At 44.5% G+C, this 415,241-nt stretch overlaps 3 protein-coding genes across 16 annotated transcripts; all 3 read right to left on the bottom strand.

Moving 5' to 3' along the window:
• Window positions 1-5,404: 5,404 nt before the first annotated feature.
• rep15 (RAB15 effector protein) lies at window positions 5,405-19,456 on the bottom strand. The gene is made up of 2 exons (XM_080191563.1): window positions 19,301-19,456; window positions 5,405-7,683 (listed from the first exon to the last, which is right to left on the bottom strand). The coding sequence occupies exon 2, from the start codon at window positions 7,639-7,641 to the stop codon at window positions 6,925-6,927; it is 717 nt and encodes a 238-aa protein (XP_080047689.1). The 5' UTR covers window positions 7,642-7,683; window positions 19,301-19,456; the 3' UTR covers window positions 5,405-6,924.
• Window positions 19,457-25,214: 5,758 nt separating this feature from the next.
• ppfibp2b (PPFIA binding protein 2b) lies at window positions 25,215-305,443 on the bottom strand. Of its 14 annotated transcripts, none has more exons than XM_080190021.1 (28): window positions 305,311-305,443; window positions 221,381-221,487; window positions 190,032-190,246; window positions 145,905-145,991; window positions 135,312-135,425; window positions 107,684-107,812; window positions 100,196-100,288; window positions 89,141-89,252; window positions 80,068-80,100; window positions 71,676-71,737; window positions 70,989-71,061; window positions 69,691-69,797; window positions 69,495-69,559; window positions 68,598-68,658; window positions 67,887-67,925; window positions 65,993-66,152; window positions 60,571-60,603; window positions 57,306-57,447; window positions 55,999-56,127; window positions 54,690-54,840; window positions 53,777-53,888; window positions 49,514-49,602; window positions 48,487-48,609; window positions 45,927-46,052; window positions 44,441-44,629; window positions 39,505-39,684; window positions 30,673-30,738; window positions 25,217-26,170 (listed from the first exon to the last, which is right to left on the bottom strand). In XM_080190021.1, exons 2-28 carry the CDS (start codon window positions 221,442-221,444, stop codon window positions 26,093-26,095), a joined length of 2,832 nt encoding a protein of 943 aa, XP_080046147.1. In that variant the 5' UTR covers window positions 221,445-221,487; window positions 305,311-305,443; the 3' UTR covers window positions 25,217-26,092. The 14 variants fall into 14 exon arrangements, with proteins under 14 accessions (XP_080046157.1, XP_080046156.1, XP_080046159.1 ...); XM_080190023.1 differs by lacking the exon at window positions 305,311-305,443 and adding an exon at window positions 260,307-260,378; XM_080190024.1 differs by lacking the exon at window positions 305,311-305,443 and adding an exon at window positions 247,629-247,647.
• Window positions 305,444-347,821: 42,378 nt separating this feature from the next.
• On the bottom strand, window positions 347,822-384,559 carry olfml1 (olfactomedin-like 1). The gene is made up of 3 exons (XM_080190020.1): window positions 384,208-384,559; window positions 380,087-380,372; window positions 347,822-352,418 (listed from the first exon to the last, which is right to left on the bottom strand). Exons 1-3 carry the CDS (start codon window positions 384,337-384,339, stop codon window positions 351,619-351,621), a joined length of 1,218 nt encoding a protein of 405 aa, XP_080046146.1. The 5' UTR covers window positions 384,340-384,559; the 3' UTR covers window positions 347,822-351,618.
• Window positions 384,560-415,241: the final 30,682 nt, after the last annotated feature.

The following is a 415,241-nucleotide window of genomic DNA, read 5'->3' as shown; positions in this document are numbered from 1 at the left end:
CATGCCCAACATCTTTCAGATGGGTTAGAACAAAGAAAATTACAGAACAGGATCAGGCCCTTCGGTCCTCCAAGCCTGCACTGAACAAGCTGCCCGACTGAACTAAAATCCTCTACCCTTCTGCAGACCATATCCTTCTATTCTCATCCTATTTATGTATTTGTTAAGATGGCCCTTAAAAGTCACTATCGTATCAGCTTCCACTACCTCCCACGGCAGCGAGTTCCAGGCACCTACCGCCCTCTATGTAAAAAAAAATCTGCTTCACACATCTCCGTTAAACCTTGTCCCTCACACCTTAAACCTATGCCCCCTAGTAATTGACTCTTCCACTCTGGTGAAAATGTTTCTGACTATCCACTCTGTCCATGCCTCTCATCACCTTGTAGACATCTATCAGGTCGCCCCTCATCCTCCAGTGTTCCAGCGAGAACAAACCAAGTTTCTCCAACCTCTCCTCATAGCTAATGCCCTCCAAACCAGGCAACAATCTGGTAAAGCTTTTGTAAACCCACCCTTCTTTACCCAGAGGGTGGTGAGGGACTGGAATGTCCTGCCTGCTGCAGTTGTAAATGCGCCTAGTTTGGGGGCGTTTAAGAGATCTGTGGATAGGTTTATGGACGAAATGGGATTGGTTTAGATTAGTGGGTTAGTGTTGTTGTTTTTTTTTTAAAAAGCTGGTCGGCGCAACATCGTGGGCCGAAGGGCCTGTTCTGCGCTGTAATGTTCTATGTTCTAAACCCTTTCCAACACACGCACACACGCTCACTCTCCTCCCAGCTCCCCCCCAACACACAGACACATACTCACTTTCCTAACACACAGACACATACACACTTCCCTCTCACACGCACACATTGTCACTCACTCTTCTCACTCCCATATTCACTTACTCTCTCGCAAACACACACTCTCTCCACGCACACACAAGCTGGAATTCCCCAATGCCCCGCTGGCAGGTTTGATGGTTGGTGTTAAGGGATAATACGGTGGGAGGCCGAGAAATTGGTTTCACACCGGTGTGAATTTACAGCGGGAGTTTCTGCTGGTGCCTGCCGTGGTTGGTCAGAGACCCCGCCAGAGGCCGTCGTGAACCTAATCTGCATCCTGGGAGTGGAATGCCGATGAAGGCCCAATTTCCCCATTTCAAATTCTCCACAACGCCAATGGGAAAACATTTGGAATAACACGGCATGCCGATTTTAGTGCTCTCAGTGACTTGAATTGCTTCTGGGGTTTGAAATATTGCTCACATCCCATAGCGGAATTGCAACATTGTACCCAGTCTACTCCAAAACTGATGCTATCTCAGGTAATCATAGAATCCCTACAGTGCAGAAGATGCCATTTGGCCCATCGAGTCTGCAAGAACTCTCCAACAGAGTATCATAAACAGGCCCTTTCCCTCACCCTATCCCTGTAATCCCATGCATTTACTATGGCTAATCCATCTAACCTACACGTCTTTGGACAATAAGGAGTAATTTACAAAGAACAAAGAAGAACAAAGAACAACCCGGCACGGGAAACAGGACCTTCGGCCCAACGAGCCCGCGCCACCATTTTAACAAAGCATTTTCCTACACCTACCCTGTCCCATGTGTATGTGAATGGTACCCCTATTGTAACCAGATTCAGGGGAGAATAGTGTAGGGTCAATTTGGTACACCAATCAGCCTAAGAGCACATCTTTGGGGTGTGGGAGGAAACCGGAGCACCCAGAGGAAACCCACGCAACCACAGGGAGAATGCGCAAACTCCCACAGACACTGGCCCAAATCCATGTATCTGCGCAGCTAGCAGTGCTAGTCACTGAGCTGTTGTGGTGCCCATCTGCTGGTCCAGGATTAAGCACACACAACGACACGAAGTACTAGGCAACTCTCGAAACATCCAAGAGCAGCCCAAGCACGACCCACCGTGTGCATGCCCCTCGTTCCCGCTCTTCCCGCTCAAAAAAGACAGTAGGACTAGGGGGCACAGCCTCAAGATAAAGGGGAGGCGGTTTAGAACGGAGTTGAGGAGGAACTTCTTCACTCAAAGGGTGGTGAATCTCTGGAATTCTCTGCCCGTTGAAGTGGTGGAGGCTGCCTCGCTAAATATTTTTAAGAAGCGGGTTGATGGGTTTTTGATAAGAGAAGGGATTAAGGGTTATGGGGAGAGGGCGGGAAAGTGGAACTGAGCCACGACAGATCAGCCATGATCTTATTGAATGGCGGGGCAGGCTCGAAGGGCTAGATGGCCTACTCCTGCTCCTATTTCTTATGTTCTTATGTTCTTATGTTTGACAACAAGGTGGACCAACACCTGTGGATTAAAAGAGACAAAAACATTAACATGTATTATTACATTTCCAGTATCGTCCTAAGGCTCTGACCCTTTTTGAAACTGTTGCCTATAACCCTCCATCCCTGTTTCGCTCATGTGCCTATCTAAGTAAACCTTAAACAAGTCCAGCGTGCCTGCCTCCACCACCTTACTTGGTAGCGCATTCCATACCTCCACGACCCTCAGTGGGAAAAACCTTCCTCTCGTATCCAAATCATACTTCTCCCCCCTCACTCTTAGATCGTGACCCCTCGTGATATTTGTCTCCAATCTAGGGAAAAGCCTACCTCTGTTGACTCTATCTATACCCTTCATTATTTTATACACCTCTATCAGATCCCCTCTTAATCTCCGTCTTTCTAAGGAGAAGAGCCCCAGTTTTCCCAATCTTTCCTCATAACCCAGCCCTTCCATACCAGGCAGCATCCTAGTAAACCTCCTCTGCACCCTCTCCAGGGTCTCCACATCCTTCTGATAGTAGCCAATCCACTTAACCTGTATATCTTTGAAAAATATTATTTTTAATAAAGAAGTGATGGATTATGACAGGCACTCTCAAATATTTTACCTCATAGTTAAGTGCCATTTGTTTGTTTTTCAGCTTCACACTTTTTTCCTTTGGGGCTAATTAATAACCTTTTGAACGATGTTATGAATGCTGCTTTGTGTGGTGGATGAGAACTGGAGTGGGACCTGGACTCAGAGTGTGGCTCAAAGACAGGAGTAGCAACTTCTGAGCCAAAAGACCCCTCCCACAGAAGTACAGTTTAAATCTGCTCAGTATAGACTGGGTTATAACAAATTACAGTTAAAGCCTGGAGAAAGGTTCAATTACCTGATGGTCAAAACAAGGTTTAGAAGTGGTATACTTTCAAAAAATAGCTATGGGATAGTTCAGGCAAGGATTATTTGCTTATTTTACACCATTCAGTAATCGAGAGGCTAAAGGTATTTAGGAGCCAATTAAAAGTAAAAGGTAAAGTTGCCATAATCCCAGAGACTGCTCTCTGCCATTGAGGGAAACAGCTAACTGGTAGTGATTTAACCTGCGGATAACCACACCTCAGGCTAAGGGCAAGGTTGAGAAGATGAGGCCTTCATGAATAACCTGGGCCTGTACGGGAATTGAGCGCACAGTGTTGGCGTCGTTCTGCATCACTAACCAGCTGTCCAGCCAACTGAGCTAGTTAACTCCCCCCAAGTTGAACACTCCCAAACTCCCTTGCTAACAGAGAATCCTGGTGTAACACATGTAATCATAGGAATAAAGACAGAAAATGCTGGATAATACCTCAGCAGGTCAGACCGTATCCAGGGAGAGATGGAAATAAGGCTAATGGCCATTCATCACAACACATAATGTGTTGCCCCGTGACAACTAACGTTCTAGTCAGTTAACCAGACAAAGCATGTTATTCTCTTGAGGACTTTCTCCTTGGAGTAGGGGAAGGTCAAGGGAGGTTTGGGAAAGTGTCCAAAATTATGAAGAGTTTTGATAGTGTTTCCAGTGGCAGAAGCTTCCTCATCAACTCTCTTTCAGACCACAACAACTCACTGTGTTAAATAAAATATTCATGTAGCCTTTGGTTCTTCTGCCATTCATCCTAAATCTGTGTCCTCTGCAGACAATTCCTCCCAATTTATGCTATCAAAATCTTCCATGATTTTGAGCACTTCTATTAACTTTAATCTTTTCTGCACCCCAGTCATACCTGAATAGGTGAGAACAAAAGTTCTTTTGTGTTTTGCTATGAACAAAAAAAATGGGATTCTGCGGGGAGGCCTGAGTTGTTGAGATAGCATCAGTGTGACTGGCTGAATGGTTTTCCATGTGTGCTGGAATTTCTGTAATGTGTTTGACATTATAATGAAACACGACTTTATTTAGTTTACTAATCCTTTAATGTCTGGTTCAGATCATGCACTAAATGAAATACAACAGATTCAAAGCAAAGTATTTGTTAAAACAGCTTTAAAATAGAGTTATAGAGCCATAGAATCCCTACAGTGCAGAAGGAGGCCATTTGGCCCATCAAGTCTGCCCAAGAGCATCTTACCCTGTCCTATCCCTGTAACCTCACACATTTAACAGGGCCAATCCACCTATCCTGCACACTATTGAATTTAAGATGCCACAGTTACTTCCAGAGGTCAATTTTCACCTTTATACTGTAGATTATAATCTGTTGTAGTGAATGAGATACAAAGTACACTGAGCCTCAATATGTATTAGTTTCACATAGAGTCATAGAGGTTTACAGAACGGAAACAGACCCTTTAGCCAAACTTATCCATGCTGCCCTAAGCTAATCCCAATTGCCCGCATTTGGCCCATACCCGCCCCCCCAATACTCATTTTATCCATCCATGTAACTATCTAAATGCTTTTTGAAAGATAAAATTATATCCTCCTCTACTACTATCTCTGGCAGCTTGTTGCATACACTCACCACCCCCTATGTGAAAAAATTGCCCCTCTGGACATTTTTGTATCTCTCCACTCTCCCCTTAAACCTATTCTCCCTAGTTTTGGACTCTCCTACCTTTGGGAAAAAGTATTGACTATCTAATTGATCTGTGCCCCTCATTATTTTATAGACCTCTATAAGATCACCCCTCAGCCTCCTACACTCCAGAGAAAAAAGTCCCAGTCTACCCAGCCTTTCCTGAAAACCCAAATCATCAAGTCTCGATAGCATCCTAGTAAATCTTTTCTGCATTCTTTCTAGTTTAATAATATCCTTTCTATAATTGGGTGACCAGAATTGTACAGAGTATTCCAAGTGTGGCCTTACCAATGTCTTGTACAACTTCAACAAGACGTCTCAACTCCTGTATTCAATGTTCTGACCAATGAAACCAAGCATGCCGAATGCCTTCTTCACCACTCTGTCCACCTGTGACTCCACTTTCAAGGAGTTATGAACATGTACCCCTAGATCTCTTTGTTCTATAACTCTAACCCGATCATTAACTGAATAAGTCCTGCTCTTGTTCAGTCTACCAAAATATAAAGAAATATAAGGGAAAATATAAAGAAGGTCTTTCAACCCAACTGTTGAGTCACAATGTGAGACTTTACAGCCTCGCTTGTCCCGAAACTGTAAAGTCCCTCCCGAGGTCAATCGGCCTTCCCATTGTCTGCCCCTTGCCCACTCTGATTCCCATGGTAGGCGGAGTGGTAAAATTCTGGCCATACAGTCATACCGCGCAGAAAAGGCTCTTCATCCCATCGAGTCTGCAACAACAGTAACTACCATTAAAATCGTGACCACTAATCCCATTTTTTAGTACTTCTCCCATATCCTTGAACGTTATAATGTTTCAAGTCTCATCCAAATACTTTACAAGGTTTCCGGCATCCACTCCCTTCCCAGGCAGTGCATTCCAAATTCCCAACACACACTGAGTGAAAAAGAGGTCTTCTCAAATCCCCTCTCGAGCTCCTGCCCCTTACCCTAAAATCTCGTGATTGACCCCTCATCCAAGGCGAACAATGCCCCCTACTTACCCTATCAATATCCCTTATAATCTTAGACACATCTGCCCTCCCAATTGGTTGACATTTGCTGTCATTTAAAAAAATTGTTTCATGGGACGTGGGCATGACTGGGCCAGCATTTATTGCCCATTTTTAATTGCCCTTGAACAGAATGGTTTGCTAGGCTATTACGAAGGGCAGTTAAGAGTCAATCACTTGCAGCCAGACCAGGGTAGGATGGCAGATTTCCTTCCTATCATCATCATGCTCTTCAAATTTCACCATCTGCCATGGTGGGATTCGAACCCAAGTTCCCAAAACATTACACTTGATCTCTGGATTATCAATACCACTACCTCATTTGATCAGAGAATCATAGAATTCCTACACTGCAGAAGGAAGGCATTTGGCCCACCCAGTTTGCACCAACCACAATCCCACCCAGGTCCTATTCCTATAACCTTATGTATTTACCCTGCTAATCCCTCTGTCATTAAGGGGCAATTTAGCATGACCAATCAACTTAAACCGCACATCTTTGGATGATTTACCATAGTTATGACCTCTGGAAACAAATCACATTATCAATGTAAGCTCTCCTTAGAGCAGAGATGACTAAGAGGAGATACAATAAAGTTGTATAAAATCCTGGTTTAGATGGGATAAGTAAAGAGAAACTGTTTCCAGTGGTTGATATGTCAATAGCTGGAGGATATCATTTTGAGGTGACTGGCAAAGCAATCAGCGGCAATATGAGGAAAACTCTTTTTATGCAATAAGGATTTGGAATGTGTGGTTAATTGGAATTGCTCTTTGAAAGAGGCAGCATAGAATCAATGGGCTGAGTGGCCTCCCTCTTCTCCATATTATTCTAGAATTTGACAACTTCTAATCATAATGAGACTGAAGAAAAATGGCTGCTCCTGTTGATAGAAGTTAATCAGAAGCGAATTTCACTCATAGATCGAAAGCGGTTTCTTGAAGCAATGAAGTATCATGTTGAAAAGAAATGTTCAGTTTCTTTAAGTGATGAGGATAAGGTTTTCCTGGTCGCAAAGTTGAACTCAAAATTTCTAAGTAACTGCGTTGTATTCAGAGCACTGTTCTGCCGCAGTTTATTGAGTAAACTTGACACAGAGTGGCTGTAAGTTCTCTGGCACTCCTTCTTTCTGAAGGATCAGTTCTAACATTCTTCCCGGTGTGACAAAGGCTTTGGCCTTCTCAATACAATCCAGCAGGAAAGCATTGTCAACCGCATGGCCATATCCCAAGTGCGCGTGGAAGTCATTGCTCAGCACTCCGCAGATGGACTTAGGGTCCTCCTTGCGCCCAAAGAAAAGAAACAGCCCATAACAATCTTTTCCAATGGATGAGCAGAAGTCGCTTATTTTCTCGGGGTGGGTTTTGTTGATTGACTCTTGCCTCGCCAGCTTTATGGACTCGGTGGGCTGAAACTCCTTCTCCATCAACTGTTTCTCTTTGATCTCCATGTGAATGACCTGCACTGCGATCTGCACCTTGGGGTTTTTGGAAGACGCATCCTGCACTGCCCAAACCCAATCTGCCCCCAGCAGGATGGCTTGTTCTTCAGTCATCTTTGTGCAACTGATTGATTCAGTCAGCTTACACTGAATGCTTCGGTCGATGTAGGTCATCAGGAAAATATCTGTCAGTGTTGAATTATTTACCTTCAGTTTGGATTCGGGATCCTTAAATTCAATGTATTCTTTAGCTCTTTGGGAAGCAAAGATGACGCACTGGTTGAATTGTTGAATAAAATTATTATATTTTTCCACCATTTTCAGGAGATCCTTTATCTTGTTAGCTGTCATATTTGGTTCTGACTTAATTTTCTTCCGCTAAATTTTAGTTTCCTGGGGAAAAAACAAAGCCACATTTACTGATAAACATAGGAGCATATCTGGTGTTAACTAATAATTTAGCAATGAGGAGAAACTTGGTTTGCTCTCACTGGAACAATGGAGGCGCGACCTGATAGAAGTCTATAAGATTATGAGGGGCGTGGACAGAGTGGATAGTCAGAAGCTTTTTCCCAGGGTGGAAGAGTCAATTTCTATGGGGCATAGGTTTAAGGTGCGAGGAGTAAGGTTTAAAGGAGATGTACAAGGCCAAGTTTTTTTACACAGAGGGTGGTGGGTGCCTGGAACTTGCTGCCGGGGGAGGTAGTGGAAGCAGATACGATAGTGACTTTTAAGGGGCATCTTGGATAGGATGGGGATAGAGGGATATGGTCCCCAGAAGGGTTGGGGCTTTTATTTCAGTCACACAGCATGGTCAGTGCAGGCTTGGAGGGCCAAAGGGCCTGTTCCTGAGCTGTAATTTTCTTTGTTTTTTGTTCTAATTTGTCTTTTGATTTTAAGAGAATCAGATGGAGGTCAATTGCAACAAAACAGATAGGGGTCCCATCCATCACCTTAAGCATATACTCCTTCCACCACTGGTGCATAGAGTCAGATGAGTGTACCATCAACAAGACACATTGCAGCAACTTAAATGAATGGCAGGGCAACCTCGAAGGGCTAAATGGTCTACTCCTGCTTCCAGTTTCTATGTTTCCAACTTGGTAAGGATCCTTGGACAACAATTCCTGAATCCATAACCACGTAGAATGACAAGGGCAGCGGATGCATGAGAAAAGCATCACCTCTTAAGTTCCTTTCCAAGTCACATGTCATCCTTACTAGGAAATAGTTTGTTGTCTATTCACCATTGCTGGTCACAAATCCTGGAACTTCCCTGCCTTTCAGCACTGTGGCTGTTCCTGCACTACATGACTGCAGCCATTCAGGAAGGCAACTCACCACCAACTTCTGAAGGGGTGGCTAGAAAGAGACAAAAATGCTGGCATTGTCAGCGATTCCCAACACTGAGATTGGTCATCAACCAGAACCAATTTGTGCAATGAGTCAGAGCCATGAGAGAGCCAAAGGGTGTGTGAACAGATGCAAAGCTGGAGAATCTTATACAAAAGGGTGTGGAGAGATTAGCAGGTAAGGATGAGGTAATTACATTTAATGGTCTAGGGCAGGAAAAGAAAGAAAGACTTGTATTTATACAGCACCTTTCATGACCACATGACAGCCTAGGAATCTTTAGAGCACTTGTTATGTTGCAAATCTGAAACACCGCAAGATTCCACAAAGTGATGAGATAATATGTTTTGGTGATTTTGGTTGAGGGATAAATATTGGCCCTGGACACCAGGGATAATATCCCTGTTTTTCTTTTACAATATATTTTACATCCTCCTGAGAGAAGGTGCCGCAGTTTAACAACCCAAGAGAAAGTCACCAGTGTTGGCATTGCAACACTCCCTCAGTACTGCAGCATCAGCCATGATCACATTCTTGAATTTCTGGGATGGAACTTGGAGCACGCAACCTATCAGGCTTAGATGGAAATTTACCGGCATTCCAGCGCTGATTCCGGGGTGGCCTTGGCTCGGAGATCGGCATTCTCCCTTGGCCTTGGGCGGGATTGTGCGAACCTTGGGCAGACATGCCGATAAAATTCCGCCCTCAGAGGCAAAAGTGCTACTCATTGAGCCACAGCAAATACACAAAATGCCAAAGGCCAGATTTACCTACTTTATTTTTGTGACAGCCTTCCATCTAAGACGATGATTAGTGCTATGGCGGTCAACTCTGTGTTAAGCATTGCCTGTTGTGGTTCAGGAGGCCCTCTCTAGCTTGGCAGTCTCTGCCAGCTTTACTGCAGAGGGAGGCAGTGGGCCAAGAAGGTGGATGATTCGCTGACCTCTATTTTCTCAGGACCCTTCTCTTGGCCGGTTGAACTTTTCATTTCGGTTCACCTCTTCCAATGCCCTTGCAAACGTCAGCCTTCAGAGGTCACAGCCATCAGTCTCCAGGTTGTCAGTCAATGTCCACCATCTTCATATCTTGTTTGCAGGTGTTCCCGAACAGAGGTGTTGCTAGCCAAGAAATCATGACGCAGTGGCCAGTTCACTAGAGAGGAGGTCTTTAGGTATGTAGCCATCATCCAGCTGATATACATTGTCAAGACAGCTCACATGTCATTGACTTGGAAATGAGTGTATCCTGATGGAATTAACACACTCCCAAATCTCTGAATTGGTAACCCTCTGTTGCCAAAATGCCGAGGATACATCTAAGATTGTGAAGGTGGAACTTGTTCAGGCTTTTCGCCTGCCTAACATACGTATCCAGATCTCACTGCTGTTGAGGAGTGTGCTGAGGACACAAGTTTGGTAGACTCTCAGTTTGGTGTTCTCAGTCAAGTTGCTGTTGTTTCACAATTCCTTAGTCAGATAGGTGATAACTGTTGCATTTTTTTGTCTGTTAATTTCAGCATCAAGTGATCAACTGCTGCCGATTGTAGAGTTTAGAATTGTGAAGCTATTGGCAACCTGCAGCTTTACATTGTCGAAGCTGATAGATGATGGTATGGCAACATCCTGGACCTTGATTTTTGTCTTCCTGATGTTGATGATCCAAACCAGACCCTTTACAAATTTGAGAGAGTCTACCCATTTGTTCCTGAAGGTGTTCCTCAGTATAGAATGCTAGTGCAGCATTGTCAGCATAGAGCAACTTTTGATGAGGACTTAGAATCATAAGATCACAGAATCTCTGTAGCACAGGAGGCCGCTATTTGGTCCATTAAGGGTGCACTGATGACAATCCCACTCAAGTCCTATCCCCATAACCCCATGTATTCACCTTACTAATTTTCCCTGACACTAAGGAGTAATTTAGCATGGCCAATCAACTTAACCAACACATCTTTGGAATGTGGGAGGGAACCGGAGTACTCTTTGTCTTGGACGTCAGGTGAGCAAGGCGAAACAGCTTTCCATCAGTTTTACTATATAAGTAGGACCCTCTCTCGATGACCTGAATACATATGACCACAACAAAGTTGTGCATAGGTGCTGAAACACAATCCTTTTTGACCGCACTGCAGATCTCAAAGGGTTTCAATGTCATAGCTGACCTTACTCCTCATGTTGTCATGGAATGAGGTAGTCACATTGAGCAGGCAGCCAATTTTCTCCAGCAGCTTAAATAGACAGTTTCAGCTCTGATGGCCAAATGCCTTGGTGAAATTGATAAAGGTAATGCTTTGTTCATGGCAATTCTTTTGCAGCTGCCGGACTGAGAAGATCATGTCACTTGCTGGTCTTCTGGTTCTGAAACCACACTGGGATTCAGGATAAATGTATTCGGTCGATAGCTGCAGTCTGACAAGGGCAACATGGGAAATTACTTTTCCCATGATGCTGAACTGTTGTGGCAGTCACTCCTGGGGTTCCAATCTTTGCATCATGAATGTCCTGAGACTTTGCCCCTGACCTCCAGCGGAGAAATGCAGGTGCCGGTTTCCCTTGCTTGCTGGGTTCAGTCCGTGTAGTATTGCCAACTGGAGCTTTGCTCATGATAAGCGAGTCAAAAGTTTTGTCAAGCTCCTCAACTGTGGGTTTAATATCCAGCTCTGACAGGCAAGCATTTTATTCTGTGCAGAGCATCCTCAGTGAATGTTCTCCCAAGAGAACAACTGGAAAGTAGTATTCCACCCACCGCTCCAGCTGCTTATCGCAGTCAGTGATGATCTACCTTGCCTTTATTTTCAACAGAGCCATGCTTCTGCACTCTGTTCAACCGAGCTGAGGGAGAGTTGGTTTTTATCTGGGTGGGCAGTATGGCTGTGTAGATGAGGCCAATGTTTCTGTTTTGAAACAATGGGGTGGCACTAACCTGTGCTAGCTGTGGTTAGCACAGCTATCTCACAGTGCCAGGGACCCAGGTCCCATTCCTGGTTTGGGTCACTGTCTGTGTGGAGTTTTCACATTCTCTCTGTGTCTGTGTGAGTCTCCCCCAGGTGCTCCAGTCTCTTCTCAGACTCCAAAGATGTGTGGGTTAGGTAGGTGGATTGGCTGGCCATGCTAAATTGCAGGGGAACTACCTTGGGTAGATGCATGGGCTTTTGGGGATAGAGCCAGATGGGATTGTGGTTGATGCAGACTCAATGGGCCAAATGGCCTCCTTCTGCACTGCAGGGATTCGATGATTTTATGATTCTCTATGAATGAAAAAACTTCCAAAGGTTGCATCCTAATTCTGATGCACACAGAAAATGATATGCCTCACAGTCAGTGCTGAGATAGCTGTGTGTTTTAAGGATGTTTTTTCGAAGAGTCATGATGATCAGATCCAACTGGTGTAAATGCTCTGATTTGGGATGGTTTCAGGGCACCTTGTGGTATGATTTGTTCTGAAGAACCGCTCCTCAGCACGATTGAACAAGCACTCTCTGACAGTGCAGAACAAAGGCTGTGTGGAAGACAAGGACACTGACTGCAAAGGAAATGTTAGTTACACAAAGCTCCTGGCAGCAGCAAAGCTCAACAGTCTCTGTCAGTTCTCATTTATCTTTCCCAGGTCATGACATCTGAGTCAAGAGGGCCATGACTCTTGCATGAAATAACTCAATGATCCACTACAGAGGTGACCGACCAGTTCAATGAAGAGCTTAACACTGCTATCAGCACAGTTCTGTGTTTGGGTGGCACAGTGACACAGTGGTTAGCACTGCTGCCTCACAGCACCAGGGACTCAGGTTCAATTCCCGGCTTGCGTTACTCTTCTGTGTGGAGTCTGCACATTCTCCCATGCCTGCGTGGCTTTCCTCCGGGTTCTCTGGTTCCCACCCACAGTCCAAAAGACGTGCTGGTTAGGTGCATTGGCCATGCTAAATTCTCCCTTAGTGTACCCAAACAGGTGCTAGAGTGTGGCGACGAGGGGATTTTTGCAGTAACATCATTGCAGTGTTAACGTAAGCCCACTTGTGACACTAAATAAATAAATAACTTCTTAAGTTAGAACATTTTCATCAATGGGAGTATTTCAGGAGCATAGATACTCAGAAGGTTAACAAGCCTGTTTGAGTTGAGAGATGGATGGAGGGAATACATTCTGAATCATTTGAGAGAGTTCTATCACCAAGAGTAGCGAGTCTTTTACAGTGAAGCTTATAACTTGCTCACGTGCTTTCTCTGAACTCTTTCTCTGCCAGATGATTGCAGTATTTTTTCCTTCAGTGTTCGACTTTTAGTGAGCCTGATCTTTTGTGACAATGCTATGACAATGATTAGTCGATCAAGTTCCCTTCAATCACAGCTATCTTTCACACATTAGAAATCAACTGGAAGGCATCAGGCAATCATGGTCCTGACCATCCAGCTTGCCAAAGGGTTGGCATCTTCTTTTTATTTGTCTTGATTTGATTTGATTTATTATTGTCACATTATTAGTACACAGTGAAGAGTATTGTTTCTTGTATGCCGTACAGACAAAGCATAACGTACATAGAGAAAGAAAGGAGAGAAGGAGAGAGTGCAGAATGTAGTGTTACAGTCATAGCTAGGGTGTAGAGAAAGGTCAGCTTAAGGTAGATCCATTCAAATGTCTGATGGCAGCAAAAAAGAAGCTGTTCTTGACTTGGTTGGTACATGATTTCAGACTTTTTCATCTTTTTCCTGATGGAAGAAGGTGGAAGAGAGAATGTCCAGGCTGCATGGGGCTCTTAATTATGCTGGCTGCTTTGCCGAGACAGGGGGAAGTGTAGACAGAGTCAATGGATGAGAGGCTGGTTTGCGTGATGGATTGGGCTATATGATGGAAAAAGGTGGAAGAGAGAATGTCTGGGGTGCATGGGGTCCTTAATTATGCTGGTTGCTTGTTTGCTTTCTGCGATGCATTCCATCCACTCGTTGAGTGAAGACTCTGAGCTTCAAACACCTAATGAAACAAATGGTGCTATTGGACTTGAGCTGGTTGGTGGCTGGCCAGTGGGACATGCCGTTCCTCCAAAAGCCAGAGACAACCTGTAGCAACCATTCTCTATGCTAATAGGGTTAGGTTTCTCACTCAAAACTGCTGTTTCCCAGCAATAAGATGGAGTTCTCTCTCCAGGGCAGAAGCCAAGCTAAAATTTATCATGATTCTGGGCTGCCCAAACAGTGATGATTCTGGGCTGCCCAAACAGGTTCCCCTTTCCACCTTCCTGGGTGAGTCCAAAGGAATGTAAAGCACAACATTTGTCACTGGCTGGGTTACAGAGTTGGAAAGATGATATATTTGGATATCATTCTGCCTTTGGGCTCCACTTCAGATGTTTTGTCAGTGTTTACTCCCTTTGCTTTCAATTCTCCTGAGGTATCCATAGGACTATTCACCCAGGTCCATGTGACTTATTGCTCAAAACCAGGGTGTGTCCACATGATAGTGGAACTGAACACTGCATGTCTGATGGTAAAGTCTCCTCCAGGTAGCTCTGCAATTTTAGCCTGAGGCCATGAGGGACCCAGTGTACATTTGTCACCATGCGGGGTTACAACTGAGGAATTGTCGATGGAGGTGCAATGTTTATATTCCTGTTAGCCAGTGGTGTAGGTGGAAACTGGGAAGCACGCTAGCAATCAGTAGCAGGAAACATGCTAACTTTTCTCACCCACATTCAAGGAACATTATTTGTTGGACACACTTCACCTATTTACAATCAGCATAACCACTGGCTTCCAGCGACTGAATAAGTCAAGCTTCAGCTTTTGGGGAGAGTGATAAGGAATATAATTGGGCCCATTGCAATATGGTGACCAGTCACTGGTCAATATACTCAATCATTTCAGTGGGCGTTCTGGATAAACCATAGATCAATGGCATTAATATCGAGAAACTAGAGTTATACTTTCCCCTCAGTATACTAAGCGTAATATGTTGCAAATAAAGGATTCAAGTAAAATAGTAGAGAACATGCCTTGGAATATTATTTAAATTATGAGATGGCAGTGTATGAGATATGGCTTTTATATTACATTTATTATGCAACACTATAAAGGGACATAGGAACAGGAGGAGGGCATTTAATTTCTCAAACTTATGTTGCACCATGGGATGAGATCATGGCTGATCTATATCCTTAATCCATTACATTACAGTCTATTAATTACATTATGTTACATGATATGTGATATTATACTATTAGGTTATATTACCAACTGCACTTCAAAGGTTTTAAATGGCATGAAATGTCTTGATGAGTTGATGTGAGTTATTGTAGAATCAAATATGATCAATCCATATGTAATGCCAACATAAAATAATCAAATGGTAAGAGAAAAAGAAAGACATGCATTTTATGTATTTTTTTTACTTCAGTCTACAAACTACCTTAAAGAGATAGGCCTGCATAAATATAAGTCTGCATTAGCAGTGACATAATACATTGTTCACTTGTTATTTGTAAACATGAGAAACACAAGATGTTTCACCACAAAATCATTAAAATGTGTACATATGCCTTCAGCAATGGTGAATCACCCAACCGTCCTTGATCAATGCCACCGAAGCTCAGTTATCTATCTGATCATAGAAACCCTACAGTGCAGCTATTTAGCCCATCGGGTCTGCACTGACTACAGTCCCACCTAGGTCTTATCCCCGTAACCCCACATATTTAACCCGCTAATCCCTCCAACCTATGCATCCTTGCACACTAAGGAGCAATTTAGCATGGCCAATGCACCTAACCTACACATCTTTGAACTGTGGGAGGAGACCAGAGCATTTAGAGGAAACCCATGCAGACACAGGGAGAATGTGCAATCTCCACACAGATAGTTACCCAAGTTGAGAATCAAACCAGGTCCCTGGAGCTGTGAGGCAGCAGTGCTAACCACCGTGCTGCCTCTAACACCTAGGCAGCATTTTTACGGAACATTGCACAGATGATGTTAAAATGCATTGGTTTCCTGTTCTTATAGCAATTTGTTTGAATTCTGTCACCTTATATTGTAATCTCTTCATGGCCCACAACTGTAAACACCTCTAGCTTTACATTGTCTCCCAAATTTTGCAGTTCCTGGATCACCCTTGCTCATCTTTGATCTTTGTTCATCTTTATATGCTCTGTCTGAGGCCAGAACTCTCCATTCACCTGACGAAGAGGGAAACCTCGAAAGCTAGTGAGTTTACTATCAAATAAATCGGTTGGACTTAAACCTGGTGTTGTCAGACTTTTTACCATCTTTGATCCCACATTAAATGTCCATGACTTCATTACCTGAATGTTGGTCTCTGCAAATCCTTCTCTAACTCCGTCCACCTATTAACTCAGAACAACCTTCTTGAAATCCCATCTCCCAGTCATTTCTCCCCACCCTTAGTCCGTGTCTCAATGTCCATTTGTTTGATTGATATTCCCCAACCATGATTCCGTAACCAATTCAGTCATTTTCCATGTAAACAGTACAATGTAAAACCGTGCTGTTGAATCCAAGTGATTATTTTAGGGAACAATTTTAACCTAACCTTCCTGTCAGGAGACTGAGCTGATCAGAAACAAAGCTTTTCTTTTAACCCAAGCTGATTTCACTCCCTGTTGAAGTTGATGTGTTTGAAAGTCACTGGCGGCGATTCTCCCAAATAAACTCTAAGTGTCAAATTTACGTAAAAATTGGAGTATATATCATTGCTTTTTTTTGAAGTAAGAGTTTGAAAATGAATCTCCCACACTCTGCTCTGTGCACTGCTGAGTGCACTAGTGTGAATCACACTGTAAAGCTGTGGGTGGGGCCTATTCTTGCTGGAGAGGCTGGCAGCACAGTGCTGAGCAGGCTACTGTGCATGCACTGATCTGTCAGCACCAAGATCGGCACATACGCAGAGGCCCTAGTCTGCTGGCCTCCTGATCACTGGCCTGCACAGCAAACCCTGCATTGCCGGCCATACAGTCTCCCCACGGACTAATCGCTGGCCCTCTCAAACATGCCTGGGCCGGCCTTGGCCAACACCCCCCCTACCCAGTCCCGATCTCCCATTCCCCCCTGCAACCACTACCTCTCCTCCCCCTCCGGCAGATCCAGGTCCCCCTCCAATCCCACAGTCCTGACTCCTTCCCCCGAGCAGGCTGCCCATCTCCCACTCTCTGATGGCCAGCCCCAATCACTGGCCTCCCTCCCTCTGTCACACAGCCAAAAGTGGTAGCGGTAGCCCCTTGCCCCACTGATTTCCCTGGAAGCCCCGCCCACATCAGGCCCTGTCCCCAATTAGCCCCGCACTCTTTGGGCAGTGCCAAAGTGTCCCTTGGGCATTGGCACTTTGCCCCTCTTGCAGTGCCAGGGGGCCCCGGTTGGCACTGTCAAAGTGGCAATGCCCAGGGAGCAATCCCCAGCACCTAACCCTATGGGGGGGCCTCGATTGCCCCCTTCACTCCAGCACCCTCAGGCCACCAGTTCCCCTCAAGTGGGGCACCATACTAAACCCCACTGGAGTGAACCACTCCTGGCTGGTGGAGGAAATGCTAACGGGCCCGGAAAATTCCATCCTGAGCCTGCCAATTATATTGAAATGAGAGTTTAATTATTTTAATTAGCCCTGTGTCAATTCTGGGCGCAGAGCTGACGGCGCTGGAAATCCAACTGCCAGAGACGTGAGGAGGCCATGACACCCAGCGTGAAGCCCACAAAATGGCCTCCACTAGATTCTCCTAGCTCACTGCGCTGACTGGGAGAATTGCCACACACCCCACCCCCCCCCCACAATTGCATTTTCTAACTTGCTGTTTAGGTTAGATTTTCCACCTCAATTTCTGAATCCACATCAATCAAGTGTCAAAACTCTCAAGCACTGAGTTCAACCGTAGCAGGTTCCGTGGGCATCACACTTGCCTCTAAATAAAAAGATCGTGAGTTTAAGTCCCACTCCAGAGACCTAAACACAAGACCTACACTAACACCACAGCACATTACGAAGGGAAGTGCTTCACGGTCAGAGATGCCATCTGTCAGATGAGATGTTAAACCCCAGGCCTCATCCCTCCTCTCCAGTGGATACAAAAGGTACAGTGACACCATCTTGAACACTAGAGGAATTCCTCGCACCTCCCCCCCACCCCGCCCCCAATATGCTGACCACTATTCAGTCCTAACAATGTTTATGCGACTGTTTTCATACTGGTGTTTGTGGGAGCTTGCTGCGCGCAGCTTTGGCTGCTGGGTTTCCTACATTACATCAATGTCCACACCTCAAAAAAAGTACTTAACTGGTTAGAAAGCATTTTTGGATGTCGTGAAAAATGCAAGTTCTTTCTTCCCACTGCCTCAGAAAAAGAGCCAGAATAATCAAAGACCACAAGCACCCTGCTCTTACTCGCTTCCACCTTCTTTCGTCGGGAAACAGATGCAAAAGTCTGAGGTCACTCACGTACCAACCGTCTCAAGAATAGCTTCTTCCCTGCTGCCATAAAACTTTTGAAGGACGTACCTCGCGTTAAGCTGATCTTTCTGTACAACCTAGCTATGACTGTAACACTACATTCTCCTTTCCTTTCCTATGTACGGTATGCTTTGTCTGCACAGCATGCAAGAAACAGTACTTTTCACTGTATACTAATACATAAGGAACATAATAAGGAACATAAGAAATAGGAGCAGGAGTAGGCCATCTAGCCCTTCGAGCCTGCCCCGCCATTCAATAAGATCATGGCTGATCTGTCGTGGCTCAGTTCCACTTTCCCGCCCTCTCCCCATAACCCTTAATTAATCCCCTTGCCTATCAAAAACCTATCAACCCGCATCTTAAATATATTTAGCGAGGCAGCCTCCACCACCTCAATGGGCAGAGAATTCCAGAGATTCACCACCCTTTGAGTGAAGAAGTTCTTCCTCAACTCCGTTCTAAACCACCCCCCCCTTTATCTTGAGGCTGTGCCCTCTAGTCCTACTGTCCTTTCTGAGCGGGAACAGCCTCTCCACCTCTATCCTATCCATCCCATTCATCATCTTATATGTCTCAATGAGATCTCCCCTCATTCTTCTAAACTCTAACGAGTACAAGCCTAGTTTATTCAGCCTCTGATCATAGTTCAAACCCCTCAACTCCGGTATCAGCCTAGTAAACCTCCTCTGCGCTCCCTCCAAGGCCAAAATATCCTTGTGTAAGTGCAGCGACCAAAACTGCACACAGTACTCGAGCTGCGGCCTCACCAGTGCCCTGTACAGTTGCAGCAAGACCTCCCTACTTTTATATTCAATCCCCCTCGCTATGAAGGCCAGCATCCCATTAGCCTTCCTGACCATCTGCTGCGCCTGCAGGCTGGGTTTTTGCGACTCACGCACAAGGACCCTGAGGTCCCTCTGCACCGTCGCATGCTGCAGTTTTTCGCCACGTAAGTAATAGTCCTTCCTACCATTATTCCTACCAAAGTGGACAACTTCACACTTGCTAATAAATCAAATTTAAAAACTGTAGAGTTATACTGTTTCGTGTTGCAAATTACAAAAATTACACTTGAAGAGTAAACACTAACCTAATCAAACAAGATGATCCTTTTGTAATTGTTAACTATTTTAATCTCCTGTGGCTCATGTAAAGGTTGAGAGATAGACTTGCATCTCATAGTTATATTATTCAAAAGCATGTTTGCACTTACCAAGTTAGCAAGGTGTTTCAAAGCAGTCAACTGGAGCTTTTCATGCGCTGATGTAGTCTGCAGTTTAATCGCTGTGTTAACGACTCCAATGTTTTACATGGATCCAGTTCCTCAGCTTTTAAACAAATAACACCAAGATTTCAAAGGCTGACTGAAGTGTGAGCCACCCCCAGGTACAAGAATCACACTTTGCCTTGCAAATGCAAATGTTTTCAGCAATACTTTGTTGAATGTCAGCTGATTATTGCTTTGGAAACTTACTAACGAGTGACTTATCGCAAATTAGGATGCAAAGTAATCCCATAATGAATTTGTTGCATCACCTCTCAGTTAACCCAACTTAAAATTGAGAGGGGCAAGTTGAAAAACATTGAAAATGTGAAATAGAAATTGAAAATGCTGTAAGATCTCTGCTTTCTCCAATTCTCACCTCCTGAACATCCCTAAGATCAGTCATCCCACCATCAACTGCCCTGCCTTCAGCTGCCTAGGTACTATGCTCTCTAATTCCCTCCTAAAACATTTCTCCTTCTCTTTTCCACTTTAAGACACTCTTCAGAATCTTTCTCTTTGACCAAGATTTTGGCCAGCTGTCTTAATATCTCCTTATGAGACTGGATGTCAAAGTTTGGAACAACTTGGAACATTTTACTATGTTTAAAGAACTATATGAAGATTATTTTTCTAATCTGCCACCATCAATCCTTTTCTTCAAAAAAAAACCCTGTGTCTCTCTATCCCTGCAAACTACCATCTCACCTCTAACCCCCCCCTTTCCTTTCCAAAGTCCTTGGATACAAAGAACAAAGAAAAGGAACAAAGCATAGGAAAGGCCCTTCAGCCTGCCAAGTCTGTACCAATCATGATGCTCTATCTAAACTAAAAAAAACCTGCCTTTACTGGGTCCGCATTCCTCTATTCCCTTCCTATTCATGCACCCATCCAAATGCCTCTTAAATGTTGCTAATGTGCCTGCTTCCACCACCTCCTTTAGCAGTGTGTCCCAGGCAGCCACCACTCTGCATGAAAAACTTCCCCCACACATCTCCCATAAACTTTCCCCCTCTCACCTTGAACCAGTACCTCCACTTCCTCCGTCTTTCCAGTGAAAACAATTCTAGTTAATTCAACCCCTCCTCACAGTCAACACACTTGTGACCAGGCAACATCCTGGTGAACCTTCTTTGCACCCTCTTCAAAGCTTCTACATCCTTCTGGTAGTGTGGTGACCAGAACTGCATGCAGTACTCCAAATGCAGCCTAACCAAGGTTTTATATAGCTGCAACATGATTTGCCAACTCTTGTACTCAATGCCCCAGCCTATGAAGACAGGCATGACATAAGCTTTCTTAATCACCTTGGCCACCTGCGTTGCCACTTTTAGGGAACTATGGACCCGTATGCCCAGATCCCTCAGTATTTGTTATCATTTCCCTATTCTGTGATCCTCTTTCCTGCAACTGTAATGATAATGTACATTTAAGAAATATATTTAAATCATGTTTCTTGTTAAGGGTATGTTTAGAATTTAGCTCTATTTACATGGTGCCAATTGTCTGCACCAGACAGCTCACATGCTGAGAATGCAGACTAATAGATGATCTTAGCTAATGGGGTGTTTGTTTTAATCTGAGTAAATACATTTTTGTAGATTTTGGTTTTTCCCCTGAATTTCAGAGTAGGGTTTTGATGAAGTTGATTGACAGAGTTGTGTTAATGATGGAGCTAAGCTTACAGGGGAAAAAACACTCAGTGTCAGTTGGGTAATGAAAGAAGTAAGAGACATCTCCATCTTTCTATTTCCCACTGAGGTCTGCTGTTTGGGACCTTAGAGAAATAGTCTCTTTCTCTCGGTCTCTCTCTTCAGAGGTGTTTAAAGACTTTAGGATTGTTAACAAGTAAAAACATATCTTGATTTTGAAGTGGAGTTTAAGTCTATAAGAGGAATATTGCTTAAATTGGAACTAATAGAGATAGATTAATAGTTAAGCATCTGGTCATGTTTAAGTATTTCAATTGATAAAGTTAAGCTAATTCATATTTAAACTGTATTGTTAAATAAAGTTTGTTTTGATAAAAGTTTCCTAGTGTGTCAATGGAATCATATCTGGAATGAAACACCTTATCCTCACACTGATGCCAAAATAGAAAAACTGTTGGGATCTAGTCAGACTTCATAACTTACTTTGAGGTTTCTGCACTGCTACTCTAATGCAATGCATATCCGAATCCCTCTAATCAAGCTCTTATCAATGTTGCAAATGACATTCTATATGGCTGTGATGAAAGTAAACTTTCCCTCCTTGTCAAGTCTCCCTCCACAATGAACCCTGCAGCTATGTTTAATGACTTCTGAGATCATCAGAGGTTTTCCCATCTTGAAATGCCCTTGTTGTCTCCTGTCTACATTAGCACTACCTACCTCTGCCAGTGGCACTATCAACCACCCACAGCTTCAATCTCCCAACCTGCAGGGCCCACTCACCATCCTTAATTGGGTGGAGGTCCTGGAGGTGACCTTCTGATTGGATATCTCTGAGAAGGTCTCACGGGTGGGTGAGAGTGGGACACCATTCGGAAAAAGGCTGTTAACAATCCTAAAGTCTTTAAACATCTCTGAAGAGAGAGACAGAGAGAAAGAGACCTATTTCTCTTAAGTCCCAAACGGCAGCCTTCAGAGAGAGATAGAGATGTCTCTTATTTCTTTCATTACCAGGCAGACACTGAGTATTTTTTTTCTCTATAAACTTAGCTCCACTCATTAACACAACTCTGTCAATCAACTTCATCAAAACCCTACTCTGAAATTCAGGGGAAAAACCAAGGCCCTGAGAACCTCCCAAGATGTTAAGATTCTGCTCGGCGTCAAAATGTCAGACCAATTACCTTTCTGTTCTGATGAAATTGGCCTGAAACATTAACCATTTCTCTCTCTGCAGATGCTGCCTGACCTACTGAGTGTTTCCAACAGTTTCTGTTTTTACCTTACCATGATTAACATCTGGGGCAAATATTGATTGAGTTTGACCAAGTCCCATCCACCTCAGTATCAAATCCATAGAAATTACAACACCACTGAAGGCCATTCAACCCATTGTTCCTATGCCATTGCTAGCTTCTTCTAAAACTTCCTGAGTTGTAATGTGGAACTGGTATGATAGTGGAAGCAGATTCAATAGCGACTTTTAACAGGAAATTGGTTAAATACTTCAAAAAGATAGAAATTGCACTGTGATGGGGAAACAGTAGGGAAATTGGAGCTAAATAGATAGGTCTTTCAAAGAGCAAGCTTCAGCATGACAGGCTGAAAGGCCTCCTTCTTTGCTGAATGATTCATTATGAAGCATTCTTGAATCAATTTGTTGGATGAAAGTTAATTGAGATCAGCTTGCATTCCTCTCTCTGAGACTCAAAATAATCCAATGTTAAAATATGTCTGAAAGTTGAAAAAATTTCCTTCACTCTCAAGATGTTAAAGTTTCAATGCCACTTTTCAAAGTCTTTATAGAAGCTTAACGAATTCAACCACTTATACTTGTTTTTCCTAAGCTGGAAGCACAGTGGTTACGTAACTGGACTATTGATCTTGTGATACAAGTTCAAATCCCACCATAGAATCATCAAATTTGATTTGATTTATTATTGTCATATGTATTAGTTTACAGTGAAAAGTATTGTTTTGTGCTCTATGTAGATAAAGCATACCATTCATAGAGAAGGAAAGGAGAAGGCACAAAATGCAGTGCTACAGTCATAGCTAGGGTATGGAGAAAGATCGACTTAATATAAGGTAAGTCCATTCAAAAGTCTGATGGCAGCAGGGAAGGAGCTGTTCTTGGATCGATTGGTATGTGACCTTTTGAATCATAGACTCCCTACAGCAGAAGAGGCCATTCAACCCATCGAGTATGCACTGACTGTGACAGAGTCAGGCCCTCTACCTACCCTATTCCCACAACCACGCATATTTCCCATAGCTAGTCCATCTAACTGATACATCTTGGGACATGAAGGAGTAATTTGGCATGCCCAAGCCACCTAACTTGCACATATTTGGACTGTGGGAGGAAGCAGGAGCACCCAGAGGAAATCCATGCAGACACGGGAGGGAGGTGGGGGGTAATATGCAAACTCCATGTAGACAGTCACCCAAGGCTGGAATTGAACCTGGGTCCCTGGAATTGTGAAACAGCATTGTTAAACATTGTGCCACCGTGCCACCCAACGGCAGGTAGCTGGAAAATTTAAGATTCAACTAATCAAATGGATCTAGAATTAAAAATCCAGCATCACAAAGAGTAACCATGGATTGCTGCAAAAAAAACCCCACCTGGTTCACTAATGTCTTTCAATATCTGTTGCCATCCTTACCCAAGCTGGTCTATATGTGACTCCAGACCCAGCTACATGGCTGACTTTAACTGCCTTCTGAAATGGCCCAGAAAGATACTCAGTTGTATTCAAGGCACTAGTGTCTTCCCAAGGGGAACAAGCAATAAATGCTTGCCTTGTCAGTGACACCCACATTCTATGGATGAATAATGACAAACAAAACCCTTCTGTAATTCACAAGCTTATTGAGCAGAGGTTAAACTGAAATCACTATCACTGGATGTTACGTTAAAAGGACAGGTCATTTTTATTCATACCTCCAGCTTCACAGCAGAATATTGCATTTACACATTGCAACTATAGGAAAACAAGAACAGAGCAGTCCATTCAGTCCATCGAGCCTGCTCTCTTATCCAACACAAAATGGCTGATCGGGTATTAATGCCTTTTATTCACACTACCCCATAACCCTTTACGGTATCGTTAATCGGAAATCTGTCAATCTCTACATTAAACATATGCAGTGATTGAGTTTCCATGGCCCTCAGGGGTGGAGAATTCCACAGATTAATGAGCGTAACAACTGGTTTACTATGCTCACTTCCACGGGAGCATTGCTTATGTGGCAGTTAAAGAACTTGAAGCAAATCATTTGGAAATGCCTTTTTCTCCAGGCTTTGGAAAGGGTGCAGAAGAGATTTATTAGAATGGTACCAGAGGGATTTCAGTTATGCAGAGAGATCAGATAAGCTGGGCTTGTTCTCCTTACAGCAGAGAGCTAATTATGAAATTTAATTGGCGCATTCAAAATATGAAGGGTTTTGATAAAGGCTAATGGAGGATTATTTCCACTGGAAGTAAGTTCAATACACTAAGAAGTCTCACAACTCCAGGTTAAAGTCAACAGGTTTATTTGGTAGCACAAGCCACAAGCTTTTGGAGCGTTGCCCCTTCATCAGGTGACTCCAGTGCTCTGAAAGCTTGTGGCTTGTGCTACCAAATAAACCTGTTGGACTTTAAGCTGGTGTTGTGAGACTTCTTATTGTGCTTACCCCAGTCCAACGCCAGCATCTCCACATTGTAAGTTCAGTAACCTGTGGACACGATGTTTCTCTACTGTATCAGAGGCGAGATGACGAGAATTTATTTTTTAAACACACTTGAGTTATGATCAGGAGTAGAAACTAGAAACTAGGCCATTCGTCCCGTCGAGCCTGCTCTACTATTCAATTTGATCATGGCTGATCCTCAATCTCAATGCCACATTTCCATTTTCTCTCCATATTCCTGAAAGGAACCAGATTCAACAGTAACTTACAAAATGAAATTGGATCAATATTCGAAAAGAAAAAATTTACAGGAGAAATGCAAAGGAGTAGGTCATATTGGAAGTTCTTTCAAAGAGCTCACACAGTTAAGGTGGATTGAACGGTCTCCTTCAATGCTTTGAGATCCCATGATTTCTTGCCCTGTAAAGGCCTTTAGATGTACTCACTTGCCATGCTATTTTTGACCATCTGTGTTGATCTCCCCTCCCCCATCCCCAATCCTTATGGAGTTTCCCTTGGTAAAACAGCATGGAATACTAGATTTCATGGAAGACAAAAGAACAGGTATGATTTCTGGTGCCTTGTGTTACATGTAACGCAACTCCATATCACAAGAGATTGGTCAGATACCTACGAAGTGCCCCAGTCAGTTTTCATTGCCATCAGTTGAGAACATTCATTACTCATGTTAACTACCACATAACAAACAAATTCGCGCAGTCATGGCTTTATCACTTCTTCTCACTCCTCTCGTGATTAGAAACACATTCAAAGATCCCACTCAATAGGATTAAAATCACAAGAAAGCCTTTAGCTAATATTCCTTTTTAATATATTGAACTGCCTTTCATTTAGCTCACCTACTCTGCAGTGACATTGTTTCACTCCATTAGCACAGTTTAAAGAATAATCCATTGAATTTCTGTATAAAATAAGCAGGGAAGATTTCCCTTAAAGCAACAGTATCTTTAATGAATGTTAAATTATCAGTCTGTCTTTTAGCTAGAGGATGTATAAATTAATTTACATAAAACACACAATAAATTCAACCACAGTGAATTAGCTCAAACTAAAACAGCCCTTTCATTTACAAGATCTATAGGTGCAATAATATATTGCCAAAGCCCCCCCTTAAGTTATAAACACTTACAATTGGGTTTTGAACACAAATATATTAAATAAAATATTCTGGCTAATTTACAATGATTAATTGAATTGCTTCCTTGGCTGCAGAACGACTTGGGTATATTTTCATACTCAGCTCCAGGTATTCGACTGAAACATTAAAAAAGAGTTTGATTAAATAACATGGCAATTTTAATTCTTCCCAGTGCAAACCTCTCCTGAATCTTATTGTATTTGTACGTTCAGGAGAGAGGTACAAGCGAGGAGCCCTGGGCATACGTGTTGTCAATAATGATGCTGCCCTTCCCTTGTAACCAGTGTTTCAAAACTGCATCTTGGTGATTCATCTTGTGTCAGCAGGATCTGGAAGCAAGAGCAATACACAGAGTTAGAACATTAATCAGTGAATGCATTAATGGAGGCTGGTTGCTCTTGTTACCTTTACTGTTAGCAGTCCAACACTTAGACCATAAGATATCAGAGCAGAATTAGACCATTCAGCCCGTCAATTCTGCTCTGCCATTCAATCATGGTTGATAAATTTCTCCACCCGCCTTTTCCCCGTAACCTTTGTTTTTTTTATATAAAGTTTATTTATTAGTGTCACAAGTAGGCTTACATTAACACCGCAATGAAGTTACTGTGAAAATCCTCTAGTCGCCACACTCTGGCGCCTGTTCGGGTACACTAAGGGCCAATTTAGCATGGCCAATCCACCTAACTGGCACATCTTTCGGTCTGAGAGAAAAAAAACCACAGCATCCAGAGAAAACCCATGCAGACATGGGGAGAACATGCAGATTCTGCACAGATAGTGACCCAAGTCAGAAATCAAACGTGGGTCCCTGCGCTGTGAGTTGGTAGTGCTAACCACTGCGCCACCCTATGTGATCCCCTTACCAATCAAAAACCTATCTATCTTTATCTTGAATACACTCAATGACTTGGCCTCCACAGCCTTCTGTAGCAATAAATTCCACTGATTCACAACCCTCTGGCTGAAGAAATTCCTCCTCATCTCAGTTCTAAAGGATCATCCCTTTATCCAGAGGCTGTGTCCTAGTCTTTCCCACTAATGGAAACATCATCTCCACATATACTTCAGGCCTTTCAGTATTCTGTAAGTTTCAATGAGATCCCCCCTCATCCTTCTAAACTCCATTGAGTACAGAGCCAGAGTCCTCAAACATTCCTCATATGTCAAGCTTTTCATTCCTTGGATCATTCTCGTGAACCTCCTCTGCCTCTCCAAGGCCAGCAAATTCTTCTCTATATATGAGGTCCAAATTTGCTCACAATATTCCAAATGTGGTCTGACCTGAGCCTTATAAAGCCTCAGCAGTACATCCCTGCTTTTGTATTCTTGTCTGTAAGATGGGCAATAGAAAGTAGTAGCACTTCAATATCTCAGAATGGCTCCAAGCGCTTTACTGTGGAGTTGTGGTCATGCATGAATGCAGTACCCAATTTGTGCACAGCAAGATTCCAGAAACAGCCATGTGGCCAGGTAATCTTTCGAGTCGCATGGCATATAGAGATGGGTTAACTGCCAACTCTGCACCACTTTTTCAACCAGAGGATACTGATTTAAGAGGGCTGGCAAAAGAACCGGAGGACAGAGGAGAAGATTTTCTTTTAATGTAATGATCTGGTATACACCATCTGTAAGGGTGCTGGAAGCAGATTCAAAAGTTAATAACTTCAAGAATCTACCAATAACTGCAGCCAAAACCTGTCAACACTCATTGGCAAACAGTTAGCTAATGGGAACTGGCATTCATATAACCCCTTCAACAAATGAAAAACATCAAAGGACAAGAAACAGGGCATTTCAGGAGGGAGGGAACATGAGAGACTTTAAACATGAGAATGGTTATTTTAAGTAAAGTATCTGAGCATTGGGGTGATGGACAAGTGGGAGCTGGATGGGATAGGATACGGGGAGCAGAGTTTTGGATGAGTTTTTTTTATAGGGAGAGCATTAGGATAATTAGGTTTCGGAGGTGACAACATAGATAAGAATTTCGATCACAGATGGTTTGAGGTAGGCATGGAGATGAACCTTGCCAATCCAACTGCCTTTGGCAGGCTGCATACCCCCCTTACACCAACTTGCAGGTTTGCTAAGCTCCCAAATAAGTAGACTCGTAGTGCCACCATTTATCATCAGAATACCTGCACCAAGAATAGCCAATATTTCGAGGTGCTAAGGACAACTGGTTTGTATCAAACTTGGAATTCAGTATCCTCTAAGGGTGGGTAATGAAGGATAAATAATACACTGGACTGGGCAGCACAATGGCACAGTGATGATCACCGCTGCTTCATAGGGCCAGGGACTTAGGTTCAATTCTGGTCTAGGGTCTGTTGCATGTGCAGTTTGCACTTTCTCCCCTTGTCTGTGTGGGTTTTCGCTCCAGTTTCCTCTCACAATCCAAAGACATGCAGATTAGATGAATTGGTGATGTTAAATTGCCCTTAGATTTAGTGTGAGTGAGAGAATGTGCGACCATGCTTGATGTGGTGTAAAGCCCTTCAAGCTATAAACCCCTGGCAACAGACTAATGACCAGTTCCAGGAAATTAATGGGAAAATCGTTATTTTTATTCTTTCATGGGATGTGAGCATTGTTGGCAAGACTAGCAGTTGTTGCCCATCCCTAATGAGGAGGAGGTGAGTGTTCTTCCTGAGCCGCTGCAGTCCAAGTATCGTAGGTACACCCACTATGCTGATAGAGAGGGAGTTTCAAGAGATTGTTCCAGTGACAATGAAGGGATGGTGACAAAGTACCAAGTCAGGATAGTGAATGACTTGAAGGGGAACTTGTATGTGGCAGTGCTTTTGTGCATCTGCAGCCTGGCTCCTCCTCACTGGTAGAGGATTGATGAGTTGCTGCAGTGCATCTTGTGGAGGGTACACAGTGCCGCCACTATGCACGGGTGAGAAGGATGTAAATATTTAAGGTGGTGAGTGGGATGGCGATTAAGCAGGCTTCTTTGTCCTGAATGGTGTGGGATTCCTGGGTTGTTGCTATTGTCACACACATGCAGGCACGTGGAGAGTATTTCATTGCACTCCTGACTTGTGCCTATAGATGAAGGACAGGTTTTGGGGAACAAGAATGCGTTACCCACTGCAGAATCTCTAACCTCTAACCTACTTTTGGAGTCACAATATTTATATGTTGGTCCAGTTCAGTGTCTGGTCAATGGTAGCTCCAAGAAGATTGATAGTGGGGGATTCAACAATTAATTCCAATTAATTTCAAGGGGAGATGGTTAGTTTCTCTCTTGTTGGAGATGTCATTGCCTGGCACTTGTGTGGCATAAATGTTTCTTATCAGCCCTAGCTGGAACGTTGTCCAGGTCGTGCTGAAGTGGTCTCTGCCAAAAACCTAACATCTGCGTCATGAATGGCACTGTACACCTTGCAATCATCAATGATCATCCCCATTTCTGATTTCATGATGAGTGGAGGTCATTGGTGAAGCAGCTGAAGATGTTGGGCCTAGTGCACCAAGAAACCGCTACATGGAAGTCCTGGGACCGGGGTGATTGGTCTCAAATCCTCCTTTGATGAGCCCTTTCTCTCTGATCATAGAATCCGTACAGTGCAGAAGGAGGCCATTTGTCCCATCAAGACTGCACCAACCACAATCCCACACAGGCCCTATCACTGTAACCCAACATAAGACCCTGTTAGTCTCCTTCATATGAAGGAGCAATTTACTGTGGCCAGTTCACCTAATCTGCACATCTCTGGACTGTGGAAGGAAACCAGAGAACCTGGAGGAAACCCATGCAGACACAGGGAGAATGTGCAGACTCCACACAGTGATCCATGCAGGGAGGCTAACCACTGTGCCAGCCATGACTTCAAGCAGTGGAGAATTTACCCCAGATTTACGCACTGACTTAAATTTTCCTGGGGCTCCTTGATGCCACACACTGTCAAATGCTGCCTTGATGTCAAGGACAGTTCTTCTCACCTCTGAAGTTCAGGTCTCTTGTCCATATTTGGACTAAGGCTGTAATGATGCCAGGTGCCAGTGGGCCCTGGTGGAACCCAAAATAAGCATCAGTGAGCATATTACTTGGGTTTAGATATTGCTTGAAAGCACTGTTCTTGGTGCCTTCCATCACTTTCCTGAGGATCGAGAGTAGTGCTAAAAGGTGGACCTGAGGTAAAAAATTAACCATGATCCTCCTGATTGGTAGAACAAGCTTAAAAGACCAAAAGGCCTTCTCCAACTCCAATTCTTAGGCTCTTTCAGAAGGGAAAATTTAAGCAGGTCACTGGACAAATTTTTATTCAGAATAGAAGCAGAAAATGCTGGATAACTCAGCAGGTTTGGCAGCATCTGTGGAGAAAGAAACAAGAGTTATTTTTTTGAATCCATGTGATTCTTCTTCAACCATAGTGAACACGAGACCGTAGATCCTGACACTTTGGAAAGTCTCCTGGTTAACAACCCACACAACAGCACACATTACCACAATAGTTAGGATAAGTTTCTTCTGGATGCTCCAGTTCCCTCCCACAGTCCAAAGATCTGCAGGTTGAGTAGATTGGCTATGCTAAATTGATCTTTAGTGTAAACTAGGGGGATTAGTGGGTAAATATGTGGAGTCATGGGCCTGGGTAAGGTGCTCTGTCGGAGAGTCAGTCCTTACTTGATGGGCTGAATGCACTGTAGGGATTCTGTGATTCTAAGTGTTAGAAATAAAATCGTGTTTAGTTTCCACACCACAAAATGGACATTAGAATGATCCTATGTCAGTTTATTAAAGCATCACACTAGGAGGTGAACAACTAGTGGCACACACATGCCACAAAGTTATTTTCATTCAAGGCATCGTACTCACGGTGAGGTTATTCATGCCTTCAGAGAATGCCCCTATCTGCTGAACTGTCCTTTCAGAATCCTCCATCTGTGAAAGGAAGCATCACTCACATCAAAACTGGGTCACAACACAAACTCCTGATCCAATTCCCAAATTGTTTCTGCTGAACTGATGCTAGTTTGGCAACAGGTGCACGACTTGGTGGGGAAGCAGGTTAAACCAATTTCCATTGATTGTGGATTTTCTTTTATTCATTTGTGGGACAGGGGCATCACTGGCAGGCCAGCATTTATTGCCCACCCCTAATTGCCCTTGAACGGAGTGGCTTGCTAGGCCATTCCAGAGGGTAGTCGAGAGTGAACCACATTACTGTGACTCTGGAATCACATGTAGGCCAGACCAGTTACGACAGCAGATTTCCTTCCTCAAAGGACATTAGTGAACCAAATGGGTTTTTCTGACAATCGACAATGGCTTCGTCAGTAGATTCTTAATTGCTGATTTTTTTGATTGAACTCAAATTCCACTGGGATTCGAACCCAGGTTCCCAGAACATTAGCTGAATTTCTGGATTAATAGTCTTGCGATAATACCACTATGCCATGGCCTCCCTTTAATTGATTGTAGAGCTCAAGTCAAGTTTGATTTCCTGATCTGCCAATTTTGTACGAAAGTGAAAAAACTCATGGGTACGAGTCCAATACTCAACATAGTTATGGCTAAGGAAGGCAATTCATCTATCCCAGACAGATGTTACAATTCACCATCCCACCCCCCCCCCACCCCCACACCACCCAGTGAAGCATCCATGTTATCCTTAAACGTTATTGAAAATAGCCACGATTTAATTGAGGTGTTCAAAACCATGAAGGGGCTGGTAATGCAAATGAAGAGAAACTGCCCAGAGAGGTCATTGATTTAAGATAACTGGCAAAAGAGCAAGAGTGGAGATGAGGAATTTTTAATTATACTGTATACAATTTTTAAAAAATATATTTTTTATTAGAGTTCTTCCTTTTTTTTTACAAATAATGCAACTGAAAGCTGATAATTTCTCCCCATATAAATACAGAAGAAGACAAGAGAAAACCAAAGCACTTAGTTCAGAATTTTCAGTATATCACGCACTTTCACACTGACCAAAAAAAGGGACAGATAACAGGATGGGGAGGGAGGTTAAAGCCATAGGAAAATAGCAAAAGTGGTGTACATCCTCATATATAGTATATTAGAGGCAGTTCTATATAGCCAACAGAAAACCTGTAGGGGTAAGTCAAACATTATGGAATCTGTATACTTCAGATAGGGACCTCATGTTTTCTGGAATTAATTTTCAATAATAGCAGGAACAGAGACATCCGGCTTAGACACAAATAGCAACACATCATTCACGCATAACGTGATCCTATGTTGCATTCCACCACTAGACAATGGAAGACTTATATCTAATTGCCTCCTCTAGGAGCTGAATAGCTATTGCAAATAATAACAGGGACAATGGGCAATCCTGTCTAGTCCCTCACTGAACAGTAAAATTATTAAGTCTATAACTGTGGTTTGAGATCACGTACCAGCCAACTCAAGAATAGCTTCTTCTCTCCCTGCCAGACTTTTGAGTGGACTACCTTATATTAGGCTGATCTTTCTCTACACGCTAGCTATGCCTATAACATTACATTCTGCACCCTCTCCTTTCTTTCTCCCCTATGTACTCTATGAATTTTACTGCACAGCACTCAAGAAACAATGCATTTCGCAGTAAATCTTGTGACAACAATAAACCAAATTCTTTAGCAAGATTAGCTGGCAGTGGATTTTTATAAAGTACTTGTATCCACTTAAACTACACCCCAGCAACCTCCACCAACCAGCCCAAATTTCTGCAGCGTGCAGAATAATTCCATTCCACACGGTTAAAAGCTTCCTCTGCATTTAATGAAATCGCTAAGCTTCCTATCACCTGCTTTTGGAAGGCCCAACTAATATTTAATAATCTCCTAACATTGTTACATAAATTCCAGCCCTTTATGAATCCAGTCAGATCACCCTGAATAATCAAGGGGAAGGTTTTTTCCCTCGACATAACACCAGTATTTTAGACAACAATTCAAATCTATGTTCAAGAGTGAAATTGGCCTCTAGAGTATACATTCCTCTGGATTCTTGCCTGCCTTCAAAATTAAGGAGATATTGGCTTCCTTAAAGGACTGAGACCTACTTTGAATGAATGGTATTACATACCGATCAGAGGATCTATTAGCAAGTCTTTAAATTCCTTATATAATTAAGTGGGGTGACACAGCGGCTAGCACTGCTGCCTCACAACGCCAGGGACCCGGGTTTGATTCTCGGCTTGGGTCACTGTCTGGGTGAAGTCTGCGTGTTCTCCCCTTATCTATATGGGTTTCCTTCCAGTGCTCCAGTTTCCTCCCACAGTCTAAAAGACATGCTGGTTAGGGGCATTGGCCATGTTAAATTCTCCCTCAGTTTAGCCAAACAGACACCAGAGTGTGGCAACTCGGGGATTTTCATAGCAACTTCATTGCAATATTAATATAAGCCTGCTTGTGGCATGAATAAATAAACTTAAAAAAAGAAAACAATCAAGACCTGAAACTTTACCAGATTGAAGATCCCTTGAAGCAAAAAATTACCTCCCCCTTAGAAACGGGGGCATTTAGTCTTGCCCTTTGATCTTCACAAATTATTGGGAGTTTAAAGGGAGGAAAAAACTGCTGCAGTGTGTAATTATAACCTGGGTTGGATTGTCTGAAAGGATGCTGGAAACAGCAATCTTCTAAATGGAATTGGATAAATCACTGAAGGGAAGGATGATTTACAGAGTTCTGCGGAGAGAACAAAACGGTGAACAAATTGGATAGTGTGTTCAAAGAGTCAGCACAGGTAGGATGGGCTTCCTTCTCTGCCACATGACCCTACACGATCGTCAGCTCTCGGAGTTACACTTCACTTTTGGTCAAAAGTTCCACTAGTCTTGTTGACTGCTGTTATGCATTAGTTAGACATGTTTAACATCGAGTTGACTAAGTTTTCCCTCCTTTAAGTTATTTTACACATACGTTTTTGTGGGCATGTGTACGTATTGTATCAAGTTTATGTCAACCTAAAGAGTGTGGAAAACCTCCTGTGGAGGACCATAGATCCAAAGTCACCTCTTCTTCCAAAGCATGTTACAGATTTTTGGATGGCTGACATGGTGGCACACTGGTAGCACTGCTGCCTCACTGTGCCAGGGACATGGGTTTGATTCTAGCCTTTGGTGATTATGTGGAGTTTGCACATTCTCCCAGTGTCTGCTCCAGTTTCCTCCCACAATCCAGAGATCTGCAGGTTAGGTGGATTGGCCATGCTAAATTGCCTCTTAGTGTCCAAAGTTGGGTACGTTAGGTGGATTAGCCTTGGTAACTGCAGGAAGTTACAGGGATAGAGCGGGGTCTGGGCCTGGATAAAATGCTCTTTGAGAGTTAGTGCAGACTTAATGGAGCAAATGGCTTCTTTCTTCGTTGTAGGGATTCTATGGAAACTGGGGATAATGTGGGAAGGAGTAGCTGAATTAGATCAACCATGATTTGGATTGCTAGAACAGGCTCAAGGGCCAAATGGCCTACTCCAGCTCCTATTTCTTGTGTCCTTATATTACACTTGCCATAAGCTATGCCATTCTGTTATTGGTCCAATCTACTTGTCAGTAAAGTCTTTCAGTTGAAAACTCTTCACAATTTGTGGAACATATCATGACAGATTTATTTGTACTTAATTTGCGAAACCAAGTGATTTTGAATAGGTCAATGGAGAAGGAGGGAGAACTATAACAGATTCATTGCCAAGAACATGAGGTTATTCCAATGGCAATGGAAATAAACTCTGTAGCACAAGGTGTGTGGCAGCTGTGGAGCACGTGCATGCCATCAGGAAAAGTGGCCTCACTTCTGGATCCCTCACTCGAGTTTTTGAGTGAATGCCAAAAAGTAATCTTTTAAAAATTATACAAACAGCATCCAAGCCATTAGAGTCTCTAGCAAACTGGGGCCTGAAGGTAAAGGCAATAGCTGGCTGGATCTCAAGATACTAATAAACAACAGACTTGAGGTTGACTAAGGTAAAATTTTCCCATGTGGTTAGAACAAACCCTTTTCCTGAGCCTCCGGGCCCACAAACTGAACGGATCAATGCGTAAGCATTACCAGCACTGAATTGCTTGAGCGTGAGACATGAACCCTTTGATAAGGGTTTGAAATTAAATGCTGGATTAGAATTATCCCGTCACAACAGCAAATTAGAAGCCAAAAATTGTCAGCAAACGTTTTCACAGCACCAGCTATGGTTAAGTGGAATGAAAGCAGGAATCCTGTTGGAATTTTCTTTTAGTAATAGGAAGAAACATCAGAAGCAATTGATGTTTTTTAAATAGATTGACGCCATATATCCTCTTACCCACCACATTGCTCGACAACCTAATCACCATCCCCTGCTTCCCCGCACCCCCCCACCACCCCAGGAGCTCTTGGCCAAGGAAGGAGCATTTTGATATAGTTGTGAATCCTTCCACCAGCTCACCACTACTTCCCAAAGGGAAAATGACATGCAAGATATGCTTAAAAAAAACTCCCTCATCTCTCAGCTCCATGTAATCACAGCTTCCCAATTTCCACCTAAGCACTATATCCATCAGCCCCACCTAACCACTTCCCACTACATGAGCCTTATCCACCATAATCCTCAATTTCATATCTCTACTGTATCCCTGAACCTCCCCTACCCTCATTATTCTATTGCTCCACCTTATTGACCCACTGTCTCATCATGCCCCTCTCAAGGGAGAATTGAATTGTCTCTAAATCCATGACCATTCACGTCCAAAACTTTGTTTAACTTCGGATTTTAAAAAATTCCAATTTTAAATTGATCGTGAACAATTTGCCTCACTAAGTTTCTCACTGTACACGTTGATCTCTGAAAGCAATGAAGTCACAACTGAACCCCTACGGCTGTACAGGGTGCGTGTGGCAGAGAGATTAATTTTGCGTTGCCTTGTAAAGAGCTGCCATTTGATAAACTGAGGGCAAAATGGCCTCCATCTGTATTGTAAATGTCCGGTTCTGTGAAATGCTCAACACATGAGGTAAATCCCTCATGAGTACCATTTGAGCAAAGCTTTTAACCCAGTTAATGCCTGTGTTTAAATAGTGAAGAGATATTTGGATCAAGTGTTTGAAAAAAATCGAATCCCTACAGTGCAGGAGGCCAACTGGCCTATTGAGCCTGCAGCGACAACAATCCCACCCAGGGTCTATCCCTATAACCCCACATATTTACTCTGCTAATCCCCCTGTCACCAAGGGGTGATTTAGCATGGCCAATCAACCTAACCTGCTCATCTTTGCAGTGTGGGAGGAAACTGGAGCACCCGAAGGAAACCCATGCCGACACAGGAAGAATGTGCAGACTCCGCTCAGTCACCCAAGGCCAGAATTGGACTCGGGTCCCTGGTGCGGTGAGGCAGCAGTGCTAACCACTGTACCACCATGCCGCCCACGGAAGCAAGGATGAACTGATAGTGGTTTGTGACCTCTGCATTTCTCAAACTGGCAAAGTTCAGCAGGTTCTGTGGACCATTTTGCCACCAAGACTTCAGAGACAAAAAGTCAGTAAATCAATAGCAACAATGTGGGTGAGTACAACTGAAGGTCAGATCAGCTGAGACATTTTCAAAGATGGTATTGAGTTTATTGCACAGAAATTGGCCATCTGACCCATCAGGTCTGTGCCAGAGTTTGTTCCCATCCCTCTCCAGCTCACCCCATCAGCATAACCTTCTATTCTATGTACTTACCTAGCCAGGTATTTCCAAATACCACACCCATGCTAAATTCTCCCTCAGTGCACCCGAACTGGCACCTGAGTGTGGCGACCAGGGAATTTTCACAGTAATGTAATTGCAATGTTAATGCAAGTCTACTTGTGATACTAATAAATAAATTTTAAACCATCGCTGCCACAAACACAAAATGAAACAAAACAAAACTCGCCAATAAAAATCTCTTTATTCGCAACTTTGTAAAAACAAAATTAGAGCATTTTATATAGTTCTTAAAATCCAAGATTACCCAACGGTGAGTTTTTTTGAAAAATAAACTCTAAGAAATTACTAGAGGCTTTGAGAAAAAGATATAAATTTGATAGGAAATTTTTGATCTACATGTCAATCTGGGAATTAAACATTCTTTAAAATAACTCGTGGTTCTCTGGGTCAACCTGTATATTAGGCTTACTTCATAAAAGTTACAGGTTTGTTTCCTCATCTTTTGGGGGCCCTAGAATTCTAATAATTAAAATTAAATCCATATTCTGCTTAATTTGCACATATGTCCAGTTTTTGATATTTAATCATTATCCATACTCGTTTTCTCCAAATGTTAAGCATCTTCGAAATTCGGACAACGAGGTTACCTCATCTTCAAGGGTGCGAGGTTTGGGTGTAAGGGCAACAATTAGAACCTCCAAATTTAAAGTGATTTCGACAACTAGTTCAGTGGATTTATTTAAACGTCATCACAGGTAATCTATAGGTATCTTAATCTTTGTGTTTGCATCTTGTCTGGCTCAGCTCTACAAATTGCCACCCCAAAATTCTGCACTTTCTATTCTCCCGCTGTCCAAGGTGGGTCAGGTTCGAGCTGCGGATTTAAGTTCCCACACCTTTCCTCAGTCCCACCAGAATACGATGGACAGGAAAATTGGATGAGATGCAAAGCTGGAAAAGCCACCGACTGACTGACTTTGAACATCATATCCATTTTCCCTAACCTTTCTTGGTGGGCCAAAGGGCCTGGTCCTATGCTGAAGAAATGGGATAGCTACAACAGTCACCCTGTAGGTCAGATGTTTCAAACTGAATGTAGACTCAGGTGGGGAAGCAAATGGTGACGCACTCAAGGCAGGATTTTGTTTTCCCTAACATTTCCCTTATTTTTAATCATTAAGAGACTACTATTTTTTCTAAATTGGCTTTCAATAGTCTCTCCCTTCCATCCCCAAAGTTCAAACCCTAGCCTGAACTGAAGTGGAACCATTTGGCTACTCCTTTGGAGACATCTCTCTGCAATACAAGGGTCATAATTAAGCTGTGACAGCCATGGATCTAGAGGATATCTGTTGCCCTGACACTACCCTGGATGTTTCAGTGGTAGAACATTACATCGACCTTAAAGCTGATCACCCAATAAGCAAACAAACCATAGTATTTATTCTGGCTCCTGTTTTATAGGGGGTCTATGGTTCACAGACACCATGCTGTGCAATGCAATGTATGTCTCTCAGATTAGTTGCTCCAGCAAAACCTTGGACCCAACAGACTGGGGCCTAACCTCATTACTTTCCATTTGGATTATCTGACTGTGCTGTACCCTTTGCAGCAGGACTAAAATACATCTCAGGATAAATATTTATTCAAAAAACATAAGCCTAAGTTTCTTTAAAAAAAATCGGGGAGAATTTATGAATGAGTGTCATCAACATGAAACTTTGTATGACAAAAGTGCATGGTGGGAGTTTGGGTGGTTGGGGTGTGGGGGGTAAGGGAGCTTAGACTATCCTATGTAGTTTTCTCACATTTCATTTGATCAGGCCTGCACATGGGAGCAACACCTGCAGATAGGAAAACATGTGACAGAGGCAATGATAAAGTCACAATGAGACGTCAGGGTAGAGCTCATGTATTGACTTGTGAACTGGCAAGTTAAATCATATCTGGCAGCAAGTATGTGGGGACAGAGGTGTCGCTTGCTTTAAGCCTCAAATCACTTCCTATGTTTACTTCACTTCCACTGTGTCTCCTGGTTTCACAGGAAAGCTTAATGTGACATTACCGGCAGTTTAAGAAAATGGCAAATGTCTTGAATTAAGAGGGGACACGTGATGGGAGAACATTGTATAGACACTTGGCACCCAGTAAGGAAACGCTGACAGTTTCTTTGCCACTACACCGGGGAAGGCCTGTACTCATCAATATTGTTCTCTTGTCGCACACATCAGGATGCCAAAAGGCCTCTTACCTACGATTTCTGGTCTGTTCATTCTAATGCATCATGCACATTGTTTGGCTCTCTGCCTTGCGATATACCCACATATGAGGCTGATCCATCTGACCCGCACTTGGAAGTCGTCAAACTCTGTAAAATTATCTCTGGACATGGGACTCAAACTTCCTGAGAATCACCTCGATTCCCAGAATTGCAAGGGGGAAAAGTTACAATGGCGGAGCAGCACTGAAGAAGTTTCTGATGATTGTGGCACAGAATGGCCCCCCCTTCCACTGGACCTTATTTAGTGTCAAATACCAGGAGGGAACGTAACATCGCTTCCTCTCCAAATTATAAATAGAAAATACATACATTACGCATAAGTATTAAAACACATTTTATACAGATTGCAACCCTCTAGAATTACACAGTATGAAAAATTATTGATGCGATTCCTCATTCCGAAAAATATATCTCCGCTGACTCTGTACAAATAAAATGGTTTTGGTGAACGCACCACTTCTCTTCACTTAAAGGAGTTACTGTGAACATGGTGAGTTAAAGGAGGTTTTGCAACACAGTAAAACACCACGTTGTTATTTATCTGTCACCAGAACAATTGGTCGGATGGCTAAATCGTTACTTTGGCTTGAGCTTTCTGGATGACTCCTCCAGTGTTGTGTTAGTACGTTAGCGAGTAATGCCATGCCCCAGCGCTTCACTGTCCTGCGAGGTTACCAAACTTATCATGTTACAATCCTGGCTTCCTAGGATGTCCCGCTGAGGCGGATCAGCACTTCAGATTCCCCACCTGCTCCAGTCTGCTCAAGTCCCTGTCCGCCACAACCTTCTTCGCTTGGTATCCCCCGCAGTTCCTCTGGGCCCCGTTGGCTGCTGGGTGAATCGTGCCTGGGGGGCAAAGGTAATCACTCGACTCGTCAAACTTCTTCTTCCTCAGGTTTCCAAAGTGTGAAAAGCCGAGCTTCTTTGGCTAGGATGAGAAAGAGGGAGAGAGGAAGGGTCAGGGGTCAGTGTCCAGCTTATGGTAAAACCTCCACCAAGTTAGGTAGCATTCTCATGCTACTGAGACTGAGTGTTCTGAGATCTGAGCATGTAATCACAGAATCCCGACAGTACAGAAGGAGGGTATTCGGCCCATCGAATCTGTACTGACCACAATTCCCCCAGGTCCTATTCCCATAACCACACACATTTACCCTGTTAATCTCCGTGACACTAAGGGTCAATTTAGCACAGCCAATTAGCCTAACCTGCACATCTTTAGATGTGGGAGGAAACCAGAGCACCTGGAGAGAATGTGCATGCACTGCAGTCACTTGAGGCCAAAATTGAACCTGGGTCCCTGGTACTGTGAGGCAGCAGTGCTAACCACTGTGCTGCCCTAATCTAGGCTGACGCTCTAATCGGAATACTGAGGGAGTGCTGCATTGTCAGAGGTGCTACCTTTCCCATGAGGCATCAAACCAGGCCTTGTCTGCTCTCTCAGGTCGACCGAAAAGATTCCACGGCACTATTCAAAGCACAGGGGTACTCTCCCCAGAGTCTGGGCCAATACTTAAAAGTTTACTTATTAGTGTCACAAGTAGGCTTATGTGAACACTGCAATGAAGTTACTGTGAAAATCTTCTAGTCGCCACACTCAGGCGTCTGTTCGAGTACACAGAGGGAGAATTTAGCATGGCCAATGCACCTAATCAGTGCAACATTTAGACAGAGAGGTAACTGGTGCACCCAAAGGAAACCCATGCAGACTCCACACAGGCGGTAACCCAAGCCAGGAATCAAACCCAATACGAGGCAGAAGTACTAACCACTGTGCCACAGTGTATCCCTCAACCAACATATAAAAAAAAATTATCTGGTCATTATCACATTTCTATTTGTGGGAGCTTGCTTTGCACAAATTGACTGCCACGTTTGCTACATTACAACAGAGACTGGACTGGCATGTCAACTACAACTCTCACCAACTTTTACAGATGCACCATAGAAAGCATTCTTTCTAATTGTATCACTCCTGGTCTGCCCAAGACTGCAAGGAACTACAAAAAGTCATGAATGGAGCCCAATCCATTAAGAACATAAACATAAGAAATAGGAGCAGGAGTAGGCCATCCAGCCCTTCGAGCCTGCCCCGCCATTCAATAAGATCATGGCTGATCTGTCGCTGCTCAGTTCCACTTTCCCGCCCTCTCCCCATAACCCTTAATCCCCTCTCTTATCAAAAACCCATCAACCCGCGTCTTAAAAATATTTAGCGAGGCAGCCTCCACCACTTCAACGGGCAGAGAATTCCAGAGATTCACCACCCTTTGAGTGAAGAAGTTCCTCCTCAACTCCATTCTAAACCGCCCCCCTTTTATCTTGAGGCTGTGCCCCCTAGTCCTACTGTCTTTTTTGAGCGGGAAGAGTCTTTCCACCTCTATCCTATCCATCCCATTCATCATCTTATACGTCTCAATGAGATCTCCCCTCATTCTTCTAAACTCTAACGAGTACAAGCCCAGTTTATTCAGCCTCTCCTCATAGCTCAACCCCCTCAACTCCGGTATCAGCCTAGTAAACCTCCTCTGCACTCCCTCCAAGGCCAAAATATCTTTGCGCAGGTGCGGCGCCCAAAACTGCACACAGTACTCCAGCTGCGGCCTCACCAATGCCCTATACAGCTGCAGCAAGACCTCCCTACTTTTATATTCAATCCCCCTCGCTATGAAGGCCAGCATCCCATTCGCCTTCCTGACCACCTGCTGCACCTGCAAGCTGGGTTTTTGCGACTCATGCACAAGGACCCCGAGGTCCCTCTGCACCGTTGCCTGCTGCAGTTTTTCGCCCCGTAAGTAATAGTCCTTCCTACCATTCTTCCTACCAAAGTGGACCACCTCACACTTGCCAACATTAAATTCCATTTGCCATTTCCTGGCCCATTCGCCCAGCCTATCTAGATCCTTCTGTAGACTCTCCACACCCTCCGCACAATTTGCCGTTCCCCCAATCTTGGCAATTAGGCAAATCAGCCTCTCATCCACTGACTCTGTCTACACTTCCTGCTGCCTTGGCAAAGCAGCCAGCATAATTAAGGACCCCGCACACCCTGGACATTTTTCTCTTCCACCTTCTTCCTTCAGGAGAAAGATACAAAAGTCTGAAGTCACGTACCAACCGACTCAAGAACAGCTTCTTCCCTGCTGCTGTCAGATTTTTGAATGGACTTACCTTGCATTATGTTGATCTTTCTCTATACCCTAGCTATGACTGTAACATTACATTCTGCACTCTCTCATTCCCTTCTCTATGAATGGTACACTTTGTATAGCTTGCGAGAAACATTTCACTGCATGCTAATACATGTGACAATAATAAATCAAATCAAAACTTTAAAAGTACTTCATCAGTCACTTTTGGACATTCTAAGGTTGCAAAAGGTGCTGTATAAATGCAAGTTCTTTCTTGTTGATATGGGATTCCATATCTGTAAGATTCAATTCACCTCCTTCCAAATTCTGCCATGTCTCTCACTTGGAAACATACAAGCAATAACAGACAAATAAAGACTGCCTGGTAAATCCAGCCAGTCCCATCCAATTGTGATGGTTTGTGCATCATAATATACATGCGCTCCACCCATCCATCATGGAGAGATCTCTTGGGATAGGAGTCTTCAACACCACTGCACATCTTTCAGAACTGTATCCACTCATAGAGTCTAAGCAGATTTTTTAAAAACTTCTGCACTACAGGTCAATTTTAGGCTGGTTGTGTTTTTAGGCCCCACCATAACAGCGGTTAAGATGAATAGCAAATGGCAATGATGCAATGAAGGGGAAGCTGAATAAGCACGAGGGTGAAAGGGATAGAAAGGTTTGCAGATAGGGTGAGATGAAATAGAGTGAGAGGAGATTCTTGTGCAGCATTAGCACCAAATGACCTGTTTCTGCACAGAGTCAGTTATAATTGGCTTGGTCAGAATTAAAAGTTCCAAAAATCACCAGGAATGGGCATCAGGTTTCACCGATGTCTTAAGGACTGAGCAACCCATATCTGTCTCGTTGCTATGGGCCCCTGGCCTCTTGGAGAAAAGAAACAATATCAGAGTCACTTGTCTCACCCGTACGTGACTTCCAACAACAACTTGCATTCATACTGCACCTCTAATATAGTAATACACCCCAAGCCGCTTCACAAAGGCCATCAACAATCAAACAGCAAAACATAGAGCAAGCTATTTGACCAGAAACTTAATTAAAGAAGTAGATGTTAAGAAGCAGAGAGAGGGAGTGATGCAGAGAGATTTAGGGAGGGTATTCCTGAGCTTAGGGCTTAGCCATCTGATGGCACAGTCACAATGGTGAAGCGATTAAAATTGGGGAATTTCATTAGGATGCAATTGAAGAGATGTTGAAAGGTTATAGAGCTGCAGGAGATTACAGAAATATGGAGAAATGAAGCCATGGGATGGACATGAAAACTTGAAGTGTTGCAGCTTCAGGAGCCAAGCGGCAAACAGAGAAACAGAAGGCAAACAGGCACTCGTTGAGTAAAAAAACGCAGTAGAGTTTTGGATTAGGCCCAGTTTATAGAGGGTGCAAGATTGGAACGGACAAGTTTGGAAGTTGCAAAGGCAAGGATGAAGATTTCATAAGATGATGGAGGGTTAGAGGGGGTCATGGGCATTGAAGGAGGGGTTTGGATTTATGAAGGTCATTGCCTAGTTCCACAGAACAGAAACATTTATCTATAAAGTTGATGGCCACAAGAATGCAGGGTGGGCCAGGCCTGACACCTGCTTTGCTCATTTGTAAAACAAAGTCACAAAGTCCTTCAGCAAACGTTAAGTCCCTGGTTAATATATACACGGAGCTGAATGCCCATGCTGAACAACTGCTGGGACAGCAAAATAACAACCTCCTTGAATTTAGCACTCGGATCAACACTATCACAGATTGCCCTTCTATTTCTATATGTAAGATATGTTTTATCCAGAAAAGACAAGCCCAAGACCAATTTCTACACGTCTATCTCCATGTGGAGCTCTCACCAAATGATCCAACGGAGTTCAGCTGAAGCAAGGTGGTCCAATTGTAGAACAAGGGTGTGAACACATGGGATGAAAGTCTCTGGCCTCACCACAGCTGTCAGAGAGGGCAGAGAATTTAGCGTTCAGCCAAATCTCTGCTCACGGCAGCAAGGCGGGAGAAGTCAGCTGGCGTGAATGGCTGGGGAATCCCATCACTGGGCTGCAACTTTCTCCCCCAACCACAGATACATTCTTGGAGTTTGGGTGTCATTGGCAAGGCCATCATTTATCGACCATCTCCAGCTGCTTCACAAGACGCTGTTGGTGAGCTTCCTTCTTGAACCGCTGAAGTCCACCTGTTGCAGGCACTTCCACATTGCTATCAAGAAGAGAGCTCCAGAATTTTGAGCCAGTGACATTGAAGGGAATGGCTTGGAGGGGAACCTGTAGGTGGTGGCATTCTCCTGCATCTGCAGCCTGCCACCTTCTAGCTGGTAGAGGTTGGGTGAGTCACTGCAGGGCATCTTGAATAAGGTGTACACTGCTGTCACTGTGCATTCGGTATAAATAAACCAAATAAACTTACCAACTTGTCACACTGAACCAAGGTTACTTCAATAGAGTGATTTGGTTCTAATCTGCCCTGTATAGAGAGGGTGCGTCTCCTGTCCAGTAAGGTGCCCTGCATGGCAGAGGATGACTGTGTACCTACCCGTACTTTTGCTGTGGTATTCAGGGGTGTGTAAGTGCTCGACTCGATTAGCTCTCGCTTCTCATGCTGAGCCTCTGGGCCAATCAACAGGTTGAAGTGCGTGGTTAGGTGTCGTCGAAGTAACGTCTTCTGAGGTGGGATGTTGAGGAGCAAAGCCATTGTTTCAGAGTTAAAGCGTGGCTCTAGTATCTACATCAAAAGAAAAAAGGAATGGATTAAAAGACACACATTGCTACTGCGGATGCTGGAACCTGAAACAAAAACAGAAAATGCTGGAAAATCTCAGCAGATCTGACAGCATCTGTGCAGAGAAAATAGAGCCAACATTTTGAGTCCAGATGACCCTTTGTCAGAGCTCATCTGGGATTCATCAAGGTTCTCCCCACAGACGCTATCAGAACTGCTGAGATTTTCCAGCATTTTCTGTTTTTGTTTCAGATTCCAGCATCCGCAGCATTTTATTTTTATCTTGGTGTTTAACTCACTGCCACTTTTCTTCGAGGGATGCCTGCCCTGCTCACCTCTCCTACAGCTCTAACGAAGGGTCATCTAGACTCGAAACATTGGCTCTATTTTCTCCCCACAGTTGCTTTCAGATTTTCCAGCATTTTCTGTTTTTGTTTCATGTCCCATTCCGTCTTCCATTCACAGCATTGACAGAAGGGTCGGTTGGGACATTTTGCTTTCGTAACAACAGTCTCCCATATCAGACTGACTGTTCTTCACATTGCCCGTGCAATTTCCCCATCCAAGTCCTAATTTTAAAATTCCCAATCTGTGGCCTTGCCTCTCCGTTTCTCTTGTGATCTCCTCCAACCTCAACCCTTGGAGATATCGGCACCCCTCCAATTCTGACCTCTTCCACATTCCTGATTTTAATTGAGCAGCCACTGGACCCCAAGCTTTAGAATTCTCTTCCTAAACCTCATTACTTCTCTTGCATCTTCTTTAAAAGACCCCTTAAGACCTAAATCTTTGACACTAAGCCCAAATACCTACTTTCATGGCTTGATGTCAAATTTCGTCTGATTACATTCCTGTAAAGTGCTTTGGGACATTTTACTATTTTAAAGACGCCGTATCAATAAAAGAATCAGAATTGCTACAGTGCAGGAAAGGCCATTCGGCCCATCAAGTCTGCATCAACTCTCTGACAGAATACCTTATCCAGGCCTGTCCTGGCCCTGTAACCTCACACATGTACTATGGCTAATCCATTTAACCTACACATCTTTGGACACTAAGGGGGAATGTAGCATGGCCTTCTAACCTGCCTATCTTTGCACTATGGGAAGAAACCTGAGCACCTGGAAAAAAACCCACGCAGACTCGGGCAGAATGTGCAAACTCCACAAAAATGGTCACCCAAGGCCGGAATTGAACCTGGCACTGAACTAATATCTGTCTAAAAGCAACGGTGTACTTTATTTACCACTGACAATGAGGGGAGTTGTTTAAGAAGAGATCTTTGAACTGGTGCACTTACAACAAGGCCACCATGCACACCACTTCCTCGAAGGTTTGGTGCATATTCCGCAAGATCCACCGACCTCAGCCATTCCATCACGCGATGGTTCGACCACTGGACCACATCGGATGGAGAGGTGTGATTCTGATCACAAAACAAAATTCTTTTCAAATCTTGAAATTTTAAAAACCTTCAGCTGTTAGAACCCCAAGAGATTTTCTCCAAACAATTCCCGAGAACTTCAAGACCTCGCATGCCTCTTGTGAGAGAAAAATTTGTATAAACAGCAAGTGCTGATAGCTGAACCACAGGTGAGGAGGAAGGTTACTGAAGAAGAGAATACATAGAAACATTAATAGAAAATAGAAGGAGTAGGCCATTCGGCCCTTCGAACTGCTCTCCCATTCATTCCGATCATGGCTGGTCATAAATTCAATACCCTGATCCCATCTTTGCCCCCATATTCCTTGATCCCTTTAGCCCCAAGAGCTACGTCTAATTTCTTTTTATAATTACACAATGTTTTGGCCTCACTGTGATAGTAAATTTCACAGATACACCACTCCCTTGGTGAAGAAATTTCTCCTCACCTTAGTCCTAAAAGATTTATCCTCAAATTATGACCCCTAGTTCTGGGCTCCCCCACCAACGGGAACATTCTAAAAACCGTGAAATCCCCTCTCACTCTTCTAAACTCCAGTGAATATAATTCTAACCAACTTAGTCGCTCCTCATATGACAGACCTGTTATCCCAGGAATCAGCCTGGTAAGCCACCGCTGTACTCCCTCTATAGCTAGGATACCATTCCTCAGATAAGGACACCAAAACTGCACACAATACTCCAGGTGTGACCTCACCAGCGCCTTATACCTATACACAAATCCTCTTGCTCTGAAGGCCAACATACCAGTTGCCTTCTTTACTGCCTGCTATGCCTGCGCACTTAACTTTAGTGACTGATGCACGGGGACACAAACGTCTCGCTGAGTATTGACCTCTTTCAATTTACACCCGTTCAAATAATAATCTGTCTTCCTACTATTGCTACTATCCACATTATATTTCATCTGCCATGCACATGCCCACACACACAGCCTACCCAAATTACACTGAAACACCTTTGCATCCTCACAGCTCACCCTCCCACCCAACTTTGTATCATTTGCAAATTTGTAGATGATACATTTAAGTTCCCTTGTCCAAATCATTAATATATAATGCTAACAGTTGGGGTCCTAGCACAGATACCTGCATCCCACTAGTCACTGCCTGCCAATCAGTAAATAATCCATTTATTCCAAATCTTTGCATCCTTTCCGCCAACAGCTTTCCATCCACCTCAAGAAACTACCAATCCAATACGCTTTAACTTTATACACAAATCTGCTGTGTGAGACCTTGTCAAAGGCCTTTAGGTCTTAATAAATCACATCTACCAGTTCTCCCCAGTCAACTCTACTCGTTCCATCCTCAAAGAATCCCAGTAGATTTGTCAAACATGATTTACCCTTTGTAAATCCATGCTGATTTTACCACTGCTTTCCAAATGCTGTGCAATGAAATCCTTGATAATGGACTCTAGCAACTTCCCCAGTACCAATGCTAGTCTCACTGGCCCCCTGTTTTCTTGCTACCTCCCTTTTTGTACATTAGTCATCCTCTAACTTGTAGGAACCATTCCAGAGTCCAAAGAATTTTGGAAAACAACCAATAGATCTACTATTTCTAGGACCACTTCCTTAAGTATTCTGGGATGAAGGTTATCTGGCTGTGGAGATTTATCCATCTTCAATCCCATTAATTTCTCCAAAACCATTTCTCTACTCAAACTGATTTTCTTCAGCTCCTCACTAAATCAGAATTTCTGATACATTATTCATGTCTTTCCTTGTGAAGACAGAAGCAAAGTATGAATTTAGTTCCTCAGCCATTTCTTTCTTCCCCATTATGAATAGTACAAGAAAGTCTGATATCACCACAGCCAATAGATCCTATAGGCATCAAAGTGATAACATGTTTTTAGACCTTGGTTGAAGGGAACATTGGCCAGGACACAATGGACAACTTGTGCTTTCCTTTGAGACAGTGGCCCTGGAATTTTTTACACATACCTGAGAGGGTAGATGGGATTTCGATTTGATATCCATCTGAAAGATGGCATCGCTAACAGTGCAGTACTCCTTCAGTGCCACTCTGGGAGCGTCAGTCTAAGATTTTGTGCTCAAGTTCTTAGAGTGAGGCTTCTGCACATGAGCCTCTGATACAGAGGTGAGTACGCTACCTACAGAACCACAGTTGAATCACCCACTTCCTGCAGCTGGGAAGTGCAGTAGGTGGGGAGCGTGTAGAGGCAACCCTGTGAGTTTGGATGGGAGGAATCCAATGAGATTGTATTTAAGGTGAATGGGAACATCTGACAGGTTTGAGAGTCAATACGCCATTCCCCCAGACAGATCGTTCTATCCACGCTGTGCCTAGGTGATGCTTCCCACCAAGGCTTCTGTCCACTCTCCCACATTCATCTTTCAATCAAGCTCGTGCAACTCACCAATGACTGACAACGGAAGTCTCCTTACCTCATCGGAAGGCCTACGTCGAAGACAGTTGGGATGGAATTTATTGGCATGTAGCACATGAATGGCACACTTGATACTCAGATGATGCAGCTGGCTAGTAACTTTGAGAAACAAGAGATCATTCTGCAAAAGAGAGAGAACTCTTTGGTTAGCTCTTTTTGCCTGACTGCATCTTTACATGGCAGGTACCGTCCAACGTACATTTTACCAATATTGACAGAGTTTGGCTAGTTTCTTCACTTTCCTGCTCACAGTGTACTTTAGGGAACAAGTTCCACAATGGACCATTGCAAGTACATTCTAGTCAAGCTTTGTGTGAGGAGGATTTGAGACTGACCATTAATTGGGTTCCCAGTGGAAGTAAATTCTCTTTTATTGTTGTGGCACTGAAGACATGCCATGTCTACCTGGGCGCATTGGCCTGAAGGCAACAGGACAAGTTGAAAAGGTTATTAATGATACACCTGATTCTTGTCTTTAGAAATATCGGCAGTGAGTGCAAAATCAAGGGCATTATGCTAAAGCTTTAATGGGACTCCATTGCGACCAATTCTGGGCATCTCAACAGGATGAATATCATGGCCTTGGAGAGAGTGCAGAAGAGTTTTATTAGAATAAAAACACTTCCGTGGGGAAGCTGGGGCTATTCCCGCGGAGACACTGGAGACGCTGGGGCTATCCCCGTGGAGAGACCGGAGATGCTGGGGCTATTCCCGTGGAGAGACCGGAGACGCTGGGAACAAAACAACTTAAATTCATTAAGCTCCTTTAGTACAAACACCCAAACGTACACCACAGCAGCGAATATCAAGGAACATTTCACACTGAGCCACATACTGAGAGGAGTTACCAAAAGTCTATTCAAAGCAGTGTGCCAGTCTGATTAAATGACTTTTCACACATCACAAGGTGATACTTTCATGCAGTGTAAACTGCCTGAAGCGTTTAACATTCAATTCTGGGAAGTTTAGATTATGCTTTTATAAGCTGATCATCACAGGTTTCTTATCCCAGTGGGGCAACTTACCACAGTCAAGTACTGGAGGACTCTCCCATCTACCCTGGCTTCATTGAATTGGTCTTTGTATTGAGGTAAGCCAATGTCATCAAGCCAACCTGTGAACAAGGCAAGGCAGAGTGTGAAAAGAGACTAATGCAATTCCTGATGCAAGCAACACACATCAAACTAAACACTTTGCTGCCTCGCACTATTAGCCCTTTCACTCATTCTGTCTCGCCTTACTCTTTCCCTCTCTCTCCACTGCTGAAAAGGTGTTCATCTCTAACATCTCCCGGTTCTAATAAAAGGTCATCAACCTGAAAATGAAACTCACTCTCTGGATGGTATCAGGCCAGCTGAAAATTTTCGGCATTTTCTGTTTTTATTCCATAGCCAAATCCTTCTAATGTTGTTTACTTCCAACATGGTAACTTGGCTATGCAGCATAATGAAGCTGTGACCTTAGTGTCAAACTTGCAGTGTGGGTTCTCCCAAGCCATTCGCAAAAAAAAAATACACTTGCAAAGTTGCGTCTTCCTTCAGACACATCACAATCTGTGCAAACAAATTTCATTTGGGTTTGGCTTCCGTCAATTGTTAATGAGCTGCCATGTCAGTGTTCAAAATTTTGCAGCAGGGCCAATGGCCACAGCCCAATGCAATAGTTACTGTTGCTGCAGGTACTGTCACCTTAGTAACGGGAGAGCTAGGCAAAAATACAAGGTAAATGAGGAGACTAAAATTTGTATTGGTTTGGAATGGGCAACATCAAATGGGGTTTCCAAATTACACCCTCCGGCCGATATTTGTTTCTGCTTAAGTAGTGTATAAATTGGGGGGTCTGGGTGTGCGTAGATTAAGGCGTTGAGGGGTGATTCACTTCTACACATCTAATGGTAGCTGAATAGGATGATGAGCCTGTATTAAACGAGGCCAGTAACAACAGAGATGCCATCAAATTTAATTCAACCTGGGTGCTTAATGATGAGGGGAAGTGTAGCACGGTGGTTGGGTAGGTACAGTGATCCAGAAACTGGGGCAAATGTTCTAGAAACACAAGTTCATAGCTGCCAGGAATTTAAATTTAGTTAATCAAATAAATCTGGAATAAGAGGTTAGGATCAGTAATGGTGACCAAACTACTGGATTGTTGTTAAAGCCCATCTAGTTCGCTAATCTTCTTTAGAGAAGAAAATCTGCTAAACTTATATAGGAACCCTGACCCCTCTACAACGTGGTTGACTCTGAGTACCTGAGCAAGCCACTCTCTGGGGTACTAAACAGGGCAAAGTTCACATGTGAAAGCTAGTCGTACTTCACTAGGCTGATACCGGAGTTGAGGGGGTTGGACTATGAAGAGAGACTAAATAGACTGGGTCTGTACTCGTTGGAGTTTAGAAGGATGAGGGGGGATCTTATAGAGGCGTATAAGATAATGAAAGGGATGGATAGGGTAGAGGTAGGGATCCTTCCCGCTTAGAAAGGATACCAGGACCAGAAGGCACAGCCTCAAGATAAAGGTGGGGGGGGGGTGCAGTTTGGATCGAAGCTGAGGAGGAACTTCTTCACTCAAAGGGTGGTGAATCTCTGGAATTCTCTGCCCGTTGAAGTGGTGGAGGCTACCTCGCTAAATATATTTAAGTCACGGGTAGATAGGTTTTTGACAGACAAGGGAATTAAGGGTTACGGGGAGAAAGCGGGAAAGTGGAACTGATCCACTTCAGATCAGCCATGATCTTATTGAATGGCGGGGCAGGCTCGAAGGGCTAGATGGCCTGCTCCTGCTCCTATTTCTTACGTTCACATATAACCACAAGCTCTCTGTCCCAGTTGGTCAATGACCTCCTTCCAATTTTCAACTGCTTTTTCACTGTTTGTACATATATCTCTCTCCCTCCAGTATCACATATGTATGCAACAAGCCTCCCTATGCTTCAACTAGAATAGAATCATAGGATAGAATATGTACAGTGCAGAAAGAGGCCATTTAGCTCATCAACTCTGCACCAACTTTCTGAAAGAGCATCCCACCCACCCCTATGCCCCATCCCCGCATATTTACCATGACTAAGCCACCCAAACCCACACATCTTTGGACACAAAGGACAGGACTGTATGACCTTGCTCATCCCGAAACCATAAAGTCCTGCCCGAGGTCAATGAACCTTTGCACACTCCACCCTTCATCTGCTCCGATTCCCGTGGTGGGCAGGTTGGTACAATTCCAGCCAAAGGGTGAATTTAGCATGGCCAGTCCACCTAACCTGCACATCTTTTGACTGTGGGAGGAAACCCAGAGCACCTGGAGAAAACCCACGCAGACACGGGGAGAACATGCAATCTCCACACAGACGGCCATCTAAGGCTGGAATTGAACCCTGGTCCTGTGAGGCAGCAGTGCTAACCACTGTGCTACCATGCCGCCCAAATACGCCAAACAATGGTGAAATATTCCTCTGGACAAGAGTAAAACCAGGATGAGTTAATAAGAACATAACATAAGAACATAAGAAATAGGAGCAGGAGTAGGCTATCTAGCCCTTCGAGCCTGCCCCGCCATTCAATAAGATCATGGCTGATCTGTTGTGGCTCAGTTCCACATTCCCACCCTCTCCCCATAACCCTTAATCCCCTCTCTTATCAAAAACCCATCAACCCGCGTCTTAAAAATATTTAGCGAGGTAGCCTCCACCACTTCAACGGGCAGAGAATTCCAGAGATTCACCACCCTTTGAGTGAAGAAGTTCACCATTAGCTCCATTAAAAACTGGAATGTCAGGTCCCGTAAGTGCTCCTGGCAAAGGGGGACCAAGAGATCTGAGAGCACAAATAGCGACATAGGTTAATAAGCTCAAAATGGAAACAAAACTAATATTTAGGGGTCATTTCTAAAGGGAAAAAATTGAAAACTAGAAACATTCTGCTGACCACACTTGAGAGTATTGATTGTCTGTCATATTATGAAGAGGGATAAAGGAGCATTGGAGAAAGTGCAAAAAGGATTTTCAACGATGTTACTAGAACTGAGAGGTTATACACCACCAGGAAATGAAAATATCACCAGGCTGAGTCGCTTTTTTCTTGATAAAAGGCCATCTGAAGCAAATGGTGCCGCTTTTTAAAAAGTTGTTTTCAATTATTTATATCAAGTTACTCACAGATGATGATGGTCTGATGTTGCAAAGAAAAATGTTGCTTTTATATAACTCATTAACTGTATCAGCTAACTTAAATTTTTAGATAACTCTTTAATGGTTAGTACTGCTGCCTCACAGCACCAGCGACCCAGGTTCGATTCCCGCCTCGGGTCAGTCTGTATGGAGTTAACACATTCTCCCCGTGTCTGCTTGGGTTTCCTCCGGGTGCTCTGATTTCATGCCGGAGTCCAAAGATGTGTGGCTTAGGTTGATTGGCCATGCTAAATTGACCCTTAGTGTCAGGGGGATTAGCAGGGTAAACAAGTGGGGTTACAGGAATAGGGCCTGGGTGGGATTGTGGTCAGTGCAGACTCAATGGGCCAAATGGCCTCCTTCTGCACAGTAGAGATTTTATGATTCTATGTATTAATCAAGCTGCACCAAGTATCACTCTTAAATGTCTCATGGAAAACAGCTAAAAGCAATTTTTAATCAAAATGCTACTATCTAAAAGGTTGCACTGGTTCATGCCAGATTTTGCACACTGCAATAAATGAATTTGAATAGAAATTTCAGAAAAACACATTTCACAAAAGAAATGCCCTTTTCATAGATTCCTCACAGTGCTGAATGAGGCCTTTCAATCATCAACGTAATACTGGCAACAATCTCACACAGGCCCTATTCTCATAAACCCACATACAGCGGCACAGTGGTTAGCACTGCTGCCTCACAGTGCCAGGGACTCGGATTCAATTCCCGGCTTTGGTCACTGTCTGCGCAGAGTTTGCACGTTCTCCCTGTGTCTGTGTGGGTTTCCTCCGGGTGCTCCGGTTCCCTCCCACAGTCCAAAGATGTGCGGGTTAGGTTGATTGGCCATGCTAAATCACCCCGTAGTTTCGCAGGATGAGTAGGTTGGCGGGGGACTAGCAGTATAAATATGTGGGGTTATGCGGATAGAGCTGAGGTAGGATGCTCTTTAGAAGAGTTGGTGCAGGCTTGATGGGCTGAATGGCCTCCTTCTGCAATATAGGGATGCTATGATTCCATTCTGGATGCAATTTGCGACAAGATTACTGATTGCAGCTAAAGTGGAAACTATTCTGTAAAGCTTGATTGAATGTTGCTCCCTTCTACCATGGGCCATACTTACGTGTGACCCAGATATGGTCCAGCTTCCCTGGGCTGTCGTTCTGTCCGTTACTGACCATCTTCTGGAGTACCTGGATTTTTTTCCTGTGCAGTGGGTGTTTGATTCCTAGTTCCTGCATTCAAAAATGATCAGAACAAAAGATTAAACAAAATGTGCTCCCATTCATATAGTGCCATTCATGATCTTAAGATGTCCCAAAGCTCTTTACATACAAAGGTGTACAGGGATAGTCACCGTTGTAATGTAGCAAATGCGACAGCCAATTTGCACACAGCAAGCTCCCACAAACAGCAATGTGACATGACCAGAATATCTGTTTTAGTGGTGTGATTGAGGGGTAATTATTGGCCAGGACACCAGGGAGAACTCCTCTACTCTCCTATGAGACAGAGCTGTGGATTCATGTCCACCTGAGATGGTAGGCACAGCCTTAGTTTAACATTTCTGTTAAGTATTTGTGTCACAAGTAGGCTTATATTAACACTGAAGTGAAGTTACTGTGAAAATCTCCCAGACTACACACTCCGGCGCCTGTTCAGGTACAGAGGGAGAATTTAGGATGGCCAATTCCCCCAACCAGGGCATCTTTCAAACTGTGGGAGGAAACTGGAGCATTCGGAGGAAACTCACACAGACTCGGAGAGAACGTGCAGACTCTGCACGGACAGTGACCTAAGCCGGGAATCGACCCCAAGTCCCTGGTGCTGTGAGGCAACGCTGCTAACCACTTTGCCACTGTGTCCCCCGTTCACCTGCAAAACAACATCACTGACAGTGCAGCACTTCCTCAGTACTGCTCTGGAGTGTCAGCTTGGATTATGTACCACAGTCTCTGGAGAGAGAACCCAGAAGCTACTGGCCTTTCTGTGCAATAAAGTTAGTTACTTATCCCTGATTATGGGTTCTGACTTACCTTCTCAAGTTCCTGAGGTGTTGCTGATAACAGCGTCTGTCCAGAAGTGACCCACTGCCTTGCCAAAGCCACATATTGACTAAGTCCACAGTCCTGTAGCCAAGTGCAGACCTGCTCCGTTGTCCACTGAGAAAAAGGTGCATTTGGGTCTCTGCAAAATCCATCATTGGAAGCTTTAAATGCAGAACTGTGTAAAAGTGGAATATTCTGGCACAGATACAGGCCAGTCAACCTTTTATATTAAGGTGATTGTATTTACTTTGCTGCTCCCAAGCCTGACCATTCAATGGCCATTCCACAGCAACTTGCCCTTGTGCAGAGTGAGCACATCTCAGCCACTCTGTTTGCAATTTCCTCAACAAAACATATGGCAAGGATGAAAGCTTTCCTACCTATTATTGGGAAAATGGGACCCGACTCTACCCTCCCTCTTCTTGCTGTGCAGCTCAATTGAGAGTTACATACAATCTACTGCACAGAAACAGGCCATTCAGCCCAACTTACCCATGAGAATGTTTATACTACACACAAGCTAATTCTCAATCCAAATTGTTTACATGAATAGTGAATGTTGTAAATGTTGAACAGTTGTCCCTGTAGAACATAATTTCCCACCTTTTTTCAATGAGTAACTTCCTTTAACCCTTTCACCCTGTTTTGTAGCTAACTTGTTATCCATTCTATTACTTGCCTGTGCATGCACTGCCCTAAGTCATGACATTACTATGACACATCTTATCAAAGGCCTTTTGAAAATCCAAATATATTACATTTACTATGTAAACCTGGTCTACACTCTTTGTTAGCACTTCAAAGAATTCAATAAATGTTGGTTAAGCAAGATCTTAACTTTTGAAGACATGATGTGGAGATGCTGGCGTTGGATTGGGGTGGGCACAGTAAGAAGTCTCAACACCAGCTTAAAGTGCAACAGGTCTGTTTGGAATCATGAGCTTTCAGAGTGCTGCTCCTTCACTGGACTCACCTGATGAAGGAGCAGTGATCCATAAGCTCGTGATTCCAAATAAACTTGTTGGACTTTAACCTGGTGTTACAAGATTTCTTAACTTTTGAAATCCATGCTGATAATTCTTTGCATTTTCAGTTTCTACATGTTTCTCTACTTTGAGTAAAGTTTCACTATCTTAAGCTAACTCATGCATTCATTCCTGGTGGCTTTCCATCACCTATTTTAAAACATGCACCTACTGCATCTCATACTTGGAAAGTCAGCTCAAGCTTCCTGTTCTTCCTGGTGTGTAATTGGCTGCTTGCATTGCCAATAATGCACAATTTTGGACCTACTCACGTCCTTGGACTTGACAAATCTTTGGGCCTTGCAAAGCAGGGTCCGGCTGTTGCTCGCAAGCCACCTCTCCTGAATTCCAAAGGGCCCTCATCATCGTCCTGAAGTGAAGAGGAGTTGGTTCTTCTTATTCTGGGGAAAATCAGAGGGGAGAGAGAAAACAGAAGGACTGCAATGTGATAATTGGTAGGAGAACAGTAGGGTTGATCTACATGAGATCATTTCTGTTTTTACACTAAATGATGGGTCTGTTTATACTACAGCTGTAGAACGAGGTCTTCCCTTGGTATGTCTCATGGTATGCCAGGTTAGTTATACTGTTTCTAGCACCATTCTGCTCAAATTGTGTTTTGTCCTTTAACTTAGTGGGACAGCAGGTTGATAATGATGTAGTGAGGCCATTAGAGCATCTGGAACCTCGGTGAACAAGGAGAACATTCATCCCCTTACCAATGAGAGTGAGGGATTGAGCGAAAAAAAACTAGAGACTTCGTAAAGAGGGTGGCAAATTAGAGCCACATCAGGTCCAGAAAGAAAATTAAAGAAAAAAAAGAGAAATGTATGAAGGAAATTAAAAAAAATCTCCAATAACAATTTCCTACCTGCAAGAATGAGTTTGAACAGTTTAAGTTATTCCCTTTCTATGGGATTTTCACAGTAACTTCACTGCAGTGTTAATGTGTGACACAAATTAATAAACTTAATCTTTCCACAGCGAAGTTTGACTGACATTACAACTAACATTTGTAACTTTGTTAAAAGGAAACTTTCAATGTAGCGCCACGGCATAGTTTATATATCACCCTGAGAGCTTTGAAGAAAGGATCTGACCTGAAACTAGTATAGAGCTGAGTGAGGTTCCCCAGAGAGGAGGGGAGTCTGATCCCATTTCAGTTAGGGGTTGGTTTAGGTCTCAACACTTTATTTACACTCCAATGCAGTGCCAAGGGAGTCCCGCACCACTGGAGGCAGTGACCTCCAGATGAAATGTTAAATTGGCACCCCACACACCCTCTCAGGCGATACACAAAATATGCCGTGGCACTATGTTGACGAGAAGCAGGGCAGGTCTGTAAATATTTATCCCGTAACCAACATATACTCCATCAATACCCTCACCATAAAACCCAGTATTATCACAGCCTAAATGCAGTCCCCACATAACCAAGCACAAAGAGGACATAGAGGACGCCATCATTGTGTCACTGGAGGTAGCGGGTACCCCCTTGTCAGGAAGCTAAACACATCACACAGCTGTCAAACTGCCACCAGCCTGCTCCATGGAAACATTTGAGATCGAGATGACTCACTTTCCCAGGAATTTCTTCAGGCCTTTGCTGCTCTTTTTGCTCTCGGACGAGATCGAAGGGAATTGGTCAGCCTCAGTGGTCGAGGACAGAGGTGAAAGGTCAGGCGAACTGAAGGTGGAGTCGACGCTTCTCTCAGACTCTCCTAATGTGGAAAACATCGAGTGAAACACGTGAACAAAAGCCAAGTACAAACTGGATATTCACCTGTTTTGCATCTAAAACAGCCATTCTACCTCCAGTAACAAAGCTCACCTGAGTCATGATGGCAGGGTGAGGCTATAGAAACAGAGATTAGTGGGTGCACATTTACTCAGTTCTCACTACATGTCTCTACTGATGGTGTGTCAGCCATTGCTCAGTGGGTAGCACACCCGCTTCTGAGTCAGAAGGTCTGAGATTCATGCCCCACTCCCAGAAACTTGAGCACAAAATCAAGACTGATCCACCCAGTGCAGTACCGAGGGAGTGCTGCACTGTCAGCAGTGCTGGGTTTCTGATGAGAAACGAACCTCTCATGTGGATGCAGTGTTAATGGAAAGGCACAGTTATTTAAAAATCCAGTGATTGCCCAATACATGGGAGGCTATGAGGGTGGGCTGCCCTGGTTGACAGCTAACACCTCCTACTCTCCTTATACTGGCAAGCAAGCTATTACATTGTAAAGAATCACAACTACATAGCATTTACATAAATAAATAATAACTTGCATTTATATAGCACCTTTAACATAGTAAAACATTCCAAGGCACTTCACAGGTACATTATCAAACAGAATTTGACAGAGTGCTTCATAAGGAGATCACAGGGCAGATGAACTAAAGCTTGGTCAAGCAGGTAGGTCTTAAGGAATGTCTCAAGAGGAGGAAAGTGAGCTAACAAGACAGAACGACATAGGAAGGGTATTCCAGGACTTAGAGCCCAGGAAGCTGAAAGAATAGCTGTCAATGGTGGAGCGATTAAAATTGGGGAAGCTCTAGAGGGGCTGGGATATTTTGGAGGGTTGTGGGGGTAGAGGATGGGGAGGTTACGGATGGACCTGAAAACAAGAATTTTAAAATCGAGGCATCACTTAGTCAGCAGCCAATGGAACTCAGCGCAAGAGTGACGGGCGAATGGAACTTGGAGCAACTTCGGATATGGGACAGCAGAGCTTTAGTGTATTTGAACATTGTGATGGTGGAATGTGGGAGGCTGGTCAGGGATGCATTTAAAAAGCCAAGTCGAGAAATGGCAAAGGCATGGATGAAGAAAGGGTATAGTCGGTTGATGTTACAGAGATAAGTGATCTCAGTGATGGTGTGGAAATAATGGTCAAAAGCTCACCTCAGTGTCAAATATGACACAAGGTTCTCAGATAGTTGCCAGGGAGAGGGATGGAGGTTGGGGGATGAAGTTTGTAGTAAAGACCAAAGACAATAACTTCTGTCTTCCTATCATTTAGTTGGAGGAAACCTCTGCTCCATCCAGTAAGGTCAGAAATGTCAGAGTTTTAAACTGTTCTAATCTATAAACAGGCTGCCCAATCTATTTAATGTGTCTTGATCACAAGTCAGCCAGTCTGAACCTACTGCCCTGTTCACTCCCATAAACTTTATATTCTACCCAATCAAATCCCATTTCCCTGCTTACTCCCATAGCCTTTAATGTCCTACCCAAATCTAAACCCATTTTCCTACTCAGTCCCCATAGCCTGTAATATTTTACCTAGTTTAATTCAACTCTACTCCTCATTCCCCATAGCCTTTAATGTCCTACCCAGTCTAATTGCACTCTCCCGCTCACTCCACAGGCCATTTAGTAACCCACCCAGCTGAATCCAATTGCCCACTTCACATTCTTGAACAATCTTGAAAGCAATAGCATTCTTCTTTTAAACTGAGTGACAAGAAACTTGCTATTTGGAAATAGCTCACAGTGTGAAATAAAAGTTGACCTCAGCAGCCTATCTAAACAGAGCGATGATGTACAGCCAGACACTCAGCCAATTTGTATATTTGGAAAAGAAAGCTCACGGTTTGGATCCCACATCTCGAGAGCTGCCTGCACTTGCGTCAGAAGATAAATTAACGCTGTTGAATTATTACTGGTTGACGTCCAAGTTGGCAAAGCTGTGATTTCTCAGATCTCTCTATCGCCACATGTACCCGAACAAGAAAGCTGACCAATCTACACTTGATAGATTAGGCAGATAGACTGTGAAAACTAGTAGCCGGGGCTGCGCCCACTACTGACTGCCAACTGTTCCCCCCTCTCTCAGGCTCCAATGAAAACAAATCTTCTGTGACTATCCAAGCTCCAGCAACAGCAACAACCAATTGAATGTATGCAGTACCCTTGATATGGAAAAAATCCATAGGTGCTTCCCAGAAATGTGAGCAAACAGAATAAAAATTATATCAAGCCAATAAAGAAAATATTTAAGGTGAGCAAAAAACTTGGTCAAAGAGGAAGATTTTAAGAATCATCCCAAAGGAGGAAGAGAGAGCTAGGGAGGGAATTCTACAGCTTGGAGCGTAGGCAAATGAATGCGTGACCAGCAGTTGTGGGGGGGGGGAAATGCAGTGGGGTAGGGACAGGAGGCCAGAATTGGAGAAGTCCCGAAATCATGTAGGGGGGTTACGGGGAGCCACAGAGGGATTGGAAAACAGGGATGAGAATGGAAACATTCCAGGACTGACATCCAACGTGGGCCAGCAAGCACAGGGCTGACAGGTGAATGGGACTTGGGACATGACAGAGAATGGGTGTACCCATATGTGAAGTGTGTCATGTTCAAAAGTATGAGGGGGCTGGACAGAGTAGTTAGGGAGAAGTTGTTCTCACTCAAAGGATTGAGAAAGAGAAGGCACAGACTTAAAGTGGTTTAGCAAAAGAAGCAAACGTGACATAAGAAAAAAACTATTCCACAGAGTGAGTGGTTCAGGTCTGGAATGCTCTGCCTGGAAGTGTGGTGGAGGCAGGTTCAATTGAGACATTCAAAAAGGAATTAGATGATTATCTGAGTAGTGGAGGGGTACGGGGAAAAGACAAGGGAATGGCACTAAGCCATGATGCTCGTTTGGAGAGCTGCCGCAGATGCGATGGGCCAAATGGCCTCCTTCTGCGCTGTACCAATTGGGTGATTCTGTGTCGATAATTCTCCAATTGCAGACACTAGCTCCACTTCCAGTGTAAGAGGAGCATCAACATTTTATAGTGATCAGAAAACATAAAGAGGAAATGTCTCTTGAGTAGCGAGCTGCAGTCAGTCACGCAGTTACAGTACCTAAAACTGGAGCACTGGCGCTCCTGCCACGATCTTCCATCCCGAAAAGTAGCAAGCCGTGTGTAGAGGTGGAAAGGAAGAAGATTTGCGGCAGAGAGGGAGAGTTAAAAAAACGGACGGAACAAATGAAAGCAGCAAAAACCATGCAAAAACAAAACAAATTAACAAGCAACAACAGAGCCAGAAAATCACAGGATAAAACATCAAAATGTAGCCAAGTTAAACCAGAGGATAGCCAGTCAGGGGAGGTTAAAAAAACAAAATGCTGGAAAATGTTGGCAGGTCTGACAACATCTGTGGGGAGAGAACAGACCCAGCATTGAGTTTAGATGACAGAAGGGTCATCCAGACTCAAACCTCTGACTCTATTCTCTCTCTGACAGATGCTGTCAGACCTGCTAAAATTTTCCAGCACTTTGTTTTTGTTTCAGATTCCAGCATCTGCAGTATTTTGCTTTTATTTCAGTCAGGAGAGGTGGCGGTGTAATGGTGTTGTCACTGGACTAGTAATCTAGTGACAATACCACCGGGGGTCCCAGGATCAAAACCCATCATGGTGAAATTTGAATTCACAAAATCTGGGATTAAGAGTCTAATGGTGACCATCAAACCATTGCCAATTGTTGTAAAAACCCAGGACATTCACTAATGCCCGTTAGGGAAGGAAATCTGCCATTCTTACCTGGTCTATGTGTAACCTAGGCCATTAAGCAATGCAGTTGACTCTTAAGTGCCCTCTATAACGGGCAATCTATGCTGGCCCAGCCAGTGACACCCACACCCAATGAATAGGGAAATAAAAAGTTACTTGGTTTCGTTTCAGTTGTAACAGAAAAAACAACACATTCAACACTTCTAATGTATTGGGCCAGATCTTTTGCAGAGTGGTAAATTCAGGTTGGGAGCTGCACATTTCTCGCCTTATTGTCCATCTTGAGCCTGGTGAGGAATGTGAACTCCAACGGTTCTGGAGACCTTGTGTTATAGGGCAATGGAAAGCCACAATCACCAGCTGTTGTAAACCAGGCAAATTTAAAGATGGACAGTGGTTAGCACTGTTGTCTCACAGCGCCAGGGACCTGGGTTCGATTCCTGGCCTTGGGGCACTGTCCGTGTGGAGTTTGCACGCTCTCCCTGTGTCTGTATGGGTTACCTCCAGATGTTCCAGTTTCCTCCCACAGTGATGAATGTGGGCTGGTTAGGCGCACTGGCCATGCTAAATTCTCCCTCAGCGTACCTGAACAGGCGCTGGAGTGTTGGGACCAGGGAATTTTCACAGTAACTTCATTGCAGCTTACTTGTGACACGAAAAAATGAACTTTATACTTTTTAAACTTTGAGAAGCGTGGTGAAGATAATTGAGTAAGGAAAGTTGGGTGAGGAATTTCGGAGAGAGGGGAAAATCAGGTAGTCATGGGGGCATTGACGGTCAGGATTGTGGTCAGGGTTCTGGTGTGGGGAGGAAAATCGGGGGAGTATTAGTCGAAGGTTGTGGCTGGTCGGCAAGGGTTTGTCAACAGTCAGGGGGTTGGTGTTGGGAGTTGGAGGGTTAAGGATGGTGGTTGAGGGGCAGTTAGGTTGTTTTGTCACAGGGTTCATACCATAGACACCCACGAGTTAGAAGTAGTTTTACTCTTTCTATCTTCTCCTGGGTGACTATTCTGGTAAGAGAGTCGGAACCACCTAAAGTCCCCGATTTAAACTGGAATATCGGATGGTGCAGCTAATTGTCCATTGGTAGCTGAAATCTCCTGGGGCAATTTCTGTATAGTCCCTATTATCTGGGGGAGGGGTGGGTTCCCAACACACATGTTGGGGTACAACTGCTCAGGGAACAGAAGTCCTGGGCAGTGAGGTTTGTCATGTCAACTGCCTGTGGTGAACAAAAGTTTCTTCTGATCCAGAGATGGCGGGGGGAGATGCGAGAAACTCACTCCACTGAGCCCCGGAGGGACCAGAACTTGCAGAGATTGTGACAATTGACACAGTAACAATGAAGGGGAAATGTTTACATAGCAACTTACAGTAACAACAGCAGTTGCTGAGAGAGAACTGTGACAAAACAAGTCATGACGAAATGAAGCACTGTTGATCAACTGGGAGTGTATACTCCAAGCTAGGCAATACATAGATGATAAGATGCTTTTTACATGGAGTTTCAGCATTCCCTCCTCCAGTAATCTGATGGGCTATTGTGAACACTCTTGTGCAGCAGGGAACAGTTTGCAGTTTTTTTTTAACTATTCTGAAATTGTGTGCGATGGTGCTTTGAGGGGTTAATATAAGTAAGTTTGTTTTTAATCAGTGTAGAGATCCCCCTGGAAATGGTTAGCACCACTGCCTCACAGCACCAGGGACCCGGGTTCGATTCCCGGCTTGGGTCACTGTCCGTGCGCAGTCTGCACAGGTTTTCCCCGGGTACTCTGGTTTCCTCCCACAGTCCGAAAAACGTGCTGATTAAGTGCATTGGCCATGCTAAATTGTCCCTCAACATACCCGAAAAGGAGGCCGAGTGTGGCGACTAGAGTATTTCCACAGTAACTTCATTGTAGTGTTAATGTAAGCCTATTTGTGACAAATAAATAAATGAAAAAAATTCCTTTGTTTAACAATGATTTTAATTGGGGATGGGTGCTTTTTTTTTAAACGAGAAACACAGAATCCTATACTCATAATTCAGAGCACATGAGCTTAAATCACACTGTGATAGTTTATGGATTTGAAAACAGCTTTAAAAATTAAGAACCTAATATTGGTAAAAGCTACCGTAAAAGTCATTGCATTCAAGGCATATTGGTGTCACTGGTAATGCCAACATTGAGCATCCATTCCTAAGTTTTCCTGGAAAACTGTGGTGTGATGCCTTCTTGAATAGAACTGAATGGTTTGCTAGAGGGTATTAAATTGGTCTGGAATCATAGGCAAGCCAGAGCGGTTAAGGGAGACAGATTTCCTTCCCTAAATTACATGAAGGGAACTGACAGATGGAAGAAGGCTGCCACCCTTGCGTGGTCTGGACCTATTATTTACCCCCAATCCCAAATCAACCTGGTCAAGCTTCTGATAAGCTGGGATGGGCAACAGAGACAGACACTGCCACTGGCACATCCTGAGAACAAATACAATGCAACTTCTGTTTAACCTCCAGGTCTCGAATTCATGGTTTCCACAAAGGAGAAGGGGAAGCAAGGTCTCTGAACTTGACCTGTTAAAAATTAAAAACCCCGCATTTCAACTGATAAAATTGGATCATAATTCAAAGTTGTGTCATGCAAATGATCCAACATAGCGGCACTGCCATCCAAACGAACAGCCAACTGTGCGTGACTCAAGAGCAGTAATAATCAGTGGTTTATTCAGTCACCATTTGGCAATGGTTATTAATACAGAATGCACCAAACACCTGACCGATTACCATTTGGTTATTTTAACACGCGTTCCCATTGCAATTTCTTCTCAAAGCCTTAAGTTTAGTTGTCAGCAGATCTCCATTCCCTTTACGCTTGGTAATGAAAAGGTTGTGACATCACATTAACCATGGTTACCTATTCCACGAAGATCAAATCAATGACAGCCTCTTGTTCTGATCAGTTTTAAGGACAAACAGCTCCAGTTCAATAAACACAGATAGGTTTGAGCCATTTCCTCTCCCAATTGACAGCAAGAGGAGGATTGATATTTCGTACCAAGAAATAAAGGGAAATGCGTGCTTTAGGAAGTTTTTTTTTGATAAAATGAGGAATTTAAAGATAAATCTATGAACCAAAACACACACACACGCAAATTAGGTTCAATGCATTCCACACAGCAATGAAAATAAGTCAGGATTCTGAGGAGATTGTATAATCTGCCTCACCAGAAGAATGAACACAAATATATATCACATAGAATATCTCAGCACTGAAGGAGGCCATACAGTCCAATGTCTGAGTCTCTCACTTAGTCCCATTTCCTTCGTACTCAAAGCAATCTTTTTTTTTTAAAACAAATAGGGGTGGCACAGTGATTAGCACTGCTACCTCAGTACCAGGGATCTGGTTCAATTCCCGACTTGGGTCACTGTCTGCGTGGAATTTGCATGTTGTCTGTGTGGGTTTTCTCCCACAGTCCGAAAGATGTGCTGGTTAGATGCATTGGCCACGCTAAATTTTCCCTCAGTGTACCCGAATAGATGTCGGAGTGTGGTGACTAGGGAATTTTCACAGTGACTTCATTGCAGTGTTAATGTAAGCCTACTTGTGACTAATAAATAAACTTTAAACAATATTCATTTTCAAAGTCCCGTATGAATCCTGTTTCTCTCCCTCAAAGAATATCCCAGTGTTTAGCTCAGTTTATTTATTAATGTTATAAGCAGGCTTATATTAACACTGCAATGAAGTTACTGTGAAAATCCCTTAGTTGCCACACGCCAGCGCCCATTCAGGTAGAGAGAATTTAGCATGGCCAATGCCACCTAACCAGCACGTCTTTCAGTCCATGGGAGGAAATCGGACGGAACCCACACAGACACGAGGAGAACATGCAAACTCCACACAGACAGTGACCCAAGCCAGGAATCGAACCCGGGTCCCTGGCACTGTGAGGCAGCAGTGCTAACCACTGTGCCACCCCTGTATTCGTGTCCATATTAGAGCTCCTTGAAGACTGAAACAAAAGCTTCTCCTAATTCCGCCTTTGTTCATTCTTTAATGTGGTTCATCTGTCACTAATGAAACATACCATCACTGTTCCATTGGAGATGGATTTTACTGATCCATGCTTTGCATCTCACCCTTAAGCACAACTGACTCACTCAAACCAATTTGGCGAGAAGCTGATGGGAAATATTGCAAACAGCAGTATACACGGTGACTACTGCTGCTCATATTTTTTGTTCCTAATAAGCATGATGTCCACCTTTGCACTCCCCCAACCCCTGCCCCAGCTGACAGGGGTGAGATAAAAGCTCACCCACCCCAATAAAAAAAATTCTGGAATTAAGAATCTACCAATATCTATTGTTGGAAAATCCCATCTGGTTCACTTATGCCCTTTGGGGAAGGAAATCTGTCATCCTCATCTGGTCTGGCCTACATGTGACTCCAAAACTACAGCAACGTGGTTGACTCTCAACTGCTTACCAAGGGGAACTAAAGATGAGCAGCAAATGCTGGCCAGTCAGCACTGCCCATGTTCAATAAATGAATAATAATTAGTGCCCAATTAGTGGGACTAAATCAATATCTTCAAGTAGAACATCAAGGGCAGCATTGATTGGTTGGGGTAGCTGGCTTCTTTTGTGCTATTGTATATAATCTAAATAATTCGAGACAGCCTTTCCAAAGAGCCAACCCAGGCACAATGGGCTGAATGACCTCCTTCTGCGGTGCAAACATCTATGAACACATTCGTGATGTGAATTTTACCAGGTGCTACATACTCAAGTTGGCAGAAGTGTTCTCCGGGTCTGCAGACATCACAGGTGTCGTGCTTGAGGCTGCTGCCACCCTTTGCTTCTGTTCACCATTGTCCTGGTGATTGGACTGTGAAAGCTTCCCTGGAAGGGTCTGGTATTTGCTGTTGCTCGAGTAAGGCTTGTTCTGTCATACAAAGACAACAGATGTCTATTAAATACCTGATCCTGAAAATACATACAACGATTACAAGATGTAGGAGCAGAAGTAGGCCGTTGGATCTATTGAGTCTATCCTGCTATTCACTGTCATTGTGACTGATCTGATATAATCCTCAACTTCACTTTTCTGCCTTATCCCCATAACCCTGGATTCCCTTACTGATTAAAAATCTACCTCAGCCTTGAACACACTTAATGACTCAGTCTCTACAGCCTTCTGCGGTAATGAATTCCACCGATTCACTATCCCCGAGAGAAGAAATTCCTCCTCATCTCTGTCTTAATTGGGTGACCTCTGGTCCTAGACTTTCCCACAAGGGCAAACAACCTCTCAGCATCTACAGAGAATTCAACATGTCTCAATAAGGTCAGGTCTCATTCTGCTAAACTCCAATGAGTACAGGCCCAACCTACTGAACCTCTATCTATCCATTCCTGGGATCAATCTAGTGAACCTCTGGATGCCTCTGTATCTTTCCTTAGATAAGGGGATCAAAACTGCTCAGTGTGCCAGGTGACTTGGTTCATCAAAGCTCCAATGTGAAGGCCAGAGCATTGGGATTTGACACTACCATTCTGTCCCCATGCAGCACTCCCTGCTCCAGCCATGTAAATATCCCAGGAGTGGCAGTCTAATAAAGAGCCCTGGGTCAGTAAGTGAAAAATTACTCCGGAAAATTCCTCTCTGACCCCCTCAATCAGTTCAGGAGTTTACACAGGCCAGGAGTTCTCTGTAAAGACATTTACTTTCTATAAGATATAATCTCTGCCTCAGTCAGGAACTGTCCAGTTTTCTCATGATGGCACACTGGAAGCTGGAGATCCAGAACTCGATGAACCAGAGTCAGCACTCCTCGAGTGGGCTTGCACCTGACAAGAACATTGGTCGGACAGTTGGCTTGCAAGACTTCTGATCCTCCATATTTTCGTGGTTGTTCTAAGGATAGTGTGCAAATCTTTTTAGGACTGAGATGAGGAGAAATTTCTTTACCAGATAGTGGTGGGCCTGTGGATCTCACTACCACAGGAAGCAGTTGAGGCCAGAACATTCAAGAAGGAGTGAGATATAGCTCTTGGGGTGAAGGGAATCAAAGGATATTTTGGGAGTGGAGGAAGGCAGGATCAAGTTACTGAGTTGGATGATCAGCCATGATCATAACAAATGGCGGAACAGGCTCAAAAAATTGAATGGCCTCCTGCTATTTCCATTTTCTATGTTAAAATCAACAAGTCCTATGACAGGTCGCTTTCCAATTAGGAGTTCATTTCTTATTTAGTATTGGTTGTCTTAATTTCTGCTCCTGCATATGCATGCAATACAAAGCTCATGGGTTTATGTTCTACATATTCCTTCCTTGTTGACTATTAAATGCCCTCTGACCTAGCAAGCCATTAATCTATACGAAAACCAAGACTTGCAGCTCACGACAGAGGCCAACTAACATCTTTTTAGGGGCAATGAGTGATGTCCAATATCTGGCCTTCAATAGTCAGACCCACATCCCAAGAAAAAGTGAAATAACCAAGAAGAATCTTGTGGAAACAGTTCACAGAAGGATAGATTAATGTGTTAAGACATTCCGGTGGTTTCATTAAGCAGATTATCTCCAACCAGACTATGATTACCACAAAGTACACACAATGTATGGACAAAGTCAAAGGAGAGGAAAGATCAGAGGTTAAATAAATGAGTTAATACCTCAGACTGTGCAGGCTCTTCACTTTCCCAGACTGAGCACTGTTGAATTGCAGGAAGGGAGAAGGGGAGGAGCATGAATCGATAGAAAAAAAAATTAACATTGACACCTTGTTAGTATACATGGCTAGCTTTGTTACACAAAACTGGAATACACATTGACACAGTTTTAAATGCATGGTTATGAATTTATGATAGAGATGGGAAGATCTGATTTTAGGAGGAAGTCTTCCTAAAATGGGATGCTGGATCTCCATGGATCCCAAAAGAAAAATCACAGCCAGGGAATCACTTATTGAGAGTTTCAGATTCCACCACAAGAATGCTTCCTGATCTCATTCTTGAGTGGTCTGATTCTAAGCTTATCTGCTGCACAAGTTTCACCTATAGCTCAAGGGGTAGCAGTCTTGCCTCGCAACAACCGGAACGTCGCAAAGACAAGACCCACTCCAGAGACTTGAGTACAGCCGAGGTTCCCAGTAAACTGCTTAAGGGCTGAACTGGGTGAAATGCTAAACCGAGGTGACGCACACGCCCTTGACAACAAAGCTCCTGTGATAGGATTAAATCGCACGTTTCCACCATCATTCTTCTGCGGCTACAGCTCCTAAGTTTTAAACAACTCGCCAAAGACGGGAGGAGAGAGAGATCTAAACTCGAGATTCTGCACAAACCCCACGCTATTCCATTAGTGCGAACGGTCAGATCTCTAACCTTCTCCGCTTGTCCACTGTTCAGCTCCTCCAGGCTGGCTGAGGTCTGTCGCGGTTGTATCCTGTGGGATTAAGAAAGAACACAATATGCAGAAAGTACAGACCAACTGAGCGGGGATTATACGTGATCTGAGAGCGCAAATAAAATTCCCCGACAGGCTCTGGATAAACAGCAAAGCCGTCTCACCACGTTATAAAAGGAAAATTCCTCAAGCTGAAAATGAAAACTGAAAATGCTGGAAACACTCAGCAGGTGTCAGGCAGCATCTGTGGACAGAGAAACAAGAGTTAATACTTCAGGAAAGATGATGATATTTCAGCATCTCTGCTCCTTGATCTGGAGTGGCTTTACCAAGCTGGATGACATTGTTTGGGGCAAAGGTGGAGGATGCCAATGGATTCTAGCCTCTGATGTAGAAACTGACACTGGTGTCCCATAGCCACTGGGCGACATGGTGTTATAGTGATGAACACTGCTACCTCACAGCTCCAGGGACCTGGGTTCAACTCCAATCTTGAGTGAATGTGTGGGGTTTGCACATTCTCCCTGTGTCTGTGTGGGTTTCCTCCACGTGCTCCAATTTCCTCTCACATTTCAAAGATATGCAGGTTGGGTGGATTGGCCATGCTAAATTGATCCTTAGTATCCCAAGATAGCTGGATTAGCCATTAGAAACATAGGGGATTACAGGGATAGGGTGGGGGGGTTAGGGCCTGGGCAAGATGCTCTATCGGAGAGTCACTGCAGACTCAATGGGCTGAACGGCCTCTTTCTACTGTAGAGTTTCTATGAATCTTCCTCCTTACCACCTCTCCCTCTCCCCTGTAACTGCTGCAAATACCCATCCACTCTGCCCTGGAGGATTTCCGCTCTCTCCGCCTTATTGAATTCCCTTACCTCATTTCAAACTCGACTGGTGTTAGTTGAGGTCCCCCAGGGGATGAGGGGACATCAGGCGATACCTGTATTTGAAAACACAGGAGAAGAGTTTGAAAGGTTGGGCTTATAGAACGAAGAGCAAGTTTGTGTATTCATTTATATATTTAATTGGACATAGCGGTGTCCTTTAAAAGAATAACTTCATAACCTTTACCTCTGGTTCCATTGCTTCAGAGTGAGCTATTTTAGTGGGGGTTGCGATCATTGAGCAGCTGCTTAACTCTTCCTCGCTGCTCCCCATGAGTATCCTTTCAGAAGACCCTGAAAGGAAATGTCATTAGATAGTTTGCTATCGGTTTCTTCAGCTGTGTTAGTTGACTATCCGTATAAAATACTTGAGGTAGATTGCTCACTTCTTTGCTCATCACAGTGTTGCACATTACTCTTTGTTCATTTGCTGGATACGGGCATTGCTGGCAAGGTCAGCCTTTCATACCCATCTGTAGCTGCACTGTTGTCTCCCAGCACCAGGGACCCGGGTTCAATTCTGTGTCGAGTTTGCACGTTCTCCCCGTATCTGCGTGGGTTTCCTCCGAATGCTCCGGTTTCCTCCCACAGTCCAAAGATTTGCAGGTTAGGTTGACTGCCCATGCTAAATCCCTTAGTATCAGGGGTTAGCCAGGGTAAATAAGTGGGGTTATGGGAATAAGGCCTGGATGGGATTGTGACCAAATGGCCTCTTTCTGCACTGCAGGGATTCTATGAAAGGTGGTGAAAGGGATTGCTTGAACTGCTGCAGTCACTGTGGTGAAGGTACCCTACAATTCTGTTCCATGTCCTGATGGAGCTCACAAACCACTTTGGAGGGTAGTTAGGAGGCAGCCATATTAGTCTGGGACTGGATCAGGACAACAGGTTTCCTTCACTACAGAATCCAGGGAACCCGTTGGGCTTTTAGGACAGTCTGACAGCTCCGTGGTCACTTTCACTCAAGGACCACTCTATACATTTGTCAGCCCCTCATAGGAATACCTCGCAAATATAAACACAAATATAAAAACTGGCTGGAGGGCCAGTGCTCCATCTCACTTACATGGGGGAAGCCAGACAGCATTTAAATGGCCTCAGGCTCTTAACTGGCCAGTGTCAGGCCTTCTATGCAATCAAAATCAACCAACCAGAGCCCAGTCGCTCTTGATTGGTGGCAGAGTGGCTTTAATGTTTCAAGAACGTGCTTGAGGATTGCGCCTGGATCCCTGGACGCAGGTGAATGGGGTGGTTTGAGTGCTGCGGGTGGGGGGAGTCATTGCTGGAGTTGGGGTGACAAGGAGGTTGGGGGCAAGGGCACAATGGTTGGCATTTCACACCACAACCACCCTAAAATGTCAGGTACCTTAGGCTTCAGAATTTGTCTGTATAACCATTGGGTCAAAGTGATTGTTTATTTTTTGATTACCCATCGCAACGGTTTGGATTCGGATGAAAGGAAGGGAGTTGATGCATTTCCCTTACCTTGAGCCATTATCATCTGCTTCATGGTTTTGCACTTGGCCAACAGCCGACTCAGCTCTTCTATCCTGTGGTCCTGTCATTGAATAAAACCATCACTGAAACGGAGGGGACACCACCACAAATGGAAGGCTTGCATTTCTATTATAGTGCTTTCTCTCAACCTCAGAACATCCCAAAGCCTGTTACAGCCAGTGGAGTACTTTTGAAGTGTAGTCACTGATATAATCTGGGAAACACAGCAGCCAATTCACATAAAGCAAACTCCCACCAGCAGCAGTGAGATACAAGACAAGATAGGGTGAAATGTAAATACGGACTGGAACTTCCCCTCCTTTTCTTTGAAATAGTGCCATGGAACTTTTTCATCCACCTGAGAGGGGCGGGGACAAACTGACTCTTGGTTCAACACTTGGTTTGAAAGATGACACCTCTAACTGTGCATCACTCTCTCGGCTCTGCATCTGGAACGTCAGTCCAGATTATTAGGTTTCAGGAGTGGCGCTTGGAGCCACAACTTTCTAAAGGCGAGACAGGAGTCCTACTCACTGGCCACACTCACACGAGATGGCAGAATCTTAATACAGCGAGGCACAAAAAAAAAATGGGAAATGCATATGTTGTGATGCGGGAAAGAGTGGTGAAAGGAAGGAGAGGAATGGGCGAACATGTGTGGACATTATTCCTTACCTTTTCTTCGTTCGCAGCCAGCAAAGAATCCAATCCGACCTTTAACCTTTGCACCTCTTGGTCTACAATAGATTCAATTAAATGATCAGTTGCATTATTGCTCATTCTTTGAAACCCCAAAAAAAGTCACTTTTGTTAAAGCAAGCAATGACTTGAATTTGCAAGAACATGTAGATCACAGAACGGAAGAATTATCTTCCGATATACTGAACATTGCTACAATGCTTTAGTGCACAAATACACAGCCTTATTAATGAATTAGAGAAAGCACTAGTCAGTGGGGCAATCAAGCAACACACATTGGCATGATCCATGTAATGAAGGATGAAATTAATGCAAGCGTAGAAACAAAATGGGTAGATGAAAAGGCATGGAAATGCAAGATGACAGCAAGGCTCAATAAACAAAGACTAAGAGATGATGTCTATCAATGAACTGTCATCAACATGAAAAATCAAAGATTCCGCTGAGCCTGAATAGCTGGACTGTTGATTAGTACACCCCATAAGAGGTTTCAATCTACATTATTGCCAAAACCTTGCTGCCGTTCACGCCAGCAGGATGTTACGGTCCCACTGATGGTGCACCCCGCCATAAGTTTCCCGGCGTCATGGGGTGTGCTCGACAGAAAACCTCATTGACAACTGTATGGTCCCACCACCAGCAAGTGGCGTGCTACCTCCCGCCACTGCGAAACACCACAGACAGGGAAAAAAATCCTGCCTTACCTATCTGTACTGATTTCTATTGGATTGAATGGAGATGATGAAATGCCATCTTTCTGGACAGTTCAGCATGGATTCAACAATGTGGGCGATATGGGTTAAGGTGATGTGGAACCCTTTGTATGGTTTGCTTCAGTTGAAAGACTTCATTTTAAGATATTTCTGCCTATGTAACTAACTATGCTAAGCTTTAAGGCTAATTTAACCACATTTTAAGACTCAGCTGGAAATGCTGGGATGAGCTTGGAAAGTTAACTGCATTCTTTGAAAGTGTGGCAAGTCCTCCCTCAACATTCCCGCACCCTGTCCTCCGTAAAGAAACAGTTGGGTCATGGTTAAAGTGTGAAGTTTTGGAAACCCAATTATAGTGAGACGTTCAAGATGCTGAGTGTGTGCAACTTAAATTCACTAGGATGATCCCAGAGTTAGGGTCATAGAACAGGAGAGGCCTGTGATGCTGGGGCACCTTGTTGAACCAGAGGAAGCCAACAAGAATTTTTCAAAGAATACAAGCTGTTCCAATAAGATGAATAGGAAAAGGCTATTTCCTGTGCTACGGAGTCGGTAATGTGCAGCCATGGGTTTAAAATTATTGGTGTGCGGGGGGGTTAGAAGAAATTTCTTCATGTGGAAGGTTGTGGGAGTGTGGAACCCTTCAGAAAGGAGGGAGTTGAGGCAGAGACCATCGCATCTCCAAAGGGAAACTTGGATTATGTTGGAAAGCAGAGTTATGGGTTATGGAGAGAAGATGGGAAATGGTATTAATTTTGGATTTACTTTGCAAAATAATTAGCATGAATACAATGAGGGGAAGCGATGGCCTTGTGGTATTATCAATGGACTATTAATCCAGAAACTCAGTTAATGTTCTGAGGACCAGGGTTTGAATCCCACCACAGTAGATGGTGGAATTTGAATTCAATATATAAAAATGTCACTAATGCCCTTTGGGAAAGGAAATCTGCCACCTTTACCTGGTCTGGCCTACATGTGACTCCAGAGCCACAGCAGTGTGGTTAACTTTCAACTGCCCTCAAACGGCCTCGCAAGATACTCAGTTCAAGCACAACTAGGGATGGGCAATAAATGCTGGCCAGCCAGCAACGCTCATGTCCCACAAATGAATGAAAAAAGCCCAACTGTCCCCCTTTTATATTGAAAACCTGTATTGTTCTACAGTTCTGTCTGCTCTGGTGGGATGGAGATTGGAATGATAGAGGGCAATGAACCACACAGGCCAACATCTATTGTGCCACGATTTTAGACAGACCCTGAAAAATGATGGAATAAAAATAAATCGATTCAATATTCATGTTTAAAATATTTTACAAACACATCATAGAATCCCTACAGTGCAGGTGGTGGCCATTTGGCCCATCGAGTCTGTACCAACCACAATCCCATCCAGGCCCTATTCCCACAACCCTCAGCTAATCCCCTTGACACTAGGGTCAATTTAGCATGGCCAATCATCTTTGGTATTTGAGTGGAAACTGGAGCACTCGGAGGAAGCCCACGCAAATATGGGGTGAAAATGCAAACTCCACACACATAGTGACCCAAGTCCAAAATTGAACCCAGGTCCCTGGCGCTACGAGGCAGCAGTACTAACCACTGTGCCATCTGGCTAAATCCATTGTTTCCTACCCCTGATTCTCCCTGACTACTGTCAAGAAAACACAAATGGCTGCCCACAGAATTAAACTATATTAGCAAAGATCAGATTAGTAAGTCCCTCATTACTGGGTAAAATCAAACTCATTGCACCCTTCAGAATTATTCGTATTCAAGGACACTGACTGTTTGCAGGCATGCAGTGCTGCAATGAAAATCAGGGACTGCAGGAGGCCAACATGCTTGATCTACCATTCAATTAGATCATGACCGATCTGTAACTTATTGCCTCAGTTCCATACCTTTCAATAGCCTTGCTGAACAAAAAATTACCTATCCTGGTTTTGAGATTTTCAACTGATCCCTTGCCCCAACAGATTTTTGTTGGGATGTGAGTGGATGAGGGAAGCGATAGAGTTGAGACTTCCATTACCTGTTGTGTGAAGGCGGCTCCTGGAGGGCCTGGTGTTAAATTCACAACTCCTCTCAGAAAGATCGCATTATCTTACCAGGGAAATGAGACAGATTCATCATAATGATACCAGGGCTTACAGGGTTAAAATCATAAGGACACGATGTTGATACAACGTTTGTATTTTTCCAAGTTTGGGACTTCTGAGTTGATTGGAATGGGAAAAGGGATTTAAGAGGATGGATGCAGAGAAACTCTATGGTGGGGGTGGTATCCAGAACAAAGGGATACACAATCTTAAAATTAGAGCTTGGCTCTAACAGTGATATCAAGAAGCAGAATGCAGTGGAAATTTGGAAGTCTATTCCCCAGTATGCTGTGGATGCAAGGGCTAGACTGGGGCTTTCAGGATTAATAAAAGGGATAGGGCCTGGGTGGGGATACAGGGATAGAGGCCTAGGTGGGAATGTGATCGGTGCAGACTCGATGGGCTGAATGGCCTCTTTTTGCACTGTAGGGTTTCTATGATTGAGATCGATGGTGGTATTAAGGTCCCCATTATCCCAGGTGGCCATAGGCGGACTGATGATGATCAAACCAGAGGGCCACCATACTCAGGCAAGCGGCAAGGTTGAGAAGGCAGAGTCTTCATGAATAACTTCAGTGGCTATGGGTACTGAACTTGCGCTGTGGGTGTCACTCTGCATCACAAACATAGATCAAGTGTTGGTTAGTGGAGCTAAGGTACAGATCGATCTTGATCTGACTGAATGCCCCAACAGGATCTACTGAATGTAGAGCCTACTCCTGCCCTTATTGTGTTGGCATTCAAGTGCTTCAAAGAATGGCCAGATTTCTGGGTGCACGTATTCCATTTCACAGAATCGTAGAATCCCTACAGGGCAGGAGGTGGCCATTTGGCCCATCAAGTCTGCACATGCAAGTCCTGGATGAATGTCCAATGATACAATGCTGGCAGGAAGGTTAGAATGTGAGTAGCAGCATTATCCATGGAAATTACCCAATAAAAATAGAATCTGCATACTGGGGCAATCATTCTGGTTTGAGATTAGTGGGAGGAGCTAATTTAACAAATATTTGAATAAATTTACATTTCAGACTGTTACAATTTGGTGAGGTGTGAACTTTAAACCAAGGCTCTTCACAACCTTTGACGATACGCAGCCTTGTTGGGAATTTCTTTCGCCAAGTTGAAGTCGGACGTCAGGAAAGCGAGGAATTAAACGGTGAGGAAAAACTTGCGTATGCATTTATACAGACTTGTCAGGCGTCAGTGCACATTGGGATTGTACTTTTTAAAAAAAGTGCTTTAACGGATTGCATTGCTGAGTGGCTTTAGTCAGTAGACTATTAGCAGCTAATAAGTAACTGATGCCAAAAGCAATCACCATCACCAGGAAGGTAATGAGTAAATGTACAGGATTCAATTAATTGATAGCAGCCTTGGGGATGGAAACTGGATTTAACTTAAACTATGTCGGGGTACTTAAAACTCTAGTTAAATGTAAGTAAGCCCAAAACCTCAAAATGGAACTAAAATCAAAGTTATATCAGTGTGGCAGACCAGGTTTAGACCTTCACTGCTCACTGGCTACACTGACTGCAAACTACCAATGTGGCTTCACAGCCAAACACATCTCATTATTATTTGACCACTATCTGTTACAATTTGCTTATTCCTAAAGTTTGCATTACTTAGTCATAGCAACTTCTATTAACATAGCGTCTTTAATACAGTTAAATGCCCTGAACAATTTCACAGGAAAGTTATAAAGTTCAGCAATGCTGAGGTGATGCAACTGAAGGCAGATGTTTGAACGTTTGGGCAGGGAGTAGGCTTTAAGGAGCTTCTTCGAGAGGGAAAGCGAGGTAGAGAGTCGGAGAGGTTTGGGCCAGGAATTCCAGAGTTTAAAGTCTTGGTAATTGAAGGAATGGCCACAGGTGGAACAATAAAAGTTGAGGATGCACAAGAGGCTAGAGAATGAGTGCAGATATCTCAGAGGGTTGTATGGCTGAGGAAGATTGCAGAAGTAGTGAAAGTGAGGCCATGGCAAGATTTGAAAACAAGAAATTTTTAGATTAATACACTGGTTAACTAGGCGGGTGGGTAGAGTTTCGCTCAACTGGAGCCATGGTTTGGCCTCTCTGCTTTCTCTCACACTCTCTGGTAAAAGAATGTTCCTTCCATCATTTAACTTTAACCCTCTTAAATCTTGCAGCAGAACTGTAGAACATTCCAGCAACAGATTTGGTTCCGGTTTGTGCGCTGCAGTCAATCACCACATTGCTCATCTAACTTCAATATCCTGCTCACATGCTACATCCTTCAGTGTTCCTCGTCTTCAAACAGTATTCATAGAATCCCTACAGTGCAGGAGGAGGCTATTCAGCCCCTCGAGTCTGCATCAACCACAATCCCATGCAGGCCCTATCCCCGTAACCCTACATATCTACCCTGCTAATCCCCCTGACACTAGGGTCAATTTAGCAATTAGGGTCAATCCATCTAACTCGCACATCTTTGAACTGTGGGAGGAAACCAGAGCACCGGGAGGAAACCCATGCAGACACAGGGACAATGTGCAAACTCCACACAGACAGTAACCCGAGGCCGGAATTAAACCTAGGCCCCTGGTGCTGTGAGGCAGCAGTGCTAACCACTGTGCCACCATGCTGCTATTATTAGATAGATGTTTGGAAAACTATTCTGCCTCCACACTGTGGCTCAGGATGACACAATAAATGCTGGCCTTGTCGATGATGCCCACATCACATGAATGAATAAATCAAAGCAAAATTCTAACCACCTTTTGAATAAAGATCATTTTTCTATTTGGCCTCATTATAAATCTGTTAAAACTTTATTATCACCTTGTCAAACAGCAGGGGCATCAAACATTTGCCTTTTGTAACCACTATGGTTTTGAGAACCTCTTTCAGATTATTTCACTTTGAATTAAAGTTGAGACAATGTGACCCACAGATTATCCCACTGACCAGTTAAAGGGGCTTGAGGGGGGAGGGGGAGGGGGGGGGGGGGAGAGAGAGAGAGAGAGAGAGTTGAATGGTTTCCTCCTGTTCCTATGTTCCACAAATCTCCCCGTTGTTTACATCACATGAGGGTAAGTGAGCATTAAAGCTTTCAACAGCCACTGAATGAGGCACTGGGTGAGGGGGCACGAGGATCAGGAAATTAAGGAGGACAACATGCCACACAAATTTTGAGAAGAACAAAAGGACAAGCCTGGCAATTTAAATATATATTTGCATTGCAAAATTGGTCTCTTTTCCCTATTCATCTCAACATGGTAATGTTTTTGTACCTCAACCTTTTTGCTTTTTCTCCCGTGAACAATGACTTTATACTGAGAATAATGCCCAACTTAAAAATAGTTCAATATTTCACAAGGTGACTGAATAGGCAAATTCTATTTTTGGGAATCAGACTATGTCTAAAAGGTTGCATATGGGATTCTGTGCGCTTGTATTTAGAGCCGGAGTTTTTATATGTTGTGTTTTCGTTCAGGACGTGGGCATTGTGATAAATGTTGCACACAGAGAGAGTAGGGCAGTAGGTAGGGTAGACAAGAAGAAACATTTCTCCTTGGTGCAGAGATCAATGACCAGGGGCATAGGTTTAAGGTAAGGGGGCAGGAGGTTTAGAGGAGATGCGAGGAAAAACTTTTTCACCCAGTGGGTGGTGGAAATCTGAAACTCAATGCCTGAAAGGGTGATGGAGGCAAAGACCCGCATAACATTTAAGAAGTATTTAGATGTGCATTTGCAATGCCAAGGCATACAAGGCAATGGACCAAATGTTGCAAAATGGGATTAGTGATTGTGTTTTTTTTAAACCAGTGCAGACCCGATGGACTGAAGGGCCTTTGTTGTGTTGTAGACTTCTATGACTCTCTGGAATTTACTGCATTCACACAAGATTACACAGAACATGCAGCACAGAAAAGGGCTATTTGGCCCAATCACTTCATGTCAACTTTTGTGCTCAAATAAAGCCTTCTTTCTCATCTAATTCAATGAGCATAATCCTCCATTCTTCTGTACCTTTTGTGGTAATCTGACTTCCCCTTAAGTGCATCTATACTATTCACCTCAACTCCCGTATGTGCTGGATGATAAGTTCCATATTCTTATCACTCTTTGGGTAAAGATGTTTCTTCCAAATTCCTGATTGAATTTCTTGGTGCCATCTTGTCTTTTGATGCTCCTCTCTGTAAATGGATGACTCTCTTTCAGCATCTACTCTATCGCAACCTCTTCATTTTACATCTCTCTATTAGGTCAATCCACTGTCTTTTCTTTTTCAGTGGGACCTTGCCTGTTCACCGTTGCCTGACAGATATACCCCTACATTCCAGGTATCATAACCCCTACATTCCCGTAATCCATCCCAAAGTATCCTGAACAAATTCTGATGACGTGGTGCGTTTAAGACAACTGAGAGACTTGGTAGGCACTTCAGAGGACAGTTAAGAGTCAACCAGATTATATTGACCTAAACTGGGTAGGGATGTTGGTATCCTTCCCTAAAGGGACACTGATGAACAATTTTGCTTTTTGTGACAGTTTCCTGGTCACTTGCTTCATATTTCCAGATTTCTTTTCAGCCTTAATTCAAATTCTTAAACTATCATTGTGGGATTATTAGCCTAGACCTTTGTAACATAGTCACTGCACAACTGTAACTCTGGAAGAAACCAGGTTATGTCTTGATAGAGGAGTTTAGAGAAGTGACATTGATGATGATAGTCCATTGTCTCGCTTGATGAAACAACATGTAAACAGCAAATTACAAAGCATCTTCAGGGAAATAACATTTACAATAAGATTTCGCCATGCATCCGCCACTGCAGGTGTGGACCCTCCACATCCCACACCACCCTCCTCCCAACCTCCCCGACTCCATAATACAACTCAAATCCAATACTCCACACTCCTAACCTTCCCTCCCCGACCATCCCATCATCACCAAATCCACATCCCAACAATTCTCCCCCAACCACCCCTCTTCAACCCTAGCCTTTCCTCCCGCCATATCTATACCCCGCCAATTCTCACCAACCATTCCCCATTACCAAATCCACACCCCAAACACACCCTCTCCAAATCCACACCCCAAGAATCCTCCCCAACCCCAACCATCCGCCACTACCAAATCCACACCCCAATTCTTTCCAATCTCCCCACTCCATAATACCACCCAAATTTAACACCCTACACTCCTAACCTCCCCTCTCCAACCTGGACCATCAACCTCATCACCAAATCCACAGCCCCAACAAATCTCCCCCAACCTCCCCTCTCCAAACATCTCACCTTCAATTTTCCCTGCCAACTCACTTCCATCCCCAGTCTCGTAAAACATATTCACGCCCGACTCCCCACACCTCCATACTCCAATCCTCCATTCCACACACTGACTCCCTATATCCCACACCCCCAAAACCCCATCCTGACCATCCCACACCTCCCCTCAACCTCCCGCCTTCCCTCTCAAAGACATCACTCAATCCCACCAAACACCGCTGCCCCCCGACCCAAACCTCCACATCCCCTCAGCACTCCCCCACCTACCCTCAACAAAGAGAAGGTGAAAGCTTACGTTTTTCCTTGAGCCTTCTCCTATACATGTCCTCTATGATGCCACAGGGTGAACAGTGTAAGGAGGAAAAGATCAGAGTGGGCAAAAAGCAAAGATTAGAAGTTGAAACCACAAACAGGGAAAATTAACCCAGGGTGATTCCGTGACCACGTGCTGCTGGTGGAGAGACAGCCATGTCCTCGCTGAGAGGGGCAGTCCCCTCGGGAAATCTGAAGCAGGCCGCCTGCCCGTTCTTCCCCCAAAGGACACTTCCCAAATGACCTGCTCCACAATGGCAACTCCTGGTCCCAGAATCACCTCAAAGCACCTTGAAAGGAATTGCTTCATTCATTTCATCACTGTCCCACTCAACAGCAGAGTCTGCCATTTAAGAATCAAATGTTGCCAATTCATCACCAACAGCAAAAGTTCCTAAAATATTTTAAATAATTTTGCACTTCTTATCTTGGGTTGAGCATTCCTCTTGCAGGTCTCAAGCCATATATATATATATATATATATATATATATATATATTATATATATATAAAATATCTATACATACACACACACACACATGTGTGCGTGTTGCGTATATAGGCCAGCAGCCGGATAAGCAGATACTGCAGGGTAAGGCTATCATGGAATACGCAGCAAAACTGGGTGAATGGAATTGAGGTGCAGACAGCCATGATTGAACTGAACAGTGGCACCTGAAAAGCCTAACCTCGACTAAAATCTCCCAAATGGTATCCCATTTTAAAACAGAAACTTGCATCTATACCTCAAATGCAATAAATTGTCCCAAAGGTGTCCTGGATTTCGTGTTAACAAACACAATTTGACATTGCGCTGCTTGTGGAGATACGAAGGTAGATGACCAATGGCTTCTGCAAAGAGGTAGGTTTTAAGGAGATAGAGGGAGAGCGATGCGGAGAAGCTTAGGGAGGGAATTCCAGAGTTTAGGCCCCAGGCAGCTGAAGGCACAGCTGTCAATGTTGCAGTGATCAAAACGGGGGATGCGCAAGAGGCCAGAATTAGAGGGGTTCAGAGATCTCAGAGCATTGTAGGGCTGGATGAAGCTAGAGATGGGAGAGAGGTTCCAGAGTTCCATTTAATGTTGGACAGTGCAATTTGACTGTGATTTTTATTTATCCCCTGGTTTTGGCAAATTCTATCAGAATTTACAGCTTTACTGAAACAGTTTGACTGCACAGATAGCACTGCACTGTATCGATCTCCACCTAGAAATCATTAACAGTTAGTGGAGAGGTACAAAATAGATTAACAAACATAATGGAATGTTGGTTTACATCTGAGGGGTGGAAGTTATGAAAATCCCCGGTGACAGCCCTTTTCAAGTACTGTGTGCAGTTCTGGATACCACACCTCAGGAAGGATATATTGTCCTTGGGTGCAGTGCAGATTTCAGCCAAATGACACTGGGATAAAGGTTTAAAATAGAGGACAAGTTACATAGACTTGGCTTGTATTCTCTCCAGTGTAGAAGATTAAGGGATGAACTGGTTGAACTGTGGGAGGCACACTGCCACAGTGGTTAGAACTGCTGCGTCATGGCGCCAGGGATCCAGGTTTGATTCCCAGCTTGGGGTCACTCTCTGTGCCTGTGTGGGTTTCCTCCGGAGGTTCCAGTTTCCTCCCGCAGTCTGAAAGATGTGCTGGTTAGATGCATTGACCAGGCTAAATTCTCCTTCAGTGTACCTGAACAGGCGCCGGAATGTGGCGACAAGGGGATTTTCACTGTAATTTCATTGCAGTGTAACCTACTTGCGACACTAATAAATAAATTTAAAAGCTTAAGATGATGGCACTGATTTGATAGGGTAGAGTTCAGAACAAGGGGTCATAACCCTACAGTTATAACTAGGCCATTCAAGGCTGATGTCACTTTCCACACAATGGGCAGTGGAAATCTGGAATACTACCTCTACAAAAAGCTATTGGGGGCTGAGTATCAACTGAAGATTTCAAACCTGGGATTCATAGATTTCTGTTGGGTAAAAGTATTAAAGATGATGTGGCAATGCCAGTATTGGACTGAGGTGGGCACAGTAAGGAGTCTCACAACATCGGGTTAATGTCCAACAGGTTTACTTGGTAGCACGAGAATTCGGAGCACTGCTCCTTCCTCAGTTGAGTGGGCTATTTGGAATCACGAGCTTTTGGAGTGCTGCTCCTTCCTCAGTGAGGTATCCTTACTCACCTGATGAAGAAGCAGTGCCCCAAAAGCTCATGATTCCAAATAAACCTGTCGAACTTTAACCTGTTGTTGTGACACTTCTTAGTGAGAATATACAGACCCATGATTAAGGTATGGATCAGGCATGAGGATCAAGTGGTTTGATGGTGTCCTCCTGTTCCCAAAGGCTTAGGTTATTTTAAGGTGTCATAACTGTTACATTCCATCCAAAAGTTGTCACCGGGCTGAATTTCTACAGTCCTGACACACTTTCAGTTAATGTTAGATCAATCACAATTATCGTCACTCAATGACACAATTCCTTTAAGGTTTTATAGAACTGTAGCAGATTTCAAGGATAAGCCAAATAAAAGCAAAATACAGCAGACACTGGAAATCTGAAATAAAATGAGAAAATGCTAGATAAATCTCAGTAGGCCTGGCAGCATCTGCGGAGAGAGAAACACAGTTAACGTTTCTGTAGAAGGGTCACATAGACCCGAAAGGTTAACTCTCCATGGATGCTGCCAGGCCTGCTGAGCTTATCCAGCATTTTCTACTTTTGTTTCAAGATAAGACAACCGTGCAGATGTACCCAATCCCTTTAAGAGGCAAGTATCATGACATTGAAAATAAGAATGACTTTTGCATTTACCTGGGGCTTGACTGCCCCAACTAAACATCCCAAAGTGTTTCATATCCAATGAACAGCTTCAAGGTGCAGTAACGGTCGTGATGGAGGTGAATTGGTGGACAGCAGATTCACACAATCGATCAGTGACTGATACAGCACATGGTCCTCCCGACCATGAGCTGTATCAGACAAGACAATTGAGGGTGACCCCTCCTGTCCTTCAGACATTTGCACGGTATCTTTTACCGTCTGCTTGAACTGGCTGACGTCGGTTACAATAACTGGTCTAAAGTCTGGCCATTCAAATTGGAAATGGTGCCATTTTGTACGGGGAGGACACAGACTTGATCACCTAAATTGCCGATCATGTCATGCTCGGGTCTCAGAGCTGGGGAATGGAACATTTCCTATTTCAGCCACTGAACATCAGCATCAAACTCCCACGGGTCAGACACAGGGCAAAGTTCCTACCACTGAACCACAACAAGATGCTTTAGCTCAACTCAAACGCATTCCATCTTAACTTTCCCTAGCTTTAAATCGGGCGCTGCGTTTGTCCACCAAATGAACAATGATTGCACGCCATTCGTGGTTTATTGGCTGCGAGGCACTTCGGCACATCCTGAGGACAGGAAAGGCATGGAACACCTGAAAAGCAGAATACTGCAGATGCTGGAAATCTGAAATCAAAACAGAAAACGCTGGAAAGACTCCGTGGAGGTACAAATACTCTGCGGGAACAATTCATGTTTCAGGTTGGTGATCCTTCACGATCATCCTCAATACCGGTGCCCTTCAAGGCCCCCTACCATACTCCTTACACACCTGTGACTGTGTGGCCAAATTCCCCTCCAATTCGATTTTCCAGTTTGTTGACGACAGCAGCGCAGTGGGCCGGATCTCAAACAATGATGAGACAGAGTACAAAAATGAGATAGAGAGCCTGGTGAACTGGTGCGGCAACAATAATATCTCCCTCAATGTCAACAAAACGAAGGAAATTGTCATCAACTTCAGGAGGCATAAAGAAGAGCATGCCCCTGTCTACATCAACGGGGACGAAGTATTAAGGGTCGAGAGCTTCAAGTTTTTAGGTGTCCAGATCACCAATAACTTGTCCTGGTCCCCCCTATGTTGACGTTATAGTTAAGAAAGCCCACTAACACCTCTGCTTTCTTAGAAGACTAAGGAAATTTGGCATGTCAGCTACGACTCTCACCAACCTTTACAGATGCACCATAGAAGGCATTCTTCCTGGTTGTATCACAGCTTGGTATGGCTCCTGCTCTGCCCAAGACTACAAGGAACTACAAAAATTGTGAATATAGCCCAATCCATCACACAAACCAGTTTCCCATCCATTGACTCTGCCTACACTTTCCACTGCCTTGGCAAAGTAGCCAGCATAATTAAGAGCCCCATGCACCCTGGACATTCTCTCTTGCACTTTCTTCAGTCAGGAAAAAGATACAAAAGTCTAAGGTCACATACCAACCAACTCAAGAATAGCTTCTTCCCTGCTGCTGTCAGACTTTTGAATGGACTTACCTTGCATTAAGTTGATCTTTTTCTACACCTTAGCTATGACTGTAACACTACATTCTGCACTCTCGTTTCCTTCTCTATTAACGGTATGTTTTGTTTGTATAGCGCGCAAGAAACAATATTTTTCACTGTATGTTAATACATGACAGTAATAAATAAAACCAAATCAAATTTTGCATTTTGGACTAGGAAATTTTAGTGACACAATGGAATTTGAGCAAGTGGGTGGGTGGGATGAGAGTAAAAGGGCTCTGATAGGGTGGAAGACTGGAGAGATTGAAGGACAGAAGGAATGATGAGGGAGGGCAAGAAAAGAAACGAAGAACAAAGAAGAACAAAGGACAATATAGCAGAGGAACAGACACTTTGGCCCACCAAGTCTGCACCGATTCCAAATCCTTACTTAGGCTCACTACTTTTTGCACATACACAGTTACTATCATTCCATTCAACTCCCGTTCATGTGTCTATCAAAATATGTCTTGAATATTGCTAATGCTCCTGCTTCCACCACCTCCACTGGCTGAGTGTTCCAGACACCTACCACCCTGTATGTGGAAAATCTTTCCTCGCGCATCACCACTAAACTTTCCCCCTCTCACCTGGAACCTGTGCCCTCTCGTTTCGATACTTCCACCCTGGAAAAAGCCTCTTGACTATCCACCCTGTCTATGCCTCTCATAACTTTGTAGACCTCTGTCATGGTGAGAAACAAAAGATGTGCCGAGGGCATGTGTGCTGCTATCAGAGAACAACAAAAAGAAAAAATTTGAAACAGAAGAATGGGAAACAAAAGTGGGGCAGAGTTTAAATTCTGAAATTGAACTGAATACCAAGCCCAGAAGGCTGCATGCTAAGTCCTTAAACTTCCAAACCAGTAACCCTGACCATTTGGGAGGGCAAAGGCAGCAGAGACCTGGGAACACCACCACCTGCAAGTTCCCCTCCAAGCAACGCATCATCCTGACCTGGAACTATTCTGCCATTTCTTCAGCATCTCAGTGGTCTGGGGCAGCACGGTGGCACAGTGGTTAGCACTGCTGCCTCTCAGTGCCAGGGGTCCAGGTTCGATTCCTGGCTTGGGTCGCTATCTGTCTGGAGTTTGCAAGTTCTCCCTGGGTTTCTTCCGGGTGCTCCAGTTTCCTTCCACAGTCTGAAAGACATGCTGTTTAGGTACATTGACCCGAACAGTTGTCAGAGTGTGGCGACTAGGGGAATTTCACTGTAACTTCATTGCGGTGTTAATGTAAGCCTTACTTATGACTAATAAACAAACTTTACTTTCCCTCCCTAACAGCACTTGTGTGTGTACCCACACCTCAGGGATTTGCAGCAGCTCACCACCACCTTCTCAAGGGCAATTAGAAATAGGCAACAAAGGCTGACCTAGCCAGCGACACCCACATCCCATGAAAGAATTTTTTAAAAGTGTACATTGAGCTTCACTAGAACAGTGCAGTTAAGGACAGAGCTGAACATCTGAACTGGTTTAACTGCCCTTACAGTTTGTGGATTCAATGCACTGTCCAGTGTGGATCTAAGCCTTATACAGGAACAGGAGTAGGCCACATGGCCCACTGAATCATCTCTGCCATTAAACCGGATCATGACCATGTTTTAGACTCTCTGCCTAGGGGAAATTTCTCGACCCTTGCCAAGTCTTTCAGTATTTTATGCCATTCAGTTAGAAGGAAGCTTTTTGATTTGATTTATTATTGTCACATGTATGGATATACAGTGAAAAGTATTGTTTCTTGCACACTATATGAACAAAACATACCGTTCATAGATTTAACAAGGGAGAAGGAAAGGAGGGAGTGCAGAATGTAGAGTTACAGTCATAGATAGGGTGCAGAGAAAGATCAACTTAATATACAGTAGGTCCATTCAGAAGTCTGATGGCAGCAGGGAAGAAGCTGTTCTTGAGTTGGTTGGTACATGACCTCAGACTTTTGTAGCTTTTTCCCGATGGAAAAAGGTGGAAGGAAGTACGTCCGGGGTGCATGGTGTCTGATCATGGGAAGGTCACTACACCTCAGGCAAGGGGCAAGGTTGGGAACTGCAGTAAAACGCACATTGGCAAAGGAACAATGAAACATAATTCACACTTCTGCTGAACACATTTTTTTGCTTTTCTCCCCGTCCCATTACCGCTCCCTCTGAAATTGCACCACAAATCCTATTGTCATTTAATCTCACCTGAACTCCAATACTATTTTTTCCCTTTTATTCTCTTTCCCCACCTTTCCACTATGCCCCAGCTTAAAATCTATCACATTTCTAACTTTGTCCCGCTGTCTATTCCAAATGTTAACACTGGTTTCCTCCCACCACAGATATTGCTTGCCCTGCTGGGCATTTCCAACATTCTGTTTTCATTTACTGAAATAGAATAGTCAGATTTACTTATGCAACCAGCACAATGGTTGAGGTGGCACAGTGGCACAATGGTTAGCACTGCTGCCTCACACTGCCAGGGACCTGGGTTCAATTCTGGCCTTGGGTATTATTTGTGCAGAGTTTGCACTTTCTCCCCGTGTCTGCATGGGTTTCCTCCGGGTGCTCCAGTTTCCTCCCACAGTCCAAAGATGTGCGGATTAGGTTGATTGGCCATGCTAAATTGACCCTAGTTTCAGGGGATTAGCAGGGTAAGTATGTTGGGTTACGGGAATAGGGCCTGGGTGGGATTGTGGTTGGTATAATCAATGGGCTGAATGGCCTCCTTCTGCACTGTGGAGATTCTATGCTCTCTGGTTTCTCACTGTTCCACAGTTTTGTTCCCTTTATGCAGTTTTCCCCTCAATAATGCTAATCGTTGATGATGGCAAAAGATTTGAAAGGTTAAAAAAATTCACGGTATAGGAATGTTTATTCTGGAATTTAAATCCATAAAGATTATTGAAAAAGTCACATTCCTGTCAGATCCACAGTTCAGAGTTAAACTGTTATAGTGCCCATCTCGGTGCCAAGAGAGTCAAAATTGAAAAAAGGTAACTGCACTGGTAAACTTTTGTTTTCCAAAGCTGCAGAGCCTTCACTGATCACCCCATCGTAGGAAGGATATTATTAAACTAGAAAGAGTGCAGAAAAGATTTACTAGAATGCTACCGGGACTTGATGGTTTGAGTTATAAAGAGAAGCTAGATGATCTCGGACTTTTTTTCCTGCTGGAGCATAGGAGGCTTAGGGGTGATCTTATAGAGGTCTATAAAATAATGAGGGGCGTAGATAAGGTAGATAGTCAACATCTTTTCCCAAAGGGATGGGAGTCTAAAACTCAAGGGCATAGGCTCAAGGTGAGAAGGTAGAGATAGAAAAGGGACCAGAGAAGCAATTCTTTCACACAGAGTGATGAGTGTCTGGAATGAGCTGCCAGAGATAGTAGTAGAGCCAGGTACAATTCTGTCTTTTAAAAAGCATTTAGATAGTTACATAGTACAGAGGAATTTGAGCCAAGCATGAGCAATTGGGACTGGCTTAATGGTAAAAACAGGGCAGCATGGACAAGTTGGACCGAAAGATCTGTTTCCATGCTATAAACCTCTATGACTATGACTCTATTGTGTCTGCCTACAATATTTCGCCATTGAGTCCATGGGTCAGATGAAGGAAAGTATCTATGTTAGCTAAGTTATCAGAAGTATTATAGACTGGATTTGATCAAACGAACCCTCAATTCCTAGTATGATTCCTGTCCATGCTAAGCTAAGTGAAGCAGGGGACAACTGTGTCCTGGGCTCACTAATCCTATTAAAATGAGATGCAAAATATATATTTAAATATTATAATCAGCCTTGCACCCTTTATTGGGCGCAAGGCAGATCTCACCAGAAATCCAGCGCCAGTAAGATTGCGAGGCATAAGAAATAGGCACGAACCTGGTTCTTCCTCTCTCTCGTGACCTTACCAGCACGCCCCGTCCATTGACCAGTGGGACGAGAAGGTAAGGTCACACCTATCCGCCTCCCCAGTGTCTGATCAACTCTTGTAGAGACAGTATTTATATGGCTGGTCCAATTAACATTCTGGCCAGTGGTGATGCCTCATTATTTAAGCAAGTGTCTGCCTCTCAGGTAGAGGAAAGTAAATCCATGTTACTGGTTTGAAGAGGAGGGGAGGCCTATCTCACTCATGTCCTGAGCAACATTTATCATTCAACCAATAGGACTAAAACAAATTGCCTGGTCATTTACACCATTGCTGTCAGTGGGCCAAATTGTGCGCAAATTGGCTACTGCCTTTCCCTACAAAAATACTTCATTGGCTGTAAAGCACTGTGGGATGACTTGAAATCATAAAAGGTATGACATAAATGCAAGTCTTCATTTTACAATGTGGCTAAATAAATGGGCCACAGACTCAAGAAGCCTTATATATAAAGTCCGTCTCAGCCAGCCGGGCACTAACACCATGGAGATAACAACCCATCACAGTATCCCTGGGAGTTAGAATGGCAAGAAAGTGCATTGAAGGAACATATTTACAGGGCTCTGGGGAAAGGGGAGAGTAGGACCAATTGGCTGATGCTACTAGCACAGACACAACGGGCCAAATGGACTTATTCTGTTTATCATTCTATGATTCCACAAATCTGTGACCAACGTTGACCTACGTGATCTATGTTGTCTTTGTTTCTTCATGGAGGCTGCCTGACCGGCTGAGTACTTTTCATTTATTGTCTGATACAACTCAGATTTGGTTGATGTTGATTCCTACCTCTGTCCGAGCTGTCACTCTGTATAGAGGCTCTGGATGAAAGCTGGCTCTGTAAGCGCTCAATTTCAATATCTTTTACTGTCAATTGTTCCTGAAGATTTTCTATTTCAGCCTGAAGATTGAAAGAAAAATCAAAGCACTAATCAAATCAAAACATCAAACTTATTTCCAAAATCAGCTGCTTCCTAACAAACTTGTCTCATATACTTTTGTTGAAAAAAAGCTATTCTCAAGTATACGTCAGAACTATCCACACAAGGTTGGGCCAACATGAAAACTGACTGTCTTAAATATAATTTAGAATACAAAAGCACAGATGTACTGCCGAAACTTTATGACACTCTGGCTAGACCACATTTAGAATACCATGAGCAATTTTGGGCCCTGTACCCAAGGAAGAACATGCTGGCCTTGGAGAGGGTCCAGAGGAGGTTCATGAGAATGATCCCAGGAATGAAAAGTTTGACATGAGGAGTGTTTGAGGACTCAGTATGTACTCGATGGATTTTAGAAGGATGGGGTGATCTCATTGAGACTTACAGAATATTGTAAGGCCTGGATAAAGTGGACTTGGGGAAAATGTTTCCATTAGTAGGAGATACTAGGATCCGAGGGCACAGCCTCAGAGTAAAGGACGACTCTTCTGAACTAAGAGGCGAAGTTTCTTCAGCCAGAGGGTGGTGAATCTATGGAATTCATTGCCACAGAAGGCTGTGGACGCCAGGTCATTGAGTACATTTAAGACAGTGATAGATAGGTTCTTGATTGGTAAGGGGATCAAAGGTTACAGGGCAAAGGTGCAAGAATGGAGTTGAGAAACTTATCAGCCATGAGTGAATGGCAGAGCAGACTCAATGGAGTGAATGGCCTAATTTGGCTCTTATGTCTTATGACCTATGGTCTTAAATAGAGCACCCTCAGTGCAAATCAGAAATACTTAGCACAGGAAGGTGTTTGGATTCTCTGAGCAATAAAGATCAGGTCAACCACAAAGGTTGGAAAGCGATGATAACGATGAAACTTGGAGCAGGACACGTAAAGGAGAAAGAATAGACTGATAAAAACAGTTTGCACAGAGTAGGGTTGAAAGACAGAGGGCAAAATATAAATACATCGCTGAGCAGTTGTTGAAAAGGGCACTGGGGCACAAGAGGGAAAAAAGGTAGGTAGGACAGAGGGGGAGTAAAGGGAATTGGAGAGAAGAGGGCATGAAGGAGACAGTAGGCGGAGAAGAGGAGGCAGAAGCAGGAAGAAGGCAACAGAGTACTCCCATGTTCTTCAATCCACTTCAGCTCACGGCAGTGAACATTTATGTCTTTGTGCTTACTACCATTCCACTACAGTTGAGAGTCACCAAGTTTTATTGACCCTGAACGGGAGAATCTACACATCATTACAGACATACAAAGCGTTCAAACTCCATAATACCAGAGCCTGTGAGCTTACTTAGTTAAACCTTTGAATGATTGGATTGGAAGGTTCCAGAAATTGTCCAATATTTGCAGGAGGTTATGACAGACACAGTTACATTATTGAGCTGAGTTTATAAGTTCATCACACCGGCAATGACTTCAGATTCCATGTGACGCTTCTCATTACCGATAGTTACTCTCCCTCCTACAAGCAAAGACTTAAAAAAGCCCAACGTTGAGGGCACCAAATCAGCAATTCCCTATTTGCCTCATCTTTCCCCCCCACTCCTTACAACACCAGTTCCCAGATGTCCCCCGGCCCTTCACTCAGGCACTGTGATAAACCTACTGTCACGAACACTTTGGCTGGAATCTTACCGTCTGCCTGCCACGGGAATTGGAGCGGGTGAGGGGTGGATCATGGGAAGGTCCACTGACCTCTTACAACTTCGGGATGAACAAGGCTATAAAATTCCACCCTAAATCACAGAAAATGGTTCATCTTCAAGGACTAAGAACACTCTGCATGGACTCTGCCGTCTTTTCTTTTCCCTTGAACTATCGACTTTTAACATTAAAACAAAAAATCGGAGCAGGAGATGGCCCTTTGAGCCTGCTCCGCCTTTCATTTTGATCATGGCTGATCATCAAATTCAGTATCTTGATCCCCTCTTTCCCCCCATGCCTTTGATCCCTTTAGCCCCAAGAGCTATACTGAAAGAAGCCTGATTAAGGTCTCTTTTATTCTGGGTAACAATAGTGAAGGTAAATAATTGCCATTTTGCTAAGTGAATCAAACTTTTAAACTAATCGTATGACCTGTGGAGTAATGGGGTGAGATAAACCATACCCTCCTCCCATCAGAACATTGTAGATGAACCAGGGGCAGGAAGAGGCCAGTCAGCTCCTCGAGCCTGTTCCACTATTTAAATAGATCTTCGCTGACCTGGATCCATCTACATGTTTTAGTTGCATAACCTTAATACTCTTGTTAAAAAGTTACTTTAGCTGCCTGTCTACCCCTCAATCCATGAATCCATAGGTTTCAGGCAGCAAGAGGTACAATTAAACAAAAATTACACTGTAATTATTAAGATTTTTTAAAAATTGCAACATGCTAAATTTAGCTTACTGGTTGGCAACTCGTGCCTTTTAATCATAAGGCTGTGGGTTCAAGTCCCACTCTGGAGACTACAACACAAAATCTAGGCTGACACACACACAGTGAAGTCTCGAGTGGAATGCTGTACTGTCAGAGGTGCTGTCTTTTGATGAGACATTCAGTTGAGAGCCTGTCTGCCTGTTTAGTTTAATGGAGCAGATCCCATGGCACTATTCCAAGAAGAGCTTGTGATTTCCCCCAAGTGCCTTGGCTAAAGTTTATCCCTTGGACAAGAGATGATCACACAGCTGCTTTTGGGATCTTGCTGTGTACAAATTGTCTCCTGCGTTTCTTATATTACAACAGTGACCGCATTTGAAAAGTACTTCATTGAATGGAGAGAGATTTGAGTTATGAAAAGTCCTTGATAAATACAAGTTATTCCTAAGTTGGTCATTTTCCAATTGTTGTTTGTCTAACTGGCTCCAACTGCGGCTACTCTGATCGTAGCACATCCCTTTGAGTGTGGTTAATCCCTGGCCCCTTGGGCATTGTCTTTATCATAGCAATTCTACTTAGCAATATCACAATGCCAGTAATGGCATGTGTGCATGCAATCCAACCTGAACCATCACGTCCTGTATATGAACATATGAGCATGAAGTGAGGAACGAGGTTAGTAATATGGGCCAAGAACCGAGATTAGGCTGGGTAACTCTTTTCCCACTGACCCAGATCTGATGGACCAAATTTCCACCTTTGTTACCATACGTTTTTCTATGTTTCCATGTCTCTATGTTCTACAGAGATGGGTTGTCCAACTAAACGAGTTAAGCGCACTTAGGTCACAAACCCTAAAACCAGCCTCCAATGCAAGAGTATCTTAAGAACATAAGAAATAGGAGCAGGAGTAGGCCATCCAGCCCTTCGAGCCTGCCCTGCCATTCAATAAGATCATGGCTGATCTGTCGCTGCTCAGTTCCACTTTCCCGCCCTCTCCCCATAACCCTTAATCCCCTCTCCTATCAAAAACCCATCAACCCGCGTCTTAAAAATATTTAACGAGGCAGCCTCCACCACTTCAACAGGCAGAGAATTCCAGAGATTCACCACCCTTTGAGTGAAGAAGTTCCTCCTCAACTCCGTTCTAAACTGCCCCCCTTTTATCTTGAGGCTGTGCCCCCTAGTCCTACTGTCGTTTTTTGAGCAGGAAGAGTCTTTCCACCTCTATCCTATCCATCCCATTCATCATCTTATACGTCTCAATGAGATCTCCCCTCATTCTTCTAAACTTTAATGAGTACAAGCCTAGTTTATTCAGCCTCTCCTCATAGCTCAATCCCCTCAACTCCGGTATCAGCCTAGTAAACCTCCTCTGCACTCCCTCCAAGGCCAAAATATCTTTGCGCAGGTGCGGCGCCCAAAACTGCACACAGTACTCCAGCTGCGGCCTCACCAATGCCCTATATAGCCGCAGCAAGACCTCCCTACTTTTATATTCAATCCCCCTCGCTATGAAGGCCAGCATCCCATTTGCCTTCCTGACCACCTGCTGCACCTGCAAGCTGGGTTTTTGCAACTCATGCACAAGGACCCCGAGGTCCCTCTGCACCGTCGCCTGCTGCAGTTTTTCACCCCGTAAGTAATAGTCCTTCCTACCATTCTTCCTACCAAAGTGGACCACCTCACGCTTGCCAACATTAAATTCCATTTGCCATTTCCTGGCCCATTCGCCCAGCCTATCTAGATCCTTCTGCAGACTCTCCACACCCTCCGCACAATTTGCCGTTCCCCCAATCTTGGTGTCATCAGCAAATTTCGACACTCTACACTCGGTTCCCTCCTCCAGATCATCTATATAAATGGTAAAAAGCTGAGGCCCCAGCGCCGACCCCTGGGGCACTCCACTAGTCACCATCCGCCAATCCGAATAGCACCCTTTGACCCCCACTCTCTGCCTCCTATTTGACAACCAATCCTCTATCCACGCTAACACCCTACCCCCAACTCCATGACACTCGACCTTCTGCAATAACCTCTTGTGAGGCACTTTGTCAAACGCCTTCTGAAAATCTAGAAAGACCACATCCACCGGCTCTCCTCTATCGACTGCCCTAGACACATCCTCATAGAACTCCAGTAAATTTGTCAGACACGACTTCCCTTTAATGAAACCGTGCTGCGTCTGCTCTATCAAGCAATTCCCTTCAAGATGACTCGCAATTTCCTCCTTAATGACAGATTCTAACATTTTACCTACCACAGACGTTAAACTAACCGGCCTATAATTCCCCGCCTTTTGCCTGGCACCCTTCTTAAACAACGGTGTAACATTAGCCGTTTTCCAATCATCCGGCACTTCCCCGGAATCCAGCGACGTCTGGAAAATAACCACCAAGGCATCCACTATCACCTCTGCCATTTCTTTCACAACCCTCGGATGCATTCCATCCGGTCCTGGGGACTTGTCCACAATCAGCCCCTCCAGCCTGTCGAGCACCACCTCTCTAGTAACAGTAATGTCATTAAGACCCTCCAGTCCTACCACCTTTCCATCGCTAACACCTGGCAAATTATTCACGTCCTCCTCCGTGAAGACAGAAACAAAAAAGTTATTCAATACCTTAGCCATATCCCCATCCCCTACCACTAGGTCCCCTTTCTTATCCTCTAAAGGACCAACATTCACCCTAGCCAGCCTCTTCCTTTTTATATGTTTATAAAAACTCTTGCTATCCTTTTTTATATTAAGCGCTAGCCCAGTGTTACCTAGTGTTGCTATGCAAGAAGAAAGCTACAAGATGCATTCTAGAGTATTTTCATTACAACATGCTGAGGAAATAAGAACAAGCCACCTTTCAGTTCAGAGCTAAAGTGGACATAGAATCGAAGAAGATAGAATCCCTACAGTATCAGAGGCAGCTATTTGATCCTTTGAGTCTGCACCGACAACAACCATACCCAGGCATTAACCCCGTAACTCCACGTATTTACCCTGCTAATCCCCGACATTAGAGTCAATTTAGCATGGTAAATCAACCTACTCTGCACATTCTTGGGCTGTGGGAGGAAACCCACATAGATAAGGGGGGAACGTACAAACTCCACATAGACAATTACCCAAGGCTGGAATCGAATCTGGGTCCTTGGCGCTGTGAGGCAGCAGTGCTAACCACTGTGTCACCCCACATGAGTTACAAACCAGATTAAGAGAAGGAACCAACATATATCTCTTTTATTTTGGGGTACAAAGGAAGTTAAAGTGTGTGGGGATAGTATGGAAGGTGTAGTTGAATCATTGAATTATAGAATCCCACAGTGCAGGTGGCGGCCATTTGGCCCATCGAGTCTGCATCAACCACAATCCCACCCAGGCCTTATTCCCGTAACTCCACATATTTACCCTGCTAATCCCTGACATTAGAGTCAATTTAGCATGGTAAATCAACCTACTCTGCACATGCATTTACCTCAGCTAGGCCCCCCGACACAAGGGGGGTTGATGATCAACAGCAGAACAGACTTGAAGGACCAAAATCACCTCACCCAGTTCCAATTTCTCACATAGCCTACTTTCCCAATTATTTCCATAAAGTTTACCAGACACGGAGCAACAGGAGCCCCTTTAATTGGATTAGTTCTGAAGTGTGCGAAGTGACAACTGTTCTGAATCAACTGGATGCTGAAAGAGTTAAACCACAAACAGCTTAAGGCACTTTGCTGAGCTGATGATCCACAGTTCTGGCAGAAAGTTACTGCATCGTCGATGATAGTATTATTCCTGTAATATTAGAGCAAGGCACTTGATATGCCTTGTGGGAATAAGGAATGCAGTCACATGCTTGAATCTGGTGCTGTTCAGCAGCTGGGAAAGCCATAATTAAATTCCAACACTACCTCCTCTGTTAATCACTGTGTCGTAACTAGCAACTTAATGTCACAAACATCATTGGTGTTAGGTTTGAAACAAAACCTTACAAATATCCTGCTGGCTTAAAATATTGAGATCTCGAGGAGCTTCTGAACTGAGCTGCTGACTGCTCGAGTCCCTTTCGGGCTAACGCCAGCCGTGGCTCAGTGGGTAACACACTGCCCTTGGAATCAGAAGGATGTGGGCCACCCTTGAGATTTGAGCACACAATCCAGACTGGCACTCCCACTGAGGGGGGTGCTGCACTGTCAGCAGCGCAGTCTTCCCAACGAGACTGAATTAAACCGAGGCTCTGCCTGCCCTCTCGGCTGGGTGTGCATTTCGCAGATGAGTTGAGTTCCCCATGGTATCCTCAGCCAATATGTATTCCTCAATCAATTTCTCAGAAACACATGATCTAGTCATAGAATAGAATAGGGGAGGCCAAGTGGCCCATTGAGCCTGCACCAATGACGAACCCACCCAGACCCCATCCCCATATTTACCTTGCTAATTCCCTTGACGCTAGTGATAATTTAGCATGGCCAATCAATCTAACCCACACATCTTTGGAGTGCGGAGGAAACCAGAGCACCCGCAGGAAACCCATACAGACAGTGACCTGAGGCCAGAATTGAACCCAGGACCCGGGTGAGGCAGCAGTACTAACCACTGTGCCATGTCACCCCAAGTCCTTTCTACACTGCAGTTCATGGGAGCTGTACGCAACCTTGCTGTGGCGTCTTTTGTCTTACGTGACTCACTCCATTTAAGAATAAGATGTTTAACTGGCTTGGAAGGGCTTTGAGATATCTTGGGTCGTGAAAGGACTTTCTCTCCCACCGCAACATCAAAGATGTTGCTTAAAGATGTTATTTAAACCAGACATTGACACTTACAGTAAATAATCAATTAATTTATCCTAGCGTGGAGATCAGCCTTCATTAGCTTCAAGTGCTGAGCACAGACAATTAAACATGGCCGTCTATTCGGATGGTGTTTGGTGCAGAGCAACACCGTGCTGGGGAAGTTTAAAGGGACTGAGCGAGAGTGTCCAACACATTGCCTTGTCTCTAAGGTTTCATCAGGAGATGTCCTGAAGGAAGAAGGCTGGAGCTTCCTTTTAAAGCCTTTGAGAATCATAAAACAAAGCAGTGGGCGTTTGAAGTACAGTCAGGAAGCAACACACAACTGAAGCGACTTTTGTGAATAAACAGGTCAAAGAGTGGTTAACCATTTAACGGGAATAGTATGACTTGGGGTGGGGATAGGGGGAGAAAAATCGGGATGGGACTCCACACCAGGATAAATTCATTGATTAGTCACTGTAATTGGGGATGGGACGGTACAGCGTTGCATATCACTGAGAACTGGGGCAAACCGTGGAGGGCACACATTCACAGTCGTTGTAAAATCCCACTTTAATAGGTTAGCCCTGGATATTGACATTTCCAGCTCACCAAACAAAATGTTCTTCACAAAATAAAATTAGCATAACCGCTGTAAGACAAATTAAAAAATAATTCTGCCCTACTTTCTCCCCATAAACATACCATTGCAAACACATGTACACAACATTAAGAAGAAAATAAAGTTAAAGTTAATCTGTCAGCTGGTGGCGTAACGTTCGGTGGCCAAAAGCTACCTAAATGCATCATACTTCCTGTTCATATTTGAGATCCCGGAATCATTAGTGTTACATATTCACAAATCATTAATTACATATGGTTACAGTTTCCTTCAAATAGACTCTATAACTTGCCTCAGGCAAGGGTGATATAAACATGCCAATTCTTCTAATTTCATAAATCTCTTGTGCACCTTTATTAGTCCAACTTAAAGGACTCAATTCAAAACCATCATGAGAGTATGTTCTTCATAGAATCCTACAATGAAGAAGGAGGCCATTCAGCCCATTGAGTTTGCACCAATCACAATCCCACCCAGGTCCTATCTCCATAACTCCATGCATTTACCCTAGCCAGTCCCACTGACACTAACGGGCAATTTAACATGGCCAATCCATCTAATCCGCACATCTTTGGGCTGTGGGAGGAAACTGGAGCACCCAGAGGAAACCCACGCAAACACAGGGAGAATGCACAAACTCCACATAGAAAGTGACCCAAGGCTGGACATTGAACCAGGTCCCTGGCACTGTGAGGCAGCAGTACTAACCATTGTGCTGCCCATGGGGAGTGGCACGGTACCACCTCCCACGACGCTTAGCCTTGTCTTCAGTTTACTACAGCCTCATCTCCCTATGGCTGTGAACTCCTTCCATTCTACTGTGCTCTGAGACTCTGTGCTTCTTCATTCTTTCATCTTCATTGGTCCACAATTGGGAGCCTTGCCTTCACCTACCTGGGCCCCAGCTCTGGCATTCCCTCTCTCAACCACTCTGCGTCACTACACATCTCTCCGAATTTAAGTCACTCCTCAACACCCGAACCCTTTAACCAAGCTGTAGGGAGTCAATGATTTTTGGGGCGGCACAGTAGCACAGTGGTCAGCACTGCTGTTTCACAGCTCCAGGGACCTGGGTTCGATTCCCGGCTTGGGTCACTGTCCTTGAGGAATTTGCACATTCTTCTCACGTCTGCACGGTTTTTCTCCGGGTGCTCCCGTTTCCTCCCATAGTCAGGCTATCGGCAGGACCAGAGGCTCCCAGTAGCAGCCAAAGGCCTCTGCTTTTGGAAACCCCGTCACAGGAGGGGATAGAAAACCCCACCCATTGCTGTGTGTGCAAGCAGTCCATCACTTTGTAGACTTGGCAGAGCAGACACTCAGTCATAAACAACCTGTTGAAACGTGCAAAGTAACTTCCAACTTGCTGTGGAACCTGCTTGATTTTGGTTCTATTTGTAGAATCTTTTGGCACAGAGGAGAGGTCATCTGCTGTAGCATTTCCTCTGCTGGCTCTGTGAAAGCGTCCTGCTCTTCCTCCAAAGCCCAATGATTTAAAAACAAATTTTTTTCAACTATTTGTCTAATTCTCTTTTAAAAGTTGTAATTGAATCTGTTCCCATCACCTTTTCAGGCAGCACATTCCACATCACAACCATTTTTTTCTCTTCAAGTACCCTCTGAACCTTTTCTTTTTCTCCAATTATTTTGAATTCTAGAAAGTCAGCAGCAGATTTTTGTCCACAGGATACACCAGACCAAACCATCATGGTTCATCCAAATGCATGCTTGTCTTCGACAAATTCTACCAGAACAGAAAACAAGGACAAGGACATGAGAACACCATCCTTTTCCCTTACAGTCACACACCATCCTGACTTGGATATATACCTTCATCGGCATGGGGTCACTATTTTAATAGTATCATGGGAGCACCATCACCACAGGGCCTACTTTTGTTCAAGGGGTACTGTGCACATCCTCATCTCCACAGAACCATAGAAAAATTAGGGCACAGAAAGAGGCCATTCAGACCATTGTGTCTGCACCAACTGAAAAATAAAAAAAAAAACAAGCTGCCTATTCTAATCCCATCTTCCACTACTTCATCTATAGTTTTGCAGGTTACAGCACTTCAGGTGCAGATCCAGGTACCTTTTAAATGAGTTGAGGGTTCCTGCCTCCACCAGCAAACCAACCAGCGAATTCCAAAAACCCACTACTTTTTGGTAAAGGAGTTTTTCCTCATATCTCCTTGAATCCCTCTAAATCATCTTAAATCTGTGCCCACTGGTAATGACCCCTCCACGATGGGATGTGGGGCATCCCTGTCTATTCTAACGAGACCCCCCTCATAGTCTTGTACATCTCAATATCCCTATCTACTCTATCTGGGTCATTCACAGTCTTGTATATCTTAAGATCCCTGCCTACTCTATCTGGGTCATTCAGTCTTGAACATCTCAAGATCCCTGTCTATTCTATCTGGGTCACTCATAGTCTTGTACGCCACAATCAGGTTACTCCTCAGCCTCCATAGTTCCAAAGAAAACATCCAGTCTATTCAATCTTTCCTCATAGTTGCAATTTTCCAAATGGTGAAATAGATTTAGAGAGGCACCAAGAAGGAGGAATAAAAGATTTGCAAGGATAACACCTGAACTAAGTAGCTACATTTTTCAGGAAAGGACGAACATATTGGCAGTCTTACCTCTGGAGAAGCTAAGGAATGATGGAAATAGTCTTTACAATTCTGAAAGGTTTTAATAGGGTAACAGGGTAAAAGTGTTTCCTTTTCTAGGAGAAGGCTAGAACAAGGGAGCCATAAACATTAGATACTAATAAATCCAAAGAGAATTCCGAAAAATCTTTGCTCAGTGATAAGAATGTGGAGCTTGCTACCACATATAAGGCGATGCGAAAATGCTGGCACTGAATAGGTGGGCTGAATGGCCTGTTTCCAATACTTTACATTCTACGTAATTCACCAAGAAGGCCAGCAGCATTTTTCGAAGCATGGGCAATAAACATGGCCTTGCCAGGTAACACCATCCCCCCCCCCCCCCAACAGGCACCCAACCCGAAGAACACGTTAAAAGCATGCCATGGATTTACCGAATAAACACTATCGACGAACACGGCGTGAGCAAATCAGAACACTGTACAGCAACATGCTCCATCAAATCCCACTGCAGGAAAGTAGAAAATAGACATTATCTTCTTACCTTTGTGGCATGCAGCTTCTGCTCATACTGAACCTTTTCATCCTCCAGCTCTTCCACTTTGGATTTCAGGCTCCGTAATTCCCGAAGCAAGTTCTGGAACGTTAACAAAATGCAAGTGATGTTAATGACAGAAAAATAGACTGTCAGATGATTCAAATGAGACACAATCTGGTCTTTCGAGCTATTTAAAGGCTTGACTATTGACTGGAATAAAGAAAGTGAGCAGTAGTTATGTTCGGCCTGAAAGCAAATCCCACACTAATCTTAAGACACTGGTAATGATTGCTTGAGACAATAGAATAAAGGAATAAGATGAGTATTTATATGGCCCCTTTCACTTATTCAGGTCTTCCTAAGGCAGACGTAGGGCCATCGCAGTGTAACGTGGGAAACGGAACAGCCAATCTCCACACAGGAACGCCAACAATCAATGGGTTAGCCACCACATAATCTGATTTTACCAATGTTGACTGACCAGTAACTACAGATTTCTTTTGTCCATCAGATTTGACTCTCCTTCAGTACTGCACTGGGGACGTGATGGCCTAGTGGTATTATCATTAGAATATTAATCCAGAAACTCAGCTAATGTTCTGGGAGCCTGGGTTCGAATCTTGCCATAGCAGATAGTAAAATTTGAATTCAAATAAAAATAAATCTGGAATTAAGAATCTTCTGATGACCGTGAAACCATTGTTGATTGTCGGGAAAACCCACTTGGTTCACTAATGTCCTGACCTGATCTGGCCTACATGTGACTCCAGACTCTCATCTGCTCTCTAAGGGCAACTAAGAATGGGCAATAATTATTGGCCAGCCGGCAATGCCCATGTCCCACAAATAAATAAGAAAAAAGTTACAAGAACAGGTTGGGAAGGTTTGAGCTCTTCTTCTCAGACAAGTGATGAGCTGAGAGGTTTTGGTAAAATGGAGAGAGATAAACTACTCGATCTGGTGGGTTGGTCTGATATTTGAACTACAGGGTTGATGAGAAGAACTGTTTATTCTCAGAGTTGTTGGGATGTGGAACGGTGATAGAAGCTGATAATTTTTAAAGGGAGTTGCACAGGTACTTGAGAATGAGAAACAGAGAGTTATGGACAAACAGAGATGAGGGTCTAAGCACTCTCTTTCAAAGAGCTAGCACAGGTATCAGGGGCTGAAGAACCTCCTTCCGTGTAGTAGTTTCTCCGAATATCTAGCTGATCTGAGAGAGGAATAAATGGGATTAGAAAGGACTCTGTAGTTCGACATTCTACACTAGCAAAGAACATTTGGGTAAAGTAACTGTATCTGTGCTGTATAATCTGTGCAACTGACTAAAATCCCATAACTAAATACTGTCAAGTATCAAGTTAACAATACATTAACATTTCACGGATTGAAAGATGTACATTGTGGGCTTCAGTGAGGAGAAACTTCAGAACAACTCTTAAAAAGGCACATAATACTGGAAATATGACTTTGGGTCCTGCTCCACCTTAAACGTTAGAGCCCATTCAGTTCTGAACTGAATGTGCACGAACAGATGTAAAGGCAGAAAATGCTACGGTTTTATAAGTTCAGTTTATTTATTAGCATCTTGAGGTGGTTTACATTAACACTGCAATGAAGTTACTGTGAAAATCCCCTGGTTGCCACACTCCTGGTTGGGTACACTGAGGGGGAATTTAGCATGGCCAAGGCACCTAACCAGCACGTCACTGGACTGTTAGGAGAAACCAGAGCACCCGGAGGAAGCCCACGCAGACATGGGGGGAATGTGCAGACTTCACATAGACAGTGACCCAAGCCGGGAATCGAACCTGGGTCCCTGGCGCTGTGAGACAGCTATGCCACTTATAAATAGAAGTGGTTACACAAAGAAGTTAAATTCAGATTATTGTTGTATCCTCCCTCACCTAAGTTTGGGCTCATTTTGCCCTGAGGATTTAAGTCAGTCAAGATTCACTGCATCACTTGCACTTAGAATTCTTTTATTTTTTATTATTTATTCACAGGATGTGAAGGCGATGGCAAGGTGCATCCTTAATTGCGTTCGAGGTGGTGGTGAGCAATTTGTTTGCGTAAAGTTGAATGACTTGCTTGGCCGTTTCAGAGTTAAGAATCAACCAAATTGCTGTCAGTCTGGAGTCCCATTCAATTATAGACAAGGGTGGCAGATTTTCCTCTCTAAAAGGACAACAGTGAACCAGATGGGTTTTTATGACAATCAGGTAAGTTCGTGGCCACCATTACTAACACCCTTCCTCGTTTAATTCAGTCTTCAGATGTGAGGTGGAGTTTGAACTCACATCTATCATTAGTCCAAGTCTCCAAATTACTAGCCAAGTAACAATCACCATTCCTGCTTTATCCACAGATTTCTCCTGGCTGGGTGGGGCAGGGGGGAGGGTGGGTGATTTTCCTGGAATGCCTAAATAGCAAGTCACAACAAAATGTGTTCCCAAAGATCTTAGCAACATAGAGTGGAACATAACACTGTTGCAAAGCTGGTGGAAATCAAAGGAAAATGAGGAAGGCACCAAAGCAAGGCCTTAATTTTTTTAAATTATGATAATTAATGTTTGAAATAATCTTTCCATCATTGATGCACATTAAGATCTTAAGCGTTTAAGACCTTGCAATTATGGATGTTTTTTCAGCTTAACACGATTCATGTCCATGCTACTAAAGATGCCGATAAAACATCTATTGCAACATCTATTTGCATCTATGGCGAATGTTACATACAAATGAGGGAAGAGCATGTGTCTCACAGCTATAGAAATAACATCCTAGTAAGTTAAAATGGATAACCTTATGGAACCTAGAGGTAGAGGAATCTAGTGCAAAAACCTACCTGTTTAAAAACTTCTTGATTTGGTAGGTCTATCAAATTAGATCAAATTCTTCACATACTTACCCTCTCTCTCTCAAGGGAACTGAAATTACTGACTGTGTTATTTTGGAGGTAGATTAAATTTCAGTTACCTTTTGCATTTGATAGTTTCTGAACTATACATTCCACCTCCCCCCACCCCCCAAAGCTGCTATTGGAACAGGTCAGGAGACAAAAGAATTCATTGAAGCTACCCACTCCTCTCCCCCTCCCCGCCCCCGACCCCCACTTTGCTTCTTGCCTCTGGGAGGTTATAAAAACACCACATGCGGCGGAAACCAGCTTGGAAAGCACACTGATAACCGTCCATAACCCATCCAAGTTTACAGCAGGGGCACATTGAATCAATTATAAGGATCCTGAAACCTAGCACTCTCCCCCTACTCTCTGAACTCGCTCAAAGCTTTAAAAGTCAAGGACTAAATGATGTATGCATTCTTAATAAAATTTGCACGGAAATTGGAGGCACCGGTTGAGGGAAACTTTCAAGGCTGCGTTTGTGGTTTGAAATTACGTGGGTTTGGGTTACAGATTTAAACTTCCATGAGGATTTATTTGCATTAATACTGGCGTAAAGTCTTACAGTGAAACAACACAACTATCTTTTCTCTTTCCATTAAAACGATCTCGAAGTATAGTAAGTTGTGCAGTTTATTAATACAACTGAAGATAGGTTCATCAGTAAAGAAACAAGTACTTTCTAATAAGAGTATCCAGGTCCTACCTGTGAGTAGCCAGACTCAATTATTGAAAATAACTTTTAAAATAAATATTGAATAATTTAGTAGTTGGCTTCAAAGGAAATTTATAAGTTTAGTCATGTCAAAAATTATTTAAGTCTGCTATGCTTGCCTGCGGAGATCTTGTGGCGTAATAGGTACGGTCCCTGTCTCTGGACCAGAAGCTCCAGGTTCGAGTCCCATCCCAGGACTTGATGGCCAAGGAAGGCACATTCATGATGTGGCCCAACAGGATGAGTATTGACCTGCAAATCCTTTCAACACACACCAATGGCAGGCGGTCAGAGCCGGGGAGATTCCTGGTCAGCCATTTGAGGGAAAGAACATTGGAGGCTGCATCATCGTTAGCCATAGCTCTGGGCTACAACACCCACAGGTAAAACTGCCTGATGCCACAAGAGCCCGGACTGTGAGTGAACTTAACACACTGCCACCACTCTTTCGCATGAGAGAGTGAGGGCAATTTGGAGAGTCTTCTCTCATCAGTGATAATCAGCAAAATCTCGCAATTTCAATCCATGGGGGCGGAGCCTGAACTAGGCCAACTCCATCAGTGGAAAGAATCGCGGGAAACATGAGCACCAGTGGTTTTTGGATGCAAATAACGGGTGCTTCAAATTTCTCGACCTTCGTGATTAGTTCTGCCGACTCTGCACGAGTCGTGATCCCACAGGTGCAAACCCAACCATTTAATTTCTGCTGTGGAGAAATTCTACGGAAATTCAGGCAGAGCGTAGAATCATAGAATCCTGACAGTGCAGAGGGAGGCCATTTGGCCCATCGAGGCTACACCAACCACAATCCCACCCAAGCCCTATCCCCATAACCCCATGCATTTACCCTAGCTAGTCCCCCTACAAGGGGCAATTCAGCATGGCCAATTCACCTAACCTGTACATCTTTGTACTGAGAGGGGAAACCGGAGCACCCGGAAGAAACCCATGCAGACACGTGCAACGTCCACACAAACAGTGACCCAAGGCCGGAATCGAACCCGGGTCCCTGGTGCTGTGAGGCAGCAATGCTAACCACTGTGCCACCGTGATCGCTGCCGTGAGACACACTAGCTTGTTGAAGCTTCGGTGCGCCCTGGTCAGGAAACATCTTGAACACTGGGTTGAGTTCAAATCACTGAAGCAGGAGGAGACGTTCACAAATCCTGGAAGTGATGTCGAGAAGAGCAACAAGGCTGATTTCAGGACTCGTATTAATCTATTTTTGTCAGGCAAGAGGATCACAAAATGACAACTTGCATTTAACTATAGTCCTTAACACAAAAAAGGCCCCCAGCATTTCACAGACAAAAATTGTCACAAAGGTCAAGGGAGGAGCTATGGGTAACCAACTAATTTAAGAGACGAGGAGATCTTAAAGGAGGGGAGAAGAAGAAAGGGATAGGGAGGGAATTCTAAACCCTAGTACCACCAAGGTGGGGATTCCAGCTCCAGAATTGGAGTGCAGAGAGCAGGGAAGGCTGTGGAGCCAGAAGAGGTATTGGAGATATGGAGGAACGTGAGCACAGAAGAATTTGAAAATGAGGACGAGAATTGTAACTTTGAGGCCTTGGTGGACTGGGAGACAAAGCAAGTCAGTGAGCACAGGTCAAACGGGGCACAGTGCAAGTTATGGTACAGCCAGGGATTTGGAGGGCCTCGAGTTTAGAGACACAGGCCAGTATTTTACGACCTTGCTCAGGCGAGGCTCGTAAAATCCCGCCCAAGGCCAACAGGGAACTCCACTCTGTGAGCCTCGTGGGGCAGGTGTGCTGGTAAAGTTCTGGCTGTACAGTGTGGTAGCCCAGCCAGGAGTTTGTTGGAACAGTCAAGTCTAAAAGGTAACAGTGGGTATGGTTCCAGGTTTTAGCAGCAGGCAAGCTGAGGCAATGGTGGAATCGGGCAATATTATTTTACTGGAAATATGTGGTTTTAGTGATGGTGCGTATATGTGGTCTGACCCTCATTGCGAGCTCAAGGTTGTGAACAGTCTGCTTCACCCTCAGGTGGTTGCCGCGGAGGGAGATGATGTCAGTAGTTCAGGTGCCATATTTTGAGGGGGGACCAATAACAATGACTCAGGTGTTGCCAACGTCTAATTGGAGGAGATTTTGAGGTAAACGTTACAAGTGCACACACGCAAACAGATAATGTTCTTTCTGTGGCCCATCATCCACTGATTCTCAGCAAAGGTAGGAGCCATTTTGTGCACAGTACAATCCCACAAGAGCAAGTGAATGCACGACTGGTAACTGGTTATCAGACATTACATGCAAATTTGAACCTATATATCTGATACAGCATCCGGCGCAACATTACTTTTTCAGCACATGTGTTTCAGTTATTGATTTCAGATAGATATATGACACTAACATAAAGCTAGCTAAGCCTATCAAAGCATTGACCTCCCCCCCGCTCCCCCAATTGGTTTTTAGCTTTGTCAGGCCAAAAACCAAAACTATGCTACAAGGAGCTGTCAGCAATGAAACAGCAGAAACTCCCTCGAGATGAGCCCTAGGTCCATGCAGCAAGACCGACCAGAGACTTCCGAATACATCCACATGCTAAACCTCGATAGAAGCAGAATGTATTGTACAACAGACATGAACTGCACTGCACAACAGATTGGACACTGGTCCAATTGGCTCTCACACAGAGCATGAGCCTCACTACATAGTGCTTCTTCACCTTTTGAATCGTAGAGCGTTTCTTGAAACACTTCTGGTTTCATCGAATAATCCCAATTTGACACCAACGCTGTGCAATTTACTGAACTTAAATTCTTTTTGTTTTGAGCGTGGGAATATCCATCCAAGATTTACATCTGGTATAACATTTGCATCCGTGAACATAACTCCCACTCACTTGACGAAGGAGCAGTGCTTTGAAAGCTAGTGGTGTTTGCTACCAAATAAACTTATTGGACTTTAACCTGGTGTTGTGAGACTTCTTACTGTGTTTCCTAAAGATGTCCAAAGATATGCAGGCGAGGTGGATCGACATGGGTAACTTGCCCCTTAGTGTCCCAAGATATGTGAGTTAGATGAGTTAGACATGGTAAAATGTGTGGGGTTATGGGGATAAAGCATAAGTAAGATACTCTGCCAGTGCGTCAGTCAGTATAACAGTCAGAGGCTGTGCAGATTCAATGGGCTGGGATTCTATGGTACAACTGTGAGTACCTTTAAAAAAGTACTGAATTATCTGTAAAGAACATAAGGAAATCACTGAAGGGATTCTATGAAGTAGACTGTGGAGTAGGTCACAAATAACATAATCCCTTTACTCAGCTTTCACGTAGTCAAGAAGGATCTAAATGTCAACAACTTGCATTCAAAACAACAGCAAATCATCCTAAGTGTTTCAGTGAGTCCAAAAAGAAGACAAGAGGACAAAAAAAAACATAGTGGTCAAAGAGATGATATTAGGGGCATCTTAAAGAAAGGGAGAGAGAGAAGTGGTAAGGTGGAGAGGTTTAGAGTAGAATTCCAGAGATTAGGCTCAGGCAACTGAAGACATGGTCACCAATACTGGAGTAAAGGAAATGGTGAATGCACAAGAGCCCAGAATTGGAGGAACACAAGAGTTCTGAGGATTGTAAGTTTGGAGGCGATTACACAGATAGGGAGGGGCAAAGCGATGGAGTTAGATGAAAACAGGGATCAGAATTTTTAAATCAAGGTTTGCCGGACCAGAAGTTGGTGTAGGTGAGTGCAAGGGTGATGGGCAAAAGGGGATTTGGTGCGAGCGAGGATATGGTGCAGTAAGAGTTCAAAGTTTACACAGGGAGGAAGATGGGAGGGTCCAACCAAGGAAGGAGTGGAACAGTGGAGCCTAGGGGGCAACAGAAGCATAAAGCAAAAGTATGGCTAACCTCACTTTTCTGCAACTCATCACATTCCCGGTGGTCCTTCTCTAATCCAGCCATCTTAATTTTCAGACTTGAAATCTCAGCCATTAGATCCAGTTTCTGGCTCTCCAGTGCTGTCCTGCTCAGCATCTCCTAAAAACAGCAGGAAGTTACATTTTCAATCTCAAAATTCTTCTCCGCTTCCATATCAAACCACACCCCCGGCCCCCACACCCCCCCAAAGACAGAAATGGATTTACTCCCATAAAACCACATATGACTGGTGCTCCGAGGGGGGCTCTGGCTCCAGTTTGTGGGTAAACTAAGTAAATTCACTCTAGTCAAAGGGCGGCACGGTGGCAGAGCAGTTAGCACTGCTGTGTCACAGCTCCAGGGACGTGGGTTTGATTCCTGGCTTGGGTCACTGTCTGTGTGGAGTTTGCACAGTTTGATGTTGATTTGATTTATTATTGTCACATGTATTAGTATACACTGAATACTATTGTTTCTTTTGTGCTACACAGACAAAGCGTACCGTCCACAAAGGAGGAAAGGAGAAGGTGCAGAATGTAGTGTTACAGTCATAGCTAGGATGTAGAGAAAAATCAGCTTAATTCGAGATAGGTCCATTCAAAAATCTGATGGCAGCAGGAAGAAGCTGTTCTTCAGGTCGGTTGGTACATGATCTCAGACTTTTGTGTCTTTGTCCCAATGGAAGAAGGTGCAGATGTGTAGGTTAAGTGCATTGGCCATGCTAAATTGCCCCTTAGTGTCCTGGGATGTGTAGGTTAGAGGGATTAGCAGGGTAAATGTGTGGGGTTATGGGGATAGGGTCCCACTGTTATCGGTGCAGACTCGATGGATCAAATGGCCTCCTTCTGCACTGTAGGGATTCTATGATTCTAAGTCCCCTCAGCGATTTGTGTACCAGCAGTACGGGGAGGTGGGGGGGAGGGAAGGGACGAGGAGAGCAGAGCAGAAGATAAAGCTCATTGCCTTGTTGTTCTTGTTGAAAGGCCCTTTCTGTATCAGATAAGACACAGAACTCGAGACTGGGTCTTTCTTTAAAGCACTGACTGGACATTAAGCCTTTGTCCCGTGTTCCACTGATATTTGTTCATCTAATCCTCTTGAACGCATAAAGACAACAGATTGTGAATTGTACGTGGTTTTATTTTTGATGCTGGAGGAGGTACAAACCAAGATGCAAAAGAGCACTTGGGGAAAATTAAAGCATCAAAGAAAAGAAAGGAGGAATGTCTGTTAAAAGAGAAAATTCCACATTCTCCCCCCCCCCATTGTTAATTACAGTATAACGCTGCAAATGTGTTCAGAAATATCAAAAAATATCATTCATCGAATGGCAGAGTTATTGGCAAGGCCAGCATTTACAGCCTATCCCTAAATACCCCTGAGATGACAGTGGTCAGCCACCTTTTTGAACTGCCATCTGATGTAGGTATATCCAAAGGACAGTAGGGAAAGGAATTCCAGCATTTTGACCCAACCATACTGAAGAATCAGCTGATATATTCCAAGTTAGGATGGCCAGAGTCTCAGGAACAAAATTACAGGTGATAATGTTCCCCTGCATCAGCTCTCCTCGTTCTTCTTGGTGGTTTGAAATTGCAGGTTTGGAAGGTGTTGACAAAGGAGTTTTGGCGAGTTGCTGCAGTGTATCTTGTGAATGATCCACATTGTTGACATGATGCGCCAGTAGCGGAGGGCGTGAATGCTTAATGGTGTGGAAATGCCAGCGTTGGACTGGGGTGGGCACAGTAAGAAATCTCACAACACCAGGCTAAATTCCAACAGATTTATTTGGGAGAACGAGCTCCGAAGGGACAGCGCTCCGTAAGCTCGTGTTACCAAATAAACCTGTTGGGCTTTAACCTGGTGTTGTGAGACTTCTGACAATAGTGAATGGAGTGTTGATCAAGCAGCTTGCTTAATCCTGGATGATGTCAAGCTTCTTGAGTGTTGTTGGAGCTGCACTCATCCAGGCAAGCGGACAGTCCTCCAGCACCCTCCTAACCTGTGCCTTGCAGGTGGTGCATAGGCTTTGGGAAGCCTGGAGTTACTCGCTGCCGGATTTCCAGGCTCTGACCTGATGCAGTTAAATTCCTGCTCAGCGGTGAGCATCCCCTCCAAGGTTGTTGACGGTAAGCAATTCAGTGATGGTAATGGTAACCCTGATTCTGCACACACGTAATTCCAACAGCAGGGGTCTGACAGACTGAGAAACGGGGAGGCGATGCACAGAGGCAGCCTGAGAAGGGTCCGGTGAGAGGCCGACCTCGCGGGAAATCCAGCTCTCGTAAAATCCCGAGAGCTGAGAAATCGGGCACGATTCTGATTTCTCGACTCTCGGGGGATTTTAGCGGCTCGCGCCGCCCAATGATGGGTGGGGTGAGCCAGGAAAATCCTAGCCTCGGCGTCAGTCACAGCTCGGTGGGGAGCTCTCCTGCATCTGAATTAGGAAGCTGGGAGTTCTGAACTTGAGCACAAAAATTTAGACAGTGCAGTAGGAAGGTGCTGCCCCTTCTGGATCAGAAATTAAATCCAGACAACACAGATAGACATAAAAGGTCCTACGGCCACTTTCTTGAAGAGCAAAGCTCTGTGAGAACTGGCTCCTGCATTTTCTACATTACACCTGGAACTACACTTTCATAGGCTACAAAGCACTTCACAACATCCTCAGGCATGAACAGTGTTTGAAGTTTACTAGTGTCACTAGTAGGCTTACGTTAAAACTGCAATGAAGTTACTGTGAAAATCCCCCAGTCGCCAGTACCTCCCTCTAATGAGAGAAAATTTAGCACAGCCAATACGCCTAACCAGCTTGGACTGTGGGGGGAATCTGAGCACCCAGTGGAAACCCAAGCAGATATGAGGAGAACATGCACACTCCACACAGAGTGACGCAAGCCAGGAATCAAACCCAGATCTCCAGCTCTGTGTGGCAGCAGTGCTAACCATTGTGCCACCCCAGTGTTATAGAAATACAAGTCTTTCTAAAAACATCTATTGGAATTCTAGGTTTTATCACCAGAGTTACAGAATACACAAGTCAAGAGCTGATATGAAGCCTTATTTAAGCTTGTTGGCATATTTTCCAGCAGTGAACTCAATACTGAGAAATGGTGATGGTTAATATGTGTCAAACTATGAAGGCCATAGATCGGAAGAAACTTTTCCCCTTAGTAGAGGAAAATAACTAGGAGGTATAGATTTAAGGTAAGGAGCAGGATATTTAGAGGGAACTTGAGGAAAATTCTTTGTACCCAGAGGACGGAGGGGATCTAGAACTCACTGCCTGAAAGGGTGGTAGAGGTGGGAGCCCTCACAACACTTTAATAGTATTTAGATGAGCACTGAAATGGTATAGCATACAAGGCCATGGATCAAGTGCTAGAAAATAGGATTAGAATAGACAGGTACTTGATGGCCAGTGCAGACATAATGGGCCAAAGCAATAACACTGAGGCTTTCGTGGGGGGGATAACACAGGTTCAACAAGACATTGCCTGGAATGAAAAGTTACAACTGCAAAGGAAGATTTGAAAATTTGGGCACAATTTCTTTACAGTAATGCAGATTATGAAGCAATTTGAAGAAAGTCTTTTTTGAAATTCTGAAAGGATGGGTCAGGCTGAGGAGTCCAAGAATGAGGTGCCATGGGGTACAACATTATCAGGTTGAGATCTGGAACAGAGAACTGTGCAGATTCACTTCCAAGATTCATGCTAAGGCAGAAACCATGTCAATATTAAAGCTCCAAGCGGATAGGTGGAGAAAGAAAGATAGGCTGAAGGGCTATAGGAACTGTATTGGCAACTGTAATTGGAACTAATGAGTCACACGGTAATTAAAAGCTGACACAGACAGGTTGGGCCAAATGGCCTGTTTCCATGTTGTAACTTGGGTATTTTTATGATTACTTTTTTTACCAATGGTACAATAACATTAGGGACAGCTCTTTAGGTCCCTTCCCTCAAATCCAAAAAAGGTTTTGGGTCAAAATAAAAGCATGATACTGCGTGTGCTAAATATTTCAAACCTACTGAGTTGGGGAAGGGGAGAAAGAAATTGTACAACTTCAAATTTATCAACTTAAATTCTTTTCCTGAACTGCAAAACAATTCTCTTCTTATACTCTGCTTATTAAGCATCCTCATTATTGTATTTCCTCCAGAAGGTCATGTGAAATTCTTCAGTGTTGGTGACCTCAGTATTCTCTTAAATCTCAACCATCTGACTTGAGTCATTTTAACCTTCTCATGTGTTGTTTTTAACCTACTTGTCAGGGGATCAGCCAGGGCTTGGTGGGTAGCACTCTTGCCCGAGTCACAAGGTTGAGAGTTCAACTCCAGAGATTTGATCCCAAGTGCTGAGGGAGTGCCACACCGTCTGACGCTCCCAGTGCAGTGCTGGGAGAGTGCCGCACTGTCCGTCTGACGCTCCCAGTGCAGTGCTGGGAGAGTGCCGCACTGTCCGTCTGACGCTCCCAGTGCAGTACTGGGAGAGTGCCACACTGTCCGTCTGACGCTCCCAGTGCAGTACTGGGAGAGTGCCACGCTGATATTAAATCAAGACCCCATTTGTCTCCTCCAGTGGACATATAAAAAAATCATCATACTATTTCAAAGATGAGCAGAGAGTTCCTTGTGTCCAATATTTGTCCCTTAACCAACAAATAGATTATCTGATCAGTTTTACACTGTTTTTTGTTGGATCTTGTCGCTTGCAAATTGGTTGTCACATTTTGTACACTGCAATAGTGACCCCACTGTAAAATATACTTTACTGACTGGGAAGCGCTTTGGGACATCCTGAAGTGCTAGAAAAGTGCAAGTTCTTCCTTTCATTATAGATTTAGACATTTGGTCCATCTCTCTGACTGGATAACTGAGGTGAGCACAGCATGGAAAATCCTCAGTTCCCACTGATTTTGCAAGTCCTGTTCCATGAAGAGGAGGTTCAGCTTATTAGAAACATTCACTGCCTTCCTCTCCCCAAAACTGTCGCGAATCAGCAATGCCACTGCTCACAAACTGCTACAAATAAGTTAAAGTGCATCTTACATTAACATTGCAATGAAGTTACTGTGAAAATCCCCCAGTTGCCATACTCGGGCGCCTGTTCTGGTACACCAAGGGAGAATTTAGCATGGCCAATGCACCTAACCAGTACGCCTTTGGACTGTGGGAGGAAACCGGAGCACCCGGAGAAAACCTATGCAGACACAGGGGGCATATGCAAACTCCACACACAGACAGTGACTCAAGCTGGGAATCAAACCTGGCGCTGTGAAATAGCAGTGCTAACCACTATGTCACTGTGTCGCATACAAAAATGCTCACTAATCTCTTCCCCTCTGTCTGGGTCATGCTTGTGAAGAATTTAGAATATTATGCAAAGTGCATCGTAGGGACAAAGCTCTCTTACAGACAAGGGGGCTATTTAGCCCTGAGAAAGTACTCTCTCCCTGCTCTTTCCTCAAATCCCTATATTCCCTTTTCTAGTACTTACCCAACTCCCTATTGAAAGATAGCACACAACCTCTGTCTCACACCCCACTCCAGATCACAGCATACAGTGTTTAAAAACTCTCCTTTCTACCTGCTTCTTTTGCCAATTGTCATAAACCTGTATCCTCTCAATTTATATCTGCCCTGTCACGTACAGGAGTTGTACAGACTCCCCTCTCCTCATCAGATTATAGCACACCATGCACTATGGAAGGGGAGTAGGGTTGGGACACCGATAACCATCGCAGAATCCTTACAGTGCAGAAGGAGGCCATTCAGCCATCGAGTCTGCACCGACTCTCTGACATAGCAGCTCAACCAGGTCCGCCTCTGACCTATCCCCACATCTCCACATATCTACCCCACTAATCCCCCTAACCTATACATCTTTGAACGCATAGGAGCAGTTTTGTATAGCCAATGCACCTAACCTGCACATCTTTGGACACGTTGGGGCAATTTACCATGGCCAATCCACCTAACCTGCGTATCTTTGGACTGTGGGAGGAAACCGGAGCATGCGGAGGAAACCCACGCAGATATGGGGAGAACGTGCAAACTCCACACAGAGTGTCATCCAAGGCTGGAATTGAACCTGGGTCCCTGCTGCTGTGAGGTAGCATTGCTAACCACTGTGCCATCAGTGCAGATACACTCACCACTTACAATCCGATTGCAGTGTGGATTATTTACAATTGATTCATAAACAACCCCCAACCCAAACTAAAAAAAAGTGAGGCAGAGTTGGAATAACAGGACTAAAAACAGAAAATGTTGGTTAAACTCAGCAGGTTTGGCAGCATCTGTGCTGAGAAACAGAGTTAAATGTTTTCAGTCTAAATGGTCATCCAGCATTTTCTGTTCTCATTTCAGATGCCCAGTTTCCACAGCATTTTGCTTTTATTATCAAAACAACAGGATGTAGGGTGATTACTGAAAACCTTGTTCCCACAGCAGTGAGTTGCATTTTTACAATGTCACTATGAATCTTTGACCATCTTTGCCTGGAATATAACATTTGCTCTGAGTCAGCCATTAAATCCTTCAGTGTAAAAGTGAATTAAATTCATTTCAGTTACAGACTAATTTAGGATGATAGATGATAACTACTGGATTCAGGGGAGAAAAAGCAACATTCTCTTTATTATCCAGCAACGTGCTGGTTAGGTGAATTGCAACATAGAAACACACAAACATAGAAAATAGTCTCAGTCCTTCACGCCTGTTCTGCCATTCATCATGATCATGGCTGATCATCCATCTCAATAGCCTAATCCTGCTTTCTCCCCATAACCTTGGAGCCTTTGGCCAAGCCAAATTGCTCTTTAGTGTCCAGGGATCGCAAATTAGGGGGATTAGCGAGGTAGATGCATGGGGTTACGGGGATATGGCACAGGGAGGCTGAAATATTCTGTCAGAGAGTTGGTGCATACTTGATGGGCCGAAAGGCCTTCTTTGACACTGTAGAGATTCTATGGTCAACAGGGTCTTTGGAGAGGTTTGGTGGGTAGGACCAGCTCCCACAGTTTCCAGAATCCTTACTTTTCCAAGCCCGAGTTATCAAGGCAGCTGTGGCTCAGTTGGTGGTGGCATTTGCGCGACTGTTTCAGGAGGTTGTTAGTTCAAATCATCCACTAGGACTCGAACACAAAAATCAAACTGATTCTCTAACTCACCCACCCACTTAGTACTAAAGGAGACTGATGGAGACTGCACTGATGGAGACCTTACACAGCTCCTCTATCACAGCTGGACAAAAATATCCTGTGACATGAGTTTGAAGAAAAGTAGGGATGTTAATTCATCCCCCGTGTCTTGGTCAATATTTATTCCTCAAATCAGCATCACAGAAATAGATCATCTGGTCATTATCACATTGCTGTTTGTCAGAGCTTGCTGCAAATTAGCTGTTGTAATGCTGTGCACTCTTCTTAATTGGCTGCAAAACATTTGCGACATCCTGAGGTCAAGAAAGGTACTATATAAATGCAAAGCTTTCTTTACTGATCTGGGATACAAGTTGTCTGTACAATATTTGCCACCCTAAACTTCTCTTTAACAATACAATTTCCAATTCTCATGACAAGGGGGTCACAACGCACACATGCAAGCTGCTGTCTTGCGTTCTTGAACATAAGCGTGGAAAACACCAGCTTTAGATGGCTTTCCAAATGTAAAGGAGACGCACACGTCTAACCAGGTAGTGAAGACACTGGCGTTCGACTGAGGTGGGCACAGTAAGAAGCCTCAGAACACCAGATTAAAGTCCAACAGGTTTATTTGGAATCACAAGCTCTCGGAGTGCTGCTCCTTCATCAGGCGCATGTGTCAACTAGTGAAGGGACAGAAAGGAAGCCTTTGAGTAGAGTCAAATGTGAAAGTTAGTGATATAACGGCTGGCCTATCTCCAGGTAAAAATAATGTGTTTCGCAACATTTATATAAAAGGTAAAGCCATCACAGTCCCAGATGACCATTGGCTGCTCTCCCCTTTGAGGGGAAGAGCTGACTGGTGGTGTTTTAGCCTGAGGGTCATCACAGCTCCAGCAAGGAGCAAGATTGAGTTGATATACACTTGAGAGTCACAATCGTTATGCAGGAAATGCAACAGCCAATTTATAGGATCCAATCAGCAAGATCCCACAAGTAACAATGAAATGATGATGTGATTATCTGCTTAAATGGTGTTGATTAAGGGACAATTATTGGATGGGATATTAAGGAGGTCCTGTGGTGCAGTGGGTAGCATCCTTGCGTCTGAGCCAGAAGCTCTGGGTTCAAGTTCCAGCCCAGAACTTGGTGGCCAAGTGCATTCATAATGTGGCCAACAGGTAGAGTGCCGAGCTGTAACATCCCACCAGCACCCACCAAATGACATTGGATAACAGCAGAAGAGACTCCTATAGCCAGCTATGCTTGATGCAGACTGGCCTTCCTCTACCTGTAAACCCCTGGCGACAGACTGGTGATCTGTTCCAGGTAAAACTAGCAATGGAATCAGATGAAAGCCTGCCTTGCCCAGCACTAGGTGCAGGAACAGAAACAATAACTCCTCTGCTCTTCTACAAAAAGTCTCTTGAGATCTTTTGTCTACCTGAGAGATGAAAGCTTGGTTTACCATCTCATCCAAAAGACTACCTCTGACAGTGCAGCACTCATTCAATACTGCACTCCGCTGTCACCCTGGATTTTGTGCTCAATCTTCTTCAGTCTAGGACAGCTGGATAAATTCTTCTCCGAAAATGATTGGCGGGACAGAATGATGAAAGAGGGAGGAGGATGGCCAGAGTCAGGGGTAGAAATTTGTATGAATTAGTGTGAAGATGTGAAAGGCATTGAAACATAAACATGAAGCAGGATTCAAACTGTATTTGCAATAAGGCACAGTTCAAATTAGTTTATCTTCATGTTTCCAGCATCTGGCACTTATTATTTAAGTTGGGGTGGCACAGTGGCTAGCAATGCTGCCTCACAGCGTCAGGGCCTTGGATTCAATTCCTGCTTTAAGTCACCATCTGTGTAGAGTCTGCACGCTTTCCCCGTGTCTGCCTGGGTTTCCTTGGGGTGCTTTGGTTTCCTCCCACAGTCTGAAAGATGTGCTAGTTAGGTGCATTGGCCATGTTAAATTCTTCCTCAGTGTAGCTGAGCAGACGGCGGAGTGTGGTGACTAGCAGATTTTCACAGTAACTTCATCGCAGTGTTAATAATAAGCTCACTAATAAATAACCATAAACATAAGTGATAATGGAAAAGAAGCTATTAGCCTGATAGGATCAAATACATCAATTCCAAAACACTCAGAGCGGACACATTAATTGCATCTTGTATGACAGTCTGTGCCACAGGAAGAGGGTAACAATGAAACATGTCAGCTAAGTAATGTCTGCCTCAAAATCACTGAGTACCACTCTTGCCTCAAGAGGCTGAAGGTTGTGTGGGTTCAAGATCCATTCTGGAGATCAGAGCACAAAATCTAGATTGACAATTCCTTCGCAGCCATGCCATCAGCTGTCTAAACACTTAAGCTCCAGAAATTCCTCCTTACATATTTCCGACTGTACCAAGTTCTTCCTCAAAATCGACCTCTTTGAGCAGGTTTTTTTTTGCTCATTCTTGTCCTGACATTCCTTGCAGGTGGGATTTTCTAGTCCCGCAACCCGCCCGTGACAATTCCTGTGGTAAGCAGTGGGGTGCAGAAAATCCCACCCAAAGTTAAAAGTGTTGGAGTGGAAATATGAGTGGGGCGTGACTCACTTAAGCATCCTTCAATCTTAAAGAGACTACGTAAATGTCATTACTGATGAAGCGTAAAACACTTCTTTGGAGTGTGTCCAAGGGTGAGTGAGGAGGCTGGAAGAAGCTCTCCAGATGCTAAAGTTAAATAAACTTGAGCTTAATATAGAATACTAATGGATAACATCTGCTGGCTTTGTCTGGCACCAGCATACTGCATTTTACCCACAATGACCACAACTTCAAGCTATGAACATCCAATAGGCTCCACACTGGGCCTTTAGTTTACAACGCAGTGAGAGATTGGAGTTGGGACAAGAAATTACAGGTTAGAAAACTACGGTGCTTCTTATTGGGTACAGCAAAGGCAAAGTGAAGATTTGATGGAGATGTTCAAAATCATGAAGAGAGAGAGACAGAGTGCGAACAAGGAGGAATGGTTGCTTGCGAGAGAAGTGCTGGCAACCAAAGAATACAGGTTTGAGGTACTTGGCAAAAGAACCAAAAGGGAAAATGAGAATGATGGCTTTTTTTATGCACAATTTCTGAAAAAGAGTAGAGGGAGCATATTCAATAGTAACTTTCAAAAAGGGATAAGATTAAAAAAAACTGAAGGAGAAATGTTGGCAGGATTATGAAAAAGAACAGGGGACAGTGGGACTAATTGGATAGCTCTTTCAAAAGGGGCATCGCAGGCACAAAAGGCCAAAAGGCCTCCTCCTGTGCTGTAGGAATCTATGCAAAAAGAAATGGTGCATCTAAAAAGTCACGTTTCCGAGAGACCGTATGAATGCATCCTCTAGAAGGAAAGGAGACGACTTACAGCTGTTTAGACTGGATCAAAAATAGCACTACGATGTTTGAGATTCTCCAGTTACAACCACTGAGCCCTCCGTTTGAACAGAATCCAACCAGATTAGAGGGATTGGCTTCAAATGGAGAATACATCAGTAAATCACTTAGGGATTTGAGTGGTTAAAAAAGTATCATGTGAAAAAGCATAAAACTCGGAACTCAAAAGAAATGGGGAATACTTTGGCAACATTGTATGGATGAGAAGTTAAACCAAGGCCCCACGTGTCCGTCCCCAGAGAGGCAAGAGATCTCATGACATCATCTGAAGAACAGCAGGAGAGATCCCCCCCAACGTCCTGGGCCAACATTTGTCCCTAAATGAGCATAAACCTATTTAAATGCAAATTCTCCCTTTGTTTTGCTTTCATATTAAAAGGCTGAACAATAATGACAACTTGCATTTACATGCGCTTGTCAAATACAAATATGTTCCAAGGTACATAACAGGGACAAAAATCAGACAAAAACATACATTTATATCAATGATATTGGAAGGGTTGACCAAAAGTTTGGTCAAAGATGTAGATTTTAAGGAAGATCCTGAAGGGAAAACAGAAAGGGTAGCAAGGATTAAAGGTGAAATTCCAGAGTTTAGGACCGGAATATTACAGCCATTTATGCCAGTGGGATTTTCCCATCCTACTTTATTAGTTTTTATTACTTTATTAGCCGGTTAGTTTAACATCTGTGGTAGGTAAAATGTTAGAATCTGTCATTAAGGAGGAAATTGCGAGGCATCTTGAAGGGAATTGCTTGATAGAGCAGACGCAGCACGGTTTCATTAAAGGGAAGTCGTGTCTGACAAATTTACTGGAGTTCTATGAGGATGTGTCTAGGGCGGTGGATAGAGGAGAGCCGGTGGATGTGGTCTTTCTAGATTTTCAGAAAGCGTTTGACAAAGTGCCTCACAAGAGGTTATTGCAGAAGGTCGAGGGACATGGAGTTGGGGGTAGGGTGTTAGCGTGGATAGAGGATTGGTTGTCAAATAGGAGGCAGAGAGTGGGGGTCAACGGGTGCTATTCGGATTGGCGGATGGTGACTAGTGGAGTGCCCCAGGGGTCGGTGCTGGGGCCTCAGCTTTTTACCATTTATATAAATGATCTGGAGGAGGGAACCGAGTGTAGGGTGTCGAAATTTGCTGATGACACCAAGATTGGGGGAAAGGCAAATTGTGCAGAGGGTGTGGAGAGTCTGCAGAAGGATCTAGATAGGCTGGGCGAATGGGCCAGGAAATGGCAAATGGAATTTAATGTTGGCAAGTGTGAGGTGGTCCACTTTGGTAGGAAAAATGGTAGGAAGGACTATTACTTGGCCTACTCCTGCTCCTATTTCTTATGTTCTTATGTTCTACTGCAGTGAACGGAGATTTGGCTGGGCGTCAAATTCCCTGACCTCGCCGTAGCAAGACGGTGCTGCGAAGGGCCAGTAAGGTCTTCCCTTGGGCAGCTAAGACACGGCTGTCAATTGTGGAGTAGGAGTAGTACAGAATGGATTAAAAAGGGCGGAATTGGCGAAGTGGAGAGATTACAGGGTGTTGCAGGGCTGGAGGAGGTTACAGGGATGGGGAAGGGGAAGGGAAAGGAATGCAGGGCTTTAAACACAATTTTAAAAAAAAAATCTGAAGTGCTGGGAAACTGGCGGCCAATGTGGTTTGGCAAGGAAAAGGCTGATGGATGAGTGAGCAGGTCTTAATTCCAGCAGCAGTAATTTCAGTGGGCTTGTTTTGATCTTTACGGCGCTTGTAATGAGATTGTATTCTCAGATTGGATAATAGACTCATTTATTTTTGGTGGTAATTACAACAGGGGATGTGATTGCAAAAACCATATGCATCAGGAAATAAAATAAAAACCACACGCATCAATTTTTGAAGAGCACGTATCGATCTTTGCATAGAGCAGAGCTGTGTGGAAAGTTGGCTTAGCTCAGTTGACTGAACGCTAGTTCACGACGCCAACAGCACAGGTTCCGTACCGTCTTCTCAACCTTGCCCCTCGCCTGAGTTGTGGTGATCCTCAGGTTAAATCACCACCAGTCAGCTCACCTCCTCAATGGGATCGTGGAGACTTTACCTTTGCCTAGAGCTGTCCGTCTTTCCATGTCCAACTGGGAAGCCCCTGCACCGTACAGCATCTTATGGCCACAAACATGCAACATCCTTTCATTTCCTTCAGAACTAAAAAACAGCCCTTGCAGATGCTGCAAGTCAACACTTGCACGTTTCTCTGCCTGACAAGTCCCAGACAGAATGGAGATGATTGGAGAAACTCAGTCAATCATGCCCCAAGATCACACTGCTGCTAGTGATTAAGACTGATTGAATACACATTATTATGTAGCAATCCTCCACACACTTCCATTTTATTGGAGAGTGGCTAGACTCTCGCAGCTCGGTCTGGGTTCAGTTTACATAGTGGTAGAGACTCATTTTCACAGGATTGTTTCGGTGCAGGAGGTGGCCATTTGGCCCATCGGCTCTGCACCGGCTCTCCGAATGAGCAGTTCATCTCGTGCCATTCCCCCAGCTTCTCCCTTGGAATTCTTCCTTTTCAGATAACAGCACAAGTCCTTCTTGGACCTGCCTCCACCACACTCTTAGGCAATGCATTCCAAACGATTCTTTACATCAAGGCATTTCTCCTCGCATCACTCTTGCATCTTTTACAAACCACTTTAAATCTATACCCACTCATTGTCAGCCCTTTCCGAGTGGGAACAATTTCTCTCCATCTACTCTGTCCAGACCCCTCACGAATTTGAATACATCTTTCATGTCGCCTTTCATTTTTTTTCCTCCAAGGAAAACAGGTGTAACTTCTATTATCTTAACTGTTAAGTTCCTCATCCCTTGAGCCTTTAACCTTCCGGCACCCCCTCTAAAGACTTCACATCCTTTCGAAAATGCAACATCCAGAACTTTATGCAATACTCTAGTTGAGGCCAAAGAAGCAGCTTATATAAGTTTAGCACATCTTGTGCACCCTGCCTCAATTAGTGAATCCCAAGATATGATGGCTGGAACTCTACCACCTTGCCCACCATGGAGTCTGCACGGGCGAGGGTCTGACAACAGAAATCTCCATTAATCTTGGATTGGAATTTCCAATCCCGCCCAAGAAAGGCCATAAAGTCCTTCCCAATGTGTTTTATTAACTGCTCTCTCAATCTGTCTGCCATCTTGAATTACATATATGCATAACTCCCCCCCCAGGTCTCTCTATCCTTGCACCCCCTTTCGAGTTGTACCCTTTAGTCTATAATGGCTCCCCTTGTCTTTACAGTCGTAGAATCCTGACAGTGCAGAATAAGGCCTTTTGGTCCATCGAGCCTACATCAACAACAATCCCACCCAGGCCCTATCCCCATGTATTTACCATGACGATCCTCCAACACTAAGGGGCAATTTAGCCTGGCCAATCAACCCAACCTACATAGCTTTGGAATGTGGGAGGAAACCAGAGTATCCTGAGGAAACCCACACAGACATGAGGAAAACATGCAAACTCCAAACAGAGAGTGACCCAAGGCCGGAAATGAACCCAGGTCCCTGGCACTGAGGGTGCCAACTTGCATTTTTCCAATCAAAATGACTCACTTCACATTTCTCCGCATTGAATTTCATCTCCCGTCTGTCAACCCATTGCACCGGCGTATCTATACCCCTGTTCTGCACTATCCTCTTCACAGCTTACAATACTTCTGAGTTTTGTATCATCCACAATCTTTGAAATTGTGCCCTGTACACCGAGGCCGAAGCCAATAACAAATACCACGAAAAGCAAAGGTCCCAATACTGATCCCTAGGGAACTCCAGCACATGAAACACCCATTAGCCACTACTCTGCTTCCTGTCGCTCAGCCCCACGTCCATGAGCTCACCAGTCTGCACTGTATCAAACCTCGTTTGAAAGTCCATGCAGGCCACAGCACTGCTCTCAATCCTCTTTATGTCTCTTCAAAAAACTCCAACAAATTAATTTAAAATGATTTTTTCTTTTAGGAATCCATGCTGGCTTTCCATCCCATCTTTCTCCATACAATTTTGTCCTGAATTATTGTTTCTATAAGTTTGTCCACCACCAAAGTCAAACTAACTGGCCCGTAGTTATTGACCTTATCTTTACACCATCTTTTCCCAACATTTGTCATTCTCCAGTCCTTTGGGATCACAGTGCTTCTGCAATTTCCACTCTCCCTTCCCTCGGTGTCCTTGGATGTATCTCATCTGGTGCCTTATGGACTTTAAATACAGAGAACCCTATCCAAAACCACCTCCTTTGTCAAGTTTAAACCCATCCAGTATTCAAATCTATTTAAATATGCAAATACTACAGAATGCACTCGATGGGCTGAATGGCACCCTTCTATGCCTTAATGGCTCCATGACTAAATCACACTCTAAACAAATCTATTTAAAATAGACTGAGAACGTATTATAGACCGAGATCCCCACCCAGCACCAAATGTGCAAACTCCACACAGACAGCCCCCATGGCTAAAATTGAACCTGGCTTCCTGGTGCTGAGAGGCAGCAGTACTGATGACTGTGCCACCCTGCTGCCCAAAGGTAGTCCTTTGATCAGCTACCATTTTTCCTCCCAAGAACCTAATTATTTTGCCCAGATCCTGTCTTACCTCATTCAAGGTGGCGGCGTTCCTGTTAATTTATCTCACTTTGGAGTGTTTTTTTGTCCTTTTCCAGAGTCAGCTGAAAACATATGATGAAATGTTCCCTGTAGCCTAAATGTTCTCCTATTGACACAGGATCAATTTGGCCCACCTCATTTCCAAGAACCCGCAGTGCCTCCTCCTTCTGTGTATTGGAAATATGTTACTGTAGAAACTACAAGTTCTGACAAAGAGTCATCCAGACTTGAAATGTTGGCTCTATTCTCGCTGTACGGACGCTGCCAGATCTGCTGAGATTTTCCAGCATTTTCTGTTTCAAGTTTCAGATTCCAGCATCCGCACTAATTTGTTTTTTTTAATCTCAGTAATACGATCTCAGTCTATTTTAAATAGATTTGTTTAGTGCGTGGTTTAGTCATGGAGCCATTAAGGCAAAAAAGGAGGCCATTCAGGCCATCAAGTGTATGCCAGAATGCTGTAGTGTTTGCATATTTAAATAGATTGCTTCTGTATTTCATTGTTCAATTAGATTACTTTTGATTTGATTTACTGTCATTTATTAGTATGCTGTGAAAAGTATTTTGTTTTAAATGCACCAGACAAAGCATACTGTACATAGGAAAGGAAAGAGTGCAGAATGTAGTGTTGCAGTCATAACTAGGATGTAGAGAATGATCAACTTAATCTGAGCTAGGCGCATCCAAAAGTCTGATGGCAGCAGAGAAGAAGCTGTTTTTGGTTGGTACATGATCTTAGATTTTTATATCTTTTCCTAAAGGTGGTATAAGAGACTATGACCAGGGTCCTTGATTATACTTTTCCAAAGCAGCAGGAAATGTAGACAGTGTGAGTAGATGGGAGGCCGGTTTGAGTGATGGACTGGGCTTCATTCACGAAGCTTTGTAATTTCTTGTGGTCTTGGACAGAGCAGGAGCCATATCAAGCTGCGATATAACCAGAAAGAATGCCTTCTACGGCACATCTGTAGAAGTTGGTGAGAGTTGTAATAGGCATGCCAAATTTCCTTAGTCACCTGAGAAAGTAGAGGCGTTTGTGGGCTTTCTTAAATACAGCATATTTGGAGGGTTGGATGAAATCTTTTTGTCGTATAATAAACCATTTGCCAGGTGCCCTGCCTTAATCCTGCCCCACTTTGCCTCCAACACATGGAAATCACAACAGTGATTTATTGCTCCATTCAGAATCTTAATGGCATTGTCTTCCTCCCTGCGTGGGACTAGTATCACGCTGGAGAAAAGCCAGGAGACAGTTTCTCCTAAAATGACTCTTTGAGCAACCTTAGCAGCTGCTGGCAAGGCCAGAAATTTAAAGTGGAATTTCTAAACAAGTGGGAATAACCTTAAAATTGTTCAGAGGCTTCCAATGGCCTACTCCTGCCCCCAAGTACTACGTCCCTACAAAGGCAAGTGGAAACCTGGAATTCTCTCACCCAAAAAGTCGATGATGCTTGAGGTCAATTGAAAAATGGTAGATTTTATTTGACTAAGGGACACAGTAAAAATGGGGAATTCTAGTTGAGGTATAGATCAGCCATGATCTAACTGAAGGGAGTCATGATGTGGCGATGCCAGTGTTGGATTGGGGTAAACACAATAAGAAGTCTCACAACACCAGGTTAAAATCCAACTGGTTTATTTGATAGTAAACCCACAAGCTTTTGGAAATGCTGTTCCTTCATTGGGTGTGTGGAAAGTTCTCACTTCCACACACCTGACGAAGGAACAGTGTTTCCGAAAGCTTGTGCGTTTACTATCAAATAAATTGGTTGGACTTTAACCTGGTGTTGTGAGACTTCCTACTAACTGAAGGGCACAACAGCTTCACAAGGCTGAATGACCACTTCTAGTTCCCGTACTCCCGAATATGCTGTTAATGAAGGGGCGGCTGTGGCATCACAGTCTTGTCACTGGGCTATTAACCCAGAGGCTGGGGGCTATAATCTGGGGACCCAGATTCGAATCCAACCATGGCAGATGGTGAAATCTGAATTCAATAAGAAACAAAATCGGGAATTCAAAGTCCAACGATGACTGTCGATTGTTGTAAAATCCCATTTGGTTCACTAATGCCATTTATGGAAGGAAATCTGCTGTCCTTTCCCAGGTCTGGCCTACACTTAGATCCGCACCAAGTGGTTGACTCCTAAATGGCCTCTGAAATAGCCTGGCAAGTCACTCAGTTCAAGGGCAATTGGGAATGGGCAATAAATGCTGGTCAAACCAGCAACATCCTATGACTAAAAAAGGGCAGTTTTCCTGCAAAATGCATTGATATAAATATAAGAAGCATCATGTACAAATCCCATTAAAAACACAAGAACAAAACATTGAACATAAATAGGAGAAAGCTCCATAGACCCCTGAGAATCGCAAAGATTCAGAACCCACGGTGAAAAAGAAATGATAAATGGCCAATCCCAGACCCTTAGATATAGCTTACACATTTATATAGAAAAGTGTGTTACAGTCACAATAACAGAAAAATCCAGGCAAGTGTAAACTAGTCAGATCAGATCATATTTCTTAATCTCACTGTTTTGCTGATCTCTTGAAATATCAAAACCAAGAGTTAATGTAATGCTTGTCCATCATATTAAGGACAGTTCTCCTGGTAATTTTCAGTAAGGGTAGAAAAAAAAGCTGGTTATTTGAAAGGATCATTTTTGTGTCAGTCTGTTGACACATCTCCCATGTTAATAAGCCAACGAGTCTGATCACGTATAATAAGGAGGTTTCCCCTGCCAAACAGAGCTAATTTCTTTCCCAAAACTATCTGACAACAGAGAATCAGAGGTGGCCATGTGGCCCATTGTTCGTGTGCCAACTTTTCCAAAGAGATATCCAATTAGTCCGATTCCCCCTCCTGTTTTTTCCCCATAGCCCTGCACAGCAACATCTTTTCAAGTATTTATCTAATCCCCATTTAAAAGTTATGCTTCCAACGTCCTTTCAGGCAGTGCATTCCAGATCAGAACAACTTGCTGCATTATATAGAGGAAAAAAAAAGTTCTCATCTCTCTTCTGCCAATTCCCTAAATATATGCCCTCTCCTTACTGACCCTCCTCCCTGGTGAAACTTGTGCCCTGGTACTGGGACAGAACTCTAGATGCACGCACAAACAGAGCTTTCGTTTCACAAAGAATAAAGAAAATTAAAGCACAGGAATATGCCCATTGGCCCTCCAAGCCTGCACTGACCATGCTGCCCGGCTGAACTAAATGGGTAAATATTTTAGGTTCTATGATTGTTTGAGGTATTCTTCTGGCTGGCTTTCTACTTTGAACCCTCCAATAAACTTGAGTTCCTCCAAGCGCCTGCTGCTCTGTATCCCAACTCGTACCAAACCCTATTCACCCAGCAGCACTTGTGCCCACGGGCCTAAACTGGCTCCCAGTCCAGCAATGCCTCGATTTTAAAACTCTCATTCCGGTTTTTGTGGTGTGAAGGTGGGCTATAGTGCTGGAGGCATTAAACCATCGGTTATCGGATCAAGTGCCCAGCACGGCGCCCGTCATATTTCCATTTCTATCGCCTCGATTTTAAAATTTCAATCTTTGATTCTGATTTTAAATCTGCACCACCCCCCCAACTCTCCACCCACCCCGGCCTCATTCCTCCCATCTGTATAATCTTCTCCAGCCCCTCAACCCTCAGATCTCTGCAACTCCTTCCAATCCTGGTCTTCTGCACATCCTGATTTTAATCACTTCTCCATGGGGTGGGGCTGAACCGTCAGCTTCCTGGCTGGAGCTGGGGGTTCCCTCCTTTTAAACCCCTCCAATCCTTTATTGCTCTTCCCTCCTCCGAGGCAGGCCTTAAAGCACATCTCTGATCAAGTTGTCCTAATTTCTACTCCTGTGGCTTGATGTTAAATTTTGTTCGTTAATCATTCCTGTGAAACGTCTGGAGTCATTCAACATAGGGTGACTTGGCAGCATTGGTGACACAACGGTTAGTGCTGTTGCCTCACGACACCAGGGACCCGGGTTCAGTTCCGGCCACGGGTGGCTGACTGTGCGGAGTCCGCTCCCCATGTCTGTGTGGGTTTCCTCCCACACTCCAAAGGTGTGCATGTTAGGTTGATTGGTCATGCTAAATTGCTCCTTAGTGTCAGGGGGATTAGCTTGGGTGGGGTTATTGCCGGTACAGGCTTGACGGGCCGAACAGCCTCTTTCTGTATGGATTCTATGATGATTCTAAAGGTGCTGTACGAGTGCAACTCGTTTGACGAGCGCAGGGAGAAGTATAACACCGAGAAACTCTGAAATACTTAAGGTAATCAGGTCCCCATGGTGCTGCACACTCTACTGGGCCAAACACAGGCAATTGGGACTAGCTTAGGGGTTAAAAAAAAGGGGGTCGTAGTCAAGTTGGGCCAAAGAGCCTGTTTCCATGCTGTAAACCTCTATGATTCTATCTATGCACGGCACACTGGACTTGCACTCGGCATACAGTAAGTGCACAAGATTTTAATCATCTGATCCAGACCTGATGTATGAGCCACTATTACATCCAAGTACAGTGCTAGAACTGTGCTCTTCCTTGGACACTTTTATGGGTTCAGTGGCTGGCACTTTTGTCTTCAAGTCAAAACGTTCTGGGCTCGAGTACCACTCCAGAAACTTCAGCAAAATAACATTCGCTACAACTCTCAGCGCAGTACGGAGGGGGTACGACATTGCTGGGGTACCGCTAGACCAAAGCCCTCTCTTTCTTCTGTCAGGTGCACATCAAAAAAAGTGATCACAATTCTAAGAACAGTGTCCTGACCAATCCCTAAATCAATTTCAGTATAATACAGCAATACAACAACGGCCAGATGATATTTGTGGGATCTTGCTGTGCACAAATTGGTGGCCACTTTTCCAACACTGCAATAGCGACTACGCTTCAAAACTACTTGTTGAACTGAAAAGCAGTTAATCCATTCAAGTCTTCATATTAAACATGCTCATTACAATGCTTCCTTTAATAAGTCATGTGAAACTGTTCAGTACTGGCAACCTCACAATAGCCTCATCCTATTACAACTTCTGCTCGAATTTATTTTAACCCTTTCACATATTACTTCTGATTACACAGAAATATAGAAAATAGGAGTAAAACGGGCCTTGCTCTGTCATTCATTTTAATTAATGGCTGACCATCAAATTAAATATCCTGACCCCGTCACCCCGTCCCTTGATCCCTTCAGCCCCAAGAGCTATTTCTAATTTCTTATTTTATCACAAGTCAGGCATGGCTCAAGAGGCTGGGATTTGCTGGTCCTGCCCGAGGTAAGAATCGTTGCAGGTGGGATGGAAAACTTGACGGACCAGCCAAGGGTCCATTGGGTGGCACGTTGGCACAGTGGTTAGCACTGCTGCCTCAGAGCACCGGGGATCCGGGTTTAATTCCCAGCTTGGGTCACTGTATGTGGAGTCTGCATGTTCTCCCCGTGTCTGGGTGGGTTTCCTCCAGGTGCTCCGGGTTCCTCCCACAGTCCGAAAGACGTGCTGGATAGGCTAACCGACCACGCTAAATTGCCCCTTAGTTTCATAGAACATAACAGCGCAGAACAGGCCCTTCGGCCCACGATGTTGCGCCGACCAGTTACAAAACAATGACCCACTAACCTAAACCAATCTCTTCTCGTCCATAAACCTATCCACGGATCTCTTAAACGCCCCCAAACTAGACGCATTTACAACTGCAGCAGGCAGGGCATTCCAATCCCTCACCACCCTCTGGGTAAAGAACCTACCCCTGACATCCGTCCTATAACTACCACCCCTTAATTTAAAGCCATGCCCCCTCGTGCTAGATTTCTCCATCAGAGGAAAAAGGCTATTACTATCCACCCTATCTAAACCTCTAATCATCTTATATGTTTCAATAAGATCCCCTCTTATCCCTTTCAGGGGGATTAGTGGGGTTAAGGGGGCGGGACCTCGGTGGGATTGTGGTTGGTGTAGTCTTGATGGGCCGAATGGCCTCCTTCTGCACTGTAAGAATTCTATGATTTTGAGCGAGAATCAAAATCCCGGCCACCGATCCTAAACTTGACTCTGAGTCAATAGTTTGTTGCCAGAGACTTGAGCGCACAGCCTAGAATGACAAACGAGGGTAGGACTGATGGAGTGCTACACTGCCTGGTGAGGTGTTAAACCGAGGCTCGCTCTGCCCTCGAGGATGGATACAGAAGATCCCAACGGTCATCAGCTTTCTGATCGGGAGGGAAGATTGCTCTTGTGCTCTGGCCAATATTTATCACTCCACCAATATCAGTAAAAACTAACCTATTGGGCAATTATCTCATAGTTTTTTTTTAAAATTCATTCATCAGACATGGGCATCGCTGGCCAGCCAGTATTTATTGTCCATCCCGAGCTGGGCTTGAATTCACAGGCAGTTGAGAGTCAACCACATTGCTGTAACTCTGGAGTTACATATAGGCCAGATCAGGTAAGGACCGCAGATTTCCTTCCCTAAAGGGCATTAGTGAACCAGACAGATTTTCTGACAATGGTTTTTAATGGTCATCAGCAGATTTTTTTTTATTGAATTCAAATTCCACCATCTGCCGTGGCAGGATTCGAACCCCGGTCCCCAGAACATTAGCTGAGTTTCTGAATTAATAGCCTAGCAATAATACCTCTGGGCCTTTGCCCTATTTGTGGGAGCTTGCTGTGTACTAATTGGCTGCTTCCTTTCTGACAACGGTGAGGCCTTTTTGAAAGTGCTTCAATGGTTATAAAGCGCTTCTGGTACTTCCCGAGGTGCTGAAAGGCACTGTCGCAGTCCCAAAGAAGCCCTTTCTTCCACTGCGAGAAGGGACAATGCATTAGACTAGCACGACACTAGAGGAAATCTGAAAATGAAACATGCCAAACTGGAAATGTTTACTGACACTAAGCTGCCCCCATGGGAACAACAAGTACAGTGGCCTTTTACTTACTTACTTCTGTACACAGCAGGCTCAGAACAGGACGAATGTCGCAAGTTTAGAAGCTTTGGATCTGTGCTGCTTTCTGTTCCGTGAGAGCAGATCAGTGCAAAGGGAGTTCTAATCCCAGCAAATACCAGGAGTAGCTAAAACTAGCTTTCTTACCACTGAGGCACAGCTTTAAACTAAGTAGCTGGGTTATATTTAAACTGTCAAGGACACAGTATGGCCATGGGGATAATTTAATACACCACTGTATTAACTTGGATGTGAAGTGGCTTCAGAGGCTTTTCCACGGCGGTTTAATTCGGGAATCCAACTGCTGACCCAAGCAGGAAAGAACAAAACTCCCTACTGGCCGCAGTTTCTCCCAGCTCATCAATCCTCTGAGGTCTCCGCACTCTTCCAATTCGCATCCTCCACTTCCTTCACTCCACCATTGCTGGCTGTGCTTTTGGCTGCCTGGGTCCTTAGCACTGGAATCCCCTCTCTAAAGCTCTCCACCTCACCGGCACTTTCCTTTCTAAGGCTGTACCTGGAACTTCACTATTTCACTTGTCCTAATGTATGGCTCAATATCAATTTTGTCTTGACAACACTCCTGCTTCAGAGCGATATTGAGTTAAAGGCACCATGTAAATGCAGATTTTTGTTCACAGAATTGTTACGACGCAGAAGGAGGCTATTCGGCCCACCGGGTATATACACCGGCTCTCCAAACGAGCATGTGCTCCTCCCCTGCCTTTTCCCCATCCCCTTGCACAATCATCTAATGCCCTCTTGAATGCCTCAATTGAACCGGTCTCCACCATACTGCCAGGCAGTGGTTCTCCTGACCCTAAATGAGCAAGGAGAACATCTGGCTGTGCTTGGTGACTGTCACAGAAAGCCACTGAGCAAGGGAGACTGGAAGCTATCCCTTCTCTCTGAAACAAAAACAAAGTGTTGGAAAATCTCAGCAGGTCTGACAGCATTTGTCGGGTCAGAACAAAACCAATGTTTCAAGTCTGGATGACCCTTCTTCAGAGTTCTGGTGAAGGGTCATTTAGACTTGAAATGTCAGCTCTATTCTTACCCACAGATGCTGTCAGACTTGCTGAGATTTTCCTGAATTTTTCATTTTTGATTTAGATCCCAATATCTGCAATATTTTGCTTTCATCTTCTCTCTGAACATTTTCTTGCTAAAGATATTGAGAGACCAGTCTCATGGGTGCTAAATAGCTCTAATGCTTGGTTAATACATCAGTTTATCTTGATATTCTAATACCGGGTGCACTGCAGTAGAGATCAACCAATTGGAATTGCAGTGGGAGTCATTCTACGAGCTATTGAGAGTGGGAAGCATGACTAATTTTCCTGCCCCCCTCATTCTCGGTCTAGTTGTTACTGTGAGGAGTTTTCCCTTCTGGACCGCAGTGAGCAGCCAGTGGCCTAGTGAGTGGTACAGCTTCCTGTTCCTTCTCTCGGTGCCCTGGGTGTAGATTAGAAACTATGTTCAGAGGAGGCCGCACTGCAGCAAAGCAGACCAGGCCTGAGCTCAGGAGCTTGGTGTTGAGTCAGCAATTACAAAGTGACAGCTCTCCCAAGCTGAGAGAAAGGAAGCAACGGCTAAATATCTTCCACAGTACATGTCACATCAAAGGCAGCACGATGGCACAGTGGTTAGCACTGCTGCCTCACAGCGCTAGGGACCTGGGTTCGATTCTCAGCTTGGGTCACTGTGTGAAGTTTGCACATTCTTCCCGTGTCTGTGTGGGTTTACTCCGGGTGTTCCGGTTTCCTCTCTCAGTCCAAAGATGTGCTGGTTAGGTGAATTGGCCATGCTAAATTGTCCCTCAGCATACCTGAACAGGCACCGGAGTGTACCAACCAAGGGATTTTCACAGTAACTTCACTGCAGTGTTAATGTAAGCCTATTTGTGACTAATAAATAAACTTTACTTCAGATACAGCATCAAAATCAGAGAACAGAATCCCTACAGTGCAGAAGGAGGCCATTCAGCCCATCAAGTCTGGAAACAGGACATTCTGCACTGTGTGGAGTTTGCATGTTCTTCCTGTGTTTGCGTGGGTTTCCTCTGGATGCTCCGGTTTCCTCCCACAGTCCAAAAATGTGCGGGTTAGCTGCATTGGCTGTGCTAAATTGCCCCTTGGTATCCCGGGATGTGTAGGTTTGAGGGATTAGCCCACTCCCATTCTACTTCACCTTATCCCATCGATGTTTCCTTCCTCTCTCACAATCTGACTGAGCTTCCCATTAAATGTATCTAGATTATTAGCTTCATCCTGTAGTATATTTTTTCACATTAAAATCCAACTGCTGAATGTAGTGTGTTCAGGTCCTCACAACATGATGTTAAAAGTCAACAAACACTTTTTCTAGGTTTTTCAGCAAGTCTGAACAATTCCTTTTTGCAGTTTGCTAAGTTTTTTTTGGGTGGGGAAGGAAGAGGGAGAGTCAGCGTGGTTCAGGTGTCTCGTTTCAGAATCTGAAAGCTATGGGTTCAAACCTCACTCTCCAGGTCTGAGCTAGCCTGAGAGCCCCCAGTGCAGTGTCACCCTATTGGAGTTGCCGTCATTTGGATGACGAGTGATACCGAGGCCCCACTCTGCCGGTCAAAGATATATACACGGATCTATTCCTGTGATGACTCAATTGGTAGCCACCTTGACTTTTGGTCCAAAGTTTGTGGTTTCAGGTTGGGTTCCAGAGACCAAGTTCTGACCAACATTCCCAAGCGCAGTATTGAGGGAGTGCTGCACTGCCAGAGGTGCCTGTTTTTCAGATGAGACAGGCAACTGAGGCTCCCTCTGCCCTCTCAGGTGAACATAAAAGATTCCATGACCCAATGTTTGAAGAGCAGAGGAGCTATTCCTGGCAACCCAGTGAACATTCACCCCTCAGTCAACATCACAAAATACACATTGGCGGGGGGGGAGTTTTCTCATTCTGCCCGCCATGGGAATTGTAGTGGGTGGGTGGGAAAGGGAAAATGGGGCCATGCAAAGATCTGTTGACCGCCACTGGGTTTTCCGGTTTTGGGGGGTGACTGTGGCCGGAAAATCCCTCTCACCATTTGGGACATCATCACAATGAAGTTTTTGCAAACATGCTGCCTTGGTTCTGACCGTATAACGGTGCTGGCCATTCAAAAGTGCTTCCTTGGCTGCAAAGAGCTCTGTTGTGTTCTGCGACCCATGGAAGATGGTCGCAGGACACAGAAATGCAAGTCCTTTATTTTCACAGGGATCGGGAATCCTTCCGTGTCCGAACCAAAATTCAGTCCTCAACCAAGACCAGCTCTTTGTGCAATCTTGCCTTGCGAAGATCATAGAAACACTCCACAGTGCAGAAGAAGGCCATTCAGCCCATCGAGCATGCACCAACAACAATCCCACCCAGGCCTTATCCCTATAATCCCATATATTTACCCTGTTAATCCCTCAAACCGACATCCCGGGATACCAAGGGGCAATTTAGCATGGCCAATGCACCTAACCCGCACATTTTTGGACTGTGGGAGGAAACCGAAGCATCCAGAGGAAACCCATGCAAACACAGGAAGAACATGCAAACTCCACACAGGTAGTGACCCAAGCCTGGAATCGAACCCGGGCCCCTGGCGCTGTGAAGCAGCAGTGCTAACCACTGTGCCGCTCACCATTATGCCACTAGTATGGCTGCCATGTTTTTTACATAATAAACTCATAATAATTTAACGTTTATTTTTACATTTAATGTCCTATATATTCAATCTTGCTCTCAGCACAGCGTGTAAAAATAGGCTTGTATCTGAAGAATTATGTTTAAACCACAATGTTCTCTTTCATCTCCTGCTCCTCCCAGTGTAGTTTAATTTCCAACTTGTCTCTATAAAAGCATTTCCTCAAAATCAGAGAAATGGCACGTTTGTGCTGAACTAAAATCCCTTTAATTTTCTTATTTGTTTTAAAAAAGGAAAATATTCGAGCTGTTGGCATTGCTAGTGGAGTAAATTTAGCAACATTCCTCTGTGGGGAAAACAACTTCCGCTTAATTTTTTTTAAACTTTAAAAGGACCAAATCTTCAGAAAAGATTTATTACCTCCCAGCACACAGCACTGTACTTTGTCTCTCTCTCTCTGAGACACGCACAGAGACACACACACGCACAGAGACACACACACAGTCTGCTCTATTTAAATCAGCACTTTCTGAAAGCAATGCAGCAAACGCAAAAGAAAAACACACCCAACCCACCAAATGACCTCAATCCTAAGAGCATGACTGCTAAATCTGGGCTTACTCCTCCTAAATTCTGTTCACATAGGAGGAGGAGGCCCGGCAAACCCTCAGGCCTGTGCTGTCATTCAATTAGATTATGACCAAAGGCTGGCATGGTGGCACCGTGGTTGGCGCTGCTGCCTCACAGTGCCAGGAACCCGTTTCAATTCCAGCCATGGACGGCTGGATTTTTGTCGGGTATTAATAATTATGGAACCAAGGTATTAATAAATGGAGTTGAGACACAGATAAATTTCAGAATCCCAACAGTGCTGGAGGAGGCCGTCAAGCCTGCACCGATAACAATCCCGCTTTATCCCCAGAACCCCATAGATTTACACTGCTAATCCACCTGATACTACCACCTGCAGTCTGCACAATCTCCTTGTGTCTGCGTGGGTTTCCTGCAGGTGCTCCAATTTCCTCCCACACTCCAAAGATATGCCAGTTAGTATCGGGGGGGTTTGGTGTGGAATAGCAGTGCAACTCCATGGGTTACAGGGTGGGATTGTTGTTGGTGCAGGCTCAATGGGCCACCTTCAGTTAATCCCCAGGCAAGAGCTCCCGATGTCCTCTACATTTCCTTGAAGAAACGTCTCCTGACATCACCCCTGAGCGACCCTCCTCTGATTTTAAGTTAATGCTCCCTTGGTCTGCACTCCTTCCGCGAGAGAAAATAAGGGTAGATTGCACCTTCTCCCCGTATCTGCATGGGTTTCCTCCCACAGTGAGAAAGAGGTGCTGATTAGGTGCACTGGCCATGCTAAATTCTCCCTCAGTGTACCCAAACAGGTGCCGGACTGTGGCAACAGGAGATTTTCACAGTAACTTCATTGCAGTGTTAATGTAAGCCTGCTTGTGACACTAATAAATAGACTTAATAAATCAGAAACAAAAAGTATCAACCTCATTAACCAACCAAACAAACACTTCAATTTGATCAACTACTTTTAATCTTTCACATGCAAGGGAGCACATGCTAAGTCCCTACCAATGCTTTGCAAATTGAATGCAAATTACCTCGTCATTCAAATTAAGCCATGGAAATAAAAAGGGCGCCGGGAGGCATTCTGTGCTTTGAAAACACATTTGAAGCAGCTCTGAATTAAAAGAGTAAATTGGCCAGCCAGGGTGCAAGCACAGTTCCACTAGCCGCACACCGACTCGACCCTATCGCAAGAGTCACTTGCCTGCTGCAACATCTCTTCAGTTGAGCTGAGTTTCAGCTGATGTTCTTCCAGACAAGCCTCCAGGTCCCTGATCTTCTCTCCTTGGGCCTCCACCTGATCTGTTAGGACGCTCACCTATCATCAGGAAGGAAGGATAAATTTGCACTAAATTCAAATAAAACAGTAAAGGGGCTTAACTTAAGCCTCAGCTAACTGAGAAATAAACTGCTTCAACAACATTTTAAGGACACGCAGAGAGCAGAGATGTCATTAGGTTTTCCGGCCTGTAACTAACTTTACGGCAGTTCCCATTTGAGTTTATGAGTAATAATTTTGAATGTCTGTCTAACTCAAAAGTAGATGAGGAAATAGAATGACTCGAGTCCCAATTGGACCTTGCTACTAACGCCCAGTTCACTTGTAAAGATCTGTGCCTATCACAAGAGTTCTTTCGTAACCGAGAACAGGAATGTGGAACCTGGGGAAGTGCTGAGGTTTGCACCCAATTTCGCTGATAAGATTTGCTTTGGGTCCAACTCAGAGCCAAACAAGCCACAACTTGAAACAGGAATGCACATTAACAGCAAACAACAAATATTAGCACCTCAAACTGTTGGCACTGTCCCAGCTGCACATCGTCCAGCAGTGTGAAAGGTTATAGCACAATCTTTTCATTTTAAAAATCTACCCCCCTTCCGACCTCCAGTTAAGCTGCACTTTGTTGCATTATTGGAAGAGAGAAAAATTGTGAGAGGCATTCGGATGAAGGGAGGGTTCAAGGATAACAGGTAATTAGGCCACCGCCATAATTAATTGAGTCCCCATTTTCTTCATTCGGCCCTTGTTTCATCACGTCCTTATAACAGATTATAAATCCTCATGTTTATATTTAAAATGGCAAAGTGAAAGCCACACTGTAGCACCTCTACAGGTTGGAGGGTGTATTTACAACACAAAGAACCATCCACCACCTAGAATCATAGAATCCCAACAGGGTAGAAAGAGGCCATTCGGCCCATCGGGCCTCCACCCTATTCCTGCAACCCCATGTATTTCCTCTGCTAATTCTCCCTGACATTAAAAGGACAATTTAGCACGGCCAATCAACCTAACCCGCACATCTTTGCGATGTGGGAGGAAACCGGAACACCTGGAGAAAACCCACGTAGACATGAGGGGAACATGCAAACTTAATTACAAGAGGTCATGATCTAAGGGTGAGGGGGTAGAAGTATAATTTGGATGTGAGAGGAAGGTTCTTCACGCAGAGGGTTGTGGGGGTATGGAACGCGCTACCGAGTAGGGTGGTGGAGGCAGGAGCGTTGGACTTGTTTAAGGTTTACTTAGATAGACACATGAGCAAAACGAGGATGGAGGGTTATAGTAGGGGGTATTAAATAGGGTCAGAGCCTCGGGAGACACTGGAAATGCAGACTTGTATGTTAACGTTTTTGTCTTTTTATTCCGCAGGTGGAGGTCCACCTTGTTGTCAAACGAGGGGCATGCACACGGTGGGTCGTGCGTGGGCTGCTCTTGGAGGTTCCGGGAGTGGCCTCGTACTTCGTGTCGGTGTGTGTGCTTGATCCTGGACCGGTAGACGGGCGCCGCAACAGCTCAGTGACTAGCACTGCTAGCTGTGCAGACACATGGATGTGGGCCTGTGTCTGTGGGAGTTTGCGCATTCTCCCTGTGGTTGCGTGGGTTTCCTCCGGGCGCTCCGGTTTCCTCCCACACCCCAAAGGTGTGCTCTTAGGCTGATTGGTTTACCAAATTGACACTATTCTCCCCTGAATCTGGCTAAGTCAGGGGTTCCACTCGCAGACACGCAGGGCAGGGTAGGTGTAGGAGGATGCGGCGGCGCGGGCTTGTTGGGCCGAAGGGCCTGTTTCCCGTGCTGGGTTGTTCTTTGTTCTTTTGTTCCACACAGAGAGTTACCCAAAGCCGGAATTGAACCCGGCACTGTGAGGCAGCAGTGTTAACCACTGTTGCAACATGCCAACCTCTCAGAATCATACAGCTCAGGTAAAAGACCAGTGGTTCCACTGTGCCTGTGCCAGTTGTTAATTAGACCCAATTATCCTGTTCTTTCCCCAGCACATTATTTGTCCTCACTTCACATATTTACCCAATTTTCTTTCGAAAATTACGATCAAATCTGTTTCCACTTTGCTTTCAGGCAGCACATTACATTATAGATGTGATTTGAGAAGAGTGCCTGGGTTGATGCAAGGTATTTATTACAGGAAATATTAAACTTGGGTCACTACCTGTGTTTTCCAAAATGGAGAACTTCCGACATTTACTAGACAAAGGAAATTGCAATAGAGGAACAGGCCCTTCAGCCCTCCAAGTCTGCGCTGACCAAGCTGCCCGTCTGAATTAAGATCCCCTAACCCTTCTGGGGATCATATCCCTCCATTCCATTGTTGGCTTTTGAACCGGGCTTGACAGCTCTGTGCACCTGTAAGCTCAGGCCTCCATTTACCTGCCAGATTCTGGCATCTGTTACCTGTCAAGCCTTTTTACTGGCTTGAGGCAGGTTTTCTACCCCCATCGGAGAGGAAATCTCACCTACAAGAGCTGCCAGCTATACAAATGCCTAACAGCACAAAGATATACGGGTTAGGTTGATTGGCCATGCTAAATTGCCCCTTAGTGTCAGGGGGATTAGCCAGGTAAATACATTGAGTTATGGGGATAGGGCCTGGGTTGGATTATTGTTGGTGCAGGCTCGATGGGCTGAATGGCCTCCTTCTGCAGTGTAGGAATTCTATGAATACCTGCCCCATGGTGGCCATTTCTGGAAATGCAGGCAATCTTGAAGCCCAGACTGTTAAGCGAGGGGTTGCGCTTTGGCCAAGCTGGTAGGCCCCAAAAGCAGGGTTTGCGGGAGAAGAGAAGCAGTTGGTCATCCTCTGATGGACACAAGTTCCCAAATAGGAGGCACTTGATAATCAGATCGATTGGTGAGGCTGAAACCAAGTTGCAGAACTTTTCAATATCAAGAAAGTTTTTGGCTTGTTCTGACTCAGTTCTCCTCCCGCATACCAGCATATCCCTTACTGATATGCTTCTTTTAACAAACAAATAATCAAAACTAAACAGGATGAGGGGATGCTGGTGTTAGACTGGGGTGGACAAGGTGAGAGGCCCAGTTATAGTCCAACAGGTTTATTTGATTTCTCTGATGAAGGAGCAGCGCTCCGAAAGCTCGTGATTCCAAATAAACCTGTTGGACTTTAACCTGGTGTGTTCACCCCAGTCCAATGCGGGCATCAACACATCAGGTTTGTTTGAAACCACAAGCTTTCGGAGCGCTGCTCCTTCATCAGGTGAAGTGAAAAATATACAGAGGGCGGTGACAGCACTCTGCAACTAAATCAAAAACTTTTAAAGGAAAATTGTTAAACCAAATTAAAAAGATGCTCCTGGAGAATTCCCTGTTTAAATGTGCTCAAAGCCAATTAATACCCAGCACCTCTTAACTGTAACAACATAATTGACATTAACAAACCATAACAATGTAATTAACATGATGACAAGATTCATTGCCCTCCCGTGAGTCCGGTCCAGACACAAAGTCACAAGCAGACATGACGTGGACGACTTCTTCATAGGAAAAATCCCCAGCAAACGGAAGGCCCTTAATCATCCACTTGAAGGACGTCAACTGGCCAACAGTTGAATGGTCCATCAGTTGCCTCACCTGCCACGGGTAAAGTATCTGTGGGGATGGTGGAGGTGGACAGCCTGCAGACACTGTGCCATCGCTATGGGATCCTATTTTACCCTGATTATCCTGCTCCCAAGGCCTCAAAACTCAGCTGATTATTTCTTAAGGTATAATTCATCCTTCTTGTACAAGTGCCACCTACCCCAGAACCGGCCCGCAATGCCTTAGAGCCCTAAAGCCCACCCTCCTACTCCATTTCTTCAGCCACGTATTGAATAGCTCAGTCTTCCTTCCCTTGTTCTGACGACAGCCTGAGAATGAGTTACTGGGCTACCAATCCAGAGGCTTGTCTAATGATTCCGTGAATTGAATGAAAACCAGGATAAAAAGATTGCATCAGCAATGGGAACCATGAAATGACCAGCAACTCATAAAAGCCCATCTGCTTGTGTCCTTCAGGGAAGGAAATCTAGCATTCTTAACCTGTGTGGCCTATATATGACTCCAAACCCACAGCTGTGTGGCTGACTATTAAATGGCACATCAAACCATGAAAAGGAACAACGGCTAGAATTTTACCACCCCGTCCACCATAGGAATTGGAGTGGGCGAGGGATGGGCCATGGGAAGGTCTGTTGACTTCAGGCAGGATTTTATGGTTTCGGGACGAGCACAGCAGTAAAATCCCGCCCAATAAGAATAGCGATCGACAAGCCACCTGGCATCGACCACATTCCGAGAAATCTGGGTGCACTCAAGCTCGCATGCAGGGAAACAAGAAATTAGGAAGGCAAATGGCATGTTAATTGCAAAGGGATCGGAGCACAAGAATGTGGAGGCCTTGCTACAATTATATAGGACTTTGATGAAATCGCACTTGAAACACAGTGTGTACTTTTGGTTTCCATCTTTAAGGAATGATGGAGGCAATGCAGTGAGGCCTAGCTCTTAGGATCAAGGGGTTGTCCTATGATGGGAAGATGAGCAAATTGGTTTCATACTCTCTGGAGTTTAAATGAAGGAGAAGTAATCTCAATGAAACATACAAGTTTCTGAAGGAGTTTGACAGGCTCAATATTAATGGGCTGTTTTCCCTGGCTGGTGAATTTAGCACAGAGGGGCATAGTCTCAGGAGACAAACATTTCAGGCCAAGATGGGGTTATGCAGAGCGAGCGGTGAAGTGGAGTTAAGGCAGAAAATCATCACGATCATCTTGAATGGCGGAGCAGCCTCGAGGGCTTTCTGCTCTGGGTTCTTGTGTTATGACAAAAGGAGCGCCAAACCAATCAAACTTGCAGTGGCCTCCTGATGAGCTGGGAACTGTGTCAAAATATGGGAGAGCTGTCCCACAAGCTAATCAAACAACAGCCTGACACAGTCCTACACACTGAATCAAAGCTTACAGCCAATGTCCCAGAAACCTCCACCTGTATCTTTGGGTTCATAAGAGACCATAAAGACACAGGAGCAGAATTAGGCCACTCAGCCCATCGAGTCCACTCTGCCATTCAATCATGGCTAATATTTTTCTCATCCCCATTCTCCTGTCTTTTCTCCGTAACTTCTGATCCCCTTATTAATCAAGAACCTATCTGTCTCTGCCTTAAAGACACTCAATGACCTGACCTGGGTCTGACAGGACAGGCACGCCAGAGGTCACAGGAAAGAGGTAAGCATGCAGGAGGGAGTAATCCAGGGAGTCATCAATGTTTACTCTGGACCTTGTAAAGTATCATGACATCAGGTCAAACATGGACAAGAAAACCTCTTGTTGATACTGCCTTTTCCTCAGCTAATGGTCAGTACTCCTTCATATTGAACAGCACTTGGAAGTAGTACTGAGACTAGCAAGGGTGGGTGAGGAACTAAGTCCATCACCAAGAATGGTTCAGTAGCAATACCACTGATTGCACATTCTTCTCGTGTCTGCGTGGGTTTCCTCCAGGTGCTCCGGTTTCCTCCCATAGTCCAAAGATGTGCGAGTTGGGGGTGACACGGTAACAGTGGTTAGCATTGCTGCTTCACAGTTCCAGGGGTCTGCGTTCAATTCCTGGCTTGGGTCACTGTCTGTGTAGAGTTTGCGCATTCTCCTCATGCTCCAGTTTCCTCCCACAGTCCAAAGATGTGTGGATTAGGTTTGATTGGCCATGCTAAATTGCCCCTTAGTGTCTTGAGATGCGTAGGTTAGAGGGATTAGTGGGTAAAATACGTAGGGATATAGGGGTAGGGCCTGGGTGGGATTGTGGTTGGTGCAGACTGGATGGGCCAAATGGCCTCTTTCTGTACTGTAAGGTTTCTATGATTCTATGAAGTTCTAGCAACTCAAAAGGTATCCATGAGGCAATATGGGCCATTAGTAGGAAAACTATCTGCAACTATAATCTATAAACTCAACTCTTCACTCTATCATTACGATCAAGCCAAAACGACCCTTGGTTCAATGAGGAGTGTCAAAGGATATGCCAGAGCAGTGCCAGGTGTACCTGAAAATAAGCTGGCAACCTGGTGAAACGACAGCAGGTCTACATGCATGCTAAAGAGAGATGGGGGAGCCTAGCACATCAGTGCAAAAGGTAAGGCTGAATCATATGCAGCCACCTTCAGCCAGAAGTGCTGAATGAGAGATTGATCTCAGCCTGGTCAGGGGATCCCCAGCATCACAGATACCAGTCTTCAGTCAGTTTGATTTGCTCATCACGATGTCAAGAAATGGTGGCTTTCACTGGATACATTAAAGTACATGGACCCCAACAACACCCAAGCTGGAGACCTGTGCACCTGAACCAGCCACACCTCAGCAAGCTGTTACAATTCAGGTGACAACATGGGCATTTGCCGAACAGAGTGGAAAATTGTCCAAGTATATCTTGTGTACTAAAAATGGGACAAATCTAAGCTGGCCAATTACCATCCCATCGTAAGACCATAAGATCCAATGACCATCAATCTAGTCTTGAGCACTGGCAAAGTGATGGAAGTCATCATCAACAGTGTTGTCTAGTAGCAGTTACTAAGCATTAACTTTATACTGATGTTCAGTTTGGATTTTGAGAGGGCCATTCAGCTCCAGGCCTTATTGCAGCTCTATCCAAACACAGACAAAAGGGTTGAATTTTAGAAGTGAGGCAAGAATGATTGCCTCGTCATCAAGGCAACATATCACTGCGTGTCATATCAGACAGCCAAGTCAATAGGAAGCAGGGAAAACCTTCCACTGGCTGAAGTCATAGCTAGCACAAAGAAAGATTGTTGTGGTGGTTACCGGCCACCCGTCTCAGTCTGAGGACATCATTGCAGGTGCTCCTCAGGAGCATGTCCTAGGCCTAATCATCTTCAGCTGCTTCATCAACGACTTCCCTTCATCAGAAGGTCAGAGGGGAGAATATTCACTGATGGTTGTACATTGCTCAGTTCCATTTACAATGCTGCAGATAATGACGCAATCTGTGTCCACATGTAGCAAGAACTGTACACCATTCAGGCTCAGGCTGAAAGTGGGCAACATTCATTCCAGACAAGTGTCAGGCTATAACCATCTCCTCTGGACATTCAATTGCATCGCTATTGCTGAATCCTCTTGCACTGGCAGCCTGTAGAATTATCGCAAACCAGAAACTTAACTGGACCAGCCAGACTACGGCTACAAGGGTAGGTCAGAGGCTGGCAATTCTGATTCACCTGCCGACTCCCTATATGCTGTCTAATATCTGCAAGTCAGGAGCATGATGGAGTACTCTCCACTTGCCTGGATGAGTGCAGCTCCAACAACACTCAAAGAAGCTTAATGCCACCCTAAACAAACATTGCATTCACCACATTCAGCCCCTGCACCATGAGTGCACAAGTGGCCACTTGGTGCATCACTTTCAAGATGAACTGCAGCACTCAAAGCTCCTTTGACAGCAGCTTCCATGCCCACAATCTCTACCACCTAGCAGGACAAGGGCAGTGGGCACATGGGACAACCACTGCCTGCACATTCCCATCCAAGTCACATACCATGCTGATTTCAAAATGCATCGCTGTTCATTCACTAGTGTCGAGTCAAAATCTTGGAACCATCTACCTAATAAGCACTGTGGAAATATTTTCAATACACAGACCACAATGCTTGAAGAAAGCTGCGTCTTAAGGAGATTAAGAATGGGAAATAAATGCTCGCCATGCCAATGCTTCCCACATTCCATGACTAAATTAAAAACTAACAAAATTAATAATGTTTTGAGAGGGTGCAATGCAAGTTCACTACGCTGATTCATAGAAACACAGAAACTAGAAGCAGGAGTAAGCCACTTGGCCTTCTGAGCTTGCTTTGTCATTCATTATGATCATGGCTGATCATTAAATTCAATATACTGATTCTCCCAAATCCCTTGATCCCTTTAGCCCCAAGAGTTGTATCTAATTTCTTCTTGAAATCAGATAACATTTTGGTCTCAACTACATTCTGTGGCAGTGAATTCCACACATTCACCACCCTCTGGGTGAAGAAATTTCTCCTCACCTCAGTTCTAAAAGATTTACCCCTTATCCTCAAACTATGGCCACTCATTCTGGACTCTCCCACCATCGAGAACATTCTTTCTGAATCTACCTCGTCTATCCCTGTTAGACTTCTATAAGTTTCTATGAGATCTCCTTTCACTCTTCTAAACTGCAGTGAATATAAACCTCCTGAGATGAGGGGGTTGTTCCACAAGGAGAGATCAAGTAGGAAAGGTCTATATTCTAGGAGTCTATAAGAATGAGAGGTGGTCGCATTGCAATGTGTAAATATCTTGTTAGCTGATGCCCTGGCTGGAGAGTTGAGGACTAAGAATCATCAGGAAATGGGGTCGGCAATTTAGGGCCGAGTTGAGAAATTTCTTCATTTGGAGGCTTGTGAATCTTTAGAATTCTCCACCCCATAATGACGGGCGGACGGTCAGTCATTGAGCATATTCTCAGCAGAGGTCAGTAGATTTTTGGGCACCAAGGGAATCGAGAGATAGGGGATAGTGTGGGAAAGGGTAGATGATCTGTCATGATTTTACTGAATGGGGGAGCAGACACGAAGGATCATATGGCTCACTCGTGCTCCTGTTATTTATGAAACTAAAATCAAACAGGGTGAAAAAAGATACAGGTCATAACCACTGCCTCATGGCAATACAAGAACAGGAGACCACCATGCACTCCATTGAGCCAGGTCTGCCACTCAATTCGATAACTGCCCTATAATTTGGAGAGTAATGAATCGATTAGAGACAGTCAGCATGGTTTTGTAGCAGGTAGGTCGTGCCTTACTAACCTTATTGAGTTCTTTGAGAAAGTGACCAAAGAGGTGGATAGGGGTAAGGCAGTTGACGTGGTATATATGGATTTTAGTAAGGCGTTTGATAAGGTTCACCATGGTGGGCTTCTGCAGAAAATGCAGATGTATGGGATTGGGGGTAATCTAGGTACTTGGATCAGGAATTGGCTGGCAGATAGGAGACAGAGGGTGGTGGTTGATGGTGAATATTCGTCATGGAGTTCGGTTACGAGCGGTGTGCCTCAGGGATCTGTTTTGGGGCCACTGCTGTTTGTAATTTTTATTAATGATCTGGATGAGGGTATAGTTGGGTGGATTAGTAAGTGTGCTGATGACACCAAAGTTGGTGGTGTGGTAGATTGTGAGGAAGGGTGTCATAGTTCGCAGGGTGACTTAGACAGGTTGCAGAGCTGGGCCGCGAGGTGGCAGATGGAGTTTAATGCGGAGAAGTGTGAGGTAATTCATTTCGGTAGGAGTAACAGATGTGTTCAGTATAGGGCTAATGGGAGGACTTTGAATAGTGTGGAGGAGCAGAGGGATCTAGGTGTATGTGTACATAGATCCCTGAAAGTTGGGAATCAAGTAGATAAGGTAGTTAAGAAGGCATACGGTGTCTTGGCGTTTATTGGTAGGGGGATTGAATTTAGGAGTCGCAGCGTCATGTTGCAGCTGTACACAACTCTGGTGCGGCCGCACTTGGAGTACTGTGTGCAGTTCTGGTCCCCACATTACAGGAAGGACGTGGAGGCTTTGGAGAGGGTGCAGAGGAGGTTTACCAGGATGTTGCCTGGTATGGAGGGGAGGTCATATGAGGAGAGACTGAGGGATTTGGGGTTGTTTTCGCTGGAAAGAAGGAGGCTAAGAGGGGATCTTATTGAAACATATAAGATGATTAGAGGTTTAGATAGGGTGGATAGTGATAGCCTTTTTCCTCGGATGGAGAATGCTAGCACGAGGGGGCATGGCTTTAAATTAAGGGGTGGTAGTTATAGGACGGATGTCAGGGGTAGGTTCTTTACCCAGAGGGTGGTGAGGGATTGGAATGCCCTGCCTGCTGCGGTTGTAAATGCGCCTAGTTTGGGGGCGTTTAAGAGATCTGTGGATAGGTTTATGGACGAAAAGGGATTGGTTTAGATTAGTGGGTCAGTGTTTTTCTTTTAAAAAAACTGGTCGGCGCAACATCGTGGGCCGAAGGGCCTGTTCTGCGCTGTAATGTCCTATGTTCTATGTTCTAATTACAATTAACCTCCTCGGTTCAAATACATCAATTAAACGTTGAGCTAAATTCCATTGGCCTGAACACCATGTTACTGATTCTGGGCCTTTGGAACAATGGCAATTTAGACGCTTGTAGAAACAAGAGTAGGTCATTCGACCCTCTGAACCTGCTTCACCACTCAATATGATCATGGCTGCTCCACTATTTCAACGCTACACTCTTTCACTCGCCTCTTATCCTCTGATTTAGAGTCTAGGATCTATTTCCTCCTTAAATGTCTTGGCTCCACAGCCTTTTTTGGTAGAGAATTTACAGGGTCACCATCCTCAGTGAAGAAGTATTTCCTCGTCTCAAACCTAAATAGCCTACTCTGTATCATGAGACTGTGGCCACTTGTGTAGGTAAGACATGATTGAAAGAGTACTCACCTGTAGCACCAGGCACTCCCTGTCACTCTCCAATCGTGTCAGTCGCTCTTGGCAGGTTTCATTGTTCACAGCTACACGATGATTGCCCTAAATATAAAAAAAAAATCAAGCTGGTTAGAACCCCAGATACAATCTGTGTGAGTATCTCGAGGCATACAGTGACAAGAGTGACAATACTCTATGCTTCTATAGGCCAATGGCTCATCCTACGATGTTCCATTCTGCACTTTATTTGATCACTTTAATAACAAATGACGTAAAACCCAAGTTGACCTCAGTGCAGATTCTGTTGCTTAAAGTGGCTGGATAGAGGTTTGAAGGCCCAGACTGTAGTGTGGTGACATCAGGGGGTTCGTATCCACTGCAAATCCGCGATGTAAAACCAAAGTTTTTGACCAGCCTCTACCCAGAAACACCACCATGGCTCGCTAGGGGACACTCTAAGGGACGAGAGGAAGAGATAGAGTGGAGACGATAAAATTGTTTTCCTTGGTGGAGAATTCTAGAACCAAGACACATAAAATGGCAGATGTAGAGGAAACATGAGAAAAAAAACATTTTACGCAAAGGGTGCGCTGGATGTCTGGAATGCACTGCCCAAATTGGTGGTGGAGGCAGAGACCCCAAACTATGAAAAAATACCTGGATCTGCACCTTAAGTGCTGTAAACTACAAGCCTCTGGGCCAAGTACAGGAACGTGGGATTAGAAAATCTTTGGGCTAACATAGACATAGTGGGCCGAATGGCCTTGTTCTGCACTGTAACTTTTCTATCTTTCTGTGGTGTTCATGGGTAAAGCCCCATTGAAGAGACTTGAGCACATGATCCAGGCTGATACTGCCTGTGTGTCACCAAGGGAGTGCTGCACAGAGGTACCATCTTTCAGGTAAGACTTTAGGCCGAGGCCCCATCTGCTCTCTCAATTGGAAATGAAAATCCAATGGCATCATTTCAATAAGCAGGGGAGTTCTTTCTGACTGAACCAAAACCTGAAGCATTGAGAGGAAGATAGTGATGGACATCAAGAGGCTGATGAAATGGGTGGACAGATGGTGGAAGAAATTGAATGCAGACAAGTGTGAAGTCATACATGTTGGTAGTTTAAATGCGAAAAAGGCCCAGTTCTATAAGGACAGCAATAACATTGAGACCTGTGGATATACAAGTACAAATCACTGACCGAGTACTTAATAGTGATTGGAATGTCTTGGGCAATAAGATATAGGCAAAATGGTCAAATTGGCAGATAAGTGGCAGATAGAATTTAAGAACACAATAGGAGCAGGAGTAGGCCATCTAGCCCTTCGAGCCTGCCCCGCCATTCAATAAGATCATGGCTAATCTGAAGTGGATCAGTTCCACTTTCCCGCTTTCTCCCCATAACCCTTAATTCCCTTGTCTATCAAAAACCCATCTACCCATGACTTAAATATATTTAGCGAGGCAGCCTTCACCACTTCAACGGGCAGAAAATTCCAGAGATTCACCACCCGTTGAGTGAAGAAGTTCCTTACATTTAATCCTCACAAGTGTGAGGTGATACACTTTGGAAGGAGTAATTTGATGAGGGAGTACTCAATGAAGGTAGGACACTAGGATGTTCTGTGGAACAAAGGAACCTTGATGTGTTTGTCCACGAATCTCTGAAAGTGGAAGGGCATGTTAGTAGGGTGGTGAAAAAGGCATACGAGACACTTGTCTTTCTCAATTGAAGCACAGATTACAAAAGCAGGGATGTCGTCTTGGAGTTGTATAGAACTTTGGTGAGGTCACAGCTAGAGTAATGTGTGCTGTTCTGGACGCCACATTATTGGAAGGATGTCATTGCACTGGAGGGGGTTCAGAGGAGATTCACCAGGATGCTGCCTGGGATGGAACATTTAAGTTATGAAGAGAGGTTGAGTAGGCTTGGGTTGTTTTCATTGGAGCAGAGAAGACTGAGGGCAATCTGATCGCGGTGTACAGGATTATGAGAGACATGGAAAAAATGGATAAGGGGCAATTGTTCCCCTTAGTTGAAGAGTCAGTCAGAAGGGGACATAGGTGCAAGGTGAGGGGCTAGAGGTTTAGGGAAGATGAGGAAAATTTTTTTTACCCAGAGGATAGTGACAGTCTGGAATGCACTGGTAAAGGCTTCACATCCTTTATAACGTATTTGGATGAGCACTTGGCACATCATAACATTCAGGGCTATGGGCCAAGTGCAGATAAGATTAGGTGAGAGTTCAGGTGTTTCTTATCTCTCGGTGCGGATTCGATGGGCTGAAGGCCCTCTTCTGTGCTGTGTGATTCTATGATTGGAAGTGGCAGGGAATGTTGAGAAAGTAGTAAACAAAAAAGACACATGGGATTTGGGGCTTTATAAATAGAGGCACAGAGTACAAAAGCAAGGAAGTTATGATAAGTTATGGTCCACCTCAACTGCAGTACTGTGCTGAGTTCGAGTCACCACATTTCAGGAAGAATGTGGAAGCTCTGGAGGGGGTCCAGGGAAGGTTTACAAGAATGATTTCAGAGATGAAACAGCTACGTGGACAGGGGAACCAGAGCTGTTCCCCTTCAAAAACAGAAGGCTGAGAGGAGATTTGATACAGATGTTTAAAATATGAGGGGCCTGAACAGTGCAGATAGGGGGAATTTTTTCCAACTGGTAGAAAGCTCAAACGAGTCAGAGGACACTGATTTAAGGTGATTGGCAAAAGAATGACATGAGGAAAACTTTCTAATGCAATGAGTGGTTAAGTTCTGGAATGTGCCACCTGAGTGTGGCAAAGGCTGGGTCAACTGGGACTTTCAAAAAGGAATTAAATAAGCAACTAAAGAGGGAAAAAAAAACCTGTGTTTATGGGGAGAAGGTGGGGTAGTGGGATAGTAAAGTTTGTTCTTGCAAAGTTCCTGCATTGCTATATTGTGCTGAACTGCCCCTTTTCTGAGCTGTAACCATCCTATGGTTAAATATTTATTCCCCAACCAGCAACACAGATCGTCTGGTTACTTCTGGAGGATGCTGGGTACAAACTGCCTGCTGCATTTCTTTCATTACATCAGTGACTGCATTTCAATAGTAATTCATTGGCTGTAAAGCACTTTGGAATGTCCTGACATTCCTGAAAGGTGCTATACAGATCAGTCTTTCTTTAGGGTCTCATCAACTGTACCAAATTGGAGGAGGCCACTCAGTCGAGCCTGTTCTGCCATTCAATTAGATCATGGCTCATCTGTGTGGCGACTGCCCCTTTAAGAATCAGCATAAGGGTCACATGATGTGGGGAAGCAATTGGGAAGCAGGATGGGGGAATCACTTGTAAGCGTGGGCTTCTGTACTCAGTCATCTCGGGAGCTGATTGCAGCCACGAGGCTGTAAGCCTCTGTATAGTTTAAACCTGTAAACAAACAAGTTGTGTTCTCCCTAACCTGATGAACAAGCATCTTTACAATCTGTATCCCAACACTATTTTCCCGCCTTAGCCCCACGTCTCTTTATAGTCTTCATAAACAAGAAAGATCTATCGATCTTATTTTGGAAAGCTCCAATTAAACCCGGTATTCACAATTTTTTTTTTGGAGAACATTCTAGATTTCCATTCCACTTGGTGGGACAAAGCGTTTCCTGATTTCCCTCTGGAATGGTTGAGCTTAAATGTTTTATATAAAACAGCCCCTCACTCTGGTTCCTCCTGGCCCAAAATTAGCATCAGTTCCAATGAGGTCAAAGGTCAGAGAAGGTTCTTCACCTTAACCTTTGGTGTTCCTCTGATTAATCAGTATAAATCCAATGGGGAGCTGGGGTCCAAGGTCCACAGTAAATGCAAACCAACTCTAAGCTTTAGTTACGCTCGAGGCAATGAAGCAGGAGAGGCGGAACAGGCTAATTTTTAAACTTTTTACAGTCCTGAAATTCAATCTGCACACTCGGATGTTAGTTAATCCTTTTATATCGATTAATCCCAGACAGTTCATCCAACTGAGCACAGCCAACAAGAAATAGTTTCATTTATAATCAGATTGACTCCTCTGGAACCCAAGGTGCGTGAAGTACCAATATACATGGACCCTTGTCACCAGGACTTGAGTGACAGCAAAACTCATCTTTTCAGGTCAAGATGCCCTCTGAGACTGTAGTCATCAGAATGTAAATTCTTTATATAGAAATATAGAAAAGAGGCAGTGGCCATTCAGCCCATCAAGCCTGCTCCCCTATTTAATGTGATCATGGCTGATCATCTATTCCAAGAGGATCTCCCAACTTGTCGTCAGATCGGGACACCATGCATAATGATGCCCGAGAGTACATTACACCCACTCCCATGTGCTTTAATGTTGCACACTGATCTCTTATGTAGGACTTTAACAAAAGTTTTCCAAAAATCCAAATTTACCACATCTATTCACCTTTATCTATTCCACTAGTTATGTCTTCAAGAACCTCCAGTAGGTTTGTCAAACATGATTCCCCTTCCACAAATCCATGTTCACTTTGTCTAATTCTGTTGATATTTTCTAAGTGTCCCATTGTCGCATCTTTTTTAATAGGATCTAGCATTTTTCCAGCACGACTGATGTTCGGTTAATCAGTCTGTAATTCCTGGTTTTCTCTCTCCTTCCATTTTTAAATAATGGGCTACAATAGTCATTCTGGGACTATTTTACAGTATTTAGGAAGATGACATCCAATGTATCCATTATTTCCAGGGTCACATCTTTTAGTACCCTGAGACATAGATTATCAGGCCCAGGGAATGTATCAGCTTTCAGTGCCATTAATATCTCCAGCACTTTTTTTTTACTAATAATATCATTCAATTCCTCCTACTCACGAGAACTGTGTTTCCTGAGCATTTCTGGAAAATTACTCGTGTCATCTTCTGAGAAGACGGAACTAAAGTCATTGTTTAATTGTGCCACCATTTCTTTGTTCTCCATTATCAATTCTCCCGTTTCCAATTGTAAGGGACTTCCATTTGTCTTCACTAATCTTTCTCTTGCATCGGTGGAGAGAGAGAGAGAACAGAGCTGACGGTTTATGTCTGGATGACCCTTCGGAACGTTAGCTCTGTTCTCTCTCCCACTGATGCTATCAGACTTGGCTGAGATTTTCGGTTTTTGTTTCAGAATCCAGCATCCGCAGTAATTTGCTTTTAACCAAATCTAAGATCGTCCGTTTCCTCAACTCCCTAATCCAAAAAAAACATCCTGAACACACTCCAGGAATTCATCTTCCACTTACTATTGTTAATGTGCTTTGCCCAGTGTACGTGCAGAACAAAGTCACCTATGATTACTGTAGCACACTTGATGCACATGTCTAGTTTCCTGTTTAATGCCATCTCCTACCCTTACCACTGCTGTTGGCAGGCAAATAGATAATACCCCCACTGATATTTTTGCCCTTTGTTTCTTCTTAGCTCCACCCAGACTAATTTGACATCGAGATATGCTAAGCCGGCATCCATTCTCACTATTGCACTGATTACATCCTTTACTAACAATGAGGGAGACTTATTGACCAGGACACTCAGGTAACTACGCTGCACATACTGAAAATGGCGCTAAGGAATCATTCACATAAACCTGTAAAGGCTGACTCATCACCTGAAAGTTGGCACCTCCAACAGTGCCTCCGTCCTGCATTGGCACCTCAGCCTTTTCTTTTTGCATGGTGGTGGGAGTTGAACCCAGAAGTTTTTGACAGAAAGGACCAGCTGAGCCACAGCGCAGGGGTAATTTTTCCTTTGAGGAGAGCAAGCGGGTGGGGGAGGGGAGGTGGTCCCCAAAAGTGCATCATTGTCTATAATGGGGGGAGGAGGAGGGGGAGGTCAGGAATGAATCATATATTTGCAGGAATTCCCCAGGTATGCTGCAGTATTTGCCGGGGGTCCTTGAGAACGTTCCAGTACTTGCAGAGGGTTCTCGGGAATAGCCCAGAATTTATTTAGAGGATTCCCAAGACTGTGTCACATGGTTCTCCCTGCATTTGCATGGGTTTCCTCCCACAGTCTAAAGATGTGCAGGTTAGGTGGATTGGCTAAACTACCCCTCAGAGTCAGGGGGGATTAGCAGGGTAAATACATGGAGTTACAGGGATACAGACTGGGTGGGACTTTTGTCAGTGCAGACCTGATGGGCTGAGCGGCCTCCTCTGTACTGTAGGAATTCTATGATTCCATGGAGTGTTGACATGGCTCCCAGACTTCTGCAATTACTGACACACAGCTTCCAGAGAACCATGTGTTAACTGGTGGTAGACAGGGATACAAAGTGAAATCGTGCTACATTTGCTGACTAATTCAGAGAATATGGTGCTGCAATTCAGGGAAAAATAATCTCCACCCCCCCCCCCCAACCCACACATATCAGGATTTTGCCTTTATGGAATCAGAGAATCCATACAGTGCAGAAGGATGCCATTTGGCCCATCAAGTCTGCAATGACCACAATCCCACCCAGACCCTATTCCTGTAACCCCACATATTTACCCTGCTGATCCCCCTGACACTAGGGCCAATTTACCATGGCCAATCCACCTAATCCACACATTTTAGGATTGCGGGAGGAAACTGGTGCATCCAGAGGAAACCCATGCATACACGGGGAGAATGTACAAACTCCACATAGACAGTGACCCACAGCTGGAATTGAACACGGGTCCCTGGCACTGTGAGGCAGCAGTGCTAACCACTGTGCCACCGTCTTGGGCCCTTGGAATCCCAGCTTGGAAACCATTTATTAAAGTCAGCTTGTTAGGTTGTGTCTTGGATTCAAAATGCATAAGAGCAGTGAATCACCAACAATGAGATCCACATCTCACTGCGGGAAGACACAAAAGAGGCACTCCCAGGAATAAACATTAAGCAATTGAACAAATAGTGCACTATAAGATCTGGAAATGCCTCTTCACTATTGCTGGTGTGTTTCAGTGATGCCAAATTTTGTTTGTTCTCAAAATGACTGGACCCGAGCCAGACTGTGAATTTAAAACAATGGGTCAATTCTATCACAAAAAGCTTACACTGATGACCAGAGGGTCAATGGAAGTGACAATGGGGCTATCAGCTACAAAAGCCACATTTACATGGTATCAAGGAACACAGGAAAAGGTCACTCAACCTCCCCAGCCTGTTCTACCATTGAACTACATTGTGTTTAATCTGCACCCTAACTCCATTTTACCACCTTTTATGCACATCCCTCAAACAAAAATCTACTAATCTCATAATAAATGATCTATTAACCTCAGTCCTGAAAGCTCCAACTGATCACCAGCATCCATTACCATTTGGGGATGGGGAGGGAGCAATGTGGTCACAGCGTTCCAGATTTCTTTTGCCCTGTAGGGAGAAAGGTCCTTCTTGACCTGACTCCCAAGTAAGATTTCTCCCAATTGGGGGCACCACGTTGGTACAGTGGTTAGCACTGCTGCCTCACAGCACAATGGACTCAGGCTCAATTCTCAGCTTGGATTACTGTCTGCGTGGAGTTTGCATATTCTCCCCACGTCTGCATGGGTTTTCTCTGGGTGCTCTGGTTTCCTCCCACAGTTTGAAAGACATGCTGGTTAGGTGCATTGGCCATGCTAAATTCTCTGTGTGCCTACTAGGGGATTCTCACAGTAACTTCATTGCAATGTTAATAAAAAGAAAAGTAAAAGCAAAATCTATTTATTGTCACACATGGGCTTACATTCACACTGCAATGAAGCTACATTAAATGTAAGCCTACTTGTGACATTAATAAATAAATGTAAATTGAAAATTTGTCATTTTAAAAACCCTAATGAGATCATCCCTCACTTTTCTGAACTCGAGAGTACCAGCCTATTCTATGCAGCTTTTTTTAAAAAAGTTTTTTTTAAAAAGTTTATTTATTAGTGTCACAAGTAAAGCTTACACTATCACTGCAATGAAGTTACTGTGAAATTGCCCTAGCCACCACAATCCGGTGCCTGTTCAATGCACCTAACCAGCACGTCTTTCAGACTGTGGGAGAAAATCGGAGCACCCAGAGGAAATCCATGCAGACATGGGGAGAACATACAAACTCTACACAGATAGTGAGCCAAGCTGGGAATTGAACCCGGGTCTCTGACACTTGTGAAGCAGCAGTGCTAACCACTGTGTTACCGTGCCGCATTCAATTTTATTCTTTGTGTTCCTGTATCATTCTCATAGGTCTGTGCTTCACTTCTTCTAACATTAATACATCCTTCCTGAAATGCGGTGCCACAGAATATCTGAAAGTGCTTGATCGAGGGTCAGCATGTCTGTAACACTGCTTCCTCCCATTTGTTATCTTACCACTGGTATGACAGCTGTACGTTCTCACTTCTGCAAATGTACAGCTGGCATGTAGAAAATGTTTAAGAATAAACAAAGCAGAACTATTTACTATAAACATCAAAATTAACAGTAAAAGCTTGCAACTCCTGTCAGCTGACCTGGGTTAGGCTTAAGTAAACCTGAAGTAAACAAACTTCTTCCCATAAAGAACAAAGTGGGAACAAAGACAACCTCAAGGAACAGAATGAGTGAGCCTGCATTTGGATAGTGTCTTTCCTGACATCCCAAATGCATGCCAAAGCGAACAAAGTGCTTTTATAAAATTTAGTCACGGCTGTGATGTGGGAAATGTGGCAGCCAATTTGCGCAGAGCAAGCTTCCACAAACAGCAGTGAGATAATTACCAGATTAACACTTTTTTTGTGTGATGTTGGTTGCGGGATAAATATTGACCAGGAGACCAGGGAGAACACTGGTTAAAAGCAAACTGCGGATGCTGGAATCTGAAACCACAAGAGAAAATGCTGGAAAATCTCAGCGGGTCTGGCAGCACTGTAAGGAGAGAAATGAGCTGACATTTCGAGTCCAGACGACTCTTTGTCAAAGCTTTCAAACCAGGGAGAACAGCCCCTCAAAATAGTGACATTGGATCTTTTACATCCACTTGAGGGAGTTGGTGGGGGTTCTGTTTAATATCTCGTTAAAGGTTAAGCAGAACAGCATCTTTAGGCACAAAAAAGGTAATCAGGTTTTTCACAAGAGAGCCAGATGCTGAGCTGAGAGATAAGTAGCAAAAATGAATTGCTTGGCCTAAAGAGGCTGCTTACACGCTAAGCAATATTTCTGCGCACCCTCTGAAAAGTATTTTGAGATTTCAAGTGATTTAGTAAGGTGTTACAATGCAAATTCTTTCCTTGAGTTTACATTTATTTATTAGCGTCACAAGTAGGCTTATACTAACTTTGCAATGAGGTTACTGTGAAAATCCCCTAGTCACCACACTCCTGCACCATTTTGTATACACTGAGGGAGAATTTAGCATGGCCAATGCACCTAACCAGCATGTCTTTCTGGGAGGAAACCAGAGCACCCGGAGGAAACCCATGCAGACACGGGGAGAATGTGCAGACTCCACAAAGAAAGTGCCCCAAGCCGGGAATCAAATCCAGGTCCCAGGCACTGTGAGGCAGCAGTGCTAACCACTGTGCTGTCCTAATATTGCCACATGAAATGAATTCAGATTATCAAATGTTTACTCAAAAGAATAACAAGGGAATGCCCATTCTAGTATTTTCCCACTAGAAAGTCTTTTTAATTGGGATCAAAATAATGTTGGTGCAAGTACTCAATGTAAACTTTAAGTCATCGCTCAATTCTATTCTTAACCTCGTCTTTGTTGACCTCACTGCTCTTCTTAAAGATCTGGCACAATGTCCTCCAACATCAGAAAGAGAAAAGTCATCTATTTTGATTCGTGCCACACCTGGGGTACGGTTCGAAACTCAATTCTGGTGTCCACGCAAGACAGATAATGTGCATTGATGCTAGCAGAACTGGAGAGTTTGTAACTGTCAGGAAGGGCTGAACAGGTTGATGCTCTTTACTTCTGACAAGAGAAAGGTGACCTGATAGAAGGTCTTCAAGATCATGAAGATGTTTGATAACGTAAGCCTAGACAAGTCTCAATTTATGGGGGAGATCAAAGTTAGAAGCCTTATTTAAGCTGGTTGCTATTAACTCCAAAAAGGAGTTCTGGGGAAATGTCTTTACTCAGAGTGGCGAGAAATAGAAACAGAGTAATAGACACAAATTGGACAAATACATTTTAAGAGAAAGCTATATCATCTTGACGTGGAAAGGGACAAAAGAGTATCTTGACAGGATGAGATGAAGAGCGGTGACAGGTAGTTCACATAGGGCATAACCACTGGCATGGACCAGGTGGCCTGAATGGCTGTGCTATCTTTCTGTGCAAATCCAGTATTCTCCTTAGTCTGAATCCCAAAGTGAGTGACTATGTGAAACCTTAGCATCCTTTCTGAATTAGAGCTCAGCTACAGTGGCCTCAAAGCACCAGGGACCTGGGTTCAATTCCCAGCTTGGGTCACTGTCTGTGCAGACTATGCATGCTCTTCCTGTGTCCGCGTGGGTTTCCTCCGGATGCTCCGGTTTCTTTCCAGAGTCCAAAGGTGTGCTGGTTAGGTGCATTGACCATGCTAAATTCTCCCTCCATGTACCTGAACAGGCGCCAGAGTGTGGTGACTAGGGGATTTTCACAGTAACTTAATTGCAGTGTTAATGTAAGCCTACTTATGACTAATAAATACACCTTACTTTAAGATTCTTAAGTTTAAAGTTTATTTTAAAGTTTCACAAGTAAACTTATATTAACACAATGTAGTGTGAAAATCCCCTTCCCCAATGTCATCCTGTCCGACAGGCCACTTTTAAACCCTTACCTTACTTTTGTCATGGAGATTAGACTATCCTAAAGCCTTTCTCACCAGACTCCCAACCTCCACAAACTCCAGTTTATAGAAAACAAGTTGTCACCGTCCTGTCCCTCATTCATCACGTTTTTAGTCGCTCCACAACATATTATGTTGTGGGCGACACGGTAGCACAGTGGTTAGCACTGCTGCTTCACAGCTCCAGGGACCTAGGTTCGATTCTCGGCTTGGGTCACTGTCTGTGTGGAGTTTGCACATTCTCCTCGTGTCTGCGTGGGTTTCCTCCCGGTGCTCCGGTTTCCTCCCACAGTCCAAAGATGTGTGGGTTAGGTTGATTGGCCATGCTAAAATTGCCTTCATATCCTGAGATATGTAAGTTAGAGGGATTAGTAGGTAAATATGTAGGGATATGGGGGTAGATCGTGGGTGGGATCGTAGTCGGTGCAGACTCGATGGGCTGAATGGCCTCTTTCTGTACTGTAGGGTTTCTATGATTTCTATGATTCTAAAACTCATTTTCACATACCTCCTTTGTCTCACCAAGTTACTGTAGCCTACTCAGATCTTCACCAAGGCTTCATGACAGCACCTCCCAAATGCACAACCTCTAACACTTGTCACTATTCCAAAGAAGGGCCTTGAAGGATCAGAGATAGCGAAAGAGGCAGTGAGCTTTAGGAAATGAATCCCAAAGTGAGAGAGCTGGGTGGCCACCGATGGTGTGGCAAAGAGAATGTTGATTGGAAAAGATGCAGCGTTAGAGGAACTAGAATTCTGACAGTGCGGATATAAGGTGTTGTGGGGATAAGTAGAAGTTACAAAGATGGGTCAGTGAGAATGAGCCCACCTTGGTCACTTCAGACTTGACTCTCCTGTCCAAAATGCATCTTCCCCACCCACACCGCCCCCCCCCCACCGCCCCAACATCCATAACTCGGCTGCCCACATCCTAACATCCATCATCACCCCCTGCGTTTCCATTGCTTTACACTGGTTCCCAGTGCGGCAATTTCTCTTCATAGTCTTGACACTCCAGATCTCCACTGCCTCCTCCAGTCTTACAACTCTCAGGGAGCTGTGCTCCTCCAATTCCAGCCCTTGAATTCCTAATAATATTTGCTCCATTTTTTTGGCAGTCCCAAGCTCCGAAATTCCATTCCATAACGGGCTGCACGATTAGCACTGCTGCCTCTCAGTGCCAGGGACCCGGGTTCGATTCCAACCTTGTGTCACTGCCTGTGTGGAGTTAACGCGCTCTCCCTACGGGTTTCCTCCGAGTTCACCGGTTTCCTCTCTTAGTTCAAACATACGCAGGTTAAGTGGATTGGCCATGCTAACTTACCCCTTAGTGTCCTGAGATGTGGGGGTTAGGGGGATTAGCAGGATAAATGCATGGGATTATGGAGATAGGGCAGGGGCAAGATTCTGAGTTGGTGCAGATGTGATGGGCTGAATGGCCTCCTCCTGCACTGAATGGATTCTATGATTCCATAAAAACAGAAGAATCGAGAGCAGGGGGAGGTCATAGGCCCAGTCAAATCTGTTCCGCCATTCAGTATCATCATGGCTGACCTTGGGCTTAATTTTTCTGCCTGTTCTCCGGATCCCTTAGTTTCCCTGGGAGATGAAAAATCTGTCCATCACAGCCTGAAATGTGTTCAATGATGAAGCATCGTTGAATGGCGGCACAGTGGTTAGCACTGCTGCTCCATAGCTCCAACGACCTGGGTTCGATTCATGGCTTGGGTCACTGTCTGCACCCGACAACAATGGAGTTTGCACATTCTCCCCGTGTCTGCATGGGTTTCCTCCAGGTGCACCAGTTTCCTCCCACAAATCAAAGATGTGAGGGTTATATTGATTGGCCATGTTAAATTATTCCTTAGTGTCCTGGGATATGTAGGTTAGCGGGTTAATGTTTGTGGTTACTCAGTTCGGGCCTGGGTGCGATTGTTGTCGAATCCAGACTACATGGGCCAAATGGCCTCCTTCTGCACTGTAGGGTTTCTATGATATTCAACCTGCTGGGTTTGAGAGGTCGAAATATTCACCACTCTTTGAGCTAAATAATTCTCCGCAGCTTAGTCCTCAATGATTCACCCCTTATCCTGAGTCTGTGCCCCTGTTTTATAGATTCCCTGACCAATAGAAACAAACGATCTCAGCGTCCACTCAATAAAGCCCCTTCAGAACTTGACTCTCTACTCATCGCTCCTCCTTTCCGGTGTGCTTGATTCGAAGCTGGCATTTCAGTGTAGAGCTGAGGGTGTATCACATAGTTGGAAGTGTTGCCTTTCAGATGAGATGTTGAGCTGGACATTAAATATCCTTTGACACTATTTTGAAGAGAAGTGGAGTTCTTTCTGGTGTCCTGGCCAATATGTATTTTCAATCAAGATCGTTAAATAGTTTTTAAAGTGTATTTATTAGTGTCAAAAGTACGCTTACATTAAAACTGCAATGAAGTTACTGCGAAAATCTCCTAGTTGCCACACTCCGGCACTTGTTTGGGTACACAGAGGGAGAAATTAGCACGGCCAATGCACCAACCCAGCATGTTTTTTGGACTGTGGGAGGAAACCGGAACACTCGGAGGAGACCCACGCAGAAACAGGGAGAACACGCAGATTCCACACAGACATTGACCCAAACTGGGAATTGAACCCCAGTCCTGAACAGTTTATCGGATCATTATCACAATAACGCTTATGGCCATTTGCTGTCTGCAAATTGGTTGCTCTTGTGTCCGACATTACAACTGTGACCATACGTCACAAAGTACTTTTGCTAGCTGTAGAGTGCTTTGGGACATCCCAAGATTGAGAAAGACTTAATGTAAATGCAAGTTCTTCAGCCTTACTTAAAATCTAGCTTTGACTAAGGTTTTGCTCCCCTCTCCCAAAAACTCCTGGCTCAGTGTCAAGATTTGTGAGTGATTACATCTCTGAGGAGTTTTGGGGAAGTTTGACTATGTTGAAGGCACTATATGAACACAGATCATTGTTGCAGTAAAGTAATGCACAATTTCTGCGTATAAAATGCACAATCGCAGCTGCAACCTGTAACCACAGTTTGAGATACTGCATGTTTTTTTTCCTCAAAAAGAAAATAAACCAGGAGTGAAACGAAGCATGCTGTTGCCCTTTGAGGCTGGGTACACGGTGCAGAAATGTGAACTATTTCCTGATCTCCCCTCTGTTTCCCCCCTCCCCATGTCCCTCTGCACTACTTGGGAAATCACCATCGCTGGACCTGTAAACCTCACTGCTTGGTGCATTTTTAAAATGCAGATTAAACAACTAAACTTCTTCAAACAGCTTTTGCAAAGTGACTACAAGGTAAACTTAAACCTAACGCAAACCCCTGTCTGAGCACAGTTGTGTCACACTGTTTTAAAGAACTTGCTTGAGAAGGTAGGCTTCTGGCAATGCAGTATTCCGTAAACACATGATCCAGAATCAGCCTTGATTCTCAACAACCCACCTAGAAAATTAAGGGGGGGGAGACTAATCCCTAAAAAGAGCTTTCAAAACTTGTTCAAGTTTCTTCAGTTAAAAAGACAAGAAGCACAAAAGTCACTTACCCTCTTCAGCCAAGTGAGATGTTGGTAAATATCGACCTCACCATCCATACTATGGGTCTGCAGTAGCCATAATCCCAGGGATAGTGAGGGAGGGAGGGAGTGGGGTGGGAGACAGAGAGAGAGAAAGACAGACAGAGAACTGCCTGCACAAAGGTGCACGTCTTCTACAAGGAACAGTCGCAGTACTGTCCCCTTACAGTGATGAGAGGAGCATAAATCTCATTCTCGTCCCTCCCCCTCCCCGGGGCTCACAGCACATGAGAACCGAGGTAATGCCAGTCTGTAATGAGGCAGAGGGTCGGCAGATCCCTACAGCATCTGGGTTGGAAGTCAGAAGAAATCGCAAAACTTTCAATGACAGACTCTCGCCTCTGAACTTGGATTTCTACAGCCGGGCAGCAGTCAACAAACTCAGATGTAATCCGATTCGGTTGCCTTTTCAGAAGGAGGGGAGGGGAGGGGAGGGGAAAGTGTTTGTTGTTAAAGCGGCAGTCTCAGTTTCTGTATTGATCAAGTGAGACAGACTCAGTGGAAAGTCGGCTCCAGCTATTTCCTGTTGTACTAATAATGATCTCTCTCTCACACACACACACACACATACACACATACACACGCCATTTCTCCCCACCCCCAACCACCCTCTACTGCATTTCACTGAGTATCAAGACTAAAAATAGCACCGGTCACTCTTGTCCTGCCAGCTTCATCAGAAGCCTGAGAAGCCCAAGGTAAAGGCGGCGTTGGAATTGCGAGCTTGTTTTGTAGAAAGAACACACTCGGATAACAGCCATCAATTATCATTATTTTTGAATTGGGTCACTCAATCTTAGTAACTTTCTCATCAGAACAATGTTACAAAGTTCTCTGCTCCCCCTGGTAACAGCAGGTTAATTCCGAGCAGGATTCCAACAAGTTAATCCGCTTTAAGTGCTTTTCGGTCCTCACCAACAATACGGACTTCTAACATTACATTAGCACAGAGGGAAAAGGGGATAGATCCAGGCTGGCAGCCTCAGTGCAGTGCTCTGAAGGAGCACCAGGGACCCGGGTTCAATTCCCAGCTTGGGTCACTGTCTGTGTGGACGCTGCACATTCCCCCCACGTCAGTGTGGGTTTCCTCCGAGTGCTCCGGTTTCCTCCCACAGTCCGAAAGACTTCCTGGTTAGGTGCATTGGCTATGCAAAATTCTTCCTCAGTGTCCCCGAACAGGTGGGGACTGAGGGATTTTCAAAGTAACTTCATTGCAGTGTTAATGTACGTCGACTTGTAACATGAATAAATAAAATTTTAACAAAAGAGGTGCCTTCTGACCAGACTTTTGAACGGACCTACCAGCTGATCTTTCTCTACACCCTACCTATGACCGTTACACTATATTCTGTACCCTCGCCTTTCCTTCTTCCCTATGTACTCTATGAACAGTGTGCTTCATCTGTATAGCGTGCACGAAACAATAGTTTTCACTGTTTCCCAATGAACATGACAACAATAAATCAAGTACTGTATTGTTTTAAAAAGGAGTAGGGAGTTCCTCTCCATGTTTATCTCTCACCCACCATCATAGTCATTATCACCTAGTTGTTTGAGAGAGCTTGCAGTGTGCAAATTGGCACCTCCCCAAGATTGAAAGACACTGCAAACCACACAGGAAAAATGCTCCAAAAATTCACTTGCTTCTTTTTCTCCCTCTGTTTCCTTATGAAAAGATGTTCTGAGTCCATCAACATTCAGACTTGCTTACCTCAGCACTCCTGCAGACTGCTGCTGAGTGCCGCTCTTTCCGCACCACTTCAAAACTGAAAACATTCAAATCCAACCACCTGAATTTATATAGCGCCTTTAGCAGCTTCAGGCGTCCCAAAAGACTTTACAGCTAACGAAGTGCATCTGAGGTGTTGTCACTGTTGTAATGGCATTACAGCAGCCAGTTTACACAAAGTCCAAAGATATCTCACAGGAGGGTGATTCGACACATGCCAATACTGCACACAACATGGAAGGAGATAACTTGGTCGCAGAATCCCTACAGTACAAAAGGAGACTATTCGGCCCATCTAGTCTGCACCAACTGTCTGACAGAGTATCTTACTCAGGCCCACTATCCCATACATTTTCCCCACTATCCAACACAGCTTGGCACAGTAAGGGTCAATTTAGCATGGCCATGCTATGTTCCTGCACATCTTTGGACAGTGGGAGGAAACCAGAGCACTCGGAAGAAACCCATGCAGACATGGGGAGAATGTGCAAACCTCACACAATCATTCAAGGCCGGACTTGAACCCAGGTCACTGGTATTGCAAGGCAGCAGTGCTAACCACTGTTCCACCGTGCTGCTCAGTAGGCTTAGTGGGGGAATTCAGAGCTCAAGCCTAGGCAGCTGAAGGCATAGCCACCATGCCAACACTTAAGAAAGCTCACCAATACCTCTACTTTCTCAGAAGACTAAGGAACTTTGACATGTCAGCTATGACTCGCACCAATTTTTACAGGTGCACCATAGAAAGCATTCTTTCTGATTGTATCCCAGCTTGATATGGCTCCTGCTCTGCCCAAGACTGCAAGAAACTACAAAGGATCGTGTATGTAGCCCAATCCGTCACGCAAATTAGCCTCCCATCCATTGACCGTCTACACTTCCTGCTGCCTTGGCAAAGCAGCCAGCATAATTAAGGGCCCCACGCACCCGGGACATACTTTCTTCCACCTTCTTCCATTGGAAAAAAGATACAAAAGTCGGAGGTCATGCATCAACCAACTCAAGAACAGCTTCTTCCCTGTGCTGTCAGACTTTTGAATGGATTTACCTTGCATTAAGTTGATTTTTCTCTACACACTAGCTATGACCATAACACTACATTCTGCACTCACTCGTTTCCTTCTCTATGAACAGTATGCTTTGTCTGTACAGCATGCAAGAAAGTCTGCACCATCAAGTCTGCACCGACCACAATCCCCTCCAGGGCTTATCCCCATGCATTTACTTTAGACCCCCCCCCCACCCCCAACCACCACCACCCCTGCCACTACAGGGCAAGTTAGCATGGCCAATCCACCTAACACACCCATCTTTGGATTGTGGGAGGTAACCAGAGTGCTCGGAGGAAATCCACGCAGACACTAGACAGTGATCCAAACCGGGAATCGAACCCAGGTCCCTGGCGCTGTGAGGCAGCAACGCTAACCACTGCGTCGCCGTGGTTACATTTTGTTACCATTTCGATGAAAGTATAGTTAATGAGTGACCAGAAGGATAGTCTAGAATAAGAAATTCAATGTCAGATCATATATAGAGAAGGAATGATAAGGGATTAAAATGAAAAATATAATACATATTTTAAAATCTCCAACAATAATTACCATCTGAAGGAATGAGATTCTAACATGTATAAAAGTAAATTTTCAGTACAGAGATGTTGTTTAACAATTGACAGGAGACAACAGTAGAGTGGTAAAGTCACTGGACTAATAATCCTGAAGTCTGGGCTAATGCTGTGGGTACATTGATTCAAATCCCATCACAGCAGCTGGTGGAATTTACATTCAATTTATAAAATGTGGAATCTAAAGCTAGTCTCAATAATGGTGTGCATGAAACGATTAGCTGTTACAAAAATGTATCCAGTTCACTAATGCCCTTTAGGGAAGGAAACTTGCCATCCTTACCTGTTCTGGCCTGCATGCAACTCCAGACTCATAACTGCCCTCGTAAATGGCCAAGCAAGCCATTCAAGGGCACTTAGGGACAGGTGGCAAATACTGGCCTTGCCAGCACTGCCCACATCCCATGAAAGAATGAAAAAAAAATAAAGGGTGTTAAACCCACTTGATTAGGCTCGATTTAATATTTCTGGAGAGCATCATTTATAGTATCAATGAGTTAAGTAGAGCAATGTAATGCTGTTCCCTAGATTTGAATGATAGCTTTGAAAATAAGACACAGTGTGTATGAGGATGTTTCAGAGGACAAAGTATCTTAGACAGCAACCTCCGGATTACCACATTGGACTACACATATTTGATGACCAGAAGTTCCTGTCTGATTTCTATCTTAGCAATATTGTTAGCCTCACTTTTTTTTTTCAAAAGGAAAATGCAGACTGCTTCCTTCCATCCCAGTTCATCAGCATCCCAAGAGAAATCAAGTTTGTATTATGGGATCCAAAGGGAGATGTAGAAAACAAAAACTGGTCGGTTGTTGTGTTCTTAAGTTACAAGAGAGTGAAGAATTACAATATCGGGCACAGTTGTGTTTAAGTCAAAAGCTGGAGGCAACAAAATGGGTTGAATTGAGTGTTCCTGTGGCTCTATCCGTAAGTATATCAGGTTTAGGACCTTCAGCAAAGGTTGGGAGAAATTTCACTCAGGGCATGATCTTTTACAATGATGCTGGCCTCAAAAAAATATTGGTTTGATGATGTCTTTTGCCCTTCTGTTGTCTGACAGCCTTGCTCTGAACTGATCTCTCTTTTGATGGATGAGGTGACATTGAGACACTACACAATGGGAGTCTCAAGAGAAATATCATTGAAAAAAAATCAATACAGCCAACTGAGTAGAAGGATGCCAGGAAGAGAATCAAAAGGCTCGAAACACAAAGCTTTTGGGCTCACTGATCTACACTGGCTTCTGCCTAAACAACGGGTTTTTAAAAAATGTTCTTACTTGTTTTCAAATTAACACAAGAACATGACATAAGAACTTAGAACAGGAGTAGGGAACGCAGCCCCTTGAACCTGCTTCGCCATTCAATATGATCATGGCTAATCTCATCCTGACCTCAATGCCACTTTCCTATCCATTCGCCATAGCTCTTCAAGTCTTTACTAATTAAAAATCTGTCCACCTCTTCCTTTAGTTTACTCAAAGTCCTGGCATCCACTGCACTTTGGGGTCGTGAATAATTTCTCCTCATCTGTGTTTTCAATCTGCCATCCCTTATCCTAAAACTATGACCCCTTGCTCTAGATTGCCCTACAAGAGGCAACATCCTCTCCACATCTTCTCTGTCAATTCCCCTCATCACCTTGTACATCTCAATTTGATCTCCTACATTACTTCATCCCTCTCAATCTCTGTAATCGCATCCAGCCCCATAACTTTCCAAGATATCTATTTTCAATTCTGGCCTCTCGCAAATCCTCAGTTCTAATTATTCCAGCTTTCAAGACCCTAAGCTCTGGAATTCCTCTCCCTCAAACTCTCCATCCCTTTTTCCTCCTTTGAGGCACTCCTTAAAATCTACCTATTTCTCCAAGCCTCTGGTCATCTACCTGAATCGACCGAATACTCTTATCAAATTCCTTCATGGGTTGTGGGCATCACTGACTAGGCCAACATTTATTGCCCAACCTTAATCGCCCTCGAGACCCAACTTTAATTGTCCTCAAGAAAATGGGCCAACTTCTTGAACTGCTGCAGGCCATATGGTGTAGAAACATCTGCAGCGCTGTTAGGAAGGGATTTTCCAGCGGCAGTGAAGGTACGATGATACCATTCCAAATCAGGATGGTGTCGTTTCAGAGCTGAACCATCCCGAAGGATCATATGGTATTACATTATGTTAAAGGCACTATATTAATGCAAGTTGATGTTGTTGTTGACTTCTCTTGCGTTTTTATACATTGTCATTAAACTCTGTCAACAAATGACACAGAGTTAATGACCTAACAGTCATACTTTTCCCATTCTCCACATCCAACAATTTGCACTTGCACAACCTTTAACACAACTAAATGGACAATGGAGTTTCATAATCTAAAATCCATTGTTTGCTGGAGCAGAGAGAGAGAGCTAAGATTTTACCTGTTAAAAACCTGTTTAAAATAAGTTTAAAGCACTTTACTCTTTGTAGAACTGTTTAAAGCATTTATTTATTGTATTTACTGCTTTAAGAATTCTGAGGGAGTGGTTAAAAGGCATTTGTGGACCAGCCTGCTTTAAATCAGCGCCAGGTTTAAAAGGAGGCCTGGTGTAGACAGCGGGCAGCGTCTGAGCGGGCAGCGGAGTGAGTGGGAAGCAGAGTGAGTTAATAGGGCTTAATATCAAAAAGGGCTTGAAGGAAAAAGGCCAGGTGAGTTTGTTTGAAAAAACAAGGAAAAAAAATTTTTTTAAAACTACTACAGCAGGAAACAAGGAAAAAAATTTTTTTCCCCATAAAAAATTACAGTGAATAATGGAGGGGCATGTGATGTGTGGTTTCTGTATGATGTGGGAACTGGTGGACCCCAGGGTCCTTCCCAGTGACCATGTCTGTAGTAAGTGCAGGTTGCTGGAAGAGCTCCAGCTCAAGGTGGATGAGCTGGCCTCTGAGCTACAGACACTGAGGCTCATCAGGGGGAGAGAGGGTGCCATTGTCAATGGGGTGCAAGTGACATCCACCCCCTCTAGACTGGCTAAATCTAAGGGTCAGGGACAAAAGTGGGCTGCTGGGAGGAGGAAGGGGGGTGAGGAGCGGAGGCCTCAGCCTCTTAATCTGCATAACAGGTTTGAGGTTCTTGCTTCCAGTCTGGAAGAGGACGAGGCAGGTGAGGTTGGTGAGCAAACTGCACACGGTACAGTGATGCAGCAGGACATAGGCAAAGAGAAGGGGAAAAGGAACGTAGTAGTGATTGGGGATAGTGGGGTGAAGGGTATTGACACTGTCCTTTGTCACAATGACAAAGTGCACAGAAGGGTGTGTTGTCTGCCTGGTGCTCGGGTACAGGATGTTGCAGCTGGGCTGCAGAGGAACCTGGAGTGGGAGGGTGAGAATCCGGTCGTTGTGGTACATGTGGGTGCCGGCGACGTAAGCAAAATGCAGACTGAGGATCTGGGGAGGGAGTATGAGAAGCTGGGAATGGAATTAAAAAGTAGAACCGACAAGGTGGTCGTCTCTGGGCTACTGCCTGAACCGTGTGCAGATGGGCGTAGGGTTGACAGGATAAAGGAAGTGAATGGGTGGCTCAGGGATTGGTGTGGGAGGAATGGGTTCGAATTTATGGGGCATTGGCACCAGTATTGGGGTAGGTGGGACTTGTTCGGGCGGGATGGGGTTGGTCTGAACCGTGCTGGGACCAGAGTGTTGGCGAATCGAGTAAAGAGGACTGTAGACAGGGCTTTAAACTAATTGGGGGGGGGGGGGGGGTGTGTGTGTGTGTGTGTGTGTGTGTGTGTGTGTGTGTGTGTGTGGAGGGAGGGTGCGAGGGTAGGTGATGCTACGAGGTCTAAAGTTAAGGATAGGGTACAGGTAAGGGAAGAGGCCGAGGATGTCCCAATTGGTGGCGTTACAGCAAATAGGGTCCAGGTGAAGGCTGGGATGAAAGCGCTTTATCTGAATGCACGAAGCATTCGGAATAAAGTGGATGAGCTGGTGGTGCAGATCGACACAAATGGATACGATCTGGTGGCCATTACAGAGACGTGGCTGCAAGGTGACAGGGACTGGGAGATGAATGTACAGGGCTATCAAGTGTTTAGGAAGGATAGGCAGGAGGAAAGAGGGGGTGACGTAGCTCTGCTGATTAAGGATAGTATCAAGGTGGTAGCAAGGGATGATATCGGAGCCAAAGAGCAGAAAGTGGAATCGTTGTGGGTGGAGATTAGGAACAGCAAAGGGAGGAAGACGCTGGTGGGTGTCGTCTATAGGCCCCCAAATAATGATCTGGAGGTGGGGCGGGCTGTTAACGCGCAAATAAGTGCGGCGTGCAGGAATGGGATGGCAGTAGTTATGGGAGATTTCAATCTGCATATTGATTGGTCGACCCATGTTGGACGAGGTGGGCTCGAGGAGGAGTTCTTGGAATGCTGCCGGGATAATTTCCTTGAACAGTGTGTGTTGGAGCCGACGAGGGAGCGAGCTATCTTGGATCTTGTGCTATGTAATGAGGCGGGTAGAATTAGGGACCTTGCGGTGAAGGATCCTCTTGGAGAGAGTGATCATTGCGTGGTGGAGTTTGTGTTGCAGATGGAGGAGGAGAAAGTGGGTTCCCGGACACGCGTCCTTTGTTTGAATAGAGGGGAGTACGGTAGGATGAGAGAAGAATTGGCGAATGTGGACTGGGGGAGTGCGTTGGAAGGTAGGTCTGCTGAGGAGCAGTGGAGGATCTTTAAGGAGATCTTTCTTGGTGCTCAGCAGAAATTTATTCTGATGGTCAAAAAGGACAGTAGGAGGAGAGGTAATAAGCCGTGGATAACGAAGGAGGTGAAGGAAAGTGTTAAATTAAAAGCGGAGGAATTTAGAGTAGCTAAGAGCAGTGGGCGAGAAGAGGATTGGGAAAGGTTTAAATGTCAACAAAGATTGACAAAGAAGTTGATAAAGGAGGGTAGGAGAAGCTATGAAGCTGGGCTAGCACTTAATATAAAAAAGGATAGCAAGAGTTTTTATAAATATATAAAAAGGAAGAGGCTGGCTAGGGTGAACGTTGGTCCTTTAGAGGATGAGAAAGGGGACCTAGTGGTAGGGGATGGGGAAATGGCTAAGGTCTTGAATCACTTTTTTGTTTCTGTCTTCACGGAGGAGGACGTGAATAATTTGCCGGGTGTTAGCAATGGAAAGGTGGTAGGACTGGAGGGTCTTAATGACATTACTGTTATTAGAGAGGTGGTGCTCGACAGACTGGAGGGGCTGATTGTGGACAAGTCCCCAGGACCGGATGGAATGCATCCGAGGGTTCTGAAAGAAATGGCGGAGGTTATAGTGGATGCCTTGGTGGTTATTTTCCAGACGTCGCTGGATTCCGGGGAAGTGCCGGAAGATTGGAAAACGGCTAATGTTACGCCGTTGTTTAAGAAGGGTGCCAGGCAAAAGGCGGGGAATTATAGGCCAGTTAGTTTAACGTCTGTGGTAGGTAAAATGTTAGAATCCGTCATTAAGGAGGAAATTGCGAGGCATCTTGAGGGGAATTGCTTGATAGAGCAGACGCAACACGGTTTCATTAAAGGGAAGTCGCGTCTGACAAATTTACTGGAGTTCTATGAGGATGTGTCTAGGGCAGTGGATAGAGGAGAGCCGGTGGATGTGGTCTTTCTTGATTTTCAGAAGGCGTTTGACAAGGTACCTCACAAGAGGTTATTGCAGAAGGTCAGGGGACATGGAGTTGGGGGTAGGGTGTTAGCGTGGATAGAGGATTGGTTGTCAAATAGGAGGCAGAGAGTGGGGGTCAAATGGGTGCTATTCGGATTGGCGGTTGGTGACTAGTGGGGTGCCCCAGGGGTCGGTGCTGGGGCCTCAGCTATTTACCATTTATATAGATGATCTGGAGGAGGGAACCGAGTGCAGGGTGTCGAAATTTGCTGATGACACCAAGATTGGGGGAAAGGCAAATTGTGCGGAGGGTGTAGAGAGTCTGCAGAAGGATCTAGATAGACTGGGCGAATGGGCCAGGAAATGGCAAATGGAATTTAATGTTGGCAAGTGCGAGGTGGTCCACTTTGGTAGGAAGAATGGTAGGAAGGACTATTACTTACGTGGCGAAAAACTGCAGCAGGCGACAGTGCAGAGGGACCTCGGGGTCCTTGTGCATGAGTCGCAAAAACCCAGCTTGCAGGTGCAGCAGGTGGTCAGGAAGGCGAATGGGATGCTGGCCTTCATAGCGAGGGGGATTGAATATAAAAGTAGGGAGGTCTTGCTGCAGCTGTATAGGGCATTGGTGAGGCCGCAGCTGGAGTACTGTGTGCAGTTTTGGGCGCCGCACCTGCGCAAGGATATTTTGGCCTTGGAGGGAGTGCAGAGGAGGTTTACTAGGCTGATACCGGAGTTGAGGGGATTGAGCTATGAGGAGAGGCTGAATAAACTGGGCTTGTACTCGTTAGAGTTTAGAAGAATGAGGGGAGATCTCATTGAGACGTATAAGATGATGAATGGGATGGATAGGATAGAGGTGGAGAGACTCTTCCCGCTCAAAAAAGACAGTAGGACTAGGGGGCACAGCCTCAAGATAAAGGGGAGGCGGTTTAGAACGGAGTTGAGGAGGAACTTCTTCACTCAAAGGGTGGTGAATCTCTGGAATTCTCTGCCCGTTGAAGTGGTGGAGGCTGCCTCGCTAAATATTTTTAAGAAGCGGGTTGATGGGTTCTTGATAAGAGAGGGGATTAAGGGTTATGGGGAGAGGGCGGGAAAGTGGAACTGAGCCACGACAGATCAGCCATGATCTTATTGAATGGCGGGGCAGGCTCGAAGGGCTAGATGGCCTACTCCTGCTCCTATTTCTTATGTTCTTATAAACAGAAACCAAGCCAAAGGAGGAAATATTAAGGCACAATTGCCAAGTGGGATGAAGTGGGTGCATGTGAACACCCACATCAGGGGAACAGAGTGCTTGTGGATGGAGGAGTGTATGTCCTAAGATTGCAGAAGGTGACAGAAATAGGGGGAAGATGGGGTCATGAAGGCTTTTGCAAATTTAAATTGGAGACATCAAGAAACTGGGGAGCATTTTAGGTCGCAAGGTCATTCGTGGGGGGGGGGTTTACTTGGTGTGAGATAGGATCCAGGCAAGCTGTGAATTAACTATGGTGTATGGAGACTGACAGGTTGGCCAGCAGGATCAGAATTCTTACAGTGCAGAAGGAGGCCCATCGAGATGCACCAACAACAATCCCATGCAGGCCTTATCCTCATAACCCCTTGTATTTACCCTGCTTGTCTCCCGATACAAAGGAGCAATTTAGCACGCCCTGTCAACCAAACCCACACACCTTTGGACTGTGGGAGGAAACTGGAGGAAACGCACGCAGACACTGGGAGAACATGCAAACACCGCACAAGACAGTGGCCCAAGGCCAGAATTGAACCCGAGGCCTTGCTGCTATGAGGCAGCAGTGTTAATCACTGTGCCGCCCAATGAGAATACCAAAATAAAATTGGGACTATGCTCCAGTCTGGCAGTGGAATTTTATAGACCTCTATATTCAGGTCAGTGGAACATTGCAGTGGGATACTCCTCATCTAGAGCTGGTGTATTGAGACATTGGCATCTCCTGAAGGAAAGGAATTATTTCAACTATTTGACTGTTGTGTGAAGAAAGGTATCTTCATTCCTCAGATCCTCTCCTGCTGGAGATCAATATGGGATAAGCTTACAGTATGTTCATTGAAGTGTTCGCTTACTGCTTCTCACACAAGTCTGGTTTGATGTAATTGTTTGGTATTGGTAGACATTTCATGGGTAAGAATAGGAATTCTCCAATCTGCTAACAAAAAGTTTGCGGTTAACAGATGTAGTTCAGTTTGAAGACATGTTACTAGTGGCGTCCCAAAGGGATTAGTCCTACGCCCTGTCACTTTGTGTGGTCTTTACTAATGACCTGGATAGTGTTGTCTAAGGAGTACTGAAAATAAATTGGTACATTAAACCAAAATCTCTGCAAGGGTTAAAGTAGTTAAGGAGTTCAATCAATTCCAAAAATATTTAGTTATGCAATGGGAATGGGTCACACATTGACCAATGGCTTTTAATTTAGATTGCTCAGGCCATCACAGAATATACACATCAGTTAGAGAAGGAGAAGTGTTACTCTCACTGAAGTTTCATGACTAATGCAGAGACAAAAGTTTCACACCTCCAATAAACTTAACATCTAAACTAAAAGTCTTTAGGATACACTGAACACCACAAACCCACAAGTTGCAATGGTGAAGAATTTTGCAATCAGATTCCAATGAAAGGCTGAACTCCCCAGTCTTCATTCCCAACAACAACAACCTACATTTATACAGTGCCTCACAATGACTACCCAATGAGATTTAACACTGAGCCAAGTCATGTTAGGTGATGAAAGGCTTAGTCAAAGAGGTAGGTTTTGAGGAGGAGAATGATGGATAGATGGAGAGATTTAGGGCTGGAGGATGTAACAGAGATAAGGAAGAAGGAGAGCCATGGAAGGATTTGAAAAACAAGATGATAATTTTAAAATCATGGAATTATACAACACTGAAAGATGCATGTTGCCTGTTGAGACTTCACTAACTCTTTTGAAGTGAGATCCAATGAATCAATTCTCGCTCGTTTTTCCAATTGTTCAGCATTCTTTCCTCCTTGACATATTAATCCAACTCAAATTTGAAGTGTGTGATTGAATCTATGTCTACCATCTCATTTGATAGAAGTTGGAGACAGCAGTAATGATTTGAACCCTCCCTGAGAATGAAGGCGACCCGTGTTCAATAACATCTGCAGATACAACTTTGGAAAATACCTTGAATTCATATGCATCACCTGTCAGCTGAATGCTGGTCTTGTTAAAACAGTGACAGCCAGTCAATAAAACATCTTTCTTTAGTCCGTGTTGAAGCTTGGTTATAAACGTGGGCGATGTCCCACTTGTAGTGAACATTATATTAAGCATTTTTAGTCTTAATTGTTCATCACACACAGTATCTCGCCCTCAGTTTCAAAATATAATTGTCTACACTTTATTCTAGATGTCGCCATGCCAATATTTATCTCCTAAACTACATTAGTAAACATTCATTATTACATTATTGCATGAGTTTACTGTGCACAGATCAACATTTGCCTGCATTGCACAAGAGACACTATGGCTGGAAATTTACCATCCTGCCCACCACGGGAATGGAGTGGGCAGACGGAGGACAATGGGATGGTCCAGTGACCTCAGGTGGGATTTTACGGTTTTGGGGCAAGCGAGGCCATAAAATTCCACCCCTTATTTTAGGAGTTATTCATAGTTCCTGAAACACTTGAGGACATCATGACCATTTCAAAGATTCTATATGAATGCAAATCTATTATTTTGGCTGGGACAGTGGAGGGATCAGGATATTGAATTCGATGATCAGCCATGATCAAAATGAATGGCGGAGCAGGCACAAAGGGCCAAATGGCCTACTCCTGCTTCTAGTTCCTATGTTTCTACATTGGTGGTTTTATATGCCGTGGGTTTGGTGTTTGCTGTGCAGGATACGAGATGTGAGATTCTCTCAGTGCTGTTGTGTTTACTTCCTGTTCCATGTTACCTAATGCCCAACGAGCTTACAAAATGAAATCAATAACACAGAATGTGTGAATGATGGTGTTGGAGCAATGCTCACTTAAACACGTAAAATGTCCAGCAAACGTTGGACGATTTGCACCATTCACAAAAACCTGCCCCATCAGTTCATGTTATTGCTGCATCCGTTTACCCATTAAACTCACTGCAGAAGGTTAAGTGTAGCAATCAATGGCATAAGCATTCTTTTTACCAAATGGTAATTGCCAGTGATTACCAATCAACACCTCTGGTCCAGAAAATGAACAATTAAGAGTGTGGCTTCTCATTCCTTTCGTTTGTGAATTAGAGTCAGAGGTTCACAGCACAGAAACAGGCCCTTCAGCCCAACTTGTCTGTGCTGCCCACTTTTTAACCACTAAGCTAGTCCCAATTGCCCACATTTGGCCCATATCTCTCCATATCCATTTTACACATATAACTGTCTAAATGCTTTTCATAAGAAAAAAATTGTACCCACCTCTACTTCTGCCTCTGGCAGCTCGTTCCAGACACTCACCACCCCCTGAGTGAAACAAAATGCCCCTCTGGACTCTTTTGTATCTCTCCCCTCCCAACTTAAACCCTATGCCCTCAAGTTTTAGACTCCCCTACCTTTGAGAAAATATGTTGACTATCTACCTTATCTATGTCCCTCATTACTTCACAGACCTCTATAAGATCACTCTTATGCTCCAAGGAAAAAAGTCCCAGTCTATCCAGCCTCTCCTTATAACTCAAACCATCAAGTCCTGGTAGCATCCTAGTAAATCTTTTCTGCACTCCTTCTAGTTTAATAATATCCTTTCTATAATAGGGTGACCAGAACTGTACAGAGTATTCCAAGTGCGGCCTTGCTAATAATGTCTCCTACAACTTCAATAGGACGGCCGACTCATGTTTCAATTGCTGTTGGAGACTTTAAAAATGTCAAATTTTAACATTTTAAATGTTTTTTCCCTGAATTTTCCTTGCTGTCCTTCTTTCTCTCTCTGTCTACAATCTTTAATTCTCTTTCTGGATGAGATTTGGCTCCAATTCACCCGATTTCCCCCTCTGTCATTCCCAATACTCACATCTCATTAGGATGGTTTCATTGCTCAATGAGGTGGTCCCAGATGCTCTGTTGCCTTTGCTACAAGGTTATCAGCTCTCACTCTCAACAAGGGCACAAAAATATTTAACATCTGAACAATCAGAATGGGTCTGACTAATGGGGGAACATCACAGATCTTAGGTCATTGTTATGCGTGTGTTTAAGAAACTGTATGAATGAAAGACGACATATTTTAACAGCAACGGTGTGTGTGATCAGTGGCGATGTTGAGTGGGTTTTTTCCTGTAGAACATCAAAACTAGCAGAGGAGTCTGTCATTCAGATCAACAACTTCTCCATTTAATAAGATCATGGCTGATTTTTAACCTCAACACCACCAGGGTTACCAACCGATTTGAATGTATTCCTGCAGATTTTATCACATGACTTGTCCCCATGCTCCGGCCATTGATTGGCCAACACATTCATCGTTGTGATATACTGCCTTCCTACACCAATCGAAAAGCAAAAAGACTTATTACCCAAGTGGATGATGCTTGACTGTCAGTCAAACAACCTGCTTCCCCCACATGTTCAATTGCTTTCTATCTGTAAAGAGAAATGGCCAAAAAAGGCCAATCTTTGTAACATCACAATGATTTATCTCTGGGGTTGTACACAGCAGTGTCTTGGAAATTGATCTTCAATTCCTCAAGACTACAGGTCAGTCCTAGAGGACTGGCAACCATAGCTACCATAATCACTTTTTATCTCCCTTATTATTCAGAGAGATATCTGTCTTAAATATACTCAACAATTCAGCATCCGCTCTGGGATGGAGAATTCCCAAGATTCACAAATCTCCAATTCAAGAAGCTTCTCATCATCTCAATACTAAATAGTCAACTGCTTATACAGGGACTGGCCCAAGTTCCAGACTCTCCAGTTAGGAGAAATATTTTCTCAGCATCTTATCCTGTTCAGCCCCTTAAGAATTTTATGAGCTTCACTTAGTTTAATTTTCATTCTTCTAACTGCAGTCAATCAGCAGCTTTGGCAAAACAATGTCTCCCCATCAATGGCCTTTGGCAGGGCTGCTTTATATTTAAACTACAACTCCCTCCCTGTTGGAAGGCTGCAGATTGTTTACGACCAAAATAACTCTTGTGGACAGTGCGGCGATCCAAGGTCTCCATCCAAAGGTTGGAGTGGATTGGCCGTGATCAATGCGCAGAGTTATGGGGATAGGTTGGACGTCGGAGGGGGTAGGGAGAGTGCTCTTTTGGAGGACTGGTGCACACTTGATGTGCCACATTTCATCGGCCCATCCATAAGAACATAAGAAATGGGAGCAGGAGTAGGCCAATTAGCCCTTCGAGCCGGCCCCGCCATTCAATAAGATCATGGCTGATATGTCGTGGCTCAGTTCCACATTCCCGCCCTCTCCCCATAACCCTTAATCCCCTCTCTTATCAAAAACCCATCAACCCGCGTCTTAAAAATATTTAGTGAGGTCACCTCCACCACTTCAACGGGCAGAGAATTCCAGAGATTCACCACCCTTTGAGTGAAGTTCCTCCTCAACTCTGTTCTAAACCACCCCCCCTTTATCTTGAGGCTGTGCCCCCTAGTCCTGCTATCCTTTCTGAGCGGGAAGAGTCTCTCCACCTCTATCCTATCCATCCCATTCATCATCTTATACGTCTCAATGAGGTCTCCCCTCATTCTTCTAAACGCTAACGAGTACAAGCCTAATTTATTCAGCCTCTCCTCATAGCTCAACCCCCTCAACTCCGGCATCAGCCTAGTAAACCTCCTCTGCACTCCCGCCAAGGCCAAAATATCCTTGTGTAAGTACAGCGCCCAAAACTGCACACAGTACTCCAGCTGCGGCCTCACCAATGCCCTATACAGCTGCAGCAAGACCTCCCTACTTTTATATTCAATCCCCCTCGCGATGAAGGCCAGCATCCCATTCGCCTTCCTGACCACCTGCTGCACCTGCAAGCTGGGTTTTTGCGACTCATGCACAAGGACCCCGAGGTCCCTCTGCACCGTCGCCTGCTGCAGTTTTTCTCCACGTAAGTAATAATCCTTCCTACCATTATTCCTACCAAAGTGGACCACCTCGCACTTGCCAACATTAAATTCCATTTGCCAGTTCCTGGCCCATTCGCCCAGCCTATCTAGATCCTTCTGCAGACTCTCCACATCCTCCACACAATTTGCCTTTCCACCAATTTTGGTGTCATCAGCAAATTTCGACACCATACACTCGGTTCCCTCCTCCAGATCATCTATATAAATGGTAAATAGCTGAGGCCCCAGCACCGACCCCTGGGGCACTCCACTAGTCACCATCCGCCAATCCGAATAGAACCCATTGACCCCCACTCTCTGCCTCCTATTTGACAACCAATCCTCTATCCATGCTAACACCCTACCCCCAACTCCATGCCCCCGACCTTCTGCAATAACCTCTTGTGAGGTACCTTGTCAAACGCCTTCTGAAAATCAAGACCGACCACATCCACCGGCTCTCCTCTATCCACCGCCCTAGAAACATCCTCATAGAACTCCAGTAAATTTGTCAGACACGACTTCCCTTTAACGAAACCGTGCTGCGTCTGCTCTATCAAGCAGTTCCCCTCAAGATGCCTCGCTATTTCCTCCTTGATGACGGATTCTAACATTTTACCTACAACAGACGTTAAACTAACAGGCCTATAATTCCCCGCCTTTTGCCTGGCACCCTTCTTAAACAACGGCGTAACATTAGCCGTTTTCCAATCTTCCGGCACTTCCCCGGAATCCAGCGACGTCTGGAAAATAACCAAGGCATCCACTATCACCTCCGCCATTTCTTTCAGGACCCTTGGATGCATTCCATCCGGTCCCGGGGACTTGTCCACAATCAGCCCCTCCAGTCTGTCGAGCACCTCCTCTCTAGTAAACACTTTGAAAGCATTCCTTCTGGTCGTATCACAGCTTGGTATGGCTCCTGCTCTGCCCAAGACTGCAAGAAATTACAAAGCGCATGAACGAAGCCCAGTCCATCACTCAAACCAGCTTCCCATCCACTGACTCTGTCTACACTTCCTGCTGCCTCAGAAAAGCAGCCAGCATAAACATGCATCTGGACATACCCTCTTCCCCCTTCTTCCATCAGAAGAAAGATAGTAAAATCTGAGAACGAGTACCAATCAAGTTAAAACAGCTTCTTCCCTGCTGTATCAGACTTCTGAACAGGCCTACGTCACATTAAGTTGCTCTTTCTCTACATCCGAGCTATGACTATAACACCACATTCTGCACTCTCCCCTTCTCTTTGTACGGTATGCTTCGTCTGTATAGCGCACAAGAAATGATACTTTTCACTGCATACTAATACATGTACCAAGTGTAGTGTGTCAAAATTTGCAGATGACACTAAGATGAGTGGCAGAGCAAAGTGTACAGAGAATGCTGAAAGTCTGCAAAGAGATAGAGGTAGTCTGAGTGAGTGGGAGAAGGTCTGGCAGATGGAGTATAATGTTGGTAAATGTGAGGTCATTTTGTAGGAATAACAGCAAAGTGGACCATTATTTAAATGATAAAAAATTGCAGCATGCAGCTGCACAGAATGACCTGTATCCTTGCGCAAGAATCACAAGGAGTTGGTTTGCAGATGCAGCAGGTAATTAAGAAGGCAAATGGAATTTTGTCCTTCATTGCGAGAGGGATGGAGTTTAAAAACAGCGAGATTAAGTTGCAGCTGTATAAGGTGCTGGTGAGGCCACACCTGGAGTACGGTAGAGAGTTTTGGTTTCCTTACTTGAGAAAGGATATACTGGCACTGGAGGAGGTGCAGAGGAGATTCACTAGGTCGATTCTGGGGTTGAGAGGGTTGGCTTATGAGGAGAGACTGAGTGGACTGGGGCTATACTCATTGGAATTCAGAAGAATGAGGGCGATCTTATAGAAACACATAAGATTATGAAGGGAATAGATACGATAGAAGCAGGGAACTAGGGGGGGGGCATGGCCTCAAAATAAGGGGAAGCAGATTTACGACGGAGTTGAGGAGGAGCTTCTTCACACAAAGGGTTGTGAATCTGTGGAACTCCCTGACCACTGAAGCAATTGAGGCGACCTCACTGAATGTTTTTAAGGCAAGGATAGATAAATTTTTGAGCCGTAAATGAATTAAGGGTTATGGTGAGCAGGTGGGTAAGTGGAATTGAGTCCACAAAAAGATCAGCCATGATCTTACTGAATGGCGGAACAGGCTCGAGGGGCCAGATGGCCTACTCCTGCTCCTAGTTTTTAATGTTCTTATGTGACAATAGTAAATCAAATCAAAAAGAATGGCCTCCCTCTGCAATGTAGGGATTCTATGGTCTTCTTGCATCTTTCCATACTTGGGAGTGACAGTAATGGTTGAAGCTGCACTCTTCAACAACAGGAGACAGGGGCTAATCCCAGACTTAATTGAATAACAGCCCTAGATACATGCACCTGTTAGTTACATTAGATTTTCCTTCTGTCTGCATGTCGGTTGGTCTCCACAGAGTCACACAGTCTTGAAGACACAGAAAGTGGCCATTCAGCCCATGGCGTCCATACTATATCACCTTTGGGTTGTCACAATATTTAACAGGGGGAGCATTCGCAGTAAGGCTTAGATTACTTCACATTTTGGTTCACAAAGTTAACCTTTCGACTTCCAACATCAACGTGTACAACACCTTTAAAAATAGTTTGACCCCAGAGGGTTGTTATCAACAAACCCTGTCACTGAGCGAAACAAGACATCAGGACAGGCGGTCAAAGGATAGGCCAAGGAAGAGGAGAGTGTGAAGCGGAGGAAATCCGGGAGGGAATTCCAAAACTGAGGGCAGGACAGCAGAGGCACAGCCAACAGTGCCGGACGATTAAAATTGGGGAAGTGCAGGCGGTCGGAATCGGACGAGCATAGAGAAGGGACAAGCAGAGAAGCAGTGCCGGAGGAGATTAGAAGTTTAATCAATGTTGTCCTGCGACACAAATAGATTTACTATTTTTTTTGAAGAAAATAGAACAATGCATCTCTTTAAACAAAAAAAATCACTGTTTACCTTACTCATGGTGCATCCATCCTCTGGGCAGATTCACGGTTTTTAACTCTTGCCATGATACCTATCCCTTTCAATTCAAGTTGTTTTTAAAAGCAACAAAAGTCTGTCTTACATCCCAGTGGGAGGAAAAAATAACAACCTCTCAATTTGACTAAGTGAATCCAGTGGCATCTCTGAATATCAAAGGCATTTTATTAAAAAAAACATCTGGCACAGAATGAAGGATCTTTAAACGGTAACAGCTGTCTGGATCATCAGACACACACACACACACACAGACAGACCCACGTCAACTGAATACAGCCTGCTAGCTCTCCTCAGGTCAAAACAAAATTCTTAAGAGCAAAACAGATCATTAAACAGAAAGCGACACAGAGAGGAAAAGAAATCTTGCTCTTGATCTCCTCCGGGACTTACCCCTCACGAGATGGAGCTTTCAATGCTCACATTGTTCCTGGTGGGACTAAGCTTGAGCTTGCTTAGGACTAAGGAGTAAAACAGGAAGTAATTGTAGTCTTGCACCAGGCAGACGGACTGCGTTGGCTTTATACAACTTCCAAATATTTCCTCCCCGCCTGAAAACTGCTACGTGTGAAGGCTGCTACCAGCAACGCACCTCGATCTAAAAAATGCAACACTTCCCATTCGTTCAGGAAGAAAATTATAAAATAAAAACTATTTTCACAGTAAATGCAAAGAAAAATCACAGAATTCTAAGGTGGCCATTCAGCCCATTGTGTCTGTGCCAGCTCTTTGAAAGAGTCAAATGAGTCCCACTGCCCCCCCCCCCCCACCCATCCTGCCAACATCTCTGCTAATTTTTCCTCGTCAAGTATTTATCCAATTAAGCTACGATCAAATCTGCTGTCACCGCCCTTTTAGGCAGTATATACCAGATCACAACCACTCATGGTGCAAATAAACTCTCTCCCCCTCTGATTATTCTATCAATTATCTTGTATCCTCTGGTTACTGTCCCTTCTGTAAGTGGAAACAGTTTCTCCTTACTTATTCTTACTAAAACCCCTCATGATTATCTCCACTTGATCTTGCCCGTTCTAAGGTAATCAATATCAACCTTCCCCATTTCCCCACAACAACTAAAGACCCACGTCCCTGCTATCACTCCAGTCTATCTCCACTGCACACCCCCCCACCCCCCCCCCCCCAACTCTCAAGGCTGGGCATCCTTCCTGAAGCGTGCTGCCCAGCAGAGACCTGGCCAGCATTTTATAAAGCTTTAACCCAACCTACATAAAAGCAAAAGACATTGGAAATCCAAAACAAAAACAGAAAATGCTGGATAAACTCAGTAGGTCTGACAGCATTTGTGGAGAGAGAATAACACAGTTAATGCTGAATCCACAGAACCGAAAAGGGATAGAAATGTGATGAATTATAGACTTGGAAAGAAAAGGGTCAGTGATGGGAACCATGGACTCAAAACATCAACTGTGTTTTTCTCTTCAAAGATACTGCCAGACCTGCTGAGTTTATCCAGTACTTTGTTTTGATTTATAACCTGTTTTTGAGCACTTTGCTGAATGTTTGAATAACTTTTTTGTTTCGGTCTTCACGGAGGAGGACGTGAATAATTTGCCGGGTGTTAGCGATGGAAAGGTGGTAGGAGTGGAGGGTCTCAATGACATTATTGTTAGAGAGGCGGTGCTCGGCAGACTGGAGGGACTGATTGTGGACAAGTCCCCAGGACCGGATGGAATGCATCCGAGGGTTCTGAAAGAAATGGCAGAGGTGATAGTGGATGCCTTGGTGGTTATTTTCCAAACGTTGCTGGATTCCGGGGAAGTGCCGGAAGATTGGAAAACGGCTAATGTTACGCCGTTGTTTAACAAGGGTGGCAGGCAAAAGCAGGGAATTATAGGCCGGTTAGTTTAATGTCTGTTGTAGGTAAAATGTTAGAATCCGTCATCAAGGAGGAAATAGCGAGGCATCTTGAGGGGAATTGCTTGATAGAGCAGACGCAGCACGGTTTCGTTAAGGGGAAGTCGTGTCTGACAAATTTATTGGAGTTCTATGAGGATATGTCTAGGGCGGTGGATAGAGGAGAGCCGGTGGATGTGCTCTTTCTTGATTTTCAGAAGACATTTGACAAGGTACCTCACAAGAGGTTATTGCAGAAGGTAAGGGGGCATGGAGTTGGGGGTAGGGTGTTAGCATGGATAGAGGATTGGCTGTCAAATAGGAGGCAGAGAGTGGGGGTTAATGGGTGCTATTCGGATTGGCGGTTGGTGACTAGTGGAGTGCCCCAGGGGTCGGTGCTGGGGCCTCAGCTATTTACCATTTATATAAATGATCTGGAGGAGGGAACCGAGTGTATGGTGTCGAAATTTGCTGATGACACCAAGATTGGTGGAACGGCAAATTGCGCGGAGGGTGTGGAGAGTCTGCAGAAGGATCTAGCTAGGCTGGGCGAATGGGCCAGGAACTGGCAAATGGAATTTAATGTTGGCAAGTGCGAGGTGGTCCACTTTGGTAGGAATAATGGTAGGAAGGACTATTACTTACGTGGCGAAACACTGCAGCATGCGACGGTGCAGAGGGACCTCGGGGTCCTTGTGCATGAGTCGCAAAAACCCAGCCTGCAGGTGCAGGAGGTGGTCAGGAAGGAGAATGGGATGCTGGCCTTCATAGCGAGGGGAATTGAATATAAAAGCAGGGAGGTCTTGCTGCAGCTGTATAGGGCACTGGTGAGGCCGCAGCTGGAGTACTGTGTGCAGTTTTGGTCGCCGCACTTACGCAAGGATATTTTGGCCTTGGAGGGAGTGCAGAGGAGGTTTACTAGGCTGATTCCGGAGTTGAGGGGGTTGAGCTATGAGCAGAGGCTGAATAAACTAGGCTTGTACTCGTTAGAGTTTAGGAGAATGAGGGGAGATCTCATTGAGACGTATATGATGATGAATGGGATGGATAGGATAGAGGTGGAGAGACTCTTCCTGCTCAGAAAGGACAGTAGAACTAGGGGGCACAGCCTCAAGATAAAGGGGGGGGGCGGTTTAGAACGGAGTTGAGGAGGAACTTCTTCACTCAAAGGGTGGTGAATCTCTGGAATTCTCTGCCCGTTGAAGTGGTGGAGGCTACCTCGCTAGATATTTTTAAGACGCGGGTTGATGGGTTTTTGATAAGAGAGGGGATTAAGGGTTATGGGGAGAGGGCGGGAATGTGGAACTGAGCCACGACAGATCAGCCATGATCTTATTGAATGGCGGGGCAGGCTCGAAGGGCTAGTTGGCCTACTCCTGCTCCTATTTCTTATGTTCTTATGTTAAGTTTTGCCACTTCTACCACCTTTAGAATAAAATTGTTTTAGTCTATAAACTGCCCTGTTGTAATCTCCAATGTTTTACTATAGATATAATTTTGAGTTCAGCAGAAAAAATTCAAACATTTTCTGTGTTCATTTTCACCTGCATCTCAGGCACCATCATTTTGGTGAAGGTGGACAAGTGGGGAGGTGATGGCCTAGTGGTATTATTGTACTCTATGAATCCAGAAACTCAGCTAATGGTCTGGGGACCCAGGTTTGAATCCCACCACGGCAAATGGTGAAATTTGAATTCAATAAAAAAAATCTGGAATTAAGAATTTATTGATTTGCATTGTTGTTTATCATAAAAACCCATCTGGATTCACTCATGTCCTTTAGGGAAGGAAATCTGCTTTCCTTATCGGGTTTGGCCTACATGTGAGTTCAGAGCAACCTGGCTGACTCTCAATTGCCCTTTGAAAAGGCAATAGCAAGCCACTCAGTTCAAGGGCAAGTAGGGATGGGCATTCGGTAACGCCCATGTCCCATTAATGAATAAGATAAAGGACCATTATCAAGCAAAATTTGATATCCAGCCACACTGGGCAATAGATATAGGACACGTGACTAAAATCTTGTGTTTCAAGAGATTGGTTTTAAGAAGCAACTTAAATTCAGAGATGTGTGCAGTGAGGCAGAGAGGTTGAGGGAGGGAATACCAGAACTGGGGCCCACGTAGGGAACTCCAGAGCCACAGCAGTGTTGTTGACTATCAACTGTCCTCCAAGAGCCAACTAGTGGTGGGCAGCTGGCCAGCCAGAGATGCCTATGTGCCACAAATGAATTAAAAAAAAACAGAATTCAGATGGGCACTTACAATTGGCATTCGACTTCTTATATGTATAAGTGGTTCTAAGCCATGTTTGCAAAAACAAATTTGAATTGAGTGGATCAGTGACCTTGCAAATTTTTATTAAATATGTTTCTGTGGGCAGAGGAGGATGAGTTGTGTCCCCAACTTAACAGCACTTGTGATTGAGCTTTTGGTACAATGGGTCAGTGATGGTGACGAGATAGTCACATGTATCATGATGTACTAGTGACATCAGCAGTAATGTGCTGTAGACTCTGTAGAACTCAGGATATAGGCTGCACACAACAGAGATGGGCTTACCTAATAGTTGATCATGTATATATTGTCAATAAATAGTTCTGAAATAATCCACCTGAGTCAGGCTAGAGTTACTCAAAAGTAGAGGGAACCGTTCCTGATATAGATGAGGCCACAAGACCAAACCATGAAACAGAGCTTTCTACCGCTTGTCACTCTTTCACCCCTGTCCTCTTTGCACTCCTCCAAACACAATCTGGCCTCCCACCTTCCATCCTACAATCAAGTCCCATTCACCTATCACCTCTGTGCTCACTGACCTACATTGATTTTCGGTCAAACGATACCTTGAATCTAATACTTACACCTTTGTTTCCAAATCCCTCTGTTGCCTCAGCCCTCCCTGTCTCTACAATCTCTTCCAGCTCTATAACTCTTCAAGATCTTTGCACTCCTAAACTATTGCAAATCCCCAATTTGAATTGTCCCACTATTAGCAGCCGTGTATTACAGTCCTAAATGAAGGACTACAGTCCTAAATGAAGCCAGAGCCAATCCTTACTCTGTTCAGATTTATCCATGCAGTGAAACATTGTAAGTATCCTTCAGGTACCATGACCTAAGAGGGCGTTGGTGACCACGGATGGATTAGTCCATGCTTGGCAAAATACTACGGTGGTTTGCTGTCGCCTTCTTCAGTATCGCAAACCAGAAAACTTTCCCATTCTTTGCCGCCTACTATCAGGCATTCTGGAAGGATTTATAGTCTGATAACCAACCGTTTTGCTAGGTTATGAACGCACATCCTGTGAACATAAAGTCCCAAAATGGGACTTGAACCTAGATCCTATGGCCCCCAACTATCATTGCACCATAAAGTCCTCTGCTATTATAAGCATATACCTCCAAATTCAACCCTCACACCAGTGCCAGTGTCTCTTTAGTATGTGCTCAAGTAACAAGTCAGTCAATACTCTCCACCTGCATAAAGTTAACTACAAGTGATACGCAATTAAAATAGTGACTCCAGCTTGAGAACCTCTTTCCTAAAACTCCCTGCTTTATTTTCCTCCTTAAAATCTACCTTTTTGACCAGATTTTTGGTCATCTGTCCTAATATTTTCTTGAGAGACTCGGTGTCAGATATGTTCGTCTCTGAAGCAGTTTGGGACGCTTTCCCATGTTAAAATGCTGTATAAATACAAGTTGATGATGTGTACTGCCCAACCTCCATTCTAGAAAAGCACTTGGGCAGCTCATGGAGACCTGACAGGTGTAGTCAGCTCGTGTTCAAAAGCAATGATTAATAAGGCCCAAGGCCAAATTTCAGACACCATGGTTGGAGCTATCACTGTTCAAAGCACCAGCTGGAGAGCTGAAAACTGGACGCAACCAACTTTCCAACATCTTCAAGGGAAAAGAGGAAGGTAAAACCCAATAGGTGCGTGAAGAGTTTTGCTGAGGTTGTGGTTAAGGCATATTTATTGAGCACAAATCGTGCTTTATTCTCCGCCTGGTCCACACCATCGATTGGTTCAGAGCAAACATTTAGAGTAAGGATTGGCTCTGGCTTCATCATTCAGGAGTGTAATACACGGCTGCTAATAGTGGGACAATTCAAATTGGGTTTTGCCATAGTCTAGGAGTGCAAGGATCTTGAAGAGTTATGGTGCTGGAGGAGTTTGTAGAGACAGGGAGGGCTGAGGCAACAAACATTTAGGTGCCATTTTTAGCACCCTACACTCCAACTAAATACATGACTTACCATGAAACTGAAAGATTTGTAACATAGTTTGGCAGCAAGGTTAGGCAAGGTTGTGCTGCAAAGCAATTTAACTCAACAAAGGTTATGAAACTGAGACACACACACTCTCATAGTGTTATGGAATGCCATATGTAATTGGACCCCAGAGGCACAAAGGGTAAACACAAGTGTGCTAGAAATGAACAGACAAAATAAACAGCTACAGAATGAGCCAGATCTCAGGATTATATTTCTCGTGTGGAATTTAACCATTTGTTTAACAAATGGAGGAAAAGACGACCTCAGTAAGGGTTATCAATTCTGATTGGGGGTCATCCTGAAGTTCTCACTCATCTCCAACTACCCAGTACCCACAACTCGTCCCCTTCCTCACTGGTCGTCAGCTGACACACCCATCATTCTGGACTCCCTAAAGAGCATCTTAACTAGGCCGACCTGTGCCCATAAACCCACACATTTACCATGGCTAATCTATCAAACTGACACATCTTTAGACACTGAGGTGGTGGTGGTGGCGGCGCAGTGGTATTGTCACTGGACTAGTAATCCAGAGACTCTGGGGGGACCCAGGTTCGAATCCCACCACGGAAGATGAGGAAACTTGAATTCAATTAAAAAAACCTGGAGTGAAAAGTCTACTGATAACCATGAAACCATTGTCGTAAAAAAACCCATCAGGTGCACTAATGTACTTTAGGGAAGGAAATCAGTCGTTCATACCTGGTCTGGCCTACATGTGACTCCAGACCCACAACAACGTGGTTGACTCTTAAAATCCACTCTAAAATGGCCCAGAAAGCCAGTCAATTCAAGGGTGATTAGACATGGGCAAAAAATGCTGGCCCAGCCAGGGACACCTACATTCCATGAATGAATAAAAAAGGGGCAATTTAGATGGCGAATCCACCTAACCAGCATGTCTTTTGGATTGTAGGAGGAAACCGGAGCACCCAAAGGAAATCCAGACAGACACTTGGAAAACAGGTAAACTCCACACAAATGGACCGTCACCCAAGGCTGGAATGGAACCCAGGTCCCTGGCATTGTGAGGCAGCAGTCCCAGTGTGCCACCATGCCACCCCACCACCTCACCTTCACACCCCATGTCAAATGAATCTGCTTCCCAACTTTTTGATGTCAAAAAATCATCCGGCCAATTTTTCCACCTCCAACTATTTTGGTTTTTAAAAATGAATGAAACGTCTCACAGAATGAAAACACGATGCACCTATTTTTTTTGGAAGGCCCGCATAGTTTTTCTCTCAATTTTCTACTGTCCACAGCCCTGTCCCAAAGGTTCCTGGAAACTCCAGGCCAAACCTGTGGGGTTGGCAACTGTTATTTAACATCCCGGTTTAGTTCCTTTACTGACACATAAATCATATTAAACAAGTGTATTGTGTGTGTTTACTGTTACGTGCTTCTTGTGCGGATCTCCGAAGCTTTGCTTATGGAAACTGTCAGTGGGTGATGTATTTACAAGACTCGAAGGTTGGGTTTACATTAGATGCCTTGGAAACCCACATCAGGGCTTCAGGATTCTTAAAACTAAACCAAAACTCTACTGCCCATATCTTAACTCACATCAAGTCATGTTCACTCATCATCCTGAATGATTGCTGATCTACATTGGATTCTGGGCAGGCCCACATTTAATAAAAAGACAGTTTCATTGCTTGAGTGCATCACCGTCAAGGCCAGAATTTATTGCCCATCCCTAATTGCCCTCAAAGAGGTAATGGTGAACCACCTTCTTGAACTGTTGAAGTCTATCTGCTGTTGACACACCTACTTTAGTTAGGGAGGGAGTCCCAGGATTTCAATCCAGCAACAGTAAAGGAATGGCGATGTAATTCCAAGGCAGGATAGTGTGTGGCTTAGAGGGAACTTGCAGGTATTGGTGTTCCCAAGCATCTCATCCTTCTAGCACTGTGTCAATGCTACATTGGATAGTATCCTTAGGTGTGAAGATGGGTCTTAGTCTCCACTAGGGCTGTGTGGCGGTCACTTTTGCCAATACCATCATGCATCTGTGACAGATTGGTGGGGGGTAAGGCAAAGTATATTTTTTCCTCTTGTTGGTCTCTTTATTCACAACCACAGGCCCGAAGATTCTTAGTCAGTACTCAACCGGTTTGGTCAGTAATGGTGCTACTGAGCAACTTGGTGATGGGCTTCATGTCCTCCACCAGAATATATTCTGCACCCTAGCCATTATCAGTGCTCCCTCCCGGTGGTGTTCAACATGGAAGAGACCCAACTCAAGCATGGGAAGGACAGTAGGTGGTAAACAGCAGAGTTTCCTTGCCCGTGTTTGACCCGATGCCATGAGACTTCATGGGGTCCAGAATTGATGTTGAGGACTCCCCAGGCAACTCCCTCCCCACTGTGTTGTCAGGTCTGGCGTTTCAGTTATCAAAGCAGGAAATACTTCATAAATCAGCAATATGCCGTCGCAACAAAAACAGAAAATGCAGGAGAAACTCAGCAGGTCAGACAGCATCTGTGGAGAGAGAAGAGAGCCAACGTTTCAAGTCTGGATGACCCTTTGACAGAGCTGCTCTGGTGAAGGTCATCCAGACTCAAAACATTGGCTCTATTCTCTCTCCACACACGCCGTCAGACCTGCTGAGTTTCTCCAGCATTTTCTGTTTTTGTTTCAGATTCCAGCATCCGCAGTATTTTGCCTTTATCCTAATGCATCAGCTATGTTCTGTAGCATTTGAGCTGTAATATTGTCCACCATTTTCCTGTTGGGGCAACGGTCCTGGGACATGGGGCACAGTTGCGTCCTGAGCTCACGCTTGCCAGCAGCTTGACTGACTGTACACATTTACGGGAGGCAGCTAATTAAAAGACTGCCTCTGCCATCCTATTAAGGACGCCAGGCAGGATTGTCAGGTGAGGCGCCCCAGAGGTTCCGGCAGGAGAAGTGGGCCCCTGCTGAGGCAGAGAGGTGAGCGCACGGGTATCACGGGTTTGGAGACGCTCTTGGCTCCAAACTTGAGAAAGAAGACAAAGCTGATATGACTATCAGTGTAGAGGGAGAATTCGACCACAGGATTGATTTGGGCCGGAGCTGTGGGCATTTGCTTCCTGGCAGCTCCTTCATCAGGGCCTAGAGCCACTGGTTCCAACTTACTCCCAGGGGGTAGGCCCACCATGGGAAGACTGCAGAACTGCCAGGCTTGGTATTCAGTCGCAGGGCACCAGACAATCCTGACAGCAAGAAACTGCCGCCACCTTTGGAAAGTAGTCCCTACATAGAGTCAAGGTACAAGATTGAATGGTGAGTCAGCAATGGGCCAAAAAACCTATTCCTCCTCTTATCTGTTACATTCATAGAATCCCTAGTGCAGGAGGAGGCCATTCAGCCCATCAACTCTGCACTGACCACAATCCCACCCAAGCCCTATTCCCGCAATCCCAAATACTTACCCTGCTAATCCCCCTGACACTACGGTGTAATTCAACATGGCCAGTCAACCTAACCCACACACAGCTTTGGACTTTAGGAGGAAACTGGAGCACCCGTGGGAAACCCTCACAGACACGAGGAAAAAGTACAAACTCCACACAGTCACCCGAGGCTGGAACTGAACCTGGGTCTCTGGCGCTATGAGGCGGCAGTGCTAACTACTGCGCCACCTATGTTCATACTTTTGAATTCATTATCCTAATTGGTTGCCTGTATCTGTGGAGTGAGCTGCTGAATTTGTTCCCAGCTCTCCTCAGGAAACTCAGGATGCGAGGTTTAGAACTTCCAGGTTTCCCCCCCTACCTCCAAACTGACCTGAGGGGAGCTGGGAAAACCCAGCCTTGTTAACTCTCCTTCTCACTCCTGCTGAACATTTCCTGCCTTTATTTCAAAACTCCACTATGGAATCCACAACAGTGTGACACTCCCTCAGTACGGCACGGAGCATTAGCTCATGTATGAATTGTTTTGGTCCCCTTAACTGAGGGGAGATACACCAACGTTGGAGGCACTCCAGAGAAGGTTCGCTTGATTGACCTTGGACAAGGAGGAATTTAATTATGAGGTGGGGTTAAGTGACCCATTATATCATTGGCGTATAGAAGAATGAGACCTTATTGAGATATATAGGATGTGAGAGAACCTAGGATCAAAAGGCACAATCTCAGAGCGAGGGGGTGCCCATTTAAGACAAAGAGGAGGAGGAATTTCTTCTCTCAGAGGGTAGTGAATCTGTGGCATTCTCTACCATAGAGATCTAGAGAGGCTGAGTGAGTTGTAAAGTGTTCAAAGTTGAGATAAACAGATTTGTTATCAGAAAGAGAATCAAGGCTTATTGGGGTAAGGCGGGAAAGTAGACTTGAGTATTATCATACCAGTCAATCGTGGTCTTTCTGAATAGTGGGGCAGACTCGATGGGCTGACTGGCCTACTTCTTATGGTTGTGTGTGTTGAGTGGGGCTTGAACCCACAACTGTCCAATCCAAGAGGCAAGAGTGTGACCTTTGGGCTGATCAAAATGACAAGAGACTATCTCTCTTGCAGTGCCATTTTTAAGATGCCTACTGTGTGAACGCTACACTTCGTGTACTCACAGGGAACTTATCCAGCCACTTCGCAACGGTTTGCAGAGTGGCAGCAGGGATCTGGTTCCGTACTTCCTCCTTCTCGTGCTCGCTTCCCAGCATTTCCAATCCAATCCGCAAATCCTCCACAAGCTGCAGAATCTGCAGTGACCTCAGGTAGGTTGGTGGGATTGGCGAGGCAATATCAAAGATTCCATTTGAATATTCTGCTGCAGCCTTGGAACCTGCCGAAGGAAAGCAAACATCAAAAAACTTCTCATTTCAAATCATTCATCGCCCTTTTACCTTTTCCTCCGGTTTCCTCCCACAGTCCAAAGATGTGCAGGTTAGAACATAAGAACATAAGAAATAGGAGGAGTAGGCCATCTAGCCCCTCGAGCCTGCCCCGCCATTCAATAAGATCATGGCTGATCTGTCGTGGCTCAGTTCCACATTCCCGCCTTCTCCCCATAACCCTTAATCCCCTCGCCTATCGAAAACCCATCAACCCGCGTCTTAAAAATATTTAGCGAGGTAGCCTCCACCACTTCAACAGGCAGAGAATTCCAGAGATTCACCACCCTTTGAGTGAAGAAGTTCCTCCTCAACTCTGTTCTAAACCGCTCCTCCCCCCTTTACCTTGAGGCTGTGCCCCCTGGTCCTACTATCCATTCTGAGCGGGAAGAGTCTCTCCACCTCTATCCTATCCATCCCGTTCATCATCTTATACGTCTCAATGAGATTTCCCCTCATTCTTCTAAGCTCTAACGAGTACAAGCCTAGTTTATTCAGCCTCTCCTCATAGCTCAACCCCCTCAACTCCGGCATCAGTCTAGTAAACCTCCTCTGCACTCCCTCCGAGGCCAAAATATCCTTGCGTAAGTACGACGCCCAAAACTGCACACAGTACTCCAGCTGCGGCCTCACCAATGCCCTATACAGCCGCAGCAAGACCTCCCTACTTTTATATTCAATCCCCCTCGCTATGAAGGCCAGCATCCCATTCGCCTTCCTGACCACCTGCTGCACCTGCAAGCTGGGTTTTTGCGACTCATGCACAAGGACCCCAAGGTCCCTCTGCACCGTCGCATGCTGCAGTTTTTCTCCACGTAAGTAATAATCCTTCCTACCAAAGTGGACCACCTCGCACTTGCCAACATTAAATTCCATTTGCCAGTTCCTGGCCCATTCGCCCAGCCTATCTAGATCCTTCTGCAGACTCTCCACACCCTCCGCACAATTTGCCGTTCCACCAATCTTGGTGTCATCAGCAAATTTCGACACCCTACACTCGGTTCCCTCCTCCAGATCATCTATATAAATGGTAAATAGCTGAGGCCCCAGCACCGACCCCTGGGGCACTCCACTAGTCACCATCCGCCAATCTGAGTAGCACCCATTGACCCCCACTCTCTGCCTCCTATTTGACAACCAATCCTCTATCCACGCTAACACCCTACCCCCAACTCCATGTCCCCTCACCTTCTGCAATAACCTCTTGTGAGGTACCTTGTCAAACGCCTTCTGAAAATCAAGACAGACCACATCCACCGGCTCTCCTCTATCCACCGCCCTAGACACGTCCTCATAGAACTCCAGTAAATTTGTCAGACACAACTTCCCTTTAACGAAACCGTGCTGCGTCTGCTCTAACAAGCAATTCCTCTCAAGATGCCTCGCTATTTCCTCCTTGATGACGGATTCTAACATTTTACCTACAACAGACGTTAAACTAGCCGGCCTATAATTCCCTGCCTTTTGCCTGGCACCCTTCTTAAACAATGGCGTAACATTAGCTGCTTTCCAATCTTCCGGCACTTCCCCGGAATCCAGCGACGTCTGGAAAATAACCACCAAGGCATCCACTATCACCTCCGCCATTTCTTTCAGAACCCTCGGATGCATTCCATCCGGTCCTGGCGACTTGTCCACAATCAGCCCCTCCAGTCTGTCGAGCACCACCTCTCTAGTAACAGTAATGTCATGAAGACCCTCCAGTCCTACCACCTTTCCATCTCTAACACCCGGCAAATTATTCACGTCCTCCTCCGTGAAGACAGAAACAAAAAAATTATTCAGGACCTCAGCCATATCCCCATCCCCTATCACTAAGTCCCCCTTCTCATCCTCTAAGGGACCAACGTTCACCCTAGCCAGCCTCTTCCTTTTTATATATTTATAAAAACTCTTGCTATCCTTTTTTATATTAAGCGCTAGCCCAGCTTCATAGTTTCTCCTACCCTCCTTTATCAACTTCTTTGTCAATCTTTGTTGACATTTAAACCTCTCCCAATCGTCTTCTCGCCCACTACTCTTAGCTACTCTAAACGCCTCCGCTTTTAATTTAACACTTTCCTTCACCTCCTTCGTTATCCACGGCTTATTACCTCTCCTCCTACTGTCCTTTTTGACCATCGGAATAAATTTCCGCTGAGCACCAAGAAAGATCTCCTTAAAGATCCTCCACTGCTCCTCAGCAGACCTACCTTCCAACGCTCTCCCGCAGTCCACATTCACCAATTCTTCTCTCATCCCACCGTACTCCCCTCTGTTCAAACAAAGGACGCGCGTCCAGGAACCCACTTTCTCCTCCTCCATCTGCACCAGAAACTCCACCATACAATGATCACTCTCCCCAAGAGGATCCTTCACCGCAAGGTCCCTAATTCTACCTGCCTCATTACATAACACCAGGTCCAAGATAGCTCGCTCCCTCGTCGGTTCCAACACACACTGTTCAAGGAAACTATCCCGGCAGCATTCCAAGAACTCCTCCTCGAGCCCACCGCGTCCAACATGGGTCGACCAATCTATATGTAGATTGAAATCCCCCGTCCCATTCCTGCACGCCGCACTTATTTGCGCGTTAACAGCCCGCCCCACCTCCAGATCATTATTCGGGGGCCTATAGACCACACCCACCAGCATCTTCCTTCCTTTGCTGTTCCTAATCTCTACCCACAACGATTCTGCTTTCTGCTCCTTGGCTCCAATATCATCCCTTGCTACCACCCTGATGCTATCCTTAATCAGCAGAGCTACGCCCCCCCCCCACTTTTCCCTCCCGCCTATCCTTCCTAAACACTTGATACCCCTGGACATTCAGCTCCCAGTCCCTGTCACCTTGCAGCCACGTCTCTATAATGGCCACCAGATCATATCCATTTGTGCTGATCTGCGTCACCAGCTCATCCACTTTATTCCGAATGCTTCGCGCATTCAGATAAAGCGCCTTCATCCCAGCCTTCACCTGGACCCTATTTGCCATAACGCCACCAACCATATTCACGCCACCTACTCCCTCTATTATTGGGACATCCTCGGCCTCTTCCCTTACCTGTACCCTCTCCTCAACTTTAGACCCCATAATGTCACCTACCCTCGCACCCTCCCCCCCTCTAATTAGTTTAAAGCCCTGTCTACAGTCCTCTTTACTCTATTCGCCAGCACTCTGGTCCCAGAATGGATTGGCCATGTTAAATTAGACGGATTGGCCATGTTAAATTACCCCTTAGTATCAGGGGGACTAGGTGGGATTGTGGTCAGTGCAGACTTGATGGGCCGAATGGCCTCCGAATGGCACTGTAGGGATTCTATGATCTAAACTCAAAGGGACACGAGTGTAGTTTACGCAGCCTCCTCATAACTTAAGTCCCAATATCTCCTCCTTTTCATTTCTCCCTCACAAGCTCATCTTAAATACATTGACACTATTTGCCTCAACCACATTCTCTTCTTGGAAAGCCTGTGGGAGCAGAACACTTAAAAGAAAACTCCCCAGTTAAAACCATTTCACTTCAAAAGTTCACAGGGGGAAACTATTACCATGATTTTCTGCTTGACGTAAATGAACCAGACATTCACGATTGTCGAAGGGAGAATGTGTTTTTTTTTTAATTTTGGGAGACCACGAGGCATACGTCAGACGTCAACTATTGCTGCTTCAGGCTGCTGGCAAGTCACGGGGGCGACACAGTGGCACAGTGGTTAGCACTGCTGCCTCACAGCTCCAGGGACCCAGGTTCAATTCCAGCTTCAAGTCACCATCTGTGTGGAGTTTACACATTCTCCCGGTGTCTTGCGTAGGTTTGCTCCGGTTTCCTCCCACAGTCCAAAGATGTGAGGGTTAGGTGGATTGGCCATGCTAAGTTAACCCTTGTGTTAGGGGGATTGGCGGGATAAACATGAGAGGTTACGGGAATAGAGCCTGGGTGGGATTGTGGTCGGTGCAGACTTGATGGGCTGAATGGCCTCGTTCTGCACTAAGGATTCTATGATTCTATTCCCTGAAGTCTAGGACTCTTGTCTCAAGGTGTGTAAGTGATTGCCAATAGCCTAAAATAAATTTCTTTAAAAGGGACATGCATATCATATCAGAAATGGTTAAAAAACAGCAATATTAAAAGGAGTATAAAAAACAGACAGATCTGCATTGCTGCAGCACTTTTCATGGCTTCATGACACCTTAAGGAGCTTTACAACCAAAGACTTTGACATTGTAGTGATTTAATTGTAGGAAACATGGAAACCAATTTCAGTACCACTGATACCAGTCTGTGCATACACACATGTCCATGGACATGCAGGAAATCAACGGCATCATGCAGTGTGACACTAGTCAGCATGGGATGGTCATGCTATACATCCATCCTGGTGCTGAATGAAGAATGGGATAGAGTGGAGGAGAGGATGAAACTTTAATAACTGTTTGCTAAGCAGCTCTGCTCCTGGCTGCAGCTTATTCTGTCACTCTCTCACAATGATAAGGGTGAAACAGTACAACCACGCATGTACTGTGTTGCAGCCTTTGTGCAGAGTAAGGTCCAACAAATGCATCATGACGATTTTATCCATTTTATCGATGATGCTTGAGAGATAAACATGAGACAAGTTATAAGGGAGAATCATAGAATTCTACAGTGCAGAAGGAGGCCATTCAGCCCATCTAGTCTGCACTGACTGCAATCCCACTTAAGCTCTATCCGTATAACCCCATCCAGTCCCCCTGACACGAAGGGTCAATTTAGTGTGGCCAATCCACCTAACCCACACATCTTTGGACTGTGGGAGGAAACCCGGAAGAAATGCATGCAGACACGGGTAGAATGTGCAAACTCCACACAGGCAGTGACCCAAGCTGGGAATCGAACCTGGGTCCCTGGCGCTGAGGGACAGCAGTACTAACCACTGTGCCTCCGTGCCACCCCAGGCTTGCCTGTTGTTTTTCAAAATAATGCCACAAGAACGTCTATGACCACCCGAAGGCAGGGGGCTTCGGTTCAACGTTTCAACCAAAAGACTGCACATCTCCAACAGTGCAGCACCCCCTCAGCACTGCATTCGGGAATATCAGCTTAGATCTGTGCACTCCAGTCTCTGGAGGGGCCCCAACCATCTTCAGCTATTACAACACTCATCTTCCTTCCATTAAAAGATCAGAAGTGGGGATGTTTGCTGATGATTGCACAATGTGCAGCACTGGTCACCACTCCTCAGATACTGAAACAGCTCATTTCCAAATATGACAAGACCCGGACAATATCCAGGCTTGGGCTGAGAAGTGGCAAGTAACACTGGCATCACATAAGTGTCAGACAATGACCAGCTCCAACAATAAGAGGATCTAAAGTAAAGTTTATTTATTAGTCACAAGTAAGGCTTACATTAACACTGCAATGAAGTTACTATGAAATTCCCCTCGTCGCCACACTCCGGTACCTGTCCAGGTCAATGCACTGAACCAACACACCTTTCAGAAGAAACTGGAGCATCCGGAGGAAACACACGCAGACATAGAGAGGACATGCAAACTCCACACAGACAATGCTGGGAATCGAACCCAGATCCCTGGCATTGAGAGATAGCAGTGCTAACCAGCGTGCCACCGTGCCGATGTATCCATCGCTCCTCGATCAGCACTGAACCCCTCACTAGCAACATCCTGGAGGCTATCATTGACCAGGAGCTGAACTAGACTAACTATATTAATATTGTGGCTACAAGAACAGGTCAAATCCGAGGAACTCACCTCCTAAATCCCTAAAGCCTATCCACCCTCTACAAGGTACAGATCCGGAGTAGGATAGAATACTCTCCACTTGCCTGGATCAGTGTGCCTCCAACAGCACTGAAGAAGCTTGACACCATCCAGGACCAAGCAGCCTGCTTGATTGACACCACATCCACAAACATCCCTCCCTCCACAGCAGCAGCAGATGCACTGCAGGAACTCAAGGCTCTTTAGGCTGCACCCTCTGAACCCCTGATCGCTACCAGCTAGGAGGACACACCACACACCATCCTGACTTGGAAATACATCACCGTTCCTTCACTGTTGCTGGATCAAACTACTGGAATTCCCTCTCTAACAGCACCAGAGGTGTACCTACGCCACATGGACTGCAGAGTTTCACGAAGCCCACCAGTTGGGGATGGGCAATAAATCCTGGCCTGGCCATTGGCTCCCACAACCACTGAATGAATGAAAAAAACTTGTATCTATGTCCTTGAGGTCAGAATATTGCCAACTGTGCCTGGAGACAGGTTTTAAACCTGAAATAGAGAGGATAGGAGAGGATAGGAAAACAGATGAATGCAGGTAAATGAGAATCTCTTAGTTTCTTCTGAACTTGTTGCAGTTCAGTAACTCGTGAGTTTATGCTACCTCGATGTAACAATGGATACATTTTTTGAATTAGTTTGTGTAATTACAAGTGAGCTGACAACTGACAAAGCTGACTGGGTTTTATGCTGTTTTTTGGGATAATATCAGTTAAAAACCAAACTTGAAACAGATACAGTAATTATATTAATTAAAATGTTTTATCTTGAAATTAATAATGACTATTTACTTTAATTGCATGACAACTCTCATTTATTTCCGTACCTATATTTCTATAACTCAACAGACTATATGTAAAATGTATCTGCTCTTGAAAAGGCTAGCTGGAAACACAGAGGCAGTGAGCAAGAGACAAAGAGACAGACAGACACAAAGACAGAGAGAGAGAGAGACAGAGTCACACACAGGCAGAGTGAGCGAAAGTCACACACAGGCACAGAGAGTCACAGAGAGAGAGAGAGAGAGTCACACACAGACACAGAGAGAGACAGACAGACACACACACACACAAAGAGAGGAAGAAAGACAGAAAGAGAGAGAGAGAGAAAGAGAGAGAGAGAGAGAGAGAGACGAACAGATACACATGCACACAGGACAGATTGAGAGACAAGGTACAATTAAGAAACAGGGTGAGAGAGGCAAAGAGGAAAATAGAGATAGAAGGACACACACAAAAATACACAGACATACAGATAAAGACAAAGGTTTTTTGTAGGCTCCAGACTACAATTGCTGGAGATACATGTGTGCATGATTCACTGTGAGAGAGTTTATTCTCACTTTATGATTGGGGGCTATTGTAAGCAATTTGTAGAGACTGCAGAGATATCCCGAGACTCTGGGTAAGGTCCACACCAGTCAGTCACTGGTACACATGGGTTCTGCACTCAGGCTGCAGAGTGCCAGAAAAACCCCCCTATTCACAGAGCACCTGGTCCCTCTGTTAACAACGCACAGCTTCAGCTTTCAGCACCTGCAGAGCTTGAAGCCATTGCTCCATTAGCTTCCATATCAGCAAATCAATCTCCCTTGACTCTTTCTACGTAAACATTATCGAGAATTTACAACACAGAAACAGTGCAGTCCTCACAATTACTGCTTCCCTCAAATGTCTTCTCAGGGTGGAGATAATAACAACTCCATTTATATAGCGCCTTTAAACACAGTAAATTGTCTAAGACGTTTCACGGTAGCAATTCACTGAGCCACGTAAAGAGTCATTAAGAAAGATAACCATAAGTCTGGTCAAATAAAGATGTCCTGAGCAAAGTACAGCACAAATGGAGGCCATTTGGTCTATTAAAGTAAAGGTTCTGAATTGAATACAAGATTAAAGTACAATGGGAGCAGCTACTTATGGGAAAGTCCAGTGGGACCTGTGAGAATCATTTAAAAAGGAAAGAGAGTGTGTGTAAAGGGCCAATATGTTTCTGGAAAAGTAAAGGGTGGGACCAACAAATCCAGAAAATCCTGGATGGCAAGGGATATACAGGACTGGATAAGGGGAAAAAGGGAGGCTTACGACAGATAAAGGGTGCTCGAAAGAATGGAAGCCCTGGAGGAGTGTGGAAAGGTACTTAAAAACTAAAACAGAAAAATGAAGAGGGGGCATGAAAAAACATTGGTGGGCAAAATAAAGAAAAATCTCAAGGAGTTTTATAAATATTAAGGGCAAGAGGGAAAGAGTTGGCCCATTCAGAAGCAATGTGGCAATCAGAGAGAGGAGTCAGAAGATGTGGGTGAGGTATCAAATGACTATGTTGCATCTGTGTCCACTAAGGAAAGGACAAAGTAGGTATAGAAAGCAGGGAGGGGGGCTGTGATACGATTGAACAGATTAGTATTGAGGGGGAGGAGGTGTTAGCAATTTAGTCTGCTTAAAAGTGGATAAATCCCCAGGCCCAGATGAGGTGTATCCTAGGCTATTACGGGAAGCAAGGGAAAAAATTGCAGGGACTCTAACGCTAATTTCCAAATCATCTCTGGCCAGAGGACAGGTACAGTAAGAAGTCTCACAAGGCCAGGTTAAAGTCCAACAGGTTTATTTGATAGCAAAAGCCACTAGCTTTCGGAACGCTGCTCCTTCATCAGGTGTATGGGAGTTCTATTCACAAACAGGGCGTATAAAGACACAAACTCAATTTACAAAATAATGATTGGAATGAGAGTCTTTACAGGTAATCAAGTCTTAAAGGTACAGACAATGTGAGTGGAGAGGGCGTTAAGCACAGGTTCAAGAGATGTGTATTGTCTCCAGACAGGGTAATTAGTGAGATTTTGCAAGTCCAGGCAAGTCATGGGATTACAGATAGTGTGACATGAACCCAAGATCCCAGTTGAGGCCACCCTCACGTGTGCAGAACTTGGCTATCAGTCTCTGCTCAACGATTCTGTGTTGTCGAGTGTCGTGAAGGCCACCTTGGAGAACGCTTACCCAAAGGTCAGAGGCTGAATGCTCGTGACCACTGAAGTGTTTACCAACAGGAAGAGAACACTCCTGCCAGGTGATTCAGGAGTTCCAGAGACTGGATGACAACTACTGTGGTATCATTATTATTCAAGACAGGAATTAGGAATAAATTACACAGGCCAGTGAGTCTAACATCAGTGGTAGAGAAATTTGGGCGGCATGATGGCACAGTGGTTAATCACTGCTGCCTCACAGCGCTAGGGGCTGAGGTTCGATTCCCAGCTTGGATCACTGTTGGTGCGGAGTCTACACATTCTCCCCGTATCTGTGTGGGTTTTCCTCTGGTTTCCTCCCACAGCTCGAGAGAAGTGCTGGTTAGGTGGATCGGCCATGCTAAATTCTCCCTCATGTATTCAAACAGGTGCTGGAGTGTGGTAATTTCAATGCAGTGTTAATGTAAGCCTACTTGTGACACTCAAAAACTTAAACTCTATTATTGGAAAAATTACTGAGGAACAGAATTAATCTCCACTTGGAGAGGTAAGGATGAATCAAGGATAGTCAGACTGGCTTTATCGGGGAAGACCATATCCAACAACTTTGACTGAACCTTTCGAGGAGGTGATCAGTTAGATGTAGATGACAATAGTGCAGTTGATGTAGGTCTACACGGACTTCAGTAAGGCTTTTGACAAGGTCCCACACGGAAGACCGAGCAAGTTGTTAACAGTCAATGGAATCCAGGGCAATTTGGCAAATTGGCCCCAAAATTGGCTTAAAGGCAGAAGGCAGAGGATGATGGTTGTAGGTTTTTTTTGTGACTGGAAGCCTGTGTCCTGAGGTGTACTGCAGGGATGACTGCTGGGTCCCATGTTGTTTGTAGTGTACATTAATGATCTGGATGGGAATGTACTGATCAGTAAGTTCGCAGATGACACAAAAAATTAGCAATGTGGTAAATAGCGAGGAGGAAAAGCCTTGTATTACAGGGCAACATAGACGGACTGGTCAGATGGGCACATCAGTGGCAAATGGAATTTAACCCTGAAAAGTGTGAGGATATGCATTTTGGGATGACTAACAAGGCAATACAACGAATGGTTGGGCCAAAGGCGCTCTTACTGTGCCATAAAACGCTATGGGTGGACTTTTCCTCCCAATATTCAGAGCGTCACAGACATCTGAAAATCAGAGTTTCACTCCAGTTTTTTCAGCTAGTTACCCCATGAGATTGTCCCACAATCTATCTGGGAACATTTTATCCACAAGTCTACACAGTATACAGGAGAGCTGTCAATGCCCCTCACCCCCAACCCCACCACTTACATTGCCATCACAGACAGCCCCACAGAAACCCTTCTCCCCCTGATCGCTGACTTCCCAATAGGTAACTCCTGACCCCCAATCACTGGCTCCACCTCTAGCCCCCACCCCAAATGCTGAGTTCCCTGTTTCCACCCCCACCCCCTCAGGCCCTGCTCCCTTAGCACTGCCCAGTGGGCAGTGCCAGGGTGTCAAGCTGGCACTGCTGAAGGAATACTGCCCCATCCCCACCTACAAGATCACGGCCAATTGGGTGCTAATCCAATTTTTTGGGTCTCACTGAAATTCCCCAGCCCGCTATGTTACCGGACCAGCGCAGCGGGCCTGGAAAATCTTTAGGCCAACTCTTCCAAAAAAAAACAACCAGTCGGTCCCAAAAGCTGTTCTTTTCCCACATCCCTGCAATTTATTTCCCCCTTCAGGTATCTATCCAATTTGCTTATCGTTACCTCTGGTTCTTTTGTCAATCACTTTAAATCTGTGCCCTGTAGTTAACTAGACATTGGGAGCAGTTTCTTTTGACATACTCTCGCTAAACTCTTCACATCAGTCAGATCTCTCTCTCTAGCCTTCTTTCTCTAAAAGAGACCAAAAGTTAAAGTTTTTAAAAGCTTATTTATTAATCACAAGTCACCAAAGTCCAGCGCCTGTTCAGGTTAACGCACCCAATCTTTCAGAATGTGGGAAGAAACAGGGGCACCCGGAGGAAACCCACGCAGACACGGTGAGAATGTGCAAACTCCTCACAGTGACCCAAGCCAGGAATCGAACCCGGGTCCCTGGTGCTCTGAGGCAGCAGTACTAACCACTGTGCAGTTTTGCATCATTGTGGGTAACGACATGGGCAGATGTGTGGCACCTTGTTAGTAATTTGGGCAGATTGAAGGTTAATAATTAGAAATAGGTCTGCAATAAACTAGTTCCACAGCAACATCAGTGACTGTTGACACAGTCAGAAGTTTTCCGCCACATAAATCCCACTGTTCTCTTTGATACAGAAATAAACACCACATTAGACACAGCATAGTGAAGCAAATTAAAAGGCAACACAGAATAGATGGGAGGGAGTGCATGATGGAATGGAAGGGGGATGCAGAATGAGAATTTGATACACCTAAGCACACTTCACTTTGGCAGATTATCCTCATAGTGCCCAGCAGATTGGAGGTATTGTAGATTAAACATGAGTTCTTTAGTTTAAAAGATCTTTGATCCCACAGAGGGTTAATTTAACAGATAGTTTAACAAAGCAGAGCATGAGCACGGATCTATCTGGACTGTCACTTCATCTCGTCACGGTGTACATAGAGAGAAACTGCTCACAATATCTGAAGGGCAGCATGGTGGCACAATGTTTAGCACTGCTGCCTCTCAGCCCCAGGACCTCGGATTGGGTCATTGTCTGTATGGAGTCTGCACATTCTCCCTTTGTCTGCCTGGGTTTCCTCCGGGCGCTCCGGTTTCCTCCCTGAGTCTGAAAGACGTGCTGGTTAGATGCATTGGCCATGTTAAATTCCCCCTCAGTGTACCCGAACAGGTGCCGGCATGTGGCAACTAGGGAATTTTCATGGTAACTTCATTGCAATGTTAATGTAAGCCTACTTGTGACACAAATAAATAAACTTAAGCTTACAATCTGTTTTTCTCTTTACTGTTCCCTAACCCTCAGCCTCTCTCACCTTTTTCCTGCTGTGTTTTTGTTGATATCTTTGCTTTCCTCTCCAGGCAATCCCTGTTCCTCTCCTTACTAACTTCTCTTTGCGTTAAGAAAATCTTTCGAGCAGTTGTTTGGAAGTAGTTCTTGCTTGTTTGTTAAGTGCAGACTGTTACATAAAATGCACAGTTTAGAAAGAGGCCATTTGGCCCAACTGGTCCATGTCAAGTGTTTGTTCTTTACTTCCCTCCCCATATCCTACCATCCCTCTCTACCTCATGTACTTATCCAGCCTCCCTTTGAATGCATTCGTGTTATTCACCTCGACGCAAGTTCCACGTTCTCATCGCTATCTGGGTGAAGGAGTTTGGCGAGGGAGATAGAGAACAGGAAAGAACACATGAGAGTTGGGAGGGTAATGCATGGGCCCCATGAGGCTGTAGACCAGTGAGGAGAGGTTGCTATAGGCAAGTGGGACTTTCCAAAAGTCAAAAAGTGTTCTTGGAGATAATGGCTGGGTTGAAAGTGACTCCAGTCAGGGTTCAGATCAGGAGATAAAGACTGAGCAGATGAGAAGGGGAAAGGCCCCAGCTTCTTCAACCAATCTAACCTTATTGCTGAAATCCCTCATCCCTGGTGAAAGGTACGATAGAAATGCAAGTTCTTTCCTGGATTACAAAAATTGTAATTGTGGAATATGTCCACTTGGTGTCACTCTTGTGCATAGAAGTGTTGCTTCCTGTCTGTGAGCCAGCTGGAATTAGATTACTGAAACATGGGTCTCACGTGATTGTTAACACAAACTCCTATTTCAAAACCGATGCAGGCTGTCCAGGAGATGCAGTGTAAACCACTCAGATAGCAGCCAAATGGTATCAATAATTCATCATTTATCCCGTGACGCTGAAACTCCTGACCTTCATAATTGAGAGCTTTCAGGCCACGATTAAAACTAAATGCCACACAATGTAGCCCAGCGCTGAACTACTCTGAGCTCGCGACAACAAGGCCATTCAAGATTTCAGCTGCGCATCTCTCACACGTTCAGAGACTGTTACAGTGCTGAAGGAGGCCATTCGGCTCATCGTGCCTGTGCTGGGCCATCCCACAGCCCCCCTGCTCCATCCCTCTAACACTGCAAATGTTTCCATTGAGTATCGACCCAATTTCCTTCTGAAAGTTGCTGCTCAATGTGCTTCTGCTGCCTTGATTTTAATAAATAAACTTTAAAGAAACTAGTGCAATCCGAATCACAACAACTCTCAGTCACACACAGACTCCTTTCATCTCCCCTCTTTCTATTCTGCCAATTTCCTCTTCCCTGGCTTCTTTCTATGACTGGAAACAGCCTCTCCTTTTTACTCTGATCCAAACGTTTCGGGATTCTGAACACTTCCATTTTGTCTCCTCTTGGTCTCCTTTGCTCCAAGTAGAGCAACTCCTCAGCTCTTCCAGTCTCTTCACACAAGTTTTTTTAAAAAATTCATTTGTGGGACATGGATGTTGCTGGTTAGCCCGCATTTATTGCCCATCCTTTGTTGCCTGAGGGCAGTTGAGAGTCAACCACATTGCTGTGGCTCTGGAGTCACATGTAGGCCAGACCAGGTAAGGATGGCAGATTTCCTTCCGTAAAAAGGACATTCGTGAACCAGATGGATTTTTTTCTGATCATTGTTTCGTGATTTTCTTTTACTGAATTCAAATTCCACCATCTGCCGAAGCAGGATTTGAACCTAGATCCACAGAATATTAAAGTAAAAAATGTAAAGTTTATCAGTGCCACAAGCAGGCTTACAATCACACTACAATGAAGTTACTGTGAAAATCCCCCAGTCGCCACACTCCCAGCGCCTGTTCGGGTACACTGAGGGAGAATTTAGCATGACCAACCAGCACATCTTTATTGGACTGTGGGAGGAAACTGGAGCACCTGGAGGAAACTCACACAGACATGGGGAGAACATGTGAACTTCACACAATGACCCAAGCTGGGAATCGAACCCAGGTCCCCGGTTCCGTGAGGCAGCAATGCTAACCACTGTGACCCCGTTAGCTAGGTTTCTGGATTGACAGTCGAATGAAAAATACCACTAAGGTCATCGTCTCCCCCAGAAATCCTTCCATCCTTGGTACCATTTTGATAAATGCCCTCTGTGCCCCATCAAGATCTTGCCATCCTTCCAAAGATACAATGCCCAGAATTGGACAGGATACTCAAAATGTTTACTAGAACTTTCTTGCTTTTGTAAAAGATTCTGTCATTTTGGTTTACTTTCTCTCCACATATCTTGTCAACCAAGTACAAAGCTGGTGCATTAACAAAGTTGGTGCATGTAACACTACGTTCTGCACTCTCGTTTCCTTCTCTATGAACGGTATACTTTATCAGTATAGCACGCAAGAAATAATACTTTTCACTCTCTATGTTAACACATGTGACAATAATAAATCAAATCAAATTATTCAAATATATACCTTTATTAAAATTATTGACTTTGAGTAAAGCAAAAGGGGTTTTAGAATTTTTATAACTCAGAATGAGGACTGTGTTTGAGCTGGCTCTGTAAAAACAATCCCAAGTTAATGCCACCACTCCTACAAAGTCCTGTACTTTCCTCTGCTTCAAATAGTCATGGAATTTTTCACTAAATTAACTCCCCAACGGCATTTGTCATGATCACTCCCAGTGCCAGTGCATCCCACGGTCAAACACTTTCTTTATTAACACTCCTATGAATCATCCAGGGACGTTCCGGGCGCTACATGAATACAAGTTGTGGTGGTGGCTCCAGCAACATTCTGTACAGTGTTAAATATTCTCAAAACTTTTTCCTCACTTGCAACAATACAAATTTGACAACCGACCTCTCAGCACTCACCAGGACTGCCCTCAAACTGCGTTTTCGTCACCCGCTTATCCATCTCTCTCTATCTCTTTCCCAACTATTGGCAGTTGTTCAGGTACCAAGCCCTGGAATCTCTCTTTGAAACCATTTTACCTTTCTTTCTTTGAGATTCCTCCTTAAAGGGCACCTCTTTGACCAAACGTCGATGCTATAGTTAAGAAAGCCCACCAACGCCTCTACTTTCTCAGGAGGCTAAGCAAATTTGGCATATCTGCTACGGCTCTTTACAGTTTTTACAGATGCACCATAGAAAGCATCCTTTCTGGATGTGTTGCAGCTTGGTATGGCTCCTGCTCTGACCAAGACTGCAAAAAACTACAAAAGGGTCATGAGCAAAGCCCAGTCCATCACTCAAACCAGCCTCCCATCCATTGACTCAGTCTACACTTCCTGCTGCCTTGGAAAAGCAGCCAGCATAATTAAGGACCCCATGCACCCCAGACATACTCCCTTCCACATTCTTCCATCAGAAAAAAAATACAAAACGTCTGAGATCATGTACCAACCGACTCTAGAACAGCTTCTTCCCTACTGCCGTCAGGCTTTTGAATGGACCTACGCTAATATTAAGCTGATCTTTCTCTATACCTTAGCTATGACTGTTACACTACATTCAGCACCCTCTCCTTTCCTTCCCGATGAATGGTATGCTTTGTCTGTATAGCGCGCAAGGAACAATATTTTCCACTGTATACCAATATATGTGACAATAATAAATCAAGTCAAAAACCTCTAATTTCCCCAGCCAATGTAAAGTTCTCACTTCATCAATGCAATTTGACTTGGGCCTTTCCAGAAGAGGTTTAGCTGTTTTTTGACATTAGGACATGGTTATGAATAGATGATTGGTGCTGCTGTTCAGTTGCTAGGCTCGGGCAGGAGTTGTGTGACAATGCGAAGAGCTGACAGTACAAGGCGGCTCCACTGATTATGGGAGTGTTTCCGACAGCAGGCACTTTGCAACCTCTCCATTACAGGACCTCACCCATCTCACCTCAACAGCCCAGCCACCCCTCCTAATAGCGCAGCCTCAGGTCACTGGATCACTTTCGGCCGCATCTATTTTAAACCAGGCGAGTGGTAGCTCTTTCCCCCACTTCCACACCCACCCCCCCCCACCTCCTTCCCCTCCCCCCCGATCAATCATCATCAGAACGCACTTTCACACAGGCTGAAAGGAATTGTTGGAATGCAGAATGCTTCAGCACTATCACGAGACCCTCGCTGACCTAAGTGAAAGGGATCCCTACAATGCCCCACGTCTAAGATTACAAGGTTTACAAGCCTTGTGTGGAAATGAAAGGTTGCAGCACTCTTGTTTAATTGTGTTGCAATAGAAATGTCCTCTTCAGGAGCTGTGCCTCAAGTTCTTCCATCCCACTGCGAAAACAGAAGGTCCAGGGTATTTGTTTCTTACCCATTTGAACGAACGTGCAAACCTTTCTCTTTGATTGAATCACTCGTTCTATCTTTTGCATTAAGTTATTGTGAAAATCTCCACGCCACCACACTCCCGCGCCTGTTCGGGTACACCGAGGGAAAATTTAGCATGGCCAATTCACCCAACCAGTCTTTCGGACAGTGGAAGGAAACTGAAGCATCCAGGGAAACGTTGCAGGGATTTTTTTTTGCCATGTATGTTGACCAAATTCAGGCGCAAGAATTATTAAAACAACTGCAGAATGGTTAGTGTGATTGAAAGCTCATCCATCTTCAGTGCACAGTGGCTGCAGGGTGTACCACCAAGAGGGTGGTCCAGAGGAGAAATACAGAAGGAATAGAGGGATAGAGAGACAGAGATGCTGGTAGGGTGAGCAAATAGAATGGTGAAACTGGGCTGCTGTAAACCATCATCACCAGCACAATGCAGATGGGCTGAATAGCCTGTGTCTGTAAAGAATTTCTGATTGTCCTCAGCACTCAATGTTGTTGCTCCTCAAATCTTTAGCCCAATGGTTGGCACTGCTGCCTCTCAGTGCCAGAGACCCGGGTTCAATTCTGGCCTTTGGTGACTGTACAAAGTGGAGCTCGCACGTTCTCCGCAGGTTCGATTCCCAGCTCGGGTCACTATTTGTGTAGAGTCTGCATGCTCTCTCCATGTCTGCATGGGTTTCCTCCCAGAGACTGAAAGACGTGCTGGTTAGGTGCATTGGCCGTGCTAAATTCTCCCTCAGCGTACCCAGACAAGCATCAGAGTGTGGCAACTAGAGGATTTTCACAGTAACTTCATTTTAAACAGGGACCTCTGTAAATGGCTTGGAAGAAAAAGTAACTGGTTTGATTAGCACGTTTGCAGCTGATATCAAAATTGGTGGCGTTCCGGATAGTGATGGAGATTGTCAGAGAATACAGCAGGGTATAGACAGGCTGGAAAATTGGGCAGAGAAATGACAGGTGGAATTTAATCTGGACAAATGTGAAGGGATGCATTTTGGTAGATCCAATTCAGGTGGGAGCTATAAAATAAATGGCAGAACCATCAGGAGCATAGGCACACAGAGAGCTAAGAGTACAGGTCCACAAATCCTTAAAATTGGCAGCACAGGGGGAACAGGTGGTGAAGAAAGCATATGGCATACCTGCCTTCATCGGACAGGGCATTGTGTATAAAAGTTGGCAAATTACGTTACAGTTGTATAAAATGTTGGTTCGGCCACATTTGGAATACTGTGTCCAATCCTGGTCACCACACTACCAGAAGGACAGAGGCTTTGGAGAGAGTGCAGAAAAAAGTTTTATCAGGATGTTACCTGATATGGAGAGTATTAGTTATGAGGAGCGATTGAATAAACTGGGATTGTTCTTCCTGGAAAGTCGGAGGTTGAAGTGATAGAAGTTTATAAAATTATGAGGGGTATGGATAGGGTGAAGAGTTAGAAGTTTTTTCCCTAGGGCAGAAATGACAATCACAAGGGGGAACAAGTTTAAAATAAAGGGGAGAAGGTTCAGTGGAGATGTGCGGGGGAAGTTTTGCGCACAGAGGGTAGTGGGGGCCTAGAATGCACTGCCAAGTGAGGTGTTGAGGCAGTAACGTTAGCCACATTTAAGACTTATCTTGATAGGCATATGAACAAATGGAAAATAGAGGAATATAAGCAGTTGGTTTAGATAGGTAAACATGATTGACGCAGGCCGAAGGGCCTGTTCCTGTGCTGTACTGTTCTTTGTACTGCAGTGTTAATGCAAGCTTACTTTTGAAACCTATAAATAAATAAACCAATTATATTTAGGATACTACAAGTCTACGAAACCTGCCCTCATAACATGAGCAGCACAGTGGTTAGCACTGTTGCCTCAGGGCCAGGGACCCGGGTTCAATTCTGGCCTTTGGCGACTGCGCAATTGTGAAGCTAGCACGTCCTCCCTGTGTCTGCGTGGGTTTCCTCTGGCTGATCTGGTTTCCTCCTACAGTCCTAAGATGTCCAGGCGGGGTAGGTTGGCCATGCTAAATTGCCCGTGTCTCAAGATGTGTAAGGGTAGGGAAATTAGCCGTGTGGGTTACAGGGATGGGGAAAGGGCATGGGTAACATACTCCGACAGAGTTAGTGCAGACTCGATGGGCCAAATGGCCTCCTTCTGCACTGGAGGGATTGTATAATGAATACTTTTATCGCAGGTATTATTTTGCTGAATTATTATTAATTATTGTGCAGACTACTTTTGCACCATCGCTGACAGCTATGTCTTTCATCATCCAGGTTCAGTGACCTTAAAACACCTTCACAAACCAAACCACTTCTCCTCTTTTGAGACCTTCCCTAAAACTTTCCTAACCAAATTTCCAGCACCTATCCTGGGCATCTTGCCACCTCACCCGCACTGTTTGGTTCACAAGTCACTTATTTTTTCACTCACGTGACGAGTGATAATGCACAAGAGACATTTTTCTTCTGAAGGTGACCTTTCGAGAGGCCCCAGAAAGCCAGTCAGTTGTGCAAGATGGGTAATATCGGGCCTTGCCTGTACCGTCCACATCCCGTAAATCAAAGATAAGGCACTGTAAAATGCCGTGTAGTCACTGTAATCCATTTGAAGCCCGAAGACTTTAAAAATGTATTCATCACAAGTAAAGCTTATATTAACACTGCAATGAAGGTACTGCGAAATTCCTCTCGCTGCCACACTCTGGCACCTGCTCGGGCCAATACACCTAACCAAGCACGTCTTTCAGATTGTGGGAGGAAACCGGAGCACCCAGAGGAAACCCATGCAGACGTGGGGAGAATGTGCAAACAGATAGTGACCCAAGCCAGGAATCCAACACTGGTCCCTGGGCACTGTGAGGCAGCAGTGCTAACCACCGTGCTGCCCCTGCAGAAGAGAATCAACAATGAAGCAACGACTAAGTGGGAGAGTCCAAGAAGTCAGGGGAACTTTGGTGACGCCGGGAAAGCTTCATGAATCAGCAAAGGAGGCCCCAGTGAGAGAATGAAGATAAAAGCGTGAATCAGCGTCAGGAGGCTTAGCCTCTGGCACAGGGAGGGATAAGCTGTGAGCACTTGGTGTGGTTAAACCGGATCAGGAGATTTCTGCTGTGAAACTCAATCAGGAATCTAAAGAGAAAACAAGCACAGTGACACGGCTCATCAGACCGAGGGCAGCCAGGAGTGGAGAGGGCGTGAAGGTGTGCTGGAAGAGTGGTGAAGCAGGAAAAACTACTGCCAGCTTCCAATGCATTTACTGCTTCTACACAGGTCATCTGACCCAACAAAGACCAGGTTACTGTTTATTGCACACCATTCCCCTCCCACCCCTCATAAGAACATAAGAAATAGCAGTAGGCCATCTAGCCCTTCGAGCCTGCCCCACCATTCAATAAGATCATGGCTGATCTGAAGTGGATCGGTTCCACTTTCCTGCTTTCTCCCCATAACCCTTAATTCCCTTGTCTATCAGAAATCTATCCACGCATGACTTAAATAGCCTCCACCACTTCAGTGGGTAGAGAATTCCAGAGATTCACCACCCTTTGAGTGAAGAAGTTCCTCCTCAACTCACCAGATCAGCTTGTCCCTCTCTCCCTTCCTCCCTTGTGCTTACCTCACTCCCATTTAACCACATCCATGTCATTCACCTCAACCACCTCCCTCCCCTCGAGCTAGCGAGTTCCATCTTCTCACCATACTGTGAGAGCAAGTTTCTTTTAAATTCCTATTGAATTGATTGGTGACCATCTTACATTTATAGCCCCCAGTTTTGGGAAAGCTCAAACATCCCAGCCACGGACCCGGTTCGATTCTGGCCTTGGGTGACTGTGGAGTTAGCACATTCTCTCTGTGTCTGTGTGGATTTCCTCCAGGTGCTCTGGTTTCTTCTCAGTCCAAACATTGACATATAACCTCCAAGATTCAATCATGGAAATTGTTTTGCATCTTCTCTAGCGCCTTTATATCTTTCTTGTAAATAAGGAGATTGGAATTATTCATGGTCCTCAAATAATGTTTAACTAAGGTTCAATAAAAATTCTCTATTTTTCAATCCTATCTCTAATAATGAACCTGTGTTTGCTTAGATATTTTATGAAATTGATCTCATTAACACTCGTTACTACTTTTAGCGAGTTGCATCTTGTACCCCCGATTCCCTTCTTTGCTATACTCCTTTGCCTGAACCGGATTGTGGCCTCATTATTTATCCTATCAAAATGCATGACCTCATACTTATTACTATTGAAATTCATTTGCAAATGAATTGCAGCCTCCTCATATTTGCATGCACTACATCAAGCAGACCATCCTGGTAAGAAGGCATCATAGCCTCACAGTAGGGTCCCAGCTTCCAACAGGAACTGCTAGGCAGTGGTCTGGTGCTTTCGGAGCACATTGGAACACCACCCCGGCAGCTTCAATATCAATCAGACTCGCTGGGCGGGATTTTCCGGCTCACCTGAAAACTGGAAAATGTTACCCAATGTCAACAGACCTTTGCATGGTGTCCCCCCTGATTCCCATGACAGGCAGAATGGGATAATACCCGCCATTGACTCAAAGCGTCCCTCCAGAACTGGACATACAACCAACTGATATTCGAAAAATGCAGGGCCCAGGAGAGGCGGAGCGGGGCCGGGGCCTGCCACCTTTACATGCAATTTACAGCACAGAAATAGATGGCGTGGACCAAATGGCCAATGTGGGTGCTCGTGTTTCACACAGGCCTCCTCTCTGTTCTCACACGATCAGGGTATTCTTCGGCTTCTTTCTTCCTCAGCTGTTTATCATGTTCCTTAAATAGATCTACACGAAAATGGTTACAGCACAGAAAGAGATCCCTTTGCACACTTCCTTCACGTCAGTTCTCTGCAACAGCAACTCAGCTAGTCCCACTCCTCCACCTTTTCCCCTGTGAAATCATTTTTAATTACCCAGTTTCCTTTTGAAAGCCAATCTAAGTCGGACTCTACCTCACACTCCAGCCTTGCATTCCTGATTCAAACTACTTGGTGCAGGAGGAGGATTTTCCTCATGCCGTCTCTGGTTCTTTTTTTCGAAAAAAAGTTAAGTTTATTTAATAGTACAACTAAGGCTTACACTAACACTGTCATGAAGTTAGTGTGGAATTCTTCTAGTTGCCACAATCTGGTGCCTGCTCAGGTCAATGCACCTAACCAGCACATCTTTCAAAGAGTGGGAGGAAACCGGAGCACCCGGAGGAAACCCACGCAGACATGGGGAGAACATGCAAACTCCACACAGAGTGACCTGAGACTGGGAATCGAACCTGGGTCTCTGGCGCTGAGAGGCAGCAGTACTAACCACTGTGCCACCTAGAAAGCACTCTCGAGTTCTCGACCTTCTGACCATGGGAATAGTTTCTCCCATTTTCTCTACTTGGACCCATCATGATTTTGAGCCTATCCATCAAATCTCCTTTCAACCTTCTCTTCTCCGAGGAAAGCAGCCCCAGCTTCGCCAGCTGAAGTCCCACATCCTTGCAGATATTTTAGAAGCAAAGATAGGAGCAGGAGGAAGCTTTTTAGCCCTTCAAGCCTGCTCCGCCATTCATCATGATCATGGCCGATCATCCAACTCAATAGCCTAATCCTGCTTTCTCCGCATAACCTTTGATCCCATTCACCCAAGTGCTATATCTAGCTGCCTCTTGAATACATTCTATGTTTTGACATCAACTACTTCCTGCGGCATAGAAACACTGCACCCTTTCTAAAACTTCACATCTTTCCCATTGAGGCTCAGTGTTTTATGAAAGCTTGTAACTTATTTTCATTTGTACTTTCTTTTGCCCCTCCGGTATAATTTATCAACCGTTTTCTCAACCTCCCTTGCCACCTTCGGTGATTTATGGACATATATACCCAGGTCCCTCTGCTCCTTCTTTCTCTTTGGTATTATAACCTGTATTTTCTGTCATCTCTTCTCATTCTTCTGACCAAAATATATTACTTCACACTTCCCTCCATTAACTTTGCTTCTGCCCATTCCACCAGCTGGTCTATATCATCTTGAAGTCTATTACTACCTTCTCTCAGTTCGCAATACCTTGCACCACCATTAAATTTTGAAACCCTGCCCAGGTCTAGGTTCGAAACAGGAATCGAGAAAAGCAGTGAGCCCTCTATATACCACCCCCCATTCAGAAGTCAAGTTCTTCATCACTCATCTTAATAGGATTGAATTAAGTAATTAAAATCTTGCATAGTGAAATTCTAGCTATGCTAAAATGAATGCTTCAAAATACCACATGGTTCAAAGTGAAATATCTGCTGGCACTGTCATTTTTCACTTAAGAAGCACAGTGTCATTGCTGTTTGGGGACTGACATGATTGATACCTCGGAAAACACTGTTAATAGTACATTTAGAAATTATATAGCCAATACATCTCCCTACAGCTCCTACACCTCAATTTCCCACTGCATCACTGATGTAGGATAACAATCCCACTACCTTGGAAAAGCAGCCAGCATAATAATTAAGGACGCCACGCACCCCCGACATTCTCTCTTCCACCTTCTTCCGTCGGGAAAAAGATACAAAAGTCTGAGGTCAGGCACCAACTGACTCAAAAACACCTTCTTCCCTGCTGCCATCAGGCTTTTGACTGGACCTACCTTGCACTAAGTTGATCTTTCTCTACACCCTAGCTTTGACTGTAACATTACATTTTGCACCCTCTCGTTTCCTTCTCTATGAACGGGATGCTTTGTCTGTAAAACCTGCAAGAAACAATACTTTTTATTGTATATTAATACACGTGACAATAATAAGTCAATTCAAATATCTGAAGCACAGATTCCTATCACGTGGTCCTGTTTGCAATCTTGGTGCGTCAGTGTTAAATCACACACTGACCTGATCGAAACTGACCCTGACTGGTTTTGAAACTGAAAACAACACAAACATACCAAAGTGAATGTCACGCTGGTCACCAGCCATAAAATCTTGACAAACAACATGGTACAACAACCGAAACCCCAAACTTGAATTGCAAGTCACTGGTTATCAAGCTCCAGATTTTTAATTTGGTGATTTATGTACTGATAAAACTCTCATCTCTACCTTTTTTTTTTAATCTCCAGGCTTATTCCAACATAAGCCTGGACAGCTTCCCACATTCTACCCTCCACTAGCTTGTCATCAACCAAAACTCTGCTGCCAGTGTCCTTACTTGCACTTAGTCTCATTAACCCCTTTACGTGCTGGCCGAGACTGGCACCTGGTCAAGCAATGCCTCAATTTTAAATTCTCAGCCTCATTTCCAAACCTCATTCTGTAATCTTCTGAAGGCCTATCGCCATCCCAGAACCTAACCTTGGCCTTTTGTCCATCCTTCATTCTAGCTGTTATGCCATTATTGGCTGTGCCTTCAAGTAACGTTTATTTATTAGTTACAAGTCGGCTTACGTCAACACTACAATGAAGTTACCGTGGAAAATCCTCTAATAGCCACACACAGGCTGCTGCTCGGGTACACTGAGGGAGGATTTAACAGGGCCAATGCACCTAATCAGTATGTCTTTAGGACTGTGGGAGGAAACCCACAGAGTCACCCAAGCTGGGAATGGAACCTGGGTTCCTGGCGCTGTGAAGCAGCAGTGCCAACCATTGTGCCACCATGACACCCAGCTACCTTGTCCTAAGCTCCAGAATTGCCTCCCTAAATGTCGTCACTACTCTTTCTTCCTTTATGATGCTCCTTGAAATCTGCCTTTTGGTCAATCCAAATATTTCTTGGGGGTTTGTTGTTGTTTTTTTATATAACGCTCCAGTGAAGCACTTTTGGACACCCTACAATGGTAGGAAGATTATATAGATAAAAGTTCCAGTCAGCCGGCAAGCAGCAGGTAAGAAAGTGAAAAATAGGAAATGGCGCACCCAAACCCATACAAGTTAGGACTAGGCCACTTGGCCCTTCAAGCCTGCTACTTCACTCAATAAAGATCATGGCTAATCTGATTGCAACCTCAACCCCAACCCCACATTTCTGCCAACTTCCAATAACCTTTCACTCTTTTGTTAATCCACAACATATCTAGCTCTGCCTAAACATGCTCAAAGACTTTGCTTCCCAGTGTCTTTTAAGCAAGAGAGCTTCAGAAGCTCATGACTCTTTGAAAGAAAAAGAATTTTCATCTCTGTCCTAAATTAGTGAACTTTATTTTTTTAAACAGTGGCCCCCCCCGATTCTAGATTCTCTGACAAGAGGAAACTTCCTCTCAACATTCTGTCAACACCCCTCAGGATCTTGAATGTTTCAGTCAAGTTGCCTCTTGCTTCTAAAGTCCACTGAATACAAACCTAACCTCTCCAACCTTTCTTCATACGACAACCTGCTCATTCCAGGTATTAGACTGGTAAAACTTCCCTGAACTGCTTCTAATGCAATTACAACCTCCTTTAAAATCGGGAGACCAATCATGTGCACAATATTCCAGATGTGGTCTTGCCAGTGCCCTGTACAACTAAAGCATAACCTCTCTACTTTTGTAATCAATTCCCCTCCCAATAGACAATACCATTCTATTAACTTTCCTACTTACTCCCCTTACCTGTATACTAGCCTTATGTGATTCATACACTAGGACACCCAGACCTCTCTGTATCTCAGAGGTCTGCAATCACTCACCATCTAGGTAATTAGCTTCTTTTTTATTCTTCCTGCCAAAATGGGCAATGTTACATTTGCTCACATTGTGCTCCACTTGCCAGGTTTTTACTCACTCATTTATCTATGTTCCTTTGCAGCCTTCTTACATCCTCTTCACAATTTACTTTCCTATCTACCCTTGTGTTGTCAGCAAATTTAGCAACTATACATTTGGTCCATTCATCCATGTCATTGATATAAATAGTACAAGGTTGACGCCCCAGCACTGATCCCTGTGGAACACTACTCATTACACCCTGCCAATCAGAAAAAGACCCATTGATGCCAAGTCTGATTCCCGTTAGCTAGCCAATCTTCAATCCATGCCAATACGTTACTCTACACCATGAGTTTTTATTTTATGCAATAATCTTTGATGTGCTATCAAATCCTTTCTGGAAATTGAAATACAGCGCGTCCATTGGCTCCTCTAACCACAGCACATGTGACTCCTTCAAATAAATCTAATAAAATGATTAAATATGATTTCCCTTTCACACTCCTCACATTTACCAGGGCTCCAAAACATAATGCAGGCATGGAAGGTTTCAATGTTGGTCCTGGTTGTTTCTGTAAAATTAAATCAGAAACTGGGCGGCGTGGACAAGTTGGGCCGAAGGGCCTGTTTCCATGCTGTAAACATCCATGACTTTATGAACTCCTGCTGCAGCAAGAAAACCATTGGGATTCCCAGCAGTAGGTTGGCACTCCAAAAGGATCGGATATACAAGCAGCAGAGTTTGGAATGAAGAGTCATCTCCCCGGGGGAGGCCCTTTTAAAGCTGCCAGATTGGAAATGAATCTAGATTCCAGTTCGGAGGCTGGTTGATTTTTTTTGGGCGGGGGGGGGTGGTGGTGGATACTTCACAACGAGCTGTTATCTAATTTAAATTCCACACAACTGTTGCTGTGCTGTCTTATTTAAAATGAATGGAGTACTCAAAATTTTCTAATCCAAAAACAATTTTGGATCAGCAGAAGTCACCTCTGAGTTTTGATCCTTTCATGATCTCAGGAAGTACTTTATGGCCAATGACGTGCAGTTACTGGTGTGACACAGGAAATGTGGTAGACAATTTGTGGACAGTAAAATCCCACAAACAGCCAAGTGATAATAACCAGATAAGGCATTATTGTCATGCTGATTGAGAAATAAAGAATGGCCAGGACACAGGGAGATCTTCCCTGCTCACCTACAGCATCTTTCACATTCACCTGAAGGAGATGACCAAGGCCTCGGTTTAACATCTCATCTGAAAGCTCCCTCTGTACTATGTTAGGACTGCCAGTCTCTGGAGCTGGGTTTGAACCTTTTGAATAGTGTGCCAAGGTGAGGGAAATTGGCAACATTCATTTTCTGGCACGTCTGTTCTATTTGTAAATCGCAAGTCACAAGTGAAATTGAGAAAGCTTTGAACCCTCCCCAGTTCACGAGTTTGCCACTGCCAAGAGTCAGCTAATGGAGGAGGCTAACCCTCCCCCTTGCTATCTCTTCACTGACAATGTGCAACTAGTAAGGATGATACCAGGACTGGGAGTTTATGTCAATCAGGGAAATCTGAATCAGATGGGATCATGCCTTTTTTTAAAAGGCAATTCTAACGGCGATCTGATAAAGATCTTTAAAATTATGAAGGGGTTTAATACTCGCTTCTCAGCCTTCTGGCTAAGATTAAGTGTGGTATCGACATGCTGTGCTCGGTTGAAGTCATTAGGTTACATTTCAGCTTCATTTGAAGCAATTTTTAAAAGCAGCTTCTCGGCCTTTTGGCTAAGATGCAAATGAGATCAAGCCTTGGAGGAGCAGCTATGCCTGCTCCAAACATGTACATCAAGCCCAAGACAGGAGGCGAGAGCCCTGTCTTGTCAGCTTGGATTGGGAATGTTTCAACTTGTTGAGACTCTGAATTGGACTTGATTGGATTGAATTGGAATAAACAAAACAAAAAAAAATGTGACGGTGCAGAAGGAGGCTACTTGGTCCATCATGCCTGCATCAGCTCTCCAAATGAGCAATATGGCTTAGTGCAATTCTCCTTGGTTTTCCTAGTTCCCCTGCACCTTGTCTCCATTCGAGTAGTCATCTAATGCCCTCTTGAATGCCTCAGTTGAAACTTGCCTCCACCACACTTCCAGGCAGTGCATTCCAGACCCGAACCATTTCTGTGAAAGGGTTTCTTCTCACATTTGCAAATCACTTAAATCTGGGTCCTCTCATCCTTTTACGAGTGGGAACAGTTCCCCCCCCAGCACCCACTCTGTCCAACTCCCTCATTTTGAGCATCTCTATCAAATCTCTTCTTAGCCTTTTCTGCTCTCCAAGGAGAACAGTCTCAATTTCCCCAATCCAACCTCACAAACTGAGGCTTTATACTCTGGAACAATTCTTGTAAACCTCTCTGCACGCTCTTCAAACGTGGTCACATACTTCTTATTGCGTGGTGCCCAGAACTGTAGACAATATTACCACTGAGGTCTAACGAATGCTTGATGGGGTAGATAACAACTTATGTTTATATGGCACTTTCAGCATCATAAAACATTCCCAAGTTATTTCACATTATAAAATCAAACGACACATAAGCCACATTAGGTCAGGTGACCAAATGATCAACAATGTACATTGTAAGGAGTGACTTAGAGGACGGAAGTGAGGTAGAGTGTCAGAGAGCTTTACGGAGGAGATTCCAGCGTTCAGGCCTTCTTTAGCTGAAGGCATGGCCACCAATGTGGAGAATCTAAAATGGCCGATGTTCAAGAGACCAGAATCAGAAAAGCACTGGTATCTGAGGGGATTCTGAAACTTTAGGAAACAGGAATATTGAAGGATAAGGTGGGATGAGGAAGGGTGGGAGGAGACTTGAGCGGAGCATTGGTTTTGGCCAATTGGGTTGAATAGCCTGCTCCTGTGGTGTACTTTCCCCATAAAAGAATGAATCACAGACCTGTCTCGGCTCATATTTTCCAGAGCCAACTGGTTTGGGGACGCAAAAAGGTGTTGCAGAGGGTGCTTACTGAGGCATTAAATTGTTTTGCTTCTGTGCATTGCCTGGGGAGACTCTGCCTACCTTACTGCCCATAAAAGTGCTGGTATGTCTGTACTTAACCTGTAAAACTATTGCAGACACAAGTTTAAATTTCCCCAAATAAAGGGGCCCGACAATTATCTGCTGTATTGTAAAATAGAAGATCCATATAAATTTTGTAAAGGGAAAGCACATGTGTTTATAAATAAACACATTACATATGGTATATGGGGCAGGGGGGAGACAAAAGTTCAATCACAGTACAGCAGAATACACAGATATCTGGTTAGGTGCATTTAGCCACGCTAAATTCTCCCTCAGTGTACCCAAACAGTGCAGCGATTGGGAATTTTCATAGTAACTTCGTTGCAGTGTTAATGTAAGCCTATTTGTGACACTAATAAATAAACTTTAAACCCTTGCCACTCATCAACAACAACATGGCTGCTCACACAATGCGTCCCACGTGTTCATAGAAACATAGAACAAGTGATACAGCACAGGAGGCTAATTGGACCAAAACTATGAGAAAAGCTATTCAATGTGGTCCCAATTCCTTCCCCGCCCCTTACCCTGTCCTTTCATTGCAGATGTTTTCCAATCGTCCTTTCGAATATTGTGATTTGAAGCAGATTCAATTGCTCTATCCTCACAGCATTCAAATATAAACCCCTGATCTCCTGTCTAGTTCTTTTACCTTAAGCCCGTATCCTGTGGTTACGGATCATGCTGACTGTTTCTCCCCATTTACCACTATGTACTAAATAGTAGAGGGAAGGTTGCCCAAGGAACCAGATCTTGAGGCCTTTTTTCTTCAGAAACCTATTTAGTTTTGTTGAATTGTAGAATACCGTGTTCTGCCAGGACCATCAATGAAATATTCCTTTAATGTAAAATCAGTGTAATGCCATTTTTCAACTCCTTCTCCAGAGGAGACCCCAGCAAATATTGACACATTTCTGAGGCCTCACATCACCCCTCTCCCTTTGTCCAATCTTCTAAAAGACTAGGGCTCACAACCCAACAGAAAACGATGCTGAAAACATATAGAGGCGGAAGGAAAATGCAATGAGGCATCACGTACGGAATTCAGATCACCTCGGGGAGCCCGGTTTGAAGACACAAACCTTAAACGGGAGTCACGGCACATGCTCAGAAACAACCCCTTTCGTCCATTCAGCACCAGCGAATCATTGCCATGGTTTCCAAGGTCACACTAGGCCCATGATCTAACTTTCTACACAAACTGTACACATGGGCTGTATAAGCAAACATAAGCCAATTCAAACATGACCCACTCAGAGGTTAGCTTCACAAGCCTCCGAGAAATCTGTGCTCCTTCAATTCTAATCATTTGCAGATCTTTCTCCTTCCCCCTCCCCCCCCCCCATCCCTCATTCCATTTGCTCTAATCATTGGCAGTGGTGCCTTCAGCCATCCCGATTGAAAACCATGGAATTCCCTTCGGAATTCTTTCTGCCCCCTTTACGATGCACCTTAAAATGTCTGTCTTTGACCAAGCCTTTGGTGCCCTGTCCTCATGTGGCAAAGAATCAAACAACTTGTATTCATATTGCACCTTTAATCCAGTGAAACTTCCTAAGGCACTTCACAGGAGCATCATCAGACAAATTTTGACCAAGCCATACAGGAAGATATTGTGCAGGTGGCCAACACTTGATCATAGCGATCGATTTTAAGAAGAATCTTAAAGAAGAAATGGATAAAAAGTATTAAAGGGCCCATTTTGTTTTCTCAGGTAGATGGAAGAGATCTTATTATACTATTGGTGTGAGCACATGTGCATGCATGCTGGTATGGGCAATGATAGTGCTGTCTTGGTCAGCATTTATCTCCTTGCACACATTTTACTACTAAAGAATAGGATCACTTGATTTGTCACATGTATTAGTATACAGTGAAAAGTATTGTTTCTTGCACGCTATGCAGACAAAGCATACCGTTCATAAAGGAGATAATGCAGAATGTCATAGCTAGGGTGTAGAGAACGATCAACTTAGCGTGAGGTAGGGCCATTCAAAAATCTGATGGCAGGAGGGTAGAAGCTTTTTTTTTTGAGTCAGCTGATACCTCTCCTCACACTTCTGTCTTTTTTTCCCCTCGATGGAAGAAGGTGGAAAAGAGTATGTCTGGAAAGCGTGGGTTCCTTGATTATGTTTGGCTGCTTTGCCAGGCAGTGGGAAGTGTAGACAGAGTCAATGGATGGGAGGCTAGTTTGAATGATGGTCTGAGCTTTGTTCACGACTCTTTGTAGTTTCTTGTGGTCTTGGACAGAGCAGGAGTCATATCAAGCTGTGATACAGCCAGAAAGAATGCTTTCTATGGTGCATCTGTAAAAATTGAAGAGAGTCATAGCAGAAATGCCAAATTTCCTATGTCTTCTGGGAAAGTAGAGGCATTGGTGGGCTTTCTTAACTATAGTGTCGGCATGGGGGGAACCAGGACAGGTCGTTGGTTATCTGGACACCTAAAAACTTGAACCTCTTGACCACCTCTACTTTGTCCCGATTGATACAGACAGGGGTATGTCCTCCACTACGCTTTCTGAAGTTGATGACAATCTCCTTCATTTTGTTGACATTGAGGGAGAGATGACTGTCGTCTCACTAGTTCACCAAATTCTCTCTCTCGTTCTTGTACTCCATCTCATCATTGTTTGAGATCTGGCCCACTACAATGGTGTCATCAGCAAACTTGAAAATTGAGTTGGAGGGGAATTTGGCCACGCAGTCATAGGTGTAAAAGGAGCATAGTAGGGAGCTGAGAACCAGCCTTGTGGGGCACTGGTGATGAAGATGATCGTGGCGGGGGTACCGGTGATTTTACATACCTTCATCTTGTAGCCCGTTACATCTTGCAGACCTTGCCATAATCGGCGGGGGTTTGGTGTTGCTAGCCTGGGACTCTAGCTTGGTCCGGTATTGTCTTTCAGCATCTTTGATGGATCTACTTAGATCATATCTGGCTTTCTTGTACAGGTCAGTGTCGCCTGACTTGAACACCTCAGACCTGGACTTCAGCAGGCAGTGGATATCCCTGTTCATCCATGGTTTCCGGTTGGGAAACACGTGGATTTGTTTCTTTGGCACACAATCTTCTACACGCTTACCAACGAAGTCAGTTACATCAGTGGCCACTTACCCTCAGGCTTGTCGCAATGGCCATTATTGCATTTGTGGGAGCTTGCTGTGCGTGAATTGGCTGCTATTTTTTCTACATTACAACATTATTTCAAAAGTATGCAACTGATACCCTGAGGTTGTGGAAGGCACTGCAGGAAACAAACCATCACATTTCTCCGATCAGATGCTTACCTGCTATGATGTCATCCATTTGCTCCAGAGCGGCTTCAAGCATGTGACTGGCATCGGACGCCATGTTGATGGACGGCTAGACTTAATTAGCCCCGTTAGGAGCGTGGCTGAAAAAAAAACAAAGTGGAGCTAAAGTTATTGAGATTGTTTCTATTGTACTGCGATAGCATCAGTAAGTTAAAATATCACAGGGTATTTCACAGGAGTGACCAAAAAAATTTGACTGCGAACTAATTTAGGAGACATTAGGACAGACAACTAGAAACTTAGTCAAAAGGGTAAAGTTCCCAACTGTGATTCAGTGCATTCCTTTCATTGCATGTCTTGCCCTCATGTTCCATAAGATGACCAACACATCCATCCTACTGCCTTCCTACGCCAATTGGAAAGCAAAGAGACTTATTACTCAATTGGACGATGTTTGGCCATCAGTCAAACACCCTCCACCCACCCCACCCATCATTTTCAATACTTTTACATCTGGTAAATGGTCAAAAAAAAATGGAGGAGTGCAGAGGTCCCAGATGTTTTTAGGAAGATGCGAAGACAGGGAGGGCTGAGGCCACAGAAGAATTTGAAAATAAGGATAAGAATTTAAAATTGAGCTGTTGCTTAACTGGGAGCCATGAAGGTCAGCAAGTACACGGTGACAGGGGAATAGAAGTTGGTGTGAGTTCAGATCCAGCAACAGCTTATGTAATATAGATAATGAGGGGTCAGGAAGGAGAGCATTGGAATACTGAAGTCTCGCGGTAACAAAGGCATGGGGGAGAGTTTCAGCAGCAGCTGATCAAAGACAAGGCTGACTTGAGTAATGTTACATAGATAGTAGGCGATCTTAGTGATGGTTATAAGGTCAGGAGCCCGAGATCAAAAATTACACCAAGGTTGCAAACAGTCTGGTTCACCTTCAGGCTGTTGCCAAAGATAGGGACAAAATTGGTAGAGACAAGAGTTTGGAGCAGAGGCCAAACTCTTTAGTTTTTCCGGTGGTGAATTGGAGGAAATTTCTGCTTATTCAGTACTAAATGTCAGACAAACAATCTGATTATTTAGGGACAGCAAAGGGATTGAAATAGGTGGTGGTGAGGGCAAGTTGGGTCATCAGCGTACATGGGGAGACTGCTGCCATTTTCAGTTTGTGCTACCAAAGGGTAGCATGTGGATGAGAAAGAGGAGAGGCTAAGGGTAGACCCTTGGGGGACAACAGAGGTAACAGTGTGGGAGAAGGAAGAGAAGTAATTCAAATGATGTTCTGGCTACAATTAGATAAAAATGGAATGATGTCAAGCTGTCACATCCAGGAAAGCATTGCAGGAGGCTGGAACAGGCAACTGTGTCGGAGCTGCAGTTTACCATGGTCATAGCTACACAATCTCATCTGTGATTTTGAGAAGAACTGGTTTGGAGTTCTATCAGGGGGTGGAAATCTGATTGATGGAATTCAAACATGGCGTTGTGGGAATGTTGGACACATAGATAGGAGGTGACAGCACATTCAGAAACTTGGGAGAAGGAAAGGGAAGTTGGAAATGGGGTGTTAGTTTGCAAAGATGGACGCATCAAGGGCTTTTTTTTGTTGTGGAAAGGAGCGATGAGAACAGATTTGAAAGGTGGGAGGCCAGTACCTGATAAGAACAGCTAGTTAAAATATTGACTAATATAGAGACCACTACCAGCTTTCAACTCCAGATTTATTAATTCATTAAATTTAAATTCCATCAGCTGCTGCAACAGGATTTGAACCCACGTTCTCAGGCCTGGGTCTCAGACCTTTAGCACCAGCACTACACCACCACCTCCCTGTAGGCAGGTCAGGCAGCATCTCTGGGTAGAGAATGAGTTAATGTTTCCCGCTCAGAAAAGGACAGTAGGACTAGGGGGCACAGCCTCAAGATAAAGGGGGGGTGGTTTAGAACGGAGTTGAGGAGGAACTTCTTCACTCAAAGGGTGGTGAATCTCTGGAATTCTCTGCCCGTTGAGGTGGTGGAGGCTGCCTCGCTAAATATTTTTAAGACGCGGGTTGATGGGTTTTTGATAAGCGAGGGGATTAAGGGTTATGGGGAGAGGGCGGGAATGTGGAACTGAGCCACGACAGATCAGCCATGATCTTATTGAATGGTGGGGCAGGCTCGAAGGGCTAGATGGCCTACTCCTGCTCCTATTTCTTATGTTCTTATGTTTCAGGGCAATGATCTTTCAAGTCATTAGTTGTTTACATTTAATTCATTTATGGAATGTGGGCATCGCTGGCTAGTCTAGCATTTATTGCCCATTCCTATTTGCCCTCGAGAATGTGGCGCTGTGCTGCCTTCTTGAACCGTTGCAATCCCTGAGGTGTAGATAGACCCACAGTGCTCTTTGGGATGGAGTTCCAAGATTCTAACCCAGTGATATACTTCTAAGGCAGGATGGCATTCCCAGGTATCTGCTGCTCTTGTCCTTCTCAGTTGATAGTGCATTTGGAAAATCCTGCCCAAGGAACCTTGGTGAGTTCCTGCAGTGCCTCTGGTAGACAGTACACACGACTGAGTGGAGCAGGCTGGATGGAGTAGGAGACCTTTTTCTCTCTGTCTTTGTAAGTATGCTAGCCTAATTTACTGTGGATGAGGTGGTGAATGTGGAGGACAAGGGTGATGATTATCAGTGAAAAGACCTCCCTCTTTGGCAGTAGGGTAATATACTTGTCTGAACTCCTCTGCATGCAACAACAAGGTGCACTGAATGTGTAAGGTTGGCATGTCAAGAGCAAGGGAGTGGGGCTAATTGAATGCTGGATGGGTCAAATTACCTCCTTCTGTGCAGTATCATTTTACGAGGAAATGGTGTGTTTGCAGAAAAATTTATAGTTCTACTGCTGTAATAATGAAGGTCAACCCAATATTGTTGCAAAATGGATCTATCAGTTTAAATGTTACTTTTAGTTTCAGCAAGCATGTTTTTGTACAAAGTGCAATCAATTGTAAGTAGAAAACTACAGAACCAGGTTCTCAGATCAGATTATGAAGGAATATTTCAAGCTGTCATTCTCCAAAATGCAAACTCCACACAAACGCATATCTGAATTTTTGGAGCAATGGGTGTTGACAATTTGTACAGTCACTAACAGACTGACAATAGTACTCAAAACGGGCAAATTGACAGTCGCTGCCATTGCACTGACAATGTAGTGAGTGTTTAACTACTGCGTACACATCCAGCATAACTCTTGAGGGGCAAAGACAAGGTAGATAGTCAATATCTTTTCCCAAAGGTAGGGGAGTCTAAAACTAGAGGGCATAGGTTTAAGGTGAGAGGGGAGAGATACAGAAGTGCCCAGAGGGGTAATTTTTTCACACAGAGGGTGGAGAGTGTCTGGAACAAGCTGCCAGAGGTAGTTGTAGAGGCAGGTACAATTTTGTCTTTTAAAAAGCATTTAGATAGTTACATGGGTACGATGGGTACAGAGAGATATGGGCCAAATGCTAGCAATTGGGATTAGCTTAAGGGGTTTAAAAACAAACGGCATGGGCAAGTTGGGCCGAAGGGCTTGTTTCCATGCTGCAAATCTCTACAGCTAACTCATTGCAAGGCATGACAGTTTCATGTCCGATCAGATTGCCCCCTACATGCAGGTCACACTTTCTGCAAAACACTCGAATAAAAACAAAACAATTCAAAGCTGATTGCATCATTCTTTTTTTCCCCCCCTCACATTAATTCATTGGCCAAAATCTTCCATCCTGCCCCTTTGGGATGAGACTTTACAACATATCCCCATTGCTCTGCCTCCCAGAAGTCATTGACTTCAGAAAGCATAGTGGAGAACATGCCCCTGTCTACATCAATGGGGATGAAGTAGAAACGTACAAGAGCTTCAAGTTTTTAGGTGTCCAGATCACCAAAATGTCCTGGTCCCTCCACACGGACTCATAGTTAAGAAAGGCCACAAATGCCTGTACTTTCTCAGGAGGCAAAGGAAATTCAGCATGTCTGCTACGACTCCCAACGTTTACAGATGCACCACAGAAAACATTCTTTCTGACTGTATCACAGCTTGGTACGGCTCCTGCTCTGTCCAAGATCGCAAGGAACTACAAAGTGTCGTGAATATAGCCCAATCCATCATGCAAACCAGCCTTCTTATTCATTGAATCTGTCTGCTCTCCTTGCTGCCTCAGAAAAGCAGCAACATAATCAAGGACTCCACGCACCCCAGACATTCTCTTTTCCATCTTCTTGCGTCGGGAAAAAGATACAAAAGTCTGAGGTCACGTACCGACTCAAGAACAGCTTCTTCCCTGCTTCCTTTTGAATGGACCTACCTTATATTAAGCTGATCTTTCTCTACACCCCAGCTATAACTGTACCATTACATTCTGCACTCTCTCCATTCCTTCTCTATGAACAGTATGCTTTGTCTGTATAACACGCAAGAGGCAATACTTTTCATTGTTGATAACACATGCGAGAATAATAAATCAAATCAAATCAGAATGCACCACACCATAGCACCTTTACTTAGAAAATGTCCCAATGGGCTTCACAGAAATGTAAGCATAAAAAAATTGATATTGAATCACGTAGCAGGTATTAAGATAAAGGGGAAAGATAGATTTTAAGGAGCTTCTTGAAGGATGGAGATAAAGTTGGGAAGGGAGTTTGGGCTTAGCAGCAAAAGACATTGTCATTAAGAACGAACAATTAAAATCAGGATTGAGCCAGGGGCTAGATTTGGGGGACTGTAGTTGGAGGAATGGTAAGGATGGTGTGGTGACCTTTCACATGCTGTATCCTTCCAGACTGCATCAGTATCAGGTTAATACTGAAACCATTGACGCACTGGGAAATAAATAAAGGTATGAAGTCCAAACAGTCACAAAGCTTTACAAGTTCCACAGTTAATCATTTAAATACACATAAAACGGCATTGCGAATACTGCAAATAGATGGATGACACAAGATACGGAGAAACAAAGGGACAGAAATGTTCAGGGTATCAAAGTGTTTTGCTCTTGGATGAATATTTGGTGTTTGGTTGCACAAGTTTAAATTGCTTTCAGTTTAGCTATTTTTTTAAGTCATCTAATCATCTAAATAATTCAAGAACCAAACAATTTTAAATAATCCATCCACAGATTGATTCAGAAAATGCGCTGAATTGCACAGCAGAGTTAAGATTGAAATTTGGTGCTTTTTTTTCAGTACACGGGCTCTATGTAAAATCTATATACTTTGTCAAAAAATAGAGTATTCTCGTGGGTAACACTCTCAACCTCTGGGCTGCAATGTCACTGTCAAATTGAGAAATCAATTTCCAATTGACCATTGAATAACAAATGTCCTTTGTGTTGGGCATCTTCCGCCCCTCCCTGGAGTCACCTACATGTCATTTCAGTCTTTCACTACATACTTGACTCTGAATGCCCTTAGCGTATAGGCTGGAGAGAAATAGGATAACACCAGCAAGTCGGATAAAAGCAAATTACTGCGCATGCTGGAATCTGAAACCGAGAGAAAATGCTGGAAAACCTCAGCAGATCTGGCAACACCTTTAAGGAGAGAAAAGAGCTGGCATTGAGTCCAGATGACCCTTTGTCAAAAAGTTAAAAGGCAGAGAAAGTGGGAGATACTTATACTGCAGGGTGAGGGAATGAAAGGTGAGTCACTGCCACAAAAACAAGGAGAAAGGCTGCTAATGGCAGCCCGTAGAGAGAATAAAGGGCGAGTCATAGCCACAAAAACAAGAGGAAAGGTGAAGAAGTGTTAATGGTAGTCCACAGAGACAATAGAAGGTGCGAACAGCCAAATGGCCGAGAAACTGAAATCAGAGGGTAAACTGTGACAGATAAAGTGGAAGGGGGAGATGGGTGGGAAGGGGTAAAATTGAGAAAAAAAAAGGGAAGCTAAGGGGAAGAAAAGATATAAAAAAGGGGGGATTAAATAGGGAGAAAAAGTGTGGTTGGGGAAAAAGAAAAACGAAGACATACAAGAAAGACATAAAAAGGTAGAAAACAGTTAAAAATGAAATAAGATGAAAACAAAGCTTTCGAGGTGGGGTAGAGCTAATCATCTGAAGTTGTTGAATTTGATGTCGAGACCAGAAGGCTGCAAATTGTCTAACTGAAGATAAGGTGCTATTTCTCCAGTTTGCGTTGCGCTTCACTGGAACATTACAGCAGGCCAAGGACAAACATGTGGGCATGGGAGCAGGATCGTGTATTAAAACGGCAAGCAACCGGAAGGTCAGGGTCCTGATTGTGCACAGACCCAAGGTGCTCAGCAAAGGTGATCACACAGTCTACATTTGGTCTCTCCGATATAAAGGAGACCAGCATGTAGGAACTATTGCGGAAATTTGCATTAACAAAACACAAATCAATCTCAGCTTCAACGATAACATGGATCCTTCATTAATTGCCATTTCAGTAGAAAAGTCTCCTGGTTTTACTCCAAAAAAAGGTTTGGCTTCCTACATCTCCAAATCCTGGACACCCCATCCATCTTCCCGCTCGGAAAAACAGCCAGAATAAGTAAGGACCCTGGATATTATTAAGCACTTCAGACCTTCTCTCTTCCACCTTCTATCAGAAAAAAGATAGAAAAATTTGAGGACACATGCCAACTGACTCAAGAACATCATCTTCCCTGCTACCATCAGTCTTTTGAATGGACCAATCTCACACTAAGTTGATCTTTCCCTACACACTAGCTACGACTGTAACACTACATTCTGCACTCCCTCCTTTCCTTCTCTATGTGCAGTATGTTTTGTCTGTGCAGTGTGCAAAAAACAATACTTTTCATTGTATACCAATACATATGACAATAAAAAAACCAAATCAAAATCAACCAGTAGAAATAGTTTCCCTCTGTCTAACTTATCTGCTTGTATTAATAACATGCTATTGTAATTAAGAGCAGGGGGATTCGCCCCAGTGTCCTGGCCAACACGTATCACTCAGAAGCATTTAAGTGCAGACTTTCCGATCATGTATCTCACTGTAAATTGCGCTGTGGCAAAACTGTTGTAAGACAGAAAACAAGGCAGCCAACATCCATGTGTTATTAGCTGGGAAGCATTTTGGGACAAGAAGGTTGTGTAAGGTGCTATATAAATGCAGAACTTTCCGCTTGTTTCATCATTGTCCATGTACATAAATACGCTGGAGCAAGCAAGATGCAATCTCTTTCAGCACTTAGTGCGACAGGTATTGTGTTATTCGCTGACAGATTTCATCACACTCACCCTCAGTTCTTTGGCATTATTCCAGCAGTTTTGCAAAGGGTTGTTAGAATCTCAAATGAACCCTTACTGAAACAGAAACTTACATTTATATAACCAAAATGCGATTATTCAACAAAATTTGATGCCAAAGCCACAAAAGGAGTTACTAGGCCAGATGACCAAAATTCTGGATTTAAAGGGAGAGAGTGTTGGAGAGGTTTGGGAAGCTAACTCCAGAGTTCAGGGCCCAGGCAGGTGAAGGCACAATCGCCTTTGGTGAAGAGACTATAATAGAGGATGTGCAAGAAGTCAGAATTGCATGAGTTCATATATCTCAGAGGCTTATGAGTTTGGGTGTGATTACAGAGATCGGGAGTATAGGCAATCTTGTCTCTGAAGGGAAAGTTACATCTGAAGGATCTTAAAACTGAGTTGTTGCTCAATTGGAAGCCAATGTAATTAAGTTTATTTATTATTGTCTCAAGTAAGCTTACATTAACACTGCAATGAAGTTACTGTGAAAATCCCCTAATCGCCACACCTTGGCACCTGTTTGGGTACACTGAGGGAGAATTTAGCATGACCAATGTACCTAACCAGCATGTCTTTTTGGATTGTGGGAGGACACTAGAGCACCTGGAGAAAACCCACACAGACACAGGGAGAATGTGCAAATTCCACACACACAGTGACCCAAGCTGGGAATCGAACCTGGGTCCTTAGAGCTGTGAGGCAGCAGTGCTAACCACTGTGCTGCCCCAGAGAAGGAGCACAGGGGCTTTGGATGAATTGGACTAGGTTTAGGTTAAGTGATGGACAGCAGAATTTTAGATGAGCTAAGATTTATTGATGGCAGAAGATGGGAGTGATTGAGAAGTCAAGCTGAGAGGTCACAAAAACATGGACGAGATTCTCAGCAGTGATGAGTTGAGGTTGGGGCAGAGACAAGAAATGTTACAAAGATGGAAGTAGATCATCTCATGTCCATCATGAAGGTGAAGTCTCAATTTCAGCTAAGTTATCTGGTTCAGCCCCGGGCATGCATCAGGGAAGCTGACTGAATTAGTGGCTAGTATGAAAGGGTCAAATGGCAATGGCTTCAGTTTTCAAAGCGCCTGCACAGGTGAGATGGGCGCGATCTTACTGTCTGCTCACGCCACACTCCTGCTGCTGCACGACAACAGAGAATTTGGCAACATGCCAACCCTCCGTTCAGGATGGGAATGGTTGGAAAATTCCGGTCAATGGATCAAATGACCTCCTCAGATTCAATATTAGTTCAGTTAGCACAGACACCTGCATGTAAAGAGTTAACAGGAACAAAGACAAATTGAAGGATAAGCATTGTTCTTGCTTTTCAAACAGGAATTTCAACTCAACTTCTTTTTTCTCCTCTTAATTCAATCTTTCTTTACTCCTCTCTCTTTCACTATCTCTGGTTCTCATCCTGAAGCTGGTTTGACTCTAACTCACCCGAATTCCTTGGTTTCTTCCTCAAATCTTCTTGAGGTAAGAGTGTTGGTCCCGTCATTGACCGAGTTCCCCAGCGCTGTCTCGCCTTCGCCTTATCATCATCAACTCACTCTCAGTGAGTTATGGAGCAACTAACATCTGAGCTCAAGGGTGGGGAAGAAAGTCTAGCAAACGTCATCTCTCTTGTGGGGAGGCGATGGCCTAGTGGCATTATCACTGGACTATTAATCCAGAAACTCAGCTAATGTTCTGAGGACCCAGGTTCGAATCTTGCCACGGCAGATGGTGCAATTTGAATTCAATAAAAAATATCTGGAATTAAGAACCTACTGATGACCACGAAATCACGTTGATTGTCGGAAAAACCCATCTGGTTCACTGATGATCCTTAAGGAAAGGAAAGCTGCCGTCCTTATCGGATCTGGCCTATATCTGATTCCAGAGCCACAGCTATGTGGTTGACTCTCAACTGCCCTCAGGCAACTGGGAATGAGCAATCAGCGACGCCTAGGTCCCATGAATAAAAAAGAGGGCCAATATTTATCACCGAGGGACCCGGTCAAGGAGTTTGGTTTGATAATAAAAATTTCAACTTGGCTATCATTGTAAAAAGGAATAGCTTCATCAAAATCAAAGCACTGACTCAATTTAAAGGCTGTACTCCAAACACTCCGCATGTTAGCTTGACACGTACCCGGTTAAGCAACACAAATACATTCACCCAAGTCTCGTCTGTTCATAAATTAGATCACACATTCTGGAACCAAAATCCGCAGCCTCAATAGCTCATTACCCAATTCCTTCTCAAAAAAGTACGAGACTGACAATGGGGAGTTTAACGTAGACTGGAATCTGCTCAGTTATAATTAACCATACATGAACTCAACCCAAACACAGGCTCAAAATCATGCTTCTTCAGAACAGGATGTTTAAAGTTGAGAAAGATTTATAACAATGTAAGGACGCCTCACTTTAAAATGGGTTTGTGTACTCACACGTGGGGGGGGAAAAAAAGGCAACCAAAGTCAAACCATTGAGTTTAATCTTAAATCAGGGATCATGTCACAATGTTGCCAGCTGTGTAGGATGAGAACCATGCCTTGCGTCGTCTATACTTCAGCAGACAGTGAGTCGCTGTCAAACTATATCAGTGATTTACATGTGAACTCTGAAGAATGTGTCCTGCCCGCTCACTCCCAAAACCTGGCTAAGAACCAGCTTCTCGATAGCAGCTGTTAAACAACACAACTCACAGAACAACTGAAGCATTCATTTAAAAACTCTGCAAGCTTTCGTGTCATCTGCACTGCCTTTATCTTGCAATGTTAGATTATATATTTATATCCTCTTGCTATCACCTCCCCTCTCTGGGGCTGCTCTTGTACATCGACGCTAGACAGCTGCAAATCACAGATGGAAGAGGGGTGGTCTGGTAAACGTGCGGAGTATCTCGCACATCAGATCACCATTCTTTTCTCAGTTTACATCTCTACACTTTTGTTTCTCCCTGCAGAAGAGTGTGACATACTGGTTTCTGGACCCACTTACTGCCTTAATCTGATCGTTAAACAGTTAATATAAACTAAACATACAACTAACGACCACCTTCAGTCACAGCAGGCAAGCTGTTTGCTCACCTCCATCTCTATTCGTTTGCAATTGACGCTTGGGAACAAAAGGACAACCTTGCATTTGTGAAGTAACAATGCAGCGATTTAAATAACTCGATATTTCAGAGCAGTTGCTGTTACGTGGACAGGTACAGCAGTCAACTGCATTAATCAAGGTTCCAGTAATAGCAAATGGAAAGGAGACCTGTTAATCTGGTTTCATTCTGGTGCAGCTGGTCGAGGGAGGAAATTTGGCCTCAGGACAACAGAGGTTCCTGCTCTTCTTTGAATAGTTTAACCCAAGCATTGAGGCAAGGAGTATGTTTAATGGGAACTTAGCCACAAAACCCATTCGTGATTTGAACTGGCTAGCCCAGGTCTCATTTGCATGCACTTAGTTTGGTTCGAAACTTTTACGCCATAAGTAAAACACATGGGCCAATGGGATTGATAAGAGCCATGATGTGGGTATGCCGGCGTTGGACTGGTGTAAACACAGTAAAAAGTCTGACAACACCAGGGTTTAGTCCAACCTATTTATTTGATAATATACTCGCAAGCTTTCGGGTTAGCCCCTGACGAAGGGGCTAACCCGAAAGCTTGCGAGTATATTATCAAATAAATAGGTTGGACTAAAACCTGGTGTTGTCAGACTTTTTACTATTGATAAGAGCTGCACTGATGCAAAATTAGTATGATTTCAGTTAATGTATTCACCTGAATTACATGGAAATTACACTGCCTCAGCGCCAGGGAGCCAGATTCAATTCTGGCCTCAGGCTACTGTCTGTGTGCAGTTTGCACATTGCCCCCATGTCTGCGTGGGTTTCCTCTGGGTGCTCCAGTTTCCTCCCACAGTCCAAAGAACATAGGAACATAAGATAAAGATGTGCGGTTGGGTTGATTGGCCATGCTAAATTGACCCTTAAATGTCCCAAGGTGTGTAGGTTAGGGGAATTGGCATGGTAAATACCTGGGATTACGGGGATTGGGTCTGGGTGGGATTATTGTCGCTGTGGGCTTGATGGGCCAAATGGCTTCCTTCTGCACCGTAGGAATTCTATGGATTCTATAATCTGGTAAATCAAATATAAATATTGCAAAAAAAAATGCAACAAATACAAAGAACACGGGAATGGTGGCCCACTCTGGGGGAGTCAAACTCTAATTTCTGTGTACTGATCTGTCCCCCGCTGCTGCTTGACTAACCCTTAGCGCCTGCATTCAAAATCACCCCTTTTATAATCTCCACCAAAAATCAAAACTGGTTTCCAACACCACAGTGTGAATTCTAAACAACCATTGCTAACAATTTGCTTAAAGGCTGCACCTAAGGAGAAATGATTTTGCTATTTTGCATTTTCTATCTACCAATCCACATTATAGCACAGGTGGTCATCTGGTCCATCGTTCCTATGTTAGCTCTTTGAACGAACTGACCAATTAGTCCCACTCGCTCCCTGCTCTTTCTCTATTGGCCTGCAGATTGTCACTTTTCTTCCCCACATCCCCGCCCCAAGGTATTTGGCCAATTTCCTTTTAAAGGTTATTCTTGAATCCATTTCCACCACCCTTTCAGACACATTCCAAATCAATACAGCTGAATAGAAAAGCCAAAATCTTTTGACAATCATCTTTGAATCATACAGTGCAGAAGGTGGTCATTTGGCTCATCGATTCTGCACTGACCACAATCCCTAACAGGCCCGATTCTCACAACCCGACATACTTACCCTGTTAATCCCCTGACTGTGTCAATTTAGCATGGCCAATCAACCTAACCTGCACACCTTTGGACTGGAGGAGGAAACCGGGGCACCCGGAGGAAACCCACACAGACATGGGAAGAATGTGCAAACTCCACACAGACAGTGAGCCGAGGCCAGATGAGAGGCAGCAATGCTAACCATTGTGTCACTGTGCCAGTTACTCTTCTACCATTAGATATAGTTTCTCCTGATCTCCTCTCCCAATTTTCAACACCTCGAACGAAACTCCTTCTCTCTTCCAATGCATTTGTCGTGGGAAGATGACTTCTCAGGCTTTTGCTTTACAAAAGAAAAACAAACACTGTTTAACATTTCTTAGCGCAAAAGCTAAAATATGCCACTGAATTCCAAGCCATGAGGAAAGATGGCGGGTGCAGGTCACAGAGAAAAGAGTTCGAAATACATTTTGAAAACAAGAATTGAGAAATACTAAATCCTTAAAGTACCAAAACTTTAAGTGGAGGAAAGAAAGGAGAATCACTGAGATTTCAACTTTGTCTTCCAAAGTCTTGTTCCTCCCAGTTGTCACCGGTATTTTTGATAAGAGAGGGGATTAAGGGTTATGGGGAGAGGGCGGGAATGTGGAACTGAGCCACGACAGATCAGCCATGATCTTATTGAATGGCGGGGCAGGCTCGAAGGGCTAGATGGCCTACTCCTGCTCCTATTTTTTATGTTCTTATGTTCTTACGTGTTCGCCTGCCACTCTTCCTACAAGATCCTTGTTAGGGCCTACCTCTTTGATCAAGCTTTTGGTGACATAGTATCTCCTTGTACGGCCTGACGTCAATTATTGTCTGAAAAAGCTGTGTGTGAAGCATCTTGGGACATTTAATTACCTTTTAAGGCAAACTGTTGTAGGAGCCAGATGACAATAATTCCTAGGATGCATCTTTCAAATTGTCACGGAAATCGCGCAAGGCAACTGGCCCACCTGAAGGCCCAGGTTTAGAGAAGGCCTCAATAAAGGAAGTTTCCTGCGATTATTTCCAAGGTTACATGATCAATTTTGCCAATGAAACATGCTACACAGGCAGTATGCTGAATCAGGGTAGCTAGAACATGCATTTGATGGTGGGAAATCTGCCATCTGTAGATTTTTTTTTGCCACAGCTATTTATATCGACACCCTGTTACTCATCACAGAGCAAAGAAAGCTGTAATCTACTTGGAATGCTTCATACAATATCGAAACAACAGACTTGAGGCTTCAGAAACGCATGACCCTACATTTCTCAAGTAGATTGTAACTTTCAAATCAAACACTATCTTTTGTACTCAGTTGGCAGCAATCTTGCAAGTCAGGAGATAATGGGTTCAAGCCCTACTCTATGACTTGAGCACAAAAATCAAGAATCACGCTCCAGTGCCATGGTGGGGGAAATGCTGCACTGCCAGCCAGAGGGGCTGCAGCGACGGAGCGCTGCACTGCCAGAGGGACAGTAACCCTCTTAACGTAGGGCAACTCTTTCATCCCAGTCTAGTGAACCTAACGTAGCCAAGAAACAGGTGCAATAACATTGTTCCTTCATCCGATCATTGCAACAGCCTTGAGAGCACTCCCAGTTTTATCTTATTCACCATTGGTGACCGTGCCTTCAGCTGTCTGGGCCTTAAGCTCTGGAATTCACGTGGCATTTAGTGCACAAACATCTACACGAATTGGATTGGCACAGCACCCCCCCCCCCCCCCCCACCCCACCACACACAGCTGTGGGTGGCAGCAGCCACCCCCACAATTAATGCCAGCACACCCTGATCCTCACACGTTCGATCCAATGTTGTCACTCCTCCCACCAACCATACAATGAATCCCCTCCATGAGGCTCCTGTTGTACTTCACTCCACACTGCCCCAACACATTGGCACTGCTAGGTTGATGCCACGACACGTTCACATCTAGGTGAGCCTGTTGTAAACCGTAGCGGTGTCAATATACATGGCGGCCAGAAGGGGAGTTCCGCAGGGGTCACGCTAATTAAATTAAATGAATTCAACTGTATTTAAATCAGGTTCATGCCCGTTACGGGATGTGGATAGCGAACGCAGGCTCAAAATTGTCCCCGTAAGTGTTCCATTTTGTTAAAGAAAAGGTTACAGAGCAATTAAAAACGTACACAAGATGTAATGCACTGATCTCAGCGTGCGCGCACATCACAAGCAACTTTGAAGTTATGCAACCAAGCGCAAAAACAGCATGAAGGAAAGTCTCACTAATCATTTCCAGTCAGAAATATAATTTTCAGCATATAGGCTACTATGGCACTGGCTGAAATCTTAGAAAACAGGAATAGTCACAGGCAAAGTTGTGCTTGCTATTTGAGCACATCAACAGAACTCAACTAGAAAGCCAAAATATTTACACAGCATCTTGCCCCATCACTCAAATATCACAAAAATGCTTCAACTCATAATACCATCATTCTTCAGTACTTCCAATCAACACTTCAAAGTTTAGAACACTGACTATTAAAACAGTCACCAGAAACCAAGAGAACTCCAAACCGTCCTGAAGCTCAAGAAAATACTTAAATATGTCCATTCACAGTGATCTAGGGAATTCACACAGCCCTTTAAGGATGGACCATCAACAAAAGATCTATAACATTCCAGCCAGTCCACCTTTGCTTCACACGCACAAAATAACCATCAAAAGGCAATGCATGCAAGACAAATGTGAGTGGATCTCACTGACCTTCCAAGAAACCCAAGTTCACGTCACCTAAGCAGCCAAGGTAATAAACAGCAATAGCTCAAAAATGGGAAGAGGATGCCCCCAACATGTTCCAACTGACTCACCTGAGAATCAATCACCTGGAAATTTAACTACCAAAGACTTTGACTATCAAAGCTTACTGAGAATATTTTGTTTTACAAGACTTTCACTACAACTAAAATATCAACTCATTTAAGAAGCTACAGGCCTGCCGTGAAAGTAAATGAGGCAATCACAAATTATGAATGTATTGTTTAACCTTCACCACATGAAAAAATTAGGTACAGGTGGCATGTGAGTAGGTATAATGTTTTTATCATCGTACACTTGCCCCAGATGTTTATTAACCTTTGTTATTTTTTAAAGTTCTCAAAAGGCTTGCTGCTGGAAATATTTAACTTGAAACAATCACTTGAAGGGTATGAAAACACATCACTTTTATATACAAATATATTGATCATGGGCAACAGAAAAAAGGACAAATTCTGTGATAATACTCTGGACTGTATGACTGCTACTACGCAAACAAAGCACAGAGAAAGATCCTACAGCGAGATCATCCATGATCAGGCAGTATTCATTGTGGAAAAAATCTTTCTCGCTTAAGGATAACTTTCTACATTTCAAGTACAGCAACTTTCATTTATTTGTGCAGCAACGTTACCATAGCAAAGCAACCCAACAGCATATAATCAGGCAATAAACTGATAAGAAATCAAAGCAGAGAAACTATGGCAGATCACCAATAGCTTGATAAAAGAGGGAGGAAGGAATTTAAATTTAAATAGTGCCAATTATTCCCACGAACCAAGCCCAGTCCATCACGCAAACCAGCCTCCCATCCATTGGCTCTGTCTACACTTCCACTTGCCTCGGAAAAGCAGCCAGCATAATCAAGGACCCCACACATCCCGGACATACTTTCTTCCATCTTCTTGTATCAGGAAAAAGATGCAAAAGTCTGAGGTCACGTATCAGCCGACTCAAGAACAGCTTCTTCCCAGCTGCCATCAGATTTTTGAATGGACCTACCATATATTAAGTTAATCTTTTTCTACACCGGAGCTACGACTGTAACACTACATTCTATACCATCTCCTTTCCTTCCCTATGTATAGTATGCTTTGTCTGTTCATGCAAGAAACAATACTTTTCACTGTAGACCAACACATGTGACAATAATAAATCAAATCAGGATGCCTCAAGGCACATTACAGCCAATTGAATATTCATTTGAAGTGTGTTCACTGTTATAACGCTGGTAACACAGCAAGCTCTCACACAGCAATGTCACTGCAAACAGATAATGGCCAGAATTTTACCATCCTGCCCACTACTGGAATCAGAGTGGGCAATGGGAGGGGCGGGAGTGGTGGGGGGGGAATGCGCGGACCACAGAAAGGTCCGATGACCCCCGAGCGGGATTTTATAGTTTCAGGTTGAGTGAGGCCATAAACTACCACCCAACGTAATGTGGATTGATTAATATTGGTTAGGAAAGCAGGGATGACTCCCCTACTCCTCTTTGAAATAGCATCATAGGATCTTTTATATCCGAGCGGGTAGTTGTACATCTCATCCAAAAGATGGTGCATCCAACCGTGCAGGATTGCTACTGTACCGCACTAAAATGGCAGCTTTGAATTTTGTGCTCAAGACCTCACCGAACCCAGAACCTAGAATAGCAGATTAGCTGTAAAGACTCGCATTCTAAATCAGTATTCTGTAAACTGTGCGAGCCTTTATAATCCCCGTTTCTGAACAGAACTCTCCACTCATCTGACGAAGGAACAGCGTGTTCCGAAAGCTTGTGGCATTTACTATCAAATAAACCTGTTGGACTTTAACCTGGTGTTGTGAGACTTCTTACTGTGTTTACCCAGAACCTTCCCAGACACGGTGGGGGGGGGGGGGTGTGTGTGTGTGTGTGTGTGTGTGCGCGCTACCCTGCTGTTCCATGATATGAACTGATCCCAATACAAGCAACACGAAAGCAGCATTGAACTGAATCCTCTTCTGAATAACGAGGACTTCGATGACATGCAGTGAAATTTGTCTCTTACCATTTCAAACCCAAATGACTCTCCTCTCCCGTGGCTGTAAGCGGGCATAGTTCAAAATATCTCACTATTTTTCCTACCACGAGGAATCTTTTCCATTTTGGGAAGCACAAAATATTATACTTCCCATACCCTCCCTAGGCCGAATTTTAACCAGCTTCCAGGGACTCTCTCATGGTTTACCACGAGGCAAAACACTTTTGGCACCTAACAACAAAGCTTTGATGTAAGATGTTTAATGTTCATTCTAACCATATATTTAGTAATTTGTTGGAGAAAATTCAAAATTCAAAGCTGCCATTTTCAGTATTAACTAAGGAGTAATTAATAATACAGAACAAAGGAACTGAAGATTTACTTTTCCATAGCATCTTTCATGACCTCGGGGATGTCCCAGTGCTTTCTAGACACTTTTGAAGTATAGTCATTGTTGTAATATAGAAAACAGAGCAGCCAGATTTGCAGGCAGCCAGCGGCACTGTGATAACAGCCAAATAATCTGTTTTACTGATGTTAGTTGATGGATAAAAATTGGACAGGATACCAGGGAAAACATTTCTGTTCTTCTTCAATCTGAAAGGGCCTTCGTTCAGCATCTCAGTGAGAGAGAGGCACCTCCTGCATTACAGAACACTCTCATATTACTCCGGGAGTAAGATAGTAAACTCAAGTGCCTGGAGTGGAACTTAAATTTACAACCCTCTGTCTCAAGAGTGTTACCAACTGAGCCAAAACTGAATTCCCATCTGGGAAAGGATTAAGGCAGAAAATGAATTTGCAATGCTGTGGATTCTCTAAGCCTATGCCATATCTTGTTATGGAATGTTACCAATTTACTGTGCAACAGTGATTATGGGGAATGATAGTGTTGGATTTGTGTTACTGGATAATGAATCCATAGTCTGACCTAATCGCCCACAGACAGTTTGCAAATTTAAATTCAGTTCGAACCAGGAGTTTGGTGCCAGTAAAATCGCGTACGAAATTACTGGATTATCATGAAAACCCAACTGGTTCATTTAAGGAAGGAAGCCTGCCATCTCTACCTGGTCGGGGTTTATATGCAATTAAGAGTCATAAAGGTTTCCAGCATGGAAATTGGCCCTTTGGCCCAACTTGTCCATGCCACCCTTTTTTCATCCACTAAGCTAGTTCCAATTGCCCATGTTTGGCACATATCCCTCTATACCCATCTTATTCATTTAACTGTTTAAGTGCTTTTTAAAAGGACAAAATTGTATCCACCTCTACTACTACCTCTGGCAGCTTGTTCCAGACACTCATCACTCCGTGTGTCCCCTGGATCCTTTTGTATCTCTCCCCTCTCACTTTAAACCTATGCCCTCTAGTTTTAAATCTCCCTACATTTGGGAAAAGAGATTGACTATCTAGCTGATTTGTGCTTCTCTTTATTTTATAGTCATCTATAAGATCACCACTCAGCCTCCTACGCTCCAAGGAAAAAATACCCTTATAAGCCAGCCTCTCCTTATAACTCAAACCATCACAACAAGGTAGCACCCTAGTAAATCTTTTCTGCACTCTTTCTGGTTTAATAATCTCTTTTCTATAATAGTGACCAGAACCCACACTGGTATGGTTGACTCTTAATTGTCCTCGAAACTTGTCCCTTGGCCTAAGACAACTTCTACAAAGCTCTTTACAGAACGTGGCATGTGCTGACGATAATATCGCCAGTTCCATTTCTTCGCGACATATTGACTGCATTGTACACATCATAAAAGGATTTCTCAGAAGGCCAATGGACGCCACTCCATCAACCAATGAGTTGGGGGAAGGGTGGCACTTTCAGCAGGACTCCCAGCAAGATTCCCAGCAAGAGGTCTATTTTACAGCAAATAATCTATTTAAATTGTGCATTACAGAAAACAGTCTACAGAGTCTACTTAAACAGTACTAGGGCAGTCTGCAGAGTCTTTTTAAACAGCACACTGCAGTCTATTTAAATTGAGCATTTACAAACCACAGCAAACAGAACACATGACTGGAGCAGGTTAATTACATCTCCCAATACAAGTGGGATAATTTCTCTAACAATAAATACAGCCCTTCGAACCTGTTCAATCAGATCATGGCTGATCTCTCCCTGGTCTCAAATCCACCTCCCTACCAGTGTCTCTATCCCTTTAACCTGTTCTCTTAAAATCAGAAATACATTGCAGGGATGGGGCCTGGATGGGATTATTGTCGGTGCAGGCTTAATGGGCCAAATGGCCTCCTTCTGCACTGTAGGAATTCTATGGAAATGCAGTGAATGGAGGATTCATTACAAATTACAAAACGAATCCTAGACACTTGCAGCGATGTGGTCTACAAATGTGATTGACAAAGGAAATCCAATCCTCATCATTCTGCCTATTTAGCATATACTGCATCTACATAGCACCTTTCAAAACTCAACATCCTGAAGTGCATTTCTTACAAGTAGGCTTACATTAACATTACAATGAAGTTACTGTGAAAATCCCCTGCTTGCCAGATGCCAGCAGCTGTTCGGGTACACTGAGGGAGAATTTAGCACAGCCAACGCACCTAACCAGTACGTCTTTCGGACTGTGGGAGAAAACCGGAAGAAACCCACACAAACACGGGGAGAATCTGCAGACTCCACACAGACAGCGACCCAAGCCGGGAATTGAACCTGGGTCACTGGCGCTGTGAAGCAGCCGTGCTAACCACTGTGCTACCGTCAACTTCACCGTTACAATGTAGGAACCACAGTATAACTCAAAGTGCTCGTGACAAGTGAGAGCTCCTTGCTGGGAACCTCTGCTCGTCTGGATACTTAGTAAGCTTGGTGTAAAATTGAAGGCATTAGAGAACATGTGTCTCACGGTACTGAAATATCCCAAGATCTGTGCAAGTGGCAACGCCTGCCAGCGTTGAACTCATCCAGCATTCAGGCTCCCCAGTGTGTCACTCAGTGAATTACAGAGGGCCCCACCCCTCCAAGCTGATGGCTTAATCCTGCAGTGCGATCGCTGGAACAATTGTCAAATAAAAGCCTGAAGGTAACTCCCAGCGGGAGTCTCTTACTCAAAAAACAGGTTTTAACAGCAGCGCTCAACACACAGCAGGAAGAGAAACAGGTTTAACTATTGCTGTGCCAGAGCCTTAAAATAAATCCCAACAGCTGCTCAGGGCTGACCAACTGTGCTGCGATGAAAAAAGAAAGCATGGAACCCCATGGATACAGCTCCTAATGCTGACCAGAAAAGGATTCATTCACTGGAGAGGAGAGAGACACACAGACGGACACAGAGAGAGAGAGAGAGAGAGAGAGAGAGAGAGAGACAGACAGACAGACAGACAGACAGACATGTGCACACAGACAAGAGAGCAGCTTTTCTAAATGTTGGGGCTCAGAGTCTGCCCCAAAACAATGGCCTCCGAACCTAGCATTTCCACAGTAGACCACGGCACACCGGCACAGTTCTTGCGGCATACTGCCATGGCAGATCAGTTGAAAACTACTGATCTAGACAAGGGCAGCAGACACCTGAGAACACCACCTGGAGGTTCCCCTCCAATTCACACACCATCCTGACTTATAAATATAATCGCCACTCCTTCACTGTCACTGGGCCAAAATCCTGGAACTCCCTCCCCAACAGCAGTACCTACACCACGTGGACTGTATTGGTTCGAGAAGGCAGCTCACCACCACCTTCCCATGGGCAACTAGGAATGGGCAATAAATGCTGGTGTAACCAGTGATGCCCATGTCCCATAAATGAATTTTTAAAAACCTGGAGGATTATGGGCATTGATTGAGGGAATGGAATGCTATGCTCTGTGGACAGCTGGCATTGACTCGATAGGCCAAATGGCCTCCCTCTGACTCAAAATGGATCTATCATCATTTCTTTTGCCCACAGCAGAATTATCAACCAACATTTGATTTTAAAGGACATATAGTGGGATTAGGACAGGTGACCAAAGGTTTAGCCAAAGAGGATTAGAGGTTCTAAAGGAGAGTGAGAGGAAAAGTGAGATAGGGAGAAAATTCCAGCGGCTTTTTAAAAATTCTTTAAGAGGATGAGTGGCTGGCATTTATTGCCAATTCCCAACTACCCTCAAGATGATACTGCTGAGGCGCTGTCTTGAACATAGAAACATAGAAGATAGGAGCAGGAGGAGGCTGTTTGGCCCTTTGAGCCTCCTCTGCCATTCATTACGATCATGACTGAACACCCAACTCAATAGCCTAATCCTGTTTTCTCCGCATAATCTTTTCCCCAAGCGCTCTATCCAGCTGCCTCTTGAATGCATTCAATGTTTTGGCATCAACTACTTCCTGTGGTAATGAATTCCACAGGTTCACCACTCCTTGGGTGAAGAAATGTCTCCTCATCTCCGTCCTAAATGGTCTACCCTGAATCCTCAAACCGTGACCCCAGCTTTTGGGCTCCCCCACTATCGGGAACATCCTCCCTGTATCTAGACCTATTAGAATTTTGTAAGTCTCTATGAGATTCCTCCCCTTTATTCATCTGAACTCCAGCGAAGACAATCCTAACCTAGTCAACCTCTCCACATACATCAGTCCCGCTATCCCGGAATCAGCCTGGTAAACGTTCGCTGCACTCCCTCGAGAGCAAGAACATCCTTCCTCAGAAAAGGAGGCCAAAACTGCACACAATATTTTAGGTGTGACCTCACCAATGCCCTGTATAGTTGCAACAATACATCCCTACTGCTGTACTCGAAACCTCTCACAATGAAGGCCAATATGCTGTTTGCCTTCTTTACTGCCTGCTGCACCTGCATGCTTACCTTCACTGACTGGTACACAAGGACACCCAGGTCCCGCTGCACACTTCCCTCCCCCAATTTACAGCCATTCAGGTGCCTTTTCGTTTTTGCTTCCATAGCAAATAACTTCACGCTTACCCAAATTATACTGCATCTGCCATTGATTAGTCTACTCACCCAACCTTTCCAGATCATTCTGAAGGATCTCTGCATCCTCGTCACAGTTCACCCTCCCACCCAATTTGGTATCACCTACAAACTTTGAGATATTACATTTTGTTCCCTCATCCAAATCATTAATATATATTATGAATAGCTGGGGTCCCAGCACCGATTCCTGTGGCACCCCTTTAGTTACTGCCTGCCAATTTGAAAAGGACCCATTAATTCCTACTCTGTGCCCTCTCTGCCAGCCAGGTTTCTATCCATCTCAATACACATCCTCCAATCCCATGCACTTTAATCTTGCATGATAATCACGTGTATGGAACTGTCAAATGCTTTCCGAAAGTCCAAATATACCACATCTACTGGTTCCCCCTTGTCAACTCTACTAGTTACATCTTTAAAGAATTCCAACAGACTTGTCAAGCATGATTTCCCCTTCATAAATCCATGCTGTCTGATTCTGCCGCTGCTTTGTAAATGCTCTGCTATATAGTCCTTGATAATGGATTTGAGAATTTTTCGCACTACTGACATTAAGCTTACTGGTCTATAATTCCCTGTTTTCTCTCTACCTCCCTTTCTAAAAATTGGAGTGACATTGGCTGCCCTCCAGTCTGCAGGGACTGTTCTAGAGTCTATAGGACCCTGGAAAATGACCACCAATGCATCCAGTATTTCGAGGGACACTTCCTTAAGTACTCTGAGATGTAGATTATCAGGCCCTGGGGATTTATCTGCCTTCAATCCCATCATTTTTCCAGTAGCATTTTTCTACTAATATTGATCTCCCTCAGTTCTTCCCGCTGACTAAATCTTGCATTCTCCAACATTTCTGGCATCTGATTTGTGTCCTCTTTTGCGAAGACGGAACCAATTCAGTTGCTTGGCCATTTCTTTGTCCCTTCTTATACATTCCCCCATTTGTCTGTGGGGGACCTACATTTGTCTCCACCAAGCTTCTGCACTCCATCTAGTGTAGATCCACACAGAATGCTGCTATTAAGAAGGGAGTGCCAGATTTCTTTTTTTACCCAGCGATATGAGGGAATATCAGGTAATATGGTTGGTGCGACTTGGAGGGGAACTTTCAGGCGGTGGTGGTGGTTTCCCCATTTGTCACCTTTGTTTTTTGAGGTGATAGAGGGTGCAGGTTTGGAAGGCATTGGCAAAAGTGTTTTGATAAGAAACTGGAATGTAACTTGAAGATTGTAGACAACGAAAGCAGAAAATGCTGGAAAATCTCAGCAAGTCCGACAGCATCTGTGGAGAGAGAATAGAGCCAACGTTTCAAGTCTAGATGACCCTTCATCATCTGGATGTTGGCTCTATTCTCTTTCCACAGATGCTGCCAGACCTGCTGTGATTTTCCAGCATTTTTCTGTTTTTGTTTCAGATTCCAGCATCCGCAAGTATTTTGTGTTGATCTGAAGATTATAGAGACGGCAGCAACTGTACACAGATGGTTAGGGGAGCAAACATTTCAGGTGCTGATCAAACTGTTAGTGTCAAGCTTATTGAGTGTTATTAGAGTGGTACTGGTCCAAGCAAGTTGAGATTTTTTCCATCACACTCCTGACTTACATTTACTAGATTCCGGATAGTTTTTGTGGAGTCCGGTGACGAGCTCCTTCCCACAGAATTCCCAACCTGTGATTTGCTTATGTAGCCACAATATTTATATTGCAATTAAGTTTCTGATCAATGGCAACTCCAGGATGTTGATGGTGGGGATTGACTGATGGTAAAAACGTTGAAGGTCAAGGAAAGATTACCAGATTCTCACTTGTTGGACATGATCATGGCAGCATGGTGACACAGTGGTTGGCAGTGCTGTCTCACAGTGCCAAGGACCTGGGCTTGATTCCGGCCTTGGGTGACTCTATGGAGTCTGCATATTCTCCCCGCGTCTGCATGGGTTTCCTCCAAAGTCCAAAGATGTGCGTGTTAGATGGACTGGCCATGCTAAATGCATGGGGTTATGGGGATAGGGCTTGGGTAAGATACCCTGTCAGACCTGATGGACCAAATGGCCTCCTTCTGCATTGAAGGGATTCTATGATTACTGGTTCTTGTATGGTACAAATGATAACTTAACAGTCCAAGTTTCAACATGACGGCTGAAACACGAATCCCAACCACGGAATGAAGATACAGGGCTGGGGGTGGGGATAGATAGGCAATGGGCCAGAGTTGGAGGAGTGCGGAGATCTTGAGATTCTAAGGCTGAAAGTGGTTACAGAAATAGGGATGATCGCAGACGTGAAGGGGTTTGAAGACAAGTAATGAGAATTTTAAATACAAGGTAATGCAGCCAGAGTCAGTGTAGGTTAGTGAGTGCAGCAATGGTGAGTGAAGAATGGGTGTGAGTTAAAAAACAAGCAATAAGAGTTTTGGATGAGAATGTAGATTACGTTTGATGAAGTAGGAATAATACAGGACAATAGGTTTCATCAATTATCTCAGCAGTTATGTTTCCATTGTTTGGGAAGCCCTTCACTTGAAGGATTAGCAGAGAAAAAGATTTTGTCAGCTGCATTATCGAAAGTAACCACCACTGCCAGATCAAACCTTTAAGGTGACAGCCAAAAGCTGCATTATAACTCTGACACCGGTTTGTGCTTTGCCATTAAATCAGCTACTTTGATTCAAGACATTCAAACAAACATTTTGTTCCTGTTCCATTTGGCCTCTAGCTTCTACCCATCACACTCCACTTTATCACAGAATCATAGAATGGAAACCTATCATAGTGGAGGAGGAGGCCATTCGGCCCTTCGAGCCTACACTGGCAATAATCCCACTCAGGTCCTACCCTCCTAACCCCACATAACAATAAGGGGCAACTTAGCATGGCCAATTAACCTAAGCGCACCTTTGGACTGTGGGAGGAAACTGGAGCACCCGAAGGAAATCCATGGGGAGAATGTGCAAACTCCAAACAGATAGACAGTCACCCAAGGCCAGAGTTGAACCTGGGTCCCTGGCACTGTGAACCAGCAGTGCCAGCCACTGTGCAACCCCCACTGATATTTACAGATATTTTTATAAAGTCAGTTAATATTATCTGCCTCCTGAATGGACTACAGACTTTCAACTAAGGAGATTTGTGCGTTGACTTTGAATGTTAACTGATAGCTACAAGTACAGGCATCAGTAATTGTAGATCACGCATTTAACTCTTAGCCTGAAGACCATGAGTTTAAGTCTCACTCTGGAGGCTGGAGCACGTCATTCAGACGGACACCCCAGTGCAATGCTGGAGGAAGTTCTGCACTAAAGAAGGTTGAATGGGATTTCATGGCCTCGCTTGAACCGAAACCTTAAAATCCCGCCCAAAGTCAACAGACCTTTTCACTGCCCGCCGCTCGCCTGTTCCAATTCCCATGGCGGGTAGGACGGTAAAATTCGTCCCCCCATCTTCTCACGAGATGTTAAGTCGAGGCACTGCCTACTCTCTCAAAGGAACAGAAAGCACCTCAACTTAACAACGGCCAATTTTCTATAGAAAAGTAGGGGAGGTTTCTCCCAGTGATCTGGTCAATATCTATCCCCCTCAAATAGCACCACTAGAACAGACGATCTGGTCATGATCACATGGCTGTTATCACATTCCTACTTTATCATAGAATCCCTATGGTACAGATGGAGGCCATTCAGTCCATCGAGTCTGGACCGACTATAATGCCACCCAGACCTTATTCCCACATATTTACCCCGCTAATCCCCCTACACTAGGGTCGATTTAGCATGGCCAGTCAACCTAGCCTACACATTTTCAGACTTTACAACACGTGATCCACTTCAAAAATATTTCATTGATTATAAAGCACTTTGGGACTCCTGAGGCCAGGCAGGGTGCTTTTAGAATTGCCGGCCTTTCTTTATCTGGCCCCCTCACTCAAAAAGACTAGGGGCTAAATGTTACAATGATACTTGGGTCTCAAACTTCTGGCAGTAAGCAACAGAGCAAGCTGTCAAAGGATTGTCTTTACATTAATCCTTTCTGATTAATACTATATAAACATCACAGCACCCTACACCATTTCCTAACCATCGCTCAGCAAAATATCCAGTAGCTAATAACAGGAAATATAATTTTAAAATTTTTTTACAACTAACTCTTTAAAATAAGATAGGATTCTTAACCTTCACATCAATCGTGTGCACATTTTAAATGCTGACTATTCAACTTGGAAATAAAAAGGCAGAAGACATTTACACTCACCTCTGCGCCTGTGCTGTCGCTCAGTGTCGAGTCAGAACAAACAGCAGCTACGACTAAAAGCACACAGAGCAAACTGGAAAGGCCACACCGAAAACCACAGAGTTAGTTCCCATGAGTTTGCACAAGAGCCACTCAAAGTGCTCAATGTGAACCTTTCATCGAAAACACATCTGCCTTCCAGCAAAGTGAAATCTAGCCACCCACACAGAACCCAGACTCTCCCAAATTAAAGTGTTCTGATTACCCGCTGATTCTTTACGTACAATGCAGCACTTGGCAGTTGTTGTTCTGGACAGTACGACAGTGCTTGGCTGCTCCTTTCCCCAGCCATTGTACTGACAGCGTGCCGTGTTAAACCTATTCAAGCCCAAACTGCTGAAAGCTCCCCTCTTGTAATGGATACAGTGGGGTTGGAAATTAATCCTGAAGTGCTGTGTACTCAATGCACCGAGTCAGCCTCACACAGCAGAGCGAGATTAGAGATGACCAAACAAAAGCGAGCCACTTGGGAGCGTCTTCCAGCAGTCAAAAGGAAAGTTGACCCAGAGAGATGGATCTGCGCTGCCCTTTTATGCAGAGAAATCAGAATCTTGCTTTTATACCAGAAGAATGGTCTCTGGTCCCATGAGTGGCGGTACATAGAAAAGTTACACAGCACCAGAGGAGACCATTCGACCCATCACACCTGTGCCAGCTCTCCGCATGAACTCAGCGAGCCTCACTCCCCAATCTTTCCCTGCAACTTTTCTATCCCTTTCAGATGCTTATCCAATTCTCTTTTGGAAAGCAAGCTTGTTATCGGTTTCCACCACACTCATTGCCAACTGTGACAATGTATTCCTGGAGGTTTCATCACACAATCTGCCCACGTGCTCCATCCATTAGCAGGCCAACACACCCATACTTATAGGGACGTAGGAAACAGGCCATTTGGCACATTGAGCCTGCTCCATCATTCAAACAGATCACCTGCCACTCATGCCTTTTGTCTTCCACTATCCCTATATCCCTTGGTGTCATTAGGTTTCAGAAACCTATTGATCTCTGTCCTGAACGTACTCAATGACTGACCTTCCAAAGATTGCCTGCCTTTGCACATCAACTTATCAGCAAAAGGACACATTACCCAATAACTTGGGTAACTTATGACCATCAACCCAACAGAATTATGTGGCAAGTAACTCACCTGATTCTTCAAAGCCTGCCCCCCTTATCTACACATTAGGAGCGTGATGGAATTCTCTCCACTTATTTGGATGAGCGCAGCTAAGAAGCCATACACCACCCGTGATTTCATCCTACCCATCACATTCAACATCCATTCCCTCCACCTCCAACATATGATGACCAACTGAATCACCGAACAGTTCACCCCAATGACCTAGTTGTATAATTCATAGACAGCCACAGCACAGAAGGAGGCCATTCAGCCAATCTTGTCCACTACACTAATCCCATTTTTCCAGTGCTCGACCCATAACCCTGGAGGTTACAGCAGTAAAAGTGAATATCTAAATACTTGTTAAACGTTCGGACAGTTTCTGATTCAATCACCTTTTCAGGAAGTGAGTTCCAGAATCCACCACCCTCCGAATGGAAAAATTTCTCAACTCCCCTCAGCCTTCTACCTCTTGCCCAAAATCTATGCCCCCTGCTCACTGAGCCCTCTACTAATGGAAAAATTGACTTCCTATCCATCCCTTCTCTGCCTTTCGATCTTATTCCCTCTGTCAGGGCCCCTCTCAACCTTTGCTGCTCCAAAAATAGCCCCAGCCTATATAATCCTCCTTAATATCACAGACCCTCCAGCCCAGGCAGCACCCTGGTGAATCTCTTCTGCACCCTCTCCAGTGCAAACACATCCTTCCTATAATGTGGTGACCAGAACTGAACACAGTCTCTGGAGGTGGCCTAACCAGTCTTTCATACAGTTCTAGCATGACCACCCTGCTCTTGTATTCTATGCCTTGGCTAATAAAGGCAAGAATCCCATTTGCCTTAAGCACCTTATGCAGCTGTCCTGCACCCTCAAGGATCTATGAATATACACTCCAAGGTCTTCAGTGGTTTCTAGGGTTCTGTCATTCTTAGTGAATATCTTTGCCTTGTTAGCTCTCCTTCCCAAGTACATTACCTCACACTGTTCCGGGTTGAATTCCATTTCCCACTGCTCTGCCCACCAGACCAGTCCATCGATATTCTCCTGCAGTCTACAGCTATCCTGCTCACTATTTACCACGCTAACAATTCTCGTGTCATCTGCAAACTTCTCGATCATACCCCCTACATTTCAGTCCAAGTGATAAACGAACATCATAAATAGCAAGGGTGCCCCCCCTCCTCCCAGCACGGAGCCCTGTGGAACACCACTAGAAATAAAGTCCACCATCACCCCCTGCTTCCTGTCTCTCAGCCAATTAGAGACCAAAAGTGTCACTTTGCCTTGCATTCCATTGGCTCTTACTTTCTTGGCCAGTCTGCCATGAGGGGCCTTATCAAAAGCCTTGCTAAAGTCCACACTGATAGACCAAGTCAAATGCATTACCCTCATCAACACTCTAGGTTACCTCCTCAAAAAAACTGATTCAATTTGTCAAACACGAGCTTCCTTTAATAAAGCAACACTGGCTCTGATTAATCCCCGTCTATCGAAGTACAGATAGATTCTGTCGCTCACAGAATTCTCTGTAGTAACATCCCCACCACACAAGGTTAGACTGACAGGCCTATAATCGATATCATCTTCTTCATCATCGCTCATACCAGCAACTTCAGTGACATCATTCCACGAGTACTAATTCTTGGTTTAGTCAGGATGAACAACATTAAGATGGCCAGCAATAACTGGCATGTTGGTTTAGTTGACCTCACAACGCGGACTACAACACCACATCGTGGACATGGTGGATGTGTCACAGCTGAGCAAAGCTTTTTCTTTGCTTAGTGCTCCTGGTCTCCAATTCTTGCAACTGCCTTGACCCATCCAGCCTTCCTGGTCAACATGGATGGCAGCACCTTTTTCAGCGTTTGCTTTGGGGAAAGTTTGGTGTTCAAATATCACCAGTGGCTTAAACATGTGCATAGATCCCTGAAAGTTAGCACCCAGGTTGATAGGGTTGCTAAGAAAGCGTACGATGTGTTAGCTTTTATTGGTAGAGGGATTGAGCTTAGGAGCCAAGAGGTCATGTTTCAGCTGTACAAAACTCTGGTGCAGCTGCACTTGGAGTATTGCGTACAGTTCTGGTCACCGCAGTATAGGACGGATGTGGAAGCAGTGGGAAAGAATGCAGAGGAGATTTACCAGGATGTTGCCTGGTATGGTGGGAAGGTCTTATGAGGAAAGGCTGAGGGACTTGAGGCTGTTTTCATTAGAGAGAAGGAGGTTAAGAGTTGACTTAATAGAGGCATACAAGATGATCAGAGGATTAGATAGGAGGCCATTTGGCCCATCACATCAGTAGAGCTGTTCAAATGACTTGGTGCCATTCCCCTGTCTTTCCCCCATATCCCTGCACATTGTTTCTATTCAAGTAATCATCATAGGATCCCTACTGTGCAGAAGGAGGTCATTCACCTATTAGCCTCCACCGACAACAATCATTATCCCTGTAACCCCATGCATTTACCCTAGCTCGTTCCCTTGACATTAAGGGGCAATTTAGCATTGGCCAACCCACACATCGTTGGACTGTGGGAGGGAACCAGAGGAAACGCAGGCAGACATGGGGAGAATGTGTAAACTCCACACAGACAGTGACCCGAAGCCGAAATTGAACCCGGGTCCCCAGGGCTGTGAGGCAGCAGTGCTAACCACTGCGCCATCCATCATCCAATGCCCTCTTGGATGCCTTGATAGAACTTGCCTCCACCACACTTCCAGGCAGTGCATTCCAAACCCAAACTAGTTGCTATGCAAAAAACGTTTTTCTCACATCACGTTTGCCTTTTGGAAATCACTAAATCCATGCCCTCTCATTCGTGATCTTTATATAACAGGTTTCTCAATCTAGTCTGTCCAGCCCCCTCAGGATCTGGAAAGTTTGTAGCAAGTTTCCTCTTTGCCTTTTCCTCCTCAAGGAGAACAGTCCCAACCTGTCCAATCAACCCTCATCCCTGGAGCTACTGTAAACCCTTTTCTGCACACTCTCCGATGGTATAGTGTATATGAAGTAGGTCACTTTTTTCCTCAAGGTATGGCCACATTATTTTTGTTAAAAGTTTATTTATCAGTCACAAGTGAGACTTACATTAACACTGCAATTACGTTACTGTGAAATTCCTCTAGTCGCCACACTCCGGCGCCTGTTCGGGTCAATACATCTAATCAGCACATCTTTCTGACTGTGGGAGGAAACCCACGCAGATATGGGGAGAATGTGCAAACTCCACACCAACATCAAGCTGGGTCCCTGGTGCTGAGAGGCAGCAGTGCTAATCACTGTGCCCCCTTCCTCTGGTGGCACATTGATCGTTCACCATCTTTATTGGCTGTCTTTCTCCAATCTTCACTTATTTTCTCAGAAACATTAAATTGCATTAGCCACTGCACAAGTTTTTTCAGCAACTACTGCAACTTAATTCTAAATTGAGCTGCGGATTTCTTATTCTTTCTTGAAGGCATTGTGATAGCTCAATAGGCTGGGAGATTGCATTAGAATTGGTGGTGATTTTCCTCTCATGTATCTTCAAACTAATGAACCACGGTTTAAGTATTGATAAGTAATTAATAAGCGCAATGCGGTTTGACCCTGAAAACTCAAGGTCGACTTTTGCATTAGGAGTACAAAAGATTCTGTCCTTCCAGGCAAAAGGGTTGACTTTTACATGGGTATATACTTTATATTGCACTTTTAATGTAGTTCTAATGTAACAAGGCATTTCACAGCAGCAACCAAGTTATGGAACAGCCATACGAGGGGATATTAAGGTGTGTGACCAAAAGCTTGGTCAAAAAGGTAGGTTTGAAGGAGTGGCTTAAAAGCATGCTCTTAAAGAACAAGGTGGACAGGTTTAAAAGGGAAAAAATTTCAGAGCGAATGGCTGGCCCAGATGGTTAAAGTCATGGCCACTAATGGTAAAATGGAGGAATGCCATAGATCCCACGGTTGGAGGAACTTAGAAGCCTGGAAGGTTGTAGTGTAGAGGAAGTTACGGGAGGGTGGCTAGGGCAAGACAGAACTTGAAACGAAAGGGAGCACGGTAGCACAGTGGTTCGGGCAGCATGGTAGCACAGTGGTTAGCACTGCTCCTTCGTTGCTCCAGGGACCTGGGTTCAATCCCTGGCTTGGGTCCTGTCTATATGGAGTTTGCACGTTCTCATGTCTGCATGGGTTTCCTCCAGGTGCTCTGGTTTTCTCCCACAGTCCAAAGAAGCGCGTGTTAGGTTGAGTGGTCATGGTAAACTTGCCCCTTAGTGTCCTGAGATGCGTAGGTTAGAGGGATTAGTGGGTAAATGTTTAGGGATATGGTGGGGAGGGGGGGGGTGTGGTGTAGGGCCTGGGTGGGATCATGGTCGGTGCAGACCTGTTGGGCCAGATGGCCTCTTTCTGCACTGTAGCGTTTCTATGATTCTATGAAAAAGCTACTCGAGACTTTTGTATCTTTTTCCCAGCGAAAAACAGTGGAAGAGTCCCGCAGCCCGCAGATCCAGTAGGTGATCTAAATTTTTAAAGCTTATTTATAAGTAAGCTTACATTAACACTGCAATGAAGTGAAAATCCCCCTAGTCGCCATACTCCGGCACACCGAAGAAGAATTTTGTATGGCCAATGCACCTAACCAGCATGTCTTTCGGACTACAGAGATGAACTGTGGTTGTGAAAGGCGCTATGTAAATGTAAGGTTTCTCCCTCCCTTTTCTATATTGAGCTTGAAGCAATCTCACCATGACCCTGTTTGAACAGGTTTAGTTTTTGATCATAAACAGCAGCAGGCAGTACTGCACAAGATAAAGTTTACGATACAGGGGGATTTAAAAATATACGTACAAGAGCTCTAATAGAGAGGTTCACAAGTGGTCTGAATTGGCTAAGGACACATCTGCATAAACTAGCAAACCCAACTTAATTACCTGCAGTTAAGATTTCATTAGCACAAAGGGAAAACAATTAAAAACCCATTTAAACGCACTGAGTTTTGTCTAACATTGAAAGGACCTGGATAAAGATGCATCTTAATTATATTTTAAAGCAATGATAATGAGCAGACATGTTGCCATAGGCAAGACAAAAAAGGAGCGCACTAACTGCTTTCTTGCTGCATCCCGAGTGTGCAGGAAAGAGTCTTGAAAACGTCCAATCAATAATGTTTTCCATTTGCTACCAAAAACGCATTGCTCAAGACAAGTCATTTTCAGTCTCCATCCCTGCCAATTCGCATTATGTAAATGAAGTCAATTTTTGCAGCTCATTAATAATTAGCCCTTTAATTATTACAATGCAAAATCCTTGTCAGAACCAATTAACCTCTTGTTCTCAAAGTGCTGCTCCAAAACACCAGAAATACAAAAATCAATAGCTCGCCTCAAGACAGCCCCACAGCAAGTTCTACGAATGCAGTCCGTCAAAATGAGAAATATAATTAAAGTGCAATCAATTACCGTGTTCGAAATGGGTGTAGTTTTGGACTTTAACCTAAAGGACAGATGTTGAGTTAACACAAAGATTCACTGAGATGCTGCATGACATTATAAAGCAGCAGGGAAAATTGGGATTGTTTCCATTAATGATTGGAACCAATAAAGATTGGAACCTTAAATCCAGGAGAGCACTCCAGTGCAGTACCAAGGGAGTGCTGCACTGTCAGAGGTGCCGTCTCTTGGCTGGGATGTTCAACCTTTTCTGCCCTCTGTAGAAGATCCAGCAGCCCTATGCGACAACTGGGAGAATTCTCTTAGCATCCCTTAACAAACACCTCCAAACAGATCATGTTGCGTTTCTCCACAGAATAACAGTTCATGGCCGCAGGAGCAGTTCATCGGTTGTGAAGCATCTGTGGGATGTCCTGAGGATACGAAAGGTGCGACACAAATGTAAACTGATGACAAGGAAGAAATGGTTTTCAAAATGCTCTAATTTTCTCAAGGACGACATGCACTGAACCCTAGTCTCAAGGTATTCCTCACAGAATCACTGTAAACGGTCACCTGATCAGAGGTTGGAGGCAATGTTGCAAAAACAAATGCCACAATCTCCCTTGCTTCAGGAGTGTGTTTGTCTGGATGTTTTATTTATTCATTGGATCTGAGGATTGCTGGCAAAGCCAGCTGTTATTGCCCATGGACTTGCCCTGGGGATGGTGGTAGAAAACTGACAGAGGGAATTTAAGGCTTCTGCCTCAGCAATCGTGTAGGGACAGTGATATATTTCTACGTCAGGATGAGTGGTAACTGCAAGGAAACTTGCAGTTGGTGTCGTTCCCATGCATCTATCGTCCTGTTCTGGGTGGCAGAGGTCATGAGTTTGGAAGATGTCGTTGAAGGGTTTTTGGGTGAGTTACTGCAGTGCATCTTGTGGATGGTACACTCTGCTAATGCTGCAGGGAGTGAATGTCGAAGATAATGGGCAGGATGCCGATAAGGAGGTCATAGAGTTTTTCAGAAGACAATTAGAATTCTTGTTTGGGTAGTGGAGAGTCAACCAGAAATCATGGATTGCGTTGAAACCAATGAGGTTCTGAGAATAATGCATTCTCAACATGAAGAGGATCTTAGACTACAGGTGTGGTGTTACAGAGCATGAACTAGAATTTAAATATTACATTAATACCAGATAATAAGCCAACAAGTTTAAGGCATTAAGCTCTGCCGCATCTACCAACTCTATATACCATCTTTATATAAAAAAAAACACAACTGACAAGTAGTATCTGAAATCTTGAGACTGAATTTTGCAGGAAATATTTAGAGAAGTTGAGTTTTGATAAGACTGGAGTATCCTTGACACAGTGGTTCCCACATTGGACTCTTGAACGCTGTTGCCTTGTTGGTCAGAATCTTTTCATGGACACTTCCACAAATCAGTGCCAAAGCAAACACGGAGTTAAATGTGGACAGGGCAGATAACATTCACATCTAGCAATCAGCTTTACGCAAGCAATGACGCAACACATCACAAAGAAATCCCTTCCTTTCTCTCCTCTCATTGGATTGCTTTGCTAACAGGGCTTGTTTCTACAAGATAGGGAAATGGCAGATTAAAGGCTAAAATCAACACTTAGAATGGAGACTGATTCACTAGATCCACTTCAACGTTACCATGAGATTGTCCATCACAAAGCACACAAAATTAGAATGAAGGTGAGTGAATCATAGAACCCTACAGCACAGGAGGCGGCCATTTGGCCCATCAGGTCTGCACCAACTCTCCAACAGAGCATCTTACTCAGGCCCACCATCTGCCTTATCCCCATAACCCCAAGCATTTACCCCACTAATCCCCCCAATTTACACATCTTTGGACATTAAGGGGCAATTTAACATAACCAATCCAACACCTCTTTTGGAGGTATGGGAGGAAATCGGAGCATCCGGAGGAAACCCACAGAGACAGGGAGAAAACATGCAAATTACACACAGTTACCCAAAGTTGGAATTGAACCTGGGTCCCTGGTGCTGTAAGGCAGTGCTAACTGTGCCGCAGTTCTAGAAGAGGATGAAGGCCATTTCATCCTAACAGGGCTGCAATTGTTCCCAATATCGAGCTTGAAATACTATCTTGCATAATTCCCTTCAATGCTAAGCATCTTTAAAAAAATTTCATCCAACAGTGAGAATCGAAAAAGAGAAGTGTCAGACTAAAATCTCAGGTGTTGATTCCTTTTGAGTCAGCCAGGATCCAATAAAATATCAATATGCAAAAAACTGGCCATCCTTTTATCAGATACTGAGAAACCTGCTGGAGAATTTCAGCAGTTAGTTCTTTTTATTTGCACTAAACTTCTTGTGCAAAGGAGGGAAACAGCATTGGACAATGATATGCTACAGAGCAACAGGCAGCATAGTTCATAGGGGAGGCAATGGCCTAGTGGTATTATTGCTGGACCATTAATCCAGAAACTCAACTAATGCTTTGGGGATCTGGGTTCAAATCCCGCTATGGCAGCTGGTGGAATTTGAATTAAATAAAAAATATCTGGGCTTAAAATCTAATGATGACCACAAAATCATCATCAATGGTCAGAAAAACCCATCTGGTCCACCAATATCCTTCAGGAAAGGAAATCTGCCATTCTTGACAAAGGGTCATCTGGACTCGAAACATCAGCTTTTTTCTCTCCTGCTGAGATTTTCCAGCATTTTCTCTTTTGGTTTCAGATTCCAACATCTGCAGTAATTTGCTCTTATCCTTGCCTGGTCTGGCCTACATATGACTCCTGAGGCACAGCGATGTGGTTGACTCTCAACTGCCCTCAAAGGGCAAATAGGGACGGGCAATAATAGTTGGCTAACCAGCATGGCCCATGTCCCACGAATGAATAAAAGACTAAATCTAGCAACCCAGTTAAATTACCCACTGATCCCAATGCACTTGCACTCCCCAATCCCCAACGCACTTGAACTATCATAACCAATGGTGCCACGAATTGAGCCAACTTGCATAAAATTGTCCATGAAAACAGGAAGCAATGCCCCATGAAGATCTTTACTGTGAATTATTCAATAATTAGATGGTGTCTCTGCAGTTGACAACGTGTTATCCATAACAATATAGGACTCTAAACCCTAAATCCAATCCAGTAGCCTAAGCCGACATGGGCTGAAGTTTAAACACCAACTCTAATTTACTGCCTGGAGTCAACCCAGGAGAGAACTTGCTCCATAATGGACACACTATCCTTCCACATGCATTAATAGTACATTCTAAAGATAAGAACTGGGTCACAAGAGGGGGGAAATAAAATCACTTAATTCAACAAATGCACAATAAGAGTTTTGTTCCTTCTCTGTTCTGCAAGCAGCTCAGTGCGAGATTCTGGCCAGCTCTGCCTGGCACGTGTCAGCACCACTGCACACTGCTGTCTGTGCTAATTAAAGGGCAGCCTGACCCAATTAAATCTGCACAGGCTGAAAGATCACTTACCGCTTCATCTAACGCTCTGTTTCTTTGGCCACCGTAGTGGTATTAACTATTCTGGAAAATACAGAGCCTGGGCAGGTGGAACTGAAACCCCACAGAGCTTTAAAATTCTATCTGGGGCACTTGCAGCAAATTGCTCACGTTAATTTTGAAGCTCTATGGACAATAAAGCTTTAAACTGGCCCACAGCACCTTCACTGGGAAAGCTGAACAGAGTATTTGGTGGCAGGAGAGGTTCAATATTTCCTGGTCAATCCCAGATACTGGGACACAGCCAATTCCAACATTGCCCTCATCTTCCCTGCTCCAGGCTCAGACTGGGATCACATTCCAGGAATGTTCTCATCCTCTCTGCTCCAGGCTCAGACTCCAGAAATGTCCTCACCCTCTCTGCTCCACGATTAGACTGGGATCGGACACCAGGAATGTCCTCACCCTCTCTGCTCCATGTTCAGACTGGCATCACATTCCAGGAATGTCCTCACCCTCTCTGCTCCAAGATCAGACGTTTAGATTGAAAAAATGAACAGCAGCAGCAGCTAAAGTTTAATTCCACAAGAGAAAACACTGGAAAATCTCAATAGGTCTGGCAGCATCTGTAAGGAGCGAAAAGAGCTGACGTTTCGAGTCCAGTCAGATTGTTCAAAGTCAAATTTAAAGTTAAGTTTAATTCCCTCAGATTCCCAGCAGATTATCACCTCTCTAATTTAACTAAGAACATTGTTCACTTACTTTTGTTTTAAATACACCATTAACTGCTTACAGCTTCCATTGGGGTGATGAATAAATTAAAAACAACCAGAAAGTGATGTTGGAAGCTTGTTGCAGATGTCCGGTGAGTTCAGCAGCAAATGAGAACAGCCAACAGCTTGGACCGAAATTTGTACCGAAGATTTGGCATTGAAAATCCCTCGAGACACTGACTGCCGTGCACTTCCAGTTTATCAAAACTCCTGCACAGATCTCAATGCTAAAATTAGTATTAGTAATGTCAGTACAGTCTTTCCCAACCACCCATTGATTCGAATGATCTCGATATCAGTTTTGAAATAAGGAAGAAAGTAATAGGGATCGAGGAGGAGGGAGAGTGACAGTTACCCTGGTGAGCACTCCCTCAATGCTGCAATAAGCTGATTTTATTTTTGCTCAGATCTTTGGAGCGTGATCCATAACACTCTAACTCAGTACTACCCACTGAGCCGCAACTTACACAGTTTTCACCTAAAAAGGGGACAGCCAGCCACTGTAACACTGAAAACAGCATCTGGCAATACCTATCTCCAGCAGATAGACCTCAGTCCAGGGGGTCAGGAATCCAGCAGGTTAATTCCAGACTCAAGGATAGAGGATCATAAGTTTGCAAAAGCAAGAAAAGCACCAATCTTGAAAAGGACTTTCTTCTCTCTCAAATTAAAAAAACAGAATGAGAAAGGGGAAGAGAGAACGCCTCTACTTTCTCAGAAGACTAAAGGAATTTGACATGTCAGCTACAATTCTCACCAACTTTTATAGATCCACTATAGAAAGCATTCTTTCTGGTTGTATCACAACCTGGTATGGCTCCTGTTCTGCCCAGGATCGCAAGAAGTTACAAAGGGGTCATGAATGAAGTCCAGTCCATCACATAAACCAGCCTCCCATCCATTGACTCTCTACATTTCCTACTGCCTTGGAAAAGCAGTCAGCATAATTAAGAACCCCATGCACCCCAGACATACCCTCTTCCACCTTCTTCCATCAGGAAAATATACAAAAGTCTGAAGTCACATACCAACCAACTCAAGAAAAGCTTCTTCCCTGCTGCCAATCAGACTTTTGAAAGGACTACCTCACACTAAATAAAAGTAAATTACTGTGGATGCAGGAACCTGAGACCAAAAGAGAAAATGCTGGAAAATCTCAGCAGGTCTGGCAGCATCTGCAAGGAGAGAAAACAGCTGATGTTGAGTCCAGATGACCCTTTGTCAAAACCCTGCACCAAGGTGATCTTTCTCAACACTCTAGATATGACTATAACACTACATACTACACTCTCTGATTTTCTTCTCTACGAACGGCATGCTTTGTCTGTATAGCGTGCAAGAAACAACGCTTTTCACCGTGTACTAGTACACGTGACAATAATAAATCAAATTAAATCAGAAAAAGATTGAACAAGGCAGGGGTGAGAAAAGATAAGAGGGGAAAAAGACCAAGGAAAGATGGATGATGGAGAAGGAGATAGCAGAGAGAGGGAAAAAGATGAGAAAGATAAGAGTGCCTGTACAGAGAAATATTCAGCACTGGAGCGAGTAGAATGTGAGAAACAGAGCCGGGGAAGGTTAGAAACCCACAAAGATGTAAGCTCAGCACATGTACATGAGAGAGAGAAGGATTTGCACACCAACTGTGCAAGATAGAGACACCTTCAGTTCATCCCACATTTAAAATGTTGCTTCCAAAGGTTTGACTCAAGGATTTGAACCCAGTCGATTACATCCAGATTCAGGCATGAGGTGTTGGGCTAACATGGCAAATAGTCAGGGTGTTAATGTGGGAGAAGCCTCTAAACAGGAACTAAACTCTGGAATTGTTTCATCACTGCACAGAAATCCGGCTGCCCAGTCTGAGAAAGTTTCCCTCCGAGCTCGCAGCTATAGATATCTGGCTCATCCAGGCAGCTGCAGCTTTTTAATTCCTCTTTTTGATCTGCTGGAGTTTCAGGCACAGAAAAATGCAGGCATTGGACCCAAAAGGAGGAATTCTCGATCTGCAACGAAATTCCTCCCCGTGTTAAACCCCAGATATTGAGAGATCCATACAGACTGCCGTTTGTGCACTCTCTCCCCCCTCCATCCATCACTCACCTCCCGTCTTCGACCGTCTCCCTTGGGGTTTGGTGACGAGACTTGCACTGAAGGCGCGCTCTGACCAGAGCCCTGCACAGCTTCAGTGTAATTAAGCGTCTGACACTCGACTGATATGGCACTGCAGTTTAACGCTCTATTTGCTAACTGCCGTTCCACAGGGCACTGACATGCCGGGTCATTATCCAGCAGTACTCTGCCCTCACAAGCTCTGCAACACACTGCCTAATGATATTAATATTTGTACTTCTTACACAGAGAAAGGAAGGAAAACAGTTGGGAGAGAGATAAGATTAAGAAAAAGGAAGAGAAAGGAAGAAAATGAGAAAATGGAGGGAGTGAGAATGATGGAATGAGGAGAGAAGGGGAGAGAGAGAGATGGAGAGATGGAGAGCTGGAGGAGAGGGGTAACGGGAGAGGGGGAGAGAGAGAGAGAGAGAAAGGAGGGGGAAAAAGGGGGAAGAGAGAGTGAGAGCGCAGGGGAAAGGAGAGAGAGAGAAAAAAAATAGCAGGAAAGGAGGGGGAAGCGAAGAGAGAGAGAAGGAAAAAGGGAGAAAGGGAGAGAGGGAGCACGAGCAGGGGGAAAAAAGGGGGGAGAGAGAGAAAGAGCAGGAGAGGAAGGGAAAGAGGAGAAAAAGAGCAGGAGAGGAGGGGCGGGGGGGGGAGAGAGAGCGCGAGAGCGAATTCGGGAGAGGAAGAGGAGGGGAAAGAGAGAGAGAGAGAGCAGGGGAAGAGAGAAAGCAGGAGGAGGAGGAAGGGAACAGAGTGGGAGAAGCGAGGGAAGGAGAGAGCAAGGCTTGGAGAGGGGTTTGAAGTGGGGTGAGAAACCAAGGCGCAAAGTGGAAGAGAAGAGGAAAAAAGTGTGAGGAAGAATGGAGAAGCAGGAATAGAATCAGACTGAGAAGAACTTACATTTATATAGTGCCTTCCATTATCGCTGGCCTTCCAAAAGTTACCGTAACATAGTAAGTGTAGTAGCCAATTGGTGCACAGCAAAATCCCATATAAAGCAGTGAGAGAACGATCACACAATCTCTTTGTGCTGTTGGCACCTGCTCTTCTTGCAAAATTGTTGCAAGGGACCTATCACACCTACACCAAGAGGGTGACAGGGTCTTGGTTTTGATGCCTCATCCGAAAGATGGCACCTTAGATAGTGCAGCACTCCTTCAGCACCTCACTTAATCTAGATTTTGTGCTCAGTGGAACTTGAACACAAAACCTCCAGACTCAGAGGCCAGAAAGTTTTACCCAATAAACAATTCAATGTTATCAAAAAAAACACCAAATTGTCCTTCAGATATCTTGTTACACACTACATCAACATTTTTAAAAATATAAATTAAGATTTGTCTTAGACAATTAGATAGAAGCCACAATGCAAAAATATTGGGTTATGCTCCCTTTGAGATTTGAGAGTGATCAGATCAAGAAATATAGAAATAGAAACACTTAAAAAAAAAGCAGCAGTGGGCCATTTAGCCCTTCAATCCCACTCTGCCATTCAGTAAGATCACAGCTGATCCTCTATCTCAATGCCATATTCCTGCTTTCTCCCCATATTACTTAATGCTATTAAAATCTAAAAATATTCTTGAATACGTTCAGTGACATGCCCACCACAGCCTTCTGTAGTAGAGAATTGTATAGGTTCATCACCCTCCGAGTTAAGAAATGTTTTCTCTTAGTCCTAAATGGTCTATCCCGTTTCCTGAAACTGTATTCCCTGGTTCCAGATTTCCCAACCAGGGAAAATATCCTCCTCTCATCTATTCTGTCCAGCTCTGCTAGAATTTTATACGTTTCAATCAAATCTCCTCACATTCTTCTAAACTCTAGGGAATATAGACTCCAATCTCTCCGCGTAGATCAGTCCTGCCAATCCCAGTTGCCAGCCGAGTGAACCTTCACTGCACTCCCTCTATCGTAAATACATCCTTTCTTCGGTAGGGAGACCAAAACCACACACAATACTTCAGATGTGGTCTCACCAAGGCCCTGGATAACTGCAGAAGGCCACAACATACCATTTCCTAATTGTTTGCTGCACCTGCCTTCTCCACTTTCATTGACTGAGTGTCTGGAACAAGCTGCCACAGTTAGTAGTAGAGGCGGGTAAAATTTTGTCTTTTAAAAAGCATTTAGATAGTTATATGGGTACAATGGGTACAGAGGGACTTGGGCCAAATGCGGGTAATTTGGATTAGCTTACGGGTTTTATAAAAAAGGGTGGCATGGACAAGTTGGGCCGAAGGGCCCGGTTCCATGCTGTAAACCTCTATGGCTGGTGTACAAGGACAACCAGATCTCTCTGCACATCCACCCTTTCCAACATATCACTTAAATAGTACTTTGTTTATCGCACTGAAGTGTATAACTGGTCATCTAACTGCATTATACTGCATCTGCAATGTGCAATACCCACTCATTCAACTTGTCTAAATCAGCTTGAAGCCAGCTTGCATCAAAGAACAAAGGAAATTACAGCACAGGAACAGGCCTTTCAGCCCTCCAAGCCTGCACCAACCACACTGCCCATCCCCCTCACAACTCACAATTCATCCAGTTATGTGTTGTCAGCAAATTTGGAAATGTTACATTTGGCACCCTCATCCAAGTCATCAATAAAACTACAAAAGGCTGGGGCCAAACACCAGTCGCTGCTGTATCCTGCTAACCACTGCCTGGCGCCCAGAAAAAGACCCATTTATTTCCAGTCTTTGTTTCCTGACTGTGAACCAATTCTTGATCCATGCCAACACATAACCCCCAATCCTACATACTTTAATTCTGTCCACTAACCTCTTATGAGGGACCTTATCAAAAGCCTTTTGAAAGTCCAAAGACACCACATCTGCTGGTTCTCCCTTATCTATTCTACGAGTTGCATTCTCATAAAACATTTGTTAAGCATGGTTTGCCTTTCATAAACCCATGCTGGCTTTGTCCAACCCCATTAATGCTTTCCACATGTTCTCTTATCAAAAGAGTCTATCTTTTAAAATAGACTCCAGCATCTTTCCCACTACTGATGTCAGGATAACTAGTTTGCAATTTCTCTTTTTTCCTCTTCCTCCCTTGTTTAAATAGTGGGGTTACATTTGCCACCCTCCAATCTGTAGGAAATGCTCCTGAGCCTATAGTATTTTGGAAGATGGCCATCAATGCATCCATTATTTCCAGGGCCACTTCCTTTAATACTCTGGAATGTAGATTACCAAGACCCTGGTGATTTGTCAGTCTTTAACCCCATTAATCTTCCCAGCACAATTTTCTTTTAATATTGATTTCCTTCAATCCAACCCTCACCAGACCCTTGGTCTACCCAGTGTCTACTTGGGTTTCCCCCAGATGCTCCGATTTCCTCCCACAGTCCAAAGATTTAGGTGGATTGGCCATTACTTTTTTGTGTCCAAAAGATATACAAATTAGAGGGATTAGCAGGATAAATATATGGGGATAGGGATTGTGTGGGGTTATTATCGGTGCAGGCTCAATGGGCTGAATGGCCTCAGAATCCTTCCAGTACAGGAGGCAGCAATTTGGCCCATCAAGTCTGCACCAACCACAGTCCCACCCAGGCCTTATTCCCATAAGTATTCCCAAGTATTTATCTTCCTAATCCCCCGACACTAGGGTCAATTTGGAATGGTCAAATCAACCTAACTCTCACATCTTTGGACTGTGGGAAGAACACCAGGTTTTATTTGGCAGCACTAGCTTTCGGAGTCTGACTCCTTCCTCACCTGATGAAGGAGCCTGAGACTCCGAAAGCTAGAAATAAACCTGTTGGACTTTAATCTGATGTTGAGAGACTTCTTACTGTGCTTACCCCAGTCCAACACCGGCATGTCCACATCTGTGGGAGGAAACTAGAGCACTCAGAGGAAACCCAAGCAGACACAGGGAGAATGTGCAAACTCCATACACACACACACAGTCACCCTTCTGCACTGCAGGGATTCTACGATTGCTGAGGGCTAATTGCGTCATGGATATGGAGTTGAGACAGGAAATAAATGGAGCCGAGGTGCAGTTCAGCCACGTTCTATGATAGAACAGGCCCAAGGGACAGAATGGCCTTCTCCTCTTCCTAATATATCCCTCCCTACAGTCCAGCTGCTAGGATTCTTCCTGCGATAATTGCACTTCCTGTCTGGGGCAACAAATAAATTGTGGTTGAAATGCAAAAAGTCTTCAAAAATTGCGAAAAAAAACATTTAAGAGGGCGAGGCACCATAAAGGCTTTTCCTGCCGTAACCAGTTTCAAGGTTTCTTCACTTTCCCAAGGTCAGGCAGAGTGACAAGGACAATCGTGACTCCATTAGGGTCCTGGGAAAATGCTAAATCAGGTACCACTGAATTTGAGTATGCACGTTGCCACTCACTCACCTACCCTGGCTTAACACTGACACACTTGCTGAATGATTGGGGGGGGTCGGGGGCGTTTGAAACAGGGTGGGCTTTCTTGAATTTTGTTTAGTTCAATCCGTCTTGTATTCTATTCTGCTGCTAAAGCTGATACAGCTTCTGACAAGACAGTCTCATCACATAGGGCTATATAATATATTACAGCATAGAAATGGTTCACACTGGTGTTTATTCTCCACATAAGCCTCATTCTTCTTACCATATAGATTCATAGTGTAGAGAAGGAGGCCATTCGGCCCATCAGGTCTGCATCGACCACAATCCCATCCAGGTCCTATTCCCGTAACGCCGTGCATTTACCCTTGCTATTCCCCCGACGCTAAGAGTCAAGTTAGCATGGCCAATCCACCTAACCCACACGTCTTTGGACTGTGGGAAGGAAACCCACACAGACACGGGGAGAACACGCAGACTCCATATTCTATTTCTTTTCCCCTCGTGTGTTTATCCAGCTTCGCCTTGGATGTATCTACATGGCAGAGTCTAGATTTGCATCACTGGCTGGACAAATAACTTTCTCCTGAATTCCCTAATTGATTTATTGATGATCATTTTCTATTTATGGCCCCCTAGCGTTAGTCCCTCCCCAAGTGGAAACATCTTCAGCATGTTAGAACGGAAGACATGGTAGTAGGAGCTCTCAACTGCGACTCTTAAACAGCTCGTTAATTGTTAACTCTTAATTGCAATTATTCAAGAAGTCAACATTCACAGGACTGAATTTCCATTTTACAGATTAGAAAAGCACATTTGTATTTGTGTAATGACTTTTAGGACTTGCAAGGGCTTTAGAACCAATAAAGGATCACCCTTTAAAACAGATGAGGTCAAATTTTTCCATTTGGATGTTGAGAGTCTTTGCTTCTACCGTCTTTTCAGGAAGAGGTCCAAAGTCTTTGAATATTTTTAAAGCAGAAGTGGATGGATTCTTTTACATTTAAATTTTATTTATTAGTGTCACAAGTAGGCTTACATTAACACTGCAATGAAATTACTATGAAAATCCCCTAGTTGCCACACTCCAGGCCCTGTTTGGGTAAACACAGTAAGAAATCTCACAACACCAGGTTAAAGTCCAACAGGTTTATTTGGTAGCAAAAGCCACTGTTGGGCTTTATATAAAATAAATCTGTTGGACTTTAACCTGTGAGATTTCTTATTGTGTTTACCCCAGTCCAACGCCGGCATCTGCACATCCTGTTTGGGTACACAGAGGGAGAATTTAGCATGGCCAACTCACCTAACCAACACGTCTTTTGAACTGTGGGAGGAGACTGGAGCACTTGGAGGAAAGTCATGCAGACATGGGGAGAAAGCGTACACTCTGCACAGAGAGTGACCCAAGCCGGGAATCAAACCGGGATCCTTGGCGCTGACAGGCAGCAGTGCTAACCACTGTGCCATCCACTTGGCAAGCAAGGTAGGTGATAGGGTATTGGGGTTAGGCAGGATGCAGATTTGACCTTATTAAATGATGGACACTGCGTGAATCCTTCTGTAGCAGCCTTTAACCAGGGCCTTATGGTCAGCATAGAACTGCATGCATACGGTAGTGGCAGCAAACGTGACCACGTAGAAAACCCGACAGTCAAATTGCACTTCGCAAAGTCTACAATCGCCAATGAGATAACCAACCAAATAAAAATATAACTGTGTTCCATATTGGTCCAGGGCCCATGGGAGAATATCCCTCCTCTTCCTTAAAATAGGAATATTTTACACCCAACTGGCAAGAGTAGGCAGGTCCTCAGTTTACCATTTAATTGAAAGATGGCACCTCAGTCTGTGCAGTATTCCCTCAGTGCTGCACTGGAGTGTCTGTCTAAATGGTACGTTGGAACAGGACCTGAACCAATACACTGACCAAAACAGAAATTGGAGGCAGGCAAAACAGAAACTAGGATTCAGTCACAAGTCAGTGAGGCGAGGCAGATGCAACAAAGGAAACTGGAAAAGAGGAAAAGAATGAGATGACACCAGCAAAGCGATTGAAAATGGCAAGAGCAGAGGGGAGGACAGGAAGAAAGCAGCCCCTATTCAAAAATAAAGTCTCACTGACATCCCACATCAATATTCATTTTTCCTGCAAATATGAATGACTTTTCAAAAATAATGTACAAGAAATCCATTAACAGATTAGCATAAGGACAAGACCATTGATTTATAGTAGTGACTGATTAAAATTGAAGTCTGTTTCCATTACAGACCGGGAGGGGGTGGGAGGCGGTTGGGGAGACGGAGACAGAGACAGAGACAGAGAACGGGGGGTATATCTGGGGAGTAGGGAGAAAGGAAGTTATTTCCAGCGGGGGTGGGATTCCAGGTGGAGGCAGGGGGGAGGGGGGATTCCAGGGGGATGGAGAGAGGGAGGGATGGAGAGAGGGAGGGAGAGAGAGATTCCAAGGGGAGGGATTGGGAGGAGATTCCAGGCGGACGGGGAGGGTGGGGGTGGATTTGCTAGAGTCTCACTGACTCATTCTGCCTCACTCTATCTCACTTGCTCTCTCCGAGGTAGGGGGACACAGAGACACAAGCAAATCACGTCTTTTTTTATGCATGTAATATCGAAGAGCTCCCAAAATACTTTCCACTTGCGCAACACTGAACGATCAATTAATGATGATTATTTCCTCCGAGTTGCATTTCAGTCATGTGGTTATTTGCAGCCATTAAAAGGAGAAGTTCACATGCAGCAGTTCAGTAATAATCTCAGGATGAATTGTTCACAGCTATTTTCAGTGCTGTCCTCACTCTGTCAAAGATCTTTCCTCGCTGGTCACTCATCCATGTGCTGTACACTAATTAATCTGTACCAAAGGACAACAAAGTCCTTTTTTTTAAAGCAACTCATTAAACCTCAAATCAGCACTGATTCAGTGATGTGACGGGTGAATGCAAAGACACAACCCTTGGGAACCCGTCAATAGTAAATATTGGTTCAACATTCTTCAACCTCACATAACAGACCCATTTTGTCTTCAGATGAGTCGGACTTGTTCCCTGTCTCCAGCCTGCACCGGTTAATGATGAATATATCATACTTTGCAGCAAAGGAGGTGGCCATTCAGCCCATCAGGCCAGTGGCTGCTCTCTCAAACAACTATTCATTTAATCTGTCAGCCTTTGCTCAGTGCGTCAATCTCACCTCTCAGCTCAGAAGGTTCAAGAAATCTTGTTATATTGCACCTTTCACAAACTTAGCATCGCTCAAATCACCCAACAGCCATGAAATAACTTTTGAAGAACAGTCAATGCCATTGTGTAGAAAACACAGGCAAAACGACCAGGTCAGCAGTTGCAGTAGTGAACGAGGGATAAATATTGGCCAGGGAATCGGGGAGAACTGCCCTGCTCGTCTTCAGAACAGTGCCCCAGAGGGCACTCAGCACCTCAGTTTATCAGTTTATGGTGGCACAGTGGTTAGCATGCTGCTTCACAGCGTCAGGAACCAGGGTTCGATTCCAGCTTTGGATGACTATCTGTATGGAGTTTGCATGTTTTCCCCACGTCTGCGTGGGTTTCCTCCGGGTGCTCCAGTTTTCTCTCAGTCTGAAAGACGTGCTGGTTAGGTGGATTGGTTAAATGTGCAGGGTTACAGCGATAGGGCAGCGGGATAAATATGTAGGGTTACAGGGATAGGGTGTGGACCGAATGGCCCCCTATTGCACTGTAGAGATTCTATTCTACGAAGGTGAAAATAGCCAGATCATCAGCTTTAGTGATGGATGTCAGCGCATTGGAAATTACTCCCCTGCTCTCAGAAATAGAGGGCCTGGGTATGATACTCTGACAGAGAGTCGGTGTAGACACAATGGGCTGAAAGGCCTCTCGTGCACTGTAGGGATCCTACAATCTCATTTTCAACAGTGCAGCACTCCCTCAGTACTGCAGTGTCAACCTCGGGTTTTTGTGCTCTAGGTCTGAAGCAGGACTTGAACCCAAACCTTCTGATTGAGGCGCCCAAAGTGTTACTCACAGAATCACAATGGATACATCTTTGGATATGTTGTCTTACGAATGAGATCTTAAACTGAAGTCTTGTTCGGCCCCTTCTATTGAGGTACTATTTCTGAGCGCAGGGGAGTAAATTTCCAGTGCACTAACATCCATCACTAAAGCTGATGATCTGGCCATTTTCACATTCATAGAACAGAATCCCTACAGTGCAGCAGGAGGCCATTCAGCCCACGCCCTACCCCCATAACCCCACATACTTACCCTGCTAACCCCCATGACACTAAGGGCAATTTAGCATGGCTAATCAACCTACCCTGCACATCTTTGGACTGTGGTCGGATACCTGAGCATCCAGGCAGATAGAAGGAAAATGTGCAAACTCCGCACAGACAGTGACCCAAGGTCAGAATTTAACCTGGGCCCCTGGCGCTGAGGCAGCGAACCGCTATGCCACCCAATCATGTTTGGGAGAGTTTGCCAAGTGCAAATTGACATTTGCTACGGTGTGACGATACTTCAAAAATCCAAAATTGATAACCATGTTGGGATTTCTTATCGTCGTGAAAGGCACTATATAAATGCAAGTCTCTCCTTTCTTCTGATGCCTGCAGTTATTTAGTTAATAAACACACACACAGACGGAGCTGTACACTAGCCATGCAGTACTGACTGAAATCAAATTGAATCAGCCAGCAATTGCTCCAGTGGATAACTCTCTCGACTGTGAGGGGAATCTGGAGACTTTATCACTGTTGTGTGGGAAAGAGCACATTGTAAAAAGTCTGACAACACCAGGTTTTAGTCCAACCTATTTATTTGATAATATTGATAATAAATAGGTTGGACTAAAACCTGGTGTTGTCAGACTTTTTACTGTGTTTACGCCAGTCCAACACCGGCACACCCACATCATAAAGAGCACATTGCCAGACCACTGGGCTGTGGACTTTACTGAAGGCAACTCGCACCGAGAAGTGCTTTTGCCTGAGGGGTGGGGCGGTGCTGTGGAAGTACAGCACAGCAGAGCACTACAATAAGCAAGCACGTAACACAATGCTTCAACACAGTTCTGCGATCCCAAAGCATAATTCTATAGCGACATCCAATTCTGGGGGAACACTGGCAGGAGGTCAGTGGCAAGGGGAAACAGAGAGGAAGTCTTAACAATGCCACATACCAGGAGCATCCTCCCTTGATACTTCTATATAAACAGCAAGACATTATCTCACTGAACTTTTAATGTAGTGCGAACTATTACAAAAGCCTCAAAGAGCAGCATTTGGGAAGAGTGCCCATGAGTACATCTGGAAGACGGAACCGTAAAATATATTGCTAAAAATCCCACCTCTCCGACAGTGTTCTTCCACCTTTGGAAGGAGCTGTTCTTTATTCTTCACGCAACTTTACAGTTCTGGAGGCGGCCATTTGGCCCATTCTGCCTGTGCTGTCTCTTTGAAGGCGCTATCGATTCCATTTGGCCCCAACTCCCACACCTTCTCTCTCCAACGGCCTGGCAATTGTGTTTCCCTATCCTAGTATTTCTAAAGAAAACAAACATTTCTATAGCGCCCTTCAGGGTGTCCCAAAACATTCTGCAATCAATGAAGAATATTTGAAGTGTAATCACTATTGTAATGTAGGAAACACAGCAGCCAAACTGTGCACAGCAAGCTCCCACAGCAGCAATGAGATCATGGCCAGATCTCTTGTTTTTCCTGAGATGCCGATTGAGGGATCAATATTGGACAGGTCACCAACTCCCCTGTCCTGCTCCAAAATAGTGACAGACAGCCCCTTACATCCACTTGAGGGTTGAATATGTCATCTGAAAGGCAGCAACCCTGACAGTGCAGCACTCCTTCAGTGCTCCCTGTCATCTCTAAATTGGCAGAATGGAATGGCTGGAGGGCTAAGCTGACACTCCCAATGCAGTACTGAGGAGATGCTGCACTGTTGGAGATACCATGTTTCAAATGCAACATTAGACCAACTCCATTGCCACACATCCCCCATTGCCTGTCTCAAATGAATGCAAAAGATCTCAAGACACTCTTTTGAAGAACAGGGGAGCTCTTCCTCATGCTCTGACCAATATTCATAACCCTCAAACAACATTACAGAAACAGGTGATCAGTTCAGCAATAGCGGGCGGTTGCTGTGCTCAAACCAGCTACCAAAGTTCCAACACTTCAAAAGAATTTCAGGACAACGGGTTGTCTGGACTCGAAACACCAGCTCCTTTCTCTCCTTAAAGATGCTGCCAGACTTGCTGAGATTTTCCAGTGTTTCCGATTCCAGAACCAGCAGTAATTTGCTTTTAGTAAAAAAATTTCATTGGCTACTAAAGGGCTTTGGGACGCTGAGATTGTGAAATTGGCTCTATAAATGCTGGCGCTGCTTTATTGGAAGATAAGCTCAAGGGTGCGTGTCAGATGCCAAAAATAAACAGCTAAATCTTGTCGCGATGATGTTTTATAATGGGAGCCAACAGCAATTCCTCAACTCTAAAGTATAGCCTTTACAAATTGTAAAACAGAAGGGGATGAGATGTTATGGCCTCGCTCGGGCGAGACTGGAAATTCCTGCCCGAAATCAACGGAGATTTCCATTGTCAGATCCTCGCCCGCTCCAATTCTGTGGCGGGCAAAGTGGTAGAGTTCTGGCCAAGATGTGCAGGTTAGGTCGATTGGCCATCATAAATTGCCCCTTAGTGTCCCAAAATGTGTGGGCTAGGGGGATTAGCGGGGTAAATGCTTGGGGTGATGGGGCGGGGGCCTGGGTAACATACTCTGTCACAGAGTCAGTGCTGATGGGTCTCCTCCTGCACTGTAGAGACTCTATGAATAAGGATGGCAATTTATCTTCTCCCACCCACCTCTCTCTCCCTCCTTACATTCACCCTCGCTTGCTATCTTACATTCCACTTTAACTCCTCAATAACCTCTGTTCTACACACCACTGAAGCGTGTTAAATAGTATTGCACCTTCCCTCATCTTAATTCATTGCATGAAAGCAAAATTACAAAAAACTGACATTAATCTTGCTCACAATTATATATTGCAAGAACTCATCGGAATCACAGCAGGTTAATTAGAGCAAATAAATGGATGTTAAAGATTCCATGGCAATATTCAAAGTCAAGGAGGGGATTTCACCCTGGTGTTCTGGCTAATGTTTATCTCTCAATTAACATTTGATTAGATTTATTATTGTTATCTGTATTGGGAGTTTCTTGTGCAAAAAAAATACTGTTATTACAGAACATAGAGAAGGAACCATGGAACCACAGATACCTACAGGGCAGAAAGAGGACATTCAGCCCATCAAGTCTGCACCGACAACAATCCCACCCAGGCCCTATCCCTGTATTTACCCGCTAACCCATCCCAGGACACCAAGGGGTAATTTAACCCAGCCAATCCACCTAACCCGCACATCTTTGGACTGTGGGAGGAAACCACAGCACCCGGAAAAAAGCCCATGCAGACACAGGGAGAATGTGCAAACTCCACACAGACAGTGACCCGAACCAGGAATCGAACCCAAGCCCCTGGAGCTGTGAAGCACCAGTGCTAACCACTGTGCTACCGTGCCGTTCAAGGAAAGGAGAAAGTGGAGAACATAGTGTTACTACCACAGCTAGGGTATAGAGAAACATCAGATTAATGTATGGTGGTCCATTCAAAAGTTTGATGGCTGCAGGGAAGAAGCTGTTCTCCAGTTGGATGGTACATGATCTCAAACTTTTGTATCTTTTTCTGATGGGAGAAGGTGGAAGAGAGAATGTCTGGGGTGCCAGAGGTCCTTGATAAGGCTGGCTGCTTTTCTGAGGCAGTGCAAGAGTCAATGGATGGGAGGATCACAAAGAATGGCTTATTTGTTCATTAGGTACTTTTCTATCCTGTTTTAAATGGGGTTTATTCAAACCATTTGAGAAACAAAATGTGAATACTAATACAACTCTTTTAGAAAACATTTTACGCAATTAGATTCCTTCAAGCACTTTCAATCCAAACAGGGCAGCAGCAATGATTTATTTAAGTGTGGATTTATGTCCTCTCTCATGCTACATCATCCTATTGAGCTAATACAACAGCCAAAGTACAATTAACCTAAACTATTTTTCCTGCCTCTGAGCCCTCCTTAAACAGTGAATTTTGATACAATTACAGAGCTAAATCCCAAAAGTATTAAGTCAAATAAACAGGCATAGTTGAAAAGATAAGTGTGTGTTTGAAAGACAAAGGGCAGTGCGTAGATCAGCCAATGTAAACCACTCCACACATCTCTCCCCAATGAAGTCGTTACTAATTACCACCAACTAACATCAACTGAAGATAATCAGAACTCTAATCAGCTTAAAAGTCAAAACACTTGTAACGATTGCTAAACCAAATGCATATCAAAACTTAACAGGTATCTTGCTCTTGTCCATAAATGACATTCCTGCTACATTGAACTTAATTATATAGAGCGTTACAGCTAAATCATTCTGATTAAAGCAACTTTTATGTTCCAGAGAGAGAGAAATGCAAAGGAGAAGGACAGGTACTGGATTGTGTGGCTAAGGTTATGAGGGACACATGGGTATGTGTACACATGGACAGATGCACACTGGTGCACGAATGCACACAAACATACACAGCTGCATATGCATGCACGTTCATATGGCACCATTGCACACAGAAGCAGTAGGCGCGCACACACACACACACACACACACACACACACACACACACAGAGTGCTCATACACGTGCACAGAGGCATAGGTTTATTTATTCGTGACACAAGTTGGTTTACATTAACACTGCAATGAATGTGAAAATCCCCCAGTTGCCACACTCCGTCATCTGTTCAGGTACACGGAGGAAGAATTTAGCATAGCCAATGCATCTAACCAGCACATCTTTCGGACTGTGGGAAGAAACCCAAGCCAGGAATCGAACCCAAATCCCCGGCACTGTGAGGCAGCAGTGCTAACCACTGTGCCACCACATGACCCCAACACACAAACATACACCAAGACACACAGAGAGAGAGAGAGAGAGAGAGAGATCGTCAATGTGAGACAGAGCTACACAGAGAGATAGACAAAGAAAGGGACAGCAAAGAGGTGAGGGGACAGAAATATGCTATCGCTAGTTCTAGCACAATCCAGATCTGACCCATCCAGCACCACGTTACTAAAGACTAAATATGTCGTTGATCTTACATACCCCTTCTTGTTGTGTTTTCTAGGAGCCCGGGACAGGTGAGTGCGTCAACCCAGATTCCTTTAACTGCCCAAATTTGTTAATGGCAGTCGTTAGAATAAAGCACATTTCTGCATTGAAAGGCAGCCAACAACACCATCAAACACATTCCTTCCAGCAGATCAAATAAAACAGCCTCATTCCAAATGATGTGCTAACTTCTGCCAAGTTTCCAACAAAATAATGGGGCATAATTCTCAGGATTTAACGCAAACCAGTCAGTTAAAGACAGACATTTGAAACGAAAATGGTATCTTACAAAGGATTGTGAGATGGAGAAGCACAGCTTCAAAAAGCCACTGGTGTGAGGTCCACACAGGTTAACAATAGAGGATGACGGGCTGGAAAGTAAAGGTATTACACAACATGGAGCAAAGGTGTAGAGTTGGGATCAAAAGGACTGAAACACTGGCTAACTAAACAGCACAAGAACATGAACCAATATTTGTCTGCACTCTTCAACAATAATCGTCTCCTGAAGAGAAACTACCAATCTTATGTTCCCAACACGACAACTACCATTCCTTCACAGAAGGGATGATCAACCTTGGATTGGTCTAGCCTCTTTACAACCTTCACAGCGTATTAAACAATTAAGTACTTTGGGGAAGCACAGTGGTTAACACTGCTGCCTCACAGCGCTCAGGACTCCTGGGTTCAATTCTGGCCTTGGGTTGACTGTGTGGCGTTTGTACGTTCTCCCCATTTCTGGGTGGTTTTCCTCTAGGTGCTCTGGTTTCGTTCCACAATCCAAAGATGTGCAGGTTAGGTGGATTGGCTGTGCTAAATTGCCCCTTAGTGTTTAATTGCAAGATGTGTAGGTTAGGGGGATTAAATGATAGGGATAGGATCTGGGTAAGATGTGCCATTGGAGAGTTGGTGCAGACTTGAATGGTCTCCTTTCACACTGTAGGGATTCTATGATGTTTCTACAATGTGACCACTGTTGTACCAGAGTTACTTGTGCCTTAGAATGTCAACTGTTTCACAATTTTCCAGGTTCAAGCCTCACTCTAGAACTTCAGCCTAAAAGGCAAGGCTGATATTGGTGCAGTGCTGAACTGTTAGAGGTGCCAACCTCTGAATGAGATGCTATACTTTGTCTATGTCTGCCTGACCGGGTGGATCTAACGATTCCAAGGCATTACTTGGAAAAAGAGCAGGGAAGTTTTCTCCCAATGCCCTGGCCAATATTTATATCTCAAGCAACATCATTCAAGATAGATTATCATGCTGCTGTTTGTGGTGGATTTCTGTGCACAAATTGGTTGTCACATTTCCCATATTAAACAGTGAGTACACTTCGAGAGTACTTCATTAGCTGTAAGGCACTTCAAGGCATCCAGTAGTAATGAGTAAGCGCTACATAAACATGCAAGTCTTTCTTTTTCAATCATGCACCATTAAGTTCATCCCTCAGCCAAGGTGAGTGAAAAAGATAGTCCGGTCACTTAACTCTCAACCATGTGGGTCTTGCTGTGCACAGATGGGCAATCATGGGACTTCTTACATTACAACAGTGATTACACTTGAAAATTTTAAACTTTATTTATTAGTCACAAATAAGGCTTACATTAACACTGCAATGAAGTTACTGTGAAATTCCCCCATAGTTCAGAGCCTGATCAGCTCAATGCATCTAACTAGCACATTTTTCAGAATGTGGGAGGAAACCCCTGCAGACACAGGGGGAACATGCAAACTCCACACAGTGACCCAAGCCAGGAATCGAATCCAGGCCCCTGGCGCTGAGAGGCAGCAGTGCTAACCACTCTGCTACCATGTCAAAAAGGACTTCTTCACCTCTTTCATACTTTGGGACATCCCATTAAGCTTGCTCCACCTTTCAATATCTTGGTTAAACTCTATCTCAATCATATAATATGCCTGCTCTTGTCCCTGACATAAGAACATAAGAACATAAGAAATAGGAGCAGGAGTAGGCCATCTAGCCCTTCGAGCCTGCCCCGCCATTCAATAAGATCATGGCTGATCTGTGGTAGCTCAGTTCCACTTTCCCGCCCTCTCCCCATAACCCTTAATCCCCTCTCTTATCAAGAACCCATCAACCCGCTTCTTAAAAATATTTAGTGAGGCAGCCTCCACCACTTCAACGGGCAGAGAATTCCAGAGATTCACCACCCTTTGAGTGAAGAAGTTCCTCCTCAACTCCGTTCTAAACCGCCTCCCCTTTATCTTGAGGCTGTGCCCCCTAGTCCTACTGTCTTTTTTGAGCGGGAAGAGTCTCTCCACCTCTATCCTATCCATCCCATTCATCATCTTATACGTCTCAATGAGATCTCCCCTCATTCTTCTAAACTCTAACGAGTACAAGCCCAGTTTATTCAGCCTCTCCTCATAGCTCAATCCCCTCAACTCCGGTATCAGCCTAGTAAACCTCCTCTGCACTCCCTCCTGACACTTTGAGTATCTAAAAATCCACCTTTTTCTTTCTGAAGTCCTTTCAGTGACTTGGCATCTACAGCCTTCTATGGTAGAGAATTCCACAGGTTTATCATCCCGAGAAGAAATTCCTCCTTATCTCAGTCATAAATAGCCTACCCTGTATCCTGAGACTGTGACCCCTTGTTCGAGACCTCCCCACCCCCACCTCCATCTCCGGTGCAGGTGAAACATCACTCCTGCATCTGCAGCCTATCCAGCCCTGTCAGAAATTTAATAAGATTCCCTCTCGTACTTCTAAACTCCAGTGAATACAGCTCTAGTCAACCCAATCTCTCTTCAAAGGAGAGCTCTGCTGTCCTAGGAATCAGTCTGGTGAACCTTTGCTGCATTGTCTCTGCGACAAGTATTACTGATAAGGGGACCAAAGTTACACACAGCACTCCAGATACGGTCTCACTATGGCCCTGTACAGCTGCAGTAAGAAATCATTGCTCCTGTACCCAAAACCTCTTGCAATGAAGAACATCGTACCATTTACCTCCCTCACTGCTTCCACACAGACAGTGACCCAAGCCGGGAATCGAACCCAGTTGACAGCCAATGCATCCTCTAGTTCCATGGCCAACTCGTTTAGTAATCTGGGATGCAGATTAATGGCTTTGGGGGTTTGTTAGCTTTCAGTCCCAATAATTTCTAGCACCTACATACCTGCTTTCAATCACTGTTATATAAAAGGGATCGTTTCGTACATCAACATTTCCCAATTTATCACCATTTAAATAATACTCTACCATTCTGTTTTTCCGATTAAAGTGGTTAACTTCACACTTATCCACGTTATATTGTGTCTGTCATGTATTTGCCCACTCACTCAACATGTTCAAAGCTTCTTTACTTCCTCCTCACCACTCACAATTTTATCTTGTTTCTGCGTAGTCAGCAAACTTGGAAATACTCGCCGGAAACCTCCTGCCCCATCCGCCAAGGAAATTGAAGTGGGCGAGGGGTGGACAATGGGAAGCTCCATTGACTTCGGGTGGGATTTTCCGGTCTCGGAATTTAAATTAGAGTCCCTCATCCAACATTGATAATATATTGTTAACAGCTGGGGCCCAAGCACTCAGTTGTTTCACCACCTACCACTCCGAAAAAGATCCATTTGTTCATTATTCTGTTTCCTGTCTGCTAACTGATTCTCAATCCATGAGAGTATATTACCACTGACCCTCATGTGGGACTTGAAAAGCTTTCTGAAATTCCAAAGGTACCACATCCACTGGTTCACCCTTATCTAATCTATTTATTTTGTCTTCAAAAAATTCCAGAAGGTTCTTTTTCCAAACAGGATTTCCCTCTCATTATTCCATGCTGAGTTTGTCCATCTTGTTGTTATTTTCATAGAATCATAGAACCCTACAGTGCAGAAAGAGGCCCTTCGGCCCATCGAGTCTGCACTGACCACAATCCCACCCATGCCCTACCCCCATATCCCTATATATTTTACTCGCCAATCCCTCTAACCTAAGCATCCTAATACACTAAGGAGCAATTTTAGCATGGCCAAGCAACCTAACGCACGTATCTTTGGACTGTGGGAGGAAACCCACACAGTCACGAGGAGAATGTGCAAACTCCACACAGACAGTGACCCAAGCCAGGAATCGAACCCAGGTCCCTGGAGCTGTGAAGCAGCAGTGCTAACCACTGTGCTACCATGCCACCCATTTTCTAAGTATCCTGTTATTATACCCTTTCCTACTACAAATGTTAGACTAACCGGTTGGTAATTCCCTGTTTTCTCCTTCCCTCCTTTTTTCAGTAATGGGGGTACATTTGCCACTCTCCAATCTGCTGGGACTGTTCTAGAGTCTACAGAATTTTGGAAGGTGACAGAGTTGGCCATGGAACCAATGCATCCATTAGTTCCACGGCCAACTCGTTTAGTAACCTGCGATGCAGATTATCAGGCTTTGGGGGTTTGTTAGCTTTCAGTCCCATTAATTTCGACAGCACATTTTTTTTAAAAACTAATGCTAATTGTCTTCAGTCCTTCTAGGTTCTCTCTTTCAATTAGACCTCTACTTTTCACAACATCGTTCAATGCCACTTTGAAACCGCCACTTCCTTTTTAGTGGAAATTAAATTAAAATTTAATGGTCAGAATTCTCTGGCCTCCAAGCTGCAGGTTTCTCAGCAGTGAGTGATGATGTGCCATTCATTAGGCAGTGGAAATTGACGGGTCCTGCTGGGATCAATGGGATTTCCTATTTTCGCCAGCCCACACCACCAGGAAACCTACAGCAAGGGGTGTGCTGCCAGCGGGGCTAGAGAATCCGCCACCAGCAAACAGCCGGAGAATTCCGGCCAAGATCCATGCATTTTGGGGACAGTATCTGAAACGATACAAAGTTTGCTCTTACAACAACAATTTGTCTTTAGGTGGCACCTATAAGGTTGCAAGGTGGTCCACAACAGCAGTTATCAAACCAAGTCTGACACTAAACTGCATCAGGAGGTATTGGAGGTGACTGAGAACTTGTCAAAAAAGATGGGTTTTAAGGGATGTCTTAAGGTTAGCAGGATGGAGAGATGGAACGGTTTAAGGGAGGGTATTCCGGGACTTAGGGCACAGAAGGCTGGAGGCACAGCCACCAGCGATCGAACAATTAACACTGATGTTCAAAAGAAGCCAAAATTGCATAAACATAGCGGAAAAAAATTGAAACAATACAGCAGATCCCTCAGGGCTGCACTGATACGCAAACACAGATTTTGTAGACAAATAATAAAAACAAAAATGCAGATTCTCTCCAGCATCTTTGGAGAGAAAACAAGAGTTAATGTTTCGAGTTCAATGTGACTCTTCTTCAGAAGTTCCGGTTCCAGATTTATTGCAGATTTCCAGAATCCGCAGTACCTTAACTTTTACAATACGGACACATAAGCCTCCGGCCTGGGACCTTCAGACTGAAGGGTGAGCCTATCAGACCAACAGTGTGGCGAGTTGAAGCAAAAATCAAACCCCAACCAATGCAGCTCGTACATCAGGATTAGTGATTTTCTTTTTAAAAAAGGAACAAAAGCATACCGAGGCAATTTATCCATCGTGCTCGCTTTTCCTTTTCGGGAGATCTTCAAAGCGTTCCCTTCTCCCTCCCCCTAAAGGGAAGTGCAGCTTTGAGAGGTGACGGATATTCTGGCAGGATTGTGGCCTCCACAATAAGGGCGTGTTTAAAAAAAAGTTCAAGGACTTCCTCAGCAGCTTCCATCCTGGTGCGAGATTCACAAGCGGCCACGCTGAAGGAGAATGGAAAAGGACCCTCCCACAGATTGAGAAAAAAGTCTCCCGCGCCCCTCTGGGCCTTATTTGATATTCGCCATTCATTAAGTAACAAGCATGGGAGTATTCTCTCTCCTCCCTCCTACACTTTCCTGGGTCAATATTGATCCCTCAACCATCATCAAGATATTATCTTACTGCTGTTTGCAGAAGCTCGCTATGCACAAATTGGCTGTCCCCTTTCTCAAACAATGACAAGTTAGAGTGCAGGAACAAGATAGAGAATCTGGTGAACTGGTGCAGCAACAATAATCTCTCCCTCAATATCAACAAAAAGGAGATTGTCATTGACTTCAGGAAGCGGAAAGGAGAACATGTCCCTGTCTACATCAACAGAGATGAAGTAGAAAGGGTCGAGAGCTTTAAGTTTTTAGGTGTCCAGATCACCAACAACCTGTCCTGGTTCCCCCATGCCAACATTATAGTTAAGAAAGCCCACCAACACCTCTACTTTCTCAGAAGACGATGGAAATTTGGCACGTCAGCTACGACTCTCACCAACTTTTACAGATGCACCATGAAAAGCATTCTTTCTGGTTGTATCACAGCCTGGTATTGCTCCTGCTCTGCCCAAGACTGCAAGAAACTACTAAAGGTTGTAAATGTAGCCCAATCCATCATGCAAACCAGCCTCCCATCCTTTGGCTCTGTTTACACTTCTCGTTGCCTCAGCAAAGCGGCCAGCATAATTAAGGACCCCTTGCACCCCGGACATTCCCTCTTCCTCTTCTTCTATTAGGAAAAAGATACAAAAGTCTGAGGTCACATACCAACCGATTCAAGAACAGCTCCTTCCCTGCTGCTATCAGACTTTTGAATGGACTTACCTTGCATTAAATTGATTTTTATCTACAACCTAGCTACGACTGTAACACTATATTCTGCAGTCACTCGTTTCCTTCTCTTTGAGTGGTATGCTTCGTCTGTACAGCGCGCAAGAAGCAATACTTTTCACTGTATGTTAATACATATGACAATAATAAATCAAATCCTACTCGCCAAAGCAAATCCATTCATAAAACTTCATCAGCCCTACAGCTCTTTAGGATGTCCTGCGGTTATATAACTAATTGCAAGAACCTACAAAGGGTCATGAACAAAGTCCAGCACATCACCAAACCAGCCTCCCAACCACTGGTTCTGTTTACACTTCCCGCTGCCTCGGAAAAGCAGCCAGCATAATCAAGGACTCAATGGACCCCGGACATACTCTCTTGCACCTTCTTGCGTTGGGAAAAAGATACAAAAGTCTGAAAATATGTACCAACCGACTCAAGAATAGCATTTTCCCTGTTGTCATCAGAATTTTGAGAGTTCCTATCATTTATTAAGCTGATCTTTCTCTTCACCCTCCTGGTGACTGCAAATTATATTCTGCGCCCTCTTCTTTTCCCCAATGTACTTTATGAACAGTACGTTTTGTCTGTACAACATGGAAGAAACAATACTTTTCACTGTATCCCAGTACATGTAACAATAATAATCAAAAAAGTTTATTCTGACTTTTTTCCAAAACGTACTATTTGTTTTCCAATCAGCAATTTAACTCAATAATTTATGTCTATATACTGTTCACTCCTATCAAGTCAAAATCAGTCTTTGGTCCCAAAGTACTATCCAGTCCTTTAAATTAAGTTACCTCTGATTCAATGGGAAGGACTGTTGTCTCAAAAGCTCCACTCCAGCAACCTGACAGTGCAATCTGGGCTTACGCTTGTGTACAGTACTGATGGGAGTGCAGCATTATCAGAGGTGCCATCTTGGGGATCTATCCCTCCCACACCATCACAGATCTGGTTATGATATGTTGGGCTGTCAATATCTTGGGGATTGCCACTGACCAGAAATTGAACTGGACTAGCCATGTAAATACTGTGGCTACAAGAGCAGGTCAAAGGCTAGGAACTCACCTCCTAACCCCCCCCCCCCAAAGTCTGTCCAGCATCTTCAAAGCACAAATCAGGAACGTAATGGAAGTCTCTCCACTTGCCTGGAAGAGTGCAGCTCCAACGACACTCAAGAAACTCGACACCATCCAGGACAAAGCAACCACTTGATTGCTGCCCCTTCAACAAACATTCAATCTTTCCACTACTAATGAACATCGATGGGCTGAATGGCCTCCATCTGCACTGTCAGGATTTTATGATGAGGTTTGTTGCAGGATCTTGAATGACAGCAAGGTGTTTCCCAGAATGGTATGTGCTACTCCATCAATGGCACTACGTAAATGCAAGCTACTAGAAAAAAAACTGGAAAGAGTGCAGAAAATATTTACTAGGATGCTGCCAGGGCTTGATGGTTTGAGTTATACGGAGAGACCATCATCTGCAGATTTCCCCTCCAAGTCACTCAACCATCCTGATTTGGAAATGTATCACCATTCCTTCACTGTTGCTGGATCAAAATCCTGGAATTCTCTCCCTAACAGCACTGTGGGCGTATCCACACCACGTGGATTATAGCGGTTCAAGAAAACAGCTCACCACCAGCTTCTCGAGGGCAACTAAGAATGGGCTAGCCAACAATGCTCACATCCTGTAAACGAATTCAGAAAAACACACTGCTGTTTGTAGAAGTTTGTTGTGAGCCAGTTCTTCATTAAACATCCTACATGACAACAGTGACGACCCTTCATTGGGTGTACTCCTAATGGAGTCCCTGAAGTCCTGAAAGGTGCTACAGAAATAAAGATCTTGCCTCACTCTTTACGTATGTGACTTTTTAAAAAAATGACTCATTTAAATGAAAGGTTTCCATTTCTAACCAATACCATTTCCTTTCCTCATAATAAGGATGTGCCATTTTTATTCATGAATTTGGACTCCTATAAACATACGAAAGCAAGCCAAACTACAGCTTGGTAAATAAATGTCCGCAGCGTGAAACTTGCCCTTTTGCTGAAGCAGCCACGTCAAAGACAATGGAACATGAAAAGAGAAAGGTTCAGCCAAGTGGAAGACATGTTACTGAAAACGTCAGAAAAGATGTATATTAAAGAAAACAAGCAACAAGCAACAATTACGTCAAGAACGATGGAGAGCAAGCTCTGATCCATTTCCTTCCAAATCGGGGATGCAGAAAAAAAAACCTCTGCAAATTCTCAACAACAACAGCTTAGAGTCAGAGGTTTGCAGCGTAGAAACAGACCCTTCGGCCCAACTTGTAGATGCCACCCCTTTTTTTTAAGCCCCTAAGCTAGTCCTAATTGCCCGCGTTTAGCCCATATCCCTCTGTAGCCATTTTACCCATGTAACTGTCCAAATACTTTTTAAAAGCAAGAATTGTACCCACCTCTACAACCACCTCTGGCAGCTTGTTCCAAACACTCACCATGTGTGTGTGAAATAATTGCACCTCTGAACACTTTTGTATCTCTCCACTTTCATCTTAAACCTATGCTGTCTAGTTTTAGTCTCTCCTCCCTTTGGGAAAAGATATTGACTATCTAGCTGATCTATGCCCCTCATTATCTTATAGACCTCTATAAGATCACCCCTCAGCCTCCTACCTTCCAGAGAAGGAAGTCCCAGTCTATCCAGCCTCTCCTTATAACTTAAACCATCAAGTCCTGGCAGCATCCTAGTAAATCTTTTTGGCACTCTTTCTAGTTTTTTCTAGCAGCTTGCATTATGTAGTGCCGTTAATGGAGTGGCACATATCATTCCTGGGAAACTCCTTGCTATCAGTCAAGATTCTGCAACAAACCTCACATCATAAAATCCTGACAGTGCAGATGGAGGCCATTCAGCCCATCGAGTCTGCACTGACAACAATCCCACCCAGGCCCTACCCCTGCTTAGTAACCCAAGTAATCCCTCTAATCTATCACATCCCAGAACACCAAGGGTTAATTTAGCATGTCCAATCAACCTAACCCACACATCTTTGAACCAAGGGGGGGAAACCAGAGTATCTGGAGGAAACCCACGCTGACACGGGAAGAGTATGCAAACTCCACACAGACAGTGATCCGAATCGGGAATCGAACCCAGGTCTCTGGCACTGAGAGGCAGCCGTGCTAACCATTGTGCCACCCCGTGTCACCGTGCCACCCCGTGTCACCGTGCCACCCCCACGGTCTTAGTCAAAAATCTTGGGCGACAAAGGGAGGTTTTCAGGATCATCCTAAGGGAGGAGAAAGAAGCGGCAGCACGGAGAGGTTTAGGGAGTGAATTGCAGAGCTTAGGACACAGGCAACTGAAAACAAGGCCACCAATAGTACAGTATTTAAAATTGGGGCAGGCAGAATTGGAGCAATTAAAATGCGGGGGGGGGGGGGGGGGGGTTGCGGTTGCAGAAGTGGGCAGAATTGGAGAGCACAGGGAGTGTTGTCATGCTGGAGGAGTTGGGGGCGGCAGCAAGGACAATACGTCTTCTGAAAAGATTTAAAAGATGCGTTGGATTTCCCAGGGAGAGGGTTTTATGCAGACCTACATGGAACCAACAATTCAGGGGTACAACTTGTTAATGTTGTGTTCAAACTCTTACCCATCAGGAGGTCGGTTGTTGAACTGGACATCAGATTGCACCCATGAGTTTGCCATTATTGAAAAAAAAAAGCAGACGTGTGGAAGAACTATGCGACTGCCAACATTTCTGAAATGAGTTCGCAAGCAGAAAATGGCCAGTTCTGGGGTTTCTGCAGCTTCAACTGGAGATTTAACAGGCAATCGAGCACGGCTATGGAGCACATTCTGGAAACTCATGGCTGCCCAGCGAATGGCACAGTACAGGCTGCTTGTCCCAAATGTATCAGCAGCACCGGGTAACATTAGAAAAATCAAATCTTCTTCTGGGTCCATTGGCAACGTTTTAAGAACAGCAGGGGAGTTCTCCCCTGGTTACGGGACCTGTGATTAACAAGTCAGTTGCAGAACACACATTCAAATCATGATTATATTGTTATTTGTGGGACCCTGCTGTGCATTCCCCACATCAAAGTAGTGACTCCATTCTCAAAGCACTTCCTAGACTGTGTGGAGACTCGAGACATCATGAAAGATATGCTAACAAATGCAAGTTTGGTTTATTTTTTCAAAACAAGGACTAATTTTTATAAGGTGTCCGAGATCATAATTGTTCTAAACTGATTTTGAAAGAAACTTGCTCATATTTATTATTATTGACAATGTCAGAAACGCAGTAAGATCCCATAAACAAATTAATCACCATTTTTGTTTTGAAGTAATGCTGATAGTGGGATCAATATTAAAAAATGTTGCGTGTTTCCATAACAACTTCCACAATCTCAGGGTGTCCCAAGGCACTCTGCAGCCAATGAAGTCATACTAAAGGGCATGTCATATTAAAGTGTCACTTGTAGTGTTGGAAATGCAGCTACCATGATAGTACGAGCAGTGGTTAGCACTGCTGCCTCTCAGCGCCAGGGACCTGGGTTCGATTCCAGCCTTGGACGAGTGCCTGTGTGGAGTTTGCACGTTCTCCCAATGTCTGTGGCAGGAATGACGTGCAGGTTAGGTGGACTGGCTAAATTGCAGTTTTGGGCGCCGCACCTGCGCAAAGATATTTTGGCCTTGGAGGGAGTGCAGAGGAGGTTTACTAGGCTGATGCCGGAGTTGAGGGGGTTGAGCTATGAGGAGAGGCTGAATAAACTAGGCTTGTACTCGTTGGAGTTTAGAAGAATGAGGGGAGATCTCATTGAGACGTATAAGATGATGAATGGGATGGATAGGATAGAGGTGGAGAGACTCTTCCCGCTCAAAAAAGACAGTAGGACTAGGGGGCACAGCCTCAAGATAAAGGGGGGGTGGTTTAGAACGGAGTTGAGGAGGAACTTCTTCACTCAAAGGGTGGTGAATCTCTGGAATTCTCTGCCCGTTGAAGTGGTGGAGGCTGCCTTGCTAAATATTTTTAAGACGCGGGTTGATGGGTTTTTGATACGAGAGGGGATTAAGGGTTATGGGGAGAGGGCGGGAAAGTGGAACTGAGCTACCACAGATCAGCCATGATCTTATTGAATGGCGGGGCAGGCTCGAAGGGCTAGATGGCCTACTCCTGCTCCTATTTCTTATGTTCTTATGTTCATCAGGTGACTCACGTGATTCCAAATAAACCTGTTGGATTTAACCTGGTGTTCAGAGACTTCTTACCAAGATGTATAGGTTAGAGGGATTAGTTGGGTAAATGTGTGGGGTAATGGGATAGGATGAGGGGTGGCCCTGGGCAAGATGCTATCGGATAGCTGGTGCAGGCTTGATAGGCTGAATGGTCATGTTCTGGACTGTCAAGATTCTATGTTTCAATCAACACGCAGCAAACCTTCCACAATCACCAGATAATCTTATTCTTTCTCTGGTGTGGTTGAGGGGACAAAGCATTGACCAAAAGACTGGGGATAAATCCTCTACTTGGAATCTTCTTCACTCATCTTTGAGACTGACAGTTCATCAGTCACTCCCTCAATACTCCACCAGAGTAGAGTGCACCGTAGGGGAGAAGTTATTAAAAGTTTTATATTTCAATCACATGCAGTGTAACGAAAAACGAAAAGAAAAGAAAACCCACTGACAAACACAATCCACTTCAGATCAAGTGACACCCCATGCACTGGTTGTTGCTTGTTTTCAGAAAAAACATTACTGTACCAATGAAGCTTTGTTAGCTTGTGATACATTTCTTGTTATATTTAGATTACAGCCAAAGGCAACAGTAACTAGGGCAGATGGTTACTGTAAACTGCCCAAATGTGTTTGTTGATCAGTGCACAAGATATAAAGAAATTAGTCAAGAGGTTTGGTTCGAAATACAATACAAAAACCTGGAGTTATGCAGGAATGTAATGTGACAAGGATTTGTCCGGTTTTCACTTGCTGACACATGCATGGTAGATAGCAGAGTGGTGAGCACTGCTGTCTCGCGGAGCCAGTGACCTGGATTCAATTCCAGCCTGGAATGATTGTCAGTGTGAGCTCGGCACTTACTCTCTGAATCTGCCTGGGTTTCCTCTGGATGCTCCAGTTTCCTACCACAGGAAACCCAAGGTGTATGGGTTAGGGGGGTTAGCAAGGTCAATGTGATAGGTTATGCAGTGAATGTGGGCTTGAGTTGGTGGCACAGTGGTTAGCACTGCTGCCTCACAGCACCAGGGACCTGAGGTTGATTCCCAGCTTGGGTCACTGCCTGTGGAGATGTACTCCCCGTGTCTGCATGGGTTTCCTCTGGGTGTCCAGTTTCCTCCCACAGTCCCAAGATGTGCAGTTTTGGTGGATTTGCCACGTTAAATTGCCCTTTAGTGTCAGGGGGACTAGCTAGGGACATGCATGGGGTTATGGGGATAGGGCCTTGGTGGGATCATGGTCAGTGCAGACTCAGTGGGCCAAATGGCCTCCTTCTGCACTGTAAGCATTCTAAAACCCATAATCTCCCAGAAGGCAGAGCAAACCAAGCAGAGTAATCAATTGGAATCGACTGGAACATGTTCCAGGCAGCTGAACTTAAACTGAACTTGTGTTCAAATAATCACTTCAACTTAAAGAACTGATTATCTGATTTAAGATCAAAGGACCACACAGAATAGGAGCAGGGTACTCAGCCCATTGAACCTGCTCCACCATTTAAATAAACCTTGGCTGACTTGACTGTGACCCTAATTCCACTTTCCTGCCGATCGGCCGCAACACTTTATGGGAGGAAACACCTTCCAAACGTCTATCCTGCCCAGTCCCCTCTAAATCTTGTGCACATAACAGCCTGAACTTCCTTGGAATCAGCGTCAGATCGCAATCCCACTCCTCGTTTCTTACCCAAAACCCTGACCTTCTGACTCAGGCTGGGCGAGATCCAAATAGTGCAGCGCCGTGACCAGGGCTTCACATCAATCCGCAGCTCTGTTACTTCATGTTGTTTTAAAAAAGTAGTACTAACTGCCATCAGATGGCCCTGGTGAAGTGGGGGTGGGGTGGAGTCAAGGGGGTGAAAGGGTCCCATGGGATGGTTAGTTTGGGTCTGTGTAATAGCTACACATGAACAGAAAAATTAGAAGCGTTAGATCATCAGGCAGCTAAATTAAAATGTCTGCTGAAGCTTAAAAGGTCCTTGATCGGCCAGGGAAAAGTTAATTGTTTCAGGTAAGTGGGTAGGATTTGGGTCGGGGAGGATCATATCAGCCCTGGTCTTGGAGGGGTTGGGTCAGGCTTCACGGGAGTGGGGGCTGGGCTTCAGCGAGTGTTTGGGGAGTGTAGGTCAGGCCAGGTGGGGTGGGGAAATAGAGGGATAAAAGCACAATACTCCGGATGCTGGAGTTTGAAACAAAAACAGAAAATGCTGGAAAAATCGCAGCCGATCTGACAGCATCTGTGGAGAGAGGACAGAGCTGACCTTTTGAGTCTGGATGACCCTTTGTCAGAGCTAAAAAGAAAAAAAAGGGATGAGATTTATACTGTAAGGGTGGGGGGGGTTGTGTAATTGGCCAAGAAGTCACAAACAGTAGAATAATGGAAGTGTAAATCATGATATTAAAGGACACAAAGGGTGTTAATAGAGTACATTAAGAGATCAAAATGTGCAAATTGCAGAACAAAGGTGCACAACATCAAAGGGCAACCTGAGGAAAGTGGCAGATTGCCTTAATGGTGCAGGGGGTGGGCCGGTCCCATGGGATGGTCAGTGTGGGTCTGTGTAATAGTTACATATGAACAAAAAAAATTAGAAGCATTAGACCTTCCAGACCCTTGAGCCTGCTCTGCCATTCAATAAGATCATGACTGATCTGATTGTAAATTCAACCCAGCATTCCTGCTGGCTCCAATAACACTCCCCCCAACCCTGGTTAATCAAGGATCTATCTAGCTCTACCTTAAAAATATTCAAAGGCTCTGCTTCCACTGCCTTTTGAGGAAGAGAGACCCAGAGACATAAGGACATAAGGACAAGGAGCAGGAGTAGGCGATCTAGCCCTTCGAGCCTGCCTCGCCATTCAATAAGATCATGGCTGATCTGTCGTGGCTCAGTTCCACATTCCCGCCCTCTCCCCATAACCCTTAATCCCCTCGCTTATCAAAAACCCATCAACCCGCGTCTTAAAAATATTTAGCGAGGCAGCCTCCACCACCTCAACGGGCAGAGAATTCCAGAGATTCACCACCCTTTGAGTGAAGAAGTTCCTTCTCAACTCCGTTCTAAACCGCCCCCCCAGTCCTACATGACCTGCTGAGAGAAAAAACAACATTCCTCACCTCTGACCCCCTAGTTTTAGATTCTCCGACAAGTGAAAACATCCTCTCCACGTCCATCCAATCAATACCTTTAGGATCTTAAAGGTTTCATTCAAGTGACCCCTTACCCTTCTAAACTCTAGTGGATACAAACCCAACCTGTCCAACCTTCCCTCATAAGACAACCCGCTCATTTCAAGTGAACCTTCTCTGAACTGTTTCTAATGTATTTACATCTTTTCTTATATAAGGAGAGCATCGAAATCATGGAAATAATGGAAATCCTACAGTGCCCAAAAAGGCCCTTCGGCCCATCGAGTCTGCACTGACCACAACCCTACCCAGGCCCTATCTCCCTATTTACCCAATAATCTCTCTAAACTACGCATCTCAGGGCACTAAAGGGCAACTTTAACATGGCCAATCGACCTAACCCACACATCATTGGACTTTAGGGTTTCCATGATTTCTATGGAACGTTCCAGGAATCATTGCAAGTGGGGCTTTGCCTGAGAGACAAAGAGATCAATACTATATACAATATTCCAGATGTGGTCTCATTGCGGTCTACGGAGACAGGGCCTGGATGAGATGCTCTTTCGGAAATTCAGTGTAGACCCGATGGGCCGAATGATCTCTTTCTGCACCGTAGGGATTCTATGATTCTACTTCAGTCTCGGAGTAATTCACTCCACCTGAACTGCTTCAGGACATTGAGAGGCAGCTGGTTGTGTTAGGGATACGGGTTTATTTCTGCTTTCTCCTGCAAACATTCAAATCCAAGCTTTTGGAATGATCAACATCTGTCTGAGATCTGAAAAGCCTATTTCGATATTGCCCAAGACTGAATGCATCAGTTTTGTTTTTAACATTTATTGATGCAACATCACATGAACAGTAATTCTTGTGACTGACTCGTGCTGGGGTTGAACTGGATCAGCCTGTAAGATGCCTGGTAATTTCTGAATATTTGACTTTACAAAACTAGCTACAGCTGTGTCTGCAATGTCAAAGATTTCCCCCAGCTCTGGCGCTTGTATATTTAAATCCCATCATGGCATTGTTTAATAGTGGTCACGATGTTGGAAACTGAGATAGACGTTCAGGCCCCTCACATCTGTGAGACCATTCAATCAGGTCGAGGCTCGTCAGTAGGTCAAGTCTACTTGCCTGCCTTTCTCCTCACTTGGTAATAAGAGCACAGAACCGGGTCCAGGTCCTTAGGCCCCTTATTCAGCTCCATGCCCCTGGTAACTCTTACCAAACAAGAAAACTTGCATTTATATAACGCCTTTCATGACCACAATGCATCCTAAAGTGCTTTACAGTCAATGAAATACAACTGAAGTGTAACCATTATTGCAATGTAGGAAGTGTAACAGCCAATCTGCAACAGCAAGCTCCCAAAAACACCACGGTAATAATAACCAGATTATCTGTTTCTGAGATTCTGATGCAGGGGTGAATTTTGGCCAAGAAACTCCACTGTCAGATTACTGCCAATGTATCTATTAGGCCTCAATGAGAAGGGCATACGGGGTCTCAGCTTGAGATTTCATTGGAAAGATGGTGGGCGGGATTTTATGGCCTCATTTGTCCCAAAACCTTAAAATCCTACCCACGGTCAACAGATCTTCCCATTGTCTGCCCCTCGCCTGCTCCGATTCCCGTAGTGAGTGGGGCAGTAAAATTCCAGCCAGTGCCTCTGACAGTGCAGCGCTCTCTCAGTGCTGCCCTGGAATGTACAGCCTTAACTTTTGTGCTTGAGGTCACAATTTTGGGACTCAACAACATTACCAATGGAGCCACAAAGCTCAGCCATCAGTCGCAGAAAGTTTTTTTCTGGAAGTTGGGAGGGGGAGAATGCTTTGGAGAAAGAGATTTCTAGATTTCCACTACCCTTTTTATGAAGGAAAATATTTCCTGTGTCACTTAAACAGAGGAGCATTTTTATTCGGTCTATGTTCGCAAGAGGGTTTCTTTGTTCGGTGTTGCCAGTTAGCCTTCAGCCCAGTGAGCAGCTGGTAATTATAAGCTTCCTTGGCAAGAAAAGACACACACGAGTAAGTTTGTTAACTGGAGAAGGTTTGACGGGAGGGACCCAGTTCCCAACTGTTAAACACACACCACTGCTTTCAGATGAGACTTTCATGTTTCCAAGATCACTGTAACCCAACAGCCTTTCGAAGACAAAGTAACTTCTGTTCCAACATCCATTCTCAGCAAGAGTACTTAGTGAAGTATGAATTATCTTCTTCATGTGAAAATGGTATTTAGAAGGGTTTTAAAATCTCAACCTGCCAGCATTTTCAGACAGTCACGGGGCAGTGCGTTTGTTTTTGACAAGCCTTGAATTCCTATAGCGCCTTCAACAAACGCAGGACATTATGTAGGAGGTCTACTTATGGATCTTAAAGAGACCACGAGGTACATTGAATAAACCATTCCTATTCATTTTACATCAACGTTGTGTAAGTATAAGACTGATCGAGCAAGTTCCACCCGGGGTGCCCCTACTCTCTTAAAGGGGCATGCATCCAACATATATAACAGGCATCCCAAAGCTCTTTACAGGAAGCAGAATAGTCACTGCTGTAATGTAAGAAAGGCAGCAGCCAAGTTGCGCACAGCAAGTTCTCACCAAAGTAACGTGATAATGACCAGGTCTTCTGTTTCAGTGATGCTGCCTGGGGATCAATATTGGCTCAGAAAACCAGGGAGAATTCCACTGGCTCTTTTTCCAATGATGTGGAGATGCTGGCGTTGGACTGGGATAAAGCAGAAAGAAATCCCACAACACCACTTTAAAGTCCAAACAGGTTTATTTGTAGCAAAAGCCAAAAGCTTTCAGGACAGCCTGTCCCTTCGTCAGGTGGCTGGGAGTTCCCAGAACTCCCTTGATAACAAATCCCCTCGAGGCCGGGATTAATTACCAACGGGTTAATGTTTTGTTAGAGGGAACAGAGAGGACCACCTTCAAATACTGTTCTCTGCAATAATCAGTGGTTTGAGGGTCCTCAGAGAGAGAGACCAGGACCTTTCAAACAATGAATCTCGCAACACCAGTTCCTCTGGCCCGGCTGCCAAGCATCTGAGTAGGTAAGATGAAAGATGCTAAGAATTTTGTTGGTGAACAAGTGGATGAGTTGCTACAGCAGAAGCTTCTGGCATTTTTGAACTGACACAAAATGATAGTGGGAGTGGCGAAAAACACAACTCATTTTGTGACTATTATAAACCCCTCCTATTCAACTCGTTCAATCCAATCCACCTCTTCACCCCCCCCCCCAAACAAGCAACCAGGTTTTGGGGAAGGGGGGTGTGGGGAGTGGGTCCGCTGCCACTCTGCTTACATCAGTGAAGGTGATCCGCTGCCACTCTGCCTGAGATCGGGGGTGGGGGATGGAGCCCGCAATCAGTCTGGGTGGTGGGGGGGATAAGGGGGTCAGTAATGTTGTGGGGGTGGGGCAATGTCTGTTGGTGCCTGGAGGAGGCATTACCCGGCCCAGCAGGGATGTGGCAGGGGTGCAGCATTCTATCATTTTTTTTCTGCACATGCACAGTTGGTTGGAGGCGCCGATTGGACTGCAGGGTTTTGGGTGTGTTAAGCCCCACTTACTGGCTTCAGCAGCAAGGTTCAGAATCGCTGATATTTTTTCAGGCAGAGTGCATATGGCAGCGCTTCAGAATGGGTCTAAACATTAGGTCTGAAACACTCTTAGTTTCAAGTGCTTCCAGCAGTTAGAATCAAAATGGTAAATTAGGGCCCTTTGTCTCTCTCTCTCTGCACATTCTCCCCATGTGTCTGTGGGGGTTTCCTCCAGGTGCTCCAGTTTCTTCCCACAGTTTGAAAGACATGCTGGTTAGGTGTATTGACCTGGACACGCACCGGAATATGGAGACTAGGGAAATTTCACAGTAACTTCATTGCAATGTTAATGTAAGTCTACTTGTGATTAATAAATAAACTTTATTTTCTTTTTCTGTAACTCAACATATTTGTACCAGACCAACCTGTGAGTCAACCGCACCAGCACAGTGGTTTGCACTGCTACCTCTCAGTGCTAGGAATCCAGGTTCGATTCCTGGTTTGGGTCTGTCAGATTTTGCACATTCTCCCCATGTCTGCCTGGGTATCCTTCGCATGCTCCGGTTTCCCCCCCTCAGACCAAAAGACGTGCTGGTTAGGTGCACTGGCCATGCTAAGTTCTCCTTCAGCGTACCCGAACTGTGGCGACTAGAGGATTTTCACAGTACCTCCATTGCAATGTTAATGTAAGCCTACTTGTGAACTAATAAATAAATTAAACTAATAAACTAAACTAGAACAGTCAGTGTCACCTAAGTTTAGGGTGATTTTTATAGGTGCACTTTCTACAGCTCTGTGACTCATTCCCATCACCAATCACTCCCTACGACATGAGGGCCATCTATGTTCCAAAGGACCTTATTCCCAGGGAGTGAGAGAGGACCCGTTATTCCCGATTAGGGACTGGAACACAGCAAGCTCACAACACTTCACCTTTGAGACTCTGTCCAGCTGCTATCCTGCCTTTGACTGGCCACAGGCAAACAGCTAGGTGATTGTACAATTTCTTGTATTTCCACAAGTAGGGGGTCACTCCAGATATTTGCCTTTAAGAGCCCAGAAGAAGTAAGTTTCCTCTCTGTTAGCAACCCGAGCCTCTGGGCTGACATTCAGTGTTCTGGGGTTTGCTAAAAGTTAATACAGTGCAAGAGCAGTTGGGGGAAGGGAACACCATGCAGGCTTGTCCTTCAAAGTCAGGAGATCCAAAACATGTCTTTAAACAGAGGGCATACGTCAAGAAACTTTTCCAAGCAAAATATGCTGATGTGTCCCAATAGCTAGGTCCATATTTCCCCCATGTGAACTATCAATGTTTCAGAGCTGATGTTTTATCCAACTGTTTCTGGCTTAGTACTATCACGAAGCTTTGATTTGATTTATTGTCACATGGATTAGTATGCAGTAAAAAGTACTATTTTTTTGTGAGCTATACAGACAAAGCATACCGTTCTTTGAGAAGGAAAGAAGAGAATGCAGAATGTTGTGATATAGTAATAGCTACGGTGTAGGGAAAGGTCAACTTAATACGAGATAGGTCCATTCAAAAGTGTGACGGCAGCAGAGAAGAAGCTGTTCTTGAGTTGGCTGGCACTTGACCTCAGACTTTAGTATCATTTTCCTGCCAGAAGTAGGTGCTTTACGTTTGAAAATATGATTTTTCAACTTCCAACTGTCTGGAAATGTTGCAAGATAATAAAGCCACAAGCTTTCGGAAACGCTGTTCCTTTGTCAGAACTTTCCGAACAGCTGACGAAGGAACAGCATCTCTGAAAGCTTGTGGGTTTACTATCAAATAAACCTGTTGGACTTTAACCTGGTGTTGAGAGGCTTCTTACTGCGTTTACCCTAGTCCAACACTGGCATCTCCACATCAATGTTGCAAGAGACAAAGCAAACTACTTAAAAACATAACGTCACAGTCCAAGGTGAGGGTGAGAAACAAATAAATGACCCACACAACAATTGAGAGCAGAATTCTAGCTCATGGAATAGAAGGGAAAGTACACATTTGGGTAAGAAATTGGCTGTGTGACAGGAAACAGATGTGATAAATTGTTGCTTTTCAGGCTGAAGAAAGGTCTGCAGTGGAGTTCCCCAGGGGTCAGTGTTGGTACACTTGCTCTCCCTAATTTTTATGAATGACCTATACTGTGGTGTTCAGGGCATGATTTCAAAATTTGCAAATGATACAAAAATTGGAAGTCTGTCAACCGTGATTGGGATCGTCTTGAACTTAATAACAACACTGATATGTTGCTGGATAGGGCAGGCAAGTGGCCATTGAAGTTCAATGCAGCTAAGCGTGAGGTGATTCATTTTGGCAGGAAGGATGTGGAGAGACAGTGTAAAATAAAGGGAGAAACTCTTAAGGACAGGAACAAAGTGATCTTGGTGTATATGTGCAAGTCAGTGAAGGTGATAGAGCGTGTCGAGAGTACAATTAATGAAGTATATTCATAGAATCCTAGAAACCCTACAGTGCAGAAAGAGGCCATTTGGCCCATCAAGTCTGCACCGACCACAATCCCACCAAGGCCCTACCCCTATATCCCTACACATTTACCCACTAATCCCTCTAACCTACGCATTTCAGAACACTAAGGGGCAATTTTAGTACGGCCAATCAATCTAACCCACACATCGTTGGACTGTGGGAGGAAACCGGAGTACCTGGAGGAAACCCACACAGACACGAGGAGAATGTGCAAACTCCATACAGACAGTGACCCAAGTCGGGAATCAAACCCAGGTCCCTGGAGCTGGAGCTGTGAAGCAGCAGTGCTAACCACTGTGCTACCGTGCTGTGTCGATATTGTATCCGAGGTTTTATTAGAGCGGCACTGAATACAAACAAAGTCATGTTGAAGTTCTACAAGACACTAGTTAGGTCTCATCTGGAGTACGGTACCCAGTTTGGGCACCATACTTGAGAAGGATCTGAAAGTATTGGAGAGAGTAGAGAGGAAATTCACAAGAATGATTTCAGGGATAAACAACTATGAGGATAGATTGGAGAGGATGGATTCATTTTCCTTGGAGAAAAGAAGGCCGAGGAGATTTAATGGAGATATTCATGGTCCTGAAGGATATGGACAGGGTAAATAGTGAGAAACTGTTCCTACTCCAAAGTACATTAAGAACTGGATGGCACAGATGCAAAAAATAGACAAAAGAAATAAAAGTGATGCGAGGAAAAATGTTTTCACGCAGAGGATAGTTGGAGTCTGGAATGATTGTCCTGAAAGGGTAGCGGAGGCAGCTTCCATCAAAGAATTCAAAAGGGAATTGGGTTGTTATTGGAAAAGAATGTGCAAGGTTATGGAGATAAGGCAGGGGAGTAGGACTAGGTAGGACACTCTTTCACACAGCCAACACAGATCAATGGGCTGAATGGATTCACTCAAAGGGTGGTGAATCTCTGGAATTCTCTGCCCGTTGAAGTGGTGGAGGCTACCTCGCTAAATATTTTTAAGACGCGGGTTGATGGGTTTTTGATGAGAGAGGGGATTAAGGGTTATGGGGAGAGGGCGGGAAGGTGGAACTGAGCAGCGACAGATCAGCCATGATCTTATTGAATGGCGGGGCAGGCTCGAAGGGCTAGTTGGCCTACTCCTGCTCCTATTTCTTATGTTCTTATGTACTGTAAAGATTCTGTGAGGGGAGTGCGAGGAGAGAGGCATTGCCTCTAATCCAGACACCCACTGAGATTTGAAACAAACTCTGGGAGACATTAAAAACGGGTACTGAAGAATGGGGGCAACCCACAGATTTTCTGGCAGATCGAGTCGGAAGACCCTCGTCGGCCATTTTGTGGGATTCATGCACGCGTTCCCGACGCATGCATGTTTCCCAGAGCCAGAGAACAGGTGCAGTCAGGACCACGCTGGAAGCCGGTGGGAAGAGAGAGGCAATTGATTTTAATCTATTTTAAATGTCATTTTTGGGCCCGGCACAGAACTTGCCAGACCCGATTGCATCTCCCACACTGCCACGTGTATTTCACTCTGGCGGGGTTCAGAGTGGCTCCACACATTCGGGGAACTAGCGGGGAAACTCCAGAGTGAAGGGGGGGGGCATTCGTGGGCCCCCCAGGAGTTGGGCAGTGGTGCCCCCCAGGCATGGGCACATGGGCAATGCTAGCCTATGCCCCTGGCACTGCCCACGGGACAAAGTGCTCACACCCAGGGGACACCTTGGCACAGCCCATCAGGCAGTGCCAATGGGAATGGGGCCTATTATGGGTGATCAGTGTGGGTGGGGGCCCCCCGCTGCCATTCTGCATGGGGATCGGTCTGGGCTGGAGGGACTCCAGTGATAGAGCTGGCCAGCAAATGGGGAGACTGACAGATCAGGGCCACTGCGCATGCACAAAGTTCCAGAGGCTGATAGCCTCTGGAATGAATAGCAGCCCCCTCAGGGTTTTTAATGATATTCACGATTGGAACCTCTGCATTCCACAGAGTGGGGAGATTCGGGTCTGAAGTTGCACTGAACAAAACAGCTGTGCTCTAGACCAGTTTTCTTGGCAATTCAGCATTTTTGGGAGGATCGCCCAAATGATTGCCACAAAAGGACACTCAAATCCTCTTGAGAATGCACAATGAGTGAAGCATTTAAAGACAATGCAGCTCAGCCACTGGATAGATTCCAAATGATTCAGACGGGGTCAAGAAAGTCTTTAGCAGAGGAAGCAGGCTTTCTCTCCCTCTTGGAATCAGTGCGTTACCCAATTTGAAAGTGAACTCTATCAGAAATTTACCAAAGTAAGAAGCCTCACAACACCAGGTTAAAATCCAACAGCTCTATGTGGAAGCACCACCTTTCGGGGCATTGCTCTTTCATCAGGTGAGTCACCTGACAAAGGGGCAGCACTGAAAGCTCGTGCTACCAAATAAACTTGTCGATTTGCTTTGTTTTGTTACCGTCACATGTATTAACATACAGCGAAAAATATTGTTTCTTACGCACTCTACAGAAATAACATATCGTTCTTAGAGAAGGAAATGAGAGAATGCAGAATGTAATGTTACAGTCATAGCTGGGGTGTAGGTTGGACTTTAACCTGGTGTTTTGAGGTTTCTTACTGTGCCTATCCCACTCCAATGCTTGCATCTCCACAGAGATCTACCAGCAAACCAAGGCCTTGCAATAATTGCAAAACCATCTACATCTGACTGCATCCGAGAAACCAGCTAAGCTAAACTGGTTGCAACTTACAAAAATGTTTGCCGTAAGTACAATGAGGAACATTTAACCGCATATTATTACATTATAATTTTATTTGACTCCGGCTCTCCTTATTTCTGATATCTGTGTGTATGTGTGTGTCTCAGCCTGAATGCATGAGATCATGTTTTTATTATTCTTGGCTTTAGTGGCTAATGAGAGGGCCTTGTTTGATTGGTTCACAGCTAAAAGAGTTAAATACATTCTGAAAAGCAAAGGCATATCCTCTTGAGAAAGAAACTTTAAACTTGTGACCAATCTAGGAGATTGAATTGACGGGAGTTAGTTTAACCCTTCACACCCGATTGTAAACAGGATGTGCGCTCCACACCATGGCATGATCTAATGGATTGGTGTATGTTCCCAGTAAAATAAATATTGGCGCGCACTTTTGTCCAAGTTGCAATGACAGAAATGTGGGAACCCTGCACAGCCCCCTGATAAAATTTCGAGCTTTACTTGTATGCCGCAGTTGAGGCCTGCTGGTTCAGAACTGGGTTCCAGGTTATTGGACACCAGGTCCCGAGATTCAGATGGCGTCAGCAACTTAGAAGCCGAAAAACCTTGGAATGCGTTGCTGTATCAGGGCCAGAGTGATCTCTTGGACCACTTTTGATTGTCGATAGGTGTCGGAGAAGAATCCTCCAGATTTATTATTTCTAAAAACTGAGTTTTTGGGAGACTTTGCAATTATTATCCCTCATCTAGCAGGGCCAGACAACTAAGCCTAATGAGTCAAACCTGGGTGATGCAGAGCAAAGGACTGCAGTCTCTGTCACAAATGGGGCTTTTTCAGTCAGGACAAAAACTGAAGCCAATTAATTTCAAAGTGAAAAGCCCAAAATTAAGAAGGTTTTGCTTCTCCCAGGAAAATGCATGAAGCTAGGTAGGTGGTGAAGGGGGAGGAGGTATTTATATTGCAATGGACAAGGCACCATAGTTATGTGGGATTGGCTGGAGGGACATGCACATCTTTCACTTCTGCAAACGAACCAACTAACCGTGCGTCATCTGAACCATGAAAGATCACAGCAAAGAACAGAAAGGGGGAATGAGTGACATCGCTGATGAGAGAATTGGAGAATGAGTATTGTCTCTGGGCTGCAAATACTCTCTGAACCACACCGCCGGGCAGGGCCCAGAGTTAATCCCCATTCAGCACAAAAAAAGACTCAGTGGAAAAAGACCATCAAGCTTGTCTTTTTCAGTTAACAGTGTAATCTTGAAGACTGCAGTCCCACCTCCCAGTAATGCCACGACCAATTCAGTAAAAGCCCCTGGACAATTTCTCTACAGGCTCTGGGAGAGACACATCATAATATCATAATCTAAAGCAACCTAACCAACGTCTTCCAGGAAGCTTGCAAGTTCCCCTCTAAAGAGTAATGACACCATACTAACTATATAGAGGGTGATGAGGTCTGTGACAAGTCACAGCTTAATACATCACAGAAAGGGACCATTTGGCCCAATATCCAATTAACTCTTTCCCCATAACCTTGCAAAACATTCCTTTTCAAGTACATTCCCAATTCCATTCTGAAAGTTGGGGAATGGAATTACAAGTGAAAGGAATTCTTGTCCTGGAATCCCCAAAATTCACTGTCTCAATCCCCAAATCCCACAACAGTAAATTTTGGATTTAGCTTATTTAGTTACTGAAGAACCAATGGCAGTTTCAAAATCCCTGACATACCTCCATGCTCAGCCTAAAAAACAAAGTCATGAATTGTTCCAAAATAAACACCAAGGTGCAATGCCTGGGAGAGAAGAACTGAGCGGGGGAAACAAGACAAGACTGAGATCTTCACTCAACTACCGGGTGCTCTGGTTTCCTCCCACAGTCCAAAGATGTGCAGGTTAGGTGGATTGGCTATGCTAAATTGCCCCTTAGTGTCAGGGGATTAACAGGGTAAATACATGGGATTACGGGGATAGGGCTTGGGTGGGATTGTAGTCACTGCAGACTCGAAAAGCCAAATGGCCTCCTTCTGCATTGTATGGATCCTATGCATTAAGAGATTGAGTTGGTTGTTGAGTTTCCAACTCTCCAGAAATTCAACAATGTATGTTGGAAGCAAACCTGGGGGAAAATAGAAGCATACAAACATATGAATTAGGAGCAGTAGGCCACTTGGCCCATTGCACAAATCTGGCATCTAATAAGATCATGACTGATCTAATTTTAACCTCAACTTCACATTCCTGCCTACCTCCGATATTCACCCTCTTGCTTATTTATTTCTACCTGGAAGATATTCCGAGAGTATGCCTCAATCACCTTTTAAGGAAGAAGCTAAGTCTCACAACCCTCAAGAGAAAAGAAATCCTCATCTCTCGTCCTAAGTAAATCTCTCTCCTTCAACCGTGACTCCAAATTCAAGATTCTCCTAAAAGAGGGAGCGTTCTTTCTGCATCCACCCTGTCAAGTCCCTTAGGGTAGAATAGAATAGAAACCCTACAGTGCAGAAGGAGGCCAATCAACAATTCCCCTTCCCCCCACCCCCTATATCATATACCCTCCATATAGGGACAATTTAGTATGGCCAATCAACCTGACCCACACATCTTTGGACGGTGGGAGGAAACCCATGCAGACACGGTGAGAATGTGCAAACTCCACACAGACAGTGACCTGAGGCTGGAAATGAACCCGGATCCCTGGTGCTGCAAGGCAGCAGTGCTAACCATTGTGCCGTCCTTACATGTTTCCATCAACAGCATATTTAAAAAGAGACTGTTGGTTCGATTTTCTTCAAACACAGTTGAATATTCAGTAGAAAAACTTCAGGGACGAGTAAAATAACAACTGGAGGCAGGATGCAATGTAATCAAACCTCCAGGTATACATCCAACCAGAGTTGGGAACCCTTTGTCATAATATATGACTCACATCATATATTATGACAAAATAAGAAGAGTACGAACTGATAATTGAGAATGACATTAAAAACACGTACCGAATTTGATCCATGTTTAATAATCACTGGCTGAGGCATGAATGGGTCTAAATAACAGTTTAGCAAACAGGGAGGCTGCACATTAATGGCACAGTAATTAAAGTGAGCCATAATGGGCTTTATTTTGGAAATAATTAGTTCCCAAACTCTCATTAGCAACAGCTTGCCAAAGTAAAATTGGGTTTCCTTGCAATCACAGCTGCTAAAAGTTATCAGCAATCAGCTCAGTGTTAACTCTTCGCTACCCAGAGTTTTGAAGGACTTGTACTTAGTGCGAACTTGGAAATCCCCATGTAGGGGCCATCTTCTCAGTTTAGCTTTGGAATTCTCATTGGATAATGCGCCTGTTTATAGTTCGCAGAACAGGTTACGCGTGCCCCCAAGCACTTGAGAGTAGAACGAGATGTGAAAGAATCGTACAAAATAAAAAACAACGCCTATATAAATACGTCACCTTCATTGGACAGCTATCAACTTTAAACCATATGTTCTCTTTAACCACCTTATCAACTTGCCCAATCACCTTCAAGGATTTGTGTATAGAGATGTCATATACTCACATATATGTTCATACGTCCTACCTCACATTAAGTTGACCTTTCGCTACACCCTAGCTATAACTGTAACACTACATTCTGCACCTCTCCCTTCCTTTTCTATGTACGGTATGCTATGCCTGTATAGCATGCAAAAAATACTTTTCACTGTATATAATACATGTGACAATAATAAATCAAATCAAATATGCTCATCTACACCTTTCAAAATCTCACCATTTCTCTCTTGCAATATTAGTCCTCAAAACTTTACAGTTCTTCATTAAATGACATTGCTGTCTTTTCAACATCTGATCTACATCATGCTGAAGCTTATAATTATCCACATCACTCCCTACCTACTAGATTTGGTAGTATCTGCAAACTTTATAACGTTGCTCCCTACATTTCAGTCTAAGACCATAAGGAGTAGGTCATTCAGCCCTTTGAGCCTACTCTGCTATTTAATAAGATCAAGGTTGACCTAACATTCACCAAGTCCACTTTCCTGCCTTATTACTGTAACCCTTAAGTCCCCTACTAATTAAATCTTATCACTCTCGGCCTTGAAAACATTTCAATGCGTCAGCCTCCATGGGATAAAGAGTTCCATAGCTTTACCACTCAACAGTCTAGGTCATTTATAAAAATTGCAAAGTGTAATGGACCCAAAACTGGCCCTCAGCAAACGTCACAGTCGGAAAACATCCATCCACTACCTTACGATGGAATGTCTTACAGTCGGGAGATAGCAAGGTGTTTTATAGTTTATCAGATAATTTGAAGTTTAGTCACTTGTGTAATGAAGGCACCAGTCAATTTGTGCATGATTAAGTCCCAAGCAGGAATGTAATCATGACCAAATCATCTGTCTTCATGATGTTGATTGAGAGATAGGAAATATATCATCATTCCTTCACAGTTGCTGGATCAAAATCCTGGAATACCCTCCCAAACGACATTGTGGGTCAATCTACAGAACATAGACTGCAGTGATTCAAGGCGGCAGCTCACCACCACCTTTTCAAGGGCAACTAGGGATAGGCAATAAATGCTGGCCAGCCAGTGATGCCCATGTCCCATGAATGAAGAAGAAGAAAAAGCGTTGGCCAGGACACTAGGCATTTTCACCTTACTCTTTTTTGAAGTAGTCACACTGGACCTTTTACATCCACCTGAAAGAGCAGACAGAGCCTCGTTTAACTTATTTGAAAGAAAGCACTTCTGGCGGGGCAGCATTCACATAGTACTGCATTGTCAGCCTAGATGACACGCTCTGAAATGGGACTTGAATGCATAACCTTATGAGCTAAAGTACAAATTCTATCACAAAGCGGTCGCAAATACTACACCATTCTAACAGAAAGCTGTCGCAGGTACTTCAAGTGTTGGAAACTCTGGTTGGATCACAATCTGGGATGTTTAACTGCATTAACCCCACCTCACACTCACATTCACATTCTCACAATAGGCACCATTATTAATTGTTTGCTCCATGATTCCCACAGTCCTCCATGTTCCAAAAATGGTTCCTTGCATTGTGTGTATTTTTTGTGGGATGCTCATAGGTATTGCCTTTTTGGTGGCTCAAATAATTCAATCAGAGGTTCAATACAGCCTTGATTAACACACCATCAATAACCCTCAACGTTCACTCCTATCACTACCAGCTGTAATGTATAAGGTAAATCACCAAGGTTCCTTTGACAGCATCTTCCAAAACCAGAACCTCTAATACTGAGAAGAGGTGACAAGATTACGAGGGGTTTGGACAGAGTGGATAAGGAACAGCTGCTCCCCTTAGTTGTTGAAGGGTCAACCAAGAGGGTCATAGGTTCAAGGTGAGGGGCAGGAAGTTTAAGGATGTGAGGAAGAACTTTTTTTAATCCAGAGGGTGGTGATGATCTGGAATGCACTGTCTGGGAGGATGGTAGAGGCAAGTTGCCTCATATTCTTTATAAAGCATCTGGATGAACACTTGGCGCATCATAACATTCAAGGCTGTGGGGCAAGTGCTGGTAAATTGGATTAGGTGGTAGGTCAAGTGTTTCTCATGTATTGCTGCAGACTAGATGGGCCTTTTGTGGACTGTACGATTCCATAAGAACACATGCAGGAAGCACTTGGAAACACCATCACCACCTGTAACTTCCCTTCCAAGCCACACATCATCCCGACTTGGAAATATACTGCTGTTCCTTCAGTTTATTCACAAGTAGGCTTACATTAACATTGCAATGAAGTTATTTTGAAAATCCCTTAATCGCCACACTGTTCGAGGGAGAATTTAGCATGGCCAATCCCCCTAACCAACACATCTTTCGGACTGTCACTGGGTCAAAATTCTGGGAACCCCTCCCTAACAGTACTGGGGGCAGGGGGTGGTACCTACACATGGACTGCAGCTGGCACACTGCCATCACCTCAAAAGGGCAATAAATCCTGGGTGCTCACACCCAACGAACAAAAACAGCAAACTCAGACCATGCCTTGGCTGCGTGGCTTCCCCCTGCTCTCCACACCAAATGCTGCAGTTACTCACTTAGCCACTGGAGGAGCTCTACATGATGGAATGTACATCACTACTGCCTCATTCACAAAAAAACTTGCCAGGTATCACATTTTAAAAAGCTCAGAAAAAGAGGGACAGCCGAGCAGATTTCCATCCTTTTGCCTGCAGTGACACAGCTACTAAAAATTGCACGGTGGCATAAAGTAAAAGAAACCACTTTAATTATTTATGCTCCTTAAATTATTAAAACCATGAACTATGGAAATGGAACATTGTAGCGCAGAGTTTCCTATTGGCACTTAATGATTAAACACCAAGAGTAAAATAGTCTAAACTGGCATAAATCCGGATCCACCTACAAAAAGAAACTTATTCACCTTGAAAGGTTGAATGGCATTTGAACAGGGAGGGTTAGAAATCAAGCCGGGCTGCAGTGCAAAGCAGCGGACAGTGAAATCTGGCACCCATTACTTCATCCGATTTTAAAACAAACAAAAAGATACGTTCTCTCCCCAAACCAAATTTCTATCGTCACATGGGGCCAGCGATGCTGCTGTACCAGTCACTTGCTTTAGATGATGGGTGAGAGTAACCAAGCCATTACAGTGTGTAAAAAAGGCTGGACGTTGACGCTGAGTTGCCCAGCGCTGTGAAACTGATGCAAAGCTCTTGTGATACATTCACAACAAGTCGCAGTGATTTTCTTTTCTTGGGTGGAGTGGGTTTGTGAAAAAGAGAATTCCCTTCCCACCGGCCCCTTGCACTCAGCTACAATCTCAGGATGAAAAACATAGTGCTCTGATTAGAAATGGCTTTTCAGAGCTAACAGTGCAACAACAGTACAAAAGTTTATTAGTTGCAAGTAGTTCACTGCAAAGGAATATAAACACTACCCCTTTCGAAAGGATAAATTATTCAATTTCCCCAGTGGATATTTTAACAAGAGGCTCGTGGCTTTAAAATACAGCATTACTTTAAAGGGTTGTTTTCACTGGAGGGTGCGAGGGGTATGAATATTAAACTGCATAATCAGCACAAAACAAAACACAGGAAACTTTCCAACAAGTTACTTTCAGATTCAAGGGTTATTCTCTAAAAGATAAATCAGCTATGGCAGAACATAATGTTTCGCCATGGATATATAAAAGGTAAAATAGAAAGCAACATCTCACTGGGTAAAGGAGGGTTATAACCAGAGGAAGTTTCAACTACTCAGCGCTAACCAAATATCTAAACCACTAATCAGGGACCCTGCAACTCATTCAGAATTAAAAGCTAATGCAAGTCAATTCACCGATGCATTCATTCACAGAAAGTTAATCTGCAAAAACTCTACGACGAAAACAATCGATTAGGGAAAAAAAAATTAGATTTGCAATCATCCCATTTACGAAAATCAATTAAAGCGTGCAAAATTAATGCGCGAAATTTAACTAAATTCACAAAATGAAACGTTAAGAATTAGGATAGCTGGGAGGGTGACTTTTCCTACAGTAAGTGGCAATTTGAACCAAAATGTATCAATGACAGTCAGAGGAGCGGGAGAAATAGTGACTTTCTGGTCACTTTACCCCCCATGAATTCAGTGACTTTGTGGCGAGAGTGAACGGTCCTCACCTGTCCCCGTCACTCGCTGTAACCTGAGACGGTTCAAATCCCCTCTACAAACTTGCCCGGAGTCCAGAAGAACGAGGAATCTAATCTGCAGCTGTACACAGTTCCCAAACTCTCATTTCCCTCTCTGTCAGTCTGCAGGAGTTGGCAGGAGTCCCGTGAGGGGCGTTGTCATGTGATGAAACAATCTCAGACAAAGGGGGCGTTGCTTTCCTTCACAATAATAACAGTCCTTGGACAGATTATTATATCAGAACTCAGATTTTACCAGTACCGCATGTTCCTCCTCTGCTTCCTGTAAATCCAAAAGATTTACGAGAAACGTGCTTGGGGGAATTTCCCCTAACCCTGACGCACTGCCTGCCTTGACACTCAGTTGAGAAAACATTCCCAATGGAATATTAGGCGGATTGAATTGTGTCCGTTCCCCATCACAAACTCTATCCCTAGCCTTCTCCCAGGTCACTGTCCAAGGCTGAACTAGATTGTTCACAAACCTGGTGTGCCACAGGGCTGCACTATGGCACAGTGGTTAGCACTGCTGTCTCACGGTGCCAGGGACCTGGGTTTGATTCCCGGCTTGGGTTACTGTCTGTGCGGAGTCTGCAAGTTCTCCCTGTGTCTGCATGGGTTTCAGCCAGCTGCTCCAGTTTCTTGCCACAGTCCAAAAGATGTCCTGATTAGGTGCATTGGCTGTGCTAAATTCTCCTTCACTGTACCCGAACAGGGGCCAGAATGTGGCGACTAGGGGATTTTCACAGTAACTTTATTGCGGTGTTAAAGTCAGCCCTCTTGTGACACTAATAAATAAACTTTACTTGACCCCTCAGCTGAGTTACTGATCTCAGCCTTGTTAGGGTGGCAGAGTGGCACAGTGGTTAGCATTGCTGCCTCACAGCACCAGGAATCCGGGTGCAATCCCGGCCTCTAGTGAGTGTGCGGAGTCTGTATGTTCTCCCCTGTCTGCACGGGTTTTGTCTGAGTGCTCTGGTTTCCTCCTGCAGTCCAAAGATGTGTGGGTTAGATGGATTGGCCATGCTAAATTGCCCCTTAGTGTCAAGGGGATTAGCAGGATAAATACATGGGGTTACAGGGATAGAGCCTGGGTAGAATTGTTGTCAGTGCAGACTTGATGGGCTGGATTGCCTCCTTCTGCGTTGTAGGGATTCTATGATGCCTGCTCCATCGTTAAGGTCATAAGCTTCATATCATTGCCCGCGCCTGCCCCTGGCTTCATCATGTGATGTTGAAAACCCTTATTCATATTCCTGTCACTAGCAGACATGACTCTCTCTGTTTCCCATTCTGTACACACTTGGGGCCATCCGACACACCCATGTCCTGACTCACATCAAGCTCCATTTGCTCATCGCCCATTGTCGAACTTGCTGGCCTACAATTCCTTTCACTCCCTCAACACTTCAGATTTAAACGGTCATTGTAGCATAAGTGGCCTCACTTTTCCCTAGTTTTTTAATCCTCTCCCGCTTTACAACTCCTCCCCAACCCAATCCCTCGGCTCCTCCAACTCTGTCTCACATCAAATCCATTTGTTCCATCATTGGTGACCATATCTTCAGCTATTCATCACAGAATCATAGAAGCCCTACAGTGCAGAAGGAGGCCTTCTGACCCATGCATCAACAATAATCCCACCCAAATCCTATCCCCATAACCTCATGTATTTACCCTCCTAATCCCCCTGACACTTACAGGCAATTTAACCTGGCCAATCAACCTAACTTGTACATCTTTGGAGTGTGGGAGGAAACCAGAGCACTTGAAGAAACCACAGACACAGGGAAAATGTGCAAACTCCTCATAGTCACCCAAGGCTGAAAATGAACCCGGATTCCTGATGCTGTGAGGCAACACTGCTAACCACTGTGCCACTGTTTAGGTCTGTAGAAAGCCATAGTCCATGAAAAGGTATACGTTTCTCTCTCTGTGAAATGAGAGACAAGTTAAATAGCCTGAGGGGCATGTCTCTACATCAAGCATAGGGCAAGGTAAGGAGATAATCTTTCCTCAATCAGATGATATGATGTTTGAAGCCATGCTGTTACCGTTATTTTTGCATTCCAGCCATTGAGCCAACTGCCCACCATCTGAGCTTTGGAATTTCGTCTCTAAACCTCTGCACCTCTTTGTCTCTGCTCCTTCAAGCCACTGATTAGAATCTACCTCTTTGCTCATGTTCTTTGTAATCTTGCTTTGTGTCTCAGTGTCAAATATGTGATAATTGCTCTTGTGAAACAGGCTTGGAATGTTTTACCACATTATGGATACTACATAGAGGTTAGATGTTGTTAATGAAGATGTCAGTGAACCAAGGCTTCAGAAATTCAGCTTTCAAAGTCCAAATGTGGTGTAACATCACCACGGAACCACCTTTGCCCCCAGCAGCCCACTAAAATGTGATTACACCTCCAGTGTTGATCTCTAGTGAGGTTCGAAATGTTTTGATCCCAACCCACACTGTACACATCGAAATGCATCCCTACTAATGATAAAACAATGTAAAAATCTAAACAAAAACAAATACATAGGTTCCAAAAGATATTTTCTTTTGTACATATCGTTATGTTTACATTATACATCATAGAATCCGTACAGTGCAGAAAGAGGCCATTTGGCCCATTGGGTCAGCACCAACTTTCTGATAGAGCATCCCACCCAGGCTCTCCCCTCTGCCCTATCCCCGAAACTCTGTGCATTTACCATGGCTAACGCACCTAACCTACACTTCTTTGGACACTAAGGAGCAATTTAGCATTGCTGATCCACCTAACGTGCACATCTTTGGACTGTGGGAGGAAACCGGAGCACCCAGAGGAACACACCCAGATACGGGGAGAATGTGCAAACTCCACACAGACAATGACCCAAGCTGGGAATCAAACCTGGGTCCCTGGCGCTGTGAAGCAATAGTGCTACCCACTGTGCCACCATGCCAGCCGTACAAGAAAGAAGTTTCATTTAGGTAGCACCATTCAAAATATGAGATTCTTCAAAAATACTTCACAGTTAATTAAGTACTTTTGTGGAAACTTTACTCTTGTCTTATAAGATGGCAGATGAATTTTGGACAATATAATCCAGAACCCCCAACCTCTAGGCTGTTAGTCCTATACAAGCATTGTGATTATGTTGGGCTAGAGAAGCCAAAAGCAGTCTTGATTCCAAATCAGATGTTGGGCTCAAGATTCACTCCAGAAACTAAAGGTCCTCCAACACTACAAGTCTTTTGTGGCTCTGCACTAGTCCTACTCTTGCACCCTGATCATTCCTGATATGAATTGCTATATCACTGGTGGCTGAGCATTTAGCTATGTGGGGCCTAAGTTCTGGAATTACCTCCCTAAACATCTCTCCGTCTCTCTCTTCCTGTAAGACATTCTATAAAACCACCCTTTTTAACCAAACTCTTTATCACCTGCTCTGATATTTTCTTATATGGTTCAGTGTCAAATTCTATTTGATACTGCTCCTGTAGAGTTCCTGAGGCACTTTACTATGTTAGAGATGCTGTATTAAAGAAAGGAATTCCAGAGCTTAGAACCCAAGTGGCAAAAGTCTGCCAGTGATGAAACAGTAGAAATCAGGGATGTGCAAGGGACTAGAACTGGAGCAGAATAGAGATCGCAGGGGCTGGTTGAAGGGAGGGGTGAGGCCAATGTTCAGTGCAAATAAGATGCTTGTCAACTACCAGTCTGTAGCAAAAATTAAAGTTACATGCTTCAGGTTCCATCTGCAATTGAAGGGGCCATTTGTTTCTGATCAAACGTGAAGTCAACAACCATGTAAGGAACTGGGTAACAACAAAGTGATATCTTGGTCTCCTTGTTTGAGTTGCATTCCAGGAAGAATTTTACAAGCCATCAAAGAATGACTAAAATGATGGAGGGAGACATTGAATCACAAGGAAAAACTAGCAAGAAATATAAAACCACAGGGTCTAAGTTCATCTGACAGTGAGAGTTCAGGACTACCATCTTCCAACCTACAGAAATGGCACAGAACAAGATTAAAATGAAGAAAGGTTCTGCTAGTGAGGTTGGTGCAAGTGGATTGGAGGGAAGATGCATGCACTAGAAGGGCCAATTAAAGGAGCATGCAACTTGACTGTGCATTCCCAAATGAGGAGAGAGGTACAGCTGAGACATGTCAGGGGCCTTTCAATGACAGTGCAGGGAATCAGAACAGCGAAAGAATTATGTGCATCCAAGCGAGAACCGTCCTGCAAAGTGGCATGAATTGACCTCCTTGTGTTAACCCCTTGTTCCCAGATTGGAAATTCCCCAGAGTCATAACGAACTCCAGAGAAATTGGGCAGCTGGATAAGCTTCAGAAACCTGTTAGAAGGTTGGTCATTTCTTGACTTAGCATACACCCTCATGTTTATTCCACAGAGTATTAAAGTGCAGCTCCCTGTACTTGGGCTGACAGCAACACATCCAAACACTTGGGTAAAGCAAGCTCTTGGCAGTTGGTCATGTTGAGGGAATGGGACTTTGATACACGCAATGCACTAGCCATCATTTCAGGGGTGAGTACATTCTGGCACAGGAACAAAGCCCTTGTACCCACACCAATGACTCATTGACAGAAAAAGGACCTTTGGAGACTAATGCTCACATTTGTCTGTTATTATAGTGACAGGACCTCTCAGACACCCTTTTTGCTAAGGCCCACAATTACGTTAATGTCAACGGCGTTGTGGTTCAAGAGACAATTCAAGTCTGAGAGTTTCAAGTTAGCAAAGGTTTCATACAAGCGTAGGCTTCAGAGATCACTTTGGCTGCTTGCCCAGGGATCTCTCTCTGATACAAGGTCAGTGTCACAATTTCATATTCCTTGGTTCTCACATAGCAAAACACTTTGTTATAGCTTTAATCACTGGTATTGTCCAAACACATACATCACCTAAACTAATCAAGAGCGGGGATACTTTGTGCTTTATCTGCTCCCCCGTTATCTCACTGGGAGACTGGGAATGCCTAACCTTTCCCAGTCTGTGCTCTTAGAACATAGAACATGGAACATTACAACGCAGAACAGGCCCTTCGGCCCACGATGTTGCGCCGACCAGTTAAAAAACAATGACCCTCTAACCTAAACCAAACCCTTACCATCCATAAACCTATCCACGGATCTCTTAAACGCCCCCAAACTAGACGCATTTACAACTGCAGCAGGCAGGGCATTCCAATCCCTCACCACCCTCTGGGTAAAGAACCTACCCCTGACATCCGTCCTATAACTACCACCCCTTAATTTAAAGCTATGCCCCCTCGTGCTAGCTTTCTCCATCCGAGGAAAAAGGCTATCACTGTCCACCCTATCTAAACCTGTAATCATCTTATATGTTTCAATAAGGTCCCCTCGTAGCTGCCTTCTTTCTAACGAAAACAATATATCACTATAACAGGAGGCAGTGATGTTGTGGTGTTGCCACTGGGTCAGTAATCCAGAGATAAACCAGGAAATGCTGTTGGGCCGAAGGGCCTGTTTCCCGTGCTGGGTTGTTCTTTGTTCTTTGTTGAATTCAACAAGTCTCACAGCAACTGTGGAGAGAGAATAGAACCAACATTTCGAATCTGGATGACTCTTCATCAGACCTTCAACATAACAAAGAAAATTACAGCGCAGGAACAGGCCCTTTGGCCCTCCAAGCCTGCACTGACCATGCTGCCTGACTGAACTAAACCCCCTACCCTTCCGGGGACCGTATCCCTCTATTCCCATCCTATTCATACATTTGTCAAGACGCCCCTTAAAAGTCACTATCGTATCTGCAAAAGGAACCTCTCTGCTGTTATAATCTATGCCATGGCTAATAAAAGCAAGCAGTGAGTCATCCTAACTTGAAACTTTGGCTCTAGTCCCTCTCCACATATGCTGTCAGACCTGCTGAGATTTTCCAGCATTTTCTGTTTTTCTTTCAGATTCCAGCATCCACAACTTTTTGCTTTTATCGTTGTAATCCAGAGATCCAGGGTAAGGCCCTTGGGGCTCAGGTTTGAGTCCCTCCACTGCAGATGGTAAAATTTGAATAGAAATCTGGAATTAAAAGTCTAATGATGACTATGAAACCATTGTCGATTTTCATTAAAACCCACCTGGTTCACTAATGTCCTTTAGGGAAGGAAATCTGCCAACCTTACTTGGTCTGGCCAACATGTGACTCCAGATCCACAGCAATGTAATTGGTGTGACACGGTGGCACAGTGGTTTGCATTGCTGCCTCACAGCTCCAGGGACCTGGGTTTGATTCCCGGCTTGGTTCACTGTCTGTGTGGAGTTTGCACATTCTCCCCGTGTCTGCTTGGGTTTCCTCTGGTTTCCACCCACGGTCCAAAGAGATGCGTGTTAGGTTGATTGGCCATGCTAAATTGCTCCTCAGTGTCAGGGGGATAGTAGGGTAAATAAATAGGGTTATGAGGATAGGGTCTGGATGGGATTGTGTTTGGTGCAGACTTGATGAGCTGAATGGCCTCCTTCTGCACTGTAGGGATTCTGTGATATTCGATGTCTCTTAAATGTCCTCTCAACGGCAATGAGGGATGGGCACCAAATGCTGGCCCAGCTAGCGACATCCACTTCCCATGAAAGAATAAAAATAATTTAAATCTGTTTACTCATCCTATGAAGATCATTAAGTTTTATGACTTGTGGTTGTTAGTTGGGTTCCCACAGTACTGGCTATATTTCCCATCATACTCAGAAAAAAGCTCTCATGGCTATATTTATCTATTCTAATTCTATTAATACATGTCCTAATCAGATACCTCACTTTAACAAAGATCAAGCAAGCCAGGACAGCAGAGCTCTGGGCTTTGCTGCGATTGCCAGATTCCCACAAATGCAGGGTGCCATCAACCACACTCACGTGGCTTTAACAGCTCCATGGCAACAGGAACTGTAATACATAAACTGAAAAGGCCATAGAAACCCTACAGTGCAGAAGGAGGCCATTTGGCCCATTGAGTCTGCACTGACAACAATCCCACGCAGGCGCTATCCCCACGATCTCACACATTTACCCCACTAACCTACGCATCCTGGTGCACTAAGGGGCAATTTAGCATGGCCAATGCACCTAACCCGCACACCTTTGGACTGTGGGAGGAAATCCACACAAACACAGGGAGAATGTGCAAAGTCCACACAGACAGTGACCCAAAGTGGGAATCGAACTCAAGTCCCTGGAGCTATGATGCAGCAGTGCTAACCACTGTACCAGTGTGCCGCCCCTATGATCTACATACAAGGGATCTGGGACCATAAGAAATTGAACATGAAGCTTTATGCCAAATACCCTGAAAGCATCCACAACTCATACAGTTTTACTAGATTGTGGACCCCAGATATTTTTGAAGGGCCACACCAGATCCAGGGATGGTGTCGCGGTGACAAAAGGGTATCTGGGGAGGAGGTGGCTGATGATGCCAGTGCCAGTCTCAGATTCCAGCAGAGAGAAGGAGGCTCATGCTGCTAGCTGAGCATTAATGGAGCACACTGTAGATATCCTAAAGATGTGATTCTGATGTCTGGACACATGGCTTGGAGCACTCCAATACAGTCCTCAGAGGGTCTCACGGATCATGGTAGCTTGCTAAAAAGTAGGGAGGATGAGATGGAGGAGCTGTATGTCTCCTCTGATGAAGAGGGCCTCAAAGGGGTTGAGGGTGATGAGTTTGAGGAAGTTGACAATGTATGGGAAGAGGTCATAGCACAGGCCAGAGAAGGCTGGATTGTCATTAGCATCAGATTCCAGCAGGGGGATGATGTGTTGTAGTGAGCACCGTCTAAGACAAGTGCCCACCATCATTTTCCAGCATGAACACCAGCGTTGCCACTCCTCACATTAAACCCTTGCATTTCAATGTGAGAGAGACTGCATCAGGCTCACTTTGTCCTGATCCTTTGAAGGATGAGGAAGCCTCGGCAGCATGTGCCCTTGCTGAGATGAGAAACCAATTGGAGGAGGGTGGCTTGGCATCAGCAGTCAGAAGCTGCTACCCTCAGGAGGCAGCTGGTGACATTCTGCTGCTGTGAATCCATTGAGAGAGTCGTCTGTGGTGTATTCTTCCAAGCCATACTGATATATCCAGCACTCTCAGAGAGTCTGGCCTGCTTTCATCCTCTGTTCAGCATGAATGTGGACCACCTGAACTAGATGACGCTAAATGCTAGTCTCCAGCAGGCCAGGGGGTGGAGTCGTCATTGCTGGGGGTGGGGAGGCACTGGAGATTGCGGTGCTCCGGGACAGGGGGAGCTGGGCTGGCCTGGGAATGCTTGTGCCGGCCACATTGGGCCAAGGGAGTGTTGCGAGGGGCAGCACTGCGGGGGTCCCGGGCCATCAAGCTGGCCAGCAAACTGTAGTCTGACAGCTTAGGGTCACTGTGCATGCGCAGAGCTCCAGAACCGTCAGCCTCCGGCGTAAATAGGCCCCGTCCCTGAACTTTTAACGAGATTCACGATTGTGACCTCTGCATTGCCAGAGTGTGAGAGATTTGAATCTGAACTCTCACTGACAAAAACAACGTGAATTACACCAGTTTTCCTGCCAATTCAGCACATTTGGAAGAATCGGGCCCTTTATGTCTCATTGGGACCATGAATTGAATTCAATTTGACTTTGAATTTGGATTTTGGAGCAAGCGAGGAGATGGATTCAGGCTCGTCCTGTCCATTCTGAGCGTTGGCTTCGTAACTTTAAGAATGGAGTAAAAATTTTAAAAGTAATTGTACCTCATGCCGACTTCTAAATGCTCAGAAACCCTCAAAGACATGCATCATTGCACTAAAAGGGCAGCACAGAGACACAGTGGTTAGCACTGCTGCCTCACCGTGCAAGGGATTCAGGTTCGATTCCCAGCTTGGGTCACTGTCTATGTGGAGTTTGCACATTCTTCCCATATCTGCCTGGGTTTCCTCCAGGTGCTCTGGTTTCCTCCCACAATCTGAAAGACATGCTGGTTACGTGCATTGACCATGCTAAATTCACCCTTGGTGAACCCGAACAGGCATCGGAGTGTGGCGACTGGGGGATTTTCACAGTAACTTCATTGCAGTGTTAATGTAAGCCCATTTGTGACACGAATTAATAAATTTTAAGACTCTAAAGAGCACACTTCAGGTTCAGTACATAAGAACATAAGAACTAGGAACAGGAATAGGTCATCTGGCCCCTCGAGCCTGCTCCACCATTCAATAAGATCATGGCTGATATTTTTATGGACTCAGCTCCACTTACCTGCCCGCTCACCTTAACCCTTAATTCTTTTACTGTTCAAAAATTTATCTATCCTTGCCTTAAAAATATTCAATGAGGTAGCCTCAATGCTTCATTGGGCAGGGAATTCCACAGATTCACAACCCTTTGTGTGAAGAAGTTCCTCCTCAACTCAGTCCTAAATCTGCTTCCCCTTTGGAAACAACTTCGCTGCCTCTATCATATCTATTCCCTTCATAATCTTATATGTTTCAATAAGATCTCCCCTCATTCTTCTGAATTCCAATGAATATAGCCCCAGTCTCTGCTCATAAGCCAACCCTCTCAACTCTGGAATCAACCTAATGAATCTCCTCTGCACCCCCTCCAGTGCCAGTATATCCTTTCTTAAGTAAGGAGACCAAACCTGTACACAATACTCCAGGTATGGCCTCACCAGCACCTTATACAGCTGGAATATAATCTCGCTGTTTTTAAACTCCATCCCTCTAACAATGAAGGACAAAATTCCATTTGCCTTCTTAATTACCTGCTGCACCTGCCAACCAACTCCTTGAGATTCCTGCACAAGGACACCCAGATCCCTCTGTACAGCAGCAAGCTACAATTTTTTACCATTTAAATAATAATCCATTTTGCTGTTATTCCTACCAAAATGGATGACCTCACATTTACCAACATTGTACACCATCTGCCAGAGCCTTGCTCACTGACTTAGATTATCTATATGCTTTTGCAGACTTTCAGCATCCTCTGCACACTTTGCTCTTCCACCCATCTTAGTATCATCTGTGAATTTTGACACACTACACTTGATCCTCAATGTACATTGTAAACAATTGCGGTCCCAACACTGATCCCTGAGTCACACCATTAGTCACTGATTGCCAACCAGAAAAACACCCATTTACCCCCACTCTTTGCTTTCTGTTAGTTAGCCAATCCTCTATCCATGCTAATACATTACCCGTAACAGTGTGCACCTTTATCTCATGTAGCAGTCTTAGGTGTGGCACCTTGTTAAATGCCTTCTGGAAATACAGATACACCCCATCCACAGGGTTCCCCACTGTCCACTGCACGTATAATGTTCTCAAAGAATTCCACCAAATTAATCAAACATGACCTGCCCTTCATGAACCGATGCTGCGTCTTACCAATAGGACAATTTATATCCACATGTCTCGCTATTTCTTCCTTGATGATAGATTGAAGCATTTTCCCTACTACATAAGTTAAGCTAACTGGCCTACAGTTACCTGCCTTTTGTCTACCTCCTTTTTAAACAGTGGCGTCACATTTGCTGTTTTCCAATCTGTGGGAATCACCCAGTCCAGCAAATTTTGGTAAATTACTCCTAGTGCATTTGCTATTTCTCCCACCATCTCTTTTAGCACCCTGGGATGCATTCCATCAGGACCAGGGGACTTGTTTACCTCTAGCCCCATTAACTTGCCCAACACTACCTCTTTCGTGATAATGATAGTTTTTAGGTTCAGACCTGCCATAGCCTTCCTGTCATCAATTTTTGGCATGTTATTTGAGTCTCCCACTGTGAAGAGCGACACAAAAAAGCCTCAGCTTTTTTCTCATTTCCAGCTATTACATCCCCCTTCTCGTCCTCTAAAGGACCAATGTTTACTTTTGTCACTCTTTTTCGTTCTACGTATTTGTAGAAATATCCTCTCACCTATTCCATTGCTCCCTTCCACATTGTCTAAAACTGCAAAGTGCATTTCCGAAGCAGGCTCTCAGGCTGTATAGCTCGCCAGAATTGGAATTTGCTCCAGTGATCTCGGCGTGTTTTGGGGAGAGGGGTTGCACAAAGTTACATCCTGACTTTGTGACGAGAGTATTGTCCCCACAGTGGACACGACTACAGGGTGAGAGATGCTGAAAGTTGGACATTTGAGCACTAGTACCATAATGTGGCTCAGTTTCATCACCTTGATGTGGCAATTTTCTCTCTCTTACTGGGGAGCTTAGCAGGTGTAAACTCTGAAAGTCCAAAGTATGGTTGGCTGATAGCAAGCTCTGAATGCTGAGAGAACATAAGAACATAAGAAATAGGAGCAGGAGTAGGCCATCTAGCCCCTCAAGCCTGCCCTGCCATTCAATAAGATCATGGCTGATCTGTCGTGGCTCAGTTCCACATTCCCGCCCTCTCCCCATAACCCTTAATCCCCTTGCCTATCAAAAACCTATCAACCCGCGTCTTAAAAATATTTAGCGAGGTAGCCTCCACCACTTCAACGGGCAGAGAATTCCAGAGATTCACCACCCTTTGAGTGAAGAAGTTCCTCCTCAACTCCGTTCTAAACTGCCCCCCCCTTTATCTTGAGGCTGTGCCCTCTAGTCCTTTCTGAGTGGGAAGAGCCTCTCCACCTCTATCCTATCCATCCCATTCATCATCTTATACGTCTCAGTGAGATCTCCCCTCATTCTTCTAAACTCTAACGAGTACAAGCCTAGTTTATTCAGCCAGTACAAGCCTAGTTTATTCAGCCAGAGGCAGAGAGCTCATGGAGTTGTACAGTTTATGACACTTCTCCTTGTGTGAACACATTTCTCCTTGTACACTGCATCTTTATCTTTCAAGAATGCAGACGAGATTGGAGAACGTCTCTGCCTCAATCTTGCGCAGCTCAGAATAATCATGACATGACTCTGCAATGATGCAGATATGCCGGCGTTGGACTGAGGTAAACACAGTAAAAAGTCTGACAACACCATGTTCATGTGTAAAGATTCGCATTCTAATCAGTAATCTGTAAACTGTCTGTGCTTTATATGTTCTGTCTGAGGCCAGAACTCTCCATTCACCTGACGAAGGGACTAACCCTGAAAGCTAGTGAGTTTACTATCAAATAAATCGGTTGGACTTAAACCTGGTGTTGTCAGACTTTTTACTATGACTCTGCAAAGCATGGGAACCAACAAGCACACTTAAGATAAGGTCGAAGCCTCACTGATGTTCAGAATAATCAGGAAATGGGCCATATATTGTGATGATAAAGAAGCACATTACATAGACAAGAGGCACACCATAGTGATAGGTGGGGGTAAGAATATACAAGCAAGGGGCAGGAAGAGGCCATTCAGCCCCTCAAGCTTGCTCCACCATTTGCTAAGATCATGGCTGATCTAATTGTAACCTCAAATCTACGTCCTCCCTACTTTCAGTAAACACAGTAAGAAGTCTCACAACACCAGGTTAAAGTCCAACAGGTTTATTTGGTAGCAAACACCACTAGCTTTTGGGGTTCTGCCCCTTAGTCAGGTGATCCTCTGTTGGACTTTAACCTGGTGTTGTGAGACTTCTTACTGTGTTTACCCCAGTCCAACACCGGCATCTCCACATCATACTTTCAGTAACCCATCATCTGCTTGCCTGCCAAGAATCTACCTACCTCTGTCTTAAAAATATTCAAAGATTCTGCATCTACCACCTTTTCAGGAAGAGAATTCCAAAGACTCACGACCCTCTGAGGGAATCATAGAATTCCTACAGTGCAGAAAGAGGCCATTTGACCCATTGAGCCTGCATCGACCACAGTCCCATCCAGGAAAACAATTCTCCTCATCTCAGTTTTAACTGGGTGGCCCTTATTATTAATCAGTGGGCCATAGTTCTAGATTCTCCCACAAGAGAAAACATCCTCATCACATCCTATAAATACCTCTCAGCATCTTATGTTTCAATCAAGTCTCCTCTTACTCTTCTAGGGTAAGCCCAGCCCATTGAACCTTCCCTCATCAGACAATGCACCCATTCCAGCTATTAGTCTAGTAAACCTTCTCTGAGTTACTTCTAACATATTTATATCCTTAAATCAGAAGACAATACAATGTACACAATACTCCAGGTGTGATCTCACAGTACCCTCCCTATTTTTGAATTCAATTCCTTTCGCAATAAACAATAACATTCCATTAGCTTTGCCTAATTTTTTGCTGAACCTGCTTACGAGCGTTTTGTGATTCATGCACTAGGACACCCAGAGCTCTGCAATCACTCATCATTTAGATAACATGCTTTACTTTCATCCTTCCTGCCAAAACGGACGATTTCACATTTTCCCACATTACGTTCCATTTTCCAGAACTTCGCCCACTTACTTAACCTATCCGTACCTTTGTGTAGCCTCATTATGTCCTCTTCACAACACTTTTTCTACATATCTTTGTGCTATCAGCAAATTTGGCAACCATCCCATCCACGCCTTCATCCAAGTTATGCATATAAATTATAAACAGTCGATTGCCAGCACTGATCTTGGTGGCACACCACTTGTTGCATCCTGCAAACTTGAAAGAGATTCTTTCAACAAGGGAGTGGTGACCTTGAGTTCCTGCATTCTGGCCACCCCCGTCCCCGGGACCGGGACCTCTCCCTTTTATTGTGTGCGAGTTTGTCCTGCAAAAAGACAGATGGAGAAAGTGTGAGCAAGGCACATACCAGGGCAGATGATAAGAATGCCTTGCATGTGTGGATGATTTGTGAGTGGGGCCATGGACTGGATGAGGATGCAAGCTCCAGAGGACGTGAGCCCAGATGGGTGTGTGTATGTGTTTAAAAGTTTTAAACTTTATTTATTAGTGTCACAAGTAGCCTTACATTAACACTGCAATGAAGTTACTGTAAAAAGCCCCTCGTCGCTACACTCCGGCACCTGTGTGAGCCCTGTGAGTGTGTGAAGGATTGCGAGAGAGTAAGGGGTTTGTGAGTGAGTGAGGGGTTTGTGAGTGAGTGAGGGGTTTGTGAGTGAGTGAAGGACTAGTGAATGAGTGAAGGGTTAGTGAGTGAGTGAGGGACTAATGAGTGAGCGAGAAGCTAGTGAGTGAGAGAAGCGTTAGTGAGTGAGTGAGGGGTTTGTCAGTGAGGTGTTTGTGAGTAAGTGAGGGGTTTGTGAGTGAGTGAGGGGTTAGTGAGTGAGGGGTTTGTGATCGAGTGAGGGCTTTGTGAATGAGTGAGGGGCTTGTGAGTGAGTGAGGGGTTTGTGACTGAGTGAGGGGCTAGCGAGTGAGTGACGGGTTAGTGAGTGAGTGGAGGGTTTGTGAGTGAGTGAGGTTTGTGAGTGATTGGCTTGTGAGTGAGTGAGGGGTTTATGAGTGAGGGATTAGAGAGTGAGGGGTTAGTGAGTGAGTGAGAGGTTAGTGAGTGAGTGAGGAGCTAGTGAGTGAGTGGTTATGAGTGAGGGGCTAGTGAGTGAGTGAGTGGTTATGAGTGAGGGGCTAGTGAGTGAGTGAGTGGTTATGAGTCAGTGAGTGGTTATAAGTGAATGAGGGGCTAGTGAGTGAGTGGTTATGAGTGAGTGAGGGGCTAGTGAGAGTGGTTATGAGTGAGTGAGGGGCTAGTGAGTGAGTGGTTATGAGTGAGTGAGTGGGGGGTTAGTGGGTGAGTCAGTGGTTATGAGTGAGTGAGGGGCTAGTGAGTGAGTGGTTATGAGTGAGTGAGTGGGGGGTTAGTGGGTGAGTCAGTGGTTATGAGTGAGTGAGTGGGGGGTTAGTGGGTGAGTCAGTGGTTATGAGTGAGTGAGGGGCTAGTGAGTGAGTGAATGGTTATGAGTGAGTGAGGGGCTAATGAGTGAGTGAGTGGTTACTGAGTGAGTAAGGGGCTAGTGAGTGAGTGGCTATGAGTGAGTGAGGAGCTAGTGAGTGAGTGAGTGGTTATAAGTGAATGAGGGGCTAGTCAGTGAGTGGTTATGAGTAAGTGAGTGAGGGGCTAGTGAGTGACTGAGTGATTATGAGTGAGTGAGGGGCTAGTGAGTGAGTGAGTGGTTATGAGTGAGTGAGGGGCCAGTGAATGAGTGAGTGGTTATGAGTGAGTGAGAGGCAAGTAAGTGAGTGAGAGGTTAGTGAGTGAGTGAGATGTTAGTGAGTGAGTGAGGGGTTAGTGAGTGAGTGAGGGGTTAGTTAGTGAGTGAGTGGTTATGAGTGAGTGAGGGGCTAGTGAGTGAGTGAGAGGTTAGTGAGTGAGGGGCTAGTGAGTGAATGAGAGGTTAGTGAGTGAGGGGTTAGTGAGTGAGTGAGAGGTTAGTGAGTGAGTGAGGGGTTAGTGAGTGAATGAGAGGTTAGTGAGTGAGGGGTTAGTGAGTGAGTGAGAGGTTAGTGAGTGAGGGGTTAGTGAGTGAGTGAGAGGTTAGTGAGTGAGGGGTTGGGTGAGTGAGTGAGTTTGGAGTGCTGAGGTGGTTATTTACCCCTGAAGCACTGATTATTAACCCTCTTTACCCATTGGTTGTCTGGCCTCAGTGTCAACGCTGACCTCTGCTGCCACCACCTCCCAAGTTGTTGTGGTGAAATCAGTGGGCCTCCTGCGGCCTGAGTAAAGGTACTGGACAGTGTGCGGGCCTCCACAACATCGAGCGTGTGTTCAGGGAAAGTGTGACAGAGCTTGGGTACTGCTGCCTTCTTGATCTTTGGGGCAATGTCTTCAGTGAAGTAGCCCTGGGCTCTGAGCATTGAGAAGGCCGGGTGCTGCAGATATTTAAATATGGCGGCTGGAATGAGGGAGCATTGAGGGCTGGATGGGCGAATCTGAGGACACCCATTCACAATCTGCCGTGTCTCCCTAGCATACGTAATTAGTGAGTCGGGAACGGACAAAATGGCTTGAAGTCCCACCATAACAGCTGGCGAGGAAAATGCTGGCTGGAATTCTCCCATCCCGCCCGCCACTGAAATTTTGGCGGGCGGGTCACGGAGAATGCAAATCGCCATTGACGATCGGGGAGGAATTTCCGGCTTTTAGACCAGCGCGGCCGGAGAATTCCGCCCACCATTTTTCACCCTCGCTCCCACACTCAGGGCGATGTAAGGGGATAATATTACCATGGTCTTGTGCCTATATCATCCCAGGGGAATATTTTATGCCGTCTAAATTCCAGGCAAGTTATTTACATTGGCACCACTGATTGAGTATGCCTCTCATGTAGTTAAATAGTTTTCAAATAGTTAATCATTTTAAAGCACTTTGAACACAGGATGATCCAGCTGTCACAAGCAGGGAAATACCTTATACAAAGTGTGTTCGTGTATGAGTCAGCAACATATGAAGGCATTGCTGTCTCAAAATTGACTTGTTTGAGACTGGCATCAATTCTGTATTTCTCCTTCTGATTGACATAATCAACATCTGCCCCCTGTTGGATATCAATGGAATATTTCACTCTGCACCATCAACTACATTGCCCAGTCTTTGGGGTCTGTCTGCAAGTATTGGCAGACACGCAGGATTCCTGACAACTATTGGCACACTTCCGGCACCTCGTTGAAATGTTGGGATACTCCCGGTGACTCCCTGCAAATCCTGACACGTGCCCAGAGACACCCTGTACATGCTAATACACACCCATTGGACTCCCTGCGTGTGTTAACGCAGAGACTGACTGCACTTAATAATTATACACCCCGGGATTCCTGCACATATCAGCACAGCGCTGGGGAGCCCCTGGGAATATTGACACACTGCCAGGGCTACCCCCCACCCCCCCCCAACCCCCACTGCCCTACACCCCCAACCACCCTGCCCAACACCCCCCCCCCCCCCCCAACTCCCCCCAACCCCCTGTGATATGTAACATGTAATAAGGGTAAGTCTGTGTGTGTGTGTGCATGTGAGAGATGAGTATGTGAGTGAGAGCAGGAGCGAGTGTGAGCAAGAATCAATGTGTGTGTACATGAACACAAGCAAGTATGAGCATGAGTGTGTGTGTGTGTGTGTGATCGAGTATGAACATGAGTGAGTGACCGTGTGCATCAGTGAGAGTGAGTGCGAATGCAGAAATGACAGTATGAGTGTGCATGTGCGAGAGTGTGCACGTTGTGTGCGCGAGGGTGAGCATTTGTGCTTGTGTGCGTGAGAGAGAATGTGCGCAATTGTAAGCGTGAGCCAGAGCTCTTGTGTGCGTGAGCGAGAGCATTTGTGTGCGTGAGCGAGAGTGTGCACATTTATGTGCGCAGACGAGAGCGTGCATGTTTTAGTGCGCGTGTGAGAGCCTGCGCATTTGTGTGCGCGAGCAACAGCAAGAGCATTTGTGTGCATGAGCGAGAGCGAGAGCGTGCGCGTTTGTGTGTGCGAGTGAGAGCTTGTGTGTTTCTGTGTGCGAGCGTGAGGGTGCACGTTTGTGCGCACGAGCGAGAGTGAGAGCATGTGGCGGGGCAGGCTCGAAGGGCTAAATGGCCTACTCCTGCTCCTATTTCTTATGTTCTTATGTGTGCTTCTGTGTGCAAGTGAGAGCTTGTGCTTCTCAGTGCGTGAGCGAGAGCGTGCGCAAATGTATACGTGAGCAAGAGTGTGCACGTCAGTGTGCGTGGGCACGAGCATGCAGCCTGTTTGCGAACGAGAATGTGCACGAGAGCGTGCACGAGCGAAAGCGCATGTGCCTGTGTGCACGAGTGAGAGTGTGCGTGAGCATCTCTTTGTGTGTGCGTGAACAAGCGATTGTGTGTGTTTGTGTTAGTGCATACGAGCAAGAGTGTGTGTGTTTGTGTGTGTGAGCAAGAGTGTGCGTGTGTGTGAACCAGGGTATGTGTGTGTGTGTACGAGAGTGTATGTGTGCACATGTATGTATGAGCAAGAGTGTGCATGTGCATGTTTGTGTGCTTGTGCAGGTCTTATGTGTGAGCAAGAGTGTGTGTGTCTGTGTGTGATCGAGAGTGCATGTTTGTGTGTGTCTGTGTGCGTGAGCAAGAGCGTGCGCGTTTGTGTACGCGCGTGAGGGATAGTGAACAGGAGTGAGCGAGAGTGTAGGTGAGCGGGAGTGTGCGCGAATGAGAACACGTGCGAACGCGAGTGTGCATGAGCGAGAGCGAGTGTGTGCAAGTGAGAGTGTACGTGAGTGAGAGTGAGTGTGCGGGAGTGAGACCGCACGCAAGCGCAAGTGTGCATGAGCGAGAGCTTGCGCGAGAGTGAGTGTGTGCAAGCGAGAGCGAGTGTGCATGAGTGAGAGCATACGCGAGAGCGAGTGTGTGCAAGCGAGAGTGAGTGTGTGTGAGCGAGAGCATGCGCGAGAGCGAGTGTGTGCAAGCGAGAGCGAGTGTGCGAGAGCGAGTGTGTGCAAGCGAGAGCGAGTGTGCGTGAGTGAGAGCATGCGCGAGAGCGAGTGTGTGCAAGCAAGAGCGAGTGTGCGTGAGCGAGAGCATGCGCGAGAGCGAGTGTGTGCAAGCGAGAGCGAGTGTGCGTGAGCGAGAGCATGCGCGAGAGCGAGTGTGTGCAAGCGAGAGCGAGTGTGCGTGAGTGAGAGCATGCGCGAGAGCGAGTGTGTGCAAGCGAGAGTGAGTGTGCGTGAGCGAGAGCATGCGCGAGAGCGAGTGTGTGCAAGCGAGAGCGAGTGTGCGTGAGCGAGAGCATGCGCGAGAGCGAGTGTGTGCAAGCGAGAGCGAGTGTGCGTGAGTGAGAGCATGCGCGAGAGCGAGTGTGTGCAAGCGAGAGCGAGTGTGCGCGACTGAGAGCACGCGCAAGCGCGAGTGTGCATGAACATTTCGTGTGTGCGCCAGCGAGAGCGTGCATGGGAGTGAGTGTGCTCGAGCGAGAACATGCTCGAGCGTGAGCGTGCATGAGTGAGAGCACCGCTAGTGGGAGCGATCGAGACCATGCGTGAGCGGGAGTGAGTGGGAGTGCGCATGAGTGCGAGTGTGCATGAGCGAGAGCACACGAGAGCGTGAGTATGCGTGAGCGAGAGCAAGCACGAGCATGAGTGTGTGCGAGCGAGAGCCACTGTGTGCGAGCGAGGGCGAGAGAGCGCGAGCAAGAGCGCATATGAGTGGTAGCGGGTGAGAGCATGCACGAGTGGGAGCAAGCGAGTGCACACGCAAGCGCAAGTGTGCGTGAGCGAGAGCACGTGCGAGCATTAGTGTGCGCGAGTGACAGTGAGTGTGCGTGAGCGAGAATGCGTGCAAGCGTGAGTGTGCTGAAGCGAGGGCAAGTGCCAGTGGAATGTGCGTGAGTGAGTGCAAGCGCCAATGTGCACGAGCGAGAGTGCATGCAAATGCGAGCGCGCGCATCTGTGTGTGCGAGCGGGAGCGCGCTTGTCTGTGTGCGTGAGCGGGAACACGTTTGTCTGTGTGCGCGTGAGCATGCAAGCGTGTGTTTGTGCTTGTGGATGAGAGTGTGTGTATGTGTGTGTGAGCGAGAGTGTGTGTGTGTGTGAGCGAGAGAGTGTGTGTGTGTGTGAGCGAGGGTATGCGTGTGTGTGAGTGAGTGTGTGTGTGCATGTGCGTGTCTCTGTGTGAGTGAGCAAGTGCGTGTTCGTGTGTGTCCGTGTACACTTGTTCATGTGAGTGTGTGTGCGTCTGTGTGTGTGAGCGAGAATGTGCGTGTCTGTGTGTGATCAAGAGTGTGTGCACCTGCGTTTGTGACCAAGAGTGCGTGTATGCGTGTGAGTGTGTGTGTGAGTGACAGTGCACACATTTGTGTGTGTGAGCATGTGTACATGAATGAGGATGTATGTGTGTGTGTGTGAGCGAGAGTATGTATGTGACTGTGCGTGTGAGTGAGAGTGTGCTTCTGTGTGTTTGCGTGAGTGAATGAGAGTGCATGTGTGAATGTGTGGCAGTGTGGGTGTTTGTAAGCGTGTGTGTGAACATGAATATATGTGTGAGCGAGAGTGCGTGTGACTGAAAGCGTGTGTTTTTGTCTGTGTGAGAGAGAGTGTGTTCACATGAATGAGGATATATGTGTGTATAAATGAGAGTGTGTGTCTTTGTATGTGTGACCGAGTGTGTGTTTTTCTGTGTGAGTGAGAGTGCGTATGTTTGTGTGTGTGAGCTTGTATATGTGAATGAGTGTGCCTTTTGTGTGTGAATGAGAGTGTGTGTGTTTATGTGTGTAAGTGAGAGTGTGTAAACATGAATGAGGATGTGTGTGTAAGTGAGTGTGTGTGTCTGTGTATTAACAAGACTATGTGTGAGCAAGACTGTGTTTGTGAGTGAGAGTGTGTGTGTTTGTCTGCATGAGCGAGAGTGTGTGTGGATGGGAGTGTGTGCGTTTGTGTGAGTGAGAGTGTGCGTGTGTTTGTGTGTGAGAGTGTGTTTGTGTACGAGTAATGTTTCTTCAGAAGGATCTCTTCAAAATGCAGCTAATGAAAATACAACAAAACTTACTCCAACTTATAAATCAAAGAAAGGGTTTGATAAAGAAACATCATTACTCCAAACTTCGGGCCTCACCCTGGGCCACTCCAGGCTACCCACAATTCCACATAGTTCCTTATTTATAGTGGATCAGCTGGTCAGCTGACTATTACATCACTCTGTAATTGGTTCCATGTTTTACGAGATCAGCTGACCCTTTCATCTTGTCCCCATTGGTCACATTACATCCAATACAAAGTTGTCACTGGTCACATTCTAACAAATTCCCTTTGTTTTTATTTAATTTTTTCTTCAAAATAATTTAAGACAACCATCCTCCGGTACTCTTAATAACTTTCCAGTGCCTGCACCCCCTTTTGTAAAACAATTGAATATCTGTGGGTTAGCACTGACCCAGTTAAGCTTGGAAACTTCCTTGTTTTCCAGCATTTGTTGACCAAATCACTTCTTAATCTTTTTTCCGCTACACTTTTTGTTGTGTGAACACTGTCCACATAACATTCAATTGGTACTTCCTTACTCAACGTGTCCATAAAAAATAATTCTGTTAGTGTGTCAGACAAATATACCTTCAAATCCAACGCCTCCACTAATGCTCGAGTTTCCACCGCCAATGTGCTTTTGACTACCCTTCTTGCTTTTTTTGCTTTCCAGGCCAAGGGGTAACATTTTCCTTCCTTACCCAGCAGGAGTATTATGAATTCAGCTCCGCTTGAATGTCCATCTGGTAGATTGGCATGTGAGGCATCACTAAACACAACCAATTTCATATCTTCCAGTTCTCCAAGTGCTGGGAATTTAATTACACACTCCTCGAATTTTAACTTTTTTCATGTTTTATTGGCCTGCAAGATCTCACTGACTGTGGCGCGCTTTAACATATTACTAAGCTCTAGGATATTATAGCTCCCATCTGGTCTTGTCAGTATGCATAGCCAATTTAGCTGTCCTATCATACCCCTCAACAACTGTTTCTTATTCATTGGCTCATTCCTCTTTTTCCATTGACCTCTCTCTGGTGATGGGAATGGGATAAAAATTGTTTGGATACCCCTGTTGATTCATCGTTACATCAAATGTACTTTGTCAGATATCAAAACCAAGATATCGAAAAGCACCAGCTGCTTGACTCCCTATTTTACTTTCTGTTTTCAGCTTCTCAATTATCCTTTTTTCAAATTCTTCTGTGCCACCCCATAGGAAATCATCCACTTGCATTATAAAAATTCCAGCTAATTTTCCTTTAGTCTTCCAGTGAAACATTGCTGGATCTGCTTTTAACTGGACACAACCAGCCAAATGTTCCTCATACTCATGGGTTACTAATCTGGCTTTAGCTTTACATGTTCAATCTTGCAAAACTTTTTCTGTGCAAACCCATCTATGGGACAAAGCAGGCTGCCCTTCATCTGGTACCTTGGTGTACCAAACCCTTTCCAACTGTCCAGCTCCTTTGTTTGACCTCTCTTACTTCCGCAAACTCCATTTTGTTTGCAGCTATCAATGAGAACGTAAGAACATAAGAAATAGGAGCAGGAGTAGGCCATCTAGCCCTTCAAGGCTGCCCCGCCATTCAATAAGATCATGGCTGATCTGAAGTGGCTCAGTTCCACTTTCCCACTTTCTCCCCATAACCCTTAATTCCCTTGTCTGTCAAAAACCTATCTACCCGTGTCTTAAATATATTTAGCGAGGTAGCCTCCACCACTTCAACGGGCAGAGAATCCCAGAGATTCACCACCCTTTGAGTGAAGAAGTTCCTCCTCAACTCCGTTCTAAACTGCTCCCCCCTTATCTTGAGGCTGTGCCTTCTAGTCCTGCTGTCCTTTCTGAGTGGGAAGAATCTCTCTACCTCTACCCTATCCATCCCTTTCATTATCTTATGTGTCTCTATAAGATCCCCCCTCATCCTTCTAAACTCCAATGAGTACAGACCCAGTCTATTCAGTCTCTCTTCATAGTCTAACCCCCTCATCTCCGGCATCAGCCTAGTGAACCTCCTCTGCACTCCCTCCAAGGCCAAAATATCCTTGCACAAGTGCGGCGACCAAGACTGCACACAGTACTCCAGCTGCGGCCTCACCAGTGCCCTGTACAGTTGCAGCAAGATCTCCCTGCTTTTATATTCAATCCCCCTCGCTATAAAGGCCAGCATCCCATTCGCCTTCTTGATCGCCTGCTGCACCTGCAACAATACTTCCTTATGATGGGGGTTTCTGCTCCTATTCCTAGCCTTTCTCTTAAACTCCGGCCTCTACTGCTATGTCTGTTTCTGATGTGGGTATGCCGGCGTTGGACTGGCGGAAACACAGTAAAAAGTCTGACAACACCAGGTTTTAGTCCAACCGATTTATTTGATAATAGACTCACAAGCTTTCGAGGTTTCCCTCTTCGTCAGGTGAATGGAGAGTTCTGGCCTCAGACAGAATCAGTAATCTCTAAACTGTCTGTGCTTTATATGCTCTGTCTGAGGCCAGAACTCTCCATTCACCTGACGAAGAGGGAAACCTCGAAAGCTTGTGAGTCTATTATCAAATAAATCGGTTGGACTAAAACCTGGTGTTGTCAGACATTTTAATGTCTGTTTCTGTCAGGGCTGCTACTCTCTGTTGACATACCTTTGTTCACAGACTCGTGACTTCTTCCTGAGTTCGCAAATGCTTACCTGGGTTCACAAATATCTCATTGTCAGGACTTATGTCTCACTTCTTTTTGTTTCCATCTGTCCATCCCATTTTCCCAATCTACAGCTTTGGCTCCTTGTCCTCGTTTTTGGATGTTGAGCCAGTGTTTGTACTTTCCCGAGACCTTTCTTGCTTTCCTGATTATAGTGGCCTCCCACCACTCACGTGACCCTTCGGGTATATATGATACCACTGTGCCTACTTTGGGTAGCTGAACCTTTGAAGTAGCAGCTTCATCCCCTGCTTCACTGGTACTTTGTTGATCATCAGAGACCCTCTCATCTATTGTTGACTGATTCTCATTCTAGCTCAGGGCATGCGCACACGAGGTAGAAGATGCCTCCTGCACTTCCTCATTTTGCTCAGATGCTCCAAATTCATATCCAAGTGCTACTGTCATGTACGCTCACTCTGGTTACCAATAGTACCTTGCATTCTGTTCCCATCACTTTCCCGAGCCCTTTCCACTCTTTTATAAAGTCGACACTATCCCCTTTCTCAAAGTATACCCCTGATGGTCTTACGTGATGCCTGAGGGCCTTCTTATCTGTTCTGAAATCTCAGCCTTAATGAAGGTCTTGCTCCCTGCATGCATAGTGTTCAAGTGCGCAGAAAAAAATGGCGTTAATGCTTGTTCCTTCTAGTGCTGGGGAGCATCTGTTAATACTGACGACCACTTTAGATTTCTTCCGTATTCCGTATGGACTATAGCTCCCACACCCCCTCATCATTTGTAACAAATTTTTCACGTGCACTGCCCATGCTAATGCAACCTGCAGTTTACAGCCCGGTTGATCAGCCAAAATTTTATGTAAAATGTCATCTATAACTGCGTGACTCCTTTTACAGAGGCCATTGCTGAATGGGCTCTCTGCTGCAGTGCGCATTATTACAATATTTAAATTTTCACACATGTCTTGAAACTCATCATTTGCGAATTTGTCTCCATTGTCCATCAAAAAGTTAGACGGTGGCCCCAATCCTGCTCCAATCCAGTGGGTCATAATTTTATTTATAATGGTCTTTTTACCTTTGCTGTAAATCACTGTAGATATGTTAAACCTGGTGGCCATGTCCACAAAGTGCAATAGATAGACAATTTTGTCCTTGTCCCATATCTTTAGATCCAATGGCACGACACCATTGAAATCTCGCGCTGGCAGTAGACTCACGACTGGATGCGAGGGTGTCTTTCGATATTTTATGCAAATTTCACACTGGGCTGATAGTTGTTCGATGAGATCATTATGTTCTTTGTCCAGCACACTTTCATCGTGCGGCAGTTTCAAAATAATCTTCTTTTTGTCCACCATGCTGTTGTCTGTTAGCGATACTATTGCCTCATGAATCCTTTGGTCTGATAATTTCAGTTCACTTAAAGAACATAAGAACATAAGAAATAGGAGCAGGAGTAGGCCATCCAGCCCCTCGAGCCTGCCCCGCCATTCAATAAGATCATGGCTGATCTGTCGTGGCTCAGTTCCACTTTCCCGCCCTCTCCCCATAGCCCTTAATCCCCTTGCCTATCAAAAACCTATCAATCTGCGTCTTAAAAATATTTAGCGAGGCAGCCTCCACCACTTCAATGGGCAGAGAATTCCAGAGATTCACCACCCTTTGAGTGAAGAAGTTCCTCCTCAACTCCGTTCTAAACCGCCCCTCCTTTATCTTGAGGCTGTGCCCTCTAGTCCTACTGTCCTTTCTGAGCAGGAAGAGCCTCTCCACCTCTATCCTATCCATCCCATTCATCATCTTATACGTCTCAATGAGATCTCCCCTCATTCTTCTAAACTCTAACGAGTATGAGCCTAGTTTATTCAGCCTCTGCTCATAGCTCAACCCCCTCAACTCTGGAATCAGCCTAGTAAACCTCCTCTGCACTCCTTCCAAGGCCAAAATATCCTTGAGTAAGTGCGGCGACCAAAACTGCACACAGTACTCCAGCTGCAGCCTCACCAGTGCCCTATACAGCTGCAGCAAGACCTCCCTACTTTTATATTCAATCCCCCTCGCTATGAAGGCCAGCATCCCATTCACCTTCCTGACCACCTGCTGCACCTGCAGGCTGGGTTTTTGCGACTCATGCACAAGGACCCCGAGGTCCCTCTGCACCATCGCATGCTGCAGTTTTTCTCCACGTAAGTAATAGTCCTTCCTACCATTATTCCTACCAAAGTGAACAACCTCACAGTTGCCAACATTAAATTCCATTTGCCAGTTCCTGGCCCATTCACCCAGCCTATCTAGATCCTTCTGCAGACTCTCCACACCCTCCGCACAATTTGCCGTTCCACCAATCTTGGTGTCATCTGCAAATTTCGACACCATACACTCGGTTCCCTCCTCCAGATCATCTATATAAATGGTAATTAGCTGAGGCCCCTGCACTGACCCCTGGGGCACTCCACTAGTCACCAGCCGCCAATCCGAATAGCACCCATTGACCCCCACTCTCTGCCTCCTATTTGACAGCCAATCCTCTATCCACGCTAACACCCTACCCCCAACTCCATGCCCCCTGACCTTCTGTAATAACCTCTTGTGAGGCACCTTATCAAACGCCTTCTGAAAATCCAGAAAGACCACATCCACCGGCTCTCCTCTATCCATCGCCCTAGACACATCCTCATAGAACTCCAATAAATGCGTCAGACACGACTTCCCCTTAACAAAACAGTGCTGCGTCTGCTCTATCAACCAGTTCCCCTCAAGATGCCTCGCTATTTTCTCCTTGATCACGGATTCTAACATTTTTCCTACAACAGACATTAAACTAACCGGCCTATAATTCCCCGCCTTTTGCCTGGCACCCTTCTTAAACGACAGCGTAACATTAGCCGTTTTCCAATCTTCCGGCACTTCCCCGGAATCCAGTGAAGTTTGGAAAATAATCACCAAGGCATCCACTATCACCTCCGCCATTTCTTTCAGAACCCTTGGATGCATTCCATCCAGTCCTGGGGACTTGTCCACAATCAGTCCCTCCAGTCTGTTGAGCACCGCCTCTCTAGTAACAATAATGTCATTCAGGCCCTCCACTCCTACCAACTTTCCATTGCTAACACCCGGCAAAGTATTCACGTCCTCCTCCATGAAGACCGAAACAAAAAAGTTATTCAAGGCCTCAGCCATTTCCCCATCCCCTACCACTAAGTCCGCCCTCTCATCCTCTAAGGGTCCAACGTTCACCCTAGCCAGCCTCTTCCTTTTTATGTATTTATAAAAACTCTTGCTATCCTTTTTTATATTAAGCGCTAGCCCAGCTTCATAGTTTCTCCTACCCTTCTTTATCAAGTTCTTTGTCAATCTTTGTTGACATTTAAACCTCTCTCAATTGTCTTCTCGCCCACTACTCTTAGCTACTCTAAACGCATCCGCTTTTAATTTAACACTTTCCTTTACCTCCTTCGTTATCCACGGCTGATTATCTCTCCTCCTACGATCCTTTTTAACCATCGGAATAAATTTCTGCTGAGCACCAAGAAAGATCTCCTTCAAGATCCTCCACTGTTCCTCAGCAGACCTACCTTCCAACGCGCTCCCCCAATCAACATTCGCCAATTCCTCTCTCATCCTACCGTACTCCCCTCTGTTCAAACAAAGGACACATGTCCGGGAACCCACTTTCTCCTCCTCCATCTGCATCAGAAACTCCACCATACAATGATCACTCTTCCCAAGAGGATCCTTCACCGCAAGGTCCCTAATTCTACCCGCCTCATTACATAGCACCAGATCCAAGATAGCTCGCTCCCTCGTCGGCTCCAACACATACTGTTCAAGGAAACTATCCCAGCAGCATTCCAAGAACAAAAAGGAAGACAATAAAGGCCAGAACTTGTAAAATATAGATCCACACTTTTCCCAAGTACCACAGTTTTATCCTGTTTCAAATCGATGGTCATCTGAGCTTTCTTCATCCCAGATCTGCTTAACAACAAAGGTACATCACTGGAAATTAAACCTTATAAACGAACTTATACATAAACTGATCCCCGCAATCTTACAGGAAAGTATCACCTTTCGGAGGATGTTAGAGTGTTGTCATCTCCCAATCTAAAGCAGGTGGAATTATAATGCTCTTTTACTTTCTTTCAGTCTTTCTGATCAAGAGACCCTCAATAACAATCTGGCCAATCTTGGCCACAGACAGTGGATGTACATCCACTATCTGAAACAGCACAGTTGAAAGAGTCATCATCAAGACGCTCATTATGGGATCAACATTTCTGCCACCAAAACAATGCCTTCCTGGTCCTTACCCTTGTCACTGTCGGTTTCCACATATTCTGTGTCACGTGTGCAAAGACCCAATTTCTCCTTTTTGGACAGTTTACATTGTAGTGGCATGGGGAACCTTATTGGAAACAGTGATTCACAATCTCTCTAGCATTCCTTTGATTTAAACATATTTCATCTGTTTCCCATGTGCGTCTTCTTTCCCCATTTTCAAATCGATTATAACCATTTTTGACACAAGGTTTGTTATTAACATAACTGTCTCTGTTTAAAAGCCTTCGAGTACTATTTGACCTGGCACGCGGTTCAGTCATCATTAATTCCTCTGGGCTGGGCGTTATGGCATTCCAGTCTGTATTGAACAAGGTGGTGGAGAAGGATTGTTTCCCAAAAAACATCTTTAATGGTGCTGCCACTTGATTAAAGAGGGGCTCTGTTCCTTTTAATTGTTTTCCAGTCATTACTTGAAGAGTATCCATATGTGACAGACGTGCACAGCCCAACAACTTAAAGGCCAGTACTGTATCTGGAATCTCCAAGTTAAATTTCATTAGCTCCTATCAAAATTCATAATATAATTTTCCATGGGCTGGGTGTCTTGTCTCCTAATCCTGTCAAACATCATCCATCCTTTATAATTCTACAAGAGCTCATCTTTCTAGTGAAACTTATCGAAGTTTTGTAGCAGGAGTGTAGTCCTTCTCCTCTATTTAGGGCATCTACTGTCCAATCTGAAAATAGTTTTCTTCTTATCTTGCTCCTAATTGGAAGTGATAAAACTAATGCCATAACTTGCTTTTTTTTTGGTATTCTGGTGACAAGAGTCCACATTTCCACCTCTGCCTTCCATTGCCGATATGGTTTGGCATCTGAAAAGACAGGGGGAACAATCAAATCCCACCCGTTTACTTCTATCTTCTGCCATAGTTGTAGCACTTCTTCAAAAACAAACAGCAAATTACGATGGGTTTTCCTCTGCTACCAATGTATCTTCAGAAGGATCTCTTCAAAATGCAGCTAATGAAAATACAACAAAACTTAATCCAACTTATAAATCAAAGAAAGGGTTTAATAAAGAAACACCATTACTCCAAACTTGAGGCCCTGCTCTGGACCACTCCAAGCTACGCACAATTCCACATAGTTCTTATTTATAGTGAAGCAGCTGGTCAGCTGACTATTACATCACTCCGTAATTGGTTCTATGTTTTACTGGGTCAGCTGACCCCTACATCGTGTTCCCATTGATCACACTACATCCAATACAAAGTTGTCACTGGTTACATCCCAATAAGTGTATGTGTGTTTGTGTGTGAGTGAGAATGTGTGTGCGTGTGTGAGAGTGTGCGTGTTTGTGTGTATGTGAGCGAGAGTGTGCATGTTTGTGTGTATGAGTGAGAGTGTGCATGTTTGTGTGGGTGAAAGTGTGTGAGTTTGTGTGTGTGAGTGAGAGTGTGCATGTTTGTGTGAGTGAGAGTGTGTGAGTTTGTGTGTGTGAGCGAGAGTGTGTGGGTTTGTATGTGTGAGCGAGTGTGTGCGTGTGAGTGTGTGTTTGTGTGTGAGTGAGAGAGTGTATGTGTGTTTGTTTGTGAGTGAAGTGTGTGTGTGAGGGGGTGTGTGTGTGTGTGTGTGTGTCAGAGTGTGCATGTTTGTGTGTATGTGAGTGAGTGCGTGTGTTTGTGTGTGTGAGTGAGAGTGTGCATGTTTGTGTGAGTGAGAGTGTGTGAGTTTGTGTGTGTGAGTGACAGTGTGTGTGTTTGTATGTGTGAGCGAGTGTGTGTGTTTGTGTGTGAGTGAGAGAGTGTATGTGTGTTTGTATGTGAGTGAGAGTGTGTGTGTGTTTGTATGTGAGTGAGAGCGTGTGTGTGTGTGTGTGTGTGTGTGTGTGTGTGTGTGCGAGAGTGTGCATGTTTGTGTGTATGTGAGTGAGTGTGTGTGTTTGTGTGTGTGAGCGAGGGTGTGAACATGAAGAAGAGTGAGTGTGTATGTCAGCTGGCCCGTGAACACAGTTTTGTGGCCATTCGCCTCAACTACTGCCCGTGGTGGCAAGTTGCACATGCTCATCGCTTGGAAAGAAGCTTCTCCTGATGTAATGTAGGAAACGTAACAGTCAATTTCTACACAACAAGGTTTCCTCAAACATATATATGGTAAAGATCAGATTATCTGAAATGAGGATGAATATCAGGCCACCAGGGAGAGAAAATCTCTCCAACTCTACTTTAAATAGAGCTATGGAATCAGTTACATCTGGAAAATGATTTCTGACCATCAAACGTATAAACTGCATTAGATAAACAATCTTATTGAAGATGACTTCAGTATCACTTCCTCCAGTTGAATGCACCATCCACTTTCTGCTTTTTCCCTTCAGAAGAGTCTGAGGATGTGTACTCGAACCTCATTTCTGAAAGGGAAATTTATAATCCAGGTTGACACAGTAATGAAGCTGAGGGAGTTCTGCACTGTCGAAGGTAGTGAACTAGTAAACTGGTGCCATGTCTCAGCATAATGTGGCTCTATTCTGAAGAAATCACAACGGGGCCTGGACAGAGTAGATTGTGAGCAATTGTTTCCATTGGTGGAAGGATGGAGAACCAAAGGGCCTAGATTTAAAGAAATGAGCAAAATAAGTAATGGTGACATGTGGAGAACCATTTTCATGCAGCCAGTGATTAGGATAAGGAAGGCACTGTCCCAGACTACGGTGGAGGCCAATTCAAATGAGACCTTCCAGGGAGAATTGGATTGTTATCTGAAAAGGAAGGATGTGCAACATTATAAAGAGGTGGGGAAATGACATGAGAGAATTGTCTCTTCAGAGAGCTGGTCCAGACATGATGGGCTGAATGGCCTCTCCATGTGGTGGAATCATTGTATGATTCTTGTAGAACAGGCAGGACAGTCCCACCAAGGTTTCCTCAAACATATATGTGGTAAAGGTCAGATTATCTGAAATGGGGATGAATATCAGGTCACCAGGGAGAGAAAATCTCCCCAACTCTACTTTCAATAGCACGATGGAATCAGTTACATCTGGAAAATGATTTCAGACCATCAAACGTATAAACTGCATTAGATAAATGACTATAGGTCCTGACCTATAGTTATCTGTCAAACAACCTCACTGAAAACTAGGTGATCTGGTATTAGTATTTTGCTACATTTGGGATCTTCTTTACGATATTGCAACTACACTGTCAAAAAGTACTTCATTGGCTGTGAAGTGCTTTGGGATGTCCCAAGGCTGTGAAGGCACTATAGAAATGCAAGCCTTCTCTGACTGTTTTAGAGTTTTCTTTTCATTTATTACTCACAAGTAAGGCTAACATTAACACTGCAATGAAGTTACTGTGAAAATCCCCTAGTCGCCACATTCCGACACCTGTTCAGGTCAATACACCTAATCAGCACGTCTTTCAGACCATGGGAGGAAACTGGAGTACCTGGAGGAAACCCATGTAGACACAGGGAGAACATGCGAACTGTGCACAGACAATGACCCAAGCCAGGAATCGAATCTGGGTCCCGGGCACTGTGGGACACAGTAAGAAGCCTCACAACACCAGATTAAGTCCAACAGGTTTATTTGGTAGCAAAAGCTATTAGCTTTTGAAGCACTGCTTTCCATCAGGTGAGGTAATGGTGCGAAGCACTGTGCCACCGTGCCGCCCCTATATGTATATCTTGCAACACACAAGGGTAAGCATGGAAACCCCTGGTACTAGGATTCCAGGATGCTCAGGAGCGAATCAGTGAACATTTCAGACTCACTTGGTCCTGCAATACCAAAATATTTCCTCTTGGAGGCAGTGTTTGCTCTGTTAGAGTTTGCCAATGATGTACGTACATGCAGCAGGCAAGCTGCAAACTACCCTCACCGGCAACGGCTGTACTTTTGCTTTGTATCCAGTGTGATGGAAATGACTGTGTTGGATCTGATAGAGAAACTAAGGAGTGGGTGCGATAGTTTCAGTCACCTCCTCCCAGAAAAAAATACATGGCGTCTGTGTGAGGCGACTTCTTGCATGCTGTCCCTAGCAGAGCCTCCATCTTCTACTCTCATTCTACGTTCTTCAAATTTGACTCCAGCTCCTTTGAACTTCCTTTGCTGGCATGGTGACACAGTGGTTAGCACTGCTGCCTCATGGCACCAGGGACCTGGGTTCGAGTCCCAGCTTGGGTCACTGTGTGGAGTTTGCACATTCTCCTTGTGTCTGCCTGGGTTTGATCTGGGTGCTCCGGTTTTCTCCCACAGTCCAGGATAGGTGGATTTGCCATGCTAAATTGTCCCTTAATGTCAAGGGGACTAGCTAGGATAAATGCATGGAGCTGCGCGATAGGTGGGATTGTGATCAGTGCAGATTCAATGGTCTGAATGGCCTCTTTCTGCAGTGTAGGGTTCTAGGATTCTATGATTCTCTGATCTTTCTCTTCACCCTATCTGTAAGTGCAACACTATGGGGGCAATTCTCCCAGCCCGCTCCGTTTCTTGAGTAACACAGTTGGCTGGGAGTTAACAGCAGCAGCCGTTCTGCAGAATTCCAACTGGGCATCACGGTGCTGACTATCAGAGAGAAATGTCATTCAAATTGACATTTCCATATGATTAGAGGGCCTGGGACACAATTCTCCGAGCCCGCTAGTGTCCCCCCCCAACTTTCCCCACCCTCGCCAGGAGTGATTGTTAACCCCTCCAGTGGGATTAACAACTCCTCCCCACTAATAGGGAACAGGCCTGACCACACTAGAGGGAAGATTGGCCATTGAGGTTCCCCAGGAATTAGGAGATAAGGAGGGGTGCTCTTTGGGCAGTACCAGCCTGGCATTGCCAACCTGGAACCCTGGCACTGCTTAAGGGACACAATTACACTGCCCACTGGGCAAATTGAGACTCTCAGGGGCCAAGGAAGGCTGGAGCCTATTAGGAAGGGTGATCAGTCAGTTGGTGGGGGCGCACGCTGCCACACTGCAATTGGAATCGCTGGGAGAGGGACAGAGCAAGAGTGATCGGGACTGACCATCGAGGTTGGGGGGAGGAGATAGGGTGGTGGTGGGGGGAGTGGGGGGAGCAGAGCTGGGGCTGCCGTGGTGGGGGGGGTACTCATAATTAGGGCAGGGAGAGACTATCAGGAGGGGGATTGGGGCTGGCTGGGGGGATGGAGGGAGACATCAGGGCTGGTCATCAGGATCGGTGCAAATGTTTGGTACAGTTGGTGGGGGGGGGGCATGGTTGGGGAAATTGGAGCTGGCTGATGGAGTGGGGTGTGGTGGGAAACAGGCCTGGCTATTGGGATTGGCGCAAGGGTTTAGCACTGTTGGTGGGTGGCATGGTTGGGGAGATCGAGGCTGAGCTGGTAGGAGGGGAGACAGGAGCTGGTCCAGGGTGGTCTGGGGGGCTTGCGATCAGCGGGTGGGGGGTGTCGGAAAGCCATTTCCATTCCGGGGCTGGATCCCAGATGTCACGATCCCTTCTGAGTGCTGATCCCGGACTGTGGCAACAATGTGTACGCATTGCAAGTTCACAAAAAAAAGAGCTACTTGATCTAGAGTTACGTTCTGGGAATGCGCCAGGAAAGGGGCTAGGAATATAATCCACCACAAAGTCACTTGTTGAGACCCCTGTAAAAAATGTCACACTGCAATTCAATAAATTGGATTTGATGAAAACAATAATAATATCAATCTCCACTGTTTCGGAGGGGGTATCCCAAAGAGGTAATGGGTCACCTCACATACCCCTGAGGGTCTCCTTATAGAGATTGCATCACAATTGCCTGGGAAGTTCTAACTTCCGATGGGCAATTGTCCCCCGAACTGTAACTATCCAAAACCCTGATTGAAATCACAAATTTCGGATGGTTTCAACTGTCTTTCAATAGTAGAAGTTAAAAGGATTAAAACCATTTTTATTTGCTGGGTAACTGCAATTTTGGCACACCTCTCTCCCACTGGACCTCAAATCCTGACTACCACCCTCTCACTACACTCCCCATCCCCAATGGAACATCCCCCAGCTTTGAGTCCCCCAGGACCCCAGACAATTCCTCACGTTCCAGACAGCCCTCCCCACTCCCTAACTACACCTCGCATCCTTTCTCTAGAAAAACAATAGATTCTGGAAATATTGGGGACTCTTGTTTCAAGTTTCCATGTTGACATTCCAATGTTGATGGAATGCTACCTTGTTTCCCAGTTTATCTGTGCAAGGTGCTAGAAAATGGCTCTCCACACCAGTTAACTAAAACAAATGCCCTTGAGCTAAAGTAATGGGCAGCGGGGTGGACTATGCTGACACCTTGGGAACGGCCCTGCATTAATTGGTTGAAAAGTGGGTGGCACGGTGGTTAGCACTGCTGCTTCACAGTGCTAGGGATCTGGGTTTCATTCCCGGCTTGGGTCACTGTCTGTGTGGAGTCTGTACATTCTCCCTGTGTCTGTGTACATTTCCTCCGGGTGCTCCGGTTTCCTCCCACAGTCCAAAGATGTGTGGGTTAGGCGGATTGGCCATGTTAAATTGCCTCCTAATGGCAGGAAGACTAGCTGGGGTAAATGCATGGGATTATAGGGATAGGGCCTGGGTGGAATTGTGGTTGGTGCAGACTTGATGAGCAGAATGGCCTCCTTCTGCACTGTAGGATTCTATGATTCTAAGTGATTGACATAGGGTAAACTGCCAGCCCCTAGAAAGAAAGTTTACTAACAATGCTTGGAGTCAACGCCAATCCTTATTAGGCAGTTATCTTCTTTAGAAAGTAGACGGACCAAGGAAGACCAGGGTGGGGAGTTCCCTAGCATTTTAGCTAGAGGGGTGACATGGTGGCACACTGGTTTGCACTGCTGCCTCACAGCGCCAGGGACCTGGGTTGGACTCCTGGCTTGGGTTGCTGTCTGTGTGGAGTTTGCACATTCTGCTTGTGTCTGCGTGGATTTCCTCCGGGTGCTCCGGTTTCTTCCCACAGTTCAAAAGACGTGCATTGCCCGTGCTAAATTCACCCTCAGCCTGAACACGTGCTGGAGTGTGTCACCGTAACTTCATTGCAGTGTTAATGTAAGCCTACATGTGACTAATAAATAAACTTTACTTCAGAGAGCAGAATGTTGCTACCACAAGCTAGTGGAATCAGTATACTCTGTCTGATTATCCATTCAGCTTCTGCGATCAGTGAGGCGCTCTCATCTGTATAATTTTCCTGCTTATTTAGGCAATGCACCGTATCTAAAATGTTGTAAAGGGACAAAGCAGACTGTCTTTCAGACAGTGTTGACCTTTATTCTGCTTTTAACACCTACTCTTCACCAATGCCTTAACTCTCAATCTCATTCTCTTTTACTTTTGTTCCATGACATTTTTGTAATTTAACCTCCCCCACCCTCTATTCTATCACTGACCTTCCCTCACTCCCCCTTCACTTCATCAACAGTATAAAATCAATCACATTTCTCCCTCTCCTCTGTTTGAAAGAAGAGTCACGTCGGACACACTCGTAACTCTGTTCCTCTCTCTACAGATGCTGCCAGAACATTGAACATTTCCAGAACTTTTATTTCAGATCTTATTCCAGCATCCTCAGTATTTTGCTTTGCGTTTAGGATGTGCGATAAGATTGGAGGAGGGTGTGGGGTAAGGAAGGAGGATGTGGGGGATGAGGAGGTGAGGATTCGGGGGATGAGGAATGAAGGGAGTGGGATAGGAGGAGGAGTGTGTGGGGAAGGAGGAGTAAGTGTGAGGGATGAGGAGTGCAGCTGCTGAGCAAGGGAGGGTGTGGAGTTGAGGAGGGGTATGCTCGATGAGGATAAATGGCGTGGAGATCGAGGAGAGGAGGGTGTGGAGGATGAGGATAGAAGATGTGATGGATGAGGAGTCATGATGTGGAGATGCCGGTGTTGTACTGAGGAGGACACAGTAAGAAATCTCACAACACCAGGTTAAAGTCCAACAGGTTTTTTTGGTATCATGAGCTTTTGAAGCGCTGCCCCTTCATCAGATGAAGGAGCAGTGCTCCAAACGTTTGTGATTCTAAATTAGCTTATTGGATTTAACCCGTTGTTGTGGGACTTCTTACAATGAATGAGGAGAATAATGTGTGGAAGTGAGGGTGTGGGGTTGAAGAGGGGAGAGTGTGGAGATGAGGGAGGGGAGAGTGTGGGGATGAGAGGGGGGAGAGTGTGGGGGCGGGGGTGGGGAGGGGAAGGGGAGGGGATGAGGGAAGGGGTTGAGTGGGGATGAGGGAGAGGAGGGAGAGGAGACAAGGGAGGTGAGGGTGAGTATGTGGGGATGAGGTAGGACAGTGTGTGGGAGGGTGCGGGGAGGAGGATAGAGGATATAAATGATCGCAGTTGTCAGTGAGAGGAGAATGCTTGCAGTAATACATCTGGGTGAAATGCGATTGGAGTTTTCTTTCATTCCTGCGTCCTTCCGGTTTAGTCTAGTTTTATGAAACTATTCAATAAAATCCTGCAGTCAGTGACCACAGAGATAGGCATCATTGTCATTCATAATAGCCAGTAATTCGAATGTACTAAAAATTATTGGCTCTTCGAGCTGAATGTAACTCCTGGCTTTGCATTTTTGTTTGCCTGCTAATCCAGCAGTTATTCTGACATCATCATTTCATGTTTTTTTATTTTATTTAGTCGTTTAATTACGCACATATAACGATTCCTGTAGTGAGAGTGGTAAATATGGATTTCATCAGTTCTCACTCCAGGTGGCAAAAACACAGTAGACATTTTATTGTCAATTAAATATAGAAAAACCCTTTTGTAGAATTTTCCACTCGCTATATCAGTCTGTCTACATGTGGAAAATTAGAAAACCCTTGTAAATTTTAATTAGTTCTTAAAATAAAATTTTACTTTGAATTCCTCTGGCGTGAGCCCTACCTATTATAGCCCAGGTGTCTCAGAACTATTTCACAGCTCCAGCCAGCATCACACTGTATGGGAGATCAGTCAATGAGTGAGGAGGGATGGTAGACGCCTGGTCAGGAAGTTTGTGTGTCATGTCTACCTTTTTGTCTGGAGCTGAGGACTTTTACTACATTCTAATTACTGGATATTATAAATGACAGTGTATATGTATCTCCTTTGTCACTGACTTTACAATCCTCGAAAGCTCCAGACAAAAAGGTGCTGACAATTTTACAATATTTGTGACAGCTTAACCAATATGCGTTTTTGGAATGAAGTTTGTGAGGAAACAACTTTTCTTCACTCATTTTGATAAGTTTGTTTTTCCAAGCTCTGACATTGCCTCGAAAGAAGGTTTTGCATTCCAAAGACATATTTTGTGTTAGAAACATAGCAACACAGAAGATAGGAGCAGAGGAGGCCATTCGGCCCTTCGAGCTTTCTCCACCATTCACCATGATCATGGCTGATCATCCAATTCAATAGCCTAATCCTGCTTTCTCCCCATAACCTTTGATCCCATTTGCCCCAAGTGCTATATCCAGCTGCCTCTTGAATACACTCAATGTTTTGGCATCAACTACTTCTTGTGGTCAGGTCACTACTCTCTGGGCGAAGAAATGTCTCCTCACTCTGTCCTAAGTGATCTACCCTGAATTCTCAGACTGTGACCCCTGGTTCTGGACTCCCCCATTATCGGGAATATCCTCCCTGCATCTACCCTGTCTGGTCCTGTTAGAATTTTATAAGTCTCTATGAGGTACACCCCCTCATTCATCTGAACTCCAGTGAAAACAATCCTAACCTAGTCAATCTCTCCTCATGCATCAGTCCCACCATCCCGGGAATCAGTCTGGTAAACTTTGTCTAGACCAAGAACATTACTCCTCAGAAAAGGGAACATCCTTCTTCAGAAAAAGATCTCAGGACATCCCAAAGCCTTCCCCAGTCACTACTGTAATACAAGAAAGACAGCAACCAATTCATGCTCAGCAAGCCCCTACAGCTATAAAACAAAGAGCCGGCGAATTTGATTTTTGCTGAAGCGGATTGAGGGATAATTAATGGTGCAAGAATACCAAGAAGAACTCCTTTGCTTTTCTTTGTAAAAAGTTTATTTTTTAGTCACCAGTAAGGCTTACATTAACACTGCAATGCAGTCACTGTGAAATTCCCTTAGTTGCTGCAGTCTGGCATCTTTTCGGGTCAATGCATCTAATGAGCACATCTTTCAGAATGTCGGAGGAAACTGGAATACTTGGAAACCCACGCAGAAGGGAGAATGTGCCAGCTTTATACAGACAGTGACCCAAGCTGGGAAGTGAACCTGGGTCCCTGATGCTGTGAAGCAGCAGTGCTAACCACTGTGCGACCGTACCTCCTGTGTAATAGTGACATTGCATTCTTTGCATCCATCCGAGTGGGCCTTGGGTTAATTTTATTTTTAAATTCATTCGGGGGACGTGGGTGTCGCTGGTTGTTCATTCCTAGTTACTCTGGGAGGGCAGTTGAGAGTCAGCCACATTGCTGTGGCTCTGGAGTCACATATAGGCCAGACCTGGTAAGGATGGCAGATTTCCTTCCCTAAAGGACATTAGTGAACCGGATGGGTTTTTCTGACAATCGACAATGGATTCGTGGTCATCAGTAGATTCTTAATTCCAGAATTTATCTCATTCAGCTCATCCATTTCCCGTGCCGTTTCAGTAAATGGAGTTTTGGCTCAGAGCCAAATTCCCTATTCCCCAATGGCAGTGGGCGGCCACAGAAGAGATCGGAGAAACTTGTCCATAAATTTTTTAAGGGTTTGACAGATTAAGGGTCGAGGCTGAGAGGCTGTTTCTCCCAGCTGGAGAACTTTGACCACAGTGTTAGAATAAGAGGTCAGTCATTTAGGACAGAGGATGTGGAGAAACTCTTCATTCATAAGATTGGATTCATTAGAATTCTCTATGGGTGGCACAGTCATTAGTACTGCTGCCTCACAGTGCAAGGGACTTGCGTTCGATTCCCAGTCTGGGTCACTGTCCGTGTAGAATTTGCACATTCTCCCCATGAATGCATGGGTTTCCTCCGGGTGCTCTGGTTTCCTCCCACAGTCCTTAAGATGAGCTGGTTAGGTGTATTGACCATGCTAAGTTCTCCCTCTGTTTAAAGTTTAAAGTCACAGGAAGGCTTACATTAACACTGTAATGAAGTTACTGTGAAAATCTCCTAGTCACCACACTCCAGTGCTTATTCGGGTACACTGAGGGAGAATTTAGCATGGCCAATGCACCTAACCAGCGTACCTTTTAGACTGTGGGAGGAAACTGGAGCACCCGAAGGAAACCCATGCAGGCACAAGGAGACTTTGCAGAGATAGTCACCTAAGCTGGGAATTGAACCCGGGCCCTTGAAGCTGTAAGGCATCAGTCCTAACCATCGTGCCACCCGAACAGGCACCGGAATGTGGCGACTGGGGGATATTCACAGTAGCTTCATTGCAGTGTTATTGTAAGCCTACTTGTGACACTAATAAATAAACTTTTTAAACAGAAGGCAGTACGTCCAATGGTGCAGTACTCCCTTGAGATCATTATTAAGCTGTGGGGTGGAGAAAAGAAACTAAAAAGGGTTATGTAGCGGGTTATGTGAGGAGGCAAGGATTTGGCGATTGGAATCCAATGTGAAAGAATGTGAAGTTAACCACTTTGGAAGGAAAGAGGAATGTGGAATATTTATTAAATGGCCGGAGACTGCGTGTTCAGAGTTACCTGGATGTCCTTGTAGATGAGTTACAGAAAATTAGCATGCCAGTGCAACAAACAATTGGGAAAGCAAATGTTAGCCTTTATTATAAAGGGATTGGAGTATAAGAATAAATAAGCATTGGATTAGGGTCATGGTTAAATAATGCCTGAGTGCTGTGTACAGTTTTCATCTCTTAACCTAAGGAAGGACATGCTTGCATTGGAGAGAGCGATTAAAGAACTTACCAAGGTTCCTTAGACAGCATCTTCCAAACACATGAACACTTCTATCTAGAAGCACAAGAGTAGCAGATACTTGAGAACACAATCATCTTGGGATTCCTCTTCACGTCATTCACCATCCTGATTTGGAAATATATCACCATTCCTTCATTGTCGCTGGGTCAAAATCCTGGAATTCCCTCCCTAATAGCACTGTGGGTGTACCTACACCACATATTTAAGAAGGCAGCTCACCACCCCTTTTGAAGAGCAACTAGGGATAGGCAATAAAGTGTGGCCTAGTCAGCGATACCATATTCCGTAAATGAATTAAAAAAATCACCTGATTGACTTCTGGGCTGAGGGGATTATCCTGTGAGGAGAGATTGAGTAGACAAGGCCTATATACCTCTGAGTTTAGAAGAGTAAAAGGCGATCTCATTGAAACACATACCTCTAACCGGTATCATTTTTCGGTGCCACTGCAGTGAATGGAGTTTTGGCTCGGAGCCAAATTGCCTATTCTCATTGGCAGCAGGGAGGCAACAGACAAGATTGGTGAATCCCGTCCATAAAATGTTTTAAAGGCTTGACAGATTAAGAATGGAGACTGAGAGGTGTTTCCCCTGGCTGAAGAATTTTGACCACACTCTTAATTATTTAGGACGGATGGTGAGGAGAAACTCTTCATTCAAAAAAATTGCACTCATTAGAATTCTCTACCACATGGAGCTCTGGCTGCTCAGTCGCTGAGGTTGGTTACTAAGGGGATTAAGGGATTGGGTGGGAAAGTGGAGTTGTTATTGATGGTCATCTGCCTGGAATGTCAGAATTGATCATGTGAAGTGGTGCTTGAACCCAGAATATCCTCATTCAAAGACAGGTTCTGTCAAGTAAAGTAGCTAAGACTCACAGTGAAATTTGGTTGAATGTCCTCAGAGAACCAAAAAACTTATAAAACCCAAGGGTTCATTTCAGCCCATTTAGTTTGTACTGGCTCATTGCCGGAGATACTAATTCTGCTGTATAGCTGTCTTCCCGCAGCCCAATACTTCCAATAATTATGAAATTTTCCTTTAAAGGTTGCGGTGGTCACTGTCTTAAGTATTCCCTTTGGCAAAATATTCTACGATCCAGCAATCCACTGTGCAAAGGCAATTCTACATTCTCTCTCCTTACTCTTAGCACAATTTTAAATTCATAGAATCCCTACAGTGCAAAAGGAGGCCATTTGACCCATTGAATCTGTGCTGACTGTCTGACAGATCATCCTACCCAGGTCCACTACCCCGCATCACCCCCACATTTACCCTGGTAATCCCCCTAACCTACACATCTAGGGACACGATGGGACAATTTAGTATGGCCAATTCACCTAACCTGCACATCTTTGGACTATGGGTAGAATTCGGAGCACTTGGAGGAAACACACGCAGACACCGGGAGAACTTGCAAACTCCACACAGTTACCCAAAGCTGGAATTGAACCCGGATCCCTGGTGCTGTGAGGCAGCAGTGCTAACCACTGTGTTGCCGTGACACCTATGATCATTCATCACAGGCTTTCCAAGCTGTGGAAATAGCCTTTTCTACATTTGTTCTGTTTGTCTGCCACTGTCTTGATGTTCGACTGATATGTCTGTATGACAAGAGGAGGCAATTCAGCCTCTCAAACTTGCTTATCCCTTCAATTGAATCATGAATGATCCAACTCCAAATCCTCCCGGGTTGCACATCCCTTAGCTCATAAGAATCTATCAATCACTGACTTAAAATTATTAACTGAGGTGACATCTATTGCTTTTCGTGGGAGAGAGTTCCACCTTTTGTAGCCTACACCTGACTACTGTCCCACACTGTACCCTTAAGTCTTTGTGAATGCCCACTGAACGGCTGATGAGCCACCCCTATGCATAAACAATTGCTGAGGTCCCATAGAGAAGGGCAATAAATTCCAAGAACAAATTGAAACAGAAACAAGATATTCTGGTGTTCTGTTATTTATTTCTACTTACAGAGCATAACTTACTGAAATCTGAAAAATAGAGTTCAGTCACAGGATATGATGTGGCCCACAGTACAGATTGGTGATGCACACTGGATGTGCTATAGTGCCACCATTGGTAGGAGGGTATAATTACAATGCAACATTTTCATGTAGACATTTCCATTGAAGAAGTGGAAGTTTGCAGAGACGTAGGTCGCGATCTAGTGGCTGTGCTGGCCGTGGGCACAGATCCTGTAATGGCTGCCAAATTTGCGAGAGGGCCAAAACAGGATTTGCACTGATGAGGTCTTGGAACGAGATCTTTCCAATTCCCCCCATTGCTGCGCAGCCCTGATTAACATATTTTAACATAAATTTAAATCCATTCCTAGGGTTTTAACACCATTACTTCAGCCCTCTCTGCATCATCCCACCCAATTTTTTTAACTTTTACACTATTTTTAAAGCAGCAGTTGGCAAGGACTGGGCCTGCAATGGACAGTTACAACCATGAAGTAGCACCTTAAACAACCCTAGGTGTGTCAAAGTGCTTCACAATAAAGCTTAGTCGTTGTAGTAATGTAGAAAAGGCAGCAACCAATTTGTGCACAGCATGTTCTCACAAACAGCATTGAGCTGATAATCCGTTTGTGTGATTTTGATTTGAAATAGTGCCATGAGATTGAGAAGGACCTTGGTTTAAATGCCGCATCCAAAAGCCAATTCATGCCTATGTTTCTTGTGCTGTGGAATTGGATTTATTGTCACTACTGCCAACAGACTGATCTCCAAAAAGAAGAACGCTTAGGCCATTTTGCCTCCCTGATTTTCCAGAGGTGCGCCACAAAACCCAGAAAATCCCGCCCCAGATCAATGGTCTGTCCATCAATTATGGTCCGTCTCCTGCCCGCTACGATTCCAGTGGCGGGCGGGATGGAAAAATTCCCCCTAGCATCTGCAACGGCGCAACACTCCCTCAGCATCGCATTTGATTTTTGTGCTTAAACATAGAAACATAGAACATTACAGCACAGTACAGGTCCTTTGGCCCTCATTATTGTGCCGAGCTATGTCCAATCCCAAGAATAAGTTATCCCTCCCTATAATTCTGGAGTGCTCCATGTGCCTATCCAATAACCACTTGAAAGTTCTTAAAGTGTCCAACTCCACTATCACAGCAGGCAGTGTATTCCACACCCCAACCACTCTCTGAGTAAAGAATCTACCTCAGACATCCCTCCCACTATGAACCTCATAGTTATGCCCCCTAGTAACAGCTACATTCACCCGAGGAAATAGTCTCTGCGCGTCCACTCTATATCAGGATTTAAGCCCTGAAGCCGGACTTGAATCCATAACAGTCGGACTCAGATGGATATTATCCACTCAGTCACACAGCCCAACATTTGGAAAAATATTTCTATATCGTTGGAGTCAGCGCACGTCTGTGACTTTTGAGAGGAACAACAGTGGTTATGAATGACAGGGCTTGTGACAATGACTGTGCAAATAAACTGTATGAAACAAAATCAGTAATGCAGATATTGTCGCTGTATATTTTGATTTTATAATTTTGTAGGTGAATTTACAGAGGTGAGAAAATTGCAGTTGTGTTACAGTCTGCTGAATGATTGGAAATTGTAATTCAGTCCTGCCCCATATTTATACATCATAAGCATTATATAAAACGCTCGATTCAGTTACAAAGAACTCGCAAGTTGGGAGAGAAGTTTGGGAGAGAAGAAGGCATTTTCTCCTTGGAGAGACGAAGGATGAGGGATGACCTGATAGAGGTGTATAAGATGTTGAGAGGTATTGATCGAGTGGATAGTCAGAGGCTTTTTCCCAGGGCTGAAATGATTGCCACAAGAGACACAGGTTTAAGGTGCTGGGGAGTAGTAGAGAAGAGATGTCAGGGGTAATTTTTTCACTCAGAGAGTGGTGGGTGCATGGAATGGGCTGCCAGCAACAGTGGTGGAGGCAGATTCGATAGGGTCTTTAAGACACTTTTAGATAAGTACGTGGAACTTCGTAGGATAGAGGGTTATAGGTAAGCCTAGTAATCTCAAAGGTAAGGACATGTTTGGTACAACTTTGTGGGCCAAAGGGCCTGTATTGTGCTGTAGTTTTTCTATGTTTCTATGTTTCTAAGTTATGTGATATGCCTGTATGTATTTGGAGTGTGGAGAAAAAAGATGAGCTCAACCCTGAGAAGGGGGAAGACTGGAAGACTGGGTGGCACGGTGGCACAGTGGTTACGGACCTGGGTTCAATTCTGGCCTCAGGTCACTGTCTGTGTGGAGTTTGCACATTCACCCCATGTCTGCATGGGTTTCCTCCGGGTGATCCGGTTTCCTCCCACAGCCCAAAGATATGCAAGTTAGGTTGATTGGCAATGCTAAATTGCCCCTAATGTCAGAGGGTTAGCAGGGTAAATATGTGGGGTTATGGGGATAGGGCCTGGGTGGGATTGTGGTCAATGCAGACTCGATGGCCCTGCAGTGTAGGGTTCCTATGTTTCTATGAAAGCAGTCAAAACGTAAGTAAAACACAATTAATGATAAATATATTTGTTTAATTGTATAACTCATTTTTATACAGAAAAAATAGTTGTATTACAGTGGGTCCTGGAACTTTATAACATGGGAGGAGACCTTCACAGCAAAACAGTTGAGAACCTTAGTTAGGCCGCAGTTGGACTATACTGTTCAATTCTGGTCGCCGCACTACCAGAAGGATGTGGAGGCTTTGGAGGGAATGCAGAAAAGGTTTACCAGATGTTGCCTGGTATGGAGAGCATTAGCTATGAGGAGAGGTTGGAGAAACTTGGTTTGTTCTCACTGGAATGAAGGAAGTTGAGGGGTGACCTGATAAAAGTCTATAAAATTATGAGGGGCATGGACAAAGTGGATAGTTAGAAGCTTTTTCCCAGAGTCGAAGAATCAATTATTAGGGGACATAGGTTTAAGGTGTGAGGGGCAAGGTTTGAAGGAAATGTACAAGGCAGATTTTTTACGCAGAGGGTGATCGGTGCCTGGAACTCCCTGCTGGGGGAAGTAGTGGAAGTAGATACGATAGTGACTTTTAAGGGGTGTCTGGACAAATACATGAATAAGACGGGAATAGAGGAATATGATCCCTGGAAGGTAAGAAGATTTTAGTTCAGATAGGCAGTATGGTCTGCATAGGCTTGGCGGGCTAAAGGGTCTGTTCCTGTGCTGTAATTTTGTTTGTTCTTTCTTCTTTGTTAACCCTAGATTTAATAGATGTTCAGTTTGCTTGAAATCGGATGAACTTTGAAAATGGTGAGTGGAGAGGGTTAAACAATGGAATTAGTCACACTTTAATGAGGTATAAAAAGCTCACTGAATTGCCCACAAAAGCCAGTGTGCTGAATGCATTGAAAGCAGTGCCTTTGTCATTGAACTGTTCAGCAATGGAAAATGGTTATGGTTAATTGCCTGCTGCACATGGTTACCTATTATAAACATGGTGGTGGAGGCTTCAACATCTTTATAAATAAGAAACAACTTCGCTAGATTTTTAAGCAGGAAACTGCAGAGACCGAAAGAAAAATTAGGTTCCAGAAGATAGAAATGCAAAATTAGAGGTAAAGGGAGGTTAATCACCCTCAGGTCCAGGAATGGAAAAATCAGGAAATCTCTGAACAGGACATGATTAATTTTGGGAGGAAGTGATGGGATGCGCAGAGGGAAGAGCTAAAGATATGAAACAAGAATCTACTCTTTTAGTGCGCTCCCGCTAATCGGTGACATGACCTTGTACTTCACCCAGTTCTCATCACCACTGACCAGCCACTCAATGCAAATAATTGCAGGCAGCTCACTGGCCATTTGACTCAGAAGCTGCTTTCATAACAAGAGCCACCTGTCCTGCTCTTGACATGGAGCAGAAAATGTACAGCAGAGCCACAAAACAACTGATATTTAATAAGTAGTGGCCCCAGAATGATCCTTCCTGTATCTCCTAATTGGGTTATTTCCTGGAGCGGTGACAATGTTGTTAGAAGTTACAGCAGCAGATTAGGACAGTCTGCTGCAGAAACGTAAATGACATACTGCAGATCTGTCAATGATTGGAAACAACAGGACACTGTCCTCTTTACCTGAGCTGTATCTTTATCCCATCTGTCAATACCTCCCTTTTCTCATGACAGACATGATTAATCCTACTATGTATTAGCAATTTCAGTTTCTTATCTGTCCTTATTTTTATCCATTCATGAAAATGTGAGCGTCACTGGCTAGGCCAGCATTCATTGCCCATCCCTAATTGCCCTTGTGAAGGTGAGTTGCCTCCTTCAGCTGCTGAGGTCCATGTAGTGTCGGCGCACTGGCAATGCTGTGAGGGAGGGAGTTCCAGGATTTTAACCCAGCAACAATGGAGGAACAGTAATGTAGTTCCAAGCGGCTTGGAGGAGAACTGCCAGGTGGTTATCTTAGCATGTATCTGCCTTCTCCGTCTAGATAGAAGTGGTTGTGGGTTTAGAAGGAGCTAATTAGAACTAACTAGTGAAATAGTGGGGAAGTGAACATCTCTGGTAAGGCCTAGCATTTTTTGCCATTCCTAATTTCCCTTTAGAAGATGGTACAGGAGATGGTATAGAACCACCTACATGAATCGCTACATTCCCTGTGGTGTAGGTACACCCACAGTGCTGTTAGGGAAGGATAACAAAAGGAAGGCAATATATTTCCAAGTCAGGATGGTGTGTCACTAAGAGGGAATCTAGGTAGCGGTATTCCCAAGTGCCTGCTGCCCTTGTCCTCCCAGCTGGTAGACAGTTCTAGGTGGATTTGGAAGGTGTGCAGATGGAGCCTGGGTGAGTTATTGCACTGCACCTTGGAGATGGTATACACAGCTGCCACTGTGCATTGCTGGTGGAGGGAGTGAATGTTTAAAGTGGTGGATGGGATGCCATACAAGTGGGCTACTTTATCCCGGATGGTGTGGATCTCCTTTGAGATTTTGGAGCTGCACTCATTCAGGCAAGTGAGGAGCATTTCATCACACTCCTGACATGTGCTGTGTCAGCGAGGGGGAGTGAGGGTGAATTAAAGAAAAAGCCAGTCGTTCATTTTGCGTGTTATATGAGTTGAGCTGCAGGTACAATAACCATTGGTCAGCAATTTAGGCCACTTTATAATAATGCGTGTAACTATAAAAAGGTGGAAATTATTAGAAAGTAGGTCGACTTTCCAGTTTCTTTTTTGTGAGGAGTTTGTAGATTGTCTGATAGCCTTCATCCCAGGCATAGAGCTGACGTTCCCGGTGGTTGTAGTGGATCATGGAATGTCTACCATAACGCTTAGGGAAGTACAGGACTGGCAGATCGGTGCTGGTGACAATGTCGGCGACATCGTAGATGCATTGGACATGAGAGCGACTTCCGTGATGGGTGTTGTAGACAACGTAGAGGGTGCCGCAGATCATGAAGGCCGCCTCAGCCCCCTTGCTGGAGCAGGAGGTGTGCCAGGAGTGCTCCACTGCTAGGCTGCTATGGTCAATCTTGGTGATCACAATGGTGCCACCACCATCGTCTGGCTCGGCATGGATGGCCCAGAGGCCCTGTTCATCCACGGCCATGTCGATGAAGGTGTAGGGCGAGAGCTGGTAGACCGGCGTGTGGCCCGCCCCCTGCAGCAGCATGCGGTCTTTGACCGTCCCGTTCCGGATGTCAACCTTGACGATCTGATTGAGGGTGTCATTGCGGTGGTAATACAGGAAGCCGTTGAATGCCACGTGGCCCGTTCCCCGCCAAGCGAAAGGGAGGACCACTCTTTTAGCCGCTTGTCTGCCCGTGTTCTCTGTGAAAGACCTGATGCCCGCAAACTCAATGAGAACATTGCCGCTGGTTCCACTCAAGAAATAAATCTTATGAAAATCACGGGCTGGGTCCTTTATCCAAGAGCCCTGCATATCACCCGCTTTCTTAACGATTTTCAGTGATTTGATGCCAGTGAGCAAGAGGTCACAATCTGCAAGAGAGAGGGATGGAGAAAATCTTTTATAAAAACAAGATTCAACATCTGAAGAATTTACTTTGTAGCGATTACTGATGCAAACATATTCTTGATTAGACTATGCAGGAACAAAGGATCAGAGCGAGTACCTTTAATCTCTTAAGTATGTCCTGCCATTCAACGAGATCATGGCTGATGTGTGACCTTTCACCACATTCCCACCTTTGCCCTATATTCCTTAATACCATTTGTTCACAAAAGCCTATCTAACCAGGTTTTAAGATGGAAGAGATAATGAATGGTGTCAACATTGGCTGGCTTCATTTAGAGTGGATAAATCAATTGGTCTGGATGGCTTCGTGAATCCTGACAGGGCAGAATGAGTTTGAATCTGCACTGACTCTCCTACAGAGCGTCTTGCCCAGGCCAACTCCCTGCCCCACTCTCTTAACTCCACACACTTGCCCCACTAATCCCCCTAACCTACACCCCTTGGGACACTAAGGGGCAATTAAGCATGGTAAATCCACTAACCTGCACACCCTTGGACAGTGGGAGGACACCAGAACACTTGGAGGAAGCCCACACAGAGACGGGGAGAATGTGCAAACTCTGCCCAAAGCCGGAACTGAAGCCGGGACCTGGCACTGTGAGGCAGCTGTGCTCACCGCTTTCACCAAGGTAAGTGAGGGTGAAGATAAAGAAAGGGCTTAGCAGAATCTTCTAACCTTCTCTTGATATGGCAAAGACACCAGAGCTGTGGAGAGTGGCAAATGTGACACCAATATGCAAGAAAGATTATACGGACAAGATTTAGTGGCCCTGGAGGGAGTGCAGAGGAGGTTTACTAGGCTGATACCGGAGTTGAGGGGATTGAGCTATGAGGAGAGGCCGAATAAACTAGGCTTGTACTCGTTAGAGTTTAGAAGAATGAGGGGAGATCTCATTGAGACGTATAAGATGATGAATGGGATGGATAGGATAGAGGTGGAGAGACTCTTCCCGCTCAAAAAAGACAGTAGGACTAGGGGGCACAGCCTCAAGATAAAGGGGAGGCGGTTTAGAACGGAGTTGAGGAGGAACTTCTTCACTCAAAGGGTGGTGAATCTCTGGAATTCTCTGCCCGTTGAAGTGGTGGAGGCTGCCTCGCTAAATATTTTTAAGAAGCAGGTTGATGGGTTCTTGATAAGAGAGGGGATTAAGGGTTATGGGGAGAGGGCGGGAAAGTGGAACTGAGCCACAACAGATCAGCCATGACATTATTGAATGGCGGGGCAGGCTCGAAGGGCTAGATGGCCTACTCCTGCTCCTACTTCTTATGTTCTTATGTTCTTATGACACTCTGCTCAGTTTAACATCAATGGTGGCTGAGTTTTTAGAAACAATATTCAGGCAAGAAATGAACAGTAACTTGGGTGATTTGAGTGAATTAAGGAGAGTGAACATAGATCTATAAAGGACAAGTTGTGTTTGACTAATCTAATTACATTTCTGAGGAACAGGAAAGTTTATTTATTTATTAGTGTCACAAGTACACTTACATTAACACTGCAATGAAGTTACTGTGAAAATCCCCTAGTCGCCACACACCAGCACCTGTTCGGGTGCACTGAGATAGAATTTAGCATGGCCAATGCACCTAACCAGCACGTTTTCCAGACTGTGGGAGGAAACCAGAGCACCCAGAGGAAACCCATGCAGATATGGGAAGAACATGCAGACTCCACACAGACAGTAACCTGAGGCCGAGAATCGAACCCGGGTTCCTGGTGCTGTGAGGCATAATGTTAGGCTGGAGACTTGGGACTGTTCTCCTTGAACAAAAAGAGAGGAAGGGGAGATTCCATGAGTGGTGTACAAGATTTTAACAGGTTTAGCTAAGTTGAGAAAAGAAACATGTCCCCATGACTTTATGGCAAAAGGACTAAGGGACACGGGTGTTTGACTTTTGTGCAGAGGTACGGAAGGGCATTCGGAAAGACTTTTTTACGCAGCAAGTGTGAGTGACCTGGAACCCGCTGCTTATGGTGGATGGGATGTAAGTGGAGACTGCTAACCGTTGTATCACCGGCTGCCCTGTGAAAGGTTGATGAAGGGAATGAAAGGAGGTGGTATATTTGTGATAGGATGGCATCAATATCAGCTTGGACAAAAACAAATTGACTTTTGGACAAAAAGCAGTGAGTCATGGTAAATTGTTGTTTTTCAGACAGGAGGATGCAGACAGTGGTGTTCCCAAGGGTCAGTGTTAGAACCACTGCATATTTTTGATTTTTTTATGTAAGTGACATGGATATTGGAACATGGAGTAAAATTTCAAATGTTGTTGATGATACAAAACTTGGACAAGTGGCTGACAGCAAAGACGGTGTTAACTGACTGAAACGAGACATAAATAGACTGGCAGAATGTGGCAGGTGGAATTTAATACAGGGAACTGTGAGGTGATTCATTTGGGCAGAAGAGAGAGAGGTGGTATGCACTCAATGGCACAGTTCTAAAGAGTGTACAGAGAGACCTGGGGATTCATGTACATAAATCTTTGAAGGTGGCAGGGACAATGAGAGAATGGGTTGGCAAAGTATATAAACCCTGAGCTTCATAAAGAAAGTGCAAAAGTCAGGAAGTAATGCTAAACCTTTATAAAGCCCTGCTCAAGGAACAACTAGAGTACTGTGTCCAGATCTGGTCACCACACTTCAGGAAGGACGTGATGGCCTTTGGGAAGCTGTGGAAAAAGTTTATCAGAATGATTCCAGGGATGAGGGAATATGGGCTATAATGTTAGGCTAGGAACCTGGGACTGTTCTCCACAGACCAGAGGAGATTAAGGGGAGATCTCGTAAGTGGTGTACAAGATTTTAATGGGTTTAGATAAGGTTGACCAGGGAAACCTGTCCCCATGACTTTATGATAAAAGGACCAGGGGACACAAGTGTTCAACTTATGGGCAGAGATACAGAGGGGTGTTTGGAAAGACTGTTTTAGGCAGCAATTGGGAATGACCTGGAAGTTATGACGGTGGTGGGGGGATGAAAGTGGGATCAATCACTGACTTCAGAAGGAAATTGGGTTGGCATTTGATGGAAATAAACTTGAAGGGCTATGGGGATAGAATGGGGAATGGGTCTCACTGGCTCTCTCTATAGAGAGTTGACATGACCTTAATGGGCTGTCTGGCCTCCTTCTGTGCTGTGATAACTCCAAGACCCTGTGACAATTGACCTAGCAACAACTACCATTTGCAAAAGAGAGCTCTGAACTTCCATCACCCTTTCCTAAGAAGATAAACCAAATACTTCAAATACTGGAAATGTGAAATAAAAGCAGAAAATGCTGGGAATACTCAGCTGGCCTGGCCTGGCCTGGGGGCATCTGTGGAGAGAAAAACAGCATTAACATTTCATGTCAAGGACCTTTCTTCAGTTGTGCAAGGACCTGAACCTAGAATGTTAACTTTGTTCCCCTCTCCACAGATGCTGCCAGATCCTGCTGAGTATTTTCAGGATGTTCTATTTTTATTTCAGTACCAGAAGGGTTCTAATATTTAGACAATGTCACACAAACCTTAGACTTCTCAACTAGAGGAAATTGTTTCTCTCTCTATATATCAATTTCCCTCAATGTCTTGAAGCCTTTGACACATTTGATACCAATACGTATCGTTGATAAAAGAGACATGCTGTTCAAACTTTCGTCTTGCACTCATCGGATGACAAATGCAAGAATATAAAATTTCAAATGGAAGAACAATTCATACTGCATGTGAAAAGGATTGCCAAGTTGATTGGCAAGTCAACTCCAATTTGTTGAGTTACGACCATTGCAAACGCACTATAGAGCTATTGGCTTCCATGCTTTTGTTTATTTGAAAGAGGTGCAACATTTGTACATATTCCTTTTGTCTGCAGATTCCTGAGTCTATGTAGCTACTATCACACATAGGTTAGCTACATTGTGAGCCTGACTGATAGTTTTACTTTGGTGTTAGTATAATTCTTAGCACATTCGGGATAGTTCAGCAAGTGCTGCCTAATTGCAGTCACATCAAACATTTGACATAATGTCCTGATTTTTGACATTTTTGTCTGTCCTGACGAATTCTGACAAAAAGCTTTGATAAAATGTTTCTATTTTTTCAGCAATGCTCAAGTTGTGATAGCAATAGTTCTTCTTTGTATTCCTCATCCAGTTTAAGAATACAAGAACATAATGAGATAAGAGGAGATGTGGCCATTACCACTGCTTGTTCCTGCTCTACCATTCAATATGCTAATGGTGGATCTTCTACCTCAACTCCACTATCCCCAAAATTCCCCCAGTACCCAACAATTTATCAATCTCTGTTTTGATTTTATTCTATACCTGAAAATCTTTAGGACACAGAATTCCAAAGATTTATTGCTGTCTAAGGAAAGAGGCACAGTGGCATAGTGGTTAGCACTGCTCCCTCACAGCACTGGGGACCAGGGTTTGATTCCTGGCTTGGGTGACTGTCTGTGTGGACTCTGCATGTTCTTCCTGTATCTGTGAGGGTTTCCTTCAGGTGCTCTGGTTTCCTCCCACAGTTTGAAAGATGTGCTGATTAGGTGCATTGTCTATGCTAAATTCTTCCTCAGTGTACCCAAACAGGCTACAGAGTGTGGCGACTAGGGGATTTTCACAGGAACTTCATTGCAGTACTAATGTAAGCCAAGTTGTGACACTAATAAATAAAGTTTAAACTTTAAGAAATTTCTCTTCCTCTCTAAATAGCTGACCCCTTATCCTGAAATTAAGCCCCATAATTTTAAGTGTTCTAGCCAGGGAAAAAAGCTTCTCAGCCTCTGCTCTGGTAATCCTAGATTTCAATGGAATGACGCCTCATTCTTCTAAATTTCATGATATATAGGCTCATTTCCCATTTCCTCCTAATAGGACAACTCCCTCATCCAAGGGATCAATCTTGCAAACTTTCATTACATCCTCTCTAAGACAACTAAGTCCTGTCTTAGGTACTGAGAGCAAAAGTGTACACAGTTGAGAATGGCTAGTAATGACTGAAGCAATTGTGAACACATCTGCCTCCCACTGAGAATAAAAGCACTGAGCAAATTATCCTCTAAGAACAGCGGGAGGCTTTTATTGCAGTGAAATTTGAAAGAAAAACAATACTTTAATACTTACTGCAGAACTGATATTGGTAAAAAAAATAATGCATTTGCCAAGTTTGTAAGTGAACTGAGTGAAAAGAAAGACTTATATTCATACAGAAAAGAGAACGTTGATGGATGGCCTGATGGAAATTTTCAGGATTAGCAAAGGGTTTTGATAGTGTAACCAAAAGAGAAAATGCTGGAAAATCTCAGCAGGTCTGGCAGCATCTGTAAGGAGAGAAAAGTGCTGATGTTTCTAGTCTGGATGACCCTGTGTTGCTGCTGCTCTTCCTGCATCAAATGATGAACAAGGCAGGCTTTCATCTGGTGCCATTGCTAGTTTTACCTGGAACAGGTCACCAGTCTGTCGCCAGGAGCTTATAGCTTGAGGGCACCACTCCACATCAAACATGGCTGACAAAGAGTCACTCTTACTACCTGCCATTGACATGTTTTGGAATGATTGCTGACTGCATTATAAATGTACATTCCTAGGCCACCAAGTCCTGGGGTAGGACTTGAAGCTGGAGCTTCTGGCTCAGAGGTAGGTACACTCCCTACTGTGCCACAAGACCTCCCACCTTTGACGCTGAAGATGTAGATAAGATGTTTCCATTTTTTTATTCATTCAAATGCTGGCCATCGCTGGCTGGGCCAGCGTTTATTGCCCATCCCTACTTACCTGAGGGCAGTTGAGAATCAACCACATTGCTGTGGCTCTGGAGTCACATATAGGTCAGATCGGGTAAAGATGGCAGCTTTCCTTCCCAAGGAGACATTAGTGAACCAGGCAGGTTTTTCTGACAATTGACAATGGTTTCATGGCCATCAGTAGATTCTTAATTCCAGATATTTTTTATTGTATTCAGATGTCATCATTTGTCGTGGCAGGATTCAAACCCATATCCCTCAAACATTATCTGAGCTTCTGGATTAATAACAATAATGCCATTAGGCCGTTGCTTCCCTCAATAACCTGATATGAAGGGCCTGGCTTTATCATTGTGTGCGCCTGTTTTTGGGCGCAAAAACTTGGTAAAGTTGGGCGTGAGGCCATTAGGGAGATCCATGCCCACTTCTGCACCGATGCCCATTTTACTAAGGCCCAAAAATGGCCACGATCGGCACTGTACCTGAAATAGGTGCGACATCAATTTAAATGCATTTATATGCATTTAAATTGACTTAATGAATTGGACGTCCAAACTTACCTACATTTCCCCCTTTACCATCACGTTCGCCCGTCCAGATTCGGCACGAAACAGACATGCTCGGCAAAGGTCTGTTTTGGGCACTCCAGTTTCTGAAGAGGTAAGTTCAGAGTTTCCAGCAGCTCTCTAACTCAGATCGGTGGTGGGGGTTGGTGAGGGAGGGAGATGATCCAGATCATTCTCTGGTGGGAGGGAGGCCCGATTGTTCTCTGGTGGTGGGGGCAGAGAGGACGAGGGAGGCCAGATCATTCTCTGGCGGGGGTGGGAAGAGGAGGGAAGCCAGATCAGTCTCCGGTGAGGAGTGGGAGGCAGGCCAGATCATTCTCTAGTATATGGGGGAGGCATTCAAATCATTCTCTGGTGGGGGGGAGAAGGAGGGAGGCTGGATCATTCTCTGGTGAGTGTGGGGTAGGGGGGAGGAGGGGGGAGATTGGGTCATTCTTTGGTGGGTGAGAGGGAGGAGGAGGGAGGCCAAATTGTTCTCTGGTGGGGGGTGCGGGGGTGGGTGTTGGGAGGAGGAGGGAGGCCCGGTCATTCTCGGTTGGGAGGGGGGGAGGAAGGCCAGATTGTTCTCTGGTGGGGGGTTGGAGGGGGTGGGTTGTGGGGGCAGATGAGAGGCAGACCAGATATATTTCTGGTGGGGGAGGAGGGGAGGGGTCTGGCCAATGCACCTAACCCGCACATCTTTAGAGCGTGGGAGGAAATGGGAACACCCGGAGGAAACCCGCACAGAAACAGGGAGAACATGCAAACTGCATACAGACAGTGACCCAAGCCAGGAATTGAACCCAAGTCGACTGGAGCTGTGAGGCAGCAGTACTAACTGCTGTGCCACTGTTCTGCCCCATTCAGTTAGGCTGAATGATGTGTCTCCGTGTTGAAATTTCTACGCACATAGCACATTTCCTGACCCCAGAACGCCCCAAAGCACTTCCCAATCAACGAAATATCATTGAGATGTTGTCACCTTTGTAATGTGGAAAACAAAAGCAGAGAGCTTGTGCACAGCAAGCTCCCACAACTAACAATAAAATAATTGCCCCTTAGGGTCCCCAAGGTTATGGGGATAGGGTGAGATGCTGTCAGTGCAGATCTGTTGGGCCCAATGGCCTCCTGCACTGTGGGGATTCTATGATTCTATAATAAATCATGTGTTTTTGTGATGCTTATTGGGAGCTGGTTATTTGTCCAATAATTCAGAAGTCCCCTGTTCTTCTTGGATATAGCATGCATGGAGTTTTATGCATCTACCTGAAAGCCCTTATTTCCATTTCTTATCCAAAAGATGGCCTCACAGTACTTTGCCAGGGCTGTCAGGCTGGATTATGTGCTCAAATCTCTGGAGTGAGTCCTGTACCCAGGATGTACTGATTCATAGGTGAGAGATCTACCCACTGAGCTACAGCTGATGCACCAGCTAGGCGTAAAGAGATGCCTCCCTGACAAAATCACTGAAATAAATAGGCCGTGAAATAATTTGAAATAGGTTAAACTGTCTGCTAAACAAGGAAGAGAGAGAAATTGGCTCAATGCATTAAATGGTATGACGTCAATGTCACACGGCGTACCTGTGGAGAATGGGTTGCACGGTGGCACAGTGGTTAGCTCACAACACCAGGGACCCAGGTTTGATTCCCAGCTTGGGTCACAGTCTGTGTGGAGTTTGCACATTCTCCCCGTGCCTGCGTGGGTTTCCTCTGGGTGCTCTGGTTTCCTCCCACAGTCCAAAGATGTGTGGATTAGGTTGATTGGCCATAGTAAATTGATCCTTAGTGTCAGGGGAACTTGTTAGGTTAAATGCATGGGGTTAAGTGGATAGGGCCTGCCTAGGATTATGGTCGGCGTGGACTGAATAGCCTTCTTCTACACTGTAAGATTTTATGGTTCTAATGGTGCCTTAAACCTATTGCAGGCTGGAGGAGGTTACAGGAACCACAAAAGGTCCACCAGGTAAACCAGCCTCTCACCCATTGACTCTGTCTACACTTCCCGCTGCCTCAACAAAGCAGCCAGCATAATTAAGGACCCCACTCTCCCCAGACATTCTCTCTTCTACCTTCTTCCGTCAGGAAAAAGATACAAAAGTCTGAGCTCAGGTACCAACCAACTCAAGAACAGCTTCTTCCTTGCTGCTGTCAGACTTTTGAATGGGCTTACCTTGCATTAAGTTGATCTTTCTCTACACCCTAGCTGTGACTGTAACATTACATTCTGCACTCTCTCCTTTCCTTCTCTATGAATGGTATGTTTTGTCTGTATAACGTGCAAGAAACAATACTTTTCACTGTACGTTAATACGTGTGACAATAATAAATCAAACCAAAATCAAAATCTATAAAGATAGGGAGACCATTGAGGGAATCGAAAACAAGGATGGGAATTTTAAAATCAAGCCATTCGCTGAGACTTATCAGTGCTGTCAAAGGTGGGTTTTCCCACAGCAGATGCAATGATTCATTTAAATCCTTTTTGACCTTGGCATGACTGGAAGATGCTGCCAGTGGGAAGGGCTGGAAATTCCCACTCTTTGTTTAACTGGAAGCCAATGTGACTTACAGAGACCTATGGCATCAATGGACCAGCTCCGGAACCACCCCACACACACCCCCACCCCCCCCACCCCTCCACCAACCCTTCCTCTGCTAACCTTCTCCATTGCCAGCTACTGGCCATCTGTTATTCAGGCACTAAGCAGATCCTTGTGAGTTGACTTCTCCTCCACAGTCCTGAGATCAATTATTGGAATCATAGTTTGAGCTTCTTTCTGCATACCATGGGCCTTAGGCAATGACATATGAGTGTAACATTTTAATCAGCTGCTGTCCTCTTCATGTTCGCCAGAGTGGGGGACAACGCTACTATCTGTATTAAGATTAATTCAGTTACTGATTATATCCAATGCAATAATATGAAACTCTTTGTCTTGCTAAAGCAGCAGAGTAATTTGACACGAGTCATTATCTCAATCTTTAACAGCCAAACACAACTATGAAAAAAGCAACAGAGTACAAGCGGATGGTATCATGACCACATGCATTTTACAGGCATCAATAAAACGACGAAATTTGATCATGTGGCAAAAATAAATCATGGCTAACAAGCACTGTGATAAACTATAAATAAAATCCTTACACAATAGTTTTTCCCTCTTTTCTCTCTTTAAGAAAACCATCTGGTCCAATTACCTCTTTCAAGGTTCCAGACAGATTACTGAATTGTAGAAGACAGGCTGATTAAAAATAATCAAGATGGCTCTGATGAATTTAAAGGCAGAGCTTGTGGCTTCAAGTCTTATTCCAGAGATCTGAGCATGTAATTCAGGCTGACATGGCCAGTGTTGGACTGCAGCAGTGTCAGAGGTGCTGTCCTTTGGATGAGACCCCAGCTGTTCACAATGTATATTGATAGTTTGGATGAGGGAACTGAAGACAATATCTCCAAATTTGCAGATGATACAAAGCTGGGTTGGGGGGGGGGAGGGCGGTGAGCTGTGAGAAGAATGCAGAAGTACTTCAGTGTGATTTGGACAAGTTGAGTGAATGGGCAAATGCATGGCAGATGCAGCATGGTTTGGATAAATGTGAGGTTATTTGCTTTGGTAGCTGAAACAGGAAGGTTGTTTTTTTTTTACCTGATTGGCTATAGATTGAGAGAGAGGAATCTGTCATGAGACCTGGGAGTCCTTGCACACCAGTCGCTGAATTTAAACATGCAGATGCAGCAGATGGTGAACCAGGCAAATGATATGTTGGCCTTCAGAGCAAGAGAATTTAAATACAGGAGCAGGGATGCATTGCTGCTGTTACCCAAGACTTTGGTGAGACCTTACCTGGAATATTACAAGTTGTATGATCAGCCATGATCATAATGAATGGTGGAGCAGGCTCAAAGTCCTAAATGGCAAACTCCTGCTCCAATTTTCCACATTTCTATTATCTGCTAAAATCCTTGGAGCGGAGCTTGTACTCACAAGTGACTAATTGTGATGCATGAGTTTTGAGTGGCACGGTAGCACAGTGGTTAGCACTGCTGCTTCACAGCACCAAGGACTCAGGTTTAACTCTGGCCTTGAGTGCCTGTCTGTGTGGAGTTTGCATATTCTCCCAATGTCTGCATGGGTTTCCTCCGGGTGCTCCAGTTTCCTCCAACAGTCTAAAGATGCGCAGGTTAGGTTGATTGGATATGCTAAATTGACCCTAGTATCAGGGGGATTAGCAAAGTCAATGAGGGTTGGGGGAATAGGGCTGAGGTGGGGTTGTGGTCAGTACAGACTCGATGGGCTTCCTTCTGTACTGTAGAGATTCTATGATTACCCATTGTGCTAAGGTTGTCACCTTATGATAATGTCTGAAAACTTCCCATCCCTCCTGCCCCAAGAATCTTAGCGGCCAGGACAGGTAATTCATTGGACCATCTGAAGGTTTGTTGACCTTGGGCAGGACTTTGTGGTTTTTGTGCATGAGCGACTGGAAAATCCTGCCCAATATTTTAGACTTGTTCAATAAACTTGTTCAAAAAATAACAGGCTTTAATGAGTAGATAGCCCAGTAACTTGTGGCAAGGAAGCAATTTCCTGTGAATTGAGACGAGATTTGCATTACTCTGCTGCTGGCTTCAGAGAAATTGGATCTAATAGAGGAAATGAATAGATTTAATAAAAGGGGGGTAGGGGTAGGGGAGGGGTGCGGTTTGGTGTTGGTTTGTGCTAGAGTCCCTGCATTAGAGTAAAATCACTTGTTGAACAAATGCTTATACCCAGAGTGAGCGTTACATACCCTAAGAATCTGGGATCAGCAAGTACCCTCCAGTAAGGCTGTGGTTGTTTACGTCAGAGGAAATAGTCTCTAGCTAGGAAATAACAGTTCTGCTTTAGGGGAAAATACTTAATAATACAAAACTGGCAATTAAACAAAGTTCTGTCTACTGATTAAACAGTGTGTACCTGTGACTTAGAAGAGGGAACTGTATTAAAGTTCTCTGCCTGTGAGAGCTATATTAGAGCAATGGGTGCTGCATGAGGAAAATGCTGCTTTGGAGGTTTCCCTGGGGCAGTGCCCCCCTTGCTTGAAACCGTGAATAAAAAATTGTAACATGTTCCTAGGTCTCATGTGGTTAGTTGGAAGAAGTCCACCACAATACATCTTAAAACCTCCATGAGATTCATAAAATTGCTGGATTTACGTATTAGTTGCCCATTAAGTTGGCCACAGCAAGGTCAATCTAGTAACTAATGATGTAAATTTTATTTATTAGTGTCACTAATGTTAACATTGCAATGAAGTTGCTGTAAAAATCCCCCAGTCACCAAACTCCGGCGCCTGTTCAGGCACACTGAGGGAGGTTGTTAATTATGTGATTATTGTTAATGACTGCCGGAAGTGATTACTAAAAATATGTAGGGCAGGATTCTCCGGCTGCTACAAAACCAGAGAATCCTGCCTGAGATTAATGGATCTTTGCATACCCCCCCGGCCCTCGCCCCCATCCGCTACAATTCCTGTGGTGGGCAGGAAGGGAGAATTTTGTCCATAGGCTCATTCTATCATGTAGTGAATTGTTGTTGGAGATCTCAAAAGTGCCAATATTAAACTTATTTTTTATTTGTTTTATTTCCCTCTCTGGATCTAATTTGTTTCCAATCATCTGATTTCCTTGTCTGTCATTGCTCTGTTTCTTTCTCAACCCTAAAACCTCACTTGCTGAGAGGGATAGACTGTTAGTTCCCATCGCTCATTGGAATTCTGGCTGCCTTGTTGCCCTCACTGCATCACAATCAGTTTGCATTCCCAGCAAACTTGGCGAGCAACATCTTTCAAGCTGAACGCGTGGAGGAGAAAGTTTAACTAATGGGGCCACGTGTAGGATGTCCCACTCCATCAAAATCCATGTCATCACAGCCCGACAAATAATGTTAATGTTTCACTATCTGTACAACACCAGGATTACAATCCGAGCGACTAATGTTTTGCAAAATGAATTTGTTTTGTGTTGCAGAGTGTTGGATGAGATTGTGTTTCACTTCCAGGAACTGCTATGGACTCCAGCTGTTAGTAATCGCTGGAACCATGTCATGAATGTTTGACTGGTGCTGGAAATTGGAAACAGACCGCAAATAGCATTACAATTGGGAAAGTAACCTCAAACTTTATGAGTTAAAATTTCCAAGCTCTGTACATGTCTAATGATTTACTTTAGAGATGTTTATCTGCATAGAAGCAGGAGGAGGCTATTCGGTCCAACAAGCCTGCTCTAACATTCAATTAGATAATGGCTAACCTGCACCTTGTCTCCATCAGCCAACCTTGTTTTCCGTAACTCTTAATACCTTTACAAACATCTACTAATCCCAGTTTTGACCTTTTCAGATGACTTGCAACCTGGAAAGTGTGGACGTGGAGAAGATGCTTCCATTAGTAGGAGAGGCTAGGGACCGAGGTCGCAGCCTCAGAGTAAAGAGACAACCCATTAGAACAAAGAAGCGGAGAAATTTCTTCAGCCAGAGGGTGGTGAATTTATGGAATTCATTGCCACAGAAGGCTGTAGAGGCCAAGTCATTGAGTGTACTTAAGACAGATAGAAAGGCTCTTGATTGGTAAGGGGATCAAAGGTTATAGGGAAAAGGTGGGAGAATGGAGTCAAGAAACATGTCAGCCATGATCAAATGGCAGAGCAGGCTCAATGGGCCAAATGGCCTAATTTTGTTCCTATATCTTTATAGAACCCTACAGTGCAGAAGGCGGCCCTTCGGCCCATTGAGTCTGCACAGAACACAATCCCACCCAGGCCCTATGCCCATAATCCCTACATATTATACCCACTAATCCCTCTAACCTCCGCTATCCTGGACACTAAGGGGCAATTTCTTAGCATGGCCAATCAACCTAACCCGCACATCTTTGGACTGTGGGAGGAAACCGGAGCACCCGGAGGAAACCCATGCAGGCACCGGGAGAACATGCAAACTCCACACAGACAGTGGCCTGAGCCGAGAATCGAACCCAGGACCCTGGAGCTGTGAAGCAGCAGTGCTAACCACTGTGCTACCGTGCCGCCCATCACCTTTAGGTCTAACATCTTCTTTGATGGCGAAAATTCCAGCTTTCTACTGCTCTTTGTGTGAACAAATGTTTCCAGACATCACCCTTGAATGACCTAATGCTAATTTGAAGGTCATTTAAAACTATTTTTTTTTCACAGGTGTGGGGGTTGCTGGCAAGGCCAACATTTGTTGCACATCTATAATTGCTGTTGGGAAAGTGGTGGTGAGTCACCTTCCTGAACCGTTGCAATCCATGTGGTGTGGGTACATCCACAGTGCTGTTAGGAAGAGAGTCCAGGGAATTTGACCCAGTGACAGTGAAGGAGTGATGATATAGTTCCAAGATAGTGTGTGGGGCTTGGAGGGAATCTTCCAGCTGGTTGTGTTCTCATGTGTCTGCTGACCCTGTCCTTCGAGGTGATAGAGGCTGTGGGTTTGGAAAGTGGTGTTGAGGATTCTCTGTCAGTTATAGAATCATAGAATCTCAGAGAATGGCCCAGAAGGAGGCCATTCGGCCAATCAAGTCTGCACAAACCTCAGTCCCTCCCAAGCCTTATTCCCGTAACCTATAACCCGTATTTACCCTGCTAATCCCCCTGACACTTGGAGCAATTTAGAGTGGCCAATCAACCTAACGCGTACATCTTTGGACTGTGGGAGGAAACTGGAGCACCCAGAGGAAACCCACGCAGACAAGGGGAGAATGTGCAAACTCCGCACAGACAGTGACTTGAGACTGGAATTGAACCCGCGTCCCTGGCACTGTGAGGCAACAGTGCTAACCATTGCGCCCTTCTTTTAGATATGCCTTCTTGTTTTAGATTCCTCCATTAGAGGAAAATAGTGTCATTCTATGAAACATAACAACTCCTTCACCAATCTTAAACACTTTAATGTCTTCTTAATCTCTGCTCGAATTGCTTCACCAATGATCTTTCCTCCATTCTGAGTGCACAAGTTTGGCACTATTCATGATTCTGCAAATATTGAAGCAATTTGGGATTATTTGTTGCAAGACCTGGGCAATATTCAGATTTGGGTTGATAAGTGGTAATTAACATTTACGCCACACAATTTCCAGGCGATCCAACAAGAGAGAATTTAACCATATCCCCTTGATCTTCAATGGCATTGTCATTGTAAATTCTCACCATCAACACCCTGGAGTTACCACTGACCAGCCATATAAATACTGTGGCTACACCAGCGGGTTGGGTGCTGGGAATTATGCAGAGAGTAACTCAGCTCTTGACTCCCCAACTTATCCAAGACACAAATCAGGAATGTGGTGGATTATCCTTCACTTGCCCGGATGAGTGCAGCTCCAGCAATGCTCAAGAAATTTGACACCATCAAGGTCAAAGCGGCCAACTTGATTGGCAGCTTATCCATACACATTCACTCCCTCCGCCACCAACGCTCAGTAGCTGCAGTGTGTACCATCTTTGAGGTGCATTACAGAAGCTCACCAAACCTCCTTCGACAACACTTTCCAAACTCACAAGCTCTATTGGAACTCCCTTGCCAATAGCTATTTAGGTGTAATTACATCACTAAGACTGCAGCAGTTCAAGAAGGCAATTCACCACCACTTTCTGAAGGGTGATTAGAGATGGGAGATAGATGATGGCCATCTCTAATCACCCTATGGTTGATGCCTATAGTTTTTTTTAAAGATTATTTATTAGTCACAAATAGGCTTACATTTGCACTGCAAAGAAGTTACTGTGAACATCTCTTAGTTGCCACATTCCGATGCCTGTTCGGGTACACTGAGGGAGAATAAAGCATGGCCAATGCACCTAACCAGCACGTCTTTCAGACTGTGTGAGGAAACTGGAGCACCTGGAGGAAACCCATGCAGACACGGGGTGAATGTGCAAATTCCACATAGACAGTGAGCCAAGCCAGGAACCCGAGTCCCTGGTGTGCGAGGCAGTAGTGCTAACCATTGTGCAACCATGCCGCCTATCTCCTGGAATGAAGAAGAAAAAACCCACAAGAATACAAACCTAGTTTATAAACTGAGTTTAAGTTAAATCTTCTGGCCTCAGTATCATGTTGGTGAATTAGTGCAGCAGCGTTTTCAAAAACAACATAATCTTTTCAAGATGCACGCTTAGAACTGAACAAGGTAGTTCAGATGAGGTTGAGGCAAAACTTTATGTAACTGTATGTTAACTTGCAGAGCTTTAAATGCCACCCCCCTTGTGATAATAGCATACATGTATGAGGTAATATCTAATGATTTACACATGGAGATTAAAGGCCAACTCTTTCTTTATGGTGGGGCTGGATTGAGGAGTTCCTCAGTTTCCTTAATGAAAATCAAGAAAGGCATATAGCAGGCTGCCAATCTGCATTTTACACTATGGCCAAAATTTTATACTTCCCAACTGACAGATTTTCAGGCGGTTTGGGTGGAGAGTGGGGCAGATGGAAATTGAAGGAATGGGATTCTCACTGGGTTCCTGCCCATCTTGACCACACAGCAATATTACACTGGGGCAGACAATGCCTCAGACAGGAAGCCCGCCATTGCCCCGGTTGATGCCCCAAGGGGTCAATTATTGGTCACTTAAGGGCTGTTTCAGATCCATCCTTAATTTTTGGAATGGTGGGAGAATTGCACCTCCGTGAGGGAAATCAACAGAGTTACATCTCGGGGTCCAGTTGCTTCCAAAACTCCCTCTCAGCTCCAGCCTCTCCCACGAGACCCCAGTTGCACCTCCCCACGCCCAACAACCTCTCTGCCCTGGGACTCCTTGAACCGACTCGTACTTCTTGTTCCCAGGCTTCAGCTTTGACATTGCCCTGCACTTCCTCATGAAGAAAGATTGAACAGATTGGGCCCATTCCCATTGGAGATTAGAAGAATGAGTGGTGGCCTTATTGAAACATTGAAGATCCTGAGGTGACTTGGTAGGGTGGACACAGGGAGGTTGCTTCCTCTCGTGGGAGTGGGGAGTCTAGAACTAGGGGACACGGTTTAGTATGTCTCCATTTTATAAAGGAAATGCAGAGAATATTTCCTCTCACAGGTTCATTAATCAGCTGAATTCTCTTCCCCGGAGAGGCTGGGGAATTGAATTCATTCAAAGTTGAGTTAGTTGGGTTTTGGATAGAGGAGGGAATTATGGAGGGGAGTGGGGGAACAACCAGCTTTGTAGAGTTGAGACCACCAGATCACCATGATCTAATCGAATGACAGAGAATGCTTGAAGGGCTGAATGGCTCACCTCTGTTCTTAAGTCCAATGTTCCAAGTGATGATTAGCATTTTAGCCACAATTTACACCATTGCTTTTCTCTTAATCTGAAATATTTTTCTTCACAACAAATTTCTCAAACACAACTCTTCCTTCTAAATCCAGTGGAGAAAAAACAAATGACGGGATGTGACTTGTTTAGAGCAGTGCAAAGTATTATGGCATTATGGTGGCACAGTGGTTAGCACTGCTGCCTCACAATGCCAGGGAGTCGGGTTCAATTCCAGCCTCGAGTCACTATCTGTGTGGAGTTTGCACATTCTGCATGTGTTTCCCTCCGGGTGCTCTGGTTTCCTCCCACAGTCCAAAGATGTGCAGGTTAGACTGATTGACCATGTTAAATTGACCCTTAGTGTCATGGGGATTAGCTGAGTAAATATGTGGGGTTACAGGAATAGGGCTTTGGTGGGATTGTGGTCAGTGCAGACTCAATGGGCCAAATGTCCTCTTTCTGCATTATAGGGTCTCTATGATTAGGATTTTTGCTGCTGAACATCCTGAATAAGAATGGTCAGTGTGTGATTCAGGTCAATTCATTGTGTATGAAGCACTTTGTGATGTTCCATCATAACAAGCATCGATAACAAAATCAACAACAACTAATATTTGTATTGCCCTGTGATGTGGTGAACATTCCATGGCACACCCAGGAACATTATAAAATAAAAAAATGAGACAGATAAGGAGATATTAGATAAGTTGACAAACAAATTGACCAGGCAAGTTTTAAGGAGGATCTTAAGTTTATGTTTATTTGTTAGTGTCACAGGTAGGCTTACATTAACAGTGCAATGAAGTTATTGTGAAAATCCTCTAGTTGCCACACCCTGTTCGGCTACTCTGAGGGAGAATTTAGTGTGGCCAATCAACCTAACCAGCACGTCTTTCGGACTGTGGGAGGAACCGGAGCACCCGGAGGAAACCTACACGGACACGTGGAGAATGTGCAAACTCCACACAGACAGTCACCTTAGTTGGGAATTGAACATGGCCACTGGCACTGTGAGGCACTGATGCTAACCACTGTGCCAATGTGCTGCCCAAGGAGGAGAGCGGAATAGAGAGGCAGGGATATAAAGGGAGGGAATTCCAGAGCTTTGGGAGGAGTAAAATGAACGCACGCTCGCCAGAGGGATTAAACCAGGGATACTCAAGGTGGCTAGAATTAGAGGAGAGCAGATATCTCGAAGGGTTATCTTGAAGACTGAAACAGATCGCAAGTTAAGGAGTGGTGAGTCTGTGGAGGAATTTGAAAACAAGGATAAGCAAGTTAAGATGTTGCTTGACAGATAGCCAGTGGAGAGCAGTTGAAGAATGAACAGAGATTAATATGAGCTTAGACATGGGCTACTGAGTTTTGGATGACTTCAAGTTTATGGAGGTAGGATGTGGGAGAGCAGCCATGAGTTTGTTGCAATAGTCAAGTCTCGAGGTCACAAAGGCTTCTTTGAGGATTTCAATCAGATGAGCCAAGACAGAAGCAGTGTTATAGACGTTGAAATAGGCCATCTTAATGACCTTGAGGACATGAGGTCAGAAACTCAATTTGGCAATTTGCATTTCTAAATCACTTTTCATGACCTCGGGATGTCTCAAAGTGCTTTGCAACCAATGAAGTTCTTTTGAAGCGTGACCATTGTTGTAATGTAGGAAACGCATTTGCCAAATTTCCACACAACAAGCTCCCACAAATGAGATAATGGCTGGATAATCTATTTTATCAATGTTGGAATGATAAATATTGGCCCAGGAAGAAATCCCTGCTTTTCTTTCAAAATGTGCCTTGGGATTTTATACATCTATCGGGGAGAGCAGGCAGAATCTCAGTTTAACATTTAGTCATAAAATCATAGATTTCTGCAGTGCAAAAGGAGGTCATTTGGCCCATCGAGTCTGCACCAACCACAATCCCACCCAGGCCCTATACCCATAACACAATGCATTTACCCTAGCTAGTCTCCTGACACTAAGGGATAATTTAGCATGGCCAATCCACCTAACCCACACATCTTTGGACTGTGGGAGGAAGCTGGAGCACCCGGAGGAACCCACGCAGACATGGGGAGAATGTGCAAACTCCATGCAGACAATGACCCAAGCCATGAATCGAACCCAGGTCCCTCCGCTGTGAGGCAGCAGTGTTAACCACCGTGCTGTCTTAATTCCAAAAGATGGCATTTATAACAGTACAATCCTCTTCCAACAGTACATTTCCTCAGTACTACACTGAGCATTAGCCTGGAATTTGTTCTCACGTCTCTGGAGTGGGATTTGACCCCATCACCCTCTGACTCAGCAGCGAGAGTGCTACCCACAGAGTCACAGCTGACACCTAAACGCATGTATTATTTTACTGTGAACAGGATGAGAAAGTCAAAAGAACGAGTTCAGCTCTTCTGACGAAAATGTTGATTAATTGTTTAACAGGAGGTCACACGTCTAAATGAGGAAAGTGCGCCTTGGATTTCAGTCTTCACTTGCCTCCTCGCCAGTTTGACTATGTGGAAGATTGGCTATGTCGGAATATCGTGACGTCTGCGTGGAAAAATGTTGCTGGAGTGAAACCTGAAAACCAGACAGGGGGTCCCAGTTTTCAAGTTGGTCTTGGTGAGGTAAATGTCTCTCAATAATTCTGCAGCAGCTGGACAATCTGGCCTAGTTCTCTCTGCGTGGGCACAATGCCTGCTGACTAAAGACTTTAAAAAAAGAGACTGTGGGTTGACAATGTGTCTGAGATAACAGAGGTGTGCTGAATGTCCTCCTGGTAGTTCAATTATATCATAATGTCACCAGCTAAAGATGTTGTGATAAAGTTTTAAAGTCTGATGCAAGATCAGACAAAAATAAAAGCCAGCTAATAAGAAAGACTTGAACTTAAATAGTGCCTGTCAGGACTTCAAGTTTATTTATTAGTGTCACAAGTAGGCTTACATTAACACTGTAATGAAGTTATTGTGAAAGTCCCCTCGTTGCCACAATCCGGCGCCTGTTTGGGTACGCTGAGGGAGAATTTACCATGGCCAATGCGCCTAAACAGCATGTCTTTCGGACTGTGGGAGGAAACCGGAGCACTCGGAAGAAACCCCACACAGACACAGGGAGAATGTTCAGATTCCCCATAAACCATGATCCAAGCCAGGAATTGAACCCTGGCACTGTGAGACCACTGTGCCGCCTAGGAAGTTCCATGGTACTTTACAACCGATGAAGCATTTTTGAAGTTTAAACGTTATCGTATTGCAGGAAACATGGCAGCCAATGTGTGCACAGCAAGACCCCACAAACAGCAATGAGCTAGTAAAAACAGAAAATGCTGGAAAATCTCAGCAGGTCTGGCAGCACCTATGGAGAGAGAAACAGAGTTAAAGGACTCAAAGTGTTAACACTGTTTCCCACTCTACCGATGCTGCCAGACCTGCTGTGTTTAAGCAGCATTTTCTGTTTTTGTTTTTGATTTCCAACACCCAGAATATTTTGTTCTACTAATGAGCTAATAACCAAAACTAATAGTGATGTTGATTGAGGGATATGTATTGCCCAGGGCATTAGGGAAAACGTTTACCTTGCACCACTGCAAAGTTGCACTCTCACAGACCTCAGTGAACGCAAAGGTATGTATTAATAAGAATTGGACAGCAGCTGTAACTAGCTCCCCAACATCCCTCTGCCTAGGAGCCTTTCTCAGCATGGGGTGATTCTATACTCTATTGGTCACACAAGCCATGTGAACTTTACTCTGCTGTGTTGCCCTTAAAGGGGTAATCACCACATCCCTCTCCCTTTAAGTCCTTCATACAACCTTCAATAGCTCATTCACTCAGTCCCAAATACTAACTGAACATTATGTACATGAGTTGGACAATCATAAGTCGAGTCTTTGGGGGATTTTTCTATGCAGCAGCATAATTTTGTAGCCTGAGATGTTTCCACAGGATTGATATTAACAGGAACTGCAATAATGGGTACCTCTTCTGGCACAGGCATTTCATTGCTATGTGCTTCCATGGAGACATCAGTTATGTCTTTAACAGGTCAGTCAAGTACTTTGGCGCTTACGGGTTCAAAAACATTTCTTGATGGCGAGACTGATTGCTGGAATGTCTCTCTACTCCTCATGTTTATGAACAATTCCTTAAAGGGACAATTACCACATCCCTTTTTCCATTAAGTATCTCTGCCTTCCATCCTATCACAGACCTTCCCTTTCGTTCTTTCCTTTTTTTCGCTGGGACTGGAAGCAGACTCTAGGTTTGCTGAGTATCTGCTGCATCTCAAATGTTCAGATAAAAGGCATCGACCTGAAATGTTAACCCTGTTTCTCGTTCCGCAGCTGCTGCCCAATCTGCTTAGTATTTCCAGCACTTTCTGTTTTCATCCCTTCACCGCACTCCTTTGAAACAGCGTCAAGGGATCTTTTACCTCCTGTCAAGGGACTTGGTTTAACCTGCCATCCAAAAGGTGGCACAGCCAACAGTGGAACATTGCCTTGGTGCTGTACTGGGAGAGTCAGGCAACACTTGTGTGTTCAAATCCCTGGAGCAGGATTCAAAACCGCGATCATCAACAAGGCAAGAGTGACACTGAGCCATAACTAATAATGATAGTGTAGCAAAATAACATACCAGAACATTGTAGGTTACATGCTGTAACTGCGGTACATTGTTCAAACAAACCAAAAGAAGATGATCTTATATCCCATCATTTGTAGCCATGAGAATTAACTGGCTGGCTAAGCCTCATCATATGACAGTAAGAATTTAAGTATTAGCCATGGCTTAGTGGGTTGCATTTTCCTCCTTGAGTTACAAGGTTGGGTCCAAGCCCTCCTTCAGAGTTTTGAGCACATAATCCAGACAGACTCCCTCAGTGAAAGAACACTGCTCTCTAAGCAATGCTGTCTTTTACATGAGAAATTAAGCTCAGGCCCATGTTTGCCCTCTTGGTTGGAGAGGGGTAGATGTGAAATATTTATGACATTGTCCAAAGACAAACACAGAAGTTCTCCCCAGTTATCTGTCTAACATCTATTTCATAACCACCCTCACCAAAACAGATTATCTATTCATTATCACTTTGGTACTGTGGGAGCTTACTATGCATCAGTTAGCTGCTGCATTCTTGCTTTACAACAGTAATTATGCTTTAAAGCTACTCTTAGGGATCATTTCTATCTTGGCCTTTTGGGTAAGATCAAGTATAGTATCGACATTCTGCACTTGGCTGAAGTCATTAGGTTACATTTCAGCTTCATTTGAAGCAATTTTTTAAAGCGGCATCTAGGCCTTTTGGCTAAGATGCAAATTAGATCAAACATTGGAGGAGGAGCTACACCTACTCCAATCAGCTTGGATCATGTAGATCAAGCCCAAGACAGGAGGTGAGAGCCCAGTCTTGTCAGCTTGGATCGGAAATGTCCCAACTTGTTGGGATTCTGAATTGGCTTTAATTTGACTTGATTGGATTGGAATAAAGTAAACAAAAAAAAACTTTAAAGTACTTCATTAGTTGTAAAGCACTTTGGGGTACCCCAATGCCATGAAAGGTACTATATATATTGCAAGTTCTTTCTTGTTGAAATGCCACATGCCAGTCTAGCAGTGTAGGGCGGGCATGTTCCCTGTCTGGAGAACATTGGCAAACCAGCTGTCATTGGTTATTTATTTTCTGCTGACTTTTAGCCCACAAATTACCAACATTATCGAATTCAATTTCACAACTTGGCATGGGAGGAGTCAAGACATAGATTTTAAAGTTACCAATCCAGCGCCAAAACATCTACTATATCTGAGTGTCTCACTTTTACCCTTAGGAAATGTTGGAAGGTGCTATATAGAATCTGGGTGCTTTCCTACAGGTGGAAGGGTAAAACCAGCCCGTCCTCAATTGTTAGCTGCATCACTGCACCTCTTAGTGTCCAACAGAAGAACAGAGGGAACTAGCTCCAAGCTAGCTCAATAGATCATTTAAAAAAAAAAATATTTTGTGGTACATGGGCATTGTTGGCTGTCCAGCATTTATTGCCCATCCCTAGTTGGTTGAGCGCAGTTGAGAGGCCACCACGTTGCTGTGGCTCTGGAGTCACAAGCAGGCCAGACTGGGTAAGGACTGCAGATTTCCTTCCTGAAAGGACATAAGTGAACCCGGTGGGTTTTTCTGACAATTGACAGTGGTTTCATAGTCATCAGTGGATTCTTAAATCCAGATTTTCTTTTAATTAAATTCAAATTCCACCATCTGCTGTGGTGGGATTCGAACCACCACCACCAACCCCCACCCCACCCTGAATATTAGCTGAGTTTCTGGATTAATACAGAACAATAATCATAGAACCTTACAACAAAGAAAGAGGGCGTCCAGCCCATTGAATCAGCCAGCTCTTTGAAAGAGCAACCCAATTGAGTCTTACACCCAAGCATTTTTCCCATAATCATGCAAGCACCTTCTCCCCAATTTCATGACCAATTTCCTTTTGAAAGTTCCAATGAAATTTGCTTCCATTACTCTTTCTGGCAGTGTTCCAGACCTTAATCATCCCAAAATTCTCCTCATTTCACATCCAGTTCTTTTGCTAAACCTGCGGTCATTGAATACTCATTTCTAAAAAAAATCATTTTATGGGACATGGGTGTTGCTGGCTGACCAGCATTTATTGCCCATCCCTCGTTACCCTTAGGAAAGTGGTTTTGGTGAGGTGCTTTCTTGAACTGTTACAATCTCAGAGTGTACACCCACAGTGCTGTTGGGGGGACATTAGATTTTGACCCAGTGACAGTGAAGAAACGACGATATATTTCTAAATCAGGATGGTGAGTGACTTGAAGGGGAACATCCAGGTGTTCCCATGTATCTGCTGCCCTCGCCCTTCTAGATGACAATGTTTACAGGTTTGGAAGGTGCTGCCTCAGGAAACTTGGTGAGTTCCTGTAGTGCATCTGGTAGATGGCAGACACTGCTGTTCATCCTTGGTGGAGAGTTTGAATGTCTTGTGGAAGAGATACCAATCAAGGGGGCTTTGTTGTCCTGGATGGCATCAAACCTCTTGAGCCTTGTTGGAGCAGCACCCTTCCAGGCAAGTGGGGAGTATTCCACCACACTCCTGACTTGTGCCTTGTAGATAATGGATAGGCTTTGGGAAGTCAGAAGATGAGTTACTCCCCACAGGAATCACAGAATCCCTACAGTGCATAAGGAGGCCATTCAGCCCATTGAAGCTGCAGCAACAATAATCCCACTAACCCCTATTCCTGTAGCCCCACGTATTTGCCCTGCCAGTGCCTCTAGTCTACACATCTTGGTCAACTAAGGGGCAATTAGTTTTGGCCAATCAACCTAATCTGCACATCTTTGGACTGTGAAAGGAAACCGAAGCACCCGGAGGAAACCCACACAGACGTGGGGAGAATTTGCAAACTCTGCACAGTCACCCAATGCTGAAATTGAACCCGGGTCCCTGGCACTGTGAGCCAGCAGTGCTAACCACTGTGCCACTATGCAGTCTTTGACCTGCTCTGGTAGCCAACGTATTCATATGGCTAGTCCAGTTTCTGGTCAATGGTAAGCCCCAAGATGTTGATAGTGGGGGATTCAGCAATGGTAATGCCATTTGTTGGACTTGATTCTAATTCACAACTACATGCTGCTCCTTGATGATACCAGCCAACAACAGGGTCAATTTTCACCTGTACTTGAACAAGACCCAGTCTACCTCACCAGCATCTCTCGCAACTTGTCCATTGTCACTAAATTCACTGTCCAGCATTCAGTACTGATTAAACTGAAACTTCCTCCAATCCAATAATGAGAAGACAGAAGCCATTTTCGGCACTCCATTACAAAACCTGTTCCCTAGCTACTGTCTCCCTGGGGACTGTCTGGCAGTCATAGCAATCTTGGTGTCATATTTGACCCCGAGTTGAGCTGTCAACCATATATCTACGTCATCGTTAAGACCATTTATTTCTGCCTCTGTAACATTGCTGGACTTCATCCCTGTCTCAGTTCGCCTGCTGCTGTAATCATAGTATTTTACAGCACATAAGGAGGCCATCATGTCTGCATCGACTCCTGAAAGAGCCACCCAGATAGTCCCATTCTCCAGCCCTACCTCCTTCGCCCTTTAAATTCAGCAACTATGTATCTAGCTCACTTTTGAAATCTCCTATGAAATCTGCTTCCACCACTCTCCCAGGTAACACATTCCAAAACCCAAATCTCTCTCAGTAAAGAAGTTTCTCCTCATCTCACTCCCAGCTCTCTTGCTAAACATCTTGACATTGTGACCTCCCCTAATCACTGACATACCAGCTGGTGAAAACAGAATATCCTTCTTTACCCTATCAATTGTTCATAATTCTGAACACCTTAATAAGATCATCCTTTAAATTTCTCTGCTCCAAGGACAGTAAGTCCAATTTCTCCAATCTTTCCTCATTCCTGGTGTCATTCTAGTAAATCTCCTTTGCAATCCCTCTCCAGGGCTTTAACCTCCTTCCAGTGCCCAGAACTGAAAGCAATGTCTAAATGTGGTCTGACCAATGATTTGTAAAGGTGTAGCATTACTTCCTTAATCTTGTACCCTATGGGCCCAATTTTACCATTGTGATTCTAAATGCTGAATCTGGGTGCAATTCAGATCTGACTTATAAACCTGCTCTCAGGCGCTCCCATACACACTGAGCCTGAAAAAAAATCGTGAGTCTTAATCGTGCTGCGGGCAGGGCTTATTGCGCTTGAAATGCTGCAGCTCCGATTGGACCTTTCAACTGGGCATGCGCAGTGAAAAAAAACATGGAAAAATGTGCCCCTGTCACACGTGCCCCTGTCACATCGCCCCAGAGCCGCAAAAAGCAGATAAAGTGGCCCGGGAGCGATGGCTCCCACAGACATCAACCATCCCCACAATATAACTGTCCCCCTTATCCACCCACCCCGCAGCTGCCCAGATTGATTGTAACCGCCTGTCCCACTTCACCCACCCCCCCCACCGATCGCCCGCAGAGTGGCAGCAGTACCCTCTGCCCCTGCCACCCACCCCCTCCCCACCAGAGATCCATCTGACCTCCCTCCCCCCCACCAGAGATCCATTGGGCCTCTCTCACCCCCCACCACCAGAGATACATCTGACCCACTTCCCTGGGCATCTACACGGGCGCTGATTGCCTCACACCCGACTTTACCAAACGGGCACAATGCAATGGTAAAATCAGGCCCTATGCCTCTATTTATAAACCAAAAGATCCTATAAGCCTTCTTAACAACTGTTTCAGCTTGCCTGGCCACCTCCAGAGAATTATGCATTTGAATCCTGAGGTTGCTCTGCTCCTATCCTTCCCTCAAAGTTGTACTATTGAGCCTGTATCATCTCCCCATGTTTCTTCTACCAAAATGCATTACCCTGGATGGTCAGGCCCTCAGCTGTCAAGGCCCTAAGCTCTGAGATATCCTTCCTAAAGCTCCCCTCCTGTATCTCATTTTCCTCCTTTAAGACACTCTTTAGAATCTACCTCTCTTGACTAAGCCTTTGGCCATCTGCTGTAATATTGCCTCACGTGACTCAGTGTCAGATTTTGTTTGGTAACCCTCCTCTAGGCACCTAAAGATGGTCCATGAATACAAGTCATTGTTGTTTTTGGTGGGATGCTGAACTGCGAATCAGACTGTGGTGGGTGTTGAGACAACTGCTTTCGGAGGTTTGGCCTTTAGGCAGGTCGGATGGGACTGGGATTTGGTGCTTTAAAACAATATGAAAGCAAGTGGATCATCTGTTGTTGCTACAGGAATACTTATAAATACCTGAAAAGGCTGCTGACTCTCACCAGTCTAGTTAACACATGGCCATTGGATGAGGTATCCACTTCATTACAATGGTGTGACTATCATACATTACCACAATGAATATACACCACGAGAGGACTTAATTCGCAATGAAAAAAACACGTAATCATAGAGTCATAGAGGTTTACAACACTGAAACAGGCCCTTCGGCCCAACTTGTCCATGCCGCCATTTTTTTAGCCACTAAGCGAGTCCCAATTGCCCGTGCTTGGCCCATATCCATCTATACCCATCTTACCTATGTAACTGTCTAAATGCTTTCTAAAAGACAAAATTGTACCTGCCTCTACTACTACCTCTGGCAGCTTGTTCCAGACACTCACCACCCTCTGTGCAAAAGAATTGCCCCACTGCACCCTTTTGTATCTCTCCCCTTACACCTTAAAGCTATGCCGTCTAGTTTTAGACTCCCCTACCTTTGGGAAAAGATGTTGACTATCTTGACTTTACGATGTCCTGAGGTGGTGAAAAGTATTGGATAAATGAAAGTCTTTCTTTCCATATTGGAATGTTGACAACACATTGGAAACGTGACCCAGTCGTAATGTATTCTTGGAGATGGCGGTGTTACTGAGTTAGCAACCCAACAGTCACAAACCTAACTGTGAATAAAATAGCAACCACGAGAACTGCAAAACTCAACTGTTCCTTTCAAGGTATGGAATGTGTGGAGTTTGTCCCCATGTCTGCGTAGGTTTCCTCTGGTGCTCCACTTTCCTCCCACAATCCAAGAATGTACAGGACAGGTGGATTGGCCATGCTAAATTGCTCTTTAAGCATCCAAAAATGTGTAGGTTAGGGGGATTGATGTGATACATATGTGGGGTTAAAGGTATGGGGCCTGAGTAAGATGCTCTTTTGGAGAGTCAGCACAGACTCGATGGACCAAATGGCCTCCTTCTGCACTGTAGTGTTCTCTGATTCTAACCTCTTTTGACTATCTAATGACCTGGTTACTCCTTAAAACCTCTCCAAAGTGGCCATTTATTTCATTATACAAGGTAATTTACCTCAAGATGCAATAGTAAGACTAGCGGTGCAAGAAGATGAGACAAGGAAGAGTGGATGATACGTGGGATCTGGCTGGAATCACCCACACCCTGACAGGTTAAAAGGAGAGAGGCTATTCCTTCAGGGGAAAAAAAGGGGCAGGTTGCAAAATGGGGCCTCGTGACAAGTAAATCAAGAGTTTTCACCTGAAACCATCCGGAGCTTGGCCTTTTTCTTCTCCTCTGCTTGCTGGATCTGCTCTTCAATCAGTTTTTCATCGACTTCCACACATGGCTGAGTGGGCTGCTGCGCCTCGAGATAGTCAATGTCTTTTTCAATCCTCTCAATTCTGGATCCCATAACCTCCACCTCGTTCTTAAACTCAGTTTTGTAAATATTCAACCCATCCAAGCGGACTGTGATTTCTTTCCGGAAGTCTCGAAACTCCCTCACGTACTTGTTCATGTCTTGGTTACATTTCTCCAGCCGGTCCTGTTATCAAAGTGAATTCAGTGAAGAGATAACCTTGGTGTTAAGTGTTGAAGACTTCCGATCGAGAGGATTGGATAAGGTTGCAAATATACAAATGACATTTTTGTGTAAGAACTAAGTCTAGTCGTGAAAGGAAACATGCCACAAATTAAATATATGCATGATTCAAAATTGGATGAAGGGTCAGCAAACAAATGGTGTAGATTTAAGGCCATAGAACCAAACGAAGAGTATTTTTTTAAACACAGTCAGTTGTTGTTATCTGGAATGCGCCGACTGAAAGATTTGGTGGAAGCAGATTCAATAACAAATTCAATAGCAACTCATTTAAGTAATTGGCTAATTGCTTAAATAAGAGAAGATTACAGGGCTATGGTAAAAGAGCAGGGGAGTGTGACTAATTGCACCGCTCTGACAAAGAGTTGGCACAGACTTGTTGGCAGAATGGCCTCCTTTTGTGCTGTAAGATTCTATAATTCTGTGTATAATGAAGAGGCATTATTGATGTAGGCTGGTCCCTGAATCGTTGCTTACAATTGTAACATTGGGAGAGTTATATAACTGCGTGCCTTGTCTATTGACATTTGTTATTTGCATTCCATACGTTCTATTTTTAGCAGATGTCTCCACATCTGGAACTTTCATAAGAACATAGGAAGAGGAATGGGTCATTCATCCCCTTGAGCCTCTTCTACCACTCAATTAGACCAGAGCTGATCTGTATCTTAACTTCATTTATCTGCCTTAGTTCTGTAATCCTTAATAATCTTTAATAACCAAAAATGATCAAACTCACTTTGAAATTTTCATTCGACATCCCCCACCCCTCAACAGCTTTTGGGATGTTTAAGGTTATTTATTAGTGTCACAAGTAGGCTTACATTCATACTCCAATGGAGTTACTTGTGAAAATCCCCAGTTGCTGCACTCTGGTGCCTGTTTGGATACACTAAGGGAGAATTTAGCATGGATCTAATGCACCTAACTAGTGCATTTTGTGCATAGGGTGTGGTGGTGTGTTCCGGATTTCCATGATCCTTCACGCAAAGAAATGCTTTCTGACATTCGCCCTCCAGGGTCTGACTCTAATTTTTAGGTTTTGCCCCCACATTTTGGGCTAACCCACCAGAGTTAATAGTTTCTCTTTTTTCTATCAAATCCTTTAATCATGGCAAAGGCCTCAATTATTGTGGACTGGCACAGAGGTTAGCACTGCTGCTTCACAGCGCCAGGGACCTGGGTCCGATTCCCACCTTGGGTCACTGTCTGTGTGGAGTCTGCACATTCTCCCCGTGCGTGCATGGGTTTCCTCCACACGCTCTGGTTTCCTCCCATAGGCCGAAAGGTGCATTAGCCACGCTAAATTCTCCCTCAGTGTACCCGAACAGGCGCCGGAACGTGGTGACTAGGGGATTTCTACTGTAACTTCATTGTAGTGTTAATGTAAGCCTACTCATGACTAATAACTATATAAATTTTTACTTTATATCAATCCTGAATCTAAGGCCCAGTCTATGCAACCTGTCCTTATAATTTAACCCATTCTCAGCTGGAAATTAAGAAGTAAATCACTGAGAAATGTTTGTGAGACCCAGTTTCAAAACACTGCTCCAACAAATAATTTGGCAAACTATTTTATAAGTGTTCTGCTGCTCCGAACTTGACATAATAATAACAATGTTAATAAAAACATAGCCCTCTGGTGAGAACATCATGGTACTTCAATATTACTTGAATAAATAACAGGAAACGTTTATCTTCTTGAGACAAAACTTCATGACCATTGAGAGCATTTGTTAATGATTTCCCCACTCACTGTTAGCTCACTGTTTTAAATACAGTCAAACGTTTTTCAGAGTGGGTGTTTTCACGACCATCGTATAAGGTAGATCTGGATTTATAGACAGAGACTGGATTGTAGGACTTTGTAGGACAGAAGTGGTCTGATTGTTTTCTGTTGGTGTGCCAGCCAAACAGTTGGAAATTATTGTTCCAACACCAGTCCTGCTAAAATCTGATTACAGGAGGAGAAATGAACAAAGACTAGATGGTTAGGACTTCCTCCCATAGAGGAGCAATGTCACCCTGGTCCAGGCTAGTGCCTATGCATGTCCTACATGAGGCTGCAATGTGCATCTAACTTATAAGGGTTAGGGTGGCTCATGTGGAGTGAAAACGCCAACATGGACCTGTTGGGCTGAATGGTCTGTTTCTATGTTGTAAATACTTAGTATTTAGTGCCGCAGATGCAGTCTTCTCAGTAGCACACTAATACAGTGGTCAGCACAGCCGCCTCACAGCACCAGGGACCTGGGTTCGATTCCAGTCTGGGACTGTCTGTGTGGAGTTTGCACGTTCTCCCTGTGTATGCCTGGGTTTCCTTTGGGTGCTCCTGTTTCTTCCCACAGTCCAAAGACGTACAGGTTAGGTGGATTGATCATGTTAAATTGTCCCTTAGTGTCCCAAGCTGTGTAGGTCAAGGGGATGAAGGGGTAACGGGGATAGGGCCTGGGTGCTGGATGCTCTGTTGGAGAGTTGGCGCAGACTCAATGGGCTGAATGGTCTCCTTCTGCACTGTAGGCATCTTATGATATTGAGAAGAATATCTTTCCTGATCATTAATTATTCTACCAATGTGTCACTTATTGTCCATCCCTTGTTGTGCTGCAGAGGAAGTGGTGAGTTGCCTTCTTTGAACATTATTTTTCACCGACAGGGTGATTGTGGTCTGGAACTGACCACCTGAAAGAATGATGAAGATATAAACCCTCATCACATTAATAAAGGAACATTTAGATAGGCACTTGCAATGCCATAACCCACAGGGCAATGAATTGGGGCTGGAAAGTATGATTAGTCATGACTTGATGGGCCAAATGGTCTCCTACTTTATATGCTTCTAACTGCTGCGGTCCACATTCTTTCTAGCATTCCTAACAGTGACAGGAAGTAAAGGATAATACTGAGTGAGTGTTAGTGTGGCTGGAAGGCTGTTTTCAGTGAGGCTCTGTGGAGCTCAGCACTGAATCCCTGGTTTTTCATGGTATACATCAATGATTTAAACTTAATAGCAGGGGGCGTGATGAAAAAGTTTGCAGATGATATAAAAATTGACAATGCGGTTGATAGTGAGTAAGAAAACTGCAGAAAGATGTCACAGCCCATTGAGTCTGCACCAAGATGGTCAGGTGAGCAGAACAGTGGCAAATACAGTTCAATCCGGAGGGCTCTGAGGTAATGTATTTTGGGGAGAACAAATGATTAAGGTCAAGAAATACAAAATAAATAAGAAATTTAGAGGGACAGAGGGAGGTTGGATTGTATTTCGACAGCAGGAGGCCATTCAGCCCATTGTGTCTCTGCAAATTCTTTGAAAGAGCTAGCCAATTAAATCCCAATTAAACTGCTCTTTCCCTGTAATGATTTTTAAAAGTTCATTTAATTTGCTTTGGAAAATTATAATTCAATCAGCTTCCATCTCCCTTTCAGGAATTTGGAGCATAAAACACACCAAAGAAAATTATTTCTCCTTGTCTTTTTTTCAATCAATGTCCTCTGATTGTGATTCTTTGTCCAGTGGAAAACATTCCCCTTATCAAATCCACTTATAATTTCATTAAACAAGGTCAGTTTTCTGCTCGCTGAATAGAATAAATGCCATCGCTGAAATATTTAATCGCAATATCACAGTTAAATAACTGATTAAGGAATGCCCAGGCACAAATTAACAATGCAATATTGATTCAAGTTAACAATGTTAGTAATTTGGTAGGTTTTCTTTCGGTCTGCGTTCAAAGGTACATGAGGCATGCACGGTGCTGATGGTATCACTTACCTCGAGTAGCATGATGCGTCTCTCAATGTATTGCATGAGTAAAGCATCTTGAGTCATCCGCTGGGCTTGTCCAAAAGTGTGGGTTAAAAGAAGAAACACCAACAGTCTTGGTAACAGGACCCAATTCAGCATGATTGGGAATCTGGTCCCAGTAGTTCAATGGGATGAAATGAAACACCAAGTCCTGCTGCTTTTTTTTGTCCGAGGTCTTTAGTTTTGTCCTCAACCAGGTAACAACATACAATCGTTTGAAACTTCAATGGAGAGGTTAAGAAACTGGGTTCATTTAAACCGCTCGTTGCCAAGAGCTGGTAAGTCAGCACTTGAAAGCTTAAACAGACACAAGACTCTGGCTGTGTCTGAAGGGTGCATTTGTGTGTGGAGTCAGGATATTTTTTTTCCCCCAGATCCTAATTGTTTCCATGTGCTTTGGAATGACTCATGCAGGCTCCGAACCAGCCAAATAAAACAGCGAAAGGCAATGAAAAGAAATAAAGCCATTTTAATTACATAACAAATCCTACACTATGCTAACATTGAGCAAACTTGGAGCGAAATAATTAAATGTGGGACAAATTAAGTCTCAGAATATACCAAGCGATCAACATCAGATAATTGCTTTGCAAATCTCTCCTGACTTCTGTTGTGTCAAATTTTCTGGGATGGCTTAAAGAGGGTATATTTAACAATACTCAGTTCTCAATGCTTGTATTCTCTTTAGTCTCAAAGATTAAGAGGTCATCTAATTGAAGGATTTGAAAGGGTAAATAGAGAGAAATTCTTCAACAGTCAGGGGACTAGACCAAAGAGGTGTGAACTTAAAGTTAGAGCGAGGCCATTCAGTGTGATGTCTGGAAGTATTTCTTTGCATAGGGGTGGTGGCAATCTGAAACTCTCTTGCCCCCCACATTCCAAAATATTAAAAAAGTTAATAACTGCTGGTGATAGGTTTTTGTTAGGCAAGATTATTCAGGGTTACAGAACCCAGGTTGTAAATAGAGTTACAATACGGATCAGTTCTGATTTCAGGACAGGCTTGAGGGGCTGAATGGCCTTCTCTGTTCCTGTGTTCCTATCCTTGACTGGTGGAAGTGCAAATGCTCAATGGGTGCCGTAGCATCAGGAGGCCTGTCTGCGGCTTCTCAATTCCCTGTGATGAATATTCCAGCCCAAGACTCCCTCTGAATATACCCTGAAATTCTTTGCCATTTGCTGCTGGGGTTTCATTTTTCCTTATTTCTCTTGAAGTTTCTCTGCCAGTGCTTCTAGATGCTTTGAGAAAGGGGTCTGAACAAATGAACTGCATGCAACATTGTAGAACTGGCTGCTTATGAAAGGACAGACTTGTACTTATGTTGCACAGCCAAGGAATACATAGGAAGTATTGCACAGAAACACTCCTTTCAGCACAGACAGCCCTTGTTGGTATTTATGAACCATTCAAACCTCATCCTGTCTTTCTCCATCTAATTTTATCAGCACAACCCACTATTCCTCTCTCCCTGGTGGATTTATTGAGCCTCTCCAGAAATGCAGCAATACTATTGAAGGGGTTAACATCATTGAATGAGGTAGAGTTTCCCTGTGAATTAAGTACAGCACAGTTCTCAGGAAAGCTGCTGTGAAGATGCAGTTCCCACACTTACAGATGGGCAGCTCAAACAAGCGGACCAAGGGACAGGAGGCTGAGAACTCTGAAGACCACAAGGTGGTAGCCATAACAGCTGGTGTGTATGTTTGAATGGTGTAGCTATGTAGGCATACCTCATTAGTAATTAATCATTATAATTAGACAGGAACATGGAGACTTTAACCGTTTAACTATATTCACCTGGCATAAACAAAATAATCTGAACTAGTAATTGTAATTGGATATCAATAACTTCAGAACAATTGTATACTTGTGATTGGTATATGCAAATGACTTATATGATAAGCAAAGGTATAATTGTTCATGCCATGTATCACTCACAGTTTACACGCCACCTCATGGAAGGAAGACTTCCTCACTATAGCTTGAATAAAGACTGATTTAAACTTCTGAAAGCTTTGTCTAGTCTGTTGGTGGTGTGAAGTATAAATCTCACTGAATAGCGGTGAAATTCTGTGTCAGTGGGGAACTCTGCTGTACTTAATTCATAGTGGAACTCTACTCAATGATTTTAACCCCTTCATTATTGACCTCAACTACTCCCTGTGCTAACCAGTTACAAAGTCTCATCATTGTCTGGGAGAAAAAGGACAACTGTCAGATGTCTCAAAGCGTTTAACACCCTATGAAGTATCTTTTGAAATGTAGTAGTTATTGTAATGCGGAAAATGTAATAGCCAATGAGGGCTCATCAAAACCCCCCATAAACAATACTATGATGACCAGATAATCCATGGTTTTGTGATATTTACTGGGGGAGTAAGAATTGACCTGGGACACTGGGGATAACTAAACGCAAAATACTGCAGATGTTTGAAATCTGGAATGAAAGCAAAGTGCTGAAAATACTCAGCAGGTCTGTCAGCACTCGTGGAGAGAGGAAAACAGAGTTAAGGTCTTGACTCTTCTTCAGAACTTTTCCAACTAATCTACAGCTGCACAGCTCCCACTACAGCACTTGGCAGAATTCAAGTTCAAACTAATTTGAAGTATAAAGGAAATTGTGATCATCAAACCATAGAAACCCAGTCCATCACACAAACCAGCCTCCCATCCAATCACTCTGTCTACATTTTCTGCTTGGAAAAGCAGCCAACATCATCAAGGATCCCGTGCACTCTGGACGTACTCTCTTCCACCTTCTTCCATCAGGAAAAAGATACAAAAGTCTGAAGTCATGTACCAACCAACTAAAGAACAACTTCTTCCCAGCGGCCATCAGACTTTTGAATGGACCTATTTCGTACTAAGTTGATCTTTCTCTACACCCTAGCTATGACTATAACACTATGCTCTGCACTCTCTCCCTTCCTTCTTTTTGTCTGTATAGCATGCAAGAAACAATACTTTTCACTGTAGACTAATACATGTAACAAAAAAAATCAAATCAAATCATCGATTGTCTTAAAAACCCATCTCGTTCACTGATGTCCTTTAGGGAAGTAAATTGCCCATCTTGACCTGGTTGGATCTATATGTGACTCCAGGTCCACTACAATGGGGCTGACTCGTAATTGTACTCTGAAATGGCCCACTCAGTTCAAGGGCAATTAGGGATGGGGCAACAAATGCAGTCCTTGCCAGTGTCACCCACAGCACGTGGAAGAATAAAAAAAAACTGTCCTGGGGTAAAGTTGCTTCTTCTGAATTCCCTGATGGATTTCTTGGTGACCATCCTATGCATTGACGCCCTCTAGTTTTGCTTTATCCCATGAGAAGAAACATCCTCTCTTCTGTCCACTCTATCAAATCTTATACGCATTTTAAAAAGCTCGATTAGTTCACCGCTCCCACCCCCCAGCTGACTATTTTTCCAGCCTGTTCATCTTCTTTTGATAGGTATACTGCGACTATTCAAACAGACACCCCAAAGTACTTCACAGCCGATGAATGGGCTTCGATGCATAGTCACTTTTGTCTTCTGAACAAGATCCATGAGAGAAATAAACAGTTATTATATTTGTTTTCTTGGAAACCTGCAGCACAGGGACAGCACGGTGGCACAGTGGTTAGCACTGCTGCCTCATAGTGCAAGGGAACCAGGTTCAATTCCAGCCTTGGGTGACTGTCTGTGTGGAGTCTGCACATTCTCCCCATGTTTACGTGATTTCCTCTGGGTGCTCCGGTTTCCTCCCACAGTTCAAAGATGTGTAGGTTAGGTTGACTGGCCATGCTAAATTGCTCCTTTGTGTCAGGGGAATAGGAGGGTAAATTTATGGGATTGCAGGGATAAAACTGGGTGGGATTGTTGCCAGTGCAGCCTTGATGGGCCAAATGGCCTCCTTCTGCACTGTAGATCCCGTGATTCAAAAAGAGGCTATTGTGCCTTTGCTGGCTCTTTCAAAGAATAATGGTGCTTAGCCCCACATCCTCATTTTTTTTGTCTTTAAATCCTATCAGTTCCTTATCCTCAAGTACCTGTGCAACTCTTTTCTCAAATTATTTGTCAAATCTGCTTCTACGACCTCTTTATTATAACATTCTGGCCCCTGACAAAGTTCTGAATGAAAACATCCTCATCTCCATTGTAGTTTGGCCCAGAATATTTTTAAATCAATGGGTTTTGGTTATTGACCAACATGCCAGAGTGAATAATTTTTGTCTATCAAAACCTCATCACCCTGAATAACTCTTACCTTTCTCACTTCTAAGGGGATCAGTCCTAATGTTTCTGACCCCTTCTTATAACTGAAGTCCCTTATCCCTGGTAACATTCTGGCAAACCTCACTGTGCCCTTCCACAGAGTTATGGTTATTTACAGCATAGAAAGAGGCCATTTGGCCCATCGAGTCCATGCTGGCACTCTGTGGAAGAATCAATCATGTTTGTGAGACATGGTCTCCCCTGCATAAAGGCATGCAGCCTATCGCTAAAAGTGCATATTTTTCCAAATGTGGGTAAATCCTGTCCCTAAGAATCTCGTCCAATAATTTCCCCACCATTTCCCTAATGTAAGATTACTGGCCTGTATTTTTCTGGATTATCCCTGATGCACTTCTTAAACAAAGGAACAACATTGGTTATTCTCTAGTCTTCTAGAACTTCTCCTCTGACTAAAGAGGATACACAGATTTTGTACAAGGATACTCTTTTGGCCTTGATTGAACCTACACTTTCTTTAGCTACCACTTTGCTCCTTATACACAAATAAAATGCCTGTGGGCTTTCCTTAATCCTGTTTGCCTTGGACATTTCCTGGCCCCTTTTAACCCCCTTAAATCTGTGTTTTTTTTTATTCTTTGAGAGTTCTGTCCGTCTTCAGTTTCCTAAACCTTACGTATACCTCCTTTTTCTTTTTGACTAAGCTCATAATTTCTCCTGTCATCCAAGGTTCCCGAATCTTGCCATCCTTATCTCCATTGTCACAGGTACATGCTGGTCCTGAATTCTAATCAACTGGCTTTTAAAAGATTTCCACATGACAGATCTGGATGTACCCTTAAACAGCTGCTTCCAATCTATGTTCCGCAGTTCCTGCCCAACATTGTCATAGTTAGCCTTCCCCCAGTTTAATACTTCCAACCAAGAACTACTTTTATCCTTATCCATAAGTAACTTAAAACTTACGGAATTAGTTTCACTGTTCCTGAAATACTCTCCCGTTGAAAATTTGATCACCTGGCTGGGCTCATTCACCAATATCGGATCTAGTATTGCCCCTTCCATTTACTGTGCCACCATGCTATCTAGTAGCCACTATGCCTTCATGCCACCTAGTTGGTATGTCAGTGACTAGGGGTCACAATTTCAGGCTGGTCAGCAAGAGAGCTAGGAATGAGATGAGGAGAAGCCTCTTTACTCAGAGAGTTGCTGGGATTTGGAATGCGCTGCCTCGGAGAGTGGTAGAGGCAGATTCCATTAGAGGTTTCAAAAGAGAACTGGGAACATATGGATACCAGAGATGAATTTAGAGGCTACAGAGATAGGGCTGGAGAATGGGATTAGACGGGTAGCTCTTTCAGGAGCCAGTGCAGGCGTGATGGGCCAAATGGCCTCCTTCTGTGCTGTAAAAGTACATGATCAAACATATTGCTTCAAGAAACCCTCCTGGACACACATAACAAATCCCAAACCCTCACACCATTCCACCACCACCCCCCACCCCCCACCCCACCCTACCCATCAAAGTCTTCGAGAACAACATTGTCTACCAGTCTAGAAAAAGAACCATTTAGTGTGACTCGCTGTTTTCTGTCCTGGAACCAATTTTAGTATCCAGTTGGATACTGGCCTTCCTATTTCATGAGCGTCAATATTATTGAGTAATAGGACAGCCTTGAGGTGCCCTATGAGCTACATCAAAACAATTATGTTCTTAAAGGGTGAAGTGGGCACTGAACACTATACATTAACCCATGGAAAGAAGCACGGGAAAATTTTCCAGCTACTTTCTCAGGCCTTTGCATCTTTCCCTAAGTGTATCACCCAGAGTTACCTACAATGCATCAGCTGAAGTCTAACCAGTGATTTATAAAGTTCCAACACAATCTCTTTGCTTTGTTTCCTTGTCATCTATTTGTGAATGCAAACGGTTCAGATGATTTTTAACTGCTTTGTCAACCAACCCTACTACCTTCAAGGATTTGAGAATATGGCTATTTCACGGCTCATCCGCATTTTCAAAATCACGCCATTTACACGATACTGTCTTTCCTTATTAGCCCTCCCACTTCACACTTCTCCACATTGAACTCTCTCAACATTGCTAGAGATATGCCTGTTGGGCAGGACACATATGTCAGATGTTGAATCACATATTTAACCATTAACTGAGGGCTGCGGCTCTTCACTAGACAGTGGCACTCTTTGAGTATAGGCAATAAAAAGAGGCTTTGTAAGTAAGGAATGAGAAATGTGGGAACAGGAGAGGACATTTAGTCCTCAAGGCTATTCTGTCATTCAGCAAGGCAATGGTCTGTACTGAAGAAGAATCTGAGTCTGATGTTGTGTAGCTTGATTTCCAAACCCCTTTAACAAAGAATCACACAAATTTTAAACTGGATGTTGAATGAATTTCTTGTCATTATCTGGGACAATGGTAAATTTATAAAATGGTAGCAGCTTAACCAACTGCCAGAACTTAAGGAGGTCCCCCAGGGATTTGTGTTATGACTCTTGTCCTTCACAATCTTAATCAATGAATTTGTGCTCCCCTCCCTCCGTTCCCCAACCTTCCCTTCTCTTCTATATGCTACCAAACATCTCTCCCCCATACCCTCTCTTGCCCTCCCTGTGCTCCTCCCCAGGATCCTTTGCATTTTTTGTGCCCTTCTCACCCTCTCCATGCTTGGCTGCAATATTCTAGTCTTTGCCTGATCCTCTATGCTTCCCCTACACTTCCTCCTACCTCCCTGTATCCTTCTCTGTCATTCCTCACACTTCCTCTCTTCTCTTTGCATTCACCCACTCTCTCCAGGGGCCCCTATATTCTCCTGTGCTCCCTACTCTCCCCTTGCCTCTCCACAAGCTCCCTGATCTCCCTAATCTTTCCCATTCTCTCCATGTTTCCCTGCGGGTTCCTCCTCCCATCCCACCCATCTTCACACATATGACCAGCCTACACTTTTCCAGATAGGAGCCATCCAAGAGGAACTCAGGCTTGGATTTCGTCAAAGGTGGAACTGGAATTACACTACTTATGCTTCCATGCTTTTTCCCATTTTCCATGAGGTTACAATTAAAATTTAAAATGCCAACGATGTGGAAGGGAAAAATGTATGACTTAGCTCCGGCGCAGAGTGGGGCTCACTCATCCCAAAACATAAAATCCCACCCGAGATCAATGGACCTCTCCATGGTCTGCCTCTTGCCCGCACCAATTCCAGTGACGGATGGGACGGGGAAATCCCGGTCTTCATGTCCTATCTAAGTCAGGACACATTTCCTGGTCTTCAATAGAATCCATCCCCTAAATGTTGAGAAAATGGGCGAGATTCTCTGGCCATTCACACCCAAGGCCAAAAAGTCCTGCCTCAGCTCAATGGACCTTTAAATGGTCCATTGAATTTTTTGTCTGACCCTCTATGGTTCCTGCGGCGGGTGAGATGGGAGAATTTCGGTCTTAGGGTGTGATTTGCCAGCCATGCCTGTTGCTGGGATCATCTGGTCCCATCTCAAGTTGAAGGTGGAATCTCCCGCGATGAGTTCCGCCATGATGGGGCCAGAAAATCCTACCTTTAGTCTTCTCCTAGTGGACTGTGAATAAAGTTAAATATTTACTAATCATGTAGGATCATGAAACTAGACTACAGCACGGACAGGCTATTTGGCCCAACTGATCTGTGCTTGTGCTTGCATTCCTTGAGCCTCCATTTGGTCTAATCCTATCAACATTTTCTTTGATTTCTTTCTCCCTCGTGAAGTTATCAAGCTTTCCCTTAAATGTATGTATGCAGTTCCCTTTAACCACTCCTTATGGTAGCGAACACCACTTTCAACTAGGATTAAAGAATAATTGTACTTTATGGAACTAGAAATCCTTAACTTACTGAATGTGACATTTGTTTTGGATAGTAAGGCATAGTGGGCATTGTGTGCACACTCTCTCTGTATCGATATGCGCTGACACCCTACTCTGCCGATTTGTGCCCTGCTTGCTGCTATTGCACATTCAATCTGATCCCAACACATTAATTAGGGTAAGCGCTGAGACAAAACGAGCTCCTGTTGATAAGTTCTCAATTAACAACACGTGCGCTTTTATTTCACCATACCTTAAGAATTCCAAGTGGTGGTAATGTGAACCAGAAGCCAATGTTGTTTAATTTGAATTGTGTAAGAGTTCGCATCAAGCTAATGAGCCATCAAGTTCTGAACCTATCTGTGCTCACAGTGTACAATTATTCTGAACAGCTAGGAACTTGAGGGCAAAAACCCAGCCATCCTGTATTTAACCTTCTCCCAAAGGCTTTTATGGATGTCCAAACAGCAGTGTACAGAAACAGAGTGATTAACAGGATATATACCAATGGGGGTTATTACATAGGGAGCCACAATTCTCATAACCGAACATGGCTTTAACACTCAACATTTTTTCTGAAGTTCGGAAACAAAGTATTAAGACCCAGGCCAGAAACTTCAAGGTGCTTTGTGAAGTTAGCCTAGACTTTAAGTTTTACATCTGACAATGGCATTTGGTGATCATAAGGTGTTTCACTCAGCTATGATTCAAGTGACCCACTAGGGAGCTTTTATCAAACAAAGTTTATTTAAGAATACAGTTAGAATATAAACAAAAAGAATTAGCATAACTTTTACGAGTTACAAGACTAGTATATGACACAGAATAACTCCTTACAGCTAGCTTTCTCTGTTGTGCCAATCTAAAGCAATATCCCATAGACGTGCACCCTTCTTTGGCATTAGTTAGCACAAAATAAGTACGCTCACGTGATGCTGGATTTCCAGCTTTTTATCACTCCTGGACAGCAAACCCTACAGCAGATTTCAGAGAAGAATATATCCTCCAAACTGCAAATCCTCAGAGAGATAAACCCAGCCTCTGGCAGGTTTCAAAAACAGCCACCCAGATAACAGAATTTCCAACTCCAGAGAGGGGGAGAAACACACTTAGCTTCAAGCAGCTTCTGAAAAATGAAAATAAAATTGGACTTCTTTGTGACAATAGCTGTCCCCAGTCACATGACATGCCCTATCAGTCACCCCAAATGAAGCTCTACACCGTAATGCCAGGGGAACAACAGAACACCTCATTAGTTCAGATTAAAACCAACACGATATCAATGTACTGCTTCAGTAACAAAGTAGGACACTATTTAGAGACAACACAGTGCCAACAAAATCTCAGGCATTGTGCAGAGAAACATGATTAAAATACATTTTTTAAAGGCACAGTACCATCACAGAAGCTAGACACAAATTTGGTTCCTTGTAGTTCTGCCTGTTGATGTCTGTGTGTACTCAATGTGAGTCTCCTTGTTTGGCAAAGCACTGAAGTAGAGGAATCCTACTTTCTTCAGTGTCAGCCTCAGCTCAGCAGTTAACACACTCACCGATAAGGCTGCTTTTTACTGTGGACTTTGGGACCTTAAAATTTGGGAAAAGCCAGTCCTAAACCTTCACTTATCAGACTGGCTTGATGATTTTACAGCAGGTGGTCTCCGAGGGCGCTGGTTGTCCAGTTGAGGATGGCAGGCAGGTTCCTGATACTACAGGCCCCATCAGAGGCCCAGCATCCCTGAAGCTTCCGCAATGCCATCAGGAGAGGCGGTCGCTGTTGGACCCGGGATGGTGACCATCCCAAAATGGAAGGAGCCATGGATAGGTGTTTGAGAATTAGAAGTCAGATGGCTGAGGGAGGTAGGATGGAGGGAAACGGGCTTTTGTTGAGACCACGGGTGTTGCTTTTCTCTGCTTTTCTTTAGTCATGAAGCTGCTGGTCCATCTTGGCTCATCGCCGAGGGAGCATCTGTAGATCAGTGTCTGAGTCATTCAACCATTGGCAAAATGTGGCTTGGAAAATAGCCTTGAAATAGACTCTTACTTATTCAACTTATTAAAATATCCTGGAATTGGACACTTAATTATCCAAATTGTCCATGGTCTCTACAGTGTGGGTGGGCAATCTGCCACACTGCATGCCTTCATCCATGCCCACCCTTCCCTCAGGAAATCTTTCCAGCAGTGGGGAGACATCGCAATGAAGCTCTCCCTTATTTTGCTAGTATCCCCTGCCTCCACTCCCACCACCCAAGGGCTAGTACAACGCAACGCATTGAGTCAGAATTCACACCCTCCCCCCAAGGGCTGGATTATTCGCTTCTCTGTCAGTGAGCTTGAAGGTACCGAGGAAATGTAACATCCAGTGGCCCATGCCCCTTACCCTACTGCAGTTAGATTGGGGAGACATTGGGTGGCTCGCCTGCCATTGGGGCCTCTTGAACGCGGTCCCCTCAACCTGTTCACCCAGCTGCCATCAGCCTGTTGCTGGTGAGAGGTAAGAACCCACCATGCCTGGGTCCCTCTTCATCGGAATTGCCTGTACTCCAAGCAGTGGCCACTGCTCCTGACGGCACTGCGGGGACTACACAGTGGTGACCAATCGATTGGACAACAGAAATTCCTCCAACCTCTAACCACTTTAATGCTGCCAATGGCTGCAGGGTAGTTGTCAGGATCGTAACATTTTAGCTGGGGTGCTCAGAGGGGGTGGGGGGGGGGAGGAGGTGTGCAGTGATTATATCCCCCCCGCCATTTAGTTCAGCTCCATGGCTTTTTAGTGCCTCATCCAAGTGACCACTCTTCGAAAAGTTGACAACTCAGTTGGTAGCTCTCTCATCTTCAGCTTGAAGTTGGAAGAACATTGAGGGGGTGCTGTACTGTCAAAGGTGCCATCTTTCAGGTTAAACTGGAGCCCTCTCTGTCCTCTCAGCTGGATGTAGAAGACGCCTTAATGGGTAGATTGACAGTAAAAGCTAGCCCTCAATCAGTGACACTAAACGTAGGTGTCAAAGCCATCAACTTACGTTGGCTATGGCAGTTTTACTGACCACGATACTGGACTGTTAGTCTAGAGACACACAAGTGAAACTGCAGGTCCAATTTCTAGAATGTGAGTAAAAATTGCATCATGGCAGCTCATGAATCCCAATTTGTTACTATTTTTAAAAAGCCTGGCTTCATAAGTATATTAAAAATATATTGCCATTCCTTCACAGTCGCTGGGTTAAAATCCTGGAATTCCCTCCCTAATGGGTCAACCAACAGAACATGGACTGCAGCGATTCAAGAAGGCAGCTCACCACTGCCTTCTCAAGGGCAAGTAGGGATGGGCAATAAATGCTGAGATGGCGTCCATGTCCCACTAAAAAAAATGTAATACCAAAGTTGTCAGATTATTTATAAGAGCTGTTTCTATTAGTGAGGAAAACATGCCCTCTTTACCTGGTTTGGCCTTCGTGTTATTCCAGTCCAGTGACTAGTCCAGAGGATTATCCAGCCTCTTGGTTGAATCAAACCACCACAACTGCAGTGGTTCAAGAGGAAAGCCCTCCAGCACCTTCTTGGGGCAACCAGAGACACGCAGCAAATTGGTTAGGATGTCCAGAGCCTGAGAATGAGTTAAAAAGAAGTCAGCTAGGCTCTGGTGACTCTCTCTCTCTCTCTTTCACTCTCTCTCTCTGTGAGAACGTGGAAATGTGTAAAACATCATTACATTTTCTGAACAGCCAAGTCTGCCAAGTTCAAGAAAATGAACCCTGTAGGATAAGAATGATGATTCCAAAAATTGGACCTGCAGTCTCACAGCACTCGCTACAGCAATTGGAACACATGAATTTGATAGGATAGGGTTACAGAGAAGGGACAGCACAAGAAAAAAATCATTTGGTCCAACTTGTGTATCTATACTCCACACAAGTCTCCACCCATTCCTTATACCCTGTCTCAGCCTCTCAAGCATATCTTTCTGTTCCATTTTGCTTCATGTAAACTGACCTTTCACACCAGTTAAACAAATTAAGAGTCATATATTGTAATAGCACCCTGCAAATTGAATTTGAATCATAATTAAATCACTCATCATTGCTGACTGCACATTTGGAAGACACCTTGTCAATCCCAAACTCTACACCCACAACAGTGTGAGATCTCTGCAATCCTCCAATTCTGGCTCCTGCTCCATTCCAGTGTTAATAGATCCAACACTGGGAGCCATGCCATCAGCTGACTGTGGCCTATACTCTGGAATTCCTTCACTAAATCTCTCCACTTCTCCTTGCTGTTTTAAGTTGTTCCTTAAATCCTATATCTCCTCCCAAGTTTTTGGTTACCTGTCTAATATCTCCTTACAAGAACACAAGAAGTAGGAACAGGAATTAGATCCTTCTGGTCTTCTCTGCTGTTCATAGCTGATCTGATTGTGCCTTCAATTCCACTTTCCTGTCTTCCTCCCACATAATTCCTGACTCCTTCATGGGTGAGTAGTCTACCCAACTCAATCTTGAACACATTCAATGACCCAGCCTTCAACTCTTGTTGGGAAAATATTGCCCAGGCTAAGAGCTCTCCGAGAGTGAAAAATTCTCCACCTCTCAGTCCTAAATGGGAGTCCCTAATTTTTAAACTCTGTCCCCTAGTTCTAGACTCCTCAGCAAGGTAAAACATCCCCAGTATCCACCTTATCAAGTCCCCTCAGATTCTTGCATAGAGTCATAGAGGTTTACAGCATGGAAACAGGCCCTTCGACCCTACTTGTTCATGCCACCCAGTTATTACCATTAAGTTAGTCCCAATTGCCCACTATCCCTCTATATCAATCTTACCCATGTAACAGTCTGAATATTTTTTAAAAGACAAAATTGTACCTGCCCTTACTTGTTCCAGACACTCGCCACCATCTGTGTGAAAAAAATTGCCACTCTGGACACTTTAGTATCTCTCCCCTCTCATCTTAAACCAGTGCCCTCTAGTTTTAGACTCCCATGCTTTTGGGGACCCTACCTTTTATCTAGCTGATCTATGCCCCTCATTATTTTATAGACCTCTATAAGGTTAGCCCTAAGCCTCCTACTCACCAGGGAAAAAAGTCCCAGTCTATCCAGCCTCTCCTTATAACTCAAACAATGAAGCCCCGGTAGCATCCTGATCAACCTTTTCAGCACTCTTTCTAGTTTAATAATATCCTCTATGTAATAGAATTGGGACATGTTTTAATGGGATCGCCTGTCATTTTTCTAAACTGCAAAGGGTATAAGCCTAGCCTGTTCAACCTTTCTTTATGAGACAATCGCTTCATCCTGGGAATCAGTTGTGTGCTCTGAACTGCTTTGACTACAATTATATCATTTCTTAAGTAAGGAGACTGAACTGTCAAGCTTCAATGTCAAATTTTGTTTTATAATTGCAGTGTCTCGAGGCTTTTTCCAAATTAAATGTGCTATATAAATGCAAGTTGTAGCTGCTGTTGTATGTAGAGATGAGAATGTGCAATCATCCATAAAGATTTTAAGGTTGAAAGCCTTTTTCTGGCTGGCTTTGCATCTCAAATTATGTATTCACTACTCAAGGGTGCTCTGCGTCTGAGACTGATGATACCTGAGGCAATGGTTTTCAAACCTTCCTGAGTGGGGCAGCTTCTGTAAGCACTGGCACAGTCCAGAGGACCCCGGTCCCTTTCCCAAGTTGAATCATAGAACCATACAGAACAGCAAGAGGTCATTTGGCCCATAGCACCTATGCTAATATTTTGAAAGAGCTTTCCAGTTACTCCAACTCCCCTCACTCTTTTCCCAGGGCCCTGCTAATGTCCCAGTCAAATATTTATCCAATCTTCTTTGGAAAATTACTATGGAATCTACTTTCACCGCTGTTTTAGTCAGCACGTTCCAGATCACAACACCTCACAGTAGAAGATAAATGATCCTGACCTTCTCCTCCCATCCCCTCAATCCAGTTCTTGCATTAATTTATCTTAAGTCTGTGTCCTCCATTTACTTACCCTCCTGCCAGTTTCTCCATGTCTACTCAACCAAAAACCAGTGCAGAAGGAGGCCATTCAGCCCATTGAGTCAACACCAACAACAATCCCACCCAGCTCCTATCCACGTAACGCTGAGTATTTACTCCATTAATCTCCCTGATACTAAGGGGTCATTGAGCATAGCCATTCAATCTAACCCGCACATATTTGGACTGTGGGAGGAAACCGGAGCATTGGGAGAAAACCCATGCAGACATAGGGAGAACGTGCAAACTTCATACAGTCAGCAGAGGCTGGAATTGAACCCGGGGTCCCTGGTGTTGTGAGGCAGCAGCACTGACCACTGTGCCATTGTGTTGTCCTTATTTAGTGTATATAAACTTCGGTACATGCGTTGAGCTTTGTGTGGGATTAACACTCAATGAGATAAAACAGACTGAGCACGGAATGCACTGCAGAAGGCAAGGGTGTCCTCCTAGATAAAGAAACTGATGGTATGTGTGAAATCTGCTCATTCATGTCTTCAATTATCTGGTAGATGTTAATCTGGTATCTTGTGCTTGAAGTAATAAAATGATCTGAAGAGTTTGTGGAGGGCAGGAAAACCATGGAGTTTAAAATCTTCATGGTTGCTATGGTAACAGACTGATTAGAAGAGAAAGAAAGGAGTTCCATGCATTTTGTTGGCTCCATGTTGTTATGCTGATGTGACTTATGTATCTTTGATGTATAGGGAATTTGTGGGCACATGCATGGAATGATGTGGAGATGCCGATGTTGGACTGGGGTAAACACAGTAAGAAGTCTCCTGGTGTTGTGAGACTTGTAAAACCTGGTGTTGTGAGACTTCTTACATGCATGGAATGCAGAGATCAAAGACAGATATGGTCTAAGAATTCTGAGCGAAGGACTGTACAGAATTTTTTTTTATATTCATTCACAGGAAGTTGGGATCAAGTTAGTATTTATTGTCCCATCTCTACTTGCTCGTGAGAAGGAGAGAGTGAACCATTTTATAGAACAACTGCAGTCGATGTAGCATTGATCTCTTCACAAAACTGGTTAGAAAGAATTTCCAGGATTTTGGCCCAGCAACAGTGAAGGAACAGTTTCCAAGCTGAGCATGGTGCGTGACTTGGGAATTGTGGTGATTTTCCCATGCATCTGCTGCCCTTGTTTTTCTAGGGGTGGCAAAAAGGTTGGTTTACAACATTAAAACTTTTAGGTTATGGATGTCCACGTTTTAGAAGCCAGCTCTCTCTCTCTCTTCAGGTACCATGCCCTGGAAATCAATAGGCAACTATAGATTTTTGTGTTATACTTTGCAAAGTACTTTAGTTTTAGGTTAATTTTATTAGTGCCACAAATAGGCTTACATTAACACTGCAGCAAAGTTGCTGTGAAAATCCCCTAGTCACATGTTCGGGAATGCTAAGGAAGAATTTAGCATGGCCATTGCACCTAACCAGCACGTCTTTCAGACTGTGGGAGGAAACCAGAGCACCTGTAGGAAACCCACACAGACTCAGGGAGAGTGTGCACTTGTTACATCTTGTTACTTCAAGCATCAAAGTACTCAAACATAAATCATAGAACCACGACAGCGCAGAAAGAGGTCACTCAGCCCACCAAGTCTGCACTGACTCTGAGAGAGAGCATCTTTCCCAGGCCCATCCCATCCCTGTAACTACTACACATATATTCCAGTAACACCCTTAACCTACTCATCTTGGGACACTAAGGGACAATTTAACATGGCCAAGGACTAATTAGCACATTAGCACCTAATCCACACATATTTGGACTGTGAGAGGAAGCTGGAGTATCCAGAGGAAACCCACCCAGACACAGGCAGAATGTGCAAACTCCACACAGACAGCCATGCAAAGCTGGAATTGAACTCAGGTCCCTGGTGCTGTGAGGCAGCAGTGCTAACCACTGTACCACCCTGCCATACTCCAGTGGTTCACCATTGCCTTCTGCAGGTGACTGAACAGGAAACAGTCTTGTTCTACCCACCTGCTGTTGGCTTAGTGCAGGCATGGAGAGCAGCCTGCTTAGTCACATTATGAACACACCTCCCATTGCTATCAAGTCCTGAAGTGTGACTTGAACCCAGAGCTTCAAGCACAGAGGTAGAGACACTACCACAACACCACAAGACCACTGAACAGCCAATTGTAAATAGCATAATTCATAAAGCTTTTTAAAAATGACAGTCTTGTGTTTATATGTTTTCATTTTATTTCAGATGCTATAGACCAAACGCTGGTAAATAGGATTAGTATAGATTGGTATTTGATGGTTGGCATGGACATGATGGGCCAAAGGGCCTTTTTCTGGCTTTGTGACTCTATGCTGAAACAGACTGAAAATGGCAACAGCAGGAGAAAAGTCGGGACTTAGGTTATATTAAGCAGAACTAGTAACATCAACATAAAAAAACTTATGAATTATGCTTTCATCTATTGTATCCTACCGGACAGCGGATTGTGGCATACCAATGGTCATACTGGAATTTTGAAGTGAAACCTGATATACATACTGGATCATGTAGCATTATCCTTAATTAAAGACCTGATTTCACATTGTTATAACTTGACTTGGGCAGCATGGTGGTACAGTGGTTAGTATTGCTGCCTCACAGCGACAGGGACCTGAGTTCAATTCCAGCTTTGCATGGCTGTCTGTGTGGAGTTTGCACATTCTGCCTGTGTCTGGGTGGGTTTCCTCTGGATATTCCAGCTTCCTCTCACAGTCCAAATATGTGTAGATTAGGTGCTAATGTGCTAATTAGTCCTTGGCCATGCTAAATTGCCCCTTAGTGTCCCAAGATGAGTAGGTTAAGGGTGTTACTGGAATATATGTGTAGTAGTTACAGGGTTGGGATGGGCCTGGGAAAGATGCTCTCTGTCAGAGAGTCAGTGAAGACTTGGTGGGCTGGGTGACCTCTTTCTGCGCTGTAGTGGTTCTATGATTAATGTTTGAGCACTTTGATGCTTGAAGTGACAAGATGAATTAGAACAAAAAAATAGTTTAATACAATTTGGTAACAATGTTACCCGTGTCTGCATGGGTTTCTTCTGAGTTTCCTCCCATGGTCCAGGTTGGGTGGTTTGGCCATGCTGAATTGTCTCTCACTGTCCCAAGATGTGTAGGTTAGATGGATTAGCAATGGTAAGTGTGTGTGGTCACGGGAATAAGGCGAGGGAAGAGGATCTGGATAAGAAATCCTGTCAGAGAGTTGGGGCAGACTCAATGGGCTGAATGGCCTCCTTCTGCACTGTAGGGATTCTATGATTCTATGAATGTGCTTTTGCATGGCATATGAGACCGTAAAGAAAGAGATTTCCATTACCAAAGAAATCAGATCTTTCTAACTTGGAGTTGTTACATTATGCCTTTCACACGCCCTCAGTAAGTATCTGTGGCTGTTGACCAAATATCTATTTATAACTGTTTATTTTAGTAAGTTATTCTTGTCAAGTATCCCTATCTCCAAAGACCATTAATCTATAACACATCAATGTGCCACGTAAGCAGATGGCTGTTCAGTGCATTAATCCTTATCATGTCCGTGTGTTGTAGTTAGTGAGGGACATTGTGGTTCCATTTAGCCAGCTGTGACTTGTTGGTTATTAGCTTCTATCTGGCAATATCGGATAAATGTTCCTTCCTCCTACGCTTGAACAAAACAGCTACGCTCTTTATCAAGCATCAGCTGCACTCAGAAAAGTTGTTTCTCTTCTTCTATATTGGACTTAACTTTTTTTGGACAGCTCCCAAAGCTTTGACGGCTCCCTGACGGTGCGAAAAATGATTTTTACTGAAAGCTCAGCAGCTCATTGCCAAAGAACAATGCATCATACGGCCCACATGGAGGCCAGGTCGGGAAGGGGCAGGACAGAGAAAGAGAGAGTCGGTCCGACTACTCCTGATAGCTTTTCCAATAAATTCCACTTCAATGTATTTACTTATGAATTGTGAGTGCGAACATGAATGGGGTTGACTGTTCTGCCCATCATAAGTTGGATAGTCTGCTAGCGTTAACTGTTTGGGTTTACAGATGGCTGTTTAAGTGGATTACCAAATAGAAAGAAAATTAAACATACACTTTTCAAACCACTTCCATGACCATAGGATGTCGCAAAATTCTTAACAGTCAATCACGGTGTTAAGGAATGTGGCCACTGTTGAAATGTATGCCAGGATATTGTCGTGGGTGGAAATGGTATCAGGGTGTAAAGTGTCACAAGAGCTGAAGAATGGGATTTCTCACAGCTAGACATACCCAAACGATTGTTTCCACCGCCCCCCCCAAACCCACTGCCCCCAACCATGCCAGTCTTGTAACATGGTTCCTGCTTAGAAATGTTGGGAACTCCATTATTATTCATTATCATCTCATTAGTGCAATCCTGGCCTCCAGCAGTCCTCCGAGTGCCAGATCACTGGGAAGGCCCTGTCTCCACCTGCTGTGCATCATTAGTTTGTGACTCCAAAGCCTCTCTATCATTAAATGTCACCGAGATGTGTGTGTCTGTGGGGTGGAGGACAGAGGTGAAAACTGTGACACAATCGTCTATCTGGATGTCCAAGAACTCATTGGCGCTGCAGTCTGGGTTGGTGCCTGGGGCCTGGCTGAGCTAATGTCTGGGCTGGTGTTTGGGCTAATGTCTGGAACGTGACTGGGCTAGTGTCTGGGCTAATGTCTGGAATCTGGCTGGGCTGGTTCAGGAACCTGGCTGGTCTGATGTTTGGGCTGGTGTCTGGAACTTGGCTGGGCTGATGTCTGGAATCTGGCTGGGCTGGTGTCTGGAGCCCAGCAGGGCTGGTGTCTGGAACCTGGCTGGGCTGGTGTTTGGGCTAGAGTCTGGAGCTTGATTGGTGGAGGCTGTGTGCTGTTTAGCATGGTAGCACAGTGGAGGGTGGCATGGTAGCACAGTGGTTAGCACTGCTGCTTCACAGCTCCAGAGATCTGGGTTTGATTCCCGGCTCGGGTCACTGTCTGTGTGGAGTTTGCACATTGTCGTCATGTCTGCGTGGGTTTCCTCCGGGCGCTCTGGTTTCCTCCCACAGTCCAAAGATGTGTGGGTTAGGTTGATAGGCCATGCTAAAAATTGCCCCTTAGTGTCCTGGGGTGTGTAGGTTAGAGGGATTAGCGGGTAAATGAGTCTGGATATGGGGGTAGGGCCCTGGGTGGGATTGTGGTTGGTGCAGACTCGACGGGCTGAAGGGCCTGTTCCTGCACTGTAGGGTTCTATGTTCTATGTTCTATGTTCTATGTCCTATGTTCCCCTGATGTGCTTGCAAGAAAGGGAGATGCCATTAGTGTATGAGGGACATAAGGATACAAGAGACAGAACTCAAACAAGGTTGGTGAGATGGATGATAGTGTTGTGGGATCTCACTTTTATTTGTGCCTATTTTGTCCTGGGCGCGGGAGTGGAGATCCTATGGATAGTTGTAGAGCGACAGACAGCACCTCTAACAGTGCAGCATTCCCTCAGCACTGCACTGGGAATGTTAGCCTATGTTATGTAGGGAATGTTCAAATCTGCTGCCTTGAAGGCTCAGAGTGATACTCACTGAACACCAAAGTGCAATTCATTTGAAATAGCTGGAATTTTTCACTCGAGTGAAAATTTGTCACAGCGACATCTTGGAAATATTATCCGTGGCCAAGCAACTAACTTGTTTTGTGCTTATCTTTTTCTTCTCATAGCGCGCCTATTGAAATCTCCTGGTTCTGACTGCAGCTTGATTAAAAAGGCCATCACACAATCTATTGGGAGCTGCATTCAATCCTACGGCCCATCAGCCTGCAAATATTAGGCCTCAGAAGCAGGCGGATGAATGACATTTAGCATAAATTTAATAAAAAAGAAAACTGTTGGCCCTGTGACAGATCAACTATTGAATGCAGTGGAATTTAACAGCTGAGAAGGTTGACATTCTACAGAAGGAACCTGTCGCATGATGCTGTTAACTTCATATCTCAATTTTATGGAACAATATTTTGAAAGTATTGCAACTCTTACATCATTTTGCTAGCACAGATGTGAGAGCGTTTGTCGTTTAATGATATTTTGGAATTTTGACACCCTGCAATTTATTTTCTCCATGAAATTTAAAAAGATGGACTTGCTGAAGCTGAATTACAATTTTTTTTTATTCATTCATGGGCGTCGCTGGCTAGGCCAGCGTTTTTTGTCCATCTCTAGTTGCCCTTCAGAAAGTGGCGGTGAGCCGCCTTCTTGAATCGCTGCAGTCTGTGCGCAGTGGGTTGATCCACAATGTCATTAGAAAGAGAATTCCAGGATTTTGACCTAACAACTATGAAGGAATGGTGATGATATGTTGCCAAGTGAGGATGGTAAGTGGCTTGGAGGGGAACTTGCAAGGGGTGGTGATTCCATGCATCTGCTGCGCTTGTCCTTCTAGATGAAAGTGGGTTTGGAAGGTGCCATGTAAGGATCTTTGGTGAATTTCTGCAGTGTATCTTGTAGATAGTACACACTGCTGCGACTGAGTGTCAGTGGTAGAGGGAATGGATGTTTGTGGATGTTGTGTCAATCAAGTGGGCTGCTTTGTCCTCGGTGATGTCAAGTTTCTTGGTGTTGATGGGGCTGCACCATCTAGGCAAGTGAGGAGTATTCAATCACATTTCTGATGTGTGCCTTGTATGTGGTGGATAGGCTTTGGAGAGTCAGGAGGTGAGTTACTCGTTGCAGTATTTCTAACCTCTGATCTGCTCTTGTAGCCACTGTGTTTATGTGGTGAGTCCAGTTGAGTTTCTGGTCAATGGTAATCCTGGGGATATTGACAGTGGGGGATTCAGTGATGGTAACACCATTGAATGTCAAGAGGTGGTGGTTAGAATGTCTCCTATTGGTGATGGTTATTGCCTGGCAATGTAAGGTAAACTCAGTACTCTCACTAAAACAAAGTACTGAGGATGCTGGAAATATGAAATAAAACAGAAAATTCTGGATAAACTCAGCAGGTCTGGCAGCATCTGTGGAGCACCTACAATTTCTGTTATATTTCAGCGCTCTCGCTCCTCAGTCAGAAGACATTAGTTCAAACACCACTCCACAAAACTGAGCACAAAATCCAGGCTGATGCTCCCAGTGCAGCACTGTGCTACACTGTGAGATGTTCCATCCTCCAGAAGAGATATTAAACTGAAGCCCTGTCTTCCCTTCTTAGATGGACATGAGCGATTCCATGGCACTATTAGCCATGGTTCACCCATGAAGTTTAAAGTTTATTTATTAGTGTCACAAGAAGTCTTACATTAACATTACAATGAGGTTATTGTGAAATTCCCCTAGTCGCCACACTCTGGTGCCTGTTCGGATACACAAAGGGAGAACTTAGCATGGCCAATGCACCTAACCAGCACCTCTTTTGAACCATGGGAGGAAACTGAAGCATCCGGAGGAAACCGCGCAGACATAGAGAGGACATGCAGACCCACACAGACAGTAGCACATGTGAGGAATCAAACCCGAGTCCCTGGCACTGTGAGGCAGCAGTGCTAACCACTGTGTCATTGTGCTGCAGAAAGAAGTCTCACAACACCAAGTTAAAGTCCAACAGGTTTATCTGGTAGTAGAAGCTTTGGGTGAGTGAAGAGTTGTGTTCACAAACAGGACATATAAAGACATAAACTCAATTTACAAGATAATGGTTGGAATGCGAGTCTTTACAGGTAATCAAGTCTTTAAAGTACAGACAATGTGAGTGGAGAGAGGGTTAAGCACAGGTTAAAGAGGTGTGTATTGTCTCCAGGCAGGACAGTTAGCGAGAATTTGCAAGCCAGGCAAGTCATTGGGGTTACAGATAGTGTGACATGAATCCAAGATCCCGGCTGAGGCCACCCTCATGTGTGAGGATCTTGGCTATCAGTTTCTGCTCAGCGATTCTGCGTTGTCGTATGTTGTGAAGACCCCTTAGAGAACGCTTACCTGAAGATCAGAGGCTGAATGCCTGTGACTGTTGAAGTGTTCCCCGATAGGAAGAGAACAGTCTTGCCTGGTGATTGTTGAGCAGTGTTCATTGATCTGTTGTCGCAGCGTCTGCATGGTCTCCTCTATGTACCATGCCTCGAGACATCCTTTTCTACAGCGTATCAGGTAGACAACGTTGGTCGAGTCGCAAGAGTATGTACCGTGTACCTGGTGGATGGTGTTCTCATGTGAGATGATGACATCCTTGTCGATGATCTGGCATGTCTTGCAAAGGTTGCTGTGGCAGGGTTGTGTGATGTTATGGTCACAGTTCTCTTGAAGCTCGGTAGTTTGCTGCGGACAATGGTCACTTTGAGGTTGTGCAGTTGTTTGAAGGCAGGATTCAGGTTGTGAGACTTCTTATTGTGCTTATTGCAGTCCAACGCTGGCATCTCCACATCATGGCTATCACTGTGCTACTGGGGGACCCTGGCTTCCTGGCTAATATTTATTCTTTAACTTACAACTGAGGTGGCAGAATAGCACAAAGGTTAGCACTGCTGCCTCATAACACCCAGGTTCAATTCCAGCTTTGGTTGACTGACTGTATGGAGTTTGCACTTGTCTGTGTGGGTTGCCTCCGGGTGCTCCGGTTTCCTCCCACAGTCCAAAGGTGTGAAGTTTAGGTGGATCGGCCATGCTTATTTGCCCCTTAGTGTCAGGGGGATTAGCAGGCTATGGGGGTAAGGGCTGGGTGAGATTGTTGTTGGTGCGGGCTTGATGGGCTGAATGGCTTCCTTCTGTCCTGTAGATATTCTATGATTAAAACAGGTCACCTCATCATGGGCAAAGTTTTACTGTCCTGCCCACCAAACAAATTGTGGTGGGCAGGACACAGACCACGTAAAGGTTCATTGACCTCAGGCAGGATTTTCCACTGTGGAGTGAGCACGCCTGGAAAATCCTGCCCAGTGTATTCTTAATTTTCGTAAATCTTGCTGCATGTAAATTAGATGCTTCAGTTTTCTACAATACAAATTGACTACATAGTAAAAGTATTTATTTAGTTGCAAAGCAATAAGAACTGTATAACTGCAAGTTATTTATTTTGTAAATGATGTTTTCGACACTTGGTAATGATTATGAACAGATGTGATTGTAATCTGATTGTGTAACTATATTAACTTCCTAATGTAGGCCATGGGAACACTGTAGAACACTTGAGCAGTCAATGTTCTCCTGATTCCAGTTTGCACTGAAACAGCAAATGAGCTACACATGAGCTTGATGCATATGAAGTTACTGGTGAGGATACTGCCTACAATCAAGAAGCAGAGTGATGGGGAACTCTCCCAGGTGAAAGATGGGTAACTGCTTCATGGAAATCGTGAAGCTAACCGCCCATACCCAGCAGTGAGTCAGACAAGATCATGAGTGCTCTTAAAGAAATCAGTTCATTGAAAAGTGGACTGTTAAAGAGCATGGGGAGTGAGAGCAGAATGACTCGATGGAATGATTAAAAGGTAAGGGAAATAAGCGGTTGAGTCTGATTAGGCTGAGTGGAATATTAAAGGATAGAGAAGTGAAAAGGACAGTGAGTTCGGATTCCTTCATCCGTCTTGTCCAACTGGCAGATCAGACTCACCAATTGTTAAGGTACAGCAGTACACAGTTAGCTTAGAATCATAACGGCACAGAAGGCTATCCAGCCCATTGTGTCTGTGATGGCTTTTTGACAGAGCAATTCACCTACTGCCACTCCCTTTCCTTTTCCTAGGTAGCCTTGTACATTCTTACTTTTCAAATAATAATCTAATTTTCCCTTAAATGCAACAACTGATCTTGCCTCCCACACATTCTCAGATTGCACATTCCAGACCCTAGCCACACGCTGTGTGAAATAAATTTTCCTCATGTTGTTCTTCCTTTTGCCAATTACCTTAAACCTGTACTCTCTGCTTCTCAAGCATTATACCAATGAGTGCAATTTCTCCCTATCTACTCTGTCCACACTGCTCATGATTTTGAATGCTTCTATCAAATTTCCTAGATTCTCAAAATCTTCCCACTACCAACATCAGTCTGATTGGATGATAATTCCCTGTAATTTCTCTATCTCTCTTTTTAAATAGTGGGGTTACATTAACCACCTACCAATCTGTAGGAACTGTTCTAGAGTCTATAGCATCTTGAAAGACGACCACCGATGCATCCTCTATTTCTACTCAATTAAATCAATTTGTTCCTGTATACATTTTTGGAACACACATTGAATTTTAAATGTAAATGTCTGAGTAATATATCCTTGACTCTTTGGGAAGCAAGATGAGAAAGATGATTAATAGCCACAATTATGCCTGGTAGCCTGGAGCCATTTTGAGCACAGTTTTAGCCTCAATCCAAGGATTTTTTTTTTAAATTTAACCTTCAGAACAGTTTATCTAAAAAAATAGTAATTCCATAACTGTGCACTGTTATAGTAACTGACAGCTAATGGTATATAAACTGCTTCTGAAAGAGCATAGAACATAGAACACTACAGCACAAACAGGCCCTTCGTCCCACAAGTTGCGCCGATCATGTCCCTACCTACCAGGCCTATCTGTAACCCCCAATCCCAATAATCCTCATCCAGAAGTCTCTGAAAAGACCCCAGTGAGTTTGCCTCTACCACCACCGACGGCAGCCGATTCCACTCACTCACCACCCTCTGAGTGAAAAGCTTACCCCTGACATCTCCTCTGTACCTGCTCCCTAGCACCCGAAACCTGTGTTCTCTCGTAGCAACCATTTCAGCCCTGGGAAATAGCCTCCGAGAATCCACCCTATCTATACCTCTCAACATTTTATAAACCTCTATCAGGTCACCTCTCAACTTTCGTCTCTCCAGGGAGAAAAGACCGAGCCCCCTCAACCTATCCTCATAAAGCATGCCACCCAATCCAGGCAACATCCTTGTAAATCTCCTCTGCACCCTCTCAGTAGCTTCCACATCTTTCTTGTAGTGAGGCGGCCAAAACTGCGCACAGTACTCCAATTGTGGTCTGACAAGGGCCTTATAAAGTTGCAGCATTACCACCCAACTCCTAAACTCAATCCCTCGATTAATGAAGGCTAGAACACTTGGGAGATCAGAAGGCAGCATTCTTCTGGCCTGTTAGCGATAGGTTATTCAGCGCCTCACATTTGATTCCCCCTTCAATTCCATCACGGCTGACTTCATTAGTTCTATAATCCTTTAATATCTTTACTGAACAAAAATCTCAGCTTTGACATTTTCACAGCTTTTTTTTGGGGAAGAGTTCCAGATTTCCCGAACCCTCAGTGTGCTGAAGTCCCTCTAGGCATCACTGCTGAATGGCCTAGTTAATGACTTCAACGAGGTCCATGAGGTTGGTCTCTTGGAGCATGAGCTCCCTGATTGAGGCCATAATTGCCTGCGTAATCAGGGAGATTCATTTGTATATAAAAACGGGGGTGTCAGGTCACTGGCACTCCGGATTCTGGCTTTGTACCTGAAGCACTCTAAAGAGTGGAGATAAGTTTGTTAATAAATGGAAGCTGGTGAAGGGATACCGGCCTCTGAGGAGTTATTCCACCTAGTTCTGATTTTATAGTTTTGTCCCTTATTCCTTCCACAGCAGACGAAATAGTTTCTCTATCCATCCTCTCAACTTCATTAATCATCTTGAACCAATACTTGAAGTGACGGCTATAAGCACAAAGTATTAAAACTCAACAATTTCACCAAATGTATCCATTCCCAGCCTTATTGCTCCCTGTGTCAAAATGGGAGAAAATTATATTTTTGTCATTACGAAACAAAACTTGTAGTTTGGAAGGTCCACGAGACCCTCAGGAGTTGTTTATCCTGCGTAATTATTGGATGAGGATTCAACAGCTGTTGAATTACATGAAATGTGTGTGTACTCACATTAGCATTCGAGATGAGAATCACTAGTCAGCTAACTGCTCGTTCCTTTCCCTCAGTGTATCATGTCATTTAAACAACAGTGGGGTAATTTGACATATGTCACAATAAGGGGCCTTCTTCAGATAAAGCAAAACCTATGATATTGTCTCCAATTCACAAATCACTGCTGGTCTCAATTTAGTTTGCTGATATTTCCCAGCCTGTCACATCAATGAGATATTAACTCATTCAAAGTTAACATAACAGGAAAGTGTAGGATTGATAAGGAGAAACAGTATCTTCCTTTTCTGTAACTTTTAAATGTTTGACCATCGTACTGCTCCAGTTGATCCACCCAATTTAATCCTGCACTCTTGCTCAGACCCTTTAATACATAATCCAGTCTAACCCCACTCTCTTGTTCTTCCTCTGTACCTTCGTATTTAGTTAGTTCATGAGGCCAGCATTATTGGTGAGCTATGTACTCGAACCATTGCAGTTGATGAGGTGCTGGCATGCTCACAGTGTGGTTGTGGGTAGGGGGCTGGAGAAGATGGGGAGGGATAGGGGATGAAGAGTGAATCCAAGGTTTGCGACCCAGAGACGGTGAAGAAACGGTGATATAGAACCAAGTTGGGATGGTGTATGACTTGGAGCGGACCTTTCAGATGCTGGTGTTCCCATGTTTCTTCTGCCCTTGTCCATTTTAGTATAGTTTGAGGGTTTGGGAGGAACTTTCAAAAAAACGTTGGTGAATTGCCTCAGTGCGTTTTGTAGATAGTAGACACTGCAGTCAGTGTGGTGTGGTGGGAGAAAGGAATATTTAAGAAAGTGCCAATCAGATGGGCTATGTTGACTGGGAAGGTGTGGCATGTCTTGAACTGCCCTTATCCAGGTAAGTGGAGAAAATTCTACCTCGCTCCTGACTTGTGCAGTGCCTACTGGATGGTGGATAGGCTAGGGAGCCAGGAGGCGAGCTACTCACCAAAGAGTTCCCAACCTTGACCTACTCTTGCAGCCATATCATTTATTCATAGAACAGATTTCATAGAAACCCTACAGTGCAGAAGGAGACCATCGAGTCTGCACCCACCACAGTCCCACCCAGGCCCTACCCCCATTTCCCTAAATATTTACCCACTAATCCCTCTAACCTACACCTCTCAGACACTAAGGGGCAATTTAGCATGACCAATCAACCTAACCCGCACAGCTTTGGATTGTGGGAGGAAACTGGAGCACCTGGAGGAAACCCACGCAGACACGAGGACAATATGCAAACTCCACACAGACATTGACCCAAGCCAGCAATCAAACACAGGTTCCTGGAGCTGTGAAGCAGCAGTGCTAACCACTGTGCTACTGTGCCACCCAACCTGATCCAATTAAGTTTCTGATCAATTGCAACTTACGCAATGTTAAATGAGTGGGGGATTTATTAATATCTTTGAATGTCATGGGAAGGTGGTCAGATTCTCCCACCACCTCCTCCTGAGCCATTGCAATGGTGTCTCAGGGTAGCTGGTGGCCTCCATTCTGAACTCCAGAGGCAGCCCAGGCATTGTTCAGGTGAGTCCCAACATCTTCACACCACGTTTTCCAGGTGTCAACCCGGCATGTTTTCCTGTTGGCGTCATGGAGAATTGGGTGTGGATGGTCAGGTCTTCATCTGAATCTCATGAGTGGAATGGAAGTGCATTTCACACCAATCTCCAGTGTGTTTCCCGTGGTCAATGACAGCAGAAGATCCTGGGTGAAATTCCCGTCAGTGTAAATTCAATCATCTCACCAAATTTTCCCTCCCCCTCCCTATCATTGAACCCACTGATGATGGCATGGGAGAATTCTGCCCACAATTGCAACACTTAACCTCACGGTAGCACAATGGTTAGCACTGCTGCCTCATAGCACCAGGATCCCGGGTTTGATTCCTGGCTTAGGTCACTGTCTGTGTGGAGTTTGCACATTCTCCCTGTGTCTGTGTGGGTTTCCTCCAGGTGTTCCGGTTTCCTCCAACAGTCTGAAAGACGTGCTGGTCATGTGCATTGGCCATGATAAATTTGCCCTCAGTGTATCCAAACAAGTGCTGTAGTGTGGCAGCTAGGGGATTTTCATAGTAAGTTCATTGCAGTGTTAAGCTTATTTGTGATACGAATAAGTAAATGTAAGTTTCAAACTTACTTTGTTTACCTGTAAACAAAACCCACCATATGACATCATTACAAATGCAAAGGGCTATCATCTCCATTCCTTCATCCCTGAGACTCAACAGAGAATTCAACTCTAAAAAATCTTTGATTAACACTGGTCACACACAGGCACAGATTTCCTTATCCACACAGAATATAAGCATTACACTCAAAAAATATAAAGTATTATTGCAAGCAGATCATCTGGGTTCGATTGTGGTTGGTGCAGACTTGATGGGCCGAATGGCCTCTTTCTGCACTGAAGAGATTCTATGATCTATATTTTTCAGTGATGTTGGTTGAGGAATGTAGGTTGGTCAGGGTACTGGGGAAAAGCCCCCTGCTCTTCTTGAAGATAGTACCCTAAAATGGGATCCTTCTGTCCATTTTAGAGCGCAGGCAGGACATTGGTTTAACATCTTGTCCAAAGATGACATCTCCAACAGAGCAACACTCTCTCACTATTGCATCAAAAGGTTTAGCCTGGATATTTGCTCCCTTGAGTGTGACTTGGATCCACAACTTTTGGACTCAATGGGCAGAACTTTAGACGCCTCCCTGCCAAAACGTAGGTTTTGAGGCAGTGGGGAGAGTGTGTAAAATTGAATGGACGGGATTCCCGTCAGGAACCCACCCACCATTAAGGACCTTTTCCCACCCAGCCTCAATTCTTATGCAGATGGGAGTGATGTGGATCAGATGGAAAAGTGACTCAAATGCCATGAGGCTTGTAGAACGGCATTCTCCGTTGGCCTTGGACGGGATGTTATGAGCCTTGAGTGGGCGATGCGGTAAAGTTCGGGCAAAAGTCTTCCTCCCATTTCAGGCAGGAATGTTGGGGGTGCGCCTCACTCTGAAGACCTCCTCAGAGTTGTAGCACTCTCCCTTCTGGCATCTTGGAGTTTCCATCCCTCCGCTGCCCTACAATTCTTGACACATCATCCCATTCCCAACCCTCCAGAGCGTCCCCTACCCTCCTGTCTATGGGATCCCTGAGCTTACTTTTCTAAGGCTCAAGTGAGTGTTAAACGGTGGTGGGATTTTGAGAGTCAGCAGTAATGTGTTACGCACCGACTCTCAGGATGGTGAACACCAATCACTCACCATCCTTCAAGTCCTACCTAGTATTTCACTAGCTAGAAAAGACTTTGGGATGTCCTGAGGTGGTGGATGGTGCTATATCAAGGCCAGTTCTTTTCCCTTTCACTGTTTGCTGGGAAACACATTAAAAGTGTTAGTTATCCATGTGAATTATTTACAGGCATCAACGATTGCCATCCAAATTTTAGAAAATAATCATCACCTACAGGAATAGTTATGGACGGGTGCCACCAGTTAAACTAAGCCAAGTAACAATGCTGCAATACTTCTTACTCATTGAACTTGTGTCTGTCTCATTAAAGCTCGATTTCTTTTTAGAGTAGAATTACTCAGTGACATATCATCAACCTAATGTTGCTCATCAATGTACATTAATTTATATTGACTTTCAATTGCTGTGATTCATACCTGGGGAATTATACAGGTTGGAAGAAATCCATGATATATGTTTTTAACAGATTAGTTGCGATGATGAGAATCTATTTAGTAGCATGTTTAACAAGGAACATTGTAGCGAGTAGTTCACCTCCTGACTCCCCAAGGTCTGTCCACCATCTACAAGGGACAAGTCAGGAGTGTAATGGAATACTCCCCACTTGCCTGGATGGGTACAGCTGCACCAACACTCAAGAAGACACCATCCAGGACAAAACAGCCTGCTTGATTGGCACCACATTCACAAATATCCATTCCCTCCATCACCGATGCTCAGTAGCAACAGTGTGTAGTGTGTACAAGATACATCCCAGCAGGATTCCAAAGATCCTTAGACAGCACCTTCCAAACCCACGACCACTTCCATCTCGAAGGATAGGGGCAGCAGATACATGGGAACACCATCACCTGCAAGTTCTCCAAGCCACTCACCATCCTGACTTGGAAATATATCACCGTTCCTTCGCAGTCGCTGGGTAAAAATCCTGGAATTCTCTCCCTAACGGCATTGTGGGTCAACCCACAGCATGTGGAATGCAGCGATTCAAGAAGGCGAGTAGTTCACCTCCTAACTTCCCAAAGCCTGTCCACCATCTACAAGGAACAAGTCAGGAGTGTAATGGAGTACTCCCCACTTGCCTGGATGAATGCAGCTCCACCAACACTCAAGGAACACCACCACCTTCTCAGGGACAACTAGGGATGGACAATGAATGCTGGCCAGCCACAACATCCAAGTTTCAAAAATGAATAAAGGAAAATATTTATCGGGTGGAGAAGGACACTCTATTCAATTGGTAGGAGATAAATTATCCTAACCTGAGCCACCTTCTCCATCTTGCAGGGCAAAACAAAAATCTTTTTGGCAGAGATCTCAAACGTGACATTCAACCGGTATGCTTTAGGAAATTGGAAACAGTGTTGATGGGAGAAATGTTTGTTCAGCCTTTTTAAAATTAGACCAGTCAAACTTTCCAAGCTGAGAGATGTAAACAAATACCATCTAGAGAAACATCAGAGATAACAGGGGCCAGCAAGAACACACACATTGGATCAAGATAAGATGAAGCAGTGTCCCAGCAACATCCAAACATCATTTTTTTTCTCAGAATAACAATACGAAGGACTTCACAATATGGGAAATTACTGGAAAAAGTCAAAGAAAGATGGACAGTTTTCCAGGTAGATTCACATCATGGTTTAAACACAAAATACAGAAAAAAAAAATTATTATGTTATTATAGCAGCTTATTGAGTGAGTCATCAATTTGTTCTCTTGTCATTTTCAGGTCAAAATGAACTACAATAGAGTGAGCATTTAACGAGAGTTAGGGAAAATGTCCCAATTTC

Source organism: Carcharhinus amblyrhynchos, chromosome 6, assembly GCF_965287045.1.
Source record: "Carcharhinus amblyrhynchos chromosome 6, sCarAmb.v2.hapA, whole genome shotgun sequence".
In the NCBI taxonomy this organism is placed as follows: domain Eukaryota; kingdom Metazoa; phylum Chordata; class Chondrichthyes; order Carcharhiniformes; family Carcharhinidae; genus Carcharhinus; species Carcharhinus amblyrhynchos.
The sequence above is the reverse complement of the archived record's forward strand: the minus strand, read 5'-3'. Positions and strand labels throughout refer to the sequence as shown.

Bases quoted from the DNA above. Each gene is read 5' to 3' on its own strand.
- olfml1 (XM_080190020.1), bottom strand. From the start codon at position 384,339: ATGCTGAATTGGGTCCTGTTACCAAGACTGTTGGTGTTTCTTCTTTTA. The intron at 380,373-384,207 runs GTAAGTGATACC...CTTTGATAACAG, and splicing joins GACGCATCATGCTACTCGAG to GACCGGCTGGAGAAATGTAA. The intron at 352,419-380,086 runs GTGAAAACTCTT...TCTCTCTTGCAG, and splicing joins CAAGCTCCGGATGGTTTCAG to ATTGTGACCTCTTGCTCACT.
- rep15 (XM_080191563.1), bottom strand. From the start codon at position 7,641: ATGACAGCTAACAAGATAAAGGATCTCCTGAAAATGGTGGAAAAATAT.
- ppfibp2b (XM_080190021.1), bottom strand. From the start codon at position 221,444: ATGGCGTCCGATGCCAGTCACATGCTTGAAGCCGCTCTGGAGCAAATG. The intron at 46,053-48,486 runs GTAAGGAGACTT...TTTTGTGATCAG, and splicing joins GACGTAGGCCTTCCGATGAG to AATCACACCTCTCCATCCGA. The intron at 44,630-45,926 runs GTAAGTGCACCA...CTTTTGATGTAG, and splicing joins GTGTGCATGGTGGCCTTGTT to ATACTAGAGCCACGCTTTAA.